Source organism: Anticarsia gemmatalis, chromosome 21 (assembly GCF_050436995.1).
Source record: "Anticarsia gemmatalis isolate Benzon Research Colony breed Stoneville strain chromosome 21, ilAntGemm2 primary, whole genome shotgun sequence".
NCBI classification, from domain to species: Eukaryota; Metazoa; Arthropoda; class Insecta; order Lepidoptera; family Erebidae; genus Anticarsia; species Anticarsia gemmatalis.
In genome coordinates, this window is record NC_134765.1 from 10220657 (window position 1) to 10797372 (window position 576716).

The following is a 576716-nucleotide window of genomic DNA, read 5'->3' on the forward strand; positions in this document are numbered from 1 at the left end:
ATAAATAATAAAATTAGATAATGTGTTTTAAGCTAGGGTAATAATATAATATTTTTTTCTTTTTTAAGTTACAACACGGTAACTCAACGGTTACTGTGTTGTAACCAAGTTTTACCTATTACTGTGTTGTAACTTTGTAAAGATATTAACATTAGGGGAATTACGACACAGTAAGTATGTACATACTGTGTTATAACTATGTTTCTTAGAAATACGTATAAAATCAGTAATACAGTAAATGAGATACTGTGATTTATTTAAGTATTTGTTGTTTATTTTTGAACAATATTTTATACGCAATCACAGTAACTAAAGAAGCCGTGTTATAATCAAGCAAAAAAAGAAAAATTAAAATCTATTCACGTTAAAAAAACACAGTTAGTAGTGAGATACTGTTATTTAATTTAAAATAACACAGATACTGTATTTTTTATTAAAAAAATGTTTTTTTTGTAAAAATACTGTGTTTTTATTTAATGTATTTCGGTAACTATCTATCGTACAAACAAACCGAAAACTTTCTCAAATAGCCCGCGGTCTCCTGATTCCAAAGAACTAAACAAACTATAAACACAGTAACTTAAGTTACTGTGTTTACATTTACGACGGCAGAATATTAGTATAGATAAATAAATAACTGGTCAATTTCATAGAACATTCTCCGGAATTCCGTCTGATGATGGTTGATGACCATGACTCATAACCATAGCGGATATTTTTGAACATGTCCGGCATGTGTGATGCGAGAAAACCCGAGCGGATGTTAATTAGTATGCATGACTTACGTTGATTAAGAATTAGTAGTGTCATTTGTATATCATGATGTGTTTTGTGATATAATACTGATTCAGGACCTTATTACCAATTGTTTAGCTCATTATTAAGCATATTATTTACCTGATTAAAAATATTAATTCACGCTTTATATGAATGGATAAAAAAACACAAATAGTAAAAGAGATAAAGATGGGAAGCGCGCTACGAGTCGTAGTACCCCTCCACATCGCTGTCCATTGGAAAGGTTCAAGAATGCTGACAGGATTGCCACGTAATTATTATGTTTTATTCGTAGTAGCCCAAAGTTTGATAACGTGCCCGGTATATTACTATATATAGCGTTTATACTCATACAAAAATGAGTTTAAACGCTATTGAATAGATAAACTATGGTTAAATGTACCTCAGAAATCGAAGGTTAATAAGTTAACTTTTTATTCAAGTCCACAATTATTTTATCATTTCAATACAGACAGTCTAGGTACGGTCTGGGCTATAAAACTCATGACCTACCCCTGGTTTCTGAATACATTAAGCAGTAGTTTATCTATTCAATAGCGTTTTCTTTATATGAGTTTAAACGCTATTGAATAGATAAACTACAGCTAAATGTACCTCACAAACCGGCGGCTAATAGTTCACAAATGATGAACAAACACAAATATCGATGTACGAACCAGTCGTTGAAAATGTAATGTTATGTGCATTGTGCAGTTAATCTATACTAATCTATACTAATATTATAAAGCTGAAGAGTTTGTTTGTTTGTTTGAACGCGCTAATCTCGGGAACTACTGGTCCGATTTGAAAAATTCTTTCAGTGTTAGATAGCCCATTTATCGAGGAAGGCTATAGGCTATATATCATCACGCTACGACCAATAGGAGCAGAGTACCAGTTAAAAATGTTACAAAAGGGGGAAAATTATGATTCTCTTATGTGACGCAAGCGAAGTTGCGCGGGTCAGCTAGTACAAAATACAAATACATTAAAGATTCGAGTGCTGTCGTGAGGCGGTCATCTCGTCGCGCTTGACCTCATTGTAGCGATGAATCATTGACCATACTTGATCGATATTGATACTGGTTGTGTTATAACTAATAGGGTTCGTTAGTTATTGCCAAATTGGACATACATACTAAGCCTGTGGGCATCTTAGACAGTGTGACCTTTCAATATCTACGAAAGATTTTCTCGATTAAATTGTCCCCAAGATTGCGCCTGCGCTTTTTTTTATTATATGTGGATTTGCCGGAATTGAAACCGATACTGGTTATATTTTTAGGTAGGTTCTATAATTAGAGAAAAATTTCTTTGTCCAGCAGTGACGTGTTGAAGTAGAATAACTGGCGATCATTTTATATAAACAAATATCGCCCGAGCTGACATTTTAAATACAAATTCAACTGTACTTATCTTTTTATTACTATGGCAAAAATAATCGAATTCCACGAACAAATTAATTACACATTTATTTACGTTTATAATCGATATATCAATAAAATACTAAACAAATGTTCAAGAAAACAACAAAACCTGTTATATCTCAAATGTCCTCATAAAGATATGGCTGCCGATTTTTTGTCAAACCTTAGATCACTTGGAAACCTGTTTGATATTCTTGTATACAAAACAAAACAATAAAAACTTAATGCACTGTTTGGTAGTTGCTATATGGGTACATAAAGTGTAAATAAGAGACAATAGAATTACCAAAATTTCTGTACGTTTGCCACTAAGACGCTGCGTTTAGCGGGTTCGAATCTCACCCGGGACAAATATTTGTGTGATGAGCACGAGTATTTGTTCTGAGCTTAGTTGCAAATGTATTTATACAAGTATGTATTGAGAAGTATATAAGTATATTTATCAGCTAACTGGTTACCATAGTACAAGCTCGGCTTAGTTTGAAATAAGATGGCCATTGTCCCGAAATATTGATTTATTTTACAAATATGAAAAGTAATTAACGATTTTAAACTGTCGCGACTTGTACACATAATATTATAATGTAACAGGTCTTAATCGCGATTGAAAATTAAAGGTTAGAATACCTTATATTTATGTTCACCCGACGTTTCGATCGCATTACAGCGACCGTGGTCACGAGCTGACTGGTCAGCTAGGTATTCTAACCTTTAATTTTCAATCGCGATTAAGACCCGTTACATTATAATATTATATGAAAAGTATTCAACTCGCACTTAGTCAGCCCGGTGAAATCGAGGCTTAAACCCTTCATATCGTAAAAAGACACATGCTCGGCAGTAAGACAGTACCTGATTAAATTAAGTACACTGGTAAAACGCTAATGTCCTCAAGCATGTTTTTACGGATTCGATAGTCAGCATTTGAACCCAGTTCTCTTGCTGCTTCCAAAATGGTCATTGTGGTATCTTGATTTATATTTAAGGTAAAATAAACCATGCAGGATAGGAAGAACTATTAAACAGCGGACTCTGGTTTACCTCGGTTTTTTAGAAATCATGACTGTTTCTTTTTGGGGAAAATACGTTAAAATAAGTAAAAAATTCGCTTAAAATATATCAGTATAAGAATGCTTATAAAAAGATCTAAATCTAAGGAGCAGATGTCATTATTATTATAAGTACAGTTTTCCATGACGTATTTCATACAGAGAGACCATTTTATTGACCCGAAATAGCGGTATAAACGGGAAAAAAAGTATCGAAAGAACTATAGCAAACAAATTTTGCAAGCGTAACAAATTATATACTGGTCTCTATCTAAATAGGGGAGTTAGGTTTTATTTTGACCGACCAAGTGTTAGTTGTGGAGCTGGAGTCTTCGACAACCGTTTAACAGTAAAAACAAATTAAATTATGATAATTTTTCAGACACCTATAAGTTTATTTAAAACTCATTGGTGTGATGCTTATATAGATTTGGGGCTCACAAACAACTTGCGTATAAGGGCGCGTTCCCACTATGACGTAACGATTAATTTATCGTTGGACGACTGTCGTCTCTAGCTGTTCCCATTATAGCGATTGTTTGTCGTCCAAAAATTTTATCGTTTAGTGACTGTCGTATCTAGCCGTCCCCACTGTCACGATAATCTGTCGTCACTGCAAAAAAATGTCGTAGACGACAGTAAGTCGTGTCGTTCTATATGTGAACACCTCCATTTAAACATATAAGCGACGACACTTAAACTACACGATTATCTGTCGTCACGACATAGTGGGAATGCGCTCTAAGGTGGTAAATACATTTTGGTTATCCTAGATTTCACGTGCCTGCTTCTAAAGGATGATTTATAAATAAAATGCTGGTATGGTATAAACATAGTATTTATTATCTTACAATTTATCTATTTAAACACGTTATGGCTCGCAATGTTCGTCATTAACAACTTACGATATATTTACACATTTTGTTTATATTTCCTCTTGTTCGTGTTTTTATGACCCCTTCAAGTGCTGCTTTATGGCTTTGCAAATATGTTAGTACGTCTAGACTTTTTATTGTATATGGTTGTTCAAGGTTAGTTGTTAGTTTATCAAGAAACTAGCTGACCCGCGCAACTTCGATTCCGTCACATAAGAGAGAATGGGTAAAATTTTTTTTTCCGTTTTTGTAACATTTTTCACTGATACTTTGCTCCTATTGGTAATAGCGTGATGATATATAGCCTATAACCTTCCTCAATAAATTGACTATCTAACACTGAAAGAATTTTTCAAATCGGCCCAGTAGTTCCTGAAATTAGCGCGTTCAAACAAACAAACAAACAAACAAACTCTTCAGCTTTATAATATTATTAGTATAGATATAATGCTTGAAAAACTAACCTTATCAGAAGCGTAATTCAGTATAGTCATTCTATCGAAACATGCAAGCATTTTGTTCTTCTTTAATACGCTAGGGGTTAAGCTAGGCGATTCTCGACAATCGGTACTAATCGGTAATTAGTACTGCAAAAATAGTTCTAATAAGGCGTATAGACACGTTAATCAGATTTTCATACAGAATTTCTCGATTACTAGCCGGTTTTTATGGACTGATAAATATTATTTCTGCTGCTACTTATATAATTTCTTGATTATCAAATGTAGGAAATTTTGTTTCTCATAAACGGCGAACAGAAGGCGACATATTGTTAAAACACTTGGGTCATAAAAACACGAACAAAATATTACAATTTGAAAGATAGTAAAGTCAATTGCACCAAAGTTTCAAAAGCATAATCTCTTCCTTATGCCGGTAAAAATTATGATAGGTAATATAACCAATGTGTTGTTGTAAGGCCTGTTCAAAATGTATTTTACTATTATAATGTGTGTGCTGATTTCACGTTTCTAATTGAAATTTATTAAAATAAACTAAAATTATACATTGTTCTTTACTCTGTTTTAAATATAATGTGAAACTTTGGTGCAAAACACTTTTGAAACAAATTTAAGGAGCCGCAATTTTCGAACGGAAAAGCGAACTATGTGTTGATCAAAAGTCTCATGTATTTGTCAGATAGCTTATCAAATAGAATTTTAACAGGTGAGTTCATACATTTGCTGCCAATTTATCTTGCAGATAGGTTATCTGACACTTATTCATGATCTTGCTGAATATTGGCCATAAATATCGCTATGAATTTTCCCGTGCAAAAATCCGGAGCGCCATAAATTTGTCAGACGAATAGAAATAATGACTACAAGGCATATTATGGCTTTACTTATATACTAACTAGGTATTTACAGTTATATAAATTAATATCATTTTTGGTGGAATGTATTTACACTCGGTGTCAATTTTACATAGTTCTCCTTTTAAAGAACTTTAACTTAGATCTATAGAGCGCGTGTTTTATACAAACGATTTTAAATAAGCATAATTTCATATTGGACCTAAAAAAATACTTTTCGAGTAAACCAATCAAACCTTTCTTCGTGGCAGTGACATCAATCATGTTCTATACGAAAAAAACGAAAATTGAAATGATTAGCTTGATTAATCATTACAAACTAAATCTCTGTTATTCTCGACAGGTGGGTTTCACAAACAAATTACCATTCTTCATTCAACTTTGTTGGAACGCGATCGAGACCCACACTAATGCCACAATCGTCCACTAGATGACAGTACTAGTCTCTGAGATGGCGCTAGTGTGTTTACAAGATTTATCTTGATACTAAGTTCTTTTTAAGCTGTATTTTGTTTAATTTGAGTGGTTCCTAGAGGGGTGTGGTGTGTGTGTGGCGTGTGAGGGGAGGTGTGGGGGATGCAGCGCTGGGTTGGCGACTGCTATGATACTGTCGCCGCGAGCTGCCACCACCTGGGGACGAGATTCTTCTGCATCCTGCAAATAATGATATTGCCTGCTGAATGTTTCTTAAATACCTATTTCAAATAAGTAACTGAACTTTAACGGTTTCTATTATCAAAGCTTCTCTAGCTTCTCCTTCGTGACTAATTGGTTTAATTAATTGGTCAATGTCTCGTTCGAATTGGACTTGCGAGAAAAATGTTGCAAGTTTTTATTAAACAAGTAGGTAGATCAACAAGGCATGCTGTTAAATTTAATGTGACTAAAAATTTGAGTTTATAAAAAGATTTCTTACCGGAGGTGGAGTACTAGTGCTGGAGTATGAACACCTGGAGTCAGCGTCATCGCTCTCTGCCTTCACACCCCACCAACTGTAACATCACATAAAAGAGTACTTTATAAAGTATGTAATTACTTATAGAATACTGTCATAAAAACAAATTGAGGTCAGTTACAAGTAAATATAGACGAATCTAAAGGGTATAGGCTAAATTTAGATTTGTATATATGGTTGCGATTTCTAGTATCAACCATTGCACTAAAGCCAAATAGTAAAAAACTGGCAGTATTATTTATATATGTAAGAGTGACGTAAAATACCAAGAGCTATCTTATAAGATAAGTGTTACCTATTGGAGTTACTCCTGGCCGCATCAGGGCTGGCTCTGATCCCATTACCTTCGTCGCCTTCCTGGACATAAGAAATTCTGTTATCATTGTGATCGCCAAGTTTTCAAAAGTCATCACCACTATTGTTAAATACACAAACATATTTCATTTTAATAATAAAGAAAATGATGAAATTGATCAAAATAGTTGTGGGGTCTACGGGACATAAAAAAAAATCGAAATTCGATCAATATTTTAATGTTTCTCATTTTAATAGGAACCTTCATCCAAGGAGCGAGAGACATGCAAAATAAATAAGATAATAATCTTGCAAAATATAAATTTAATGCCGATAAATAAATATGTGTTAAAACATGCAAAAATAATGTTAAAATTTATATTTTTACTCACCAGAACTGAAATGCCATAACCATTCTAAAACAAAATTATACTACAGTGCATACAACATTATTTAGAATTAGCTCAGGCCTTTGATTCATTAGACATGCTTACCTTTACTTTAAAAATGCAAATTAATGTAAAAATAAAATAATGCCTAATTCGTTGTAATAATTTGATGAAATTAAAGTAAAATAATTGAGAAAAAGCGTAAGAAAATGATTTAAAATTTACTCTACTGAGTGGTGCTATACAAGGGAGTTGTATGGGTCCTGAATAATTCATATTCAATATTAATGCAATAGTACTTAAGAATCAATAAAGAAATCGTTCTCACGGGGTTCTTATAGGAACTGTTAAGATGTAAGTCTTAGAGTTTCAATTATTAGGAACCGATTTCTTATTAGTAAACGATCAAAAATATTTCTATTAGAAAAGTAACATGGACTTTTGTCGGAGACGAAAAATATAATAGATTTATGTTTGTCCTTTAAAATGAAATAGCTTTATAAAAACTATCGTTACTTCCTATAAGAATAAGAAACAATTTATTGTCAGGGATAAATATTTATGTAACATATGTTATTTATTATTTCTCTGTTAGTATCCGTTTTCCCATAAGTAATATTTACAAAAAGACTAATATTTACTCAAGGCCTGACCTCTCCCTCATTCCGGGAGAAGACCTCTGCCCAGAAAAGGTAATAAGTTAAATTGATTTAGTATTTACAACTGTAACATTATCATACAGTTTCATATAATTCTCTATACATATATACTGCCGTCGTAAATGTAAACACAGTAACTTAAGTTACTGTGTTTATAGTTTGTTTAGTTCTTTGGAATCAGGAGACCGCGGGCTATTTGAGAAAGTTTTCGGTTTGTTTGTACGATGGATAGTTACCGAAATACATTAAATAAAAACACAGTATTTTTACAAAAAAAACATTTTTTTCAATAAAAAATACAGTATCTGTGTTATTTTAAATTAAATAACAGTATCTCACTACTAACTGTGTTTTTTTAACGTGAATAGATGTAATTTTTTTTTTTGCTTGATTATAACACGGCTTCTTCAGTTACTGTGATTGCGTATAAAATATTGTTCAAAGATAAACAACAAATACTTGAATAAATCACAGTATCTCATTTACTGTATTACTGATTTTATACGTATTTCTAAGAAACATAGTTATAACACAGTATGTACATACTTACTGTGTCGCAATTCCCCTAATGTTAATATCTTTACAAAGTTACAACACAGTAATAGGTAAAACTTGGTTACAACACAGTAACCGTTGAGTTACCGTGTTGTAACTTAAAAAAGAAAAAAATATTATATTATTACCCTAGCTTAAAACACATTATCTAATTTTATTATTTATACAATAATAATATACAAGATATATATATACAGAATCAAAGATTTAACTATATACTAACATTAAAAGTTGCATGAAATAATATACAATAATTAGTATCTTCATGAGAGCAAAAATTAACCATTAAACTTCAACCGCGTTTTTCTCAAAACGCATATTTTGAAGTTACTGTGTTTAGATTTACGACGGCAGTATATCTATTAGACTATTCCATGGACCGCAAAACCCCCATATCGTTAGGTAATTAGTTTCCGTCCCAATAATTAGTGTTCATTAATTATTAGTATTTAGTGTTTAGTGTTAGTCGGTGAGATCAACATGAGCTGTGGGCGCGACCTGACGCGGTCGTTTCGCCGGCGTCTCGTCCTCGTCGCGGTCTCGATCCTCCCCCGTTGATGCTGTTGGCGGGAGACTGGAACAAAACAATAAAAACATAAATACATACATACATAATATCTCGCTAGTTCTGTGGGTTAAGCAAACGATGGCGATTTGAATTGGGCATCTCCGTGCTTCGGAAGGCACGTAATACGTCGGTCCCGGTTGTTGTCAATTAAGATAACAGTCGTTAAGCCACTTCAAAGGCCGAGTTATTCCGGTCTGATCCCCCAAACCGATCCACTACCAATTAATATTATTTTTTAATTCCTGTCTGATCCACTTTCAACTTTACCATTCCGGTCTGATCCCCTTCCTATATTTAATGGATAAGTACAGTCAATAAAAAACAGATGTTATTCACTACTTTATAAAAAAAATTGTAAAGAGAAGTTCAAAGGTTTTTGGATATAAACGTTTGTTAGTCGATTACTGTTGAGTTATTTTAAGAGACGCTGATCAAAATCAGTTTAAAAAAAAAGAGTGACCTGTGCCATTTTTGAGATTTTGTGAGTCTCATACAAAAAAGTTTTGGTAAAAATATGGTATTTTTATACATTTTTAAGTGTAGGTATTACATTAAATATCTCAAAAAGTTGACGGACTTCAGTATATAACTTAGGGTTTATAATCCTATCGATACACATTAGTTTCATCTATGGGTAAAAAGCCTTATAAAGTATTGAGTCAGTTTTTATTTATAGAAATAAAAACTGATTCGAGTTACAATCATCGCAGATTTATATTATTTGGTCTTTTGAAATAGAAGTACTACCTATATAACATTATAACAGTAATCACATTATCACACAATGATCTTTTGTTAAAACTAGGATTTGAAAAAAAAAACATCAAATTTCAATTATTAAATACTGATATAAAATTATCACAGTAATCATATTCAGTGTAGAAATAAGACTAATACAGTCTCATTAATAACCGATTTCTCAGAACGACATCACGAACTTAACTCATCAATGATTGGTTACTTTGGAATCAATAGACAATACATTCACACACCAACTGTCAGCCTATTTCGCAGGTAAATATATTACAAAAGCTTCAGACTTTGCCGCAACGATGCCAGAAATAATTATCACTTGCTCTTACGGTGAAGGAAAACATCGTGAGGAAACCTTGCAAGCCTAAAATTTGTTTAATACATTTATTGAGGGCATGCAACGTCCCCTAACCTGTACTCGGCCAGCGTGGTGGACTCAAGACCTAACCCCTCCCCTCGTTTCGGAGGAGACCTTTGCCCTGCAGCGGGACAGTAATGGGTAAAAAAAATAAAACAAATAAATAAATAGGATTCAACTGTTGAGCTAGCCAAAGAAATGAATAAATCTAAATAGACTGCATGTTCCTGAAATACTAAGAAAGATTTGGAGATTTCTGGGTCAAAATGTATAGAGATGAGATTAATAAAAATATATATATATATTAATTCTATAACATAATCTAATAGAACCTGTATACATATTTTGTTATTGACTGTCCTAAAAATGTGATAATAGACAGTCAGGGTATCCGATCGGAATAAAATATTTAAATTTATTATAATGTTTATATACGGGGGATCAGACCGGAATAGAAAATAATTTTAAATTACTAGGGTATCAGTATTGGGGATCCGAACGGAATAACTCCAAGGGCCGACGGCTTGAAAAACTTTGACACTAGGTTGAACACTAACCATAAAATGAGAGAAAGAGAGATAGAGCCACTACCAATGTTAATCCCATGTAATAAGTTATGTTACCCCAACCACGTTAGGTCAAACTCTGGTCTACTATTGAAAGTTTTATACTTTTTCCTACTTGGGAATCAATCCCGGGACCTCGTGGTTAGCAGTCGTATTCACTATCAACGACGCCACAGAGGCAGTTATAATTTTTACACAGACTAAACCAGGCTCTTTTTTCGAATGCAATATTGTTCGCAGAATAATAATAAAAAGCCCTCGTTCGCGAGAATTACTAGTAAGTATCGACATTATATCAGGCACGTGCGATAGTTAAAATTCTTAACAATTATTTTAATTATTCCGAAGTGTATTGATATACTTTGTCCATAACAGAAAACAATGTTATCAATAAGATCTTCAATGAAAACATGTGTCCATCGGCCACTTTGAATTACATATTATTATTATTCTATTAGCGGAATTGCAATCAGATTAAATTCAAGGTTGTACAAGTACAGCATTACAATTTAAATAACTAGAGTTTTTTAAAGAAGTACATCTTTTACATTCGCCTAGAAAACTGTCGTAAGCAGCAAATATTTGGGTGCTTCAAGGTTTTCTATAAGGAAGGAACTCCCGCATCAAGAATTGCTCTTGTGCCGCGGGGACTCTGTCTGTCTGTTACTCAATCACGCCTAAAGTACTAAACCAAATTGCATGAAATTTGGTATGGAGATATTTTGATACCTGAAAAAGGACATAGGCTACTTTTTACTCCGGGAAAATGACGCATCCCTATGGGAAAATTCAGGTGGCGGACGAAGTCGCGGGGAAAAGCTAGTTTAAAATAAATTAGAAAAAGGCCAATACCACCCCGCGATTAGCAGTCGAAGAAAATATCGTTCGGAATAAATATTGTAAAAGTAACTCACCCATGCTTAGAGTAATGCAGTCCAGCCCTCCTCACGAGTTGTCTCGCGAGAGGGAACAGCTCATCCCTCCTCGTCAGCAGCGCCGGGACACAGCGGCAGATTTGAGCCGCAGCCTCATTTACCATCACCTGGTGAAAATATAGGCTTGGGTTAATCAACCATTATCACAAAGGAGTCTGTTGGGTAGGTTTTATAGAGATTTCGATAAGTGTTAATTGTTTGGTGTGTGCAATTTCGGTCTAAAAATGGTCTAAGCTAACGTTTGCCCGTGGCTACGCCCGCGTTTTCAGTTGAAAATAGCAGCTTAAGTTAATCAGCTGAATATCATGATGATCGTTCAGTGGTTTATCCAAGAAGGTATAACAAATTGAAAAATAGAATTTCGCATCACATTTATTCGTAAGTCTAAAAATTAATAACACAATAAGCTAGGCCTATCAAATGCGTTTGGGCGTTTCTTATTTTTGCCCACACCGAGAGTATAACAGGCGTGATTTTAATCATAACTCTATATGATCAAATTTTAATGCAAATGTTAGGTACTTATTTAAATAATGTCATCAGCAATGCAGACTCATATATTTATTATCTTAATACTGATTTACTGCGATCAATAAATTAAATCAATTGCCGATAAATCAAGTAATGATAATCGTTATTTTGTTTGTTTATTGCGTGGAATTACAACCACCTACCCAACTAGCACACAAGCGCTATAACAAGCTGCACAATGGCCGGTTAAAGGATTTTTATAACGCCTTAGGCTCCTTAGTAAGAAGTATAGTGGTTCTATAAGCGGCTACAGATCTCTTGTAGCGTCAAATAGGCCCATACTGTCCAGCTTATAGCTCGACATTGGATCTACAGTGGTCGTAAATAGTAATTATAATAGTACGTAGTATAGTAGTAATACAGGAGCGCTAAAATAAGATGAAGGTGGTATAATCGCGCTACAAGAGCTTTTTCGCAGCTTCGTGGCGCTTACCAGCTGTTGTACAGAGGTGGTTAGCGCCACGAGCGTTCGAAAAAGCTCTTGCAGCGCGATTATACCACCTTTACCTTATTTTAGCGCTACTGTGTAACGGTTATAAATGCTAACGCTCTAAATTAGTAATATGGTCGGTTTATTATGGTGTAAACTAAATATATTGTATTAAAATGAATCATCAGTGACAAATGAGGAGACATTTTATTTTTACGGATTGGATTATGAAAATAACAAGTAGTCTATCGCTTTTATTTCTTTATGTACGTGATATGAAAGTGCGAGTGCCAGTTTGCTGTCAATATATATGTATATTATCGTCAATATTTTCATGCGCCCTCAAAATATTCAGTTTTAAATGCAAAAATTATATAGATATGTGGATTTGGAACTTGTATTTTGAACATAAATAAGACTTTGAGGGTTACAGATAGTTTAATTAGAGGGTTATAGGTAATAAAAAATGATTTTAATTATGTTAACGTTACCAGGCTATAGATTTATATGATCTTCAAAAGATCGTAATAACCTCAAAAAATATGTTTACCAAATGCTGTAATGGCGTCTCGATCAAGCACCTCTCAGAGTTGGTTACATCTGCTCTAGCGCCTTAAGCTGTACAAAGGCTCTAATGTTTGCTGTTGTAGACCTCAAGGTTCTGCAGTTGTGGCATAGGAGTGCTTCAATATAATTGTTTTGGTCGCACACCAGCATTTTACTCGTACTTTTAGGGGTCTGTCGTTGAATATTAAAATAGTTTGAAAATCTTTTTTTTTTATTTATATTTATTTTATTTATTTCTTTTATTTTATTTATTTTATTTATTTTATTTATTTTATTTATTTTATTTATTTTATTTATTTTATTTATTTTATTTATTTTATTTATTTTATTTATTTTATTTATTTTATTTATTTTATTTATTTTATTTATTTTATTTATTTTATTTATTTTATTTATTTTATTTATTTTATTTATTTTATTTATTTTATTTATTTTATTTATTTTATTTATTTTATTTATTTTATTTATTTTATTTATTTTATTTATTTTATTTATTTTATTTATTTTATTTATTTTATTTATTTTATTTATTTTATTTATTTTATTTATTTTATTTATTTTATTTATTTTATTTATTTTATTTATTTTATTTATTTTATTTATTTTATTTATTTTGTTTTTTTTATATACTGTTATATTATATTATTTATATACTGAACCACCACTGCACCTATGTAAATATATTATGATAATAATTTTAAGCTTTAGTATAAAGGTATATTACTCGGTTATAGCGCTTTAGGTGCTTAACATAATTCTGTAATCCCCATGGCTGTAAAAATGTTTCGAATGATACCTTATACATCTATTTGCCGTACAGAAGCCATATAAATATCTGATATAACGCTCAAGGCGCTATTAAAGACCTACGCAACTCTTTTATAGATGAGTAATACACTAGCCCTAAAAAAATCTGTTATAGAACCTAAGGCATTACAAAAAGCTTATTTACGCTCTTGAGCGCTATAAGCGCAACGCATAACTCCGTTTAAACTCCTTTATCTCCTAAAGTCCCCTTATACAGTTAACGGTGTTATAGAAGATTCCATTAACTCAGTTATACTTCCCTAGGCTGTCTAGCGATGCAATTACATGCTCATATATCACTATAAGTCATTAGTTTCCTACTAAACGGCTACTGTCCCGCCTAGCTGTTAAAGGGTTTTTTAAATAGCTAGTATACAACTTATAGAGAATTGTACAGCATTTGAACGACTCTTATGCAACTATCAGGCTGTATAACGACTGTATAAGCAGCTTGTGTGCTAGTTGGGCTACCATCTATAAATTACGCAGAATATTAATAAAAGCAACGCATCGTGCGGATTTAAAATCTTTGTCATAAGAATCTATCCCTTCCTTATTGGAATTAAACTTAGCCCTAACAATCACTTGAACATTTATTGATTACATAACAGACTAACTGCTATTAATCTAACCCATTAAATAGCTACATAGCTCGGCATAGATCTCCTTCCAGAATATGGGAGGGGTCAGGCCTTAAGTCCAATAAGCTGTCATTTAAACTGCAAAGCCCTACAGAAATCGTAGTCTATCGCCACCGTGTAATATTCCTAAGTTATATTCATAACGTGGATAAATGTATTCAATAATAATTATGTACTAACCTCATGTAGCGTTAACGGTTTCTCCGGTTTCCTCTTACAGTCAAACCGTCCGTATATCGCCGCGTACTTCCTTATCTCTTCCATCCTGCGGGGATCTGACTCCGGCATCATCATCACCAGCTCTAAGTCTTTACACATCTTCTTCTTAGTGTTCTGCGGCTTCGGTTCCAGCTGAGGCAAGTGTTTGCTCAACTTCTCCGCCGCAGCCGCTAATTTCTGCACGTGGACGTCTAGAAGAACCGGTGTTAATTGCACTGGTGATGTGACCGAACTAGGACTGGAGCCAGCTGATGCCGGAGGACACGCACTTTGAGGAGAAAAAGACCTAGAAGCTGTGGAAGTAACAGGAGCTGCCGGCGCAGGAGACGGTGGTAATACTATCTTTGCGAAGGTGTTAGGCTGATGGACGGGACTCGCGTTAGGCGCGGACGCTGTCGAACCACAACTGTTATCAGGCGCACCCGGAGACGGACTATACATTGGTCTATTACTCTCCGGAGACGCTACTGTTCTTGGCAACACGTTGGGCATCGACGGAGGCATGTTTAAAAGTCTTTGGTTACATTGGATAAAAGGGTTCTCGGTCGGACAAAGGTTCGGGACGATAGGGATTTGAAAGAGGGCGGGGTTATTGACCCACTCCTGGAGGGCTTTCTGCAGACGTCGGACGTGGAGCGGCTTAGATGCCATCCCGACGAGAGCCATTATCTCGAGGAACTCCTCCTCGCCCGCGTCACACAGTTGTTGTACGTCGTCCCCACCTGCAAACAAATAGAAACATTAATTACATCACAAAAACAATGATACCGATGTCATAATCTTGATAAATAACAGTTGTATGATGGAGGCTGTGAATAGAAGTAAAAACCTGACATCAAGGTGTATCGACAATCAGATATAATGTAGCAAAGATCTACAATAAAAACGCATCATCAACTATTGTCTCAAAAAAAACTTAATTCAAGAAAGTTCAAAAGCATTCGAGAATTATTATGATTTCTCAGAGTCCAAAAAAACGGACCGCGGTATTACGTTCTTTACATTCACATGCAAGAAAAAACTGGACTATTGTTACAAACAGATAGATTAGTCCCATATACATTAATATGCAAGACTTTCTTGCGGCGCAAGTTCATTTCGCTATCATTGTTCCACACAAAAACGTGAGATACGCCAAAAAAATATAAACTCACACACCACTTTTAATTTAGGCAAATATGCAAATGGCTACGTGACCATTTTGCGAAGGGGCGCCAAGAAAAAAAACAAAAGGATAAGGCTGACTGGCCAAACCCTTCCTTGGCTCGAGTAATCGGCGGTATTAAAAAAGTAAAAGATTAAAAAAGTAATTTGCATGTCGACGCTGAGCGCGCGTTTTTTAGCGTTATGGAGATTTCTTTTTTTAGTTCTTTTCCTTTATTTCGTGCTGAGAAAGTGTTTTTTCTTGTGTTCCTATGATGTCGTCTTCAAATTAGCCGGTGAGCAGCTGCTTTTATTCATTATTTGATAGATGATAGTTTTTTAATCACTTATGTATTCCAGAGGAATTTGTCGTTCAACAAGAATACCTACTTTTCCTTAAGCGGGATAATTAATACGTTTAAAATTCATGTTTAATTCTTTCGTTTTTGTTTCAAATACAAAGATAACATACAAAGATAACATGTAAGATAAAATATTTCATGTTTTATGCCAGTATCAATGTGATACATATATTATATTACTTTCATTCTTTAGAATATTTTTTGATAGATTATGTACTTATTGGCATTCAACGTGGCAATGCTGCCAGTCTTGGGATACGGAAATATTTTATGATGCCTCATTTTAATTATATTTACATTTAAATGTTGTTCCTTTGTACTTATATAGTTAGGTTTTTTGATGGTATTTATATATCTCTATGTCTACATGGTATAGATAGCTATGTATTTACTATATTATAAACCTGTATCGCCCCACTGCTGGGCAAAGGCCTCTCCCATAGTTTTTTACTGTAGCCTTATGTACTCGTATTTACACAGGAATATTATTATTTCATACTAGCTTTTGCCCGCGACTCGTCCGCGTGGTTCGTGACTTAGGACAGAACTTTCATACAAACTTTTATCCCCTTGGTAGAATTGGTCAAAATCCTTCGTCCTATTTGCCCTGGTTTCGGTTGTACGTTGATAGATCACTATCCCCCGGTTTCTGAGGTACCTACTTTAAACGGTAGTTTATCTATTCAATAGCGTTTAAACTCATATTATTAAATGTGTCTCAGAAACCAGGAGTATGTCAGTCAGTCACCTTAGAGATTTATATTTATATATAGATGAATGTTAAAGAATGTTACGTACCCATTTCAAGTAGCGTGTCATAGTAGGCCAGTAGACTGGCTCGCTGCATCACCCTGTATAGTTGCAGTTCAGCCTCATTGGCGGGCGCTGATGTTACCACCACTGGAAAATAATAATAAAATCTACTGTTAATTGTGATAAAATCACTTGAAGTAACGGTATTTTGTTTAATAGGATGTATTACAGTTTCTTAACTTTTATATCAACACATAGTTCAACATAGGTATTCTATTTTCTGCTAAAGATATATAGGTACAGAAAAATGGTTGTGGTCGCCAAATACCAGATTTTTTTGATCTAAATATTTTTATCAAAATTTTGCGTGCAGCTATTTGTACAGTTTTTCGTTCAGTAGTTTGCGCATTGATATTTTGACGCGTTTTAATGCATAATGACTTACATTCATGATTGTAGAGGTAATATGCTAAATAGTCAATCTGAGATGCTTATATTGACCTAGCGAGACGATAGGGCAAAGAAACATTTATAAAACTGCCCGATAACATAACACTTTAATCTCAGGACCCGCCTTTCAAATATAATTTCAAAATTAAACTAAATCTATTCTAACAACAGATAACTATTATAAAGGAAATGCACCAGACCCAATAGGTTTAACCTTCATACAAATCAACCATTTATTTCGTGCCAAAACATATTATAACATAAGAATAAAACTAAAAACATTCTCGTAAAACCGATCATTTGCGTGCTCCGACCGATTTAATGCCGTCTGAAATCGCGTGAGGAGAAACTCGTACAAAAAATAACCCCTTTTTAATTCAGCCCCAGCCATTACCGAAAAGAATAGCGACGACCGTTACCGTCGAAAATAAATGAATAAGTTTTACATAAAGAACCCTTTTGTTCAGTTTGTGCATAGTCTATGGCCTCAATAGGCCAATGCGATGTGCGCGGGAAAAATATCGACCGAGCTGTCAAAAAAATGTTGCCACCCTTTCTGTGCACTATTGGTTTTTGTGTTGTAAAAAAAATGTGGGGTGGATAAATGAGGATAGACTCCACCCCGGGTGTATTTACGTTGCTATGTAGTTTTTTCTATTGTGTTTACTGATGTTTGTATGTTTTTTTGCGATACATAGTTTTTACTTTCTTAGACATTGCGTTAACGATATCGTCATTGAAATGTTTATTACAAATAGGCGTGATAAAATTGTATAACCACGTACCTGCTACAATATCAATAATTGTCTATTACTTTATTGTTGTATCTGAGAATAGATATGTTCTAGTTCTGCAATGAAAAAAGCCTAGTATTCCAATCTACCAATAAAAAAAATTACAACAGCATTGAATTGCTATCGAAATCAATCATACTCTATTAGGTAAGTTTACCAAGAAAGCCTTGCCTCAAACAAGCAACAGACAGCACCAGAATATAAAACAAAAACTCCCAAAATAATTATTATTATGATCTTTTCTTAGCATCCATCATAAAAAAAAGAAACAAAAAAAATCATGAGAAAAATTTTGGTCTTCAACTTAAACTTAACCCTATCTTGCCGGTGCAACTTTTTTAGTGCTAAAAAAAGTCTTTCTCTAAGCAACGATGTCCAAAAAAATAATTTGCATAATCTTTTTGAGTGAAAAAAATCGCCACAGACGTATGCAAATTTTAATTTTTGATTCAAAGGGGTAGCGGCCATAGGGAATACTTTAGTCTTTTTTTATCTTTAAAAAGTGGTCACGTAACACATTTGCATACATGTATTTATTATAAGTTAATTTTATGCAACTCTCACGATCTTTCGAGTTTTTTTGTTGATTAGTAAAAAGTTTTTTTTCTTGTCTTCGACTAGCTTACCTTTGTTTAATTAGATGTTATGGTAGTCGTGAGAAGGAACTCATAAGATGTTTTTTTTAGAATTTATTTTATATTTTTATTGTAGATTTTTTTTACACAGACATATTATTATATTACAGTCAACTTTAAATTAAGTGCAACGTGATGAAGACAATTCTTGCAATTTTTTTTTATTGCGGTGTATAAAGTCCCTAGATATTCTAAATAAGTTACTAAGTAGTAATATTTTAAAACAATTACTTTTAAATCGATACAACAAACATTAAAAGCTCTAATAAACTATCTAAAACTGCATTTTAAATCTAAGCGGTGCTCTAATTGATAAAGTCCGGAATGAGGAAATTACGAACAAGCCCAAGGCAACTGTGCGATGTATTTGCATACTGAATTGGTCCAGGACCGGTCAGTTTTGTCAACTCGTTAATCATTTGCAACAAGCATGTTCGCAAATTGAGAACACAACAAAAAAGTGTTTTGGAATGCCCGGCACACAAGTCTGCAGAAACACCGGGGGTCACTTGCAATGCAAGCTTATAAATTAGTTTAAACTAAATTTAAATAAACTTATTTGCTTAATACTTTACGGCTAATAATAAACTGCATTGAAATACGCAATATTTAAAATTACATTCTTACACGAATTACAGTAAGCTAAATTATACATTGACAAAGATGACGCAACCAAAACCACACCTCCCTAAATACAAAATAAATTAATATCAAATGTCTTCAAGACATAATAACCCAATTTCCGTAAAAGACAAACAATTAGCATAACAAATGGCTTCCTCTCTAATTACCTTCTCCGTTACCACAAAACAACATGAATAACGTTACCGTGCGAAAATATGAACAAACAAAATACAACTACAAATTAAATACAAATACAAACGAATTCACGCAATAATTAGCCTGTAGCATGTGAGGGTTGAGTGTTTGAAAAAGAACCCGATCTTGTCAGTTCGCGTGTAATTTGAGTGTATTCTTTTTGGCGGTATTGTCTTTGGTTTTATGGCGCGAAATTTTACTTTTGCTTTTAATTTGTCATTCAGTTTCTTTGTTGATTTTAAGCGGCTTTAAGAAAGCAAGAGGTACTCTATTTTGTCGTGGTTCTGGTTTAGTTTTTAACCACTTGCTGAACAATATTTAAAGATCAAAATATTGGTAAAGCTAGTCTTTAGCTCAGCTAAACTGCATAATAGGCACATAACAGCCGTAAACGGTTATCGATCTTAAATCGTCAAATATAAAAAAATGCTCCTTAAAACATCTTTAAAAAACAATATAAAACCGCTTTTCAATACATTTACGATAAAAAAACAATCAATATCTAAAAGAGTAAGATCAGATAATTCCTAACGTTCCAAAAGGCATCTCAAAGAAATTCTTAAACCCACATTATTATGATCCACAATGGATAAACAAAAAGTTCGCATTGTCATTTGAATAAAGAAGTTCAAAAGGCGCTAATGACAGCGCGTGAAAACCATGCACCATAGAGCCCCGGTAAGGCGGGAGAGATGAGGTGTGCGCGCGCATCTTATTAGACACTTTTTAACACTTGCAATGCAATTGATATGCTCAATAATGTCTCATGAATATTTACGACCTTTTTTTACAATCACAGGTTGGGTTTACCAAAGACGTTTCGTATTTTTTTTTTACAAACTTCCGTGCGAAATTGTGTCTGTGCATCTTAATTTTTGTTTTTTTTTTTAGGTTATGGTTAAAAAAATGTGTGTGAATGTTTTGCGTTGGGTATAATTATTAATCTTGTGTTGTGTTATGCATGGTATAACGACAGATAAATCTATATTTAAGTAGATAGATATTAATAAAATTAAATACTGCCAAAAAATACTGTAAGTACTTTTCTTAGTTATGCTTATGATTCTCCTAGAGTAATATGTGTGAAATCTAGGCACTAAACGTAACCTAATGACCTAAATGTGAAGTAATATTAGGTATAGATTTATACACGAAATTAAAAACGCCAGTACCAAATAAGTCTCTTATCAAAATCAATACATAAACTATTTGAAGTCAATCAATAAGACAAATTCTCACTCCATTTTAAAACCAATATTAATTCACCTTTCATCTTTTTATCTTTACAATGTCCTAAACTCAAACATTTCTTTGTTTTTACTAATAAACTGTGTGTCTTAACAAAAAGGTTAGATTATAAAAGTCCTAATCCCACATGACTTCCGGTGGCGTGAATAAAAACTTCGATGAAAGACAATGACTTGTCGATTTACATACGAAATTACATCGAAAAAACTTTCTTCATACGATTTAGAGTTCCTTGTAAAAAGGTTTTGTTGTTAGACGACTTTCGTGGCTAGTTGCAACCTTGGCGCGGGCATTTCATAGATGGGTGACCGCAGTAGTTAAACTGAGCGTCTCCGTGCTTCAGAGGGCACTTAAAAGTCGGTCCCGGTTGTTGTCAATATGATAACAGTCGTTATGACATGTCAACTTTGACACTAGGTTGACCACTAACCATACGACAAAAGAATAAGACGATAGTTTTTAGTAATTGCTAGTCAGCTACTTTGTGTAGCGCTATAATGTTTCTGGTGTTTATAATAAAATTGGTAGTCAAAAACTGTAAATATAGTCTAATTTAGATTGCGTCGGGAGGTCGTGGGTTCGATTCCCACCCGGAACAATTATTTGTGTGATCCACTCTATAGCTCCTAAAAATAACTCAATACCTTTTTTCGGGTCTGGTTGTACTTTGTGTCCATTGTTTGTATGTTTGTAAAAGTCCCCGCGACAAAAGAGCAATTCTTAGTGCGAGAGACTTGCATAATAGATTAATCAGATAGCAGTCATCAAACAAAAGTATTTGTACCTAATTACTACGGAACATGAAATTCGAAGTTACATCTCAAGAATCTCAACTCATTGGTTTTTTTTCCCGACGGTGAGTGAGATTTGTCAGCAGGTGGCGCTGACCCACACAGTTTTTCTAGCAATTAATCACGGTTGCATCTGTTCAGTAATTACCGACGTTTCAAGGGTTAATCAAATATAATAAAGTAATTAGTTACCGCCATGTGTTTACTAAATTGACTCGTGATTCGAATGCAAGGTGAATTTGATAACGTTATACTGGAAAGGTAATAAATGTGAAAGAGTTTTTACGTTGGAAATACATTGTTTTGTATGTAGCAACAAATGGCATGAAAATTTTATCCGTTATTCTATATACTAAGGTCTTCATGGTCGATATTCGGCTACGACGACCAGTTTCATTAAAACCAGCCAATTGTGCCCCGGATTCGACCCCGAGACCTCTTGTGTGCCACAGAGACAGTCAATATTTATGTAGTATCCCATGAAAGTAACAGCGTCTGGCAGATTTTTTGTGTCGAATTTGATAATCCGATTTTCAAAAAAATTGACGATGTGATAGTTCGCGAACCGAATAAAATATGGGTTAAATTGCTTTCAAAAATGTTTCACAAAGGCTAAGTCACAGATCAAAGTAAGTACCTATTCTATCATTTAATATGGAAAGGTTCCTGAGAAAATAGCTTGCTAAGGAAGGATTTCAAAGAAGAATATTATATTAGGATATTCCATAAAGTAAATAGCTTTGACTAGCTACATCTTAAATGAATGTTATCCATATATTATCAGGTGTACAGTATCAATAAATCCCGGTGACCGCTCTACTTTACAATAAATCGCGAGCCCTGAGTTTTTTGTGTACCCGTCATCCCTGTTTTTATATCACAGAGATAGGGTTCGCGCGTAAGCGAATATTTTTTTGCTATGTAGACCTTTAAAGTACAAACTAGATACATTTTGGTTGTATATTGTTAAATTAGATTATTGTGTCTTTATTTTGTTGGGTTTTAACCAATAATAATCCGTGACATTAAATCGATTCTTATTACGGAAGTATATTTATTAATCGAATTAGTAACCGGGTAATTAATAATAACTTTAAAGTAAGAATTAAAGTCAGATAGTTAAGGTTTAATATTAAAAATTAAAATATTATCAAACTATTTCGTTTTGTCGTTGTTTCTGCACCAACTCATAATAGTAAACTCAATTCGTACGCAAAATAACACATCATAATAATCTATCGTACAATAAAAATTTCTGCTAATAAAACGTCACAAAAACAGCCATAACCCTACAGCAGTCAACCCTACAACAAACCGTGCGTTCATCCTCTGTAACCCGTCGAATGTTCACAAAAAACAGGTTTTTGTCGACCCCTAAGTAAAATGACCCACTGCGCCACTGAACTTAATGTACCTAGTTTTTATAGAAAACATTCCTGTATTACAATGTTGTGGAATAATGTGTGTTAAGGGTGTATTTTGTAAGCTAAATTTAGTTGATGGAATTGTTTGTTTATTAAGCCTGGAAGGATATTTTTGTCTTAAGGGGGTGCAATTCTTGTACGTTTGTCTTGTATGCTCTATTCATTTTGCATTAGCTGTTTTTGAGATTCAATGCTAAGATAGAATGTAGTGTTAAATGATGTAGCGACGATTGTAGTGACTATTGTGCTCTTAAATTAAATAGTTTTTATATATAGATGAAATAGTAGTGGATGAAAAAGTGTTGAGATGGAAAATATTTGTTTGAATCTTCGAATTCAATTGGACGAAGTTAAGTTTAGTTCCGAATCAAGTACTTAGCAAACTAAACTTGTATTTTTTACTACGATATCCATTATTAAGTATATGTATATGCCTAATTTTTTTTGGTCACTTGTTTTGAAAAATCGCGTTAAATTTTTATATTTATTAAAAGGTAGAGCAAAGTTACAAGACTTATATCGTAAGTACATACGTAGAGACGTTTACGTCATCACTCAAGGAAAATTCTTGTGGTTTTTTACTGTTTACTAAATATGTCACTTTATTTAGCAGTGTTCTCAGAATTTATCGAAATATTTCACAATCATCGGATAGGAATTATCCCGTTGCATGATTCACTAGTCTACCGTCTCTGTATCCGTGATTTTAGTAATGAAGCATCCTTGATTCATCAAGTATTATAAAGCCTAAGTGGTATTTTAAGAGAGTACATTTTTAAGGTCTGGTGCGTAGTACTCGTAACCGACCGACATGCATGACAAGAAGTTTGGATGTGAATGTAGCTACTGAATGTTGTTCTAATATGCCTTCTTCCCTAACTTGAATTTATATCTTTAAAGCCTTTGAATCACAGAGTGGCGATGAAGTGATGATAAAGTAAGATAACAAAAGAGTTGAAAGAAATTGTTAAGAATCCCTTTTTTTTCAATTGCTGAGCAATGATCTCCTCTCCCTAAAAACCTCTCGGTCCTGAGCGATCTCTCTGCATCGTGATCCCTCAAAAGCGGTACTTTTACACAAAACTAGTCAAAACAACACATTTTTCTAAAAGCCAATAAATTGTTCTACCACAAAGCCCTGAGGCGCCACTTACACATGTTTCATACCATCAGTGTCTAATTGATACCGGAGCCCTACGGCTAAGGGGCTCCGTAGTTAGCACCTCGGCCCTTAGAGTAAGTTTTTATCGAAAAAATTGCGTTTGAAATAATTAACGCTCCATTCTGACCGCATTCGGCAGTGGTAGGGTTGAATTTATGTCATGTGCTAGGGCTGGTACGTTGCTAATTTTATTTTTAGTTAAAATTTACTTGTTGTATGTGTATGTTTACATCAGATCGAAATGTTGCTTATTAGACGCCAGTTGTTTAAACTTGTACTAATTTGGTTTAAAATTAGTGATGACTGGATGAGCTGTATTTTCAAGAAATGCCGTTTTTTTATTCTTAACCATAAAGAGAGGTTACGTGTTGTATACATATTAATTCTCTCAACAATTCTTAGTTCTTACAATACATGTCGGGTTTTTTGGTTTGATTATGTTAAAAATATTTTTCTGCCTTGAATTGTTCTTGCGAGTATTGGGAAACGAAATTTTATTGTTGGTGTCAATAATACTAAAAGCAAATCAAAATATAGAATTAACATAAAAAACCACTATCATCTCAACACTTCGCCAGATTTTAAATAAAAAACATAAAATAACATAATCACAAACGACTTCCGCCTCGGGAATATTCACAAAAAGTATCAATTTGACGGCTAACCCTCAGTGCTGAGCGGCGGCGGCCATCTGTCAGTGAGTGACAGCTCCGCGGTCAACCCTTCCGCGGCGCTTGTTTACATTGCATCTAATTGACACGCTCTAATAATAACGCACTTTTATTTTAAAAATTAATAGAATTTACGACAGTTACGTGTAATGTTTTCAACACTTTTCAATTTCTAGTTTTAAAATGTAGAAGGAGTAAAAATTTCAGTTTTGTACCGACTTTAAAGTAAGTAGGTTTTGACTATCTAGCTGTGCTATAAATGTTCAGTTCACTATGAAATACAGTATGTTTCAGTTTGTATATTGCACAACCAGCTTATAAAAGTAATAGAAAATGAATAGTGGTTTTGTAGAACTCAAAATATGCTACAGGACATGTCTAATGCCGCCTTTTATAACATTTATAAGAAAAGCCGTTACATTTGTGATCAAATACTGTTATTAATATTCTCAAAGGAGATGTTGATAATCACCCCTATTCGTAGTAAATCTTGACCATGTATTGAACAATGGCACCCCTTTCACCCCTTGCAATACACATCTAAGTAACCAAACACTCGTGGTCCACTCAATAAATGAACTTTTTATCTGTCCGCATCCTCTCATTAAACCTAAAACATCTTCCCGGATGTAAAACGGAGGGTCAATGTTTCCCACCGAACACCACCTTACATACGAAAACAAACAAATAATTTTTAATACTAGCAACCCTTCCGTGTTTTTTTCGAAGTCTAGAGAACACCAGTCCATTCAGCCTCTTCCGTGAGAACGTCAAACATGACCATAGAGAAAAAGCATCTAGAAAAAAATAAATGAGGGCGAGTGGACAGTTGTGGAGTAAAAAACTCCTTGCTTAGAAATGAATAATAAATAGCTTTGATGGAGTATTATCTGATTCAGATCGTAAAGGTGGCTTTGATGTTTCGTTTTATTTTAATGAGGGCTGTTTTATACTCAAAGCGATGTTAATTACATGTTACTTTATAGATAAAAGCCTTAGATTTCATTGACAACATTATGCAAATTGTACAATGTTCTATATGGTGTTCAATTAACTTCTAACATCAAATAGCCAGTGAAAAGATATCAAACATTGATTTTCTGTGTTACGCACAAACGTCTATTTCTTATTGGATGTAGATACGTATATTTTTAACACAAATTCAAATGAAGTCTTAAATATCTAGTAGTGTTACATCTTATCAAACTAAATCCACCGCAGTAGACTTAATATCAAACATTCATTCTCACGTTCGTTTCATTAAGTTTTTTTGGCTCATCCTCCGGCACTCCCTCGCCTACAGGTGTCGTTATAAAAAATACTAACCATAGACTGTACAGCGATGTGGGTTCCCGCGTTTTTGTACGTCAATACTTTTTCAATTGAGGTTTTAATTGTTTTGCCTTTAGATGATGAATACGAAGACTGTTATAAACTTGATGATGAAGTCGTTTGAATTCCCTCCTCATCGTATATTATGATTATAATTCAACTCATAATAATTTTACACAAGGTGTTAAGAATGGAAACATTGTTTTTACAATAAACATATTTTGTACGTGTACAATGTCAATACGACTGTTAAGTATCTACAATTCCACATTGCAACAGTTACCCATTTATCATAATGAATAACATAAATATTTATAGCCAATAATGATATATTAGTACTACAATGACAGACAGTAATTGAATATCCATTACAACAATTTGCCCGTCTGTCTAAACGTCAACGGTAGTCGAAAAAAACTGGAAGCGGACAATAAAATTAAAAATAATGACGAACACATCGACACATGTCACTTCCGATACACTGGCCATTAAAATCAGTTAACCCTTAACCAAATCTAAAAATCCTCTGTCTCAGAATTCGGATCAACAATTAAAAAGAAATAAAACAAATCGTGGCGGGAAACAACTGTCGTATTTTTTTTTCTAACAGGTGGTAAAGGGTTCTAAGATATAATGCCTATGGAGAAAGCGTGACAAAAGTATGTCTAAACATGTGTTAGGAACGTTAATTAATTAGTAAGAAATTGAAAGTTACCCCTTTGCCTAAGGCGTTAATTTTTTCTAGTTACATTGAAATCGAATGGGAAGTAAATGAAGGATGTAATTTATTAAACCCGCGGTGCGATAATGTTTTTTATTCAATGAGACGTCAGGCGGCTGGCTGTTTGTATCACACCTTGGTCATGTCTGTGGTAAAAAAAACGATACTGTCTTTTAAAATCTGGGAATAAGGAAATGGATAAAAAGTTTTATTTGTTTACCAGCTGTTTACTATTATTGTAGAAGTACCAATGGCCACAGTGTTAACTTTTATGTGTATAATACTAAGGCAATTATAGTATTTATGACAAGCTCTCCAGGTTTATCAAACTAAAGAAAACGGTGATTCGACGCAAAACCTAGTTGCAATTTCTATGCTATACTCAGAAATCTAAATATAAAGTTACACTTCAGTTTTCTTAGCCCCATTGTAGACTGATTAACAAAATGATTCAAAGGTAGTCCATCATGACACAGCAAGAACGAACTACCCAGCGTTAGTAGATTTCTACGTCATCTCTATGACAGGGAAAATAAAACCTTGGCCTAGTTCCGAAAAGGATTGCGTAGAAAAAAATAAAGTAGGTTCAAGTGGGTTGTCATTCCTACTTTATGTTACTGATATCATTCATAGTTTTTATTAGGGCAGACTAATGCGTATTGATCTAATTTTTGCATTTCGTGTTTAGGATATGATTTTTGCATCTATACTAATATTATAAAGCTGAAGAGTTTGTTTGTTTGTTTGTTTGTTTGTTTGTTTGTTTGTTTGTTTGTTTGTTTGAACGCGCTAATCTCAGGAACTACTGGTCCGATTTGAAAAATTCTTTCTATGTTAGATAGGCTATTTATCGAGGAAGGTTATAGGCTATATATCATCACGCTACTACCAATAGGAGCAGAGTACCAGTGAAAAATGTTACAAAAACGGGGAAAATTTTTAACGCTTATGTAACGCAAGCGAAGTTGCGCGGGTCAGCTAGTAAATAATAAGACGATATTGAAAAACAGAATAACTTTTCATGGATCTATCGAATCTTTGATTATCAGAGTCGCATATTATAGTAATTTTCAGTCATTTTTGTTAATCAAAACAAGATATCAGCTTATATGTCTAAGGCTAGAGGAAAAGTCTTCAAAGTTTCTGGCGATATGAGACTCCTTGATAACTTGATACAAAAAAGACCACAGACTGTATTAGGAAAAAATATTTTTTAAATTAAATAAACAAATGATTCACGGCTCGTATCCTGTCATTACTACAATCACAAACATTATTACCCTTGAATAAAAATACCTATGCCTTATTCCTTTCACATTAAGGTTTAAATTCAAACAATTTTATATTTTATTATGTTCAAAGCGCGGGATACAGGCGGCCATGTCATTCGGGTCAAACGACAGTTGGTTTTGATTTTATTTGTTTTTACTTGAGTTATTTATAATACGAGTGGTGATTAATATTACATTTTATTAATGCAATTTTTATTGGTTACTTATTTAAGTTATATTTTCCTGTCTTATTGAGTAAGTACCAACAGCCGCGCGGACCAATTGATTTTGACCGACGACAGGTAGATTAAAAATATAGACAACGAAAGTAAGTAGTATATTATACATAACTATCTTAATAGAGTTTTAAAAGATATACTTCTCCCAAGAAGCAATCGCCTTGTTTCCCCATTTTAGTTTTTTATTCGTGCAAAATTTGTTTTTCATTCTAAAATGTACACATCAAATCACGCCTTCTTCCCATAGGGGTAGATAGAGACTAGAGAACAAGACTAAAACTAAAACTTGACTTATATAACTTAACTTTTTTACTTTCTTTCTTTTTTTTATAATGACAACTCCCGCACTAAGAATTGCTCTTGTGTCGAGGGGACTTTTACAAACATAGGCACAAACAACGGACACAAAGCACAACCAGACCCGAAACAATTATTTGTGGATCGCACTAAAAATTGCTCCGTGTGGGAATCGAACGACGACGCAGTGGTATCGGCGTGGCGACTTAAGCCACTGCGCCACGGAGACGACACCCAAAACATATTATATTTTCTTAATACTTCACCTCATAATACTTAGTTTAAAACGCTTATATTTTATACCCTACAAATTATAACGCATTTAACTCTACTATGGTATAAACAAGTGAGTAAATAAACCTTGAGTGCGTTCCCCTTGATATTGTTAACTTAATCATATTGCGGTTACAACTAGGTTATTGGTGAATGTCGAAATAATTTACGTTTTATTAGTTTTTTACCAGAACCAGTACTAAATCATTAACCTCCGGTTATCCGGAATAGATAAACTACCGCTAAATGTACTCAGAAACCGGGGGTAAGTAATGTTAAACCTTATGCCGTAACAGTCCTTTTATCATAAAAAATCAACGCGTATCATCAACAGTAGGCACCTAAGTAGATTTGTAAACAAAAAGGTACTGTTAAGGAACGATGTTTGTCTTTCCGTGCCTATATTATCACAAAATGCTTAACCCTTCATGAAATATGACACAAAGTCCCTCTTTTTCTAACAATATCTACTAGGTAGGTATACTAATAATGACATAGTTAATAATAGAGACACTTCGCATAATAATATGGCATTTTACATTGAACCATTAGTGCCTAGCCCTTCCTTTTTAGCTACAGTCATAATAATATTAGTTAATATAAGCAAAAACGGATAAAAAGCTTGTCTCTATAATTTTATTAGTTCTATATAAGGGGCAAAACATAGTAGTAAAGACATTACTATAATAAACAATTTATCATCTAGCAAACTTGACTTAAAAATGTCAAACATCTTTAACACCTGTCAAAGTTGTCAATACACTATATAAATATTTGGGTAAGGTCAATAACCCTTGTTTGAAGGGAATCAAAGAAGGAAAGAAAACCTTTTGACAATGAATATAGGGTTGATTTTAGAAAGTATATGTTATTGGGGTACTTTTGAGACGTTTGTATCAATATTCAATTGAATAATACAATTTTGAAGTTTATTTGGATGTTAGCTACAAGAGATTTATTAAAAAAATTAAGAGCTGGCACCTATTTCACATTAAAATGGTTGAGTCTTTTAGTGTTAAAGTTATCGCCAATTCAGATTTAGATTTGTGACTTATTTTCTCTTAAATTAATCGTTCTTGTTCGCAAAAAAATATATCAAACGCATTATTCAAAATTTTATACAAAAAAAAATAAACGAAAAAAAGCGCGCCAAATCCACGAAACGTCAAATACTTTTTTTTTTCAACCAACCGCATACAGCCACGAAATCACGCTCGTATTCTCGTTCACATCACTCAGTGGAACACTTACGATTGTCTGACCAACATCTGCCTGCCATCTGCCGATCATATCGGACCTGTCCGGTGCCTACGAATCAACGCCGGAAGGGTTAAGAAAAAAGGTTGATTGAAAGTGATAGTGTTTAGGAATAGATTATTATGATAATTATTTTTGATCTTGGATAAAAATATGGCGGGCATGGTGCAAGGATATAGTGAATGAGCCGTACAGATAGATAGTCGTTTCAGGCAACGAATTATATGTACAGTAGATATTTTTTGTAAAAGGCTGCTCTGTGTTTATAGTAAGTATTTAGTTTTACGTGTTTGTATTATTGTCAAAGCAAGGACGAGAACTGAAGGGTTTATAATACATGACTCGCGCAACTTTCCCCCGTTCTTGTAACATTTTTTATTGCTATTCTGCTCTTTTTGGTCGTAGCGTGATGATGTATAGCCTTCCTCGATAAATGGACTATCTAACACCGAAATATTTTTTTCAAATCGGACCAGTAGTTCCTGAGATTAGCGCGTTTAAACAAACAAACAAACTCCTCAGCTTTATATTATTAAGTATAGATAGTAAAGTAAAACGTTATCATTACAACTACTCTCTGTGAGTCAAAACGAAATATTTCGTATAATCAAACCCACGGCAGTGAACGCAAAGAAAGGGTTGAGGCGCATACATTAACTTCTGCACTTTTCGCTTCGTCATAACGTTTAAATAAAAACATCATTCAGTTTGAAAAAAACCTTTATCATTACTTCAAAATAAAGTGAAAAACTAAACTCAGATAACTTCATTATGTCTTAAAGATCCAGGTGATGTTTTCCGTATGAGATAACGCCGTAATCTGCCCACCTCGTTTGTCGAAAGCGTGTGTTATTCCCGACAATAAAACACTTCAAGAACTTTTCAAAGAACTTAGACTTTCTTTACCATCGAAACAAGTTTAAGGTAATTTAATTACGAAATGTACGTAACAGCAACATTTTTCTATATTAGGTCGGGGAAAGTCTTTTTGCATTATAGTATGAATGAACCTGTAATAAAATCTCTTTGGCTTCAAGAATCACAAATGAGTACGCGGTTCATTAGGTTTCTTTCAGTGAGCTCGTGAGGTACCCAAATATCAAGCTTTTTGTGTAGAGAAAAGATTTTATTACAAGTTCATACATACTATAATGCGAAAATACTTTTTCCCTGACCTGATATGAAAGCATATGAGGTTGAGGAAGACGACATTAAGGATAGAGTGAAGTGGAGGGACAGTTTACGGAAGGTTGACCCCATCAAATAATAATAGAAGGCATAGGATTCTTATGCTGAACTACGAAATGTTACATACAATTCATAGTTCAGTCATAAAATTTGATAATTCTGAAAAGTTCCCACCAAAATCCGTCAGATAAAGTTAAAAGTTAAACATGGAGTTTATATTCTCCGAGTGACAGATGTGATTGGCTTCGTATCATTAACGTTCAAGCACTAACCTACTTTCGTGTCACACAAAAAACTAACAATCGCCGCCTTATGTACGTGTGCAAAAAATACATGCCGTTATGTGCATTATGATTGTCAACTCGTTAATGGTTCTGTACCATAATGTTTTAAGAAAATCTCAAGTGACAAGCGATTTGACAAGTGCATTTTTGTTGGTTAATTTGACGTTTGTGCGATGATATCGATGTTACGTCAAATTAACGACACATAACTAAACAATTTAATTTAAGTATTTTGTTTACATCATCCCTAGGCCATAGAATTTTGCTACTGTAAAAACTGTAGTCACATTAATTTATTATCGTGGAATAAACACATGTGAAACATTGTTGCAATGCAGAGTTACACTAACAGGTGAGTTAGTCCCGAGTCCTGGTGGTCATTAACAAATACTTTTACTTAATTAAGTTAGTAACTGTTATCGCTTCTCGTGCATAAATTAAAAAGTATCGTGCCGCTATCGACGCAGCCTTTGATTATAATCTGTGTTGTCAGGATAAAGCGCGCGAAAATAGCCGCGCGCCAAAAAAACACATGCACAACTTTCCGGACTAAAATAAACATGGACGGCGCGTTTCGGCGCTAGCCGCTTATTATAAATAATTAATGATTCCGTCCGCTCTTATGCACGATAAAATGCCATTACGGTTTTCATCGGTGGACTTGCAAAAAATAACGTGAGCCGCCGCCCGAACTCGTCCCGGACAAAAAATACGCTTAAAAGAGTGCGCGGGCATCGCTGAAATTCCCGCTGTTTCTTACCGCCGCCCGGTCATTTGACTCCGACCATTATCTGCGGAATTAACAACAGTAAAAAAATACACGATTCGATAAAAGTATATAGTCGTTGTCGCGGACAGTTTTTGTAATATAAATAAAGGGTGAGGCGGGCGCTACGCCGGTCACCGGCAGCGGCCGTAATGGCGTCAAACACGATAAATATTGCCACTCATGAAAATTCAGCAACGCATTATCCGAGCGAGTGGCCCTGAAAAACGTCGGACCTCATTCCTTTCGAGATATTTCATCACATCTTAGACTAAAAAATACATCATCGCAGCAGTTGCACGTTTATTTTTATGCGACAAAAAACAGAGTCATTATAATGTTCCGTTTTACGTATGTGGCAAGCGGTGCGTTATAATATCACAAATGACAGATGCGTCATTCCAACTTAAGTCAACGGACAGTAGCGTCGCGGGCAAAAAAATGATAAAAACGTCAAGACAATTAAACGATTTGCATATTCACGCAGCGGTATTGTTAAATAAGCTGATTCAACGTATGAAAGGAGTAGAAGAGGTTTTTTGAAATACGTTTCGCTGTTTTGGAACGCATCTTTGCGTAACCGAGTTCTTTATTTGAATTGAATGAGTGAAAAGGCATTGTCTGAGCGGGGGTGTGCTAACCGCTCCATAAAAAGCGTAAACAAATAAGCGGCCGCACGATATTTTGTTATTACATCAAACAAGAAGCCAAAAAAAATATCGTATAACTGTGGATCTTAACGATCCCCTTTAATGATAGTTTAAGAAGAAGTAGATAAAATAGTAATAATAAAACTCTGCATGTAACTTTTATAACGAAAGTGTTGATGGTTAAGGAAAGATTTAAAAAATGATCCACAGTGGTGAAAGCTTGAAAATTAAAGTAAAAAAACGCATGTGTACAAAAATGTAACCGAAAAAATTGTTCTAACTGCCTCTTAAACTGTCCCGTATAACAAATACAAAACTCTTTCATAGGAAACGACATAAGCTACAAATTCAACAAGAATAAATATTTACTCATTCAAAATATTCTAGTACCAATTAATTTCATACACTTAATTATACAAAAATTCCACGTAAATTTCGACTGTTAAACGATTATGATTATCCACTTGATGAAAATAATTACACTGACCTTTTTCACGTTATTACAAAAAAGGTTCAAACCAACGCGATATTTTTCACAGTCGAAAAAACCTGTGGAATGTGTACCATGTCGTTTTATAGTGTACGTTTACTATATTGCCTTAAACAGTCACTATAAAGGCATAATGAATGACACAAGGTTTCAAAATGGCTGACCCATTTGCCGTTTTTATTTATCTGTATTAGGTACTATAACTTTTTAAAATATTTCAATGGACCCAAGGTTCAACTCTTCTCTCGTTCGGAAAGAGACCCTTGCCCAGCAGTGGGTCAGACACGGGTTAAAAAAGTGCGTAGGTATTAGCGCTTTAATCTCTGGTCACTGGTATTACGATTAGAAAAATATTTGTTGTCTATGTTAACAATATCAATCACACTACGATCTACGAAAGCCAGTTATCATCAAAGACGACATTAAAACTGTGGGGCATAGTTAATTTCATTTATATTCTAAACATTAAAGTTCACTATGAAATTTCAGTTAGGTACTTACGCTTAGTTTTCAGAAATAAGATCAAATCGAAAATTTAACTTATGAGTATTCAATGAAAAATGTAATTGTGGTTCGACATGACATAGTTTTGACAAAATAATAATTATGTTTCAATCCTAAATACTTCAAGCACTTATTCAATAAAACAGACAAGTTTCAATAAAGTAATTCAATTCGAAAACACCCTTAAAAATAAACCGTCAACTTAATATTTTACAAAACACACAAGTCTATGCGTCATTTACCTACCATAAACAACAGAAAAATGGCCAAGTGACGTGACATCCGGCACATTTTTCTTCCAAATCAACATATCTTGAGAAAAGTTTTTATTTAAAAGTAAATGTAATAGCGAGTCACGAGTCGCATACATTTGTGTATATTAAAATATTATGTATGATATCAGGGTGGTGTTTCGTAAAAATTGGCTTACATCTACATATTATGCAGATTTCGTTGGTCGACTTAAAGGTATGTGCTTTCAACGTTTCATAGATATGATGTGATTTATCAGGACATGTTAAATATTTCTTGAAATTTCTACTGAATTGCGCTTCAACGTTTAGGTGCTATAAAATTCAGATAAAATAATTGTATCTTTTTTTAAATTTAGCATAATACCAGCAATGATGATCTATTTTTTTATTTTAATTTTTCTTAAAAATATTTTGGTCAAAATAATTAATGATTTCAGAAGGTAGTGTCATTGAAAACAGCTCTAACCACTGATTTTCATTCAAATTTTTGAGTTTGTTTAGGCCGATCAGATTGGTTAGTTTAATGTTTGTGTTTATTTCTTTTGCAGATTTTTTAGCACCGAAATATATGGTAAAATATTTCCACAATTACGTAGTACCGAAAACAGGAAAACTAAATTACATTTTGCTAAATTTCAAACATATTCTCGTGTGTGAAGTAATTCCATACAATCGCATACACGCCTTAACATATAGTTAGTGAGTGCGGTAAGGCTCCGAACGGTCTGCTATGTAAAAAACTTAGCAAAATAAAAGTACTGCACAGCGCTTTTATAGGGATCCGTAAGTAAATACACTTGCAGGACTAAAAGATTATTAACTAGCTTTTTACCGCAACTTTACCCGTGTCGAAAAGATTCTTCAAGTAAAAAAAGTAGGTACCCTCTGTTTTTATTCTGCTTTTTAATTTAAAATAACTGCCTGTACGCTCAAATTAACCAAAATCAGTCAAATAATTCAGTAGGGAGGGCAGTCGGAACCAAATTAACAAACCATTTTTTTGTTGTGTCTTATACTTAGTGTAAAGTATAAGTGTAGGCCCTAGCTAGTTAACAATCGTAACTTAAGAATCAAAGTATTTAAACCTAATCTACGGCCTACGGGTCCACATAATAAAACAGCAATACGCGCCTTTTTTATAAAACTCCACCATTTTGTTTCATTTTAGTGTTTTTCAGCCAGACATAGTTATACTTTATTATTGTACGGATTAAATGCACCAAGGTTTCTTTTTAGTTTTGTACAGTTGCATTTTTATGAAGCCACTTTACATAATGCCCGTTTTTAACCGGAGTTTAAGGCAAATGAAAAAGGATTTTGACACTCGTACTGTTGTGAAAGAATAAAGTTGGATTGTTGTAAGATTTTCGTTGGCTGCAATTAGAATATAATAACGGTCTCAAAAAAAACTTTGTTTATGGTTAAAGCTAAGTATTAAGCAGTGAAAGAGTTTTTCATTAAAATTTATGTTTATGATTAGATGGTGCAAATTTTTGAAAAAAAAAAAAACTGTTTATTTATGGTAATGAGAGCTGAGAATAATACCGTTACGATATGTCGTGATAACAAGAAAATCCTATTTTTAAATCTAGATTTTCACGTTTTCATACGTAAATAAAATGACGCCGTTTTCGCGTAGGGTTGGGTAGAGACCAAAGAAAATCAACAGACAACTAAACAATAATAAGATTAAGCATTTCTTAAGAGCAAATTTTGTGTTATTTAGAAAATAACGAATAATTAACATACTATAAAACTTGTATTCTAATAAAGAAATACATATTTACAACGACACTGCCAATAAAAACATAGAAACAAATAAATAATTTTAATGACAATACCAATGAGATGTTGCAAAAAGGTATGATATTCAAAGTCGCACGCGATGGGAATTGAACCCGTTGCGTCGCGTAATTTGCGTTTTTCTGCGCCCGCTCTGGCGACGGTTTGTCTTGGGATGAAGCTTTTTGTCTATGCCTCGCTTCTTGATGGATGTAGAGGAGCAGAGACAATTTGATACTTTCGTAGTTTCAATTAAATTTAGATTGTTAGATTATTTAATTTATTTGTATATATAGCTAGTTTATTGTTGAGGAGAATAATTTAAAATGTCATTCTAAATATTATATAGTGTAATTAAGTAATAAAAAACATATCCTAAGTTTAGATTGTTTATTAAGGTTGTAGCTGACTTTATGATATAAGAATTGATGCAAAAGATCGCAGTTTTCTCAGAATTTGGGCGGTTTAATTAATGAGTGGAATTATTTTTTAGTTACAGTTTAATTCCACGTAAGAAAATAATAATTATAATCTTACTTCATGTTCTTACTTTTGGAAATAGTTTGTAACTGTGTACACTATGTAAATTAAAAAAATATGCTATTATTACAATCAGCAATAAAGTATACTATTATATCGTCAGTACTCAATTATAATGAGTAAGTATTATTTTTCATAACTTTTGAATGTTTCGTGTTGCAAGTTTATTATATGGCTGTGATCACAATTATTTGTGATTCAGTGCAATTTGCCGGTGCCGGAACGTCAGGTATATTGTTTAGCTAGTTTGAGACTAAATAGGTAGTATTATATAATTTTATTAGCCTTTAATCCCGTTCTTGTTTTTACAAGTCGATGAAACATCTGTCTGAAAAGTCATCTTTAATTTATAATGAAGATAATTTCTTAAGATAAAGAGATAAAAGATCAGATGTAGGGCGATACGGTTTAGTTGGAAAGGAATTTTAAGATAAATAATTAATAAAGGTGACTGACAATTTCTCCTTGTGCTTGACTTTTCTTTTTTATAGCTGACCCGCGCAACTTCGCTTGCGTCACATAAAAGAGAATGGGTACAAAAATTCCCCGTTTTTGTAAATTCTTTTATTGCTACTCTGCTCCTATTGGTCGTAGCGTGATGATATATCCTCTCGCCTTCCTCAATAAATAGGCTATCTAATACTGAAAGAATTTTTCAAATCGGACCAGTAGTTCCTGAGATTAGCGCGTTCAAACAAACAAACAAACAAACTCTTCAGGTTTATAATATTAGTATAGATGTAGTAGGTATGCTGTTTTTAGTGTTTTGCTTTTTTAATATCTCTCGCAACATAACATTTGAAATACTTCTAGTATTCGATTTTTTATTATTTTAAACTAAACCACTGTCGTATAAAAACGTCAGTTAGGTTTTTGAATCAATTTTTAACGATTTTTTTTGTTTAAACAGATAAACATTTTAATTTATTATTTAGTTTAATAGCGATCTCGATTTTTCGTACGTCAATTATATAAATTTTTAAACTATATGTACAATAAGTATTCAATTTATTATGTAAACGATATAAGGTAGCATAGCATATCTTTTAACGATACAGTTAGGTTAGTAATAAAATCATTTTTATTAATTTCTAAACAACCAAAAATTTGCTCAAACAGTCAAAAGTATCAAATACTATGATATCAACAACACGGCACTGCGAGAGGCAACAAAAACTCCATGTTGCATGGCGCGAAGAAAAACCGTGGAAACGATGGAAAAACACCGCTCACACTGAGATACAAGAAAAACTAGATCGACTGTTGTGAACTATCGTTTTTATACATTTAATTAGCTATACGTGACACTGGATTCTTCACGTAAATCTTTATATATATAATTCTTCTGTAAGTGTGTATGTCACTGAACTTCTCTTAAACGACTGGACCGATTTTTATGAAATTTTTTGTGTATTTTCAAGGGGATCTGAGCATGGTTTAGATTCACAATTTTGTCCGCTGGACAATGTTTTTTTTATTAATTTTTAATTTATTAGTAACGTGTAGACAGGACAACGTCTGTCGGGTCCGCTAGTTTATATCTAAAGTTGACTGGTAGAAAATGTCCCTGGCATTAAGTCCGCCTTTATACAAATTTGTATATTAAGATTAAATAAATAAATGTATCAAATTGGAAATATTACAATCGAGCTTGTAGAAAAAGAGTTGGGATATTAAGTTTTAAAATTAACTTGTATTTTTGGTTGTGGTTTCAAAGTTTATTACATTTTTAGTTAGTGTATTTGATACTGTTTTGTGGCTCAATTGCTTAGTTAGTTGTGATGAAATTAAATTTAACATAAATCATACGTGAATTGTGCCCGAAAGAGTATTATTTTAAGTATTAATAAATACATGTAACATGAAAGGTCGGACTTTTTTTCGTTTCAAAAAACTTAAGAATGGTAGAGACTTTTTCCAAATCCATACTAATATTATAAATGCGAAAGTAACTCTGTCTGTCTGTCTGTCTGTCTGTCTGTCTGTCTGTCTGCTACTCAATCCCGCCTAAACTACTGAACCAATTTGCATGAAATTTGGTATGGAGATATTTTGATACCCGAGAAAGGACATAGGCTACTTTTTATCCCGGGAAAATGACGCATTTCCCGGGAAAAATCCAGTTGGCGAACGAAGTCGCGAATATTCAATATTATAATGACACTGAATTAACAAAATTCCCTTGTCATGGCAACTGTTTTAATGGCGGATATGCCTTAGCGCGATTTCGTTATAATAAGAGATATAAATGATTTTGAGAATATTTTTCGTGAAAAACAAGCATATTTTATATCATCACGCTACGACCAATAGGAGAAGAGTAACAGTAAAAAGTGTTACAAAAACGTGGAAAATTATGACCCATTCTCTCTTATGTGACGCAAGCGAAGTTGCGCGGGTCAGCTAGTTTACTATAAACTATTACGAAGATAAATTTAAAATTTTAAGGAAAATATACTATCAATAAAAAATACAATAATTGTTGTTAAGGACTGCTATCTAATTTTGACATAAGTTACTCAAGATCTGTATTAATAAACAACTAAAATTACGACTCGGCATTATTTTTCTTCACATATCTTGAAACATGTTCTTAATATTGTAGCCACTATTTCCATAAAGTTATTGATAATAATATTATAATACATTAGTAGCTAACCCATGCACTAAAATTCCCTGCAGGAGAAGAGCATAGCAAATAACCCGCGCGTTCGCTAAATTTGACGCACCAAGAACTTTATGGCCGACGCGTTAACTGACTGTTTAAGAATGTAAGTAGATTAACTTTATTTTTCATAAAAGTATATAAAGGTATAAGTAACATTAGAGATCAGTTTTACGGTTCATAGATAAGATTGAGATAACTTATTCTATAGATAATGCAACCGCAATGTATGAATAGATGTATCAATATTTTTCCTGGTAATCTTACAAAATAACTATTCAGATATTTTTCTCGTACACTATTCAGAGTTCTTATCTGAAACCGGCCAAATTATAAGATTCTAAGGTTTATTCTTAGTTATGGCACAGTATAATATTAATTCGGATCCTATGCGTTTGTTTTACTAACTTTTGATAGCTACACATATAAATAATCTATACCATGCCTAATAAAAGTGTTGGAACTAAATCAAACAATTATTCGTAAATGTACAGCGTTGCGCTCTACATTTTGGCTTTTTCATCAAAATACGGACTCTAGCTTACAGAAGAAAGACACTTACTTACTTAACATTAGGTTACTGAAACTAATGATAACATTATCTTGTTCAAACGCTCATATAGCTTACGAGAATAATAGAGTTTTGGTTCATTTCATAATATATTATGCAGTTACTTTTTTTACGGATTAGTAACGACCTATTCTATAAGTTAAACATTGCTTAACGAGTGCATAACTTTTAACTGCATGGCGCAAAAATAAACTTAAATTAAGGAAACCACTCTTACATCAACGTGCAACAAAATTACGAGTCATTAAACTGAATTGCGTTTTCTTTGAGACGCCGTAAATGCGCTAAAAGGTGCCGCAGTCATTTTAAATTAAGAAAAAAACATAAAACATTAAGAAATTAAATGCGTTACGTGACTTACTGGTCCCATTCACATTTCGTCCGATGATCTTATTGGACCCGTTGGGCTGCGGGGCGGCGGGGGTGTGCGGTGCGGGGGGCGCCGTCCGTCCCGTTTCCTCACCCGGGCTTTCCATATCGCACCTCTCGCTCGCACACATCAACCCGACACCCGCCAATTCGAAAACTTCACAAAAATATTGGCAACTTTTAAAAAAACAACAATTAAAAAAAAATTACATGACAATTAATCACAGTTCGAAATTAGAATTGATATTGGACGTTTCGACAATGGCGTATCGAAATCGTATTTTGGCGCTAAAATGAGTAAGGGTAGCCGTGACGTGTGGTGCGTGACGCGCGCGGCACGACTGGCGGCCGCCGGCGGAGCCCTAGTGCAGCTGCATCGCCCCGCCCAGCACCCCACGCGACCCCTCCACGTGGCCCCACGCTTTCCTTGCCCTCGGCTTATGTAAAAAAACATAGGTCTTGTGTGTGAGTGTGTGTGTGTTGGTACACTGTTGGTGTGTGTGCAAGGGGCCGAAAGGGTACAAACTTGAGGGTCGACGGGTGATCATTATTGTGTTTTTTTAAATCAGTCTTGGTCTTATCGATCGTCGTTAGTTTTAAGTTTTCGGTGTTTGAAGGATTCGAAACTTAGGTACAGCTTACAGGAAAAGTCAATAAGGAAGTTGCAAGATTAGAAGTTTTACTTTCTTCAATAGTTATCATAACGAAGCAGTTAATATTGTTTTTACTAAGATATTCCAATCATTCACAAACTGCGTGAAGTCTACCTGCTGAATCACTTTGTTGTCTATTGCTAGAGAACATTATTTTACGAAAAGGAAGGGTAGTCCTAAACATTTCAGGGAGAGTCCTTCAGCACATGGGTACACTGAATTCTAAAGGAATATTCAATTCTGTCTTAGTATTTTTCCATACGCATATGTAGTCATTTTTCAGTGTCATAGCGGTTACAGTGGTGTCAGAGTTGCTACCGAACTCGTGAGACATGGGTTCGATTTCCATACGGAAATATGTATATTGGTGTAATGTAACGCCTTTTAACGGCCATTTTCTTCATACATCATACATATTATATAAAGTTACAGCTAAAACCATTGACTTCTAAATATTTGACATTTATTTCAATTCGTGAAGAAACATTTTTTTTTGTAATTTTGAATTTTCCCCTATACTTTGGCTTTATTACTTTTGATGAAGAAACTGGCCGTTAGTCTGGTTACCTTGTGTCCATTTGTTTGTAATTTCAGTGTAGGAGTAGTACTTATAAAGATAGCGAGTTGAGAAAAGTGATGGGACTATGAGATAGGGTTATCCGTGATTCTTGTCTCTTCTGAGGGAATCTTTTATTACCAGACGTGCCTCTTCAGACTACCGTCATCTACTTCCGTACCTATTTATTGAGCAAAATATCTAATCTTACAGTCAAACTGTATCAGTGGTTCTATGGGACATCTACTAAATAACTGTTATAAAGATTTTTAATAAATAAATGATTGGCATTTATTGAAGGCGACAAAGTTTGACATAATTTTTCGATCATTTATTTTGCTCAGATTCGTTCAAACAGGTGAAATAAATACTGTCGCAGAACATAATGGATCATCACGACTGGGATTCGAACCTGGAGCGCTACTTATGTGGTGGTAAGGTGTACACTTCTTTCACCATCAGTCTACAATTTAACACTATTATATTTCAACTATTTTTTGCACCGTGGTAATCAAGAGTAAGATTGAATGGTTACTTTTTGTAACAACAGTTTATCTTTATAGCTCAGAGGTAACGTACAAGACCGTTGAAGTTCCGGGTTCAATTCTCCGTCAAGACAGTGTTTAGTAAGTAAGTCTTAAAATAAATTGTACTAACACTAACCTGGGCGTCACAAAATCAGGTTTCTTTTTACCTAAATTATATAGTCCATTCTACATTCAAGTCAAAGTAAATTTTCCGATTGATGTCTGCTTTTCATTGTAAGTAATATCCAATAACACTAATCTATTACTTTACCAAACTACACCTATCAATCGTCACACGATCGAAGTTACCTCAGGCTGTTACATTCCAAGACAAATTGCAACAACTCCACCACGAAACTATTAAACTAAACCCGAATTCCCAAAATCTATCAAAACCTAGTACCAAAAAATCACCCAGAATCTAATCCATTTTGAAACAGGCCGTTATAAAAAACTGAAGCACGCTCGTGTCGGTATCAAATTAAAAATGATAATCAGTTTGCAAAAGCTTAATTCGGTCGAGATGCGAAAGCGGTCGGTTCTCGGAAACATGTAAAAAAACATAAAACTACCGACCCGACAACGGTATACGACTGATGTTACAAAAAATTCTATATTTCGGGTTAACTGGCCACTGAATATGGGTTAATATAATTTTCTTGTGATGTTTGTTTTATTGTTTAAGTGTATTGAAATAACAGCTACTCCCCTATGAGTAAGCGTTTTGAATTATTTGCTAAATGCATGTGCATGCACTGAGATAAGAATTAATATTGCTACCAAATGTACTCTGTGATTGCCACTTTAGAAAGTCGAATCTATGACATTCGGGGCAATCGTAAAAGAGTGATAATAACTAAATAGAGCTTTTCCCCGTAATCAGAGTTTTCAGTGAGTATCTTGCTGTAATTGAATGATGGACTGAAGAAGTTCTTGTTCGTATTTTCGCTGTTTGTAAAAAAACCGAAAACTCGAGGAAACGTTAAAGACGTGTGAAGAAAGGTAGGTAGGTAGACAGAATAGAAAATGAACGCTCCAAGCTTCTGATTTCTTTTTATAAAGGTATGTTAAATTATTTTAAATAGATATGAGGATTAAACGTGATTTTGCCAAAATCAAGACACCAAATTTTGAAACAATAGACAAAACGGTGGCAGCAGTGTAGGTTTTTAAACCTCTTTGATTTTGAATAAAGCTTCATGAGCCATAGACAAAAACCTGTAGTTTACTATCAGTGATCAAGGAAGTCGTGCATTCAGCCTTTTTCACATAGACACACACAAAAAGGTGGCACCATAGTTTTCCCACAGTGCCGCCGTTACTTTATCATCATATCGACATATTTCTAGCTATCTAGTATTGCGACAACCTTTCACCGTCTCAAGGAAAAACCTACACTGCCTTATGAGTCGGTCGGATATTATTTACAGAAAAAGTGAGGCCAGGAAAATGGCGGGTGATCTATGCAATTGATGCACCGTTAGTCGTAGAAGCTGATATACGTATTCTATTTCCTAATCTTAATGAAAGAAAGCTATTATGGCTACTGGCTACTAAACGCAATGGAGGTAAATTAATCTATGAAACGTTCCCTTAAATGCCCTTTTAACTGGTATAGCTTGTGCTAAGGCTATCTTTGAATCATATTCCTATAAGAATACATAGAATTTACTATCTTACGATTGTGACCAAATTTTTGTAAGTATTTTCTGGAAAATTATACGTCTTATTAGAGCAGTACTTTTTGTGAATAACTTATAATAGTAGAATGAAAAGTAATAGTAAGGTTCATTGCCTGATACTTATCACTTCAAGAGAAGGCTTATTAACAAAAATTGTCATAGCTTATTATGTAGGAAATCAAACATAAAGTTAAAGGAATTTGAAGAAAGTTTGCTTACACGCTCTTCTTACCGCTCCGCTCGTGTTGTGGCCTCGTTCATACAGTAAAGAGAGTCTCGAATGAGTATTTTCTCACGCTGACCGGCCTCTCGCCTCTCTACATACTAGCTGTTAATTCCACACATAGCTGACTAAACATTTTCATATGTTACTCCACGTTTTGTGGTTCACAGGGCTTTCTACTCCCATCGGACGGCATGGTTGATGCTATAGGAAAGTGGTCGCTTCGCCAAATGAAAAACGTGTAGCGGGGTCAATTGCCGCGTGAAAAGAAAATGTATGTGATCTGTGGATACTTATTTCACTAGATGTTTCCTGATTAGGGTAGGCTTTGTGGTTTGCAAGATTGCGTGAGAAGAACAGCAAGAGTAGCCGCTGTTGTTTAGTTTACTTTGAACCCTAAAAATTGGTTACAAAATAAGTAAATGGGTACTTAATTTATACTCTCAAAATGCCCGAGCTGATTCCTTCACAGTTTTTACATGCTTCGTCGAAATTAAATACAAAATGAAATATTTATAATATTAGGTTTAAAGCGTCTATAAAAAATATCATTATACATACACGCCCATTCTCCAAACAAGAATTTCATCGGTAACTTTTTATCGGGCCGCAATTTTCGGAACGCGACCATCATTTCGAATCGTTTGCGCGGGAAAAACTATAAAATGGCCGACGGCGTGCGTCCGATGCAAATTGCGCGCGGAAAAAGCTCACAAGCGGTAAAAACTGAAAGGAACTCATAGTATTTCATCGACGTCGCCAGTTATTGAGCGGGGTTAATGTTTTTGTGTAGATTCCAGTGGTGGCGGCACGGCGACTTTTTGTCCGCCGCGCGGAGTCTGGGAAGCGCTCGGCGGCAGCTCTCCTCGGGGGCAAAAACCAAACGAGGGCCGCCATAACGCTGCTAACCGACGCAAAAACCTTGCGACATACAGATAGAATTAATGCGGCGACTCTTTAATTTTCTTCAAGAAAGCGCGGGAGGAAATGGTGTAGGTAATGAGTGTTGCCAGACGCAAAAACTATCTGTATAATGACGTCTCTCATTTATCCAGTTTATTTTTCTGTTCTTGTAGGTAGGATATGTAAAAAGTACTTGATGGAATGTTATAAAAGCGCCATTCCTATTAGACACGATTGAGGAATGCTTTATCTAATAAGAAACGGTAGCCATATAATGATCGTCCATTTCTAATGAGACCTCTTTTAAGTAGGTAATCAGTTGTGGTGGCGAATGCTATTTCTTTAATCTCCGTTGTCCGTTGTTCGTGTGGTTTCCAAGTTAAATAACTTGTTTTATTTCTTTGCATAATCGCATTGTAGGTATGTACCTTCTTAAGTGCTTAGTTAGTATGTACCTATACGATAACATACCGAAGAAGGGTTAGAAACTCCATTGGGGTAAAAAAAATACTGAAATTGGTAGCTAACAAAGTTGTAAAAAGAAGAATTCAGACACAGTTCAGAGACGTAGCTTGGTAAACATAGTTCGTAGTTAGATTTTATTTACATAGGTAGGTACTGTATTGGTTGATCAAACCTTCCGTCACGGTCAATCGAATTGATTTTTCAGTTCTAAATATCTTTTAAAGCAAGAGTTTTACTTTTCATCTTCAAAATCGTGAAAACCAATCATATTTCCTAGTAAAATTACATTATTCTTAGGTAAAGATACTTACGCTGCACGTATTCGTAATTCTTCAAATAGCTGAAATAACTTTTTACTGGTAATTTTATCCTATCTGTAGACAAAATTCTTCGAAATATCAAAATACTATGACATCTCTGTCTAAATCTGAAAAAACAAGCGGGATGGTAAAATCATTTCAAAAATTGTGCACGACAACGCCATCTATGAATAAGCTCGTAAAATTAACTCACTTAACTACTGGAATACTTCGAATCTTTTTTCATGGTCGAAAATGTTTACATAATTATATAAAGGGATCAAGACTCATCAAGCAAGATATTTTTATACCATAAGAAATTAAATAGGTATGACAAGATGTGTAAATGCGAATGAGGCTAGGTAAGTTTATAAGGAATCGTACCGAGTGGCGTTCTTTGGTCTCTGCCTGTCTGCCTGTATGGGAACAAGGCGTGATTGTTTGTACCTATGTAAGTAATCAAGAGGGTATTTAGCCGCAGTCTCTGTGAACAGTAAGAAAACAGATAACTGTTTAATAGCAAACATTCTGGTTCCTTTTCTTGAATAATAACTTATCTCTAAACTCTTTTCTTTCAGGCGCTCGTTTGCAGTCAAACGTACAGAGCATTATCATATCGATTCAAAGTTGTTACCGTCTCGAAGCCGATAAATAAACGCTGGTTTTGTTTTTTATATGTGGTTAGTAAGAAGTGTAAGAACGTCTTATACTAGCGTAGAATAATACATTTTAGTGCCGACACGTCAAAAATGCCTGTTTAAAAATAATAGCACATACTTGCAGAATTGTTTTACGCTCCAATTTACTATAGTGTATACGAAACAGTTTAGACTAATTTGATTTAATTAATGATAAAAGAAATATAATAACTAGAAACTGGAACAAATTAATATAATTAAATTAATTAAAAATTGTTTTCAAACACAGATATAATGAGAGGACATTGTTTGAATTATAATTTTGGCATTAAATATTTGTTTGTTACGAATTACAATTTCAATAATAATTAATATATGTTTATTTATATTATTTTATTTGCCGCTCACTGTTTATTTTATCAAATATTTTTTATGCTCTTGCGCTTAAAGTTTTTCACGAACCGCGATCGCGCGACTGTCAATGTCACGTCTCAAAAGACTGCGACCCAAAGTTGAATGGAGAGACGAGCTCTATCAAATTTGAATTTTGTTTGAAGCCCCACCGTTCAACGGACATCTTGACAATTTGAACTCATTGACGCGTTTTTGTGGATTTATAATTGAAAAACAATTAGTGTTGTGTTTATTTGTGATTATTTTATGTTTATTGTATCAAGATGACATCGGACAAGATTCGAAAGGACAAAAACCAGAACATTCAGGTGTTCATACGTTTGAGGTAATTGTTTGAAATTATGATTACAAAAGTTAACGTTATTGGCGTGACTCACTTGAATTATCGTTAAATTCTTCCCATTATCTCTTTATATTCTTCATTTTAATGTGCCCTTAAGATATATCTGTAGTATAACTGCAGATTTGTCAGATTTTATTACAATTACATTTCGTTTTGAGGTCAGGAACTTTGAACGTTCGAATTCAAATAAATCGTTAGTTTTGTTCCTTAATTCATTGATTTATTCGATAAAGACATGATTATACTTTAGTTTTCTTTATTTATCACCAATATCTCTGATAATATTTAATGTAAACAAACTACAAGGGCCCAAGTATATCAATAAAATTATCTCAAGAAATATATAATCATGCTGATACATCAAACCCTTTCGACATGACACGCTCAAACTGCTTCTATATCTTCAAATTAGATAAACTCTGATTAATATTCAAGTTGCTGTTATGTCATTGTATAATAATAATGTTCATCTGAAATATTGTTAGTCATACTTTCCTACCAGTTTCTCTAAAGTTTAATAATCTTTTTAATTGTGGCCTTAAGCATTTAAACACAAGGATCATTGTGACTTACAAGTAAAACAGTAATTACTGCATACTGCAGTGCAAGTTTATGAATTTATTTTAACCCATTCCTCTCCCAATGCTGGGCAAGGCTCTTCTCATGAACACGGGAGGTGTAAGGCTTTGAGTCCATGACACTGGCCAAGTGCGGGTTGCGGACATTGCGTGCCTTCTAGAAATGCGTTAAACAATTTTTAGGCATGATAAATTTTGGGTAAATATGTTATTCCAGACCTCTGAACCAGCGTGAGCGAGATATAAAGTCTCTGGGTGTGATTGAGGTGGTGAACAACCGAGAGGTGGTAGTTCGCCAGTCTCCACAGACCTCGCACACCAAGAAGTTCACCTTTGACAGGGCTTTCGGTCCCAATGTTAATCAGGTAAGTTGTTGTGAATTCTTTCCATTGCCTTGTGGTTTATTGATCTTAGGAGTTTTTGGTAGTTGAAAAAAGTATGAACAAGTTTCTAACTGTGAAAAGGCAAAGACCCTAGAAACTTCAAAAACAAAGAAAAAACATGTTTGTATTATAATGTTTTAATATCCTGAAAAGTAATAATTGGTTTATAATCACCCATCACATAATATTAGAAACTGTTACTTGTGAATTTAAAGCCAAAGTTAAAATCATTTGTTTTTTATAAATATCACTGAATTTGGGTCATTACAGTCTTCTGCACTTAGACATTGCTACATTCCTATGAGTCTTTAAGCTATGTACACATAGAGTTTATGGCCTAACTATAGTTAAATGTACCACCACAACTACTGTAACTCACAGTTTAGTTAGTTGATGTTTGTAATTCTATCTTTGTTCTATTTCCACAGCTCCAAGTATATCAAGAAGTGGTTAGTCCTCTCATAGAGGAAGTGCTCAATGGCTACAACTGCACTGTGTTTGCTTATGGCCAGACCGGCACAGGCAAGACTCATACCATGGTGGGAGAGCATTCTGGCAGTGAGACTACCTGGCAAAATGTAAGTACATGTACTAAATCTACTGCAGTCTATAGACAAAATTTTATAGTCTCATTCTGTATATTGTTGAAGAAAAGAAGATTTCATGTTATCATTTCCATTGGTGATAAAATGCCCGGTTTCTGAGCTACATTTAGTGTTAGTTTCTCTATTCAAACTGTCATGTTTATATGAGCTTAAATGCTATTGAATAGATAAACGACCACTAAATGTACCTCAGAAACCCAGTAAGAACATTTTTTGTGCATAACCAATAATAACCATCTCCAATCCTTAAGTTTGTAGAATCTTACATTCAGTAATCTTTTTTTTCCTTTATCCTTTTATCCTATAAAACATGTGTTTATTTTACAGAAGAAAAGTTTAAATATTGTGCTCATTATTCTTATTTAACAGTTAACACTCAAACTTATCTAGAACAGGGGCCGAAACAGGTCAGTAAAGTCAGTAAAAGTCAGTATTTTTGGACCTGGTCAGTAAAAGTCAGTATTTTCGAAAATCGGTCAGTATAGTCAGTATTTTTCCAAACTCAACGTTTTTTTTGGTTTTCCTTTGCTGTTGGCCAATCTTACATTCTCAATTTGCCCAGTAATGACATCAGAGGGCTGCTTTGGATGCGCGCTATTATGTGGATTATCTACGTAATATCTATGTTACTGTAAAAGCCCGAACGGTGGTAAATCCTAAGATTTTCCGGTATAACCTAAGATTTACCAACTCGCAATGGTTAAAGTCCGAACAATTATTTTATTCCGAACTTTTACCTATATTCACTTGATGATGTCGAGATGTCGCCGGAGCCCCGCTTCGCGGGGCTCCTCCTACTGGGTGGTTAAAAAAAAATAACCACGAAGGCTTAGCCTTCTAACCTAACCTACCCATGTCGCTTTGCCCAAAACTCCTTCTTTATAACTATGTCACAGTATATAATTATACCGTGAAATAGTTATAAACATAGTTATGAAGGAGGATTTTTTTATATACCCTAACATAGTTTTTAAACTCCGGCTTGTTCGGACTTTTACCATTGAGAGTTGGTAAATCTTAGGTTTTACCGGAAAATCTTAGGATTTGCCACAGTTCGGGCTTTTACAGTAACATATACATTATACATGTATTAAAGCATCACATGACTTCAATAGAATAGCTAATTAAAATTTACAATTTTTTTGAAATAAATATTTTTTAAGTGAAAATTCTTTAGCGCCGTTGCGCACTTCTTTTTGGAATTGGTAAAAACTTCTAAACTCGCATCAGATCACGTGACCTGATCGAAAATTCGTAAGACCTGATTGAAAATTCGTAAGACCTGTTTGAAAATTCGTAAGACCTGATTGAAAATTCGTAATACTTGATCGAAAATTCTTAAGACCTAATTGGAAACTTTACTAACAAAGCTTTTTAGTACAATAAAAAGGCGGTGCTGGGTGACTTTGGGGATGGTGGAGACCAATAACCGAAAAACAGTTTTTTAACCGTCATCAAAAAAGGATTTTGACTTCTCAATTCGACTGTATTTTTTTTTATTTCACACCATTCTCCCGAAAAACGGTTTAGAAATGGTCTGTATTTGGTCAGTATTTTTTAATTTTTGGTCAGTAAAATCAGTATTTTCGACCTCGGAACTTGTTTCGGCCCCTGCTAGAATGTTCATCAACAACATATTTCAGCACCAATGTTTTTATTCTCAAATTCTTTCCTAGGATCCCCTCGCCGGCATAATTCCCCGCGCCCTCAGCCAGCTCTTCGACGAGCTGCGGCTCACGAACACGGAGTACACGGTCCGCGTGTCCTACCTCGAGCTGTACAATGAGGAACTGTTTGATCTCCTCGCCACCTCTGAGGACAACTCCAAGCTAAGGATCTATGAGGATGTCACTAGGAAGGGATCTAATATCGTCAACGGGTTGGAGGAGATTACTGTGAGTAAAGTTGTTTAAAATTGTTTTTATTTGCTGTTAAATAGTCTTCAGTCTGAGTACTGGTCAATTATGCTAACTATGTAAAACTAATCTGAGAAAGCTTGCAGCGAGGTCAAGCATGCTTAACATTACAATTTGTTTCTTATTAGATTTTAGATTCTATGCTTCTTAAACCCTATTCTTTGTACATATTTAGGAACCAAGAAAATATACTTGACAGTTATTTACTAGTTTTATGGTTAATTGTTATGTTTTTGTAGGTATACAACAAGAATGAAGTGTACAAGATAATGGCGCAAGGTCAGGAGCGTAAGAGAGTCGCCTCTACGCTTATGAATGCTCAGTCAAGGTATTCACTCATTATCTATACCTATACTTAACTTACTTCTTGCCAAATAATAGATTTCAACATGTAGTATTAGAGAGCTCAGGAAATAAAAACATTTACCACATATAATAGACTAGCTGACCCGCGCAACTTCGCTTGCGTCACATAAGAGAGAATGAGTCAAAATTCTCCCCGTTTTTGTAACATTTTTACTGGTACTCTGCTCCTGTTGGTCGTAGCGTGATGATATATAGCCTATAACCTTCCTCGATAAATGGGCTATCTAACACTGAAAGAATTTTTCAAATCGGACCAGTAGTTCCTGAGATTAGAGTGTTCAAACAATCAAACAAACAAACTCTTCAGCTTTTTAATATTAGTATAGATTATAATTTACATTTGCAGCAGCCATCCCAATGGGCAATCATGTCAGTTGTAAGTCTGTGCTTACCATATCATAGTAAAAGTATTTATTTTTGTTTATGCTTCTTCTTATTGATTAATTTTCTTTGAGTAAATTTTTCATATTTTAATGTGTCAATATGTTACATTGGGTTGGTTTCTGCAATATTGTGCTGAGGAAGCGTAATCAAACTTTAGCTTTGAAAAAGTGGTCTTATGGTATATAAAAATGTTGCATTGTAAAACTTCTTTAGTTTGTCACCAGATAATCCGTTAATATCACTCTTAATAGCCCAGTGTTAGTCGTAATCCATTTCAGAATGATGTAGATTTTTTGTGTTAGTATTATTTAAATAAATTACATATTTTCATCAAGAATTTGAGTACAAATTATACCCCTGTGAAAAATCTGTATATTAGTGCTTTTTTGTTACTTTATTAGTCATATCCAACGAAACAAAAAAATCAAATAAATTGGTGTGTCCCACAGTCGTTCGCACACGGTGTTCACGATCGTGGTGCACATGAAGGAGAACAGCCCCGAGGGCGAGGAGCTGGTGAAGATCGGCAAGCTGAACCTGGTGGACCTGGCGGGGTCGGAGAACATCAGCAAGGCGGGCTCCGACAACCCCGCCAAGAAGGAGCGCGCGCGCGAGTGCGTCAACATCAACCAGTCGCTGCTGACGCTGGGCCGCGTCATCACGGCGCTGGTGGAGAGACACCCGCATATACCTTACAGGTTCATACACCTTCCTACGTGTAAAGTTACCAATGCCTTTGTAAATCTCAATTTTACTACATTGAGCCGTGAGTTTTACTCTAAGTGATAACTTTATAGAGTAAAATTTGTTACGAAAACGCCTTCCAGTTACGGTTTTTCAGTCCACGGATTAATTTTCATCCATGTCTAAGTAAACTAGTGCAATGCAAGTTGTACGATTAATAAAAATACAAAAGATTGATCAAAATGTGTTACCCAGAATGACATAAGTTATTATGTCATTCTGCATACATAGATCATGTTGCTCTTCTTTCGAAGGCCCATCATGTCGGAATACATGGAAATTTGTATAGGTGGATAAAATCATACCTATCAAACCGAACTCAACTTGTTGCGCTTAGTGGGTACGAATCTATACCATTTTTGGCAACTTCAGGCGTCCCACAAGGCTCAAATTTAGGGCCATTACTGTTCTTGATATTCGTCAATGACTTACTCAGTAAAATTGACAGTGAATGTTTAGCCTACGCTGATGACATTAAAATTTTTAGACGTATTGCCGATCACCGAGACTGTGAAGCACTCCAGTCAGATATCAATACGGTATCTAAATGGTGTGACGAGAACTATATGTCATTAAATATAAAGAAATGTCAGGTTATATCATTCACTAAAGCCAAAACACCAATCAAATACAATTATAATATCAATGGCATAATAATGGAGAGAGTAAGGGAGGTTCGTGACTTGGGGGTAATCTTTGACTCAGACATGTCATTTAGACCACATTATGATCACGTATGCAATAGAGCCAACCGCATGTTATCCTTCGTACTTCGGAATTCAAAACCGTTTAGGCATACTAGTTCACTTATAACGCTATACTATGCTTTAGTCAGAAGTATCATTGAGTACTGCTCATCAGTGTGGGCTCCGATATACAAAACACATATAGAACGTATAGAGGCTATACAAAGGCGGTTTGTGAGAGCTCTTTCCTTGAAATGCGGCCTAAGACGTAAGATACCTGAGTACGAGGCACGACTTCAGTACTTTAACATGGTCGGATTGGATAGAAGGAGATGGATGAGCGACATGTCTACACTATTTAAAATCGTGAATGGTTCATTTAATGCAACTCTCCTGAGTCAGTTACACTTCAAGGTACCTACTCGATCTGTGCGTACTCCGCAGCTGTTTCGAATACCACCGTGTAATAATAATGTGTCTCAAAATAATGCACTATTTAGAATGTGTAGGCAGTTTAACGATATTTGTTCTCATGTTGATATATTTGTTAACAGTCACAGTAGATTCATGGAATTATTGCGCAATTTGAATAAATCTTAACCTGTTTTTAATATACCCACGATAAATATGTTAGCAAAAATTGTAACTATGTCTTTTTACTTTTCATGTAAACACTCAAACACACTCACGTCATTGAAACTGTATAAATTTTGAATTTTGTGTACAGTAGTAATTGGAGTGCAGATTTAAAATGTCATGTTAATGTGTTGCTTAAGTCCTACCTAGTCTGTATTCTGTAACTGGGTATATTCCCGTTGTCCACCCCCTGCTTGTCCACCCCGGGTGGACAGTGACACAAATCTTTTAAAAAGTTCTCGGTGTCCACCCCTGGGGGACAGTGAGAATTAATTTTAAATTATTCCCGCTGGCCACCCCGGGTGGACAAAGACACTAGTTCCATATTACTACTCTCGATGTTCACCGCAGGTGGACAAAGCCACTGCTTAAATAAACATTCTCAATGTCCACGCTTGCTGGAATTGGGTGTAAATAATTATAACAAAATTAATTAAGTAGGTACATAGTTTAATCATATTATCAACATCTCTAGGGTAAATAGAAGTAGGTACACTATCTATGGTGTGTTTTCCCATATAATGTTGATTGACCCTAAGTTGCGGCACTTATTAAACCAAGGTATAAGTTATAACAATAAACGTAAAAAAATATATTTTAAGTGATCATTTTATTCACGACATGCGAATAGGACTTGTCAATGGGGACTTCAATATTGATTTATTTCTAGAAAGGATGAGGATGTAAAGATTTTTCTGTGACTTTGATTAATACCTATTGTGATAATTATTTGTGTAGATTGCAAAAGTAAAAGATGTTGATAATATGATTAAACTATATACTTACCTACTTAATTATTTTTTTACACCCAATTCCAGCAAGCGTGGACATTGAGAATGTTTATTTAAGCAGTGGCTTTGTCCACCTGCGGTGAACATCGAGAGTAGTAATATGAAACTCGTGTCTTTGTCCACCCGGGGTGGCCAGCGGGAATAATTTAAAATTAATTCTCACTGTCCCCCAGGGGTGGACACCGAGAATTTTTTAAAAGATTTGTGTCACTCTCCACCCGGGGTGGACAAGCAGGGGGTGGACAACGGGAATATACCTGTAACTGTACCTTGTTATAAATAAATAAATAAATAAATAAATACTACAACCACATAATCATAAAAACTACAAATATGAAGGCTGTAAATAGATTTTTGAGATAATTTGTGAAATTAACACTGAAGTAGGAGAGATAAAACATGAGCACCTAAAATTTTTTTTACGCAGCAAATTCCATAATTTTTACTAATCTTTATACCTTTTTCCAGAGAGTCCAAACTAACCCGCATCCTACAAGAGTCCCTGGGCGGTCGTACAAAGACCTCTATCATCGCCACCATCTCGCCCGGCCACAAGGACCTGGAGGAGACCATGAGCACGCTGGAGTACGCGCACCGCGCCAAGAACATCCAGAACAAGCCCGAGGTCAACCAGAAGATGACCAAGAAGGCCATACTCAAGGAGTACGCCGAGGAGATTGATAGGTTGAAGAGGGATTTGCAGGCTTCCAGGGATAAGAATGGTGAGTTTTGCCATTAATCCTCATAAGACATTGTGCAGACATTAATAAAGTTATTCCTCGGGGACATACGACTTTGTGACACCAAGATCATCACAGAAAATTGGCAGAATTTTGAAAAAGATTGGAATACCTGCCGTTGAGATCTTAGTTTACCAATCTACATTACAAACGCGATGGTTTTACTGGACATTCCAAGGAAATCTTACTTTATAATTTATTTATTATTATTACTATCTATATCTACTAATTGCTTTTTCACCTACGGCCACCTCTTTAGAACAAGAATTTGTTAGTAAAGTCCAAAATCAGAAATAATAACCCGACTCGGAATTCGAACCCGAGACCTCTGTCTGGCAGTCTCATACATACCAACCGCTTCACAAAAGCAGTCGTGACCTCGTACTTCAGAGAATAATCTAATATTTTTGTTCAAAAATAAAATGTTCTTTCTACAATTTCAGGTGTATACCTCGCCAGTGAAACCTACGCAGAAATGACACTGAAGGAAGAGGAACAGCGCAAGGAGATACAGGAGCTCCTGCTCAAGAAGAAGGCGATGGAGGACGAGCGAGATCGCATGGAGGGAGTGTTCGCCGAGCTCAACCGAACCATCGAGATCAAAGACAGTGAGCTCGCTAGTACGGTGAACCAGTTGAATAGTACGAAGGCGCAGTTGGCTACTACTAGTCATGTGAGTAAAACCTGCTTTTGCTTAAAATCATGATGATTTTGTTATCATAATATTTAGAGATAGGATTTTAATCAGTTACTGTTATGTACACAAACATTTTGTCGATCGTATTGTTTGTGTCGAAGATAGTGGCATGTGACTCGAATTTTTTGCCTTATAACATTCTAGCTTTTACCCGCGACTTCGTCCACTATCCCATGGGAATGCGTCATTTTGCCGAGGTAAAAGTAGCCTATGTCCTTTCTCGGGTATCAAAATATCTCCATACCAAATTTCATGCAAATTGATTCAGTAGTTTAGGCGTGACGTGATTGAGTAACAGACAGACAGAGTTACTTTCGCATTTATAATATTAGTATGGAAGTATGGATAACACGCTTTCGAATTTCGGATGCTACAGAAAATATTCCATTAAAAACTCGATCTCAAAATAACTTACCCGGATTCTTGCTTCATCACGTAAATTTTATGCTCTCTCAAAGTCATATACACAACCTTTCGAAAATTATATCTGTTTTCGTGATGAATTTGCTGACCTGAGAGCCTATTCTGCCTTAACAACGGTAAATAGTGTAGTCTGTATGTACGTGTATTTCAATCCATATTTTTTGTGATTGCAGCAATTGATCCGCACTAAAGTAGCGTGTGAAGAACAGCAGCACCTGGTGCAAGCTCACAGGAGTACCGAGCTGACGCTGGGGGCGCAGGCGCGGGAACTGCTGGTCACCGCCGACGTCGCCACCAAACATGTGGAGAGACTGCATGACACTGTGGATAAGCGCAAGTATGTACATGCACCGTTATTAAGTAGTAGATAGAAGCCATATTTTTCAGTTACAAACATTTATCGTATATGCGAGGTTATTTGTACGTATAAGACGATCGTGTATGTATACGTTAATTCGTGTTCTCTAAAGAAAATGTATTTTAAGACTTACAAGTGTGTGTGCACTAAAACATATTTTTGGGATACTGTCAATTTCGGAACAACTGTTACATACGTACTTAAAATCAAGTATTATTATAAGTATTTTTTCAATAGGCAGAGACTAGAGGAACCATTATAAACACGAAAATCTTGTTTAGTGTGGGAAACGAACCTACATACATCGAGCTCGTAGCAGTGGTTGAGTGTGACGACTTTACTGCGCTATAGACACCATCATATCTACATCAATCATTTAACTAACACTTTTGCTCCTCACAGGACAGTGGAGTCAACAAACTTGGAGATCACGAAGACATACCGCGAACAGTCACAAGACCAGCGCTCAGTCATCACAGCGGGCGTGCAACAGTTCGCTACCACTATCACTACTGCGCTCGATACCTTGCAGAACTCACTCGGTAAGTGGTATACATCTTTACTTTCGTGTATTAACTGCACGTTTGGTTTTATTTTATAATATTACATACATTATTTTATAACATAATTGAGAAAAACTTTTCATTTCAATTCTCACTTTCAAGAACTGTTTTGTAATTTTGATTTAATTTACTGCTGCTAAAAGATACGGTCCAGAATATTTAAAAATATTTTTGTGCTGGCAAATGTCATTATGTTAAACTATGTTGAATTATTTAAACTAGAAGCTTATGAGTCTTCTCACGTTGTTTTTTAAACAAGGTTTATGTAGTGTAAAATCGAACAGTGCCTTAAACAAAACTAAGTATTATTTACGTTTTTATGTGATTTTTCTCAGATACATACACGGCGTCCAGTACACAAACTCAGGAAGAGAACAAACAACAGCTTGAAAAGTTGGCGCAGACTTTCGTTGATATTGTCCAACAGGTAATTATAATAACTTGGAAGTTAATGTTATCAATGTTGCACTTTCACACAACTTTCGACTACATTTTTAAAATGAAAAACTGATCAACATATTTTAAAAAGCGTTAGTGTTGCGAGAACTATTATATAGTATAAAGCAAAGTTGGTTTTTTTTAATAGATTCTTCTGTTCTGTTTTAATAGCCTTCAGGTGGCTTGAACAACTTAGACACTAGGTTGACCACTAACCATACGAAAAGAAGAAGAATAAGGTCTTAGATAAGGTTGTTAAGGATTTTTATATAAAATAACTGTTTAAACTACCGAAGTTGGGAGGGCTGGTAGTCTGTTTATAACCCGACCTTGAACTTTCAGATAAAGTCGGCGACAGCAGACAGCCACTCAGCTCTGACTCAGTCGTCTAGCCAGCACCGCTCCGTGCTGCACTCGTCCGTGAGTGCTCACTGCGGCGCGGTGCAGGCGGCGCTGCAGGCCTTCCTGCATAACTTCGGGGCCTGTCTTCTGAGGGCTAAAGGAGTTGATGTTAAGGGAAACGTGGCTAGCTTTGTACAGCAATGGGTAAGTGTATTAACAATTATATATGTGAAGTTTCAAATACTGGAGTTTGTAAGGATCGGTTGGTACCGAGTGGCGTTCTTTGCTCTCTGCTTACCCATATGAACAAAATATATATGTATGAACTTAATACTTAATTATTTTGTACTAGCAATACAGAAGATTTCTAAGTTGATTTTTGTTCCCTTACTCTGGAGCTATTAATCAAAGTTCGCGACTATTTTTAACTCTCGTAGACACACAAGTATAATACAGGTATATTAACCTTTAATTTTCAATAGCGTTAAGGATCCGTTATTTTATAATATATTATAATATTATGAATAAAACTTCTGTTTACTAAGCCAAAAGCTCATGGGAATTTGGAATGCTTGTGAAATATTGCCAATAAAGCGTAATGAATGTTTCCAGTACGTAGGCGCATCAGCCCGCGTGTCGTCCCTGCAGCGCGCTCACTCCACGTTCAGTTCCCGGGCCGGGACCACGCGCGAACATGCTGAAGAAGCTCACCGCAGACAGCGGGACGTGAGGAGAGCACATGTGGAGAGGAGGGCCGGCAAGATACAGGCTTGTATGACGGTATGTAAACGTGAATACACATTAAAATACTTTTGTACAATTTAGGAGATTAATTGGTTGACTTGGTATATATCTGGTTAAAATCATAACCAAGATAATAAGCCATTTTTTTGTAATTCTACTGAAGTGTTTTCAGTAGATAGCTATTATTTAATTGATGTGAATCTACACCCACACAGAGGTTATGATGTGTACATTTACACCGCTTTTTCTTACACCTTCAAGTGTTTATTGAGTCATGTTAAAATAGTTTGTGAATGGTAGCTTACACTTCAGTTTAAACTTAATCTGAGTTATGATTAATATTGTTTTTCAAATTTCTATCCAATGTATCTACTATACTTTACTTACTAATCATATATACCCCACAGGAAATGCAAGAAGAATCAGCTCGACTCCAACAGCGTTTAACCGACCAGCTCACAGAAATAGAGACAGAACGACACGAGACAGAGACGCGCCTCCAAGAATGGATGGCAGAAGAACGACGACTGCTAGAAGAACGCCTAGCGAAACACGTAGCGAGCGAGAAGAATGCTCTAGAAATAAGACTGGCTAAGAAGATAGCAGAGGTAGAAGAACAGAAGACTCTGTTAGAAGAGAGAATGCAGCGTTATAAAGAATTATATGATATACAAGTAGAGGCTGATAGAGAAGAATTAGCAATGGCAGATAATGATCTAGAAGAGTGTGTGAACTGCGGAGAAGAGTATGTTAAAGATATGAAGAAGTTTGGCAAGGAGTTTGAAGAGGGTAAGTTTGTTAAACTTTATTTTCGGAAGCAGCTAAGGCCTCCAATAAATGGGGTTGCTCACGGGCGTTCGGTTAGTCATAATCAAGTCTAGTAGATTTTCCATCCAGCATCAGCTTTTTCTCTTAAAATGCGATAACGAATTAATTCAGCAGTTTTTTAGTTTATAAGTTGTTATAATGCAGTGGTGTAATATTTTGTATTTGTAGGTACGAACGCGATCAACGTAGATATGGAAGTGCTCAGCAAGAACGTGGTCGACGTAGTGGAACATCTCAACGATCAGATGATACAAGTACTGGACCAGACGAAGGCACATGTTGAGGTAACTAGCGATGACCATCGTTTACTTATCAATACAATACATAAAACAGTAGTAAATTATATATAGAGGTTTTAACACATAAAAAATAACATCATGGAGCAGAGACATAACGCAGAAAATACTTACGTCGACACACCATGAACGGGCGACTAAATGACAGGCTACAGCCTTCCTTCGGCACTCAATACATAATATCAGCTTCTTAATACAGTAATTTCAGTAAAACCTAAAAAAAATCTTTCTTCTGGTTTCTTATTACACACTATGTTATGTAGGTGCTATTTATATGTATTTTACACATGTTTTTGTTGTTTTGCAGCAAGAAGTAAGCACAGTAGTATCCCAAGACGAAAGCTCTTGCAAGCAGTTCCTACAAGCCATCGACGAGACGCTCACAGACATTATCAACACTACCAAGCAGATGATGGATCAACTTGTACATAACATTGAGGTAATCTATACAATTCTAATATTTATACATTTTTACAGAACAGTGTATATACTTATATACTTGGCCCATTTTATACGTGCGAACTGCGTCATGCCATACTATCAAGCTCTCTCTGATTTATTGTAATAATTACAATAACATTTTTCGACTGCCTCGATGGCGCTTTGGTTTAGGTCGCCACGCCGCGACCATTGCGTCGGGAGGTCGTGGGTTCGATTCCCACACGGAAAAATTATTTCAGCGATCCACAAGTCATTGTTTCAGTTTTACTTTGTGTTCGTTGTTTGTATATTTGTAAAATTCCCCGCGATAGAAAAGCATTTCTTAGTGTTGGAGTTGTCTTTTTAACAAATAATCTATGGCTCCATCTTGTACTACAATTTAGCTTATTTGTTTCCAGAGCACCAACTCGGCAGCAGTAACCTCACTATCAAGCCTCTCGTCGTCGACCTCCCAGCTCATCTCTTTGTCCACACAACAGCAGCAACTGCACACATCCCACAGCTCCACAGCTCGCGCTCACGTGTGTGAGATACACGAACAGTTGCTGGCCGCGGTCGACACGCTGGCGGCCTTGGAGGCCAAGTACCTCAGCCAAGAGTATAAGGTGTACTCTCCTACTGGTATGTCGCTTTCATGTACAGCTTTTGCTACATAACTTGTGAACTTAAACTCGAAAGATCGGCTAAAGGAATAAGTTTCTGTAGAACGATATTTTCAGTCAACGAAACGTCTTTATAACACTAACAGACTGGCCAAACTACGTCAGGGTATAGTACCTACAATTTTATACCGTTAGTTCCATTTAAATCTTGTCCCAAAAAAAACAATCATATTAAAAAAGAATTATACGTATTGGTAGTTCTTCAAAAATTATGTGCGTACATATATTTCGCTGATTCATTTTTATGTACATAGATTTTCTTTGCAAGGAAAAAAGAGCATTAATTTTTCACTATCGCAAAGGGAAATGGTAGTTATAGCTATGAGCTCCTCTAATTTATTTGACAACTCTTCATTTATTATTGTCCTATGTAAAACAGTGAAAAACGGAGGTATTATATCAAAATGTTGTTTGTTGGTGACAGGCAAGACTCCGTCCCGCACGGACTACAGGTACCCGCGCATGTTGGCGGCCACGTCGCCGCACGACAGAATACTGGCGCGGTTCAGAGCTATGAGACAGAATAGCGACGAGGTAAGCATATTTTGTATAGTTATTAGTAATAGTTAAATGGTTTTTATGTATACTTGATTAACATTTCTCAGTTTCTAATTGGATCCAAGACTGACTACATATACGTATTCTCCAATATATTAACTGTTACGTACGCGATTGAGTTTATTCATTGTTCTTAACAAAATTAATATTTTTCAATATATTTATGAAAGTTGCTTGTCTAAACGGCAGAATCGAACTACATACATTTTTGTCTAAGTAGTGCCTAATGCACTGCACTGTAGAATCGGGTAAAAACAATGATGATTATCTATAATAAATAATTATAACATTGTATTATATATAATAAATAATTATAACATTGATCATCTTGCAGGACTGCGTGGTGATAGAATCAGACGTGGAGCCAGCAGCGAGTGACTCGGAGGGCTCGCTGTCGGAGGACTCGGCCGTGTTCGCCGCGCCCTCCCCGCCCACCGACACCAGGGACAACAGGCTGGACAACAGGTCGGACAGCAGGTCCGCCAGCAAGATCGTCAAGTGTACTTCCGAGACTGATATTTATAGCATGAAGAAGGTAATGTAGTATTATTGAGTTGCCCTTATTCTTCTTTATCTCACAATGTGCTTCATACTTTGAAAATGTCATAATTGTTATTTTTTATAATAAGCAATTTTCTTTGTCTAATACTTAGATAGCTCGAAAAGTCAAAATGTAGTCACAACCGAAAATCGTTCTATCGGTTGCTGTCTTATTGGATTAATTCCCCAAGGACATTATTTAAAATGAAACCGTTGGACGTGGTACTTTGGTACTTTACGTACTTATGGATAGATTTAAAGGGGAATACAGTAGTCATGTTACAGAGACTGAATTCTGACTATAGTAAATATATAGTTCTGTTTGACTAATAACGTATTGTTTTTCACAGCAAAACGAACAAAACGGCAAAGAAAACACGGAACGTCCCGTTTCACACAAGAAACCATCAAAGTTGCCCGCCCCCTCGACGCTCAAGAAACCGCTTGTAGAACGAAACGCAAACTGACAATAGTAGTAGTAATATTATACTATACACTTGTAGAATTCTGTCCGGTACCTTTTGATTGTGGCGAGATGTGTTCGAAAGCACAATGAGGCAACTACGAAAGTCTTTGAAAGCCAAAAACAATTTGTACAAATGATCAAATTAAACATTTATTTCAAACTCCACAAACGGAAAATTGTAGTATCAAGCTTAGCCTTTCTTCCAAACTATATTGGAATCGGTTACCAGTCTCACCGGATACAGCTGAATACCAGTGTTTTACATGGAGCGACTGCCTATCGGACCTCCACAACCCGGGGCCCACAATTTAACGTGCCTTCCGGAACACGGAGAAACTCGAAATGTATAAGACCCCTCGGCAAGCGTGGCTTAACCTCAGAGATCGGTCCGCGCGGCTGTTGTTAACTAAGCCACAAGCTAACTAGAGTACCTAAGTACTTTCTTTGTAGCAAGCCTGTTCTTTACTAAATAAGTTGTAATCCACAGTTCAAAATACTTTTAACATGTTTACGCTCATATGACAAACGTATACGTGCGTACTCGCTGTAAAAACATAGTATTTGTACAGAATTGTATCGGTATGAACCGGATATTGAGATTTAATTGCTGGGCAAAAGCTGTTCTATCTAGATATGCGTATACTAGCTTACCCCCGCAACTTCGCTTGCGTCACATAAGAGAGAATGGGTCATAAATTTCCCCGTTTTTGTAACATTTTTTACTGGTACTCTGCTCCTATTGGTCATAGCGTCATGATATAGCCTATAGCCTTCCTCGATAAATGGACTATCTAACACTGAAAGAAGTTTTCAAATCGGACCAGTAACTCCTGAGATTAGCGCGTTCAAACAAACAAACTCTTCAGCTTTATAATATTAGTATAGATTTTATTTCGGTATGGCCATTGTAACTGACTGTAACTTAGTTTAAATTAAAAGTTATTGAAGGGAGATCGAAAGTAAGGTGTTGAAGTAATATGATTTGGTGTTGGGGTGTCATTTTCGTAGCTCGTCTCATTGTAATTCCCACCTAATTTGGTATAGCAATTTAGGAGATTAAAGTAAGTATGTATTCAGTGTGTTTATGCTTATTTTTATATTGTATTCGTAGATATTATATTACGTAATAATGATTTTTAAAATATGTATAATAAGCAATTATTATTATGACTTTCTAAAGAACCAATTTTGGAAACCAAATTAAGGTTTAGCAAATATGACAATTCAAATTGAGTTATAACATTATAATTGTATTTCTTGGTGCTTATTTTCGAATTAAATTCTCAATTTCATTATTCTGAAAATATAATCAGATTAGATTAAACATACTACTAAATACTAAATAAATGCAACTTTTTCAATGAAAGGAACTATTTCCATGTTCCTCCTAGAGTTCAAATATAATAGCAACATTCTTTAGGCGCTCATAATCAAATTTTATTTCATATGTAGTCAAATAAAAACACTGCCGAACGGATTTGTGTTAAATATACGTGTTAAACAATTATTATCTGCGTTACGATTTTCTGCATCTCAACCAAGTTGCTATGGAAAATTTTGTAAAAAGAAACTAGCGTGAGTCGCACGAACAAATTTTTAGAGTACTTTTATGTGAAATCTTTGTGTGTGAATAGTCGGTAGTACCGCATGTAGGAAAACCGACTACTAATTGGGCAGTCCTAAAAATGATCCAAGGTATGCGCATCTTTCTCAAAATATAAAAGCAGTATTTTAAAATTCATTCAATCCGTGTAAAAAATCGTGTCGATGTCACAAAACATTTGTAATTAAGTTATTTGGTGTTAATATAATATTTGTATGAGATTTATAACGTTAGCCGTATTATTATTATTTTAGATAATTATATATTTTAGTATGGACGATGGAGCATCACATACAGTGTTTATATCGATAATTCTATCGAGTTTCTTTTCTTTAGCTTCTATTTTCAGTGGCCTGTGTCAAAATGTCAATGTAAAATTCCCTATATGGCTATAGATTTAGCTCTAACTCTTCATAAATAAAAACATAAAAATATATTTTTGGAGTAAGAACATTAGGGTAGTAATGTAAAATTTAGTGAATATTTTTCTTGCCTTGAGTGAAAAGTTGCTTTATCCAAACGTATAATTTAATCGAACAATGTTGTACTTCTGGACAGGGGTCTCCTCTTGGTTTAAAATAAAAGTAAGGCCTTTGGGTATAATTATACGAAGATTTTAAATTTTCAGTTTGAGTGACATATTGTTGAAAAGAAAGGATAAAATACAGCATCTTGACATTTCAGCAGGCCATAAATCTTCAAAAAAACTAGGTAATCTACAAAATAGTTTGTACTTGTACTATAGTAATCAGGTCGTTGTAAGTGCATGTGTCAGTGACCACTGTATCATTGTGTTACTTCATCTTATCGTGAGAGTGTGTGCTCTGAATAAATTATAATTTACTCACTAACATGACGTTTTATTCGCTCAATAGCCACCTTTATACACACACTGTATCGCACGTTCTTAGTATCGTACAGTATAACGCGATAACGCTTGTGCTTGCAGCGCGCTCTGAGAGAGCGATTTCTTCGCGGGCGCGGGGAGGTGAGCGCGGCGCGTGCTCTTTACTTTCCCCTTACACGTGCGCTCTTTTACGCGTGATTGTTGTTTCATGCGCGATAGAGGGTGTGTGTAAAGGTGGCTTATTTTTCTATCAGTTTCTTGTAAAATAAAGTTTCATCATTGATGCCCGGTTTCTGAGGCACATTTAGAGGTAGTTTATCTATTTATAAACTGTCATTTTCATGAGTTTAAACACTATTAAATAGTTGAACTACCGCTTAATGTACCTCAAAAACAGGGGGTGAGTTTGTAATAAAATCAAAATCTACTGAATGAAATTTGGAACAGAACAGGCTGATTAATTTCCAAGGTTTTAGTGTATATTCATTAAAATTAACCGAAACAAAACAAATTATAAAAAAGTTAGTGGGAGTTTTCGTATCTAACGAAACAATTTTTTTCATTAGGTGAATTAGTTTGAATTGCAGCACAAGTGTGTAGAAATGAAAGGAGTAAGTATTTTCAATGTATTTATTAGCAAATAGAGTACTTACATTTACAGAGTACGTTGGCTTACTCCAGGCTGAATATTACACGTTATTATAAATTCAGATAGTTATAATTGAGCTAATTATAGGTAGAGGTATTAATTATCCTGAGCCAGTCTTGTGTAATAACCTTATCTTATAAAAATTACATTGCGACTAATTCTACAAAATAAGAAAGCGAAATTTAATTTAAATGTTTTTTCGCGCCATTGTTTGGCGCGAAAATGCTGCCATTATTTGTTTGTATGTACCGATTGTCTATGACTTTGACGTGTATTCCATTCAGCCTGGATGAAACCTTGTCTATTTACAATCTCACAAAGAGCTACCCGATTTCACCAAATAATCATTATAATTTAACATGTAAATAAATACTACGTTGAAATTTGATGAAATCAAGCATAAGACTAACTAAATAGTTTATATTTCGACAATATGGCTTGACACTACGAAAAACACATTAAAATAAATGTATTTTAAAAGCATAGCCTTTTAAATAAATAGTTTTGAGCACCAGTTTATAGGACTCTTATTATAAGTGCCGGTTTCACCACTTACGGATAGACTATCTAAAAGATAATTTGACTATCCGAGCTAAACGGTGCTTTTTAAGTGATGAAACTGGCTTTTAATAAATAAATTAGGGAACAATAAAGACTTAGAAAAGTATCTGTTTTATGTTTTTTTTTTTTTGGATAAAATCCTAGACCATAGGTTTAAGGGAATAAACATTTCAGTTCAAAAAATATTTAGTCTGTTTGAATTCTTTTTTACCATTTTTCTTGACTCGATAATTAGGTACCAAAATCTTACTTTAAGTTGGATACATAACAATATTACAGAAACTACTGGCCTTTTAGAAACAAAAGCCCGATTTCATCCCTTCTAGATAAGCAAATAGCTTATCAAATTTAAAAATATTGCAAACACGTGGTCAGATTAACATTGGTATATTTTAAAGAAATAGGAGAAACTTTACTAAGTCAAAAGATCCTTATTCCGTACAATATTTACGTATAAATAACTAAAATACTAAACGTGTATATAATATAATAGTTATTGTTTGGTTTTTCGTACTAAAACTAAGATTAAACTGTTCACTATTACTATTTTTTATTTTGACAATTTTAAATGATTTTAGATAACGTACTTATAAACATGAACATGAGCAGATTTTTTTAAGGAATATTAAGCAATGTTATTATAGCTATAGAACTGTGTATAACTATAGAATTTTGTAAATAATGCGCAAATATCTATATAAAACTGTAGTATGTACGTAGCTGTTATAACCGTAACCACGAAAGGCATGCAAGAAAATGCAAAACTATCTATAAAAAAAAACATATAATAACCTATTTCTCAACGTTCATGTTCAAAAGTGCGCATAATATTAACAAATTTACAGATTATTAAAAAATCGTGCGTTCTTTTTAATACAGTATGTAATAAATAATTTCGAAAATATGTTACAAATTCTGTATAGCCAGTGACAAGTAGAATGGTGGGAGTTTTTAAATGCCGACAAAAAATAAATATTAAATAACTAAAATAAATAAATTATCTTAAAAACTAGACGTGTTATTTTGTATTTATTTACATTGCGTTTACAGTAGGATACTGTGCGTTAAATAACAAGTTTTAAATGCAGATTACAGTCGTTTTCATAGTAGCTACTAATTCTAGAAAAAAGTGTCATCGAATAAAAATAATATTTAAAGAAAATCATTCGCTTACATGTTTTATCAATTCCACATTGAAAAATAGAGGGATACACATTACGCATTAAAAGACTGACCTAAATTATTTTGAGCCAATTTTGAGCATCTCACAAACCAAATTCCGAGATTCCTACAATCTGTGTAGGAACACAACAATTCACTCACAAAAATATCAACCACGACTTTCGAACACAACATGGCGTCTTAAACCGCCATTTTCACTGCGTCGAGGTTTTAAAAATGTCCTTGAATATATCGTTGGTGTGACTATAGGTTGTTGACTGAAATAATTTGGTTGATCCAGCCGATGAAGGAGGACACTTTCACGTAGACGCCGGGCACGTCCTGCCGGCCGCAGCCGAAGCCCCACGACACCAGGCCCACGAGCTCGTAGAAGCCATCGTCTTGACATACTAGCGGACCACCGCCGTCACCCTAAGAAATGATAAAATGTAAAATTTGCCGTCAATTCTCTCGCTTTGGAAAGACATAGAACAAGAGCCCTGCACATTCGTTATTCTACAAAAGTTGTATTTGTTTCCACACACTCCAAACACATGTTAGAACGGTGCGACTATTATAGGGAAGTCGTCCTAGCTATGGCAGCTATCTTCAGTCAGAAGTCAGTAATACAAAAATATCGATTACTACGAACCGAAAAAAGGTTGTACTACCATTGGTTCATACCAACTCAGGTGAAATGAATCCAAATAATCATTTAAACACAAGTTTCCTTAACTCTCGTACTTCTTTTCACGGCCAAAACAAACATATGAAGATAAAAGCATGTGAACGTACCTGACAAGCATCATTGCCAGGTTCCCCGCCGGCGCAGAAAGAGCTAGCAGGTAAGATGAATATCTTCTCCGTGACTGCATTCACTTTGCGAATGCATTCCGCGTCGCTCACGATCGGTAGTTCTGCTTCGCGGACTCTTAGTGGAATTGGACCCGCTGGAAAAACAATCATAATAAATAGGTATTTCTTTTCAGATTTTTGGAAAACACTCTCTTGTAAAAGAAATATTGGTATCGTGCCTGCTATGGCAATAGACTCGTCCCTTATTATATGAAACCAACATTGTAATCGCTAAAGTTGATGTATTTCATACACTTCTGTCTACACCTTCCGGTATATAAGGCGTGATGTATGTAATTGTATGGGTATAACGTATATAAAATATCTTTGACGTGTTCTTCAAATCGTTTGTTTATTCATCGTTCAAGTAGACTTATACTGGTACAGTAATAGTTTATACTTACTTTCTCCCATATATCCATAGCCAGTGACAGTGCATCTCTTGCCGGCCGCGTGGCTCACCCCTCTTGCTGGCAGGCACACCAGACACACTCCTGAAAACAAATATATTTGATGAGGTATTCAAATCATATGTAAGTTAAAAAGGACAAGGTTTCTGCATCCATTCTAACTGCGGTTGAATCTATGCCCAATACCGCAATTCTCTACTACTATCAACTACAGACGACCAACTGGCTATCAAAAAAATTGTATGACAATCGGATCAGCACCTCTAGCGGGCGTCTTAGAAACTAGTAAGTACATTTTAAATGTCAATTTCCCGATACTAAAGTACCGTCTGTGCAGAATCACGTTGTAGTTATTTTATTCAAGTACCCACAATCTGTAGTTTCATCATAACTTCTTTATGTACTTTTATTAGAATGTGTTGAGATGTTTAGAGGTAAAGTCAGTGTAAGTGCGTAATAAAATTGTTATTCGTACAAAACAAACTATAATTGTCCGTCGTGTGTAAAAAAACTGTCAATAAAAAGTTATTTAAAGTACCTTCTTTAAGTTCAGCCTTGCCGTGCAGTTTGAGGAGTGCGATGTCGTTGTCGAGGGTCTGACTGTTGTGGTTGTGGTGTATGTAGGTGGTGGCCACGCGCAGGGTCTGTGCGCCGGGCGAGCCGTACTTGCGCGTCAGGTCGTGGTCGCCCACGCGCACGTAGATCGCGTCGCCGGACCGCACGATGCTGGGGGAAGGGTAAGTCAGTTTTCTTGTATTTTAAAGCTATGCTTTTTCTTTCTATTTAAAGGTTTAAAATATTGAGAGAATCTTTTCGACGCGATAAAAATAGCGATCGTTTGTTCGTAACTCAGTAACGTAAAGCATATTACTTATGCGGAAAGCTTTCAAAATGAATTAGGCTTCTTATGATATTAGTAGTACTTTATATTATTTAAAACATTGAAGTATTGATCACACTACCATAGCTATACTACTCTACATTGATAAAGGGTCATGCGGACTCATGCGTTAGTTTTAAATTCGGGTGTACGTCGATTTAACATTAGGTCGATTCCAACACGATTGAATTTGAATTAAAATATCCAGAGGACTCTTTATTCTGTTTCAACAAGATTACTTAGTAGACGACTCGTATAATACCATGTTATTGGCGGAAAAGAACTTATAGCCAGGATCACGATACTAAACAAATAAAAAGTGTCGGAAGTATGAAAGCTGAAGGGTATTCCAACAAACTCACTTGGTAACACAATGCGCGGCGGTGAGCACCCACTGGGTGCCGATGAGCGCGGCGCCGCAGAGGTACTGGTTGAGTGAGTTGATGAGCGCCACCTGCCAGCACCACTCGCCGCGCTCCCCGTCCTCGCCTCCCATCACGCGGCCCAGTCGCCGGGACCCGCGGGATGTCGTGCCTGGACATATACAAAACACGTTAGAGGATGCCGAAGTAAAACCTTACTCTCTTATTCATAAACACACTATTAACCTATTTTAGTTAAATAACTACTAAAATATGTTTTCGCCCTTTCATTTCGCTAAGGAGTGAAAGAAACAAAACACTTTAAGTTTTTCATAACTTCATATATTTTTATGAATAAGAGGTCATACAAACACGATAATTATGATGAAAAAGTTATTCTGAGATTAACACTGTGGTTCCCAGGTTTTGGTCAGGAAATTTGTGTGTGTTTTTTAAGTCATTCTGAATTTTAAGCGCTAACAGCTGAGAAATGAGCTTAGCAATAAAAAAGAGAAAATTTATATTATAAAGTCGTTGGATTTAACGCAAAACTATTCCAAATATTAAACAATTTATTTATCGGCTGACCGGTACAAGTCGTAGGTCGTAAATAAGTTCATGGTCTTTTACTTTGTAAGGCTTGTGCCTACTTATTTTCTTGTAAAATAATTACTATTAAATAGTAGGTTACCTTTAACTCCGCACACATATTTGTTGTATTTCTCGGTCGATGTCAACGTTGTACCGTAGCTCGGCTCGTAAGGCACTGAAACATAAAAATATTGCATTTAATAAAAATCCGGCCTGCGTTTCGTAACACGTCAATCAGTGGGCCGGGAAATTCAGGTTCATTTCAGTTCTTTCTTAATAGCGCGTTCTGAACATATTCCTAATTTTCTAAGACAATAAATAAATATCGTTGGACAACTTACACACGGTCATTTGATTCCAAACTACGCAGAGCTTGTACTATGGTAACCAAATAACTGATAAACATACTTATATACTTTTAAATATATACTTATATAGAAAAATTGTCATTCAGGCTCAGAACAAATATCCGTGCTCATCACACAAAGATTTGTCCCGGGTGGGATTCGAACCCGCCTCTCGCGCCGCTACGGTTGTTACGGCGAGATGCCCATGCTTGTTAACTTACCCATAGGCGTAGTATGCGTATGTGCAAGTGACGTGGTGTAGTGTTGGTAGTTGGTGGCTGGTTGAGGCAGGGGGAGGGGCGCGGAGTCGTTGGCTGGTCTCCCCCCCACCACCTCCAGCACCTTGGACTTCGGCGCGCAGCACTGAGTGCCTGCCTTCTTGCATTTGAACACATCCGTCATTTCTGCGTTACCTGGAAGAAAGTCATGCAGATATCTTAGATGCTGGGCTCTGGGATAATAACGCTAGTAGTTAAGAGCTAGTGGCTTAAAAGTAAAAACTGCAGATTGAGCAAGCATACTTCCTATCATATAACAATCTTTATAACAGAATAATATCACATATACAACACCAATATCATCACTTTACATATAATATCGCAGGAATGCAATAACTCCTTCTTCATGAATGCTATAGTAGCTCTGTCTTCTATCTGGCAGATCTACTTGATTAACCGGCTCAAATCGATTTATATTACTTGAGATGAAAGTTAGGAATAAAGAGAAAATATTCTTTTATAAACTCCATGCGAAGAATGAATATTATAATGTTTGAAGCCATTTCCCCGTGGAAGTCCGGATCCTTCATTAGAAGGTGGATTTCTTCTTGTTATACTTACGGAAGCAAGTGAAGGAGAGAAGCGAGACGATGCAAGAGCCGGGGCAGTCGGGGCGAGGGTCTGCGGGCGCGGGGGTGGTAGTCGTGGTCGTTGTGGTCGTGGTCGGACGGTGTGTGGTGCGTGGTGGGACTCTGAAAACAGAGAGCCATGGTTTTGTTAGTCATTTATTGCTATTGTGAATAAAATGAGTTCCCATTTGCTGTATAGTTATCTTTTGTTTTTTAAGACGTTTTTGTGAGAAAAGTTTTGGCTGCTAGTGCTAGAATAAAGAAAAAAACATGGATGCTGTTCCGCTTTTCGCGAAATTGCGGCAATAAAGCAAGACGGTTTCTAACCATAATACATTCTTATTAGGTAGAAGAAACGTCTTCTATCCTCGTTTTAGCTACCATAAGCATGATTTCAAAGAATCCTTGGATTTCGTTCTTTTAGAGCCAGTTTCACAGTTTAAGATTAAGTGACATATAAACTATCCGCTTGGTAAATTAATTATCGGTTTGTTTATGTTATCGCTCACCTGGTGTTATCACAGCAGATGAAGCCCTGCATCTTGCAGTTGGTGTGAGCCAGCAGCACGGCGGGAGGCTCGCAGAACGCGCGCATTATACCGTGCAGGCAGTACCCTGGACACCGCGGGAGAGGCGCCTGGAACGTTACATACACATCAGTTAGTTATGAAAATCAAATAAACAGGGGATATATGTCGACGACATTGATGTGGCGACTCCATATTATATTCTTGACGTTACTATACCATATTCAACATGATACTTCATGTCCAAATATCATGAATCTCGCAACATAGGAAAACGAGGACAGCAGATGCTACTCATAAATTCGCAACGTTGTATTCGGTAAATCAGAATAGTATGAATGAACATGCTTCCTACCAAAGTGGGCCAGAATTCAAACCGTAATAACTTGACCATGTTTAATATAGAAGAACTAAATAAAACTTGTTTTAACGGTCAAAGAAAACATCGTGAAGAACACTTGCATGCCTTAAAGTCCTATGAAGGTATGCGGAACCTTCAAAGAACCAAGGTAATGTACTCAAGGTCTAACTCCTTACACATTTGGCAAACCTTGCCCGACAGTGGAACAGCAATATTATTATTTACCGTTGTAGTAGGCCGGGGTGTGGTCGGCCGCCTGGTGGTTGTCTCCACAGCTTTAGTCTCAGTGATGCAGCAGACACCCTCGCCCGGGCAGACAGCATCCTCGTCCACATTGTCACACAGCAAGGAGAACAGCCCCGAGATGCAGTCGCCGCGGCACTTGCGACCTGGACGAGGCTTCGGAGCTGGGGTTGTTGTCAGCTGGAAGGAGAGAAGACTGGCGTTAATATCGATTCAACTAGTGAAATTATTTACAAATTTAGTCCATTATTTGTAGGTGCTTTTTCATCAGACCAAAGACCTAGATTGTTGCTCTTGTTTGGGATCTGCGACCCGGTACTTCAAAACCTCTTGCAAGCTTTAGTAGCCCGAAATATAATAACATTATTCATAACCATTAACTAGTTTCTGATGAACTGTATTAGACATACTTCTTTTTCACAAAACGACATCAGAACCATAAAGTTCTGATTTATTTCCACGGAAATGTGTGTTGTATGTACAGATACAGACTGTCACTCACATAACACTTTTATTAAACTACTTCTGCAAGTATGACTAGAATTCAAGACTCCATTAGTGAGATCCTTGGCCACTGAAAACCCTACGATCTGTCCACTGTTTCTTACCGCAGTCGTAGGTCTCTTCGTAGAGTATTTCTTCTCATTAGGCACCACGAGATCAGGTGGTGGCCTGTCTCCATAGCCGTCCTTGGAGACGCAGCAGAGCCGGCCCTTGACGCACAGGTCCTGGGAGGTGAGGTATGCCTCACAATACTGCGTCAGACGAGACTCCACACACACTCCGGGGCAAGCAATGTTACCTGGAATTTGTACAGACAGGTGTTAGTTGGTGGAAATTGTGTGATTGAATATTGGGGAGTCAATTTTGTTTTATATTGGTGTTAATTTTTGCTGAAGATTGGTTCGTATATATAGTATTAGATTTTTAATCAAAATTAGGGCGAAACATTGGTGACGTTTTAAATTAGTCTTTTGATTTTATTACTGGAATTAAAATTAAGAAATTCATCAAATTTTTTGACCCTAATGGCCTGGCAATAGGAAAAAATCTTAAAATGAACTTGCGATTGGCATATGAAACTTTAAGGCTCATAGTTTAGTGACAAAATTCGATAAAAACAAGAGTGATATCTATTTACAAATAATTTTTTTTTTTCTCTATGTCCAAAAATGGTATAGAACGGATTTGACCCTCAATGAAGTATTGAAGCCTAAAAACGAATGTTACGCCTGATCTTTAATTTTTTGTTTGCCTTAGGTCTAATCTCTACCTAGACGTTTATAACTTTTGTTTGCTTTAAGTCTATTTCCTAGACGTGTATAGCTTTCTACATGTGAATGTCTAGTCAATATGGTAGGGTACCTAATAATTACCACTGTTTTTGTATTTATCTGCGGGGGGGTGCGTGGTGGGCTCATCGTAGTCGTCGTCGTCGACTGTCGTGTGCCGCGTCGGGTGGGGCCGCGACGTCGTCACTGTAGTCTCGTTATCTGAAATATTTATAAAACAATTGTTTTATACTTACATACATACAAATATAATCTCATACCTGAATGTGAGGGAGGTGCATGAATTACCCTCACTTTAAGCCATTAACAAATGTTAGTTTCACGTAATATAGGGCAAACCTAATGCCAACTACACGTTATCAATCTCCGGACTACTATGAAAATACTAATAATACTAGAATTAAAACCGAGACCGCATGATCAGGTGCAAACACTACCAACCGCGGCACAAAAGCAACTAAATATAAACAACTGTTTCAGAAACTGCCGTTTTTAAATAATTACACGAAGATAAACAAAACTATTATTATTATTATTATGAATAAAAAAGTAAAAATATTTATAATAAACGGATATTTTTCAATAATGTCTCATGATATATTATTATCTCCGCATTGCTGTCTTTAGGTAAAGTTTATAATTTGTTTATTTATTTTGACTCTTTCTTTCAGCATAGAACTTGGTTTTGAAATGGTCGAATAAATAAACTGCGAAATCGATTGTTTCCAATATTTTCGAAAACAAATTCATATCTTAAGTAAATATCATGGGCCATACGGTCTACCATAAAACATAAATAAATTATTTATCAATGGGCTCCCTACTACGCAATAGGTATGTGTTTAGTAAACTATATCAAATAACTTAGACAAAGGTTATGCCTTAAGTCTATCTCGCTGGCAATTTGCATACCTCCAAAAACTGTTTATAGAACTCTTGAGGCATTCAGGGTCTCATCACATTATATCTTTATTACAACTGCACGTTTGGCGCCGTGGTTAAAGTGGTCACCTCGCCGCAACAACCGTAGCGCCGCGTGTGGTTGGTTCTCCACCCGGGACAAATCTTTGTGTGATGAGCACGAGTATTTGTTCTGAGCCTGATTGTCAATTTATCTACATAAGTATATGATATATTTAGAAGTCCATAAGTATGTTTATCAGTTATTTGGTTACCATAGTACAAGTTCTGCTTAGTTTGGAATGAAATGACCGGCGTGTGTGAGTTGTGCAATAATATAAAAAAGAAATTACTTACTTGTAAGTTCATCAGCACAGCACTTCATGGAGGAGCTGGGACACTGCACCTCCTCGAGGACCTCCGTGCAGAGGAGGGCCGCCAGCGAGTGCATGCACGTGCCCGGACAGTTCTTAGACTCCACCTGCGTGTCCAACGAGTCCAGCAGACCTGAAATATCACAATATTAACATTAGTTTTACTGCAAGTTTGACGCAGTGGTTAAAGTGCAGTCGCTGCAATAACCATAACGCCGCTAGTGGTGGCTCTTGTTAATTTATCTATATAAGTATGTATTTAGGGGTATATAAGTATGCCTATCAGTTATTTGGTTACCATAGTACCAGGCAAAGTGGCAGTATTGATTTTAAATTAAAACAAAATGAAAGACCCTGAAGTGAGTACAGTCAAACTGCTTTTTATTAAAAAAATAGTTCTTCAAATTATAAATAGGATATTTATGTCTATACTCAAGCCCATTGTTATAACCTACAACGAATATTATTCTTCATGCACGGCAGGAAGAATATCTTTTTCATAAACAAACTCTTTTTTATCAAAAAAGGATCGTCTGATAAAAATGTTGAAAGATGCATTGAGATCAATGACCCTTCGTAACGGTACTTGAATCCTTCATCCAACACGGACATGACGGCATGACGGCATGACAGCATCATACCATGATGTAATCATGATCATAATCACCGACATTTTTTAAAATCAAACAAATAAACAAGTTCCCAATTGCAGAGGGCGCTACTGGAGCGAAATGAAAAACTATGTTTTTTTATTACTTAAAAGTATATGAGAATTTCTTTTTAGACTTAGTGTTGTAATTTAATTTTGTCAATGCTAAAACAAATGTGAAAATATTCAGGTTTTTTTTCTATTTGAGGTACTCGATTGTTATTGAAATGAAACCATTAGTTTTTAGCAACATATCTTATACTAAGTATATTGAGTTAATAAAAGCATATAAATGGGACAGAATATACATGGGACTACCTCTGCCTAAAACGAAAAGCGTTGATAGATATTGATTGTCAGATGTTATCTATGTATTTGTTTGACATTTAAAATGTACTGAACAATTAGTACCTGCGGGATTCGCTAGGGGCGCTGATTAGATTTTCATACGAAATTTCTCGATAGCTAGCCGATTAGCAACAGTTGATAATACTAGAGAATCAATATAAAATCGATATATTTAAATGAAATGATCGATTTTCCTTTTGACATAGCACACTACAACCACATGTCTTCAACTCAGAGTTAACATAATGCCGCTATTTCTAATTTCGTTTACAAATACTTCCACGCACATAACTTTACATGAAGATTTATGTATATATGTCTCTGCCGGCACGCAACTAATAACGATTGTACCTAATCATACAAGCATCTACTTATGTTTATAATCTTTACTTCTGTACTTATATTATAAAGCTGAAGAGTTTGTTTGTTTGTTTGAACGCGCTAATCTCAGGAACTACTGTACCGATTTGAAAAAATATTTCAGTGTTAGATAGCCCATTTATCGAGGAAGGCTATATTTCATCACGCTACGGCCAATAGGAGCAGAGTAACAGTAAAAAGATTTATAAAAACGGGGAAAAGTCTGATCGTTTATACCTAGCTGACCCTGAACTAGAAAATACTAATAGTAGGTAGGTACATTGTCACGGGTAATTTGGGAACGAAACAAGTTTCATTAAAATGTGTTTCGTTTGTTTAACTCGATACATAATTTCAGGAGAATTGGTTCAGTGATTACATTAGACAGACAGACAGAGTAACAGACGGAGACTTTCGCTTTATAATATTACTAACTAACAGGCTTAGCCCGACTTAAACAGTTACTGTTACACAAAACTATAATAAATTTCACTCAAATCTTCCTAAAGTTCTCACCGTTCGCGAAGCGATGTGGGTTAAGCAACCGTTGGCGCGGTCATTCTATAGATGGGTGACCGCATAGTGGTATTTGAGCTGGGCGTCTCCGTGCTTCGGAGGACACGTAAAAAGTCGGTCCCGTCTGTTGTCTACTAAGATAACAGTCGTTAAGCCATGTCAAAGGCCTTTCGGGCGGCTTGAACAACTTTGGCACTACGATAGATAGATAGACTTTATCTTTTGAGAAATTATATCAGAGAGGCTCAATTTATTCGAATAATATCTACGCAGTCGTAGCAAAGAACAGAGACAAGTTAAAAACCGCGTCCTATTTAATTAGTATTATTGATGGCACAAAAATGGGCGGCTACGTTCCGTTACGCGTTGGTATTCGACGCGCGTCGTTTTAGCGGGCCGGCTTGCTTGAGCCAGGTGAAGCCGCCGCGCAGTATGCGGCCAGTTACGAAATTAGGCGTTATCAGACACAGGTCGATGATCTCAGGTCAGTAGGTCATTGTCGGTCTAGGTTGAAGTGTGGTGACCCTATTTTGGGACTGTTCTTTAAGGAAAATTTAAAAGATTGACAGATGATAGACAACTCGCGCACTAAGAATTGATTTTGTGTCGCGAGGACTGTTACAAATATACAAACAACGGACTCAATGTACAAGTGATTAATTAATTACGCTTATTAGGTAGTTTCCAAATACTCTTTTTTTTACCGAATATTTTAGAAACTAAACTATTTATTCTTTGGGAATATCCCTTGTTATCTGATTATTTTGAAAAATGTCTATAGACTTATTACACAAGCAAAGTGTCGGCAAGGTTACTTGACTTTACTATGTCGAAAAATTCTCATAAACTTGTTTTTAGAGCTTACAGGAAAAGCAGAAGCATTTGTACAGTATTTAATATTTCATAATTTCACGATAACGTATGTTCCGACAAACTCATTAGTGTAATTAAAACCAAATTAAGAAATTCTCAGAAAATACCAAATAATTTCGAGTCACACTCGTAAAGAGCTTTAAGGAAAATCCTTAAACCGCGGAACAAATAAAAATACTTTTTATTATATTTACCTACATACACATATACATAGAAATCATACGATCGTAAAACGTACTACTTCAAGAAAATATTAATGATGTAGACACGTGAATATCTGACCTGCTTAGTTAACCTAAATACTTCACCTTTTTTTTCGGAAGGCGTTTTAAATAAACCATTTTGTACTTTACAACACCTCACAGCTCACTTCGCAATGCCATCTTGTAAAGAGTTGTTGCCATGACAACATGAATCCTAGCTGCTCCCGCGGTTAACCGCTAGTGCGTAAGAAAGCTTAGAATATTATTAAAATTTGGCGATTGAAAAAAATGGCCAGGTGTTTCTTGCCAACTCTTCTCATTGGCCCTACCTTCCGAACTGGCGGTAAATTCACTCTCATTGACTATCACAAGTGTCAACATTTGACCAAAATAAATGATTTGATTTAGATTTTTGAATAATATCAGCTGCTGCAAACATTGTTACTAAGCCACTTTAATGATAAAGGTTTTCAACTCGGACGATACGTTTATGTGAAAGAGGCCTTATATTATTATTTACTTAGCATAAGATCCGATAATTATTTCCTATTCAATTCTAACATTTACAAGAAGTTTTTTTTATCTTAATAGATTTTGTTTTTGCAATCGGCAGACTGAAAGCGGCCTAATCTTTGTCCAAATGAATAATCCCTCCGAGCCTGTTATAAACTTATTTAATCAAGAAAAAACGCATAAAAGTCTTTGTAACCGTGAACTAACCGCAATTACAACTTCAACAAATAATCATATTTTTTGTGTCATAAAAAACCCTATCCCATAACCGGCGTGGCCACATTCCGATGTTCCCATGTTCTAAACCGCGGTGCCGTTAGCTCCTCCCGGCCGATGGATGGGTGACCCTCCCCCTCCGCCCCTCGCAGCCCCTCACTCGACCTCACACCACTGCCTCAGTTGTCGGAGGCAAATGAAAGGAAAACAGCCGGTGATGTAAGTGATAAGCGATAGCGATTATCTTCTTTAATGTCTTTTGTAAACTTATTTAATAGCCACCATTACACACACACTCTATCGCGCATGAAACAACAATCGCGTGTGAAAGAGCGCGCGCAGCTCTCATCTGTCAAGCCCGCAAAGAAAATCGCGAGCGAAGACCGCGCTGCTTTCCCACGCGTTATCTTATACGCTACTAAGAACGTACGATAGAGTGTGTGTAAGGCGGCTAATAACTTTTGTAACCTGGTATACATTTATATGAAATTTATCATCTCCAGATAGTTCTTGTTTATTTTTGTGAGCTTTTAGGCAGACGTTTATTCACCTTACTTTTTAGGTACTTGCAGTCCCAACCCGCAATTGGCCAGAGCGGCAGACTCTAGGCCTAACCCTTGTCCAGCAGTAGGACATTAGTGCGTTAATTTTTATTTATAAAAAGGAAGCATATTGGCCTTCTGTGATATTAATCTGTCATTTCATTATGGCAGTACAGCCAAAGTAAAGATTTAAGAACATTAAATCTTATTTCCATTTGCCTTATGAAATTGATTATCAAAAGAAGAATTTTTTGACTACACAAAAAACGTTAAAATTTGGTTTCAAAGCTTCGCATAAGTTCCGGATAAATTATTTGGCGGGAACAATTACAAAATGTATAAATAAGATCTGTCAAGATCAGTGTTGCCAGCAACTACGTAATACGTTGATTCAACTTTGTTGCTAAAAAATGGCTTTATTCTTCATTAATTTAATTGCTGTAATAAATGTACGTAATTTGTGTAAGTTAACGATCGTTTCCTATTGGTTAACGATTATCTGAAAAGTTTTCCTTTTCATTATGTCGAGGCGTGGAGTTTTATTACAAACACTACGCTACGTTTGCCGCCTGCTTAACGGCAACCCGCTTCAGGAAATTGGGTTCGTTTCTAACACGTTATAATTTTTAAAGGGATCGGTAAACAATTGCTTACGTATGCTCTTATTTGGGTCTTCCTTTTTTAATTCTTAGTCCATAAAAGTCCTAATATTATTTCGCTATTTCTTTTAGTAGGTATCCCAAGAACAATATTTAAAACCTAGAACAAAAAACTAACCTACTTCAACAACAATCAAGCACCAATCAATAACCAATAGTTTAAACAACAACAGTCTCTCATTACTTGTGTCTTGTTCACCGTTACCCAATGACCTAATGCGCGTCGCTCGGTGAAATCGACCGCAGCCGCGCCGAAAACGAAAGTATGTACCATGTACCATGTGTATGGGCCGTGGATGTCCGTGTTCCATACTCTGTAATCTGTATGGATTGAGGGACGCCAGGTGGCGCCACTAGCGCACAAGACTTGAGACATGAATAGTGTGCTAATTTGCCAGACTGTTGTATATTAAATCTGTTGAAAGACGTTTTAGTTGTAATGATGGGCTTTATTTTATATGTTCGATTGCTGTATAATGGCTGTCTTGCCAAAAGTTATATTTTTTTTTTAACCTATTGCTGTCCCACTGCAGGGCAAGGGTCTCCTCCTAAACAAGGGGGAGTTGTTAGGCCTTGAGTCCACAACGCTTGCAATGTATTATATGCAATGTATTAGATAATAAGATTGATAAGTATAGATATCATATGTAAATATTATGTGTATGATGTTTGCAAATTTGCTCTACCTGTGGCCCATAGTTGTAAAGGAATCGCTAGTATACAAATAATAACGATATTTTTTGTAGGTTTAAAAACAGTTAAGTATGTTATAAAGTGAATTTAATGATTTATATAGCATAACATTTAACAAATAAACTCTACAATTTTATAATATTAGTATAGATAATATATTCCATAAGCCACTAAAGTTAGAACAGTAAAAGAATATCTTAATAAAATATCAACGATACATTTTCATTACTACTAATTAGTTTACTTCCAAATTTAACTTAACTCAAGTACAGTATGTTCAACCATAATCTCTCCGGTAATTAGCTAGACAGTCCCAAGTAGCGCAGTATACAAACGTTTTAAGTACCTCAATAGTTTTCAGAGCGTCACAACAATACTTCACAAGTAACTGACCAGCGGCGCTTACGACGTTATGTGTCTACAGCCGTTGAAAAGAAAGTCTTTTTGTAATGATAATAAATTCAGGTGAGACGTTCTCGAAGTTTACTTACAATGACGTCGATACTTTGTTTTAAATATTATTTGCTTTACAGGGCTCTCTAATAAGTGTCAGTGTTGGACAGAAGTTAGTAGAGAGTTTTGTATATAAGGTTGATGGCTGGTTGAGGTACAAAATTGAGAATTTAGAATATCTGTGACTTATGTAGCTGATTGCTTGTTTGATATAGCTTCTTTATTTTTCAAACATAGAATTGATATTTAAAAATAAGTACGTGCTCCATACTAAGTTGCCGGGCTATATTTCTACAGGATTGTAAAACTAGCAGAATATAAGAATGAGGTGTTCATAGCCGGTTGCGATCAGCAATCAGTAAAATATCTGTGGGATAAGTAATTATAGGTACGGTTCATTCCATGAATGGGTGGCCTCTTACTTGTTTTATCTAAACGTGCTTTGATAGGCACTTAAAAAAGATATATATACACAATAGGTATAAAAGTCCAATCCATTTTATAACTATCGTAGATTTTCATGGCTTGTATAAGGGCAAAATCTAGGCATACGATCTAACACCGAAAATCTTTAGTTCTATGTCTGAACTTCTGAAGCGTCGCGGCAGATCATGCTTACATCATTTAAACATATAAGTAAAATAAATACCATAATAAAATATTTTATAGCCCATTAAGGCTTTAAAGGTAAGAAAATTTTATTAATTCTGTCCAAAAAACAAACAATGTAGGTGTTATTTGTATAAAAATCGTCATGTTTTTGTCAAACAGTTGTTTTGTGTTGTTGACTCTCGTCTTACCTTATAAGGAAGCCTTAGGTTATTGACATTTGGTGTCAATCACGAATAATACAGTTTTAGAAATATACAAGATTTTGTAAATAGTCACACGTTTTATAGCGATTTCGTCCGCGTAAAGATCTTTAACGGGTTAAAAATGTCCTATGTGTTCATCCAGGTTATGTACTATTTGAAATCCGTTATGTAATTTTTGTATAAAAGGGAACTTTTGTATTCAATTTTAGAATATATACTGATACTTTACAAAGAGTGCTTTTTTAAAGACCATTCCACAGAGAAAAGTTTCATTTTATAGTGTTTTTAGCGTAGGCACAAAACACAGGTTCAAACTCAGGGCATTCCACATAGAAAAGTAGCATTGTGTAGTGTTTTAGTGTAGGCACAAAAGAAAGGTTGTAACTCAGGATGTAGATACAAACTGTTGGAACTTTTATTATATTGTAACAACTTATGTGACACAGTTTTTATGATGCAATAAATATGTGTCTATATCTAGGTTCACTCTCTATTCAATCACTCTCATAGGAACTCTCTAATTCTGGGCAATCACTGAAAAATCCTGAACAGAAAATCTCAAAAATTATTTGGCTCGACCTAAGATACCGGCCCGGAGATCTTTGCGCGGCAGACGCATACACTACCAACCGCGAAAGGAATCTACGTACGCTCGACCGACGTATGTGACCACCGCGAAATCGAAATCTTTCTAGTTCATAAACACGTAATTCATGCCAATACCAAATTAATCTAATAATTTCTAATCACAAAACTTCAAACGATGTCGCCGCCTCGAACGCAATACAAACACGACACAAACATTTGTATCACGATACAAACAGTTTCCAAACTGTCTGTAAATATTACACGAACTGTCTGTAACTATTACACGAACTAAATAAAATAAAACTACATTTTTGTATACTTTTTCTATCTATTGCATGATGCGATGCAATCTAAAACCTTTTATATAATATGACTAATACATTTTATATTAAAACGTAATAATCTTCCGTTCTGTGATGTGTAGTGTGTATGACTGCTTATCGTGAGGGCTTGGGTTTGATTTCCTGGTCGCTCAAAATGGTACTGAGTTTTAGGAGCTTTCTTGCAATATTCTCAGTCGTAGCCTGGATTTTGGTAACGTGCCCAGTGTAGAAAAGACTCGCCCCCTATTGCATGGACCTAACAATTAAAATTGTGAAAATTTCAGTACCCAGCCTTCGGCTATAACAGATGTGAAGTTTTATTATAAAAAATAATAGGTGTTAACACAGTCGGTTATCCAATAAATATATACAAATATTACCAATAGCTGTTTAATAAGTAATAGATCAGGTAGCTAGGTGCTTTCTACGGGGTCGTTGACCGCGCGAAAGTCGCTGCCACGGCTATGATACAACTGTGCGGTGACTCCATGTGACGAGACGTCGCATTTTGACGTTTTGCAATCGATATAACAGCCAATTAATTCGCGTTACATGCCGTCGAAATTGTCTTTAATAATGTTGGTACAAAAGACATCAACGCGCTCGTCCGAACGGAACGTTAATTTTAGTATGCTACTTATTGTGACTAATGCCAGTATTAAACAAATTTTTAATGTTTTCAATGCTTTAATTATAGGTTTTGTTATATATTCTATAATTTTATTACTTTGTAAACTATTATCAAGTTCAGCAGACAGCTTAAAAATCATTCTGCTTTTTTCCTTTACAATTAAAACTACTTTTTAAAACATTGTTTGTAAATATTGTATTGAAAACCATACTAAACAGAGTAACGGTACAGTTTTCAACGCTCTAATGTTCTAAAACTGTAAATGAAACCATTACAGCTGTGTCAATACTATGTCTTGAAGACGGACATATTGTTCACAAAGGACTAGTTACTGCCTGCCACAACGTCCGCGTGCAAAGATTTACCGAGACAACAAGTATCTTATGTGTTCATTCAGGTTATAAATGATGTATGTACCCAATTTTATTAAAATCAGTTAAGTATTTTTGCGTAAAGTATTCACAAATAGACCATCATCACAAACTTTAGTATTTATAATATTACTAGCTGACCCGCGCAAATTCGCTTGCGGCACATAAGAGAGAATGGGTCAAAATTTTCCCCGTTCTTGTAACATGTTTTACTGGTACTCTGCTCCTATTGGTCGTAGCGTGATGATATGTAGCCTATAACCTTCCTCGATAAATTGGCTATCTAACACTGAAAGAATTTCTCAAATCGTACCCGTAAGTCCTGAGATTAGCGCGTTCAAACAAACAAACAAACTCTTCAGCTTTATAATATTAGTATAGATTATTGCGAGAAATAAAATCAAACTTTAGTATTTATAATATTAGTGGGACTTTTGTGTCTGTCAGTTATAATCGATTTCTCGATAGTGTTAAGTGATAACAGTCAGTGTGGTATCAAATAATGACCCCTCTTAAAGAAGCAACGAGAATATTGCTTAGCATAAAGGCTAATCTAGTATATAACAACACGCCTGGTATACCCGAAGGTGTAAGCACAGCTGCAAATATACATCCACGTTATATATCAATATTAGTTTCATGTTATAAGCAGCGAGGCAATTGTTATAGAAGTCAGTATCATCCTCTGCTTATTCTCTTAGTAACTAGTCGTGATATTATGTACGTATGTGAAGAGCGTGCCTGTAACTCTTCATGTAAATTCACTTTCAGCGAGCGTGTGGCATGTGATGTTTTCACCGAGGCACGGATCTTCAATAAATAATAGTCAACTATTATACTAACTAACTAACTGACTAACTAATAACACTAATAACATGGTATGTGAGTTATTGCGTCTAATGTCATATTACATTGAGATAAGATCACGTAAGCGCGTTAGTGTTAATTGTAACTACAAATCATAATGAAAATGTCGCACCCCCGGTGCAATAATGTCACTTTTGTAAAAAAATGCAAAAATGAGTTACTTATGTAGTAATTGATTTAAAGCACTACTACTGTATTACTATTATCATTATATAGGCAAAAGTAAAGTTAAAAGTATTCGCTGATGTATTCATCTTATCAATATCACATAAAGTTATTGTTGTGGGAGGTGTCAAAGTTTAAAATGCTTCTCCTGAAAAACTACATTTTTGCATAAGTGACAGTGTTGCACCGTAAGTACGATGTGTCTTTAATCATAACTAAATAGTTAACTATTATTAGTTACTAGCTGACCCGCGCAACTTCGCTTGCGTCACATATGAGAACTGGTCAATATTTTTCCCGTTTTTGTAACATTTTTTACTGGTATTCTGCTCCTATTAGTCGTAGCGTGATGATATATAGCCTAAAGCCTTCCTCGATAAATGGGCTATCTAACAGTGATTTCGAATTTCGAATCGGACAAGTAGTTCCCGAGATAAGCGCGTTCAAACAAACAAACTCTTCAGCTTTATAATATTAGTATAGAATAGTATAGATAGCCTTCCTCAATAAAAGGACTTCAACGCAAAAATATTTTTTCAAATAAAATCAGTTGTCCCTGAGTTCAGCGCGTTCAAATAAACAAACTTTTAGCTTTATATTATTAAGATAGATTACAAATAAAGTAACTAAGAGTTATGACATCGCTGTGGCTCGATTTTTCATGCAATTTTCATTATTATTTTACATAATTACATTAATTTCAGCGTTAAATTATCGGAGGTTAGAACAATATTTCTCCCTTGTGTTAACTGTGATGTGTCAGTACATAAAATCTAGTTAAGTTTTTCTTCACTATGCTAAACTACTCGAAGTATTGCAACTTCACTTAACAAAAAGCTTTTGTTCTATAATTGCATTCATTTTAATTCGACGTACTTACAAAGTAGTTATTGTTTAATTTTATAACGTGTATTGGCATAATAAATAAAAAATTAACCCTTTATGTTGATAAATAAACTTTGTAGGTATATCAAACGAAACGCCCAAACTACTCAAATATGAAGATTGTAATATAATTGGCCATCGTAATCGAACTGGTGACCGCGCGGCGTCGTCACGTCTGCAGGACTTTCTCCCATGCTTGCCCCTCTCCCCCCGCCCCCTTCCGGCCGTCTCCCCCCTCCCCCCGGGGCATGAGTCGCGAGATTACGCGACATTGAATGATAGAGGTTGAATAATCGGTTATAGCGATGTGCTTTTAACTTTTTGGTTTTTGTATGGTTAGATAGATATTTATATAAAATCTGCTTAGTTTAATAGAAATAGGTTTTAAAATCAACAATTTCTTGTGCGAATGTGATGCTTTGGGAAAGAATGGATCTTCTAGGAAGCGGTTACCCTAAACCAGAAGACTACAGGCTACTACCGATTAGAAATCTCGACAGAAACCTAGCGACCTTGTCTCTGCCTAGTCCGAAAGTAATTAATACGATAACCATTATAATATTTTTTAATACAGACGGAATTGTGTAGAGAATACTTACGTGACAATCAACTAGCTATAACAAATCAATAAGAATTTCTTTCTTAACCCTATTAACTGCGACAGTATGACTCAATGTATAGCGAAGTGAAATGTCACAGCAGTTTCGAATGAATCATATACTACACAAACGTCATATGACACATATTACTGTACTACATAGATTTATCCGTCGGTTAACAATCTATTAGTTGTGGGCATTTCACAATAAAATTGTAAGTTTAATCTTATCTATGTTTGTTTGTCTGTAACATTTTAATGGCTAAATTAATTGCCTTTTTTTAAGAAGGTAACTGTCGCACTGAGAAATACTATTGTCTTGAGACTTTTACAAACACACACACAACGGACACAAAGTACAAACAGACACAATACAAATATTTGTGGATCGTACTAATATTTGTTCTGTGCGCAAATCGAACAACGAACTGCCGCCGCCCTGGTAGCGGCGTGGCGACCACGTTAACCACTACGCCATTAAAGTCGACGAGGAATTATTGATTTGTTTGACAGACAGAGAAAGAACCGCTTGAACCGTTGCCGTTGGCAAAATCTGTCTTTAACCGAAATTGAAGGCTTACTGGCTATTGAACGTTACTTAAAACATCTAATATAATTATATTATGTTACTACATATATCAGTTGGGTATACAAACAATTGTTTAATGTAGTAACCAATCTCACGAGATTTGCATGCTGTGGTGACTGATTACGTGACGTAATAAAATTAATAAGATATATATTTTCCTGCTTTAATGTCCCAAATGAGATAGATTTCTAGTAATTCTTTGATGATAAATATAGCATTCTGACTCAGTAGGATGTATTCGGTGACTGTTGAGGAAAAATTGTATAACCTAGATACTTATCTTGTTAGTAATAGTTTGTTAAAATACATCCGCGATTCAGTTGTAGAGGTTACCAGGCTGCTACCACTGCGGAAGTTGTGGGTTTTATTCCCAGACAAAAATAGTTCTAGAGTCTAAAAATGCTTGTTACTTTAATGACAATAATAAGAGCACCTGGGTAACCTAATTTGATTGCCGATTTTTTATTTTCAGAGGGTAACTTAATTCTTCGCATTCAGTGCCCCTGACGCGTCTGTGCGTTTCGTAATGCAAGACTAGGTGCCCCTAAAATCCACTGAGCAGAGAACGTATTAAAACTATTTTGCTTTATACCCAATGATGAATGCAAACTGATACTATACCTTCGCTATTTTACTAACAGTCTTGTTCTGATGATAATTATCATCTATACTAATATTATAAAGCTGAAGAATTTGTTTGTTTGATTGTTTGTTTGTTTGTTTGTTTGTTTGTTTGAACGCGCTAATCTCAGGAACTACTGGTCCGATTTGAAAAATTCTTTCAGTGTTAGATAGCCCATTTATTGAGGAAGGTTATAGGCTATATACCATCACGCTACTACCAATAGGAGCAGAGTACCAGTGAAAAATGTTACAAAAACGGGGAAAATTTTGACCCATTCTCTCTTATGTGACGCAAGCGAAGTTGCGCGAGTCAGCTAGTAAAAAATATTTGTTCAAACCATGTTCATTTCTATCTAGGTAGCCAGTCCGTACCTAGAAGGCACTTAAGGCAAGATATTGGCACAGGCCTTTAAAATTAAGCTCAATATATTTAGTAGGTAGAGAAACTAGCGCAAGAATGCGATAAACCTAGTAACACTCATTCAAAGTGAACTGTAACATTACGCGCTGTTATTATTACATTGTAACAGAACTTACATTTACTATGAACGTGTTATTATACCCGTAGTAATATGGTCTTGAGACTAGAATACTTTGTATTACAAAAACTATAAAAATTAAAAATGTTTTACTGTTCAACTGAAACAGTTGTTGAAACAAAACTAAAACAGAGTTGGTTAAGGCTCGAAATATACCTTTTTTTCCAAGTTTTAATGTCTGCAAGTAATTTTGAAATTATTTTTTATTTATCGCTCTAACGCTAAAGGAGAGATTTACCTAATAATGGTAATGATAGCAAAATGGGGAAACATCAGGAAAGCCATATATGAATCGTTTAACCAAGTTTGGACTTATATAAAAATATTGAGAGGCAATCAAACACGAGAAAAGAACTGGAAACCTCGTGATCAGTATTCACATTCATTAATACTTAGACTGCCTTAATTTTCTTAACTTTACATTATACTAGCTGACTCGTGCAACTTCGCTTGCGTCACCTAAGAGAATGAGTCAACGTTTTCCCCATTTTTGTAACATTTTTAAATGCTACTCTGCTCCTATTGGTCGTAGCGTGATGATATATAGCCTATAGCCTTCCTCGATAAATGGGCTATCTAACACTGAAATAATTTTTCAAATCGGACCAGTAGTTCCTGAGATTAGCGCGTTCAAACAAACAAACTCTTCAGCTTTATAATATTAGTATAGACTAGCTGACCCGCGTAACTTCGCTTGCGTCACATAAGAGAGAATGGGTCAAATTTTTCCCCGTTTTTGTAACATTTTTCACTGGTACTCTGCTCCCATTAGTAGTAGCGTGATGATATATAACCTATAACCTTCCTCGATAAATGGGCTATTTAACACTGAAAGAATTTTTCAAATCGGACCAGTAGTTCCTGAGATTAGCGCGTTCAAACAAACAAACAATCAAGCAAACAAACTCTTCAGCTTTATAATATTAGTATAGATTGAGAGGCAATCCAACACGAGAAAAGAACTGGAAACCTCGTGATCAGTATTCACATACATTAATGCCTTAATTTTCTTAACTTTACATTATATATGTACACTGGTGTTCCTCACAATCTAACACTATCAGTGATAAGGCGCGTGGCGCGTGCAGTGCGCGTTTAACGGCGCGCGCACCGTTACCTCGCCCCATATACCATATGCCACATATAGCCGTGTGATACTTCACGCACATCTATTACTGTGTGAAACATACAATATGATACAAATTAAAAGAATATAAGCTTTAATATATCCTTTAATAAAACGTATATTGTATTAAAGTACCTTATTATTAATACGAGAAATTGTATCGAAATTTTGTGTTTAAATTGTTTTCGAATGGTGACCAAAATTTAAACACTTTATGGTATTCAATATTACTTTAAGTATAGCGTATTTAAGTTTTTTATCACTACATAAAATAAAGCAATGTCGCTTCCCGCGTCCATCCCTATGTCTGTATTGTCAGATCTTTAAAACTCATATACAGGGTGATTCAAGAGGAAGGTTTATGTAAAAGTTGTAAAGGTTATTTTGTTAGAAACCGGGGCGAGCCGCTAGTACACTAAAATTTAAAGATAACGATATCATTGTCATTCACAATGTTTCACTTCTTTCAGACAAATAACATTAGCCCTGATAACGGAAGGAATCATAAGTGTGACTACATTTTTTAACACATTACTGTTCCACTGCTGGGAAAGGGTCTTCTCCTCGAATGGGAGGGGTTAGGTCTTGAGTCCACCACTCTGGTAATTAAATGCGGATTGGGAACATTGCAAGCCTTCAAAAAATGGGCTTAACAATTTTTGGAAACAGCATATAAAAGTGTTTAATGTACTTACTGACCTTCAATTACAAATTACAAAAAACTAATTTAATGTATAACAAACCACAGACAAACTGTAAAAAAATATGAAATTGCAAAAAGCGAGAAAGACTTTGGAATGTGACAAGTCTTTGAAAGTAACAATATTATTATTATCTATCCTTCATTTATCGCCCAAATCATTGCCACTCTAGGTCAGATGATCTAACCACAAAATAAAAGCATCAACAATGTTTCCGTCAACACAAAACGATGAACACGAAACTTTGCACAGTGAATGAACAATTGGACATACTTTCAGCTTCCGTGACACCTTGAGTGCACGATTTTTGTTCATATTTGTATTATTACACGCGAATTTTGTGAGTAGATAGTAGTGGTTTTAATTGTTAAGGAAGGTCGTGGGAATTCTAACTTATTATAGTTAACTGCTGTAGTAGGAAGCAAACAGAATGTAGACACTTAGTAGAGGGCCGGGAAACACTATTTATTAAGATTTAAATTCATATTTTTTTGTTTTTCCAATTTAGCTCTATCAATGAAGCCAAAGTCAGCTACATAAGCCTACGGGTCGATAATGATGGCACCAAATAGCCTATTAGCAAGAATACTAAGCAGATTTCAAACGATCGGGTCATTCTATTCTACAGCCAAAAAAGTGTGCACTGAGTATAAAAATTAATTGCATTGCTTCTGAAGTTTCCTTGATGGTTTTTATGGCGGACATGCACCTCTAATATAATAAGCTAGACCAGAAATAAAATAAAAATATAAATAGTGTTTTAAAAAAATATATTATATGGCTTTCGTCATGTTCTGTTATCTGTGGAATTTACACTTTATTGACTTTAGACGTTATAATAAAATACAATTAGTTAACAAAACCACCTATTTTTCCATTAGTCTAGTTACAAGTATAGTCCTATTTATGGTGTGGGAAGCAAATTACATTCAGTTTATTATATTCGTCACTACACTTAATTCTATTTGTGTTACAAAATCATCATCACTTCTGTTATCAAGTAGAAATTGAAGAAGTATCGAGCAACATTCGTTTTATTCGGGTGATTTTTATAATATTGCAACACCACTCAAATGTCAGTTGCATGCCGGTTTCAAAGTGGAAAAAGTTTGATTATTTTTTTTGTGAAAAACTGTTTTGATTGGTATTTTTGTGCTGAAAAAGTTCGTACATCACATCTGTTTATGCTGTACTAAGGTAAGACATTATTATAAAGTCATGAAACTAATTACACTGTACGTATTGCAATGTTAGTTCTACAGTTAAATGCAAAAGCAAGTCTGAACTTGAACACAAAAAAAATATAGCCGCTTATATTAAAGTTCGTCATTTCTGTGATCATCACGTCTGTTATCAATGTGATCACAGATGTGACGTAAGATCACCGAAGTGACGAAATTTTAGTTTATTTATGGTTTAATGTAGTAATTTTTTTATAAATCGGTACATTAATAATTCAAACTGCTTTTGGTGATATGTATTTTAAAAAAATGTTATTAAGATTAAAGTAAAAAATTTATATTATATTTCTAAATAAAAAAAGTGTAATAACTAATTGATCCAATTAAAAATGAGAGTAGAATATTGTTTTTTTTTAAATCTTCTCTTATTTTTAATTAAATAAAAAATAACAGGCATTATTATTTCGTCTAAGTACAGTACAAGTAACTTTTTTATTTTAGCTATACCTGCAACATGGCACCGAGCATACGACAAACATCGAAAAAAGGCAACCAGTTAGAACTCAAAAAGCGTCAGAAACGTAAAGAACAAGTGAAAATGGCAATGAGACGACACCGACAGAAGTTAACAGAAGAACAGCTAGAAGAAAGAAGAAGGAAGGACAGAGAAAGATACCAACGGAAAAAGGAACAGGGAGAGGTAAAATCTATTCATGAATTTACTCCTCGTGCTCAGAAAATGATTAGGAAACAGTGGAAGCAAAGGTCCAAAAAATATCGAGACAATAAAAAAGCATTACAACGCATTCGTCAACAAACTGAAAATTTTATTGAGACTGATACTCCACCCAGCAGTCCCGTAACGTCCAACTCTAGGTCAAGAACAGAATCTGGTAGGAAAATCGCTAAAAGGAATAGAAAGTATCTAAAGCTGGAGAATAGTATATTGAAAGAAAAATTGCGTCTTTTAGAAAATAGAGTAAAAAAATATAAAATGCGTTATAACAGAGCTATTAGAAGACAAGAAAGAGGTCATGTTCCATGTAACAAGAAAAGTAGAGTAAATGAAGTGAAGCAAGAGATTATAAAATTTTTAGAAAAGGATGAATGTAGCAGATTGACAGCAGGAACCAAAGAAACGATTACAAGAAAGAAAGTTAAGAAACAAATACGCTTACTGAATGATTCACTGCTCAATTTATATGCACGATTCAAAACTACTATAAACCGTAAAATATCTTATTCTCTGTTTTGTCGCTATCGCCCTTTTTGGATAATTTCTCCCAACGCAAAACAGCGAGACACGTGTCTATGCATTCATCACGCAAACATGGAACTTATAACATCAGCATTAAAAACTGCTAACATAATTACAGAAGGTACTCCTGTAGGTCTTGTGAAAACAATCTGTTGTGAAGGAAAATTGAAAGAAGAATGTTTGCTTCGAAAGTGTAACGACTGCAGAGAAAAGAAAATTAATTTTAATCTCAATGATAATAACATTCCAATATCGTATTTTAGATGGATCACAAAGAAATTTCCAGTGTCTATAAAAGGAGCGGAAAAATTGTGTCAAAAGACCATCAAAGAAAAGGTTTTGAGTTCGAGAAGAGATTTAGTTGATCAATTGCTTTTAAAAATACCATCATTCATGAATCACTTAAATAACATTTACCATCAATACCAAGCAATCAACCATGCAAAGAGAAGGGTCGATCCAGAAACAGCGCTGTTACACATAGATTTTGCTGAAAATTATATTTGTAAATATGCTGAAGAAGTACAAGCAGTTCATTTCGGGGCATCTAAGCCTCAAATATCCCTCCATACAGCAGTTTTATACCATTCTGGAGAGGATGATTCAATAATTACTCCGTTTTGCACAATTTCTGAAAATCTTAGGCATGACCCAGTTTTTATTTGTAATCATTTGATTCCAATTTTGAATATTATTAAAACCTTACACCCTAATTTAAAGACGATGCACTTTGTAAGTGATGGACCTTCTTCTCAGTATCGTAACAAATCCATGTTCTTTCTAATGGCCAATTTTCTTGCCGTGAATTTAAATGTTCAGAATCTAATCTGGCATTATAATGAAGCTGGACATGGCAAAGGATCACCGGATGAAATCGGTGCAACAGTAAAACGAACGGCAGATCAGTCAGTAGCTAGGGGAAGGGATGTAGCAAACTTCCAACAGTTGATTCGTTGTTTGGAAGAAAATTGTAATGGTGTACAAATTATACCAATAGACGAAGATAATGTGGAAACAATAGAGAACTTATTGGCAAAAAGCTTAACACCGCCATTTAAAGGCACTCTTAATGTTCATCAAGTGACTTGGAGCAAAGACAGCCCGGGTCTTTTGCATGCACGGAAACTTAGCTGTACCGATTGTCGCCCAGAGCAAATTTGTTCTCATTATGAAATGGGTGTAATTAATACAGAACATAGTCAAATTGATCGAAATCATTCCCCTGCTACTTTCTCATCACATAACCAAATGGATCCAATCATTTCCGAAGAGCCCGGTCCATCAGGACTTGTTTCACGTACAGGAAGTGAATCTCCAGCACGCTGCCTAGATTCTGACGACGAAGATGGGATAATGCTCTCCATTCCAACAAAACGCAGTAGTAACTTCTACTTCAAATCTGGCAATAGTTCTTCTTCTGCAGACAATTCTAACGAAGAAATTAAGAAGAAACAGTTCATTGACAAGGTGTTTAATGAGGCTTCAGAGTTTACAAAAAAATGTCGTTTCTTTGATGTTTCTGCATCCGATTCTTCTGATGAAGATATATTTTAAAATGACGGAAAAAGAGTTTACAGTCTGACTAATTAATTATTATTATATACACATTTTTGTAACTAGTTAGTGATTATTCCAAGCAAATATTAAGTCTTTAAAAAGTTTTTTTAATGGATCTCAATTAAGGATATTTTTTAAGTTTGTTTTCATGGATCTCAATGTAAGGTAGCTATTTGTTAGAAGGTGACGATGTCACGAAGTCACTTCTGTGATCATATTTATAGATTTTTTTGTTGTTGTTATTGATTGAGTTCAAAAGTAATCAAGACACTGATTCTATTAGTAACAATGTTGGTTTTGAATTGTCTCATGTATCAGATTTTTATCTGTTATTATACCAGAATTATATAGAATATCATCATTTCTGTTATCTATTGCGTCATTTCTGTTATCGTTCTTTTTTAGTTTATGATCATTTTCTCGTGATTAAAACAGTAACGACCTCGGTCATTAATTATTTTGTTGATTATTTAAGTCAATAAACACAGTGATTTGAAAAAAAAAATGAAACACGTTGTTTTTATTTTTTTATTTTTTTTTCCGCTGAAAGTAGAATGACCCTCAAAACAAGATTTAATGAAACTATACATTATACAACTAAAGCATCGCTATGAGGCACTGCCTACCTTTTTATCTATACTAATATTATAAAGCTGAAGAGTTTGTTTGTTTGTTTGATTGTTTGTTTGTTTGTTTGTTAGTTTGTTTGAACGCGCTAATCTCAGGAACTACGGGTCCGATTTGAAAAATTCTTTTAGTGTTAGATAGCCCATTTATCGAGGAAGGCTTTAGGCTATATAATTTCACACTACAGCCATTAGGAGCTGAGTAGCAACGAAAAATGTTACAAAAACGGGGAAAATTCTCCCTTATTTGACGCAAGCGAAGTTGCGCGGGTCAGCTAGTTTACATATATACCTTACAATAGGGGCTCGCCCCCATTAAAAGGTGTACTTTCAACTAACGATTGCCAGCGACTTTGTCCGCGTAATCTTTGGTTTTTGGCTCTATTGCTACTAATCATCGCGTCATTTTCTATAGCCTATAAGCCTTACCCCATAAATGGACTATTCAACACAAATGACTTTTCAATTTAAACAAATAGTTCCTGAGATTTAAACCAAACAAACAAACTCTTAAGCTTTATAACATTAGTATAGATACCAAGAATACAGAATGCAAAAGCTTTGGTTAATAAAGAGCGGTTCCCATGGTCCTACAACCTCTGCTACAATGGCATAGTTGTGCGTGTGAACGATGGTTTATCAGACATTGCAATGTGCTATCAATAAGGTCACCGAGGTCACAGTAATGACCTTTAACATACTTCGCTGTAGGTCACTGGGGTCAGTTTGAGGTCTGCACTCTGCGGAAAAGATCTGTCTGGGAACCATGTTTTTGGTGTTCCCATAGAGAGTAAGAGAGTGTTTTAAAGAACTTTAGGGGCATTTTTATAATCTATAATACTAATATTATAAAGCTGAAGAGTTTGTTTGTTTGCTAATCTCAGGAACTACGGGTCCGATTTAAAAAATTCTTTCAGTGTTAGATTGCCTATTTATCGAGGATGGCTATAGGCTATATAGCTACGCATCACGCAAGCATCACGCTAAAAAACCAAAAATATTTCTAAACGGGGAAAATGATTACCCGTTCTCTCTTATGTGACGCAAGCGAAGTTGCGCGGGTCAGCTAGTTTTAGAAAAAGTGTCAGATTTTCACAGCAAGATAAAGTGACAGTGAATTTATGAAAACAGCCGTTAAAAATCTATTTGATTAGCTAACTGATATCTATTCAGAGCAGGAGAAACCGTGTCTTAGTATTGGTATAGACCAGGGGTGCCCAAACTTTTCTTAGTCCGGAACCACTTTTGTATTACTCTTGTTAGCAGGGACGACTATGTAAGTACGAGTAGTAGTAGTAGTACACTAAAAATAAAGTGTAATAATGAACCTGAAAATTTTTAAACCATTCGCGGACCATATTTTGCCTTCCACGGACCACTGGTTGGGAACCACTGGTATAGACTATGCCTTTGATTTTAATAGGTTTAATATAAATTGCTTAGGAATTAGAGACCAGTTCTTTTGGCTACCAGGGAACATATCATTAATTAATAATGTGTTGGCCCCGAATGGCTTAAGAATTCTTGACTCTTGCAAATGAAAATGTTGTACAATGAAAAGACTCTATTAACGATTTCAATTATTTAGCAGATATATCGTACTACTATCTTACGTTATGAGTACTGATACTGATACTAGTGGATCAACTGATGCACGGTCATGAAATAACTAGTTGAAAAACGTTACATTGAAAGCACTAGTATTTTTAGCACGTAACAATTTTATAGCCAGTGACTGTAACAAGGTAACTAATTGCCTTTCCCTGATACAATTAATTATGTATTAACTTCCATAATTACGCCGGAAATGGCGGAAATTTCGTTACGGAAATAGAGAAAATTCACAAAGAATGTAGAGATTGAAGCCGGCGGCGGCTCGCGTGAACACTCCACGTACATACATACATACAGACGCACTACTCCCGGATGTGTTCGGAAATTCACGAATTACACATTCCGAACGTTCAACATTTATACATATTTTGCATAAAATGAAACTTCACCAATTTCCCCGCCACGTCTGCATTCAAATGCAGAAATTAATCAACACATACACATAGATAATTGTCAGACTAAGAAACCAGTTAATATAGTTATTTTCGTTAACAAGCGGCCGATATTAAATTTTTGGAAAGTCGGAATACGTTCGCGTACCGTTATTTCGCAGTAACACTTACATTTCTATTCAAATATACATATAAATACGTCGGACGCGAAAGAAAACTGGAGAAAATCGAACGGAACCGTAGTCTAAAAACATATATCTGATAAATTAAAGGCCGATCACCGTTCACACAGTGACCTGAAAATGCGTGTCGTTCTCACCGGAGAGGAATGAGCTGGCGAGGGATTCCTGGGCGGCGCCGGGGGTGAGCGCGAGGAGTAGGCCGAGGGCCACACTGAGTGCCGTCACTGTCATGTTCACTGGCAACAGTCACTGCGCGGGAGGGTCGGGGCGCATGGTGTGACGACCGCTAGGCGTCCTGCGCGCGCGCGCACTGCTCACAAGAAAGGTGTTTGGGTGCGTACGACGGCACGACGCCCACCGCGGATCAGTTCGTAGATGTGAAAGTTCTCTGAGCTCACTCGCACTGCGCGCTGGACACGCGACGTACTGAGGGCCTAGTTTTTTACCACCGTGCTATATTATTGAACGCTGATCGAATTAAATGATTTATTTCACGATTCATAAAAAGTGGACTCTGTGTCCACTTTTATGAATCCCGGTGTTGTACGATTAGTATTTCAACTAACGCATACATAATTTTATACATCTAAATATTTCAATATTATTTGTCATACTTGCAGCAAAAAATTCAATCTAATCGAAAAGTTTAAGATACGTATGTATCTAACATAAAACTCTGGCATAAATAAGAGGAAGACCCATTCTTTAAGCATATTTACCAATTAGAGTAACTTTATACTATAATAAAATTAACTAAGTATGTAAAAAACAAATAGGTATTTATCATATGATAACGTCGGAAAACGAACCCTTTTGTTAAAAAAATATCAATTTTCCAAAAAAGCTGACAACAATAAGTTGTTAACACAATCACATCTGTGCTTACATACTCTTTGTCCAAATTACCATAATTTAACGGCAAATGCGGAATCGATGTTATTGCAGCAGCGTTGCGGGGACGGTGCGGCGGCGGTGCGGGGGCGGTGCGGCTACGTGCCACGTGAGACGCTATGAATGACTGACACGTTGACCGTGGCCCATTCGAGGACACCAACGTCCCATGAATGACTTAATTACTACGAAGGAATTTCCAAGATTTTTGTAAGGAATTTCTCATTTCGTTCACTTGGAGCCTCAGAAAATAGTTTAAGAGTTGTTCAAGTTCATCGTTTTTATCATATTGTTTTACAAATTACATACTAGTAAGCACTTACTAAGTAAATATGTAAGGTAAACGAAGCGATACAACATACTATCAATGTTTCATAGCTTCTGTGTCAGATAACGTATCTACTAGATAAAGTGAGAGTATGAAAGAGGGTATGAAAATAACTGGCAAAATTCCATTTGATGGTTAAAAATTAATGCTTATCAATGGTGAAACTAAGCCATAAACTACAGGATTTCAAACGAAAATTTATCAGATTTTTCTCAAGAGTTTTCTAGCCCATAATTATCGCAATATCACAAGTATATTAGTCAAACTAATACTAGACTTTATAAATAGTCTAGGGTCGTTTACCTCGAGGTAGACTGACGGCTGACGACTAGCCAGCGTCAGGCAACTTTCCCAGCCTCCACCGGACATATTATATTTTCTTAACCATCATTCCTATGGGAGTCGTTTCGTGGAAATGTGTTGATTGCAATCTCGGGACGCCATATGTAGTTAGGCTTTCGCAAGCAAGTTTGTATCGGTATGTGGATGAGATGTTCTTTGGTCAGCTTTCGAGGTATAATCAAATTTACAATGGAAAAACTTGGAAGACTTTATTATTCTTACTAATACTTAAATCTATACTAATATTATAAAATTGTAGACATTCTTTATTTGTTTGTTTGAACGCACTACTCTCAGGAACTATTGGTGTGAATAGAAAAAATATTTTTCTATTGGATAGCCTATTTATTGAGCAAGACTATAGGGCCTTGCTCGTAGATGGACTATCTAACACTGAAAGATTTTTTCTAATCGCCCAGTAGTTCCTGAGATTAGCGCGTTCAAAGAAACAAACTCTTCAGCTTTATATTATAAGTATAGATAATAATATACTTACACGTTTATCATTTTACAAACACTGGATATACTGTCTATAACAGATAAAAATACTATCTCTATAAGCGTTTATAAGCGTTCAAGACAGACATAAACCAAATAAAGCACTTCAGTAATTGGTTTCACAAATATACTAACTAAATATTACACATAACGCAACTTTTACTTTTACATATACTAGAGTGAGATGGCGTATATAAGTATGTTACAAGTGCGAGAGGGAGGGAACATCATTTACACCTATTACCGGTGATAGCTCTTCTCTATGTAATGTCACGATTTGAGGCCCAATGACGATTTGGTTCAGACTATACTGTCTTACTATAAGGTTAAAAAACAAGAGCTGTGACATTTTCAGATAAATTTTGGCTAGCCTGGCGTAACCCCTCTCTCATTACGGAATGAGATAGGCAGTGGGATATTAATGGGTTAAATTGATTTATTTTTAAGTACGGTATGCTCTAAACGTGTAAATAATTTTGAAAACTGGTTATTTCTATCAACAAGTCAAGTACAATGAGTACTTGAGTACAATGTAAATGAGTGATTCTAAATATGTAGAATTGACCACAAGTGTTAACAACAGTTACTGATTAGTTATCAAATACCATATTAGGTCGGGGAAAAAGTGTTTCCGCATTATAGTATGTATGAACCTGTATTAAAATCTTTTCTCTACACAAAAAAGCTCGATATTTGGGTACCTCACGAGCTCACCAAAGAGATTTTATTACAAGTTCATACATAATTACTATAATACGAAAAGATTTTTTCCCCGACCTAATATTTTTAGACCCTATTTGTTTATGCGCTTATAGCAAGTTTTGCTCATCTATTGGTAATCAATCTTTGGGACTCAGGGGGTTAAGCAACTAGCAGCTCGTTCATTCCGTAGATGGGCTGACGGTATCAGAGAAACGCATCTCCGTTCTTCAGAGGGCATGTAAAACATCGGTAAGATGCGTCAAATGCCTTTAAATAGTAACAAACAACTTTGACACTAGGTTGACCCATACGATAAGAAGAAGAATACGGGTTTTTCATAAGGACCTTGTCTGACAATATGGCGAGTCACTTGGTACAACAGTATTATGTTGATGTGTTTAGGTAATCAAAGTGACCTGGAATGTCGACCAGATATTAATATGTTTTTATATTTATCTAATAAGATGTTTGTCTGTCTATTCAGGTATTTTACGAAGGATTAAACAAGTGTGACGGTTCAATTATACCTTGTACCTTCTCCTGCGCTTACTCGCATGAAGAATAATATCTTGCTACAGGTTTAATGACTTTTACACTTTATGAAAATTCATTTAAGTCGTTCCAGCAGTTTAGCTATTTGAAGCAAATAAACATAATTATTTATATTAAAAACTCCTTATAGCCTTAGCATTTAACTACTCTAAATTAACTAAATGTTATAGGTATACAAACGTTTAATAAAACGTAACAGTGATTGTTGTATTAATATTAAATTACTCGATATTTTTAAAAAATACCCCAGATTTTTACTATTTTGTTTCAATTCGCACAAACCCGCGGCAAAAATCATCAATAAAACAAAATAATTCCTAATAAGCATAATTATGTGGACATTACGGTACATATTAGCTAGCGGGCAGTGAGTTCGAATCCGGCCGAACCTGTTTCATTACTGTAAACCAAGTGAGCAGTGAGTAACGGACGTTATCGTGTTAGAACGAGAGAAAGTTTACAACAACTAAATGTTTCGTTGGAGTGGTCAGCTGATGCTTGAATTATTTCATTGCTTGTCTTAGGGTCAAACAATTGGCTTAACACTTTTTGTTCTTTACTTGCTTACACCCGCGACGTCGCTCGAGTGAGATGTGCCGTGGAAAAGACTATTCTATGCGTTAATCTAGGTTATCAACAATTATCCCCCGGTTTCTGAGGTACATTTAGGGGCAGTTTATCTATTCAATAGCGTTAATACCCATACAAAAAAAAACTACCGCTAAATGTACTCAGAAACCTGGGGTATGTGTATCAAATTTTATTGCAATTCAAACAATAGTTTCTTTATAAAAGAGTTACAAACATATATCATCATATTCATTCATCTATACGTAGGTATACCCAACCTTACAAACTTATATTACGTATCTATACTAATATTATCTATACTAATATTATAAAGCTGAAGAGTTTGTTTGTTTGTTTGTTTGTTTGTTTGAACGCGCTAAACTCAGGAACTACTGATCCGATTTGAAAAAATCTTTCAGTGTTAGGTAGCCCATTTATCGAGGAAGGTTATAGGCTATATATCATCACGCTACGACCAGTAAGAGCAGAGTACCAGTAAAAAATGTTCCAAAAACGGGGAAAAATTTGACCCATTCTCTCTTATGTGACGCAAGCGAAGTTGCGCGGGTCAGCTAGTTTATAATATTAGTAGAGCTATAGTCTAACAACTTAGCAGATAGCTTTGGGGTGCAATATTTATCAAAATAACATTTCATAGATAATATATTTCCAGAATGAAGTAGAAGTACCTATATCAAACAAACAACTGCTTTGTGGAGGACCGATAGGCAGTCACTCGCTGTAAAGTACTGATATCTAGCTGCTTCCGGTGAGACTGGAAACCGACTATAACATAATGTATAATATAATACGGGAATAAACGCGAACACGCATTTTACCTTAAAATGCCTAACGTTTCGGCGCAGGTTACACTCGCCGTGGTCGCAGGCTGACTGAGTAAGTATTATACATTAAACATGCAACGCGAGAGTTTAAAAGTTACGACTCCAACATAGTTGGAACAAAAGGCTAGGCTGATGATGATGAAGTAAGAATTTATCTACCTACTTATATAAATGTACAATGCTTTGCAAGAGGCCCATAGCTAGTTGCGATCAACGGTCCATAAACGATCTGTGCGTTAAGCAAACTTTAGCGCGGTCATTCCATAGATGAGTGACCGCTCCGTGCTTCGGAAGGCACCTAAATAGTCGGTCCCGGTTGTTGTCAATTAAGATAACAGTCGTTAAGCCACGCCAAAGTCCTTCGGGCGGCTTGAAAAATTTTACACTAGGTTGACCACTTACCATACGATAAGAATAAGGCAATGCTTTCACTAGCTATTAGGCTTATTTAACTTGTAAACACACTTATAATATACTACTTATTAAAAATAAACACTACTAAAGATGGTTCGAAATGAAAATTATGATTCACTAGCTGACCTGTGATTTTATATAGCCTATAGCCTTCCCCGATAAATGGGCTATCTAACACTGAAATAATTTTTCAAATCGGACCAGTAGCTCCTGAGATTAGCGCGTTCAAACAAACAAACAATCAAACAAACAAACAAACTCTTCAGCTTTATAATATTAGTATAGAAGTATAGATTACGGTCATGTTGTTGAGGTAGTCCAGCATTGTTAGATTTAATGCAAACACTGCATAGATTTTGACTGTAATTTATAACTGTAGTCCTTCAGACAATTTAGTTGAGAGCTTTCGCATGCACAATGTATCTAGATTACTAGCTGACCCGCGCAACCTCGCTTGCATCACATAATAGAGAATGGGTCAAAATTTTCGCCGTTTTTGTAACATTTTTCACTGGTACTCTGCTCCTATTGGTAGTAGCGTGATGATATATAGCCTATAACCTTCCTCGGTAAACGGGCTATCTAACAGTGAAAGAATTTTTCAAATCGGACCATTAGTTCCTGAGATTCAAACAAACAAACTAACAAACTCTTCAGCTTTATAATATTAGTATAGATAATAAGGATTTCTGTGTATTCTCAAAATAAAGTAGCCGTAATAAACAACTGACCACCCCTAGACCTTGCTGATCGGGATACAGTCCCACCGGACCATGAGGAGTCGGGAAATAGAGTGCGTCTGTGTATTAAGTCTAGTGTTAGTAGGGCTAAGGCGAAAAGAACCACTTTAATAAAATCTTGTTTGCAAAGAGACAATATTATGTGTTGTCTGTCTTTCAGGATCAAATAGGTATAAAGCCTGAAACCGTAACAAACAATCTTTTGTATAAATAATATAAGAATTTATAAAATAATATGCATCCGACTCTAAACTCTAACAAATGTACATATTTTGATTTTCGTTTTTTAGATTTCTAGAATAGAAATTCAAAAATGCGAAAGTTAGTCTAGTCTGTCAGATCATAGGAGCACACTTTAGGACATATGTGAAGATCGGAGATATGTACACGTGCCACGTACATGCATACTAATTTACACCACTATAAAGTAAATATAAATATTATTTTTTATTAAAATCAACCCTGTTTTACAGTACCAAATCGATTGTTAAACTTTAATTATTCAGAACATACATACATACCATAAATTACACATATTTACCGCGGATTAGGCTGAGACTAAAGAACACCACTTGCTACCATTACCTACAAATTAATTTTATTTCATTCACATCCATACATCTTATACAGGACCGCTGCGGCGGATACTACGCGCATGACCTTATAATTCTGAATATAATAATCTGAAAAACCAAACAATTCGGGAATTAAACTCAAAACCTGTGATCGACAATCGCATAATTCTTTTATATCAAACAATAATAATATGACGAAACTCCGTGTAAGTACATTGTACAAATATTGTAACAACAACTCTTAAATCACGATTCTCGAGCACTTCGGCGAAAGAACAAAAGTGCTATAAGTCTTACAGATGAGTACAACACGGAGATGAGCGGTGCTGCGCGGGGCTCGTTAATTGTGGGTCCTTGCCACCACCCACAGGGGTAACGGGAACTGGCGACAAAGATTAGGTTCACAGAAGATACGGTGGTAGTTTTGTGCCTATGTTTTTTGTAACTCACTGCCTCTGTGGTCTGCATGACTACTGTAGTAAGATTCTATACAATTGGAACCATGTGGTATCGAGTTTGATATTTAAAATGTACTTTAAAAATAGTTTCTTCGACGCCCGCTAGAGGTGCTGAACCGATTGTAATACTTTTTTTATATATTCGGTTCGATTAGATGACAAAGTGCTATTACAGACATATTATATGTATACATAATGTCTCGCCTTTCTCACATAGGGACAGAGACAAAAATAACGCCATTTGGAACGATCCTTACAAACTTCCTTTGCCTCATTCACATATACATCTACACTCATACATCTTGTCTTACATTACCGCCGGTTACGAATACAGTACTATTAATCTTTTCTAATTCATTCATACTATTCATACTAATATTGTAAATGCGAAAGTAACTCTGTCTGTCTGTCTGCTAGCTACTCAATCACGCCTAAACTACTGAACCAATTTGCATGAAATTTGGTTTGGAGATACTCTGATACCCGAGAAAGGGCATAGGCTATATATCATCACGCTATAACCAAAAGAAGCAGAGTACCAGTAAAAAATGTTACAAATACGGGGAAAAATTTCACCCATTCTCTCTTATTGGACGCAAGCGAAGTTGCGCGGGTCAGCTAGTATTAGAATATTTTGTCAATTGTAGCCTCGAGTTTAGTTATGTGCACGATATATGTATGAATACCAATAGACTCGCCCCCTATTACAAGGAACTAACTTGATAATGGCGAAATCTGAGCGTATTTCATACGGCTCTGCCTACATTGTCAGGGATAACAGGTATGATGTTATATGCAGGTACTTTTGAATAGGTAGTAAACTAAGGGATGTCGTGTCTGTATATTTAATCTGTGCTATGAACATTACAGTGCGTTACATTGGGAGGTCTCGTGCACACGCATTTATATGATTCCAATACTTTGATACATGATACCCTTAGTTAAGACCTCTGTACACTGGAACCAGTAAGGATTAACGATCAGAAGAGAAAAAATATACACGTCTTATCTTATCTTAGGGGTGGGGGTGCCAGTTAATGCCTGGCTGACACTTCGACCATTCCTGATCCTTATTGTGTTCCTGAGGCGCCCGTAGCCAGTTGCGCTCACCGGTCTGACGTAGATCTGTGGGTGAAGCAACCGTTGGCGCGGTCATTCTATAGATGGGTGACCGCATAGTGGTATTTGAGCTGGGCGTCTCCGTGCTTCGGAGGGCACGTAAAAAGTCGGTCCCGGTTGTTGTCTACTAAGATAACAGTCGTTAAGCCATGTCAAAGGCCTTACGGGCGGCTTGAACAACTTTGACACTAGGTTGATCACTAACCATACGATATGAATGAATTGTGTTCCTTTGCTACTCTAGACGTTGGAGGGCAGAGCAAAACTTAACTGCTATGCACCCTATCGGAAGCAGCCTGTAGTCTTCTGGTTTAGGGTAACCGCATCCTAGAAGATCCATTATTTACCTTCCAAAAGCATCACATTCGCACAGTATGTGTTTCATGGTTTCTGCTTCTTCATTGCAGTGCCTGCATTTAAAATATACACGCCAATCTAACTACTACAAAAAAATGTACCTACGATGTATAATTACAAAGCTGGACTGTAGTTTTATGGCTTATCACCCGCATAGTTCCCGTTACCATGGGATATCCGAAATAGTCCTATGTCCATAACACCATTACTGCTTACTTTTAAACTTACCTCATTACTCCTGAAATCATAACACATGAAACCTCTTGTAAAATAACCGCAGCAGGATCCCTGAGCAATTCTTGATCTAATAACTTCTAACGAGCTACATTACAGAAAATTATACCTTGTAATCTGGCGGCCTGTCGGAAAACCTAATGAGGCCTAGTAGAGGTCAAGAAAACAAACAAACTTCGGTACTAGCAAAACTAGTACATCGTAGGTTAGGACCTAATTTTTGAACGTTAGCTCTTTATACTAAACGGTCGCTTTTTTCTGGCTATTCAAACTTGGTCGGGTTATGCATGTTTTTCGGTGGTTTCGGCATTTTTAGTTTATCTCTGTATTTATTTAATATTATGAGCTGAAATTTAACATGTGAATAGTTAGATCAATACACAAATTATTGGAAAAAGTTTTATTTTCCGTTTCTATTTAGAAGTCCCACAATCAGATGTGATACAATACAGTAGCCCGCTCGTATTAAATTATGCTATTGCTCATTAATTACTGAATGCACATACATAAAACTCGGCAAGGCATTGAAGACCCTTACAATATCCAAATTGACGATAAAAGTTAGGCTCTAGAATTCCTACTTTAAGTACTAGGACCTAAAAACCCTATTTCACTTTTTATTATATATCTTCTGAACGGGATGTTTTTTTCATATTCTGTTTTCACACACATAATAAACTAATTGAAAGCAACGTGCATAAAAAATAGAACCCTACACTTAACCGTTTTATATGATTTTCAGCAAATGGCCAAACGTCAGCGCAGCGGAAACTTGAATATCTTCGCAGTTTTATGTTGCACAAATTTCATTTAAACATAAACATTAATGCACAAATTCACACTAATTTGTGCATGTATTTTTTTTCTTCTGCGTCCACGGGGAATAAAAAGTTCCGCTGGGATGACGTAGTCCCAGCGGAAACCGTTTTCATTGAGTAGCACTGCAGTGGGTGGATACCTACACAAATGTGTACCTACTATAGATACACATTTACACGATATCACACATTAATTCCCTGTTAAACTCAAATTACGATTTTCCACATTTTTCCGCTGGGCATACGCACACATTTACGTCATTGTCTGTCTGTTATAACCTCATAACTCATAGTTAGTTAACTGTCAGTTGTCACGGAGTTCGGTCATAGTTTACGACAAGGGCGGAATATACTTTTGATTTTATTTTCATTTTCTTACAATGGCAGCGAAAAGGCTAAGAGGTGAAAATTGGTTGGAAGAGGACAAGGTAAGTAGGTATTAGATCTCGATAAGTTTTGTTCAATAAACTTTGTATGTTTCACACTAAGGCTTGCTTTTTTCTTTAGATTATTCTAAAACAGTTGGTCAAGGAGAGGGTCTCGATATTAGAAAACAAAAATACGGATACAAAAACCAACTCAAAAAAGGTGGCGGCTTGGCAAGACTTACTCACTAAGTAGGTACTAAGTATTTTAATAGGATTTTTTTATAACTTAAATGCATTAATGCATAACAAACCGTTTCGTATTTCAGTTTCAACAATGTGGCTAGAACGCAAAGAACGCTACAACAAATAAAAGCTCAGTGGAATATTTTAAAAATGGCGGCAAAAAAAAGAAAATTTCAAGAAAGAATAAATAGGACCCATACAGGTGGAGGAACCCCACCTCCTTTTGAATCACCAACTAGTGACGATATTTCTGTGTGGCTTCCTGGCGAATCCATAGTAGAAACAAATAAGGTACATAAAACACATATTTTTTTACTAAATGCCAATTCCAGGGCAAATAAATAAAACATGTATGTTATTTGTATTCAGATGTCTCCAGAGATAGATAACCAACACAAACAGAAGGAAGAGACAATATCAGAACCATATTTGATGCCTATAACTAACTCAACTGTTGTTTGGGATATCTCAGAAGGGAAGGAAACAAAACTGGTATGCATAAATGTAAATAATAAAGCAAAACTCAATCAAACCTCTTATTATTTTATAGTAAATTAATACTAAACAAGTACTAGTATAATAGTTCCAATTTATGTGTGTTATTTTAGAAGTTAGAACAATATATAATTGAAGATCAGCTATGTACATCCACCCAAGCCGAGCAAAGTACATCCACCCAAGCGGAGTCAAGCACATCCACACGAGCTGAGTCAAGTACATCCACACAAACAACTGCTAAAACAAAACCCAAAATTCCACATTACAGACTAAGAAATAAAAAGGTGTGTGTTCTTAAATTATGTAGCATCGTTTAATCAAATAATTTCTATGTATTGTAATTAAATTAATTAAGTAACATGAAAATGCTAATTAAATGTGGATTAATTATAAATCATAGGTACAGTAGTCTGCAAATTAATTAGCTTGAGCAAATCCTAGGTCTGTGAGTACTTAAGACTAGTAGACTAGAGGCCTAACACTTCCTTCATTACAGGAGTAGGCCCTTGCCCTGCAGTGGGACCCCAATGTCTTTTTTTTAAATAATTTTATTGTTTATTATTATTTCAGATAAGCAACATTAATAGGAACTCTGCTGTTAAAAAAATCCCCGAAATGGAGACAGAGTGCAGAATACAATTGCATGAGGCACAAATGCTAAATGAAAAACAGAAATTAAAAAACTTATTACTTAAAGAAGAAGTCCTTAAATTTAAGTTGCTATATTATAAAAATAAATTAAATTGATATATGTAATTGTTTTTCATTTTATTATAAGTACAAAACTTTTATTACTATGCTAGGTGATCTGTACTTATTGATTTAGCACACACACTGCAAAGCACTCTGTACTCATACACCACACAAACCTGCCAAGTTACCTGTTTTCAACTTCTACTGTTTTTGCAATATTCTAGCCCTTTTTATTCATAAAAATATATGAAGTTATGGCTTATAAAGAGTTTTGTTTCATTAACTCTTTAGCGAAATGTCAAAGAGAAAGCAAAGTATAGTAGTTTTTTAACTAAAATAGGTTTATACTGTGTTTGTGAATAAGAGGGTTATAATATAAGAATTTTTATTATATGTTGCCCCATTACCTATTCAGAGAGACTGACAAATAAATATATTCATTGCAGATTCAGTATCAGAACCAGAATTAAAGTAAAAAAAAAAGCAAATCATTTATTTATTTAGATAAATGCTGTCACATATGGTAGTCAATGATACAGAGATAATTAACCGCCAATCCAGAAGGTAGGCATTGGCTCTACCTTCTGGATTGAAGGGCTGGCAAGAAACTCCTGACCACTCTTTAATCGCCAAGAAGTGAGATCAATACTTCTGTTAGATACAAATCATTGTTGATGTGAGGACACACAAATCCGACTTGTGGTTGCTTGAGATAATCCATGGAGGTCTCCAGTGTCTTCTTGGACCTGTAATGTAAAATTGTAAACTGTCACTTAAAAAACGTTAACAAGAACACGTTAGGTACGTGTTATTGTGTACGTATTTCAATAACATAAATAAACAACGTTAAAGATACTTGCCTCTCGACGACCCCAACATCTAATCGCAGTCAAAACCTGGATTTCTGGTGACGTACTCGCACCTCTATGATCTAATTGTATATTTTCATTCAGATTCATGTAAAAATGACATTATTCATATAAAAAGTCTGATCGAAGGTTTTAACCATTCATTAGTTAAAATGCTCCTTATGCTTATAAAACGTTTTGTAAAAGTTTGTATTCATAAACGATCCATAAACCTTCTACAAATAACAAAAGTGATGCTAATATATGTTTTTAAATCATAATGTTGCCAATATAATAAAGTCCGCTGACTCGTTGGCGAAAATACCGGTTCGACTACAGATTTTAAAGAGATATACCTACACACCTACGAAGCGTGACTATAGGCATTATTACATGCTGAGAATGATTTTCTTAGTTATTGGTGGGTGGTGAGGCCCGTTCTTTTTTTAACCATGGCGATTATTGTTAGCCTCGTTTGGGTTTACGTTTCCGTCACTGTTTGTCTGTCATAACCTCATAACTCATAGTTAGTTAGTTGTCAGTTGTCACGGAGTTCGGTCATAGTTTACGACAAGGGCGGAATATACTTTTGAATTTATTTTCATTTTCTTACAATGGCAGCGAAAAGGCTAAGAGGTGAAAATTGGTTGGAAGAGGACAAGGTAAGTAGGTATTAGATCTCGATAAGTTTTGTTCAATAAACTTTGTATGTTTCACACTAAGGCTTGCTTTTTTCTTTAGATTATTCTAAAACAGTTGGTCAAGGAGAGGGTCTCGATATTAGAAAACAAAAATACGGATACAAAAACCAACTCAAAAAAGGTGGCGGCTTGGCAAGACTTACTCACTAAGTAGGTACTAAGTATTTTAATAGGATTTTTTTATAACTTAAATGCATTAATGCATAACAAACCGTTTCGTATTTCAGTTTCAACAATGTGGCTAGAACGCAAAGAACGCTACAACAAATAAAAGCTCAGTGGTGGATTTTAAAAATGGCGGCAAAAAAAAGAAAATTTCAAGAAAGAAAAAATAGACCCCATACAGGTGGAGGGTCCCCACCTCCTTTTGAATCACCAACTAGCGACGATATTTCTGTGTGGCTTCCTGGAGAATCCATAGTAGAAACAAATCAGGTACATAAAACACATATTTTTTTACTAAATGCCAATTCCAGGGCAAATAAATAAAACATGTATGTTATTTGTATTCAGATGTCTCCAGAGATAGATAACCACCACAAACAGAAGGAAGAGACAATATCAGAACCATATTTGATGCCTATAACTAACTCAACTGTTGTTTGGGATATCTCAGAAGGGAAGGAAACAAAACTGGTATGCATAAATGTAAATAATAAAGCAAAACTCAATCAAATCTCTTATTATTTTATAGTAAATTAATACTAAACAAGTACTTTACCAGTATAATAGTTCCAATTTATGTGTGTTATTTTAGAAGTTAGAACAATATATAATTGAAGATCAGCTATGTACATCCACCCAAGCCGAGCAAAGTACATGCACCCAAGCGGAGTCAAGCACATCCACCCGAGCTGAGTCAAGTACATCCACACAAACAACTGCTAAAACAAAACCCAAAATTCCACATTACAGGCTAAGAAATAAAAAGGTGTGTGTTCTTAAATTATGTAGCCATCATTTAATCAAATAATTTCAATGTATTGTAATTAAATTAATAAAGTAATATGAAAATGCTCATTAAATGTGGATTAATTATAAATCATAGGTACAGTAGTCTGCAAATTAATTAGCTTGAGCAAATCCTAGGTCTGTGAGTACTTAAGACTAGTAGACTAGAGGCCTAACACTTCCTTCATTACAGGAGTAGGCCCTTGCCCTGCAGTGGGACCCCAATGTCTTTTTTTTAAATAGTTTTATTGTTTATTATTATTTCAGATAAGCAACATTAATAGGAACTCTGCTGTTAAAAAAATCCCCGAAATGGAGACAGAGTGCAGGATACAATTGCATGAGGCACAAATGCTAAATGAAAAACAGAAATTAAAAAACTTATTACTTAAAGAAGAAGTCCTTAAATTTAAGTTGCTATATTATAAAAATAAATTAAATTGATATATGTAATTGTTTTTCATTTTATTATAAGTATAAAACTTTTATTACAATGCTAGGTGATCTGTACTTATTCATTTAGCACACACACACACTGCAAAGCACTCTGTACTCATACACCACACAAACCTGACAAGTTACCCGTTTTCAACTTCTACTGTTTTTGCAATATTCTAGCCCTTTTATTCATAAAAATATAATGCCGGCTCCACATTATTGCCGTGAAGTTCCGTGAACAGACGCGAACGTGAATGAAGACGGTTTTCACGGGGTCCACGCGCGTTCACGCCTGTTCCCCGATCAGAGTCGGTATTAAAGTCCCGTGACAAAGGGTTCGCGCGGCGTTCACACATACACATACACATTCACGGCACCGGCGCAGTTTACTCTGGACTATAAAGGGGTACGGACCGTATAATGCGCTCAGCTTTTCAGATTATAGAAAAATGGTGTGAGGAACAACAACTTTCTTGTTTTTGACATCTATATAGTGGTATAGGGACACAGCAAATAAAGTTATCGCAGCAGCAGCTTCTACGTCCATTTCGCGGAGGGCTTCAAACTATTGTGAGCATTCCGTGAATGTGGAGGGCATGGAGTCGGTCCGTGAATTCACGGCGAGAATACGCGCGTGAATTCACGGCAATTATGTGGAGCCGCCATAAGAAGTTATGGCTTATGAAGAGTTTTGTTTCATTAACTCTAGCGAAATGTCAAAGAGAAAACAAAATATAGTAGTTTTTTAACTAAAATAGGTTTATACTGTGTTTATGAATAAGAGGGTTAAAATGTAAGAATTTTCATTATATGTTGCCCCATTACCTATTCAGAGAGACTGACAAATAAATATATTCATTGCAGATTCAGTATCAGAACCAGAATTAAAATAAAAAAAGCAAATCATTTATTTATTTAGATAAATGCTGTCACATATGATAGTCAATGAAACAGAGATAATTAACCGCCAATCCAGAAGGTAGGCGTTGGCTCTACCTTCTGTATTGAAGGGCTGGCAAGAAACTCCTGACCACTCTTTAATCGCCAAGTAGTGAGATCAATACTTCTGTTAGGTACAAATCATTGTTGATGTGAGGACACACAAATCCGACTTGTGGTTGCTTGAGATAATCCATGGAGGTCTCCAGTGTCTTCTTGGACCTGTAATGTAAAATTGTAAACTGTCACTTAAAAAACGTTAACAAGAACACGTTAGGTACGTGTTATTGTGTACGTATTTCAATAACATAAATAAACAACGTTAAAGATACTTGCCTCTCGACGACCCCAACATCTAATCGCAGTCAAAACCTGGATTTCTGGTGACGTACTCGCACCTCTATGATCTAATTGTATATTTTCATTCAGATTCATGTAAAAATGACATTATTCATATAAAAAGTCTGATCGAAGGTTTTAACCATTCATTAGTTAAAATGCTCCTTATGCTTATAAAACGTTTTGTAAAAGTTTGTATTCATAAACGATCCATAAACCTTCTACAAATAACAAAAGTGATGCTAATATATGTTTTTAAATCATAATGTTGCCAATATAATAAAGTCCGCTGACTCGTTGGCGAAAATACCGGTTCGACTACAGATTTTAAAGAGATATACCTACACACCTACGAAGCGTGACTATAGGCATTATTACATGCTGAGAATGATTTTCTTAGTTATTGGTGGGTGGTGAGGCCCGTTCTTTTTTTAACCATGGCGATTATTGTTAGCCTCGTTTGGGTTTACGTTTCCGTCACTGTTTGTCTGTCATAACCTCATAACTCATAGTTAGTTAGTTGTCAGTTGTCACGGAGTTCGGTCATAGTTTACGACAAGGGCGGAATATACTTTTGAATTTATTTTCATTTTCTTACAATGGCAGCGAAAAGGCTAAGAGGTGAAAATTGGTTGGAAGAGGACAAGGTAAGTAGGTATTAGATCTCGATAAGTTTTGTTCAATAAACTTTGTATGTTTCACACTAAGGCTTGCTTTTTTCTTTAGATTATTCTAAAACAGTTGGTCAAGGAGAGGGTCTCGATATTAGAAAACAAAAATACGGATACAAAAACCAACTCAAAAAAGGTGGCGGCTTGGCAAGACTTACTCACTAAGTAGGTACTAAGTATTTTAATAGGATTTTTTTATAACTTAAATGCATTAATGCATAACAAACCGTTTCGTATTTCAGTTTCAACAATGTGGCTAGAACGCAAAGAACGCTACAACAAATAAAAGCTCAGTGGTGGATTTTAAAAATGGCGGCAAAAAAAAGAAAATTTCAAGAAAGAAAAAATAGACCCCATACAGGTGGAGGGTCCCCACCTCCTTTTGAATCACCAACTAGCGACGATATTTCTGTGTGGCTTCCTGGAGAATCCATAGTAGAAACAAATCAGGTACATAAAACACATATTTTTTTACTAAATGCCAATTCCAGGGCAAATAAATAAAACATGTATGTTATTTGTATTCAGATGTCTCCAGAGATAGATAACCACCACAAACAGAAGGAAGAGACAATATCAGAACCATATTTGATGCCTATAACTAACTCAACTGTTGTTTGGGATATCTCAGAAGGGAAGGAAACAAAACTGGTATGCATAAATGTAAATAATAAAGCAAAACTCAATCAAATCTCTTATTATTTTATAGTAAATTAATACTAAACAAGTACTTTACCAGTATAATAGTTCCAATTTATGTGTGTTATTTTAGAAGTTAGAACAATATATAATTGAAGATCAGCTATGTACATCCACCCAAGCCGAGCAAAGTACATGCACCCAAGCGGAGTCAAGCACATCCACCCGAGCTGAGTCAAGTACATCCACACAAACAACTGCTAAAACAAAACCCAAAATTCCACATTACAGGCTAAGAAATAAAAAGGTGTGTGTTCTTAAATTATGTAGCCATCATTTAATCAAATAATTTCAATGTATTGTAATTAAATTAATAAAGTAATATGAAAATGCTCATTAAATGTGGATTAATTATAAATCATAGGTACAGTAGTCTGCAAATTAATTAGCTTGAGCAAATCCTAGGTCTGTGAGTACTTAAGACTAGTAGACTAGAGGCCTAACACTTCCTTCATTACAGGAGTAGGCCCTTGCCCTGCAGTGGGACCCCAATGTCTTTTTTTTAAATAGTTTTATTGTTTATTATTATTTCAGATAAGCAACATTAATAGGAACTCTGCTGTTAAAAAAATCCCCGAAATGGAGACAGAGTGCAGGATACAATTGCATGAGGCACAAATGCTAAATGAAAAACAGAAATTAAAAAACTTATTACTTAAAGAAGAAGTCCTTAAATTTAAGTTGCTATATTATAAAAATAAATTAAATTGATATATGTAATTGTTTTTCATTTTATTATAAGTATAAAACTTTTATTACAATGCTAGGTGATCTGTACTTATTCATTTAGCACACACACACACTGCAAAGCACTCTGTACTCATACACCACACAAACCTGACAAGTTACCCGTTTTCAACTTCTACTGTTTTTGCAATATTCTAGCCCTTTTATTCATAAAAATATAATGCCGGCTCCACATTATTGCCGTGAAGTTCCGTGAACAGACGCGAACGTGAATGAAGACGGTTTTCACGGGGTCCACGCGCGTTCACGCCTGTTCCCCGATCAGAGTCGGTATTAAAGTCCCGTGACAAAGGGTTCGCGCGGCGTTCACACATACACATACACATTCACGGCACCGGCGCAGTTTACTCTGGACTATAAAGGGGTACGGACCGTATAATGCGCTCAGCTTTTCAGATTATAGAAAAATGGTGTGAGGAACAACAACTTTCTTGTTTTTGACATCTATATAGTGGTATAGGGACACAGCAAATAAAGTTATCGCAGCAGCAGCTTCTACGTCCATTTCGCGGAGGGCTTCAAACTATTGTGAGCATTCCGTGAATGTGGAGGGCATGGAGTCGGTCCGTGAATTCACGGCGAGAATACGCGCGTGAATTCACGGCAATTATGTGGAGCCGCCATAAGAAGTTATGGCTTATGAAGAGTTTTGTTTCATTAACTCTAGCGAAATGTCAAAGAGAAAACAAAATATAGTAGTTTTTTAACTAAAATAGGTTTATACTGTGTTTATGAATAAGAGGGTTAAAATGTAAGAATTTTCATTATATGTTGCCCCATTACCTATTCAGAGAGACTGACAAATAAATATATTCATTGCAGATTCAGTATCAGAACCAGAATTAAAATAAAAAAAGCAAATCATTTATTTATTTAGATAAATGCTGTCACATATGATAGTCAATGAAACAGAGATAATTAACCGCCAATCCAGAAGGTAGGCGTTGGCTCTACCTTCTGTATTGAAGGGCTGGCAAGAAACTCCTGACCACTCTTTAATCGCCAAGTAGTGAGATCAATACTTCTGTTAGGTACAAATCATTGTTGATGTGAGGACACACAAATCCGACTTGTGGTTGCTTGAGATAATCCATGGAGGTCCCGTAATGTAAAATTGTAAACTGTCACTTAAAAAACGTTAACAAGAACACGTTAGGTACGTGTTATTGTGTACGTATTTCAATAACATAAATAAACAACGTTAAAGATACTTGCCTCTCGACGACCCCAACATCTAATCGCAGTCAAAACCTGGATTTCTGGTGACGTACTCGCACCTCTATGATCTAATTGTATATTTTCATTCAGATTCATATAAAAATGACATTATTCATATAAAAAGTCTGATCGAAGGTTTTAACCATTCATTAGTTAAAATGCTCCTTATGCTTATAAAACGTTTTGTAAAAGTTTGTATTCATAAACGCTCCATAAACCTTCTACAAATAACAAAAGTGATGCTAATATTATTATATATTTTTAAATCATAATGTTGCCAATATAATAAAGTCCGCTGACTCGTTGGCGAAACTACCGGTTCGACTACAGATTTTAAAGAGATATACCTACCTACACACCTACGAAGCGTGACTATAGGCATTATTACATGCTGAGAATGATTTTCTTAGTTATTGGTGGGTGGTGAGGCCCGTTTTTTTTTTAACCATGGCGATTATTGTAAGCCTCGTTTGGGTTTACGTTTCCGTCACTGTCTGTCTGTCATAACCTCATAACTCATAGTTAGTTAATTGTCAGTTGTCACAGAGTTCGGTCATAGTTTACGACAAGGGCGGAATATACTTTTGAATTTATTTTCACTTTCTTACAATGGCAGCGAAAAGGCAAAGAGGTGAAAATTGGTTGGAAGAGGACAAGGTAAGTACTAGATCTCGATAAGTTTTGTTCAATAAACTTTGTATGTTTCACACTAAGGCTTGCTTTCTTCTTTAGATTATTCTAAAAAAGTTGGTCAAGGAGAGGGTCTCGATATTAGAAAACAAAAATACGGATACAAACACCAACTCAAAAAAGGGGGCGGCTTGGCAGGACTTACGCACTAGGTGGGTGCTACTAACTCACTATAATTTTAATAGGAATTTTTATATATAAATGCATTAATGCATAACAAACCGTTTTATATTTCAGATTCAACAATGTGGCTACAACGCAAAGAACGCTTCAACAAATAAGAGCTCAGTGGTGTATTTTAAAAATGGCGGCAAAGAAAAGAAAATTTCAAGAAAGAACAAAAAGGCTCCATAACGGTGGAGGAACCCCACCTCCTGTTGAATCACCAACTAGCGACGATATTTCTGTGTGGCTTCCTGGCGAATCCATAGTAGAAACAAATCAGGTACATAAAACACATATTTTTTTACTAAATGCCAATTCCAGGGCAAATAAGTAAAACATGTATGTTCTTTGTATTCAGATGTCTCCAGAGATAGATAACCAACACAAACAGAAGGAAGAGACAATATCAGAACCATATTTGATGCCTATAACTAACTCAACTGTTGTTTGGGATATCTCAGAAGGGAAGGAAACAAAACTGGTATGCATAAATGTAAATAATAAAGCAAAACTCAATCAAATCTCTTATTATTTTATAGTAAATTAAGACTAAACAAGTACTTTACCAGTATAATAGTTCCAATTTATGTGTGTTATTTTAGAAGTTAGAACAATATATAATTGAAGATCAGCTATGTACATCCACCCAAGCCGAGCAAAGTACATCCACCCAAGCGGAGTCAAGCACATCCACACGAGCTGAGTCAAGTACATCCACACAAACAACTGTTACAACAAAACCCAAAATTCCACATTACAGACTAAGAAATAAAAAGGTGTGTTCTTAAATTATGTAGCATCATTTAATCAAATAATTTCTATGTATTGTAATTAAATTAATTAAGTAATATGAAAATGCTCATTAAATGTGGATTAATTATAAATCATAGGTATAGTAGTCTGCAAATTAATTAGCTTGAGCAAATCCTAGGTCTGTGAGTACTTAAGACTAGTAGACTTGAACCTAACACTTCCTTCATTACAGGAGTAGGCCCTTGCCCTGCAGTGGGACTCCAATGTCTTTTTTTAAATAATTCTATTGTTTATTATTATTTCAGATAAATAACATTAATAGGAACTCTGCTGTTAAAAAAATCCCCGAAATGGAGACAGAGTGCAGGATACAATTGCATGAGGCGCAAATGCTAAACGAAAAACAGAAATTAAAAAATTTATTACTTAAAGAAGAAGTCCTTAAATTTAAGTTGCTATATTATAAAAATAAATCAAATTGATATAATAATATGTAATTGCTTTTTATTATAAGTACAAGACTTTTATTACTTTACTAGCTGATCTACCTGATCTTAACTAAAATAGGTTTATAGTGTGTTTATGAGATAATGTTTATGGTTAAAATATAAGAATTTTTATTATATGTTGCCCCATTACCTTTTCAGGGAGACTGACAATTGAATATATAAAAATGTCCAAATTCAGTGTCACAATCAGAATTAAAATCAAAACATTTATTTATTTAGATAAATGCTGTCACATATGATAGTCAATGATACAGAGATAATTAACCGCCAATCCAGAAGGTAGGCATTGGCTCTACCTTCTGGATTGAAGGGCTGGCAAGAAACTCCTGACCACTCTTTTATCGCTAAATAGTGAGATCAACACTTCTGTTAGGTACAAATCATTGTTGATGTGAGGAGTTGCTACCAACACTTCTGAGATGTATTTCAAGAGCATATTAAGGCACAAGTAATATATTATATTAATAATAATAAATATTACTTGCCTTTATTATTATTATTGTAGATTACTAACTAAAATGTCTTAGAATAAAAGTTTGTAAAAAAGCATTAGCATTAACACTTCCTCTTGTCTTGCTGTCTTCTGTTATTTCCACACCAATATCACCCACCAAATACATATGCCCATGGTGCAATGCTATATTATGAAACACTGCTAGGGCAAGGATAGTAGTTTTTACGCTTTCGGTAAAGGTTGTAGGAATTTCATGAAGGAATACGAATGTCGCTCGAGAGCACGTTCAACTCTAGCACAAATTCGAATTGTGGTTGCCTGAGACAATCCATGGAGGTCTCCAGCGTTTTCTTGGGCCTGTAATGTAAACAGCACCTCTATGATCTAATTGTAGGTCGTCTCGTATAAGATTAACTGCATCGATAACGTTTTTGGAACTCATGATCGTCTAACGTAAACGGGTTGCCCCTGCATCTGTACACCTTCTTTCGATGTTGACTGCTAGCCAGTCTTTCAATTACATCAATACAATGACTAGCATTTAAAGCTTGCATTTTTAATCACAATCTAAATCTGATTAAAAAATAAGTAAATATGCCACTTGAGTTCACTTGACACTTCAGTTACGTCAGATCCTTATTGATCAGCTGTTCAGAATCGGCCATTTTGAGACCGTAACATACTGCTGGCTACTGTTTATAGAACAGATTAAAAAATGCTGTTATGATTAGAGATTATAGGCAATCGTACTATTGACTACTATAGAAAGCCTTTAAGTATGTGATAACTTTTTTGAACGAGACTATAGACTTTTAGGTTGTAGTGTATACGACTGCGAAACACGAGGCTCAGACAACTCCCGCACTAAAAATTGCTCTTGTGTCGCGGGGACTTTTAACTTTAAAACAATTATTTGTGGATCGCACAAATAATTGTTCCGTGTGGAAATCGAACCCACGACCTCCCGGCGTAATTATAGTAGCGCAGCACGTTCGCAGACTATTGCACGCAGCTTTGAAAACGGAGAAACGCGAGTTGTTTTATACTCATCTGCCTACACCTTCCTGTATTACAAGAGCAATGTTAGGGAAGGCTGTAAAAAATATATCCTAGATTGTATTAAATAGAATGATAGATGAAAATAATATGCCTTGTTGTTTTTGAGTACGTAGGTACATTTAAAGTACCTATGTTCAGGATAAAAGCCTCTTCCTCTTTTTTTATTTAATTAATGATTGTTTGTACCACACATTACCTAGTAATCTATAAGGAATTAAATAAAGCTTATTATAATTATGTTCAGGATAAGTTTACATAATACATTTTTGCATTGACAATATATTTATTATTTAGTAAACACACAGCTTTGTGTTAAATTTAATACTATTCTGAAATAAACTAAACTTAATTGACATTACTGAAATCTGTAATTTAATTTCAGGTTGAAAATGCAGACACAATGGTGTATATTAGTAAAACAACAAAACCGATTGTTTTTCTTTATTATGCAATCAATACTTACAACTAAGATATTTACAATCAGTTGGTGATATGACCGTTTGTCATTTCAAACGTAACCTATTGAAATACATAAACTAAATTTATGCAAAAGATCTTGTAGCTAGTTTTTTACATACCTCTTACACAAAAAATTGCAATTCAACTACCAATTGTTGTCTTACATTTTTATGTTGAGCTCTAAATACCTTTTAAAGATATATAAAAATTCCCTTGTTATGAGACAGGCATAAACTCAGGCACTTTTCAAAAACAATCACTACCATATTAATTATTCCTTATTTTATAAAATAAAATACATTGAAATTAAACATTTACAATGGACACTGGGTTATGTATATGCTAATATTATTGAAAGTTTTTCTGTTACATCTCTACTGCTAAAGTGATGAACTAATCTAGAGGAAATCTTTGATGGAGATAGTTTATATTACCAGAGGATAAGTAACTTAAATACTATCAGTAAATTCACACATAGAAAGTATTTTTATTATTTAATACTTATACAGTATTCGAAAAAGTATATTTAATGAATTTAAGGAATTAAAAAATGCTAAAAAGTATAATTAAGAAAAAAATCAAAAACAAATTTGATATTGTTCTCTAAATATTTATATAAATGTTTAATTTCAATGTGTAGACTTAAAACTAGAGACTTATATAAAAAAAAACAAACAAAATCTTGTCATTGGCATCGTGGTCCTTATCACAACACTACTGTCGCAAAATACTTAAAAAAAAAACTTAATGAGCAAAATAACTGAATATTTTATTTACCATTAAAGCGATAGTGAGATGTACTATATTTTTAGTTTTTTATATATTTAAATAGTGGAAATATCGCAAGCATGTATTAAACCTTAGAAAGTCAGGCATTTTAAGGTAAAATGCATGTTCGCGCTCATTCCCGTCTTTGAATATATAATAAACATGCAACGCGAAAGCTTGAGTTATTTTTTAGTTGTCAACAAAATTTTATGTCTTTTTTGTTAGTATTTATGTTACTGTAAAAGCCCGGACTGTGGTAAATCCTGAGATTTTCCGGTAAAACCTAAGATTTACCAACTCTCAATGGTAAAAGTCCGAACAATTCTTTTATTTCGAACTTTTACCCCTATTCACTTGGTAAATCTTAGGATATACCTCAAGGGCAGGTAAATGTATAGTAGTAAGTTAATAGTTATAAAGAAGGAGTTTTCGGCAAACCGACACGGGTAGGTTAGGTTATTTTTTTTTAAACCACCCAGAAGGAGGAGCCCCGCGAAGCGGGGCTCCGGCGACATCTTCAAATCTCATTATAACTATGTTACAGCATATAATTATATCCCTAGCAATATCATTATATTACGGCTCAAACACATTATAATATGACTTTATCAACTTTTACCGTGTCATTATGTAAATCCTAAGATTTGCCAATTAAATGGTGGTAAAAGTTCGAAATAAAAGAACGTTCGGACTTTTACCATTGAGAGTTGGTAAATCTTAGGTTTTACCGGAAATTCTTAGGATTTACCACAGTTCGGGCTTTTACAGTAACATATATTATACGCGACTTACAGTAACATGTGTAATAATTTCTTTACCGTAGTAATACCTAATAATAAAATGTTCCAACAATATTAAACTTAGAGATTTTTTATATCATTCAACTAATATAGCTGTCCTTGTTAATAAGCCTAACGCTGCCTAATTGACAGACTGTAGTAGCGGAGATCTCGTGCAGTGCTATTGGTTAATATTCCTCTCCGCACTGCAGCTTTGCTCCGCGTTAATGGACAAATAGTCTGGCCCTCTTATTCATAAACACACTATAAACCTATTTTAGTTAAAAAGTTACTATAATACCTTTTCTCTTTTTCATTTCGCCAAGGAGTGAAAGAAACAAAACTCTCTTTATAAGCCTTTCATAACTACATATTTTCATGAATAAGAGGGTTAAGCTTTAGCCAGAGTGCGGGTGTCGAAGGCATCAGAACGGCGTTCCTACGTCACTTATTTATCGTTAGAGCATGCTGTTCGAATCCCACCCGGGTCCCAGTGGCGTAACTACATGGTGGCAAGTCGGCAAAATGCCACGGGTCGGATGGGGAAGCCGGAAGGGGCCTCCGATCAGAGGAGGATCCCAACTCCCAACATTTTTTATTTATCATACATTTCAGCGTTTTTATATTGGGGGGAAGGGCCCATCCGGTGATTTTGCCACGGGTATAGTTACGCCACTGCCGTGACCAATATTTGTGTGACGAACACAAGTATTTGCTACGAGCCTGGTTGTAAATATATTTATTTATGTATGTATGTATGTAGAAGTATATAAGTATGTTAATCAGTTGTCTGGTTACCATAATACAAGATCGTCTTAATTTGGCATCAGATCACAGTGATTTATCCAAAAAAAATTTTTTTTATTTAAATACTATGTTCTAGTATAGCTATATCAGTTGAATGATAAATACAACAAAAATCTAAAACAAACAACATGGCGTTTAGAAAAACAAATTTAATTCGCTGTATATTACAGTTAAGTCGACATTTCTTAATTTATTTGTGTGTATTCATTTTAATGCTTTTAATTTAAAGAATCATTGTTTAATAATAACACACATCTAAAATGTTTATTAAATGCGTATTTTAACCAAACTCCCTGGCAATACAATTTTTGGAAGACTAGCTATTTAGACATGGACTGAATTGTTATAGTTGACAAAAGGGGCCGACTTTTTACGTGCCCTGCGAAGCACGAAGAGGCTTAGTTTAAAAAACACTATACGGTATCCGATATTATACTACGTACACCCTAAGGTTGCTTATGCCATTTGATAGTTTACCAACCAGTGTGCTCAACTAGCTATTAGTCCACTAGAACCCCTAGTTCAAACTCGAAGAACTCCCATGTACAGCTAATGCTAATGATTTTTGCCTAAATTAAAAACTAATTTCTTTCTTTTTGTAGTACCCTCATTAGGGAAGCTGGCCGCCGCAGGCCGAAGTAGCATGTCAGTTAGAAAGACGTATTTTCGATGTATAACATACTACTTGAATGAGGAAACCGACGTATGCAATCATAAGGAATGCTACATTTATCGAACACCAAAAACAACTCGACTCACTTCTTCTACTTGTGCACGAGTTCATCTACACATATTCAATTTGGCGCCTGGCTAGACCGATTATTTCCGAACCAAATGTGTGAAGTCAGCCTTACAAAGGCTCTACCTTCAATATTTATACATAGCTGCTATAGAAAACACCACATCTATACTAATATTATAAAGCTGAAGAGTTTGTTTGTTTGTTTAAACGCACTAATCTCAGGAACTACTGGTCCGATTTGAAAAATTCTTTCAGTGTTAGATAGTCCATTTATCGAGGAAGGCTATAGGCTATATAACATCACGCTACGGCCATTAGGAGCGGAGTAGCAACGAAAAATGTAACCAAAACGGGGAAAATTATGACCCATTCTCTCTTATGTGACGCAAGCGAAGTTGCGGGGTAAGTAATATAAAAGTAAAAACATTAAAATGATTACACACACCTACATCTAAGTCAGTGGGACGATCACTCCAGATCCATGGCGTTTTTCATATAGTTGTCTAATTCCTCGTCGAGAGCTGCCTTCGAGCCGGCCATGTATTGATCTAACTGTAGGTCTAGCTCCTCTTTGGTTACTGGCTTTTGTTGTTGCTGGTTGCGGTTTAGATTACCTGAAATGTATATAAACTGGTTTAAATATTTGTCTTTAATGCCAGTTGGTTCTAAGGCTTTAGTAAAAAGGTTTTGAATTATACATTATCGCCTTAATGATGAAGAACGTAAAATAACATATCGTAAGACAGTTATTTGCGTTTGTACACCTAAGTTTTTTACAGTTCTTTAAGTTTTGCTAAGTTCCTAAACCGCAATAGTATGGTAAACATATATTTTCAAGAGAAACTGACAAGCATAAACTTAGAAAAAGTTGAAATGTGAGACTTGCACAACTGCATATAATAATTGTTCCATGTAGGAATCGAATCCAGACCTCCCGACGCAATGGCAGCGGCGTGGCAACCTTCACCACTGCTCTACGGAGGCAGTCAAACCTGGAGCATTGCCTGGCTTAACTACCATGTAACATAGTGTACCCACCTCGTCCCCGGGCGCCGCCTCGTCCGTTCCTTTGTCTCATGCGCTGGAAGGCGCGGTACTGCGCGCGGGATGCTGGACCTGAGCCGTAGTTCATGCCCACCATGCCCCGCCTGCAAATACACAACAAACATCAACTTATGTGATAATTTCTAAATATTATCATTCTTTTCATTTATCCAAGACATCTTTCTTGTTAAAGACCAGTTTCACTAGTTAAAGTGACAGCAAAAGTATGAAAACAAGCCTAAGATATACTTATCTATACTAATCTATACTAATATTATAAAGCTGAAGAGTTTGTTTGTTTGAACGCGCTAATCTCAGGAACTACTGGTCCGATTCGGAAAATTCATTTAGTGTTAGATAGCCTATTTATCGAGGAAGGCTATAGGCTAAATATCATCACGCTACGACCAATAGGAGAGAAGCAATAAAAAATGTTACAAAAACGGGGAAAATTATGATCAATTCCATTATGTGGCCCAAGCTGAGATGTGCGGGTCAGCTAGTAAGTATATAAATACTCTATCGTAAGCTCACCTATTTCTTCCTCTCTGTTGTCCGGCACCTCGCCGGCGCATGTTACCACGCATTGTGGACAAATTATTGAATGATGCTGACCGACTGTAAAACAAGATTCCTTTAATGTGAGTTTGGTATTCTAATTCAATTTAAAGTTGCTAATAATAATTAAAACTGTGATGTATTATTTTATATAGTACCAATCAATCCTGTACATTTATATTAACATTACGAATTTTGTTTGTTTTAATTTTTTTACCCATATCCTATTAGTGGGCAAGAGTCTCCTCCCATAGTGAGGGAGGGGTTAGGCCTTGAGTTTACCACGCTAGCCAAGTGGGGGTTGGGGACTTTACATGCCCTCAATAAATGTATTAAACAAATTTTAGGCATGCAAGGTTTCCTCACGATGTTTTCCTTCAACATTACTATGCCCATTGTTAATGTGGACTAAGTGATTCAAATCTTGGTTTCAAAGTTCAATCAGACACAAACTTTTGAATTAGGTATCTACTATATGAATACAGATACAGCAGTACAATGAAAAGAAAAAAGACTTTTTTATACTATAGTGATAAATAGAATCTTACATACCTAAGATTTCCATTAGATTGCCTCCAGCCAACTCTTTTGTGGATTTGGTTGAGGTTGCCGGCACTGGAGGCTCGTCTCAATCTAGGCAGATTGTTCTCACTACCAAACCTTCTTAATGGCTGTGGAGCACCTAATCTCATTTTGAATGCCTGAAAAATAAATATGTTTTTTTTTATTTAGCTTGTTTCTGTGCCCCACTGCTGAGCAAAGGCCACTCTTTTGAATTCCCAGTCCCCTAAGTTCATTTTATAACACCCCACTGCTGAGCAAGGGTCTCCTTACATAATGAGGGAGGGGTTAGGCCTTGGCTTATACTTGACTACACTATACTGGGAAATGCGAGTTGAGGGCTTTGCATATCTTCCAGCATTATTCTAAAGAATTTTCAGACATGCAAGGTTGCATCACTATGTTTTCCTAACTTATTTTAATAGGCCATTGGTGTGTTGCCTTATGAACCTGCAACCACTTGTGTGGGAGGTACTAACTCATACCACTCGGCCATCACTATTCACTTTTTTTTAATAAGAATTCAATTCTAATAAGGAATAGAACTTGTAATGAGTACTTTTGAAATGTTATGGTTGATTTTTCATAAGCTGTCTTTAAAAAAAAGACAAGTTTTGCAAGGTTCTAATTAAATAAAAACATTGACATTCGAGAAACACTAAAAATATCGTTTTGCTTTTAGCAGAACAGTAAAAGAAACAACAGTTTTCTAAAAAAAAATATTAAGTATTTTAGTTTAGAGATTGAAATTAAAATTAAAATTGTGTCGACATCGCCAGCTAGTTAGGTAAAAAGGTTTAACAACTTGTCAACTCACCCGTCGTGATTGCTGTGCGATTTGATGAGCTTGCCTGACCACTTGCTCGAAGAATTTGTCACCATTGTAAGTTTGTGCGAACAAGTTTTCCAATGTATTTCGTCTTCTTGTCCGCCGCACTGGCACCACTTCTTGGGTTACATTCGCCAGAAGAGTAAAGCGATCATTCAGGCTCATAGAAGTGGCCTGAAGACCATGTAGTTTCTCTATTACCATGTTTCTAGAACCGTCGGAACTATTCAGAAAAAGATAACGTCTCGAATCGACACCAACGCTAAGTTTCAGAGCACAACGGTCTCCATTTCAATAAAATACTCCAGAATCGGCGTTATTTGATACATATGTTTAGAAATCAAAAAATTTCAATGACGCTCGCGCGCACTAGAAACCTCAAATACGAGTGAATGAATGAACGTAATGAATGAGTCTGAATGACATTGATTGGGTGATATTATACAGACTATAAAGGAAAAATCAGTCAAGGAGCAAAGAATTGTCGGTGAGCAGAAATAAGCATTCTGAAATATAATTAAAAAATTATTGGAATAGCACTTGGTGATTCTTGATCTTCAAATATATTGCGTTTTATTAAGCACTATTGAAGTAACGAAAATATACAAATAAAATATGGTAAAAGATTTCACTCAAAATATTTTCTGCGTGGAAAGGAGTATCTTCTATTAATGACGTTTTTGACATTGACATTTCACATTTCATGTTCGTACTCGTTCGTCAATCTCAATCTTGTTGCTGCTGAAGTTTGTTTCAAGTTACTTTTTATTTATTTTTTAACGCTGTAACTTGATACATAATTACGTAAAAGTTTTTTTTAAGGTAATAAATATATCATACTATAAAATAAAAGGCAGAAATGGGTTGCTTCGTGTCAATTTGAGTGTCTTAATGTGTTGTTTACGTTGTAGGTCAATAAGGTTACGTAGAGTTCGGTAGTCATGTTGGACGTGCTTATAAGCCCGCGTCACGATGGCTGGCGGCTCACTTCGATCCAACCACCAATGTTGGACGCTAGCAACGACTCTCCAGTCGACGAGTTCGATTGTAGCGACATGGACGCGTGCTATGAAACATTCGATAAAGACGGGTATGTTTTAATTCAAAGTTTACTGTAGTTATCACTGAAAAACTATTGTGAAACTTTCAGGAATTTCTTGAAATATTTGCCGAACTTGTTTAATCGATTACTGAGTGGTTTCCAAGGATCTATTAGTGGTTAAGCCATGTAAACCAAACTTTTTAAATAAAAGTTTTGAACTAAAATATTTTTAAAATAACAATGAAGGGGGAAATATATTTATTATCCTCATTTACTAGTAAAGGACCGCTACATCTATAGTTTTATATTTTATTAATTTATTAAAGGAAAGTCCACCAATTTGAATAAAGTTGGAGCCGATAGCCAATTAAAATGAATACAATATGAATTTATGTATGAATGTAGTGATTTAAAAGTCATAGAGAGTGCCTCATTTAATTATTTAGATTGAATAGCTATTCATTCTAACTAATTTCATGAGCAAACTGTTCAAATAACAATATATTTATTTTAATGTCTGCACTAATTATGGGAGTAGTACAAAGTTTATTTTTACAATTATTAACTGTTAAGAATTGATTTGTCTTTATCTATGGTTAAAAAATAGAGGAACTATGCTCATTCTATAATTTGATTATTATTTTAATATATCTCTTGTCTGGGTCTGTTATTTAAGATTTTATGAAATCTATACTAATATTATAAAGCTGAAGAGTTTGTTTGTTTGTTTGTTTGTTTGTTTGAACGCGCTAATCTCGGGAACTACTGGTCCGATTTGAAAAATTCTTTCAGTGTTAGATAGCCCATTTATCAAGGAAGGCCATAGGCTATATAACATCACGCTGCGGTGTAGCAACGAAAAATGTTACATAAACGGGGAAAATTTTGACTCATTCTCTTAGGTGACGCAAGCGAAGTTGCGCGGGTCAGCTAGTATCAAATAAAAATATCATTAGCACTTACATGCACTTAATATCTACAGCTCTACACCAATAATAACTCTTTAGCAAAAGCAGGCAAGATCAAATTCAAATTGTACTTAATACAATGATCACCATACAAAGCCCTTTTGTTAATTTTCTTAAAGCGCTCCAGCAATGGACGCACTTTTAGCGCGCGCATATATCATATCCGATCATAGAGTTTTCTGATATCTCTTATGACATACTAGCTGACCCGCGCAACTTCGCTTACGTCACATAAGAGAGAATGGGTCAAAATTTCCCCCATTTTTACTGCTACTCTGCTCCTATTGGTCGTAGCGTGATGATATATAGCCTTTAGCCTTCATCAATAAATGGACTATTTAACACTGAAAGATTTTTCAAATCAGACCAGTAGTTCAAACAAACAAACTCTTCAGCTTTATAATATTAGTATAGATTTTTTAGTTAATTGAAGCTCTCAACCAAGGGTATTAATAAAGGGTTAACATATATTATGTTAAGGTCTTTGCACACCCACAATGAATATATCAAATTTTAGGCATGCAAGGTTTCATCACGATGTTTTCCATCACTGTTATAGCAAGTGATAATTATTCCTAATGCACACCTAACTTCGGAATGTCATTGGTGCGTTGCCTCGGGTTCGAATCGTCGAACCCGAGAAGACTACCCAAACAATATAATTACAATATAGCCATAGGTCTTCAGAATTGTAGTTACGCTTCTCGTTTTATTTACGCTAAATTCTTTCCACTCGCATAATTGACGTGTTTAACAGCTGATCATGAGATTCCAAGTACGATTCTTGAGTCAGTCAAAGTCTTATTGGGGTTTTTAATTTTCTGTTAGAATTTTAATTATGAGCCTGTAGTTTCGGTATGTGCATTAAGAGTATTGTTTACTAGCTACCTATGAATCTCACATAGTACTACAGCAATTGGTTACTCTAGTAAAGGGTTTCCTGACTCAGAGGGTCTGTAGACAACATGAAAATTACGCCGCGCGGTTCACCGTTGTATATTCTATGTTTGTTTGTCGCATGGCTAGTGGTCAACCTAGTGTCAAAGTTGTTTAAGCCGCCCGAGAGGCCTTTGACATGGCTTAACGACTGTTATCTTAGTAGACAAAAAACCGACTTTTTACGTGCCCTCCGAAGCACGGAGACGCCCAGCTCAAATACCACTATGCGGTCACCCATCTATGGAATGACCGTGCCAAGGGTTGCTTAAACCACAGATCGTGAGCGATGAGCGTATTTGGCTTTGGGCGGCTTACTTTCTATAGGAGTCCGCTAATCATAATAAAGTGACGCCAAGGGTCCGCACTAGAAAAAGCTTGGGAAACCCTGCTTTAGTAGACTCTCATCAGTCATCTTCTTATTCCGGGACCCAAAATCAAAATCAAATCATTTATTCATTTAGGTCACATTGGCACTTATGATAGTCGTTACAATAACTGAATCTACCACTAGCTCGGCAAGGGGGTAGAGCCTTATGAGAAGAGCTAGCAAGAAACTCAACACCCACATCCAGCAGTGGGACAAAAAAGTTTTAAACCTACTTTCTTCTTTAGGGACGGCAAGTTGAACTTGGACGAGTTCCGCCTGATCTGCAAGGCTCTGTTCCGTAACGACAAGGGTCATATCTACCCCCTCCCTGAGGAGAAGGCGCGCCACGTGTTCCAGGTGTTCGACAAAAATGGCGACGGCTTCATTGACAAAGAGGAGTTCACTTTCTGCTGGAACCATTGGATTAAAGTGGTGAGTAGATTTTGTAAACGTCGATTAGGCTTCCATTCCTCCTACGCTGATATACAGTCGCGTAATAAATTACAGGAATACAATATTTATTAAATGTTAATAGATCAATGTTTGTCTAGATCGTACGTCCAGTGAGTGCGTTCCTCATCGTGGACGTACAGAATGACTTCATCTCGGGCACGCTCAACATCAGCAAGTGTAACGCACAGCAAGATGGAAGCGAGGTGAGTCTACAAACACTATATCACCAAGTAGAATACACTTCTGTCTACAATTAGAATAAGTTAAGTCTGACCCTCTTATTCATAAAAATATATGAAGTTATAAAGTGATTTGTTTCTTTGACTCCTTAGCGAAAAAAAAGAGAAATCGTTTATAGTGAAATAGGTTTATAGTGTGTTCATAAATAAGAGGGTAAGATTTAAGTAAGATGGTGAACATACCACTAGTGAGAAATTACAGAAAAACAATACTTACGCAAGGAAATTAAAAACCTTTTTGTGTGTCATTATTATTTCTTTACTTATCTACATAATATCACACCTTTTTCTTATAGGGCTAGGTAAAGATCAAAGAACACCACTTGGTACGATCCTTGCACACTTCCCTAGCCTCATTCACATCCATACATCTTATCATACAGGACTGCGGAATACGAGTACGCCACAAAACTAGTCAAAAAGGAAATACAATGATATAATATATTTTTTACACATTTAGCTCCGATCCATAGTAGTAGTACATAGTAACCACACATAAATGTAAATATTTCACATAATGCATAAATACATTGTTATATACAACGGGCTTTTATTGCCGATAAAATTACATTGTCACAACAATTGCGAGAGTAATTATCATACAGGTTCCAAGCTGTGAACGCTAAATATTTACAAACAATGCACTTGTATCTCTCTGTACATTATGCAATTTATTAATGAGAGTTTTTCACGTCATGTAAGCTTATAAGGGGAATGATTTAGTTAATTTGAATTGGATGGACTGCCTCCGTGGCGCAGTGGTTTAGGTCGCCACGCCGCAACCACTGCGTCGGGAGGTCGTGGGTTCGATTCCCACACGGGACAATTATTTGTGCGATCCACAAATGATTGTTTCGGGTCTGGTTGTTCTTTGTGTCCGTTGTTTGTATGTTTGTAAAAGTCCCCGCGACACGAGAGCAATTCTTAGTGCGGGAGTTGTCTTTAAAAAAAAAAAATATTTACTAGAACGCTTGCGTTGACCCCCGAATAAATTACACGATATTTATATTGAATTGTTGTAATTTTATGTTAAATATACATAAATATAACAAGCTTGACATCCATACATATTTATTCACGTGACTTTACGCGCATTTTTCACTGGTTTTTAAAACTGAGTTTATGAAAACAAACATAGATAATATTATCAATAATTCTTAAATGTTCTTATCTCTCATTAAGTAATTGTGCAATAAAATTAGATACATTTGATTGTGTGATTGTGTTATCTTAGGAGGTCAAATCCTTGTAGCAAACTAGTTCATACGTCCGACTTTACCCGCTTTGAAACACATACATTTTACTGAATTTTACAAACAATAAGCCTGCCTCTGTGGCGCGGTAGGTAGTGTATCCAACTGCTGTCGGGTTTGATTCCCGGTCGAACAAAGTAATGTTGATTTTTTCTATTTTCTAATCTATACTTAATATTATAATTTATAATATTTATAATTTATAATTTATAATAATATTAGAAAGCTAACGAGTTTGTTTGTTTGAACGCGTTAATCGCAGTAATTACTGGTCCGATTTGAATAATTCTTTTAGTGGTAAATAGCCCATTTATCAAGGAAGGCTATGGGCTATAATAATATATCATTACGCTACGACCAAAAGGAGCAGAGTACCAGTAAAAAATGTTACAAAAACGGGGGAAAATGTGACCCATTCATTCCCGCGGGTCAGCTAGTTATTTATAATAGTCGTCCTGAGTTTGATAACTGCCCGGTAAATAGCAACTAGCTCGCCACCATGGGACTTACATACTTAATGGCGAAACAGGTGTATTTTATACACCATAGCATTATTATATGAATGTGTGTATCAATCTATGTACGTTCACCTGAATTAAAAATGTCTTGTATCGCGATTTTACAAACAAACAAACGGTAGATAAAAGTCGTGAAACTTTTGTCATGTAGTTGAAACTAGTAAAGGGATATAGAGATACCTTTACAAGTGCTAATAAATGATGCCTTTAGAACAGGGGTTCCCAACCTTTTCTTAGTGCGGGACCACTCTTATATTTTTCTTGGAAGCAGGGACCATTTTGTAGGTATATTAAAAATAAAGTGTAATAATCATCCTGAAAATTTAAATTTTTTAAATCTTTCGCGGACCATATTTTGACCTGGACCACAGGTTGGGAACCACTGCTTTAGAGTAACTAGTACATAAAAAATGTGACGTCATGTGTATGTATGCACTTAAACAGCTTGACGCTACAGTCTCAGACGATATTAGGTAACAAATTGTGATTACGAAACACCAATTATGTACTACGAAGCGGAAACATGTCGTTACGCCATTTACCTTTGAACCTAGACTAAACAGAGTTGGCTAGACAATTTTGCACGCAATATGCACACTCAAGCAGAAGAAAGGGACACACAAGGAGACCCTTGTCCAGCAGTGGGACATTAAAAAATATATGTCCCACTGCTGGGCGAGGGTCTCCTCTCGTAATGAGGGAGGGGTTAGGCCTTGGTCCAACTACACTGGACCAATGCGGGCGGGGACTGTGCATGTGCATACCCTCATAAGGACGTTATTATGCTACTAGCTGACCCGCGCCACTACGCTTGCGTCACATAAGAGAGAATGAGTCGTAATTTTCCCCGTTTTTGTAACATTTGTTACTGTTACTCTGCTTCTATTGGTCGTAGCGTGATGATATATAGCCTATAGCCTTCCTCGATAAATGGACTATCTAAGACTGAAATAATTTTCAAATCGGACCAGTCGTTCCTGAGATTAACGCGTTCGAACAAACAAACAAACTCAGCTTTATAATATTAGTAAGTATAGATGTAATTTTTTTCGCAAAGTTGCCTTGCCTTTGCCTTATCAGTCGTGCGTCAATAAATCCCAATAACAAACCATTTTGTGGTATGTATTACGTTTTTTCGTCCATATTAAGGGCTCATGAGATATTATTTGTCTACCGGGCCCTACCCTTCGTGCCAGCCCTCCATATCGCTCGGATTAGCATAATACGAACCAGCTCTTATCGAAAAATGATTTGATGACGTATTATTGTTTTGTGCGACGGAAAAATTACGGAAAACTTTCTATGCCAAGGACGAAGAACTGGGACTATATGTATATGGTCTTATACCATATTAGAGCCCGTACTGCCATACTTATATCTATACTTATGTATTAGTATCTGTTGTAAATGAGAACGTAGGGTAGTGTTTGACACGTTTTCGCGGCTAAATCGATATTTTTTTAGGTTCAAACTAAAAAGTCAACCACGGTAAATTAAAATTGTAAAGGACTATGGGCGGAATCGTCCCCACCCATCAACAAAAATGAAATGTAGCTCAATTGATATATCTTGGCAAGACGATATTTTTATACTATGGCGACATTGCCCAAATGCATGGGGTTCTCATAGTATCTTACGTTTAAACAAATATCTCGTTAACGTATTATTGACGACTAATTCCAAAATACATGCTCATTTATTTATTAATTAGTGCACAGCGGCGGACGCCGCATGCACATAAAGATAGCTGGGTACAAAATAACCCCCTCCCCCCGCTCTCCAACCCACGATTTTAGATCTGATCAGATTTTAATCTGCCAGCGCATCTGTTAGACAGCATTATAATTGACGAGTAAAAATAATTATTGAAATATGAAATCAATAACATGGGTTAACCATATAATGGAAATGATATAAGTATATTCATATGAGAGTGCCTCTGTGGCGCGGTCGGTAGTATATGCGACTGCGGTGCGAGAGGTCTCGGGTTCGAATCCTGGGTCGGGCCAAACAGTCTTTTCTGAGATTTTCTGTTAAGAATTTCCTAGAGATTGCCCGGAGTTAGGAAGTTGAGGTCGAAGACCTCCGTGCCTCGGAGAGCACGTAAAGCCGTCGGTCCTGCGCCTGACCTCTCACTGGTCGTGTCGGTTATCCGTCCCACCAAACTATGAGAGTGATGAAATAGAGAGTGTACCTGTGTATTGTGCACACACTTGGACACTATAAACAAAGTCCGGCACAGATGGCCAGTTTCAATGAAACTGACCGCCGTAGCCGTATATCGGCTAGGAGGACATTATTATACATATGAGTTAGTACTGTAATATAACAATAATGTTAAAATAACTTACAAATGTAAAATAAAAATATGTAATACGTTAAATAATAATTACAAATTGTTTTTTTTTTTAAATATATATTCCCACTGATTTATCAAAAACAAAGGATTTTAATTAAATAGGGGGCACTTTATGAACACGTTGGTATCAGTTCCATGTTTGTTGGTAGGTGGGGACGGAGCCCATACATTTTTGCCCATAGTCCTTTATCTTATAAGTATGTACTTAGAGGTATATAAGTGTTTATCAGTTAAAATATTTGGTTACCATAGTACAAGCTCTGCTTAGTTTGGAATCAAATGAGTGAGTTGTCTAATAATAAAGCTTTTTCCCAATGTAGCCTATGTGAGACTCAGGTCTACAACTATATTTATACTAAATTCCATCAGAATCGGATCAATGGTTAAGTCTTGAAAGCGTAACAAACTAACAGACACACTTACCCCCAGTTTCTAAGGTACATTTAGTGGTAGTTTATCTATTCAAACTGTCATGTTTAAATTACCTTAAACGCTATTGAATAGACAAACTAAAATTAAATTTACTTCAGAAACTTGGCATTAGACGTTAATAACTTTCGCTAAAACGTATATAAATTAAAGAAAAATCCGTGAAAAAGCACTATTTGTTACTAAAATGCATTTAACATAATATATCTCCTTGCTACTACAACTTAGTGTCATATTGTATTCCCACACGAAACAAATATTTATGTGCTCCAACAACAGTTGTGCCGTGTTCCAATATACTTGAGTCTATGATTTGTATGTTTGTAAAATTAGCATGAGGTGCTTATAACCAGTAGCTCTATGTTTACTAAACGATCAGAAAGATAATTGGGGTAAGCAAAATTTGGGAGTTTAAACTAGATTTAAAATGTTCTGTTTTGGTTTCGTGAAGAAGTCAATTTATAACGTGACTGTCCGACTGCTAAGCACGGGCGTCCTTCTGTGATGAAATAACAGCTAGGCTTCGAGGCTTCGAGGCCTTTAATCTATACTAATATTATAAAGCTGAAGAGTTTTTTTGAACGCGCTAATCTCAAGAACTACTGGTCCGATTTGAAAAAATCTTTCAGTGTTAGATAGAATCTTTATTGAGGAAGGTTATAAGCTATATATCATCACAATACGACCAATAGGAGTAGAGTACCAGTAAAAATTGTTACCAAAACGGGGAAAATTTTGACCCATTCTCTCTTATGTGACGCAAGCAAAATTGCGCTAGTCAGCTGGTCTCAATTTTACGTTTAATTGCTTTAAAAACTGATAACTACTAAACAACTTATAGATCATTTTGTGAGATATTCGGTATGTTTTTTTGCCTAGCGTAGGAAAATCAGAGCCTAACTCTCGCTATTTGACGGAGACTCGAGGAGTGAGTGGGACAGTAAAACAGTTTTTTTTTCTGTTAATTCTTGACCGTTTTTTTATGAAACTTTGCATCCGTAAGATTTCTGCAACAGTTTCCGAAGGAAAGCAACCGGGTGGACTCAAGGCGGGCTAAAGGGTCACCCTCTTTCGTGACAAGTGGTGACCCGAGCTAAGTAATTCCGTAATAAATGATCTTTTCTTTAATACCTTACCCACAATACGAAGTACAATAGAAAATCATTTCAAACTTAACCAAAATATACCTTTTTTTTATTATTATCGAGGGGGAAATCTTCTGTAAGATACCCGACTTTCATAAGTACTGAAAGTCGTGTTATGTCGGATTCCTACCGACTAAAACCACCCTCGACCAGCCAACGGCACTAATCAGGGAAACTTTGGTACCGCTGAATGCTATCCAAAGTTTTCCTATGTACCTTGCTGAAAAGCACACCTCTTGTGAAATCAATCACCACAAACCAAAATATACCTAGCGTTAAATTGCTACGGCTGTCAAAGGCTACACATTATGTTATTGTATATCATGGCCAATTCTTGCTCGAGTCATTGTGACTATGTCCTTTACCACCGATGGGGCGTGCAATGACGTACACACACACACACACACACGCGCACACACACGCTCCAATCAATGGGTTTGTTGAATCGATAGCATTGCCAAGAGATGGCCACAAATTATAGATTTTTGATACAACTGCCTAGATACTTGTTGTTGTTAATCTTATCAGTTTCACTTGTATATTGTTTTGATTATAATGTTGGAGATAAAATTCGCTTTAAATTAAAGTCAAAAAATGAAATAATTTATAAATTTTGGTTTATTTTAGCTAGTCTGAGTGGATTCTATCATGCATTTCAATCTCCTATTTAAGGCCTAGTTATTATTTCATCCCCTATTTAAGGCCTAATTAGGGGTTAATTTTTGAATAAAACATCAGCCTTGTTAGAATTCATACCTTAAACTACCACCATTAAAACAGTTATTAAAATCGGTCCAGTAGTTTATGCGTAAAAGCCGTATAGACACAGACAGACTTTATGCCTTTCCAAAGTATTTAAAATATGGAAGCATACTTCCTTTCCATAGAATCAAAATAGAACTGGTACCATAAACAATTCGATATTCTCTATTGCACTTAGATTAATAAACTAGTACTAAAATAGTTCCTGAAAGCATGCAACTGAATAGTTTTCATATCGATTTTAACAATAACATGAAAATACACTGAATTTTCTACATTTGATTTGACTATTATAGATACTATTGAATAAAATTGCAGATACGGGTGTATCTTTTTATACTGTGGCGTAGAAAAAAATACACGTGTACAATTAAAAGAAGGTTTGTTGTGATTTTTTTTTATTTATATCTTTGAACATAATCATAATCATTTATTTGCCAGAAATGTGGTAATAACAATGATATTAAAAACAATTTATAGGAGCAGTACACATTTCGCCATAACATTACAGAATGCAAATATTAATAACTAGCTGACCCGCGCAACTTCGCTTGTGTTACATAAGCGTAAAAAATTTTCCCCGTTTTTGTAACATTTTCCACTGGTACTCTGCTCCTATTGGTAGCCCCAACTAGCACACAAGCTGCTTATACAGTCGTTATACAGCCTGATAGTTGTATAAGAGTCGTTCAAATGCTGTACAATTCTCTATAAGTTGTATACTAGCTATTTAAAAAACCCTTTAACAGCTAGGCGGGACAGTAGCCGTTTAGTAGGAAACTAATGACTTATAGTGATATATGAGCATGTAATTGCATCGCTAGACAGCCTAGGGAAGTATAACTGAGTTAATGGAATCTTCTATAACACCGTTAACTGTATAAGGGGACTTTAGGAGATAAAGGAGTTTAAACGGAGTTATGCGTTGCGCTTATAGCGCTCAAGAGCGTAAATAAGCTTTTTGTAATGCCTTAGGTTCTATAACAGATTTTTTTAGGGCTAGTGTATTACTCATCTATAAAAGAGTTGCGTAGGTCTTTAATAGCGCCTTGAGCGTTATATCAGATATTTATATGGCTTCTGTACGGCAAATAGATGTATAAGGTATCATTCGAAACATTTTTACAGCCATGGGGATTACAGAATGGAGAATGTTACTAGGTATGCCAAATCGCTTTAAATTTTGACACAGTATAGCCTGTGTGTATACATATAAACTAGTTTTTGTTTCAGTCAAAAATACCGAATAGTTTTGATTTTATAAGCATTCAAAGTTTCGAAAAATATCGAGTCCCGCTAACGGCCGCGTGAGTGGTTGTGACGTCATACTACTACACTTGCGCCGCGCGGGCCGCGTCCCGCTTAGTATTAAGTTGCCAGCCGTTGTTGTTGGTGTAATAACTTGCGCAGTATTTTGTTGTGTTTGCATCCGCTTATTACATTTATAGTGTAGTAATAGTAAATATTATTCAATTAATAAAATGGATGAAGGATTTGAAAAAGGGCAATCGGATAATCTACCTAAAATAGATGAAAATAATGTTTGCGCATTATTTATCAACAAATAGAGATTTTGTTGCCTCCGGAATCCTTTTTATTATTATAAATACGAAAGTTTGTGAAAATGTATGCATGTATGTATACATACTATTGTATTATATGTATACTATTTATTTATTTGTACTATTTACTCCGTACGTTTGGCGCAGTGGTTTAAGCGGTCACCTCGCCGCAATAACCGTAGCGCCGCGTATGGAGGTTTTGAATCCCATCCGGGACAAATCTTTGTGTGATGCGCACGAGTATTTGTTCTGGTTGTCAATTTATCTATATATTGAGAAGTATATGAGTATGTTTATCAGTTATTTGGTTACCATTGTACAAGCTCTGCTTAGTTTGGAATCAAATGACCGTGTGTGATTTGTCCAGCAATATTTAATATTTAATTAAATATTTAATGTATGTATATAGGTATGTATGTATATATGTATGTACGTATGTATGGATGTTTGTATGTATGTATGGATGTTTGTTACTCTTTCACGCAAATGTGACTGAACCGATTACGATGACATTTGGTATATAGGTAGCTGAAGGCCCAGAATAACACATAGGCTACTTTTTATCCCGGAGTTCCCGAGGGATCGGGATTTACACGGGAAGGGTTTCCATGGAGACGAAGTCGCGGGCGGCCTCTAGTATATTATACATATTTGTAATATCTATACTAGAATATTAGAAAGCTGAAGAGTTTGTTTGTTTGAACGCGCTAATCTCAGGAACTATTGGTCCAATTTAAAAAAAAACTTTCACTGTTAGCTAGTCCATTTATCGAGGAAGGCTATAGGCTATATATCATCACGCTACAACCAATAGGAGCAGAGTATTAATAAAAAATGTTACAGAAACGGGGGAAATTTTGACCCATTCTCTTTTATGTGACGCAAGCGAAGTTGCGCGAGTCAGCTAATGTTAGATATTCACGATCACGCATATTATAAAGAAACAATTTTTAATCGGAATAATCGCGTACCTACTTATTGATCTTACATTTTTCCTGCCACTGTAAAAACAATAAATTCGCGATCAATCCGGTTAGAAATTGTTTCATTATAAGATAAATTTAATTATTATTACTTATATACTTACCTACATAAAATTTTATTACATTTAGGCACAACGTATGATTTCCTAGTATTTGAATTGAACATTTTTAAAAGTATTTAGGTATAATTTCAACGCACCGAGCGCGCGACCGCAAGCGGACTGTGTGAGCCAGACTGAGCGTAGTGTAGAGTGACGTCACACCGTCCCCGAGAGCAAGAATCGTGCGGTTACAACTTGTTTTACTTATAAATCGGAAACTAATTGAGATATCGAAGTAATTCTTTCACTAGTATTTTTTATTTTTAACAAAGAATAAGGAGGGCTAAAAATCAAAATTTGTTAACATTCTCCATTATGTTAAGCACCTAAAGCGCTATAACCGAGTAATATACCTTTATACTAAAGCTTAAAATTATTATCATAATATATTTACATAGATGCAGTGGTGGTTCAGTCTGTCAACTGTTTTTAAAGAATAAATAAAATAAAATAAAATAAAATAAAATAAAATAAAATAAAATAAAATAAAATAAAATAAAATAAAATAAAATAAAATAAAATAAAATAAAATAAAATAAAATAAAATAAAATAAAATAAAATAAAATAAAATAAAATAAAATAAAATAAAATAAAATAAAATAAAATAAAATAAAATAAAATAAAATAAAATAAAATAAAATAAAATAAAATAAAATAAAATAAAATAAAATAAAATAAAATAAAATAAAATAAAATAAAATAAAATAAAATAAAATAAAATAAAATAAAATAAAATAAAATAAAATAAAATAAAATAAAATAAAATAAAATAAAATAAAATAAAATAAAATAAAATAAAATAAAATAAAATAAAATAAAATAAAATAAAATAAAATAAAATAAAATAAAATAAAATAAAATAAAATAAAAACATTTTCAAACTATTTTAATATTCAACGACTGACCCCTAAAAGTACGAGTAAAATGCTGGTGTGCGACCAAAACAGTTATATTGAAGCACTCCTATGCCACAACTGCAGAACCTTGAGGTCTACAACAGCAAACACTAGAGCCTTTGTACAGCTTAAGGCGCTAGAGCAGATGTAACCAACTCTGAGAGCTGCTTGATCGAGACGCCATTATAGCATTTGGTAAACATATTTTTTGAGGTTATTACGATCTTTTGAAGATCATATAAATCTATAGCCTGGTAACGTTAACATAATTAAAATCATTTTTATTACCTATAACCCTAATTAAATTATCGGTAACCCTCAAAGTCTTATTTATGTTCAAAATACAATTTCCAAATCCACATATCTATATAATTTTTGCACTTAAAACTGAATATTTTGAGGGCGCATGAAAATATTGACGATAATATACATATATATTGACAGCAAACTGGAACTCGCACTTTCATATCACGTACACAAAGAAATAAAAGCGATAGACTACTTGTTATTTTAGTAATCCAATCCGTAAAAATAAAATGTCTCCTCATTTGTCACTGATGATTCATTTTAAAAAAAATATATTTAGTTTACACCATAATAAACCGACTATATTACTAATTTAGAGCGTTAGCATTTATAACCGTTACACAGTAGCGCTAAAATAAGGTAAAGGTGGTATAATCGCGCTGCAAGAGCTTTTTCGAACGCTCGTGGCGCTAACCACCTCTGTACAACAGCTGGTAAGCGCCACGAAGCTGCGAAAAAGCTCTTGTAGCGCGATTATACCACCTTCATCTTATTTTAGCGCTCCTGTATTACTACTATACTACGTACTATTATAATTACTATTTACGACCACTGTACATCCAATGTCGAGCTATAAGCTGGACAGTATGGGCCTATTTGACGCTACAAGAGATCTGTAGCCGCTTATAGAACCACTATACTTCTTACTAAGGAGCCTAAGGCGTTATAAAAAACCTTTAACCGGCCATTGTGCAGCTTGTTATAGCGCTTGTGTGCTAGTTGGGAGTAGCGTGATGATATATGGCCTATAACCTTCCTCGATAAATGGACTACCTAACACTGCAAGAATTTTTTAAATCGGACCAGTAGTTCCTGAGATTAGCGCGTTCAAACAAACAAACAAACTCTTCAGCTTTATAATATTATAGTATAGATAGGAATCATATTCAAATAATAAAATTAACAATTAGACATCACAGTGAAACACAAAAGCTTCAGTTTTGTTTTATTTTATTTTGATGAGATTAAACAAGGGATATCCAAGTAGTGCATAGTTTAAATTCGAATAACATTTCATTTTTTAAATACAAAAACCCACTCACTATAATAGCTCTTGTATGGCAATTTTCACAATCATATTACTATAAAAATAATACAAGCCGTAAATGTAAACCGAAAGTGCAAGCTTTCTTAAATAATAAAAATATGTGTCTTGATTTGGAGGTTAAAGAAAATATCGCCAGAAAAATTCTAGTAAAAGAGTTATTTTTTAAAAACGCAATTTTAAATAAAACTAATAAAAATAGTGCTCTGAGCTCTCATTAAACAACTATCCCGGATGCTGTAAAAAGTCTTCGGCTTATGAACCTAATGACAAATCTAATGAAAACAAACCATTCAGTTATTCTCATTGAAAAAAACCTACTTAGATTTTTTTTCCTAGATTTTAGCTTGCAAAAAACGAACAATGACACGTGTTTGTATTAACCAATCAGTCATTCAACAACACAAATGTTCGACATCTGGTCATGCGCATCGTTATTTAACTATCTATGTACTATAGTATCTATAGCTATGTATCTATGTATACATGCACCGGGAGTGTCCCAGCCTCGTCACCGATTACTAAGAAATAATACCTATTACATCATTGTGTGAGTTTGAGGAAAAATATGCAGTTTTTTAATGATTTCCTTCTTTCAATCACTTTGTTTTGAACAAGAGTAAATATTTTTAGATTCTGTGTTGTTTTGTTTTGATATAATGATGTCCTAAAGCAAAGATCAGGTTGTATTTATCTTTTGTGAAACGCAAATACAGAAAAAAAGGCAATTGAAGGATTTATTCAGAGATAAAATAGTTAGTATAATGGTAAAATTACAATTGATTAATTACTAGCTTATGGCTCTCCGCGACTTCAAAGAATATTATTTGTTAATCTAGGTTATAAAACTATTTATGTATCAAATCCGTTAAGCAGTTTTTCGTGAAAGAGTAACACACATACGATACATGCATTCTCACAAACTTTCGCGTTAATTATGTAAGAAGGATTACTTTTACTTTCTACTATTGTGAAAATTGATTTATTAATTTGATTTTTCGTAGTGTCTTGCGATGAGTATTACTGTTGACAAATATAATAATAAAACCAAGTTGCAATAAGCACTTTCAGTGATACCCTTCCTAAACAATATACCACGTTTTTAGCAAACGGCAATTTAAAAGTTGCCAGAGTGAAAAATAACAGCAACACAACTACACATAATAGATATTATCTACGTCGACCTTCGGAAGATCGCGTGAAGGCAACACTTTAGCACTTTTAAAAGTATTGGCACAAAGGTGGAATAGAGCCATAATTTCCGTTGCATGCTATATCTGCACTATTGATACGAAAACTTTACCACGGAATGATACAAACAGCTCCATTGATTTACTATTTTTAATACTGCTTTGATTTAAAGGTCGCGTAATGCGGATTTATTTTGTTTGCGCAGAATGTTTTTTGAAGGTCTTATAGGGTTCCGTACCCAAATGGTAAAAACAGGACCTTATTACTGAGACTTCGCTGTCTGTCACGTCTGTCACGAGGCTGTATCTCTTAAGCTATATATATAGACGAATTTTTTTTATGATATAATAATCAGAATAAAATAAATGTTAGAGGAAGCTCCCTGCAACGTACATATCGAACTCGCTCTTGGCCGGTTTTTATACTGTGGCGCTACCAACCCGCACTAGGCCAGCGTGGTGGGCTCACGCCCTTACCCTTAATTAAGGCCTCGTGATTCTCAATTTAGAAGAAAATGCTTTCCCAGCAGTATGTATTAACTTATAATAAAATCTCTTTGGCTTCAAGAATCACAAATGAGTACACGGTTCATTAGGTTTCTTTCAGTGAGCTCGTGAGGTACCCAAATATCGAGCTTTTTGTGTAGAGAAATATTTTATTGCAAGTTCGTACATACTATCATGCGAAAACACTTTTTCCCTGACCTAATATTTCAGGATTGCGTACCTAACCAGCCAACCATTAAATTATATTTATAATTGTATGTTAGCAATCAATGTTAATAGTATGAAACTTTACAACAGTATCTATACTTGAATGTAATCTTTTGATTACTACTTGATTTCAAGTGCTTAGTGCATACTATAATATATTATACTAGCTGACTCGCGCAACTTTGCTTGCGTCACATAAGAGAGAATGAGTAAAATTTTCCCCGTTTTTGTAACATTTTTTACTGGTACTCTGCCCCTTTTGGTCTTAGCGTGATGATTTATAGCCTTCCTCAATAAATGGGCTATCTAACACTGAGTAATTTTTCAAACCGGACCCGTAGTTCCTGAGATTAGCGTGTTCAAACAAACAAACTCTTCAGCTTTATAATATTAGTATAGATTGTTGTATATTAACGTTATGACAGGTGGCATGCTTATCACGTTTTAGGCCTGAAATCGAAAATGATAAGGATATTATCTTGGGTATGATATTGAGTATTTGTAAGGAACTCTCTTAAAGCTCCTATAGTAGGTATCTTTATTAATAAACAATTATGTGCATCAAGGATTTTAAGAAAATATATTCTCAATAAACAGAATAGCATTATGAGGTAACATACCAAACCAAACCGTACAGCGGACTAATCACGTATCTCAGTTGACAGCTAGTGTACGTAAAATTGATGGTCGCTATTCAGTACATTGCTGCTTTGACGTAGTGTTAATCACTGTGTTCTAAGAGATAACACAATGTAAAGCGTAGTGACTTTCAAATAGTTGTCAACTGAGATACGTGACCCCCGGGCAAACCTATTGCTACATATTTTTTACCGTATATACGTCTGAAAAGATAACTAGAGATAATTCCGTTAATATAAAGCTAGACGTGCAATTATAATCCAGACAACATATGATTGGATTTGGACTTTCTTGAAAAAACATATATCTTATTTTAACAACATAGGATATGACGAAGTATTAAAAAATATGTCAAATGCCTAAAAGTCATATTGTATCTTTTCTTTATGCCTAAATTACTAAACCGATTTAAATGAGATTTTAAACAAAGACAGTTTAAGACCCGAGAAAGAGCATACCTAGTCGGTCGCGGGCGACGTTCACGGGCGAAGTCGCGGGCAAGAGGTAGTATAGAATAATAAAGTAGTTAGCTTATAATTTGTTAGAAAATTACCGCATTGCTTGTAATTGTATGACCTAACAATATATCATTAGAAAATAATTTAATTTTTATCGATCAATCAATTTTGTGATATGTTTTCTACAATATCGTTGATGAAATTTCTATAAAACGCCGTATAATAATTCGAGTAGGTTTCTATTCTTGGTGATTAATCATTGAAATTGACAGTATGTCAACATTTGGTAGGTAATTGATTAGTTTCAATCGATAATTTTTGTTTACATAATTGGACAATTTGATTGTGAAGCGAAACTAACTTCGTAACTAGTATTTTTCATAACTTTTGATGGAAATACCTGTGTATAATTTTCAGTACGATGTATTGCCGATATGTTATATTTAGGGTCTTTCTAGTCTCGTCTTTTCTTATTATCATTGCATTAGCTAAAATCAATATATCGGGAAGAAAACTAAAACTAAAAATGTTATCCTACTAATATTATAATTGAAAAAGTTTGTGAGAATGTATGTATGTATGTTTGTTACTCTTTCACGCAAATACTACTAAACCCGTTACTATGAAATTTGGTATATAGATAGCTGAAGACCCAGAATAACACATAGGCTACTTTTTATCCCGGAGTTCCCGAGGGATCGGCATTTACACGGAAAGGTTTTCCACGCGGACGAAGTTGCGGGCGGCCTCTAGTTAATTATAATACCAATCAGAGCGTAATTTTTGCATATATTTTTGAATTACTTCTAGTTTGTTTTGATTAACATTCGCATTTTCTTTCAAATGAACGTAAAATAATGTAAATATTAACTAAAAATCAACCTTCAAAATAACAGACCGCTTCAAATCAGTCTCAAAAATAATCTAGTATTAAGAAATGCTTTTGGCGCGAAGACATCAGAGGCATAAAGGTGTAAAACAACTTAAACTAACGCCTTGTTAATCAAACTTGTAAAAGCCATTTAATTTAACCTTTTCCAAAAAGTAAATTGCCTGTCAAATTGTAACACCTTCAAAATAGTGTGAAGTTTTGAAACAGCTGGAGTTAACACCTATCAGCCATCGCTATTAGTCCATCAACTGGGTACCTCCGTGCCTGGTACCGAGTAACGGGTTAGATTCGCTTGTAAAATTGCTTTTTTGGTGTTTAATGACGTCATTGATGCGGCTTTCACTGCAACGATTTCGTGACTTGGTAGTTTTTGGATAGATTTTTATTTTTTGTTAGGTTGGACTTGGCAGGGTTACCTAGATTTTCTCGTTTTGCGTGTACCTTTAATTTAGTTTGCTTGATTTAGGTTACTGTCATAGTATGTAGGGTAGGTTTTAAAGCAACTCTTATACTAGTTTTTGATTCATATTTTCATTAATTTGAAATCACACAAATATCTTTGTCTAAAAAGACTAGGGACAGATAAGTGACAATAAAGATAATTGCTTTATTACTTTTATCCTCTAAGACAGTGGCCGGGCAGTCCCAAATCAGAGCTTTGTCCAATTCCCAGAGTCTTCTTCTGCTACTCTATGAGGCACATACCTACATCTTTAACAGTCTGGAAATGCTTGCATAGTAGTCCGTTACCCTAAAATTAGCCTGAAAATTTTCTTAAGAGTTTAGGCCTCAGTAACACTTCCAAAAAAGGCTTTTTCTACCAACCTTAGTTACAACTGATTTCAAAATAAATGGTAAACTTTTCCTACAAATTCTAACAATAATTTAATGCAAAGAAAGCGCAGTTAGTTATATTTGTATTGAAGCGACCTTGCCCTTCGTAGCTGATGGTATTGCAAGAACCAAGTTTATATTGATTCATTTACTTATTACTTAGCCTTTGTCTAGAAAAAAGAAAATTCTAACTAGGTTTTAAATATAGGAGTTGTGTTTCTTCTTTCCTCAGAAACTTTTATTTTTCATTGTAACAAGTATATTAGAAATAATTGTCACATGCTCCAACGGTGAAGGAAAACATCGTGAGGAAACCTTGCATGCCTAAAATTTGTTTATTACATTACTGAGGGCATGCAAAGTTCCCAACCCGCACTTGGCCAGGTGGTGGACTCAAGGCCTAACCTCTGGCTCATTACGGGAGGAGACCCTTGCCCAGCAGTGGCATAGTAATGGGTTTAATTTATTATTTTTATTTTATTGCAACAAGAAGGTCCTACCAGTCAAATCAGCTACTCTTTATGAAATGTCAAAAACACATTGTAGTATAGAAGTGCGACGTAGTGACGTCACTATGTCATAATTTCGTTGGTATCAAATGAGTGTCTAATAAAATGTTTCAGGCTGTAATAATTACAATTTCAACATTATTTACGAAAAAAGCAATATAGTCTGAGCATTTTAGATGAACCTTTTACGAGTACGAGTTTAATAATTTTTCGTTAACCCAGTCAACTACCATATTATATTAATTTAAACAATCTTCCGCTAGTGTCGTTTCGATTAATTATATCTATCTTAGCTTTTATAATTTCTTTTTTCATCAAATATTATACTGCGGTTTTCACTAATATTTTATCAACATTTGATAAAGTCAGATAGCTTATCCGAAAAAAGTCTGTCTACTTTTTTGCTTTTGCGTATTAGAAAATTGGAGTGTGTGGTTTCAAATTTTACTCTCTCCTTTAGCGCTCTTTGATATTAAGTATACCATCTATATAAATAAAAATGAATCACCGACATACATGTTCGCGCATAACTTTTCAAAAATTAGATTCATTTGGATAATTCCTTTTTAATATGTTTGTAACTGACGGGACAAGGTTTGCATAGGATCGATGGGATCAGATTTCCTACTGTAATGGCATCAACGGTATAAAATTGTACTATACACGGATGAATTCGGGCGAGACCGCTATCATATAATAAAATAGATACAGTTTAGTATTCCCCTTTTATTCATAAACACACTATAAACCTATTTTAGTTAAAAAAAACTACAGTATGTTTTCTCTTTTTCATTTCGCTAAGGAGTGAAAGAAACAAAACTCTTTATAAGCCTGACTTCATATATGTTTATAAATAAGAGGGTTAGTATATAGATGTAGTCAACACAATAAACACCATAAATACTGATATAATAAAGCTGAAGAGTTTGTTTGTTTGTTTGAACGCGCTAATCTCAGGAACTACTGGTCCGATTTGAAAAATTATTTCAGTGTTAGATAGCCCATTTATCGAGGCTATATATCATCACGCTACGACCAATAGGAGCAGAGTACCGGTAAAAAATGTTACAAAAACGGGGAAAATTTTGGCTCATTCTATCTTATGTGACGCAAGCGAAGTTGCGCGGGTCAGCTAGAACACCATAAACGTTGATAAAAGCCTCCAATCAGTTCAAAAGCGCGGTCTTTTCATGCGACGGAAGTCATTACTAAAAACGGTTTAATTTCATTAATTCCTCAATGAATACACAAATTATAATTTGCGATGACAATGGACTGTGGGGGGGAGGAGGGAGGGGGTACAATAATAGTAATAGGCTTGTCATCTACCGCCTTTGTGTGGAGTTTTAGCAGTTTTATTACTATACATAAAGGTTTAATTATAGATTTCTGAATCATTTCCATTAAAGTCATTTTGGCTATTAATCTACTGGTTATATACTACACGATTGTTGAATACGTCAAAATAATGCATTTGAAGGTTCTCTACTTAGTTGTCAGACTATAGTTAATTTATTGTTTGTCTCGTAACTACTCTGTAATTCTTGTATATTGTGGAGAAAATTAAAAAAAAAAACATTATTTATTATCATTATAGTACATATGTATGTAGCCTTTCACGCAAGTATTGCAGGATTGAAAACTCACTGTTTACGAATTTTGGCTAGTTTCAATAAATTTTCCATGGACAAGTAATTTTATTTTATTAACATTACTAGCAGTTATTCCATCCATAGTGGTATTTGAGCTGGGCGTCTCCGTGCTTCGGAGAGCACATAAAACGTCGGTCCCGGCTGTTGTCTACTAATATAACAGTCGTTAAGCCACGTCAAAGGCCTCTCGGGCGGCTTGAACAACTTTGACACTAGTTTGACCACTAACCATACGACAAACAAACAACAACTTTGAAAGGTTCTTTTAACCAAACAAAAGCACAGTTTAGTCTGTACTGAATCATCAATACGAGATACAAAACATTTTCACAATGGCTTACTTACAATAGGCCCTATCAATTCGTCATGTCAACCGTGAAATTATTACTGTATTGTACTTACTTACCTTTATTTATGATCTAGGACATCAGTATCATGATCTAGATTGTCTAGGATATAAATATAATGACAAAGGTTTTTGAAAATGTGATTAGTCGTTGAATTTCGTGACACGAATGGTACTTTTGGTACCTGCTATAGATACTTGTGTGCGAAGTAAGATATGTTTGATTTTCAGTATGATTTTATGTCGAAATGTTTGGAAGTTTTTATGTACAAAAATCCTGTATAGTAAATAGAGCGACAAAAAAAAAATTAAAGTTATAATAGTCTATTATATTAGGTCGGGGAAAAAAGTCTTTTCGCGTTATAGCATGTATGAACTTGTAATAAAATCTATTTGGCTTCAAGAATCACAAATGAGTACACGGTTCATTAGGTTTCTTTCAGTGAGCTCGTGAGGTACCCAAATATCGAGCTTTTTTGTGTAGAGAAAAGATTTTATTACAAGTTCGTACATACTATCATGCGAAAAGACTTTTTCCCCGACCTAATAGTTCCAATAGAATGGCAGGAGGTTAATATTTTCTATTCCGGAGTAAGAGAAATGCGACTACTCTTTTCAAAATCACTTGTTTGGTGTAATCAGAAGCTCGTTTTCTCGTGAAAATCTATTGTTAAATCTGATCCTTTGGTCATTTTTTTACGGAGATATTTAACCGACTTTGAAAAGGTTAAGGCTATTTGTATTGTACTTTTTACATTTGAGTCTGTTCCTCATTTCATAAAGAAGCACTCAATTAATTAACAGAGGGATAGTGTTTTTGAAACAATAATTGTATCCGTCCTTTTAGAAAGTTGCTTATAAAATGCCTCCGTGGCGCAGTGGTTTAGGCCACCACGCCGCAACCATTGCATCGGGAGGTCGTGGGTTCGATTCCCACACGGGACAATTATTTGTGCGGTCCACAAATAATTGTTTCGGGTCTGTTTGTGCTTTGTGTCCGTTGCTTGTATGTTTGTAAAAGTCCCCGCGACACAAGAGCAATTCTTAGTGCGGGAGTTGTCTTTTTTTTTTAAAAAAAAAAGGAACTTTAGTAAGTTCTTAGTTAGGCCAACTTCTGTCTGCCAAAGCCTTAATGCCTGAAATCGTCAGACATTTCATGGAGTCAAATAAATCAAGTAAATGATGTAATCTAGACAATTCTAGACTATTGATTAATGTTGTGTTCTAGTTTCAGTCAAGGTCATATTCGACAAATTACTTTAATCCCAGACTATTAAGACTAAGCTTTCATTATGAGAAAATTTAATTTTCTTCTGCTTACTACTTACTAGAATTATTTACCTACTAGAGATCCTTGTGTGCAAACTGCAAGGTTCGAGACTAGGGGATGTGGAAAAAGAAGAATTCAGAACGTCAGTGACCTATGCATTTGGCCTGTCTGATACGGGTACTTTGTTTTGGAAATACACTGAATTATTAATTATGGTCTAGATCAGGGGTTCCCAACCTTTTCTTATTCCGGGACCACTTTATTATTATTATTGTAAGCATGGACCACTATGTAAGTATACTAAAAATAAAGTGTAATAATAATCCTGAAAATGTTGAATTTTAAAATCATTCGCGGACTATATTTTGACTTCTACGGACCACTGGTTGGGAACCACTGGTCTAGGTAAACCGTGCCATGGCTCTCTAGTCTCTAGTATAATAATATTGTCTTACTATAATAATGTTTCTTGTTTCACAAGTCTTTTACGAATAAGCTCTTCGTAAATACCCGAAACAACTATTTCTGAATTACCGGATCGGAATCGAACCTACGAACCTGCGCAATATGCTACAGCGCTGCAGAAGTTTTCGAAAAGTTTCATTACGTCATTTTGTAACTACAAACTAACCCATAATCTAAAATGAAATAAAATCACGGCTAGATATTTTTCAAGCCCTAAATCACTGATAGCTAGGCTCTTTAACTTCCTACAATTTGTCAGTGATAAAGCTAACGATGGTAGTTTATTGAAAGCTGTACATTTCATACAAAGCTATTTATAGGCGAGTCAACGTCGAGCCAGCTCGCTATAACAGAATGACATACATTAACTTAACTGGTACCATCTATACTGGCTTTAAGTTAAGCGGAATACTCACTTACTAAAACTATAGACCAACTAGCCGACCCGGCAAAAGTTTTGCCATATAAATCTTATGAAAATGACTATATATAATAACTATAGAAGGATATAAATTTAGGGTTTTATATATTTTTAATGCCACATTATAGAAAAATATGAAAAGACTTGTTGATGTGAGTGATCGTATTAAGTGGCATTAAAAATGGCTTTGGTCTCCGCCTACCTCTATGGGAAAAAGGCGTGATATTATGTTATTATTATAGAAAAACTTCAATTACTTTTTGTCCAAAAATTAATAAATGTTAGGTGTGGATAACTCTTACTCAATCACTTAGGGGTATGAAAAATAGATAGTAGCCGATTAAGCCTTACTGAATATAGTGAAACACATATAATTTGGAAAAAATCGGTATGTATGTTGTTAGTCTTTCGCGAAGAAACTTGACTGATTTTAATGAAATTTAACAAACATATAGTTTATAACCTAGATTAACAAACATATAGTTTATAACCTAGATTAACACATAGGATACTTTTAACCACAGAAAATCTTTTAAGGCGGACGAAGTCGAGGGTAGAATTTAGTAGTTTCATAAAATTTGCAAATCGCTGTTTTGTTAGTCATTGTACAAACCTCTCTCTAATATTGAACCAGAACTTATTCCTCGGTAGACATGGTACATTATAGTAATATCTACTTAAACAACATATTATCTTTTTATGATTTTATGCGAAAAAGAATTAAGGTTTTATAAGTCAAAGGGTATCAAGTAATAATGTCGGTACGAAAACTTTTATGATACTATAATGTATAAAGCTTTTGTTATTTTACAAGCTATGTATGTATACGCTGTAGTAATTGTTTATTGGTTATAAAACGACTATATTTTTCTTGTAGAAAGTCCGTGTAGAAAGATTAGTAAAGGGTTAAAAATTATCCTTTGTTCAAAGCCTGAAATAATTCCAGTGTTAATTATGTTTTTTTTTTTTAAAGACAACTCCCGCACCCTTCTCGGGGACTTTTACAAACATACAAACAACGGACACAAAGCACAACCAGACCCGAAACAATTATTTGTGGGTTGCACAAATAATTGCTCCGTGTGGGAATCGAACCCACGACCTAACGCCGCAGTGGTGTTGGCGTGGTGACCTAAACCATTGCGCCACGGAGGCAGTCTAATTCCAGTTTTTAAACCTTCTGTGTGCCAAACTTTCAACAGAATCAGATTGCAAGTTTCTGATTGAAAGCGTACTAGATACATATTATATTTACAAAATTTCAAGTTACTATGTCAAGCTGGAACGCGCCACTGCGCCTGCCTTTGTCCTTTTTTTAGACTTCTAAGGGTTGTTTTTAGGGTTACGTACCAAAAAGGTAAAACGTTTGTCTATGACCAGGCTGAATCTCATGAGCCGTGATAGTTACACAATTCTAATGTTCACAGATGATGTATTTTTGCCGCTATAACATCAAATACTAAAAAAATAAATAAAATAAAACGAGACTCCCATACAAACACGTATTTTTTTTGCCGTCTCTATAAATAATCGTACTCCCTTCAAGCGCGAGACCAACTCAAGTTTTACATAAATTTCATCAAAATTGGATCAGTAATTTAGTCGTGAAAGCATGACAGATTGACTTTCGCATGGATGTTGCTCCTTATCTAAACATATTCATAAAGGACCTCGTCTCTTAAGCTTTGTTGATGAACAGTTAGTAATCGAAAATAAACGCAACGGTACATTTAGTTCCGTTAAATACGTCTATCGAATGTTTGTGTGATAAATCATCATTAGTTTTTTAACGATTACCTATATTTACAATTAAATAAAACGATTAGGTACCTTAGTTATCTGATGTAAATTGCAAAACGCAGGTGCATACATAATTTCATATCTATCTATATGGTTAGTGGTCAACCTGTTTTTTTTTTTCGTTGGGAAATTCTTTACGCACACCCTGTGCCCTGGGTGGAGCACAGGGTTATGTGGGACTCTCCCGAGTGTTAAAGTTGTTCAAGCCGCCCGAAAGGCCTTTGACATGGCTTAACGACTGTTATCTTAATTGACAACAACCGGGACCGACTTTTTACGTGCCCTCCAAAGCACGGAGACGCTCGGTTTAAATACCATTATACGGTCACCCATCTATGGAATGACCGCGCCAACGGTTGCTTAACCCACAGATCGTTTACCAACCGTCGTGTCGGTTTAACAGTAAGGGTCTCCTTGTAAATGAGAGAGAGGGGTATGTTAATGCAAACACAAAATAAAAGTAACCTATTTATGTTCTTTTTCAGGTGGTGGAGCCCATCAATCGCCTGCTGGACTCAGTGCAGTTTGACTGCGTGTTCTACTCCCTGGACTGGCACCCTCCAGACCACGTGTCGTTCATTGACAACGTGCACATGAGGGAGCTGCACCCTTCCAGCCCCGTGAGTACATGATGTAATCTATACTAATATTATGAAGCTGAAGAGTTTGTTTGTTTGTTTGAACGCGCTAATCTCAGGAACTGCTGGTACGATTTGAAAAAATCTTTCAGTGTATTGTATTGATAGCCGATTTATTGAGGAAGGCTATCCTTAGGTTATATATAATCACGCTACAACCAAAAGGAGCAGAGTAAAAGTAAAAAATGATACAAAAACGGGGAAAATTTTGACCCATTCTCTCAGTGACGCATGCGAAGTTGCGTGAGTCAGCTAGTACCTAATAATATGATATAATATATTAATTGGACAACTCACACACGGTCATTTGATTCCAAACTAAGCAGAGCTTGAACTATGGTCACCAAATAACTGATAAACATACTTATATACTTCTAAATACATACTTATATAGATAAATTGACAACCACGCTCAGAACAAATACTCATGCTCATCACACAAGGATTTGTCTCGGGTGGGATTCGAACCCACCACACGCGGCGCTACTGTTATTGCGGCGAAGTGACCACTTTAACCACTGCGTCAAACGTGCAGTTGATACCTTACATGAACACATTCAGAGTAGCTACAGGGACCCTTAGGTTTTTTTTAAAAGAACAATTTATTAACTTGAAAAAAGAAGGAGGTTCTTATTCGGCTGTACTTTTTTCTGTTTGCTACTTTATTATTTTTTTGTGGGCGGACTGAGTTTGATGATATTTTTTGTTCCAAATATAGTGTCATCCATTGTGATCTCATTTTATTTTATCCATAGTTGACAAGCAGTTTCTGTGATTTCATTTAAAAAATGTAATATTAAATCATGTAAGTAATATTAAATCATTATTCCAGATACAGGAACTAAAGGCGATAAAAAACCTTATCTATTCGCAAAAAAAATGCTCTTCCTAATAATAAAAATGACTACCTAAATGAAAAATCAGATACCGATAACGATTTAGTGATAAATGTGCCTTCTAACTTTAGTTGTCGTAAAGATGACAATAAAAATTTTACGTCACTTACTTTTTGAGGGGCGCTTGAACTTGACCTCGTTCGCTGAGGGCTGTCGACTTGAATTAATGGCGGAATACAAGAAAAGGATTGTATTTATGTATTTACGATGGTTTATGTGAAAACTCGTAACGTATCTACTGGCTGCCTTAGGTTGCCTCTCCACTGAAAGTAAAAGGGTTAAACCAGACCTATAAATAGGGAAGTTGACTACCAGTCAAATTTATGAAAGGATTTTTTTTATGAAATGTCAAAAACACATTTTAGTATAGCAATGCGACCCAGTGACGACACAGTTTTGTATTTTCGTTGAGATCAAATGATGTTTCAATATAATGTTTATAATGCGCCTAATATAATGTTTCAGTCTATAATAATTATAAATTATTATCTAAAAAAAAATATATTTCCTTTTTTATTTACCTTTAACGAGTAGAAGAAACTATGTTTGATGCAACACCGTTACTCAACAAAATGCTGTATTTAATTAAAATCAATTCTAGGTATCAGATAAAGCGGTAAAAAGACAGACTAAATATTAGTATAGATACAGGTACATCTACTTTATTAATAACTTGAGGCCGCCCGCGACTTCGTCCGCGTGGAAACCCTTCCCATGTAAATCCCTCGGGAACTCCGGGATAAAAAGTAGCCTATGTGTTATTCTGGGTCTTCAGCATTCATACATACATACATTCTCACAAACTTTCGCATTTATAATATGAGTAGGATTTCGTTAGTGCTGGTGCTAAAGTTTATTCAAACTATGCTCAGTAGTTTTTGAGTTAATCGTATTTAAACAAACTTAGTTTTACAACACGTAACAAAAAATGCCTATACATATTTTTGCACAATATTTTTATAGGAATCTACGTCACTGATATTTTTTACACTAAAATTAGATAGATGACATAGATCAATGTATTTGGTATGACTTGCTAATTCTTTGTTAGATCATTATCTGCTGATATCATTTGAACAAAACTGTTAATATGATATAATTTTATGATACCGTCACTTTGATTGCGGAGAAAATGCTTACCAGTAAAGAAACATACATTCCTCATGCAGGGCTATAAATAAAGACTCGGCTATCACAGCTACTTATTAACTTACCCCCGATTTCTCTCTCTCTTCCATGCTATGAATCCTATATGGTAGTGGGGTCAGCCTTCCTGGTCTTTCTCCTCCACTTCGCTCTGCACTACAGTTTCCCATCTAGTTTTGGGCCGTCCTCTGGATCTACGACCGGGGAGTGAAAGTTGTAGTGCTTTGCTTTGTTGTTTGTACAATTAGTGTTAGTTTATGTATGCGTTTAAGCTGATATACACTTGATAGTTTGAATAGATAAACTACAGCTAAATGTGCCTCAGAAACCGGGAATTAGTTGTGTTTGTTAAAATATAACATGTTTTATAAATTCTCGTTGGATAACATCTTGCAACAAAAAGCAATGCGTGAACATGATTTGTCATCAAAGAATTACGTGGAAAAACAAATGACTGTCTCCGTGGCGCAGTGGTTTAGGTCACCACGCCGCTACTATTGCGTCGTGAGTTCTATTCCCACACGGAGCAAGAATTTGTGCGAACCACTAATTATTTTTTCGGGTCTGATTGTCCTTCGTGTCCGTTGTTTGTATGTTTGTAAAAGTTCCCGCGACACAATAGCAATTTTAGTGCGGGAGTTGTCTTTAAAAAAATAGAAAAAAGTAACTTTGAAGAAAATCTAAGTAGGTATACCAAATAAAGTGTGTGAAGTTGGATCTTTTCAGTATAAATCTTACTTGCTATCACGGTTTAGGATTAAGTTTGACATATACAGATAGTTCATGATAGATACTTATTATCTCCGCAAATATTTTCACGCATAAGACGCGTAATAAATATTTACTTTAAAATTGGATATCAGTTTCCGCCCGCGGATACGGCGAATAAAAATTCATAGGTATAAATTACGGTATATAAGGTATTCTATATTGTTATCCAGATTATAAACTATACCAAATTTCAGCAATTTCTGTACTGTAGTAAATTTTTTTTAACAGACATTTATATAAAATATGTATTATTAACTAGCTGAGCCGCGCAGCTCCGTTCACGCTTTCTTGTTTCTATTTAAAACCGCGCATTTTCAAATTTATTCACCTTTTACATCTTCTCTAGACTTCTACAAATAATTCAAGACCAAAATTAGCAAAATCGGTCCAGCCGTTCATGAGTTTTAGCGAGACTAACGAACAGCAATTCATTTTAATATATATAGATTAGTATAGATTTAAACAGTTTACCTCTGCCGTGCGATCTGTAGCGTATCTAACTGCTGATCCCAGGGATTCGATTCTTAGGTCGGACAAAGTGCAATTGGTCTTTTTTTCTAACTTTTTAAGCCCGCAATTTGGCAACTTGCCCGGTATATTATAATGGCAATAGGCTCGCCGCTTAATACATAACAAAATAGTTATAGGCAGTGGTTTATTAAATTACAATTGTTAATTTTCAAAAATACTATTCATTTGAGTGGTCACCCATCAACGGGTTATCCGCGATGAAAGTTGCTTAACTTAACAGCACAAAGTTAACCCTCATATACAATAAGAGTGCGTCAATAAAAACAGTAGTATTATAAGTATATTGTGAAGCGATTGAGTAACAAAAGCGGCGGTCGGACGATGCGCCATAATACCATAAATCGATGGTGAGCATCACGCACTATGCTTGAGTACGCACTTACACTCAGGGCTGAACTAAGACATACTTTAAATAAGACTTAAGCGCACCTCGTTATTACTAGATGTTTCAATACACAAAATCAAATCATTTATTCATATATGTAGGTCAAATGCTGACACTTGTGATAGTCAATGATACCAAAGAGTGAATTTACCGCCAGTTCGGAAGAGCCAATGAGAAGAGCTGGCAACAAACTCCTGGCCACTCTTTTTTAATGTCAAATAGTTTTAACAATATTTCTATTAGGTATAAATCATTGATGATGTAAGGATCTGCTACCAATACTAATAAATGACGATATCCATATCCATACTAATATTATTAATCCGTAAGTAACTCTGCTGTCTGTCTGTCTGTTACTCAATCACGCCTAAACTACTGAACCAATTTGCATGAAATTTGGTGTGGAGATATTTTGATACCCGAGAAAGGACATAGGCTACTTTTTACCCCGGGAAAATGACGCATAATGGGAAAATTAAGGTGGCGGACGAAGTCGCGGGTAAAAGCTAGTATAATATAAGTGTTATTGTTCAGGTGTCAGCAGACAAAGCTCAGGCGTACGACACGGTGGTGTTCGCGGGCCCGCCGCCCATGAAGCAGAGACTGTGGCCGCGACACTGCGTGCAAGATACCTGGGGAGCTGAACTCCATAAAGACTTGAAGGTAACTTCTTATCTTCTTATCGTATGATTTGTGATCAACCTAGTGTCAAAGTTGTTCAAGCCGCCCGAAGGCCTTTGACATGGCTTAACGACTGTTATCGTAGTAGATAACAACCGGGACCGACTTTCAACGTGCCCTCCGAAGCTCGGAGACGCCCAGTTCAAATACCGCTATGCGGTCACCCATCTATGGAGTGACCACGCCAAGGGTTGCTTAACCCACAGATCGTTTACCGACCGGTGCGCGCAACTGGCTATGGGCGCCTATATTTAGTAACAGGTCATTCAGATCATGTGAGGATTAAAAAAGGGCTAAAAACCAGCCATTTTTCACAAAGAGAACGGTGAAATTGTGGAAAAAAAATCTGCATTTTGTTACAACAATGGGTGGTTGTAATTGGAGACTCCTTTTATTTATTTATAAACTTTATATACAGAGACTTAATGCCAGGGGCATTTTCTGTCTACCTTGGGGTTAAGCAACATATGGCTGTGTGAGGAGTCCCCGCCCTTCCAAAGCCAAAAATTATGTCAAAGCCAAAAGTAACAAATTCAGCAATTTCGATACCATTTCAAAAAAACCGGTGAAATTGTGGGATATTTGCTAAGTATATAATGTTTTAATTATTTCTGTATTATTATTATGTCCTTTGCTGCCAAAGGCCTTCCCTACAGCTTTTTACTAGTCTCCGGCGGTCTATATCCACGACGTAGGTGTCTCGTCTCACTAAAGCAAAGTTTTGAATCCGCACTTTACCATCATTATTAAATCTAGGCCTAGCCCTTAACGATTTTAATCTGTCGCGACTTGTACACATAATATTATAATGTAACGGGTCTTAATCGCGATTGAAAATTAAAGGTTAGAATACCTTATATGTTCACCCGACGTTTCGATCGAATTACATCGATCGTGATCACGAGCTGACCGATGTGGCTGCTAAGCGTCGTTTCCTTGTGGCGCGAGTTTCAACGCCTACCCTCACTAGGTTTTCACTAAGTATATGTTCGGAATTGTCGGCAACACACAACACTAACGACGTCTTTACACTGGCTCGTTACGTCATGCCGGCGACGGCTGCATTACGGAATGATACTATTACCCACCAGTGAGACAGTATTACACAGATTTGTTTGTCCAGGTGATGGAAGGTGCAGTGAAGATCTACAAGGGCACCAACCCCGAGGTGGACTCGTACTCCGTGTTCTGGGACAACAAGAAGCTGACGGACACTAGCCTCAGCTCACAGCTGCGCATGCGCGGCGCCACCGACATCTACATCTGCGGCCTGGCCTACGACGTGTGCGTTGGTATGTACATATAGTATACTTTGTCATCTATACTAATATTATAAAGCTGAAGAGTTTGTTTGTTTGATTGAACGCGCTATTCTCAGGAACTACTGGTCCGATTTTATATCATCACGCTACGACCAATAGGAGTAGAGTGCCGGTAAAAATGTTTCAAAAACGGGCAAATTTATGACCCATTCTCTCTTATGTGACGCAAGGGAAGTTGCGCGGGTCACCAAGTATTATATACTTATACTTAGTACACTTCACTTAGGAAGGGTACGGTGACATATGTCAAATTAACTCGATAGTGAAGTGGTCATGCATAACTAATTTATGTGACTACGATTGCGGTTAAAATGTAATCGATCTCGATAATCGATAAAAACGTTGAACTAGGTATATAAGCATGTTTATCAGTCATTTGGTTACCATAGCAAAAGTTCTGCTTAGTTTGGAATCAAATGACCGTGTGTGAGTTGTCCAATGATATTTATAATATTTGATGCTATTTTAAATTAGCCCTATCTGAAATTTGTGTTTCCAGGAGCAACAATCGCCGATGCATTGGCTATCGGCTACCGGGCTATACTGATAGAAGACGCGAGCCGCGGAGTAGACCTGGCTGACATAGAGAAGACCAAGTCTACTATCGTCAATAACAATGGCGTTATTGTCAATTCTGATGAGGTATGTTACTCACATATTTGAAAAGACCAGTAGACTGAAAAGACCGAGTAGACCATCGTTTATTTTTTCTGAAGAAACTTAATGCATTAGTTTATAGACTACCTTCGAAGTCTGGATGGTAGTGTATACTACTGACTACGACATCTTGGGTTCGATTTCTGAATCGAGCAAGATGCAATTGGTCATCTTTATTTATATTTGAATATTATTAATAGTAGTCCGTAGGTTGTTAACAGGCCAGGTCTAACAGTGACACAAAACGGGGGTGTGTTTCATACACCTTTGTCTACCTTTCGATATATCAGTAAGTAACTGGTCACCCATCTCTGTCTAAGCCTCAACAACATTCCTTAACGTGTTTAATTGTTTATTTACAGGTAATATCGATGGTGGAGGGTCGTGACAGGCGGCCGGAGCTCGGCTACAAGCTGGCCATGGAACTGAAGAATGCCATGGACGATGAATAAGTACACATTAGCACTTTATATTTATTTATTTATTGCCTCTCATGCCATTCGGGTTTACTTGTATTTTCAACCTGATGTATATAAATTATACTGTAAATGTGGATGTCTGTCCGGTAAATGATTTTTATGAAATTTTGCATTGGGATAGTTGAAAGTATGTTAAACATATCAATAGTTATAAAAGGTTATTCTTTTATACACAGTATAATTAAATATTATTTCTGAAAAAATATTGGGGTGAACACGTTCTGTGCAATGGTTAAAAAGGTTAGCACCGCGCCATGAGTCGTTGGTTTGAATTCGAGGAAAATAAGCTATATTTCATAAAAATCTGTTTAATAGTTTGGTCGTCAGATTGTCACAGACAGACAGATCGTATTTATAATATAAGTAAGATTATGAAACTTTTTCAGGTTGAAATACTAAGTAGTAACTATTAGATCTGCCTATTGTACTTACAGAAATTTACAATATTCCTACATAATATGTTCCTACAACGTTCTCTATTAACATAATACATGTAATATATAAATACCGTTCGGATTTGCCCCCTCACTCTGTAAAGACACGAGTAAAAATATGTATACATATATTTAGCTTGGGATTGCATATACCTATGTTATGTAAAGCCCTTCGTACATAAGGCTACACAAATCTTCAATACTCAACAATTTTGATGTTCAAGCGACTACCACCGTAATACAATCGCAGGACGAATATCGGTTTTCTTGTTTTGTCGTATGGTTAGTGGTCAACCTAGTGTCAAAGTTGTTCAAGCCCGAAGACCTTTGACATGGCTTAACGATTGTCTTCTTAGTAGACAGCTCGGACCGACTTTTTACGTGCCCTCCAAAGCACGGAGACGCCCAGCTCAAATACCACTATGCGGTCACCCATCTATGGAATGACCGCGCCAAGGGTTGCTTAACCCGCAGATCGTTCACCGACCGGTGAGCGCAACTGGCTATGGACGCCTCGACGAATGTCGTTGATGCGGCTCGTGTACTAACCTTAAAGGATGACTGCCTCCGTGGCGCATAGGTTTAGGTCACCACGCCAATACCACTGCACCAGGAGGTCGTGGATTCGATTCCCACACCGAGCAATTATTTGTGCGTTCCACAAACAATTGTTTCGGGTCTGGTTGTGCTTTGTGTCCGTTGTTTGTATGTTTGTAAAAGTCCCCGCGATACAAGAGCAATTCTTAGTGCGGAAGTTTAAAGAAAATTAATTTAAAGAGTGGATTTGTATGGTGGTAGTCGCTTGAAGACTTAAATTGTTGAGTATCAAAGACTGGCGTAGCCTTGTGTACGGCCTTAAGTAATGTTCGATCACACGAACTTACACGAACAGCTACGAACAAATCCGAACGATAATCTATATTAATAGTGAATTAGTTCTAATAACTGTAGTGTAAGTTACTTCGCTTATTTACATAGATTTATTTACAAATTTCGGTTACTATTTAATTGAGTCATAAAGGAAATTTAGCTAACGCCGCAGTTTCTTAGACAACCACAGACTGCAAACTTTTACCGTTGCAGTTGATGTTAAAATCAGTCTCATAAGATTATGAAACGATTAAATAATACCACAAAAGAGTCGCTGCTGTTTGCAGTCGCCTGAAGTTTGCAGTCTGCAGTTGCGTGCAATTTGCAGTCCTTTACAAAAACCTTAATTAAGCTAAAATCTATAAAAATGTGTCTTTGCATTCAATATTCTTAGTTTCTACAGATAACGATGCTTAAAACTATTAATTTAGTGTTGCCATATATTGCTATGAAATGTTGGCAACACTTTATATTTATTGTTAGTGTATAGTTGCACTGAGTAAGACATTGAATAATAAATTATATTTCAGATATAAATGTAGACAATACGTAACTTATAAAACATGCTGTAATTTATTTAATTTTACCAAAAAATATCAACTTTGTACCGACCTGTTATAAATTTTCACTACAACAAACTACAAGCTATTATAAAGAAAATTCTAATAGTAGTTTCCATCATTAGTTATTTGACGGGAATCAAACCCGGGGCCTTACGCGTACACTACTGCTCAGACTAAAAAGACAGTGAAATGAAGATAAAAATATAAGGAGTTGATATTTTTCGGTTGCAAATGAAAGAAAAATCTAATATATTATAATGGCATGAATACTTAAAAAAATGCATAATATAATGATGAATAGCAGCATCTTAATTTATCTCTCAGTTAGGTTACCTGGTACTTATCCATAGGCTGTGGAACTAACCCTTAGTCTCAGATAACTGTAGAATAAGGTACTGAAATAGTACAAAATACTGTGGATCTTACAATTCATGTGATAAATTATAAAATTAGAATATTGGAAAATATATCACTAAATTATTTATTTAGGCCGAAAGTTAGTAATCTCACGTCATGACACTTATTTATTTAAACTTATTTATTTTTATTTATTTCGAAAACGATAGTTGATCATCTGAAAAACTGATCAATCATTAGTTGATCAATCAGGCAATCTGATCTATCAGTCAAACTGACCAATGGTATATTGATTTTATGTAAACAGAAAAACCATTATTCAGACATTTATTTATTTAATGTTGTAAAAGACAAAAATGAGAATGTTTCTTTTATAACAGTGGACCAGTGAGTGTTTTAAATTAATTTATTTTTATTTATTTCAAAAATTAATACGTAAATTTAAGTATACACTTTAGTATAAGCTTGAAAAAATCACTTTATTAAAAAATGGAAAGATGAAAGAAAAGTGATCAATCAGACATCACAACTTGATGCCGATTTGATTGACAGTAATCATGATTGATGTCTGGCAATCAAAATGGGATCAGAACAATAAAAAAATAATTCTCTAAAGGCCTGTGCAGACTTGCACTTAAATCACGGATAAAATTAACTTAGCGCAGTACTTTTAACACGTTGTATACGTTATCCCTTCATCAAACCTCCAATCTTTTCGCGATATACCAAAAATCTACTAGACGGATTTTAATGCAGTTTTCACCAATAAATAGAGCAATTCCCGAGAAATGTTTCAGTCTAGAATCTGTCTTTTTGTCTTATCCAAACCGGGCAAGGTCGGGGCGGGTCGTTAGTATAATTCTAAATCATCTTTTATGAATGATAGTCGCTCGTTTGCACAGGCCCTTAGACAAAGGCACTAAAACAGGTAATTTTTAATAAAGTGATATAAATAATAAATAGTTTTAGAGCACCTAATTAGACATTCCTAACTTGTAATAACACAGACGGATTGTGCCGAATATCTTCAAGCTTAGCACATGCAGGGTAGAACAGAATAGTAACACTTTAATTTTATAAAGTACTTATAGTCGGTACAATTCCGTTTGGTCTTTAATCGATTCAGATTGTGCAGTGTCCTTGTCTGACGGTACATGTGTGAGAGAGACGAAATGATCTGTCGATTAAACTTTAGCGTAGTGTGTATCATAAACAATGTCTTTTGTTTATTAAAACTGACAGTTGTGATTTTTTGTTATTTATTTTAATGTGAAAACGTAATTTATATTTATATTAGCAGTAGTTAACAGTAGTCAGAAGTTTGAAAGTCTGACAAGCAGTCTTGCTTTAGTATCGTGTTGTAACCCAAGTAACTGATGGCTGTTGGATATGTCGTCCGATTTTAGTACAGTCAATCTGGGTAACTTTGAATCATTTGGGTAACATTGACAGTAGGAATTTGAACTAGTTTCGATTATTTTTTCATATGAAACCAACAGAATTGATAAAGGTTTTTTTTAGTTTTGCAAACCTTTATCAGTTGTGTTGGTTTCATATAAAAAATAATCGAAACCAGTTCAAATTCCTACTGTCAATGTTACTTAAATAATTCAAAGTTACCCAGGTTGACTGTACCTACGTAAAAAGCATTTAGGAATTCTGACAAATTATTTATTTTGTATTTAATAATTGTTACTTAAGTTGTTATTACATATACGTTAGTACATTTTGCTTGCGTGTACGTATTTAAGTATACGTTACCTTACCTAAACTGTTTTTATAGTTATTTCATACATTTAGTGCCGGCTACGTCTACGGATAGCTTTTTTAGGGTTCCATACCCAAAGGGTAAAAACCCAATTACTATTTTTTCTTGTTGAGTTATTAGGTACTTATCTATGAGTGGACATAACTGATATTTTATCTATGGGATAGCTAATAGAATAACCCTATTATTCATAAAATTTTATGAAAGGCTTATAAAGAGTTTTGTTTCTTTCACTCCTTAGCGAAATGAAAAAGATAAAACATATTATAGTCGTTTTTAACTAAAAAATAAGTTTATAGTGTGTTTATGAATAAGAGGGTTAGTTGTTAGTAAATATAATTTGGGTTTCCAAATGTTTTGCTTAATTTTTTAAATATATGCACCAGTTCATAGTGTATGAATACTTTTGAAAATTATTTATTTGAATGAAACATACCGTTCGTAGACAGTATTATAAGTAGCTGTAATTATTTATTACACAAAATGCATTTAACTTTCAGTATTGTGATAGTGAAATAACAAGAAAATACTGTAACTAATTTATTTATTTATGTAGCACAGATAAGTTAGCAAATCGTTGTTTTTTATTCATTTTAAATTATGTAAAATAAAGTGACAAAATACTATAACTAATACCTACATGACGTCATTAGTAAGAAAGTATTAGGTCGAGGAAAAAGTCTTTTCTCATTATAGTATGTATGAACTTGTAATAAAATCTCTTTGGCTTCAAGAATCACAAATGAGTACACGGTTCATTAGGTTTCTTTCAGTGAGCTTGTGAGGTACGCAAATATACAGCTTTTTTGTGTAGAGAAAAGATTTTATTACAAGTTCATACATACTATAAAGCGAAAAGACATTTTCCCCGACCTAATATATACAGTTTTCAATTTAATATCATTTTACTAATGATTATGGACTGTAAATTATCATATATCCATCACACTGTAATAATTTTATTTATTTGTATTATAATGTGTTACTAATGTTAGCCTGGATGTTAATGTATCCATATAAGTATGTATTTAGAAGTATATAAGTATGTTTATCAGTTATTTGGTTACCATAGTACAAGCCCTGCTTAGTTTGGAATCAAATGACCGTGTGTGAGTTGTGCAATGATATTTATTTATTTAAATGTCCGTGTGTGAGTTGTCAAATATTTTTTTTATGTATTTTATTTACTTATATATAAAACGTCAGTGTTAATAAATAGAGGCGTGATCATCATGTGTTGCCTTAAATCATGTAAGTAATAGAAGTCAGGTGTTTTGTTCATTGAAATGTGCACAATATAAAGATTTCAACGTTATGTATTGTTTTATTTACCTTTTTATAAATGAGCCTCGTTTTAGTTTAACAACATAGTAGCCTTGTATGCTAGAGGTTGCAATGAAAAACAATTAAAAACTAAGCATTTATTTTACAAAACAAAGTTGGTTTAAAAAATAATGATACACTAAAAACAAAATTACGTTCAGAATTATTACTAACACAACTCCTTTCTACTATTATTAACACAGAACCACCAGTATGTTTACGGGAACATACTTGTATTCAGAGATCCTCATAATGGGTGTGCAATATTTTTATATCAAACATCTAAAGAATATTGAAAACCAGATTATTTTCGAAATAATGCAAAACAATGTCCAACCACTAAGGAGTCATATTATTATACTATATTAGTTACATTTGCATACTAAAGACTAAATTGAGCAAACTACAAAGTAAAAAAATATTTCTCCTTGATTTTTTTTGTTTATTTCTAAAAATTATTACTACCACAAACTTAAAAACATTACAATTAATATTATTATATTATAAAATAATCACATCAACTCGTTAGAGAAATCACAGTGCTGCTCTTACCATAATTGTTAGTGCAAGGAACTAATTTTATTTATTAACTGAAAATATACTGTAACTTTTATACATACATTCACTTTTGAGATGATAACTCCAGTCCCTAAGATCTTAACATGATGTTAAATTCCTATAGCGTAGTATAGAAATGTGGTTTTTAAAACATTAAACAATTTTTCAAATAGTTACAGATATTTATAAGCATGTTTAAATAAACAAAAATCTCTTACAATTTATATAGATGAATATTAATATTTTGTTTCATTTTAATGTAGTGACTCTCCTATAAAAGTTACAGCATATATAGCACATGTTAATATAAATATGCTTCATAAATAATTTTTCAATTTGATAAAATCAGATCAAATTTTTATGCGCGACTTTTTCCCCAAAATCTTCTTCTTTCAAATACATCTCCCGCACTAAAAATTGCTCTTGTTTCGCGGGAATTTTACTAATATACTAACAACATAGTACAGCCAGACTCGAAACAACTTTGTGGATCGCACAAATAATTGTTCCGCGAGGGTCAAATCCACGATATCAGACGAAATGACCTTAAATACACATTATTATGCATTATATTTATTAGTTTCCACCCTCATTTAACCATCATTGACCAGGCACTTTAATTTAATAGATACTTATTTTATTTTTACTTTATCTCAGACTAGCTGACCCGCGCAACTTCGCTTGCGTCACATAAGAGAGAATGGGTCAAAATTTTCCCCGTTTTTGTAACATTTTTTAATGGTACTCTGCTCCTATTAGTCGTAGCGTGATGATATATAGTCTATAACCTTCCTCGATAAATGGGCTATCTAACACTGAAAGAATTTTCCAAATCGGACCAGTAGTTCCTGAGATTAGCGCGTTCAAACAAACAAACAAACTCTTCAGCTTTATAATATTAGTATAGATTAGTATAGATAGGCATAACATTCCCTTCTTTATTTGTCACTTAACAGAAGGTGAGATGGGAGACAAATACCTAATCCAACAGTTAATTTTATAATGCTATAATTTTCTTTTAATAATTACTATTGTTATGTGGACATTACCAATTCAATAATTGATTTACATACTCATTAATAGTAATTTTGTTATATTTACTACATATATATTATAAACTTTTGGTCTTTATTTATCACCACTTATGTCAATATTTGAACAAGGAAGGACGGACATTTAAAACTATTATCGAGCACCTGTCGAGCATAATGTCCTGACTGTTACAGTAAAATCTACAGATTTACGATAGTAGCTTAAAAACTTTAAAATAATCAGAACATAGTAAATGTATGAAAAAAATTAAGTACGTATTTTTTACCAACTGTATATGGATATGCGACATAAAAAAATTGCTATTGTAATAAAATTAATTGCAAATATATGATAATGTAGTATCCAGCCACTGAAAATTATATTTCAACGAAAATTGCCAAAATAATTAAAATTGTATGGCTCATCAAAGCATAAATAATATCAATTACTTATAAAAATATTCAAGTGCCTCACCTTGAAATATTATTATTTAAATTACTGATTAGACCGCTGGAATGATCGTTGATAGGTGATAGAACGAGTTTGTTGACAGTTCCCGATGTTTGATAGGACATCAGCACTTAGTTTTTGTGCTATGAACTCTATGATAGTCATGACTAGCTCCCGGCGGCTGGTGGCACAGGCCATGAGGATCTCCACAGCCCTCACATAGTCGTGAGGCTCCAGGCTTCGGAGGAAGTTCAGGATGATGAATAAAACTTCTTTTAGTTTCTCTTTTACCGACTCCCAAACTTCACGGAGTGAGACAACAGCTGCAATGAGAAAAGGTTTGGCTATTAGACGCGAGAAAAATACATCTCTTAGATTTATCAATACGGAAACCTCACACTCATGTTTTTTGCACTGCAGGTTCCCATTTAGTTTTAACAATCGTCGTTTTTTCTTTTAACAACATATGTAAATGATTTTGGTCTTTTGATTCCAAACTAAGAATAGCTTATACTATCGTGACCAAATAACTGATAAACATATCAATATCAGATATATTAATAACCAGAACAGATACTCATGCTCATCACACGAATATTTATCCCAGGTGGGATTCGAAACCATCACACGTGGCGCTACGGTTATTGACCGTTAATCACTGCGCCAAACGTGCAGTTTATACTATGAGTATACTTACTTGCGACTCCTAGTCCAGCTGCGCCCCCTATGCCAGCGCCGAGTGCTGCCCCCACGCGTCCTCCGGCCAAGCCTCCCAGGAGACCACCAGCGACCGCCAGGATGCTGCTCAGGAGTGCCGTGTCGCGGTTCCATACTATACGTATTTCGAATACATCACCTGTAATTATATAACAATTACATGATAAATAAATATAGCCCGTAATCAGTAAAAAATTGGTGCACCTGCCCATATTTCTTACTAGCTGACCCGCGCAACTTCGCTTGCGTCACATAAGAGGGAATGGGTCTTAATTTTCCCCGTTATTGTAATATTTATTACTGGTATTCTGCTCCTATTGATTGTAGCGTGATGATATATGGGCTATCTAACACTAAAAGAATTTTTAAAATCGGACCATTAGAGACCATTCCTGAGATTAGCGAGTTCAAACAAACAAACAAACTCTTCAGCTTTATAATATAAGTATAGATATTTTTTCTCTGTGCTCCATTACAGCTTAAACCTAGCGCAATAAATGGCTTTTGTATGCAATTTAAAAAAGCATTTTTCTCCATTTCTACTTCTTGTTAGATGTGTCTTTTCAATTATCAGGGGCAGCCCAGGTCTTATCTTTATGAACCTTGGTCAGTCCTTACATATTTGCATTATCAAGCAGACAATTATCATTTATTATTAATACAGGATCATAAGTCATAAAGATTACCAACTAAGTAACAAATGGTACCTTGTTGTACCAAGTAATAATTATATTAACAATAAATTGAATATGTGACTTGTAAACTCCTAAAAGTAATAAGTATAGTGTAAGATCTGAAGAATATTATAGAGATAATGTTGCATGCCCTCAGTTTCAAATCAAATGAATGTAGTTACAATGTTTATAATGAACCATTGGCCAGCGCATGCCACATAAATCCTAGCCCCTCCAATTTCATTCATGTGGATTTAAGAAAATATTAAATAAAAATATTAAGTCAAAATTACCCACCCACTAATATACTTTTTATCTTAGTTCCGAATTAAGTAGTTTTATTCATTGCTAGTTTAGTACTAAGACATCTTTTTACCAAGTTTCAACATTCTACACAGAGTAATTTTGGGTGTACATTGCTTAAAAGTCAGTCAAGCACTCATAACAGCAGATTTAAATATTATATAGATATATTGATTAATGAGGCTTTCTCATGTGTAATCTATTGACTATTGTAGGTATTTTGCATTTCCAAATAACTGTGCCCTGTCCAAAAACAGACTACAATGATTTTATTGAAATGGTAGCTTGAATATTTATAAGTTCATAATGCAGAATTTAATGATACTTTATCCTGAATGCTATTACTTAATTAAATTAATGATTGCAAAAGAACAATTCTCTGCACTGTATTGATAATTACACAAGTGTATAATAAAACTGTAATTTGATAAAAGATATGTTATAATTCATAACTATTGAAGGTGAAACGTGTAGACCAAATAATAACTACTTCATTATTTTTCGTAAAAATCAAAGCTTAAAAAGTTTTTTTAAAGATATACTCCAGCGATTACAGCAAAATGAAAACGCCTTGTAAATAACAATTTCTTCGTAAAATATACTAAGGTTATAATATTTAATAGATAGTGCATATATACAGACTTATTGGACTGTATCAATGTTTGGCAACGTATCAAAGTACAAAAAACAGCACTTACCGAATTGCAACAGTAATTCTTCTAACCACGGCGTATCGATCAATTCTTGAGGGTTGTAGCGCCTTATTTGCATGTTTAGTTTCGTTGAATTACGTTCTATATGTAAATAATTACGAAATGAATCGAACAACCGAAAATAACAACTTCTTGGCAAGTAAACAAAAATATAATTCGTGCAGAAGTTTGACGTGAAAGAAATGTCAGTAATAACTAAACGTTGAATTAAAACTACGTTTAGTAATCTAAACTCACTCACTTTGAACATAAGCTTCTAGTAGCTTGAAATACAAAAATTCACAAAGTCCTATCAGATGCAAAGTTCGAGACAACCTCAAAAGAAGTGGAAGCTTAGATTGTCATTTGTATTAACCTAGCGCCGTTAATGATAACGAGGTACAAATCCCCAAGTACATAAGTTGAATTGTTGCGATATACAAAATTAATAACTAGTTTCGTTTTTAATATTAAGTAAGTAAAATTAAACAACATGTATATCTTCAAATAATTACTTGTTTTCTGTTTACATAAATAACGATATATTCAAACTTTATGTCTTACTATTACCTAGATGATTTAGATTATACCAGTCGGTGCATTTACACAAACTTTTATTTTAGAATTTTATTATTAATAATTAAGAAGTTAACTATAATAATAACTCAAACAATATTTTCGCTTATTAGACGTATGTACATTCTCAAAATAATTGATACTAAATAGAGTAAAAAGTTAAAATATTCCGATGGGTCGTTTACAAGGACAGCAATAAGAAATTAAACAAATTTTGTTAACTTGCAACAATTAAATTGCATCACGGGACTTTACCGTTTTGGACATGTTTGTACATGATTATCAATTGTCTCTTCGCAGTGAACCGGCCTACATCCTGAATTGATTATTTTATAACTGCACTGGATAAGACAAAACGTGTGCGCAGTTGTTTTATATTTCAATTTGCTTAAAAGTTGCTTGGAATTTGTAAACTTTATTTGTAAAACTTATTGTGAATAATAAAAATGCAGGCTTCATCTCGCCACGCGTTAGTTGTGGACAGAAGTTTTCTTGAGGACTTATTACTTAGACTTGGTGAGTAAATATTAAATAATAATAATTATGTTTAGAGTAATAATGTTTAAGAATGCTACACTGAGAGTTATTTTGTACAATTAACAAACTTAATCTAAGATTAGATCGTAAATATTTCCTGTTTATCGACTCCATATGGTATGGCCGGGGCGTTGGCACGATCATGGCGTCTTTGTTTAAAAAAATATTTGCAAACTTGTTATGTCATCGATTTAAGAGTTAAAATGATTATTTTAAATGCTGTACTCGCTACATTTATCATTGACACTTATCCCTACAATTTTATGTGAAAGTGTGTTTGTTTGTTGGGTATAATTTTTCGCAAAAATAATCGAGCCGATCTAGGTGAAAGTGTCAGGCTGATAGATTTTATCCAGAAAATGGACATAAACTTCAGCCTGTTTTAAACAAAATAACTTTACATTATATTTAGGTAGGTACATAACAATAATTTATATGTGTTATGTATTATATTTTATTAATATTTTTGATAAAGATACCTAAATAGATGAATATATTTTAAATTTTAATTAAGATTGGTACTAATATAATTATTCTCTTATAAAGAAGGAAATATTTCACAAAGAATAATGTAACCGGCTTCATTGAAACTATGGTAGAGATAAGCAAGTAGGTTTATTAATAACACAATGCTACACATGAATCATGCAATTTTGTGGTTTCAATGCAGCAATCCTCTTTTAAATTTGTAAATGATCTAGTTTATACACAGAACAATAAACATTATATATCCAGACATACAGTGTTCGATTACTTTAAGTATTATACTACTAGGCTATAAATGTGTAAGTTGGCTTCATCAAGTATTTTAGACAGAACATCTCATTAAAGAACATTGCTTCAAATTGAAGTTATTGCTGTTCTCCGTAATCTATGTTCATAATCTTGTACATTGGATACCTACATAACAAAATGTATATATATTTTAATATTTTACAGGAGACATGTGTGAAATACGCATACAAATGGACAGTGATACGGCAGCCATTACCGGGCTCTTTGCCGTCGCTGGGGGGTTACTAGGGGTCCTCTTTGGGGGTGCACGTGGCGCTATGTTGGGCGCTGGTATAGGAGGCGCTGCTGGCTTTGGAGCTTCCGGTGAGTCATTAAATATAATTTCTAAATATCACTGATATGACGTATTTGTTTATATAATTAATCTTTATAAAACTTTTAGCCAGATATTAGATACATTCAATTTCAAATCAAAGAAAACATTAATTCGATCATACTAGTAGTACTTCCTTTAGGTAGTCGGTAAAAACTATTTTTATCAGAAAAAGCTCATAAAAGAATTAATTAAAGAAATAATATATCGGTACAGACTCTGTTATATTGCACGAAGCTCGATCACATTGGTGGTTTAAATACTATTCTTATTACTATAACCCTTTAAATAAAAAAAAAACTACAATTTATAAAAGTCGCGTTCTATTGAGATTACCTCCTTTTTTATGACGGTAAAACCCATATTTGTTCCTTATTCCAACGGTGTAGGTAATTATCATGTTGCAACCTTGCAAGCCTGAGTGTACTTTAGAACAGTTCTTGAAGGTATGCAAAGTCCTCAACCCGCTCCTAGCCAGCGTGGTGTATTCAATACCTAACCCCTTCCTCATTTTCGGGAGGAGAGCCTTGGCCAGCAGTGGCATTATGTTAAATTTATTTATTTAAAAAACCTTTTAATCGCTTAAAATATCGATATGCAAATGTTGCATTTGAACAAAAAAATCATGCACTTACATTATTTTGTCGTTATCTTTCAGCTGTGGTCACTCTCCGTGAAATCTGGGATAAGATAAAAGCGAAGTTGGTTGAGCTGTTTTACATAATGCAGGAATACCTTAGCAGTCTGGAGCCGGGAGATTATATCCGGGCGGCACAGTACGTGTTGGAGAACGGAAGAACTCGGGCACAATTTGTCATAATGATCATTCAGTTTATTGGCAAAGCGCTAAATGCTGATGTCTTCTCTACCGTCGGAGATTTTCTACGAGCAAATCAAAGATATTTGCAGTAAAATTGGTAGTATCGAAAATATGTGATAAAATGTATTGAATGGTAGATTTATTATTCAAATTAAGATTTTATATTTGTTAAGAAGCCGAGATTTTAGCGCAAATAACAAATGTTTGTATTTATTACTGATGTAAATAGTGTCTTGATCAATGAAATCAGTTTTTGTGCATTTTGCATTAACAATTTTACGTAATCTACCTACTTTTTTGACATATTATTATATTTAGTGCTACTGAGGGTACCTATCTAAGTGCTTTTTGTCACAAGTTAAGATGAAAAGGCCGTGAACATTTAAGTAATAAACTTTATTACCTATATCAAATGTTGTCTACCTAGGCATATTGGATGCGTTATATGTTTAACAAACTTGTATCCTTATAACTTGTGTAAATTACGAGCTATTTTTGAGATATTTTAAGTATGTTTCGTTAATATTCTATCTAGTGGGTAGGAATACTAAATCACAATAATCATGGCAATATATTGCATAATATTATGAAATATCTATTTTTTGTATATAATTCAAGTTATGTGTAAGGATATCATTATATTTATGTATGTGTTTTGTGACACGTGCTACTTAGTTGGCAGACAAGATTTATAGATAAAAAGTATTGGGACAAGTGCTACACAGGATAACAGCTTATCTTGATATATATAATATAATATACATAATATGTAGGTACTTATTGGTTTTATTTAAAATAATCTTATCAAATTTTACCTTACTACGAAATGTAAGTCTACTAATGTATATGTATATTAAATTATCTATTGTCACATACGAGTATAATACGAATGTACCTACCTATTATGTGTTTTGAAATTGGTGCCTGAAATAAATTATGAACTTTGAAAATTGTCATTTTATTCCTAACTAAAAACTTGAAAATATCTACCGTGGTGGTTGGTATAAAACTGACAAACATATGGTGAAACGTTGATCGGGGCAAAACAATGTGAAAAAGATAGCACTAAATTATAATTTAATGGAGTAGTTAAAAAATCGTGGGAAGGACTTATTTATACACTGCTATGCAGCAAAGCAATCGTGAATCACTTGACCAGGGCTGTGGGCTTGAAGGTTTCAGCTCTTGTACCTACCTAGGAGAGGGGCGGTGGATAATATGTTAAATTTAACAACAAAGTTGACTAATGAGACTAGGTATTCACGATTGTACCTCTAACAGGATATATTATTATGATAAAGTTAGGTTTAATTTCATATTATATAGACCCACGGTAGTTTGTCTGGGGATTTACAGACATGTATTATTTCCATTGATAGTATATGCATGTATACCGTTATGATAAGCCTATATACCTACCTACGTCCTACTTAATATTTGCCAGAAGTTTGTGAGGTTGGATGTAATATGTTTTTTACTCTTTCACGTAACATCTACGGAACAGATTTGGATGAATGTATTTAGTAGGTATACAGCTGTATAACTAATCTGGATTAACACGAAATACTTTTTACTCCGAAGTCGTGGGCAGATGCTAGTTCAAAAATAATTCCAAGTTCCGAGTTCTTTGATAAATATTTATTAAACCCTCAATTATTTATTATACATCTTTATTATATTTTAAAACCAAAAACAGATATAATTATTATTTACTTAGATAACCTACTTATATTAACACATTCATAATATTGCTAAATTCACATAACCATAATCAAACAATATATTAAGTATTATCTTATGCTACCTACATAATAAATGATAAAAACTAATCAGAACATTTTTCGCAATTCAGCGTCCCGCGCTTATTGCAATTTACAGATCTCTAATATTTTCTTAAGTCAATATTAAAAGGCCGCTTAAATCAATACAGAAATACAAATTCATTCTTACCCCTAATTAACAAATGTCAATAGAATAAAATATTACTCTGTCACAATGTCTCTGTCATTCATTGATTGAGGTCCTAAATGTCAAACTATTAAAATACTCAGTCGATATAAATATATAGGTAGATAGTTTTAAAATAAAGTCTAAAAGTATGATCTTCACGCGGCAGTAAGACTGGAAAGGATTTTCTTGCCTAGAATACCCGATGCAGTCTCTAATACAAGCATAGCAAGTTGTGTGTTCGATCCATTTTGCGCCAAGAACATGGCCGCCTTTTTATAATCATCTAGGCCCATTCCCGCTAAATAATCGTACACAATATCGAATAATTCTGATAACTTTCCTCGAACCTCTTCCCATATACTTCTCATGGATACAACTGAAAGAAAAATAAACACTTTTTGAACAATCTGTCACTGGTTTTTATTCGTTTTTAATATCGAATCGAAAGGGAATCCATGTTTTTGATTCTAATGCTTTGAGCTACAAGCTACAAGGCTACACTCCGGTATCAAACAAAACGAGGAGACCCGGTAAAAAGGGGGTATAACATTTAGTTAGTAACTACTACGTACAGTTTATGAAGTACCTACCTACTAAGCTGGTACATATTTCCTGAATCTTACGTTAAACCTATTTAAAATTTTGAAAATAACGGTCTCAAAAAAATTTGAAAATAGAACCAAATGGCAATAGGCTCGCCCACTAATACAATACAAGGGACTATCGTTGTAAATGGCGAAACGTGGGTGTTATTCTTACACCTCTGCCTGCACCGTTGGGTATTGCAGGCGTGATATTACGTATGTAAATATAAAATTCAAATACTCACTGACTATTCCTACGCCGCAAACACCACCGATGGCGCCGCCCACTGCTGCACCAACTTTCCCTCCAAAATGTCGTCCAAGTAGACCACCAGCTATAGTCAGTCCTGTGGTTATCATAGCTGCTTGCTTCGCCTGCCCAGAGTTCATAACGACACGGAAATCAAACCGATCACTTATTGCCAATATTACATTTTCTATATTCGCTGGATCGAAAGGTAAGGCCACATTTTCGGAGGCATGGCGATCGGACCAATGCTCGTAATCTCCAGCGTCAGAATCGAAACTCATGTTGATTATTATTAAATAAAAGGACTTCTCTCTACCGATGACAAAACAATTGTGTGTCTTGAAGTGTTGCAGAGGCAGTTATTTATAACTTGTGCTTGTGCCAAAAAATTAAAATATAGTGCACAAACAAGTAGGTACCTGTGGAATTTCTCAAGCATAGACAATGGTGTTAAAAATGCACCTACACCATAGTTAATTACAAAAATTCAAATGAAACGAATGCGGAATAGATATAGCATAGCAAAAGTGCAAAATATTTTTTATAAAATAAGTGTATATACACTGTTTACATTTAAAATTCTGTTTAATATATTACCTAATGTTTCCGTTTATAAATGACATCGCTCTAATGTCTTTGAGTCAAGAGTGTTGACGTTTGACATTGACAATTTTATTGACAGTACTGCATCTATCCATGTTCTATATTGATAAATATTTATTTGAGTTGTGTTTACTTCATATATTATTGGGATCTGCCGGCGTTTATTAATCAAACAGGATGGCTTATAGTGCTACCAAGCCTACACGGGCACTAAGTCAACGCATAGCTGAAGAAGCTCAGCTACTTGCCGAAGAGAAATGGATAATAGATGCTTTGAAGAAAATCAAAATGCAAAGGAATGCACTGGCGGTTAGAACAGGCTCTATATTCATGTTATTATCAATTATAACGTTTATAGCTTATGGTAACGGTTTAAGGTAGTCGATTCTTAAAATTTTCATTCTAGATCGAGCGGTTACAGTTGGAGAGTATTAAAGGTAAAATTCTTGCACGAGCGCATAATAAGAACCAGGCACCGGAGGCAGGGTCCTCCAGTGCGGAAGCTGCGATGTCGGACGCTGCAGATAAGGAGCCATTTGACATTGATGAGCACATGAGAAATATGACGGATATTGATGACCCGAGCAACTTAGAAGAGCTTAACCTGACTGTTACTGATTCTGTGTTTAGTAAGTATACTAAAAACTCTATCTTTTTGATTTTGCCTGCATGAATATAAGATTTTGCACTAGTTGATGAGTCAGTTTTGTCTTGAAACATACAGCTGAAACTATAGTTAAGTTGCACAGGTTAGGTAAAGGCTACTTTTAAAATATTTGATAAAATTGTTAAAATTGCCACATCCTTTTTAACTGTTAAGTTATAAACAATATAATAGTTAAGGCTAGTGGTCAACTTAGTGTCAGTTTTGATGCCACCTGAAGGGCTTTGACATAGCTTAGGAACTGTTATCTCAATTGACAACAATTTTATTGAGACGGACTTTTTACATTCCTTTTGAAGCATGAAAATGTAACCTACATTACAGATTTTATATTTCTCTATGAATTAATTAATTTCAGAATCATCAAATCCATATGGTGGCTGTGATGAGGAGGAAGAAGATGAAGACCTGGAGAACTGCTTGCTTGATATAGATCTACTCATGAGCGGCAAGTAAGAGTCTGACAATCAGATGCTGTGTAACCACTGGTTTAAGTAAAACTGCTTCCTCGTTATAATCGGAATGTTCTTTGTTCTCTGCCTTCCCTTATGGAAACAAGGTGTGATTTTATGTAGGTATGTAATCAAATATTACATCAAAATGGTTTTAGTAGAAACATGCATAGGTTTTAAGTAGAAGTAACTTTAAAACGACAGATACTTTTTTTTATAGGTAAACAGTAAAAGTAGATAAGGTATTAAAAATGGCCATTAATCAAATGTAACTTAATTACTGTTAACTTGTTTCATATTTTAAGTCCAGTTTTTTTTTTAAAGACAAATCCCACAGTAAGTGTTGCGGTTTTATTGTGGGGATATTTACAAACATACAAACAATGGATACAAAGTACAACCAAATGCAATGAGATGCAGATGAGGAAATCAAACCCACAACCTACCGACATAGTGGTAGTGGTGTGGAAACTTTAACGACTGCATTACAGAGGCAGTTTCTAGATATAAGTTTATAAAGATCTCATTAGGAACCATTGTAATTATTGTATATTGTTATATTATTGAGGAAAGGAATGAAAGGTCACCCTTAACATGATTTATCATGTATATAACTAACTAATTTATATAACTATAATAGTTTAGAATTTAAGAATGGAGTAGGACAAATAGAGTTGTCTTTTGCTTTGGTGTATGGTAACTTGAAAAGTGAAGTAATAATATTTTTAATATGTTTGTGTTTGATATTTTGATGAAAATAAAGTATAAAATCATTATTCATCAAGTCATTATTTTTTTATTTTCTTTCACTGGATACACTAAGTTAACCCAAGAATGTTCTGTAGAATATAATGTTGAGATCCATTTTAGGGTCCCTTTCGCGTTAAAAGGGTGTGAAACACATTTTTAGTACTTAACAGAAGTAGAGTAAAAAAGTTTTAAACAAAGATATTGACAATTAAAAACAGGCTTGTTTTTGCTATTTCTTTTCACAAACAACACCTATATTAAAATTGGGCTACATTGAATATACTATGACGATTTAAATACTTGTAAAGAGTTTCTGAAAAAAAGGTACCAAAGGTAGTTAGGTAGGTAGGTAAGGTAAGGTAGGTATTTGTTTTTCGAATCCACATTGCCTGTATGTCTAAAATCACGACACAAAATAAAAATCCAAAATATATTAACAAAGAATTTAATAAAGTTTGTCTTACATTTACCTTTACATACAATAGTCCATTTATGTATGCTATATACAGGGTGTTCATACAACAGCTATCAACAAAATGAATTATTTCCAACGGAACGTCTAACGCATGTCAATGGCACGGGGGTCCAAATAATAGAGATACAATAATTTAGGCACTGCGATTCGTTATATTTGATATTTTGAAGTTTTTATACCGATCACAGTAGTATAATTCAAATCCTTGGCCGGTGGCGTACTTACAGATATAAAAGTTTTATTACATTGACATTCAGTTTTATCCCTTTCCAACCTTTAGCGAAGAGCGTAAGAGGTTCACTCGCAAATTGATTCATATAAAATTATATGGAAATATCGGGTTTTAGCGCGCTCACTGCCGCCTGCAGATTGGGAAAGGGACAAAATATAACAGAATCAAAAAGCTGCTACACATTAAATATTTATACAAACAATATTTCTCTCTTCTCACACCAAAGATCTTATTAGTTTCTTTGTTATTTAGTTACCAGTATGATGGTTTGTTTGTGAGCTAACACGATAATAAGGCCCGAAGTGGCGACACTTTGAAATATCTATCAGATGAAATATTATTACATTTGCTGTCATTTTATTCATGGGTTGTCTGATATAAAATATAAAGAGAGAAACTGGCACTAATTTATCTATCTAAATTGTGACTGATAATGAGTTTTCGTGACAGTGTCCCATAACTTTGGTGGTAGTGTTAAGATTATTTGTAACTAGCGGACCCCGCGAACATTGTGCTACTCCTCGGAGCCTACTCCCAATATCTCTCTCAAACTATTCACAATAGCTACGTCACCGGCCGTGCAATACAATAAAAATACTTCTAAATATTACCAATCATATATCAGTCTTTCATTCAATACAAATTATGTTCATTCTCTAATATCATTCACTCTAGCCATACGTTTAGCGGCGATGACTTCAGTCATATCTAGTACAAATGACGAAAACAGACTTACATGTCCAGGTTCTATTCCCGAGTAGCTAAAACATGTGTGTTAAATATACATTTGCCTAAAATTTTGAATAAAAAGAAACCTTAGTAGCCAAGGTTCCATTTGCATTTTTTGTCTTATTCAGTCATTTGTAAAAGAGCCAGGATAAAAACCGCGTGTCTGTATCACAGTTCAAAATAATTTACATTTCATACTAATTATGATAGATCACAGAAAAAAATCTATAAATAACTCTTTCTGTACTGACCCTAAACAAAACTAAAATTATATTTTAAAGTTTAGAAAATATTTCATTCTCAAACCGCGACACAGACACTTCAAAACAAATAAACAAAAAAACATATTACAATAAATTAATAAAATAACTTATGTTATTCGCAACATGGGAAAGCTTTTTGTACAAGACATAATTTATACATTAACATTATACATCTATAAGCTTCGCGCGTGGCTTTTTTCAAAAACCACTGCGCCGTTTCCGATGAAACTTTCACCGTTTACTAAATATGAGGCCTGTAGTCAAAACATTGGTTATATATAAGAATATACATTCGTTTTTATGTTCCGCCCTACTTTAGGGCTGAGATTATAAATCTAATTAATAAATATATTACATTAAGTCGATCGTCCTGCCATCTTGCGGTGTACACAAATCATTGTCTTTGACATTCGCAATAGTTACGTGGAAGATATTTTTTTAAACAATTATTTTATTTTAAACTATGTATGTTGCATTTATCTGCGGTACAGTAAAATTTCAATGTCTTTTGTTCAATATTAGAGGGTACTTTATAATCAATATATGAAACTTCCATTACTGAGTGACTGATTGAAGGACAATGCACAGCCGAAACTACTGAGCGTAGAAAGTTGAAATTTGGTGTGACGATTTCGTAGGAAGTGTAGAGGACCACTAAGAATGAATATTTGATAATTCCAAGCGGGCGAAGCCGCGGGCGGAAAACTAAGTTTTCTATAGAACAGATGCTTATGCTCATCACACAAGTATTTTGGGTGGGATTGGCGTCAGGCATTCAGTATAGGAAATGTAAAAGTCCCCTCATAACATATAAATACTATCAGAGTATCTCGACCAACAGTATGCGCCACTTAACTTTATGTGTCCGAATATAACAACATTGTGTAATTGTTTGCTATTTAACCTACCCCTATGAGAAAAAGGCGTAATTTTATTAATGTATGTATATTTGTTATTAAATTCAGGCACAGAAAGTTAAAAGACGCAAACTATAACAGCGTTATCTAGTCAGAAACAAAAGTTATCGATCATTTGCGAAACCAGTAACCTCCGGTTTCTGCGGTACATTAGCACAAGTTTAAGCCCATAGAAATATGACAGTTTGAATAGATAAACTACCGTTAAATGTGCCTCAGAAACGGGGGGTAAGAGTGAAAAATATTATACATATTATGTAAACCAAAAATTATATTAACTTGAAGTCAGAAAGTACCGCAGATTCTATAGGCTTTATCCCAGTCGAAGTAAACATCAGTATATGTAACAACAAGTGTATTCGCAGAACATCATCGAAGCACTCGGCCACACAACATTTACAGAGTGATGAGTATTCTATCTATATAATTATTTAACATTATGGATTCACCATTGGAAGGTTTCGGAAACAAGTATGACATTATTATTATTTAATATTACACGAATAACTCGCGATCGGACAACGTAACCCTGGGCTGAAACGTCGAGAAATCCAAGCGGCAAATAAGTCTGTGACGACAGCGTCCGTTCGTGGCATCACTTTGCTTTATTCACACAAGTAATATTAGACAATAACCTCACGTTAGTAGTCAGAGTCAGGCGCAGCACTCGTCACTAGGTCGCAGTCCCACGTGAGTGCGCGCTGCAGTGCGGCGCGTGCGCGTGGTCGGCGCGGCGCTTGCGGCCGCATCACGACAGGCGCGAGGCGCCGCACGACGTGTAGAACAGGATGTAGGCCGCGCTCGACTTCACCTCGCTCGACGAGATCTCCGTCACCACGTGGTCGTCGTACTTGTACCACCTGACACACCGCACACATTATAATACTAGCTGACCCAGCAAACGTTGTTTTGTCATATAATTAAAAAAGAGGTCACTTAGGGACATGAAAAATAAATGTTGGCCGATTCTCAAACCTACTCAATATGCTCACAAAATTTCATCAAAATCAGTCAAGCCATTTTTGAGGAGTATGGCATCGAAAACTGTGACGCAAGAATTTTATATATTAGATATGCCTTGATTACATGTACCGAGCAAACGGTCGAGACAGTCAAATGTTTCTCAGCCGAGACAGTATAGTAAGCGAATAGCTGTTCACACACGTTTTGAAATCAGCACAGTCAGTTCAGTTCTATTTAGACTACGATTCGGACATGATGGATCGGTCAATCTTGCGGCCGAGTGGCGAACGGGGAGACAGAGAGACAGTGCACGTTCAAACCTGTGTGTGCGAACGAGACAGTGCGGGGAAGCGGGAGGGTGATAACTCGGTCTAGTAAATAGAACGGCGGGCGAGCTGCTGTCTCGTTGCTTCGTTCGGACGAGCACTCGGTTGTCACTCGGTGCAATGTTTAGACGCACCGAGTATTCGGCCGATAGCACTGTGTCGCTGGTTTGCTCGGTACGTACGATCAAGGCAATAGCATCACATTCATCACGCCTGCTATACCTAACGGCGTACGATTGTACTTCATAGCTTCAACGCCCTCTAGTGGCCGCTGACTGAAGTTTTCCGTTGGTAGTAATAGTAGGTGCCGAAACGAAGAAGTGAAAAGCAACAATAAATTGGTATAAGTAAAGACCTTTGCCCATCAGTGGGCCAAAAAAAATATGTAACGAGGGGTACTGAAATGATTTTACCTCTTGAATGGGAGGGTAATCCATGAAAAGTTGGAAACCTTTGATGTGTATAGATGCGTATGAAATACTTAAACTTACATTTCACCCATTAGAATGTTTGTTCCTTATAAAAAGGAGCCTAATACTAGACGGGCACGAAGATCCGAGCTACTCTCAAGAATATCCAAATAAACATGAGAGCCAATAGCGCTTTACTCCACCAGGGATTTGAACTCGATACTTCATGACCAGCAGTCGTATATTTCTACCAACTAAAACTACAGAGATGGCTCGACATACAGATATGAGCATCAACATACTAATATACAGTATGACTGGTGAGTAACTTTCAATATTTGAGGACGTGATAGTATGCGAACATATAACATGAAATAAAATAACATAAAAACTAAATATTAAATAACTTCTTAGTAAACTTCGTACACAGTACACCGAGAGTCCAGTATTTAACTGCGGCATAATTGGACACCGCGCGGACGCACGCATATCAACACAGAAAACATGGGCGAGTACATTTTTGACAGCTTGTCGCTTAGTAACAAAACTAGTAAAGCGTGTCGTGAGTATAATATCCAAATTTCACTTATTTTTAGAGAAATTTTGATAAAAAATTAAGCTTCTATTTTTTTATATCAAGTTAACGAGCATCGAGTACCGAGTACTCTCCATAAGTATTGAAGGTATCTCACCAGTCATACTGTATAAAACCCTTCCGCTACTGAGTGGGTAATGGACGACGCATAGCCGAAATTACTGAGCGTAGAAAGTTGAAATTTCGTATGAACATTCTTTAGGAAGTGTAGAAAAGCACAAACCTCCGGTTTCTAAGTACATTTAGCGGTAGTTTAACAAAATCAAAAAATATTCAATATAGCGTATTTTTTGTATGAGTTTTAACGCTATTGAATAGATAAACTACCGCTAAATGTACCCCAGAAACCGGGGGTTAAGGCGCTCACACCAATCATATAACGTTAGAAACTGACTTATAACATTTGTTTTTAAACAAATTTTAATAAAATTGTTTCATTATCGTGTTAGACAATGTTGTATAACGTTATATAACTGCAGTATGGGAGCACGCTTAGAAACATTTTTTTGAAATTCCGTCTCTTAGTGGACGAAATTTCACGTGAACAAAGCTGTGGGCGAAAAAATATAATAGATAAAATTATACTCACTTGCCATAAACACTGCTTTTACAATAAGCAGTGTAATGTCCACCTTCCATAGAGCCGTAGTGATTGGACACCGCGTATAAATTGTACAAATGATTGCTTGGACAATGCAACGCGAATTGTCTCATATCTAAGTCCTCTAAGGGAAAATCTATGTATGTTTGTTTCTTCCTATACGCATTGCACATGTATTCCTTAGGGTCTACGTAGAATCTCTTGAAGTGTATAACTAAGACCGGTGGTAGTCGGGATATGTCTAACTTTTTCACTGCGTCCCGTTTCTCCTTGCAATTGGGACAGTTCCAGCCTGGTATCGTTTCACCGTTCAGATATAGTTTTAGGCAATCCTGTGGACAAATATTCGAGTTAGTTATTTTACATACATATCTAATATCGCGCTTTTTTCCCATAAGGGTAGGCAGAGACCAAGTTGTATTACTCAAATTAATTTGAAAGAATATAGTTTTTTTTTAGTCTTCACTACATAGTAAGAAGTCGCTTTCCGTGTCTGTCAACCTCGGCAAGAGTGTTTTAACCTAAGAGATCGATCCGCGCGGCTGTTGTTAACTAAGCCACGAGCTCATTGTACTCCTGTTTATCCATACTAATATAATAAATGCGTAACTCTGTCTGTCTGTCTGTTACTCAATCACGCCTAAACTACTGAACCAATTTGCATGAAATTTGATATGGAGACATTTTGATACCCGGGAAAGGACATAGGCTACTTTTTATCCCGGGAAAATGACGCATAATGGGAAAATTAAGGTGGCGGACGAAGTCGCGGGTAAAAACTAGTTTTGAATAAATTGAATTGATTAACATAAAGGTATACTCACACTAAGCGTGCACCGGTTGGCATTAGCGGGTAGTTCGAGAGAGAGGTTAGAGAACGACTCGTACGTGACACTCTGCTTGGAGCACACCGTGCATCGAACTGTGGACTTGATCTGCCCGTAGAACAGCCGCAGGATCAGGCTCTCCTTGCTCTTAGTGTACTCGTGCCACGCCTTCTCTGAGGGAGGGAGGCTGTCCTGCAAGATGAAATCCACATCTTCAATATTTCCGTACTATACCCGGCCGAAAATTGACGGTGGAAAGTTAAGGTGGTCGCCACGCCGCCACTATTGTGCCGGAAGGTTGTAGGTTCCCACACGGAACAATTATTTGTGCGATCCACAAATATTTGTTTCGGGTTCGGTTGCACTTTGTGTCCGTTGTTTGTATGTTTGTAAAAGTCCCCGCGACACAAGAGTCATTCTTAGAGCGGGAGTTGTCTCAAAAAAGAAGATTAGACGCTAGTATTTATATGTGGTAGTGGTATGTGTAATGTGTACCTTGTGTGGCGGCACGTTGATGGTGAACTGCAGGTCGAGGTGCAGCCAGTCCATGAGGATGGTGAGGAACTCGTGCGAGTCCTGCTGCTCGCAGCCGCGGAACGCGCGCTGGTGCTTGCCCACCTCGTTCTGAACACAACACACCCTTAGAAAAACTAAAACAAGTCTTACAAAAAATATCGTTTGATCTAAGAGGATTGTGTCCGGATATTTTTTCGTCTAGTGGCTAGCAGACGTATCCCCAAATAATTTAAATGCTTTTCAAACGTGTAAAACCTTTTTTAGATTTTGATGTACTAATTAGAATATCTGTTTTTTTAAGCCAAGAAATTGCCCCCCCCCTTTTACCGACCCGACCCAGTATTCGAACGAGACCTTTCACACGGCGGTCGCATACACTACCGACCGCGCCACGGAGGCAATCAACAAATAAAGTACCGCTAAATGTGCCTCAGAAACCGGGTAGAAGTAGTACGTACCCTGAGATCCCTGGTGGCTATGAACCTGTACTGTCCGGACCACAGCGCGCGCACCACCGCCGCCAACTCTTCTGCTATCGCGCCGCGAGTGCTGTGAGACCTGCACATTAACACAACACATTTTTCACGCTACAATCGACAAAAAAATAGCCTGCATATAAAATAGCAGCACAGCCGAACGAATTTGTCTTCTGGACACGGACTAAGGGCTACGCGACAACTACAACCACACCAAAACGACAACACGTGGTCGGGTGCATATTTTCTTATTGAAATACAATTTACCGCATTTTGCCGCCATGGACCAAGTGTTTCATACTATCAAATCGCTACCACATCGTTACCATATTTCGTCGCTTCTTCGTGGTGCGGTTGTGGTACGTTTAAAACAAGCCTAAATGTCAATAGTTTACCTAAATTAATGGCACCCATAGCCAGTTGCGCTCACCGGTCGGTAAATGATCTGTGGGTTAAGCAACCCTTGGCGCGGTCATTCCATAGATGGGTGACCGCATAGTGGTATTTGAGCTGAGCGTCTCCGTGCGGGCACGTAAAAAGTCGGCTGTTGTCTACTAAGATAACAGCTGTTAAGCCATGTCAGAGGCCTCTCGGGCGGCTTGAACAACTTTGACACTAGGTTGACCACTAACCATACGACAAACAAACAACCTAAATGAATAAATGGTTTGATTTTACCTGTTGACATGCTCCAAGTACTGTCCATTGCAGAAGTAGGTGACGAGGATGGCGGTGTTGTTGAGGCACTGTATGATGGAGTTCATGTAGCACGTGTTGCCCAGGTTCTTGAGCCCCGTCAGACCACGGCCCTGGATATAACGACCAATGTTACAAGTTGCCTGAATATAATGTACACGTCCCTCAAGTCTTTAGTAAGTGATTAAGTAATTAATTTGGCATATTCCCAATTGTCTTCTCTAACACTGTCCCCCGGGGTGACAACTGGGAACAAAAGTTGGAAGAAAATTCCCAGTTGACACGCCGGAGTGACAGCGTGGAGGGGACAACTGGGAAAATAACATTATTTTTTCTTTAAAAAGACACCTCCCGCACTAAGAATTGCTCTTTTGTCGCGGAGACTTTTACAAACATACAAACAACGGACACAAAGTACAACCAGAGTATCACGTATCTCAGTTGCCAACTATTTAAAAGCAAGCCTTACATGGTTTTCTCTCTTAGATTACAGTGATTTACACGTTAAGTTAAAGCAGCAACGTATTGCATACTGGCTATCAATTTGTCGTACATTAAATGTCAACTGCGATACGTGATAAGCCCGCAGATCCGAAGCAATTATTTGTGAATAACACAAATTATTGTCCCGTGTGGGAATCGAATCCACGACCTCCCGGCGCAATGGTAGCGGCGCGGGGACCTAAACCACTGCGCCACGGAGGCAGACAAAGTGAAAGTATCGAGTCTTTGTTAGTTTGACGTATATTATAAAGGAAAAAAAAATTAACATCACTTACAATATTTTCCTGTGAATCACACAATACCAGGTTTTCAGGAATTTGGGAGAGTTGACTTTAAGACATAATTGTAATGTTTTATATGATGAAATGTTTTCAAACACTTTCAGGACTCTCTTTTGCGTGTAAAAGCTTTATATTTTTCAAACTTTAATCCTACCTCCCTTGATACGTTAGCTTATTGTAATCTATACTAATATTATAAAGCTGAAGAGTTTGTTTGTTTGATTGTTTGTTTGTTTGTTTGAACGCGCTAATCTCGGGAACTACTGGTCCGATTTGAAAAATTATTTCAGTGTTAGATATTCCATTTATGGAGGAAGGCTATAGTCTATATATTATCACGCTACGACCAATAGGCGCAGAGTACCAGTAAAAAATGTTACAAAAACGGGGAAAATTATGATTTTCTTATGTGACGCAAGCGAAGTTGCGCGGGTCAGCTAGTATTTGTATATTTGTGGAGAACTTTACAAACATACAAAATTACGTACATTACAAGCAATGGTAGTATGAGACTGCGAATACTTTTCGTAAGATAAATTTAAATGCTCACTGTAATTATATTCTGTACTAGTGGACTGACCCGACTTCGTCCGGGTATAGTACAATTTTATCCCGTTGATTAAATTCCTGTGGGAGCTTCGATCCCATCAATCCCATTCAAACCTTGTCCCGACAGTCACAACAATATTGAAAATAGAATCATCCAATTTAATTTAGTTGTTGAAAAGTTATGCGCGTACATACTTTTCGGTGACTCATTTTCTTTTAGACTAGCTGACCCGCGCAACTTCGCTTTCGTCACATAAGAGAATGGGTCAACATTTTCCCCGTTTTCGTAACATTTTTTATTGCTACTCTGCTCCTATTGGCCGTACCGTGATGATATATAGCTTATAGCCTTCCTCGATAAATGGTCTATCTAACACTAAAAGAAATTTTCAAATCGGACCAGTAGTTCCTGAGATTAGCGCGTTCAAACAAACAAACAAACTCTTCAGCTTTATAATGTTAGTATAGATTCCAAGAGTTTCAACCGACAACAATCGTCGTTTCGGTAATGGGAAACCCGCGTTAAACGCGAAGATAATTTCTTGCAAGTCGTAAAATGGCGTGAATAAATTCACTGCTATAAAGACTGTCTTTATTGGCACATTGAGGCAATAAACGTTCAACCCCTAGGGGAAATAACTTATAATAACGTGTTTCGATGTACAAACAAAATTTAGTATTTTTCTGTCAATTTTAATGGAGTGAAAGAAGTTCTGAATAAGATTTATTTTAGATAGAAAAAACAGACCTTACTTAGTCTAAAGTCCTTGTAGTTACTACCACCAGCAAAAATGTATGGAAACTTTAGCCCTATCACATAGGTTCTTTCTACCTAATATACACAAGTTTTTTTAGTTATTAATTATTCTGTGATCGTGGTACTCGTAACCATGGAATGCCGTGTTCTTTTCATAAACAGTAAAACAAAACATTTTAAAATAAATAAAAAAATATTTATTTCAGACAAATAACGTGTCATACAAACATTTTATTAACAACAGATGAATAATCCATCATAATACATGTTAAACAACACTGAAAGCTAGAAAACCCAGTTTGAAATAATCATAATTAAATATCCTATCCTCTTCATGCTGTTGGCAATAAGTAGGTATGAGTAGGTAAGTAAATCTTCCAGTTTTACCAATAAAGCCGATAATATCAGAAATCTAAATTCACTTCATCCTAGATTTCGTTCAAATAGAAGTTTTCCCAAGTTTCCAAGAGCAACTAAGACGTTCTTTGTTATTATTATTACCTTCCATTTATTTTACGACATAAATGTCCGGTTACACCACGTCTAAATAAATACATATAAAACAGCTCATCAGATTTTCACAGTTGTTTTCATACAGTCACTTAATTCATCGGATAATATATTAGACAGTTATCCATTAACTGTGAAACTGGGCATTATATTTTAAAACCTCCTGTTAAACAAGCAATGTCACTCGAAGTAGCCAAGTTAGCGCGCAGTTCATTGTCTTTGTTTTCAAGAGAGTGAAATAGATTGAAAAATCGATTCAGACGAACACCATTCGAGAGCCATTATACTTCTATGTGCAGCAAACATGCTATTGCAGTCTTCATTGTTTTAGCTATAAATTTGGCGAAATAATCTAGCCTTTAATCAATTGCTTCTTATCTTGTTGACTGAATAACGCGATAAGTGACGTGTGCAAACGTTCAATAACATTTTTTGGCAATCAGGTGCCGACTTTTAAATACGCCATTAATCTCTTTTGACTGCCTCGTCATTGCTGGCTCTGTCTGTTGCTACTTTCAATAAATTTGTTAAAGGTATAGCTTTCTTTTAAACAAATATCCTGTCCATAGTTTTTAAAAGGGCTCTTCCTTTGTATCCGTGTACATATTTCGCAAGTAATTACTCTCGATCATTTATATTTGGTTAAAGTTTTCAAAACTGCCTCTTCTTTTGTATCCGTGTACACTTTTCGCAAATAAATAATTACTCTCGATTTGATTTTTAATTTCTGGAAACGTTGATTCATCGAGCTGAATGGACATTTAATTAGTTTTTAAATAAGTAATCACATATGCTCATCTTCTTTAGTTATTTTATAGATTTTTCTTTGTATTGTATCATTACTAATAAATTGATGATATCTCATGGCGTCTTGGTGTGAAGATCATTGATTCCAATTACCTTTTTGACTGCCGGCATTATTTGTTTTTCACCAATTGTGGTTGGCTTTCTCACACTTGCAGTCAATGAAATATTATATGTAGTTCGTGGGTCTTCCTGTTTAGAACACGATGCAAAAAGTTTTGATAGACTAGACTGGTTTAAATACCCTTTTTCTAGCTTTTGAAAATAGGATAATTGTTTGTCCTTTTTATTAGAATGACGTCTATTAAAGTGCTCTTGAAGCCTCGAAGTCTTCATAGCTTCATTCGAAAATACTTTTTGGCAAATTAAACATATTGGTAATAGTGGATTCGTTTGAGATTTCGTGAAACCATATTTTAAGTATTTAATATTGTACTTCCGAGATTTTTTCTTAGATTCTGACATTTTGGAAACCACAATCGTTACATTGGCACATAGAAAGTTACAAATTTAATGGCTCTACATATATGTAGATATATTTTTTTATCAATAACGCACGAGCGTGTTGTACCGGCACAGTTTACAGAAACAATAAGTGATTAGAAGGGCTATCAGTGCCTTTTAAAGATTTGATTTCGAGCACGAAGTGACTTGTATGCCTTTGTTTGTCAGCAATCAGGTTGTTACAAGTTTTTTTTTTGGAAACAGACTTGATTGAGTTATCATGTATCTGCCTATAAACGTCATAATAACAAGATAAACATTAGATAGAAAGATAAAATATTTTTCATGAATATGTAGTAGGTCGGAGAAAAAGTCATTTCGCATTATAGTATGTATGAACTTGTAATAAAATCTTTTCTCTACACAAAAAAGCTTGATATTTTGGTACCTCACGAGCTTACTGAAAGAAACCTAATGATCCGTGTATTCATTTGTGATCCTTGAAGCCGAAGAGATTTTATAACAAGTTCATACATACTATAATGCGAAAAGACTTTTTCCCCAACCTAATATTTATAAGGTCGAACGTCGACGTCAAGGCAGGCCGAGAAAACGTTGGCGTGACGATTTAGACACTTATCTGGAAGGGTGGCAGGAAATTACTGATGATAGAGACTTATGCACGCGACTCCGCTCGCGTACTTGTCATGGCAAAGAAATTTGGACATTCCAGCTGCTCAAGGGTAGATTGTAAAAAAGAGTTACCACGAGTCACAGATTTCAAATTTCTCCAAAAAACATGAAAATCGGTCTCCTGCTTCGTCGCTAAATAATTACAGACAGGCAGACTGTCGCATTTATAACATTAGTATGTATAGACACCCATATTTACGTAGACCGGAAACGTCGCTCACACGTCACACAAAACTATAATTTAAGTAAAGAAAACGCCCTTTTCCTAAAGGCTGTAGTACACAGAATGCGGGAGCGGTTCTTGAACGGGTCATGAGCGGTGCGAAGCCGCTTTGTGTTGTATTTATCCCTTTACAAGCAGGCATACGGAACGCATCGCTTCCGTGCTATCGCGGCCTGCACCTCTTATGAGTATTGCTATACGAATAACCGGCATTGTCGATTCGTCATTATTTATTAAACAACAAAACTAAGTACATACAATTGCTGCACTTGTTCGGCATTTGGGTTATTTATTCGGCTCAACAAAACATTCGATTCGATAGTATTTGTGAAAGCAAAAAGCCGTCCCATAACAACTACTTCAGAAGGTTTTGGCTTATAATAGGGTAGTTTCTTCGAAACGAACGTCACAATTCAGATATCATTCCTCAGGCGACATTTTTCTCGAACATTCATCTACGTCATATATTTGATTTTATTGTTCGTCTAAGCCGGTTTATGCCGATTTATATGTGTGTAGCAACTCTGAACAGTTCAATTCCCGCTCCCACGTTCAGTGTGATATAGTCTTAAAGCTTTATATAAAGACGCAATAAGTTTGACCTCGCCACGATTGTTATCAGAGGTCAAGGGTCAAGTTCAATGTGAAATATACCGAGTTAGGGGTTGGTTAATGTATTAGCTAGCGGTCGAATACTGTAAATCTTTAAGGTTCTATTTTCAGGCACTTGTGAAAGATGTGCATTGGTTTCTCTAAAACTATACATTAATATTAGGAATGCGAAAGTAACTCTGTCTGTCTGGTACCCAATCACGCCTAAACTACTGAATCAATTTGCATGTAATTTGGTATGTATATATTTTGATACCCGAAAAAGGACATAGGCTACTTTTTACCCTGGGAAAATGACGCATTCCCATGGGATAATTCAGATGGCGGACGAAGTAGCAGGTAAAAGCTAGTTATATATTTTATAATTCATCCATACATACATACATAAATCAAAGCCTTCTTTCAGGTATGCAGAGACGAGAGAACACCAGTTGGTACGATCCTTACAAACTTCCTTTGCTTCAGTCACATCCATATAGAACCGCCGGTGAAGAGTACTACGCACCTGACCTTTTTGCAAAATATCACCAATATGATCTGTACATATCTTTTTACATATAATTCAAAGTGATTTTATCCTTTGCCTAAGCTTCTGCGCTCCTAAAGATGTATATATGTTACTGTAAAAGCCCGAACGGTGGTAATTCCTAAGATTTTCCGGTATAACCTAAGATTTACCAACTCGCAATGGTAAAAGTCCGAACAATTCTTTTATTTCGAACTTTTACCTATATTCACTTGATGATATCGAGATGTCGCCGGAGCCCCGCTTCGCGGGGCTCCTCCTTCTGGGTGGTTAAAAAAAAATAACCACGAAGGCTAAGGTGGGAGCTTCGCTTCGCTCGCTCCCACCTTAGCCTTCTAACCTAACCTACCCATGTCGCTATGCCCAAAACTCCTACTTTATAACTATGTCACAGTATATAATTATACCGTGAAATAGTTATAAACATAGTTATGAAGAAGGATTTTTTTATATATCGTAACATCGTTTTTAAAATCTGGCTTGTTCGGACTTTTACCATTGAGAGTTGGTAAATCTTAGGTTTTACTGGAAAATCTTAGGATTTACCACAGTTCGGACTTTTACAGTAACATATATAATCGATTTACGTGTTTTTAGTTGTAACCTTTTAGCCTTCAATACGTACTCTGTTATAGGTGCCGCCAAACAACTTAGACAATTTCGCTTTAACAAACGATATTTAGGTACACTTGGAAATAATTGCAGGGCGCGCCAGCGAGAGCTATTGCGCTTCGATCGCCCAATTGATAAAAAATTCAAGCGTGAGTCTTCTGCACTGAGTCTACGAGGCGCCCATAGCCAGTTGCGCTCACCGGTCGGTAAACGATCTGTGGGTTAGGCAACCCTTGGCGCGGTCATTCCATAGATGGGTGACCGCATCTCCGTGCTTCGGAGGGTACGTAAAAAGCTTGAACAACTTTGACACTAGGTTGACCACTAACCATACGACAAATAAACAGCTGGGTCTACGTTCAGTTTGCATTTTAAAATACCCACTTGTTTTCAAGTTGTTAGATGACACCTTTTCTGTCGCGTTTAGAACGTTAAGTATGGACTGTACATAGAATTTAATGCTCTTTATAGGTCGTGAGTTCTTAGTTCAATCGATACAACTGTCGGTTTGTCTGATACGCTTTTACTGTTAAACCACTGAACTTATTTTCTTGAAATTTATTATGGAGATTAGGCTAGTCAGATCACGCGGATATAGCTACGGCCATGCTAGTTGATGAATCCCTGAAAATCGTGGCAATATTTTATATTTTCTTAGGGAGGTTACTAATTTATTATCTAAAAAAAAAACTGCTATTCATATAGGTAGTATATACGGTATACAAACTCCGGTAAAACCGAGCACTTCTCCTAATTCGAACTTGTGACTCAGTAACACACACACTCAACTACTGCGTCCATGTTCAACACTAAAGTTGCTTTCATCTTAAGGTTTTTTTTTTGTAAATATATTTTTTCTATGGGGTATTTTGGGGGAGACCTTTGTCCAACAATGGGACCAGTATAAGTTAAGAGAAAAATATCTTTGTAAAGTACTCACACGTCGAAACAGCCAAACGATGTGGTTTTGTGAGTACTTGAGCCTGACTTTGACCTTGAGGACCATGCTGGCGGTGTCCAGGGGTATGCATCGCCGGTCGTAGCCCACAATCTTGGACCCGGCAGTACACTTGGGCACTAACGTGGTACCGATCGCACATACAAGGTCACGCTGACCCTTACGATGCTTCGCCGGTCTTTTGCAAGACTTCCTTTTATCCTTTTTAAGAGCCGTGATTTAGTCTTTTATTTACACTTATTTATTTTATAAAGTTTATATTTTATGTGTATTTAAGTTTACTTCACACGCAACTTAGCTATTACTTTTTATTTGTTCAATTATTTATTTTTCCCAGCTTCTACTCGGTGTAACTATTTATTATTTACACTATATGAAAGTCAATAGTAATGAAATGTTATTTTTTATCTTACGAATGTCTTATTTTCTATATATTTAAAACGTAACTGAGTATCTTTACGTCTACACGAACTTCACTAATGTTTATATAACAGTATAAATTAAATTAACACTTCCTTAAACACTTTAGTTAGCACTAAAAACTTGCGTCAGAGTTCAAAAATGTAAAATTCAATTGTCATACGTAAATAAATTCGACTTAGTATACCTAGACAAAGGGAACACTAGAATTAGGAGCACTAATAAATAGAACATAAACACAGTGCTTAAAATAGTCGGCAACATCACTGGTTTTATGTACAAATAAAAACTTATTTATATTATTAATTTAAATTAAAAACGAAATAAAATTTATTTTTCTTATTTTAAAAAAAGAATCAAGTATCTTCTATTTTTGAATATTTCACCAACTTTTTAATTTATTTTATTTCTCTTCTATTTTTATTTTACTGAAATTTATTTTATGTTTTAATTCTTTTGTTTAGCGTGTTTTGTACGCGGTCGTAGGGGCGGGTATTCTTTGTCATAGCTGTGTCAGCACTGAGTTTAGTTGCTTAGTTAGCTCGCACTACTCACGTGTAGGGGTTGCAGTCTAGGGGGTGGAGGGTGTCTACTCTACTTGTTATATGTAGTGTAGTGACGTTTTGTTTGTAAATACTGTTCGTTTCGGGATTGAAATTCTTTGTTGTAAATGACAAAGTATAAAATATTTTGATTTTGATTTTTGTGTAGGTATATTATAAGGAAAATTTGCTATATTATGAAACGAGTCTATAGTCGAATCGGAGATAGTTTTCAATTTTTAAATTACAAGCCATCTCGGAACTACTGAAACTTGGCACACAATCAGTTTATAATCTGCATTAACATAATATAATAATAACTCTCTCCACAAGAACGAAGTCACGGGCAGAAACTAGTATTCTAAACTTCTTATCTGAGTATGTATTATACACAAATACTCTCAAATACTGCTCGCCTTAAGTGACTATGACTGAAATAACTTGATTTAAGGCTCGAAAATCGGAATGTATAATAAATGCATCTGTGGTCTAAGCGAAAGTGTATACGACAGCCGATCACGAGGTCCCGAATTCGATAATCAGGTTTGGTTAGTACTAGACTGGAATATTATTATTTTCAATAGTACCTCGTAGTTGATAAAGTCACCGGTAAATGGCAATAAGCTCATCACCTCAATACACATGACGAAACGAAACGCTGGTTATTTCAACGTCGCTACCTACACCTTCAGGTATAAAAGGCTTAAAGTTACCTAAATAAAAATAATATTAGGTCGGGGAAAGTCTTTTCGCATTATAGTATGTATTAACTTGTAATAAAATCTCTTTGACTTCAAGAATCATCATCACAAGTGAGTACACGGTTCATTAGGTTTCTTTCAGTGAGCTCGTGAGGTACCCAAATATCGAGCTTTTTTGTGTAGAGAAAAGATTTTATTACAAGTTCATACATACTATAATGCGAAAAGGATTTTTTACCGACCTAATAGTTATATTTATCATTCGATCCATAGAAATTGAGACCCAAAACTATAATAGCGCTTTGCGTGCGACACTATAATACATTAAGCTCGGCGGCCCATCTATCCTTTGGCATTTCGCATGACTGACCAGTCCCAGCGTCGATAATAAATTCCAATGATTAATAGACCACCTCGTAAGGCTATTTAAATAATTGCTACACTAACCTTCAAGTTTATTAAAGCCTTATGTAATAAAGAAATGGTTTATGTTTTTCTTTAAGTATGGTTATAAATTGGTGTTTTGAGTGAGAAAGGTGGTGTTTATTAGAAGGTTAACATATAAGTCAGCTTATTATGAATTTCTTGTGCCTGGTTTCTGGGGCACATTTAGCGGTAGTCTATCTAGATGACAGAACATAAACGACGATGTATTTAATGACAGAACAACTCCGAAATAAATGTTATCTCCGACCCGGGATTCGAATCCGAGAACGACCGAGCCGCAGGGGCAATCGTCATAGCAAAATACTGTACATATGTAATAAAGATTAAACAGGTACTTAACATAGTGAGGTTATTAAACAGATAAATATTTGGTGTGCGCGCGAAGCCCCGCACACGCGCCTGATGCACGCGACCCGCCATGTGACCGACACACCACTGATTTCGGACACATCACACCTTTCACCCAGTCACGTTCGCTCACTTCCTGTAAGCCCTACTTAATAGCATGCCATGAAATCCTTCGAACCTATCGCAGGGCTACCGAGTCATGACGAACGAATTGAAATAAAATCTATACTAATCTATACTAATATTATAAAGCTGAAGAGTTTGTTTGTTTGAACGCGCTAATCTCAGGAACTACTGGTCCAATTTGAAAAATTATTTCAGTGTTAGATAGCCTATTTATCGAGGAAGGCCATAGGCTATATATCACTAGCTACGACCAATAGGAGCAGAGTACCAGTAAAAAATGTTACAAAAACGGGGAAAATTATGACCCATTCTCTCTTATGTGAAGTTGCACGGGTCAGCTAGTGATGAAATAATCCCCTAATGGATGTAATGTTCCCTTTCTTAGAGGAAACTTTCAAAATATAATCAAATTAATTATTACTTTAAGTAAAATGCTGACACCTGAGATAGTCAATAATACAGAAAGTGAATTTACCTCCGAAAATTGTTTCTATATCAAACGCCCTGCCCCAAAGTAGAATATCATAGGACATAGCTATGAAAATAACCAAAGTAAATTCGTTTTGCCGCATCCACACCAGCAAACTGTCTTACTTTTCTTATTGCTGCGGAGATGAGCCTGCCCGCGAAAAGAACATTTTGGGTGCCCCATTGAAGCTTATCTAAATCTACGCCTAGGAAGGATGCGAAGTTGACCATGTCTTTAATTCGAGGCATTTCATGGTCTGTTTTGGAAAAACTATGATGAGGTGTCTTTAGAAATACTGAGTAATTCTGAGGCAGTCATTAAACTTCTTTATTACTATACAAAAGACGGAAGCTAGATGCCTGTATATAGTCTAACCCTCTTATTCATAAAAATATATGAAGGTAAGAAAGGTTTATAAAGTGTTTTGTTTCTTTCTTAGCGAAATTAATAGAAAAAACATATTATAGTAGTGTTTTAACTAAAATTGGTTTATAGTGTGTTTATGAATAAGAGGGTATGTATCGGCGATAATATTATCACTCAATTTCCAACCTTATTTATCGTATTAGCAGCCTATATACTTATTTCTTATGTCGTGACACTGGTGGGTGTCGAGCTTATAACGTAATCAACACGCATGTTTCCAAACGAAGGATTAAAGGCACGTTTTACTCATTAAAACCCACGACATAAGATTGTATAGCTAGTTTTACCAAGTTATATACTCTATAACGTTATATGTATTTTAAACATACATAATTTCACGCCTGATAAACCTGAAAATGTAGGTAGAGGTGTAAGAAATACACCTATTGCCATTTGGCGGACACAATAAAATTACTTTTGATTTTTAGTTCTTACGACTAAAATGTAATTTTGTATTTAGGAAACTATTACAAACTAGAGGCCGACGGCGACTTTGTCCGCGTGGAAACCCTTCCTGTGTAAATCCCGATCCCTCGGGAACTCCGGGAAAAAAATAGCCTATGTGTTATTCTGGGTCTTCAGCCACATATTATGCACCAAATTTACCACCAGCTATGGAATATCCGCGCTAAGGTTGCTTAACCCATTGATCGTTTTCCGACCGATGAGCGCAAATAGCCACGCGCGCATTAAGTAAAAAATAAGTAATTAAGATATACAATGTATGCGGTATAGTTTATTAGCGTAAGTCGTGTGCACGTTTGTTGATAGTTAGCGAGGATTAGTGCACGAGTGGGTATTCCCTGCCTTGACTTCGATACACGTCACTATTCACCCACGCGGTACACGATGCATACGTTTGCAGTAGGATAACCACTTTAATTTTTAACCAATTATAATAGGTAAGTACTGGAAGTGTGTGATATTTTCGGTCATTTACCCGGATTATTAGTTTTATCTTATTTTTTTAAATACTGGAAGTGTATGACATTTTCGGTCATTTAGCCGTCTCATTCTTAATGGCCGTCGTGGCGCAGTGTTTAGCTATCAGTACTACCAACGCGCCCGGCGGCGGACGCGAATCCTATTTGAATCCAATATTTGTGTGATTCACAAATAGTCGTTTTGCGTCTCTGGTTGTAGAGCAATTCGTAAAAAAGTAACACCGACAAAGTTGTGTTTTTCAATAATAAAACAATGTTTATAAGGATATTTGCCCACAGCGATCAGTTTCAACGAAAATGGCCAATTTTTCATGATTATAAAGGCCAAATAGATGCCCAATACACATATACGCCGCATGCTTTTCCTTTTATTACCCGGCGGGATAATATTTCTACCAAGCCGGTGAGAGCTTCGGCCCCGGATCGACAGCTTTACGGTCACTACTAGCAAGAAGCTGCGTCAGGTCAATCACTGAGAAGTTCTTCTCTTAACAGTGAATTTAGCTAAAGAATTTGAACTCAACATCGCTGGTCGGTAGTCGCATACACTATTATTTTGTTGTTCTACTGTATGTACGTATATCGTGGCGTTGTACAATGCAACGAGGTGCAGTGAGTCACATAATAAAGTGCGTGTCGCCGATAGCTTAGCGTATCAAAATTATCTAGTACCTTCGACACATGTGTGACTGATCAGCGCCCCTAGTGGATGCCGTACGAACTATTTTTTTCGCTAGTCGATAGTACCGACTGTACTAAAATGAGATGAGTAACTTTCTTCTAAAATTTTGGTTCTTAAGGGGGTAAATTCGGTTCAAAACGATGGGAAACCATGGTGATGTCACCTTTAAATTTTCGTCGTTAGATCTATTTTAAGTTTAGTTTGATTGTAATGTTGTTCCCACATTACAGTCAAGTTAGTTCAAAAACGTTAACGTATTGTGTGATTCACAGATCATAATCATTTGCAGAATACACAAAGATTGACGAAAAAAACAGTTGTAAGTTTAGTGACGAGGACGGAATCGTAGACTCCCTTCGTATCGCTGTGAAAGGACATTCTAGCTGGTGTAATACATAAGTTTAAGTTCGGGAGCGAAGTTACGAGGTAGTCCATCTGCACCCATTCGAATACATACATATATTGATGAGTGCCTTTCGTGGCCTAGGCTAGGTGCTATTCAAATGGGTGCTCTAAATGGACTACCTTGAAGTTCCGAGCAGTCCATGAAGGTTTTCTTGACTGATGTAAAACCAGTCTTAGAGTCTTCAAATGAATAAGTAGAAGTATATATATAGTCACTCACCACATCGCCCCACACAGGCTGAAAGTCCCTCTGGTGCAGGTCGCTTGAAGGCGCCACTTTGCTGGGCTTGGTGCTGCGGTCGAAGGTCGGCGCGCAAGGCTCCTCCTCATCAGAAGACACCTGGGAATAAACAACGTTGCATACTATAATGCGAAAAGACTTTTTCCCCGACTTATTATAATACTCTCGAAACTAGTCGAAACTCATGCGTTGCATGTGTAATATAAAGATACGGGAATTAATACGAACAAGCATAGTACCTTGAAATGCCGGCAGGCTGACTCACCTTCGACAACAGCAAGTGCAACCTGCGCCTAAATGGGCAATTCAGGGAAAAATTTCAGGCAATTCGCTTTAATTCCCGTATCCTTATATTACATGCAAAGCGAGAGTTTAACAGTTATGACGTATAAGCAAGACGTACTCAGGCCTGTTTCAAGTTTTAATTGAGAGCAGTGGGTTGCTACCGAGACGTTACTAGGCTTTCCTTCTTGCCTGATCAGTCGCGTACGTCAGTCACACACATCATCAGTTACGTATTACATAGTGAAATTTGTCGCACACTTGCTGTGCAATGTTATATACTATAATGTGTATATTCGCTTCACCGACGCACGCGACAGACGTCAGCGTTGGAAGAAAATAACCTTATTCAGCCAGTATACCTTGGCAGGCCTCGATATGCTGAGACAGACTTGACTTGCTACACACATGTTCAGTTCGGCATTAATCGGCCTAGCATTATCAGCAAGATCGAATAGGTATGTGTAGATGAACCCGACCGGTACCCGCCGAAGAGTGGAGTCGGATTTGTTGCTGGATAAATATTGCCGAACCGATATGTGTAGCAAGCCTAACGGGCTTTACAAGAGTTAGTAATGTTTACATTCTTACAATATCGATATACCTTTTTGGTTGACTGATGCTTCAGGATGTTGTTCAGCCGACCTTAATATACTATTATTATGTTGGATAAAACTTTAGTCGTGATCGAAATCATCAGCAAAAGAAAAGAAAATATATCAATTGGAGATAAAAAGAACATTCAGTAGTCTAAGTCGATCGTATACCGACTAATGACGTTACGTACTTGATGCGTATACGCTCGTGTACGTGCACGTTCCTATCAAAATACACGAAGTTTATTCGTTTTCATCGGTTCTGTTATTCTTTCAACCACGAATAAAGTTTACCAACACAGCCTATCATAAAAGTTTAACAACAAATCTGATCGTTGTCTCAGTCTATGGGTTTTTGTACAATCATTAAAATCAAACAATTTAAAAAGCACTTTAACTTATACAATCCAGTCTTGCGTACAGCCCAATTTACAATATTCTTGTAAAGTATCGTTTTATGCTCAGATTTGCATCGGCTACTTGGCCTCAGTCTGTAAATGGATGGCCGGTTGGCCATTCATGTGATGTGAGAAATAAATGTTGGTCAAAAAGGATACCTCAGTTCATATTGAGAATATTTAGACTGAATTAAAAAAAAAATGTTTTTAAGAATACAAAGTGAGTTATAGTTTACAATGAACGCAGAACTAGACTGAGCACCCCAGACTGCTGACGATGTGTGTGGCGCTTTACTATTCAGAGTATTTTGGTCATTATACCGGAATATTGTAAACCGAGCCTTTACACTACATTTAACTTTGTTAATATTATTTTAGATGGACTTTACTAGAATATAACTGTTCATTGATGACAAGCTGTTTGAGATTACCTTGGCGATGTTAGGCGACGAGTGGGAGCGGTTGAGGCCGGCGGCGCCAGGGCTCTCGGGCGACACCATGTACGAGTCGCCGTCTTCGTCCTGCGGGGGCCACACGTCAACACACATGCTACTACATACACATACAATACATACGAACACCAACTGCTGAGGTTAAAGCCTTAACTAACTGTCTATCAAATATACGTCGTGTAAGCTCAGTGTGTTGTCTTTACCACAATTTTGAGGCGCCCATAGCCAGTTGCGCTCACCCGTCGGTAAACGATCTGTGGGTTAAGCAACCGTTGCCGCGGTCATTCTATAGATGGGTGACCACATAGTGATATTTAAACTGGGCGTCTCCGTGCTTCGGAGGGCACGTATAAAGACGGTCGCGGTTGTTGTCAATTAAGATAACAGTCGTTAAGCCACAAAAGCCTTTGGGCGGCTTGAACACCTTTGACACTAGGATGACCCCTAACTATACGATAAGAAGAGAATTTTTGTAAACCGTTACTGTCCAAGTGACTATTATTTCTGTCTACACACATAGCTTCGAAAAGTCATCGGTGTGTTGCCTCGGGTTCGAACTGTCGAACACTAACGGAGATGCCAACTTTTATCACTCGGCTATCACTGCTCACTCATATACGGTTTCAAAATTAATCGAAAGTGCCCAAACACTGTCAATCAGAGCTTACACTACGTTTATTTGTAAGACAGATATTTTCTACAGGAATCAGTCTGACTTCTACCATTGTAACTTGCGTCGAAATTAGCAATCACAGGCAAAATGCATGTTTCGCGTTAGTTCCCGTATAAGTAAATAAATAATACACATGCAACGCGAAAATTGCGATTTTTAATTAACTGAAACTCAACTCATATGGTCAATACACTACCCTGATTAGGTAAATATCGCAAGTTGCAAAAATGTTCACTGTAATAAATCTGTCTTCTTTTTTGTTATGTTTCATTTTGTTCATCGGAATAAATCGCAAGAGACAGTTGTAAAATTTACAGAGTAGTATTTAGAAAAAATAATTACGATTGAGTGCAGGCGCCTCATAAAAGATTGAATCTAAATATTTGCAATGAGAATCGGTCAGACAATTGGATTATAACAGGATTTCAGTAGGAAATTACACAAAACAACACAGACATGCTATTACAACTAATTCTTAAAACTATTTCATTATTAACCCTAGAAGCCAAATATTCGTATATTTAACAGAAATTCAATATTACTCGTAAATTTCGCTTAATCGGGTAAATCGTTGGTTATTTTTCCATACATTCTATAAATTTAGAATGAATTCGCTATTATTTTATCTCAATAAAAAAAGATCTAGGATCTATGGTTTTTGTGTTTCCAAATGATTTTATACGCCGATCACGAAATATTCCATCATAGATCATGTAACGGTGACATCGTGTGCCACTTACATGTAAAATACAACCATAAAATATTGACTGCGTGAAATATGCAGTATTTTGACTATGCCAAACCAAATTTATAGCAGTTAAATATACTAAAATATAGTGGTTCTAGGGTTAACAAGTGTGTGTGTGTGGTACTGACCCCGCGCTCGTCGCGGTCGGCGGGCTTGCGCTTGTCGCGCGCGTGCTGCAGCTTGCGCTTGCGCTCGGCCTCCAGGCGCTCGCGCGTGCGGTCCAGCACGCTGCGCTGCGAGCGCACGGCCGCGATGCGCGCCGCCGCCGCCGCCACCTCCCGCGCCGCCGCTTCCCGGGCTCGCTCAACTGATGTACAAACATACATAGGTATATAATGAAGTAGCTTATACCCGCGACTTCGTCCGCCACCTAAATTATTCCACGGGAATGCTTCATTTTCCCTAGGTTAAAAGTAGCCTATGTCCTTTCTCAGGTGTCAAATATCTCCATACCAAATTTCATACAAACTGGTTCTGTAGTTAAGGCGTGATTGAGTAACAGACAGACAAACAGACTGAGTTACTTTCGCATTTATAATATTAGTATGGATTATAATTACATAAATCATGAAGCGAATTATTGCTTCTATAGTTGGACTATTACGAACGTACGAACTATGAAATAATTAAAAAAAAGACAAGAATAGGACAGCGTGTAAGTGCAGCGAGAGAGTAATATAAAATGACATGATGTTGCTCGTACGTTTGAAATGGCCCAACTGTAGTATCCAACGCACTTTTACAACGAACGAACGTATAAACGACGAAGTTAACAACCAATATAAGAACGACCAGGCATGAAAGCGACTCCTCATTACACGAGATTTTACCCCGCATGAAAACCTCCTACTGATGTAATGGATAATGGAGATGCACACGTCACCATGTACAAAAAACGTCTCACCTTGCAAATACTATGATACATCGTTGGAGAGGTAGTGAATAGCAATAGGCTCGCCCCCTAATATTGTTAACGGTGAAACGCGAGTGGACCTTTCACATTTCTATCTATCCCTTCAAGTATAACAGCCGTAATGTTAATTAAATTAAAGAACAAAGTCGACCACCGCATCTGTCTATCTAGTTCGCGATAAACTCGTAATCTGATGAACGTATTTTCGTTTTCACTAATACCAAAATGGTTTTCGAGGAACGTTTTAGTGCATCATTTAATAAGATTTTGTAATAATTGCCTGAATTCTGGTGATAATGGTTGGAGTAGCCAAAAGAATAATGTAAAAGCGGGAAAATACGAAATGATCATTACGATATATCATGCATAAGTACTGAAATGTATAGCTAGTCTTTTAACCCACAATCATATCTTGAACCAATCACTTGAAAGATAACAAACACGATATTATACGATTTCCGGGAATCCCCGACCATGGTTTATCTTTTGATTATAGACTCGTGGTCACAAGACAATGTCACCAGTAGAGTGCGTTTGATATACATCGACTAAATATTGTATTCAAATACTAACTGTTTTAGGTTTGGAGACAAAATTATCTTTACTATTTTATAAATAAATAAATACTAGCTGACCCGGCAAACTTCGTGTCGCCTAACAGCCAATTTTTAATATTTTTTTTTTCTCCGCTTCGTGTCGCCTAACAGCCAATTTTTAATATTTTTTTTTTCTCCGTAACAACATCCATCATTCACTTTTAATTTATATAGAAAGACAGTAAAAGGTTCGTACGTATGAATTGGGTTTCTTTATTACTTTTTTATTACTCTGGTAGTGGTTGAGGGTCCAAGGCAACGAAATTCAATAACGCCTATTCAAAGTTACGTGTATAAGAAATAATTATCACGAATTGTTCAAACAGCAAAGGAAATTAAATAAGTAAATAAATTTGAAGAAATGTACTTCTTTAATTAGCTTCAGCAATTAAATACAATATTGAAATGAGTTCATAACATTAATATTGTGGCAACATTACGGGATGCTCAAATAAAAAAAGAAAAAAACGAAATACCATATTTATTTCAATGTAATAAAACAAAAACAAGCGGTTAATAGAAATAATGACAATAAAATATAACGCAAAAAAGAAAAATAAAACATAATAACATATACCTAACATCATTGGACTTGTCAACTTAATACTTCGCCGTATTTTTTTGATTACGTAACAAAATAAGTGTATAATGTACCTCACGGAGAGCGAAAGGTAAAAAAAAATGGCCCTATTCTTATTATTTTGTAATTTTAACAATTTTAGGGACGCCCATGACATATTTTATTGTTAGGTTATTTTCACCCTTCCTTTGTCTGTCAGCCAGTTCGGCTCTCAACTCCTTCATATGACGTTGTTGTAAGGGTGTCTGATCAGCGAAAATCTTTATATTTTTATCTTGAATTTGTCCTCTAAATTTCAATATATTTCTGGCCTCCAATACTGTATTGAAACAGACTTTTAAGGAGCGGTTTTTTCCAGGCTCGAACTTTCCTAGACGTATAACTTTTATAGGTTTAGCCACAGTACCAGTAGATTTTATTATTTTATCGACCTCATTGGTATCGTATGTTCGCCTTATCTCAAAGGACGGATTATGTAATTCTTTTATACCACTGATAATAACGTTTTTCTCCCTTTCTAAGCGTTCTTTGAACTCCTGAAAATGTTTGTCTCCTGAACTAGAAGTTGAAGGTAATATTAGCGGCTTCTCACTAGCCATACTTTTGTTTAAACTCTTATTTCTTCCCGAAGCAGTATTTTGGCTTTTTCTGTCTATAAGAACAATAATGTGTCAAAATGGAAGTAAAACAACAAAAATAAGACGCCACAACGTAAAATTAACATTAAATTTATCAATAATAGCTGACCCGCGCAACTTCGCTTGCGTCACATAAAAGAGAATGCGTCATAATTTTTTCTCTTTCTTTGTCTTTGTAACATTTCTCGTTGCTACTCCGCTCCTAGTGGTCGTAGCGTGATGATATATAGCCTATAGCCTTCCTCAACAAATAGGCTATCTAACACTGCAAGAATTTTTCAAATCGAATCAGTAGGTCCTGAGATTAGCGCGTTCAAACAAACAAACAAACAAACTCTTCAGCTTTATAATATTAGTATAGATATTATAATGTAACGGGTCTTATACGCAATTGACAATTAAGACTTAAGAAAACTTATTTGTTTACCCGACGTTTCGATCGAAATTCATCGACCGTGGTCACGGGCTACATAAAATATACTTATCAATCTATTCTTTCACTACACGTAATATAACGCGCCAAATAACTTTGTTTGTTTGAATATAAGCAAGCCATTTGGAGATATAATAATGTTGGCCTGGCCTATTTCGGCTACGGCAGGCAGTATCATTGAAACCAGCCAACAGTGCAGGACCTTGTTTATAGTGTCGCGAGTGTGTACACAATACACAGGTACACTCTCTATTTCTTCACTCTCATAGTCCGGTGGGTCGGCTAAACCTACACGACTACAGAGAGGTCAGGCGCAGGACCGACGGCGACACGTGCTCTCCGAGGCACGGAGGTCTATGACCTCAACTTCCAATTTTAAACAGAAAACTCAGAAAATACTTAATTCCCGTATTCTATTATACATTAAACATGCAACGCGAGAGTTAAAAATGTATGGTCAGAAAATACTTTTTAGCCTGACCCGGGATCTCTTGCACGGCAGTCGCATACACCAACCGCGCCACATAGGCAGTCATATCCTACTAATATTATAAATGCGTAAGTTTGTGAGTATGTATGTAAGGATGTTTGTTACTCTTACGCAAAGACTACTGAACTAATTACGATGAAATTTGGTATGTAGATAGCTGAAGACCCAGAATAACACATAGACTACTATACTTTTAATCACGGAGTTCCAGAGGGATCGAGATTTACACAGGAAGGGTTTTCACGCGGACGAAGTCGCGGGCGACCTAGTACCAGTCCAGACCTAGTCTCCACATTGTAAAACTTTTGGCGATTGAAAAGAGTGGCCGTGAGTTTCTTGCTAGCTCTTCTCATAAGGCTCTACCCCCATTCCGAGCTAGTGGTAGATCATAAGTGTCAATATTTGACCTAAATGAACAGATGATTTGATTTTGATTGAGTGGTTTATGTCACTAGTTAGACGAGCACAGTACCTTCGACGTCAGTAGCGCTGGTCTCGTCGGAGGCGCCGGCGATGGTCTCGGCCAACTTCTCGGCCTCCTCGCGCTCCCGGCGCTGGTACTCCTCCAGCTGCTCACGGAGACTCTGATTCTCTTGTTCCTGACAAACAAAAAATCACTCGTTTTAAATTTGTGCCTAAGACACCAAATTTTCAATATTACAATAAATGTGCTAAAAACGTTTTAGGTGTCTTGTCGAGAATAGTCCATTTGAGTGGTAGTAAAATATCGCCGAATGGTATAAGTTGACACCTCCCACGCAAGTGGTCGCAGGTTCGAACCCGAGGCGACACACCGACGAATTATCGAAGTTATGAGTTTATTAGAAATTATTATCACTTGCTCTAACGGTGAAGGAAAACATCGTGAGGAAACCTTGCATGCCTAAAATTTGTTTAATACATTTATAAAAAAAAATATTGTTACATTTGTTTCATACATGCAAAAGTCCCCAACCCGCACATGGCCAGCGTGGTGGACTCAGGCCCAACTTCTCTCCCTCGTTTGGGAAGGAGACCCTTGCCCAGCAGTGGGACAATAATGGGTTAAAAATAATAATAAAGTGCTTACCATGTCGTACTGTTTGTTTTCCAACTGCATCAGTTGTGATATGATCTCCTGTTCTCTCAGCTTGTAGAAGGCGCGCAGGTCGTCCTGCACCTCGGTCTCATGCTGCATTCTAACCTTCTCCCAGTCCTGGGGAAATATGACAACAACATTAAAACGCAGTTTCAACACTGGATACACCTAAATCTTTGAGATAAAGTCAAAATTAGTACAACTTTTGTATAAATAACTTGGCATATAAAGGACTAGCTGACCCGCGTAACTTCGCTTGCGTCACGTAAGAGAGAATCTATACTAATACTAATATTATAAAGCTGAAGAGTTTGTTTGTTTGTTTGTTTGAACGCGCTAATTTCAGAAACTACTGTTCCGATTTGAAAAATTATTTCAGTGTTAGATAGCCCATTTGTCGAGAAAGACTACAACCAATAGGAGCAGCAGAGTACCAGTAAAAAATGTTACTAAAACGGGGAAAAATATGACCAATTCTCTTATGTGACGCAAGCGAACTTGCGCGGGTCAGCTAGTGGGTCATAATTTTCTCCGTTTTTGTAACATTTTTCGTTATTACTCCGCTCCTAACGGTCGTAGCGTGATGATATATAGCCTATAGCCTTCCTCGATAAATGGGCTATCTAACACTGAAAGAGTTTTTCAAATCCGACCAGTAGTTCCTGAGATTAGTGCGTTCAAATAAACAAACACACAAACTCTTCAGCTTTATAAAATTAGTATAGAAGTATTAGTCCGTAAGCCAGTGACAGATTTTCACGACCAATTTCCTCTCAGTCGATAATTCGTAAAATGCCTCAGAGAGTCACATTATGACGCGTTGTAAACGTCAGCTGCGGCTCCGAGGGTGGGTTGAGCAGTGGCAGCCGCCCAAACACGTAAAAAAAGAAAAAAAATTCAGTCATTTCCTCCCGATTAAAAACTTGATCAAATTAAAGTTAAACCAATATTTCGAAGAAATAAAATCGTCAGCTGGTTATACAGTGGTGGATTATACGTCAGCTGGTCACGCAAAGATGTAAAAAAAAAAAAAAGTTTAGTGATTTCCTCTCAAACGAAAATTTATCAGATGATAGTTTATATATTGTTTTTAATAAATAAATTAGTCAGCTGGCTGTATGTAGGTGGAATGTTTGTCAGCTGATGACCTTAAGGTGTAACGTAGGAGCAAAGTAAATGTATCAGCTGACGTGTTTTCCCCCAACATACTGCCAGCTGATTGTTTTTATTACTTACAGGATCATGTCAACAATTAGTACAACTATTTTTTTTCGGGAGGAAATGACGTACATAAAGTTATTCAACATTATATTTTATGTGCAAACTAAAATGTAAGATTTTCTGGCAATGTTTCGATTAAATATTTTTTACTACTGTACTAGCACGTATAATACTTCAAAAACCCAAAACTATACCTAGCCTTGGGTGAGGATAGAAATGCCCGAACTGGTACAACTAGAATAATATACGAGTTACCACCGTAAGGGGCGATGGAGGGATATTTGGGGACAGACAATAAATCTAAAAGACACGAGAGAAGTGTGGCCACATTGTGGGATATTTTTACCTCACTTTTTGACACACTCTCATCTAAGTACACTAAAAACGGCAAATTGGAGGGAAAAATATCCCACGATCTGGCCACACTGCATGCGAGTAAAATGGGCTAAAGCGAGAACGAAAAATATGAATTACCGAAATAAAATTTGAGGATTTATCCATAACTTCACATATAACATACAGTTCAACACATTTGTTTTTTTTTAAAGACCTTCGTGAGTGGCTGTATTATTTTATGATCTGACGATCATAAAATATTTTATCATAGATTTTTTTTGTTAATGCTTATTTGTTTGATTGTGTTATTTACTTAAAGTTTCCGTTTACGCCATGAGTAAGACTAAGATAAGTATCACTTACTTACGTGAGAGAGAAAATAAAAACAATATCAGATACAATATACTGTACACGTCTAAACGCAGCTTAATAACTTAATATTCAATCGAAACATTGCCAGAAAATCTTACATTTTAGTTTGCACATAAAATATAATGTTGAATAACTTTATGTACGTCATTTCCTCCCGAAAAAAAATAGTTGTACTAATTGTTGACATGGAGCTTCAAGCCGGGGATTGGCAAGAAGTGGCCAAAGATCGGGCAAAGTGGCGTTCTCTCGTGTCGGAGGCCAAGACACATTTTGGGTCGCTGAGCCAACGGAGTAAGTAAGTAAGTAAGTAATTGTTGACATGATCCTGTAAGTAATAAAAACAATCAGCTGGCAGTATGTTGGGGGAAAACACGTCAGCTGATACATTTACTTTGCTCCTACGTTACACCTTAAGGTCATCAGCTGACAAACATTCCACCTACATACAGCCAGCTGACTAATTTATTTATTAAAAACAATACAAAAACTATCATCTGATAAATTTTCTTTTGAGAGGAAATCACAAACCTTTTTTTTTCACCTTTGCGTGACCAGCAGACGTATAATCCACCACTGTATAACCAGCTGACGATTTTATTTCTTCGAAATATTGGTTTAACTTTAATTTGATCAAGTTTTTAATCGGGAGGAAATGACTAAATTTTTTTTCTTTTTTTACGTGTTTGGGCGGCTGCCACTGCTCAACCCACCCTCGGAGCCGCAGCTGACGTTTACAACGCGTCATAATGTGACTCTCTGAGGCATTTTACGAATTATCGACTGAGAGGAAATGACTGACGAAAATTAGCGCCTGGCTTACGGACTACATAGATAAGGCGACAGACCTGTTCGTACTCTATCCTCTGCATCTCCAGGGTGAGCGAGGAGTCAGCGATGCGCTCCTGCTGCTCCAGGATCAGCTGCATGTTGCGAGCGCGCTCCGAGTACATCTGCACCGCTGCCGCCTGAAACCACACAAACAAACATATTGGATCATTTGAAATGTAGTGTAATTAAATAGGTATATGTAGAATGAAAGAACAGAGTTTCAGAGCAAACAGTATATATTAGAGCAGGAAAATGAATGAGAAATGGGGATAAATGTGCAAATGGGAATGAGGGAGGAGAAACAGAAAACGATGGGACCGAGACATGAAAAGATAAATATAGCCGACCGTGGCCACGTCAAAGGCCTTCGGGCGGCTTTAACAAGTTTGCCACTAGGTTGACCACTAACCATACGATAAGAAGAAGCTTAAGTGAAGTAGATGTTAGTACCTTACTAGTCCGGTCCACGACGGGCTCGCCGGGCTTGCCGCGGACCACGGCGGGCGGGGCCGCGGCCGCCGGGCTCAGCTCCGACCAGTTCGGGTACTCGATCTCTCCTGCAAATGTTACCGATACTTTAAACATCGTTCATTATTCTTTAGTCGATATGTTTAGTCGTAGTCGTTTGTAGTAAGTCATAATCTCCATCCTAGTGATATAGTTAATTTTTTGGTACCTACCCAAAGATCTATAAAATTCAATAAATGGAGAATCAAGTTTACTTATCTTAATAAAATTGTGTTTTCTTTAATAATATTTTTACGAGAATATACGGAATTATTTACTGAACAAACCAATTCAATAACCGATACCAGAGATCTAGTGTCGCGAAATTTGCATGTCCCGAAAATAATAATTACCCGCAATCCCCCCAGCCTTGGCTGGATATCTTTTTTTTATAAAAGACTATATTAAATTATATTAGGTCGGGGAAAAAGTCTTTTCGCATTATCGTATGTGTGAACTTGTAATAAAATCTTTTCTCTACACAAAAAAGCTCGAAATTTGGGTACCCTACGAGCTCACTGAAAGAAACCTAATGAACCGTGTACTCATTTGTGATTCTTGAAGCCAAAGAGATTTTATTACAAGTTCATACATACGATAATGCGAAAAGACTTTTTCTCCGACCTAATATAATTAAAAAAAAGTCTTTTATAAAAAAAGATATCCAGGCATGGCTGGGGAGATTGCTGCTAATTATTATATAATGTATATTGACCGAGCATGTCGTCCATGAAGTCATCCTGGCGCGGCGGGCGCGCCTGCGGGTTGGTGGTGAAGGCGGGGTACTTGAGCAGCCAGTCCTCGTAGCCGCCCAGCAGCGCCAGCGGCGGCCGCCCGTACTGCACCTTCACGTCCCACTAGCGGGAACACACCACGAGTTAACTAAATACATCCAGACTGTACAATAATTATAAATTTAAAAATTCCCCGATTTTATACAATTTCTTCTTTTTCATACTTTTTATAGATTGCCTGGCTAGTAAGGTTAAGCCGTTCTAATATTCCCACCACCAAATCTCTCATCTTACGAAGCTATTTGAGACCCCATCCGTATAAATTTCCTCTCCTCCCATCACTTTCACCCCCTACAACTTTTTAACGGCTCAACCGATTTTCATCAAACATGTCTTAGAACACGCGCACATAAGTAACCTTTAATACAAAAACAAACTAAATTGAAATCACTGCATCCGTTCGAGGGTTATGATGCCACAGACAGACAGACACACACACAGACACGTCAAACTTATAATACCCCTCTTTTTTCGTCAGGGGTTAGTAACAAACTGTTCCTTATTTTTTAAGCAGTTACGATCTCACTTCTTAAGGCAAGGGTCTCCGGTGGTGACAGACAGTCCAGGCCCTGTATTCTTCATGCAGGAGTGAATTTAGACATAGGCACCGACTGACAGACTTGGACACATTCTCCAAGATCAAGGAGCAAACTTCTTTCAGGTACACAATGTTTCCAAATTCTACTAGACTCGGTTTGTAACGGCTTGACTATAGTATTAAATACTCAATCAAGATCCGCTCCAGCCCAGTATCACGATGTATGTATGTGTGTATGTATGTGTGGTGTACCTTGAGCAGGATGGTCTTGAGCAGGTGCAGGGTCTTGCCGGGGATGACGGCGGTGCCGCTCCAGTCCAGCATCACGATGTATGTATGTGTGTATGTATGTATGTATGTGTGGTGTACCTTGAGCAGGATGGTCTTGAGCAGGTGCAGGGTCTTGCCGGGGATGACGGCGGTGCCGCTCCAGTCCAGCATCACGATGTATGTATGTGTGTATGTATGTATGTATGTGTGGTGTACCTTGAGCAGGATGGTCTTGAGCAGGTGCAGGGTCTTGCCGGGGATGACGGCGGTGCCGCTCCAGTCCAGCATCACGATGTATGTATGTGTGTATGTGTGTATGTATGTGTGGTGTACCTTGAGCAGGATGGTCTTGAGCAGGTGCAGGGTCTTGCCGGGGATGACGGCGGTGCCGCTCCAGTCCAGCATCACGATGTATGTATGTGTGTATGTATGTATGTATGTGTGGTGTACCTTGAGCAGGATGGTCTTGAGCAGGTGCAGGGTCTTGCCGGGGATGACGGCGGTGCCGCTCCAGTCCAGCATCACGATGTATGTATGTGTGTATGTATGTATGTATGTGTGGTGTACCTTGAGCAGGATGGTCTTGAGCAGGTGCAGGGTCTTGCCGGGGATGACGGCGGTGCCGCTCCAGTCCAGCATCACGATGTATGTATGTGTGTATGTATGTATGTATGTGTGGTGTACCTTGAGCAGGATGGTCTTGAGCAGGTGCAGGGTCTTGCCGGGGATGACGGCGGTGCCGCTCCAGTCCAGCATCACGATGTATGTATGTGTGTATGTATGTATGTATGAGTGGTGTACCTTGAGCAGGATGGTCTTGAGCAGGTGCAGGGTCTTGCCGGGGATGACGGCGGTGCCGCTCCAGTCCAGCATCACGATGTATGTATGTATGTGTGTATGTATGTATGTATGTATGTATGTATGTATGTGTGGTGTACCTTGAGCAGGATGGTCTTGAGCAGGTGCAGGGTCTTGCCGGGGATGACGGCGGTGCCGCTCCAGTCCAGCATCACGATGTATGTATGTATGTGTGTATGTATGTATGTATGTATGTATGTATGTGTGGTGTACCTTGAGCAGGATGGTCTTGAGCAGGTGCAGGGTCTTGCCGGGGATGACGGCGGTGCCGCTCCAGTCCAGCATCACGATGTATGTATGTGTGTATGTATGTATGTATGTGTGGTGTACCTTGAGCAGGATGGTCTTGAGCAGGTGCAGGGTCTTGCCGGGGATGACGGCGGTGCCGCTCCAGTCCAGCATCACGATGTATGTATGTGTGTATGTATGTATGTATGTGTGGTGTACCTTGAGCAGGATGGTCTTGAGCAGGTGCAGGGTCTTGCCGGGGATGACGGCGGTGCCGCTCCAGTCCAGCATCACGATGTATGTATGTGTGTATGTATGTATGTATGTGTGGTGTACCTTGAGCAGGATGGTCTTGAGCAGGTGCAGGGTCTTGCCGGGGATGACGGCTGTGCCGCTCCAGTCCAGCATCACGATGAGCTCCATGCTGGCTCGCTCCGCCCACACGAGCCGCGACGCCGCCGGCAGGTTCTGTTCTAACACGTTCGCTGATTGACTGACAAATTACTACTATTAGTACTTATGTATAACACTACTACATTATTAACTTAGCTGACTACAAAAAGAAGGAGATCGATTCGTTTTTTAACGTTTAACTAATGTCAGTAAACGGACTTTACTAAATTCAGACTGTAAACAAAATAACCAATAGACCTGCTAATTAGATCTTCTTATCGTATGGTTAGAGGTCAACCTAGTAGCTTAACAAATCTTATGTTAACACGAAGTTTAACCAAGATGGACTTGTTACGTGCCCCTCGAAGCACGGAATCGCCCTATTTAAAAACGCGATCACCCATCTATGGAATGATCACGCCAATATTTGCTAAACGCACAGATCGTTTTAAAGCGCAATTGGCTATAGGCGCCAACAAATTATCCTAGATAATAATCGTTCAAATCTAATCCATACTAATATTATAAATGCGAATGTAACTCTGTCTGTCTGTCTGTTACTCAATCACGCCTAAACTACAGAACCAATTTGCATGAAATTTAGTATGGAGATATTTTGATACCCGAGAAAGGACATAGGCTACTCTTCACCCCGGGAAAATGACGCATTCCTATGGGAAAATTCAGGTGGCTGGTAACAGCTAGTAGTTAATAATTAATTACCCAGGTGATATACATTCCTCAGGCACACTGATACACGCTGGATAGATGATGTGGGATTCCACATAGTCCTTGCCAGGCCTAGCGTCCAGTATCATCACCTTCAGCTTGCCACACTTTAGGATGGAGTACAACTGCTCACTCTTGATCGTCACCTCGTCTAAACCTGGAGATAACAAAAAAAAAAATAAAATAATAGTACATTTTGCTTGGCTGGGCTAAAAAAACGTAGGTAATGTAATTTTATTAGTGTAAATCTTCGAGTTGTCAAATTAATACAAAACATAAATACTTCATGCAACTATCATATCAATAGCGAAATCTATACTAATATTATAAAGCTGAAGAGTTTGTTTGTTTGTTTGAACGCGCTAATCTCAGGAACTACTGGTCCGATTTTAAAAATTATTTTAGTGTTAGATAGCCCATTTATTGAGGAAGGATATAGGCTATATATCATCACGCTGCGACCAAAAGGAGCGGAGTATGAGTAAAAAGTGATACAAAAACGGGGAAAATTGTGACCTATTGTCTCTCATGTGACGCAAGCGAAGTTGCGCGAGTCAGCTATATTTCATATACTTCTACCTACACCTTTTGGGTATAGCAGGAATGATGTTATGTATGCATATTAATTAAACTATTGCAGTCCATAGCTTGGGAAGGGTATCCTCCCAGAAAGAGGACAAAGCCAGGCCTCAAATCTCTTTCCTTTTTAATTATTATTGGCTCTGTGGTTTAAGAGGTAGTGTTTATGGATGAGCTGATATTTATGTATGTATGAGAAAATTGGTAAAACTACTTTCACCTGCGACTTTGTCCCTGTAGAAAGTGTAAATCCCTAGTATAGTATATCTATACTAATATTATAAAGCTGAAGAGTTTGTTTGTTTGATTGTTTGTTTGTTTGAACGCGCTAATCTCAGGAACTACTGGTCCGATTTTAAAAATTCTTTCAGTGTTAGATAGCCCATTTATCGAGGAAGGCTTTAGGCTATATATCATCACGCTACGACAATTGGAGCAGAGTAACAGTAAAAAAAGTAACAAAAACGGGGGAAATTATGACGCATTCTCTCTTATGTGACGCAAGCGAAGTTGCGCGGGTCAGCTATACTAAATATGTGTCAAATATCAAGATTCATTTAGTAGTTTATGAGAAGGAGTAATGAACCTACATCAATCCTCACAGAATTTCACACTTAATATGACTGTGTTTATTTATAACAACATAGGTGTAAGGTGAGTCAAGTTGATAACTCTAATCAAATCAATTCAATGAGATCATTAGTGGAGTGTGATTATATTGTAAATAGTACTGGGAATTACTTCTGTAAGGTTTATAATCAGGGCCATGAGGAAAGTCTTCCTAAAATGTTTGTACAGATAAAATGAAACCTTACTTAGTACCTAATTGTTTGTTAAAGTTGCTAATAATAATTGTAAAACTATTTTCATACATAATATTTGTGACTTTTTCATACTATTGCCTATACCTTATATACTTTTATGTCCACATTACTATAGATTATTTTCAAAAACTAATTATGTAGCCATGAAATTATATTTGTTGAAACATATGAAATTTTCTAATAATTTCACAGTAACCAAGACAGCTATTTGGCTTCCAATTTCCAATGTGAACCCACAAAAGTGTTGATTCAGTATCGATGATATCATAGACAAAAGATTGTGATCCAAGGTAACTCATTAATATGACACATACTTCCTTTCTACTCAAAATATAATGATGAAGTTGAAGAAATTGATTGACTTTCACAGCTTAGCTACTGAACCAATTGATGAAAATGAGCCCATAGACAGTTACAGGGACCATATTCAAACATGGTGCTTTGCAATCACTTGTAATTTTAATTTTATTTTATACACATTTTCTACTAATTGAAAAGAGCAATCTTCAGAAGGACATAAAAGTTTATAGTTATCAATTAGAATAACTGTTGTTACAATTGCCATGTCAAAGGCCATTCCAGTGGCTTAAAACCTTTGTCTACAGGTCGACCATCTATACTAATATTATAAAGCTGAAGAGTTTGTTTGTTTGATTGTTTGTTTGTTTGAACGCGCTAATCTCAGGAACTATTGGACTGATTAAAAAAATATTTCAGTGTTAGATAGCCCATTTATCGAGGAAGGCTATAGGCTATATATCAGAGGTTCCCAAACTATTTTCATCTAACGCCCACTTTCAAAATCAGTTATTTTGTAGCACCCCCATTTATTTTTCACCTTATAAACCTCAATAACGTATGTATTAGTTGCGCCTGGAGATTAATTGAACCTATCTTCTAAACAAAACTTTTTTTAACAGAGAGATAGATTAGGTACCTACATTAATTTATAATCGTGCGTTCGGTTTGTGTCTTCGGAGGTGGGGACCTCGCTTGCGACACTTGAACATACGAATATTCTTCAGTGTTTGATACCTAACTAAATATCTTAATTAAGATATTAATAGCGTTGTGAACGTTTATATTCATACAACAAAATAGGATAAAAATGTGAAGTAAAAATGGATATTGTGTACTTGTGTAGTAGGAGAATTTTAATTTTAATTAATTTTAAAATAAGAAGTAACTGAAGTTTCATATCGCCCCGTAAATCACTTCAGCGCCCCTCATTTTTTTCTGAGCCCCTCACCGCCCCCCTCTAGATCTCCATCGCCCACAAGGGGGCGTTATCGCCCACTTTGGGAAAGACTGCTATATATCATCACGCTATGGCCAATAGAAGCAGAATAGCAGTAAAAAATGTTACAAAAACGGGGAACATTTTGAACCATTCTCTCTTATGTGACGCAAACGAAGTTGAGCGGGTCAGCTAGTTAATCATACAATTATAAAGCAAGTGTTGAATACATACTTGGTAAGCCAGCAGTAGGTGGTTCAATAATAGGCACACTCTCTGTAGTCTTCTTTCTGTTTTCTTCTATCTTCTGCTTGATCAATTCATTCTCTTTTATATCATTCAGACGTTTGGTTTTCTGCTCTTTCTCGTACCTGAAATTAATGACATCAACGCAAATGTTTTCAAATATTATTTAGGTATAGTACTTATTTCTTGTGAACATTTTATTTTTGGGCAACTAATCTATAATATGATAAAAGTACAAGAACAATTTAAATTATAAAAAAAAGAATATGTAATAAATATAATAAAAACCTATAGCCCTTCTCCATATTAAAAAAAATAAAATAGGTAATAGAATAAAATTGGCAATAAAACAGGAAAAATACTCCACAAATAAGATGGATGATTCAACTATTTTCTATTGCAAGTATTTCATTTCTTTGCGATCTTCATTTAATATGACAAGTAGGAGAAGATTTATATAAGGCATAATTAACTTATCCAATGACTAATAAAGGTAGTTCTATTAAGACACAGACATATTATATGAAAAAACAAAGATTTTTATATTTCTTACTATTGTAAGTGGCAAATGTGTCTTCTTTATATTTTTTACCATGTTTTGTTAGCACATTTTATGCAAATAAATAATTATTATATTCTATTTATTGCATCACAAGAACAAAATTTAACAAAGAAGTTGAAATTTGTTTTACATATAGGTCTTTGAAAAGTAGGCACCTAGTTTCAGTAGAACTTGGTATAGAGTTGACTATAACAGGACTAAAACTTAGGTATAATATTGAAAGTAGTGACCATTATCACCAAAATGTTGTTAAAGTTTCATTCAATACAGATAATATTATGATTTGTATCAATTTTAATTAAATATTCTGTTAGATCTACAGAAGAGAACAAAAAGACGAGAATTCTTATCATTGTCAAATATAAAAACATCTTTGTTGACACTATGACTCAGTCTTATCTCTTTTACACATTACTTTGCAAAACAAATGTAGCCAGTAACAAAACAACACTATCAGCCATTAGTTGGAACTCTTTACCTGTCAATAAGGCTGTTCTTGAGTTCCTCAGCCGCATCAATAGCCTTGTTTGGGTTCTTAGCACCAAGCATGTTATTGAAGTATGACTTATCCTTCAAATAATCCTTGTCTTTACTGATGTACGCGATCACCCGAAGGTATTTCATGTAGTAAACGTAAGAGTACTCCTCATCTCCCTTCTCACGAGCCTCTTCCGCACTTTCAAACAGTTTTTGGGCTGTTTTGCATAACCTGCAAGGGAAATCACAAATATAAGCATTCTGTACCATTTGTACAGTGTTTCCTACCGGTATAACGCAAGCGGCACTCACAGGTTCGCTCTCTTCGACTTCAAATCTGGTACATTGTGTAATTTGTCCAAATCCTCAATACATTTTCCAAGGTGAAGCTGCTGTGTTCTTCGTGTTTCTGTCATGTTGAAAATTTTGCTCGCCGTCTCTTCTTGTTGTAGGTACTACCGCAATTTTAGCTCTCCGGGACCACGGGATACTACATTTGTTATATAAAACACAGGGATTGTTGTAAAAACTCACTGCAAACAAAAATTGTGAATAAATCAGAAAATGTCAAGTTTTTTTAATTAGCCAATTTTCTCACAGATAAAAAATAAATACACTATTAGCTTACGCTCCGTTTCCCTATTTACTATTATATGCTTTTCATTATTTTTAACTTTTGATTTAAACATTATTTAATTGAAATTTAGAAAAAAAATAACAAAAACGATAGGTACGTTGTTTGTTACTGGCGCATACTACTGAATGATAACTTTGATTAGTTTTTTTTTTTGGTGATTTTAGGGTACTGCATTTGTAAGGCTATGTTAATTTAAGATTTATAGAAATCGTTGGACATTAATTTATGCGAAGTGACCCTCTAGATCTGCCTTGAGCCTTATATTATGTTAAAATGTCGGAAGCGTTGTTGGCGACTAACTAAACGTAATTTCTGTTTTGAATTATCTGTGCTTTGACATATTTTATTTGACATTACCTTCTCGAGTTAGAACGAGATACAAAATTTCGTTTACGCTAATATAGTTCTTCGCGCTCATAGAATAAAGACTGTTTCCCTGTAAAGAGTTATCGTGATATGTATGGATAGCTGTACATAGCGTAAATAGCGCAGGAGCGCAAGTTTTCATGCGCAGTGGATTCTTCCTCATTTTCCCTGGTCGATTGTGGTTTTCCATTTAGTTTTTCAGCTGATCACGCTTTCTACAGCCGCATAGCAGACCGTCCGTGTCGTGGGTCATGTGCGAAACTGTCGCAGCGTAGTGAAATCGCTGAGTGATTGTGTTGTGTAGTTGTTTGATTAGCTAGTGCCAGTGAAAATGTTTTCAGGACTCACTAATCAGGTCAGTTCGTGGATGGGGGCGGCGAAGGGCGAGCCCCAAGATGAGGAAGTCCCAACCCCAACAAAAGAGGCGACTGGCGAAGCCGCTGCGGCGGAAGGCGAAAAACAAAGGTATACTATTTTCATTGTTTACATTCTTTGCCTTGAATTTTATCTTCCAGATTTCCGTTGGGAATGTAAAATGTATTCTAATTTAATGCATAATACTCGTAACAATTAATTAAAATTGATTTTTGGTGTAAAACATAGTTTTTTCGTTGGTTTCAAGAGATTTGCAACCTTTACTTATTTTCGCCATTGGTATACATATTTCATGACGAAATGTTTAATTACTTAGTGTAACGAGGTTTTTCAGTGAAATATTGATCACAGCACATACTTAACTTTTAATCTAGGTCAAGTACTTTTCTCATTGCACTCTTGTTGGAATATGAGCTGGGGTTTCTGGTTCAATGAATATATACTTTTCACAGGAATAAAAAGTAAAATAATATTACATGTAATAAGAAAAAAAATTACTGGTTACATGACATAGATTTTTGGGATGGGGTTGAAAATTATGTAACATTACAATTGGGGTGGGATGACTCATAACCCAACATAGAACAATATGATGTAACAGCTAACACATATTCTAACACTTTTTCTTTTCTACAGTCCTACAAAAGGAGGCAGCAAACTGGACCTCATCACTAATGTCAAGTCACAAATGACTGGTTGGCTCGGTTCTGGGATTCCCATCCCCGGTCTTAGGAAAAATGAGCCTGCTCCCGCAGAGCAACCGGAACAGCAAGTAGTACCTGAGCCTGCTGAAGTAGCGGAACCAAAACCGGAGGGGAAAGATGATGATGATAATTCTAGGTATAATAGGTACGAGGGGTTAGCGGAACTAATGAGTTAAAACGGTTCTTTTGGCTTTTTTTATTCGGTTTACGGTATACTTTTTGTGTGTTGTTGCTGATATTGTTCTTTGTTATATAGACTTTTATATTGTAATAGGTATTGAATAAAACTATAGGGTTAACTGGAGGGTGAGTAGTGTGAGTTGGTGATGTAACTTGAACATTGATTTTTCCTGGTAAGTGTAATATTAGATCAATGTGCGAAACACTCTTCAAACTAGGAATTTTACAAATATTTTTAGTATTAAATTCAGAGTGAGATCTTGGAATAAAAAGGAATATCTATCAGTAACAACACACTAGCCTAATATCAATATATTTTACAAGATTTTTGCAAAAGAAAATAATTTTGATGCATCATGATTTTTGAATTCTCATCAAGCCTTATTTTAACACTGTGATGTTTTATGATTGAGCACTACAAAATTGTATTATAAACAAATATAACTTCACGCTTTTTTGTCACTAATTTATTTTCTCGGCTTTTTGGCACATATCACTTGATTATTGAAAATTTAAAGCACTTAATTTCTGTTTCTTGATACATCATTCCAACTAGATTCCAACATTATCTTGACCATATTCTTTGGTCTATATTACTAAACACAACACGACATTTCTGCGAAATTCAAAGACATTTTTCTATTATAATTTTGGCAGAATCAATACATATAAAATAGGTACATTTACTTTTAGATAATTTCTTGGTTTTAGTGATATAAAAAAAAGTGAAAGTCACAGATTTAACTTGTTATATTGTTATAACTAGATGCACTTGCAAATTTTATAAACTCATTTATTCTGCTCAAACCCCATTTTTTATTTTTCATTGTTGTGCATTTCTCTTAGTGTACTCTTTTTTATTATATTATCTGTATTTTGGTCTAGTCACATTCTATGCTTATTCACACAAAACAGGACTGTAAATTATTCAATTTTATATTTATCCTGTTATTTTTGTGCGTGAAATTATTTCGGGATTACGAAATAACAGCTTTTCTATATTCCCTTCTACATAAATCGTGATTATGTAACCGAAGTCAAGAAACTTTGGAATTTTTTTCTAATTACGGCGATAGAAATCATCTTTTTAGTCGTAGATTTCAATTTATTCTACTAAAGAGTTCCATATACATAAGTGCAATTTTTAATTAACGTGAATTCTCGCCTAGAATATGTCTAGACCGCATTGAACCTTGCCTAGTCTTAGATAAGGAGTTTATCGCATTAGTTAATCGAATTTTATTTCATTTTCACAATGAAAACGGTAATGCGTAGCAGACGACCGATCGACGAATAACCGCAATTGAACCGAAAAATACACCCAGTAGGCGATAATTTTTCTGGTATAAGTAGACATTCTATTAAAAAAGGCAATATTGAGATTCGAAGCATCGGTACCTGGCGTTTTAATATAACCACCGAAGTAACTAGGCCACGTAAATATCTCTTTTGGGAAATCTACGAAAGATCCGTACCTCCCTGGTATCTGCAATTCGAAATATGTAGGTCTAATTAAAAAACGAATGGGAACATTTACCGTCTGTATTCATTAACTTTCTAGAGCTGAACATTCTAGAAAATCTGTCTGTACAGGGTTGTAGTGACGTCACGGCTTACGTCATCACTCCGATACGATAAGTGAATACGATTCGTACGTAATCTCAACAAGGGGAATAATCTTTTTCGATTTGTGAATGGTACTTTAGGGGAATATGAAACGTGACCTTTTTTACATAATTCTTTGTCTAGCGTGTATGAAAACGTATATTTCTTTGATTTATTTCCTATTGGTAGACTGTTAATTTAATTATCAATATAAAACTGAATGATTAAAAGCTAGATTTTAATGAATATAAATGAAAATCAGTAGTTATTTTAGGAATAGAGCCTGAATCACGTACAAAAAACCTTTCATTGTAAGAGATTACGTAATTTGATTCCGGCCTTCTAGTTTCGGATCATTTGCTTCTATGCTTGCGAGAGAGGTCGCAAATGGCACCACTGAGGGAAAGAGCAAGAAACAATCCGAATATATTAGTTCTATTGATTTTTATACATAGTGTGAGTCACTGCCTTGTGCCGAAAAATATAAGCTGGAAATATAACCTTTTCCTTCTGAATTTAATGTAATTTCTACGCTGAACGCTTCCGTCTTTATTAGGTACGTTAATTCAAACGCTGATCTGAAATACTTTAATTTTTTTAGTCATTCTCGATTTTTTTACAAATTATCTTGTATTTTTATTTGAAAAAGATACTTAAGAAATCGTTTCCTAGAAAATGATGATCCCTTTTCTAAAAGAAAATCGGAGTTCTATTTCATACGACAAATGATTCCGAAATTATTTTAAAGTATTGTATTAGAATAAAGGGGTAGGTATGATTAGAATTGTCTGCTCAAAATACGAAAAGGAAAAAAAGTAGGTAGATAGTAATTTTATTCGTTAACGGAATTAGGAGAGTAGGTCCTTTTTTAATCTTTTCTTCTTTGTCTTGTTATATTCTTATTTGTTAATGGTCTGTGATGTGTTGGCCGCAGCGCTACCGGTGGTGCTGACAGCAGACCGGCTTCTACCGGAGGCACTCCCACTGAGGAGCAGCCAGGAGGCGTTGGCAATGGTAAGTTTCCAACCATATTACGTAGTTCTTTTTATCATGAGACTCTTTTTTAAGCTATAGTAGATGTCTTTTAGTTTTTGCCACTTTTTAGTGAAGCTTTGTAGTTGATTATTTTCTTGGGCTACTTCTTGAGCAGAATTTCAAGTGATCTTGGGTCGAAAATAACACTGGAATTTTAAGATAAAATGATCCGGATTGATTCTAGAAATTCTTTAATCGAAACTAGGCTACAATTTACAATGTGGTTAAAGTGAATGTACAGAATAATTTATAAAATGATGTTTTTATGCACGCCTACATAGTCGCAGACAAATATAATCTTGAATAAAAACTATTTTTATATTTCTTTTCATACATCATGAGGATGAGAAATCCGGTGGTGTTTTATATAATCCCCTGCGGGCTGCAAAGCTTTTTAGCTGTTGCTTCTAACAAAAACTTTGCGGGCCGCAGACTGGCTAAGCTTAAATGAGGGCGTGTGGTTCCTGAGTAAAAACTGTACAGTAATGTTTGAATTTTTGGTCGGCTACAGGTAAAGATCTGGTAATGGTCTTACCTTCACATGGTTAAAAGATATTTAAAAGCCGATCCTTTTAACTTGGGACTTTAGTATCTTAGACAGGTGTATCCATCAAGTTGTTAGAAATTTGAGGTCAAGATCAAAAATATAACACCACTTACAAATCACTTGTATATAAAAAATGAATATTATGAGACTTGCGTGTGATGAGACTTGACTATTTTGCAACTTGGATGTTTTGAGATGTAGATATTTTGAGACTTGGAGGTTTCGAGACTTGACTCTTATGAGATTTGACCGTTTTGCAACTTGAACGTTTCGAGACTAAACCTCATAGACTTAAGTATCGGAATGCGATTTAAAAAGGTGGAGATACTTTTTTGCGTCTTGCCCAAATGCAAGACTTATATCGTTTGCTTTCTCAAATTTAGTGTTAAAGTGTTAAATTTTAGAAAAATATCATAGCTTTGGGACCGTGTGACAAAACACAACGACCCTTTCAAAAGGTCCCCGCAAGGTTTAACAGGAAGTAGGTATACAGTGGCCAAAGCGAGGTATAGTCCCAATTTATGGCGTGTGTCCGGTAAACGCCGGCAGTATTGTGATCCCGGACATCGCTGTCTACTGATATACTTGTAGTTGCTCTATTTTCTAGTTCAAATATGTGAGGAGAACCCATATTTCTATTATACTTAGATAATTTTGGGATGTAACTGTTGTTTTGCGTTTTTCTCTAACATCGAAGAGTTGAATAATGTTTCTTAAACATACCCTGTTCGATAGGAAACCCTGCCTTCCTGTAGTCCACAGTCCATCACGCAGCTCAAGTCCCATTCGTGACTTTAATTCCTTCTCAGGCTTTCAAAGCTCCCTTACGATGTTTTCTTTCACCATACATTGAAATGAAAAAGGTTTATTTAAGTTTTTTTGTTTTTTTCTTATGTTATTTTTTTTTTATGTTCAATTCCTTTATTTAAGTAGATTTTGCTTGTTAATTATGTGTCTTATTATTTGCTAGTTTTGTTTTAGTTTTTATTTTAAACATTTTCAGGTGACCAGAATAAAAAGTTTTTCGCTGTTGAGGCTATTGAAGTACCTGATATGCAAGAGTGTTAGTAGTTTGCATTTTTATTTTTTTGGTTAATTTTGGTTTCAATTGTAATTACACTCATTTTATCAAAATATGTCTTAAGACTTTCGAAAACTGAAGAAACCTACATCCCGTTACTTTGAACTTGAAGTAACATTTGTACAAAATGAGTTTAGTTGCAATATTTTATTTTTAAGCTTGATTTTTTAAAATTTTATTTTAAGTATTTGTAATCATTATTTACCATTTTCACCATATATCTTCAAACCATTCACTTGGATACATCTCGATTGTAGCAAGTGGCGTGCTTTGGTATCTGCCTACCCCTACACGAGCAAGGTGTAATTTTTACGAATGTCTATATTTTCGTAGATTCTCCAAAACTAATTTATTCTGAGCGGTGTATTGATCAGGCCGTTAGTGAGGAGATTGCCACTCGTCCTTCGGGGGATGTTTGTCAAACGATTCAGCCTCAGGCCCTCAGAATCCCTACTTGAAAAACCGTTCTAGTTTACACAAGAATCACTTTAAATAAAACGGATGAGTTCCGCTTGGATTTTTACTGAGATTTCGTCTTAGCAGCTGTGGAATAAGATAAAATAATAGAATATAGAATACTAACATAAGAAGCTTATGAAATTGAGTATTTTTTTTATTAATTTCTCGCTAAAAGAAGAATCAACACTAACAAGTACAGAATATCTTTCAAACTATCTTGTTGGACTGCCATTGACAGTTTTAAGTTCGACATCCTCAACCTTCATCTTCTCCCCAGTGACTACCAAGGCAGTAGCCGGCGCCAAGTCCCTGGGCAACTTCCTCTACTCCGCCGTGAACAAGGCCGGAGCCAAAGTGAGCGAGACCACCGCCAAGATCAAAAAGACCGTCGAGGAAAACGTAAGTACTATAGAATAGACCATTAGACTAGAAGAATATTTGAGATCTCGAGGTGTTTTTGAAAGACTGTTTTAATGTTACTACAAATGTTTTTAGGAAACTTATTCCAGAAGTATTTTTATAAAGGTGTTCGGCGTTGGAAAAATAATGGATTTGTATAGATTCTTATACGTCGTTTGCCATTTTTTGAAGAATAGCAGGTACTTCGCGTTCTTTGATTCTTAAAAGTAAAACTTTAACGAACTAAGGTACGTATAGGTGCCAGTTTTTTCGTGATCCGTGCTATCCACTTAAGCAATCTACTTCTTATTATAACTCCAGTGTTTTTAAAATCTGATGGATCGATATAAAGAACAAAAAACGAGTTGTTACGCAACCTTCAGCCAAAAATATACTAACATCAAACAATTTCCTATATCGTACGCGAACATTCGATATGGTGTTTCACAGGGAGCGATAATGGGCCCCGGGTTGTTTGCCCAAGCCTTATGCGTCATTTCTGTGATCTTACAGATTATAGGCTCTCTCATGTACCAACTATGTTCATTAATGGGTTCATTCGAGGTTCACGTTCCACATTACATTTTATTATAGACCTTAGCGAAATTGTCGCTTTGGTGGTTATATTTTATTTGAATGGCTTACTTAATACAATTGTGGTTAGTTGGAAAGGTTTGTTTGTTGAGGACTTTATGTGTTACTATAAGTTGTCGTTAAGAGAAAATAGAGTATTGCTTATTTTCTCGAAAATTCGTGACTATTCTTAATTATTTTACTATCTTACTTTCTCAAAACAGCATAACTATAATACTGGCTTTAAATATTCCTTATTTTATGCCAAACAATCTCTGTAGCTAAAACTACCACAATGAGATAGCAAAACTAAATCCTTTACAACGCAAAACTAGGACGATGAAACCGACCTACTAAAGGAGTAATATAGACAGTCATCTTTCAATGAATAGACAAAATTAATAGCCTTTAAATCGAGTGTTCCTGGCACCGAAATCTTTTTTGTAACTATCTGTCTAAGACCAGACTATATCCAGACGCATTAGTCTGGTTATACAGGCTGCCAGACATGTCATTACCTTATTGGCAAGATGAAGCAATAAGCATGGAGTTTTTTGGCACATGGCACGCATTTTCTGAAGAAGGTTGATGAACTCTGGAGCTCCAAATGTCTGGTGATTTCAAGTTAGTCTTATACATATGAAAGTCTATAAGGTTCTTAGTGTTTCTTCTTTGAAACTTAACTTTATTGCTATCAATTATGACTGCAGTTGTTTCACTAGTATATGTAACTATAGATTCGTTTCGTACTGTATATTTCAATTTAGTTATTAAGGTTTCCGTTTGATAAAAGTAGACAGAAGATAATATTGATAAATTTTATTTCTCAATGTACTCGATCCATTACAACGTGCGAACTGCGTCATATCATTTTGATGGACTGACTTGATTTTGATTATGACGCTCATTTGTAATGGTCCGAATCTAGTGACTACATTATTGAGCTGAATTACTCAATCTATATTATCATATTCAAAAGGTACCTATAGTTTAATACATTTCTTTTTGACAATTGATTTCGGTATATTCCGTCTCTATTTACGAAATTCCCTTCAGCAATGAACAGCTATAGAATAAACGGGAGTTGTTGAAAGAATCCATTAATTAACGCGAGATAAGACGGAACTTATTATTGAAGACAACGGCTCCGGCCGACTGCGCAGAAAGATAAAAACTTTGGGATTAGTTCCACTCACAGATCGTGTTATCGATGTTAAATCATTTCTGCTTTATTGTCTAAATGAGATAAATAATTATGTTTGTTAATTAAGGAAGAACAAGAATATGATTCACTGTTTCTGAGAAACCGTTAGTGTTAGAAAATCACAAGAACTGAAAATGGTACAAAAAACAATTTTCTTAAAAATAATGAGAAAACTTGCATAAAAGTAGTATTGGATCTGTGAACTGAAATTTGGTAGATAAGAATAATTACGATTTATAAACTGGATTAACACGTAGGGTACCCCGGGATATAATTTAACTAGTTAGTTAGTTAATAGAGCTAGTTTAACATAATATATTCTTGACATATTTCAGTATCTAGTTGCATAAAGCTATTCAGTAGTATTCAGTATGCGCCATATTCACAAAGTTTTCAAACTGGTAGCATACAGGGAGCTAGTTTCAAGACATACTTCTGATTTATACGTGCTTTGTTGCGAGTTTGTAAAGTTTAATCTACTGGAAACAGCTAGAAGAAAATGCTAATTTCCTTACATAATGTGTAGTTGGAAACTACATTTAAAAGGACATTAGGTTTGGAAACGCGAAATTAAATGGACTGCGAGGAAACGAAATCTGGTACACTAGTTTCTAACAGTTTACCTTACGTTTGTGCCGATTCTTCGTTTCGGTAGCTTGTGCAATAGTGTATAGATTTTTGTAGCTAAAAAAGAAACAGATTTATTTAATTAAAAAAAATGTGTCGGTAATAAGTCTTTCTTTATCTGATTGATTGTATTACTGTGCTTTTGATATGAATAATTCAAATAGCATAACGCAAGAAGTTTAATAGAATTTAAACGTCCAATTTATAGTTGTACGTCCAGACGTATAAATCAAAAGCTAACTTTACGAGTAAAATGCATTCGAATGCCTTGCCAAAATCCAATCGAACGATTACCATAATAAATTTCCGGCAAACCCGAATCCATTTCTCATTGGACCACTTGACACTGTGCGACACAGTGTTTCGATTTGTCTTGAAGAAACTGACACGGTGTGTGGTTTTCAAAGTAGTTGGAAACACGAGTGTGTTGGCGTTTCGCCAGGTTTGGAAGAATTGGGGCGAGGCGTAATGCGGGTATGACGCAAGGGGGTGGTCGCGGGCCCTACCTATGTGACGCTTTGTCGCCAGACAAAGATGCAAGGACAAAGGGTTAGACTACTCTTGTTAAATATTCCAATGGGTTTTGTCACTTTTCTTTCTTTCTTTTGAGCATTTTATATGCGGCAACTTATTGACGATGTCGTTTGTGAATTGTTTAGTTGTGATTCTACGGTTAGCGTGAACAGCTTTTACATTTGTATGTAACCTTTACTTAAAGTTTCATGAATAAATACTTATGTAGGTATCATTGAAAGATATGTACTAAGTCCAATTTTTGAAGGAAATAAATGCTTTTAATTAATTGTATTGTAAATATCATAGCTTTAGGTTGTAATATAGCGTAGACTTTTATAGTTTGGTTAACTTCACTTCAGAATCAAAGACATCAATAACAAAAACCAAAATGAACATTGTCGAGAAAATACAGAATACTTCACACATAATAGCCTGTTTCAATATTTCGAACATAATATAAAACCACTTTTATCCACAAAACGCTTAAAGCCTATCCGACTATTGGTTTCATAAAACATTGTTATATTTTGATATTCAAATGGAGTTGGAATAAAATTGAACGGGAATACCTTTTACCTTTCACAAACACTTTTGCTTCAGGCAAACAATTGTTCGGATTATACACCAATGTGTACGCTTGTAAGGTTTTTGTGAATCTAGTGTTGAAAACATCGTTAAAACCGTTGTTATTCTTTTTATTTCCAGCTTTAAGGTATTGTGCTTTTGTTGTATATGTTTTTGGTAATATTTTTACCTTTTCTTAATACTGTTGGGGACTTTTCTTCGGTATAGAGACTAGTCATAGTCTTCGTTGAGTTTACGGACACTATAACGCATGAGATTTTCAGATTTCATATCGCTTCAAGTGTACATGGTTAGATGCCAAGAAGTTTTCACAATCATAGTACCTTATGTTATGTTATGTATGGATGTGAGTGAGGCAAGGGAAGTTTGTAAGGATCGTAGCAATGGTGTGGTTTGGTCTTTGCCTCCCACTATGGGAAGACGGCTGTATGCTCCATTGTTTTATGTTTTCGATTTTTTCTAAACTTTTGGTTTATGAAGCATTATTGTAATTTCTAGGAGACTTAATCATATAAAAAAATAATTTTATACAAAATCAGTTCATGTATTATTGAAAAGGGAAGATTTTAGACCTTATATAATGTAACTAATATTTTCTTATGAAGTGCTCTTCGTGTAGTGAAACAAGGTCGCCGCCGGTAATGGCGGAGTAATTGAGTTGATCAGGTATCCGAGTATCGAAGTGCTTCCGCTCTCAGCCAGATCCGTCCCACTAATATAATTGATGCTATATGTAGCTGATGTTTAAGGAGACGTATTTATATGGCATTTTGTCGAATATTTTCTAAAATTGGACTAGTTGTTCCTGAGATTAATTTCTTTTTCTTTTATTTAATCTTAAAATTGTTGTTTGTTACCACAGTAGTTGGTTTTCCAATTTCTTTTAGATTCTTTTCTATGGCAAATAGTCAGAGTCAGATCAATTGAATGGTTTGTATACTTTGTATGATACCTTTTATCCCGAGAAATGTTCCGCGGGTAGACACTAGTGTATTTCTAAAACTAACTAAACTAGCTAACCAGCAGTCTGATTCTACACCCGTGTAATTGTGTATCAAAAGATTGACACTTAAAATTTAGATAATTGAAGCATAATTTTGTACACTCGGTTATATCAAGCAACGATAGCTTGATATTTAAAATTTACGTAACAAATTAGTTCCTAAAAAGCACGCTAGGGGCGCTGATCAGAATTTCAAATAAAACTTATCTACAGCAACATTTATAATAGTCGATAGCGTGAGAAAATGGTTTCTATGATCGTTACCACAAGCTCTGACTATCACCAAAGAGTAGATATGAATGCACCACTGGCTCTCAAACTGTATCTCAAAGGAGAAATATATAAAACGTCACATTTACAACACAAAGGCCGGTATCGTTTGGCTAAGATGTCGCCGTTACGCAACTCCGCTTCAATTGTATGAAATATCTGGTTAGCGTCAGGACCCCTGGACCAATAGAGATATTTGACCAAAATTTACTACCTTTTTGCTACTATTTGATACCTAACTTCAAATATTTAGTACCTCAACTGATAGCGAAAAAACACGTAAAGAAAGTGGTCAGCCATTCTGCGGAGAGATCATATTTGAACTTTCAGAAGCGTTTTCTACTCATAAAGTTATGTAGGGTTCTATCTATCTATCCATCGTATGGTTAGTGGTCAACCTATTGTCAAAGTTGTTCAAGCCGCCCGAAAGGCCTTTGACATGGCTTAACGACTGTTAGCTTAATTGACAACAACCGGGACTGACTTTTTACGTGCCCTCCAAAGCACGGAGACGCTCAGTTTAAATACCACTATGCGGTCACCCATCTATGGAATGACTAGGCCATGGTTATCTTAACCCACAGATCGTTTACCGACCGGTGAGCACAACTGGCTACGGGCGCCTCTAATAAAAAATTAAGTTATAATTAGTTTGATGATAAGAAAGTCCGTTGCTTTGACAAACTTTGCCGTGATTTAATATTTCGAAGGTAGCTTTTAGCTTTTTATATAACCTATGACCTTCCGTGGTATATAAATGCTGTTATATATTCCCCTTAACCTTAATACGTCGATATCGGAAAATTTTTGTAGGACTTTCTGGAGCGTTCGTGATTTTTAGACCGTGGAACAATTCGAGTGTGAAGATCTTCTTGTGACGTAATATAATATTTATTTCAGGTTCGCAACTGAAATCAATATGAAACACTCCTTTCGAATACTCACTGTAGAACTAAAATTTGGTGGTAAGTCGGTTAAGAATGTGTGTTAAAGTTGGTCATTTTGAAGTCGGTTTGTTTTAAGTGGTCGTATTAATAAAATCAAGTTTATTCTCAATCTCGGATCTTGTGTTACTTTCTGTCGGATATTACAAATAATTGTTCCGAGGGAATCGAACCCACGACCTCCCACCGCAATGGTAGCGACGTGGCGACGTAAACCACTGCGCCACAAGCAGTCAAAGGCAGCCCTAAAGCCCTTACAAAGCTATCTGTATCCCTTTTACAATTACACTTGAAACGGTTATTACCCAGTTTTCAGTTTCTCTCCTAATATGAATGAAAGTCGATATATTTATCGGGTACTACCCTTGCGTATCTTTTACCCTTTTTGACCCTTGTCAGGGACCTCATATCGTTTTTATATGGACGTTTTTGGTTTGCCTGATATTACACCTGGGTACTGTCGGTATCCGGGTAAACTGTTAATGTTTTATTATTTACTGCGACCTTATATACTTGACTTATAGGGAAATAATGCTGATATTGTGCGTTAATTGAAAAAATATCGAAATTTTGAGAACATTAAGTATTTTGTTGAATGAGACTATCTGCTTCACCCAAAGTTTGGCCAGAACAGAATTCCCAAAATATACATTCAGAAATTTCAGAAAATAAATAAAAAAATAACAATCACCATCTCTGTTTTTCAGTTAGATCATTCTCCTTCGTGAAGAATTCAGGAACTTTTGGTACACAATATATTGTAAGTCAAAAAAATAGAACAAGTCCTTCACTAAGAATTAAGCTATGCTCCCCTTTTTCTGCATTCATACATCATGCAGTGTATAATCTCCGTAATACAAAATGCTTGTCATAAAAAAATCTGAAAGCTTTAGTAAAAGCTCCTGCCAAATATTGGTCTGAAAAATGCTGCTTTCCACTTTAGATAAAAGGTTGTAATCTTTAAAAAATCTGGAACATTTTTTAAGATATTATCTATGTTACGCATTGCGGCACCGAACTCCAAGTCGTGCCGTTAAAAGCAGATAGGTTTAGCTCATAAATCGTGTGCTATCCCGGGGGAAGTTTGTCCAAGTTGGGAAATATTCTTTTCAAAACTACTGCTTGACGTTTTTTTTATTAGTTTGAAGTTCTTTGCTATATTCTTTCTTGATAAATCTTTTGGACAGAAAACTAAGAGAATAGCGTTCCCATTACCATCGTATAAAGCAGGATTTCTCCCCTAACTGGCTCTTCAGACTTACATTGGTGCTCCACAGAATATGATGTTTCTTAATATTATTACGTGCACTAAAACTTGATTCTATGAACAGACTGACTTTATATTTCAATAAAAATGTCATGTACAATATGTCAAAATGTACCTAATAAAGTGAAAAATTTACTAGAGCGTTACATTTTGGGCAGGTTAATTCTCTGGAAAAAATGAGGAGAAACTCTCATGTTTATTCTATTATCTCTGGTGTTAGAGATCAGACTTCCTGATTACTGATCCTCTTTTCGCTGAATTCCTGAAATCGCTTTCAGAAACCTCCCGCAAATGTCTTATACTACATTAGACTTTAAAAATACTCTAGGTTCTATTTTATTTGTAGTCGAACTGTGACGGTTGCTTAATGATCGAAGTACTGGCGCATTGCAGGTGTACCGAAGATTTACGATGTGTATCCACTAGATCAATCCTTTATCTTAACGCTTCGGCTATCTAGCTACGATCAAGATAATAGCACCTTAAATGGAGCGTTGTGTAAACTTGTTTGGAGAAAGAATAATGTAGTTTTATATTCTAGTCTGTTTAAGCTACTTCGTTTACATGTTATGTTATTTTGGAAAGCTAAATATACTGATTTGCCGTGTGAACAAAATTATTATCGTATTCTAGTACATCGTTAATTATATTCATATTACATTCACTTATTTATTCGTTACTAATCGCTTTTTTATTTGACACGGTTGTGTCATTGATACAAAATTTGCGAGCTGCAATTTTGTACCTTGAATTGTCTTTTATTAGACTACCAGGAATTTCAACCGCTATCGGTAACCGATCTCTTAAAACTATTCAGCATTTTTTTGCTCCACAAAAAAGTATTAATTCAACTCACGTAGTTTATAACGTCGGTAAATTGACGCCGTCCATTGTGATTTCAATTTCAAGGTTTTTGGTTGAAATATTTTGTGATTCTCATATAAACCTGCTTGGTATAAGGCCCACTCTGTTCAGTTAACATAGTTATTGGGTGTCACCTCGGTGAGCTTGTGACCTCGCGCCACTTTGTAAGCACTATTGATTGGAACCTGGCTGTTTTAGCTTGTATTGCTAGTATTGTAAAGTGTTCATGAACACGGATTTGCTTTATACAACGTGTCCCAAAACTCAACGTCAAAACGAAAACCTAAGTAAGGCCGAGTGGTGTTGGCTCTCAAAAAATATTTAAAAAAAATCTATCTCATGTAGTTTCAAAATGACAACCATTTTTGTAAATTGCCACCCTCTGATGAGTTTACGTCTACTGTGGCTACAAATGACTTCTTTTCTAGTTCTTTTATTGTGTGGAATATTCCTAAGTAACGCTACTACAAATTTCAATTCATTATTTGCACACAACTTCATTGGAATTTCTGAAAATATCCCTTTTATGGCGAACTATGCCTCGAAAATATTTCATCACTCAACTTTGACAGTCTGTCCTGAAAAATAATTGTACAACGCTTGTTCGGCATGTACCCTTAAAAGTTGGCGCATTTAATGGGCTTTTGAAAATGGTATAACACTTACTAAACTATTTTATAGACGACGAGAAAATAATAAAAATCTGACGATAGTCGGTATTTAACTTACTATTAGTTCGTCATAAAACTTTCTCAAAATTATTCTAATGTCATCTAGGCATCTGTAAAGTGTTATTAAAGAGAACTAATGTTTAATAATTGATGATTAAGAAAAAGGTTCATGTACATAAACAATCCCAAAAATAATAATAGTCACTGACACCAAGACAGTAGCGTCACTATCCGTCTGACTCTTAATTTCTTCGTCGCCTTATGCGACTGCCGCACAAGAGGTCTCGAGATAGAATCCTGGGTCAGAGACTTTCTGTTAAAAAAATTCTCAGAGATTGCCCGTAGGGAGGAAGTTGAAGTTATGGACCTCCGTGCCTCGGAGAGTACGTATAGCCGTCGATCCTGCACCTGACCTCTCTCTGGTCGTGTCGGTTTAGTCGTCCCACCAGACTATGAGAGTGTACCTGTGTATTGTGCACACACTTGGCCACTATAAACAAAATCCTGCACAGTTGGCTGGTTTCAATAAAATTGGCCGCCGTATCCGAAATCGACCAAGACGACATCATCACAGAACGCTTAGATGACATTAGAATAATTTTGAGAAAGTTTTATGACGAACTAATAGTAAGTTAAATACCGACTATCGTCAGATTTTTATTATTTTCTCGTCGTCTATAAAATAGTTTAGTAAGTGTTATACCATTTTCAAAAGCCCATTAAATGCGCCAACTTTTAAGGGTACATGCCGAACAAGCGTTGTACAATTATTTTTCAGGACAGACTGTCAAAGTTGAGTGATGAAATATTTTCGAGGCATAGTTCGCCATAAAAGGGATATTTTCAGAAATTCCCATGAAGTTGTGTGCAAATAATGAATTGAAATTTGTAGTAGCGTTACTTAGGAATACTCCACACAATAAAAGAACTAGAAAAGAAGTCATTTGTAGCCACAGTAGACGTAAACTCATCAGAGGGTGGCAATTTACAAAAATGGTTGTCATTTTGAAACTACATGAGATAGATTTTTTTTAAATATTTTTTGAGAGCCAACACCACTCGGCCTTACTTAGGTTTTCGTTTTGACGTTGAGTTTTGGGACACGTTGTATAAGTGTACGTCATTATATGTAGAGTCTCTTTGGAAACAAAGCATTAATTACATTCACGACGGAGAATATGTTCCTTAAAATGTTTCATAAAACTGCTGAAAATTATGTTTTACAAGAATAATAATCACAAAAGCCAGACAGTATAATATTAATATTGACTATAACATCTTTTGTATCTTCAAAAGGTCAGCATCGTTAGCCCGTGAAAAGCTCTCCAGCTATTTATCATTTGATTTCACTACAAAGGGAAGCGAACTACAGTTCACCTCCGCCATTTGATGTTTAACCATTAAATTAAAATTTCCCTGGTCAATGAATATTTATTTAATTTTTCGAGCCATCTCGCGTCGCTGCATCGTTTTTGTTCTCTGGCCTTTATCATATTGAAACACGGGCTTTTAGCCGCGGGGGTCCCCGATTTAGCTTTCAACCTTGTTTTTAAATGGACTTTCGAGATTAAAGTTGGTAGGGGCACTTGTTCCGACCCAGATACATAATGGATGGTGAATGCTACCAATCGATTTTGGAGACAAAGTTGTTCGCTATTTTTGGTTGAATGGATCCAACATTGTGGAAACTGTTCGAGCTTGTTCGTTATTCTGGGAGGTTCAAATCGGTATGTATGTGAATTGTCTGGCCATTCAGTGATGCATGAAGCTATTTAAAGTTGGCTCCGAATTTCACGAGTCGATCATGATTTGAATTTCTGTTTGTATCTATTTTAGTGTACGTACTCTACCGACTTTATTATTTATTCAGGAATGGAGGTTTAGAATTGTATAACAAACCACCGGTTTCTGCGGTAAGTACATTTAGAGATAATTTATCTGTTTAATAGCGTTTAAACTCTTATAAAAATCAGTTTGAATAGATAAACAACCGCTAAATGTGCCTCAAAAACCGGGCATAGTCTTCTGTAGCTATATGCAGTTTGCTAACTTTGATATGATATTAAGACCATAAAATTGTATATGACTAGAATGTAACTTAGTAGGTGATATAAAAACCTATTTATCTATATCTTTTCTATCCTCAAGTTATTTATAGTGTTCTTTAACTAAACCAAATAAACGTCGTGATAATATTTACAACGAGTTAAAATTAACCCGACTATTACTTATGAATGTTTGATAAGCACTTAGTTAAATTGTCGTGGGACGTCGTGAGACATTACACGCGATTAACTAACAAGTATATTGCGACAACTTTGTACAGAGCCTTGGCATGCACAATTTGTTTGCAAGTATCTTGAGTCCACTACGCCGGCAAAGTGCGGATAGGGGACTTTGACCAAGAAATGTGCTAGGTTTCATTACGATATTTTTTATTCAACGTTAGAACAATTGATAATTATTTTAATACACACAATTTCGAAAACTCATTGGTGTGTTACAATTGATCTTGATTATAATTAGTAATTCTGTAAATATTGTTTCTGGCTTAGTTAACAACAGCCCCACGGATCGATCTCTGAGGTTAAGCCACGCTTGCCAAGATTGTTCTGTGGATAGGTGACCATCTTATACATATCGAGTTCCTCCATGTTTCGGAAGGCACGTTAAATTGTGGGTCCCGGCTGTCATTAAGCTCTTTGACAGTCGTTAACAGCAGTCAGAAGCTTGAAAGTCTGACAACTAGTCTTACCGAAGGGTATCGTGTTATAAGCCAGGTAACAAATAGGCAGTCGCCCCGTGTGAAACAGTGGTATCCAGCTGCATCCGGTGAGACTGGAAGCCGACTCCAATATAGTTTGCAACAAAGGCTAAGCTAATATATAATTCTGTAAATAAAGAACTGGCCGCCGACGGTTGATGTTATAAATTCTGAATGTTGTATATCTGTCGCCAGCCGCGAACCTCGCGTTCAGTGCTTTCTACTAACTTGTTAGACTATAAGTATATAAGTGTCTATGTATTACGTTAATGGGTACAATAGTTAGTAGGTGTAGGAGTTGTGTGGTGTTTGTATCAACTAAATGTGTGTTAATGAACCGAATAAAGCGTTACTTACTCTTTGAATTGTTTTGTATTATGGCAACACTCATGGAGATAGTCAACCAGTGTTGCCAATACTTCATTTTATTTTAAAATATTCAATTCATTACTTTATTTTTAGGTTAGTTAGTTTAAAGAACATATGTACACCCACATGAATACTTTCTTTATATTGTGAACAGGATGACCCGTTTACCATTTCACACAGCATCAAATTCCTATCAGATTACTCTGGAATGATGTTACTTGATGTATTTGAAAATCAATTTAGAAAATTATCTATCGCCTATATAATGTAGTACCTCGTGGTCAGTCAGATAAACTGCAAAGTGTAGTAACAGTTCCTATGTGCTTTTATCTCAAAAGCTGTTGGGGTGAGGGCTCTCGAATATCCACCAGCCACCCTAACATTCGAATAAAAAAAATCAACCACCACCCGCAATAAAACGAATATACGTCAAAACCAATAAACGGTAAAAATACCGTCCAATTTGAGCGTCAGGAAACTTTTTAAATAAAAGTCGTGACGGGAAATACATCGGTGTGGCGGTGTCTGAAGTAATTGCTTGCGTTGTATCGATCGAAATGATTGCGAGCTTCCGTTTGTCACGAGCAATTCTTCCTTTGATGGTTTGAGTGTGTTTGTATTTATTGAGGTTTGCTTTTCGTAGCCTGAGGGAGAGTAGTTGTCAATGTGGTATTTTATTTTTGTATACGGTGTTTTTGTTGGTCTTTTTGGTCTTGTACTGTCTACTAAAGGTTGATCGATTCTTGCTTCACGGAAAATAAGTTCGGCTGTATATTTCGGTTCTGTTAGATTAAAATTTTTGTTACATACTAAAATTACGGTTGTTTTACCTAAAAGTGTTGGCAGTGTTGAAATACACGTTTCGCCATCAACTAATAATAATAATCCCGTGTAATATGAAGGGGAGTCTTTTTCGTTTAGGATTATTTTAACGGTTTTTGTTAAATGACTGGTATCAAAAAGAGCATTTTTACAAATTTCATCAGCAATGTGCTTTTGTCGTTTCTTTTTGCTTCAAACTGTCAATTGTAATTATTAAAGTCATAGTGTTATAGATAATTACTGTTAAAACTGTAACGTGTGTGTGGTCTCTGTAAAATAAAACCTTGTTAAGGGGTTGCAAATGGGTTTGTTCAACTCTTTACCAGTGCGTGACGTGAGAGTTAATCGTTTTAACTCAGTTTGTTTTATGCCCGCGGCTAAATTGTGCCGAGTACGGGATTAAATTCAACATGGACGCCAATTGAGGGTTCAGCATCGAGCCTTGAAATAACACATCGGATATTTGTAACTAACTTTTTGCTTCGATCAATTGACTGTGTGTTTGCGCTGTCTATTTTCGGAATTGCGGGAAGTGCGTATTTTGCGGTTTATCTCTGTTTTCGATAAGTTTTGAATAATTTTAAAGTTGTGGCGTTGGAGTTATATTAAAATGTAGAGTTTCTTGTTAACAGAGGTAGTCGATTACAAAGATTTTCCCTTAGAATGAGTTCCCTTGTCCATCGCTGGTCAGTTACGGATTGAGGAATTTGTACCTTAGTTTTGCTATACACATATTCGGTTCGGCATTAAGCTTAGCCGGGCGGCAAAACCGAATATGCGTAGATGGACCCGATCGGCACAAGTCGAACAAGTGAGTCGAGTCGGTTTTGTTGTCCGACAAATACTGTTGAACCAAATATGTGTGTAGCAAGCGATATCAAATATTTTTTTAAACTATAATCATGTATTAAAAATACTTAAGTACCTTGTACTTCTTTAAACACTTATCCTCTTATTCATAAAAATATACGAAGTTATGAAACGCTTATAAAGAGTTTTGTTTCTTTCACTCCTGAGCGAAATGAAAAAGAGAAAACATATTTTAGGAGAGTTTTAACTAAAATAGGTTTATAGTGTGTTTATGAATAAGAGGGTTGGATTTCCCAATACCCATGTCAAATCACCCCATAATGAGTCCCCATGGGAACGGAACGATGGTACATTCGTGTCAAAGTACGTCTCATGTCACATACATATAAATATAATATGAGGTCGTACCATTGCGGTGACCTACATACGTAACGTGTGATCCATTCGCTCTTTGTGATTTTAAACGTTTTATTGGTAGACTAGCTGACCCGCGCAACTTCGCTTGCGTCACATTAGAGAATGGGCGAAATTTTTCATCGCTTTTGTAACATTTTTCGTTGCTACTCCGCTTCTGATGGCCGAAACGTGATGTTATATAGCCTATAGCCTTCCTCGATAAACGGACTTTCTAACAGTGAAAGATTTTTTTAAGTAGTATTTTTCGGACCAGTAGTTCCTGAGATTAGCGCGTTCAAACAAACAAACAGTCAAACAAACAAACAAACTCTTCAGTTTTATAATATTAGTATAGATTAAAAATATGATGATGATGACAATTTCAAATACTTGTAAAAAATTTATTAAATAAAGGATATTTGGATTTGAAAAATGTATTATTATCAAAGCATATTGTAGGGCGGTTACTGGTTGGTAAACGATCAGTTGGTAAAGCAACCTTGGCGCGGTCAGTCCATAGATGGATGATCGCTCCATAGTATATTCTATAGAGTATAGGCATTTCATTGTGTAAATGTATACTGTTGAGATAACCTTTCTCCTACGCAAAAAGTTTTGGGTTTATACCTCACCTCTGACTTTAAGGCTGTGTTTAGAGTTAGCTCAGATTACGCTCAGTTTAACATAATTTAGCCTATGGGCTATGATCTATCATGAGCCATTTTCAAAGCTCAATAATATTGTATAATTTTCGTATCGATTGTTTTAACCCGTGTCTGTCCCACTGCTGGGCAAGGGTCTCCTCCCAAACATGCGAGGATTAGGCCTTGCGAACTTATGACACTCGGCTATCACTGCACATTAGGCACCTAATTTCTTCTTTAAATTTGACTAAATACGTCTCTCACTGCTGGATAAAGCCATTAGACTTAGAATTTCTTATCGAAAATTTCACCTTTTGAATGCCTTAATGCTATGGTCAATAATTAATTTCGCATATAAGATCTCTTAATAGTTAGTCGTAGGAAATAGCTCTTCTCTCCAGACTATTATGTTTATTGCCCAATATCTTCTGAATAACAAAAATAAGTGGCACGACCTTTTCGTTGTGAAATAACCGTCGCAGAGGTAATATCCCGTGGGAGCTGTGAACAATCGGATCACTCCTACGCGCTCCCACGCAACGTACGTTACGTATTATGTTACAATATGATTATATACAAGCTTTCCTTTTAATAAAACACTGTAATCTGTTAACTGCCTCCGTGGTCTAGGCGATGGAGTATACGGGCGCTGATCGAGAAATCTCAGATTCTGATCACGAAGTCTGGGGTTGGATCCCTGGGTCCGATCAAGTGCCATTAGTCCTTTCTAATTTACTTTAGAATATTTCTCAATAGTAGCCCGAAGTTTGGTTTACGACAATAGGCTGGCCCCTATTACATGTTACTAAAATTGAAAATGGCGAGACCTGGATATATTTTATTATATACCTCTCTGTCTACAGCTTCAGGTTAAACACGTGTGATGTTGTGTATATTTATGTACTTTGTAAGCCCCGGTAACTTTCTTGACAGGGGCAGCGTATGTCAGAAAATTTGCCGAGTTTTTCTGACAGGAAGAGTTGCCACGCATTTTGCCATTGTGATGGACTAAAGGCTTAACTCGCTCATTCCGAGAGATGTAAATGTTTAATTATTATTATCTATACTAATATAATAAAGCTGAAGAGTTTGTTTATTTGTTTGATTGTTTGTTTGTTTGTTTGTTTGAACGCGCTAATCTCAGGAAGTACTGGTCCGATTCGAAAAATTATTTCAGTGTTAGATAGCCCATTTATCGAGGAACGCTATAGGCTATAGCATCACGCTACGGTCACTAGGAGCGGAGTAGCAACGAAAAATGTTACAAAAACGGGGAAAATTTTGACCCATTCTCTTAGGTGACGCAAGCGAAGTTGCGCGGGTCAGCTAGTACCTAATAATGTTATTTATTTATTTATTACTATCTTACACTAACAGTATCTACTACACGAGTAAGTTCATAATAAAATATATAAAGAACATTGTAATAACAAAATAATAACAAGCGTAATAATAAATTATGAATAGCGCTAGGGGTTGCGATTTAATGAAGGAAAAGCACACTGGCTGTTAGGAGTGTCATGAAATAAATCAAGCAAAAAAAAAATTCCAAATTCGTTATCGTTAAAAATTTCCTTCATTAATCAGTTTTAATTATGTGTTAATATTTGACTGCCTATCATCAATTTATTTGTTTCCAAAGTAATTATGAAATAATAACTGCCTCTATTTTTAGAATAGGTACATAGATCAATCAGCGTTGTATTACCTGTCTAAAAATAGAAATTCCTAGAATCAGAATTTATTGGTTAACGGGAAAAATATATATTTTCCATTTTCTTTGATCGAAAGTCAATAATTACATTTACTGTTCTCAAAATTTACGATCAAGCGTAAAAGACCAATCGTTTTTTCATTAATAAAAACAAAAAATAAATTGGAAACCAATATGGCTTCCAATACAAAGGAGAAATTATAACAAACAATTTGTTGAAACAATCAAATTGAAATATTATCGGGTTCTCAATTTCTTTGACATTTTATTTTCCTTCTTATATAGCCGGCGACTTCGCCCGAGTTAAAAAAGTCACAGGGTAGAAAGTATCATGTGTAATATCTTATTGTAAACTAAACAGATAAGAGATAAATAGAGAAATGTAAAATAAATAGGTATAAAATTTCGCTTGGTAATGTTGACGTGATTGAAGTAAAGGATATACAACAAACATCCACTTTCGTATTTCCAATATTAGTACAGATTAATAGCTAAAACATCACCAAACGGCCACCCATCTACATCCCAGCCGCGCTGAAGTTAGCTTACCTTACGTAAACCTTCACTGTTAGCTTCAATATCTCATCAAGTACGCTTAAAACAAGATTGTAAGGAATTTCTAGGAACATTTTTAATATGCCGTTTTGCCATTACAGCCTGTACCCGTGGGAGTGTATTTTCAGCTCAAAGGGCATAAAGTATGAGGGCGGCAGGTCTAGTGCCTTTTTAATTGAATGTGTCTTTAGAGAATAGTGAATAGTTGTAGGGTTTTGTTTTATGATAATTTGCAGTTACACGATGGTATAATGGTGTACTGAGCGTAAACATTCGTAATAGTTCCGACTAATACCTTTAGGTCTATTTTTTAGGTCTCAGTTGGACTAACGTTATTTTTTAAAAAGCAATTTAAACGCCCTTAAGTTGCCTTCGTGATAAAGACAACCATCCTTGCATTAACGTAATTTATTACGTAAAGAAAGATATAACCGTTACCGACGTTTACAAAATACAGCCTAGAAAAACCTTGCCATATATTTTAATAACGTCTAGTAAAAGCAATATTTCAATCTGTTGATTCTCACAAAGTCCCACGTTGGGCGCCAACGCCTTGAATCCTGAATCTATACCTACGCTACTTTCATTTCAATGCCTCAGCTAAACGGCTTAACGGCTTAGCCGCCGAGCGTCGCCACTAATACATTTTATTATTAAACCGGACAGACAAAGCGTTGCTCAAGCCCAGATGTGGCTCGTACATCCAGACAGCCTCTCTAGAACATTCCATGTCACAACTGACTTATATAAATCGTAAAACTTGGGTTAAAACTGTTTAGTTCGGAGAAATATGAGACGTGTCTTATTATTTATGTAGAATACGATGCCTTCGGTGTGTGATAAATATTACTTAAGTTTATCGACTTGGAAGTATCATGAATATAGTAATACAGGCAACTGACAAGCATGTAAGATGAGGATGAAGGCAGAATAAATATTTTGATATTCTAGAGTAAAAATAGAATTACTGTTATTTTTACTTTTTTATGTCCTCAGGCCTCTATTTTTCCAAGAATATAAGGTATTCCTTGTCTTTATAAAATTTTCTAGTAATTCAGTACACGTTGAAGGTTTTCTGTGGAAATTGGAAACATTACTGTGAAATAACGTGGAAGTATGTAGCGTATTCGACCTCGTTTACGATTCTTTGTATCAATTTGTTAGTTGTAGTGCGAATAACTGTATATTTTTTATTAATAACATCACGCTGGCTATACCCTAGGCCGTAGACAGGCAAGGTGCGTATGGAAAACCCGTGTTACCCATGTAATAGGGAGCAAGTCTTTTGGCATATAGCGGGCACGTTACAGTACTCTGGGCTACAGTTAAGAATATAAATTAGAAAAACCCTTGCCCAACCTCCTCCCTTGTCCAACGACTGCCTCCGTGGCGCAGTGGTTTAGGTCGCCATGCCGATACCACTGCAACGGGAGGTCGTGGGTTCGATTCCCACACGGGACAATTATTTGTGCGATCCACAAATAATTGTTTCGGGTCTGGTTGTGCTTTGTGTCCGTTGTTTGTTCCCCGCGACACAAGAGCAATTCTTAGTGCGGGAGTTGTCTTCTTAAAAAAAAAAAAAAATCTGGGAATCAAATTTGTCGTGACCAGCAGTCCAACTGCCTAGACCTCAGAGGCAGCCAATTATCTCTAGGAATTTTCTTTTCTTCGAATGAGGCGCCAGTGGCCAGTTGCGCTCACCGGTCGGTAGACGATCTGTGGGTTACGCAAACTTAGGACCGCATAGTGGTATTTGAACAGGGCGTCTCTGTGCTTCGGAGGGCACGTAAAAAGTCGGTCCCGGTTGTTGTCAATTAAGATAACAGTCGTTAAGTCAAAGGCCTTTGGGCGGCTTGAACAACTCTGTCACTAGGTTGACCACTAACCATACGATAAGAAGAATCTCGTGGAACGATAGACTTAGGTTCTTTTTTTGGTGAAATAAAATATGTTTCAATGATATGGAAGAGATAGTATGTTTATGTTTTGCGATGGTTGTGCAGTCAGTTGAATGAAAGGGGTGCTAAATTGCTGTAAGGAAAATGCACGCGTAAATTACGTGTATGTTATATTTTGCGGTAAATTCTATCAATTTAATGGCTTGATTAAACCTATGGAACGGTATGTGGCCTTTGATTGATGAAAAAACGTCGGATAAAGTTATTTTAGATGTAAAACTATTTTTATACAGTAATTAATATTGGTATTTTAAACATGATATGTATAATTGAAGCATTGAAACGTGTGACAATTTTCCGCTCTGTAACATACATATGTACATACATACATAAAATTACGCCTTCTACCCATAGGGGTAGACAGAGAGCAGAGAACACGACTTGGTACGATCCTCACAAGCTTTCTTAGCTTCATTCACATCCATACATCTTGTCCACTCTTTTATTCATATCACAAGTACCACATACAGTTTTATAACAAAAATTCGTATAAATGAGTCCCAAAATTGATTTCGTCACTCCCGAACCGGCAGTTATCCTCACAAAATGCTCTCATAAGGGAGGGCGAACTAACTTAGTCAATTACCACCCCCCTCTGTCGGCGGCAGGAATAAATATCGTTACATCGGACTCCAGAGGGGTCGCGTTAAACTGTCCGTAAGTCGCCAACCAATGGACAGACTGCTACCAAAAAGCTACGTCATATGCGAAGGTTTTTATCGTCATCAGTTGTAATTTTTTTTAACTTCCGCACTTAGATTTGCTCTTGTGTCTCGGGAACTTTTTACAAACATACAAACAACGGACACAAAGTACAACCAGACCCGAAACAATTATTTGTGGATCGCACAAATAGTTGTCCCGTGTGGGTTCGACCCACGACCTCCAGTTGCAATGGTAGCGGCGTGGTGACCTAAACCACTGCGCCACGGAGGCATAATTGATATGAATGTTACTGACTTGTAGGAGCAACTGCTTAGATTATTCCCTACATAAAATCATGTTTTCTTCTCTAACAAAAGAACGCCATTTGCTATGATGCTTACAAACTTCCCTAGTTTTATTAACATCAATTTATTAAAGTTTAAAGTCCCTCTGATAAAGTCTCTCCATTCGTGGTGAACACTAAAACTACTGAGCGGATTTTAGAGTTTGGACTTTACACTCCTTTAAAAGGTTCTTTATGTAAGACCCGCGCAACTTCGCTTGCGTCACATAAGAAAGAATGGGTCAAAATTTTCTCCGTTTTTGTAACATTTTTAGTTGCTACTCCGCTCCTATTTGTCGTAGCATGATGAAATATAGCCTATAGCCTTCCTCGATAAATGGACTATCTAGCACTGAAAGAATTTTTCAAATCGGACCAGTAGTTCCTGAGATAAGCGCGCTCAAACAAACAAACAAACTCTTCAGCTTTATAATATTAGTATAGATTTCCCATGAACTAACGCTTTTAATTTTAAAAGGTTAACCTTGCCCAATAGTGGGCTACAGTAATGAGGTAATCTAATTACGATAGTTGACTTATTTTAAGATAATTCAAGGTTTTTCCTCAAATATACTATATATATCCGCTTAGCCTTTGTTCCAAACTATGTTGGAGTCGGCTTTCAGTCTCACCGGATGCAGCTGGATACCAGTGTTTTACATGGAGCGACTGCCTATCTGACCTCCACAACCCAATTACTTGGGTATTAACACGATACCCTTCGGTAAGACTGGTTGTCAGACTTTCAAGCTTCTGACTACTGTTAACGACTGTCAAAGATCTTCGAAAATGACAGCCGGGACCTACAATTTAACGTGCCTTCCGAAACACGGAGGAACTCGATATGTATAAGATGGTCACCCATCCACGGAACAACCTCGGCAAGCGTAGCTTAACCTCAGAGATCGATCCGTGCGGCTGTTGTAAACTAAGCCACGAGCTCCTCCCTAAGCCACGAGCTCCTCCTACTAAGTAATAAAAATACGAAATTATAACGTATCTGTATAGTATATTTTTATAAGTGTTATAAACTTGTTTGTCTCCGACTGTCCAATTATGTTTTCTTTCAACATTATTTACGTACTTTATCAGGACGATAATTTCCTTGTCTTTGCCTCGGGGTGTGTTTTGTTTCGTAAATTATCGCTGACACCTTTATTCAGGGATGTTTGTGACTTTTATTTGATTATATTGCTCTTTGTTATAGTGTCAGATGTAAATCAAGTTTTATTAGGCAACTCTGAGTGGAAAAAATAACTTGACAGCCATAGTCCTGACTTAGACGTTTACTATGACTGATATGTTTCTATAGTTTGACGTCGTATTGTACGTATTGATCAGCACTTATTATACAAAGTTAAAAAAAAATTTTTTTTTTAAAAGACAACTTCCGCACTATGAATTGCTCTTGTGTCTCAGGGACTTTAACAAACATACAAACAATGGACACAAAGCACAACCAGACCCGAAACAATAATTTGTGGATCGCACATATAATTGTCCCGTATACACGGTACGTGTATGTTGTGTACACGGTAAACAGAATCATCACCTGCTATAATCCTTCAACTTAATACAAAGCCTTGTTTTCTAGGAAAAAAAAAGTTTATTTGCTGACGGAGGTATACAAAATTTAGACTATCAAAGACCCGTAGGCCTATGCAGATGATAGCCTGTTTGATACTACTAGGGTATCGCTTCTGTAAATACACAGAATGATTAATTAAACAAGATGAATTGTCCTTACTACTACGAATAGTCAGAATGTCTTATACACATAAAAACAAGAGTATTTTCAGTAAAAACCCGGAATTTGTAAAAAAAGACACGACAGATCCCATTTTCCCCACTTGAGATATCAAGGGAGAAATACTCGTAAAGTAAATATATGTGAAAATACAGGGTTGTTTTTAATGTGAGAGAATTCCTTCCCCAGTTCGTTGACCTTTTGTTTTGTCACTGAACTTGGTATGTGGACCTTTCGGGAACATGTTTATTAGTCTGACAAATAAACTTCCTTGCTACTTTTGTTGTGAGATATCTTCTTTATAACTCTGTTGAGTGCTTCTGTGCCTTCATGAAAATGTTGCTGTGGATTTTTTGTCTGAGTTGCGTAGTGATGATTTAGATTAAATTACGGTTTATAGTCTTTTGATTTAATAGAAGGCCTGTTTAGTAGTCTATACATAACTAAGAATATAGGACAAAAGCTAAAGTACCTACTTAAAGTTAAAGTAATGGAATAAAATGACCGCGTGTGAGCTAAACTAAGACTAAAAACTGTGACTAAAGCCGTAATTATTTTCTAGTTTTGACCTGGAAAAGGTATCTTTGCCTATAATTGGGGGCGTCTTGGGGGCGTAAAGGGTGTAAAGTAATATTACTAAAGCTGAATCGTTTTGAACTTGTTGTTTTTGTGGTGGGTAGAAAGAAAGAAAGTCCTTGTAAGGTTTCACAGCTACGATTTGAACGAGTTCTATGTTACTTCCAATTTATTTGATCAGTGATGATGCATGTTTAATTAACATTATGAGCTACTAAAAAGGATTAACTGCCTTCTAACTACATCTACTAAAATGATTGATTACTACTCGTATATTCTTCACCGTGAATAAATCGGATCTGACCTTTTCACTAGCAATAAAACAGAGACGGCCCGTAAAATCCGGCTTTTATAACCGAATAATCAGTTTCCACACTGAAGAGCATTAAAAACGATACAAAAACTCTTTATCGAGTTATAAAACTTTTGATAAATTATCCTTAAGATATTTCAAAGAGTTAATTGTTAACTTAGCCGACTTATAAACGCTTGAGACGAATTTTAATGTTTTATCCCAAGATTATACTTGGAACACCTTTCGTCGAAATAATAATATGATGAAATTATTCCGTGTTGTAATTAATTTATGTGTGTTGAAGAAGAGATTTTGTTAAAATTACACGTGTAAGTAATTGATTTTGGAGTGTTGTGATGTTACGGATTAACTTGTACGCGCAATTTTGCGGTAAAATTACTTGTAAAATACTTACACGTTTCTCTGCTATCTTTAAGACATGTCTTTACTTATAGTATAAAGTAATATTTAGTTAAAAGGATTTTGGGAAGAGAAAAGATTTTGGTCACTTGCCAAAAGTTTTTCTACTCAATTTCTGTAATCATAATTTAAGCCTCCCCTAAGTTGCAATATCTACAAAGGTGATATTTCGACTTCTTCACACGACATTACATTTCATCTCAACTATTGTGAATTTAAACTAACTATAATAAGACTAGCTGACCCGCGCAACTTCGCTTGCGTCACATAAGAGAATCATAATTTTCCCCGTTTTCGTAACATTTTTCACTGGTACTCTGCTCCTATTGGTTGTAGCGTGATGATATATAGCCTATAGCCTTCCTCGATAGATGGGCTACCTAACACTGAAAGAATTTTTCAAATCGGACCAGTAGTTCCCGAGATTAGCGCGTTCAAACAAACAAACAAACAAATTAGTATAGATTGTCGTTATAAAGCTTTTATTAAAACAATTTTATCACAACAGAATAAAATAGTTTAGGTATTTCTCATATCCATATTTCATTCAATATCCTTCGAGACAATCCAATCTGAACATTACGTATTTCAAATGTAAAACAGAAAAAGCTATTTGTATATCCATCGTAAAGTTTTATTAATAAAAGTTAACTCCTCAGAGGTTGCAAGTTAAAAGTGAGATTTTCTCGTGAATATAGAGGGGATTTTCAACTGTTTTCTGAACAAATCTATACTAATATTATAAAGCTGAAGAGTTTGTTTGTTTGTTTGTTTGTTTGTTTGAACGCGCTAATCTCAGGAACTACTGGTCCGATTTGAAAAATTCTTTCAGTGTTAGATAGTCCATTTATCGAGGAAGGTTATAGGCTATATATCATCACGCTACTACCAATAGGAGCAGAGTGCCAGTGAAAAATGTTACGAAAACGGGGAAAGTTTTTAACACTTATGTAACGCAAGCGAAGTTGCGCGGGTCAGCTAGTATTAGCATATAAATGTTGTAGTTTTGTCGGGCTATTGTTGGTTTATCTAAGTCGGTTCTAGCTCAAATGTTTGTGGTTCCTTTGTATAGAATTCTATTTTGAGCTGTGAATGAAGGTATTAGGCTAGTATTAGTTTAGATATTTTATTTGCTTAGTGGTTGAATAGATGGGTGACCGTTTAGTTGAACTGGGCGTATCCGTGCTTCGAAGGGCACGTAAATAGTCGGTCCCGGTTGTTGTCAATCAAGATAATAACAGTCGTTAAGCCACGTCAAAGGTCTTCAGGCGGCTTGAACAATTTTGACACTAGGTTGACCACTAACCATACGATAAGAAGAAGAGCTCTGATATTCACATTATTTATCTTACTATATGATAGTAACCAAAATAAGTTAAGTAGATTAATGATTTAGCATGAATAAGGCATAATAATATAAAGATAAAACTTTTATGTTTACAATACGTGTTCCAAAAGAGAATAGAAAAAAGTTGCCTTGAGACTACGTAATGGATGTGTAACAAAGCGTGTCTAATATAAAAAGGAAAATGTTGGCCGTTCGCAATTCATATAGAAATATGGATGGAATTCGATTCATTAGACAATAATGTAATTTGCTTTATATTTACGATCTTATTGATACTCTTACATAAGTAAAGAAGTCGAATATAGCTAACTTGCTATAGTATATTTTAAATACTTTATCAACTAAATTGTAGTAGATTTCATAATTAATTATACGTTACTGTAAAATAGCCTTCAGTGCCTCGGAGAGCATGTTAAGTCGTCGTTCCTACGCCTGACCTCAAACTGGACGTGTCGGTTATCCGTCTCACCGGACTAAGAGAGTCAAGGAATAGAGAGTGGACCTGCGTGCACACACTTGAACACTAGGAATAAAGCCGTAGTCAAACATCGGCCAGGAAGACATTTATCATTAACATGGCGGGTTAAAAGATGCAAGTTTATCTGTTACAATTTACGGGCTGAACAGCTAAACCGATTTTAACAAAGTTTTCAGTAATGACAGATTTTATTCCAGCTTAGAATGATTTCTAAATAAACAATGATGGGTTATGCCAAGGGCTTTTTTTGTAAAGAAATAAAAATACATACTCCTTATATCTTCGGGAGTAAATTGAGCTAACTCATGAAGATGAAAGCGACGGATGAATGGGACCTTTTAAATGGGTCCTTTTATTTGCAAGTGTCGCGAAAAGTAATGATACAGCCTTCTTATATTAAATCTTTAATAGCTTCTATCTCTTTCGTAACGTAATTTTTGTTGGAGTTTTGTAAAATTTGGAGTATTCCTGGTTTTAATTCTGATATTGTTTTGACCACTCGAGAAGCGAGTTTCGACTGTCAGGTTTATATTAATTGAAAAAGCTAGGATTATTCGCTAAGTAAGTTATTAACTATCGAACAAATATAGTACAAACTTCCAAACTTTCGCGTCTAGAATACTTAGTTTAAATTACTTGCGTGCAGGAGAAGCGGCATATATCTTGATAGCTTTTCACTCATAAAACTCCTAAAGTTTGTCTATTTCTATATTACCTGTATTAGTAACAGTAAAAATTTGACATCGTTGGTATGAAAACTACGTGATAATAAAAGATTTTATATAAATAAAAGTATGTGGGTGGCGTAGGAGTTATACCTAAGCAAGAATCGCATGCCATCTTAAAAGGTTTACCTTTAAGGGCTCTTTCAATTTAGCCGTATCGTGTCGGACCGCAGCAGTGCCGAAACGGTGCGTTTGTCGTACGGTGCACGGACGGCCATTTGTTTTCATACAAATCGCACGGTGCGGCAACAGTGCGGTGTCGGTACCGAGAACGCACGACGACAGGACGGCAACGTCTCAAGCTCCACGTGTTCATTTCGCTGTTGAATAGTGCGGTGACTAAACGTGACAGCTAATTTCATTGAATTTTCATGTTTATTATTTGCTTAAAATGGATGATATAGACGTGGAAGAATTTATAAATGAAATTGAATTACGTCCTGCTATATGGAACTCCAAAAGCGACAAACACAGTAATCGCACGGAAACAAAAAATGCTTGGGAAGGTATATGTGAAAAATTTATAAAGGATTTTAAAAATAAAAATACTGGTGAAAAAAACGCAGCAGGTAACTATTTATTTCAATCAAATTTTATTATTTTGCCATGATAATTGTCCTTCGTTAACAAAGTATTCTGCAAATTTACAACAAAAACAAACAACACTAACATACAAACGCACGGCAGTCAGATACGCTTTCAATTTAGGCGTTTGGTGTCGGACGGCTAACGTACCGCAGCGGTACGGCAGCGGGCTATAACCAGCGGCACGGTTAACGTGCGGCAGCCGTACGACACGAAACGTCTAAATTGAAAGAGCCCTAAAAAGCTTGTGAAAGAAAACGAGATGTTGATGAAATTTTGCTTGTACGAGTCTCGTGGGACCAATACCTATACAGTTGAATATCAAATAATTTCTTATTCCCTTGAAAAGTACCTAAGAGTATTCTATAAATAGAATCTTTTTAAACCTACACTTTTTCACATTTATTACTTTTTTATTTTTATTCGTACTTACTTTCTGTACCTACGTGGCTTCAACCGCACAGGTTTATTTTAAAGAGCCTATATTTTTCGCGCCTTAAAATAGTTTTTTCGAAAGCACCGAGTCACCATTACTTCTAAATGGTATCCTATAGAAACTCTATGCATTAAGTAAGTCCATATATCTTGAAATTTTTTAGCGCAATGAGATCATTAGTTCTTACTTTAACCTTGAATATGTATTCGAAATTCGGTAATGTATCATATCGGGAACTTAAAAACTTAATAAGTCCTATCAAACCCTTTGTACAGTCTGCTGATGGAAACTAGATTTTCTTACATTTATAGTACTTTACGTACTTTACGTAGTATAAGTAACTTCCTTTACTGTTACAATATTAATGTCGATTCCACTTGATATTCGTGTCGCTATATCCATTGCTTCCATTATAGTGATTCTCACACGTTCCTTAAACCTCGGTATTATATAGAAAGCCCTCGGTAGTGGGTGTTGGAGTAAAGGTCCCAGTTCAAACATGAAGCAATTAAACGTGCCGCCGTGCCGCCGTGCCGCTGTGTACAAGATCTTGCCTCTTGTTTGATATTCAACATGTGTTCGTGTGGGTTTTGAAATATGAAGATGAGGAACTATTATTAGCAAAAATATGTGCGGAATAAAAGGACAATCATTTAAACTGCTACGCTTGCTACACATAATAATATATTAGCACACATTACACACACTATATCGCACATTCTTAGGAGCGCACAGGATTATGCGCGGGAAAGCAGCGCGGTCTTCGCTCGCGGTTTTCTTCGCGGGCTTGACAAATGAGCGAGGTGTGTGGTCTTTCCCCTTACATGCGCGCTCTTTCACGCGCGATTGTTGTTTCGCGCATGTATGCGCGATAGTGTGTGTGTAAAGGGGGCTATTCGGTACGGCATTAATCGGCCTAGCTGTACGGCAAAACCGAATATGTGTAGATGAAACTGATCGGCAAGTCGATCAAGCAGAACAAGTGAGTCGTGTCGGTTTTGTTGTTCCATAATACCTATAAAAAATTCTGATATTGATTTTGTCTTATTAGTCTCTAACTTCACTGTAGTCTATAGAAAGAGACCCACTCTTACTTTACATTTCTTCAGAAAGATTCACATCAAACACGAATACACTCAATTTAAACTTCAAAAATAGCGTTTCACACGTCCATATACCGGAATAAGTTATTATCGTTTCCATTTCCTTCACCTCTACATGCTGTCTCACCTTTTCAATTCCATACTTCCACTAGCAGAAGCCAAACAACATTATCAGCCATTCAATTAAGTTCTGCTGCCAAATCGCATCCTCGCGTGTTCGTGCGCCATCTTAGATGTTCACAGCATGTTGGCTTTCGTTGCCAAATCATACGAATAGCTTTTACTAAGTTCTTTGGACGACTGGCTCGTGTTACGGACTTGTTTAGATTTGAAGACTATTTTTTGGTTGCCTACCGTCTTTTCCCTCATGTAGAGCCAGTTACACAGTTTAGAAATAAGTGTCAGATTACCTTTTTGTTGAATAATGTGACAAAATGAATAAAACCCGTCAAAATGCCATCTGATAGATATTTAGGAGTAGTGAATTTGGGCCTGAGATTTCTTACTGCTCAATCGGCATACATTAGTCTATTCTCCCGTCGGTTGCGTATTACATAGACAAATGTACCGCTGACTTCTGCGGCGCTCTTCATTGTTTCATAGAACATGTGTACGTTTGACCGACATAAGCTGCCTATGTCATGGTAGAAAGAGATTAGGTCTACGTAAGTCTAGAATTACTTTTTAGAGGAAATCTCGTCTTTTACGCACGGTAATGCATTAGATCGTTAATTGCAAGAAAATTCCGGAATTAGGAATAGAGTTAATAAGCCTTTTCATTTTTTTTGTAACATTATTAATAGTAGCTCAGAATCAAGATACTCTTCAAGATATACATACAAATTCATTTTTCATGCTTCTGAGCTACTCCTCTGGCCTTAGAATGACGCACTAGCTCACAACATAGAAACCTAGATCTATTATTACTGTATTGACCAGCCACCCCAAAACCTATTCCAGCCTGACCCGGCCAGGCTTGCAATGTAATTGGAATATTGGATATAGCTGACCACCGATATCGATACTGCGCACTATACACACATGTATACAACCTGCACACCTCAACCCAATTACGAGAGGATATTGGTAAACTTAATCACTTACCCCCGGTTTCTGAGTACGTTTAGCTGTAGTTTATCATTCAAACTGTTTTTTTATATGAGTAACGAATAGATAAACTACCGCTAAATGTTCCTCAGAAACCGGGCACTGGTGAGACCAAAATAACTCGTATTAAATTCTGATTAGTTATACAGTAAAAAGATTTGAAAGGGATATAACAATGTTAGAAGCATAGGAAGGATATTTTTTTCTTTGCTTACTCGTATCGGGGTCGATATTCTACTGTTTCCATGATAAACGGTATACCAATTTAGGCTCCACATTCAAATAGCTATGTGTGGTACATCATTCTTATTACATATATGAAGAAGAGTTACTAAGGGCTGAATTCTAAATCTTAGTCCTATTGGAAAGTGGGACAAGATTTCGCAAACACTCTTATATACCATCTCATCGAAATTCTGTCTATGGTTTAAGTGTTAACACATAAGACTGCCCTTGTCATTAATAAGATTCATGAATGAAGTTATATTGATTATCCATTTTACCGTATATTTTCAAATACAATAGTGTCAATATGTCTCCTATTTTCTCACTTCTGTTTCATATGTGATGCAAGTATTGCAAAATGCACTAGTATTCTAAACCACCTTCAAAGGATTCCTTTGCGGTCTGTCTGTGAATATGCAAATAAAGCGCAATATATCTTTGGAGCGGGAACTCGACAAGCAATAAACGTCACAGGAGATATGAGAAAACCGGCTAGTTTTATGTTACTGCCGACTAGCTGAAACTAACGTGCAATTTTACTGGAATGGATTAGGAACTAGTATCCAAGATTATTTCTAGGTTTTAGTTTTTATTATCTATACTAATCTTTACTAATATTATAAAGCTGAAGAGTTTGTTTGTTTGTTTGTTTGTTTGAACGCGCTAATCTCAGGAACTACGGGACTGATTTAAAAAAATATTTCAGTGTTAGATAGCCCATTTATCGAGGAAAGCTATAGGCTATATATTATCATCGCTTCGACCAATAGACCAATAGACTCCTAGAAAATGTTTTTGAATTTGAAAGTCTACGTTGAAAATGTTCGTTTTCTGGTTTAAATTAGTATGTTTGAAATCCTTGTGATCGAAGTTAATTAAGAAATAATCCATTATTTTCGTTTACTGTTCAGACAGTTGTCTTTGATTGTCGTTTTCTATTTCCGTTTTGAAAGGATTTAATTGATTTCGTTGAACAAAATAAATAAATGGATTGTATTTTGTATTTTAGGTATAACAAATTTAATGAATCCTAGACAAATCAATTTTCTAATTAATATTCAAGACTATTCTAAAATTAATAATATCAAATTATTAATTTTAGAATTTAAAGTACTGTTCTTGTAATCAAGGGATTGCTATTCCTAATATCGTTCTGAATGAAATCGTTATTTGTGTTTTAGACACAATTTTTTTGAGATTTTTGTACGGCAAATTAATGCAATATAATTACTACTTACTTTCTGATATTTAGAAACGTGTTATTGACATGAATAGCATAGATAATATAATAGACATCCGCTCAGTAATTCTTCACGTCTTTCAACAACACTTACTAAATACTCCAATAAATTTCCCACGTTGAATCACTATTGATCAAACACGCCGCTAAACAGCGAGCCATCGCGTCACAGCTTCAAATATCGACCACTACGTAGATACCCCACGCGACACTGATCCCTATTGATCCTACCATCCAACCTACCATCCAACCATCCAACCCAACTCGATATTAATTCTTCGCCGGTACATTAAGTTTTCCGATATTGAATGTCGGAATTTTGACGCGGCTGTCTTCGAAGAATTTTCGATACGTTGATTAATTTAGGAGATAAGTTTTCGTTTGGTTTTGTTTTACTGCAGATTTATGTTGACAATGTAATAATCTTAGTTTAAGTTGTTAGAACGGGTGACGTTATTTATTATGGAGCTATATGATGCTGATAGCTGTAGATGGATTTAGAAATTTACAATAATCGCCGTTTTTACGTATCTGGTCTCTGCCTATCTCTGTGGGAAAAAATAATTGTATGTACGTAACAGTTTTACCTTACTAAACTTGTAGCTGCAAGAAAAAAATACGGATAACATAGTTAGGTTATTATTTCACGACATAATTAATAGACGAGATAATTAATTAGGCAGTTGACATTTTTAAGTTTGATTAAGATGATGTTTTCCTGTTGCAGCAATAACATTTGCTTATTTGACCTATCTCTTTAAATATTAATTTGGTATACGTTATTTTCCTTTGTATTAAGTTATTCTGTACTCCCCTTGGGCCTTTAATCTCGATCATTGTTCATTTACATAGTTTATCCAATTTTATTAATGTAAATAATGTATTGATTTATACAGGATGTTTAATTAAAGTCCGGTACAGTTTATGAATTTATAATCGAGAACACCACCAACTTTGATTACTAGTTACCGATTCTTAAGTTACGAGTTTCTTGGTGGTAAAAAATTCATGAGTTTTTAAACTTCCTCATAATTACGATAGTTAATATTAGACTATAGTATTTTAGTCACGTAGTATTACTGCTTAGCTAATTATTTATCTGGTGGATAGACTGGTGGGTATTACTTACCAACAATTTAGGCGAAATACAACATTTTGAACTTTTGTGATCGACAGGTAAATGAAATTGATGGTGGCCTGTTTGCTATGGCTACTTTATTTTAGGCGTACACAGAACAAATATTAGTTATACTCTAGATAAATTGTAAATGCCAAAGACTATGTCCGTAATTAATATTAATAATACTTTAAATTCGTGAATGAAAGTAGACTACTAAGTTGTCGGACTGTAAATGTAGTTAAAAAATAATGCAACACATAAAATTATTTATGTTTAAACATTATTGCGGCATAAAGTCTTATTTACATTCCTAAAGCCTACTCTATCTAAGTAACCAGTAGTTTATAAGCCGGCATAAATTTAGACGTCTAGGCTTCCATAAACTGGGCTATATAAGTCGGAGTGGTGTCAAATAAAGTCCTTTAGACCTTTATATGAAGACATCGTAACGCGTGGGTGAGAGCCGAAAGCTTCCACACTCGTAAATTATCTGCTCTCATATCGACATGTGTGTACAATGACGACAGACCGGCAGTGAAACCTTGGAAATGTCACATATGTGTATCTAGAATGTTGTATAGTGGTATAGAAAATCTAAGTCCTATTTAGGTGACTATAGATGTGAATGTGTTAAAGGTATGTAGATGATGTTTTCATATTTTTGCGCAGTTTAGAAGAATATTTCTGAAGTATTAAATAATTCAAAAATAGGGAATGTGATAAAATCAATTGTGAGTTACTTCGGGGAATTGACGCGGAAGTAATTTTTTTGCAGGGAAATGTATGAAAATACCTTGGGAAAAATAACTCTACTAAAGAGTGAGTATCTTTGCTCGTAAAGCTGAAAGGGACCAAATGCATCCAAAATTCAGCGAACATGAAACGCCAAAAGGCACGTGCGTTGACGAAAATACCTTTTAGCGCATCGTCTTGACGCGTAACGAGCTGACAAATCAGAAGCCGGCTCGCGCCGAACGGCTATCAAATTAAAATTAAACCGAGCGCTGTGATTGGTCCGCCGGCGTGGCGCGCGCGGGCGGCTGGGGAGGGGTGCGCGATCAATACGAGACGAGTTACGTAACGCGAGCCAGTCGCCGCCTTAACACACAGAACTTTGCTGCGCCATTATCGCCGACTACCCACATATTTTCTAGACCGATAGGCACTGTTTTCGCTTGCAGAGTTCCCTCGGCGTGACGGCGCCACGGCTCCATACATCCGACACAAGTTTAGGGAGTTGTGTTTCCGGATAGTCGTTCAGTTTACATTGTAGCCTCGCAGAATTAGTTGGCGGATTTTTCTGCTGTAACTTTGTCTGATGTGGCGTTTAAAATAGATTGCTTTTTGGAACTTTCTAGACATCGTTTTATTATAGTAATATCCGTTGTATTTTTCTAAACGCAATCCAGATCTGTACTTATTAAAGTTTATCCTTATCTTTTGATATAATTCAATACTCTATCCATCTATTTTGTTTTTCGATAGTAGTTCTGGATGGTTCTTCAATATTTTATATTTTTCAGCATTTTTTTCTTGTTGTGTTACCTTTTTTTGAACATATTACTAAGTAACTAAGCCTATAGGTTTAATATTCCAAATTATTAAGTTCAAAAGCTATCCCAAGTTCAAACCAAGGGGCAATAATTCCATAAGTTATTTACGAACAAAACTGCCGGCCCTAACGAAGGTACAAATTAATAATTAATGCCTAATGTACACGATAGATGGCGGCACCTTCCAGTTAGACGCATTAAGCACGCGAAGAGTTTGCAAATTGCCAAGTTAATTTGATTTTACTTTCGCTACACTCGTTACGTATATTGAAGGTAATTGAATGTGAAGGAAAACGGTAAGGGAAAATTTTGCTTGCATATTTTGGACTTAAGATTAAAGAATTTTTAAAAGTGCGAAGGACTGTTTGTTCCCCTGCTTATTTTTAGCAGAATATACTTATTGATTGAAAACTTCAAACGGTAATCTATGTGATATTAATCACAAGGTTTGGGTTAGAAATTTCTGTATCGTTTTCGAGTACTTATATGACTAATTACAAAAGGCAGGACTGTAAAAAAAATAAAAAAAAATGGCGAATTTATCTACTTTACTTAAACTACACATGGCACTAGCTATAAAATTACCCTGAAAAAGATTACCAGTACAAAAGTTCTAAAAATAAAACCTATCAATATGCAACAGCCATTGTAAAGTGCTAGCTCATCCCTCCTCCGAGAGGCTTCGTTCCTCCGTATTCAAATGACTTCCCTCTTTTGAAGCCGATAGACTCCGTATAATACAAGCTCAAGGATCTGCTTATGAATTTTATCTTTGTTGTACACAACAGCGATTTATTAGCCCCTTTTAAAAAGATTTTATTAGTACCTATTAATTTTGTTAAGGATTTTTGTTGAAACGTACATAATAGGCTGTTTCATTGTACCATTGCTCGAATACTTGGCAAAACTTCAGCATATAACACCAGATACCAAAGATTCAGTGTTCGAATAAGCAGTTAGCAGTTAAATGTAGATGCTATACATAGAAGATCATAAGTGTAAAGAAAATGACTTTTTCTATTATTTTTTTGTCGTTATACCTTACTTGTCATTGTTCCTGCTGTTTTCTTATACGATAAAATCTTTCTTTTTTTACGTACGAAAACATAGCAAACTAGAATTACTCTAACTCTCTCTAAATTAAAGTCTTTATAGCATACTTTGTTTTGCAACAATTAGTAACCTTTCTTACTCTACATGCGTATTACGTATCTCAGTTGACAAACTAAAGTATGCAGTACATTGCTGCTTTAACTTCATATTTTAGTCAACAATAATGAATGAAAAACTGACTGTGACTGCCTCCGTGGCGCAGTGGTTTAGGTCGCCACGCCGATACCAGTGCGTCGGGAGGTCGTGGGTTCGATTCCCACACGGAGCAATTATTTGTGCGATCCACAAATAATTGTTTCGGGTCGGGTTGTGCTTTGTGTCCGTTGTTTGTATGTTTGTGAAAGTCGCCGCGACACAAGAGCAATTCTTAGTGCGGGAGTTGTCTTTGTCAAGAAAAAAAAAGCAATGTACTGCAATTCATTGTCAACTGAGATACAAAATAAGGGTTCTGTTCACAGCTACAGTAGTAAAGTACACCCTCTTAAATGATTGGGTCTATCAATGAAATACGCAAGCCTAGCTATAAATCATTAAAAATGCTATCAGTAAAATGCAGTAGGTATCAAAGTATCGGATGTCCGTTGTTTTCTGTTTGAATATTGAGTGGGAGCTGCATAGGACGCTGGTTAAACTTTCATTCGGTTTTCAGTGCGGTCCGCTACCGGATATTGTCTGTCCGCTTTCAGTTTTATTGGAAATCACTGGACTATTCTGGAATTTATAGCTTTAATAACCATTGAAAAACTGTTAGCATATTTTTAGAGATTTTGTTTAGTTCCGCGGCGATCCTGACTGTTTGCTAAGTCCGCCAATAACATAGTGTTAAATAAATATTTTGCCGTAAGCCGTATTTTTCGACTGCAAGGCAACCATTCTTAATCACAGTTCTGATATTAGAGTTCTTCAACTTTCCTGATTTTTGGACTACAAAACTGAGTGAATATCTCTATTTAATTCGCCCGAACGATATCATTCTTTTACTTTGTAATTTAAAGTACCATATCTCCGAAACAGTAAGTCCTAATTTAAGTTAAATAGTACAAATGTGTCGGCAGCAGTCCATACCAGAGGCACCATCACTTATCTTAGTTGACAACTATTTCAAAGCCTCTACGTTATTCATTGTGTTCTCACTAGATTAGTTCTCCCTAGTGATTAATACGTTATGTCAAAGCAGCAATGTACTGAATAGTGACCATCAATTTGACCTGCTTAGCACCCCGTATTTCCAAAACTTTTCTGAAAAAGCAAATCTACAGATTCAACATTATATCACTGCGTCCTGAATTTTCAGAGTCAATTCTAAATGGCCTTACAAATGCTTTCATATTTTTTGCCGTTGGTAATGAAGATTGATGACAGGCGGAGCCGCGCGTATCACCGAGTGTTAGGGTCGACATATCCCGTAATCGTAACGTGTATGTGTAATTGACTATGATGTATGTTCGCAACTTTGTTACAATTATAACGTGTTGCGCTGTTCTCTGAACATTTGATGAAGTATAGTATTTGATAAATATGTTACGCTATATATATATTCTTATTATTATTTTTATTATTTATATATATATTCGCTTAGCCTTTGTTCCAAACTATGTTGGAGTCGGCTTCCATATGTTACGCTATATGTAAAATAATACATATCGTTTCGATATAAAAGTAGATAAGCTAAATAAACCAAAGGGCTAGAGCTATAGTTAAATAAACTCTACATTATGGATTAATAACAAAAGAAAGTAAAAACTGTCGGCTTGTGAGTTTTGCTCGTGGCTTTTCCAGTAAAAATCGTTTACTGGAAAATATTTTACTGTCAAGCTAGCTTTAATTTTAAAATATACAATTTTTTATTCGCAAAATGAAGATTTTTAACACTGTCAAAAATATAACACCTTACCTTGTAAACATTTTTACGTACACGTCCCCACATACATAGTTCCGATAATCCCTTAGGCAATCTATCTAGACCACCTAAACCAACCTAAATATTCTAGAACATTCACATAGTTTAGAAACTCGGAATTCCCAACAAATCCCCACAGCCAGTGTCAAATAAGTACAAAACAGTAGTCTATCATGGTCTGCCCGTGACGGGTCAGACCAATACGAAATTGATGGCATTTGTCAACTCCTACACAATTTAGATAGAACCCCAACTCATTTAGACGATTCGGCAGACGTTTAATCAGGATTGGCTTCTGAAATGTCTTTATTTCCTTACTACAGGCCGCCCGCGACTTCGTCCGCGTGGAAACCCTTCCCGTGTAAAGCCCGATCCTTCGGGAACTCCATGATAAACAACCTATATGTTATTCTGGGTCTTCAGCTACCTATATACCAAATTTCATCGTAATCGGTTCAGTGGTATTTGCGTGAAAGAGTAACAAACACCCATAAATACATACATACATACATACATTCTCACAAACTTTCGCACTTATAATATTAGTAGGATTAGTAGGATTCGTCCATGGCGTTTTCACATGAGGATTATTTTTAATGGTGTTTAGTTAACCACTGCACGTTTGGCGCAATGGTTAACGTGGTCACCTCGCCGCAATAACCGTAGCGCCGCGTTTGGTTTCGTATACCACCCGGGACTCTTTGTGTGATAAGCATCAGTATCTGTTCTGAGCCTGGTTGCTAATTTATTTATATAAGTATGTATTTAGAAGTTTATAATAATATGTATGTTTATCAGTTATTTGGTTAACATACTACAAGTCCTGCTTAGTTTGGAATCAAATGACCGTGTGTGAGTTGTCCAACAATATTTATGTATGTGGTCTTGCGTATGAGTGGCAACGTGTTGTATTGCTTGGATAGAATGCAACTGACAGTTCAATTAAAAATTCTCCCGCGAGTAGACCGGGACGGGTTACATTGCGTTCATATGTATCTACAGACATACTGTGCAACGACATATGTGAAAACTGTCAATTTAGACGTGTTTGTGTGGACCAGTTTCTTTCATGGACGGTATTTTTATGTGCACATTTTAAGCTATTTTACTAGCTGATGAAAAGTTTCTTACTAAATGTTAAAGTACTGGTATTAATGCGCTGAAAATAGGCCTTATATCCTTATTGAGAAAGTGCAATAAGTACATGAGCCAGTGTAAGGTTTCGTGAAGACGATGTAGAGGATTAAGCGTATTAGAAGAAAAAGGTTAGGAAAGCCCCAGTACCATATAACATTCTAGCAAAGAGTAGACGCTAGAAAACGTTATTTTCATTAGTTTCCATTAAGACTGAAATTAACCATATTGGTTGCAACAGAAACTACTCCCCACAGATAATTGGATAGTTAAAAAAATGACGTAATGAACACAATTGCAGTATGACGTCACAACGTGTTGTTAAAGTAGGATAGATGGGGTAGGGGATGAATGTCAAGCAAACTTACTACACTCGAGCACCGCTGACAAACTAATGAGCTTTTGAACTTAATAAGGAAATTGAATTGGAACTTATACGCGTACTCTTGGAAACCACAACCTTAATATAACCGGATGTATATGGATTTAGATCATGTTTTATCCGCAGACAGTACAGCCCGGTTTCTGAGTTCAGTTGCGTTTTTTTATATGAGTTTTAACGCTATTGAATGGATAAACTACCGCTAAATGTACCTCAGAAACCGGGGTAAGCAATTCGTTTTGATTCTTAGTATTAGTTGCAGCAACGTAGTTTGACACCCGAACAACTTCCATACCCAGGCTCTTTTTTAGTCCGACAATTTAGAGAGCCTTGGCAAGCGCGATATATCTAGTATAAAATAATCTTAATCTAGAATATAATAAATGGTTCTGTGTTTCTCCAAAATGAAGTAGCTGTATCAAACAGACCACTGTCAGCTGCATATATTTGCGAGTCAAATGCATAAGTGCTAAATTATTAATTACATATACCTTCGCACGCTTCAAACGTCGTATACTAGCCTATACTAAGTTGTTAGACATTTCGGCTCAACAACTTTTCACTGAAGCCAAAATGAAATGTAACTTTGCACGAAAAGGGCTCATTTGGGAAACCTCCTTTATTCTTTTATTACCTCACCGAAAGCCCTTACGACCCATCGTTGTAAATATTCGCAGGCCATCTCTTTTTCAAGTTTTCATGTAAAACTGACTATTTTTAGAACGGTCATGTTTGATACAAAGTTTTAATGTTGCCTTGGCTGAAACGCCATTAACTTTTATGACTAGATCGATGGAAACAACACTATTTTGTAGACGGTGACGTAATAGAGATTTGCCTGAACGTTGATTTAAAAACTTTGTGAATTAGGTTTAGTAGTGTTTTAATACTTAAAACTTTAGCCTTTATTACCTATTAGTTTAATATTTCGATGCTCGTGCTTAATTTTCTAATTTTCATAGGAAATAATAACGTAAAAATATTTTACTTCTGTTGCGTCTTTTGTTGCTCTTTGAGTTTATTTTGCAGGGAGCTCACACATTTTAAGAACTAAAAACATACTTTTCGCTGCATAATTGTAGAGTCTAAAAACTTGCATTTTACTGGAACCTATTAGCAGAAGTTACCTAGGGTATTTTGAGGGTGGAAATCAAAAAATGTCGCATAGGCTTTAATAGAAGAGATACTTAAAAATATGTTATTAGAACATAATGTAGTTACAGAGTAGAATAATAAAATAATAACCCTCTTAAAAAAGGCCTATAAAGGGTTTTGTTTCTTTCACTCCATAGCGAAATGAAAAAGAGAAAACATATTTTAGTAGTTTTTTAACTAAAATAGGTTAGTAAATAAATAAATAAAGTGTAGCGTTTCTCTAGTTTACGAACATAATCCGCTATATTTCTATTTACTCATAAAACACCCTCTATTTATAGCTTATGGTAATAGAAGTAGAGTTTTTTTCTTCTATAAGTACTCAGTTTCCTTGTAGGTCGCGACACGGAACATTAATTATGTTTCATGATTTATTCGCGTCGTTATTTCTTTACTATGAATATTTTATTTATGAAACTAGGTTGTTATAAATGTGAGAGTTTGTGAGGATGTTTGTTACGCTTTCAGAGCTAAAATGATGAACCGATTTAGGTTATAATTTATATAAAGACTAGCTGACCCGCGCAACTTCGCTTGCGTCACCTAAGAGAATGGGTCAAAATTTTCCCCGTTTTGTAACATTTTTCGTTGCTTCTCCGCTCCTAATGACCGTAGCGTGATGTTATATAGCCTATAGCCTTCCTCGATAAATGGGCTACCTAACACTAAAATATTTTTTCAAATCGGCCCAGTAGTTCCTGAGATAGCGCGTTCAAACAAACAAATAAACAAACAAACTCTTCAGCTTTATAATATTAGTATAGATGTAGACTAACAACTTAGTTGAGCTTTTTTGAAAGGTTCACGGCTGTTGGAGATATATGTGTTACTGTAAAAGCCCGAACTGTGGTAACTCCTAAGATTTTCCGGTAAAACCTAAGATTTACCAACTCTCAATGGTAAAAGTCCGAACAAGCCAGAGTTTAAAATCTATGTTACGATATATAAAAAAATCCTCCTTCATAACTATGTTTATAACTATTTCACGGTATAATTATATACTGTGACATAGTTATAAAGAAGGAGTTTTGGGCAAAGCGACATGGGTAGGTTAGGTTAGAAGGCTAAGGTGGGAGCGAGCGAAGCGAAGCTCCCACCTTAGCCTTCGTGGTTATTTTTTTTCAACCACCCAGAAGGAGGAGCCCCGCGAAGCGGGGCTCCGGCGACATCTCGACATCATCAAGTGAATATAGGTAAAAGTTCGAAATAAAAGAATTGTTCGGACTTTTACCATTGCGAGTTGGTAAATCTTAGGTTATACCGGAAAATCTTAGGATTTACCACCGTTCGGGCTTTTACAGTAACATATGTACAATATTCAGAATTAATATCAGATACCCGTAGGCTTATACAGTTTCTTAAAAAATAAATTTTTCTTTTTGAAATATTTACATAGAATTAATAATTATAATCAAGATACATTGTGCTACGGCTCTTCGTTGTCGGACTACAGTCATAAATCCGAGAAGAAAAATAGGCTTCATTATTTTTCAAAAATTTGCTTGTCTATTGTACAAATAGGGCAAGAAAGTTTGTACGCGAGTAAAGCCGCGTGCTTTAACTAGTGTTTAATATAGTCAGAATATTAGATTGGCTGTTTAGTTATTAATGTATTGTCGCTATATTCGGTGTTCTGTTTGACCCTGCCATTAAAATTGAAATAGGTAGGAATAATTAATGATGGCCACCGTTTGACAACAGTTTAATAGTTTTCAGTAGTTGAATTTTATTTTAAGCAGAAATAGTTATATTTTGAGCATACAGAAAGCTGATGATTTAAATTCTACTTTCGAAATATATTTTGTAATGATAGTTTATATATTTTGTTATTTTTATCAAGATAAAATATTAAAGGATACCCATTATTTGAGACTAAACCAGATATTAATCAATATTAATACATTCTAAAATACCTTGTTCCATCAACTTAATATCTACAATTTGTATTCTAATTATATATTCCTTTTGTTTCAGGTAAGTCGAACTCGTTGTTGTAAGCGTACTATAAAGACAAAGTTTTAGCCGCAGTGGTGAGTACCTCTACACCTTGACACGGGGCTATTACAGCTCCCATTTCAACTCTAGTGTCAGTCGGGGAAGGGTTAAGAAATGTATTGCGTTGTGGTTTCATCGTTGAAAATTTTAGCGAAGAAAAACATCTATTTTATATATCGATAAATATTGTCGAACCGAATATGTGTGTAGCAAGCCTAATATGATGTTTCTATTCTCGGGTCGTATAAAGAGTTTCCTTACGCTGCTATTTAGTTAGTTCTGACCATATAGAGTCTATATACAAACATTGTTAGCCCCTAACATATTTCGACAGCTTGATGTTAGCGACTTTCAATGGCAATTATGTAGACTAGTAGAGTTATTATTGGTAAGAGCGTACTATAGACAGAGTTTTAGCCGCAGTGGTGAGTACCTCTACACCTTGACACGGGGCTATTACAGCTCCCATTTCAACTCTAGTGCCAGTCGGGGAAGGGTTAAGAAACGTATTGCGTTGTGGTTTTATATTTTGGGGATGTACACTGAAATATTACGGAAAAGTTGTAGAAATAAGATTTTTGTGGACGTTTCCTTTTAAACGAAATTGAATAGAAAGTGAAATTGCACTTATTTTATACTTTTATATCGGATGAAGGTTTGATTCTTGGGTCGTGTTAAAAGATTTTTAATTCCACTATTTAGTTAGTTGTGACATTGAGTCTATATACAAACATCGTTAGCTACCTGACACATTTCGACAGTTTGATTTCAGCGGCTCTTTATTTCAAAGGCAATCTACTAATTCTTGTAGAAAATTCTTATAGTTAAACCTTTGTGCTACTTAGTATTTTACGGGAATAATAGAAACAGATATTTTACTTTACATTACTTGATGTTTCGGCACAAGTTACGAAGGCAATCGCAAACTGTGTAATTACATTATTACACATTAGAACTTTATATAACACATTATCTTTTGAATAACAAAGACTAAGATATCTAGTACGTGGGCGCTGAATAGTAATTACAGCCGTAGTTGTAAGCTGTGTTAATGAGATGGGTTGTAGATGCAGTTTCTAGTCTGCAGAGATAACTACTAATTAGTGTGAAAATGCTTCTGTTTGAATATTAAATACCTCTGGCATGTTGTAAAGCTATCTTTGCAGCTTTCGTTTTAATTACACCATGTAGGTGATAGCCGAGTGGTGTAAGTTGACACCTCCCACACAAGTGGTCGCAGGTTCGAACCCGAGGCAACACACCAATGTCTTTTCGAAGTTATGTGTGTATTAGAAATGATTATCACATGCTCCAACGGTGAAGGAAAACATCGTGAGGAAACCTTGCATGCCTAAAATTTGTTTAATACATTTATTGGCATGCAAAGTCCCCAACCCGCACTTGGCCAGCGTGGTGGACTCAAGGCCTAAACCCTCCCTCATTACGAGAGGAGACCCTTGCCCAGCAGTGGGACAGTAATGGGTTAAGTTTATTTAGTTTATGTAGGTATTACTTGAATGTCATAAAATGCGTATCATGGAAATATGTACCGTTTTATCTACCAATTTTTTCTTTGCAAATGGCTAAAATAGCCTATTAATAAAGAGCTTAATCCTATTGTTAAATAGAAGAAAATTAAGTATTTTAAGCCATTGTTGTCTCACTTGGCTGAGGTCAACTTCAGAAATACGAGAGAGGTCGGTGTGTGAATAATAACTAATGAAATTTTGCACCTTTGCTTTGGTAAAGCATAAGTTCCTTAGAAAGTATAATTACTTCTTAAAAATAAGTTATCTTATCCCCATCTTCTTGACAAATATATTTTTACATTATATTGAAAAACATCCACCATTTACAACTTTGTTTGAATACCCACACGGTAGACAGACGGGTGGCCAATAGAGACAACCAATAAACAGACTCGAACAACTACTACTCCGGTCAATTTAGACATTTGACCCACGACAAATTCAGGGGAAGCTGAAAATTCTTAAAATTGTTTAAATTATAATTATAAACATTGTCTTAAAAGTCCCAACCGATCCCATGTAAGGAAAAAATTTTAGCGGGGTAATAAGGTCCAAAAAATGAGTTTTTCGCGATTTTCTTGAAAACGGTAAGTTTTATCGCAAAATTACCCCAGACATAATTTGTAGATCAGGGAATTTCCCATAAAAAAGGTATCAATATTTTTTTCCCTAAAAGCCACCGCTTCTGAGATATAACGATGCAAAACCTCTGGAAAAGGATTATGTATTGAGAACCATTCCAAAAGTTTTCGTAAGTCTTTAGCATTTTTTTTTACTCGTGAATCACTTGCATCAACATGCTGCTCGGTCGTATCCATCCTAACATTAGCCAGATCTTCTAATTTTTCACAAACTGTATTCATTGCATGCATACTATAAACCCATTTACTTATGACACTCTGTTTTGTGCTTCTTCCTCGAGCAATACCTCCATTTGTCTTCATAGCTTTCATCATAGACTGCTCAATTACCATGTCCGTTGAAGTGCCACAGCTTAATTTGTCTGAACGTCTCACAGTGAAGAATTCTTCTGAAAATTTTTTATAGACTTCAGGATCTATGAAATTCTCTAATTGTAGCATATCCTGCAAGTATAGGTGTGCAGACTTAGCATACGGAAAATGTCCAGACGCGTGAAAGTAAGGAAGCATTTCTTTGACGCAGTTTAAATGATCTTTCCAATCCCCCATACGTTCAGCTCTTAAAAACTCTTTAAGAATTGAAACCATATAAAAATATTGAATCCAAAGTTTCGCTGTTGGTCCTCGTTCCTCATAATCCTTAAGTTTTTGATTCAGTTTATTAAGTAAAGCTCCAGATATTTCATCATTTTCAATATCATTCTATGAAAAAATTTTATCTACTATATTTTCGATATTAATTATTAAATCAGCATCCATGATGTCATCGATTTCAACTTCTTTTAATATTATAATTGCTAAAGCAAGTTGAAGTAGTGTATGAGTGTATTATGACGCTCGCAATTTTTTGCATCGTTATATCTCAGAAGCGGTGGCTTTTAGGGAAAAAATTATTGATACCTTTTTTATAGGAAATTCCCTGATCTAAAAATTATGTCTGGGGTAATTTTGCGATAAAACTTACCGTTTTCAAGAAAATCGCGAAAAACTCATTTTTTGGACCTTATTACCCCGCTAAAATTTTTTCCTTACATGGGATCGGTTGGGACTTTTAAGACAATGTTTATAATTATAATTTAAACAATTTTAAGAATTTTCAGCTTCCCCAGAATTTGTCGTGGGTTTACTGATTTTTTGGTCTAATTTGACCGGACTATACACAGTTATGAGAGACACGAGAATTGCTCCCCGGCTAATTCACTGATGACTTTGTTATGTAACTTTATGACCATGTATGGACTTTCATACTTACATACATAATATCACGCCATTCTTCCCAAAAGGCTAAGCAGAGACCAGAGAACACTACTTGGTACGATCGCTACAAACTTCCTTATGTATAGACTTATGACGTCACTTGTCTGATTCTCTTATGACCTATATGATTTTATACATAGATATGTAAAATCATGGCTGTTTCCATGATGGTTCATGGAGACCAAAGAACTTGCTACGATCCCAACGATTTTTGCTTCTTTGAATGTAATTGTATAAAGGAATTAATCAAGTTTCCTTTTTAAGGGCTCTTTCAATTTAGCCGTATCGTGTCGGACCGCAGCAGTGCCGAAACGGTGCGTTTGTCGTACGGTGCACGGACGGTCATTTGTTTTCATACAAATCGCACGGTGCGGCAACAGTGCGGTGTCGGTACCGAGAACGCACGACGACAGGACGGCAACGTCGCAAGCTCCACGTGTTCATTTCGCTGTTGAATAGTGCGGTGACTAAACGTGACAGCTAATTTCATTGAATTTTCATGTTTATTATTTGCTTAAAATGGATGATATAGACGTGGAAGAATTTATAAATGAAATTGAATTATTGAGTAATTCGTAGAAACATTCTCTTGACATTCTTAAGTAATTAAAAAATTTGCTTGGGTCTTGTTTTAACCTAGGATAAAGAATATGGAAATCACCAAAATTACATGTTAATGAAAACATCGGTAGTGTTCTTTTACGGGCGCGGCATTTTTGTTTCTGTTTGATATTTTTTAACAGGAGCACTAACAGTAATGTTTCTTCGTCAGAGTCCATGGCTACACTGCTGTCACATGAATTTAAAACAACACTAACATACAAACGCACGGCAGTCAGATACGCTTTCAATTTAGGCGTTTGGTGTCGGACGGCTAACGTACCGCAGCGGTACGGCAGCGGGCTATAACCAGCGGCACGGTTAACGTGCGGCAGCCGTACGACACGAAACGTCTAAATTGAAAGAGCCCTAAATCGGATTGCTTGACGTTTCGGCGCAAGTCACAATAGCCTTAATCTTAACAGAAAAGTTTTGTAAATTTACCCTCATTTGAAGATGCGAGTTACTGTAGACGAACTAAATTATTTTTATATGATCGTGCTAGCTTTTGACCAAGTAAAAATGTTTCCTGAAAAAAGGTTCATCTTATGGGTTAATCCAAGTTATAAGAGTTAGTGAGTAAGTGATAATCCAAGAGCTTTTAAAGTTCATGTATACTGCATTATTCCATTAAAATATGCAATTCACAAACTGTAAACGCGTTTGAAAAGACCTGCACTCGATCATTTATTTTTCAATTTACTGTATGTCTGGACTATTCCTGTTTATTTCGCTCATTTCCTTGCTTCAATGTAACGGCGTATTGCAGTAATGTCCATATATTTTTTATAATATACAGTGACTAGCTGACCCGCGCAACTTCGCTTGCGGCACATAAGAGAGAATAGGTCATAATTTGACCCATTTTCGTAACATTTTTTACTGGTACTCTGCTCCTATTGGTAGTAGCGTGATGATAGTATAGCCTATAGCCTTCCACGATAAATAGGCTTTCTAACACCGAAAGAACTTTTCAAATCAGACCAGTAGTTCTTGAGATTAGCGCGTTCCAACAAACAAACAAACATACAAACAAACAAACTTTTCAGCTTTATAATATTAGTATAGATATAGATTAAAACTCTGTCTATACACAAAAAACTCTCCAGTTCCTCAGTGACTAACTTGCTGACTGACTGATAGACTTCGCACAGCCGAAACTACTGAGCGTAAAAAGTTGAAATTTGGTATGAAGGTTCCCTAGGAAGTGTAGAGGAGCAATATGAGAGAATTTTTAGAAATCACCTTCTGCATGGGGTAAAAAGGGGAGAGAACTTGTATATGAAAGATCAGCAGTAAAAAATACCTTAAAAAACGGGAAATCTAAGTACCACGCGGGGTCTTGGGCGGCCGCTAGTATTAACTATAACATCTTCATCGTATGCTTTGTTACTAAACATGATGACTGTTCTGGTAAGACAGTATTCCTATACATACTATACTAGCTTTTACCCGCGACTTCGTCCGCCACCTGAATTTTCCCATGGGAATGCGTTTTTTCCCGGGGTAAAAAGTAGTATATGTCCTTTTTCGACCACGTTATACCAAATTTCATGGAAATTGGTTCAGTACTTTAGGCGTGATTGAGTAACAGACACACAGAAAGACATAGTTACTTTCGCATTTATAATATTAGTATGGATAGTACTATATAGTCGCATTACATCTATTCTTACTGTTTATCGACCCGTGACAGGTCGTTAACCGCCTCCCGTTTCAACAAGTCATCCTGACGCCGCGACAATTTTGTCCCGTGATTCCGACTATCGATTTCCTTTTGTAGTAGTCATCGTGTCATGTCATGGGTTACTCTGCTTATGCTATTGTGGATAATGTCGCAATATTGAAAAGATGAAATATTTTGGCAACGTCCGTGATGCAGAGGATAGGTTGGCTTTTCCTCTACTGCCCGAAGCGTTGTGGGCTCGATTCCTACACAGAACAAGTATTTGTGTGATCTAGGATTACTTGTCATGGGTTTGGCTATAGTTTGATTTCCATATTTGTTAAGTATTGTGTGACGTAGTTTCCATATTTGTAGAGTAATTCCTCTCAGGGGGACTGCCTTTTCAGTATGAAAAAAGAAATTCTATAAGAAATGTTATGATGCAACAGTTCGTAAAACTTCGGTCATCTTCGACGCTTTTCGTACATTATACGCGTTTTATGATTCAATACTAGGCTGATATTGTTGCCAAGTCTATCTTTTATATAGTCTTGTTTTGACTCTTTGTTTATAGGTGTTATAAATAGAGACGGTCTGATTTTTATTATTATGTAAATCTTTATAGCTGACATTCTGAACAAAAAAGGTTATTTTTGATATTTTTTGGTATGATAACTGGAATATTTCAAGATAATATAGCACGTCTGTTACTACTGAATAACTGAAACGATTACCGTTTTCTATATTCTTATCTATCCACTGATTACATACTAAAGATAAGCATTATTTACTAGTTTATTGGAACTTCGCTTTCTTTACTTCAATCATGGATAGCAATCTATCTGTAATCTCTATTGATAGATAGATAATTGAGAATGGTCGTAATTCAACAGATTAATAGCTTATAGAATAAACCTTTTCTAGTTTAAATTTAATCTCCATATTTGATATGCAACATGCCATAATATTTCAAGTCATACGTACATTTTTTCCGTCGTATTAAAAGCAAAAATAAAGGCGGGCTTACATGCCTGTAAGCGGCTTATTGTTCCCGATCGATGGGGCTTAACTCATACGGTTGAGTATTGTGCAAGGGTATGCGCCGATGTGTACTGGGCTTTATGACTTTTTTGCATTGTTAATCAGCAAATCTTTTTGAGAGGTATTTGTAAAAGTTACCTGTAGTTCGATTCTCTACTATTATCGACTACCGACAACCGACCTGTCATCGAGAAAATTTGTATGAAAATCTGATCAGCGCCTCTGACGGATGTCGTAGGAAATGTTTTGGCAGTACATTTTATATGTCAAAATTTCGATAGCTAGCCGGTTGTCGCTAGTCGATAGTGGTAGAGAATCGAGGTACTGATGATAAATGTGATAGTTTAAAGATGTAGTTGGGTGCAGACTATCTGTTCATCAGTTGAAAAACTTATTTTTAATTCATACCCTTTGAAATGATGCATATGCTTTACAAAAGTATAATTTCAAGAATTCAAAGTATACCTACTATCCTGACGACAGCAGTCGATACCAGGTGGCTGTTTCGGTTTGTTAACATTTTTGTAACATCCTGTATAATACTTTCTGTATAAAACCCTTTAGCTAAGAACAGATCTGTGCTATGTTGTCTCTAAAGAATTGAAATAAACACTCAAAAAACATCATTAAAAAATACAGTTGAATTGAAAACCTCCTCCTTTTATGAAGTCGGTTAAAAATAGTTCACAGCAAAATCCATATTTTCCAAAGAATATAATATACGTAGCAATATTCACATCACTTTTAATAACGTTATTCTGTAGCGTAGTTCAAACAAAGCGCTATTACCATCCCAGTTAGGAACTGTGTTGAAACTTTATTAAATTCATCGCGGGAGGTCGGATATAACGCCCGCGCTGTATCACGTGCTATTTACTTACCTCAAACTTTGCCCTCACGATATTTACCCTATTGATCCCCTATGGAGCCTGGAAAGCATAGCTGCAATCGCATATTTCATATAAACATATTAGGTCGGGGAAAAAGTCTTTTCGCATTATAGTATGTATGAACTTATAATAATATCTCTTTAGCTTCAAGAATCACAAATGAGTACACGGTTCATTAGGTTTCTTTCAGTGAGCTCGTGAGGTACCCAAATATCGAGCTTTTTTGTGTAGAGAAAAGACTTTTTCCACGACCTAATATAAACAAGATCCGTGTGTATTAGTTGGAATTAAACATTTCATGCCTGGTTTCCGAGTACATTTAGTATCGCGTTTCTTTATATGAGTTTAAACGCTATTGAATAGATAAACCACCGCTAAATGTACCTCAGAAAGGGAGGGTTAATTAATGTCAAATGTTTTCCCATTGAATAATTTGAATGTTTCAGAATATAGTGCGTCGAAGACTGTATAGACACGAGCAAATAAAATGTACACACTATCACGTCTTCAACAGCAATTTTATGAATGAGAATAGTAAAACCACTAAAGTTTATTAACTACTAGCAGACCCGCGCAACTTCGCTTGCGTCACGTAAAAGAGAGAATGGGTCAAAATTTTCCCCGTTTTTGTAACATTTTAGACCGGTACTCTGCTCCTATTGGTCGTAGCGTGATGATATATAGCCTATAGCCTTCCTCGATAAATAGGCTATCCATCACTGAAAGATTCTTTCAAATCGGACCAGTAGTTCCCGAGATTAGCGCGTTCAAACAAACAAACAAACTCTTCAGCTTTATAATATTAGTATAGATTAGTATAGACTAGCTGACCCGCGCAACTTCGCTTGCGTCACCTAAGAGAATGTAAAAATGTTCCCCGTTTTTAGAACATTTTTCGTCGCTACTCCGCTCCTAATGACCGTAGCGTGATGTTATATATCCTATAACCTTCCCCGATAAATGGGCTATCTAACACTGAAAGAATTTTTCAAATCGGACCAGTAGTTCCTGATATTAGCGCGTTCAAACAAACAAACAAACAAACAAACTCTTCAGCTTTATAATATTAGTATAGATAAAGGTGTTAAATATACATATATTTTCATACAAGTAGTAGGAAAGATTGACTGTACTGATCATAATGCAAGACTTACGAGCGAGTAACATAATCGAGTGAAACTCAGGCCTCGATCGAGTAATGCCAAGTTCGAAGCATTAAATTCATATATTAAGCAATAATTTCATGATTATTAGCAAGAAAACCTGTTCTTACAGGTGCCTACCTTTTACCTTCTTAAAGGGATGTATTTTCAAGTGTTAATTAATACCTGTGTACATGTTTTGTTCTGTTTAACGTAAGTGAAATGAGATCAGTTGTACAAGGTTGCTTAATTTTAAATATTTTGTTACGTTCTTGGTAACGGAGAGGTTTTAAAACAGATTGTTCTGCATGTTGATGTTTTTTAACAATAGTACGAGTAGCAGAATTGTTTTCCATATGTAACGAGATATTATATTTTGTTATTTTTTTAATTGAGGTAAGGATCGATGAAATTAACAGGCTATGTGGCATAGGCAGAGGATTTTACCAATAGTGATAGTTCCATATAATGGCATTACACTTTCCACTAGGTTCTTGTACGGTATACAAAACTAGTATATAAAATATAGTGATTGACTTCAATTGAACATCAAATTTTCACATGACCGTTTTTCATGCCCTTTCTACCTTTCTTATTACCCGTTCCTGGATAGCAAGTCTCACCGAAATCGGTTAATGATACATCATTATGACGTAAATTTAAGAGCAATTTATCTGTAATTAACCGTCGATGGATCAATATGATCCACATCAAGTCCGATACTGAATAATACACGAATACTAAAATAGTAAAGCTCAAAATAGCTTCCTTTATTTAACACCTACAAACGTGTCCGTATCATTACAGCCGTTCTAATAAAACCATTTCTATTCATACCTTAACACTAAGATAAAAAAATACACCCCAAGAAATGTTCTCAGTTATTTTTACTCTGTAGTTTCATTCGCCAGTGTCGTGAGAGTTCGTGAACTAAAAAAACAGCTTTAAGTATCTAAGTAGCGTTAAATGTAGTTACATTTAAGTTTATTTAGGAAGGTATTGTCTGAGTTACAAAGTAACCAATCCGCTTAGAGTTTGAAGCGGAGACGTGAGAGGTATTTTAAAATTAGATGTTTTGGTAAAAGATACTGGTGTTGTAGGTTTTTATTTTGATGTGATAGTTAATTGTAATAGCAATGATATGTTTTGCTAGTTCTTGCTGGCGACTCCCTCCGTATGAACTGTTGTTATATGGCTTATTACCCACAAAGTTTTCCTTCCCGTGTTATTACTGGTATTAAAATTATGCTATATGAGAAATCTAGTACAAAGACAGTTTTAAAACCGGGAGAGGTCTCGGTTTCGAACTGTCTTAGTACAGGATTTCACCCAAATCGCTTCAGTGGTTTAGGCATGTAGAAGAAACAGACAGAGCTCGCATTTATAATATCACTATTAAGAATAGCTTTCGTGGTAGTGTTCCAGAATGAAATTTATAACAATTTTATAGTACAAGGTAAAAAAAGGTCGTTAAAGAATTGTGGTAATCGTAACATATTTTTGCCTCCTTATATACTTTGCTCAGAATTATCAACCGCGTACACATTTCGAAACGGCTACTTACGTTCTCGTCTTGTGTTATCACAAAAAACAAGGAATACTTTACTTGACTTTTCAAACTTTATCCAAAGGATAAAAGCTGTTACGTGTTACAAAGTTTCCTTTTTATTTGTCATTTATAAGTTTTACTTTTTCACTTATCTATAGATGTATATCTTTATCAGTTTTCTCCCTGTTGTATTTTCTAAAAGAATCAGTTGTGGATGGATTTTTATTGTCAGAGTATTTTGGCAGACCACCTCTTTGACAAGTATTTGAACGCATGAGAGTATGAGCTTAGATGTTAAACCATCTTTTTGAGAGACTTTTGGGCATAGGTTACACATGACCTGCCATGGTCATAAAGCTAGGCACGGCATCATTTAGAAAAGATAAATTTAAATAAACCTCATATTTAGTTAAGTTCTCCCAAGTAACTAACGAAATGTAGGTTTAAAACTATTGACAAACTCTAGATATTGAAATAAGGAATTTTAACGTAAAATATTTACACGTAACACGAAACCTCGTAAAGCCGCCGGTTACTAAACCTTTTCTAAAGATATAATTGTAATAAATGATAATTATTTCATCCGCCAAAAAGCGCCGTCGTACCCGAGGTATAATTCACGATGTTTTATTTACGCTTCACTGAAACTTTGTTCGCACTCAGTTGAACTGATAATGTTGGGTTTTTGTTACTCTGATTTATATGTTAAATGTTATTTTGTTAATATTTGGTAAACTTGAGGGATTTTATTGTTTTGATGTTAAACACTTTGTTTTAAGTATTTGGCATTATTCTTTATTTGTGTGAATGAAACAACAGCCGCGCGGATCGATCTCTGAGGTTAAGCTACGCTTGTCGAGGTTGTTCTGTGGATGGGTGACCATCCTATACATATCGAGTTACTCCGTGTTTTAGAAGGCACGTTAAATAGTGGCTATCATTTTAAAAGATTTTTGACAGTCGTTAACAGGTCAGGAGCTTGAAAGTCTGTCAACCAGTCTTACCAAGAGGTATCGTGTTATAACCCAAGAATTGTGGAGGTCCCATAGACCCATAGGCAGTTGCTCTACGTAAAATACTGGTATCCAGCTGTATCTGGTGAGGCTGGAAGCCGACTCCAACATAGCTGGAAAAAAGGCTAAGCTGATGATTTGTTACGAAATTATAGAACCTATTATGTTATGTTTATGGTAGCCAGACATCATCAATATTAACGATATCTTAAAGAACAAAACAAAGTCATAAAATTCATGACAAATTGGACATATGCCAACTTTACTATAACATTTAACAAAGGGTCTACTAACTCAGAGTCTTCATTATATTACAAACCTTGTTATTATTATAAATGTGAAAGTTTGTGAGAATGTATGTAATTATGTATGTATGTATGAATGTATGTTTGTTGCTCTTCCACGCAAATACTTCTGAACTGATTACGATGAAATTTGGTATATAGGTAGCTGAAGACCCAGAATAACACAAAGGCTACTTTTATCCCGGAGTTCTTGAGGGATTGGGATTTATACGGGAAGAGTTTCCACGCGAACGAAGTCGCGGGCGGCCTCTAGTATATGATGCATACAATAATATCACGCTTGGTAAATCCAAAGATGTAGGCATGTATGGAACCGGTAACTTATTCTCATGATAGGAGACGAACCTAATGCTATACGTATTACGTGCGTTATCAAACTACGAGCTACCAATGATAAATTATAAAATATCAAAAACCCTTTGCCTGAACTGGGAATCAAACCTGAAACCTCGTACCTTCGTACCTACAGTCAAAGGAGTCAGTCGACGTTACTATTGAGAGGAATTTAATAATTTAGTAGAACTACGAATAGTTGTGATGTTGGCTATGCATATTGTTCAGTTTGGTATGCAGCAAATATCTTGTTTAATTGCAATGTTGAATACTTACTGTGACCAGTGGCATTTAATTCCAGTACCCTGTTTTTGCTCTTAAGGCCTGCAGAATGTTATATTATTATAACACACTGCCCGCAAAGTCTCTGGGTGAAAAATGTTCTATAGTGAAATTCATTCAATAGATTTTGCGTGAAAGAGCAACAAATACCGTCCCCACAAACTTTAATAGACTGGCATAATCATGTCGTTACATTTCAACATAATTGTGTGTTATAATGATAAAAATAGTTATTTCATGAAATATAAAATTACTTAAAATCTTGATTATCAACAATTTATAATGATATCGCTACATCACGATGAAAGGTTTTGGGTCCACTTGGAAAAGATACAGGAAGCCTCTATGTCATATGAACTGGCCCTGCAATGAATTTTCTTTCTAAAACATCTACTTGTGTTCAACTTATTTGGTGACAATTATAATCATATTGATTATTATTATCGTTTAAAATATAAAGAAAGAAAGAAAAGATATTATACCCTTCCTTTTTAACACCTTTATATCTCTGCATCACCCCAATGTTAGACTGGCAGAAAATGCCCCCGAAATTAAGTCCGTCTTTATACAGCCCTGTATATAAAGTTTGAAATAAATAAATAAATATTATTCCTGACTCATACCAGAAGCTACTAAACATATTTCAACCAAATTATGTCGTTTTCATTGTGTTAATGTCACAGGTCGTTTTATTTTATATCCCTAAAGACTATTATAGTCTTGATTTATGACGGTGAAGCGTTCGCGTAAAAATTGCTTCATTTCAATGTATTAATTAGTGTTGTGTCGTAAATTTTCGGTGATGTAATTACTAGGCTTCATTGTGGAAATATTACGAAATGATTATGTTTGATTTTCAGGTAGTATATAATAAACGACAAGTACTATTGAGAATTATTTGCACCATTAATGGTCTTTACTAAAAAATATTGATATTTACTTTGTAATAAAGTAGTTTCTACTCGCGACTTTGAAGGCAAGAAAAGTATCTTATATGTTATCCAAGTTCAAAACTAACAATGTACCCAACTACCAAATTTCATCGAAATCTCTGTAGCATTTTTTGCTTAAGATTAACAAACATACTAACATGCATTCATCCTTACAAATCTTCACATTTCGCTTAAAGATTTGTGTAAGTACATAAAGTTCTAACAAAAAGTACTACGTGCCTATCTATAGGCCCCATCGATATTTTATTGTAATCTACTCGATTTTTAGAATGTAATTTATTTCTAAGACCAATTTCAGATATCAAAATACTTACAAATCAGAAAAAAAGCCTTCCTTTATTACAGATCCACCTGTCAATAGTCCCAATTTCTCTTATTACCCTCATTTGAGCAACACACGTACATAAGCCGGCGTGACGTTTGTTACCGTCCGTCCGTCCCATCGGCTCTTTTCTCAGTAATTGCTTTCATTACTCACAGAGAGAGTAGTCGTTGTTCTAAGAACGTAGGTACTCGTTTCTACTGTTAATTAGACAAAGCATTTGACGTCTTGCATTTTTTAAATGTAATTCCCTTTGTGAGGTAGACTGTGTTTTCTGTAGGTAGTTTCAGTGGCTCACTAGGAAACAATGGCTTTGCTTGCTTTCTGCGTCTGTTTCTGGCCATCTTAAATGCATTCATGAGCTTTAATTGGTATTGAATATATTGTTTTCAGCGTGACCGTCATTTTCAAAGTGGTTTTTTGATCGCTATGAATAATTTGTTACAATTTTATACTTGGTGCGTTTATTAACATTTTCTCAACGTACTTCATGAGTAGCTGTCATCCACAATACCACTGTAAATGTTTTTATATCTATCTTTACTTTCAGTCTCAGATCTATTTACAAACATTCGGTTTTAAATATTCCTTCAACTCTTAACACCAACGCGATATGTCTTAAAAATTGCTTATTACTTAAAATCATCATCTGTGCATTTGACCTGCTTACGTCATCCAATTCAATCAGCTCACAGATACACATCCACAGATTAATCAGTTCACCAGCTAGTCTCCACACAATTTCCTCCACTACGTCATCTTAATTACGTGCTAGTGACGTCACAAAGCTGCCAGTTGGCCACTGATGCGGCTGCTGAATAATTCGGCGCATTACTGCGACAATGACGCCGGCCGAGAATGTAGGGCACGTCATCTATGTGAAGTGGGGTTAGTATGGTAAAGTTAATTATTATGGTGTGAGTTTGTTTTTATAATATGCAGTTAAAGAGAGTTCGACGGGGGCTTTAAAAGGTCAATGATATTTAGTTTTAAGATTGACCGCCCAAGAGTGTTTATTTTTTTTAAGGATTTTCGTTAAGAAGAACGATCTGCCTTCAAAAAGTTGTAAGACCCAGTATATGGGGAAGTCAATATGTTAAGCTTTTTCTTAGTGCCTGAGTCCTATTTTCTGTAAAATATTTCGGTTTTACGTAGGCTTTTAATCCACAAAGAAAGAACAATAGCAAATACAGGCTTTTAAACCACGAATAATGAGCAGGAATAGCAAATAATTACGAAACGTCGCCTAGGTACCTACTCTTGTCGAAATTTGCACTTGCATTAATCCACAAAAAAAATCAGTTATAACAACAGCTTCAAATACAACATATAATCTTTCTCATTATCTAACAAGATCAGGTTTTAAATCACATTTTAAACGTAAACCCCCGTTATTAAAAACGCTATCTCACAATTTAAACGTGGTATAAATCATACCATTCTTTATACTAGCTCGCGTGCCGACCCCACTTTACTTTTATACATAACAAGCACCATGTACATATACGTGTAATAAATATGACCAGTTACAGCCCACAGTGGTCGTATTCATTCTTAGTAATGTTCATCTGTCTGTACGTCACGCGATCGTATATACTCTGTACTACATAATACGTCAGTAACAAGATGTTATTTCAAAAGATTTTTGCCTCTCTTGAACCTGCAAGCATATTTTTTGTGGCAAAATGTGCTATGACGCCTTTATTTTGCTATCCTTCAGTCCCACAAACTTAAATAATTCTATGCCTATAAGAAAGATACATAATTATATACTAGGGATAGACTATTGGCATGCCATTACTAAAGTTAATCGTAGCTCGTTCGTAGCAGCTACACCGTAGCACTGTAGCACCGTAACTTCGTAGTAAGTGCTACAGCGCACGTCCCGATTTGAATGAAAAATGGAACAGTGGTAGTATTATATCATACAAATCGTTATAGCTTTTATTGGCGGTGTAATTTCCTTTAAATGTTTGTTTTTCTGAGGTCATAAAAAATGGACATTTACATTGGTGGACCCAGTAAACTATTCACCTAGAAACAAAGAAAGAGAATATAAGTATATTATCTATTTCACAAGTTTAATTAACCATTTCTATTCACGTTAATGAATGTCCACATTATTCTCATTAAACGCAAAATCAAACTAATTCAAACAGATCTCCATTTCTAACAATTTGCATGCACAAATGGCATTCCGCAAACCGCATTATTTGCTACGGAATTAATACTCACACATGCAAACAGACACACACACACGCATACACATATACACACACATACATGCACATAACTCACATATGCATGTGTTGGTCACACATAATGTGAGATTAAGTAATATTTGTCTGTGTTGCGGAATTTCGGAACGTTGCATTGCCATTCTGTTAAATACGTTTTACTGCTTTAAAGTCGTTATGGTAATTAATTTACTAGGCTTTTGGAATCGTAATAGCTTATGCTTTATCAACATGTTAAATTGGATGATGTAGTTACTATTGGATGTTTTAATAATAATTGTGTACTTATTTATTGAAAGATGCGATGTTGATACTTTTCCACTACATTAGAATGCAATCTGCATAACTGTTTGCAAAAGTGTACCTTCTCTGTTTTTCGTCCTGTTCTTTTACTGGCTTTTTGTAAGCCTGTATCTATTGTAGGTTTACTTTACACGTTACTATTTCCTCCATTATTTATCAAAGCTATTGATAGGTTAAATGAATAGTCACATTTGCAAATGGATCAAACTGTCATTTTTCAATTCACATCATTACATTTTCCATTGGAAACCGTGATCTTGTGCCATTATTTTGACTGCCTCGGGTCTGGTCGTGCTTTGTGTCCGTTGTTTGTATGTTTGTAAAAGTCCCCGCGACACAAGAGCAATTCCTAATGAGGGAGATGTCTTTAAAAAAAATAGTTTATTTTAAAACTAGTTAACAAATAGTCACATTCCCACCATATTAAACTTGTATCTGCAATACAAATCATATAGAGTTCCTGTACTAAGTGAAATAGTGTGGTGTGTCGGAAATTTGAAGCGTTGCATTAACTACAGACCGCAGACCGCGGCCATTACCGTCTGTTGCAGTGTTTCATGAATAATAGCACAAATACTGTTTAAATTGTATGTGTCGTTGAAAGGTTTTCAGTGGTTATGTGTAGGTGCACTCATTGTTTTTATTGTATCGTAAAAATGTATTATTTATAACTATAATAATTTCTCCATCGTTGGGAATAAAGAGACCCTTGCCCAGAAATGAGACGAGTTAGTGTTAGACGATCGTTACTGAGTGACGGACTAAGGGTAATACTGAGCGTTGAAAGTTGAAATTTGCTTTGAAGATTCCTTAGAAAGTGTAGAGGACCACTAAGAGAAAATTCTTGAAAATTCCCCTCCGAAGGGAGTGAAATTCCACGCGAGCAAAAGCTGCGGGCGGAGAGCCAGTAGGTTATAAACAAATATCATTTATACTTTGGTAACATTTATTAAAAAACTGAATTTATGTAGTTTATCATCTGCGCCAAAAAGTTATTCTAGAACTAGTAAGATAAACTCTGAATACTCAACATTACACTGATTTTCAAGTTAAAAAATAAACCGATGATCGACGACCTTGGTTACTTAAATCAGGCTTTAACATTTGTATAAAGTCTATTCTACCGTAAAGAAAAAAGAAAGTGTTACTTTATAATATTTCTAGTGTATTTATGTTAGTGCAGTTTTCTTTTCTTATAATAAAAGCGGTGTTATTAGAATGTTCTGCGAATAGTATTTATTGTTGAACGTTTTATTGTTTCTTGTGGGCGGTGCAAGTGTTTCAAGCTGTTGTTTGTAGTCGTTTTAAATATGAAATCATTATTTATGTTGAATTCAGTTGAGAAACTGTAGAAATGTTAAAGTATGAGTAGTGTTTTACTTTGTAGGTCTGATTGTTTCAAGCTTTTCTTTCATTCGGGATGCTGTTTATTTTGATTGTGATTTTGATACCCGATTAAAGACAGCATTTTGTTACATTAAGAATGTTTGAAACTGGTTAAATATTGATTTCACCGCACATTCCTACATGTGTTTGTCTGTCAAAAATATCAATTTCCATTTTTTTAAGCGGGTAATAATGGTCTATGCACGTAAAGCATTAAATAGCACACAATTTTCTCGAAGTACAAAAAACGATACATAGTCCAGTCATTATAGTAAGTTCACCTCGGAATTCGAGATACCCAGCTGTAAGTCTGTAAATACTTGTATATTGACACCCTAAAAGTTGTCTCAAAACCTACATATGGTAGGGTGTACGCAACTATAAAATTTCAAGGTCCAAAGTCCCAAAAACCGGTTTTTTGAGCTTTTTTTGTAAATATCTCATTTCCTATGGAATTTTTGCATTCGTATTCATTACCAATATTGTACAGTATAAAATTCTCTACAAATTTTGTTTGAATTTTTTTTTTACGGTGAACCGTTTTCGAGATAGAGGGCGGAGAGCGCGCGGTCACAGGATCATTTCAAGTCAACCGGTGCCTCCGGTCGAAGATGCGCCATATATAGTTGATGAACTATCGATAAATCAATGATAATAATAATAAATAAATTTAACCCATTACTGTCCCACTGCTGAGCAAGGGTCTTCTCCCGTAATGAGGGAGGGGTTAGGCCTTGAGTCCACCACGCTGGCCAAGTGCGGGTTGGGGACTTTGCATGCCCTCAATAAATGTATTTAACAAATTTTATTCATGCAAGGTTTCCTCACGATGTTTTCCTTCACCGTTGGAGCATGTGATAATTATTTCTAATACACACATAACTTCGAAAAGTCATTGGTGTCATCATTTTCTTCATAATTATATTAAATCTATATCTTTTCAATAATACTGATTTATTTGTTTTTTTTTTCATCATGTAAGAAGTTATTAATATTAATTAGGTTAAATTCAAATATAATGCCTATATATTTTCATGAAAAATTCTGCAATTACATGGGCAGGTAAGTGTTGATAAGTTAATTAATACTGAATAAAAAGTGGATAGGTTATGAAAAAAATGATAAAAAATAATGTAATAGCTAATAGAAATTGACAAATATTTATTAATCATTGATTTATCGATAGTTCATCAACTATAATATATATGGCGCATCTTCGACCGGAGGCACCGGTTGACTTGAAATGATCCTGTGACCGCGCGCTCTCCGCCCTCTATCTCGAAAACGGTTCACCGTAAAAAAAAAAATTCAAACAAAATTTGTAGAGAATTTTATACTGTACAATATTGGTAATGAATACGAATGCAAAAATTCCATAGGAAATGAGATATTTACAAAAAAAGCTCAAAAAACCGGTTTTTGGGACTTTGGACCTTGAAATTTTATAGTTGCGTACACCCTACCATATGTAGGTTTTGAGACTACTTTTAGGGTGTCAATATACAAGTATTTACAGACTTACAGCTGGGTATCTCGAATTCCGAGATTCTTACCTAATTTAAGCTTAATTGACTGCACTAACAGGGATCGGTCCTAGAACAATTTTTGTTACAATCACAATACAGTCAATGGAAAAGTTAAATCTATTCTATAGCCATTTAAATATACATATGATAACTTTACATTTGAATAGAACCTAACGATCCTAACACAGGCTTTATAAAGAGATCGTGTTCGTTGCATATTTTATACAACTCTCATTAAGCAAGTGTCGACATTTTCATGCAAAAAATAGGCGAGAACAAGATCAAGTGGGTTATACATTAGAGCATCTTACTGCAACAGAACGTCTAGCTAATTTAGGTCACCTTTTGAGGAATGTTAATTTATTATATTATTTGCACTAATAAATCGAAAAGTAAGATGTACATTTTGCATCGCTTTATGATTTAAGTTTTGTGTTTTAATTGATTCATTCAAGTTTAGAGTCTGAGCTATCTGACCGATTGAAAATCTATCATTGTGGGTACACAATAAGATTTGATTTATATTCAACTTTGTTTCATAAAAAGTATGTAACAGATGTGAATAAAAAGAACTTTAACAACAAGCTTAAATGTAAGTTTTAAGTGAAGAGTATACGGTATAGAGCATTCGGTATAACTTTATTTATAGTAAGAGTTCTAATGTGTACCGATCTTAATATTTCCAGCCAGTCTCATGATGTCATCCCTTCTAACGCTAATGCGGGCCATTCATCACCCAACACAGAACGCATTCATTAGCTAGCCGGCTGCCTTCGACACATAGACCGTCCAACATGACGTCCCTTGCGACAGCCAAGTTGCCTCGTGAATAGGAAGCTTTAATTTTACCATTATGTTGCGTCGGAGCTTGAATAGACGGCTTTGTAATTTTTGCCTTTGTTGTATTCTGAAACTTTATATGATATTTTAAGCCTCAAAGTATTTTTGAGCGACGATGTTATGAAAATTTTAATAGTGTATGAATTTGGAATTGAGCCTGTTCGACTTTAGATAGTGAAAAGGTCGACTTTTATTGCGTGGGATAGCTTAATTAAAATTATAAATATGTGTGGTTTATGTTAACTAATAATACTTTTGCCTGAGCTTTTAAATACCTAGTAAATAAAAGTACCTACATTTGTTTTAATAATGTTTTGATGTGACCTGAATATTTCCACTTGAAATCCCAATGTGACGGCTGAATTCAGTACTGAAATGATTAAACCACTGACTAATTGGCACGGTAAGGGATTAAAAGGGAGGTAACACAGAATTTCGTAATATTAAGTCTTATAATTCTAGTCACTTTTGCCCTTTCAATAATTATGATTTATGATTCTATTTCGCCTACGGATTTAATGCATAAAAGGTTTATTTTCAATTTATTAGATAGTTTATAAATATATCATTACTTTTTCATCAATATTAAAGTAAATTTAAGTAACTAGGTTACTTGGTTTCAGGGATAATTACATTTCTTTCTCTAATACTCTGGTTATTAATTTGTTTTTTTAGTTAACCTGTAAGAGTAAGTTAGTGTTTCGAATAGATACATACATATTACCACGCCTTTTACCAATAGGGGTGCGCAAAGGCTAAAGAACTAAATTATTTCGAATGTTGATAGAATTTGGTATAATAATAATTAGATTTTGATAATGGTTTTCAAGATATCATCATTTTTATTACCTTTCATTAATGGGGCCAAGAGGAAGACATTTTTAGTCGTCTTATAATTTCCACAGAGAGATCCATAATCCTACACAGGTCATTGACGCCGTAAATCAAACATCCCAATTTCCTCATACATTCTAATTGCCTTAGTAAATCTTGTACAAATCTCCGTATATATTGCTCATAAGTCATTTGTATGGTTTGTTCCCTATTAGCGGGTTGTGACGTCACAGTGCGAGTATTATGACTGTCTGGTGACAAGTTGATACTTTGTTCTTGACGGGTTATGGCAATTTGGGTATGGGGTTTAAGTTGCCAGTTGGAGATTTGTAAGAGTTTGTTCTTGGTGCGAGAGGGTTTCCCTTTGGCATATATGAGCTCATCGCTAAAATAATAAGTATATATTTAGAAGTATACAAGTATGTTTATCAGTTATTTGGTTACCATAGCACAAGCTCTGTTTAGTTCGGAATCAAATGACCGTGAGTGGGTTGTACAATGATATTTCTTTCTCTGTTTTTTGTTTTAGGCTAGCTTAAGACATTTTTAAGTGTATCATTTATTTTTTGTTTCATTACGATACGACTTTTGCCTAGCTGTGGGAAATGAATGGCCTTAATCTATTTTTTTATAATTTTGTTATGCATTTTAAATATTAGTATTGAATTTATAAAAATGTATACGATTCGGTTTCATTTTCCATCAAAATTGTGGCATTAATTCTAATAGAGACACACACACTCGCTTTAAACTAAAATTACAAGTATTCAATGTTAAGCTGCTACTTGCTTTAAGAACACTGGTGTCTTAACATAAAAAGCATTTGTTACGACCATAAAGAAAACATATTTTATGCCTTTAAAACAGATGCAAGCTGTGCAAAGTGTGCACTCCATAACAATTAAATCAATAACGTTCCGTTTTACGAGAGCTGATATAAAAAGACTCTTACAATGGCATTAAGGGTGCACTAAAGCGACCCCTATTATACTTATATAGATGGAAGAGAGGATTTTTTATCTTAATAGCGTTGGAACTTGATACAGGAATGAGTAGTTTTGCTTTATTTTCATGTTGAAAAGGTCAAAATGTGGTTACTGTTGATGACGAAACCTTCAACGCTTCTTATTGTATATTTTGGGATAGTATCTTGTTACAGACTCTTTCTTTTGTCGGGTCAACGCACCATTACATTTCCTATACAATTGTTGACCAAAATTTTGTTTATTTTATTTAAAGACTACGAAACTAGCTTTCAGTCGTTTCCTTAATGCGAGTATAGGAAAAAAGATGTAAACGAACGAGCAACACGCCTTTTTATACTCACTTACTATATTTTACACCCTAATTCTTCAATTCTACTCTACAAAAACTACATCTTTGTTAAATTTCTGTAGACTTCTGATTCCAAGTTCTGGTTCAACACTTAAACTTTGACTTGCAATAAGACTGTATAAGTATCAGGTTCATTAATTCACTGCACTATCTCGTTAACCAAAATGACTGAACTAGTTAAAGTTAACCAAGTCTTTTATCTACTGGGGATATAAATCTTGAAACAATTAACTGCAGGATCCCGTGGGACGGTCGTAAGGAGCCCTCGTCGGCGCATCAGGGGTCTTTTACGAGCTCAGCTCCGTTTACTCAGGTTTCATTGCTTGCAATCATTACTACTGATTTATTTGGATTAATAGGGACTTTTTGTAGAAGATTTTGAGGTTATTCTTCTTTTGTGAAGGTTATTGGTTGCTTAAAAGAAAATTGAAATATAATGGCAAAACTATTCTCAAGGTTTAAAATAGTAGCGCTCCAGTATGTTAGTAAATAGTAGTGTTAACATTTCAATAGCTGATACATTTAAAAAATGATATAATGAGACATCATTTTTAACAAAAACAGCCGCCTGCTACATCAATGCGGTTATTTATATTTTTGGTCAGATTTGTTGTATTTTGTATCCTTTAAGTCCCGTTTTCTATCATTTTTTTTTAAATTTCGCAAATTCAAATCTTCCTAATCATATTCGATTACACTACAATCTCATTTATCTGGTTATGTTACGGGCATAAACAGTAACATACCCGAAAAGTTTACTCAAAAACATATAATATATCGTTTCGAAGCTTATCAGCATTTTGTGCGAATTGTGACATCATAACTTGTTACCATTCGTATCTCTACGTGTTCCGAATGACGCGGTCATAAAGATAATACCAATGATCCCTTTACCATAATTTACGAGCCATGTTTTGGTGATTATAAATGATTTAACAACGTACATTCACAGAGATTCATTCGTGTCATTTAGAATTATACGGATTTGTTTTTGGAAAATTACAAATGATTCGCTGTTTGTTTTACACTAGCTGATCCCGTGGCTCAGCTCGTAAACAAAGTTAGACTTTATCTATAGTAATATTATAAAGCTGAAGAGTTTGTTGGTTTGAAAGCGCTAATCTCGGGAACTACTGGTCTGATTTGAAAAAATCTTTCAGTGTTAGATAAGCCCATTTATCGAGGAAGGCTATAGGCTATATATCATCACGCTACGACCAATAGGAGCAGAGTACCAGTGAAAAATGTTACAAAAACGGGGAAAATTATGATTCTCTTATGTGACGCAAGCGGGTCAGCTAGTAGCTAATAAGAGGTGCTTTTTTAAGGTAGTAAAGTGAAACAAAGTAAGTATCTAAAAATGCTTAAGTACTAAACTTAGTAAGTAACTATACTTTTATAAAATACTAGCTTCTACCAAAATGGTCTGCGTGAAAAGATATTCTAGGGAAAAAGGTATCCTGTGTTTTAGTCTAGGTTGTAAAGTATAAATATAAGTTCGTGAAGTCGTTCTTTTCGTTCAAGAGTCAAAACAAAAATTGTGCATCCATTTTCATAAACTTTTACATTTTTGCAATGAATATCAGAAAATCTTTATCTTCAATTCTAACGAAATATTTACTCAAAGATATTTACTCACAGATCCGTAATATTCAAATAGATATTTTCTAAAACGTCAGCTTAATTAAGATGATCATGGCAGGTTTTCGCGAAACGTTATTGGATTATATAAATTTAAATATAAATGTTAGGGTTGTAGAGATAATCTTGTTTACCCTGTCACGACGGAATTGTAAGTGCACGGTACGACACCGTAAATATGAAGGGTGAGTGACGGATACAGGGCCTTATACATTGGCGAACAAGCTGTAGCAATCTTTTTTAAAAAGACAACTCCCGCACTAAGAATTGCTCTTGTGTCGCGGTGACTTTTACAAACATGCAAACAAAGGACACAAAGTACAACCTGAAACAATTGTTTGTGGTTCACACAAATAATTGTCCCGCGTGGGAATCGAACCCATGACCTTCCGACGCAATGGTAGCGGCGTGGCGACTTAAACCACTGCGCCATGAAGCCAGGCAGAAGGTTAAATGTTCGTGGTCATGTTCGTAGTTACAAATGTGTGAATGACTGTTTACATAAATTGCTAAAATATGCGTTATCACTTTAACAGGCAACTGGCAAGTACGTATAAATATCTACGAAACTGAACGCCCATTGATCCTGTGGGTTCAATTCTAATTTGAGCACAGAATATTGTGCTCTGTTTAAATTCCTATCACTTGTAATTGTTTTTCTTTACCACTTGTAATCATAGACGTTTCGATTTCTAAATTGGCATTACTAGTTTTTTGTTGTTGTTTAACATCAGGAACTCATAAAATTGAAGTCGTAACGTGCACAACATTCGCGGTACATTCGCCAATGTGTACACACCTTTCTCCTAAGTGAAGACTTTGAGTTACCTCGAGGAATAACAAGTTATTTTTGTGGCACATTTTTTATGATTTTGTATACATTTCTCCGACTTTCTGTACAGTGCGTTACTTTGATCTTTTGATCCTATTATTTATATAGCGAAGGTGTTCTTGATTTTGTGTTTTGGTTTGTTTTAGGACTCTTTGTGGTATAGTGTAAAGGCCTTCTTAAATACTATTGTTTATCTTTTTCATACTTTTACTTTGGTAGATTCCTTTCTTAACTTGAATTAAAATTGAAACAGTAAGATCAGTGATAGTAATCCAAGCATTCGCTCTCTTCTTTCAAGGATTCGTACCTGAGTGATCACATCTATAACTATCGAAGTTAAGTATCATCGTGATGAAAATAATTGCGAGTTTTTTAAAACGGTTCTTGAAGGTATGCAAAGTCTCTAACCAGCACTTGGTCAGCCAGGACTGGAGACCTAACCACTCCCTCATTCTGTAAGAAAATATACCGTAGGAAAAAAACAAGCTTGAAAGTATTATACACAATGTTTCAGTTCGTATGTCTTCACAAATGTTTCATAAGCCTTATTTGAATGTGTTTGTTGCGTGAAAAATCGTTGTTTCAGAATAAATGTTTATGAAATTTCTTATTATCCTGGGAACGGGATTTGTATGTGTAGAAGTTGAGAATGATTTTCGCAATGTAAAATTGACGTTGAGCCTTCATTTTGAGCTACTTTTACGTCAAAATAGAGGTATATAAAGGAAATCGGATAGAACTGATTTTAAAAAGACATTATAGTATTGCAATCTAGACTTTTGGAGCTATATATGAGTTAAAAGGCTAGTCAAGTAAAGAGTTAAGCATAAGCTGTTTATAAACTTATCAACCGTTTTGCAACTTAGCAGCCATATCAGTTCTTCTGTCGGTGAAGTTATCAACCGACTTTAACTGTCACCTAACATTAAAATTTTACATTAAGTACGATTAGAAGTTCCTTTAATAATATTTGAATATACTCTATTTATATGACGTAATAAATATGTTCGAGTATTAATATTGAAGTAATAATGTTATTGAGTATATCAAATTAATTAAATTGCCAACTCGAGTGCTTATATTTCGGTATATGGATGTTTATCGGTTTATTTGAAGCTCCGATATTATCGTTACTACTTGATACATTGCTATAGGCAAATAGAATTTTGCTTTTCTTAGGACGGTGTAATATTATCACGTAACGTTCGTGGTAAATGAAATGCTTACTTAATTATTCTTTAATTATACTAACGGTCACCTACGACTTCGACGGCGATGATATTGCGGAATTAACGGAGATATTTAGTCAACGAAAAAAGGGTAATTAATATAATTATAAACCTCTTCAGTTCCTGAGTGACTGACTAGGGGTTAAAAATCCACGCGGGCAAAGCCGCGGGCGGAATACTAGTTTTTTTGTGTAGTAATATAAATAGGTATCTTATTTCAGTCGATATCTAAGACAACGTTAATATTCGTTAAGAATACTCGGCACTTTCTTTTCCTTATGAGTTTCAATTATCCCTAATCTTTGTACAAGATTTTCACATCTTCCTTTGTAAGATGACGTTAAGCTCCGAGTGTGGGATAACGTAATATATTTTCATAATAAGTACTAAGAAACACTTTTTATTATAAAAAATAATTTTTACCAAAGGTTTCGGTGAGAATATGATGGAGATGAGAACCCCTTTAAAAACGGCTCTAGTCATTTTTTTGTCAGTCTAGTAAATTCTGTATCCTTCAAATTAAAATATGTTGTAGCATTGTGTACTGTTCAACAAGACAATTTAGTAAATAAGTTTTTAGTTCTAGTTCAGAAGGACTCATCTTGTTCCAATCTCAAAACAATGCTTGTGAATGAATGAATGAAAAACTCTTTATTGTACATAAAATCAACAAGAACAACATAAAATAAAATTAAAATTGAAGTACAATTGGCGGGCTTATCGCACAGTGGCAACCTCTTCCAGACAACCATTGGTTCCAGGCAACTTGTGGTTATTAAATCAGTCTTATAGATAGTTAAATGCCATTTTCATAGACACAAATTAGTAGAATCGGTCGTTAAAGTTCGAATATATTTCAAAAATATAAATAGTAAAATAGCAGTGATAGCCGAGAGGTATAAGTTGACACCTCCCACGCAAGAGGTCGCAGGTTCGAACCCGAGGCAACACACCAATGACTTTTCGAAGTTATATGTGCATTAGAAATAATGATCACTTGCTCCAACGGTGAAGGAAAACATCGTGAGGAAACCTTGCATGCCTAAAATTTGTTTAATACATTTATTGAGGGCATGCAAAGTCCCCAACCCGCACTTGGCCAGCGTGGTGGACTCAAGGCCTAAACCCTCCCTCATTACGGGAGGAGACCCTTGCCCAGCAGTGGGATAGTAATGGGTTAAATTTATTATTATTTTATTAAATAGTAAACTGAAATATTTACACATTTTCAGTTATTCTTATTCGAATATCTCAATAATTCACAATTTCCATTGTAAAGTGCTCATATCCATTGTTTCAATTGGAACTGTACAGTAACATAACCGTGTTCCGAATACAGAGCGAGTTTCAACCTATTTCCTGTCTTTGTGAACGAATGGAGGAGTGAATGGATGAACGAGTGAACGGTATTAATATTGCGACTGCTGGCTCTAACGTTGCCTGTTAGACGACTGAATTTTAAATGGTTTTGAACAGCTGTTGAGCTATAGGTTTTGTAGGTACTATAACCTTTTGTTAGGTTATAGCTTTAGTACTGAAGTATGTTCTAATATTATATTATTCTTGATGTTACCGAAACATTTAACTACTATTATAAACATGAAAGTAGTAGTATTTTGTTACGTATTTTACGTAGAATATACTTCTCAATTCTTTTTTAACACGGAATGGGCAGTATTAGATAAACATACCTTATATTCTCTTACCAAAGTTCGACCGACTTTTAATGACGTAAGTAATTATGATAAGGAACAAAAGAAATTTCAACGTATATTATAAGGCAACGTATATTATAAAGCTTTTAATAATATAATGTAATAGAAACTATATTAAAATAGCTTTACAGAATTCAAGAATAGTTTTAAGCCTATAACATTAAAAGCCCACATTAATGTCAGCCGCTGACATTTATTATATTCTATAATAAAAACAAGCTTTGAATATAAAAATAGGCTTTAGTTACGATAAAATTGTAAATAGCCGTACTGTAGCTAGTTTTATATAACTTTTGCTTTGTCACTAGTGAATAGTTGATGTGCGGGTAGTCGTGACTTTTTGATGTACTAACTTTTCTCTTTGCGATATTACATCGGGGAATACGTGTGAAGTAGGGCGATATGCATAGTTTAGTGGGACGCTTTTCTGTGTCATGTATTGCGTAAAATATATCATGTCGTCAGTGAATTTAGTTAGTTAAGATTGAAATAGTGTCTTTTACTTGCATTCATAAAGCAATATTTTCAACTCAGGAGGAGAGGAGCTCGTGGCTTAGTTAACAACTGCCGAAGTTGTTCTGTGGATGGATGACCATCTTATACATATCATAGTCCTCCTTGTATCGATGGGCACGTTAAATTGTGGGTCCCGGCCGTCATTTTCAAAGATCTTTGACAGTCGTTAACAGTAGTCAGAAGCTTGAAAGTCTGACAACCAGTCTTATGTAACTGGGTTGCGGAGGTCCAAATGGCATTCGCTCCATGTAAAATACTGGTATTCAGCTACATGCGGTGAGACTGGAGGCTGTCTTCAACAAAGTTGAAACAAAGGCTAGGCTGAAGGCAATATTTTTTTACAACATTACATAACTAAAGTACTATATAGTATGTTAGTACGAATTCATTCTAATGCTACTGCAATATTAGCAGTTCACAATTACTATTATAAATTCATGTGAATCTCAGTAATCGCCATGTAAATGTTCTCTGCAACTTAGTCATTATATACTACAGCTTATTGTACCATGATAATGGCTGCCATTGTCAGCTGAACGCAGTAATGACGCATGTATTAATAGCCTACGTCATAAAGGCTATATAATTAGATAATGTCTATGTAGTTGTTATATGTTCAATTACACATATGATAAGGATTAGGTGGTATGAAGCCTCCTACGCACGTGATTGAGGGTTATAAACATTTTGGCTAAATGGCTAAAGTAAATATAATTATTTATTGATTCAAGGCTTATAGGTAAGTATTTGTATTTATAGTGGATTTAGCTTATTTTAAATGTTTTAAATATTATTATGAGCCTGTATCGTCCCACTGCTAGACAAAGGTCTCCCCATAACTTTCCTATGTAACCTATCTCCGTCAGTTTGATTCCATTCTGGGTTGATACTTTTTCAGAAGGGGTGAATAATTACTACGTATATATATTCCATGATATTTAACATATGTACATTATTAAAATATATAAGCAAAGCCTTGGTTTGTATATTTGTGTATGTTTAAACCTACTGTAGGAGGCGAATAGTTTTACCAGTTTGTATAATATTTTCTAACTAATAAATTACAAATTTTGTTTCAACTTTCATAAAATATTATTTCTATCTCATTTCATAAACACACAATATATACTCAAAGTTAGATTACAATAACACAAACATCCCTACATATTTTACTAAAACAAAGCGTTCACGATTCGTTAAATTTATTCAAATGAGGTATAATAAAACTGGCCAAGTGCGAGTCGGACTCGCGCACTAAGGGTTCCGTACCAGAAAAATACAAACACGTTTATTTTATGAGGACTCCCTTAATATTATTATTTTTATTTTAAGTACTGTTAGTATAGCGGCACCTAACGGAAATACATCATTTGAAAATTTCAGCTTTCTAGTTATCACGGTTTATGAGACAGACAGACAGTGGAGGTTTAGTAATAGGGTCGCGTATTACCTTTTGTCTGGGTACGGAACCTTATTAAAAAGGGGAATAATTGGCGTTTTATGTAAACATCCTGGCCGGAACACTACATGTGGTGGTGGTCACCCCACGCTCGGGACTCTGTCCTGCATAATTAATGGCCACCCGAGCTTGTGCCGACATTCGTGACGTCATTTTTATCTTTTTAGATATAAAATTGTGGTTATTTTAATTAGTGCTTCAGCTTTTAAAGAATTTGTGGAAGTGTTTTAGTAAAGAAAATGAAACAATTAAATTAAGCCTTGCGTGCATGAAAGATGACGGATCACAGTACATACAAATTTACCCCACAATTTTTTATATGTTAGAGTGAAAAAATTGAGTTAGTGAGTATGCCATATTTTTATACTCATTTTATGTAATTTCTTGAGATACGCCCCTTCGTTATAGGACGTGGGGCGATTTTGATCTGTCTTCTTTGTTTAATACTTTTCTTGATGCATCTCCCCAAACCGCACTTGGCCAGCGTCATGGACTCAGGGCCTAACCCCTCTTCGTTCGGGGAAGAGACTCTTACCCAGCAGCGGGGTAGTAACGGGTTAAAAAAAGAAAACAGTCTGAATTGAAAAATTCAATACTTAGTTCTGTTTAAAAATACATAAAGCTATAAATTACTGACTGAAAGATAACTGGCACACAAACCAATATTAAACAAAGCAGCTTTGGTTCTTACACGAAACAAATACAAAATATAATACTCAAAATAATCTTGTTAAAATATCCATCCTCATTGATTTATGGATCAATAAATTTTACAATAACACTGCAAAGGAAACGAAAGCGTCAGCCATTTTAGGTTTAGAATTAAGGCAATTAGTATTCATGGAGTATAATCGAGATTACTCTTTACCTTGAAAGGCTTAACCCTAAAACGGTTTCAAAACTCATCAACCTACTAACCCGTAACCGCTTGGCTTTTAACCCTAAATATTCTTAAGTTCTTACCCAATCCAATTTCCAAAGAAAAAAAACTAATTTAGAAACAAATTAGATTAAGTAAAACTTGTAATTCACTGCTTTCTTTCCCAATTATTCTTTCACAAAGTCTCGGCTTCGAGTCTCGGTATCATTAATTTAATTTAGGAGTTGCCTTTTACAAAAGTGGTATTTTACGCGATCGCTCTTTGCCCTTTTAGGGTTCTGTACCCAAAGTGTAAAAACCCTGTTATTTACTAAAACGGCGCTGTCTGTCTGTCACCAGGCTGTATCTCATAACCGTAATAGCTAGGACGCTGAATTCAAAACTTATGTATTTCCGTTGCCTCTATAACAACAAATACTAAAACTTTAAAAAACTATATTAAGGGAGGTCCCCATACAATAAACGTGTTTTTTTCGTATTCTTCATATTTATGTTGTATATTTAACCAACTTCAAAAAAGGAGGAGTTCTCGATTCGCCTGAATTTTGTTTTTCTTTTGGTACGGTACGGTACCCTTGGTGCGCGAGTCCGACTCGCACTTGGCTGGTTTATTTGAACTTATTGATTGGTTTCCGTGAAAGGTTTTTGGGGTAGAATGTCGGATTACGGATTATCTTAGTCAAGAGGTTTTGATTAATGTTGAGATGAGTTTGATTGATTGAATAAATCGGAATTTGTTTGGAAATCTTCCGATGTTATGTTTGTAAAGTTTTAGATTTGTGTTCTGAGATAAAATTTTGCTAAAAGTAATAAGAAACTGCAATGTCTTGAATGAAAATAACGAGATTATAACATACAAAGAAATGTTCCCTGGATTTTTTGCTATAAGTTGTACCTAGTTTAATTTAATTAGATTCCACAATATTATAAATCCTGGTGATTTTTTTAATGCGAAAGTTTCCCAGGATTTGTGTGTCTTTGTTACTCTTTCACGCAAAAAGTACTGTACGGTTTTGATGAAGTTTGTTATACAGATAGTTTATAACCTGGTCTAACACTTTGTACCTTTTACCCGGAGAAATCTTTTCACGCAAACAAACTCGCAAGCTGAAACTTTTTCCCACAACTAAATACATACAAAATTATTTCACGTTTTCAAGCAAGCAATAATCTCATAAGATATTTATGAGAGGTTATTCCGCCATGTTGTGACGTCACAGGCTCTATATAATCTCGTATCGACAAGTAAAGATTATAGTTCGTATCGTTGTGGCTGGAGTCGGATTAGAAATGAGACGTGGAAATATTTCTCTGATGGGATATCGGAAAATGTTGGCAAATTTCGATGTGGGTGTGAAATATTGCTGGTTTAGGTTATTTTTCGTGAAAAGGTCATTTGTAGGTGTCGTTAGATCTTTATTCATTAGGAAAATTATTAAAAAATCACCAGAAGTTCAAAAGGAACCTTTTGTTTCACAGTTTCGATACTTCTCTATATAAACGTAATTTTAACTTTAAATTTCATGTAAAAAGCTCTGAGAATCCTATGATTCGCATAAGAAGTGAACATAACAAAAATTTAAAAAGAAATAATTACATAGAGGTATACTTCAATACTATACAATATCATCTCGCGTATTTTTTATGACAATGAATCCATATTTTCAATTGTTTTTTACTCAAAGCCATTTAAAACACTACATCATTATCTAAGTACTATATAAACATTATACAAACGACAATTCCCATAAGATGATGGGACACATTACGGTGCCAGTCCCATGGGACCGATGGTAAATCTACCGTGAACCGTACATGCTCCCCTTAGGGGTCTAACGGTCTATGGGATTGCATTATCGTATACTCGCATCCCAACGACGTCTCTATAGGATAAAACTTACGAGGAAACTTGTTACTTTAGTGTGTATATTTACTATACATTTATAGTTTTCTGAAAATTACGTCACCAAACAGAAAAAAAACATCAGGTATCTTTCCCTTTGTTAGAAGGTTATCGTAACTTAAAACATGCTCAATTTTAATCACTTGTACTAGGACCCATTTTACAAGCCTGAGTACCTTATAAAATAGTTTTCGGGAGAAATGAGAACTCAGATTCAAAGCCTTACCTTACCGGAAAAAGACCCGCACTGGGTGAGGTAGTAATAGTTTCCCACGTCCAACTTAATTAACATGATGGGCTCAACGGCTATCCGCTCTTTTTCAAAGACAAAATTAATGAATCATTTGTCTGTTTTATATAAATGTGTAAAATTAGCGTCATTGTTCATAACTGGCTAACGAACATAGACAAAATAGATGAAGAACTACTAAACCTATCCCAAAATAATCAGCGGTTCCACAATTCAATAGATACTATATTTATCTATTATCATAACGTTATCATTACAATTTACGTTAATAAACACGATAAGCTCTCCGTAAAGTAATCATATCTACGTTTATTAGATCTCTCTGCTGGCGGGGACCGAATTTATTCCCTCAATTCAATTTACTCTGCCGCTGTAAGTTGGACCACTGGGTAATGTAGGAACGAATCAAATACCTATATTTCTGTGGATTGGAATTAATGTAGAAGACGTTCCTTTCATTATTGGTTTCTTCTGACTCAATGGTTTCATATTATTGAGTTTTTAAACGTTTGTTTTATGTTATTTGACTTATTTAGTTTTGAATTTACAATTAAAATTATATAATCACTAGCTTTTGTCCCCGTGAATAGATTTCACGGAGTAAAGAGCCAACTGTGTGGTAATTTAGTAAACTATATATTTACCAAAGTTCATGAAAATCCGTTCAGTAGTTTCTGCGTGAAAGAGTAATACATACATACATTACATCCATCCTCATAAACTAGCACTTATAATATTAGTAGGATATATTTACTAAAATGTTAATTCAATTTGGTAATGCACCCATATTTGGCAGATGGTTCTCCTCTTATCACATATACTCTTAACGGTGTAGCCGTTAGGTAAAACAAGTGTAAAAAAAACGACTCATATGCTGCTATACCCGGCAACACTGTCTGCTAATGTCTAAGATATTTATTATTTTCTTTCAAAACAAACAGTTATGTCATTTCAATAACAAGCTAACATTTTATTCTCCTGCAACTTTACCACTTTTCTACCTAAAGCGTAGAATATTTGATTTCCTCTACTCGTAGTCGCAGTGGGGAAAAGTGCTCTCCGAAAAGCTTTTAGTACAAACAAACGATGTTCACTGAGTTTCTGAAAAGGCTCTTTTATGACCAATGGATGTATTGGTACCATTATTGATTGCTAAATGAGTTCTTTTGCTGCTAAAGAGAGAAATGGTCTTTGAAATGGTCAAAAACGTGCCTTGAATATGTCTCTCTTGTGAATCTTTTACCCCCGGTTTCTAAGTACATTTAGCGGTAGTTTATCTATTAGCGTTTTTTTACATGAGTTTTACAAACGCTATTGAATAGATAAACTACCGCTAAATGTACCTCAGAAACCGAGGGGGTTAGTGAAAGAACTTGAGAATTGGGAGCGAAAATTTAAGTTAGTAATTAAATAATTATTTATGACTAAAGGCTCTTATAACTTCTGTCAATATAGACTGGATATTAGATCTAATTAAATTGTCTAATTTCGTTTCTTCTCCTATAACAGTTGTTGCTGGAAATCCAGCCATTCTATATATTCTAATCTTGACTAAAATCCGTTTTCCAAATGTTCGTACAATTACAATTCTATGCATAAGGGAATTAAATGTGTCGTACATATAATTCCCACATGCATAATAGCAAGATAAGCACTACAACTGTAGCAATACAGCTAGCAAGCCTTATTCTAATTCCGGGTTGCTGTTGCATTATAAAAGACTAACCCCCGGTTTCCGAGGTACATTTATCGGTCGTTTATCTATTCAATAGCGTTAAAACGCTATTAAATAGACAAACTACTGCTAAATGTACTCAGAAACCGGGCATTAGTCTACTTTGCCTATCCAGTAGTAGTACAATACCGACTACGCCACGCCAATCTCCTGATTCATACTACTACAATAGAATGTTCCCGGTAAATCGGATCATATCCAATCTCTAATGAACTTATGATAACATAATGTACAATCTATACTAATATTATAAAGCTAAAGAGTTTGTTGGTTTGTTTTTTTTGTTTGTTTGTTTGAACTCGCTAATCTCATGAAAAATTATTTCAGTGTTAGATAGTCAATTTATTGATGAAGGCTATATATCATCACGCTACAACCAGAGTACCAGTAAAATGTTAGAAAATTTAGACCCAGTCTCTCTTATGTGACGCAAGCGAAGTGGCGTAGATCAGCTAGTGTACAATATAATATCGATATTCCACGTTCACTTTGTAGGTATCTGTATCGAGTTTATACCATTAATAGTTGCTCTCACAGGCGAGTAAAGTTGAGATAAACTTTTAGCTTTGCCTGCGTTTTCTGCAGAGTGTACTGCGCCGTCAGATGCACGTAGATGCTCGTTTAAAACTTATGAACGGAAAGCAAAGATGGGTTTAGCAGAGATGGTTTACTTACTTAAAAGATGTTTAATTAATATTCTATCCATATGAGATTAATTTTTGTAAAAAATATGAAAAGTACCAGTTGTTTTAATTTTACACGTTAGTTGCATGCAGATAAAATGTGAAATACATATAGCATTCGGTGCATTTTTAACTTTTGCATATCTCAAAATCACATTTAGAATTTTACTATTTTTAGACGTTGTCCAGTTTAAAATAGTAGCCTTAGAAAGTGACATACTATCCAAGAGTACATTGAATTACACAATCAATAGTATCGTTTAAATAGGTCCCGTCATTTAGAAGAAATGGGTGACAAACACACCTACAGAATAATTATCTGCATAGTTAAGACGAATGATGAAAGCTCTACATCTTATTTAGCTAAGTTAGGTACCTCAAATGGACACCTAGAGCAGGGGCTCCCAACCTTTTTTTAGTTCGAAACCACTTTTATATTATTCTTTTTAGCGGGGACCACTATGTAAGTATATTAAAAATAAAGTGTAATAATATAATCATTCTGAAAATTTAAAAATGTTAAATCAACCGCGGACCACTGGTTGGGCACCACTGAACTAGGGAATGAGCCTTCAACCCCGATGAAAGCCGCCATACAAACCCGTTACAGTCATGCAATCGTGATCAATAAAACAGATTGTGTTTAACTTAGTTCCTCACACGGATGTGGCCACGGGACTTTAAAGGTCTTAGTGGCTAAAGGAGGCTTTAGCGGTAATTGTATGTTTGTTTGTGGTGTTCTTAGGTATTGATTTTGGGTGCGGTCAGTACTCTAGATCAGTAACTACTAGTAGGTTGTTTTATATAACTTTGGTTTGGTTTTTCTGTCGAAAGGTTAGTCTAAAGTTTGCTAATTATGTCGAGTTTGCCAGTGAGCCAGTTTGAGTCTGTTTTTAAATTTTTTCATGCAATTAGAACTATGTATTTAACTTAGTGCCTTATAAAGATGGGTCTTTGAAACGGGCATGTCGGTTATCCGGACCTTTTAAATCTCCCAAATGATTTTTTTCTTTAACTTTTCTTATATGATGACTAATTACACTTAAAACAAGTTACTCAATTACCACAAAATTTCCTGAAGGTATTTGAGCCTCTTTATAGAAAAGGTTTTAAGTACGTGATGAGCCTCCAATAGTCTACCTCTGAATAATATTTTGTCATTTTCTGTTTAGCTGTATAGAATGAGACAGCAAGTATACTAGTAATATGTATATAATTGGTTGAAACTTGATGATATTGATGCGGATCGATATATATATATTACGTCTCCAAGTGTGAGCTATTACGTAATTGAAGAAGTTTGGAGCGTGGGACTTCGATGATATTATATGACATATAGCTATTGTATTATAATGTATGTATATTATGTTGTAGATCAATGTTATGGTTTTAAGACAGTGAAATGGAATTATCATATTAAATGATGATACTTGTTACTAAAGTTAAAATATTCATTGTTTTCAAAATATTAGTATGGTCTTCTGGGTGAATTCATTCTGGCTACTTTGCGGTCTAATAAGTTTACCAAATAAATGTTAATAATTCGATCTAGAAGTAGGCTTATTCGGATTGCCGTGTGTCTAAAAACGTGAGCATGAAAAAACATTGTTTCTTAAAACGCATATGCGTTTGCAACAAATGGTTCTAAAATAGCAAGTATTTTTGACGTTTATCAATTCAGCTCTAAGACTTTTTCTACATATTCTATAATACTTATATGATGTACTATGTATCTTAATGTGTATTATATTAACAGTTTATACTTGTATTTATACTGTGTATTTATTTTTTTCTAAATTTTAATTTACAAATATTTTCTTCTGGTTTCTATTCTAAACACAATTCTTTCCACTTTTTCCATGCCTGTCTTTATTGGGGACTACAGAAAAATAAAACTGTGAGTATTCATTGGACTAAATTCAACATATATCTCTTTGTTTTATACATTTTTCTATCACATATGTTTGAAAATTCATTTAAATGTAAATTCGTTTTGATTTAATTTTGAATTCGTGCGTTCATTTCGAGTTGTACCAAAGGCACGTTTGTCTTTAAAATATATTATTTTTATTGTATTGTTATATACATACATCCATTTTATATTTTAGTATATAGTATAAATATTGTTTAGTCTAAACTCTACTGGATAAGTAAGTAACAGTTAAAATTGTGAGTTTTTTTTTACATTTCTGTCATTTTATTTATCAATAATTTTAATTGTCTGTATCCGTTACTAGTGGGGCTGGCTTTAAAGCCAGATTAACAAATTACGGATAACTGACATTTAAACTATCTGAGAGACAAAGTGGCAGGCAATGTGTAAAAAATCTTCGTATTTTGTTATTCCATTCTGTTTTTCATATTATTTTATTTTGTATTAGTAGTTTTACCAAAACATGACGACATTTTGTAATAATTAAAATATTTAAACCTGTAGGTAGATCATACATTACAATTTATTTAATTCATTAAACATAGTAATTTTACATATCCTACCGTATTTAACCCACGAGGAGTACCACCCAGAGAGGTAACTGTGGCATATTATAATACTCGTAGTATTTGTTATATCATATTCTAGTTTATAATTTCATTTATACTAGTCTACAGCATAAGCAACCCTGTGGGAAATCTACCAGAATAATTGTTGTGGAGATATAAAATATCAATATTTTTTACATTTTAGAGTTACTTTCACTTATATTGAATTGCTAACTTCTGAAGTACTTTTAGCGGTAGTTTATCTATTCAATGGCGTTTTAACTCATATAAAAAACGCTATATTTTTATCAGTTTCTTGCCACGAGATACTAAACGAATCGAGCTATTTACCCGTGATACTGTGGAACAGCATGATTTCGGAAATCAAATCATAAGAAACAAACGTCTTAAAAAAAGTAAAAACCACGCCAGTTAATTAATGGCACTCAAATACCACTGATAGAATATCCTATCTTAACAGAGTTCTAAATCTACTACACAGTAGACAAAAATTAACTACCCATTAAAAACACAAAAAATATTACTCTACACTTTTACATAAAGACCTCAGCCCCTATAACACAAGAGTCTCTGAAAACGACACCATCATCCCTTATCCTAATCACTCATTTCTAACAAAGCGATATCTAACATCTCTATACACATCCATTCACACACTCTCACACGAATAGCCAGTTGCGCTCACCGGTCGATAAACGATCTGAGGGTTAAGCAACCCTTAGCGCAGTCATTCCGTAGATGGGTGATCGCATAGTGGTATTTGAGCTGGGCGTCTCCGTGCTTTGGAGGGCACGTAAAAAGTCGGTCCTGGCTGTTGTCTACTAAGATAACAGTCGTTAAGCCATGTCAAAGACCTTCGGCTTGAATAACTTTGACACTAGGTTGACCACTAACCATACGACAAACAAACAACTTTCATACACTTTCATACTACATACAGTCCGTTCCACCAATCAATAAGGATTTGTACAAGTCCCCTTTTGTCTGAAACTCATAGTTACAAACCCGCGTACAGACTTTTTATTTTCCAATCCCGAAAAGCTTTTTCATCGCGTATGAATATTTCGTACGGTAAATAAAATTGTGTAGTTTGGCCGGCAACAGAAAATAAAAGGTTTAGACTTTTTCAATGTAGGTGTTCGTGGAAACTGAGTCGGTGTTGAAGTATTTCACGCTTTGGTTTATGTAAGGCAAGTGGGTTGTTAGAGAGGATTTTGAATATCGTTTTTTTAACGTAATTGGTATAAGGTGAGTTCAAAAGCGTGATTGGGAAAGATTTGTTTGTTTAACTGATGAATGTTATGGATAATACGTTTTCTAATTTTCACCTATTGGTGATCTATACACAGTGCATTTTAAGGACCATATTATGTTATATACTAGATCTTGGTCACGACTTCGTCAGCGTTGAAGATTTCCCGAAGTAAAAATTATCCTAAGTGTTAATCCTATAAAATTTTACTCAAATACGTCTAGTAGTGTTTTCGTAAAGGAGTAACAAACAGCCACCCTCACAAAATTTCGCATTTATAATATCAGTAGGACTTTCACTGTCTCGTTTTATTTTGCCTTTTGTTTTAGGGTAACTCTCTTTTCTTCTGTGCTGATTTATTGTTAATCTTTCGTTTACATTCCCTTCTAGCAACACCATTATAGCCATAATTTAAAATATCTCAAATAACTGCCCCATAATACCCAAAATCTTTTCCCTTACAAAGTCTCTAACCAAATCGGCTATCCGAACAATAGACTACCTCATCAGCCATTAATATCGACGTCCATTGATCTCAGATAAAAACGATTACATCTCCGGTATTAATCAACGTGATGGATGCTGTGAATGGACCGAACTCTGATCCCATCTAGCAGCCCTTGTTTCAATAGATTACTCGTTATTTCCGTGTATTATTAAGGTTTTTGCTTTGATGTTTCAGTTGTGGTTTTCATAGTATATTAAGTCCACATTTTCAATTTGTATCTTTTTATATAGTCCCCCAAACCGCAATTTGGAAAAAAGGGTAGGCTGATGATAATGATGATAATGCGTAGCTTTGGATTGGCCGGACTGAACTAATACTGGTCTCGTAAATTGAGTCAGTCAGTTTGTTCCCGGTTTCTGAGGCACATTTAGCGATAGTTTATCTATTTTTTATATTACTTTAAACGCTATTGAACAGATAAACTACCGCTAAATGTACCTCAGAAACCGGGGGTTAGTTGTTGAATTTGACTACTGTAGTAAAATTTTAATAGCACTCTCAAAAAGCTTTCAAAAGCTTTTCTATGGTATAGGTTTAATATTTGTTGAGGATTTGGTTCAAAATGACCACAGTGCTTTGGTAGAGTGATAGATGAATGCAAATGCACTTTTTTTTATTCAAAAACAATCCGTAGGTATATTTGCGGCATAAATTAGTATTGCCTAAAAAAAAATTTGTTTAGCTTTTTTTTCCTGTTAGCAATACTGGTTCAAAATTACCATATCAAAAATAAAGCTTTAAATTTTCGTTTTTACCGCTTGCATATTGATTGGAAAATTTGTTTTTGTTAGAATAAAAATATTTGCGTAGTTTTAACGAAGTACTCGCATTTTTAGCTGTTTCAACTGAATTCCAATTTAACATCAACATTTTACGGAAAATGCATTTTGTTTTTGTTCGAAAATGTTTTTAGTTGGGAAAATAAATTCAGTATATGACAGACTCATGTTATTTTTAATAGCTTAATATAAACACTATCAGAATCATTTGTTTTGTTTTAATGTTTTTCTTACTTTATTTAGGTGACTCTGGGTGAGGTTAGCCTTTGTAAAAAACTGGAGTCTCTATGTATTTTCTCACAGAAAAAGCCTTTTCTCTGAAATGTGAAAATCTGTCTCATGCACTCTTCACTTAGTTTATAAGTTCAATTCCCAAATGAAACAGATATTTGTGAAAACTAATCTTTTAGGTTTTTGTAATGATTGGCCTGTAATATTTGTATGTTTGTAAAGACCACCACACAATATTATTACACACACTATTTAAAATAAATACCAGTAAATCAAAAGCCTTTTGTAATCATCGTTACATTAATTCATTTTACCTTTCATTTATCATTTAAATCCGATAAACAAAGCGAAATTACTTTCCAATTAGTAACAAAAGCATTTATTTGATTATCGAGCTGTGCCGCCATTGATGTGTTTCAAACGAACAGTAATTGTGTTCAGTACTGAAGTGTTGTTCAGTGTGGACACGCCCACCTTGTTATTTTAATGAGGTGCATTTGAGAGGGCCTTATACGTAAATAATTTCGATATAATTTTGACCTATATTGTGTGGGAGCATGTAGGTTGTGTTTTTAACTGAATTATTTACTAATTTCTATTAGGATTATCCTTTGAATATCAATAAACTGATAGAATTCTTTTATTTAATAAGCACAACAAAACAAAAGACAACCACATAGTATTGTTTTTTCTAATAATCAATGGCTGCGCAGGTGGCCAGCATGAACTAAACTTTCGTTCAGAAACATAACTAAACTTAAATAAATTTGAAAAAAGGTTATTAATTTCATTGTTGTGTCTTTTTATGTAGGTTTGTTGGGCGATTTTAGTGTAGTTTAGTTATATTTAAATTAAACAAAAACTGAGCATATTCATGTAGTAGACTAGCTTTTGTACTATCCAAACAAAAGTTTCAGTGCGCAACAGCCTGGCAGAGTGAAAGACAAACGAATTGACTGAAATTATACTATTTAGCTGTAAAAAATATTTTACAAGTATATTTTCGTTTAGAGACATTTATGTGAGTAGTCACTTCATTCTTTATGACAATTTCATAAAATCATGTTGATTACAATTGTTTATTTGAGACACGTAAAAAGTACTTAAGTGCCTAATTTACACACTAATTGAGTTGCAAGTAACAAAAGCTTTGCGGAAACTTAAACAGTCTATTTTCCACAAGAAGTACATAACAGTATTAATAAAACAGAAGGAATCCAATTAGAATTCGTGTCCTATATACTTATTTACTATGTAAAGACGTGATAAAGTAACAAAATGGCGTCCTCCGCGTCGCTCGCCAGGTTTATAGCCCATTCTCACAAACACTGGACTCTTTCACGTTGTATTTTAATTAAATTACCCGCTTTTGGGTCTCAATTTTATGCTAGCTTTTGCCCTTTTTTGTAGAATTCCTTTGAAGTATGAAGTTTTGTACAATGTAAATTTTATTTCATTGGTGTGACAGAGTCGCTGTTGTATTAGACAATCCCACATGTGATAGTACCATTAAATTATATTTATGAAATCGCAAAATAATTTTGCTTTGAGTGCTGGGATAATGGAGTATTTCTTGCGGGACTCTTTTTCAGCACCTATGGTTTCAGGCCATAGACTATAATGATTATGGTGCTAAAAACATATGCTGAAAGAGAAATACTTTAAAAAAATAAGAGCTACGTAAATATTTATGAGAAAAAGTGGCAATTTGGTTAATGCATTTGCTGTAGTAATTAACAAACCATTTACGTCCCGATTTTTTAATGAAGCCTTCACTCAAAAGTGGTTAAGTCTATAATTCGGAACAGAGTAATTTTCTAAGAGTAATCATTATATTTCTTAATATTTTATGTCATTTTTGGTAAGCGTTTTCTCTGCTATTTTTGCTTTCACTTACTTATTTTTCCGCCTTGTTTTTTTTGTCAGCCTATACTGTCCCACTGCTGGGTAAAGCCTCCCCCATTTTTTTTGCAGTAATTCCTATCACTTGATGTCTGTGCTCAATCCCTATCAAAGCCATATAATAATTAATAAAGTCTGTTAGATATTGTCAAAATACTTTTATAATACAAAACAGTTTCAATGTCTAATTTATTCTTATGAATTCTTAATACAAAAAGTGTATAATTCTACTTTCTTCAACAATAACTATAAATTAAAAATTTAAGAAACCCCCGATTTTACACAATTACCTTTTTTTCATACATTTTATAGATTGGCTAGTTAGGTTAAGCCGTTCTAATATTCCAACTACCAACTTCAACAAACTAGTCAAACTTATAACACCCCTCTTTTTCTGTCGGGGGTTTAAAATTATACAACCCTTCGATCATTTCAGACTACCAATGTCGTATTATTACCTCTATAGCTCACCTCATTTCCATTTGAAGTAAATAGCTAGTGAATATATCTGGCACTCGGCCTAAGTACTGAGTACTCTACTGGAGGCATCTCAGCCGTTTGAGTGCGCACTCATAGCTCTTACGTCACCTGCCTCGGTCTGACTATGACCTATATTTACTAGTGACGTCGTTCACGCTGTGGATTCAAGTTTAGGATAATAATTTCGGGTTTAGTTGTATCTATACTGATATTATAAAATTGTAGTTTATTTGTTTGATGGAACGCGCTGATCTCAGGAACTAGTAGTGCGATTTGCAAGAGCAATGCTTATTGTGGAAATTGTATCGTTTTAGAAAGAAAAGAATATGTAATACTATGGTGTACGAGGCACATTTTACAAATAAAAATATACTTATATACGGGCTAATAAAAATCTTGCGGACATTAATGATAAAAAAAAGTAATATTTACCAACTTAGTACTGCGTAACTTTTAATAAAAAACATTATGAAAAACCAAGTAAGTCGCAACATCAGTAACGTGTGCCTAAATTAAATGAAAATTGGACCTAACAAGATATTTAATAAAGTCTTTGAAATAATTTTTCACACAAAATTATGTTACTGCTTTTCTGTACCAGCAAATTCCACAAAATCTAGGTGACCTTTCCTCAAAAAATTCCAACATAATTAATAACTAAAATTTTAATTAGCCATTGCTTTGTGGCGTCCTTTCATTACTAAATTGTTCGGTACAATAATATATTGTGTTCAAAGTTGACCCAGTTTCCCTCCATCCCCTATTTAAGTGGGGAGGGGGTGACCTCCCTCGGAGGTGCTAATGTGAAATTTAATTTGTTTTATCGCTTTTGTTGTTGTACTTTGTTATTATCATGATTCGTTCCGACATTTATTTATGAAGCCAGTTAGGTATTTTTAATATTAAACGTAGGAAAAGATAGAGCAGAAAATATATAGGAAAGCCTGTGGAAAGATAGTAGTCTGAAAGACTTGAACATGATGCAGTACTGGAATGAATAGCGTAAATGGGAGGAGACTTAAATCTTGAAATGGGTGATGATTAGTTAAAAGAGACTTTTATGGTCAATTTCACCTCCTCAAATTTCTTATTGTTTCAGTTAATTATTTATTTGTAGGTCAAGATTTAGTACTATAATAATTACGTATGTATTAAAACTGTTCAACAACTGTTTTCAAATAATTTTATTTGATTCTCTTTAACTACTTATTTGTCTAAGTATAAATTAACAATCTTTCTATACATATTAAACCACATTTTACTGTAAAACTATCCACATTTAATAAACCCATACAAACCATTCCGTAAACAACCAAAATTTACTAGTGTTTCCTCTCTCTATTATTTTTCCAACATATTTTGACAACTCACACACGGTCACTTAATTCTTCACTAGAACAGCTTATTTTCCAAATATATGAACAATACTACAAACAATTTTACACGCAACACAACACGTACTCTTTACAAATATATTATAACAATGGGATATATAAATATGCGTAAAATTAACATGTATCGAATCTTATTTACTTGCGTCTAGACGGAATTTAATGGCACCTCTGTAATGAAGTTATGACAGGTATAACTGACACGGGTATTCTTTTATATAGCTGTAAAACAATCTAATATATAAAATTCTCGCGTCACAGTTTTCGTTGCCATATTCCTCCGAAACGGCTTGACCGATTCTCATGAAATTTTGTGAGCGTATTGAATAGGTCTGAGAATCGGCCAACATCTATTTTTCATACCCTTGAGTGACACTATTTTTTTTTTATTTATATGGCAAAGCAACGATTGCCGGGTCAGCTAGTCACAATATATTATCTGTTCATACCTAGAAAATTATGCGTGGAAGATAAAAAATAAATAGTTAATTGTCAGTCTTGCTGAAACTCCATAGCGGTTAAACCAATTTCAAGAGTCTAGGATATGGTTGTTAAAAATAAATATCAGTAGAGCTGCTGTATTCCAGTCTTGTCTTCTAGACATAAAAAAGTCTAATAATCAAATATTTTTGACGAATAAGTGCAGCCTTGCTCACATATGAGTGCTGGTACCTTTTTGACAATGTTAGGTAGTCTACAGATATGAACCCTGTTAACTTTCATCTATTAGTATATTTGAGACTATTGACATAATAATATGTGTACTTTAATTTACTTATAAATAATATATAAAACAAAGGAATTCTAACATTTCCAACTAGTGTCAATACTTTAATATCAATTGGTTCTAAAGCGCCTTTGGTATGCAGAGAAACTACAAAACAAACAGTAGATATCCTTCTTAAAAAAATCTTTGCAATCAATTTTACTTCGCAATAACCAATTTTAAATCCGATTACATTTTATTAACCCTTTCCCCCCTCCAATTACATGAGTAAGGAAGCTATACAGCCACTGCCTTTCTCCCATTTCATACTTATCTGTCTTAAAAATTCGATCTGCGGTAGTTAACATCTTAAGATTAACAGAAATCAATCAAATCACATATCTCTTTTATCATTCCTCAATCTAATATAGAAAATTCTCGCGCCACAGTTTTCTTTACCGTACTCCTTCGAAACGGCTTGACCGATTCTCATGAATTTTTGTGAGCATATTAAGAAGGTCAAATCGGCCAAAATCTATTTTTCATAACCCTAAGTGACGCATTTTTTTTTATTTGACAAAACAACGTTTGCCGGGTCAGCTAGTACCAAATATAAATGTCACAACACTACTCATCAGTTAGCACGTCACTACCTGGAGGCCTAAACAACAATTCATAATTTATTTAAATATGTCCTACTAAGCTATATGGTCAGACAGCGTCTTTCCCCTGGTCTCCGGTAAGCAGTAACACGCAATAGCCGCAACAATAGGCACTATGGCGAAGGCAGCTGGTGGAAGCCAGGGCGCGAACACGTTGAGGCCAGCGACGAATGGAGCCACCATGGAGCCGACCCTGGACGCTGTGGAGGAGGCTCCCATCGCCATGTTACGGGCTACTGTTGGGAACAGTTCTGTTGTATACATGTATCTGAAAAGAGATATAGATGGGTTAGAAATGGTGGGCTGATATATTTTTAGTTTTTGGTGTAGTATAACTTCATGACTGTTGTACCCAAAAGTGTAGAGGTGTACTGCAATTCACCAATCTTTTGTGGTTTTTGCTGTTAGTCTCACAGAATATGTATAAGAGTCTATAGGCAAATAACGGGCATGTAAATTCCAGATTACTATTAAGGAATAATATAATTTATACTTAATAATATAAAATTGAAGAGATTATTTGAATGCGCTAATCACGGAAAGTACCGGTTCGAATTGAAAAAATCTTTTTGTGTTGAATAATCCATTTATTGAGGAAGGTTATAACCTATGACGCAATGACTAATAATTGTGGAGCTTAAAATTAAAGAACCAAGTGGACGGAGTCGCAGGCGACCGATAGTTAAGAATATTTATATAGACAGTAGTAATCAGAAAATTAAATTTCGTGGAAATATAACAGTCACTGTTCAATTTTTCTCTTATTCGTTCGCTATATTGTGCGTCAAAAGCCGATTTCGCAGTATTCCGGTCCCGATTTCGTAGAAAATGAATCAATGTTTCTATGTTAAGCTTTATAATCGCAAAAAAAGATTTATCAAAGCTCTCTTAAACAGTAAATATAACTTTTTACGAATAAATCTAGCGTTGTTACTGAAATAAACGTAGTTATTTGCGTACGTTTAACGACTTGAGTCCTCATTTAAAAGAGTATACAAAACCATTCGATGATGAAAATTATTATACAGATGCAGCCTATTCTCATCTAACACCACTAGCTGACCCGCGCAACTTCGCTTGCGTCACATAAGAGAGAATGGGTCAAAAATTTCCCCGTTTTTGTAACATTATTCACTGGTACTCTGCTCCTATTGGTCGTAGCGTGATGATACATAGCCTATAGCCTTCCTCGATAAATGGGCTATCTAACACTGAAAGAATTTTTCAAATCGGACCAGTAGTTCCTGAGATTAGCGCGTTCAAACAAACAAACAAACAAACTCTTTAACTTTATAATATTAGTATAGATAACTCCATTAAACTCAAAATTACCTCCTAAGCAGTGCTTTTAAAAAATGTCTATCGTGCTTCCGAAGAAGACATAGAAAAGCATACAAAAATCTCACTCCTTTATAATAGTCCAGTGTAGTTAACAGTCCCTACATAGTAGTGTATAATAGTTTCATATGTATCTCTCTATGGAGTCTGTACTCTCGCTCCGAGCGAGATGAATAAGTTATCACAGCCTGGACATCTGTTTCATTTTGTTAAGAGCTTTTAGTTTGCTTTGAGAATCATCTGGGATTTCTCTTAGACATATTTTAACAGGTACTGTTAATCCCCATAGTGGAGCTGAGTAGTTTCATATGTTAGTATGCACATTATTACTCTAATTTATAGTGTTTTAGGCCCAGTGGTTCTCACACTAAGTTAAGACTAGCTAGTAGTACGTAATTTTGATTCTTACATGTAGCTAATAATATTTGTTTTCTTGAATTTGAAGTGGTTTGTAGCTATCATAGCAATGTATATGTTTTCTTTTTTTAAAGGACACCTCCTGCTCTAAGAATTGCTCTTGTGTCGCGCGGGCTTTAATAGACGTACAAACAACGGACACTGAATACAATCAAACCCCAAAAAACAATTTGTGGATCGTAAAAATAATTGTTTCGTGTGAGAATCGAACCCACGACATACCGATGCAATGATAGTGGCATGGTGACCTTAACCACTGCACCACGGAAACAGTCTTTAACAAAGTCATTTATGAAAAAAGTTTTGTTTGACATAAAAAATAAAATATGTTGATCAATGAAAATGAACAAATAATAATCTATCAAATCAGGTTTCGTAGTGCCCAGTAGCTCGATTCTCTACTACAATAGACTACCGGCAACCGACCTGTCATCGAGAAATTTTGTATAAAAATCTGATCAGCGCCTCGGACGGACGTCGCAGAAACTTTTTTGGCAGTACATTCTAAATGTCAAAATTTCGATAGCTAGGCGGTTGTCGGTAGTAGATAGTGATAGAGAATCGAGGTACAGGTTAAATTTTTATTTTTAAAGTATAGCAAATGTAATACTCACATGGCACCGAAAGCGCCTGAAGCACAGCTGACCCCAACACTGCCCATGACCAGCTTGACGTAGAACCAGTCATCAGGCACGGCCAGCATGGCGTTGCTCAGCGAACACAAGCTGTACAGGCTGATGAGGGTCACTCGTCTGCCAATGTACTTGCACATGATGCTGCCTAGGATTATACCTGGAATCTGAATGATAGGATCTTGTTAGTAGATGAAATTTAAGACAGCTCTGTTCACTTGTTCTTCTGACCTATTTGCGACTTCGGCGTCATGTTAAGTGAAAAATAACATAATATTGTCTGTTATGGTCCCAAAACATATTTTTTGTAATAAAACCTCCAGAATATTTTTGGTGGTATCCAGGGTTTCTACCTGAGACCTTTACATAGTCAGGGGCCGAAACAGGTCAGTAAAGTCAGTAAAAGTCAGTATTTTTGGACCTGGTCAGTAAAAGTCAGTATTTTAGAAAATCGGTCAGTATTGTCAGTATTTTTCCAAACTCACACACGTTTTTTTTTGGTTTTCCTTTGCTGTTGGCCAATCTTACATTCTCGATTTGCCCAGTAATCATATCAAAGGGCTGCTTTGGATGCTCGATATTATGTTGATGATCTGCGTAATATATATGTTATTGTAAAAGCCCGAACAGTGGTAAATCCTAAGATTTTAAGGTAAAACCTAAGATTTACCAACTCTCAATGGTAAAAGTCCGAACAAGCCGGAGTTTAAAAACTGTCACATATACAGTATATACAAAACTCCTTCTTCATAACTATGTAACGGTATAATTATATACCGTTACATAGTTATAAAGAAGGAGTTTTGGGCAAAGCGACATGGGTAAGTTAGGTTAGAAGGCTGAGGTGCACCTTAGCCTTTGTCGTTACTTTTTTTTTAAACCACCCAGCAGGAATGCAATGCAATGTAGGAAAGGACCCCGAAGCAGGCTCCGGCGACATCTCGACATCATCAAGTGAATAGAGGTAAAAGTTCGAAATAAAATCATTGTTCGGACTTTTACCATTGCGAGTTGGTAAATCTTAGGTTATACTGGAAAATCTTAGGATTTACCACAGTTCGGGCTTTTACAGTAACATATACATGTATTGAAGCATCACATGACTTCAATAGAACAGCAAATTAAAATTTACTATTTTTTTGAAATCAATATTTTTGAAGTGAAAATTCTTTAGCGCCGTTGCGCACTTTTGCGAAACTTCGTAAGACCTGATTGAAATTTCGTAAGACCTGATTGAAAATTCGTAAGACCTGATTGAAAATTCTTAAGACCTGATTGAAAACTCGTAAGAGCTGATTGAAAACTCGTAAGACCTGATTGAAAATTCGTAAGACCTGATTGAAAACTCGTAAGACCTGATTGAAAACTCGTAAGATCTGATTGAAAATTCGTAAGACCTGATTGAAAACTCGTAAGACCTGATTGAAAATTCGTAAGACCTGATTGAAAACGCGTAAGACCTGATTGAAAATTCGTAAGACCTGATTGAAAACTTTATTAACAAAGCTTTTTAACACACTATAAAGGCGATGCTGGTTGACTACGGGGATGGTGGAGACCAATAACCGAAAAAAAGCTTTTTAACAGTCTTAAAAAAAGGATTTTGACTTCTCAATTCGACTGTATTTTTTGTTATTTCACACCATTCACCTGAAAAACGGTTTAGAAATGGTCTGTATTTGGTCAGTATTTTTGAATTTTGGTCAGTAAAATCAGTATTTTCGACCTCGGAACTTGTTTCGGCCCCTGCATAGTACACCCTACAGACTACACGGTGGTTTTTGTATTTATCAAATATTTTGTACTAACATTATAAGATTGTAGAGTTTGTTTTTTTCATTAGTTGAACACGCTAATCTCAGGAACTACTGGTGCGAATTGAAAACATATATTAGTGTTAGATAGCCTTTTAATTGAGCAAGTCTATAGGCTGTATTATCACGCTGCGACCAATAGGAGCAGAGTACGTACCGGTAAGAATATTACGAAAACGGGGAACATTATGACCCATTCTTATGTGACGCGAGCGAAGTTGCGCGGGTCAGCTAGACCTTTATAAAGCAATCTGTTAAGTTTGATATCTTTCGTCATTTTAGACAAGATAAGAAGAATATTACCATCTTACAATGTACGTCACAGTTATCGACCCAGTGGCCTCAAGATTATACAGTTGCAGATCTTAGATAGTTTAGCACGTGTTTGTTTCTATAGATAGATGTGCTCCAAAGTCATCTTAATAAATACATTGAAATGATAAGATAAGGACAATATAACATTATTATAATCCCTTGTTGAAATACATTATACGTGGGCCACTACTTATATTTTGAGCCTAACTATGAAAAACGGTAAACGTGTGAGTGAAAACTACTTTATCGTGTTCTCGGGTATTCTTATGCATGATCTAGATAGATTTTTATCCGATCGAAATATTTTTTTAATGTTTTTTTTTCTTTCCCGAAGACCCCTCAAAAACAAGGTGTTTAAAAGCGTAACCTGTTTCTTGAAGCGATGAAAAATCAATGTTTACGGTATTTATTTTTGACGTTTTGGATCTAAATAAAGTCATTTGATGTCAAACTGTAACGGCATTACGTGAAACTCATTAATTAGTTTTTTTCGTGCACATAATAGCCGGCTGTTTAGCGAGATGCATTACGGCCGGCATTGATTTTATTGAGCTCGACCTGTAGGATTTTGTGATTTTTCCATATTTTAAACCAGTCTTTAGGTAAATTTTTGGTTGTAAATCAATAAGAATTAACCATTCTGCATTTTTATAAAGACACTTTGTGCCGTTATAAAGTTTTTATAAAAAATCAAGGGACCATTTGTTCCGAAGTGCTTCAAGCGCGAATATTTTTTTCTGGATTTGGTTCATCTTAAAGCTTCCATAAAGTCGACTGGTGTTTATTTTTGGGCTCATGCGCATTATATCCTAGATCCCTGTTTTATCACAATTTGATACACGTATTTTGAAGCCAAACGATGGACTTTTCAAGCATTTGTTTGTACTAATCGGCGGGAGGACCTTCTCGAATGATTGTAAAAAAAAAATTGGTTCATTTAGAAAAAATCTTCTAATCGGAAACGTTGTTACCTAATATTTTTTATCTAAGAGTGGAAATAATGTTTAGGATTGTTTCATTCTTTTCGTGTATCAGGAAACTAAAATGCGTAATTAATTTTCGCACAGCATCAATTTTTCCGGAGACAACTGGTGACCTTGGACGACCTTCAGGAATTTCATTGGTGATGGAAAAATAATCATGATAGAACTCTATTTATTGGCGTTTTAAATTTTCAAAGGATCAGACTTTATCACCAAAATAATAAATAAGTCGATATAGACACGACTGTTTCTATAAGTCACGTCGAAAGTCTTAAAAAATATTTGCACGAAAATGTTAACATCCTAATTCCATTTTCCCGCACACTTACAATTTTCGATCGACGATATTGAAAATATTTTCAGCGCAGATTTCAAAACTTTCTTAGGAATGTATTAGTCAAAAAGACCAAACTTTATGATGAAAACGCCAAATGGGGTCTAAAACAATCAGATTCGTCAAGGCTCAAAATATAAATAGTGACCTAAGTATTAAATGATAAATGAGAGCAGCGTGTCTCAACATTAATATTTTGCTTAGAAAACGATTTGGGTTCAAAACCCGGATTAACACATCTTAGCAGTAATCTGATGAAAATGACTGTGAGAAATCTTACATACCGTTTTATTAGTCATTAATATGTGACAGTTTTAATTAATGAAGCCTGTGGATTTCAAATTTGAATTTTCCTTAGTTTGAAGGGAGAAACATACCCTGCTTTTTACTTCTTTTTCGATTGCTAGTCATACAATGTTTGCTTTAACTTTTACACCATCGTTATAAAATTTCTCTTTTTACACATTTAGTATCCAGATAGGTGAAGTTTTGTATTTCAACATCATTATGTAGAATTCAATTAAAACCTTGTCTTTCGTGACAAAACAATTTAGTTTATAATAAAAACTGTGTTTCCAAAACTATTAAAAATACTCACTTGCAAAGCTCCAGCCAGCAATATACTAATAAATACATTGGAGCTCGTCTGTCCAATGTACTGGTTGCTGCCATAAAACGTGATGCCGGTTATAAGCCACATGGTACAGGTGCCTAGGATGTTCCTCCTCAAAGCTTTGGTCTTCAGCAGGTCGAGGTATGTGGCCTTGCCCTGCTTACTGTCACCCGGGTCTACGTTTTCTGCGGCTATGCTCTTGGCTACGTCCATCATGTTGTCTGATGGAAGGTTGTTCCTGAAATTTCAGGATTTGGAGTTCAATGACCGAATTTTTAATTTGTCAAGAAGCAAGTTCTTTTGTATCAATTAATGTTTTTTTGAAGGCTCAATGTTTAGCAAATCAAAACATTTTTTAAGATTTTTTTTTAAATTTTTGGTACAAAATATACCGTGTTTTGCTGTCTCCTTATTTTATGAGTGTTATCAAAATTTTTATTCAAAACATCTTAATGAATATTAAAATAACATTCAACATACATATTATAAAATTATAATAAATTATATAGACATTTGTTGTATCAATAAGTTGTCCCTGTAATCTGCTAATTTTAATACCAGATTCTAAAATTAAAACCACTCAATACAAATATGCCTTCTAAACAACTTAATAAATAAGACTGTTCATAATTACCAATTAGCGGCTTGTTTCATCACCACACTAGCTTCCTCCAGCCTGCCCATGGAGATCAACCACTTCGGTGACTCCGGCATCATGAAGAAGTAGACCAAGTACAGCAGATTTGGCACTGCTACTCCCAAACAAAACATATCATAACTTCTTAGGAAATATGCTATTATTGGCATTGTCATTTCTCCTATAGCTAGTGGAATAGCTCCTAGGCATCCCACTAGTTCTCTTTTCCTAGGGCCTGTTAGCTCCATGATGAAGATGAAGGCACATAGCAGAGTGCCCGCGGTGGATATGCCTAGGAAGAAACGTACGATTGTAAATGACCAGTAGGTGGGGCAAAAGGCTTCGGCCATTGTTGTGGCCAGTTGCAGCAAAGACGCTGTTAGTAATGCTGGACGTCTCCCGTATCTGAAATAAAAATTGTGTTTTAACTGTTACATAGTTTTTCTTACTCGAGTGTTCTTTTTACGCTGGGATGTATTTATTCAGTGACATATTCTTTTTATTATTATTAGTCTTATCTTGGCAGAGTGGAGTTAGTCAACATTCCATATTACCTACTAGCTTTTACTCGCGACCTTAATTTTCTCATGGGAATGCGTCATTTTCCTGGGTTAAAAAGTAGCCTATGTCCTTTCTCGGGTATCAAAATGTCTCCATACCAAATTTCATGCAAATTGGTTCAGTAGTTTAGGCGTGACTGAGTAACAGACAGACAGAGTTACTTTCGCATTTATAATATTATTATAGTACGGAATAGTATTGATGTTATTAAACTAAGAACAGCTTGTATTTTTTACCGAAAATGTAATCATTATCTCATGATGACACAAGTTTGAAGATATATTTTTTTATATAAGCTTTTGCAGGCCAACAATATTTCATGTAAACTGAGGCTTTTTATAAATAACGTATCCACTGGCAGAATTTAAAGTGCTTGCATTACTCGCATACATTGCGTTTTATTAAATATACAGCGAATATAAAGTGCACGAAGCATAAAAGCTTTGTAATTGAATTTATTTCTGTACCAGCAGGCTTATCACGTATCTCAGTTGACAGCTAGTGTACGTCAAATTGATGGTCATTATTCAGTACATTGCTGCTTTGACGTAACGTGTTAATCACAGTATTCTAAGGGAGAAAACAATGTACAGGGTAGTGACTTTCAAATATTTGACAACTGAGATACGTGATAGCCCCCCAGAACCGTGTAAAATACACCCGCTTTAATTGTATCTCTTTTAGTTTTACTCTAGTTTTAAAGCTTCTACTTTCAATTATACAAGCAGATATGCACAAAACTAATAGATGAGTTTAGTTATTAGATAAGTTTATCTTGAAATCAAATTTAGTATTTATAAATCCAGCAGAGTTTGTGATCAAATTAATCATCTGGTGTCCACTTGAAGGACTAACTGCCAAATTAATCTTTATCAGTTCTGAGAAGAAACCACACCCAAGACTTTCTAACACCATATTATAAACTACCTTTTCTACTGTGCCTTAGTTTCTACTACTTATCTAACAAGTTAAATACCATTTCTATGTACTTACCTATCAGCAACAAATCCAAACAGAATACTGCCCAGTAAAACACCAAACATGTTAAGCGTCTGCGTCAAATTCGCCATCCACGCTCTATCACAAATCAGATCCCACTGCGATATGATAGTATTACCAAATTCTGTGAAATACTCATACTTAACACAGTCACTGTAACACTGGGACATTTCAATTTTGTCGGTTAAATTCGTTTCTTGGTAGAGAAAGGTGGTATTTGGTGCTAAGAAAATGATTCCTAGTTGTTGCCAGGCTGCTGAGATCTTCGTTGGCCATACGATCACCAGTAGCATCATGACCTGCCATTTTCCCAATGCTCCTATAGCATTAGTCAGTTTGTCTCCTTCTTCTTTCTTCTTCTCTTCTTGGACTTGATTCAACTCCATCTTTCCCGAAAAAGAGATACTATTAAGTGGTCCTTTTATAGTCACGTATTCATTCTCTCAAGACCCAAGTGTTAATAAACTTTTATCTGAAGTTGTAAGGTTTCTTATCTATCATTCATACTGCTATGTATGTTAAAGTTCGTAAACTAGTGATCTGTTGAAACTGGATCGCGACCGGAATCTTATGTGAGTCGTTTTATCTGTTTTTCTTGTAGACGACAGGTGAAGTCAGGCCTGTAACAAATGAAAACGTATATGTTAAGATATTGTTCAGGTTTAATTTAATAGATGACATAAAAATGAATGAATAAATGATTCGATTCGATACACATCCTAGGGCCAAGTGTTGTAATTATTGAATTATTTAGTTCAAACGTTTATACTAATTATATTTGTTATAATTATTGAATCTACCAATAACTCAGGAAAGGGGTATAGTCTTATGAGAAGAGCTAGCAAGAAACTCACGGCAACTTTGATTTTGATCATGCGAGGAGCTGCCAACAATCAACGATGTAGACTAAACGTCAATTATGGCTTAAGATGTCAAGCGATAAATCAACATATTGATAACTTTGTATCTTTAGTGTCAAACTACAGAGTTGTGGTCATAAAAAGGTAATTACCTGAACATTTAAATCGTGACCGGTTTTTTTACGATTAGGTAGTAGAATGCACTAATAAATATTAACTAAGATTTGTATCCGACACACAAAAAATCAAAACACGATGACGTTTTTAAATGTCCAAAAAAAACGTCCAAGAAAATAACATTACTAAGACCTTTTTCAACCTCTCAAATATACCTGAATTAAATGAAATAATATTACGCTTGGTCCCTACTGGGTTGGGCAAAGATTGAGCAACAACACAATTCATTACGATCCAGTAACTCTATCATAAATATATTTAAAAACATTATTTATTCAAAATTAATAACCAATAAATAAATGTTATTATGTATGTATGTTTGCTCACCTGCAATAACGAGGCTATAAAACTTATATGAAATAATAAAAACAGTTATAACTAGAATAATATCAAACCTATAAAACAATCGTATCTCTCAAACTAAGTCCCCAACTCGAACCAATCTAAATTAAACCTTGCCTACTTCAGAGCTTTTTAACACGATTATTTAAGGTGCATAAAGTCCTCAACTCATTCTTGGCTAGCTTAGTGGACTCAAGGTCAATCCCCTCCGTCCATTTGGGACATTATTGGGTTAAATTTATTTTCTCTCAAACTTGAATAAATAATTTTAACCCGCCACTGTCCCACAGTTGGGCAAGAGTCTCCTCATGGATTGAGGATTGACTTAAGAGTCCACCACGCTGGCTAAACACGGGTTAATGACTTTACATACCTTAAAAAACTGTGTTAAAGAACTCTCAGGCATATAAGGTTATATTTCGATGTTCTCGTTCACCGTGGTAACCAGCGATAGTTATTTCTATATATTTTAACGTGAAACAATACAGAATTGTATCTATAAAACTTAATTTATCGAAAACTATTTCGTAAAAGTTAAACAAATAATCAGGAAAATTAATATTTTTGAACAACTCACACACAGCCATCTGATTCCGAACTAAGCAGAGCTTGTACTGTAACCAGATGGATGATAAACATACTTATACACTTTCTAAATACATACATAATCTGTACTAATATTATAAAGCTGAGGAGTTTGTTTGGTTGTTTGTTTGAACGCGCTAATCTCGGGAACTACTGGTCCGATTTGAAAAATTATTTCAGTGTTAGACAGCTCATTCATCGAGGAAGGCAATAGGCTAATATATCATCACGCTACGACCAATAGGAACAGAGTACCAGTGAAAAATGTTACAAAAACGCGGAAAATTAGGATTCTCTTATGTGACGCAAGCGAAGTTGCGCGGGTCAGCTAGTTAAGTATATAGATAAAATACGCATGCTTCGAAAACTCGTGCTCATCACACGATACACAAGATACGTTGATTTTAATACACACGTCCATACAATTATTTATATTTATCAATACTTTATTAATGTTAAAATTATGTAAAAAGCTTTGAGTAAATAAAATCATAAAATGTTGAATAAATTAAAAAAAAATCTAAATACGGACCATCCGAAGCACGGAGACGCACAATTCAAACACCACTAAACGGTCACCCAGCTGTGGAATGACCGCGCCAAGTGCTGCCTAACTCAATATTTATTCAAATATTATAAACACAGTATACATTGTATCACTACTGGAACTAAACCACTCTCATGACAAGATTATACTAAAATATTTTACGATTGTACATGCTTTATAAGTGTTTGTGACAAAACATTATATTTTTAGAGGTCCGTTTTTCAATGGTTCACGCACGAAAAAGTATCTATTATGTTTTCAAATTATAAGTTTCGTTGAGATGACACGTGCATACGCTAACGTAATTGTGTTAAGGTGCACGTGTGTCAGTCTCAATTGAGTATGAGATTGATTTTTTATAAGTGTAGTAAAATACCGGTCTAATTGTTTTGTTAGTTTTGAGTATAAAATTCGTAAATCGCTTGTTTTATACAAAAATATGAGTAATATATTTCATCACTCATATATCGTTTTTTTTTCTATTCGGTAAATACTTAACGATTAAATGAATTTTAGAATTTCACCATAGAACAGATTTTAACCTAATTTGGTTTTCTAGACTTCCGAATATTTTGCCAAACTAAAATATTCTAGCAATTAGGTTTTCTGTTATTCACAAGTTGTTCGATTGAAAATTATCGTACTTAACTAGACAGGTCATTGACATTACATTTACAAACAAACACTACGCAAAAAGTAACATAGCTTGTGAATAAAAAACTGTTATTTTTTACGGTGTAAATTGATCCGTAAAAAAGGATTCTTCAATAAGATATTCAGATGGTATCTAGGAAACAAAGCGCCACAAATCTGTGAAAAAAAAACGTACGCGTTTTTTTCTGTTACGTTATTTACTCAATTATTTTTAAGGAAAAAATACCTTGTCTCTTCAACCATTTTTACGGCTTAGAGTCTTAAATGCCCAGAAATTACAGACTTGTTTCTGGTATATAATCGTGTAAATGATTAGACGAATGATTAACTAAAATTTGTAACACTTTAAAAATATATGGCCCAGAACGTACATCAAATCACGCTTTTTTCCCATACGGTAAGGCAAAGACTAAAGAACGCCACTTGGTTCGATCGTTACAAACTTCCCTTTCCTTCTGATATAGAGGTACGTTGTCATACAGGACCACCGGTTACGAGTACTACGCACCTGACCTCTTGCAAGACATCACCGATATGACATGTGAATGTCTTTCTACGGCGTCCCCTCCCGGCGTTTTCATTATCCAAGACATGGCATCACTGTTGCTTTGTCAAAAACCCATCAAAAACCTACCGTGTCTCTAAGAGCAATCCTTAAATTACAAGATGATTATTATCATTATCATAAGCCTATATCGTCTCACTGCTGGGCTAAGACCTCTCCATAACTTTCTACTGGAAATGACATCCGGCGGTTCGTATCAATTTCGGGTTGCAGAAGTCAAGCTCCTCTCTCCATCCTTTACGGTGTCTACCTCGCCGCCGTCTCCCAGTTGGCAGGGTCCACTTTCTCGTTATTTTGACCCATGGGTCATCATCACAAGCTTTTACTTAAATGAATATTGTTTGTTGCAGAGCATCCTGGGAGAGTTCAACCGTGAGCAGGATGCCTTCATCAAGGGCCAGGAGAGTCGTGGCAGTGCCGCCGCTGTGCCTCCATGGGTCGGCGCTCCCAACGAACCAGCACTCAAGGAGGAGTGCCTCTCGCTTTCCACTGTGAGTAGACACTCGCTTTTTTTTCTTTTCGACTCTTGCAGAATGATTTTTAGAAGAGTTTTGGTCAAGTGAAAAAAAGTTTTATATGTCACTACGCCCTAGTACGCAATTTTTTGGTAATTTTGTATGTCAGGTTCGAGTACATGACACAAAAATGATACCAAATATAGGTAATCACGCTAGATTCACACATCAGAAAAGAAATGACGAGCGTAATAAATCCAGGTGGCGGACCATATATTCTATGGAGCCTCGTGTAATTTGTTTATAGCAGTCTGCAGCAGGAGAAAGACAAGCCTGCGGCATGGAACTTCTCATAATACAAAATAACTGACTGTCTGTTTGATGTGACGTTGCAGGACCGGCGGAACTTCGTGCGCGCGCCACCAGCGGGTGTGGAGTTCGATTTCGACTACGACAAAATGTACCCGGTGGCCGTCGCCATTATGGGCGAGGACCCTAACCTCGAGAAGATGCGCTTCGATCTCGTGCCAAAAGTGTAAGTAAATTTTTTATAATCTATACTAGTCAACACTCATTAATTAGTCAACTATCCGATGGTAAAGTAATCTTTGGAGCGAACTTTCCAAAGATGGGTGACTACTAAATTATATTTGAGAGAGCTGAGCGTTTTCATGTTTCGGAGGGCACTTAAAATCAGGTCGTTAAGCCATGTCAAAGGTCTTCGGGTTGAACAACTTTGACACTAGTCTGACCAGTGATTACTAGTCATTCGACTAATAATAATAACCAGGAGTGATCAATATAATTAGACCCCATATTTTTACTCTTCACACTTTTTGCAGAAGACTAATTATTATTATATACCCACATAAAAAATACCCTTTAGTTTATTTCAACTATTACCGACTGGACTAATATTTGTGAAACCTCTGATTTATACTTTAATATTTATTATTAAAGTATGTTTATTTTATCGTTACTACTGGTCCATATGGCAGAAGTTTATTTTCCTCAAGTACCTCCTTTTTATCTCGGAACTGGTTTAGCGTGAGCGATGTCGCGTGCTCTGTTCTGATAATCTACCTTTATTTTTCTTGATAGGGGGGTTTTCTATCTACAAGTGGCATAATAACAATAATATTATATAAATAGCTGGCAGATAATACTAATCTTACGCCGAGCCTCATCTTTTAGTAAACACTTGAACATTTCACTGCCAATATTTAATGGTATCTTGTTTATCGATGACGAAGCAGAACCACTTGACAAAAATATTTCAACTGGTTTACACTAGTAACCTTTTGGTTTTTAATTTATTGTTTTTGTTATTTTTACGCCTATTATATCCAAAGTAATCGACTGATGTAAGACCACAATTTGCAGCAAACCCATATCCAAACACGAAATCATGCTCTCCGGACTTTAATTAAGAATATCCTATGAATGATGTGTCAATTCGATTCGGCAAACCGAATCAAACCGGGTGGAGTATAATTTGAGTCAAACCGAGTTACTATCTGCCGGACTCGGTTTAGTTTTCTTTCTAACCACCTAATACAAACGAGACGGAACCATCTGCGCGCGCAGCTAACCCATCAAACGATATGACTACAGTTTGTTAAAAGAACGGCCGAGGTAACAAAGGAACAACTACAAACCGAATCCGTGGCCAGGATGGTGGACTCAAAGCCCAATCCCTCCCTCATTACTACAGGGGACTCTTGCCCAGCAATGGGGTAGTAATGGGTTAAATCATTTGTAAACAGTTCGCGCTACTAAACCCCGGTTTCTGAGGCACATTAAGCGGTAGTTTATCTATTTAATACCGTTTAAACTAATAAAAAAAACCGCTATTGAATAGGTAAACTACCGCTAAAAGTACTCAGAAACCGGGGGTAAGACTGTCAATCGATTGTGTCGCATAACGTTAGGACTAAAATTCAGTTGAACTCAGTGAATAGTAGTATGAGGTCGGGGAAAAAGTCTTTACGCATTATAGTATGTATGAACTTGTAATAAAATCTCTTTGGCTTCAAGAATCACAAATAAGTACACGGTTCATTAGGTTTCTTTCAGTGAGCTCGTGAGATACCCAAATATCGAGCTTTTTTGTGTAGAGAAAAGATTTTATTACAAGTTCATACATACTATAATGCGAAAAGACATTTTCCCCGACCTAATATATATACTAGCTGACCCGCGCAACTTCGTTTGCGTCACATAAGAGAGGATGGGTCATAATTTTCCCCGTTTTTGTAACATTTATTACTGGTACTCTGCTCCTATTGATCGTAGCGTGGTGATATATAGCCTATAGCCTTCCTCGATAAATGGGCTTTCAACACTGAAGGATTTTTTTTAAATCGGACCAGTAGTTTCTGAGATTAGCGCGTTCAAACAAACAAACAAACAATCAAACAAACAAACTCTGTAGCTTTATAATATTAGTATAGAAGTATAGATTATGTTTATAAACGGTTTCCCCATTCCAGTATCACGGAGGAGAACTTCTGGCGGAACTACTTCTACCGTCTGTCGCTCATCTGCCAGGCCAACGAGGCGGACGCGGCCGCCAGCCGCCAGGCCAGTGCCGACGACACCCAGGGTATGCGCCACAACAAAATGCTTTATAGCCGCCATATACCCTCCATTGACATTACTGACGCTGACTAAATAGGTAGGACACGAGCCTTCATACGATTTACACTTTTTAACAACACCTTACAAAACTTCATTTATGAACACTTGAATTTGATTGTCTTAATTGGGGACTAAAGTTTCTTATATGCAAATTAAGACACTACTTTAGTAAAAGTCGGTTGAAAATGTGAAGCTTTATTTAGTTAAAATTTTGATCTCAAATATTTGACTAATGTTAACATGTCTCATTCGTAATGAAGTTGAAATTTTAAAATACAGACATAAAAATATTATCCTTACAAAAATACTAGATTATGACGTCATAATTACACTACTGCCATACATTTTATTCATTAAATTCTTTAGGTAGTGGTTGCTTTAAAAACCCAATATTGACATAAATATCAAGATTTTTACCCTAAATTAAGTTTTGTAACGACAGGTTTGAAGTTTCTTCATATATGGGGGGATGTCATCATTCAGTATTAGTAGGGTGTTATTTTTTCAGTTATATATAGGTTCACGTGTCATTGAGTGCTACACTATATAGTGGTGTTTTGTGCAAAATAATATTGTTACTGTTCATTGAGGTGACTATGAAATGAAATCTAATGTTATGGGGTGACTGAAATATCTAAAATGTATTCTTATCTTAGATCAGAAAATGAGAAGGTTTTCTGTAAATAATATGATAAGAGCATGTAAAACGGCCTCTGTGGCGAAGTGCGTTGGGAGGTCGTGGGTTCGATTCCTACATAGAACAATTATTTGTGCGATCCACAAATAGTTGTTTCGGGTCTGGTTGTACTTTGTGCCCGTTGTTTGTATGCTTGCTCCCCGGGGCACAAGAGCATTGTTTTTTGTGCGGGTGACGTCTTCAAAAAAAGATAGTTAAAATAAACTTACTACTTCTAAATAACATGAATATATAGCTCATATGGCCTAATCCTATTTGTTAAAGCACTGATCAGTGCGTTAAATAAAATGTTTTCTATTGCATCTGGTATTTAAAGAGCTATCTATCAGTCAAAATCACCTCAAAAATAGTCACCCTATAAAATAATGGTTACAAAATCAAAATAATAAGTATTACTAGATTTATAAAGACACGTTAAATTTTAAAATTATAGGCACAATAATACATACAAATCATGAATCAGCCATTTTATTTCATTTTTCATATTTTTATTTTGTTTATTTTTTGTTAGACGACGATAAGTCGGCGAGCGACAATTTGATAGCCAATGAGAAGTCCTCTCAGGAATCTATAGACGATGTCAAGAAAAGAATTAAATCTTTGAAAGTTGATAGAGAAAATGACGATGGTAAGACTTGATTATTTTTTTAATTTTTACTAATATTTTTTTTATTTTTCCTTTTATTTTACTAACAATTTGATAGTATTATATGACCCGTAATGGGTATATGCATTTATTTTTACTTTAAAATAAGGTGATGGGAGGATAAACGTCTATTTAAAAATAGAAAAAAATAAAAAAAAAACGGATTTTTTGTTTTTTCTTTTTTGTGTTTTTTATGTTCTTCGTTTTATCATATACATGTTCATTATTATAATTCTACTCTTCTAAAGATTAGGTTTCACTAACTATCGCGATGTCATATTTCAATGATAACCAACTTTGAGGAATATTTCGCCTTGCATGCTCTTTGTATATGTAAATATCTATCTGGCTACACTAAAAACCCACTTCTGATTATACTAAAAAAAACACTTCTTTGAAAAAAAAATCACTTCAAAATTTACTATTTTTTCTTCAAAATTTTAACAAAAAAGATTTCTATATTCATGTCATTAATATATCATGAAATATAAAAATGATGTGTACTACTGAAACTGTCGCTAAATGCATATATTTTTCCTTTTTCCCTGGAATGCAGCTTAACTTCGCACGGACATCCAATGGGCATCCACAATCACAAATATAACACCACTACACTGTTCTATATATTATTCAACTTATTATATAATCTAGAGTTTAAATAAAATACCTAGAGAATCCTATGTATTATTATATACGATTATTTCTTACATCGCCTAATTCTATCGCACTATTTCATTGGAGTGTAGGTGGTGACAGCAAGTGTATCGCATCGGTGTGTAATGTATAGAACAGTCAATATCTAGTCGGTACGATGCTTGCGAACAGAATGTACTGCTGGAAACCATTCATAATTGTTTCTCCTTTGATAAAATAATGCCATTACAAGTAGCGAATACGCACATATAGAAAAATTCAAGCTAAAATTATAACGCTTATTCTTCGAGATATTTAAAATGGGTTACTAAGTGTCGCCATATATTAAATTATATGTATGTATATTTAATATTTAAGTTATGTTTTTCTTACTTCGATGATTCGTTCTTGTGATGCTGTTAGCTTGACAACTATGGCATTATTATGTCAACACACTTCACTGTTATACCTCTCACACAATATATATAATATATTATATAATTTAAACGTTACTACTTATAGAATTTAAACTTGTTCGCATTATTATTTGAACTTTAAAAGATATATCACTATGTCATATCTTCATCCTTGTTATCTCGTGTGTCGTATATATTTAAACGAAATGAATGTTATATGACAATATAGCTTTTCTGTCCTTTGATATAAGGACTATAATTGTATATATAACCATGTGTTTGTTTAATCTGTTGTATGTCACTGGTAGTTGATTGGTCTGTATTTTAATAGCTGTAAATGGTCCTGAAACTCTCATACGACTCGCTATTGACGTAAAGACCATAACGGTTGAATTGTATACTTATCTATAAAAAAATAAATAAAAATCAATATAAAATTTTCTCAATGGAACCTATTTTAATGTCTACTAAATGTTATATATGTCTAAGTAATGATTAAGGTTATAATAGATGATAATATATCACACAGTTCATTAATTCGGCTCAGTAGCGTTAACTGTAAGTATTTATTGTGCAGGTTTTGACATTGCTACTTGTATTATGACCCTTGTTACTTGAGCTTTATGATCTATTGTTGCTTGTTTGTGTTTATTATTTATATATACGCTTCTATATATTTCTCAAAGTTGGTGGTTCTTGATTGTTTTGACAGTTCGCCTTCTAATTTGCCGCTGTAGCAATGTTGAAACTTAAATCTTTTTGTACATAAACTTGTGTTGTCAGCCTATCTCGAATGTTTTCATCAATTTTTAATATATTTTAAAGTTGCTGGACGTACAAACGACAATCTACTTAAGGGATGATATCTCTCAGAGTAAAAAAATGGTAATTTATAGGGAACGTAGAAATGATTTATGGGTGTATGATATTGTTGTTTGTACGAAAGGGAAAGTTCTGTAGCCGCGACATATCACTTATGGGTGACAGTCAATTATAAAAGAATCCATGTAACTGCCGTCTTCATAAACTTCAAAAGAACTTTAAAACCTCTATCAATATGTAACTGACAACACAATCTATCCTCCTCACGTTTGTTTTGTAATTATTTACAATTAGCGTTAGGTCTATATTAATCAGGATAATTATCCAATGTTATAAAAGTTGTGTAGATTTAGGTGGATACTTATTTATATGATAGCGTTTCACGTTTGAATGGCAAGTGTCAGGCCTAGTATACTGTCGCCCGGGTTTGTTTGTCACTTAGTTTGCTTTGTTGCTATAAACTTTGTATTAATGTCAAAAAATAAACTCTCGGCAATAAATGAGATTATATTCCCCTGTTAAGTCAAAAGATATTTGCACATTAATATCAGTGTATAGCAAAGTTATTCAATAAAATATTGAGCAATAAATTAGTCGTGGTTATAATCGTTAATCGGTGTCCATTTAATCATAGTACAGTGAATCTTTGATGATTTCTCAATATCGCGTCTCAGCGATTTCTTCCCGTTCATTTTCTATATCATATTCCCCTGTGCGTTACCCTGGCTTCTAGCCGATGTTTCCCCATCTCTTAGGTATCCTAGTAATCTAGCGACAGTGTATACTTTTCACTCGAAACATTGTTTAGTGAAATTACAACGTATAGTTTAAAAAAAATGAAAAATTGGCATTTATAGTTAGTTATTATGAATTGAATTATATTATTCTAAAATAATATTGGTGTTGTTATTTTATATTGTAATTAGTCACCCTAAGTTAGTTTAAGTTGTTGGTGACTGTCAGGACATACTGGTAAGTTCTGGCATGTACATAAAAGTAGGAAAATATTAGGCATGGGAGTCATCTTTAAATCTGAGATTGCTTTTGAATATGAAGTTATAGTTTTAGCTAACCCATTACCGTTGATCCTGATAAATTTTAGAATCCATTAACGAATTAAGACTAATTTTAAAATGCCGAGGTAATATAATTTGATAAACTTAAGATTGTATAAGTACCTGTCGCGTTGCTAGACTGTCCATGCTGTAATCAATCTCAGATTTAATTTCCAATTACTAATCAGTTAATCATTTAATTAATACAGCAAATCAGTAAGTATTCAACACGTGATTTTGAGCCAGTACAGGAATTTTGAAATAATGATACCATCTCAAAAACGTGATAAATAAATGCATAATTAATCAAAATATATGCAAATATATATAATCGGCATTAAAATATAAGTTCATTATAAGTGGTGATAGTTTAAGTAGTAGAATCTTAAAGCTTATAATTGCGAAGTCGTGGGTTCAACTCCCACGCATTTCCAGCGATTTTTTTAGGCTAATAAAAAAGAAACCTTCAGCAGTACAACAATATATCAATATTATATTGAATTATTCTTTTGTCTTGTACAAAAATATTGTAGATATCAAAATTAACTGTCGTATTTATTACAGAGACAAACACATTTTTTGTCATTTACTTATGTTTATTTCAAAAATAATTATGAATAATACAGCGTAAATACAAATTATTTTTCAGAACAATGGGAGAAGGAGCTGGAAGCTGAACTCAATGAGTACGAGGTGGTAGCCGACAAGGCTGGCGATGACAAGTGGGAGAAGGAGTGCGAAGACCTGCTCGGTGACGACGTGGACCTCAAGTAGACCAGTAGACCGGGGAGAAAACGAGTAGACCGATAGCTAGTGAGATCGCTGGTTGGATGAGACCTACCTTTTGAACGTTGAATAATTATTTATTTAAAAAAACATATCTAACATTCATCGCGTATTATGTCAACTCCTCCTTTTTTGAAGTCGGTTACAAAGATGAAAACCATAACTACATCCAATTAAACATATTTCATTCTTTGATATTGTAATAATAGGTCATTTATAAATGCCATATTTGGTTATTAATTTAGTAAACCTTTAACGATTTCTGGTTTCCTTATTAGGGAAAAATAATTATTTTCCCGTTTATTTCAATTTGACTATTTAGCCATATTGTTATTTCTTCTGTGTTTTGATAGCATTATATAATTGGTCCATCCAAACCGTCGGTCACACACTGAGCTCAATTAAAATTCTTATGATTGAACGATACAGTTTGAAGGCGATGATAAATAGATAATAATTAATAATAATAAATTACTTATTATATTTAAATAATAACAGTCACGCGCATCGCTTTAATACGAATGCGTAAAAATGGCGGCTAGTAAGCGAGACATAGACAGGAGACTGAGACATGAAACCGGAGAGACTGCGACCCTTACTTGACTTTAAAAAGGGCCGGTTTCTTCATCAAAAGCAACAAATAATGTGAAGTTATCAAATTTGTTTCTTCACGAATTGAAATAAATGTCTAATTTAAGTCGAAGGCTTTAGCTGTTACTTTAAATTACTATTTGATATCTTGTTTGCTAGCACCATAATATATAGATTTAACTTATGTTTTAATGTGTGTTCGGTAGTGTTGGTTGCAGCTCCTTACATCATCAATGATTTGTGTCTAACAGAAATATTGTTCTAATCACTTGATGATTAAAAAGAGTGGTCAGGAGTTTCATGCCAGCTCTTCTCATTGGCCCTACCTTCTGAACTGGCGGTAAATTCACTCTCTGTATCGTTGACTGTCATAAGTGTCAGCATTTGACATAAATGAATTGATTTTGATTATGTTTGAAGAAACTGGCCGTGAATGCATATGAAACAGTTCACAAGCGAGATTGCTACAGGAATCAGATCGTAAGTAAAGTTACGGTCGCAGTCTCCAGTCGCCGTCACATGTTTCGGTCTCCTGTCTCATGTCTCATGTCTCTGTCTCGCCAGCGAGCCGTCACCTTAAGGCCTAAATATATGTTCTTCTGTTATTATAGCTGTAATAATAAGATAATAATATTAGGTCGGGGAAAGTCTTTTCGCATTATAGTATGTATGAACTTGTAATAAAATCTTTTCTCTACACAGAAAAGCTCGATATTTGGGTACCTCACGAGCTCAATCAAAGAAACCTAATGAGCCGTGTACTCATTTGTGATTCTTGAAGCCAAAGAGATTTTGTTACAAGTTCATACATACTATAATGCGAAAAGACTTTTCCCCGACCTAATATTTATCTCAAGCTATTTAAGACAGCTTTGGTATAAATTGTCAAATAATAATAATACAAATTATAAGATATATTCTAGTTTAATGTAAAAATATTTTAATTGTATTATTATAATATTATTTTAAACTTAATAATTTGATAGATTTTTTCTCTTTATATATCAATTTTTGGCATAAATTGTTCCAAATTAACAAGATTATAAAATATCATATATGGTTCTTTAGAGCATTATGATATCTTTATTTGGCAATTTTTAACTAATTATTTTTGTTTTCAATTGGGTTCCTATATTATTGTTTAATATAAAAAATATAGTTATTTTGTTTAAATTGTGATTATTTTGTAAACAATGTATAGTTTTTTTACAAAGAATATAACTTATTTACCGTAGTTCTTTTCAATTTTCAAAAAGATAAATTGTCGATTTTATGAATTAACATAATTATAAAAAATAATATATTCATTTGCGCAAAACGGAAACAATAATTTACATAGAATATAATTAAATAATTTTAAATAATAATTACCCGGAAACTGTTTCAATGCTGTTCTTGATTTATTATTATTTTATTAATAATCCCACGACACAAACTTTGGATATATTTTTTTCTCAAAATTCAGAATTTTAAATTAATTTTATTCAGCAAGTTTTTTAAATGGCATTCTTTAGTAAAATCTCGCACTATAATGTTTATTTTTCAGAAGATTCATTTATATAAGTGAATTAAAATAATTAATTTACATTTTTAATAATAACCTGTTATTCTAGTACAACAAAAAATATTGTTTCGGCTTGACTTAACTTTTTTATTTAGATTTTGGCGAAATTCCTACAGCCAAAACTCGTGGATAATTTAAATATTATTAAAATTAAATATTGTTTTTAATGTATGAAAATACAATTCAAAATAGTTTTTTAAATTCATTTTCATCAAAAAGCATTTATAAAACCGTTTTTATCTTCCATGAGTATAAAGTTATATTGAATAATAAATATAAAATAAGAAATGTTTGTGGATGTTTCAAATGTTTGTCTATTTGGTACCAAAGTGTTAAGTGTATACAGACGGACTGCATTACGACTTTAAACTGCATGCAGTTTGACCGACGACTTGCCTAAGATTGAAAGTTATTATAATCTTTTCTGTAATTATCCATTATGTAATAAATCTGTTTTGTAATTAACATCATTGAAAAAGTGATTGATTGCAGGTTCAAATCCTACTTAATTTTCCAAATAATATTATTTGATTAATTAATTAATTTTATTTGAGAAATATTTAATGTTACTAAATAACGGTTGTTGTTACTAATAATAATAATCTTTAAATTCCACTGAAGGATTTTAAGACAAGAGATTACTTAATAAATCTTATCTTATAGCTAACCACAATGTTTCAGAAGTTGTCTATAAAAAAACAGCACATTTGCAGTCTTATGTCCGGTTACTGAGGTACATTTAGCGGTAGTTTATCTATTCAAACTGTCATGTTTATAATAGCTTAAACGCTATTGAATAGATAAACTACCGCTAAATGTACCTCAGAACCGGGCATTTATGCAGTCCGTCTGTATAAACCAGTTGTCATAGTGTTGCTAAATTGTATGTAGATAAATAGAATATACGGTGACTACTATGAACGTCTTGTTTTAGGGTCACTGTCCTTATATTGTAAACATTCCTATTTAATTGAATTATAACGAGTTTACTACTCAGTGTTTTGTTTTAATACTACATTTTATTATCCCATTAAAATATAAATATATTAACATTTTCGCAGGGATATTCAAAAGGCAGAAAAACACACCTTACTATACTCTGTGCTACGTTGAGAAATATTCTAATATAAATAACCTATCCCGCACTTGGCCAGAGTGGTGGGCTTAACCCTTCCCTCATTATGGAGACCCTTGCCCAGCAGTGGGACATTAAGGGGTTGAATTTATTTAACTACAAATTTTGTAATTTAGAAAAAACCAATAACACTGCCTGACCTCGTAATCGAACCCAGGACTTCTTGACCACTAATCATATTCATTACAGAGGCAGTCATAAAACAAAAAAAAACTGAAGCAAGCACTTAAATATATAAAGTAAAACTCACTCAAAAAGGTCCAGTCGCCAACAAGATTTCACTCAAACTGTGCTAAAAGGATCTCTACAGAAAGCCGCTGATGTTGGAGGTCGTGATGAGAATAGTTGAAAGATTTAGCAATAAGCAATAAACTCGATGTCTTGAATATAACCTGTTGCAGGCGCATAAGGAAAATATGGTAGGTAACTCTGCTGTACCGTTTTTGGGGTCAAAATATAAAAATAATATAAGTAATAAATAAGATAACTGTTATATGGACCATTGGTATGTAGAAAATTACTGACAATGTTATAAACTCATACTAGCTTTTGTCCTCCGTCTGCGTAGACTGCTAACTTATAGCCTACTAGCTGACCCGCGCAACTTCGCTTGCGTCCGATAAGAGAGAATGGGTGAATTTTTTCCCCGTTTTTGTAACATTAATTATTGGTACTCTGCTCCTTTTGGTCGTAGCGTGATGATATATAGCCTATGTCCTTTCTCGGGTATCAAAATATCTCCATACCAAATGTCATGCGAATTTGTTCAGTAGTTTAGGCGTGAATTGAGTAGCAGACAGACAGACAGAGTTACTTTCGCATTTATAATATTAGTATGGACCATATAGCCTACTAGCTGTCCCAGCAAACTTCGTACCTACCGCCTAACAGTCGATTCTATAATTTTTATTTAAAGTTTTACAACCCTACCCCGCACTCGGCCAGCGTGTTGAACTTAAACCCTAAGAAGCAGTTTTTGGTCACGAGATCCGGGTTCGATTGCGGTCAGATGCTATTGATTTATTACTCATCAAAAATATGCTCATTAATACCCCGGAGGTTGTTAACGTGCTCGGTACCTAAATTACAGACTAATGCTGTAAGTAGCGAAACGTAGGCGTATTTCATACACCTCTAACTACACCTTTGAGTATCTAAGGCGTGATGTTATATGTCATTATTTTACATGGCAATATCTAATCCATACTTCCATACTAATATTATAAATGCGAAAGTAACTCTGTCTGTTTGTTACTCAATCACGCCTAAACTACTGAACCAATTTGCATGAAATTTGGTATGGAGCTATTTTGATACCCGAGAAAGGACATAGGCTATATATCATCACGCTACGACCAAAAGGAGCAGAGTACCAGTATAAAATGTTACAAAAACGGGGAAAAATTTCACCCATTCTCTCTTATTGGACGCAAGCGAAGTTGCGCGGGTCAGCTAGTATGTAATAGTAACAAGAATTCGCAAATATCTATATACCTAGTAAAGTAATGCATGCAATAGAAGAGTCCACAAATATGTATATAATGAGTGTGTCCTACATAATTCACAAAATGAACAAAACGTAGTACTAGCAGACAAATGATCACTTTCGTTACAAACTAACACGATATATAAATAACTATGACACGAGAAATCATGTTACATCATATAATAACTGTATGAAGATATTTTTAGAGGTATTGTGATGTGCAAAAACTTGTCAAAAAGTGGTCGGAGAATCACAAGAATGTGCATTACTTATGTGATTGATAATGACATGCTAGCGACCGAGAGCCTTTATCCATACGGCCCGCCTGATGGTAAGCGGTCTTCGCAGCCAATTTTTTTCTTTTTTTCTGCGCATAAATAAAGTTTTTCGTTTACTTATGTTTCATTTTTCTCACGACTCTACTCTGTCCAGCTAAGAATCTGTGCTGTTGCACCGGAGCCATGTATACTCCATTATTTAAGGCAAAAGTGTTTGAGTGCGCTTACCTCAGTACTATTTCGAATAAAAAAATAATTAATGCTATACATAAAATCACGCTATGACTAATATAAGAAGAGCAGCAATAAAAATATTGTGAAAACGAGTAAAGTCCACGTGTACGAAGGACGCGGGCGGCCGATAGTTCAAATTGTCTTGGTGTTATTGCAAAGTAGCTAGGTTTTTATTTTTTCATAGTATGGTCCGCAGTGGTGCATCACTAATAACAAAACATTAAATTGCACAATACCTATACAGATCGAAATATAATTTTGATAACAGTAAAATGCAAAATTACAGGTCACTACCAATGTGGCTAATGTAAATAAAATTATACTTATCTATTATTATCATTAATCAATACAAATTGCACAGAGCAATTAAGGTCGTGCTGTATTTTGCGAGTTTACGAACGGATTTAACTACAATCACTTCTTACTTTTACACTTATGTAGTTAGTAAGACAAGACAGCAAGTAAAAATAGTTAATCATCAGTCTAGCCTCTCTTAAAGTCTAAACCTTATCTTATCTTATCTTAGGGGTGGGGGTGCCAGTTAATGCCTGGCTGACACTTCGACCATTCCTGATCCTTTGTGTCACCCCCTCCTTTGCTACTCTAGACGTTGGGGGGCAGGGCAAAACTTATCAGTTTTGCTATGCACCCCACCGGAAGCAGCCTGTAGTCTTCTGGTTTAGGGTAACCGCATCCTAGAAGATCCATAATTTTCCTTCCTAAAGCATCACACTCGCACAGTATGTGTTTCATGGTTTCTGCTTCTTCATTGCAGTGCCTGCATTTGGGGTCATCTATGGCTCCTATTTTGTTTAACATGTAGTTCGTGCCGTAGTGTCCTGTGAAAGCACCAAGTATTTTCTTGATGCTGTCTTTGCTGAGGTTTATTAGGTTATTACTCCAGCTTCTGTTGACGTTATTTATGAACAGTTTCGAATGGGTTAGTCCAGATATGGCTTTCCATTCTTTCAGATGCTGGTCCCTGGTGAAGTTGGTTATTGCCAGTTTGACTGTCGCATCAGGTAGTCCAATTATTGGTTCTGGACCTATTGGGAGTGATTCTGATCCTTTCCGTGAAGGTCTAAACCTACTCTCACAGCAATAAGGTGTGTGTATGTAAAAAATAATAAAATTTCTGTTAGGTTATCTATCAAAAGCTTATCGGTACAGTCCTTCCGTACTTAATTGATCCCAATTACACTATTATAGTTGACTGAATAACTACTTCTATAATTTTTTTAGAAGGTTAGTTACTTGTAACAATGCAATTCGTAAATGTGTTTTTTTTAAAGAGACTTGATCCACAGCATTTAGAATTCATACTACCTTTTTTTAACCCTGGTCCACTTTTAAACTTTGTATACATACGAGAGGATCCGCACAATATTATTAAATGATGAATATAATTTCATGACAGCCAATATTGGACTATGAACTTCGGTCCTTAAGATCGTATGAATGATTGAAGGGTTAAATACAAGCAGCATTTGCCGACACTTAAACACGAGTCATGTACAAGAGCGCCCGCCAACCGGACTTGTTCTCAGTACATGAATTATCTCAATAAACGAGTCAACTTTATTGTTAGGCTGTATACAGACGAGTGGACCGCGTAATGTAACGCGCATTTCAAACTTCGTGAACGGTTATCGTTCACTACCGCCCAGAAAACAGAGACAGTCTTTCTTTGCAATCAATTTATTATTTTGATAGCTAGAGTTTTAGTCAACTCTTAAGTTTTTATTAAGTAATAAATCATCTATAATCTGCAGAAGTGTGAAGTAGGTACTTAATAATGCTGTATGTATTATTAATACACACACATTGCATATTATTATATTTGCAAAGTAAACTTCGATTACTAACTTCAGACACTTATGAGTTCTTGCCCTTAAATTCTGATAAATAATACCTAAACGTAGGTAATTTTTCATATAATCAGTACCTACCTGCTTCATACAGGCTGAAGAGACCCAAACATTTAATACTTTTTACAAATAAGAATACATAAAATTCTATTCAGAAACTAGATTATATACTCTCCAGTCTACCTGAATCAAATAAAATAACAATCGTCAGAATTGGTACCCCTAATAAAAAAATATGAGGTAACATACAACAGAAGAAAAATAGACATATTGAAAACCTTTCCTTCTTTTTTGAAGTCGGTAAAACAATAGGATTACTTCTTACAACCTAACTTTGCAGGTCAAAGAATAGCTTACGCAAATCACTATTCGTTCTCCGGAAAAATGGAAGATGAGTTTCTTGGCTACAATAGATAAGTATCTACTTATATTCTTCCATTCTCCTAATATTACCACTCTGGTCTATGCCTACCAGGTCATAAAGTTTAATATATTTTAGTGCTATTGAATTGAATATCTTACGAGAGTGTGTATGTAAGTACTTTATATCTTAAGGAAATAAGATAATCAATAAAAAACCTGACTGACTCTGTGACGGTCAATAAGTGTATTCGACTGCTTATCATAAGGCCTCAGGTTCGATCCCCACTATTAGTCAAATTAATTTAGATTTTTTTCAATAGCAGCCTGGAGTTTGATAACGTTCAATACATAATAAAAGACTCACCCCATATTACATAAATACATAGAACTTATAGTATATTGTAAATGGCGAAACGTGGATGTATTTTAAACACCTCTACCTATATATTCGCATGTAATACACGAGATACATATTTTATATATCTTATATTAATTTCCCACGCTATTGTAAATATTCACACAGCAAATATCAATATTAGCGGACATAAACCTAATTACACAGTTATATTGAAGTAACAAACACGCAGAACCACACACATTTGTTTTATTTACGTGATGTTTGCGCAGAGTATACAAAAGACATTATAATTCAATTCTGAAATTTTGTTAAAATTAGGACGCAAAAAATATTATCAAAACTTTTAAATATCTCATCCTTTGGTTATCTCATAAAGTCACACAGGCGTTCATAGTCAGTTGCGCTCTCTGGTTGGGAAACGGCCCTTGGCACGGCAATTCCATAGATGGGTGATCACTCAACAGTATTTGAAATAATTGTCCATGCATGTCCCCACGTCACAAGTATAATATTTTCGTCGGGATCAAATAACTGATTAGTGTATTTATGAGTTCAATAATTTAAAATGTTAACATTGTAAATAGAAATTTTACATACGAGTAGCTTGATCAGAGTGTACCTACATGTTTGTGTGAACCTTATAGTCCTTTTATCTATTTTTGTTCCACTTAACCGCGTGGTTATCAACCCTATGATTAAATTAACTTAACTGCCAGACAAGTAGGTCCCTTAAAATAGTTAATTCAGCAACGTATCAAAATTAACTACTAATGTTGTTTTTCTACCAAATTTATTGTTTAACTTACATTACCATATAATTTTGTACAATTTAAATGCAAATTAAACAAACGAGTAATTTAACAATACAACCATTAACTTTCCCAAAAGTGTGTTAAGGATTCATTGTCTTAAAATTGACTTCTTTTTAACCCTTTACTGTCCTATTGGTGGGCAAGGGTCTCCTTCCCAACGAGGGGGGATTGGGCCTTAAGTCCGCCACACTGGCCAAGTGTGGATGGGGATGTACTCAATAAATGTAGTAAACAAATTTTACCTATGCAAGGTTTCATCACGATGTTTTCCTTCACCGCTAGAGCAAGTGATAATTATTTCTAATACACACATACATTCGAAAAAACATTAGTTAGATTAGGTGCGAACCCGCAAACACTTGCGTGGGAGGTACCATTTAGTACAGAAATACGGCATAATGATGTCACATTTCCGTATTTTTGTTGGGATCAGATGAACGTTTAATAAAAGGTATAATAATCATTTTATTTTCAACATCATTCGCGAAAAAAATATATTGCTACGGACGCTGTATATGATTAACACCAACATCTACTTTCATCATTGTATAGGCAGCGACTGCTAAGATAAGATGTTCGCGTTGGGCAAAGTGATAAAAATCAATGGCTTTCCGGTTACAGTTGATCACGAGGTCGATTCCGGGGTCGGGCAAAATGCTGTTGTTGTTTTAATTTCTATTTGAATATTTTCGATAGTAGCCCAAGTTTGGTAATGTATCCAGTATAAGGCAATAGGCTCCCTATTACATGCAACTATCATTGTAAATTATATTTCATTCACCTCTGCCTACACCTTCAAGTATTACAGGCCTGATGATATAGACTTATAGACGTATATTACAAACATAATAAAAACTAAATAAGCAAGTAAACCACGGGTAAAAACTATGTTAATAACAAAGAAAGAATGACCGATGGATTATGCAAATACGTTGATAACGTTTTTGTGTGCTTGTATATTAGTTGAGAACTGTAGTTACTCTGTTACCGCCCAAGCGAGCGAGCGTGAAGAACACATACATAATACATAATAATAACTTTAAATAAATAAATACATAATATTAGTGTAGTGAAATAATTTTGGTCTAAAATTTTATTCGGGAAAAAAATCTATTGATAAAAGTTATATATAATTTTGTATTTTTATATAATTTGTGTATGTACTTGTATATAATTTTGTATATAAAGTAGTGAGTAGTAGTGATTATGTTTACAATATGAAGTGGATAATTGTCATTGTTTTTGTCTCTGGTGAGTATATTATTTTTTGTTTTTCATTAAAATGTAATTGCTTGTAAACAGCCCTAATTTTGTATAAAAATTACAAAATTTGATAATCTTTCATGAAATTATGAGTAGTTACACTTATTATGTTATTAAGTTAATTTTAAAACAATTGTAAATAATTTATGTTCATATAATTGCTTGTTTATGCGAAATAGAGCCTCTATTACAATGATCAGTCAGTTATTTTAACTGCTATGTATAAAAAACTACTTTATGCCTGTTAAAGTAACATAATTTTTAAACCAGTTATTCGTAATAAATGCCTCAAGAAGTTATTATAATAGTTATTAGTTTTTAACAAAATAAACTTTTCGGTTAAAGCTAGGAAAACAAACCTAGTCATGAATCCTTTTAATTCTAAACGTGGTTTATAGATTAACCTAAGGTTTATATTTTTTGATTAAGTTGGGACTAACTCGCAAACTGACGGTAACTGTAACTTTAAAAATTATAAGTGTGTTTTATTCTAAATTATTTGATTTTGATTATACTAGTAGTTACATTGCTAAATAAAATTATTAATGCAAAAAAAAATCGCGAAAATTTGCACATAAACAGTCAAAAACCATGGTCAAAAACCATCCTACTCTTTTGCAAAAATATTTTAACCCAAACTCTATATTCGTATAGGCATAAAGTTAACTAGTGAAACACAAACAGCAATCTTTGAAACAGTAATAAGATAGCAATGGACACTTATTTCATAACTTATCTTACAAAATGTATCTCTAATTTGATAGTACAGCGCAATGCTGATTGTTATCTAATTTCAGACAAAGTAATTGGGTTAAGGTTGTATAGTTCTAAGCTATATTAGAATATAGCCTTTAATACGAAGGTACTTTTCATTCTAGAATAAAAAAAACATCAGGCTAGAATTTTAGAACGGCAAATACGTTTTAAGTTTTTTTTTAAGACTGCTAAACTCCTGCAAACTTGAAACTACATAATCTTACTTCATGAAGACTTAAAAAAAACATAAAAATAACAGTCAAAAATTTCGATAGATGATTTGTGGATATATATTTTCTATACTGAATCTATGACAGTCCCGATGGTGCAATACACCTTAACCACTGGCTATAGACATCTAGTATCATATGAAAAACTAGGGGCCCTGCGCGGCACGAGTTTACCGTTTAAACCTTTATTTCATAAGCTAAAGGTTTTTTTTAAGGTAGCCTATGTGATTAGAAGATTTCAACCATTCCTATTTTTGGACTGGGTTTTTTACTATAACATTCTTATGGATAGATTATTTTTTATAGGATATTTTAAATGTCAAATGCTTTACCGGTTAAAAATACAGAAGATCGCTTCATAGGTGTATAATAATTTAATGTTTGGTGTCAATTATGATAAATAGGTTATTTAGTATTAAATATTTTGTTAGATTAACTTATTAATATTATGAAGAGATAAACAAGGATTTCAAGGAGTTTTCTAGATGGCTATTAATCAACATGCGTCAGACGTAAAATATCTAGATGTCTATTTAATTATTTATGATAGTGACGCAATACTAACAAGAGGGAATTAATAATAACTAAGATATATAGACTATAGATAGAAGACTAAGGGCTAGTTTCACAGCTTTTAATAAGTGCCTATCCGATACATAAAGTGAAAGCAAATGTTTAAATTAACTTGTTAAAATTCCTACTAATATTTTTTTTCACTTATTCAAAAGCGACCAGGTGCAAATAGCCCTAAGTATAATTCTCATTATCATTGACCTCTCATAGTTTTTACGGTTAAACTAGCTGACCGAGCAAACGTTGTTTTGCCATATAAATAAAAAAAAAGGTCACTTAGGGACATGAAAAATTAATGTTGGCCGATTCGTAGACCTACTCAATATGCTCACAAAATTTCATCAAAATCGGTCAAGCCGCTTCGGAGGAGTATGGCAACGAAAACTATGACGCGAGAATTTTATATACTAGATGTACATAATAATATGTTTGTTAGGTACTTCCTCTTTAAGAAAATGTATGAATGTGAATGAATTAAAAAAGTTTCTACATAACCTCCCTCGTAGTAAAACACCTTCATAGTAAAAACGTATAATTTGTATGGATATATATTATAACTTCTTACGCTTACTTATTGTGTATACAATGTAAATAATTTATTATTTATTTATTCTTAATGAATAAATATACATAGTATTTCAATGTAAAGTAACACGTCAGCTTCCTATACTTCCTGCTACTACAACAGAGTAGCCAAGCGTGAACTCAAGAATATAAAACAACAAAGTTTATATCTATATACAAAACTAACATTACATATTTATTTTAATTCGTACTTTTATAAATAAAAATACCGTCTGTCTATCTATTATGGTTACACGGCTAAACAACAGAACAGATTTTTATACAATTTTGCAATGAGATAGATAGATAAATACATGCATACATAAAATCACGCCTTCTTTCCATAGGGGTAGGCAGAGACCAGAGACGTCACTTGGTACGATCTTTACAAACTCCCCTTGCTTCATTCATATCCATACATCTTGTCATACAGGACAGATGTTTTGAAAAAAGGTCAGGTGCGTAGTACTCGTAACCGGCGGTCCTGTATGACAAGATGTATGGATGTGAATGAAGCAAGAGAAATTTGGAAGGATCGTACCAAGTGGTGTTATTTTTTCTCTGCCTACCCCTATGGGTAAAGGCGTGATATGTTTGTATGTAACATGTATGTATAATTGAAGACTCGAGGCCAGACTAACCCTAGGCTTTTTCAAACATTATCACGTATTTATTTTTCCCAAATTAAACACGAGTGAAGCCGTATGAGCCAACTTGTTTAATTTTGTAGGTATAAATAATAAGGTTTTTTGTGCCCGCAATTAATATGCCACAAGTGGTTTTTTGTTTTATTCAATGTTATTAAAAATCGTTATTTGCTAAAAATAAGTATTTTTTGTTAATGGATGTGCGAATATTTTCGAGATAATACGGTGCTGGACTTTTGATCGATTTGTTATATGTATCTAATATAATAGTTACGGAAATTAACACTAATATGCATTTTACCTTGGCTTGGTAGACGTTTCGTGGTCACGCGCGTTCACTGTTTAGGTTATACTAATAAAATTGCTGGACCTGACTGACTGACTGATTGACTGACTGATAACCATCGCAGAGTCTAAACTATAGAAGTTAAAAGTTAATAAGTACCTACACGGAATTTGGACAAGGGGTGACTTTTATGATGTAGGCACCCCCTAATAAAGTATTTTTTTCGAAACCCCTTGGAGGGTAAAATAGAGGATCCACTATCCACTAGTATCAAATTAGATTTAGCTGTGGTAAGAGTGAAGTATCACTGCTATCACGGGTTCAAACCCGGGTCTGGTAAAGTGCTATTTATCTCTGTACTAGCTGACCCGGCGAACTTCGTGCCGCCTAAAATATGCAAAATTAAATTTCTGTTTTCCAATATTTCTGAGAGATTTTTTTATTATATTTTGCCGTAAGAACCTTCTCCTAATAATAACAAATACAACACAAAAAGAATTAGTATAATCGGTCCAGCCATTCACGCGTAATGCCGTGACCAAGGAAAACGGGTTTCAGTTTTATATAATATATAGATGTTCTGAATACATAGTAGCCCAGAATTTAGTTACGTTTTGTGTGTATGGCAATAGTGAATATTTACCAGACACCTCTGCCTACACCTTAAGATAAAACAGGCATGTGTCATATTAAACAAAAAAAAATGACCAAAATTTTGAAAAAAAAATGTTTGAATTATAAGTCAACGTACCTTTACAGTTAGTTTACAATATATTATTGTATTATACGATGCATGATTGATGATATGATTAAAACGAGGTGGTAAGGTCACGTTGCGCGTATAACAGGTTCGATTTCTGTTCACCTCAAGATGTAACTCTAAATATACATGTTTCAGGGTTGAGTGTACTTTAGGTCCTTCACATTTTTATCCTACTTAATATTCTAAGTGTGAAGATGTTTGTTACTCTTTCATGTAAAAACTACTGAATGAATTGTGATGAAAGCACTTATTCCCGGTCTCTGAAGTACAGTTAGCGGTAGTTTATCTATTCAATAGCGTTTAAACTCGTATAAACTACCGCTAAATGTGCCTCAGAAACCGGGCATAAGACAGTTAAATTAACATATAGGACATTTTACCTTAAGAAAAAGGATCACACGGACGAACTCAGAAGCTAGTTTTTACACTTAGTTATTTCCGCTCTTAATCAGAATTGAATAAAATCGTAACCTTAAAATTATGCATTTCATAAAAATACAAAATTTGCTATCGAATTAAGAGAGAGCTAATTAAAATTTGAACTACAATAATCGAAATTCGGGCTTTGGCCCGACCTGGCCATCGACCCATGATCAGACTCAGAGGCCGTTACTTTATTTAGACACGTAAATATTTACTGCCTATGTAGTCTCGGGTTTGACTTCCGGGTTGAGCTCAAGAACTTTTCTAATTTATATTATAATATTTCAATAGTAACACGGAGTTTGGTAACGTGCCTTTGCATGTTAACTTAGTAACCTTTGTACCTTAAAACTAGTATTATAATCACTCTCATTTATATGAGTAGGTCAAATATGGTCTAGTTGACCCTGACTTACATAACTAGGGTCAGTTCATGTCAAATGTGTCTAAGGCCTGTTGCTAATAGTTATCCTGTTCAAATCGAGGTTAAGTGTCCCTGAATACTGATAAAATTGCATGTTTTTCTACGGCTAAGCAGGACTAGTTAGCCTTTGTTCCAAGTTATGTTAGAGTCGGCTTCCAGACTCACCGGATGCAGCTGGATACCAGTGTTTTACATAGAGCGACTGCCTATCTGACCTCCACAACCCACTTACTTGGGTTATAACACGATAAAATAAAGTCCTCTTTTTGCGTCTTTCTTTCTGTGTTCGCGATAAATCCAAAATTACGGATATTTTCAAGCAATTCCCGAGTAAGGTTTAGGTGTATAATTTGTTGTTCTTTACTTAAAGTTTTGTGTTAAGTATTTTAAAAGCGGGTGTAGCCGGGGCGAATCTGTAGTAGTAAATATTTATAGAGTATCGTGGTTTTGTTAGAGTAATCATTTCTTGCGATTATATTTCTTAACGTAATTACTTACATATTGGTAACTTAAGTTTTTTTGAACAAAAAAGTTCGCACGTCTAATAAATAATTAGCAGTTATTGATTTTTTTGTTCTTAACATTATTATGTTTTTGTGAACTTATTACTATGTTAACAAACCCGGAAGCATTTTAATAAGTTATGGAATTTTGTGTATAGCCGAGTGGTTTAAGTTGGCACCTCCCACGCTAGTGGTCGCAGGTTCGAATCCGAGGCAACACACCAATGACTTTTCGAAGTTATGTGTGTATTAGAAATAATTATCACATGCTCCAACGGTGAAGGAAAACATCGTGAGGAAACCTTGCATGCCTAAAAATTTGTTTAATACATTTATTGAGGGCATGCAAAGTCCCCAACCCGCACTTGGCCAGCGTGGTGGACTCAAGGCCTAACCCCTCCCTCATTACGGGTGGAGACCCTTGCCCAGCAGTGGGACAGTAATGGGTTAAATTTATTTTATTTTTTGAAATTTTTGTTAAGACATAGTCTTAAAAACAATCATAGATTGAAACCTTTTAAAATGCAAAAGTTTTAATGTATTTTTATTTTGTTGTTTTTTATTTTCAGTGGTAGTATCGAGCAATGCTCAAAGAGAACCGAGCATTCCTCTATCGCCGCTCAGCTTCAGACAAATTACTCGAGGATTGAGTCGTAAGTATGAAACAACAATATTACTGACTAGCTGACCCGCGCAACTTCGCTTGCGTCGCCTAAGAGAACGGGTCAAAATTGTCCCTGTTTTTGTAACAATTTTCGTTGCTACTCCGCTCTTAATGACCGTAGCGTGATGTTATATAGCCTATAGCCTTCCTCGATAAATGGGCTACCTAACACTGAAAGATTTTTTCAAATCGGACCAGTAGTTCCTGAGATTAGCGCGTTCAAACAAACAAACAAACAAACAAACAAACAAACTCTTCAGCTTTATTATATTAGTATAGATAAAATACGCGTAGTTGAAGAAAATTGTTGATATTATTGTGTATGCAAAAGTGCAGCGTTCGATTCCCGATCCGTATAGTGGGCTATCACGTGCGTTTTAGTATGAGGTACCTACATATTTCTTATATTTTTTTTTATTTAAAAAAAAAAACTCCCACAGGTTTGTTTTATTTTATTTTAATTGATTTTTTTAAATATTTCGTACACATAGGTACATTTCAACAAACAAGACAATGTTTTCGACTCCCACACTATTTTATATTTGAGTATTTTTCTTTGGTATATGCCTAGTTCAAATGTATTTTTCTTTTAATTTGGTGTAAATATACGAAAGTAATGTGAAACCAACGAATAAAGCTCAAAAGAAAACACTCAAACACACCTATAGTTTAAAACAACTGTAATAAAAAAGCACTTACCCCTTCTTATCCCCATGGGTAACTCCTCCTAAAAAGAGACGACCAGTATTAATTTCTAATTATTTTCAGATTACGTCAATCATTACATACTTCAAAAACCGATTATGGTTTTACAAAGCCCCATAAAAGTTCAAGCCACCATTTTCTTTCAAAACTAAATCAGAATGCTTATACGTCCATGTAAAACTGTAGTTTTATACTTGAGTTAGTTATGTGCCGCGGGTGTACCTGTTTTTGGGTACTCTTTAATGTACTGTTATAAGTTTCCTTATTTTTTATTATCTCCTTGAGGTTTATACAAGATTGTAATCGAGACCCATTTAAAAGATGGCGATGTTTGCTTGTTTTGTTGATCATGGTTTGTTTATTGTTTGATGCTAAAATATGTTGAAAACACTAAACATACATGGACACAGGTATGATGTACATTGATAATTATAGTAATGTTGAAAAAAATATTGTTCAAATTTAGTGAGCTTTTACATGTCTGTGGAGTAGTTAAAGGATTAAATTCATTTATATCCTTTTTCTATAGATCTGTTATACTGGTCCATTATTAAGAACACCATAAAACTTTCCTATTTTCCATTATCTCTTCTATTGAGATTCCGTTCCTAATTATTTTCTATTTTCAGCCCATATATTGTCCCACTGCAGGGAAGAGGCTTTCCTTCCCTGTTTCCACCTATCTCTGTCTTCAGCTATTTGACGCCAATCTTTAGCTTCAGAATCCAACTCATCTCGCCATCTCTTTCTGGGTCTTCCGCGTTGTCGTTTTCTGATAACTAGGACCCATCTTATTCTAATACTCCGGATAAATCTATACTTAATATTATAAAGCTGAAGAGTTTGTTTGTTTGTTTGTTTGTTTGAACGCGCTAATCTCAGGAACTACTGGTCCGATTTGAAAAATTCTTTCAGTGTTAGATAGTCTATTTATCGAGGAAGGCTTTAGGCTATATATCATCACGCTACGATCAATAGGAGCAGAGCACCAGTAAAAAATGTTACAAAAACGGTGAAAATTTTCATTCTTTATGTGACGCAAGCGAAGTTGCGCGGGTCAGCTAGTAAAAAAATAAACTAAAAGCGTGCAAAATTCTTTGTTTGAGCGAATGAGTTTCTTATCGTAAGTCTTTAATAGCACTTAAATACTTGCTTAACCCTACACTATGATAGTGTTGGGTTTAGCAAGTATTTAAGTGCTACAAACTAATGCACAGACAGACAAACATACAAACATAATAATTATAAACCTACTTCAATTCACAGCGCCTCCCATGGGCCGGTCACCAGTAACATCGGACATAATAATTCGTCATTACTCGTAAGTACATCAGTCAATTTGTCAAACTAGCCGTCATTACAGACCATTGTCAAGTGATCATCATACTCGGTACATGACATTTGCATTGTTTGATGTAATCACTCTTCAATTGCTTGCAAATTGGATTACAAGATAAATATTGTTATTCGTGATGGTTTTTTCCTGTAGTGGATAAGAAGCGGCTACAAATTGTGAGTTTCCAAGTTCTATTCCCTTATAAGAAACTAGCTGACCCGGCAAACGTTGTATTGCCATATAATTTTTTTATATATTTTTTTAATAATGACGTATGAAAAACGTTGGCCGATTCTCAGTCTTACTCAATATGCTCACCAAATTTCATGAGAATCGGTGAAGCCGTTTCGGAGGAGTATGGCAACGAAAACTGTGACGCGAAAATTTTATATATAAGAAATTAAGTTCAGTATTTTTTTATAGCAGTTTGGAGTTACGTAACGGGTGGGATATATACGAAAAGCTCTAGATCTAAGAGTCAGAATCTTGAAAAACAACCAGTCTAGCCAAAAAGTATCAGGTTATAGCCCAGGTAACTGGGTTGTGGAGGTCCAATAGGCAGTCGATCCATGCAAATTACTGGTATCCAGCTGATTCCAGCTGCATCCGGTGAGACTGGAAGCCGACTCCAACATAGTTGGAAGAAGGGCTGTTATAGGCAGTATAAGATAAGCATGCCTTATACTCTTGTACCATAGTTCAACCGATATTTTGTAACGGATAGAATTACAAACTTTTCAACGAATATTCGTTTCCGTTACTTGTAAAAAGGCCTCGTGTCCTGTTATCAATAAGACACTAATATAAGTTGTGAAATGTGGGCAGTTTGTATACTTCTACCTAAACATGCAGCTATACATTCATGAAATGTAACCATCTCATAATGCGTTGCATCTAAAAAGCATAATTACTGCCATTTCATAATAAACTTTTCCTCTCCAGAAGAAACAGCACATCACCGAATTCTCGTCGAATCGGTAACATCAAGCAGTTGCTCAAAGAGCCGAGCTTCGATGTCAACCGACCTACAGTCGTGTATGCACATGGGTAAGTCTTAAATACAAGCTTTTTACCATAAATTGTCATTTCGTCTATAGAAAATGTAGTCTTTATTTTACTTATAGAAATAGTCTTAATTAGATCAGGATATAATACGAAGCTGAAGTTAAAAACAATTATAATTAACAATACAAACTGACGCACGTGCTTTCGCCCGCGTACAATGTTTCATTTCCTATTTCAGCCGCTCATGAGTTGACTTGTGAAAAACAAATTAGTGTTTTTTAACCAACACAAATCTAAAATTTATCGAAATCGGTTCCGCAGTTTTATCGGGAAAGCGCAACACACACACACTCCCAATGACATTTATATTAAACAAAAGTATGAAAGTATTGATCAATACAAAATACATTTATTAATATGTATTTTCCAGTTACGTGGAGAAGGTGACAGACGAGAGTGTAGCGACGGTGGTGTCTGCATACCTGAGGGTCGGAGGGTACAACCTGCTCGTTGTCGACTGGTCCAACATCGCGTTCGGCAACTATATTGTTGTTGCCAAGAGACTACCCGCGGTAACAACTTTTACACTCTGGCCAGTCTAATGGCCCTTTAACGGTTTATATTTAAGTGTCAGATAAATAAAATAACAGCAAATGTACAATAACAACAGTAAAGTACCATCTGACAGATTAAACTTTTAAGTCTATTGAAATAATTACATTTTTAGGCCTTAGCATACGATTTTCGGAAAAGGTCGATAAGGATAAGTCGTCTAAAAATGCTAACCTTAATGATAATTTTCAATGGACTAATACTAAATTGCTAATCGGGTCCTAAACGAAATAAATTTTATAAGGTACAATACCTTGTTTGTTATCCGACTTCGGGCGGACTTATGTGGCTGCTAAGCGTCGTCTCCTTGTAGCGCGAGTGTTGGCCTGTTCGAAAAAGTGTTATATATTTATTGTTATTTATAACTTTTTAATGATAAGTATAGGTTTTTCCTAATCTTCAACATAATTTTGAATCTATACTAATACTAATTATAAAGCTGAAGAGTTTGTTTGTTTGATTGTTTGTTTGTTTGAACGAGCTAATCTCAAGAACTAGCGGTCCAATTTGAAAAATTATTTCAGTGTTAGATAGCCCATTTATCGAGGAAGGCTATATATAGGCTATATGTCATCACGCTACGACCAATAGGAGCAGAGTACCAGTAAAAAATGTTACAAAAACGGGGAAAATTTTGACCCATTCCCTTTTACGTGACGCAATCGAAGTTGCGCGAGTCAGCTAGTCTATCTTAAAATTGCTCTTCACATTGTTAGTAGGTTTCCTTACCATATAATGTAATTTGCAGACAGGTGAAGCCGTCGGTATAGCGTTATCGAAGCTGCTGAAGCGAGGGTTGTCTCTCAAAGGTCTACATTTAGTCGGACACTCCATGGGCGCGCATCTGGTCTCTTATGCGGCCAGGTATCTGATGGCAAGAGGATACACAGTTCCAAGGTATGAACTACTGAATAACTGAATAACCCACACAGCTCTGGTCTAAAAAAAATCAGCTCTTATTTCAGTTTAGGGGTCGATTGAAAACTGTTAATGACTTGTAAATCGGCGATTGTTACCTAAAATTCAGGTTTTTGCAGATTATGACCAGATTTTCTTTGGGTACCCAAAATTGGTATATAGTGTAAGACAGATAACCTTTAGATTCTTATCAATACCTTTTTTAAACATGAAGCCTACACAAAACCCTTGCATGCCTTATATTATATCCCAAATTTTGCAGTTTGGAAACAGAATATAATTTCTACTCACCTATTATGCTTCTCTACTTCCCACATCTCTTCCAGGATGACAGGGCTCGACCCAGCATACCCTGGCTTCTACCCACCGATAGTAGCTCCCCACATGTCGCCGTCTGACGCGACCTTCGTAGACGTCATCCACACTGACGGGGGATACTTCGGCACCCCCGCCAGCACTGGCCATGCTGACTTCTGGCCCAATGGGGGGACGGCCAAGCAGCCTGGCTGTGTGTCTGCCACTATACCACTCACTAATGAAGGTGAGAAAAAGACAACATTTTTTTGGGTTTTTGAGAAGAAAAGTTATAGATGTTTATTCTTTTAAAGACAACTCTCGAAATAAACAAACCTGTGTCAGGGAATCACGAATTAGGTAATTAAATTTTTCCGAGTGGAAATCGTCTCGACTACCGTGCTAAATGACGGTAGTTTTTTTAGTAAGTTGTTAAAAATCGATAAATGATTTTGAGATTCCGAATCTAGGATATTCAGGTAACTATGCAATGCAAGACAATTTAGAAATACCTACCTGGTACGTACATATGTATTATGTGTGTAAATATTTTTTAATATATCTTAAAGTCTTAACTCACAGTTGAAAATATAATGTTACTTAATTAGTGCTTATTAAAGAAAAAGAATAAGCAATGCAACGTTAGCAACTTTGCTATGAAAATGTTATCAGGCGCTAGTATTAAAAGTTAAACAAAGTCATTCCTTGAAAATTAGTATATATAAATATCATTAGACAACTCACACACGGTCATCTGACTTAAAATTAAGCAGAGCTTGAACTGATAAACTGATAAACTATAAATGATAAAAATACTTTTTCCCCGACCTCATATATTCCTAAATACATACTTATATAGACACCTACATTTATTACCATTTGCCAATCTGTTATCTGTACTTTAACTAAGCGTTATTGTTTTATAATGTTCCAGATTTCTGCAGTCACTTCCGCTCATGGCTGTTGTGGTCGGAGTCGGTGACGGGAGACGCGCTGCTGGCGCGGAGGTGCGAGGACTACGACACCTTCCTCCGAGGAGACTGCCAGGATGAGCCTCTCGTGTTCCTCGGCATCAGGGCCACGCCGGAGTAAGTAATTTTATTTACTCAATACTACTGCTGTAGTTTTAACCACGTTGTGTTGCATGAGCGTAGTTTTCTAGCAAACTAAGATGTTTTTAAATCCAAAAAGGTTCACGCGATAAAAGGTTAAATTGAAAAAAAATGTTTGGGATCAATTTCTATCCGAAGCCAATAATCGATGCTTAAACTACTAGTCTTTTTGCTTGACTTGGCTTATAGCGGCACACATGGTTCTTATTACTTCGAACCTGTTCAGAATCCTTTCCATATCAAATCGAAGAAATATTTTTCTGTATTGTAACTAAAAAAATGTATTCCTACTACCTGTGTTTTGTTTTCAGTTTACGCGGCAACTATTATTTAAGAACGGCAGCGAAGCCTCCCTACGGCCTCGGATTGAGAGGTGTCAGCTGATTTATCATCATTAGTTATAAATAATATAACATGTAAACAATTAACAGTCCTAAAATTATTTGTATTCTTGATAAAGTACAAAATAAAGAGTATTTAATCGAGTCATCATTACTGTGCTGTGTGAATATGCATATGATTTTTAAGATCTTGCAAGTTGATAATTATATAGATATCTTTATTTAATTATGTTTTTTTAACCCGCTATTGTCTCATTGCTGGGCAAGGGTCTCCTACCATACGAGGAAAAGGTAAGGCCTTGTCAAGTCAAGTCTACCACGCTGACCAAGTGCGGGTTAGGGACTTTGCATGTCCTCAATAAATGTATTACAAATATTAGGCATGCAGGGTTTCATCATGTTTTCCTTCACCATTAGAGCAAGTGATAATAATATATAATACCTACTCACATAACTTCGAAAAGTCATTGGTGTGTTGCTTTGAGTTTGAACCTGCAACCACTTGCGTGGTAGCAAATATTTATATACTTAGATACCTACATCTAAGTATATAAATATTAGGTATAAAAGTGTTGAAATATTACATAAAACTTATAAGATTATTTATTCTTTATTTTATTTATAAACAGGTCAATGATAATGGTGGTGACTTGATTATGTAAAAATATTCACTTATCCTAAACATATAGAGGTTTCTTATCTAATTAAAACATCAGTTATTAAAATACATATTTCGTTATCACAGTAATTACTTACATATTATGCTTACTTATCAATAACAATAAAACTAGATCTTAATTATATTACAGTTAGAAAACAGTAATAAAATTAATCTGAAATCATATAGTAACAACAACATATAGTCATTGATCGGATATCACAAATTTACATCCAATTACATCATTATAAAACACTAAATTGGGTAACTCTTAAAATAATTAAGTACACACTGAAAAATAATTATTTTAATTCTTAACTGAACATTTTCATATTTTGTTAAGGCACAGCTTAACAATCTATATATTTTCCATAATATTACACACATAGAAATATATAATCACGCCTTTTATACAGAAGGGTAGGCAGAAACCAAGAAAAGCCACTTTGCTCGATACCTACTATCTCCGCTTGCGGTATTCACATCCATACATCTTGTCAAACAACTTGTCTTAAAACTTAAATTAACAAAAAAGAATTCCCGCTATATAACAGCTTGGTGAACACTTTAACCATCAACTAATATTACAATATATTCACAAAACACTCATCACTTTCCATTCTGTAGGTCTTCCATACTATCAGGCAAATTGGTTCCTTTCGTCTCAGGTAACAAGAGACACACGATCCCAGCGACCAGGGCAGCAGCACCGAAAATAACACTGGGCAACCACGGCATACTGACTAAAGAATTAGAAATAAATGGGGCTAACATAGACCCTACTCTCATGGACGTGGAACAAGCTCCTACAGCCATATTCCTGACCACAGTTGGGTATAGTTCTGAAGTATACACGTAGATAGATGTAGCGACGATGGCTCCACAACTGACTCCCAAAGTCCCGAAGGTTAGGGTGATGGCGAAGATGTTGGGCACGAAGTACAGGATGATCACGAAGACTCCTCCCAGGATGAAGAATATGGAGGTGGTGAGACGACGGCCTAGCTTCTTGATTAGCCAGATGGAGACGATTGCTGAGGGCATCTGGAAATAGAAGGATTCATTTATATGAATATTGACGGAACTGCTTCTATGGCCTATCTGCTATCCCATTTTTGATTCCCAGCACGGGTGAAGTCTGTTAGTCTTATACAATTTATATTAGAATATTTTTCAATAGTAGCTCAGAGTCTAGTTACGTGCTCGGTAAAAGGCAATAGGCTCGCTGCCTATGCCATGGTACTGATATCGTGGAAAGCGAAACCTGGGTTATTTCATACAACCGTGCTTACACCTTCCTAAACAGGCGTGATATTAATCAAGTTTTAGTGCCTACCAATAAGCAATTGAAATGACTGGCTGTGAGTTTCTTGCTAGCTCTTCTCATAAGGTTTTACGTTTTTCCGAGCTAGTAGGTTCAGTCATTGTAATGACTATCATAAGTGTTAACATCTGACTTAAATAAATAAATGGTTTTATTAATCGTCAATGCCATCCATAGATTGATAATCTATCCTAACATTTGCGATATTCATAACTTGACTACAGAAGGTTCATATAATCCTACCTGCATCGCTCCAGCCAAAGCTACACTAACAAACGGATCAGGACTAGTCTGACTGATGTACTGGTTGAAGCCGAAGTACGTGATGCCGAGGATAAGCCACATGGTGCAGCAGCAGACGGTTTTCATCGCCAGGGAGCGTTGGAACAGCGCCGAGTAGTTCAAGCGAGGCTCCTCGGATGAACACTTGCGGATCTCCTGGGACAGCTGTGTGAGGGTCTCTTCGATTTTCTCTGTGGGAAGGTTGTTGCTGCAATGATAAGAAAATAATTTTGAATATATAGTATTTTGCAGTGCTGAGTGATATAAGCATGCGCGTCCCCAGAAAGTGGTCAACGGATTGTACCCGAGGCAATATACCAATAACTTTCCGAAGTTATGTGTGTTTTAGAAATAATTACTTGTTCCAACGGTGAAGAAAAACATCGGGATGCAATCTTGCATGCTTGAGAATTCTTTAGAACATTTCTTAAAGGCATGCAAAGTCTCCAACCCGCAATTGGCCAGAGTGGTGGACTCAAGGCCCAACCTCCTCATCACGGGAGGAGACCCTGCCCAGCAGTGGGACATTAATAGGCTAAGTTTATAATTTATATTTTACTGGCTGACTAGACTGCCTCAGTCTGGAGCGCCGTTGGTTCTGTATGCGACTGCAAATTGTGAAGTCTCGGGTTTGATTCCGTGGTCAGGCAAGATGCTATTGGCTTCATCTAATTTATATTAGGATATTTCTCAATAGCCAGAGTTTGGTTAAGTCTCGTAAACGGTAATAGGCTCGTTTACAAGGGTGCATAACAGGTGTGATATTATGTATGTTTGTATTTATTTAGCAGTTTTATTTAGATGTTTGTTGAAGAACTTTCAGTATTCGATCCTAAAAGTGTCTGTCTATCCATATGTTTAAAAGAAAATACCTATCGATGCCAATTTAAAAGAGCCACATGACATGACATGACACACAATGCATTAAGAAATGAGGGTGCATAGTAATACTTAAACCTGCAGCAAAATTTAAAAAATATATAAACATCTTTATCATATAAATGTCATTGTTTGAATACAGCTGTTTTACGTATGAAAATACGTCAGTTGTATGCATTTTTTATTTTATTTGTACTTAGATTATTTTACGAGATAGCGATTGTAAAAGTAAATATGCATGAGACCCACAATATATTTTAAAAGATAATATTATAACTAAATATTGGTGTACAGTAGAAAAGTGCAATTCATGATAAATGTATTAAATGGTTTGCATATATTAGCATAAATAATTATTTAATATGAAGGAAAATCATCTATTAACTTTTCGAGAGAGCAAACATTTCAAACTAGCTATTGACAGCAGGTTTTCTTGTTTTCTCGTCTAATTTATCTTCCAGTTCCAGGTAAAAATATATAACGGCATATTACAGGAATTTTAGAGGGATAACCCAGGGGTAGTAAACATTCGAAATTTACCTGAGAAAAAATCGTTCATACTGTAAATTTCATATCAAATAACTCTCCTTTCATTACTCAGTCGGGTAAATAGCCTCACTGTCCGGTCAATTTGCAGTTTTGAAAGGCGTAGAAAAACTCCTTAGCAAAGACCATCTACTTACATAGCAGCTGCTCTCTTGACAATCTTAGTGGCTTCATCCACGCGACCCTGGCTGACGAGCCACCGCGGAGACTCGCTGAGGGTAAAGAAGTACCCCAGGTATATGAGGGGGGGTATACCCAGGGCCAGGGTGTACGTGTCCCAGCTGCGGAAGTAATACGCGAAGATGGAGACTGTCATGTGACCTGGGGAAAAGATAAATAGAAAATTAGACGTCTTGTAGATGACGATTTGTAGGGTTCAGTTACCAAGTTATAGTAAACAACCAAGGGCTACCAGTTTACTCGTGTTCCGCTCGCTAATATTTTTATGAAGGACTTATCCGCGCAACTTCGCTTGCGTCACATAAGAGAGAATGGGTCATAATTTTCCCCGTTTTTGTAACATTTTTTACTGCTACTCTGCTCCTATTGGTTGTAGCGTGATGATATATAGCCTTCCTCAATAATTATACTATGTAACACTGAAAGAATTTAAAATCGGACCAGTAATTCCTGAGATTAGCCCGTCGGAACAAACAAACAAAGAAACGAACTCTTCAGCTTTAGTATAGATTATTAATAATAATATGGAATTATAGAAGAACTAATATGGCAGTTCTTAATGTAAGTCACTTTAAAATGAAGCTGTAAATAAATCCATCAGCAATTCCGTTTTTTTGCAAAAGTATGTAAATCCCTGTACTTTTTGCCTTTGTAACATTACGAAAATAAACATTGTTATGAATTATATTATGTAAAAATACCTACTGTATTGTGCGAACCGGAACTGTACGAGAATCTTACTTATCATAATTATTCTGTAGATAGGTACCTACATATTATTTATTATTATGTATTTCTCTAGGATTGATTAGGATGATTTCTATTGATATTTCCTCAGTAAATAAAAAAAAACAAGACTTCTTCCCATAGGGGTAGCAAGAGACAACAGAACGCCACTTGGTACGATCCTTACAAACTTTCTTTGCCTCACTCATATATATCCATACATCTTGTCATACAGAACTATTACGAAACTTATTTCAATAATTATAATTCTTCTGTGTATGTGTGTTCTCTGGGATGGATTGAAATCATTTAATTCTATTGGTCTTTTCTAAATACATTAATGAAATCACGCCTCTTCGTGAACGAAATGAAAATGAACGCCTCTTGGTACATTCTTTACAAATTTCCTTTCCTTCATTCGCATCTCACATTCATCTATTTGGGTCGAATGTTTTAACTTTTATGATAGTCGTTATAGTAACTGAATCTACCACTAGCTCGGAAACGGGGTAGAGCCTTATGAGAAGAGCTAGCAAGAAAATCATGGCCATTCTTTTCAATCGCCAAAAAATTTACGATATGGTTGATACAATATAAAATATATTTCTGTATATATAGTATATAGTTCTCTGTATCTGTTATTTGTATGTTTGTAAAATTTCTCACGTATTATAAAACAATGTTGGTTTTAGTCACAGAAAAAATCTTTTGTGCCGCCAGATTGTTCTATAATTTGCATATTCCATATAGAATACTTATTTTTAAACCTTATTATGAAAACAAGTTATTCTGGTTATAATTTATGTATGTAATATGTAATGTTACATGAAATAACTATTAAGTAATCTAAGGTATTCGGCAACTAAAATAGTTTTAAAATAAAGAAGATTTAAGCCCGGTTCTACTACTCCTAAATAAGAACATAATACATTAGATAACTTCTGTATAAGTACCTATAGTTGTTTGGATATGTCACTTTATCCAGCAGATAAATTATCTGAAACTAGGCCTGAGGCAACACGATTGTATTTTGACTATTTTATTATTTTTTTAAAAGACAACTCCCTCACTTAAAATTGCTCTTGTGTCGCGGGGACTTTTACAAACGAACAACGGACACAAAGTACAACCAGACCCGAAACCATTATTTGTGGATCGCACAATTTTTTTTCCGTGTGGGAATCGAACCCACGACCTCCCATCGCAGTACTGTAGTAGCGGCATGGCGACCTAAACCACTGGGCCACGGAGGTGTCAAATAAGAATTAAGACCCCAACCCACACTTGGTCAACGTATGGCCTGATCCTTTCCTCGTATGGAAGGAGACCCTTGCCCAGCTGTGGGACAGTAACGGGTTAAAAAGTACTTACTGTCGCGACCTAGCTGCTTTATGACACAGGAAGGCCTCATTGGTGTATTTTTGGAACGAAGGCAAAGCGGAGATAAAAAGGTAGGTATGGATATTATTACAAAATTAATGTTTTGCATTATAATTCATTACACGGAACTTAGGCATATGCGAGGTTAATCAAGTGAAGAAATGTTTATAAAATCTGCGACTTATTTAAAAAACTAGTCCGACTGGATACCTACTAGGTATATTATTACCTATATTAATTAAGACCACGCTAGTTCTTCATGGTAATAAAACTCATCAATAAAATTAATAATATTTACATATAAGTAAGAAACCAGTCGTGCAGGATATTAAGTAAAATGTAACTTTTTTATAATAAGAGTAGATGTGATATTTCGGTTATCAATATTATTAGGATTTTTCTCTTTGTTTACATAGCTAAGTTGGGGACTTTGCATACCCTCAATAAATGTATTAAACATTTTTTTAGGCATGCAAGGTTTCATCCCTTAATATCTTCATTGCCTTAAAAAAAATCACACAATACTCACCAATAGTGAAAGGTATTTGGAACAAGCACCCAGTGACCTCCCTGTATCGAGGGCCGACGGACTCCATGACGATGACGAAGGACACCACCATGGTGCCCGCGGTGGCCATGCCCAGGAGAGTACGGAGCAGCGTGAAGATGATGTAGTTGGGAGAGAACGGGATGATCAGACCGAAGATGATGACCGTTGTGATTGCTACCAGGAAGGTTATTTTGCGACCGTATCTGAAATTAGAAAAACACACATCTATACTAATATAATAAAGCTGAAGAGTTTGTTTGTTTGTTTGTTTGTTTGATTGTTTGTTTGTTTGTTTGTTTGTTTGTTTGAACGCGCTAATCTCAGTAACTACTGGTCCGATTTGAAAAATTCGTTCAGTGTTAGATAGCCCATTTATCGAGAAAGGCTATAGGCTATATAACATCACGCTACGGTCATTAGGAACGGAGTAGCAACGAAAAATGTTACAAAAACGGGGAAAATTTTGACCCATTCTCTTAGGTGACGCAAGCGAAGTTACGCGGGTCAGCTAGTAATAAATAAAGAATCTATACTAATACTAATATACTAATACTCATATACTAATACTAATATACTAATACTAATACTAATCTATACTAATATTATAATCTATACTAATATTATAAAGCTGAAGAGTTTGTTTGTTTGATTGTTTGTTTGTTTGTTTGAACGCGCTAATCTCGGGAACTACTGGTCCGACTTGAAAAATTCTTTCAGTGTTAGATAGCCCATTTATCGAGGAAGGCATAGGCTATATATCATCACGCTACGACCAATAGGAGCAGAGTACCAGTGAAAAATGTTACAAAAACGGGGAAAATTATGATTCTCTTATGTGACGCAAGCGAAGTTGCGCGGGTCAGCTAGTCATCAAAATCGGTCCACCCAGTAAAAAGTTATGAGGTAACAAAAAAAAACACATTCAAATTGAGGACCTCCTCCTATTTTGAAGTCGGTTAATATATAATATTTCTTTCAATCATGTTGGAGTCGCCTTCCAGTATCAGCGGATGCAGCTGGATAACAGTACTGTACATGAAGCGACTATCGGGCCTCCACAACCCAGTTACCTGGGTTATAATACGATACCCTCGGTAAGACTGGTTGTCAGACTTTCAAGCTTCAAAAGAACTGGTAACAACTTCAAAGATCTTTGTAAATAACAGCCGGGGCAAACGATTTAATGTGCCTTCCGAAACTCGGAGCTACTCAGTATGTATAATATCGTCATCCCTCCACGGAATAACTCCGGCAAGCGTAGCTTAACCTGAGAGATCGATCCGCGCCGCTGTTGTTACTTTACCACAAGCTTCAAACACCTCTGCCTATACTTTCGAGTATAACTGCCGTCATTTTAGAAAATAAGTCATATAACCATATCAAACTATTTAGTCTTTCGCTATCATTTCCATTTATCAGAAAAAATGGGTAATAGGTATGGACACTTAAAGTTCGTATTAATATTATTAGAATCTAACGCAACGAATCTTATTTACATCAAAATTAACCTTGACATTAAAAAAGCTAAACATGCTAATAATATTCAAGCAGAAACACATACAAACATACATACAAATACTATGACAGTGATAAGTACAACTTGGCTAAAAGCTACCAGATCTATACTAATCTATACTAATATAATAAAGCTGAAGAGTTTGTTTGTTTGTTTTTTTTAACGCGCTAATCTCAGAAACTACAGGTCCGATTTGAAAAAATATTTCAGTGTTAGATAGCCTATTTATTGAGAAAGGCTATAGGCTATATATCATCACGCTACGACCAATAGGAGCAGAGTACCCGTAAAAAATGTTACAAAAACGGGGAAAATTATGACCCATTCTCTCTTATCTGACGCAAGCGAAGTTGCGCGGGTCAGCTAGTGTTTTATAAAATCGCTTAACATGACAGGCAATTAATTAGCTACAAGTTATTTTAAGACTTATTAAAATAGGGTATTCTGGTCTTGGATATTTTTAATGATCCTATATTATTTTTTATCATTACATAATATTAAAATGGTAATTTTATGCTAATATCTTTGCTTGTTATCTCATTCTGAGAGTCATACATTAAAACATAATCAAATAATTTTGACTTTTTTAAATTGTCTTGGTCATTGACCGACTGTTCACAATTGACGTTAGTTCGATTCCCTAGTTGAGTAAGACTAGATTTAGATTGCACTAGAGGCCGCCCGCGACGTTCGTGTGGAAACCCTTCCCGTGTAAATCCCTATCCCAATTTTCCGGAATAAAAAGTAGCCCATATGTTATCCTGGGTCTTCAGCTACCTATATACCAAATTTCATCGTAATGGGTTCAGTAGTAAATACTACGCAAATGCGTGTAAGAGTAACAAACATCCGTACATACTGACAAACTCGTAAACATTAGCATTATAATATTAGTATCATCAGTAGATATCACGCTATAATACCTTTTTTCCGTTATATTATTACCTCAAGTATGTACGGTTAAAAATAGGTACGTCTGTCTTCCCCTTTTTAAACATAATCGATAAACAAAAACCTTACTACCAAACTACTTCCTAATAGTTTCCGTGACATTGTGACAAATGACTGGCCATGACCGTCATGTCTACTCGTGGCCGTGAACAGCGAGCATGACGTTTGAATGATGATCGTCATTCATGTGTAGTGGCTATGAAGTTAAGGTGGGATTACATTAGCTTGACTTACATTTATATTGAAACTAGATGTATTTGAATATCCATATTTTTCTATTGAAGCCTTATTAGACGGTCACTGGCAGTGAAGATGACTCGAATATATCTAATATTATAAATGAGAAGGTTTGTAAGAATGACTCTTTCACACAAAAACTACTTACACTAATTTGGTACACATATATTTTATGACCTCAGACCTAGATTAACACATCAGACAGAAAACTTTTTACCCCGTTAAATCTATTCGTATAGTCGTTCGCATATTCATAGTCGTGGGCAGAAGCCAGAGTCCAAGTAAGTCAAGAAGGTCAATTTAGAGTTTCTGGGTCAAGAAAATGTTAGTGTTTAGGAAGTTCTGATCGTAAACGAATTAAAAGGAAATTACAAAATAAAGATTACAAGTGCCTACAAGTATTAGAAACATGTATGATTCGGTATTATGAAGTTACCCTACAGTAATGTAACTAATCTAACAATGTATTGTGTTACATGGCGTCAAGTAGTTAAGATTATTGCTATAAAGCCTGTAATGTTCACAGATAACGTGTTTATGATCATAACATTCATAATACTGTTACAATAGACTAGTTACGAAATGTTCGAGTGCCTCTTTAATCTATACTAATCTATATCTATACTAATATTATAAAGCTGAAGAGTTTGTTTGTTTGTTTGAACGCGCTAATCTCGGGAACTACTGGTCCGATTTGAAAAATTCTTTCAGTGTAAGATAGCCCATTTATCGAGGCAGGCTATAGGCTATATATCATCACGCTACGACTAATTGGAGCAGAGTACCACTGAAAAATGTTACAAATACGGGGAAAATTATGATTCTTTTATGTGACGCAAACGAAGTTGCGCGGGTCAGACAGTACAATAATATTTGTATAACTGTTTAATGATCGAACTTTTTATATTGCTAAGTTATTTGTGAGCAGTGATAGCTTAGCCTCTGTATACTCCAATAACTTAGTCGAGAGCCTTATTCTTGAGAACCAAGGCTCGTGGCTGACTGATGTACATACATACATAAGTACATATCGCATCTTTACAAGAACAACGTGACATTTATTAAACAACAACTTTACAAGAGAGCAATTTTGAATATTTAAGCGTTGATCAATACAAAAATATTGACAATTTAATTTTACTGTAATTAATGTGCTTTCTGAAAATAAGCAAAAAAAATATACCTTAATTCAACTTATTAGTGATGGATATCGAATAATAAAAATAACGTTTTTGAGATGTCACGTTGTTCTTGTAAAGAGGCGATATTATCACGCCTGTTATAGCAGAAGGAGTAGGCAGAGGAGTTTGAATTACACCTACTTTTGGCTCTTTACAATGTTAGTCTCATGTAACAGGGGGCACGTTACCAAACTCCGGGTTATAAATGAGAAATATTTTAATGTAAATAAAAAAAACGTTTTTTTTCCCGACACAAGAATCGACCCAGAGACCTCGTGATTGGCACTCGGATGCCTTATGTACAAAGCCTTATGAAGGTTGATGCCCAGCATTGGGATAAAATACTATTTGAAGGTTTACAGCGTTTTATGATAAAAATAAATGTTCTTTTCATTTCACCCTGGCCTGGTTTAAAAGTATCAAGAATTTAATGTTTATCTTTGTTAATCAACAATGACAAATTAAGAATTTGTGTATATTTTAATTTAATTATTTACTTTTACAAACTAACCTTCATGTGATATGGTAATGATAACACACTTATTTTAAAGACAATTTATAAGGCGAACATGTCTACAGACGCATATAAAAAGACATTCAGTATAAAAAAAACGGTTTCAGAGCAAAACATTTTAAAACAAAATGTAACCACAATAATTTCTCTGCACACAAAAGCTCGATATTTGGGTACCTCACGAGCTCACTGAAAGAAACCTAATGAACAGTGTACTCATTTGTGATTCTTGAAACCAAAGAAATTTTATCACAAGTTCATACATACTATAATGCGAAAAGACTTTTTCGCCGACCTAATATTCCCTTTTTATAATTTAACATTAAATAAATACTTTAAATACTGAATTACCTCACTAGGAACTTAAACAAACGGTATTAACCGTGTCACGGTAATTTTCACAATAGGGAACACAAACATCCACTGTTTCAGTATAATATTTGTAATAAGTAATGTTGAAACAGCTGGTTTTACCTGAAATTATTATCACACACCTAGATATTAGTTATTGTTAAAGTAATATTAACAAAATAATGAACCACCTAATGGCCTTGTTTCAAAAATAGTGTAAGCAGGTGACTTAATAATACCACACCTTTTTCGGTAAAGCATAATAACTTGACTTGGTTTCTTCACCGTTAGAGCATGTGACAATTATTTCTAATACACACACAACTTCAAAAAGTCATTGGTGTGTTACCTAAGGTTCGAACCTGTTACCACTTGCGTAGGATGTGCTAACTTAAACCACTCGGCTATCACTGGTTGTAATATCATGTAAATATATTTACCTAAAGGTTTTATCGTTTGTGAGTACTTAATGATACAGGTCATTGATTGTGTTATATTTTTGTCTCAAATAGTTCTTACCTCAAGTGACTTGCTTCTGAAATATCTTATCTACGTTTCTAATTTATCACACACTTCTCACGTACAAAAGTTGCCGAGCCGCAAACCACATGCCAATGTAAAATAGTTTACTAGAATATACAAAAAAGTTGTCGATCCGCCAACACATATAAAATATGTTATATAGCCTATAGCCTTCCTCAATAAATAGGCTATCTAACACTGAAAGAATTTTTCAAATCGGATCCGTAGTTCCTGAGATTAGCGCGTTCAAACAAACAAACAAACAAACAAACTCTCCAGCTTTTTAATATTAAGTATAGATTATAGTTTACTAGAATATATTGGTTCATACTGAAATAGGAAACCAACCTATAACACTCACAGCGTTATATTTTAATTGCATGCATTAGTTTATATTTATTTAACCCATAACTTTCCCACTGCAAGGCAAGGGTCTCCTCTGAACAAGGGAGGGCTTAGGCCTTGAGTCCACCACGCTAACCAAGTGCGGGTTGGGGCCTTTGCATACCGTCAAAAAATGTGTCAAACAAAATTTAGGCATAATTTGTCATTTATATTAAAAAAGATAAAATCTACCCTATTTTATTTTTAAACATCCCTTTACAAATTTGGTTTCACATTAACAAAAGATTCTAAAAGACTCTTTTTCTCATAAACACATGTAAAAGAAAAAAACAGACTCACCTGTCAGACAAAAATCCAAAAGTTATACTGCCAACCAGGACTCCTAATTGAAGCATCATCTGGGTAAAGCTGGCCAGCCATCTTCTATCACAAATAAGATCCCACTCGGACACTATCGTATTATCAAACGGGCTCGTATCATACTCATATTCTAAACAATCTTTATAACATGTATTGTTAAAAACCTCTTCTGTAGAATTACCCAAATTTACACAACGAAATATTAAATTTGGGGTCAAGAATAGTATGGCCATTTGCACCCATCCAGAGCTTAGTTTGACCAATGATATGGTACTGAACACTAAGAACTGCCATCTTCCGAAGTCGCCAAGAAGTTTTGCAAATGGATCCTGCTTTGGTACACTGTTGGTTATCTGATTTGATAGTTTGACCACCATTTTGATTAATAATTAACACATTCACGAAAGCCCTTTTAAATATTTTGCTACGTTCTTGGTTTTGAACACATTTGTCACTTTTATATAGTTGAGTACGTAGTTTTAACTTTGTTTGTAAAAATAGTTTATTTTATAGAAATATTTGATTGTTTTTAGCACTGTTAACACACTTTTATTTTATTATTTCATTTCAATTATATTTTTTCCTTAGTTAATTTTATTAAAATCACTTCTCATTAATTAATTTTCAAAATATTTTGTATTTGTTTTTATTTATTTGTTATTTCACTATATTTTCTTCAATTCAGCCGAATAAAATCACAGTTTATTTAATTATTTTCTTAATATTACACAGAAATATTTATTTATCAAGTTCTTGATATTATTTTATTAAATTTTCTTTGTCCGTTGAGACGTCCGCACCGTGTCAACGCCGACTGTATCTGTTGCAAACAAAACACACTCGTCAGATTACATACAAAAATAGTATTAAGCAATATAACGACATATATACATAATACCATATACATAGAAGTGTAGACAGAGGTGCATGAAATACACGCTCATTTCAGCATTAACAATGTAAGTCCCATGTAATAGGGGGCGAGCCTATTGCATTAAACCGGGCACGTTACCGTATTCTGGATTATAATTAATATATGTATATAGGAAATAATTGAGAATAATCAAATATAGTAAAAGACCAATAGTACTTTGTCCGAATTGGATATCGAACCCGGGACTTCGTAGTCAACAGTCGTATACACTACCAACCGCGCTGCAGAGGCACTCGGGAGCAATATTCTTTAAATTAAATACTTAATATTATTTTTTTAAATACATTGTTCTATCATTTAAACTATTAAGTAAGTAAATTACTAAGCCCGTTTAACAAATTTTTTGTATTGCAATAGTTTTTATGTATGTTAATTGATCGTAATTGCCGTGACTGAGAATCGTTTAATTTAATTGGACATGATTAATGAGTTAATTTTACTTCTGTTCAGAAGAGAGGCGTTAACTCAGAGTTTTTTTTAGTACAGTGAACGCGGTGACAATGACAGATTAGGGTAAGTTTAAATTAAAATTGAAACAAGCGGGTACATTTTGACATTACGACGGTTATATTACGCGAAATGACATAACCTCATGAACACAAGATATAGGTTCTCGGATCATAACATTTTAGGAGGGAATCTTCTTCAATGGAACGGTTAATGTTTACTGAATTTAAAACCGGGTTACTAAGAGACTATTTCAAATAATAAGCAAATAAATTCTAGGGTCGGCAGACCAAAGTACTTAAGTCAAAAAATCGAACTTTACAGGAACAATAAAAAACGTGTTTTATTCCTTCTTGGAATTTTCAAATTGTGCAAGGCTGATAAGGTACACCACTTAGTATGCTGGGAATTATTTCTCAGTGAGTTAAGTGCTTTAGTCAGATGGCGTATTGAATTATTTGAAGTCGAGAGACCTAATAAAAAAAATATCGAATTTTTTGACTTATGTTCTTTAGTCTGCCGATCCTACCATTACTCGTCTTGTTAAAGGTAAGATAAGTATCTTCATATCAAACTATTATAAATTCTTAAATCTTCTGCGATAGTAAGTTTATCGTGCATTGTTCTCAGAGATTAGGAGATCTATGTCAATAGAAGAGATTATTTAAATAACAATCATATTTATGTATATGTTACTGTAAAAGCCCGACCTGTGGTAAATCCTAAGATTTTCCGGTAAAACCTAAGATTTACCAACTCTCAACGGTAAAAGTCCGAACAAGCCAGAGTTTAAAAACTATGTTACTATATATAAAAAAATCCTCCTTCATAACTATGTTTATAACTATTTCACGGTATAATTATATACTGTGACATAATTATAAAGAAGGAGTTTTGGGCAAAGCGACATGGGTAGGTTAGGTTAGAAGGCTAAGGTGGGAGCGAGCGAAGCGAAGCTCCCACCTTAGCCTTTGTGGTTATTTTTTTTTAACCACCCAGAAGGAGGAGCCCCGCGAAGCGGGGCTCCAGCGACATCTCGATATCATCAAGTGAGTATAGGTAAAAGTTCGAATTAAAAGAATTGTTCGGACTTTTACCATTGCGAGTTGGTAAATCTTAGGTTATACCGGAAAATCTTAGGATTTACCATCGTTCGGGCTTTTACAGTAACATATATACGAATGTACATAATATAAACTAGATAAGATGGATTTTGATAACTCTATGTCTGTATAGACATATTCATCTTGTCGTATTTTAGCCCTTTAAATATTTTAGATACCTTTATGGATTTTAGCAACATTTCAGGCCGTCTCTTTTGTCCGAAAGTCCTCACAAGCAACAAAAATCTATGCTAATTATACCTATATAGCTGAAAAGTTTGTTTGTTTGTTTGAACGCGCTAATCTCAGGATCTACGGGTCCGATTTGAAAAATTCTTCCAGTGTTAGATAGCCCATCTGTACAACATCACGCTACGGACATAAGGAGCGGAGGAGCAACGAAATATGTTACAAAAACGGGGAAAATTATGACCCATTCTCTCATATGTGACGTAAGAAAAGTTGCGCGGGTCAGCTAGTCAGTAATAAGCACGTAAATATATTTAAAGTAATTGCACCTTTTCTTGATTTTGAATAATCTTGAGGTTTTCCTCAATAATAACCTACCTTATTCAATAACACGTACAGAGGCGCCCTCTATGTTTATGTATAATTTTGATACAACTCGTTAAACAGGATGCGGTTTCTGTACATTTTTGAATGACGCAACAGACGTCGTAATGACGCGATTTTCGAAAAAAGTTATCGTGTGTGGTGCTTTTTAAACGGTATAAGTATATAATAATATGTAATGATTTTCCAGTTACATTAATTGTACTCTTTTCTTGTGATTATAATACACTAAAGGCCGCCCACGACTTCGTCGCGTGGTAACCCTTCCCGCGTAAATCCTGATCCCTCGGGAACTTCGGGATAAAAAGTAGCCTGTGTGTTATTTTAGGTTTTCAGCTGCTTAAATACCAAATTTCATCGTAATCGATTGAGTAGTATTTGCATGAAACAGTAACACACATCCATACATACTTAAAAAATTTTGCATTTATAATACTAATAGGATTTTTTGCTGCGAATTGGCAAAATTAATAAAAATTTCAACAGTCTAACTGACATGAACCGTGATAGTAACAAACAAACAGTCAACGAAATCTCAGTAATTTCCGTCTCGTTTTACCCCTTTGGATACGGAACCCCAAAATGAAATATATTTATTATAATAGTTTTCTGTTTCCTAAACCGCGGTAATGCTTCAAACTTTGTTGTTGTTTTTTGTCATGAAAATAAATAAAATTTATTTTCTGTGTTAAATTTCTAGTTACATTAGTAGTGCAAATTACTTCACATTTTGTTATAACAAATATTATTTTAAAACAGATTGTTACCTAACGATGTATTACTGAACAGACAAAACGTGGGTTTTAATGACTACAGTCTAGACTTAAATGAAGTCTAGTGCATCGGGGAATTACAAATATTATTCTATTTAGTAAGTGCAGTTTCATTTTAGTAGTGTTAGTATTTCCCGGTCATTGACCAACATTTAACATTGTGTAAGCTGAGAGTTTTGAAGTATTTAAGTAATATTATTGTTGTCTAATATTGACAATACTTTAGACTGACGGGCCAAGTCGTCGTCGAAGCTTTACTAAGACTTAACTGTAGTAAGACTAAATAAAAGTCAGGAGATTTTTTGTCACGTCTTCCGAACAAAAAATATTTATTGCTGTTTATCCTAATGTTAATCAAATATAGGGTCAAAGTAGCAAATAAGTAATTATAAATAAATTTTTAGATGTGCCTTTTCATTTTGAAAATACGGGTATCAATAGACCTAACTGAATAAAATAATATGTTTTTTTTTTTAATAACTTTCCGTACAGTAACCTCAATTGACCATAACATAAGATCGACATAGTCATTAGATATATAACCTTGTTTATTTATCTGCATATGGTAAAATGCATTGATACCGATAACTTGTTCTAGGCTAACATTTATTATGTAACTTAGTAAAGACTAGTTTTTAACAAGTCAAGGATTCTTACCGTTATTATTTTAACCACATTTAATTGTATTACTTCGAAGTCGACTATAAGTGAAGTCAATTAATTGGCTAGTGACCATAAAATGTGTTCTGTAACCTAAATAATAACTAAACTAAAAAACTGTGTTTTGTAAATATTACAAGTTTAGGGTGATCATTTATATTTTACACGAAATAACGCATATCGAATTCCATAGATGGGTGACCGCCAAATAGTATTTGAAATGGTCGTCTCCGGGCTTAGGAGGTCACAAAAAGTCGGTCCCGGTTGTTGTCAATTAAGATAACAGTCGTTATGTCACGTCAAAGGCCTCCGGGTTTGAACAACTTTGACACTAGGTTGACCACTAACCATACGACAAGAAGATTGAGGTACATAATCATGCACTTTTCCATCATGTTCCAAAATATAAAGTCCAAAAATGCAGCGATTGCCATTTTTAAACAAACATGACGTGTTTTTGACCACAAATGGTCTGTAACCAAACCAAGCCGATATTTTGAAATGTCTTGCGAAACAACAGTCATACAAGTTCGACTCCCGTGTAAGGTAAATGCTGAAATCAAAGAGCTATTTAAATACTTTAGGTGAATAACCTTGCGTTTTGTGTTTTTAATGTGATATTTTACAATTATCTTCAAAAAGTTTTTGCGAATGTTTCTTCTCTAAAAATGTACGGTACTTTGGTTTTATATTTATTTTACAATTTGTAGTCATTAACTTCATAAATGTATATAATATGACGCGAAATTCTCATTAATATAATACGAAGGAATGTTACGATTTGACTAGAGGACTGGCCTGACTTCGTCCGGGTTTAGTATAATTTTAGCGTAGATACATTTAAGCGAAAAAAATCTTTGTTAACTCTCCCACTGCTGGGGAAGGGCATCCTCCCGAGAGAGGGAGTAGATAAGCCATGAGACCACCACGCTGACCAAGTGCAGGTTAGGGACATGTGCAATGTCCCTAACCCTAGCCCTCTGGAAACAATTGTTTTAAAGTAGGTATAATATATTAGTTTTAATTAGGTACAAACCAATAAAATCCATCCAATTATATTTCTTTAAAATATGCTTTAATAATCACTGATTTGTAGGTTCTCCTGACTATACTTATTAAGAATCTAAAACCAGCCAATGTCACAATTCTACAAATTATAGATATTCGTCATAAATTGGTTTTCTCAATAGAATTTGCTTTGATTTATTACAAACAGTTGTATATACAAAAACGAAGGTTGGCCTTCATATCGCATTGTTTAGTTACCATGAAATCTAACTAAGAAATAACATCAATCTCGGAATAAACAAGTGCGTGAAGATCTAATGGGACGGTGGTTCCGTAACATAATGTACTAGCTGACCCGCGCAACTTCGCTTGCGTCACCGAAGAGAGAATGGGTCATAATTTTCCCGTTTTGGTAACATTTTTCGTTGCTACTCCGCTCCTAATAGCCGTAGCATGATGTTATATATGTTATAGCCTTCCTCGATAAATGGACTATCTAACACTGAGAGAATTTTTCAAATCGGACCAGTAGTTCCTGAGATTAGCGTGTTCAAACAACAAACAAACAAACTCTTCAGCTTTATAATATTAGTATAGATTTGCCCAGCGTTAGGAAGTTGAGGTCTTAGACTTCCGTGCCTCGGAGAGCACGTAAAGCCGCCAGTCCTGCGTCTGACCAATCACTGGTCGTGACGGTTATCCGTCCCACCGGGCTATTAGAGTAAAGGCATAGAGAGTGTACCTGTGTATTGTGCACACACTTGGACACTATAAACAAAGTCCTGCACAGTTGGCTGGTTTCAATGAAACTGGCCGCCGTAGCCGAAACCAACCAGGTCGACATTATTTATGTGACGCGGTTGTTAGTGTATGCGGCTGTCGTTTAGAGCTCCCGGGTTTGAATTTCGGGTCGGGTCAAATAGTTTTCCCTGAGTTTTTATCAGGCCAAGATTTATTATTGAGTCTTAAGTTATTCCTTAGTTCTGAAAGTCTTACTAATTGCCAGAAGTTGAGATCCAATAACGTTGTGCCTCGGAGAGCTGGTAATCAAAAGTTGAAACTCAGAACTGCTATTCGACGAGCTCATCAAACAAGTTTATATCTTTCAGTATTTTCTTTTCCAATGAATTGTCGTTAATTATAATTGCCAATAATTATAATTTATGATTGTTATTGCTAATTTAACCTCCTACTGATCCTTATAATCATTATTTATTGTTCGTTAACTATCTTTTTTAAATTAACATTCACGTTTTAAGACACGATTTTGAAACAAAATCCTATATGTTTTATAATACGGAACCCTAAAAAAATTACATTCATTTTAATAAACGTTCATCGTCATTAGTGGCGCGTTTGTCACAAAAAATCGTGAAATATTAACTATCGCGAGTTTTAAGGTTATTTTTTACCGTATTGAACAACTTAATTGAGATACAATTGTTCTGGTAACGGGCTGGCCCCTTTAACATGAGACTAAGGCCCTACGTACATAAGGCTACGCAAATCTATACTTTAATTCTTCAATTCGCACCAGTAGTTCCTGAGATGAGCGCGTGCAAACATACAAACAAACAAACTCTTCAGCTTTATAATATTAGTATTGATAGTATAGATTAGTATAGATTTATTTAGCTTTGTGTATGAAAGGCCTTGTGATAAACGCATTGTGTGTTTTTCACTTTCCATTATAAAGGCGTGATATTAAAATTATTTGTCTATCGCAATATTTACAATAATTTTATTGCAACAAACACAATCAAGTACTAAAACAATGATTTCAACACAAATAAGTGTCTATTGAAAGTATAGGCCTTACAATAGTATAAATAACTAAAGGGTCTTAATGGTCCTTAACCTAAAACTTTAAATGTGAGAGGTGACCCTATGACCTTAGGAGGTCAATCACTTAGATAATATTGTTGAAACCTTGACTTTACGAAACATGTTAGAAACTAACTTTAGCTCATGACTTCTTTCGTGTAGATATTTTAGAAGAAAAAACATTTCATTATTATTATTTTTGTCTAAGTAGCCTAATATGTTCTGGAGGAGCTCATGGCTAAAGTAACTACAGCCAGCGTGATCTAAGGTTAAATTACACTTGCCGAGGTTGCTCCATGGATGGATGAACATATTACCGAATCTCTCCGTGTTTCGGAAGGCTTAAATTGAGTCCTGGTAATAATTTTCTAAGATCTTTGACAATCGTTACCAGTAGTGAAAAGTGTGACAACCAGTCACCGATGTGTGATTACCGAGGGGTATCGTGTTACTCAGGTAACGGGGTTGTGAAGGTCAGATAGGCAGTCGCTCCATTAAATTATTTGTAATCAGCTGGAAGCCGACTCCAACATAATTGGAAGAAAGGCTAGGCTGATTGGTTGATGTGTGTGATGCGTCCACGTCGAATTTTCTTTAGCTGTTATACACACAAACAGACTTCGCACTCTTTATATTAGTAAATTAAGTTGATGTGTTTGACCAAATATGGTCACTAGATTATTATTTGACCAATTATGGTTGTCCTCGCGCTAATTGTTGACATGGTCAAATTGTGGTTATTTTATGGCGTATTCGCCAGATATGGTCAAATTAAATTAAAATGTGGTTGTTTATAGTGAAGACTAATTGTTAAGACCTATTTCTTTCTTATTTTGAAGTGGTAAATCCTTGTTTTGTTTTTAGTCATATTAGGATGTTCCAGTTTTTTACCAAAGCCATTATGTGCGATTTTTTGCTATTAACAGTGCATATTAAAACCCGCTTCGATTGAAAAAATTTAGAATATAAATTGACTGCCTTCGTGGGTTCGATTCCCACACGGAGCAATTATTTGTGCGATTCACAAACAATTGTTTCGGGTCTGGTTGTAGTTTGTGTCTGTTGTTTGTATGTTTGTAGAAGTCCCCGCGACGCAAGAGCAATCCTTAGAGCGGGAGTCGTCTTCAAAAGAGAAATAAAAACACCTACTTAGTATAAAAGTAAAAGAGTGATTATTATATTGCTTAATAAGTATTACGATGGTTACAAAACGTGTCTGCTATACAATAAATGACAGCATATTCCATCGTCTAGTTACAACGACACATGACATCAAATGTCAATGGGTCATACAAACTTTTGTATGAGATTAAGTACACTTCAGAAAGAGATTGTATCTATATACTTATGTTTTTATAAATAGGTAAATGTAGAGTTCCGTCTGTAAATAAATAGTGTCATGGAGTAGTTTTGTTGAAATGGTTGCTATAGCTAAAAGAAAAGTTAATTACAGTTATGTGTGAATGTAGACCTATATTTATGGTTTACCCTTCCCTATTTTATTATGACATGAAATAGGCAGTATCGGAAAAGTATGCTTTATATTATTCTTGTGCTAGAGTTTGGATCGACGTTTCCTTGATCATGAAGTAATTGATGTCATCTGTATAGTTTAAATTCATAAGCGTAAATTTGTTGTTAAATTAGTTTGTTAACACACAAAATTACAACAAGATATGTACGGAACAAGTGTCTAAGCCGACTCGCACTTGACCAGTTTTTTGCCGTACAAAGGGCTTGCAATAAGTATTATGTCAGCACTTATTACTAAAGCCCTTTTGTGAGTAACATTTTGAAATACATTGATTGATTATGTAAGGTTCATTGTCCCTGTAGTGTACACAACTGCTCATCACCGGGTCCAATCTTCGATATATCAAAATTATAGTAAGGACTCTTAAAATATTAAAGTAAGAGTAACTTAGTTCTTGAAATATTATTAAGAAATAGTATTAAGATATTATTTGTTTGATTGGGTATCTTTAGGGAAAGTCCTTGGAAGTATGAAGTTGGAAATTTAGCTTAGTAGATGATGAAAGTTTTAGCCCATACTGTGTGGGATCTTCAATAAGTAAGCGAAATATTCATATTTACACCTCCGGTAATGGTATAATTTAAAATTTGAAAATAATTAGGTATATAGGGATTATTTATAACTTAAATAATCATAAAATAATATAACTGCGTCGTTACTGCATAATCGTGAATTTAAATCCGACCTCCTTTAACGCAACCACCTTTATTTGATGATCCCGTTATGAAAGAAAGTTGGTTGTACATTGGTGTACTTATTGGTCATGAAACATTATCCTGTTATTTTTAATTGAATGGTTCTTCTAAGCTATTATAAATACGAAGTCATTCTATCTCTCTGTTGAGATTAGTTTTAGAATTTGTCCCTAGGTTAAGTTTTAGAATTTGATTATAAGTGGCTACCCATCAATAGGTTGTCCGCGGTAAGGTTACTTAACCCACTTATCACTTCCCAACTGGTACCAATTCCGCTTTAGTTTTTGTTGCAAACAAATTAAAGATGAGATGTTTTCGCGGTCAGATTTCAAGTAAGTAAGAAACAGGTTATTTTACAGGTCACTGATTGTTTGTGAAAAAGTGTTATGATGGCCAGGGTCTTAAGGTATTAGTTCACTGACTGTATTATTTGAGAGCATCATTTTTTGAGGTTACATGATGTTATTAGCGATTCTATCGTCACTTTATGCTATAAATCTGAACAGCTGTGATGATGTGTGATTGCTAATATAGTTGTAATACGTGCCGAAACGTCAATCGAACGATGGCAAAAATGTTTGATCCTTTAATTTCTTTGTGATATTAGATCATAAATGCATAGGAAAGTAAGGTTTGAATAATTTTGACACAAGAGAGAGTGCAATACTGCATGAAAATGTTAAGAAAAGGCTTGAATTTAATGAGAATATGCAATTAACTCCATTGGTTAAATAATTTATTGCAGCCGAAATAGTTATCATAATATATCGATTAATTAGATCTAGGTTTTGTAAAACTTTCCTTCGAAAACCTATGCTTGTTAAGCATAGTACCTACCTATGTTGCAAAAATATCTTTCCAATATCTAACGGTACCAGCGAAGGTACAAGCAACATTTATTAAAATGCAAAGCTGGTTTTTGCAGTGGATCGATAAAAGCCTACAATTGACAAAATTATCAACAATTTGTATGAGATTTCGCTGAATATTATCCTTAAAATCTATGTTAAGTGAGAGCCATGACGCACGGGTAATTGTCGGGGAATCACATCTAGAATCGAACCGGTATACATAGGCAATGCAACAGTATTAGTTACTACCATACTTTAAATTCGAGGCCCACTTCAGCCTCGTCCAGCTTAAAAACATAGTTTACACAAAACTTAAATAAATTATAAACTAAAACCAAACTATAAACCTTCTTTGGGAATGTGTTGCATTTATTTGTGAAAACCAAGTAAAAATCTATTTAGTACATTTCGAGTTAATCGTCAACAGAAAGGCGGCTAAGTGTCATTATTTATTATGTACTGATTCATATTTGACTGCCAATATTTCGAAAATATGAATTAAGTGAATGAAATTTGTATGGATGAAGGAAGCAAATGGCGTTCTCTGGTCTCAGCCCCATATATGTATGTAATATGTAATGTAATGCACTTTTATTTATATCTTCAAGCATTAGCATAATAATTCCACGTGTTTAGCTAACTGATGTTAATTCAAGGATGATTAATCTTGTTATAAATATTATGTTAACGACTTAATTTGAATAAATAGTTAAGTAGCTTTATTTTACTCGAACAACATGAAATTTAGCAATCAATTTATTTATATCTTGTGTTTTCGATGGATTTATTGCTTTTTTGTAGTATTAGCGTAATTGTGTAAATGTCGTATGTTGAAATGTATTATTAATTGACAGATGTATTTTTAATTGCAACGGATAAATGAAGGATAAGGCTCTACCCTCTTACCGAGCTAGATGTAGATTCAGTAATTTGAATGACTATCATAAGTGTCAATACTTGACCTTAATGAATAAATGATTTGATATTGATTTTGATATCCTAATATCCTATGAATAAAAATGCCTTTTAAATTCTTTACGCAGCGTTGATTTAACGAAATGAAGTAGCTATATCCAGAAACATGTATTGCAAACCTTGCGTACAAGACTCTCCACTGAGTTGTTAGACTATAATGTATGGGGTTATATTTTTCAATAAAATAATTTAACTAACTTTGTATAAATATGCATCGTCAAAATCTAATGACACTGTTGACAGCCATAAAAATATTTAGAAAAAAATACGAACCTGAATTTTATTTTCACAAAACACTATAATATTGTTATGAATTACATGAATATTTTATTTGAACACATCAATTAATTATATATTAAAATGATCACTATGTGTGCACAAAGCAAGCAACAAACAAACACTGAGAGAAAAATGTGTTACCGTCGTGGGACGATATCAATTCAGTATTTATTTGAAAATACCGGTTTTTTCTTTTATTGATGTCTTATCGTGTGCTGTAAGTTGTCAAATTAGTAAGTTCCTGGATCAGTTAAGTTTATAGTTGTGTGGTGGTCTGCTTGGATGGTTTTAGTAGAAGTTTAGAATTGCTTTGAGTTAATAGAAGGTACCTATTTGGTGCTAGGGAACAAAATAAGCATAAGATTTGTGTGTACCCTCATTTTACTATTTTAGATAGATATTGCCATAAACTTTAAAAGGACTCCTTTTCAAATCAATGGCGATTCTGTCGCAATTAGAAGATGAATTTGGGCATTAAAGCAAGGGTATACATGGGCAAATGTCCTTCAGCATTGTGGTAGTTACATGCTGGGCAATTTTACTTGACCTATCTGGCGACATCTATAACGACAAGTGAAATTCGGCAATGTTGCACCACTTCACCCAACGTCGCTGGGGACACGTGTCGCGAAACATTTTTGTCTATCGCTGGTACTTTGCAACTGGCTACAATATGATGATACAAAGTAGATGAGATACAAGTCTTATACCTTATCTTTGATATAAGGTCATTAAAGTACATCTGTAAAAGATTATCTTTATTATCTGTTATCAAACGAAGATAAGAACTATTTACTAACAGTAAGACGAAGTAAGATGAGAAATACCTACAGATACAGATTATATTATTTTGTTTATCTTAGATTACAATATATTACTCTAAAGATAACAGTCTCAGGGGTGAGGGGTATACAATATCATTTAATAGAGATATTATATTATAATTCTTCGTTTTTAGACTGTCTGTCACATTTTGTTACTTATTCTTGAGTAAGGTACGATGTTTATGCCTCTAGTCTTTGAGAAGGCGCCCATAGCCAGTTGCGCACACCGATCTGTAAACGATCGGTGGGTTAAGCAAACCTTGGCGCGATCAGTCGATAGATGGGTGACCACATAATGGTATTTGAACTGAGCGTCTCCGTGCTTCGGAGGGCACGTAAAATGTCGGTCCCAGTTGTTGTCAATTAAGATAACAGTCATTAAGCCACGTCAAAGCTTTCGGGTTGCTAGAACAACTTTGACACTAGGTTTACCACTAACAATACGATAAGAAGGAGAGGAACGCGAAAATGCTCTTCTAACATTTTTTTGTTTTGTTACAATTAAAAAATCACCATTACCTATTGATTAATGGGGTTCGAAACTGGATTTGTAATAGAGAATCCACCTTAAAATGTATAAGAATTATGATGGAGGAACGTAGAATTGTTACACCTTTGCCAATCCGAAGCTGGTCGTTTCATATAACGAGTAGAGAAAAATATGGTAATTTACCGGTACACTAGATTTATAGAAGAGCAATCATAAATAAAAAAGTGGTGCAACCAGTTCCGAGTTGATAACAATCAATTTGAAAAAGTTTTTAATTGATCCATTCAATAAATTGCATTCGTTAGAATTTAAGGAAAATTTTGTTTCCAAGTTTTTGTAGAACTACGTCATTACTAAAATAATTTAGGTATAAAATTATTATCTGGACCCGGATACAAATTTGGGTAAGTAGAATTATTAACTTCATAAAAAAACGATCGAAACGGTTCAATTCTCTTCTCACTATTAAAATAATACAATTCTCACTACTAAAATATTAAAATAATACAATACATAAACATAAAATAAATAAATTCAACCTATAACTGTCCCACTGCTGGGTAAGGGTCGGTATCCAAAAAGAGTAGGCCTAAGACCTAAGGGGACTAAGCCTTGAGAACACTTACGTGTAACTAAAAAAATCAGAACTCGAAAACAGTTTTTCTAACGTATTCATTGAATGCGAAAGTATGCAACAATTCGGGCCTTGAAAATCACCTTACGGTTAAAGTGAGCAGAAATTGAGTCCTTATTACATTTTAAATGCATTTCTGTGCCTTATAACCCTCCTCCCCATCCATTGTAAGTGGAGTCGGCATAGTACGACTTCTTTCAACGACATGCTCCTGAGGCTGTTGATTTAACAACCACCGGCTTGTCTGACGTCATTTACATGCGTAATTTATACACATCTTTAGATCGTTTAAAAGGGCATTCACCACATTGTCACATTTCGTACCGTGCCTGCGACATAATGTAACATTGATAAGCCACACGTAAGGTCAAGTGATCTTCCTGCACGAGACGTGACGCGAATGCCTTTCCTTAACTATTGACAACCCTCATTACTAAACGAATTACTAAAGATATTAATGACATAATACAAAGTATGAGTTTTTCAACGAAGTATTTTTGGATTATTCACCAACTCGACACAAGATTATTATTGATTATTTAAAAAAGACAACTCCCGCACTAAGAACTGCTCTTGTGTCGCGGGGACTTTTATAAACATACAAACAACGGACACAAAGCACAACCAGACCCGAAACAATTATTTGTGGATCGCACAAATAATTGCTCCGTGTGGGAATCGAACCCACGACCTCCCGACGCAGTAGTGTTGGCGTGGTGACCTAAGCCACTGCGCCACGGAGGCAGTCAAAACAGACAAGAGACAACATTAATCTGCGTGACTGTACTATCTCAAGAATTCGGGTAAATTACGACCGTGTGTCCAGTTGACGAAAACATATAAGTGATTTAACTTAAGTTTCACCATGTGGACACGCGTAAAAATCATGGCGTGTCCACATGACGAAATAACTAAATAGTAGTACTAATTTCGAATTTCACCAACTGGATACACGTGTGCCCAGTCTCTTGTGTCGAGTTAGTGTATAACCCGTATTTAAACGCCTGAAGATGTTGCAGAGATGTATCATAATACAGTTTTCGGTTTAAGGAATGTTACTAAAGCTGTTGACAATTTGAGGATAAACTAGAACGAGCTGAATGAACGAAATGAGAATCTTACGATATTGTTTGCAGCTATGCCTAAATTAAATAAATATGTCACTAGAATTAAATAATTTTATGATGTTGTACAAGCGAACACCGCAAATACTATCTTCAACAATCATCACGAAAATCCTATTTGAATTTACACACAAAACTATATTCACTCAAATATTTTTCATAATTCAACCAATTCGTTTTTGAGTTTATCGCAAACATACAAACAGAGAGGCAGACTATGTTTCATGACACTTTGATATTATTATTTCATATGCAAAGGACCATCTCATATGTAAAAGTGCAAAGTGCAGTCAATAAATAATATAATCTTTTAGCTATTTTAAAAAACTTTGACACCAAGTTAACCTCCAAATGAAATAAATAAAAAAGGCTTTATATTTCACGTGGCTCCAAATGTGTTATCGACATTATTATTTGCATAATTTGCATTTAATTTTCACTAACAGATGGTTTTAAATATACATATAAAAAATATAAATAATTTATTCTTCGGGTATAGTTCAATGTTCCGACAAAATATGTATTTTTATTTATTTTAGTTCAAAAACAAGATCGATTTTTAGCACGTAAATTATATTCATTCATATTTAAGATACTTAATATAGAAATCTAACAAATGAGAACCTTATTTTTTAAGGTGGTTAAAAAGAAGCAAGATAATTATAATTATTAAAAGGTAATTATGAATATAGAATTAATTACCTACATGTATAATATTGTCTTCTTATTAAACACAACATTTTATTTGACCCGAGAACCGAATCCGAATATAGAGGGTCCCAAATTATGCTAGTAAACCAACGTGAACCCAACGCTTTCAAAAAGGCTTTTTAAATTTATTTCTTCATTAAAATCAGCTGTACATCTGCTGAATATACCAAAACAGTTTTTTTTACATAAGTTCTTATATAAAAAATACAATACATTGTAAAACAATACTAAAAGATAATTTAAAACACGATTTAATTATAAAACAAAAAATCTACATTGTTACCACCCGTAGTGAGGTGATTGCAATCTTGTAACTATTTTTTTCGCGTGGCTTCGTTCGACCTTTTGACATTAGGAAAAAGGATAATTCTGAAGAAAAAATAATCATATTGATCTATTATTATTACCCGGAACTATTATATACTTATTACGTAGTTGGTACTACATTGATGGTTTCTTAAAAGGAAAAATTACTTTATTATTAGTTTACAGGACTTATTGCGTTCAAATTCAAATTAAAATTCTTGTTTACTAATGTCTGCCCGCGACTTTGTCCTCATGAAAAGATTTATCTTATGTGTTAATTCAGGTAAGGTGTTAGTCTTATTTGTAACTAGCTGACCCGCGCAACTTCGCTTGCGTCACATAAGAGAGAATGGGTCAGAATTTTCCACGTTTTTATAACACTTTTTACTGTTACTCTGCTCCTATTGGTAGCGTGATGATATAAAATATGCTTTTTTTTTTCACGAAAAATATTCTCAAAATTATTTATATCTCCTAATAAAGTCGCGCTAAGGCATATCCGCCATTAAAACAGTTGCCATGACAAAGGAATTTTGTTGATTCAATGTCATTATAAATGTCATTATGAATTTTCCCGGGAAATGGGTCATTTTCCCGGGGTAAAAAGTAGCCTGTGTCATTTCTCGGGTATCAAAATATCTCCATACCAAATTTCATGCAAATTGGTTCAGTAGTTTAGGCTTGATTGAGTAGCAGACAGACAGACAGACAGACAGACAGACAGACAGACAGACAGACAGACAGACAGACAGACAGACAGACAGACAGACAGACAGACAGACAGACAGACAGACAGACAGACAGACAGACAGACAGACAGACAGAGTTACTTTCGCATTTATAATATTAGTATGGATATTCTAAATGCGAAAGTACCTTAACAAGGATGGATAATGGATATGTATTTTTATTACCTACTCTTTCACGAAAAAACTACTGAACGGATTTTCATAGAGTTTTCATCAATAGAAAAAAATAAAATTTGTTTATGTTTCGCGTAAAATAACATTTTAAACGTAGGCGAAACCGATGCGAGCTGGTAGTTTATTTCATATATAAATACGTAGTCCAAAATAGACCAAGTTAAAAGAAAAATACAAAAATATTGCTTTAAAAATTGATAAGATAATATCGAATGACTAGAACATAATAGTAAAGCATGTAGTTTTGTATTATTTTGATGATTAGTGCTCTACTCACGTGCAGTATGTAACAAAAACTAGTATTTTACATACTTAAATAGGTTCCGTGAGAAATATTTCTAGATTTTTGTATTTTTAACAAGTATTTGGTATGTATCTAGATTTTTTTGGTTTTATACTATACAACTAGATGCTATTAGGGTCATATTATGTTATAAGTTAAGACATTATTAAATATTTTAACCGACATTTATGCGACTGTAAAATTTAAAGATTGCAAGTAATTGCTATTACGTAGGTTATAAAACAAGTAATAATCACATAACATTTAATTTGTTTAAATGAAAATTATTAGAAGCACTTGGAAGTCGAGCAAACTTATGAAAGTCAAATTAAAAAGTCACTAACGCCATCTTATGCAACATTACAGTACTACAAGTTCTAAAAGCTGTCACTAGATGCCACTACGCATCACAATAATGGAAAATATTTGTTTCTTTTTTGCTATTGATTTTAAAGATTTACTGTAAATTATGGGTAACATAATTGTGTATTAAAACAATTTGATTTCCTCGTTAAGACTAGATATTGAATCTACTATTCAGAAAATTAATAACTTCAGAAACAAACAAACATTATTAGTTAAATGACAATCAAAGTTACAGCCTCCGTGGCGCAATGGTTAAGGTGGTCACCACGCCACTACCAATGGGTTAAAAGGTCAGGGTTTCGATTCCCACACAGAACAGTCATTTGTGCGATCCACAAATAATTGTTTCGGGTCTGGTTGTACGTACTTTATGTCCGTTGTTTGTATATTTGTAAAAGTCCTAACAACACAAGAGAAATTCTAAGTGCGGGAGATGTCTTTAAAAAAAAAGCATCTATTCGATTCTCGAATTTCAAAAGGTACTAATCATAAACATCATTTTATTGCTACAACTTCTAGTACCTTCCCAAGTAGTACAGTTAAACCTACAATAGTAAAACGTAGGTGAAAAACCTCACACATCTACCTTATATTCTATTCTATCATATGATTAGTGATCAACCTAGTGTCAAAGTTGTTCAAGCCGCCCGAAAGGCCTTTGACATGGCTTAACGGCTGTTACGCAGTAGATAACCACCGGGACCGACTTTTTACGTGCCCTTCGTAGCACGACGCTCAGTTCAAATACCATTATACGGTCACCCATCTAAAGATTGACCGCGCCAAGGGTTGCTTAACCCACTGATCGTTTACCGACCGGTGAGCGCAACTGGCTATGAGTGACAATAGAATCTACCTTATAAAGACACTCGTCATATCGCCAAGTTAAATGAAAGTGGGTAAGCTGAGTAGGGCTGTACGTGGGCTGTTCGCGGATATTTGTGACATACGTGCCAAATCACGTAATATGTAATAAAGCCTATTTTAGAACCACTAATATGGTTTAATGAGAAAGTTGTTTTTGTTATTTTAAGATAAGAAAATATAAGTTGACTAATGTGATTTTAGGTTCATTTTGGGTAGGGTTGTCCTCATTGCAGACCCTCCCGTGGTATGATTCATGCATCAATAATAGATTTTACTAGCTGTATGTGATTTTACTAATATATTTTATATGATCGGCACTGCGACCTATTCTGCAAGAACTATTTTAAGTATTTTTTTCAGAGTTGAACAGGTTTTAAAAAGGTGTTTTGAAGCTCAATTCCTCCGTCGTTCTAGGACGCGAACCTCACCCAGAGGTGGCACAGTAACTGGTTACTTTAAAATTTACTACGGAAAAACTACTAGGTACTACTTACTTACAAAAAAATAGGCTACCTTTGTCCATAGTTGACTAACGTTTAATTAATTCAATAGCGTTTAAGCTCATATAAACATGACAGTTTGAATAGAAGAACTACCGCTAAGTCTGCCTCAGAAACCGGGCATAAGTCCTGCTTTTGGGTGACAGGGGATTCCGGAAAACCAACCCTGAAAAATATGAAAGCTTATTCGCTAACAAAACCGCGCGATTTATCAAGTTTATAATATAAGACTCTATAGTGTACAAGTCAACTTGACATACTGGCCGTGTCGATTAATCTATCACATCACTACTGTCAAAGTGTCAATCCTCGATAGCGTTGGGCAACGCTCGTTAACGATCGATACGATATTGATACCGGTACTGCTCATGCACTGTGATGAAACACACAAGGTCAATGTGAAGTATTGTTTCAAAGCTGTGGGTTGTGAAACTTATGCTTTGGTATTTAGAGGTCTCACTACTGAATAAAAACTAGGGTAACAACCGCCCTTGAGGTTAAGCTATGCTTGCTAAGGCTGTTCCGTTGATGGGTGAACATATTATACCGAGTTCTTCAATGTTTCGTCCCAGCAGTCATTTTCAAAGACTCAGACAGTCGTTACCAGTAGTTAAAAGCTTGAAAGTCTGACAACCAGTGTTACCGAGGGGTATCGTGTTGTTACCCAGGTAACTGGGTAGTGGAGGTCCGATACGCAGTCGTTTTTTGTGAAAAACACTGGTATTCAGTTGCATCCGATGCCATTACATTCAGTAGGCATTTTTTTTTAGACGCTCAAATATGCTAAGACATTAGTGTGTTGTTTAAAACTCTTAATAACATAAGTACAAGTGCAAAAGACGAATATCTAAATTAAATAGTGAGCTAAAACCTGCATATTTAATAAAATTCTATTGACATTACATAATGTTTCTCTACTCATATTTCATAACATAACAAAAAAATACCTATAAATGCCAACTAGAAAATAAAAAATGATTATTGAATAATAACAATTCATCTATGATTATAATTTGGACATTTATGCTCTTTTGACATTCTAATACAGGTTTTGATTTCAAATTCAAAATGCTAATTTAGCTAGTTTATTTCCAAAAATCTTTATCTTACGGCGAACTGATACATAATATTTGTAGGTATAACTTAGATTTTGATAACACTAGCTTCGATCTGCGGTATCAGTTACTAGCTGATCCGAATAACTTCGTCTGCGTCACATAAGAGAGAATGGGTCAACATTTTCCCCGTCTTTGTAACCTTTTTTTACTGCTACTCTGCTCCTATTGGTCGTAGCGTGATGATATATAGCCTAAAGCCTTCCTCGATAAATGGTCTATTTAACACAAAAATAATTTTTCAATTCGAAGCAGTAGTTCCTGAGATTAGCGCGTTCAAACAAACTCTTCAGCTTTATAATATTAAGTATAGATTTGATAATTGATGCATACTAGTGCCTGTGTTACTAATCAGTGTATTATAGATATTCTATTTTATATTGTGAGAACCTACATCAAATTTCCTATCTCATTCATAGGGCGTTTTAAAAGCACCACAGAACGCCCGACCGCTATCAGAATATGCGCAGGCGCAACGAACACAAAAAAAAACATCTTCCTTCCTTCTCTACCGGAATTTGTGTTTAAATAACGTAATATATTAAATAACTGTGACAATTTGTATGCCAATATGGTGGGGTGCCGTCATAGTTCCTTTTTAGCGATGCGGCTACTTTCTTTACTGAAGAGAAATTGTAGATTCTGATCATTTCGTGAGTGTAGCTTTGTAAAGGTGGTTGTCAGTGGTCTAGCAGGATTTTAGAAAGTAAGTCAGGATATTTATTTATTATTTTTTAGGAGTAAGAAGGTTTGTGATCTATATTTTTGTTCATATTATTAAGGTTTGTAAGCCCTGTAAGTTTACGGTTTTTCAGACGTAAGGATTTTAAGCTTTGGTTTTGTCTCGTTTCATGCAGTAAGTTTATATAATCTCAATTTTTTAAAGTAAATGTTTCGAGAAAATTGTGTTGTTGCAATAAATATTTTAACGCGATGAGAGGGTGATGTCGTTTAATAATAATTATACACGATTCCATACCAAGAAGCTGCATTTAAAATGAAAATGATCCTGAAAATTTGTTTCCCTTTGACAACATTTTTGTCCTAGATTATTGTGATTTTGTAATAAGTGTTTCTGTGGCGTGGTTGGTAGTGTATCCGACTCCTAATCATGAGGACTGGAGTTCGTTTCTTAGGTCGGACAAAGTACCTTTTCTCACTCCTTATGTATGTAGGTAACATTGTTAATGGCCAAACGTGGTTGTATTTTATACCTCTGTTTACACCTTCGGGTATAACAGGCGTCATATTACGTATGTTAATTCTAGTAATGTTTACAAACAAGCTACCAAGTTTAACTTTTAAACTCTCGCGTTGCATGTTTAAATTAGGATATTTTGATAATTAACGCGAACACGCATTTTACCTTAAAATGCGTAACGTTTCGGCGCAGGTTGCACTCGCCATGGTTCGCATTAATTCCCGTATCCCATTATATATATAATATTAAGCTACCAACTTTCTTATCCTTCGCAAAAATCTAGACATTGTCAATGTATTACATAAAAACCTGATTGTTTAGATTATTTAAGAGTCTGTCGCATAATTAGTCTGAAATCACATGACTTTTTCATTTTGTATTTAATTGCTTATTTATTTATTGACATTTCAGACCGGTTTTGTTTTTGCTTTTAGGATTCCTTGATTGATTACTGAATAAATAATAAGATAAATCATTTCACTTGTATATCTTTCACAGCTTTTATCTATTACTGCAAGTTTGGCGCATTCGGTAATGACTGCTAATCAGGTTCATTTCTAGAACGGTCGGTTTTTCAAAAATATCTAAAGATATTTTCAATAGCAGCCCAGATTTTCGTAAATTTCCCGGTTTACTCTCCTCTCCGACCCGTCCTTTGTACTTGTAATATAAATGGCGAAAGGCTTATGAAAAATAAAATATTTTTTACAAAATTAATGAATAAATGAGTATATTTATTGTATTAAGGCTCTGCGGAACCGCAAAAGTACATAATATTATGTCCTTTTCTTTTCAAAATTGCTGTGTTTTGAATTTGTTTCTAATTAATTATGTATGCAAGAACGAAATGTTTTCTAATAAAGTGTTTAAAATCAAGCAAAAAATTCATACAATAAATATAGTTTATGATGGAGATAAAAGTAGTTTATAAAAATAAAGTGGCAGTGGTGCAAACTTCAAATAAAAATTAAGTGATTTTAAAAATCTGGTATAACAATAATATATCATCATAGTATTATTTGTAATTAAACTTTTTTTTACTTAAAATAATGCATCACATAAATTACATAATCAATGAAAGCAGACTTCAGTATTTATATTGGCGCCGTAATGATTTAATTACGTACCGATATTTGAGCGCCTGATAATTTTTTTATAGCAAACCACCAGAATGCTGATTGCTTCATGTCGCGTTTGGGAACTTAAAATTGCACTTCTTAAATAAAGGATTTAGAAATATGAATGAATTTTACTTGGAATTGTGCCTAAACTCGACTTAATTTGGTCTGTAGATTTTATTATATTACACAGACGTGTGAGTGATAAATCAGAAACTTGAACATAAATAGAGATAATCTTAAAGCTCCAAAGTTACCAACAGATTATTAAGTCAAATCAAAATTATCGTATAAGGACTTACTATTAGTTACTATACAAATTATATCTTATCTATCATCTTATAATATTAGATAAACTATAGGAATAGTGCTCTAACTAAACGGTCAAAACTTAATTCCTATTTTTTGTTACTGCATTTCAGATAAACAACGAATATGCGAAGATTTGTCTCTTTTACAATCGCTATACTGATCCTAATACTCTACAAGGCAGAATGTAAAAGTAAAAAGAAAGATGAAGACAATCTGGTGACTGCCTTGGACCCTGGGGAGACCTCAACGTGAGTGCCTGTTTTGATTCCGAGTTGCAAGTAACTATTAAATAACATACATGCTGAAAAACTATAGAAAATCTGTGAAAAATGTGCAAATTAGATCAAAATAAGTTGTCAAATTAGTTGTAGTATGTCTTTTTTCATAAAAACTGCTACTCAAGTATAACTTTTTCTTTTTCTTGTCAGTTTTAGTTACCTGCATGACGAGAAAACGAGTAATCTACGACTCTACAAAAAGTATTTTTAATGGAACTAATATAATATTATGTATATTTTCCAGTAAAATACCAATCGGACCTCGTCTACCTCGCTACGACGAGATCACGGCCGGTGACCAGCCAGATCATCATCCAGGATCCCACATCAGGTTTATAGACGACTACCCTGGACCAATCAGACAGCAACGCAAAGATAAACACCCTGTCCACAAAACTAGACGTAAAGAAACCTTTAATCACGATCAAAATGATCGAATACTTAACACTGATCAAGATGACTTTGATCATAAAGAATTTGAAGACCTACGTGCAGAGCCTGATGAAGGAGACCAGGATGAACCAGAAAATGATACAGGACAAGACGATGATGATAAAAGTGATGATAACAATTCTGATGAAGATTTGGATGATGAAGAAAGTCCAGCAAAAGTTGGTAATGAAGATAAACAATTTTTTGAACCTAAAAAAGATTCTAGTAAGAGTCCTGTAACTGAAATATCAGTATTTGTTGAAGATGATAAAGAGACAAATAGAAAAAAGCCTAAAGAATTAAGAGGGAGTCCAAAAATACTTGAAGACTCAAGTACAAATGCTCCTAATCCTTTATACCCAGAATTAGGGTATCCTGGTGGATATGGACCTGGGTACCCTGCCTCTGGAGGTCTGGGAGACCCAAATGCTTACCCTGGATATTCTTACGGTTATCCAATGGGCTATCCTAGTTACCCAAGCTACCCTTACCCAACACCGTATCCAACGCCAGCTTACCCTGCTTTTTCTCCATACCAAGGTTATCCTGGGCCCTATCCAGGATATGGACCGTATCCATACCTAAGCCCTTCAGACCAACGACCACAGCCGAATCCACCTATCCCTGGACTAACAGACCAGATAACTCAAGCAGACACCAAACATCCCACAAATGAATACCCTGGAGCTCCCAATGCCCAAAGTAGTGGTACAAGACAAGGGTTTCCAGGACAGGAGTATGGAGCTGGTTATCAAGGATATCCAGCTCAGCCTGGCTATGGGTATGGAGGGTACGGATATGCTCCTGATCCTCATGGACAGTATAGTCAGTATAGACCATTTCCGGGATACCAGGGGTATTTTGGTAATTAACATTTTTACTATTCAATTAACTTGCAGTGTAAATTAACATGGCAGTTCTATTCTAACCCTCTTATCCATGAGCACACTATAAACCTATTTTAGTTAAAGAACTACTATAATATGTTTTCGCTTTTTTACTGCCACTATTCTCGGTTTGGAACCTAACAACTATTTGATGAGGGTGAAATAGAATAACACTATTTAATCTACAGAAAGCCTAATATTCTTTAGTAATTGTTTCACTATAAAACTTAAATCATTGCTTAAGTCACAACTTTTACCAAAATTACTTAGTCTTGTTCTTCTTTTTCTCCTTCTTAGGGTATGATTAGTGGTCAAACTAGTGTCAAAGTTGTTCAATCCGCCCAAAGGCCTTTGACATGGCTTGTTTACAAATACGAATGCAATTCTAATATCTCATGTCTCCCAAATTCTTACAGCGGTATCACTTGACATACCTCAATAATTACGTATTAATCCAATTCTCTAAGAACATTGTTATCAGATGTTTATCATTTGACACGGCGGGGTCGCGGCCGACTGGTCAACGGCCACAATGCGACGGGTGAAAGGTCCTGGGCACTGGTCAAGTTAAGCTTCTGGCTGAAGGACAGCCGCTTGTATAATGTTTAGGCTCTTGTCATCGAATTGTGGATTGTGTAAGATTTATTGAATGCGGTTCTTTTTGATAGAGAGAAGTAGTTTTTGATGGACTACGTTGGACAAGCTTTCGTGGGAATATAAGTTGTTATGTTTGTTAAACTTATTCTAAGATTGTGTTACAGTTGTTGATTTTATGTACAGTGAGCAGTAATTCTTTTTCAAATCCGACTTAAACGATTTCACAGCAAAATATCTAACGTTCAAAATGCGTTCCGTTTTTAAATTAAGGTAATAGGGACCTAGCCCACGATGCCTATCTTAGCCTACGATGGTAAGAAAAGTATTGACTAGTTGTCAACTTTTATAAAACATGCCTCTCTCCCAAATCACACTGAGGAAATTAATAAAAATGTTTTCACCTAACTCATACCTTACTACCTACACCTATTTCTTTCCAAAAACTACATAATAATCAAATATTCCTATATTTTGCAGGACCTCATCGCCGTGCAAAATCGTTGACGCAGCGGGCTCTGGCAGCGGTGGCCGAAGCTCTGACTTCCATAGCTCTGTTTGATGACAAACAATGTGTGCCTCGTCTACTCTGTGAAGTAGCCAGTGGCAGTACTGCCAGCTCGCCCACCCTGCAAAAGGCTACTGCTGGACTTGGGCCTTTACTTACGTTAGTATAACTGTGAAACAATATTGGATTTAAGGTTACTAAGTTGCCACTACCCTAATATAAAATCCTTTTGTATATTACTTAGTAAGCAATGAATGATTTGAATTTGAATTTGAATTTGAATTTGAATTTGAATTTGAATTTGAATTTGAATTTGAATTTGAATTTGAATTTGAATTTGAATTTGAATTTGAATTTGAATTTGAATTTGAATTTGAATTTGAATTTGAATTTGAATTTGAATTTGAATTTGAATTTGAATTTGAATTTGAATTTGAATTTGAATTTGAATTTGAATTTGAATTTGAATTTGAATTTGAATTTGAATTTGAATTTGAATTTGAATTTGAATTTGAATTTGAATTTGAATTTGAATTTGAATTTGAATTTGAATTTGAATTTGAATTTGAATTTGAATTTGAATTTGAATTTGAATTTGAATTTGAATTTGAATTTGAATTTGAATTTGAATTTGAATTTGAATTTGAATTTGAATTTGAATTTGAATTTGAATTTGAATTTGAATTTGAATTTGAATTTGAATTTGAATTTGAATTTGAATTTGAATTTGAATTTGAATTTGAATTTGAATTTGAATTTGAATTTGAATTTGAATTTGAATTTGAATTTGAATTTGAATTTGAATTTGAATTTGAATTTGAATTTGAATTTGAATTTGAATTTGAATTTGAATTTGAATTTGAATTTGAATTTGAATTTGAATTTGAATTTGAATTTGAATTTGAATTTGAATTTGAATGTAATGTAATTTGGTTAGTGGCAAGTAATTGAGCGATCTATCAGGTATCAAATACTTTAATAACTTAATTACTGCGTTTATTTAATTTTTAGGTACTAAACACGGCATATTACGCATTCATTAATTCATTTAACAATTTCCAAAACATTTTTTGCCTCTGTTTCCAAAGAACAAAGATTTTGCCCAACCAATCTGTAAAAGCTAGCAAAAGCTTTGGAAAGAATAAATGTCTTTTGTGCCTTACTTCAATTAATAAAAATTATTCGTTTCCAGAGTTCTTCAATCTTACAACGGCGCCAGTTCATCCCCACTCTTCCTATTCGGTCGAGCTGCAGTCCTAGGCATGACTTCGAAAGGCAACCCCACCCCCTGTCGCTACGCCTACTCACAATGTCCCAACGACCCTGAAAGCCTGATCAACTACCTCAACAACCACAACGGAGGCTTCTTCAGGTTCTTTGGACAACCAGAGGGCTCAGGTCAAGAACAGAACCTGGAACAATTCTACAGTTACCTAGCTGGGCAGTACAATCAAGCAAATCAACAACCTTACCAACCACAAAACTACGGATATCCTTACATGCCAAATCCTTTCGCTTATCCCTATTATGGACCGAGTTACCGTGAACAAAACACCTTCAGAAATGCTAAAGATATCGAAAGCCAAATATCTGCGACTGATATCGAAGAACGGATACAAAATAAACCAGGTACTGATGCTTTAGAAGATGAAAAAGAAAAAGGATCTAAATGGCTCTTTCCTGATGAGGCTGGTCATAAGAAAGAGGACAAACCTAAGAGACAACGAAGACCTAAAGCTAAGAAACCAAAGCCTGAAAGACCAACAAGGGGAGACAGGGGGGGTAGTCCTTTAAAGTTCCCTGATGACAAAGGTCCTGCCGAAAGACCAGATTTTAATAGAGAGCCAGTAAGAAGACCAAACAGTCTACTATTTCCAGAGTCTCACCACTTTATTGGTCCCCCAGGCTTTCCAAGCAGTACTCCCGTGAATCTTGATGGATATGACTTTGATCATAAACATAATTTCTTCGTGAAAAGACCAAGACCAGAGAACAATGATGGCACTGAAACCTTGTATGTTGTGAGAGGGAATGGTGATCCGAATCATCCTGAGATTATTAAAGTTAGGCCGGGACAAAGTCCTGTGGTTTAATACCATGTTGTAAATTATACTGTAGGTAAATAAATGTTAGAATAACTACATGAATGCATCACGCATCGCATTTTCGTCCGATGTATGAAAATGCTCTTGTATTTTCATGCATCGGATATATCAATGTTCTAAACAGTCTAGCGTCATCAACATAATTTAACATCTTGGTCTCACCCAAGGGCAAAAACTGTGCCTTTTTAACCTTTTGTTTTTTATCGAACTTATTTAATTTAATTCCTAAGATTAATTAATTGTAATTATTTAAGTAAAAGCTACTTTTAATGTTGTATTGCCATAATTTAGATGTAAATAAATTATATTAATTTATTGAGATACGCCTTCTTATTTTAATATTTTCGTACGGCTGTGCTTGACTAGAGAGTCTTATCTTATGATTTTGTTGTTACAAATAATTATAACTAGATTTTTTTGTTTCTTATAATGTGGATGTATACCAATTAATATGTAAATAAATACCTATTACTAAAGATATATAGGTAATTAAACATTCGTTAGTAAGTAATTTAAATGAACTTCACAACAATGTCCAGACAATTTTAGCCATATACCGAAGTGTCATTAAAAGGAATTATACGTTACTGAATGGTTCATACAATTACAAGTCTGTTGCGACAATAAAACTCAATATACTTATGTCCTTAACTTTATTTTTACACTGAGGAGCGTTCAACTGACGAAGAACTTTTATATGTGACGATTTTTAAATATTGTGTTCGTAGCGAAGTGATTATTTGATTGTGTTCATAGCGAAGTAATTACATACTTGATATGGTAGAGTCCAAAATTTAAGTACCTATATAAATAATTATGAACCCCTATTTCCTTTGGTCACGCAATCCCGCGTGAACGGCTGGATCGATTTCACTAACTCTTCTTTTATAATATTCCTTGAAGTACGGAGATGGTTCTCGGGAACAAAATTTAATAGATAAATAAAATTATTTATTTATGTGTTAAAAATCTACTGTTAGGCAATACGAAAATTAAATCAGCTAGTAAAAATATTTTTTGACAGAGAAGACTATATTATCTTCTATTTGTTATAAAAACGAGAAGAGAGAGCATGACTTCAAACAATAATATTTTGCAACGAAACACATGACAACATTTCTCGACAACTACAGCTTCCCTTTTCACCAAATTAAGCTATCAAAACACCAAATTAAGTCACTGACATTGAATTAGCAATCTAGTTCTATAAATAAAGTTTTTGTCCATATGATTGATGATAGTAAATGAAATGATATACTACATAATACAGGTGTTTTTATAATAATACACCTGTGATATATTTTGATTTAATGGAGTTAGTAGCGCGAACACGCAAGCCTATCATTATACATACAAACATACAAATAATAGTTGTATATTAAAGTCATCATTTGTTTTAATGAAGACATCATTTCATGTAGTAGGTACTTTGAAATAAGTTGAGATCAATGACCTTTTATTGGTGGAATTTTTAGGGTCGCTTTCTATGAGCCCTTTTTTGTTAGGGTAAAGCTGAAGTGGTAGTCTAGTAGCAAGAGAGTAATGAGGTTCCGGATTCCATACTCGCAAAGTGATTATTTGTTTTTTTCCCAAAATATTTATATTAAGATTAATCGATTACTTTTCAATTTATACAACACATTCAGTTTTTTGTTTTGTTTCCCTACTCATCCTCACAAAATTACGCGTTTGAAGTAGTTAGTTTTTTTAAGATCTGAGACTGTAGAGGCGAAACTAGATTAAATTTCATTCACAGAAAACTAACTTGTTTCATTCTTCTTCTTTTCACGTGAAATACTGGAAATGAATCTATTTCAACGAGAGCTAGTCTAGTTATCTTAAACACTAGCTGACCCGCGCAACTTCGCTTGCGTCACATAAGAGAGAATGGGTGAAATTTTTCCCCATTTTTGTAACATTTTTTACTGTTACTCTGCTCATATTGGTCGTAGCGTGATTATATATAGCCTATAGCTTTTCTCGATAAATGGACTATCTAACACTGAAAGATTTTTTTCAAATCGGACCAGTAGTTCCTGAGATTAGCGCGTTCAAACAAACAAACAAATCTTCAGCTTTATAATATTAGTATAGATAATCTAATAGAGTAGGTAATACAGCTTTAGTTACGCAACTAAACCAATAAATATCCAGTCAACATATAAGGCGGTTGATCAGCATATTTATATAAACTATATAACGTACATAATGTACACGCGGAAGATGTAATGAATGCGCAATTAACGGATATAAGCAAGGTCGGAGCTGCTCTAGTCATTCCCTGTGCGTGTTCCAAACACTAGCTAAATAGGATAGCTAGGATTTTTAAGAATCAAATAAGAAAGAAGCATTTTTCTAAGCAAGTAGTCAAATGTTATAAATTCCTGCACTTGTACTATTATATTATCTGTTATCTTTAAATCTTAAATAACGATGGTTTTTTAATTATATTTATGAACAACGAAGAGGTATTTCTTTCTTGAAAAGTAAAAGTAATTTTTTAATTGCACTTGTCTAATGGACTTCTGTTCGTTCTTATATTTCAAGAGGAGACCCAAGATAAGTAATAACTATAATACGTTTTTTCTGGAAATCGAACTTAGGACTTTGTGATCGTTAGTTGCGTGTATTTATTATTCCAGATGTTTGACAAATGTCTTGGTTAATATTTTGTAAGGATGATTTATTAATTAATTATTATTATTTTGACCCATGCGTAACCGTCACGACTGTATACGAACACGACACGATAAAATATCGTGTATTATAAATAACCCTGTCCATGTATCGTTCATGACATTATACCGTTTTTGGGAAAAGCAAGAATTTTCTCGACTCGGACAAAATGGACGCCTTGAACTTAATATTTTGTATTCCTCTGATATTATTATAATAGTGTTCCGGGTTTTTATTCAAGTATTTTTCTTAATTTGTTGTCTTTTAATACTATGTGGTTACAGTTTCGATATGCTCTTGGTTATAATATTGTAATAACATGAGCTATCTTAGCGGAATTTTGAATTCTTTACTGTATTGTCATCAGCTTCAAACTATTGTTAGTGTTTGATATTTGAAATCTTGAAAAAAAAGAGTACTTCAAAATACTTATTTTATAATATACCAAATTTTGACAGAACCGGTTCAATCATTTCTGTTGGAGAGAGTTACAAACATAAATACATACATACAAACATTCCCACAAACTTTCGCATTTATAGTATCAGTAGGGCTAGCTTCTACTCGCAATTTTCCACAGCAAAAAATATCCCTTGTGCTTACCCAAGTCACAAACTGTTTATAAACTAAAATTTATAACACTCAGTTAGACAGTTTTTGCGTGAAAGACTAACAAACAAACTCACAAACTTTATAAATTAAGTAGGAAAGAGTTCTTATCTATTCCATAATCCGAAACCAAACCTACTGAATGAGTGCAAGTCATTAGCCATCATGCATTTTTCATTTCTTTCAAACAATATAAGAGATTGTAGATTACACTCATTGCGCAATATGATTGTAATATACGATTATATGTTTTGATTATTGTACTGCAACAATAAGGTGACGTACTTATGATACGATAATCGTTAGATCATGTTTACTGTCAGAATTCATTAACAAACAAAAATCAACCAGTCTCCTTTTTTCAGTACCTCGATTCTCTACCACTATCGACTACCGACAACCGGCTAGCTATCGACATTTTGACATTTAGAATGTACTGCCAAAACGTTTCCTACGACACCCGTCCGAGGCGCTGATCAGATTTTCATACAAAATTTCTCGATGACAGGTCGGTTGTCGGGAGTCGATAGTAGTAGAGAATCGAGCTACCGGGCATCGTTGCCAGTAGCGCGATTCTCTACTACTATCGTATTGATACTTCCTACGTAGTCAACGGACATTACAGTAATTTTACAGGAGAGCGATTTGAAGGCAAATTGTTCCTCTTCCTTTACTCCTTTGCTGTAAAATGATTTGATTTTTGTTACTATTACTCGCTCGGTAATTCTTTTATAAAAATAATTAACGCTTATATTAAGGTCATGGTTTATTATGTACGTTTATGTAAAGATAATTAAATACCTAATTTTGTTAGATGACTCAGTATACTTAGGAGGTATTGGACTATATTCATATGAATGAGCATAAGGCACGAAAGTTTTTTATTTTGAAGACAACACATACTAAAAATGACAGAAGTCTTATTCTTTAAACATAGCCTGAAATGCGTTTATTCTTTCACGATTTTTATCCTCCGAATTGCTTAAACTCATAAATTCGCGATTAATGAAAGTTTCATCACAAGGAGATCAGCATTTGTAATAAAATATCAAAGTAATTATAAGTTGGATAGCTTTAATTATTCGTGATTTATGTACTTACATTATATCAAACTACAGGATCTTGATAGAAGCCGTTAGGTTTTGCGCAACCTTGCTCTTAGTTGTCTAGATCTTTTAACCGACTGCGAATAAAGGAGGATTTACTCTATTCGATTTAATTCTTTCAGCGAGATATAATTTGAGTATATTTCACTAGCTGACCCGCGCAACTTCTCTTGCGTCACATAAGAAAATTTTCCCCGTTCATCCAAAAATATATAATGAGACGCTTCGCCGACGTCTGATTTTATACTTAAAAAAAGTAAGTACTAAGAAAAGTACTATTGGGATCTATTCTTATATAATAATATTATATTATATTACACTATTTTCCGTACAAGCCCTGAGGTTGGTAACTTTACAGGGGTACCTATACAGCAATAGACTCGCCCTCTATTACACGGGATTAACATTATAAATGGTGACACATAGTTGTATTTCATCCACCTTTGGTTAAAACAGGCGTATTATGCATGTATGTTGATAAAACCTAGCTATCAATACCCTCAGAAAAGATAATATAGGACAGGTTTTAATCTCAATCGGAAATGGCCCAGCGTGCTAGGAGACACGGTGAGGAATTAAGCAATAATTAACACTGGTTTACATTTAGTTTGACCGGTATGCCCACACCATGCAAAGTAATATACTTACTATAAAATTATACGAAACTTATATGTTTAAGGGCTAGTTTCACAACTAATGGGTAAGTGTTAGATACGTAATTTATCGGATAGATAAATTTATACTGACAGTAAATGTATGTAAAAATCGATAAGTTTTTGATAACTTGATCTTTTCATATTCAGAGGTGATTATACCGAGTATTTTAATATTATTATTAGTTAGTATTAATATAAATTTCTTACTTAACATACCTCTAAGTAAATTCATAACGTAGTTAGAATCGTATTTTATTAAATCTATACCCTTATTTCTAAAGAAAGCAAAAGGTAATAAGATTTATGTAACAAGCCTTCCACGAAAGCTTTTGTAGTTTTAGTTGGTAGAGCCTTGAAAGCCTTAATTATGTTAACTTTGTGCTTTTATTGACCTTGCTCTATTTCACGCAAGGCTCTAACAATATCAATAGATCCTTTGATATTACCTACGCCCTATTAATTAACTACCTTGTAAGCCCACGTAACAGTTACAGTAGCAAAAGAAAGTTTATTTGTCTAGAAAAAAAAACAGGAATAGTCTCGAAAAACAGTCGACTTTATTCCTGCTTTTCGCGAAATAAAAGCTTATCCGAAGAAGTACAACAATTACTTATTCATACCAACCTTATAGGTTGCATAATACAAATTCAATAAGTAAAACCCTAAATAAAGCCTACGGATGTAGGAACCAGTATATTTACAGGAAAACTCAATATTTTCTTAACACCCAAGGAAATAAGGAACACATTTTCCGATAGCTATCAAAACATATTAAACATGCCTCGAAGGCTAGAATAACACATCCAATGTAAATAAACGCAAGGCAACCATAAACAAGATAAAATCTACCTCCGCGAGGAAAATTCTAAACTAAAACAAATGCAAAACAAACTTTGGATTATGCAAACACCGCGCCCTGACAAAAGGACTGCAGCCATTGCTACCCGACCGGTTTAAAAAGTCCAGGCGCGGGAGTAGTTTAGTAAGGAACAATGACGGTTAAAATCGGTAGTGTTATAGTATTATCATTTGCACAGTGAAAGTCGACGGGCGAAGGACGCGGCGGGAAGCGCACGACGCCAGTGCGTTGCCGACGCTCGTGACGAGAGCACGTTCTGCGTTCGATATTATAACGAACTTACTACGCGTGTGTTGTGTACGAATAACGATACTGAATGGAATATAACAAATGTCAACTGATTTAAGTATGTCAGTTTAATTGTTTTGTTGTTAATTATGTAATTGTTGTTGCGGAAGTTGAGACAAGTGTTGTGTTTTGAATTTAAACGGTTGGACCGTTGCGAATCTGTTGGCGGTCTCCAAGGCGTGCATACATTAGGCTTTCGGCAAGTTTATGTTTACCTTGACGACCTACTTTTGTCTATAATAATAAGAAACTATGCATATTGTACGAAACCATATTTTCAGGACAAATAACGCAATTGTCACACCAGTTTTAGCTAACTTTTTTGTCAATGAAGTACAATAATTCAGCGGTTCTGCCAAAAGATAAATTTGATAATAATTCAATAACACTTATTTGATTAATTTAATTGTATTTGATCGTGAACCGTAATTTTCCTTTCAATAGAGACGTTTTTTTCTGCAATTAATCGGTTTTAAACTTTTTATACAACTTTAACACCTAACTCTACTTTTTGTTTTTATTGCTTGTTTTTCATAAAGATAGATAACAAATCATACCAAAGTCCTTTTTTTAAGACATCTTAATTTTAAATTTGTTTTTGAATATCTGACGACGCAGTGCGAAGACCTTTGATATTCTAATTAATCGAATCGGATCATTATTATTTTTTGTTATAATTAATTAACATAACTTTTAAGATTGATAATTCATTAATTATTTAAAGCTGGTTTCTTAGTCTGGCCTTTGAACGACATCATAGAATTACGTCTAATTATTTTATATTCACTTGTAAATAAACTCTTATGATACCTACTCGCCTCTTAAAAGCTAATTAACTAGTAGTCTACCCGGAAAGACGACTATTTATAGTTTTTGTTCACTTAAAATGCAGTTATTATCGTAAAAACTAAAATAGCTGCTTTACATCTAAGATGATTTGTAATTCTCAAGTTAAAATGTTATTTTGGAAGAATTTTTAACCTGAGGGCATCTATTGTATCCAGGTAATCAGCCATTCGCAGAGCAGATAAACTAATGTAGAGCCAAAAGTTGCCTGAAATCATAAGTTTACTCAAAGACGCTGTCATAATTTATTTGAAACCATCAATCACTGAAACATCAATCATTTTATACTTACATTTTTAAGTCATAGGGCTATGGACCCTTTAAGTTTATAAATATACGAGGGTCACTATAATCTCTACTCTACATGTCAACAATACTAAAATGCTATTTAAAATTGAGTCATGATTCCAGACATATTCAAAAGGAAAATGTGATCTAAATCATTCGAAGACATTATGCTTATTTCGTGATCGCAAACTGATGATTTGCTCACTGTAGCTGGTCATAATCATAAGGAATTCATCGCCCGTCAATGTTGCTTACCACTTAATCGACATATTAATCGTTTTATAAGTCATCAGTCAAACCTACTTAAATAGAATCTCTATAAAGGCTATATTTACGTAGGCATTTAAGCACCATATTGCACCATACATAAGGCAAGTTGGCCAAGGGCAGGCAAAGGCCGTACACATGTCGTATTAAACACAAATGTAACAAAGAACTATTGCACACGCATTATAGGACATAAATGGATAAATTAGTGATGGATTATTGTGAGAGATATTGTTCTTTTATAAGGCTTTATTCAAGAAATATGAAGTTGTCACTAAACATTCAAAAACGGGGTGGAGCAATATGGCCGCTGCTCGACGTTTTTTTTTATTAGCTTCGCATGATTTGTATTCAGCCAGTGTCACTTTTAATTGGCGCAAAAATGCTAGTTTACGGAGTCTCCTTATTGTTGTAATGGGGTGTGTTTAAAACACATCAATTAGGGCTTAATTAACATTTAATTATTACCCTGACTACAGGCTACTTGTAATTGCTTAATCAAGTGCCAAATGTCGCGACAGTAAGCCTCAATTTTCTTTAATTTTTGCCTCAAATGAAGGAAGAACATTGAAACTTAATCGAACAAGCTGTACAAGGTGAATTATTTACGCGTTACAAGTTCTTATCATAATATATTAATGTACCACAACAGGTAGGTAATTAAGAATTGAGTTTTCTCGTAAAACGACGCATAAGGCTGTAAAAACGTTGACCTTTGCCAAACTAGTATGTAAAGTAAAAGAAAAATAATAAATTGTCAATGATCAATAAATAAAGGATTATCGGTTATCCCCGACGCCATTTTGTAATAAAATTTAAATTATTTCATTAAACAAAATAATTCTATAAGCAGTTTTTTCTTTGATGGTAATAATTAATGATGTTTATACTCAAATATTTTTGCGATTAGCGACATATTGATTAAAAGACGAGTTTTTTAATTATAAATTGGGACCAGAAATGTGGCATTATGGCAAAATATTTTAGACATTTTTGGATGATTTGCAAAATTTATAACGTACCATAACCATAAGAGATAATAGAGTTTTTTGACCTTATTTGAAGAAACACCACTATTTGTCTGCAATTAAAGTAAATTGTATACTTAAACAGTTGTAAAAGATGTCCAGCAAACCGTTAACCTCCCACTTGAAACAGTTATCCTAGTTTAAATCCGACGCACGTGCTTCTAACCTTTGCTTAGTTCTTCAGTACATTGATTAGACGCGTTTTCAAGATAACATCAGGACCTTACTAGAGTTTAGCTATCATATTGACACTGGCAACTGTCAGTTACGTTTTTGAAAATGACTGTTATTTTGGAAACTGGATCAAGGAATAATAATGGGTAGATAATTTTGAATTTCGGCTTCCTCTATCTTATTGTGTGATGAGTTTTACTGTGAAGGGAAATATCGAAACCTGTATGTGTAAAAGTTCTTTACATTCCCTCTCTATCAACAGGAAATTAGGCAATTTGCCTGGTGGACTGTGGTTTGGACCTTCAAGATAAATATTAGCTTGTTCGAAAAGTCATATCGTTGTTTTTTTGTAGAAATGAGAGACATTTTTCAAGTGGTCATAAACTACTGTAAAATTCATCAGTTTATAACTAATTCGAAAGCCTAATAATACAGTAAAGTTTCAGTAGCTCGTAGCACTGAAACTTAGTAATTAAACTAGTAATTGGTTTAATATTGTTATTAATCGGCTTGTATTCTTCTCACTTTATCCATTAAAACATCAATCAACTTAAATTACTATAAATGTCTACTCATCCGTCTTGATTGTTTTAATAAGACCTCTATAGATAGCTCTATAGACTACACTATCTACACTTTATCTCCCAGATAACGAGATAAAGTAAAATGTTGATTTCCTTGATTATTTCATTTTAGTGCGAAAGCGTGAAATAATTGCTGAAATATAACCTCGACATCTATATCAATAAACGCACGATTTGTTTGTTATAGCATAATTTTACGCATTTTTTTGTGTGTTAGTTTTTGATTGTTTTATTTGTACGGTGAAAAAACACCATTATTTTTTTTTTTTTAAAGATCTTCCCAGCTCTTAGCAATGAAAACTTGGTGTGACTTTCGGGAATAGATCACAATATAATTTCGGAATTGACCACCATAGAGCTGCTAGAGATACTATTTAAAAAACACTAAGATGTAGTTACTTACTTGAATAGGATAAAATATTAACAATGTTTGGCCTTACTTTAAAAAACAAAGCAATAAAAACCAGCTGTAGTTGACCAATAAACGATCCAGCAATTATTTCACCAATAATCATTAAAGTTCTCCAAACACATCATAAATTAATTTACAACACCGAAAGAAAGCAAAAATATGTCAACTTTCTTTTACATAACAATCATCTTAGACCTGTTAACCCTAAAACTATATCCGATTTGTATAAAAAACTAACATTTGAATAATTCATGCGGCCCTACGATCGATGACAACTCGACTAAATTAAATAGTATGTATCCCTTCACTAGTTTGACAGTAAACGTGTCGTTTAGAAATGGTCGTGTTATGTCAAACGGGTTTGGTAACCGTGTTGAGAGATGTCAAGCAAAGGGTCAGCTGGTTACTTTGATTTGAGATTTTTACTATTTTTGCTTTTTGTGACCTCTTGTTTTTTAAAAGTTGGTTACTAGTTCAAAGTTAATATCAGCTTTATATTTTTGAAAAATTTTAACTGGTAATATAGCTTTCTTATTTCGTTTTGACTTACAAACCTCCCGTTTATAAGTCAAGACTAACCGACTAATTAAATCGATTGGTGTTTTAGTCGGTAGTGTTTTAGGTCCAAAATTTAGTCGATTCCAATTGCAAACTTCAGATTGTGTTAAGAATATAATTAATAGGTTGTATTGTTATAAAATTTTCCCTTAGTCTCTAAGCTAATAATATAAAATTTTCTTTAGTTGACGGACGAGTTGTATAAATCTCAATTAATTACTAGGCTGCGTATATCCTCTGCGTAATTATTTTGTTAAAATATCACCTAAAAATCGACAACAATCCAGAAAATGTTTAAACAGTTGTATTATTAATCATTATCAAGTAAAAGTTCTTTATTATTCCGATAACTGGTAGTCGATAAACAATCTTTCACAATATATTATTATCGATAACTGTCCTATTTCATTTGTCAACGTGGGTGTTAATTACTTTAAGATAATTTTGTACGCAAATTATTGTTTCCGGTAAACTGCTCTTATTAGATATATTTTCTATCCTTTTCTTTTACCAAGTATATGATAGGGACAAAATACAATCTAGTATCGAATTGACACAAATTATTTGTGATTGATCGTGTCGTTTTAGTTCACTGAATCAAATAAATAAAAGATAGGCAGCCGATATGCTACTCGTCACCGGCGATCCTGTATCACAAGATGTATGGATGTGATTGAAGCAAGGGAAGTTTGTAAGGATCGTACTCAATGGCGTCCTCATGTGTTAGTTGCCACTATAATATGAGATATAATATAATATGCGATTTTATGTTTGTATGTATTCCCGATAGGCTGGAGTTAAAGAGCGTAAAAAATATGAAATAATCTTATTTATAATAACGTGTAGATTAGTAATACCTTGTTGTCTTTAAATCTTCGACTAGCTAATTCCATTATGGTTTAATCTAATGGTTGGCAAAAACCGGCGCGGATCGAGACCGATAGAATAGTTTGGGGAACACCTTTGCCCAACAATGAGACAATATAGTTTAGAAACTATTGATCTCTGAAACTTTCGTAGCGTTATTTCATCAGACTCTATTTACATTTTAATTTCAAAACGTGTAACATCACAACATTTGACCTTAATAAAGCGTAAGGCAGTAAACTCAGGTAAATATTGTAGAGATTACATAATACACCAGTGATAGCGTTATCACGAGATAACAATTATGCAAATGCCGTACACGCGTTTATCAGCCGTAACTGAAAACTATTATTTATTTACCTTCTAAAATATTTTATTCACATGTGTCTTAATGACAACTTATAGTTAATGACACTCGTGGCTAGTTGTGCTCATCGGTCGGTAAACGATCAGTGAGTTAAGCAACCTTGGCGCGGTCATTCTATAGATGGGAGGACGCATATCGGTATTTGAACTAAGCGTCTCCGTCCTTCGATGGGCTGTCCCGTTCAGTATTTCAGTGTAGTTTCATTAATACTCTTAATATTTGTAAGTGTAAATTTCTCCAACAAGTTACATTTCAATTAGTATACGAAATACGTATATCTTTACAAACAGAATGAATCATATTTCACGCTGATTTATATCAAAGAGAAAACATTGGAAACAGCTGTTTTTACACAATAAGTAAGAAACATATATTAGTTACATAATCACGCCTTGTTTGTATGAAGGTTGGCAGAGTATTACACGTTTTCTATTATCTATCTTAAACTAGAATAATTAAGATGCAAAGTCACGTGTAATAGCTAGAATAATAATTGAGGGTCAATAATGCAGTTGCTTACTTATTTGTAAAACATTGCTGTCCCACTGTTGGGGATAGGTCTTCTACCGCGATCATAATGAGTTAATCAAGCTGGTTAATTACAGTCTGGAGACTAACGTAAAACGGGGTGAATAGAATTTGCGGGGTGAATATAAAAAAAGTCATGAAAGATTTTAAGGTTAATATTTGAGTACCTACCTACGTATCAATTCAAGAACTCTCTTTATTTTCTCTATTTTCGATCATCGTTAGAACAAAAGATAACTATTTCCAATATTGTTTTTTTCGTTAAACAATATGAAACTATGACCTAAATGATTTATAAAATATTATAAGAAAAACAAAGTTGCATCGCTATGCAGTTGTTTCTAGCGCAGTGCTAGTTAAAATTCCTTACGAATTTAGAATACATGGAAAGCCGGAAAACTGGAAGGTGACCGAAATTAAAGAAACTAAAACAGTCCGAGTGGAGACGGGTGAGCTTCCTAGTCGTGAAATAGATCAAAGATACAGACTTACGGATAAATTTTCACCATAATTATATTTTAATAACGTTTAATAACTTTTGTTTCGTCACTTTTTTTGGCGCCATCTTACGGTAGTCTATGGAACTTTATGGCTAGTTACTCGTTTTAGTGTCCTCTTTGATGTTGTTTATGGTCCGATTTCGGTAGCCATAGCGTGTTTTAATGTTATTTCTTTTGTACATTTAAAAGATTATGATTTATTGTATTCGTTTCTTGTCTGAGAATATAAAAACTGGCTTTGATTAATATTGTTTGCGTTGAAAACAAAAAATCCAGCGTCTGGTTTCAACTGTCATTCATTCCGTTGTTCTTCAAACAATAGTGAGTCATTGACAAGTGGTATAAAAATAAGTTATTTTTGAAACATAAATACCAAGTGTATCAAGTTTAGGTCGCCATTTAATAAAACGTTGTTTTTGTTTGCTCTATACTTAACTAAATTGAATAAGTGGCCGAGAGCAACGAGATAAAATTATTTAATTAAGTTGTTTTTAAATTAAAGATGGTACCAACAATCATGGAAATAAAATTGACAACAATTCGTATTATCAGACTTATTTACCAGAACTATGAAGACAAAAAATCGATTTCAACACTTCCCAATAACTACCGGTTAGCTAATCTAGCAGAATTTTGACAATGTTTTCATACACTAGCCGTCACTGTATCCATTGCGTAGATTGTCCAACACTTATCATTAGGAGCTGTAAAACTGCAAAATATTATTATGACTTAGTAACTAGCATTTCAGCTCAAAATATGAGCATTTCCAACTCAATTCTCAATTAATCCTACTAATTCCGTCCTCATCACGGGTTCACCTAATTTCGCGGCATAACTGTTTCTATTTTGACATGGCGCGTAACTTCCTGGATCCAATATGGCCGCCATTCGACTGTCACACGCAATTAACAACCGATTTTAATCTCTACCCCGTTATTGTGAGACACTGTGTCGAATAAAAATGCTTCGGAATGAAATTTTAAGTATAATTTAACTGTCTCGGCTATGGTGGGTAAAAATAAATTATGAAGCAATCCACTTCCTATGAAACGGAATGGTTGCGCCGCGTTTTGTATTTTGAAATGATTTTGAGTTGATTTTGTGAATGGTTGTATGGAATGTAATGATTTATGGATTTTTAATGGAAGTCGACTGTCGTAAGAAAGAAACTCATTATTATTTGTGTAATATTGAATTTTATAAATCTGCTTATTGTCACGTTATGGTTACAGTAACATAGAGTTAAAAGACACTTGTTAAATAAATCGAAGCTTCTATTGGAGTCTTATAAAACGTAATTTTATATTAAATATAATATACCTAGTAAGATATCAAAAATATGATAAACCCGCATAAAATTATAGCAGTATTTCAACAAACTAGTTATAAAAACAGCTGATCAATCCTCCACTTTACTTTCGTTCCGTCCAAAAATATCATAGGTACTTTAACTCAACGGAAATGACTAAAAACCCCTGAATAACATCACGAAACTATCATTTATTTAAAAATCACTCATATTCTTACCATATAGAGTTTAATTTCAAATGTTTTTGTGATTACCATTGTTATGGATGCCAGAATCGCAAGACACCTGATATGAATAAATAATATGGTTTTTGAATTGATGTAATAAAGCTAACTCATTGTTCTTGTAGTCGAAGAGACGGTAATAATTCGCGATATGGAATTATTGGGAAATTTATGAATAGGTGATAATATTCTTCCGATATTAGTCGGTTTCCTGTGTGAGTAATGATTGTTTAAGTAGACATTATGATCGCTTAAACGTGCGAATTGATATACGTACTAAAGTATGTATAATACAAAATCCAAAGCGAAGCTAAGCATAGTCTAGGTAGAGAATTTCGAACCAGTAAACCATCGCAATTTTGCTCGCGTGTTAACGGGCGGTTTTTTTTAAATAAGTTAGTAAACAAGTACGTATGTATGATCCAAGATTTCAAGTGCATATCTTCACGACAAATTTTCTAGACAGCATTTTCAGCGGCTAAGCCGATAACACCAATAGACGGACAGACAGGATTGCTTCTTACAGATAGCTCGAAACTTTAATTCCAATATATCTATTGTCAGCGACAATTACGAACACATTGGTCATTGTTGATTAGTTACCTAACTCGCTATAATAAAGACATATTCGGTGATATATTATAATAAACTCTTGATTGACTTGTCAAAAACGAAAGTAATAACCAATCATAAATGTAAACAGTTTGATATATTTATTTATTGATTCAAATTTTCGCAGACTTCATTAAAACATATTACTTACTGATTAAATGTTTTCTACACATAATTTATCATTAGGCTTTCGTATTTTTACCGGAAGTACTTAAACGATGATTTAACAAAAAATATATTTTAAAATCTTTGAGTTTCTGGACCAATGATTACTTTCTCCAATATCAGATCTATTTATTAATGAAGTGTTTCAATTTATATCAATTTGTGTGTTATTTATAGTTCGTTTATAAAACGCTCGGGGCGTTTTTAGTCTGGTTACAAAAACGCATATTTGAAACTAGCTGACCCGCGCAACTTCGCTTGCGTCACATAAGAAAGAATGAAAAAAAAAATCCCCGTTTTTGTAACATTTTTCGTTGCTACTCCGCTCCTAATGGCCGTAGCGTGATGTTATATAGCCTAAAGCCTTCCTCGATAAATGGTCTATCTAACACTGAAAGAATTTTTCAAATCGGACCAGTAGTTCCTGAGATTAGCGCGTTCAAACAAACAAACAATAATCATATTAGTATAGATAATATTAGTATAGATATCTAGTCGTGTCATATTTGTGTCGTATTTTGAATAAAACAATAATTAAAATGAGCCGAATTTTATTGGCCTTATTAGTAAAAACTTGATCAAAGTTGAATATCATAATATAACGTAAATTATTCATACAACATTTTTTCATTTAGAGTTCCTAGTTTGTTCTTCAGATTCAAGTCAGATAGATTCAAGACATCAAATTTTATCCTGTGACATTTTCGCTTTAATTAAACGGGTACACTGTATTTAAAAAAAATTAAACGATTTCTGAACTAATGCTATATAATATACGTACTGTAATTTTTTCAATATCACTGGGTTAATGCTATAAGTAAAACAACCATTAAACAAAGGACAATTTAATTTATATTTTTGTCTCAATTCCGCAAACAAGTTTTACCAGTTTAAGGTCGTAAGCTCTTTGCCTATACAATGGCGATACCGTCAGCCAATGTCATGGATTGATTGATGAGGTGCCAATGACAGGTAGACAGGTTTGATGTCAGTCGAGTTCCTCGTTCGATTCCTGATTGAATACTTTTGGCAATACATCAGCGGTGATGGCAGGTTTCTGATTGAGAAGCCTTTTGTAATATTTTTTTTGGTTTTGAGATTTATGTGAAGAACGCTATACTATACTTATATGCTTTTTGACTTATATGGTGCAATTAATAAGATAATTTACTTTGTTATGGAATAAAGTAGTTTTAATATAGTATATTAGCTTAGCCTTTCTTCCAAATTATGTTGGAGTCGGCTTCCAGTCTCACCGGATGCAGCTGAATACCAGTGTTTTACATGGAGCGACTGCCTAAGTAGTTTTAATATAGTATGAGAACTAATTTCCGAATAGAAATATAAAATGTACCCGCGAGAGGTATACCTATCATCCTTGATATTTTGTGTATTTAGAATAAATAAGTTATCGTTATATACCTGTCTACTTCGCAATTTTTTTTCGGAATTATCTTTCTGAGGGTATTAAAATCGATTGAAGTTTTAAACAGTGTATAGTATTTGGTGGCATTTATGGTCAAATTTTGACCCTATAAAGCAGAAACGAAAATAAAAGTGCGTCATTCGTCAAAACTTCAAGGCAATAAATCTTGACAGTGACCGTGAAATACATAGTGAAAGTGGTGTGTTACCGATCGAGAATCGAACACGTTTACTTTCAGTCCACAATGAAATCAAATTAAATACTTAATGAGTTGTGTTAGGATGAAATGACCGGATATTGGCGGATACTGATGACAGATAGTTAACAAATTAGTTGACTAGATCATTTTGAAAGATAAGTTTATTAATGTTTGTCTGTATAAATTAGTGGCGTATAATTTTGCAAAGTTTAGGAAATCGCGAATAAATAAAAACTAATTACATTAATATTATGTATTTAATAAATTATCTAGCATTAGCAACGAAATAACTATAACTAGGTATCTTCTATTATTTTATACAGTAGTAAAATATGGTTAACTTATTTTTTTCAATTTAATTGTAATTTATCTGTGGAGGTAGCACACGTAATTAAATACGGATTTTTGTCACTTAAACTAAGTACTTATAGAGCCAGACTATATACCTTAGCTGTTCTTTGACACAATTAACATGAAAAATATGTTCAAAAATATTTATCAAAATTATCCCTTAACATGATCAATTAAATACCAAACTGTATATTCTACTACCTAGGTTACCTACAAACAAATACTGTTATTCTTAATTACTTGGGTACGTATTATCTTCTTTCAAGAGTGGTACATTCCTTATAGTCTGCTTAGACATTCATACACCCCATACATTTTGATGGGTGTATTATTATTAGTATGATATTATTATGCATCGTCACACTCGGCGGTGTTACTGCTTTATATCTAACACGAGAGCAGAATTTATTACATGCTGACATAAATATTATATAAACATGTTATTTAATGAGGGTACGGCTATAGAATTAAATATGTTAACGTTCTGAGTATATACGCTAGTTAATTTTGTACATACCTATATGCTTAGTACATACCATCACGCGTGCTACTCCTAGAGTTGCCAGATCCAAGCTGATAATTTCTTGGACATTTGAATCATAGTCTTGGTCTTTAGCATTGTACCTTTGTAAAGACAAGTGTTTTTTCGTTACGCAAAATTCCGAGACAATCCCGGAAATCCCGGCCATCTGGCAACCCTATACACCCGAAGGTGACTAAGTATGTATTAAATACACCAACTTTGCGTCATTTACAATGTAAGGCCTATGAAATAGAGGGCAAGCCTGTAACCATTTGAATTAGGTACTACTACTAGGAAATATTCTAATATAAACTGTAAAGATATGTTACATTGTAATTCAGAATTAAGCAAGTCTAGGTATAATTTTGTACATAGTTAGTTTTGTTTCTATGTATCAGAAAAGATCAATAGCACTTTTCTCGAGCCGGGAATCAAATACGAGACCTAGAAGTCAGCAGTTTACAAGCTTTAGCGTTGTAGCGGGAAGATAAATACATTTTAACCAAATGCCTAAAAGAGTGATTCTCATAGTTTCTCATTCCGTGTAACTTTTTTGTTATGCGTGAGCGCAAGCCGTTGCCATGGCAACTGCACACGTCACTACACATTTGTCTAGCCTAGATGACATCTTCGGAAGGAAGACGTTGTCTGTGTAGGCTGTTTGACAGATTAGATCAGGCAGACTCATTCTAATGAATCATTATATGAGTATGTTTAACTTTATATTCGACAGAACTTAGGTATTTTTATTTAAGAGTAAAAATGTACGTGTCTTCTCGAGGTTTTATGAACTTTTCATTTCAATCAAGTAAGTACTTTCTTGATTGATCTATAATCACATTACTAATACCAGTATCTACGTTCAAAGATGTTCAAAATCTCTAGATATCTTGAATGAAATAAGCACTAAGAAAACTGTGGGTCTTCTCCCAGAATGAGGGAGAGATCAGACCTTAAATCAATTTCTCTAGCCAAGTAACATTATTAACTGTCTATACTTAGATGATTTCTTTCGCCATCAAAAACTCATCCTTTTTAGAACATTCTAACCAAATCCCTTTGAACACTAGGCCTTTACCACAAGCTAACTTCAAAGCTACACTACACCAACGAATTAAGGTCCATATTTGTTTATCAGTGTTGGTAGTGTACCTATTTGGAGATCGACCATGAGTCGCTCAGTTACTCTGTGACTAATCGAGCGAGGTTCACTACTGACCTTACTTGTTGCAACTATTAAATAATGTACTGCAATCGTGTGTAGCTTGTGAAGAGATTTATTTATCTCTTATTAAAAGAAAACTCCCGCACTAAGAATTGCTCTTGTGTCGTGGGGATTCCTACAAACATACAAGCAACGGACACAAAGTACAACCAGACCCAAAACAGTTATTTGTGGATCGAACAAATAAGTCTGAAAGCATCACCATATTTCGATTGCCTCAAGTTATTGATAGTAGCTGCGTTCCTGGAAATATGTATAAGCTATTTATCTATTACAATGGCATTATTCGTGGCATTATTATGTATGTATTTTATATAGGTAAATCTCTTATAACTTGTTTCGATATAATATATGGAAACTATATGTTTACGCTACCTTTAGTTTTTAATGGAGAAAATCTTTTAAAAGTACTCACTGCGGCTAATATAGCTATTCTTTAATTTTTTACGGCGGGCGACATCCTTTCAGAATTCAGGATCCCCTATTTCTTGAAAAAGAAAAGAGCCTGTTATGACTTATGACAATCTGAAAAGTATTTATTCCTTGACAAAACCGAACGTATTACTTCTAGCTTCTAACACTTTACATGTAGTTATCAAATTGTACCTAGGACATAGGTATAGTGCTACCTACGTGCTTTCTATAGTCTACTTTTAAGGCTACAATAATACCTAGACTACAGGGTGTCCTACTTTCCATATCTACAGCGGATGACGTCACACCATGGTGACCATATGCAAATGTTTATGAAACGTACAACCGCTTGTTGAATTAAACATTGCTGGTATAATAACATTGTTTCTGTATGACGGGTTCGATGCCCCACTCATTGTGGAGTAATTCGATAATATTTTTGTAAAGTAACAATGATGGAACAGTCATAATAATATCTTTGTGATAAAGTTTTTGTTTCGTTATGTTTAGACTGATTGAAATGAGTTAACGAATCATCATTAATACTATATTTTTTTATATAACATCATTCATATACCTATAACTTCCCTATTTATATTCCAATACGAATATTATAAACAGTTTACTCCATTTGGAAAAAAATGGCGCAAAAGTATTTATTTTTAAATGAAAACCCATCTCCCAGGATGAGTTAGCGAATTAGTTTGTAGCTCTCCTAAAGTTCTGCGCTGAAACTGCATCATGTAATCAGTAAAACCTTTTCTTTATAATGTCATGGTGTTGCTAATAGAAATAGAATGCTTTCGTGGCGCTGTGGTTGAAGTTGCCACGCCAATACCACTTCGACTGGTGATTGTGAGTTCGATTCCCACACAAAACAATTATTTGTGCGATCGAGAAATATTCTTAGTGCGGGAGTTGTCTATTCAAAAAACAAAGATATACCTAGCTGCAATATGCCATAAATTGATACAAAACCATATACAAGGTATAATAACTTTATAGCAGAGTGCAATGACCTTGAGAACACCATGGTCGGTAGTAGTTTGTACCAAGATTGATGGCTGTCGATGTAATTGTAGTGTTTGTTTACCATGAGGTAATGGGTTTGACATCGATATTGGAGAATGGTAAATATATGTATACAACTAGCTGACCCGCGCAACTTCGCTCGCGTCACATAAGAGAGAATGGATCAAAATGTTCCCCGTTTTTCTAACATTTTTTACCGTTACTCTGCCCCTGTTGGCCGTAGCGTGATGATATATGGCCTTTAGCCTTCCTCGAAAAATGGGCTATCTAACACTGAATAATTTTTCAAATCGGACAAACAAACAAACAAACTTTTGCACTTTATAATATTTGTATAGATTTTATGAGTGTTAAACTGCTTCTGTGGTCTCTATGCGACTGCTAATGGATAATCATGAGGTTCTTTGGTCGATTCCTGAGTTGGTCAAAATAGTAGTGTTTTCGGATTTCTGTTGAAACCCTGTGTTCTTTAGTTAAAGAGACCTTGTTATTTTTAGTACGAAAATTTACGTATTAAAATATTTCCTACTTAAATTGTATAGTATACTAATTACGATTAGACTCGATGAAATTTAAATATTTTTGCACTTACGTAAATAATTGCTTCCTAGGAAAATGAAAAACAGTGAATGAAAGTTTTTGTCCTTCAATATAATATATTACGAAGTTCTTTAGCTAGGCAACACTTTGTACCAACATATCCCAATAATCTATAAGAAAAATATTTATTTTATAGTTTTAGATTTTGAAAATCTTCTAACTCAGATATTTATTCAGATATACCTATGTGTTGACATAATTATGTAATAATATTTCCAAATAATAAATATTATTGTTTGATTCAAAATTACATAACATTTTTCATAACGATATAGCTTTTTAACGTTTTAAACGAAACTTAATAGCTACACCATTTATCTTCCAAACTATAAGCCTGTTAACATAAATAGCGTGAAAATAATATATAGCAATAATATTATTATAATAAATAGCAGTTATTATAACACTGTTTATAGAAAAGCTCATTTAAATGTTAATTTTAGTTAACATGTGTTATTTATTGGTATAAGCCAGTATAAGGTCAAATTAAACACACTTTCGTTCGCCCTTATAACGAAAGCTATTGAGCCTCATTATTTTAGTTCTTATACATTTATTTTCCATTAAAAAGGTTCATCATTTTAGTAATTGTGTTTTGTTCATGATGTATACTCTCAAAAGATTAACTTAGTTTCCGAAGGCCATGCTTAAAAATTATATTTATTGACACACGTAAACAAAATCTTGTGGGAACTAAGCCTTTTTTATTAGCCTTTACCATCTTCAAGTGAGCATTGTATTGGTAAGATTATTATGGTCTCCCTTTTAAACCAAATCTTCAGAATCAAAATCCCTTTCTTTTTCAAAACCCCTCTCCCTATCTTTCTCGATTTTAGTTCCTATCTATCTTTCCTTTTTCTTGACACATTGTTTAGCAACTACCATTCCATATTATCAATGAATAATATAATGATACGATCCACACATAATTGTGGTTGTCTCGGGTCTGGTTGTAAAAAAATATAAAAGTCCCGACACAAAAGCAATTCTTGGTGCAGTTGTTTTCTTTTTGAAAACCATCATCTTAGTGCACTATAGGAGGAGCTCGTGGCTTAGTTAACAACATTCGCGCAAATCGATCTCTGAGGTTAAACTAAGCCGAGGTTGTTCTGTGGATGGGTCACCATCTTATACTAATCGAGTTCCTCCGTAATATTATAATTGGATCGAAACGTCGGGTGATCAAATAAGGTATCCTAACCTTTAATTTTCAATCGCGTATAAGACCCGTTGCATTATAATAATATATTATGTGTACTAGGCGCGTGAGTTCCTCCGTATTTCGGAAGGCACGTTAAATTGTGATCGATTACGTTATCTTGTAACAGGTACAAAAAGCACAAAGCTCGATCATGATCGAGTAGGAACTGGTCGACAGTCGCTGCTGCAAGGTTGTGCGTGGGTGAGCCTTCCTCTACTACCTGTGTCGAGCATGTACTAGTATGAAGCTAGAGAATTTTGTAGTTGATTAACTTTATATTTGAATAACATTGGTTATAGATCATACGCCTAAATTGTAGAAAAAACTAATGGCCGACGGGTACATAGTTACTTAATCTTTTTGTATCCCACACAGAAGGTAGGTAAATGTTTTGACTTCATTTCATATTTTTAAATTTTTAAAGTCATGTTCCTATTAGAATTTATATATCATGTAGAATTGGTTGTATTTTTCGAAGAAAGCTGTAGTAACCGAGTGTTATAGGCCATTTTCTCCCACAATGAAGATAAAGGAATAAATTAACAAAGAATGTGTGTTTTATGGTCATGGGTTTGTTGGAAATAATTATCATGTTCTCCTACGATATAGTTTAAATCTCGGCCAGAGTCTTTTGAATAGGTACTGATAAATACCTCACTTATGTATCCCCAGTCCCAAAATCAGTCATGGCAGAATAAAGGGACGGTAAAAATCCTATATCTTTTATTTTTCATTATATATTAAACTAGCTGACCCGCGCAACTTCGCTTGCGTCACATAAGAGAAACATAATTTTCCCCGTTTTTGTAACATTTTTCACTGGTACTCTGCTCCTATTGGTCGTAGCGTGATGATATATAGCCTATAGCCTTCCTCAATAAATGGGCTATCTAACACTGAAAGAATTTTTCAAATCGGACCAGTAGTTCCTGAGATTAGCGAGTTCAAACAAACAAACAAACAAACAAACTCTTCAGCTTTATAATATTAGTATAGATAACTCAAAAGTATAGAAATATTGTTTAATAACATAAACATTGAACAATAATCACACTTTTCCTTATTTCGTAAGTTATTAAGCAATACATAACTTTCTCATTATATTATAAATAGCCTGCAATTACAAAAAGAAAACCAAAACAAAAAATATTCGACTCCATAAATTATGGATCCATTACCATGGATAAAAAATACATCTTAAACCTCTATATCTGTTTACTATAGATAACAAATAAGCTAACAAGTCTTTTGTCGATGCCGCTCCGAGAAGCGCATCTATTTATAAACGGGGGTTTGATAAGAATCGACTTAGTCATTCCCAGGCCTGTCTGGATGAGGGGAGAGACAAAGGAATTTTGTTCGTTTGAGATTATTTTGTATAGACAGTTGTTAGTATTGCTTAGATGTGGTTAATACGTGATTTTATGATATGTTTTAATGATAGAAAATGTTAATATTTGTCTGTATGGTTAATGTAATGATTTTAAAGCTTCTGACACTTATTGCGTACTCGATTCAAAAACTCTACTATTACTTTATTAGGAACGTTCAAAATTGCTCAGCTATGGTTGAGTATAATTTCTTTCATTTTAAACTTACTTTAATAAAATCCAACAGTCAAATAATCTTGACATAAAATCAGTTGAATCCACCTACTTTGGTATAGTCTTCTTCATCAGTAAGGGGGCTACCTATGACAATCGTTAGAGCCTATAATCACCAATCAAAACTTTATATTCAAACTGCAGTAAACAGCTGCTCAATTCTAAAAGCATTCCAAGATCTTAAGTTATACAATTAGTACAGTACCTTCTTATTAATGTACAAGTCTAGGTTAATCTAGTGCTCTTCGCTTGAGTACTAAGTAGGCTCTTCAAACAGTGCTAATTAGATCTAATCTCTGCCTACTTACTTTGTTGGTTTAGATTTAGCTAATCTGTGCTGTGTTGGCAAATGCTACTGGTTATATATGTTAAGATTTAGATAAGTATTTTAACTCTGTAGATATTCTAGAGATAAATCTTATTAAAAATAGTTTTTAGGAGTTATATTTTGCGCATCTGCATTTTTAAGTCTGAGGAATAATCTGAATTTGTCTAAGATTTGTCTTTTTTGTTCTGGTAACGATGAAAGCAAACGTATCTGGCGCTCGGTGTATAGAAAACTATTTTGAAATACTACGTGTAATATGACATATGCTTACCTTTCTTGACCGCGCCAATTTGGGGTCTATTCTTCGTATTTCGTAATAGAAAGAGTGTAAAACTAGACAAGCATAAACTTCCTCAATATCTAAAATGGTTAAGATTTACAAAACTGATTCGTAACAAAAAACCTATACCAATACTTGTAATAAAAGCGACTAATAAATAAAAAATAAAAACCCATTAATGTTCCACTGCTGGGCAAGGATCTCCTCCCGTAATGAGAGAGGGGTTAGGCCTTGAGTCCACCACGCTTATTTATTTTTGGCATGCAAGGTTTCCTCACGATGTTTTCCTTCACCATTGGCGCATGTGATAATTAAATAAAAAAGCGACTAAGTAGTAAAAATAAAATTGAGTCTGTCTATCCTGCTTTTAGGCCTAAACTGATTTCGTCGACTTTAGCACGGAGATACCCAGCCCTAAAATATAGCAAAAGCTACTTTTAAATCATCTACCTCAAAATAGGTAGTATACTTTTTTACTGCACACGAACGGATTCAACTTGCCAAAGTCTTATAAGATCTCATTCGCAACAACATTACAAAACATCTATATTTCCATTGATATTCTAAATATGCTAAATATTAATACATTTGTTGCAGGTTTATAGAAACTTATGGCCAGTGGCGCAACGTCGTGAAGATGACGTGAACATACTAACATACGAATATATTATTATTATTAGTGAAGTTCTGTGACAGTGTTGTGATTGTGAGTGCTATTGGATAATATTTTATAGGTAAGTTTTCAATTTTTATACTAACTTGTTGTTTAACCCAGATTTGATCCAGAAGAAAATGGGGTAAGAAAAAAAATAGGGATAATCTCTTAGTATGGTCACGAAAATACACTAAGATTCTAAATTGTTACTGAAATTAGTAAATTAGAGTACCTTGCTTGCAATGGTTAATAGTCAATCTAGGATTACATACATAGTTGTCTCGACGTTGAAGCCACATAGGAACTAGGCTACTACTAAACTGCTTAGAGAACACTGAACTATTTATTTCCTTTGCATTTTCCATAGCATCAAAAAAGATTATCTTAAGTATAATAAATACAATTTTGATCCTTGTATAAATAATTAGTTTTACGCATTTTCTCAATAAAAAATGCCACGATTATTTGCCTAACCTAGGAATTAAATTCTGACCCATGTTCTCAGCAATCATAATAAACAGATCACTGTTTTTCAAACAGTAGTCTCATCCAGGTCAAGTCGAAATAATTATGCCAATGCTTCTCATAGGTGTCACTTATGTGTGTCAATAGTATACTAACATGTGGGTCACTGCTTATGACATTATGTTGTGGGCGATGATACTGCTTAAGTTATAGTACGAGGGATTGGGTAGAGTTTGACGAGGTTTGGAATGAAGATTTGAAGGTATTATATTTCGAGTGCCTCCGTAGCGCACTGGTTTAGGTCGCCATGCCAATACCATTGCGTCGGGAGGTCGTGGGTTCAATTTCCACACGGAGCAATTATTTGTGCGATCCACAAATAACTGTTTCGGGTGTGGTCGTGCTTTGTATCCATTGTTTGTATGTTTGTAAAAATCCCCGCGACACACGAGCAATTCTTAGTGCGGGTGTTGCATTTAAAAAAACAACTAGGACTTTGTTAGATCCAAGACAGCTACAAAGGTTTTAACTTCATAAACTTCTCAATTCTTCGAAATTCACGCTAGAAACTTCAAAATGATTTTATTCAACTCATTGCCTCTCTTTATACCCACTTACTCCATTGAACAATAACACTTGACATTCACCAAATAAATGAAATAAATCAAGATCTAGCTCGCATCTCGCTCCACAGTAATGTGATGTCGCTCAATCATTCAATCAATTACTCGATTGATTGGACTTGAACAATTGAAGATGCTCGTTATCGGTTACTGTGCAATGCGTGAGCTTATAGCGGGATGTGCTTAACACTTTTTGATGGGACGGCTATGTAATATTTTATGGACTAGAAATAAACTGCCCTTTTAAATAGCAACTTTTAAATGTCTGTTTGAAGAAGTAGTTTTAGGCAGTGTTTACGTATAGTTGCAAGGCAGTTTCTCAAGCTTGAAGTTACTAATGTAAAAAAACAATCTCATCAACGCTTATTAGCTTTTACAAGACTTGAGCTGTCAGCTAAAGTAATTTTAGAATAAGAAGAGATTTTAGGTAAAATTCTGGCTGCAAATATGTATAAATATAAAATAATAAATCGTTAATGTCACACTGTTAGGCAAGAGGCGAAATCTTATATTTACAAAAACACAAAACGACATACCTATTTAACCATGACTTCACTACGTTGACTAAGTGCGGGGACTTTGCGCATCGCTTTAAGAACTGTTTTAAGAAACTCTCAGTGAGGCAAGCCTAAAAATAAAAAATAAAATAACTTTCTGAGTACATTTTCTTTTCTTTATTTCGGGCCACACTCTAAATGCTAAGCAAATTGGCAAGCCTACTAGAAGTATTAAAGCAATTGAGTTATTGGTGCGAACTACTTGCCTCGTTGCAGTGACAGTCACTCCTAACCCCTCTGATTGTGATTGAGTGCCACAGAAATAGGTGAAGGAGACTCTATCAATTGTTCCTATGTATGACTGAATTACTGTACTCTATAACATATACTGTAGAACAATCTGTTTCGTTAAAAAACAGAATAATCTTGAGTTGAGATAGTACCAATTGTTTTAATGTAGAATAAATAAATACTTCAATTAATAATATTTTTTGTAATCATGAACATTCAAAAGTATTTTAATTCATCATGTTTTAGGCATACTCGATTCCAGCTCCAAACATTTTGAGACCCGAAATATCTCCAAATCAATAATTCAGCACGTGATGTTATATAGGTACTGAAGAATACAGACTATTCATTATATGGTCTTATTTCGATTGATTGGCGATATTCTCCTACTGGTTAACCTAGAAATGAAGAAATCTAAAAAACATTTACTACATGCATGTTTATTGAAATGCTGTTTTTATCACGATATAAACAGATAATCACTTTCTACTCCGAGATATTATTGACATCAAAATATCCTTTGAGTGACTAGAATCCACTCAAAACTACACCAAAACCGAATTATGGCTCAAAAATGTTTAATTTCTGTGACCAGAACCCATCATAACCGAACGAAAACCAAACTATATACAAAAAACGTTCTCCTTATTTCTCACCTTTAACCACCAGTTACAATCTAACCAGTAGTATTCCACATTTCCTGTCCGACAATTAAACCATAATGCTTTACCTCCAACCTTGGTTCAGACCATCTGTCGTCGGGAATGTTAAGGTGTAGTTTCGCAAGCTTCTGTATAAGGTGAAACGGGTCATTGCTATTGCAACGACCTTAAAGCAAGCTCTGATCAATGTTTACTTTGATTTCATGGAGTTATTTTTATTTTTCTGGTTGTGTGTAGAGAGTTTTGGTAAGATTAAGTAGTGAATTAGTAGGGCGGTTAGGTGTAAGCCAAGGTAGAATTTTAGGGCCTGAATAGAAATTGATCCTTGCTAGTCGTACATTGTGCTGTGTAAAATCATATTTGTGTTATTCAAAAGTAGGTTCAGACTTCAGGGGTAAGTTAAGGTAGTTTAATGGTAATGTCCGGTTTATTTTATTAATATCTAGGTAGTTTCCACACAATGGCTAAGTAGCCGTAAATGAGTAAGAGTAAGGCCTTTTAGTCATTTATTGTGACTTGTAGTAATTTAAATAGATGTCCGGAGGTGTTTGGTGTCACAGATCGTTAGTTAAAAAAAATTATTGAAACATTAAAATTGGGATAAATAAAGTTCTGAATAGATTACGTCAGAAGTCTTGAATATAGTAATTATAAATAATGACAGCAGTTAATAGTGTAGAACCAAAGAATATTCTAGTGTCTCTGTAGACCGTGGTATTTAACACTCAGTACGAATAAATAAATAATAATCCTTAGATCCTGGACCAATGAACACGGAACTGAACGCCGATCCCTGCATTAAATAAGGAAATGTTTTGACGCCATTGATGAACAGATAATAATTATAAGTTTATGCGTCACTTGTTGCGTATCATGTTGCCATTACAAATAGCTACTATATTATTACGTTATTATATAAATAAGAATATGTCCGTCAGTTTACAGATTTTTCTAGAAGTGTAATAAGATCAGTTTTTTTTTGCCTGATTGAATGTCCCACTGCTGGGCAGGGGCCTCTCCCCTTCCCTTCCGAATCCCTATATCGGTGGCAAGATCCAACCAGTCCTTTTCAAAATGTGTCTAGGTTATCCTATTATTTATTATTAAGGTGAAGTACGGCCACATATACAGCCAATGACACAAAGAGTGAATTTATCGCCAGTTCGGAAGGTAGAGCCAATCAATTCTATTAAATAGTGATAGGAAGTTACCGTACCTATTTTGTGGTTATAGTCAGTATTACTAATATGCCGAGTATTCGTATCTGCATTAATCCGTAGTTATGCAGACAAAAAAGAGATCTGTATCCAGACACTTCCGTCCGTAACCATATTGGCAGACGCGGATACACATTTACAACGATCCGGCGCGTCACTAGGTTGTATACTAGGTACTATAGTAAAAACAATATAACTTGTAAAATGTGATGACTTTAAAATGACAATAAAGTAGGTCCTAAGCAAGCCGAATATAGAGATTTAGGAGAGAAGTGCCGTTGATAAGACGTAATGATGATGGCGACTATCCATTCCATCACCTGCTCTTCTACTTAGCTATATTATTATTCATATCTGGGTATTATTAAGTTATTTGGCACGCGTTATACTTAACTACGACACAAGAAACAATTACTATTTATAACATAAAATTTATATTATTTAATTGTATGATATCGTAATATAGGTACCTACTTACTTATAGCTTTTGCATATGGTACATGGTGCCACTTAATATAGGAACTAGAAGTGCTACTCATACTTCACAGATAAAGCGCACTTGAAATAGACACGTCATGGGATTGACGCAAATAGATTAGTTTTAAGTTGTCTGTTTAAACTACTTATTGAAAACAACATAGGGGGTAAAAAATATGTAGATTTTTTTACAAAAATTCAGGCTTGCCAAATCATTCGAAATAAATAAATTGCTACTTAATTTATTTGCACATCTACTTCTTTTCGGGCTTTAAATACACCCAGCTTCTAATTACACGAAAACATCTGAAAACCAGTTCATAATAAATGGATACCTGACAGGTGTTATTATATTGGGACCGTATACGTTCCTATATGAAAATTATACCTAGGTTGGTATCTATTAAAAATATGATTTTATAAGTAAATGTATGACTCATAATATCTCAACAGTAATTTCAAGCCCCTTGCCTCAACAATTTGGCACAAATCTCAATAAATCACCAAAAAGATTTATATCTCAAAGATCCACTAAATAACAATAACTTCACAACAATTGGTTATAACCTGCGCCCGAGCACCTGTGCCCTTGACCCAAACGGCATAAGCACATAACGCGAGTTTGTAATTGTGAAGGAAACCGACGATTTATCGGTTATGACGTCAGACGCCCGGCGCCTGTGTGGGTAGATAAATTAATTTGATTTTGAGGAAATTGTTAAGTTACTATTAAGTTCTTTATAGGTTTCTGTTTGTATTTGTAGTAGCAGTAATCAAGTTTTTTATTATAGAGACGGTTTTAGATGTTTACTAATTAATTTAATTAAAGCGACTTTGATATCCCTTTCCTCTCAAAAAACATTTAATCGTTTGTCCGTCAAGACGTTTTTAGGTACAAGTAGTATGTCAAAAGTAGATTAACCAATTTTAATTGTTCTTTTACAGCGTCTGATAAGAGTATACCTTTACCAAGGGATTAATTTTGGTTTAAAAGATTATATTAATAAAAGTTATATTTTTTATTCAATTCATACATGTTAATATCAACCTGCTGCTATAAGAAACAATTCTACAACAAAACTCAAAACCAATATTTAACGATCTAAATTCCATTCACACTTAACCACACTCAACGACGAATTCTCGCAACTGTACCTAAATATAGTTATCAATTGGTGACCAATGTGACCATATCATGGCCATACAGTCGTATTTAATAAACACCAACAGTTCTTGGAAGAATCTGTCATGATGTCCATGAGTGGGCCGGCTGATTCAGTCATTCAACATATGCTTAGCTTGTAAAATGTGCATGTTATTAGAATTATATTGCTGAAGAGTTTCCGGTTAAAGCCTTTGAAATGCCTACGTGAATATCTGCTGTAGGTATCGTAGTACTATGCGCTGCTGTTAAAAATGGCTTTGTATAAATTACCAGGTTTATTTATCTAGCTATCTACTATAATGCAACTAAAATGCAAAACTTCATTACGATAAAATTTATTGAGGTATCTATATGCAGACAGAGCTTTGAGAAATAATGATATTATAAATGAAATAAATTTATCCCATCACTGTCCCATTGCTGGGCACGGGTCTTCTGCCGTAATGAGGAAGGGGTTAGGCCTTGAGACCTCCACGCCCGCCAAGTGTCTGCTGTAGAACACTCAGCCAAAATAAAAATATGTGTAAATACAGTACGCAAGCAGAAAAGTGTTAAAACGCATTCGTATTCTACCTGAAAAGATTCTTTGATAAAATGTTTTTTAAGTTAAGGTCTCTTACAATTTTCTAAGCTTGACAGAAACATATGTAATACATTATATACACATAAATAATCTCGTGAAAGTGCACTACTAGTTATTACATAAAGAAATGTGTCAATATTTAGCCCACTCACACACTTGGTAAAATATCAAGAGGTGCTTATGTACTGGCTCCATGAGTGCTCTTGTATTACTTCACTTATGTACTTACTTTTATTTTCTACTAGTATCGGTTGTTGCTGTTTGTTTTGATGTAATAAGGCTTTTCTATGGGAATATTGAGACGAGCAGAAATCTCTTTATAAAAATGAATTGCCAAATGTGTTGCTCAGCGCAAATTTCGAGGGTAAATGAACCGATTTCGCTAATTATTTTTTTATAACATTTCTTGAAGTACTAGGATGGTTCTTACGGAGAAAAGAAATCCGAAAAATAATTAGGCATCGTCTGTTAGGCGGTGCAAAGTGCACCGGCTTATCTAGTTTAAAGTATTCATTAAATGATTTTCTGTTACCTATAGGTTCTAAAATATATTATTTTTACTGGCTGTGTCTGCTTATTGCGTCATCCTATTCCTCGGTGGGACTAATTATAAGATCGGGATTAATTTCTTTCCACAATTCAGTTTATCATGACATAAGTAGTATGGATCAATGGCCAAAAAATCCTTCTAATCTATTTTATATTTAAAAACTTCTTAAATAGTTATTTTGGTCCACTTTGTGAACGTAAAGATTAGAAATCTATAATTGATTGTAATCCGGACCTACCCCACACTTGTTTCCTTTCAAAAGGATTAAGACGAGATATTTTCAAAATATTTGTATTTCATGTGACAGTTGTTGATAAATTGGTTTCTTTTGTATGTGGTATTAACGTAATAAGTCAGATTTATCTGTTGATGTTTGAAGAAATATTTAAAGGATAAAAGATACTTTAATATCATTGCGACAGTGAATGTGATGTCATAGTACCTACCTAGTCGCTTTTCTAACTTAAAGGAATGGAGCCTTTGATTTTGGGCACGAAGTTAAGTTGCTTATAAATTAATAATACACTATAATAGTAATATTAATGGAATGTCGTCCTGGCCGATTTCGGCTACGACAGCAAGTTACATAAAAACCAGCAATCTGTGCAGGACTTTGTTTAAAGTGACCAAGTGTGTGCACAACACATAGGTACCCTATCTATTCCTTTAAGCTCATAGTTTGGTGGGACGGCCAAACCGAACGACCAGAGAGAGGTCAGAGGCAGATATCTTTAATTAAGGTATTATTAAAAACACTGTAAATATACCATCATAAACACTAAAAGGGGTAAGCAGTAGTGAATTCTAAGAACTTACACTGTAGACGGTAAAAGTTTCTTCCCCAATTACAGCCGTCTAGGCTTTTCAGAATCATACCTGATACCTGAATGTTCAATTTGATTGTAGAAAATCGGTTAAGCAATTTTGCTGCTAAAGAATAGGAAACATACAGACAGACTTCTGCGTTACAATATGTCTCTTAACTGTTCTACAGCAGTTTATTTATACCTGTGATATATTAAATCTATTTATATATGTTTTGATTTGTAACATTCGTTTCGGAAATAGTAATAATTATAAGTACGTTGTGTTTAATCGTCTATGAATAAACTGATGTTTCACTTCCGTAGGGAGACGTTGGGGGAAGTAAATATTAGTAGGATATTGGAAACAGACTTTTTTAATAAGTTGCCCTTCTCATGTGCTTTAAGTTTCTATTTGTCATTCTATTTCACGCGATGTTATTTATAAAGCGTCTAATGTAATGTTTTAAATATGTACTAATTTAAATTATATTGTTTGATGGCAACTTTAGGAATGTAATCGTGTTCATGAAGTTTCAGGTTCAAGTCTGAAATCGTCGAAAGTCGTATTAAATAAAAATATAAGAATTTAGGGAAAAAACTTCGTAGTTACCTAGTTATAAAATTCCATAAAAATACTTATTTAAATAAACTTTGTAATTGGAATACAGTCAACCTGGGTAACTTTGAATCGTTTGGGTAACATTGACAGTGGGAATGTGAACTAGTTTCGATTATTTTTTCATATGACACCAACACAATTAATAAAGGTTTATTTTAGTTTTGCAAACTTTTATCAATTGTGTTGGTTTGATATGAAAAAATAATCGAAACAAGTCAATGTTACCCAAATGATTCAAAGCTACCCAAATTGACCTTAAATAAAATACTTGACATATTTTTCAACTCGCAACACTTCATTTATAATCAAAAAAATAAAACCAACAACCTTTACTCGAAAGGTCATAAAAGTAATAAAGTATATAGTCCATGGCAGCCATAGACACACCATGGCTACATTCTTGAACTGGCCAAATTCCGCAAATCACGTAAACACATAATAGCCTTCATAACTGTTCACGGGTCAACGACCTCTAGTTTGCGACTTTATGTAAATCAACACAGATATCATATTTTATCTACAATCAAGACACATATCACTATTTAATATAAAACAAGGTCTTCTGCTGTTTGTCTGTCTGTCTGTTTACGAGAAACTTCGATTATTAAAATAGTTACCTAAATTAATAGATAAAATTTTATTTAATTGATTGCTGTACCACTGCTAAACGAGAGTCAACACTCTAAATGAGGAAAGGTCTCCAGCCAAGAGCTGAAGAAGGACTACTGAATCCACTCATCCCTTTAGGAACTCTGAATCATGCAAAGTTTCATCACTCTGTTTCAGTTTCAGTAGAGCAAGTGACAACTATTTTGTAACAGACACCTTAAAAACTACTTACTCAAAGAATTTTTAAACGGTTTTCACCACGATTGATTCACAAGCATATAATTCATTGAGGTTTAAGGTAAAATCTCCTAAAGTACCTACTTTAGGAGATTTTACCTTAGGTACCTACCTATGACGATAACTGTCGCACATGTCCAAAAACATATACCGCTGCGTTGAGGCCCTGGGTTCAGACACTGTTTGCTCGGTCCGCTAGTATACATAATATACTTTTATCTACAATCAAGACACATAATATATTTATAATTCCGAGTTCGCTACACTTCAGTTCTAAGAACTATGTTACTTATTAGACACTTTAAGAATTCTTTATTTTTAGAACTTCAAATTTATTGTTAAGTTTGCTGTAGTTGACGAGATGTCATGCATTTATTCAATTGATAAGTAGAAAAATCATAAGTGATTATTTTTATGTAAGACCGGAGACTAGGCAGAAATTTACTAAACAGTGTTGAAATTAATTATTTGTAATTGCAACACTGAAATATATTTCATAAATGTCATCTGTCTTCTCAAATACTTTGTTCTGTCAATATGGCCGTTGCCTATTAAATACGTATTATTATTTAGACGTGTATTTATTTACTGACCGAGTATAAAACACTTAAATACTTTAACATTTTATCAAACAGTGTATAAAAATACGACTCATTTTCTAGCTACCTATTTGATTCAGCTTTAACTTTTCCAGACTAAATAGTTCGACAATAGATTAATTTCGTCAAAAAGGTGTAATTTTTTGTATTTATAGGTATAGTTACGTGTCTTTAGATATTACTAGCTGACCCGCGAAACTTCGCTTGCGTCACATAAGAGATTTTCCCCGTTTTTGTAACATTTTTCACAGGTACTCTGCTCCTATTGGTCGTAGCGTGATGATATATAGTCTATAGCCTTCCTCGATAAATGGGCTATCTAACACTGAAAGAATTTCTCAAATCGGACCAGTAGTTCCCGAGATTAGCGCGTTCAAACAAACAAACTCTTCAGCTTTATAATATTAGTATAGTATAGATATAATGTGATAAAATACCTAGGTAGTAATAGTAATACCTAATATTAATTTTTGTCTTATTTTCTGTCACCTACTCTACGATCCTTATTTATAAAAACCGTCACATAAACGAGCTGTACATTATTAAATTCTTCTTCAATGAGAACCACAAGGCTTCTTATAATGTATTACATTCTCAATACATTTTGACGCATGTGTTTGATATTCAAATTAATATGATACAATGTTACAATCGCTATTGTAACCATTATATTGACGTATGTTTTTGAATTTTGTGACGTCATTATCTTGTGTCAGTGACTAATTATAACATAAACTATAGTTTACATTTTCTCTGTATAAAATGGAATTTTTAAATGCATTCGCATCTGGACTACATCTGTGTTACACGGACCACTTATCAAGCGAAGTTTAATACTACACTATAATTAAGATATTTAGATAACAGATAAATAGGATTTTCTTAAACTGTGTATATTTCTAGGTATCTATTTGTTAATTCAACCCGTTTCTACCTATTGTTAGGCTTGTCCTATGCTTGTTTCATCCATTGTAGCTCTACACATTTCGGAATTTAATCCGACCATCTAGTTGGGGGATTTTCTTGAGCCCTTCGCCCATTTCATGACCGCCATTCCGTTGCTGCTTCGATCCACCTTCCATCATCGTGTCTAGCCAAGTGACCTGCCCATTACTATTTAAAGAGTGTTTTCTTGCAATAAACAGTAATTTAATTTTATAGTGCTTAGCTGACATTCGTAATAGAAATATTATTTTGACAAATTAGGCCTCAAATATTTGGCAATATCCTGTTCCTGTTTTTGTCAAACAGTTTGTCTCTGATTCATATTTAACTAGTAGGTAGTTTATTTATCAAATGCTGATGATTGCTTACATTTCTACGAACTCATTAAAAGAATTTAGTGGGTGTAGCTTAGTCAAATGACGAATAAATTAATCAATGACAATAATAATATCCTGTATAACCTATAACTTTGATTAACTAACACTAAAGCAACCACAAATACAAAACTTCAACAAACATAGACATAAGAGTGTGTTTGTTAGTCCTTCCTTTATCTGAAAACGGCGGAACTGATTTTGATGACATTTGGGCACGGATAGTTAATGATTCGGAGTTAAGCACAAGTTCTGTTTCAGAAAAAAATATATAGTATGTGTTGTGGAGGTCCGATAGGGAGTCGCTCCATGTAAAACACTGGTATTCAGCTGTAACTGGTGAGACTGGAAGCTGACTCTAACATAGTTGGATGAAAGGCTATGCTGATAATGATCATGGACAGGCGAAGCCACGGGCGTTGATTAGTAGGCTAGAAACTAATAAAATCATTCTGTTTTACCTTTAACATTACCTAATAATTTAACTTCAACTACAAAAAAATAAGATTTATTATCTCATAAATCTATCAATCTACACATATACGAATAAAAACATACAAATGAATTACAAACATACAAGAACATGAGTGCAGTGCTGTTATGTGGAATGCGCGCACTCAATTAAGTGCAACTGGTGTTATAAATCAATAAGTGTTGAATGTGACTGTACTGTGTGTGTGTTTGTGTTCTTAGAACTTTACGTATTAATACATCTATACTTACTAATATTATAAAGTTGAAGAGTTTGTTTGTTTGTTTGTTTATTTGTTTGTTTGAACGCGTTAATCTCAGGAACTACTGGTCCGATTTGAAAAATTATTTCAGTGTTAGATAGTCCATTTATCGAGGAAGGCTTTAGGCTATATATCATCACGCTACGACTTATAGGAGCAGAGTAGCAGCAAACATTTTTACAAAAACGGGGAAAATTTTTGACCCCTTCTCTCTTAAGTGAAGCAAGCGAAGTTTCACGGGTCAGGTAATATTATATATAGTCTTTAATTTTGTATCCAGTTAAAATGTAAGTCAAAATACTGTATAGTTTAATTTTATAACGAGCAGATTTAGTTCTCCTAACTGAAATCATAGCGCGACGGCAGTATAATTTTCGGTATCTTCAAAAATAACTATCATAATTTCTACTCTGCTTTTAGGTAAAACAGGATAAACAACTTCAACCAGCCTTAAATAAAACTTATTGATAGTATTTCATAATTAATATCTCATATTATATAACATGGAAACATGTCTATTGGCTATATAAACAGTCTTAAGAGAACAAAGATTAAGCCATTACTGTAAATCCATGTAATATCCACAGTTTATAATCAGTAGCGCTTTTCAACAACTTATTTACACAAATAAACTTACATACAAAATATCAAATAACAAGATTAATATAGCACCTAACCGGTAACCGCTGAGTCGACAGACTATTAATCGTACGGGGAATCGAACCAAGGACGCCCACTGACACGGTGATGTACGGCCGACATTAATAACTGAGTAATCTTACACCATTGTTTTGTGTTGAATTGTTAAGATGAGACTTTTGGTTTGTTTTACTTGTGTTTGTTAAAATATAAATAACTAGTTTTGTGGTCCCTTCTTGAAAAAATAAATAGCTTACGTCTTTCTCTCGATCATATTCTATCAATTCGTCAAGTTTCATCGAAAACAGTTCAGGAGTTTAACAGTAAATGTGTGAGAGACGGTGTCTTAATAAAATTATTATATTCGTACTAGATACGTATTTTTAGACAACTCTGGGTCTAAGAATTGTTCTTGTGCCGCGGGGACTTTTACAAACATACAAACAACGGACACAAAGTACAGCCAGACAAAACACACACAAAACTAAAATAACGAAACGAAACAACTATTTGTGGATCGCACAAATCATTGTCCCGTGTGGGAATCGAACCCACCACCTCCTCACTCAAGGGTAGTGGCAAGGCGACCACCTCAGCTATTGCGCCAAGGAAGCAATCTTATATTTATAAACAACTACTACTACTTGTGAACTTTAGTTATTGTTTAAGTATGTTGAGCTCTATCTTTTCGAATTTAATTAGTTCAATAAATTGAATGAAAACCACGGATCAATCCATGTTTTCAAAGTGATATTATATAAAATGCAACACAATAAGCTATTTCATCTATCTACAATCCCGTTGTCAACTGGACTGAAAGTCGTTGACCTGTCGTAAAACTTCAGCCGGCTAGGTGTGTCTGTGGTTGCTTAGTAACTGTTACTTATTGGCTGAGACTATCTTAACCTTATTGTTGCACTGCTAAGGCTTCTCTCCTAGGGCTTTCGTTCTGATCTAGGGCAAGTAACCCTTTTAAATTATCTTGGCTTAGGGTATACACGCCTATAAAATTTATATGCCTGAATTTTGCTACAAGGAGATGAGTGTCGAAAAGATTGTCTAGTTTTTTAACCTATTACTACCCCACTACTGGACAAAGGTCTTCTCTTGAATCGAGGAAAGGGTTAGGCCTACAGTCCACCACGCAGGCCAGAAAGATAAATGTGTATAAGAACTTTTAGGTATGCAGGGTTTCAACACGATGTTTCCGTTATCGTTAGTACAAGTGATTAAGTAATTCTAATACTCACTTAACTTCAAAAAGTCATTGGCGTGCGGGTTGAGAGCTTTGTATACCCAGAAATGTGTCAAACAACTTTTAGGTAGGTATGCAAGGTTTCGTCATGACTATTTTCTTAATTTTTAGTACAAGTAATTATATCTAATACACACATAACTTCGAAAAGTCATTGGTGTGTCAATTGTTGTGAAAAGTCATTGTTTCTTCTGCCAAAAAGATTTGGAAGACCAATTTTATCTCTCTTTAACTGAATCAAGTAAAAAACTTGTCACTTTTTTACATCAATAAAACTAATTGACATACTTCTATATTCTTATAACAATAGTAATTCTCTTCAGTTTTTTATCGATCCATGTCAAGATGTTATTATAACGCATAATGGAAGTTTTTGCTCCTTATTGTATTATTAATATTGCTAATATTACTTATGTTATGATGATTCATGTTTGATGTAGGTAAAGATGCTGCGTCGATATATGGGTATTAGATAATATTGTGTATGTATTTTGCAAGGTGATTTGATTGTTAAATATGTTTTGTAGGTTTTCGAGATTTTAACTAATACCTAGTAAAATGACTGTTTCTCGAGTCGATTCGTTAGTCAGACAAATTGCTATTGGTCTTTTATAAGAAAAGGTTCAAGCACATAAGGTACTGTAATTTAACGTCAATGATTGTTTTATAAACACACTGTTGTTATTTTAATTAACACTACATCCTTTAAGATAGTCTTCGATTAGGTCTGTTTAATCAAAATATTAGTATTAGTCTACGAGTTTCATTAGTACTAATGGTTAAGGATATTTAACTTAAAGAACAATAGTCGTACTGTAGTAGTAGTAACTACATAATTTCAAGAATAAAATAATTTATTTGAGTAGGTATTGTTTTATTGTTAAGGTAATATAACGTGTCCTTTATGAAACATGTTAAACTAAATTATAAGCAAGCAAAGATGATTTTACAATTGTTGTTTTATAAATATTTCAATTTCAATGAAATTAATCAGAACGTACTTGAACACTTATTACGTCAGGACATCAGACAATTTATAGTCAGTGTTACTTGATTGACAATCGTCATTTATATAAGTAAATAAGGTTTTATTATACCTATAAAATATAACTGGGTTATTCAATTAAAATTATATATAATATTCATTTGTCTGGATGACTTTATTTTGTAAGATTTACTTGTAAAGGTTTTCAATAGTTGTTAAAAAAAATATTATTTGTATGATAAAGTAACCGAGGTTTAAATGTATAATGTATATATGTATACCTAGTTTACAGGCCATAAGTTTCTAGATTTTCCTTCTTTAGAGCTTCTGCATACTGAAAATAGCTTTATTAACTTTAATCACTTTCCTTCTTATTCATAAACACACTATAAACCTATTTTAGTTAAAAAGCTACTATAATATGTTTTTTCTTTTTCATTTCGCTAAGGAGTGAAAGAAACAAAAGACTTTCTAGGCCTTTCATAACTTCATATATATATTTTTTTATGAATAAGAGGGTTTTTCTCAGTGTGGTTGGTTTCTAGTTGCCTTTACAACATATTATGAAAGAAAAATGTAAAACTTAAATACTTAAATATGCTTCAACAGAACTAAAACGAAAAACTAAATCAATTGTTATGTTATGATACCTAGCACTAATATAACATTACGGCGACATTGACGAGGGTGTGCACGATAGTTAGTACCATGTCGTGCCTGGCACAAAAGACTATTCAATGGGGTGGGTTTACCCTCAGAATAGGGGAGGCAATTTGCGATATACCTAGGGAAATGTTTCAATCTGTTCGGTGTGCTGTAATAACGACAATATGTTGGATAATTCAGTCTCATTACTCTAAAATAACCAACATAGGATTGTTTTTTTTGCAATATAGCTAAGACTCATTTAGCTAGTGCTTTCGAGCTTTTGCAAAACAATACGTAAAGGAAAATATATAAAATCATGCCTTTTTCCCCATAGGGGTAGGCTGAGACTAAATAAATAAATAAATATCATTGCACAACTCACACACGGTCATTTGATTCCAAACTAAGCAGAGCTTGTACTATGGCAACCAAATAACTGATAAGCATACTTATATACTTCTAAATACATACTTATATAGATACATTAACATCCAGGCTCAGAACAAATACTCGTGCTCATCACACAAAGATTTGTCCCGGGTGGGATTCGAACCCACCACACGCGGCGCTTCGGTTGTTGCGGCGAGGTGACCGCTTAAACCACTGCGCCAAACGTGCAGTTTATTTAAATGACACCACTGATGGAATTTGAAAGATTGTATCAAATAATTATATAAATACACTACACAATATCTTTTAAATGCTATTTTTTGATATTATATGGCAGCACAGCCTGACATTTGCTGAAACAATCTGGCCGAAACGTCAAGAAAACGAAGATAAATAGTAAACAATCGATTCTGGAACCTATTAATCTAGATGAAAAATATATACTTCTATATATTTTTTAAGCAATTGACCTCTTCGCTATATTGTTGCAATACACTTATATTCACACATTATTAGCACAGATGTTTTATATAAATAAATAATGTCTGACACGCGTCACTGGCATTTCCTTTAACACTGTTTTTATATTTTAAGTGAATATTTGGGATGAATCAATTGTTTTGACGATTGCTGTACATTTCAGGGCTTCCGGTCAAAAAATACTGAAAATAGGCCTGCGTTGTCATTTTTTCTCTCAATTTGGGATTTTAACAGCTATCTTGATATATTTTTTAGGCATCCCTTATTGTAAAAACATACCTTGTCAGCTTATTTTACATATATATCACAAAACAAAAAAATATTGTGGAAACATAAATTGAGAATATTTTCCATAAAGAAAAAGTAGGTAAATAAATAGTTATACTCTATTGAACTAAAAAGGATGAGTAATATACCTAAAACTAGCAAGACACACCTTACCGAAACAATTATAACGTGACGAAACGGCAAATAACAAATTGCAATGACCGTTAACCTTAGAAAAAGTTGAACAAAACTATAAAGCATTCCTGATCTATTTGCCGATGTGCATATTAGTCCAAACATTCGAAAAAACACAAAAAAATGTCGGTGCAAGTGTCACGATCCCTGAATGAGTGGCGCGAGATAAATCTGGAACATAAAAAGTAAAAGAATCTTTCGGCTACCGTTCGGGAAACTTCGGCTATCTCCGGCGCACCTGTCATGCGCCGGCGCCGAAGTCTTTAAATCGTTTACATTCTTTATTAATTTGTTTAGTAAACAAGTGTTTTAAAGAGTGTTTAGCGTTTATATGGATGTATGTGTGAATGCATCGTTATATGAACGGAATTCGGTTTATTTTTATTTTTGTTGCATTTTTTTATGAATCGCTCAGCGGTTTCCGGAATTGCGTGACTGCGTATTTGTGATGTGAGGATTGAGAATTTAAATTCTGTTTTCATAGTCGATGGTTTTGAACTTACTAGCTATCCGATTTCAAAGGAAAGACTTGGAATATGGAAAGTGTTTCTGTGGAATCTAAAACGCTTAATACTGAAGAATTGTCATTACCACTACCTACTATTCAAATTAATTGATAGATAGATAGATACTTGAAACCGGCGGTCCTTTATAGCAAGATGTACGTATGTGAATAAGCCAAGGGAAAATCGTAAGGATCGTACCAAGTGACATTCTTTGGTATCTGCCTACCCCTTTGGGAAATATTATGTTTGTATCTTTTTTCTAAGAGTCAATTTATACTACTTAACTTCTTTGCTTCTGAGTTCATCAGACAGATTAAGATTACACTTTCAATCTTCTATAAATCTACCTGACAGTCAAATGTCAATACGAAAAGGGTAAAAAGGACTTTATAAATCAACCCTTAAAAATAAATACTGTTTGCCATGCAACAAGACCCAAGAGGTCACTAGACCCTTGACATAACGAGTCTATCGGTCCCAATGTCCATTTTATGTGTATTTATCCTATTAATGCAGTTCCCATGTCCGAAGGGCCTGCCCTACAACCATCAGTGTCATTGAGATTTATGTGAGTCTGCAACAACGTTTGTTCATCAATTGGATAATTCTCTAAACAGCGGACATGTGGATACTTTGTCAATTATTATGTTGCCATTTTTTTTAGTTTTGTTTGAATTGTATTGCCTCTACTATTTATAGTTGATAAGTTATTTATTAGTTATATCCTTCACCGTTAAAACATGTATATAATCATTATTTATTTCTCGGGTTTGAACCTTCGTCGTCGACCACTTGCGTGAGAGGTTTTAAACCTTGTATGCTTGTAAGATTTTTAGTACATTTCTTGACGGCGTGCTAATGTTTAAGTACTTTGAAATCAAGAAAGAAACAGAGGAGGTTTCGTATATTTTTATTACAGAATTTCAATTGTTCTACTATAGGACGCTGTTGCTTACAACTTTGTTGGACAAAGAATCATAAAATTATAAACAGTCCATCACACCAGCAAGAAGCACTTCGATTTTATAACTAAAAAAACGGAACTCATAAACTATTTTATAATTTGATCGCATTACTCATAAATGAACGATCACTTAATAATACTAACAGCTTGTGTTCACGCGATTTTAACATCCTGTGTTATTGCTTTCAAACATGAAATGCTTGAAAAATATTAGTCTTTTGTAAATCTATGATTATGGTTAATATAGCCTATTATGCATTGTTTAATAGGCGCTGGTTGTTTCAGTAGTTGTTTGTATGTTTGTAAAAGTCCCTGCAACTACAAAAAGCTCTCGGAAGAAGCAAAAAAGTATGGTAGTAACCACGTGTAAAATAAGCCCTTCTTCTCGTCTCTTGTTTACCCTTTGTTTATAGCTCATGGTAAAGTTATTTTTGTACATTCTACTACAGTTCTCTAGTCTGCCTACCTCCATGGGAAGAAGGCGTGCTTTTATGTATTCTACTACCGTCAAACACCATGCATTTAAATAGAGCCCTTTCGAAATTTTTAAGCAACCATTGTAAAAAACACCGTTTCGTTCCAATTCTACTACACTTGGGATTTTAATTATAAACTTATTTGTACTTAGGTCAAGGCATTTACCAGTTCCTTAAACTTCAAGAGTAATTTTTCTTTATTTAGTATTTAATAGCAAACTTTCACCATGACGTGTCCAAATTAGCAACAGAAACAAAAACAACAGTTTTTATAGCACAGTTAGTTTGTTGAAAACATATGGTTTAGTACGAATTAGGAGGATAAGCATCTTGCATATGTGTATATGGTGTGTCTATGGGCACCATGTTTGGTGTAGATTAATGAACGATAAGGTTTTGTACACATTGAAACTAGACTCATTTTGAAGATTTTATTTTGAGACAAAATAGTTTAGAAACTAATTAATTTATAAGTATTTTATGTTTGTTCGGGCTCAAGGCCTCATTAAGGGGAGAGACCCTATCCCAGCAGAGGTACATAAACGGGTTAAATTTATATATTTCTCAATTTAATTTTTTGTTTAAAAATTTATAAATTTTGTAGAAAGGTTTTATGCGCTTGTAAAGCCCAAACTAAACGGATTTTTGTATTAGTCAGATCATATTATGGCTGTCGTTAATAGTAGGGATGTCGTTATATCATATCAAATAATGTGGATATTTTATTTCCACCTTGAATATTTGCGTAATCCTTCACATTCGAGTATTAGCCATAGATCACGGAACTATGGGGTACAATTTTATTGGTTTGGCCTTCTTAGCCCAAACGTACAACTAACCAATAAAAGCTTGAAAAACGTAAAAAAATTGTACTATAGGGTGCAATTTTATTGATTGGGACAAACGTACAACTATCCCGAAAAAAAAAAACATTTTTATGCTTTTTCTACAAAATTAGCAAAACGATACGAAAAACTCTTCCGTATTATGTATCGTCTAATCTACAACCTTGCAGTTTTTCGCACTTACATTGTCGCAAGTCGCAATTCGACATTGGTATTTATTAGAGAAGCGATAGTTGGGCAACTGTGGCGCAACTAACATCACCTAAGTCTTACAGTCTGGCTACGTTTGTGCTGAAGGAAAGAGGTGTCAAGTGTTCATGAAATTAAGTAGTTGTAGAATAATATCTTCATTTTTGTTGAATTTTCTGAGGAATTTTAGAATATTTTTTTAGTGGTTTGTTTGTGTGATGTGTTTAATTTTGAAGTTTTAAAGCCTGTGTTTTGAAATAGTGGTATTGATATCATTTTGGACATAATTTTTTGTTGATAGATTTTATTAAGTATGTGTTTAAATTGAGTGAGTGTTTACATTGGAATTGAAATTAGTTAATTTGGATTTATTATTATTTGGAAGGTAAGAGTAGTACGGCTAAGTTTTTATAAATTCACTAATTAAATTAGCTTTAGTCAGCTGTATGTATATTTTTACCGACTTTTAAGAGGAAGGACTGTTAAGAATGATTTTTGACGAATTTTTATTATAATTATTTTATTCAACATATTGTTAGATATGTTTATTACTGAACAAATTGAGCTAACAAGATTATTTTGCAATCAGTATCTTTTTCCCATAAGAATAAAATCAAATAAAAATAGTTTTAAGCGTTAAAACCATTTCGTAAACTAATTACATATATTTAACAACAATTACACTATTTATTTAACTCTAAATGCCGTCTCAAGTAGCAATCATATCACTTGAGTGAAGAGGTGACAATTTGGCAACCGATCACTTCAGTGACCTTAACCAACTTTTGTCTATCTATCTGTCTATCACATATTGCAAATTACTAAACAAACATATAAACTCATTACTATTGCCACTTGAGACTTGAACATTTTGACAAATATCAACATGACTTTTATTGTACAGTAGAAAATTGAATAAAAACATCTACCTTAGTACCTAGGCCTATATTCCCATCACATGGTTAGTATTCTTCTTATTCTGATTGTATGGTTAGTGGTCAACCTAGTGTCAAAGTTGTTCAAGCCGCCCGAAAGCCTTTGTCGTGGCTAACGACTGTCATCTTGATTGACAATAGCCGGGACTCTGAAGCACGGAGACGCCCAGTTCAAATACCACTAAGCAGTCACCCATCTATGGAATGACCGCGGCAGAGGTTGCTTAACCCACAAATCGTTTACCGACTGGAAAAAGTCGCGTAGAATCCTAACCCCCGACACTTAGTAAGTATCGACTACTTTAACCACTGAGCCATACCTTCCGATTACTTTCTTTCAAGCTCTTCACAAACGAAAAATATACATAAAGAAATACAACTAGATATATCACTCATATCCCAGTATATCCCAAACACAAATGATTCGCAAAAACTGACCCACTTGTCGAAGGTGAATGACATTCACGGGTCAGTGGTATTTGATACAAGTGGTCCAGTCGCCGCATCCTGCCTCCAGATACATAGCGAAACTAGGACAGGTAGCCGGTTCTAACCGGATTGAGGTAACGTCTGCTTTTTGGTAAGTAGTTATTGATTTTGTTTCCTGTTGATTTGGAAGTTGTGTGATGTTAATTTTATTTATCTACCTTAGTAGTGTGATAGAAAATCAATACTTCTCAATATTTTAAAGTACTCATAGAAGTTCCATGATCAATTTAAAGTACTGCATTGATACTATTGTATTGTGCGTGGAAAATTACAAACATACAGTATTAGACATTGAATAAAATTAAGTCCGAACAGGATCATATTTATTTAGTCCTTAAAATAAAACTTACGACCCATATACAAGCGTTTTAAATATATAAAATATTTATGGCAACTAACGATATCTTTGTGCGATCGGTGAAAATACTAGCCTGAATAAAAACAAAAGCAAAAACTTAAATCATATACTTATATAAAATACAAAATTATATTGTATTTTATATAAGTATTTTTTTTGTACATAACAAATTTATTATTTACTAGCTTATGCTGATTATAAAATAACAAACTTCCTAATACAAAATCACTTTCGTATTCAAACACAGATAACCGTCAGATAAAGTGACTAGATAACATAATCTATCTAATAAACTCACGTTTTTAGTAAAATTACCTACTGTTACTTGTTTGGATAATTTGCAACATTGTCCTAGAATATAACCTGCTATACATGGCATTTTAAAACAAGTGAAATTTTTACACAACTTATTAGGACTTGTAAATTATGCTTGGTTTTGCGTATTTTAGTTTCTCCTCTATTTTTGGGAGGATTTTTAGAAATAATTGAACTTTGTTTGTTATGGTATTTGAAGTACTATGGTCGGTTCAAATGTAGCAACTGGTTTGTGTTTTGAGGTCGTGGCTTCTATTCCTACTTGATACATTTTTTATGTGCTCGAGAAGTAGATGTTTGGAGTCTTGCAACCTTTATAGTTTATTATAGTTGTGTTTTCTATGTGTAAGTTTGTAGATACCCTCTTGATAAAAGACCATCTAGGTCTTTAATCCTATACTAATTATAGGATTCTTTGGCGCAAAAATATCAGAGCTAAAATGTACAAAAAAACGTAATCCCTAGTCTCTCCCTACTCCATAATAATAGAAGTCAGTACCTCCACTTTTTGAATCTATAAAAATATCTTCACAATGTTAACCAACCCATAACTTCACATAACCCGTTTTAACCGAAGTATAACCGAGTGTATCAAATCAGTGAGTTAACGAAACATTAAGCTCGAGTTAAACTGAGTGTGAACCTGTGTTGTTCGAATGAGCGAAGTTAACGCGTAGTCTAACTAACTGGATTATACGCTACACTTATTTAGAACTTCGCTTCTAGGACGTAGGGAGGTGTGAGGTGCCTTTAGAAAAATATGTTTATTAACTAAGAGTTTAAATGCAAAAAAAACCTACTAGAAGTAAATTATTGACGATATCATCAGGCTTATGCATTGCTATGCATATCTAAAGGACTTTTTTATTTAAAATATTTATCTAAAATATGGGTAAATAATGTAAAAAACGACTTCGAAATAAAACATTCGAAGACAAAAATGAAATGACTTCCTTTCTTTGAAGTCGTTTGAAAGAGCTTGGACGGAGGAGTTCTAGCAGTAAATTATTCCTGTAGCATAAGATTCTGTATCCATAATCCATCAATCAACAAAAAACCTTATGTGAAAGATGTTAGCGTATTCCTTAACATTGTTAGTTATTTAAAACGGCCAACTAATAAAAGCTTTGCAGAAACCATTAGCGCGACACAAGAATTTAATCTAGAAACTATTCTACCTGTTAAGCTAGTAATAACAATAAATAAATTAATTTGTAAAACAGATCTGATATCTAAATACACAGATAACCTCTTGATTAATTTTGCAATACACGTAACAGTTAACCTTCGTTTAAGGTGCGGTTATCACGATATTGGCATAAGCAGAGTTGTTAGTCAAATATTGCACTGTTTCTGTCCTCAAGAGGAAAAGTAAGGCCATAGGATTACTAATTGCATACGCTAATACTAGTTTAAAGCTTCGGCTGTTTTCTAGTTTAAAGGACTCTCCTTAATTTCGACTAGAAAAAAAAAGATTTTTTTTTATTGTTCCTTCTTGTAACTGTAGGTATAGGTTTTCAGTAAGAACAAAAAAACTGTACTTATTTAAAATGAAATAAGGGCTATTTCCACGCATTTCTGTTTATTTACTAGGCGTTTTATAATTCATCAATTTAGATAAGTTGTAAATTTTAAATAGTGATATTTTCAAGTGCAATGTTCGCACTAAAAACTATCAAAAACACACAATTTTAAATTTTCATAATAACCCTATTCATGGGACTTCTATGTTTGCATAAAAAAAAACATTTGTATTAAGTATAGCACATTAGCATAATTATTTTAATGAAATACTTAAGCATTCCCAACCCGCACTTGGACAGCGTGGCGGACTCAAGGCCTAACCCCTTCCTCATTATGGGAGGAGACCCTTGCCCAGCAGTGGGACATTAATGTGTTAAATTTATTTATTACTCAAGCATTACCTATTCAAAAAATCATATCTACTCAACCAATAGAATTAACCACATCCAGAAATCGAACCTACTCTACCAAAACAACTTCCACTAATAAAGAAATCAACATCACTGTAGCTGTCGCGAAACGCGTTAAAGAATTAAGGGCAGTACAGTGTGCACGCGTGCTTAATCAATTTGACTCATGCATTCCTGTACGTAGCCGGGGTCTGGGCCGTACTGTGTGTATGCCTTTAACTATTGTCGTGTAGATGTGACAGTTTGTGAAAGGGGAGTAGGTATTATATGGAAATTGGAAGAAAATATGTGTTGATTTGATAAGCTTGAATTAATTAGCTGAAAATGATTTTAAAGAGACTTGTGTATTTTAAAATATGGCACAAAAAATCTATCAAAATCATTCTTTAAGGGATTCTAATCAGGCACAATTACAGTAATTAAAAACTATAGCATCAACCACATCCAGGAATCGAACCTTCTCCACCAAAAGCCCCATTTACCGTCATTAATAAAGAAATCAACATCACTGTAGCTGTCGCGAAACGCGTTAGAGAATTAAGGGCAGTACAGTGTGCACGCGTGCTTAATCAATTTGACTCATGCATTCCTGTACGTACCCGGGGTATGGACAGTACCGTGTGTGTATGCCTTTAACTATTGTTGTGTAGATGAGACAGTTTGTGAAAAGGGAGTAGGTATATAAGGCCCAGCGCAGACAGACCGGAATAATCCTCGCGCGGTCTCGAGCATTTTCTTTACGGCTCGCGGATGCTCGAGCATGCTCGCGACTGCTCGAGCCTGCGCGAGGAAAACTTTCTAGGTTACCATTCTTCATTAAACATGCTAGTTTTCGTGAAAATTCGTCAACGATGGTAGACTGGGCTATGATTATAATTGCTCTTTTGACTGAAGAAGAATAAAAATGACGTTCTCTCTCTTTAAACTCAGTAACAACATTGAAATTTTTCGTACGATGCTCGCGCGTCCTCGAGTATGCGCGGGGATACCCGCGCATCCTCGAGGACGCGCGAGCATTTTTTGTCAGGTTCAAGCAATTATGCACTTTATTTAATTACTTTAAAGTTGATTTTCAAGTGCGTTAAAAAAATCCTCTCCGCTGCGCTCCTCTTGGTCTGCGCTGACCCTAAGGATATTGGTAGATAATATGTGTTGGTTTGATAAGTTTGGATTAAGTAGTTGAAAATGAATGTAAAGATACTTGGGTACCTTAAATTTTTGCACCATAAAACTACTATCAAAATCATTTTTTAGAGGATTCTAGTTAGGTACAATAATAGTAATTAAAAACTATAGCATCAACCACATTCAGAAATCGAACCTATTGTACCAAATCTTCAGCTACTTATACTAATAAAGAAATCAACATCAATTTGACTCACGCATTCCTGTACGTACCCAGGGTCTGGACCGTACTGTGTGTATATGCCTTTAACTATTGTTGTGTAGATGTGACAGTTTGTGAAAAGGGAGTAGGTATAATATGGAATAATACTGCTGCTGGGCAAGGGTCTCCTCCCGTAACGAGGGAAGGGCTAGGCCTTGAGTCCACCACGCTGGCCGATTGCGGGTTGGGGACTTTGCATACCTTTAAGAACTGTTCTAAAGAACTCTTAGGCGTGCAAGGTTGCATCTCGATGTTTTCCTTCACCGTTGGAGCTGGTGATTAATATTGCCACGGATTTGAACCTGTAAAAAATTGCGTGGGAGGTACCAACTTATACCTAAGAGTTTAGTTAAACCCTTGTCCAACAGTGGGACATTAATGGGTTAAATTTATTTATTTTATTTTTAACACTAGCTGACCCGCGCAACTTCGCTAGCGTCACATAAGAGAGAACGGGTCAAAACTTTCCCCATTTTTGTAACATTTTTTACTGGTCCTCTGCTCCTATTGTTTGTAGCGTGATGATTGAGTCTATAGCCTTCCTCGATAAATGGGCTATCTAACACTGAAAAAAATTTTCAAATTGGACCAGTAGTTCCTGAGATTAGCGCGTTCAAACAAACAAACTCTTCAGCTTTATAATATTAGTATAGATTTAAATTCCAAAACTTTCAACCAACAATCACATCTATCTACTAATCTATACAAAGTAACATATGAGTAATACAGTTGATAATGTATGACGAATTGCATTGAAGCCGGTAATCCAACGCGAGAGAGTGAAGTGGCTCCGAGCTGCTCCGAGCTTATTTCGGTACTAGAACATTTACAATGTTTTGAACACAGTCATTATTATTTATACTAAGTTACACTACAATATGCATGTTATATTTTTAAATAGGTAGCTGAGAGTAGCTTCAATATTTGGATCTTCTGCAGTGTTAAATCAATGAGTCTCTGAGACGAGTCATTGGTATCTGGAGGTAGAGGCGAGGTGTTTTGCCTAGTGTTTGAGACTACCATTGAGGTGAGAGGATTAGTCAGCCTAGATTCTGCGTTACCGAACCTAGCTGCTTCCAGGGCGCGCCGCGGGGAGGCTCCTATCATGCACCCCTGTAAAATCAATTGTAATTTGAAAATTATATTTTTTTGAATGAAATGTCGGATGCTATTGTTACTTCTTAAAAACTTTTTTTAGGGTTCCACACCCAAAGGGAAAAACGGGCCTCTATTACTAAGCCTCCGCTGTCTGTCAGTATAGTACACTGATAACTCCACCGACGGAAAAAAAAGGCCGTATCTTATGAACCGTAATAGCGAGAAAGCTGAAATTTCTTAAATGATGTATTTCCGTTAACAACAAATACTAAAAATTATAAATTAAGGGGGTCCCTATGCGATAACTGGTTACAAGATTCAAGCATTTGGCTGTTGAAAATGAATAACTACCTTAACAAACCGTTTAGTTGTATAATAACATAATTCAACGGCCAAATATTGTTATATACCTATTTGATTCCTCGAAGTATGCTTACCTCACCAATAATTTACTTGTATATTAAATAATCTCATCTAATATAAGATGATTCCATTACCTAAGCTTAATAACAGACGGTACGAGTATCTCTAACTTTATGAGTTATTATGATACTAAAGTGCTCTCAGCATCTAAAGATCTGATCTTAAGGACAATGGATTAGTCATCTGAGAATGCTTTGTGTACAGATTACAAAGATCTATCTAGCATTAATATTATCTATACTATATTATTATACTGTATTTAATATACAGGTTGGAAAAAAATATAGGCTATAGAGGGAAACTACCCTAAATATTGCATATATCTTTTTTTTTATTACCCATTACTGTCCCACTGCAGGGCAAGGGTCTCTTCCCAAACGAGGGGGAGGGGTTAAGCCTTGAGTTGATATATTTTAGTGAAAGGAAATTATGCTTATATTTTAAAAATTTGACAAATCTGCATTCAAAAATGTTTGATTAAATTTGAAAATTCATGAACTGGGAATCGAACTCGCAAATATAAAAAAAAATACTTACTTTTAAACGTGCATAGTATCTTAAAACAATAGAACACCCTAAAATTCAGCAATATCTATGCACTGGTTTTTATATGTGGTGATAAATTATTTCCCTATATTAAGGGACTAAGAATGAAATAATTAGGTACCTACATGCATTTCAATTATATACGTCTTCGGCCAGCATCTTGGGGAGAAGCAGTTAACTTACACAAAACCTAATAATCTTAAACATCATCCGAGTACACTAATATTCTTCCAAATCTCTTACTAATCGAAGTGTTCTTCTGTAAGCAGGAACTGAGAGATACATCTTGCGGTCGTTGACCCGCGGCGGTGACCGACTGACTATATCTGTATGTGGACCAATACGACCAATACACTCGCTATTAAGTGCACCATTCATTCTGATTGCAGATACACGTTGATTCTGTGGTCTTTGTTTTAGATTAGTAGTGTTTATTAACACTTAATAATAACACATTATGAATAACGTTAATTATTTTTTTATGTAAACACTTGTTTTAAGAAATCTTCTAGCCTAACTAACTACAACTGTGTAGATACTAGGAGATTTTTAGAGACGGTTTTTAACAAATTTAATAAACAAAATACCGCCTTTTGTAATCTCCTAGTATCTAACTATAAAGAGTAAAGTATTAAATGTATTTAAGAATAATTTATTCCTCATTTTTTTGAATTCGGTAAAAAGTTCACATAATAATATCCTGCTTTTTTGTTTTTTTGTAATGAACTCAAGAACTATTGTAAATGTATCTTTATGTGGTTTTCTAGGAGAATTTAAGTATGTAGATTAAGTCTGATATAATATAGATTGTTTAAAATATAAAAAAATCCTTTTTCTTCTATTTGTTTTAAAGCCCCACAACACAAGAACAATCCTCAGTAACTAACTAGTGACGAATACAAATACCTAAACAAAACAGCTCCATGACGCACATGCAGGCCACTTTCCAAGTGACGTCACAGTACATTAAAACGAAACTCGTTGCTCACTGATAACGTTTGATAACGATAACAGCTGACTCAACGTACCGAATATCACGTACGCCAGTTAAAGACTGCTTGCCGCCAATCGTTCTAGAAATTTAGAAAAATACTAGCTGACCCGGCAAGCTTTGTTATGCCATATACCTAAATAAAAAAAGTGTCACCTAGGGGTATGAAAAATAGATGTTGGCTGATTCTCAGACCTACTCAATTTTACAAAATTTCATGAGAATCGGTCAAGCCGTTTTGGAGGAGTATGGCAACGAAAACTGTGACGCGAGAATTTTATATATTAGAAGAAGCTTTGTTGTATCGTCTATAATAAGTATATGTGTATAGGTATTATGGTACCTATATAAATAGTATCATATATATAATTACCTCACTTCCATTAAAAAGTCTATTTAAACGTGAATGTAGTAATCATACAAAATAGTATTTTTTCCAAACTAATTTGAATTTAAGAGGAAAGTGCTTTAAAAATAAACAAGAATTGTCCCTAGATAAATTTTCTTCAGTTTTCTTCAGTGTAAGCAACCCTAATTGTTACGTGTTAGTGGGGAGTAATCTGATGGATAAACCTGCGGAACGCGAAGGGTGGTTGGTTTAAAAACAAGCCTCAAATACATCCGGTGACCTATCGATCTTATATAATTCAGAGAATCAGTATATAAATACATATCTATCATACAATAATGTTCAAAGAAAAGTAGCAGAAGCATTTAAATTTTATACAACAAGCTTGTAAACTACAAGACTAAAATTCAATTGATAAATATTCATATTTGTTCACGATAATTTATAGTTTCCATGATAAACAGCTTAGTGATAGAAATAACATTACTTTTCAATCCCTTTCATTGATAACTTTAAATAACTTGTTTGAACGGAGTGCAAATACGATTAGGTATGTAGAATTAAGGCAATAATAAACAACTAGAGATATTCTTTCTAACAAAACAATGATAAGAGTGTGATAGAAATCTTTAGACTTTGCTCCCTTTCATTATCTATACTAATATTATAAAGCTGAAGAGTTTGTTTGTTTTTTTGATTGTTTGTTTGTTTGTTTGAACGCGCTAATCTCAGAAACTACTGGTCCGATTTGAAAAAATCTTTCAGTGTTAGATAGTCCATTTATCGAGGAAGGCTATAGGCTCTATATCACGCTATGGTAATAAGGAGCGGAGTAGCAACGAAAAATGTTACAAAAACGGGGAAAATTTTGACCCATTCTCTTAGGTGACGCAAGCGAAGTTGCGCGGGTCAGCTAGTTAGGTATAATCATTAATACATTACTTCCAAAAGCCTATACCTACATAATATGTACATGGCTGTCGATCGGTTACGCTTTCGATACTAAACTACTGGATCGATTTTCGTAAAATTTTCGTACAGATCACTCGAGTGCCTCGACTTATATCTGATTTTCTATATGATAGTAATTATAATTGATATGATTTTCTGCACTTTAAAAGAAAAGACAAATATATTGTACAAGCTGAAACGCGCAAATAAAATTGTCCCCGTTTTTGTAACATTTTTCACCCGTACTCTGCTCCTATTGGTAGTAGCGTGATGATATATAGCCTATAACCATCCTCGATAAATGGACTATCTAACACTGAAAGAATTTTTCAAATCGGACCAGTAGTTCCTGAGATTAGCGCGTTCAAACAAACAAACAAACTCTTCAGCTTTATAATATTAGTATAGACATAACTTCAGAAATGTAAGTATACTCCCGATTAGTAATACATTCTCTTGCGTGAGAGGATATTTAAGAAAACCCAATTATAGTACAAATAAACCTAATAATAAAAGACATTTCTTTCCGAAAACCTTTAGCAAGTCTAATAAAGATACTTATCAACAGATCTTCGCACAATGATTAGCAGATACAGTTAAATATCTCCGAAATCCTTCTATTTCTCGGTATTTTAATTAGAGATGTATAGATATGACTTTTCGGATATGAATATATGAATAATATATCGGTTTCGGATACGGCTTCGGATTTCTTTTTTCGGATTTTCTGTTGGTTTTGTATAATATGTGTTATGGATATTAGAAAATTCGGAATTTAGAAAGATTCAACTGTCTCACTATCAATGTGATACGGTTTCGTAGACAGACTGACAGCGAAGTCTCAGTAATAGGGTCCCGTTTTACCCTTTGGATAAAGCAACCCGTAAACTCATAGAGCTTCAATTTAGGTATCGGTCTTAATATCCGAAATTATCCGAAACAACATGGTCATGTCAGTTTCGGATGTGTTATATTCGGATATCCGATAGTTTCGGTTACAGTAAAGTAACTATAACATCTCTATTTTTGATTTAACTAATAATATTGATGTGTTGCAGTTAAATTTAATGATATCGTTGACGTATCGTGAGAGTTCAGTTAGTAAGGTATCCGTGAGACATTATGATGAGCGATAAACATTAATTAACTAATTAGATGGACAGGCGTGGAATATATCTCAAAACCTGATTTTGCCCGTGATTTTGAGTGATTTATTGTGATTTTCCGGGGCATCTTACGGGATAATTAAATGTAGATATGACCTCCGTAGCGCAGTTGTTAAGGTGGTCACCAGGCTTTGCGCCATTGCGTCAGGAGGTCGTGGGTTCGCATCCCACGCAAGGCATTTAAGAACCTGTGCCATCCATAAATAGTTGTTTCGGGTCTGGTTGTACTTTGTGTCCGTTGTTTGTATGTTTGTAAAAGTCCCCACGACACAGGGGCCATTCTTAGTGCATTATTCTAATTCTGTAAATGTCTCGTTTTGTTTATTTCCGACTGTTATGGCGGATCTGCGTTGCCATAACAACGATGAATGCAAACAATCAATCAAAATTTTAAACGGATTATCCTTCATATTGGGAATACCCTCTAAAATTTTAAATTATTCTAGTCTAATCCACCGCAGTCTTAATTGTGTGATAGAACTGATAATGTGTACCTAATTATTTGTTATCAGTTGCGAAATGCGATGGAAGGTCGTTCCTTATCTTAACTCTTATCAGTTATCAGTCTTACGTCACAAGTAGTTTTCATGATATAGAAAAAAATATTTATTTAAGGTTCTCAAAAATGTACATGTTAGTTTCCTATGCACATTGCTAAAGCTAGACTATTGCTATATGTTAGCCGCCTTAAAAAACTAATATCAACCTTCAGAAATATCTAAAAAAACAATTAATGACACTCTACCGGATTCAAGAATCAAACTCAGAACCTTATGATCCACAACCGTACTTATTAGTAGAAGCTATTAAGAAAGCAACAAATCGTGTTTGATACTACTTTAAGTATAAATAAAATATGTGTTAGATAATTTGAATTCATACTCATTTATATTATATACAAGAAACAGCTGCATATTATTATAATAATTACTACTGCACGTGCAAACAAACACCTGTTTTACCGTTAAAACCTTCATTTTAGCAACAAAATGCTAATATTCCTATACAAATAGACAGTAAACCATATTTCCTTTTATTCCTTTAAACAATATTAATATACAAACTAATGTGAAGTCAGGAAGCAGCTCTAGTCATGATAATCGTGACTTGCTTCGTAAACGCTTCAAAGACATCATTACATAATGGGAACATATGACCAATATAACTTGACCTCCCAGTAAATATACTGTTTTACTAATAAACGATGCGTCAGCTCTGGTTTACAGTGTTTTTTTAATCAATTTTGAAAGCTGTATAATAATATGAGTGAAAACACTATTACTAATCAGTTCTAACACAACATTAATTAATAAGACATTAAAACTATTTTTTTTTCCTAACTAAGCAGAGTCTGAATAACCAGGATCAGAACAAATACTCGTGCTCATCACACAAAGATTTGTCCCGGGTAGGATTCGAACCCACCACTCGTGGCGCTACGGCTGTTGTGGCGAGGTGACCGTTTAAACCACTGCGCCAAACGTGCAGCTGAAAAATGCGAATTTTAGGAAGATAGATGTATGCTTCATTTTTTGAAGATAAATATATGTATTATGTCGATTAATCACGCCAAAACATCGATTTAGATGAAATCTAGCCTGTATTAATGTTTCATTATATTTATTCCGGGAAATCATTTCACGCGAAGTTGCGGGCAGTAGTATTCATACTCCAAACATATGTATGGGTCTTCATATTCTGGTTGTTCCACCAGTTTTACTTGAGCTCTGATCTCAAACATAATTGTTTGAAATTCAATATATCCCACAGGTCTATGTTAACTGGTTGTTTAGTTAACGTGTTTTAAGTTATGTGCATACATAATATTAACAAAAGTTAGTTAGGACGTCGCTCCAGTCAATAGCGAAGCGATGCGACGCGAATATTTTAAGTATTGACATAAATATTGCAGTTTTCTATAGAGTATTGAGAAGTAAGCTTTTGTGAGAAGAACGGTTTATTGATGGCCGGTTGCAATAATGTATCTTCAGTTACGGATAGCAAAACCTCGATAGAAATGTGGTTGCATAGATATATTTCTGAATTATGATATTTTTTTTATTTTTTAATGATTATAGAAATTATTAAAAAGCAACTTACAGTTTCGTTATTTATCTTTAAGTCGTATTGTTGATTGATTGTTGTAATATGCAATAAGATTTTAATTCATATTTGTTTTGTTACAGGACTGTGTCTACCAACATTAAATAACTTAAGGTAAGAAACTTACACAAATTATGAAACTTTAAAGCCATATTATTTATCCATTTAGGTCAATTACAGACACCTATGGTTGTCAAAGTTACAGTTAATTAATTTATCTGCAGTTCGGAAAGTAGGGCGTAGTAACAATTGCCAAGAAATCCCAAAATATAAGGAAATATCAACTATTTTTAGACAGAAACATTGTCCCCCACGGCTGTAAATAAAATGATTTATGGAAAATTGTATAGTAACTGCATACAGTAATGCAATTTTCTATTAATATTAAGTTTATTTGTTTCAAATTAAAAAGTACTTCTGTGTAACCATAAAAAAATCACGCGTTTTTTTCATGGGGTAGACTTAGGTATAATAATCAATTCCATAAGAATATCACATACTTTTTTCCCTTCAACCATGCATTAGTACCATTTCATAATTTCCGCTCTTACTCTACAATTAGAGTCACCATACAAAACCCCATCATTACCACCATGCACCCTTATATGGGAACAATCAGTAAATGCCAGTACATATAAGGGTGGTTGCTCAATGGGAAAGTGAAGGACATGTGATACGCAAGGTCACTGGATGGGAAGTCTCGTGTTTACTATAAATAAAAAGGGTTTAGGCATTCTTTGAAAAGATATTGAATTATAGACATTTTGACAAACTTTTTGTTTATGAGGCTATTTATTCTAGTAGCGTTAGAATTTGGGTGTCCATTTTCACAAATGATAAATTTCGGTAGCCGCTATAACAAAAAAAAGTGGGGCATCATACAATAAACGTGTTTTTTCTTTTTTTTTTGTACGTTACCCTTCGTGCGCGAGTCCCACTCACACTTGACCGGTTCTTTTCTATAGCTGTCTTGAATCAAACGTCAAAAAATCAGATATCGTCGATTCAATCATTTTCCTATATTATAAAAGTAAACATGTCATAATAAAAGCAATACTCGTCAATTTCGATCATCAAAACTTTACTCGCATAGTAAAAAAACTGCAAACAAAAGAGGCCTCTCCCACATTTAGCATTACTAATTAATTCTCCTCGCTCATCAAGAGCAATGATGTCTTCATACTAGCACACGCACTCGATCCATCGCTAATTATCACTCAAATACTCGATTGTGACTCAATTTACTAGTTTTATAAACATTTTCTTAGTATAAAAATTTTGTATCTGTTTGTATGTTCAAAAAGACATAATCATAAAAACTTTTAGATTTATTTTTAACCGACTTCAAAAAAAGGAGGTGGTTCTCAATTCGACTGTATTTTGTTTGTTACCTCATTACTTTTTACTGAGTAGATCAAATATGAGGTTTCTTTTTACATTGTGTTTTTATAAGTAAGTTTGCACTTATCGATCAGTAAAGTAGATCAGCTGCAACGCCAGAGAAGTCAAGACAGAGAAGTCAAGACAACTCCCGCACTAAGAATTGCTCTTGTGTCGCGGGGACTTTTACAAACATACAAACAACGGACACAAAGCACAACCAGACCCGAAACAATTATTTGTGGATCGCACAAATAATTGTCCCGTGTGGGAATCGAACCCACGACCTCCCGTTGCAGTGGTATCGGCGTGGCGACCTAAACCACTGCGCTACGGAGGCAGTCAATCAGTTCTTAGATGGGTAACCATATAGTTGTACTTGAACCTTTTCCTGTCAAATCATTTATTAATTCAAGTCAATTACTGATACTTATGATTGTCAAAATAGCAGTCAGTGACTTTACACGTTGCGATAGTTACAATAACTACACTTCTTTTTTATATCTTTGACTGACTGACTGAATATTTATTTACCTATTTATTTTACTAATTATCGTGATAAGCTAATTATGTATGTTTACTAACTATCTTTTTGACTCAAACTGGTCTGAAACTACAGATAAGAAAAACATCACACAGGCAAACCCGCGGTCAAAACACATCAAAACAATAATATTTCTATAGTTTTACATAATTACACATAATATACGATATATTACATCACACGTAACGGGCGCGATTCACACGGTGTGCGCAGGCGCCGAATATGAGTGTATTGTCACTTAGTTAGTGAAAGTTTTGCTTAAGTTGTGTTTACACTGTTTGACAGTATTTGTGATATAATATGGTTTAAATGTGTGTGTTTTTATGTATATTTTTTGATGTTTTGAAGACTGTTACTTTCTGTGCCAAATGGTATGTCACGAATTTTTAGGTTTGATTTCTGGATCGGATTCGTACCTATTACTTAAATTACTTAAATTATGCTTTGTCATCTGAATGACTATTCTGTGTGTGGTGAGTATTTTAGTGATAGATCAATGGTTGAATGAGGTCTTATGTTCGAATCCCTAATCGTTCAGTGATTTTCCCAATGTGTATTGAAGTAATCTGAATGAAATTTGGCAATAGACCTCATAAAATCTATATGTCAGTCTGTCTATCATAAAATAGAAATGAATTACGAATAGTGGATTTATTTTGATACATTTCTTCTTAGACTTTATGGCCGCGTGTGTTTATACCTACTGCATTGGTATAAAATTCATATGACGTGAGTAAGTAAGTCTAAAACACATACTTATCTGTCTATCTAAAATCTTGTCTAAATATATCAACTTATTGTAAAAGCGCCTTAACGAAAAAGAATTGATTTTCTATAATAATCGGAAGTGCTAAAATTAACTCGTTGTTTCTCAATGAATTCTGAATTGCCTATATTTGATCGATGCTATTAATTAAAATTGCAAATTAGTTAGAAAGATTGACAATAAAAACTAATTGATTGTTATAATTGTATAAACGTTTGGTGTAATTTTATTACGAAGTTTGGAATGTCTGTTACATAAATATGTTATGGAATTTCTTTGTATTGAGTCCACGCATTTCGAGTATGAATATTGATTTCTTTTAGTTGTTTTAGAGGCTACCTAAATAGCTTAAGGGTGGTTAAGGGCGAGCTCTAGACCTTTCTGAGGTCTAACCTGCAAATATAGCACAATTTCTAGGCGACTTGCTAGTTTTAGAAGGTCAAAGGTTTGGTCGTTCCGACTAAGAATACTTATATGCATATTTGCATGACTTTTTCAGTGGCAAGTATTGCCAGATTTATTCTGGGGCGTTGGAAAAATCACCTTTTTTTTCAAATCTATCATTTTGAGCAACTAATAACATGTTGGTAGTAGTATTGGGACGATTGTTTTTCTGAATATTTTCTGGAAGTTTTTGGGGTCCTGGAACAGTTATTCCAAAAGGCCCAGAAAACTAGTAACTACAGCAAAGTGGAATAAACCAAATTAAGGTTTTAATACCTCTATCTTAAATGAGTCTTACTTTCTGTTAAACACAAAATAAAATTCTGAGACCAGGAGTACCTATTTCTCTCTAATCTTAAAGTCTGTAAAAAGTAAAAATCGATCTTTTTAACTATGTATTTTAATCTTAAAGTAAAATCAGTTGAGAAAGATCTATGATCTTTCTCATACAGCTTTTAAACCAATATTACTTAACTCATCCTTTTAAACGATACAATCATAACAGCTTATCCTCGTTGTATTGCGACAGTCCACGCACTGTCGAGCCTCCACAAATATTGCAATGTTTGTAAATTAGTTGTGCTTGTAGTGTAGACATAGATATACTATAGAAATAAGCCCAACGTTATGTAGTAACAAAACTTATCCCTTAATATTGTATTGCTATTTTTGTGCTTTTATGCCTATGTAATAGGTACCAAGTAGATACAGTAGTGCGATTCTGTGCCGGCGTCGGTACTTTTGTGTATCGAGAGTTTGACATTTGAAATGTACTGCAAAAAAATAGGTTTTACTGGTTCTCTGCTCCTATTCATCGTAGCGTGATGATATATAGCCTATATATAGCCTTCCTCAATAAATGGGCTATTCAACACAAAAATATTTTTTCAATTCGAACCAGTAGTTCCTGAGATTAGCGCGTTCAAACAAACAAACTCTTCAGCTTTATAATCTAATATATAAATATATAAATATATAATATATAAAATATATAATATATAAAATATATAATATATATAAAATTCTGGCGGCACAGTTTTCGTTGCCATACTCTTCCGAAACGGCTTGACCGATTTTGATGAAATTTTGTGAGCATAATGAGTAGGTCTGAGAATCGGCCAACATCTATTTTTCATGTCCCTATGTGACCGTTTTTTTTTATATGGCAAAACAACGTTTGCTGGGTCAGCTAGTACTAGTATAGATTTCTCGTGAGCACACTCGTATAGTGCAAATCATTATCTCACACTTTTTTATGACGGTAACAGAGATCAATTTTGTCAAACATTATTCAATTCAAAGGGCTATAATAATATAACATGTATTGTAGTAAAAACAAAATCCCTAGAACGATTACTAATTGTTATTGAAACAGTTATTTCATCATATTGTACTATTTTAGTTTTATTCGTCATCCATTGATTCATTGTTTATTTGTGATAAATATTATGATTATTTTTAATACTAATGACTCAGAGAAACGTGTTATTTAGTTATTTCAAATTAGGTCAATAGCTTATCTAGATAAAGATTGAAATCAGATACTTATATTGATTTTTTCTTTAAATAACTAGCTTTGTTAATATCAATGAACTAATAAGATTTGAATGATTGTAGTGTTTAAATTGAGTTGATTTTTAAAGGTATCACAGCCTTATCATACTCTTATTTTTCCATATCTACCAATCTACTCTTCTTTTATATGGCAGTAACAAAATAATAGTATTTTGCTGCATTGTAAAATCTTCTGTTTTTTCAATAAAAGTGGCAAATTAATAAATTTTGATCTCTATGGAGAATAAAATTGGCAACTATGATATAATTAGAAAATTGCTTACTAACCCCCGGTTTCTGAGGTACAGTAAGCATTAGTTTATCTATTCAATAGTGTTTAAACTCATATAAAAAAAACGCTATGAAATAGATAAACTACCGTTAAATGTACTCAGAAACCGGGGGCAAGTATGTTCTTGTAGTCTCTGTTTATGATCCCCTGCAATATAAATAATGTTTTAAAATTGGAAACGTTGCTGGTTGTTGGATTTTTTTTATGGATTGTTTACTTTTCAAAAAATTTAAATGAAAAATTTTAACACACAAACGTAGCTTCATATATTACATCTTTCACTACACAACAATCATAACAGCAGTTATGTACAAGTTGTGACAAGAAGCTTGTCCAATTGTTTCGAGTGTGTCCCGTCACAAACATACAAACACCTGTCACTACTGTGTATTGTACTGTTGCACTGTTTCTTGTATGTTTGTTTGCTTGTGATGTAATTTAGGCTTAGAATTTTTGTCACGTAAGTTTTCGTGAAATATTTTTGTTGTGGTAACATTTTGGTACCTAAATAGGTACAACACTAAAACTTTAGGGAAAACAATAAAACCCCCGCAATAGCAATTTATTTGGGCCGCGGGACCTTTTACAAACATACAAACAACGGACTGAAAGTCCAACCAGACCCGAAAGAATGATTCGTGGATCGCATAAATAATTGATCCGTGTGGGAATCGAACCCATGACCTGTCGACGCAATGGTACCGGCGTGGCCACCTAAACCACTGCGCTTTTAAACAAAAAAAATTAACTCAGTGAAACAAGGAATTAAGCTCTTAGACTAAACAACAAGACAATAACAAAAGGAGTAAATCTCTTGCTCTATGTGAAAGTGCATGTTAGTGACCTACGGCCTGAGACGTTTTGTTTGACTGCACACGTGCGCGACTCGTGCTTGACTGTGACGGACCTTCCGTGAACATGCCTCATTGAAGCTGGTAGCTACTTGTGTTACGTAAATAATGTATTATTGTTGTTTTATTTCAATTGTTTAAAAGGTAAAGCTGGTTGTTGATCAAGGGGTGATCAGTTTGATTCTCAGGTTTGATTTTTTTTATAAAACTCCTAATAGTATGTTGTTTTGGGATGGGCCTAGTCAATGGTAATAAATAAAGGGTGATGGGTTGGATTGTAAGGTGTAGTTAGATGTTTTTCTCCCGGGATTTCTTTAGTAGCGGTCAGGACTAGTCAGGACTAGTCAGGAGATAGAGGATTTTGTATAAAAATGAATAAATTTAGATTCTAAATGATAGAATTGTAAATGTGTGTATTATTATTAGTTGACCCGCGCAACTTCGCTTGCGTCACATAAGAGAGAATGGGTCACAATTTTCCCCGTTTTTGTAACATTTTTTACTGCTGCCCTGCTCCTATTGATCGTAGCGTGATGATATATAGCCTTCCTCGATAAATGGGCTATCTAACACTGAAATAATTTTTGAAATCGGACCAGTAGTTCCTGAGATTAGCGTGTTCAAACAAACAAACAATCAAACAAACAAACTCTTCAGCTTTATAATATTAGCATAGATTAGTATAGAATTTCGCAGAATGTTGTGCTTATAAATGAGACCTGCAACCAGGACATTAAAATAATCATCATAATTCATAAGTTTGTGAAAGTATAGCTTAGAAAAAAAATGGTGAGACATTTTTTTTTGTTTTGTTTAACAGTTGTTATAAGTTCAATTAAGTAGAATAGATATAAATATATTGTTTAATTATTATCCCTTCAGCTATTATTAAACAATATAATTACATACAAACCTAGCCTCAAGCACAAACTGTCAGAACTAATTACAACCACTTATCATCCAGTTTAACTTCTGGTTAAACCAATGTCGTACTCTTGACCTCATAATTATTTACTAATTATTATAGCTAATTAATATGTTGTTGAACTTTAATAATTGTAATAAGATTGTCACTTTGTCACAGCTGTCGGTTTGATTCCTATTCGTACCAATATTTGAATGATTTAATAACCTAGAGAATGATTGAGAATCTATGTATTGACGTTTGCTACTCTGTCTCGTAAAAATGCTGAACAAATATTGATGAATTTTTCTAGTAAATGATATATGTTTACTGTCCTTTTTCTGCTAATAAATGTGAACGCTTACGATGGTGTTTGTTAGTTTTCTGCAAAATCGATTAAAGTGTTGTACCTATGTATGTTATCGTTCTCCTCATCTGAAGCAGCTGAATCGATAGGGGTCAAAATTATCTGGGTTAGTAGTTTATATATTGGAAAAGGACACTATTTTCAACAAAGTAAAAATATGCTTGTAAAGTCGCATGCGTAAGCTAGTAGGAAACTTTATTTTAAAGAATGTCTTTAAAAATAACTAAGTATCAACTGTCATATTACCCAGTACTGTGGTTAAACTACTGAACCGATTTTAATAATATCATTATTTAGTCATAGTTCACCGAGCCGTGAATGAAGTTATTTATAAACTACGTATTTACACTGAATTATGACGTGTACAAGATAATATTGACATTGAGGTATGAAGGGAATTGGGACAGGACAAATAAATGAATTGGAACAGGAAAATTGTGTATTTAGTTCCAAATAAAATGACGAAAGAGGAAAATTTTTGAAGTTTATTATTTAAAGGTTAGTTAGTTAATACGTAAATAATTATGACAGAACTCATGTTACGTGCAGGTCAAATAGTGTGTAATTCTGATTTTAGACCTTATTGAAACATTTTATGGACTAATTGTGACGTTTAAAAGTCAGATTTTTGTAAAGTCTGTGTCCATACGTTTGTTGCGGCTAATCTCACAAACGGCTCTACCAATTTCAATGGGTCTTTTACTGACCTGGACTCGCAGATTTGACCAATTTTCTTTTAATTGTATCCACAAGAATATAAATTTTATACCGACCCTCCCTTATTGAATATTGTTCCCTTTTTTATGACAGTTTATTCAGTTGATAACTGGTGCACGTCCAATTATAAAGGTCACTATTCTGTACATTGCTGCTTTGACGTAACATGTTAATCACTAAAATCTAAGAGAGAAAACAATGTACAGCATAGTGGCTTTCAAAAAGTTTTAAACTAAGATACGTTATAGCCCCCCAGGCTGTACCACTATACAGGTACTATATTTACAGCACGTGTTAGGTTTCTACAGTCAAATAACCCTAACCTAAAAACCATTCTTTACTGACCAGTCACCTTGGTTAGATCATAGATAGTCTTATACAGGGCACAACTTATACGGCGTGTTATCTGACCACGATCGGTAGGAAGCCAGGAAGTGTGCGTCACTCCTTACTTGCAGGGCTGTCCCGGATGTGACGAGAATATTATGAACGCTTTTAAATGATAGGTTAGGGATTTAGGGCAGAGGGTAATGGAAATGTGTGTGTTGTTACTATTTAAAGTGGTCTTTTTTCAAGTATTTTTAAGTAGTTTATGTCAAAAGTATAAGTAATAATAATGTAAGATTTTTTTTCGTCGTTTCAATTTGTTAACCTAGTGTGAAAGTTGTTCAAGCCGCTCGAAGGAAGGATTTACCCCTCGTTTCTGAGGTACATTTAGCGGTAGTTTATCTATTCACCACCCGCATAACGTTCAATGGTTGTACTTTTTACCTATCATTCTGTAAGGACTAAAATTGGTTCAGCTTGTTATAGTGGAAAAGAAACATACCTTCATACTATAAAGAATTAGGCAGTGCTTATTCATTAATATTTGTCGATGATACTTAGCCACAACTGGCCGCAACTATGCTCTCATCATCTTCCTAGGTTTTCATCCCGTCTTGTAACAAAGTCCGTTTTCTGCTGTTTATAATTATTTGAGAATTTCATGACTCAATATTTCTCGTGTAAACTAAACTAGTTAGAAGTTACTCATTAGTAACTTCTAACTAGTTTAGTAAGAAAATTCTGACTGAATAGTTTAGTATTGAATCAAGTATCTTATTCATGGGTTATTTTAACTGAGTATAGTATGACATTATAAGTATACAAATAATGAGTAAGTTTGTTATTTTTCCGGGCAATCCCCACTTCCCAGATCATATGTTTGTTTATTTACAAATATGTCTCATTTTAAGTGAGAATATGATGATTTATTTACTAAATTTAGTTAGTAGTATAAGTGAGTCGTGAAACAAAGACGTGTTTTAATATTGTTTCATTATAAGTGTCCGACAACAATAATGAGTTGGTTTATTTCTTCACTTTTGAATCTGTTGACTTGTGCAAACCGCGTAACGAGTGAATTTTGAAGTTTACTTCAAATAAAATAAATTATGTTTATAGATATAAAGACCAAATATATTTTAATGAACTAAAGTAATAGTGACGTAACGATAGTTAAAGTGTGTGCTGTTTTATAACTATAATTATTTTTTTAGGTATGTGAATATATTTATTTATTTGATGTAAATAAATAATTATATTATCAAGTGATAGACAGGTAGGTCCGGAAATTATTTGCAATATTTCGCCATACAATAAACACCATCGCATAATCCTTATTATGCATTCACCATGCACCGCTTTTAAAACGCCATAACAATAAATTTAAGCTATCCATACTAATATGATCAATGCGAAAGTCTAACATTTGTATGACTGTTAAGTTTTTGCAACTACTAAACTACCGAATTGTTTTGGATTGAATTGTTCTACTTATTTTCTTTTCTCTTCCTCTACTGGGCTAGGGTCTCCCTCTGAACATAAAAAGAGTTTGGTATTAGGTCCATCCAGGTATTACTCCTCCCTTCCTTCTTTCTTTCTTGATCCTGCTTAAAAAAAATAAACAAGGTTTTTTAAAAAAGTCGAGATTTTATTATTTCTTCAAGAACACAAAAAAATTGTAATAGAAATATGACAAAAAAACAACTATTTAATTTTTAGGCAATAAAAAACTCTAATGTTAAAAATACACAAAACACCTGGAAAAAAATAAAAAATCCGCACATAAATTGCATAGATGATTAAAACCACATTTGCTCTATGCATTACAATAATTTATATTAATTCAAATACTTTCACCAACCCTATGACGTAAGGGCGTGTGCACACTTGCGATTTAAAAACGCATTACGGTATAATAGAAACACGCCCTGCATTGTTGCTTTCTATACCATTAGTCATGAGTTTGAGTGCTTCGATAGTTAATTGACGAGGACCATTGTTTGAATACGTATGTCGATGTTACTGCTACTGTGCTTTGTTAGTTATTTTGTTTGTACGTTTTAATGTTTTGGTTTAAAATAAAGAGTGGGGGTTTGATTCTCGAAGTAACGAAAAAACTACAGACTTTACATTTGAATCTTTTTTTGTTGGGAGTATTTTGAATAATCATAATACTATTTCTTTAATTTATGCAATCTAATTGAAATTCTTTTAGTGGTTGATGTGGTCGCCACGCCACTACCAGTGCATTGAGAAGTCGTGAGTTTACTTGAAATAAACACTATAATTGTAATGTTTATTTGTACATTAAAAAAAAATATTTTTTGATACACATTTAGATGTTTCGAGTCCGGTTGTATTTTGTGTCCATTGTTTGTATTGTCCGACACAAGAGCAATTACTATATTGAGTTTTCTTTTTAAAATATATGGTAGTATGTAAATTTATTAATAAATAATTCTCATTTACCAGACAGTAATTTTACATTCGTAAAAACATGCCATTAGAGCCAAGTAGAATCTCAAAAAATCTTTACTTTACCTGGACACCGAACCCCGAAACTAACTTGAACATTACCACAAGGTTCTAAATCAATAAAAAAGCCCACCTACACACAATCGCACTTGCTAACACAATTATAGCACAAATGGTGTGCGCGCGTACTTACGCTTAGTATCAATGGGTTATGTCTTCCTTGATAATAGATAACGATGACTATGTACAGTGTATGACGTGGTTGATTGTTAACCGTTTTATGAGCTCGATTCACGAGGTAAGTAACCTTTGTCACAGTTGGTAGTTGAATTTAAAGTAGGGTTGAAAACCTTCAAATAGTTATCTTTTTTTTTAGGGTTCCGTACCCAAAGGGTAAAACGAGTCCCTATTACTAAGGCTCCGCTGTCTCTTTGTCTCCGAGCTGTATCTCATAAACCGTGATAGTTAGAAAGCTGAAATTTTCACAAATGATGTATTTCCGTTGCAACTATAACAAGCCCATACAATAAGCATGCTTTTTTCGTATTTTTTTGCTCAATATTAATTTCCTATTAGATATAGATGATGGTGCGGAAACCTTCGTGCGCAAGTCATGCTCGCACTTGGCCGGTTTTTTACCCATAACTGCCCCATCACTGGGCTAGGGGGCTTCCAAGCGGGCGAGGGAAATTGTTAACTATTTGGTAATACGCGCTTCATATTAGTTACCGAGCTTCTATATTTCAGAAGTTAGGATCTAGGTTTATCCTTACATTAGTGACAAAAATAAACCTGCTAAATACACCTTCACATACCTACAAAAAATTACGCCTTTTACCCATAGAGGTAGAGCAATGAACGCCACTTGATACGTTCTTTACAAGCTCCCCTTGCCTTATTCACATACATCGCTGAATCAATGACCGCATATTGCTAAAGTTCCGGATGAAGGCTTCATCGTAACTATACAATCGATTCTTAAGATACTATTTTACCTTACCTTGATAAAAATGCAAAAGTAAATTAATCTAGAGTTCTACATGTATCACAGCTAAACATCTAAAAAGATTGAGATGAAATTTAAAAACAATGGTTGACTAAATCCCCGGTATGAAGTCTGCTACTTTATAACGATTACAAGGGCAAACTCGAGGACAAAAGGTAGTATAGTAAATATTGAATCAAATTAATTAGCAAGTCTTCGCCCACTGGGTACTGTCGTTAAAACAATATATTTGCACACAATTAGATGTCCATACACGGACAGAATAACATACATGCATGTATAATTATGTGTCACTTATTGTTTTGTCTCTTAAGTACATAGATATCAGAATGCGTAAGCTTTTGTCTGTTGCAGAAAGTTTTTTAGTATAGAGGTCAAGCTTTTACTAAGCGTTTCTTGCCTTTTTTCTTAAAAAGACAACTCCCGCACAAAGAATTGATCTTGTGTCGCGGGACTTTTACAAACATACAAACAACGAACACAAAGCACAACCTGACCCGAAACAATTATTTAAACCATTTAAACCATTTAAACCATTTATTTTTGTTACACAAAATAAAACTTAGCATAACTTAGTATCTAGTCAATACATCAAAATTTATATGTAACAAAGGGTTACAGCTCAGTGTACGCTGTGCTAGGCACAGCACTGATTTTCAGCTGCCCCTAACAATATATTATAATATTGCACGCGACAAACAAAAAAAAACAACACCGTACTTAAAAATAAATGAATTATAAAATATAAAAAGTTGACAGTATTTGTGGATCGCACAAATAATTGTTCCGTGTGGGAATCGAACCCACGACGCAATGGTAGCGGCGTGGTGACCTTAACCACTGCGCCTCGGAGGCAGTCAAAAAGTCATTGTTATTCCTTAATTTAGTTCTTGATTTATTCTTTCTGCAAAGTGCAGATTAAAAAAGGGGATGTTAAATATTTTTTTATTAAGTGTTAAATGCTTTTTAAGACAGTCTAAAAAGTACAGTATGAGTCAGAAGCCCTATTATTCTCGCTATGTCCGCCAAGCAACAAGTATTGAATGAAATCACCGCAATTATTCAATAATGTAGATCAGTATATATGCAGCACTTAGCCACGAGACCGCGAAACACAATACTGCGCGTGGACATGACAATTAAACGCTTTATACGTCTATTTGCGCAGTAGTAGTATGTTTGTTTATTGTTGAAATAATAACTATATTTATAGATATTTTTAGTGAATAAATACTACTCTCTATTAAATTTTAAATAGATGTTTTTTAAACCATCACTGTTCGGACTGTTAAAAGCAAGGGTCTCCTCTAGAACTATGGTTAGGTTTTGAGTCCATAGATTTCAATGAATAATACAAGATTAACATTGTTGTAAAAAAAGTGAAAGGACACCGATCATCTCTCAAGAAACTTTAGTGCGTACTCATAACCGACGGTCCTGTATGACAAGATGTATGGATACGATAGAAGCAAGAAAAGTTTGTAATCGTAGCAAGTGCATTTCTTGGTTTCTACTACCTTTATGGGTACAAGGCATGATTATATGTATGTACAATGCATTTACTGACCCAAACATAATCCATACTAATATTATAAATGCGAAAGTAACTCTGTCTGTCTGTCTGTCTGTCTGTTACTCAATCACGCTTAAACTACTGAACCAATTTGCATGAAATTTGGTATGGAGGTTTATTGATACCCGAGAAAGAACATAGACTACTTTTCGACCCGGCAAAATGGTGCATTCCCATGGGAAAATTCAGATGGCGGACGAAGTCGCGGGTAAAAGCTAGTACTTGATATATCTTCGAACTACTGATATTTAGTTTCTTGTAAGCTTGTCATCTACACAATGTAAACTCACAATCACCTGCACTCAAAAGCTACTCGTACTCAAAACAAAGTGTTCATTACTTAGTTGAGTCAACTCAGACGTTTACTCAGCGAACAGGAAGTGCTACAGTAACGCTTTGTATGACACTTTGTATGTATGATATAATTGTGCTATTGTTTTGTGGGGTAAGCTGGAGAGTACGTAAAATATGGATATTTTTGAAACAGTAGGCTTAATTGGTTAACCCTTAAATACTCGTACCAATAATAATAATGCATAGGTCTTTTAAGTCACGAACGAAGATGTTCCCTCATCCATAGTAATATTATAAATGCCAAAGTAACTCTGTCTGTCTGTTACTCAATCACGCCTAAACCAATTTGCATGAAATTTGGTATGGAGATATTTTGATACCCGAGAAAGGACAAAGGCTATATATCATCACGCTACGATCAAAAGGAGAGGAGTACCAGTAAAATAAACATTCTCTTATTGGACGCAACCGAAGTTGCACGGGTCAGCTAGTTACTAATATTCCTCTATCTGACGCCACCTGAACCATCTGCAATAGATGGACACAGGCAATGATGATGATGACTCGTACCCATACTCACAATGCTTTCGCCGGCAAATGTCGACAAAAATATAGCGTCGTGAGCACGTTCTGATTTGTCGAGTATAGACAACCGAGGTCAAAGGGTTAACTCCCGGTTTCTGAGGTACATTCAATAGCGTTTAAACTCATATAATAAAATGCTATTGAATACATAAACTACAATGTAATGATAAATGTAAATTCGAGTGTTTAACTAAAGGATAAGTGAAATCATGTTTCTATGCGAATACTGAAGGTACTTTAGAGGTATACCGCATGAGTACATATAAGTGCTTTATTTTTTAAATATTGTATTTTGATAGTTTTATCTCATTTGTCTACGTGCAATTTTCTCTAAAGAAATCAGTAGTTATTTGCTGCAATAATAAATATCGTTGAAACATGAGAAAAAAATAAGTAATTTGTACATATTCATGTCTCAAATCAGTATCAAAGATTTTAAGCCACCCGAAGGCCTTTGTCCTAACTAAGACTTCGCTTTCCATCAACTAAACTACATTATCTACCAAATAAAAACCTACCAAGGTATCAAAAACCATAAAAACCCAAAAAAATATCAAATTTCATCAAAACAAGCCTTTTCTAAACATTTCAATGCCGACAAACCCAGGGGCGTTACTTATACCATAGTAATACCATAAACTTGTCAAAAAACATCAAATCTATGTAAATGAACCGCGGAGGCAACCTACGCGGAGAAATCTCTGCGACCTACTGGTACACTAAGGTTTTACTACAAGCGGGACAGCCGAAAGGGCGTTGTGGTACACAGTAGACAAAATAGTATAGTAACTAGAGATGTAACTATGCTAATAGGAAGATGAGAGAGAACTATGGTAGCTTTTTAAAGAAAATTATGCTATTTATGACTAACCAAAGAGGTTATTTAGGACGCAATTCGCAAATATTTAACAAGTTAAATATTTTATTTTTCTCTAAGATAAAAGTTTAAATTAAAATTACATTTGTATCGGAAATATGTATTACGAGTACATGCTGGCTAAACCCAAGGATATGATAAATATTATATTAATTAGTTGCAATTTCACAAACTGAATTAGTAAGACTTCATATAATTTCTATTAAGTTGATATTTTGTTAAACTTTAAACCCGCGTTTACGCATTGTGGTAGATTTAAGGTATAAAACCCTTTCTGTCTTGGATGGAAACCCTTGACCACCAGAAGAACAGTAATGGGCTACAAAAAAGATTTCATGTACATTCTCTATGAATCCGTATAATGATCGTTTTGACATGTGTATGTTACTCTAACTCACTGTTTAAACTGTGGTCTACTACCATATTAGCATAATATTGATTTAGCGATACTCAAAGGTATTTAGGAAGTGAGTAATAAGTAACGTAGAAAGTTATTACTTATTGAAACATTTGATTTGTTGTTTCCCGATTTTTATTGGAATTTTTAATAGATGTGACTTTCTTCTTACCTGTTCTGTGAATGTAAATAAATTTTTATTATGTTTTGACAAACATATACATACATGTTTTACTGGGCTATATTTTAATGTACATGATTAATTTGGTTTAACGTTTTCTTAGCCACGTGATACAAACAATGTTTGTGGTTTGACTAAATGTGAGGTATTTTTGTACCTTTTAATATAAAAAATAGTGCATAAAATAATTAAATTAAATAATATTCATTGTTTTGACTTCCTAGCATTTAAGAATCCTAGGTTTTAAATCGTCAAAATTCCAAAGTTTGTGCGTCAACCTGATGCCACTGTAAACGATGTAATATAAAGTCCTTATACCTACTTATTATGCAATCTGTCTTATATCTGAAGTATATTGCCTAATTTAGCTACTGCACACAAAATATTGACTTTTCCGTTCATTTCCTGTCCTCATAACATAGAACACAAACAGTCTTATCAGCTTATCACTCATTGCACAAAAATTCCATGCTTTCGCCCTAATCTCTCATTCACATTCCATGGCACTTTTATATGGAGTCATAATTAATGCATACCACGTTGTCATTATGCATCCCTCTTATCATTTGAACACGGTCCGATTATTTTATCAAATAACTATTTAACATCCCATTTCTGGGCAAATCTTCTAGCAAAATAAGAAGGCTGACCAAATGTCATGCCTTTGAGTTAAATTTCTTAGACTTTTCATTTCTTTGGAAAACGACTCAGAATTTTGGTCTCTAAAAATAATATCTAATATAGAAAATTCTCGCGTCACAGTTTTCGTTGCCATACTCCTCCGAAACGGCTTGATCGATTCTCATGAAATTTTGTGAGCATATTTACTAGGTCTGAGAATCGGCCAACATCTATTTTTCATACACCTAAGTGTCACAATTTTTTTTTATATGGCAAAGCAACGTTTGCCGGGTCAGCTAGTATTCATATAGATTTTAAGGCAGTTACATCGTCCATTGTTTTTTCATACTTATCTGGAGTAAAGTCAAAATCTTATATATCAATGTAGTAAAATACACCTGCATCTTAAAATAATGAGAGGGTCTTCCGTGTGTAGAGGTCGTTGACCTGACGTTATCACGTTATCAAATATTATAGCAGCGTGGAAGATAACGATATAAGCTACATTATAATGACTTCCGATTTGCTAAGTTTTATCATAGTTTAGAGAACAGATATTTGACTAAACACTTATAAGCGAAACGGGTCTAAAACGCTGTGAAATTTTCAAGGTGTCATGATACATAATACATTTTTGTTTAACAATATGCTTGCACTAGTTCATTTTCAAGCAGATTAATAAAATAAATAACGGTTTTTCTTGTAGTTAGAAACCATTTCTATGAAAATAAACACTAGATATCAAATAATGACTATTTATTTTTGCTAGCAAAAATGCGGTATTTTAAACGTATTTTCATCGCACGTGGTTTGAAAAACAGCTATGTAGATCTTGCTTAAAGATCTCTTTGAAACAATAAACAACACCTAATAAGGTTTGTATGAAAATATTAATAATATTGAAAATCACATAGACAAGGCTGTCATTTTTAGCTCCAAGTTATTCCTATGTAAATATTTTAGAAAAATATTGAACGCACACAAAACTAAACTTTACCTAACCAAAAATTATTTTAAGTAAAAGCAAACACATAAAAAATATCTTCAAATAAATGAGTCTATGACATTGTCAGTTCGTCTGTCGGTCACGATATGCAAAACTGCTGCAACCTTCACGGCGTAACTTTGTAAGGTTAGCAGACGTCGTTCCGCGTTAAGTGATAACTGGGCTACTTATTTCCTATACTGATACGTTTGACAAATAATTGCAAGGATGTATTACTTTAAATTTACGTTTCCTAGTTATGTGTGAAATGTAAATAAAATTAACTTAAGTATAATTTTAGTACGTGTATTTTTACCCGACTATATGACGCAAAGACGTGTAATGGATTTATCAGTGCCTTGGTAACATTGCTAGTTTAAAGGCCACTTTAACGGCTAAGGTAAGTGACAGATAACCTATTTGTTACATATAGCGGCAGTAAATTGAAGTTAAAATTATACCCGAGTTTACTTTCTCCACAGATGCGTATTTAAAATTGTAAGGTTTAATTTGATTCTAATTACTGAAGGGTATCTAAATACCTCATCTAGCTACTATCATATTAATATTTATCCCAAAATATAAAGAAGTCTTTATCTACCACTCTCTGTAAACTTGGAAATCGATAGTAAAATAGCGCATTTTTAATGCTTATTCTTGATCAGTTCAATAGAATATGAATAGATTTTATAACTTGTTCCTTTAGTTTATATCACCTGAATTCTGTGATTTGTTTTTAATGTACTCATAATTCAAAGAACATATCCTTGCGTATGTATTATATGTTATTGTTATTTTATTATGTGGTCAACTTTGCTGGACTCGAACAAGTTCAAGGCTGTTAAGTTTTATTGCTTTTATATCAATAAAACTTAGAACATGAAGATAACAATGAATTTATGGCGAGTGATGAGAAAGATGTGGTCTTGGGTTCGATTTTTATGTCCGAAAACGGTGTTTTTGATCTAAGAAGTATTTAATCGTTGTCAACCAATGAAGGAGTAAAGGATTCTATTTCAGGTCAGACAATGAATCTAATATTTTATTTATTCGTAAGGTAATTATTATGATGAGTATTTATGAAACCTGTGTCATGTAGGACCAATTCTTCCAACGACATATAACTAAGTCCGACTTATAGAAACAAAGTAAAACTGTATGTAAAACTCTCTAAGCCAACATTAATCGATTCTCTAAAACGTATGGTACTAAACCATAAAATAACATTCTCATGTCGAAACTTCACTTTCAATCCAAAACATTGAACAATCAACCAAAAACATGTCCGAAACCCAAAAACAACCGTAGCAACCATTAATCACAGATGTATGTTCGTTTTGTACGCATGATCTCAGCAACACATGTTCTAAGTGGGTCAAAACCAGCGCTCAGGGTCACAATAGCGACCATTCAGCTAACGATGTGCAAATATGTACTGAGTTTAGTATTTTGTTCTGAATTTGAAGATAACAGTGGTTTTTTGTTTATATTGTTAAAATGTAGTAATTGAGGCTTTTGTTTTTAACTGGTTCGATTTCTGGGTCGGGTATTATGCTGTTGTCAAAATTTAGGACACGGATGTTAAGGTACTAGCTCTTTTGCGAAGTAAATATTTTTATTAAAAAATTACTTTTCTCTCACGCTTTTCTCGCGTATGTTTTTAATTCTCTACCTGTACCTATAACAAGCAGGATGGAGACCATATCTAGCAGTTAACCATCACATTAACTAATGAGTTATTTAATACGTTACTTATAGAATTTAACTCAAACACCGACATCCGCCCCCTGCTGTCCACGCCTTCGTTTGAAGCGTGATGTTATTCAATAGAGCCTTGTAGAGACAGTTATTTTAACAAATTGTAGATGTGGAGAGGTATACTAACGACAAACTTTACTTGTGTAACATCATATTTTCTACACCTGCTAAGCTATTTTGTAAAGGGTGATCCTATCGCTACATACAGAGAACACTTCCAATTTTCGGACTATATTCAGAATATTCAACACAAGTAAGCAAAACTTACTTGACTCGGAAATAAAACTCAGAACCTCTCGATCGTATTCAATACCACTCGGATATAAGAAACAGTTTATTTGTTTAATTTTACTCTTTCATGTCGGAACCGCTAATCCTGTACATAGGTTGTCTCAAAACTCAACGTCAAGCCGAAACAGAGTGACAGGATTGATTGTAACCATCACGAAAAATACAGAGAAAATCTATCTCATGCATTATAAACATTATGGGCGTTTAAAAAGTGTACAAATTTCATCATTAAGTTTCGGCTTGGGTTTAAGTTCTGAGACACCCTGTATATTGTTCACCATTAACTTTAACTGTCTCGTAAATCGCTCTACGAAAAAAATTTGTTTATAGTAAACAGTAAGACGCAGAGAGTTACTTTGTTTTACAACTATTATTAATTTTACAGCACAGTTATTCTATCATACTATTATTTATTATTATAGTATAATAGTGGCGCCTGTCTGATATAAATGAATGAGTGTAATATAGTTAATTGATATACATGTCTATTTAAGTCATAATTGATGCAGAAATGTCCAGACATTCACTACCGCATATCTTAGATGCGTATCTTGAATACTGTGGTCATATTTAAAATAACGATAATATTTCTTTATATTTTACTAATGGACTGGCCCGACTTCGTCCGGGTATAGTACAATTTTATCCAGTTGATTCCACTCCCATGGGTATGATCCCATACAAACCTTTTCCCGACAATAACGAACATTAAAAACCTATCCAATTGGGTTTAGCTATTCATGAGTTATGCGCGTACATACTTACATTTGCGGTGATTGTTTTTTTTATATGGATGACATTTAGACATTATTAACAATTAATTTAGAAATGGTCATATATATTTGGTTAGCTGGCGGCCCCACGTTGGTTTGCTCGTTCGCAAACTTGAATTCTACGTTTTAATAAATTTTAAACACATACACGTAATATCAGGTACGTTTCCATCAAAAATCATGATTTTTGATGGAAACGTAATTTTTGTTTAATGTAACTTAAAGTTAAATTTAATCGAAATCAGTTTAATTGAAACCAGGTGTCGTTTGTATATTGAAAAGAGGCGTTTTAATGCTCTATGGCAAGATTAATTAGTGAAAAAAACTAAGTATCTGCAAATCGCACGTTTTTGTCAAACCGGGAATTGAACCGTTACACCAATTATGCACCAAACGTATAATAAGATAACAATACAAGGAAATGACATTTTAAATCGAGAAGAACCAATAATAGGTCTTAATGACTTAGGCTCCTATAAGTCAAGGTTTTTAAATATAAGTTTAAGTCAATTAAATAATAATAGTCGTTTGTATGAAATTAGCATAATTTTACATATAACATACTATACAAATAGTTATGCATATGAGAATAATCATGTTGAACTATATAAAGTCCCCAATCCCGCACTTTGACAACGTGGTAGGCTCCAGGTCTAAACCCTTCCTCTTTTGGGGAGGAGACCATTGCCCAGCAGTGGGACATTATTAGGTTAAAGGACAGAATTTAATATTCCACTATATATTACCAATTGCCTCCAGGATTTATATAGCACCACAATTACTAACTAAATGAATTTAAAGAAGTTTTTTTGGGTTTGGAGCCAGTTACGTTCTTTAGTCACTGCCTATACCTCAAGGGAAATGGGGATGTGAATTTATGTAGTAATAATGTAAAAATACTTAAAATTACACATAATACCTATTCCACAAATAAAAATCAAAATATGTATAATTCGTGTAAGATGAGATTTTTGATCGGGATTCGAACCCAGTACACCCTGCACATTTGGTTCTTTCACCATACTTCTAAATGATCCTTTAATAAATATATGCTACTTCTTACTTCCTGCTATATTACATCTCTCCATGCTCCACAACCCGATACCATAAACCTCTAACACGTATAGTAGTATACGCAATGCACTCAGTGGTCCGTCGTTAGTTTCTAAGTATGTATCACCCACAGAGGCACCGCTTTGATCTCACCGGTACACTTATCGCGAGGCTGTTTACTGATCTAGATACATAATTATGAGACGATTATTCGTTGTAGAGTGGGTATAGCTAATTGATGTGTGAGACTTGTTTCAATCTCTACAAGTGTAATTAACTAGCACTTTGCTTTAAATGCTAGACTTCTCTAGTTTTTAAAGGAATTTAATGGTCTCCTAAAACCTATAATTGCACGTTGCAATGGTTTACGTGGTCACCTCGCCGCGTGTAGTGGGTTTTCGAATCCTACCCGAGACTGATATTTGTGAGTTGAGCACGAGTATCTGTTTTGAGCCTTGTCTCTTTATCTTTATATGTATGAATTAAGAAGTATTTTTATGTTTATTAGTTACTTGGTTAACATAGTACAAGCTCAGCTCAGTTTGGAATCAAATGACCGTGTGTGTGAGTTGAGTTGTCCAATGAATATTTATTTTTTTGCCTTAATTTCAAGTACCTAGTAATTGGATAAGTTGAATATCACAAGCGTAGCGCAATTCTCTACAGTTTGGTACTATGGAGTATTGAAAGTTTAACATTTAAAATGTACTGCAAAATAGTTTGCACGGCGCCCGCTAAAGGCGCTGATCAGATTTTCATACATCGATAGTTAGTCTTTATTAGCGGGGCATCGCGTCTCAGGTCTTTTTGAGAAATAAAGTTTATATTATAACGCTTATGTAATTTTTGATCGTTTAAGAAACTTGACTATTTCTCCGACTTATTGAAAGTCGGTATTCGACTAATAAGTCTAAAGTGCAGCCATCATCTAAGTAACCACTAGTTCCTGTACTTTCTCACATATTTTGTTAAACCGCTACCGGCTTCACTTGCACCCTTTGATGTCGCCGCCATACGTTTTATAGTGTTATATAAATATAGTATTTTGAAACTATAAAAGTATGAATAGTTTATGACTGATAGGAGTGTGAATTATGGTTTGTAATAAATAAGGTAGGTAATTTTGTCTAGAGTGTTGTGTTGTAGAGTTGCTTAATGAAGAAATATGATAGATAATATTGGTGATGTCTTGTAAAAAGGTCAGGTGCGTAATACTAGTTCCCGGCGGGCGGTCCTGTATGACAAGATGTATTGATGTGAATGAAACAAGGGAAGCTTGTAAGTACCTAGTCACTGCTTACTCCTATGGGAAAAAGGCGTTGTTTTTTGTATGTATGTATGTTTAAAAAAATCCTTTGGACCTGGGTTTACTATTGTAATGAGAGAAATGTAGAAAAAACACTTTATATTCCTTCAAAAACTGTTTGTATCGATATTTCCCTTAAATTATTTTTAATCACACCTGTTTACACAGATTACATACCATTTGTTGATCAAAAACAGTCATATAAAAAATACAAAACGACAAAGTGCTTTAACATTTGAAATCGATAAATCATGAGTACTAGTTTATATCTAATAGACACATAAATCGTTACTTTTTTTAATTTATAGACTGTTACTATTCCAATAAATCATTTCAACAAAAAATCTACAGGAAACCATAAATATATTTCATAGCAAATCAATAATAATGTACAACTTACATTGAACATTGCTGTCGGTCATTCATAATTACCATTTAATATTCTGATTGTTTCGGCTAAGCTCGAGCTAGAACCGTACATTGCATAGCTTTAGTTTTTATTTCTATTCTGAAACTTTCCTCCTTGTTTCTTTTGGTCTTAACATTTTACCAATTATTCCCCTAGTAAAAAATGTCTCTTCTCTTTATCTGACCGATCGTAAAATAAAGACATTCAGGTATGTCTGTGTTATTTTGGGGTCTTTAGCTACCTACATACCAAATCGGGTCAGTAGTATTTGGGTGAAAAAGTAACAAACATCCATACATACTCACAAACTTTCGCATTTATAATATTAGTAGGATGGGCTGCTGACCTAGACAGGGGTCTCTTATCCAAATGAGAAAGAAAAGAAAGAGACATGGGTTCAGAACGCTAGGCAAAGTGCAATTCAGTGCAATCCTGTTGACCACTTATTTTATATTTATGCAAGTACTTTACTTTGTTGTAATATGTAGTGTCTTTATATACAGCGATAAATGACTCAATATCATATAATGTGGTGGCATGTTCTCATTCATAAATAATAGTGACACGCATTTATAATAATGTTTCTTGTTGCAGGTTTCCTCATGTTCTCCTGAGATAATTGTAAGTGCTTTAACTCGTGTTAATAATAAATAATAAGTTTTGTAAGGCTAGTGCTATAGATAAGCGGATTATTACTACTTATGGATGATTTTTTTTTCGTTAAGTAATTTTATTCGATCACTACCTCTGCCTAATAATGCCAAGTAATATGTATATTTACTGAGAGTGTGTGTATATAATATATATTTTTCATAATGGAGATATTTTTCAGGAATAGCAGTGGTAGCAAAATCGGTTGTAATCAAATAGTATCGCGCAAACGTCTAAAAAACCTTTGATTATTCTGTTATATTGTGACAGCTATAGAATAATTACTTTTGACTGCTGTAAATATTTTCAAGAGTCGTTTTTACCCATTTACTTGTTAAATAAAGTAACTTCACATTTTATGTGATACAAAGATCTTAGTTATACGTTTTCTAACAGGAGTTATATGCATTATTTGATCACGTAAAGATTTTACTGCAATTGGTATTGTATGCAGAGCCAGCTTTTTTAAACAATTTCTTCATTCAAAGTAAATAAAAATATGTAAAACCCTTGGTCCGCTTTATAAATCCGCTTTACTACAACCAAAGCCTTACCATCTGCACATGGCTGATTAAGTTCTTTGTTTTTATACATTTAAGTTATAAACGTTTATTACACGTTATTTAACAAACACATAAAACTAACTTTCAGATAAATCATTACACAATAATTGGCAGTGTTTTCGTCAATAAAGACATTCGTCATCGCAGTGCAAAACCTTTATTTGGTTGATAAATTTATGTTCAAAGAGCAATCAAAATAATGATACTACTGAATGTTTGATCTATCATTATTTAAATTACTATAAGATCATATTTTATATAGTTTGATGCTGGACATAAGCAGTCTATAATTTCTAGTATATATTAATTAAAGTTTTTCAACTTCCACTAGGTACTATTGATCTTCTAAAACTATACTTTCTAGCCAGTTCACGTTTTGTTTCCAATATAATGTGTTTTGAAGCTATTTGAGATAAAATATCTAGTAAGTATATTACAAATAACCTAGATCTAGGCAAGTAACGTTTATAAAAAAATCTACTTAGGTACTGCAATACTTTGGTTTGTTCCCAGGTATTACAACTTAGGAATAACATAGATCTATTACTTAGGCAGAAACTGTTGTAAAAAACTGTTGTATACAATGTAAAACTGCGGTCTGACGGTAGTTAATGAAATGACCTTCAAACCAAAACAATGTAAATGAAGACTAAAACTTGAACGATCTTATCAAAAATGTCCTTAAACTCGCAACAATTGGAACATATGGTGTCATAAAAACTAAGCAATTAATCTCTCCACTGAGGACAAACGATCTTTTGTGGCCAGGAGCTAGGAAACAAGTCGTCGCCTTATATGGCACGAGCCCGTTGCCTTGGGCGTTCTCTAGCTAAGCCATAATGTATCTCCTTTTATGTATTTATATGTACATAATAGATTTTTATTATTTAGCCTCACAGTTCCGTGTAGGACCCGTTTGAAAGTATGTTTGTTTATAACATGTTCCGGTGTTTTGGTATTTTGTTAATTTCCTTTTTGTGTTAAGTTGTTAAGTACTAATTGTGCACCATGTTTAGATAAAAAAAAATAATTAGTTTGTTTATTGAACAGTCACAGCAACAGCCACGCGGTTCTCCGAGGTTAAGCTACTTTTGCCGATGGCGTTCTGAAGACGGGTGACCATATTATTAATTCTGAGTTCTTCCGTGTTTCTGAAGGCACGTTAAATTGTGGATCCCAGCTGGCATTTGTAAAGATCTTTGACAGTCGTTTCCAGTAGTCAGAATCTTGCAAGTCTGACAACCAGGCTTACCCAGGAGTATCGCGTTATAACTTAAGTAACTAAGTTGTGGAGGTCCGATAGGTAAGCGCTCCATGTTAATACTGGTATTCAGCTGCACCCAGTGAGTCTGGTAGCCGACTACACCATAGTTGCAAGAAAGGCTAGACAGATTTAAACAGTCAAAACAACAATTCATTAAGTACTGTTATTTTTTCTTCTTCGCTAGCAAGAACATTCCTAAAAGCGGCCTGATTTAGACTACTCAGAACACTAACGGTTATAACACAATTCCTTCAATCATCAGCCATCAGAAGTCATTACAAAACAATGCACTCCATCATTGGGTAGGCAGAAGCACTACCAATAAACGTCATCGCTTGCAGTGGCGTAGGTCGGTCATGTCGGTCATGTCCGTTCCGAGCATGACAAGTAGGCACTTCCTGTCAGGGCTACCACAAAATGAAATACGGCTTAGAAATTTAAAGTGAAAGCCTGTTTTTTTATTTAAAATTACAGTCTTGAGTTCTGCAGTTAGGTAAAATAAATTGAGTAATATGTAGCTAATATACTTATTAATAATGCATAAATTTGTACTAAGTTTCATCTCGTTTTTGTCTCAAAGGTGTTGATTTTTGTAAAAATAAAGCTTATGTTTGAGGCCGTTTTTTTAGCTGCCTACGAGCTCAATTTAATTAAACGACCATCGGTTGTGTTGTTAGCGAAGTAGCCTTACAGACATAACTTGTGTTACTTATATTTTGAATACGGGTTCTAGATTAAGTTCCCAGTATACTAACCAGTACTTATTAGAAATTGGTGTAAATAGGCTGGTACTTATGGGGAATGGTTTGGTTTTCGAAAAAAGATATACTGTTAAGTTTTATAATTTAATTATATAAATAAAAAACAGGTCTCTGAAGATAATAAGTTATTAAAGACTAATTATAATAATAGTGAGCGAAAGGTCAACAACTTGTCAAAACAGTTGATTTAGTGTAACACATTATTAATAATATAATAATACATTATTAAAACATAAGTATTAATAATTATTGTTAATTAATTATAATATTTAAACATATTGAATTATGGGCATTTCTGTTTTAAATAAAACGTAGATCTTTGGTTGAGAGGTAGTGGCGGTTGGAACCGAAGAATAGTAATGAATTGCAGGTTACAATATAGTAATATTAAAAAAACCCTTCTTACAAGTTGAACATTTCACCTTCTGCATAGAAGACATGTTTCGTAGAAGAAAATGTTATCCTAAATCCACAACTTTTATAAATGTAAACCATAGGGATCCACGCACATCCCAATCCACTGGCCGGATCGGGCTGAAATTTGGCAGGCAGGTAGATGTTATGACGTACCCATTCGCTTAGGGTTTTGATAAATTGTACTCCCATGGGGATAAAATCAGTGATAAAACAAAAACAAAAGAAAGTACTATTTCAAAAACCGTCAGCCCTGCGGCTTCGTGTCATCGGCGAGTGTTCAAAACAATAAGCCGTTTGTGTCCAAGTAAGCCGGTCTGACCCGATGTCCGACGCACACCGGACGTATAGCGGTGCGTTTGACACACGATTACGTTTACTGATTATCAGTATAATGAGTGCGCGTGAGTGGAACATCAATGAGATGTGAAGGGCTTTGATTTGTGGAGGAAGGTAGTTTTTGTTTAAGTTCATTGGTTTGGGAAGTACTGATAGTATATAATTTTAGTTCTGTTTGTTTGTTTGTAATCAATATTTTATACTATTGAAGTTATTCTAACCTTATTCTTAGTATCTATTGCGAGCCTAGTATTTAGAAGTATATAAGTATATTTATCAGTTAAAGAAAGTACCATTTCAAACCGTGCCATCCTTACGTCATGTCAGCGAGTGTTCAAAACAATAAGCCGTTTGTGTCCAAGTAAGCCGGTCTGACCCGATGTCCGACGCACACCGGACGTATAGCGGTCCGTTTGACACACGATTATGTTTATTGATTATCAGTATAATGAGTGCGCGTGAGTGGAACATCGATGAGATGTGAAGGGCAATGCAATCAATTTGATTTGTGGAGGAAGGTATTTTTTTGTAAAGGATCATTGGTTTGGGAAGTACTGATAGTATATAATTTTAGTTCTGTTTGTTTGTAATCAATATTTTATACTATTGAAGTTATTCTAACCTTATTCTTAGTATCTATTGCGAGCCTAGTATTTAGAAGTATATAAGTATGTTTATCAGTTAAAGAAAGTACCATTTCAAGCCGTGCCATCCTTGCGTGTCATCGACGAGTGTTCAAAACAATAAGCCGTTTGTGTCCAAGTAAGCCGGTCTGACCCGATGTCCGACGCACACCGGACGTATAGCGGTCCGTTTGACACACGATTATTGATTATCAGTATAATGAGTGCGCGTGAGTGGAACATCGATGAGATGTGAAGGGCTTTGATTTGTGGAGGAAGGTAGTTTTTGTTTAGATTCATTGGTTTAGGAAGTTTGGTTGTAATATAGATATGTTAGTTCTGTTTGTTTGTTAGCAATATTTAATACTATAGAAATGATTCTTACCTTATTCTTAGTATCAATCCTGGTATTTAGAAACATGTAAGTATGTTTATCAGTTAAAGAAAGTACCATTTCAAGCCGTGCCATCCTTGCGTGTCATCGACGAGTGTTCAAAACAATAAGCCGTTTGTGTCCAAGTAAGCCGGTCTGACCCGATGTCCGACGCACACCGGACGTATAGCGGTCCGTTTGACACACGATTATGTTTGTTGATTATCAGTATAATGAGTGCGCGTGAGTGGAACAGTGAGATGTGAAGGGCTTTGATTTGTGGAGGAAGTTTTTGTTTAGGTTCATTGGTTTAGGAAGTATCGATGGCATTTGATGGTAATATTGTAGAAATGTTGGTTTTGTATATTTGTAAGCAATATTTAATATTATTGAAATGATTCTAATCTTATTCTTAGCATGTATCTGTTTTGAGCCTAGTGGTCAATTTATCTATCTAAGTATGTACCTATTCGGAAGTATATTAGTATGTTTTTATCAGTTATATGGTTACCATAGTGTTCCTACTATGATAAGCTCTGCTTAGTTTGGAATCAAATTACCGTGTCTAAGTTTTACAAGAACCAACAACACCACTTGATATGATCCTTACAAAACTCCTTTGCTTCATTCAATTCCTAACATCTTATCATACATAGCCGCCGGTTACCCCTACGACGCACTTGAACTTTTTCAAAACACTGTCGACTTCCGAAAATTTGTGTCATAAAATTAGTTTGGCGACTGAAAAATCTGTATTTAGTGGAGGGAAACCGTACATACAGAATTGGGAGTATGCCTTAGAATATCTCCTTTCAAAAAACGTTGAGCAAAAGCTTAACAATTTGACAGTTTCCAAAATTGATATTCGACTAAATCATCAGTATGTACCACTAATGATAACTAATCTATTATCTATTACTATGAGCCTCCTACACTAGTAAGACATTGAACATTCAGTTACACAATCTTACTGACAGCTGACAGACCCCCGCGGCTTCACTACTAGAGCTGCCTATCTTCATTTATAGTATTTTACCACTACTTACTGTATAGTTTTTAAAAACAGACAAAAAGGGAATTTAATGGGAAATATTAAGGAAATTGGCGCGTAGACATGGTCTATTTAAGAAAGGTATAATGATCTAAATAACGAATAGCTATCTTTTAAATTACTGAGGTAATAACTTATTTTTGTCCCTGAATTAAAATAATTGTTAATTGAAGCACAATATGTCGGCGATTGGAATTTAATTGTTAGCAATATTTGTATAGTAAAGTATCTAAACTGTGCCACTTGTGGGTAAGGCTCCTCTCCTATTGGAACAAGAGGAGGCTGGGTGTTAGATGAGCTTAAAGAAAAAGTTTGTAATATTTTTGTTTAAAAAACTTTTTTTAAGTTACATTCACTTCACATACACTTACTTAGTTCTGAGAGGTTTATTTATTGTTTAATTATATATTAATTAATGACAGAAATGGTTTTTAACGTCATTAATTGCATTAATCTTCTCTTCCAATCAAAACAAATTTAGTGTCGCCATTACCGGCTAATTTAACAGCTTCAATAGAAAAAATATGTACTAAACTAAGACAAATACGCTCTTCAATCGCCATAGTTTATACCTACGTCGTCAGTGAGTGATCTGGTCGTTGTCAATATAATATCGTTGCATAACACACCGGTTTCAAGGTCTGTGTCGATGCGCCCGCGCAGCGTGTAACACAGACTTTAATATGTATTATAATATATTAGTGGAAATAACGTGTTGGTGTCTAACGTTATAAGTTGTGAATGGATTTTATTTATTTATTTTGAGTAGTTTTGTATTAAAACATTTTATACTTGTTATAGTTAAGATATTAATTACACACAAGATATTAAATCAGGTAGGTTAAGTTAACATAACTTTGGTTCTGACGCTCGAGCGCTCTACGATAGCCAAGTAATTAGATGTTCAACCACTGAAAGAAGACTGATTAAAACAATAAGCCCTAGGAACCTTGAAACTTCAAGGGTCTATCTATCTATCTATCGTATGGTTAGTGGTCAACCTAGTTTCAATGTTGTTCAAGCCGCTCGAGAGGCCTTTGACATGGCTTAACGACTGTTATCTTAGTTGAGAACAACCGGGACCGACTTTTTACGTGCCCTCCGAAGAACGGACACGCTCAGTTCAAATACCACTATGTGGTCACCCATCTATAAAATGACCGCACCAATGGTTGCTTAACTCACAGATCGTTTACCGACCGGTGAGCGCAACTGGCTATGAGCGCATCACTTCAAGGGTAATAGGATATGAATTCTAAGACTCAAGTTTTGCTACTAGAAGGGCTATATTCTACATAAAGTCTATACCCAGCTTTTTGTCTCTTTTGTGATAGAACTTGGATCACGTTAACATGATAGTGTAGGCATGGCGTGAGAATAATACGATATTTCAAGTGTTTTAGAAACATTCCCAAAACGGTTGTATCTTACTAAACATAAACAGTACGTAGCAAAGGTGTCGATAAACGGCCGCTACACTTCTATGATTATTTCTGATCTTTGTAAACTTCACAGTCTATGTTACTCATTGAATTTAAAGGTGTGTGAAATTGAACTATGATCAATCATGTTGAACAGAACAAAATCTGGTTACTAGTTGGATTTATGAATATTATACCATTTTACTACAAAGTAAATAGAATACTATTTGAAAACGATGTAGGTAAAATGTCCTTTGAAACTTGGTCGAAATTTCACAGAACAGATATTTACCATAAAGGGTCGTGCGTCTGTTTTAAAACGCTTTGCATGATGATCATTGAGGGACCAAGCCATGACATAAGCCTTCGGTTAACTTTGACATTAAATTTAGTTTGCCACGAAATGATGTTATAATACCCGTAATACGATAAATGGTAGAGAGGGTACAAACCTAAGACATATTAATATCCTTGTACGTTCAGTGTTCACCCCTTTCTCCACCAATGAACTAAAGAATAAATACTGAATCTGGCCTTATCTTTTTTTCGTGGGGTCTGCTTTTCGCTCTCAAAAATGCTGTAAATGGGATTTGGTTGACGGTTTCATATTTTCGCAATCAGTCTATTGACGCCAACTCTCACCGACAGACGAGCTCAAAAAACAGTTCAATCTATATTAAGGAAAATACAACAAATATGATCAACAAAGTAAACAAACTGCAAGATCATTTTCTGAGTCACGATAAGTCTCGTGTCATTACCATCACAAGTTATTTTTAACTAAACTATTGAAGCGGAACGTTCACAAAAACAGCGCAAATACTTTAAACGTAAAACCCGTAGATAAAGTTACTTCCTTATTATTTGCTACTAGAGGCCGCCCGCGACTTCGTCCGCGTGGAAACCCTTCCCGTGTAAATCTCCGAGATAAAAAGCCTACGTGTTATTTTAGGTCGTCAGCTACCTGTATACCAAATTTCATCGTAATCGATTCAGTAGTATTGGCGTGAAAGAGTAACAAACATCCATACATACTCACAAACTTTCGCATTTATAGTATTAGTAGGATTGTGTCGAGTGACAATATGACTAAGTTAAATATTTAGTTTAGTTTAGAAGTTATCTAGTTTTACTCCTCCTTTTGGAAGTCCCCAATGTCTATTGAGTCACGAGGTATTGGTCGACAGCTTAGACGCGAAAATGAAGATTAAAAAGAGCTTTGACGGTCGGAGTTACTTTTAACTTATAATATTACCTACTAAATGGATGTTCTTTGATTTGAATATGTAACCGACTTCAAAAAGAAGTAGTTTATCAATTCAATTGATCTTTTTTGTTCCATTGTTATACGATTTTTCCGCCCGATATCCACAGAGTCTAAAAAGATCTTTTCTTTTTACTAGCTAGAAAACTAGGAGAAGGCGGTTTTTTAATATATTTTAAATTTTTATTGATAGTTAAATATAGGAAAAGTGTGACTTCTTCTGACATAAACCACAAAAACTACACTTTTAGTCCACACAATAACATGAAAAATGGCTACCTTTTTAACCCTTTCAGGCACAAAGAACATGTCCCGGTCATTAACCCCACAATAACAAAACACTGTCATCCAAGGATTCATTCGAGACCACTCGGCCAACATTTAGTATAACATTACAAGTTTTGATAGGCATCGAGATGAAACTGGATACTTTGAGCAATCTGTCGTAAATAGATCGGTAACACGGTCGGAACAAAAACTCGACAGTGATACTCTCTTAATACGCGGATCATTGACCGTTACATTAGATATATGATCCCTTAGGCTACAGGCTTAGATTAGCGGAGCGACGAGCGAGTTTGAGTCTTGTTCTTGCGTGTCTATAGACTGAAGTTTAAGTCTTTAAGTCCTAAATTCAATCATCGACCAATCACAGTCAAAACGTTGGTTTTTATGTTCTAAAAAATTTAAAACTACTGTATTATGAAATCAAGTCAAAGTTATCCTTTAATTTAGGCTGTAGCTGTAGCATACATAAATAAAATTTAAACCATCGTTAGCGCATAGTCACCCCAGTCTCACCGCTATTCTAGTCTTGTAAGAGAATCGCATCTACATGAATATTATCTTTACAAATTTTCAACGCAATTGATATAAAAGAGCATTATTTTTATTGATCTGCCTAAAACACATCGTATATTACTCTTTCGTAACTGGTCAGCCTGGTGTCAAATATATTCCTCCCGAAGACCTCTGACATGAATCAGCAACTGTAATCTTAATTGCCTATAACTGGGACCATTTTTGTTGTACCTTCTGAAGCACAAACGTAGTCTGCTTATTTTGAGATTTTTTGCAATTACTTTTTAGCCCGCTCCCCGCTCGTTTCAACACAGTCCCAATAAATCCCCTGAACGGATAGTGTGGGTAGTTGTGAATTGATACGTCTGTCCATCTCGTTAGTTTAGTAAAACAACGGTTATAAACTAACTGGTGCTGTTATCGATGGAACTAACTGCTTCTTCCTGCGATCTTCTTAATGTGGACTGTGGCAGGCTAATAGCTGAACAAGGGGTGGGATTGTATGAAATCCTGGCTTTATACAAAGTGTTTCAGTGCCCATCCCTTTTTGCCATCTAGTTTGCTATGTTTAGAATAAGTAGGAAACAACGTGAGAATTCTTTCATTTGTTTTTTTAACACGATGAAAAGGTTATCCTAATTATTAGTATTTTTATGACAAAATCATGGTAGCGGTGCAGGCGTGAAGCAGTGGTAGTTGTCTAAGCATTTTAAAAAAATCATACAAACAAGAAAACCATGCATTTTAGACCAAAACTTGCTACGCCCCCTACAAACTACTTTAAACATAATTTAAAAAAAATGGTATCATTCTGTAAAGGGGCAGATTTGGAAATTCTCAACCGCAACCTAAACCTAAAATCTCTACGGTAGATGGTACCACATAACAAGTACTTATCTCAATTCAACACATCCATCCAAGGCCAGCAGTAATACAGACATAAAACCTCACATTTTAACGATACAACACCATGGATTTCTATTTTATAGCCATGGAAAGTGCAGTAGAACCATAAAGATCCACAAAAAGCACTACAAAAGTACCGTAGAATCCATTGTTCCCAAAGATTCTATGTTGTCCATATTAGCGGCATGCGAGCGCAGTGAAAGTGACCCGGCAATGACCTTTCGTTGCGAGCAAAGGGCTCGCTTGTGCAATACCGATCTATATTCAAGGTTTTGAGATTAAAGGACTTGGTATTTGTAAGTTAACTATAGGATAAAAATACCTTTTTTAGGGACATTAGGTAGAAATGATTAGAGAAGATGAATACAAAGAGCTATTGTCCGTATTTATGCAAAATGGAACCACACAACAATTTTTAAATTTTTACTTTTTAGCGGAACACTAATATAAAGGTGTACTTATGTAAAACCACACGACTTTTGACTCTGAAATATTGTTTACAAAAAGAACAACAGAACCAACTGTTAGAGCTGATCATGTTTTGTAAAACCTTTGATATCTCAAAAATACGCATTTGTTGTGTGGTTCCTTTTTGCATAAATACGGACTAATATATTATTATGTGTTATTGCAGTGACTGAGTGACTAGCTATGGAAAACATCGACGTCAAAGGCTTTTATCCTAACCTAAGGGGTTTGATTCTAGTATATTATGGTGTTATTTCATTGCAAATAATGATTTAAGACAAGCAATAGCCATACCATTAAAAGGGCTGTTTATTATAGGATAGATTCCAACGTGAATAGATTCCAACGTGAAACAAGTATTAGTAATATACAAAGACAGTTTAATATATTTGTTTTGGTAAGACAACAAGCAGGTTATATAACAGACGTTCATTCATCACTCAGACGAGTGTGTAACTTCACAATCTTAGAAGTAATTAGTAGAAAAAACGTAAATATTATGACTTCAAAGGTCGACACACTGTACCATCACATATGTAAAACTACTTCCCTATTAAATATCTATTTTAAGAAGCTAATATACACTTGTATTTAGTATCTCAAAATGATTAAACTTAGTGTATTTAGAATCTACTTTTTAAAGCTTCGATCAAAGTTAGTTCCCTGTCAGTTTATCTACCAGATAGCTTGTCCATCACTTATCCATAAGATGTGAAACTGAACCTAAAAGGCTTTGAATTAAGTAATGACTGCCTCTGTGGCGCAGTGGTTACGTCGCTACCATTGCGTCGGGAGGTCATGGGTTCGTTTCCCACACGGAACAATTATTTGTGCGATCTACAAATAATTGGGTCTGGTTGTACTTTGTGTCCGTTGATTGTATGTTTGTAAAAGTCCCCGCGATACAAGAGCAATTCTTAGTGCGGGAGTTGTCTTTTTAAAGCAAAGCAAAGTGTTTTCCTTGCAAGGATTTTATAGGCAACTTTCCATAACGATCAACGAACATTGGCTACCCATCTATTGGTTAGTAGCACCAAAGGATGCTTTACCTCTGTTTACCAACAGATGAGATTCGTAAACATCTGTGAATGCTTAATTTTACCTCAGTATTTACGTTTCTGCCTTTACAGAGTATCTCAAATTAATATAACTTACGGAACGTGTTCAACAAAAACAGGTTATAAATACGTTAGTTGATGTTTTTTTGTATGTTTGTTTGTAAGAAACAATTAGAAGTGAGTTTTTTGCTGGTGACTGGTTATGTTTACCTTGCATTGTTTAGAATTTATTTTGAAACGGTAAAATTATATGAAGTAATTTGTCTTTGAAATTATATAATGAGTAGATTTTGATGTATTATCAAATAAATAAAAATGTAGATATTCTCAAAATGTTGAAATATCTATTTAAAGAAAAATCTTCATATAAGATTATTACTCGTAGTTGCTTCATATAATATAACATAATAGTTTTACTTAGCTTTCTGCCCGCGGATTCACCCGCGTGGAATTTCACCCTCTTCGGGGGAGATTTGCCAGAAATCTTCTCTTAGTACTCCTCTAAACTTTCTAAGGAATTTGTATACCAAATTTCAACTTAGCTCAGCACGGAAGTTTTGATTGTGCGTAGTCCATCAATCAGTCGGTCACTTAGTAACGGAAGAGTTTCTATATAAATTGATTACAGGCACCTAAACTGTAAACAAGTTCGATGTAGCCCTTCAAAATGCATTGAACGTTTATTTATAATGACTATATAAACATATAACTCATGGTACATTTTTAAAAAGTATCAGAAATCATATCTTTTACTTAATTTTCATCTCACAAAACTTTCCAACATATTTTTTAACATCTAGTATTCTTCCACAGTACCCTATTCGCGTTGACCCTGTACACAATAAGGGCAGACAACCCGTTCAGACCAAACTTGGGTCAAAGCGAGGTCCTCAGAGGTCGCCCGGAGGTCACGCAAGGTCATACAAGGTCACAATAATATGCGTGTCCAGTGTAAAGCTCGTGATTCATTGAAATGCTTTATTTTTGGTTTTCTGATTCATGAATCGTTATAGTTTAAAGTAAGGCCTAATATAGTGATTTAATTTGAGTGTGACTCAGTGAGTTTTGTAAGTTGCTTTTTAGAGTTCTGACTTGAATTTTAAAGTTCTTAGTTATAAGTTGAGAAATAGACTTATTTGTTCCCCATCTGTACAATTTATCTGTGAATTTAGCCCGTTTTTACCCATTGTTGAGTATAGGCTTCTCCCTTGGTATATCACTTGATACAGTCCTGGGATTGTCTTATTCATATCTATGTAAATAGGTTTAAAAAAATTACAAATACACCATTACAGAAGTATAGATTTTAGAGCAATCGACTCAAAAACGAACGAATCGTCATAATACCTGCTAATTGCTTTTACTTAATTCACACAATCAATCTTATTAATTTTGGGAAACGAGACTGTTTAAAAATAAAAGCTAATTCTATATCCAAAGTTATCCAATCGAATATGGTCTAATGCCTCAAAACAAGTTTGAACTCCTCATAAAAAGGACGTGAAATTATAATATTTATTACAATAAACCCATCATATATGTCACAAATCCGAAACTCCAATAAAAATAACCCCCTGCAACATACAATATACTTTACACACCAAACTTATTTTGGGATCCAAAACAGGTTACCACCAAAGTTTCGTAATGACCTAAAAAGACCCAAAAAAACTAAGGCACTAACTTTTTTTAACCATCATTAGCCTTTCCCAGACTTATGTTATTAAATATACATTGTATATCCTACGTAGAGATTATAAAGCCTTTTTCTACCTGTTTGTACAAAATTAGGCTTTACTTCAAAGTTATTTTAATCCATAAGAAATCATATTTTTGTGGTTCATTTTTGAATAAAAGTAAGAATAGGATGACCTCTTCTTTCTTCAAGAACATAATTTAGATTTACGATAAATGTTTCAGTTAAGCAAATACATAAACTAAAAATATCTGAATTGAAATATTGCTCAAATGTACAAAAAACTAAAGCATCTTTTATTTACTTTGTAAAGACATAATTTACATAAAGTAGGTGAAGCAAAGCCCTTAATAACAATGATAATAACTTTGGGAACTATAAATCTGCCTTCTTTGCAAAGCTTCATATTGTCGTGGTATCAAAGAGATCGTTGCAAGTATGTCGTGGATCGTGATAACTGTCGACAGTTTCAATTTGTTGACCTTCCTCTCTATGAGTAATAGATCACGTCCAGACACCGGCTGCTAGACATACTAGGTATCGTTATAAATGTTTTATATCATTATTTTCTTTGGTACAAAACGATTCTAAATCGATATTAACCGATCCTATTAATTCATAAGAATGGGAAGCAACTGTAGATCAGATATTATTTTTTTACTAGTCAGCACCAAACATTGTTAATATTATAATAATTATATCATTATATCAGCTGGTTATAAAGATTAGTAGCGCAATTCTGTATAGTCTGTACTGTCGAGTATCGAGAGTTTGATATTTAAAATGTACTTCCAAAATAGTTGTTACGCAGTCCGGTAAAGGCGCTAAACATTTTTTCGTGTAAAATTTAACTTTTCTACTATAGTAGTAGAGAATCGAGCTACAGTAGCTCAATTCTATTCTACTATCGACTACCGACAACCGACCTGTCATCGAGAAATTTTGTATGAAAATCTGATCAGCGCCTCTGACGGGTGACGTAGGAAACATTTTGGCAGTACATTCTAAATGTCAAAATTTCGATAGCTAGCCGGTTGTCGGTAGTCGATAGTAGTAGAGAATCGAGCTACGGTTCCTAAGTTTGACAACAGCATAAAATTTACTCTCTATCATCAAACATCAATTAAACCCAAGTTCAAGGCTTAATCAACAAAGGATTACCACAAAAACCGTCAAATTATCCCCAACGAATCAGCTAACAATGCGATTAACCGATTATACCGGTTGCCCATGCGTGGGCGCATCAAGGCCAGAACCTTAATACTTAACTTGTAGTTTACTAGTAGGTGTTGCTTAAGTCTCTTGATTGTACCACATTAGAATCTTTTATTTATATTTCTTTTGTATTTTAACAGTTTAAATGAAAACCCATTAATGTCCTACTGCTGGGCAAGGGTCTCCTCCCGTAATGAGGCAGGGCCTTGAGTTCACCACGCCGGCCAAGTGCGGGTTGGGGACTTTGCATACCTTCAACTGTTCTAAAGAACTCTCAGGCATGCAAGGTTGCATCACGATGTTTTCCTTCACCGTTGGAACAGTTTGTAGGATCATAATGCATTGTCTCTCGTGTTCCGGTGGTCGTTTAAAGCCTGGTGATGCCGTCTCCATCCTAAGTTAGCCTTGCTATCTATGACACTGCTTACCAGTTTACATATAGTTCTTTAGTCGTAAGTAATTGACAAACATAACAATTTCAATGATATCTTTAATGACCTCTCGAAGTAACGTGTATTAGAAATATCATCACTTCTTGTAACGGTGAAGGGACACATTGTACTTTAACAAATTTCTTGAAGAAATGCGTTGACTAACGTAGTGGTCTAAATGTCAACTTTTCCCACACTTTTGTACGAGACCCCTTGCCCAGCAGTGGTACAGTAATGGTTTAGAAAGAAACTGTCCTATCTCAGAACTCTAACTGACTTTACTCTGGCTATTATTTTATCTCATAAAGGAACACGAAGCCTTTCTTTCTTTTCCTAATTCCTTCTTTGTGTGTTTCACTCACGTTCGTGACAATTTTGTATGTTTTTAGAACAATACAAATTTATACGAAGTATTGTATATTCCACCCACAAACTAATCACATTTGATTTTCATATTATTGTGGGATCCAATTAATCACCATACAAAACATCACCTACAATTCACAATTACGATATTTTACTTAAATTATTTACAACAGAAACAAATCCAGGATCTCATAGAACTATTTACCCACTGAACTAACGGCTAAAAAAATCTTTACTTATTATTATTAAGCTGAAGAGCTTCTTTGTTTGTTTAAACGCGCTAATCTCAGGAACTTTTTCAGTGTTAGATAGCCCATTTATTACAAAAACGGGGAAAATTATGACCCATCCTCTCTTATGTGACACAAGCGAAGTTGCGCGATTCAGTTAGTTCTAAATAAAAAGCACTTGTCCCAAGAATCGAACCCATCACCTTCAAAATAATAGTAATTGTGAATAATATAATTCCCAAGGAGCTCATGTCGACATTCTTTTATCTATAATCTGACACCTCTGCTCACCCACACGCCGACCTTGCCGCGAGCTTACTTTTCAACACTGATTGATACGTGTGTCCGTCTGTCCGTCTGTCCGATATAATCTATAGACAAATAAACTTGCTTATTAATATTGAATAATCGATTTGCTTGTAAAAAGTTATAGTGGTAAGCTGTTTGAATATTAAGTTAGCTACTCTACTTAATGACAAATGATCATTGCTGCGGCTCGGCTACCGATGGGTGGTATGGTCTGGTTTTGTGTCAGGAAAATGCATTACTGCATGTCCCGCTCCAAAGAGGAAGCGGGAGTCTGTCGGGCTCTCCCGCCGGCAAGGCGTTCCGGCTTTATAGGGCATACCGACTAAAAACATTCCACAAGTTCCTTCAACAGTCACCATAAAGTGGCCAGGATGCGGTACCTCCAATTGAATACTCCGCGTATGGTATGGTATGGCCTGCCTCTGGTGTTGTGGTAGTGAGCAGCTGATGCATACACCTCAGGTTCGAATTAAATACTGGTCAGAAGTTTAATTAGCACATTAACAGTTGGCCCTATTTCCGTGATTACTTAAGACAATCTTAAGCGATAACGGATGGTTTCTTGGTTTAACTAAATTAAAGTTTTATTAAGTTACTAAGTACCTAACGTTTGATTTAATGGCAAAAATATTTTCAGTTAGTTTAGTAAAGTTTTAGGGAGAATTCTAGTGTATTCAGACAATAATAATTTGTATGTATTGTTTAAATTGGTCACCAGGTTATGAGTGATTAGAGCTTTTTTCTCCTGTAAGTAAATCTATTTATTTTGTGTACAATTGTTCTAATCTTACCAGTACAAATAAACAAGTTGACCTCTGTCCAACCTGTCTTATATTCTATTAGCAAGCAGAGATTTTATAGCCATTGCACAAGGAGAAGAGATGCGCCAAATGTCAAACATTTAGTACTAACATCTGATATTTATTGTTTTATTATTTTAATCGATTATTTGGCAATACTCTGGTGCATACGACCTTTTTGATGTGTAAATGGGCTCGCCCCTTATTGCGTGCGGTTGTTGCAATGTAAAATAATCTAAGGTGGTTGACATTTTAAAAAAAAAAATTCAAGCCTATTGCATTTAAGCTTTTGCAGCCTGCAAAATATTGGAAAGGGCTGAATGCGAATCAGTAGCGCGATTCTCTACGACTATCGGCTGTCGACAACCGACTAGCTATCGAAAAGTTAGCCATGTCAAAGTCCTTTCGGGCGGCTTGAACAACGTTGACACTAGGTTGACCACTAACCATACGATAAGAAGAAGATCGAAAAATTGTGTACAATCTTTAGCGAGCGTTGTAAGGTCTATTTTAAAAGCAGTCCATTTAAAATGTCACACTCTCGATATTCGAAAGTATCAACTGTTGAAAATCAGGCTATAGTTAATATTTGCAAAGACAGCGTCTGTCAAAAATCGCATTATTCATCTAAAATTGTGCTTTACAATTTGGTTAGTACAAGCACGGTATTAAAACTTTGCTTGCACAAAAGTATTCGAACATGTTTTAAAATCACTATACATTTTTGCAATTCTACAAGATCCGGTTGTTCATTTTCCTAGATAAACAACCACAGAGAGACATACAGTCTAGCTGCTATACAATCGTAATTCTCCCCACGTCAGTGCACTCCACAAAAAGCTTACTGCGTATGTTTCTTGTTATTTGACATCAATATAGATATAGATCAGATGAGAGATTGTTATCTGCGCCTGCGCACCTTCGTTTTTATGCTATGACGTTTGTAAGTTCATTAGAATTGCGTACTTAGATGAATAACATTTCATTAGATTATTGGTTATTTGGTGATAAATGCCCGTTGTATGTCGTAGGTTAGTACGATTATACGATTCGTGTAGTGTGAAGTACGATTACCAATAGATGGTAAAGCTGTCTACATAATTTTAGATCTTTAAGTCCAATTACAGCTTTAGAAAAAGGGTCTATTCTTGAAAATAAAGATTCGAAGTAAATACTTATGTATTTATTGTAAAAATACGATGAATATATATTTTTTTAATTAAGGAAATCGTTGTAAGGAAATTGGCATGCTTGAGAATTTTCCGTTGAGTAGTAGAATGATTTTCTTGAAGGTTTTCTGGGAGAAACATATATTTTAGAGAAGGTCCTAGCATGTTGAGGGCAAAACTAGAATTATTTTTAATAAACAAACGGGTAAAGTCCTTTGTTTCATAAAAAATAAAATCTAGTCAAAAAAGTTTTCAATTTTGAGATTTTCCCATGGGGCTAATAGTAAAGGCAAGGTAATTCTCTAGGTTTAATTTAGGTATGCTATTTTATCAATACTCTCAGGATATTTTTTTTTTAAATCTTCCATTAAAACAATAAAATTCCACACAATTTTCCTTTTACATTACTATGCAGTAACATACCATAGTCTAACATAATACTATGTAATCTGCGCGGTACCTAATCAGCGCATGTGATATCTGATCAAAGTGATCGATCAGTTCTCGGAACTTCGATCAACATGCGTGTTTGACGCATGCCAAGTGCTCTGTACCTCATTTGGGATGCTTAGAGTGTTAAGAAGGGGTTGTCAACATTTTGATTGAAACGCTACGTTTGTATCAAAATGAACCATTTATTCATTTACGTCAAATTATGACACTTATGACAGTCAATAACAAGGAGAGTGAATTTTCCGCCAGTTTGGAAGGCAGGGCCATTGTATGCCATGCCATGTAATTTCAAATAACACAGTACATTGTAAATATCTATTTCTACGTATCAAAACACTTATAACATATTTTTAACGTATTCCACTGAGTCAAGTAGTTATGATTTATTTCGTAAATTGCTAAAACATAAATTAAAAGGAAAAATAATCGTATTATGATTGTTGCCCGCTTAATAATTAAGTTTGTAGAGCACTCATCATAATCAAAACTGCCTTTAACCATTAGGATCGTCGGTGCCATTATCACACAGATCCCCTCAAAAGTTTGTCAAAACACTTGAATAAATAAAAAATAAATATTTTGGATCTTTACCCAGACTTGTCAGTCCTACTTTAAAAAGCTTTCGCGGTTTACGGGGCGTGGCCTTTAGGTTGAGCACCTCTGCCAGCGCTAACGTAAAGTACTGCGAACTCATCATTATCATTTTTGACTATGTATGTATGTTTGTTTGTCAAGTTTCCTGTATAAGGGTTTACTTGACGGAAGATTACTTATTGTGTGATCAATTGTTCATTAGTTAGCTAGTGTCAGTCATTAATTAGTGCTTGATTAAGGTTGAGTGAAATGATTAGGAGAAGAATTCATAAGTGAGTGTAGTTTTCTATTTTAATTCTTAACGAATAATTCATGTAAATTAATATAATAATAACAATCTCTCTTAAAATATAAAATTAATTCGAATTAAAACCACGGATCTAGTAAAATAACTTTAACTACTTAAATGGTAGTGAAAACAGTAAAGTATCGCACTCCTGTGCCTCGATTTTCTACTACGATCGACTACCGACAACCGAACTGTCATCGAGAAATTTTGTAAGAAAATCTGATCAGCGCCTCTGACGGGTGTCGTAGGAAACATTTTGGCAGTACATTCTAAATGTCAAAATTTCGATAGCTAGCCGGTTGTCGGTAGTCGATAGTTGTACAGAATCGCGGTACTGAGTTGATATTTTAAGCTCGACTTGAGAGAACAGTTTAACCCCTTTTTACGAAGCGATTTTTTTTGTGTTTACAGAAACACATTTAGAATTACCTACCTAAATTAATTTTAAAATTCAAAATACTTGATCTAATTGTTCTAAATTAGACTTTAAACTAACTAGTTTCTAATATACAAAGGCTACAGGTTTGGTTGTTTAGTTGTTTGTATGTAGATAAAGGACAGATCAGACAGTTCCATTCTTCAGGTAGACTTGAAGTATCGCCGGTATTGGCCCGCGTGGGTAGACAGCATGCCTGCGATGAGGACACGGCCTAACATATAGACGGAAGCGATTTTTTCAAAAACCGGTAGTGTTTTTTCAATCATTTTACACATATACTTATTGAAATATGAACTAAAATAAACAGCGAAATAGCAATTTTTATGTTTCTTAGAGAAAACGTAAAATTGACGAAATATTTAGCTTTCAATCTGTGTCTTACTTTTATTATTCAGGTTTAGCCTGAATTACAACCAGCTCTTCCCGTAGCGTTAAAAAAAATTACGAGAAAAGCCTGAAAGCTTAATTATATATTCGTCCAATAATTAAGTCATTAAACACAATTGTTTAGAATAGTTAACCATATTACAAGAATGAAAGTAAATCTCAGATTCTTTAGAAAAATACTTTGTGTAAAGACATCTTAATCTGAAATCCAGCGTCTCATGGCTTGTGCAGTACAATTCCATAGCTGCGACCGCGCATAACTTAGCGGCGTGAAGTTACGACGTCAGGTAACCGACACTGACAGAATTTCACGAATGCGCCACACAGTTTGTAACCAACATCAAACTTGTTTATCACTGGATTATATTAAATATTGTACACTTATTTAATCCCAAATTAATTAATGTATTAAGAATCGCAAATAAAACGTAAATAGTCTTTTTTTTGCGGTTCTACATTTCTAAACATCTGTTACTAACTTTCTGCCCGAAATTCATCCCCTTCAGGAGGAATTTCCTAAAACTCTCTCTTTTTACTCTCCTACTCTCTCCAGGGATATTGAACAGATAAGGTTTTCAAATTGTACAAATCACATGGCTATACACCACGTATATCCCTCTCATCTTGAGAAAAACTTTTAAAGGGAAATCTTGCAGGAAAAAAGTTATTTTCTCAAATACTAAATAAAAAGAGCTCTAACGACCCAAGAAACTAGAGGCTCGAAATGGATACATCGTCATGCTTTGAATTCACAAAGCATCAAGTGCAGACTACTTTAATATCGGCCAAAACACGCAAAGCTTTTCCTTCTATCATAGTGTATCTCTATTAAGCCGTAAAACATGTTCTATTAACCATACCTCATAAATACTGTCCAACTTATGAGAGTAACCTTAACACAGTTCCGGTCACACAACATATGACAAAGAGGTGCGCATGCGCATGCGTGCTCATGCAACGCTATTGCCGATCATCGCATGCATCGGTGTGATCAGTGACTAGTACTGTGTTACTATTGGTTTCAAGTAGAGCAACTCGATGGGAAGTCACTTGAAGGTTGAGGATTTTTTTAGATGGGCGAAGTAAGTAGATCTAGAGCCGAAATAATTTAAGTATAGAGTGGCCTAATAGTCTCTTTCCAGTTCTGCTTTAATAGGTTGAACCATTTAGATCCGCAGCAATTGTCTAACTTAAAATAATTTAGCCAATGAGCAACATTTGTTTTTTTAGGCTAAGTTTAAAATGCGCATGGCTTAATAATCCAAAATCTAACACGTTTTCGGTCATTGGTAAAATAATAATATTTTTTCTTTCAAGAATATTGCGACATCTTGTGGATTAAGTAATTATTGCTCAGCAATTAAACCTTTCCCAGAAACAATCTAAATCTTTAGATGATATCTATAGCTCAAATACAAGCTAAGCACTATCAAAATTCTTACAAAAATATTTCAAACAAATTCAAACTCTAATCGACTTCCAAACATCTTATATTCTTATAGTATCACAAATCAATAGTCTATACTATTTAGTATAAAGTTCTATAGTTTGTATAGCACATCCTTTGCGTGAGAACTCATAGATATCAAATTAACATAACTTTGTAATAGTCAGTAATATTACATCATGTGTTATGTTCTTTAGACATAACTATGTGGGAGTGCTGAACCTTTATTGTTACTACTGCGACCAATTAATAAGCAAATTCTTGATTTTATGTGTTAGAAAATTATATTAAAATGATTTATTTTACTAGCAACAAAGTCCTTTAAAATGCGTGTATAATTTCACATTAATCTATGTAGATAACTCTTAAAACAATTGTCTGTTTGTCTGTTACGTTTTAACGGCTAAACCGACAAACCGACTTTGATGAAATTTTGATTGAAGATAGTTGAAGACCCGTAATCAGACCTTGGCTACTATTTCAACTAGAGATAACTTTGTAACAGTCATATTTATATTCCTTTCATAAACTTTACTAATCTACCTTTCGAGTTTATATACTCACTGCTGAGTATAGAATATCTATGTTTAACACGTGATTAGAATCTTCCACAGTACCTAAGCCTTAATAGTCATAATATTTATGTGCAAAAATACCTTTATAATAACCTCATATTTAATAAATAACATAATTCTTCGAACCCAACATCATAATCATGAAAACAATAGACATCCTGCGGCTATTCTCATAATAGGCGACACAGCGAGGTGATTTGTCAAACGATCGATAAATATCTACCGTTCGTAACATTTGCGACTGGTAACACTTTAGTTATAATTTATGAACGTTACGAAATTAAGCAGTTGTTATTTAAATGTGTTATTTATTGGTTTTAGATTTGATTTGTGCGAGAAATATGATACGGTGTGTGTTTTTTTTAGCTAGTTACGGCCCGCGGCGCCGCCTACAGTTTTTTTTAACAATTGTAGCTGATGTCCTTTCCCAGGATGCTAACTATCATCCCGTCTGATTGTACCTATATGCTAAGCCGTTAAGCCGGGAAAGCGAAGCTAGCGGGTGACTTAAAAGATAGATAGAATTACTTTCGCTTTTTTAACATAGCCACTAGTGGTTTCGGGTCTACAAGTTTTATAAGATTTCTACTAGTTTTATAGAAAATTATTTAAAATCTACCTCACTTGATGAAGTGTGTGATTAGAAACTTTAATATTTTCGTGAAGTCTACCGATACTTCATCTATCTATAACAGCAGACTAGTTATTGAAAACGTCTTTAAATCTATCAAACCAACTTCAATATGCAGGAATATTTAATACACTTTCAAATAACCATTACCACATATAGGACGTAGTTTTAAAATCTAGGAATCTAACCACAAATTGTAATAAAACACGTTAAGTTACGCTCAATTTATGTCTCAATTCAACGAAATCCTTAATGAACTTGCTTCATATAAATATTAAGTAATAGATTCGTTACGTGTCAATTTATTATACATACATAACATCTTTCCCATGCGGAGACGTTACAATCTCTAAGCAATTTACTTATTTAACGTTTAACAGATACTTCAATAGGTACTAAGTTTTGTGCCATAAAGAACTTTGTTAAGTCCTAGAAACCACTAACCCTCGGTTTCTGAGGTAGGTACATTTAGCGGTAGTTAATCTATTCAATAGCGCTTAAAGTCGACTGCCTTCAATCGGCTAGCTATCGAGAAATTCTGCATGAATTTCTGATCAGCGCTTCTAACGGGCTCCGTAGGAACTATTTTAGCAGTACATTTTAAATGTCAAATTCTCGATACTGGACAGTACCGACTGCAGAGAAAAATTGCGCTGCTGATGTAATCTTATGAACAGAAGATTCGAAACTAAATACAGCCCCCACACAGTAAACGTAGCGTAGATATGACTTTCTTACTACGCTAATCGCTTAGTTACACGCTTTATGGTGAAAAATATTCAGGCATTAGACAGGCGATTTCTTCTACTGTAGACTGTCGACATCCGGCTATCGAATTTAGCATGAGAATCCAATCAGCGCCTTTATCAGGTGTCGTAGAAACAATTTATAAAGTACATTTTTAATGTTTAAACTCTCGGTACCGGATTGTATCGTCTGTAGAACATTGGTAATAAGGATACTTTGTGTGAACTGTTATATATTTACTTCACCACACATGACATTTGCGAGCATATAGACCGTTTTATTCAAAAATTCTTAACGGATTTCAATAATAATTTCGTTGGTTTTTCCCGCGACTTTTTATAGAGTAGTCCTAGCAGGCGTTAGAATAAATTTGAATTAAATCGATAGGTTAACGACATTAGGTATACGGGCTCTATGTAAAATGTTCTCGAAGGCTCAATGCTGTCAATGTGGTGGATAGCCTTAACCTAAATTATGTGGTTTAGACACTTATATAACTCTTAATGTTTTCCTCATTCTTAGTATTTTGTATAGAATGTAGATAATGTTATTAATGGTCAAAATATAACCCATTTTTTTTTAATATGAACAATTGGTTGTAACAATGGTTGTAATTTATATCCGTTCTTTGTATGTCTGTAAAAGTCCCTTTGCCAAAACAGCAATTCTTAGGGCGGCAGTTATCGTTTTGAAAAAAAAACCCAAATAATACAAAATACTTTAATTACAGATGTTTAACTTCTTCTAAGACTAGTATCCAGTAATGCAAATAGTAATTGATTTCTTTCTTAAGTTCATAATGAGTAGTTTAAAGAAGTCTTAAACTAGACAACTAAATTCCTAGTTCTAGAAATAAAATAAGAAATACACTTAACACGTTGCTGATATTTACGGCGAATAAAAACTGCTAGGTTTAAATTACTATCCATCTGTAATAAATTGAATTACTTTTGTATTGACTCACAGTAACTAAATTAAAGTCAGTTCAAATTAACCTTTGACCATTACACACTGTTTAACTGATATGTAAATAAAAAGCGCAAAAGTTATTAAATTTTAATAATTAAAGAATTCCTTAACTATCGGTAAAACAAGTCACAGGCTTGAACTTTGACACAAGATTGACCACTTACTACAAAATATAGGAAATCATAAATGAGGAAAAATAGCGTGAGGTAATCTTGCATGCCTAAGAGTATATAAAACAGCTCTTGAAGGAATGTAATTTCCACGCACTTGTTCAACGTGATGATAAAGCTTTAATCCCTTCAGTCATTCCGGGAATAAATCCTTGTCTAGCAATGGGACAGATTAGTATTTTTTATATATATATTTGCAATGGTACAGAAATTTATAAGAATAAAACTTAACTATAAATAACTTTTAACAACTAAACTAAACTAGAAATAATTTAAAAAATACAAAATATTTACAATTATACAATATATTTACAATATAAAATATGGATACAAAAGGAGTGCGTCACGCGTCGTAGAATTTCTCCTCACCATCGTCGACTGGTAACGTACCCAGAAAATAATTATAAATAATAATAATTTATATATATTATGTTACTACTGGGTTCATATTTTAATGCGAAGTATTCTAAACTGAGTTTACAGTTATCCAGAAAACTAAGTTTTAACCAAAAAGATAATCCGCGACCCGTTGCATAATTTTATTTTAAGTAATGTTGGTTAAGTTACAAAATTCTATTTTATTCTTAACTTGAAAATCTAACCCGGGCTGCAACGTCTCTGATTGTAACTAGAAAGTAAAGTCAAAACGGAATTCTAAAATTAGTATTTAACCTTGAAGCAAATATTATTTAAACACCCACATAATTAATTCAAAAGAATCTTACAACTAATTTATCAAAAATTAAGATATGCGAATACTGCACTTAGCCAACATAGTAAGCGAAGCCGGGGGCCTCAAGTAATTTACATAGCATATCTAAGTTATGTTGTAACTTATAGTCTGACAACTTTGCATAGAGCCACTCGAGGCGCCAGCCAGTTGCGCTCACCGGTCGGTAAACGATCTGTGGATTAAGCAAACCTTGGCGCGGTCATTCCATAGACGGAGCTTCGTGCTTCGGAGGGCACGTAAAAAGTCGGTCTCGGTTGTTGTCAATTAATATAACAGTCGTTAAGCCACGTCAAAGGCCTTCGGGCGGCTTGAACAACTTTGACACTAGGTTGACCACTAACCATACGATGTGAGAGAGAGAAATTCAGTGACTCGTATTCTTATACAGCTGACATTTTAATATTTGATACAGTAATGTATTAAGGGTGTGTAGTGTGTAAGTGTAATAAGGGGCCGAATTTACAATAAAAATCTAGATGAATGGTACATGTTAGTGCTCTATACTAAGTTGTCGTACTATAGAATTATTTTGCATATTTAAAACACCCTGTAGATTGCGATGCTTATCTCCAACGAGATGTTGAAATTATCAATTACTTTATTGCCAATATCGGTTATAAAGCCTGTTTTTTTTTAACGCAACAGATAAAGATTAATTAAAATGTTTAACTAAACGTCTTGTTAGTAGAAATATCAGTTGCAGTCAGATGTAATTACTAGTTTTGACGGTGTAATGAAATAGCGTGAGCTAACCCGTATCGGTTTATGAAGTAGTGCAAAGCCTTTACTTGACTATGAGTAATACATTTTTGTGTTTAGTTAAGGTGTCTTAAAAGAAATATATTATTCAAGAAAAGAAAAAAACGGTATAAAACTGCTATTTGTCATTTCTCAATAGAATACGGGAATTAACGCTGACACACATTTTACCTTAAAATACCCGACGTTTTGGCGTAGGTTACACTGGCAGTGATCGCAGGCTGCCTGGAACTAAAATCATGCTATTGGTCAATCAGGATATTGCACGGTTGAAAAAAAATACATCATTTTAAAAAATATACATAAATTAATTATTAATAACGGTTGGGCACTCGGCTGTGACTTAGAGCCAAGTTCTTTCACTGTTCTGTTCTGTAACTAAACTGTTCGTGTTGTTGTTGTCGACAGATCGGCGATGGAGAGCCGCGTGGGCCTGGACTACATCGTAGAACATGCCGAGTACACGGGCAAGCTCGCCGCGGCGCTCACCTCGCCCGCTCCGCCTGTTAAGAAACAGGTAAGTTTTTACTAAAAGACAACTCCCGCACTAAGAATCTACAACCTTTGTAGATTGCACAAATATTTGTTCAGTGTGGGAATCGAACGCACGACCTCTCAATGCAATGCGTGCCGACAACCTTAACTACTGCGCCAATGTGGCTGTCTAAATTAAATAAAACAAACAATGTAAAATCTATAAAAAATCTGTCCTTCATAAAATTCATAATAGTGCCTCTAATGTTTCATATTATTTAAATGAATGTTCTATATCAGGTGTTCGAGCTTTTGTCAGCGTTGTGTGTGTACAATGCTGATGGCTACGCCAGGGCGGTCGATACTCTTGAGCGGTATAAGGTAAGCGACAATTTGAGTTATAACTTGGACCAAAAATCATAATCATCGTGTCTTATAGGAGCCATGGTTAGAAAACTACTAGAGATTTATTTAGTCCCTATGAAAAGCAAATATTAAATGTTTCTTGACTTATTTCACAATCACACTAACTACTATAATTTCCTTGCATAAGTAGTCAAAATCCGTAAATAACCAGTAATAGAATAGTCTAACCCTCTTATCTTATTCATAAAATATATGAAAAGGCTTATAAAGTGTTTTGTTTCTTTCACTCCTTAGCGAAATGAAAAAGAGAAAATATATTATAGTAGCTTTTTAACTAAAACGGGTTTATAGTGTGTTTATGAATAAGAGGGTTAGCATATAGGAAAATTATAACACAACTAAGCTGTAATAATGGGCATATTTTTACCAAAAATCTTTGTCTTCCAGACATTAAAGAACGAGCGTTACCGCTTGACCGTGGTGGTGGAAGAGCTGAAGAATGCGAGTACGACGGACTACAAGACGGCACTGGTGGCCTTCATCAACTGTCTCATCATCTCCGCGCCGCGACTGCCTGATAGGATACGGGTCAGGAATGAGTTTATTGGTACGTATATTTTTAGGGTTATAAGTTTTGTTGTGGTTATTAGAAACAGTTGCCCGTGATACGTAATTAAGCTTTTTACTGCTTAATTTCTTCTGTAGATTAGAAGCAATCATAAAGTAACAGATTTAAAAACTGTTTTTTTTTTTGGAATGCTGAGTTCTACAAAGAAAAAAGTCGTCAACTAAGATTAGTTTTTCGAGTGAGCTTAATATGTCAAGCAAAGCAAAATTATAAATTAATATATTGTAAACTTGGATTTAATGATTCTACAGTTTTTATTAAAATTAAAGTAAAAGTAATAAGCCTATTAATTTTATTTCGTCATCATTTACACTTGGCCCGTGCACTACCGTGTGCCCACAACCGGATTCACGTTTCACTCTAATCTCCCATTCACAAATAGCTACTATGTAATCAATATTATAAGTATTTATTACTATTTACAACACTTATTTACCTGTTATTATCAGTCACTAGTGTGACGTTACGTTACGTTTACGTTTACGTTTACGTTTTGATAAAACTGTTTATTTTCAGGACTTGGACTGCTACCAACATTGAACAATTTAAGGTAAGATTTAAAAAACTTAATACAAGTACTATCTGCTTTAAGTAATATAATAAATGTAATAGCATAGGTTAATTAAGATCCTTCGATTTGTTTACCGAAATAGTAACGTCTTAGATATTTATATAAAAAATGTTTATTTATTTAAAACTTAATATACAACTTTGTATAAAGGCGGACTTAATGGCAGGGGCATTTTCTGCCAGTCTACCTTAGGGTTGCGCAGAGATAATTTTTAATTTAATTATTGTTTAACTACGCACGAGCGACTAAACACACATCTTAATAACCAGACCTTGAACCACCTTCTTCAAACAAAATTAGGAATCGAACCGACTATACCAAATGCAATGAAAATGTAGACAATAACCAAAATCTGATTTAAGATTATAGGCGCATAACTACGCCAGAAACCTTTCAAGCGGCTTGAACAACTACAACAATAAGGTAGAACACTTATCATAAGTATCTACGATATAAAACGAAGCCATTAGTAAAATAAAAACTTTGTACAAACATACTTAGAAACTAAATTAAGACAATGAAACAGAAACAGTATGCTACTAACCATTTTCGACACAGTAATTAACTCTCAGGCCACACAGATGTTATATGTGATCAACGAACTAGCCGACAGACGACAACTAATAAATTATATACTACAGACATTATCATTACTTGTCTAACTATAAATTATATATCAAGCGTATATAGTTACATATATATATGTTACTTATATGTTTAGGTCTGTCTGTTTTGCTGTTAAAAAGTATGTTTATTTGTTTATTGTTTGCCTAATTGTTTGAAAATGATAGATTTTGATTGGTATTAGCTATAAACTACTTCAAAGTCATTTAAATTATTTAGACAGTAGACCGATTCTCTACTACTATCGAGTATCGACAAACGGCAAGCTACCAAAAAATATTGTATGAAAATATAATCAGCGCCTCTAGTGGACGTCGGAGAAACTATTTTTGCATCTTAAATGTCAAACTCTCGATGTTCGATGGTTTCGATAATAGAGAATCGCGCTACAGAGTAAGATATAGGCAAAAATATGACTCTATTACTCAACTAACTACTTGTTTACTTACCCAAGTTACTTGTTTTTACGTGAAAAGACAGCGGTGCTTCATTTGAAATAAATTCGTATTATTATTTGCTATGTTTTGGTCTTGTAAAACTAACATTATTATATAAAAAATATTTTATTTTCGGTTCTAAAACTGTAAAGATTACTGCCCTCAAGATTGACAAAAGCCGCGGGCTTTATCTAGTAAATTATAGTCCACCTCCATCCATACTTTTTATCAAAGTTTTTTTGTCTACAACGTTCGATCAAACCGTGTAATAGTAGACTTAAATATAATTATACTATTTAGTTTTTAGTCTAGTCTCTTTATTTAGTAATAAACTAATGATGTGTGTTTTAAGAATTGAGCAATTTTGCTTTATGTACCGGATATTGGTTGTAAAACAGTAGTTCGTTTTTTGTTGGCGCTAATTTAGATAGTAAATTTTTTTTGAGACAGAATATATAGGTATTTATTTGATATTATGTGCTCTAAAGAATAATAGCCCAAGTGCATCGTTTGCATTATATCTTAATAGCGTTATATTTCAAAAAGTTTGGCTAATGTGAGTTCGATTCCCATTCGAAACGAAACAATGTAATCAAGAACAGATGTCTGTAAACAGATTTTTGTTATACATATCCGAAATTTATGAAGTTATATTGCTTCGACATAATAAGAGTTCTTCGTCGTCTCTTAAACTCAATTCACTATATTTAAATAACTAAAAACTTACAAACACTTTTTTCTAAGCCAAAAGACTCGGGCAGTCCAATTTTGCATTTATTGTTATTTTACATAACAATTTTACCCCAATTTCGTAATTACTCTAACCATATGTTTTTATACTTAAACAGATACATTAAATAACGTACCGAAAATAAAATGTCCTTAATAATATAGTATTAATCACGAATAACCACAAAAACGGCATGTGTTATGTGTCTTATTTAAACTAAAGCACTTTGAGACACTGTGCTTTAGAACAGAACACATACAAAAAGTTAAATGTTATTATATAGGTGTCGTCAAACAACTTAAACATAAGCAGGTATTTAATAAAGCTAATAAAGCAAACTGAACGTAGGCACAGTGCAGAGGACTCTTGTTTGACTGTTCTAACAATCGAGTGATCGAAGCGCAGTAGTCCTCGACGTCGCGCCCTGCAATTCTTTGCAAGTGGACTTAAAAATCGTTCATTATAATGCAGACAAATTGTTCAAGTGGTTTGACGGCACTTATACAGGTGTACACGTTATGAAAATAAAGTTTCATCCTCTTTTAGGGGTTGATTTCGAAACTATTAGCGTAGGTTTTACAACTTATAAGAGAGCCTTGGCATGCATGATTAATTGAAATAAAAATTAACAATTCGATGTATTTTCGAAATAAAGTAACTGACAAACAACTGTATTAGCCTATGGGTCACTGATGTTTTTAATTTCGAATTTTGTATACATCCAACTGCCTCAAACTCAAATCAAAATCAAATCATTTATTCATTTAAATCAAATGCTGACACTTATGATAGTCAATATACAGAGAGTGAATTTACCGCCAGTTTGGCAGGTAGGGCCAATGAGAAGAGCTGGCAAGAAACTCTGCATCTTTCTCTACTAAATCGTTGGAGTATATCTCTGCGGTTAATTTAATCAAAATTGGTTGAATTCTAGGCCACAAAAGCATATTAGACAGATTTTAGCCAACATTCAAAAAAGTTGTTCAAATTGTCATTTCGTAAATAACGTTTCTAATGCTTTACGACAGAAATTAGCACCAATGTAGAAAACATAATTAAATTAATAGAATCTCATTTATTCCATAGGCTTATTAAACAAAATTAATTTGTTTTTAACTCCAAAGCGTCGCAGATGTTTCGCTTTATTTCCTGTTTACATATTAAGTAATCAAGTATTTAATTACTTCCAAATTAAGAGACTATAATTAACTCAATAATACTCGTGGATGATATTACATCTCATCCCAAAAAGTTTTGTAACTTGATACACTAATAATACCATTCATTCATTTTATTCGACTACCTGCTTCTTGAGGGCTGTTTTTTATTTATTAAATGGGTCTGTGTGAACCAAGGACCATGGTTAAATGTGTGAATTAAAGCACCATACAATCAAAGTAGTTTAGTAAACTAAAGAACTGTGTGTACAAAGCATTAACTTCATTTGAAACAAATCAAATCTAGTGTCCGTTATCGGTTTTGTATAACAAGATGTATGGATGTGAATGAAGCAAGATAAGTTTGTAAGGATTGTACCAAGTGACGTTCTTTTGTCTCTGCCTACCGTCATGTGAAAAAGGCCGCTATATATAGTAAGGAAAATAACATCAATACAATAACACCTATTTTCTTGGCAAACAATTGTCGAGATATTTGATGTCTTTAGACAACTTATACGACTTAATCTCTACGTTGACTATTGACTATTTGAAAAGATCGAATAGGGTACTATTTCAAAACCATTCGTTTTTTTATATTGGTCACCCATGTAGGTCTTGATCTTAAAGACAGGATTTTAACAATCTTTCTTTTTACTCAGCCGCCAGGGCCCCAAACACCGTCAAAACAACACACTGGCTCACAGTAGTGTAGTTGGAAAACATTGAAAAAGGCCCCTTTGCGTGGGCGCATCGCTTGGCCCGCTCCAAATATGGACTAACAACTTATAATCTTGCACTCGTTAAGTTATTACCAGTGGAAAATGTGACTAAACCCTCGAGCAACCGGTTGTTGAATATACTTATGCAAGATTATGTTTGTATTGAAAGAAAGACTTTGTTTTGATTAACAATACTTTAGTGTATAAACTTGAGATTGCGCGGGAGCTCTCTAACGGCCTATTTTACATCTAAAATAATATTATCTTAGACTTAACTTTGTAAAATAGTCAAATGATTTTTTGTATTCAAATTCGATATCGTAATATGCATACAAAAATACAGGTTGCTTTATTTCAGTAAACTATCCATAAAGTAACTATTGTATTTACGCCTTTATGATTCAAAACCTGTACCCATGTATGTGTCTTTTGGCTAAACGATAGATTATGCTATTGAGAAATTAAAACCATTACAATACACTACTTAAAAAAACGTAAGTAGACACTAGCAGAGCTGTAATCAAAAGCCAAGTTGTTAAAAAACTACTATCCCTAGTATAATTAATCATTTTAGTACATTTTTTATTAATTTACTTTTATTCTTTCTAGACATGAAGCAGCCAGTCAGCCGGACCTGGGCGTGCAGCTGGATGTGTTTGAGGAACAGCGTGAGAGTGACGAAGCTCAGGGTCCTGGAGGCATCAACCTTAACTCACACCTTGATGTCTTCTATGCGATATTAAAACAGGTGAGTCCATATGGTTAAGCCTAAATGTCTATTTAAATACTGAAGACTATTTCAACGATTTTTATTAATCTTTTTTTAATAACTGTTTTGTATATTGTGTCAAACCTTGTCAATCTTTTTCTTTTATTACTGACACATTTTGCACAAAACATTAAGTCAGCATAGTGTATTTCCAATTAAAGTTACCTAACTGGTATACTAGCAAACCATATAAATCTTAAAAATGAAGTTATTGAGCCGTATCTTTTTGAAACCAACATTAAACTACCGCACATTTACCTCATCACGAAATAACGATGGTTACGTTGTCTAGTATTTAATCACCATATCTCAAAAACATCTACCTTTTTCGCAGGTGGCTGACACTCCTCAAGAGATCCCGTTCCTCAGTATACTCCAGCACCTGCTGAGGATAGACCCTAAGGAACCAGTGAGTGACATCGTGTGGGACACAGCAGAGACCCTCGTTCATAGAGCCACATTGCTCGAGTCCAGAGAAGATGCTGCTAAACTGCTCAGAGCTCCAAGTGTTCAGGTAAGGGGAGAATTATGTAAAAGGTCTTTTTTCCAAATCTTGGAAAAGATTCCTGGTGTTTCTAATGATTAGAATAATGCGAGAGTTTGTACAAAGCCTGGTTTTAAAGTCAAGGTTTAAACCAAGCATTATTGTATTAAAGAAAATTCTGTTTTGATTACTGGAGCAGTATATTTAGTTGGCGATTATTCTAGTTTCGATTCCTAAGTCGTGCTAGAGATAGCAGATTTTGTCTTATTTTCGGAGTTTTGCTTGATCGTAATTTGTTCATACCCAAAACTTAATTATTGATTATTAACTTTAAATATTAACGTCGCGTTTTGGCAGTATAATGTAATAAATAGGTAGACTAAGAAGTACAATGAATAAACTTCAAAATATATACTTGCAGGCGAAGGTCGGCTGCACATGTCAGCACAGAGACATCTCAGCTGGAGGCAGGAAGCAGAGCCTGCAGCGAGCGCTGTCCCCTCCCCCGCCGCCACCACCGCCTGTCATGGCCGCCATGCCTCCCCCTCCACCACCATGTAAGTATAAACCCTCTGTATTCTTCGTAGTATTTACGCGATACGTTATTCAACCAGCCATTTTTGAGTGGCTCTATAGGGATTTGTTTGGATAACTGATCAACGCCCCTAGTGTGATCTAAAGGAACTAAGTTTTCTAGTAGAAGATTTCGTTTGAACGTGTTGCGTTCCTATCAGGTTAATTTTCGATGCAGATACTGACTGGCTAATTATTCCTGACATTGTTTGTATCTACAATATAAAATTATTTTAACAGAAGTGAACGAAACAAAAACAAAATGGTACATAACTGTATACATTATAATATAGATAGTATTCTCCTAAGACGTGCACTAAAAAACAAAGAAAATAACTAACTTAATCATAATTTCTTGTTCCAGGTATACCCCCACCGCCAGCTCCAATGCTGCCTCCCCCTCCCCCGTGCGGTCCTCCCCCGCCGCCCGTCCCGCCTCCCCCCTCAGCCCCCTGCCCCGCCCCGCCAGCGCCAGTCTTGGACGTCAAGCTGCCGCAACAGGAAACCCCCATACCCAAGACTAAGATGAAGACCATCAACTGGAATAAGATTCCTAATAATAAGGTGAGCAGAAGGCAATTATAACCAGATATATTATACTTGTTCAGTACATTTAAAAAAAATAGAGACGGGATGCGATAATATAGATTTTTTAAATATTTTTATCTATTACCCTAATAGCTCGGAAGGTAGGGAGTCAAGTGATAGTATTTTAACCAATTAGATTATATCCGACCCAAGTAACTGCAGGTTCGAACCCGAGGCAACACACCAATGACTTTTCGAAGTTATGTGTGTATTAGAAATAATGATGACTTATTCCAACGGTGAAGAAAAACATCGAGATTGATACCTTGCATACCTGTCGGTTCTTTAAAACAGTTCTTGAAGGTATATACAAATTTTCAGGCGAATATAGAAATAAATACCCAATTAATTTCAGGTCATTGGTCAAAACAACATCTGGTCACTAGTGGCATCTAGTCACAAACACTCACCGAAAGCTGAACTCGACTGGACCGAGATTGAGGGATTATTCTGTCAACAAGTAAGTTTAATACACCCTTCATTTTGATTAATAATTGGCCATAAAACGTTATTTTAAGACCTTTATATATTATGTCCCAATGCTTGGCAAAGGCCTATCCGTTTTTCCTTCCAAACTTGTCTGTCCCGTGCCATACTCCGCCAATAAAACGATTAATATCTTGGTGAGGTTTTTTTCTTAAAACGAAGATGCTTGGTTTAAATTACACCAAGATGCCATGAAAGAAACTAGAGAAGACACTGCCTTATAATTGTGTGTTATTAGAATATCGAATATCTTCTTTTAGTTATTATAATGTTGCAATCGTTTAGAAAAAGCTAGTATTCCACTCTAGATACCGAAACAAACGCGCGAAAACAAGGGTCAATAAATGGCAGAAGAAACATGTAATAATTCTTCCTTTATTTCCAGATCCAGCCGACAGGATCAGCAGGATCTTCCCCTCGCTTAGGTCGGAGTCCCATCTGCGACAGTTCAGGCGAGAGGAAGCCGAGGAAGGAGTCCTCCGAGATCACGCTGCTGGACGGCAAGAGAAGTCTCAACGTCAATATATTCTTGAAACAGTTCCGCAGGTGAGGAAACAATAATATACATTTCACGAACATTTAGAAAAGAAAGCATAGAAACTTTAAGGATAGTGTAATACGATAATAGATAAAATAAGTTAAATAAATTTATAAAGAAGCTCGTGAATACCCCACTGCTGGGCAAGGGTCTCTTCTCGAAAGAAGGAAGGGTTAGGTAAGCCTTAAGTCCACCACACGGGCTAAGTATATAGTTTCACAAAACGCATGAATTCCAAAATCAAACCAGTTAATCTAAGTACTTAACTTGTCATTAATTTCAAGGTCAGGGTCGACAACTAAATGACCTTGACCTCTATACATAAATTAAACCAAACACCCTGATTTTCAGTACTATAGTTAACTATGACATAAAACTTTTTTTGGCCTACCTTCATCTATAACAGTGGTTCCCAACCACAAGTCCGCGGAAGTCAAAATATGGTCCGCGAATGATTTTATAAATTTTCAGGATTATTAAATTTTATTTTTAATATACTTACATGGTGGTCCCTGCTAACAAGAATAATATAAAAGTGGTCCCGGACAAAGAAATTTTAGGAACCCCTGATCTATAAGAGAAGGCGTGATTTTTATATATGTAAACTAGCTTTTACCCGCGACTTCGTCCACCATCTGAATTTTCCCATAGAAATGCGTCATTTTCCCGGTGTAAAAAGTAGCCTATGTCCTTTCTCGGGTATCAAAATATCTCCATACCAAATTCCATGCAAATTGGTTCAGTAGTTTAGGCGTGATTGAGTAACAGACAGACAGAGTTACTTTCGCATTTATAATATTAGTATGGAAGTATGGATTATTGTGACATAACATTACTTCCTATTTTCTCTGCCTACCTACATTTATAATGAAGACATGATTTTACGTAGCTATATATTATTTTCAGTTCAAACGAGGATATTATCCAGTTAATCCGCGAGGGTTCGCACGATGACATCGGCACGGAGAAGCTGAGAGGTCTTCTGAAGATCTTACCTGAGATTGATGAGTGTGAAATGTTGAAGGCATTCACTGGTGACGTCACTAAACTGGGCACCGCTGAGAAGTTTCTGTTGCAACTTATACAATTGCCTAAGTAAGTAATGAGGGATTACAAATTTTAGATTATGCAGTCGTTAAAACACTTTATATTATAGGGGGTGAAATAAAAATCTTGTTTTATGTAGTATTTGGAAAAAAATATTAGGTCGGGGATAAAGTCTTTTCTTGTGAACTTGTAATAAAATCTCTTTGGCTTCAAGAATCACGAATGAGTACACGGTTTATTAGGTTTCTTTCAGTGAGCTCGTGAGGTATCCAAATATCGAGCTTTTTTGTGTAGAGAAAAGATTTTATTACAAGTTCATACATGTATACTATAATGCGAAAAATCTTTTTCCCCGACCTAATATTACCGACTACAGCTAATTGATTTTCATTGACTAGTAACAGGTATCGAGTAAATGGCGAGAAATTACAATAGACTAAACTAAATATTAATATGAATACTATATTTGTGTATTTACTTTCAGTTACAAACTGCGTATCGAGTGCATGTTATTGAAGGAGGAGTGGGGGTCTACGACCGGCTACTTGGAGAGTGCTATCAACGCTATACTCGTGGCTGGAGACGACCTCATGTCTTCCAGAGCATTACAGGTAACATACATTATTTGAAGTTTTAATTATTATTTTGTGTGCTACCTTAGGTCAATTTGGATAACTTTGAATCATTTGGGTAACATTGACAGTGGGAATTTCAACTAGTTTCGATTATTTTTTCATATGAAACCAACATAATTGATAAAAGTTTGCAAAACTAAGATAAACCAGGTTGACTGTACTGTATCTGGATATATTAAAAATTAACTATTTGCTTAAGGAAAATATTAAATAACGTACAATTTTGACCGCCTCCGTGGCGCAGTGGTTTAGGTCACCACGCTTCTACCATTACACATGGAGGTTGTGGGTTCGATTCCCACGTACAATAATTATTTGTGCGACCTACAAATTTAATCATTGTTTCGTGTCTGGTTGTACTTTGTGTGTGTTTGTATGTTGATAGTAAGTCCCCGCGACACAAAAGCAATTTTTATTGCGGGAGTTGTTTGAAAAAAAAACAATTCTATTAGATAACGTTAAAAAGACGCTTAATAGGCAAAAATCAACGTACTTTAAACTTGTGTTTAATTTTTTTTAAACTATATTATTTCACGTTTCGTCTCGTCGATCTGAAGACAATCACGGCATAATCAGTCCCTCATACAACGACATTTTAAAGAAAGGGCACTTCCTACATCTATGCCGTTGATGTGACTCCTCCCAAGTGCAGATATCGCCCATAGCCAGTTGCGCTCACAGGTCGGTAAACGATCTGTAGGTTAAGCAACCGTTGGCGCGGTCATTCTATAGACGGGTGACCGCATAGTGGTATTTGTCTCTGACTTCGGAGGGCACGTTAAAGTCGGTCCCGGTTGATATCTATCAAGATAACAGTCGTTAAGCCATGTCAAAGGCCTCTCGGGCCGCTTGAACAACTTTGACACTAGGTTGACTACTAACCATTCGCCGGAGTCTGGCGCACAATCGGCGCATCCCACCTTACCTTGGGCGGCGGCTACGGGGATACTGCCGCCCAGTTAAATAGGTTCTCTCGAGGGTTGCCGATGGGTTATTGTGTCCGGCCCATCGGCATTTAGGTAATGAGGTGCTTTAGGCAGCCTCTGTGAAGGACCCCTAAATTGGGGCAACCGCGTGGCGTGCGGCTTGCGGTACATGCTTCGGCAGTTATCCCGCCGCACGCCGCCACAAGCGGCCGTGAGGATACATGTGGCGTTTTAGTGTATGCCCGCCCTTCTGGCGGAAGAGCCCCACGTAACCCTGCACTCAACTCAGAGTGCAGGCGTATGCTTAAAACATTAGCCACGTTAAAAAAAAGGTTGACCACTAACCATACGATAAGAAGAAGAAGTACAGATATGAACCGTTTCCTGTTGTCTCCAGGAGGTGCTGTACCTGGCGCTGATCGCGGGCAACTTCCTGAACGCGGGCGGCTACGCGGGCGGCGCGGCGGGCGTGCGCCTGGGCTCGCTGCACAAGCTGCCCGACATCCGCGCCAACAAGCCCGGCGTCACGCTCATGCACTACGTCGCTATGGTACGTACTAACAACTTCCTGAACGCGGGCGTGCGCCTGGGCTCGCTGCACAAGCTGCCCGACATCCGCGCCAACAAGCCCGGCGTCACGCTCATGCACTACGTCGCTATGGTACGTACTAACAACTTCCTGAACGCGGGCGTGCGCCTGGGCTCGCTGCACAAGCTGCCCGACATCCGCGCCAACAAGCCCGGCGTCACGCTCATGCACTACGTCGCTATGGTACGTACTAACAACTTCCTGAACGCGGGCGTGCGCCTGGGCTCGCTGCACAAGCTGCCCGACATCCGCGCCAACAAGCCCGGCGTCACGCTCATGCACTACGTCGCTATGGTACGTACTAACAACTTCCTGAACGCGGGCGTGCGCCTGGGCTCGCTGCACAAGCTGCCCGACATCCGCGCCAACAAGCCCGGCGTCACGCTCATGCACTACGTCGCTATGGTACGTACTAACAACTTCCTGAACGCGGGCGTGCGCCTGGGCTCGCTGCACAAGCTGCCCGACATCCGCGCCAACAAGCCCGGCGTCACGCTCATGCACTACGTCGCTATGGTACGTACTAACAACTTCCTGAACGCGGGCGTGCGCCTGGGCTCGCTGCACAAGCTGCCCGACATCCGCGCCAACAAGCCCGGCGTCACGCTCATGCACTACGTCGCTATGGTACGTACTAACAACTTCCTGAACGCGGGCGTGCGCCTGGGCTCGCTGCACAAGCTGCCCGACATCCGCGCCAACAAGCCCGGCGTCACGCTCATGCACTACGTCGCTATGGTACGTACTAACAACTTCCTGAACGCGGGCGTGCGCCTGGGCTCGCTGCACAAGCTGCCCGACATCCGCGCCAACAAGCCCGGCGTCACGCTCATGCACTACGTCGCTATGGTACGTACTAACAACTTCCTGAACGCGGGCGGCTATATGTTTTTTAACCCATTACTGTCCCACTACCGGGCAAGGGTCTCCTACCAAACGAGGGAGGAATCAGGACCTGATTCCACCACGACATCCCGAGTGCGGGATGGGGACTTTGCATGCCTTCAATTAAATTACAAATGATTATAAATTTAATTTTACTAAAACACTATTTCCTTACAGCAAGCGGAACGTAAGAACAAAGAACTGATTCACTTCGCGGACGACACTCGAGTCCTGGAGGAGGCAGCTAAAGCCAGCGTAGAACAGCTACACAACGAGATCAAGACCTTGGAGCACAGGATACAAGTGCTCAAGAAGGAAATACAGCTACCGACCTCACAGCAGGATATTAAAGATCAGATGGGAGAGTTCTTGCAGGTTAGTTATAAGGCCCTTTTCCGCTTATTATAATGTGCTATCGAGTTTTGTTTCTTTCTCTACTTAGCGAAATGAAAAAGAGAAAACATATTATAGTAGTTTTTTAACTAAAATAGGTTTATAGTGTGTTCATGAATAAGAGGGTTAGTGTTTTTGTGCAGATGTTTTTAGTACGATTTGAGTACACACAACCAAACGTTAAACGAAAGTATACCTTTGAGCAACTGTTAACCCGATGAGGTATTTAGAAACGTGCATAATTTTGATGATTATATTTTTAACCTATGAAAAAAATATTATAATTTCGAAACGATTTCCATTGCCCTCGTACAACAATGTTTTGCTTAAAATGTTATCATGATAAAATTCGATGAAATTACCTTAGATTTTTCAAAGTATAGATTCAGCAGTATTTTAAACCATGCTGTCTTTCAGGTGGCAGAACAAGAGGTGTCAGCATTGAACAAAGACATGGAAGAAGTAGAGAGCATCAGGAAACAACTCGCTGAGTTCTTCTGTGAAGACCCCGTGTCTTTCAAACTTGAGGAGTGCTTTAAGGTATGTTATTATTTTTAAATCATTATCATTTTCTTGCTTAATGTAGACAATTATTTTTATGTATGCTAATAAAATCAGACAAACTAAAAAATGTAAAGATTTTAATGATCTTTGTGGCAAATACTTCAAGACATACTCAGAAACTCGAGGTAGTCCATTTAAAGCACCCGTAGATAAGACTAGGTGCAATTCGAACGGGTGCTCTAGATGGACTACCTCAGGAACTCTACTATTTAGAACTCTATTATTTTTATCACTGCCTTATATTGTATGGAAGTCGGTATTTATATATTTTATGTGTCCCCACAGTTGTTCGTCTGGTTCTGCAACAAGTTCCGCTCGGCGGTGAGCGACAACGCGCGACGTCGCGCCAACGAGGAACAAGCCGCCGCGCGACGTCGCGCCCGCGACATGGCCGCGCAACGACTCAAGCCTGGTACGTGTATACCTTACCATTTTATTATTAAATGCTTTACTTTGATCAAAATGAAAAACAACGACAAAACTGAACCAAAGGTACCCTCGGGATCACAGCTATAATATTAGGTCGGGGAAAAAGTCTTTTCGCTTGGTAGTATGTATGAACTTGCAATAAAATCTTTTCTCTACACAAAAAAGCTCGATATTTGGGTACCTCACGAACTCACTGAAAGAAACCTAATTAAACGTGTACTCATTTGTGATTCTTGAAGCCAAAGAGATTTCATTACAAGTTCATACATACTATAATGCGAAAAGACTTTTTCCCCGACCTGATATATTTTTATTTCGTCTGCATTATGTGAAATGGTTCTTTGCACCATCCATTAGCACATAAAATCTTAAAAAAAAACATTGTATTAAATCTCTCATGGGACGAATCTCCTGCCTAGCGGTGAAACAGGAATGTATTAAATGATTTTAATATTGACCATTTAATTGTTCACTGCTAAACATTTTGAATAACCTCTATCTTTACATCCATAGCATCAGGTAACGGCAGCAGTGTATGCAGTACGCCGGTGTCTGAGTGTGAGTCCCTCATGGAGTCCCTACTGCTGGACATCAGGAACGGGCTGGGACGACGCTCGCTCAGGAAACCACATGATCCATCACCTTCACCTGGTAAATATGTGCTTTATATACTCATTACCTGATCCGTATGACACTTTCCCGTTTATCATACAACATAAAAAGTTGTCAAGCCTACATTTGCTGTCAGTATCTACTACTTCTTTGCTTATATTCACCAAAATCAGTCCAGTCGTTTAGATTTAACTTTAAATTGACATGCTTTCACATTTATTTATAAGTTATTCATTTCATTAGTACGAAGCTAGATTATCAACATTGACATGATTGACATCTATTAAAACAAGTTGCGTTTATTGGTCGGTAGATGTTTTGTGATTTAAGCAACGTTTTACGAGAACATTTCTTAGATGGGTGATCCTTTAGTGATATTTGAGTTTAACGTCTCTATATGTCTAATAACCTCAATCTTTGTCTTTCAAGAAAGTCTTGGACAAAATTCCTCAGTAGCTAGAACTAAATTGTACGTATTTGTTTCAGATGTTACTCCTACAGGCAGTCTACGTCGCAGAAGTCGCGCGAGTCCTGGTGATGATGAAGAAGGTCTGCTGGAGTTCCTTCGACATTCATCACCTGCTGCCAATGATCTGAGGGAGAGAAGCGCTTGGGGCAGTCTGGGTAAAATTTGTTTGCGTAACTTTTTGGTTCTTAGGTCACATTCCATACATGTATATTTTGGGCTTTTTTATACGATTTTCGAGACAGAAAAGGTAGTTTCAGTAGTCAGAGCGTGTGGCGTTATGGCTTTGTAAGAAAGGTTTATATTGTTGTCTGTACCTGTTAGATATTTTAGTGGACTTTATGGATGAAACAATACTAAAGTTTTATTTGATTTCACTGCACTGTAAAAATGTATGCTTGTATAACCTATTCTGACTATGTTAAAACTACTATAGTTCTACTTGATTCTTGTCCAGATCGCTCGTGGTCCCGTCGCGGCGCGGCCCGCGCTCGGCTGGAGATCCCGGAGGCGGGGCGCGAGCGGCCCGCGTCGCCGCGCGCCGCGCCCGCGTCGCCGCCCGCGCCCAACTCTGCGCCTGTTGTAGACACGGCGCACTCGCCTGATGTTGCACCCGGGAAACCAAAGTACGTGTACTTTTCTTACAGTTATTTGAACTACAATAGTGGTTATTCACATCTAGAACTATCTATCAAGCTAGAACTGAAAGGAACTGCTGAACGCCTGGAAATTAAAAAGTAACTTTAAGAGTTAAAGGTTGTAAAATACCTACAATTTATTGCTCTTTAAAAAATCTTCTTTCATTATTTTATACTACTTAGGTACCCTACTTGCTTTATCTTTTATAAATATATTTTCTTTTATTTAGTCTCCCTGCCTTACACTACACAACTCCCCATTTTTTACAACATTAAAATAAAGTCATTTTTTCAACAGGGAATGGAGGCAGAAGATCGAGTCCTGGCTCCGCGCGAGCAGTCAGGAGGAGTCCCGGCCTCGCTCCCGCACGTCCCACGCCGCCCACTCGTCACACGCCACACACTCCACACAAACAACTCACGCGACACACGCGCGCCTCAGCGATAAGCGCTCCTTGGAAAACGACTCCGGTGAGTACACATACATTTTACTATTTTACCAAACAAAACAAAACTGAAAACTTACAGATGTTTATGAATTTTGTATCTGGAGTTCCCATTTCAGTGACTATTTCGTATAGTGACTCTATTCGGGATAGTTTTCCGTATATAATTTAGTAATAGCTGCCCCAAACTAATACTGTTATTATAGTCTTCTTCTTATCGTATGGTTAGTGGTCAACCTATCTAATGTCGAAGTTGTTCAAGCCGCCGGAAGGCCTTTGACGTGGCTTAACGACTGTTATCTTAATGTATAATAGAATACGGGAATTAACGCGACCACACATTTTACCTTAAAATGCCTAACGCTTCGGCGCAGGTTGCACTCGCCGGTTAATGCCGTGGTCGCAGGCTGACTGGTCAACCTGCGACCACGGCATTAAACATGCAACGCCAGAGTTTAAAAATTTTGATTGTTATCTGAATTGACAACAACCGGGACCGACGCTTTACGTGCCTTCCGAGGCATGGAGACCCCTAGTTCGAATACCACTGCGATCATCCATCCATGGAATGACCGCACCAAGGTTTGCTTATAAGTTAATGATAAATATGTCGTTGGTTCCCCAGAGAGCTCGCGCGGCGCGTGCCTGGAGCCGCTGCCGGAGGGCCGCGCCGAGTGGCGCCGCGTGCTGCACGACAGTGACGTCGTCAAGGCGCTCGAGACTGTGGAGGGTGAGCACACATCTAACCTTACCTTAGAGACAACTGCTTCTAACTTTCTCCTAAAATTCCGATTCATTAGAAGCTATCAGTCATAAACAGTAATTCTGACTTGATTATATATCATTAACAAAATGATTGGTTTTTATAAAAACTTTGAAATCATTACCACCATTTAGGAGTATTACTACTCTAGTTAAAACTGTGAATCCGAACACACCAATATCAGGTTTCTACGTCCCGCAAAAAATAATCAATAGTACACTTTCACACTTAGTTTTAACGCAACTTTTAACTTCTACAGATGTACAACCACAGAAGAAAGACAACAAAGTACCTTGGAGGAAATCAGAAGAGAACGAAGAGATGAGACGACTCCGCAGACAGCGCTCCCGGCAGCAGATCGAGACCCCACAGCCGCTCATTTCCATCTCCGAGGAACAGCGTAAACTGCCTGACATCCAGGTCACTACGGACAAAGGTCACAAGGTCGACAGGCTGGAGAAACCAGACAAGGTAGAAATAGACTCTGATAATATAGAAACACCACCAGCTCAGAGGAAATTCACGTCTACCTTCAGTCCTCCACCAGAAAGAGAGCCTTGCAGGAAGTTCCAACCTTCGTTACCAACGAGGCAGAATATTAATGATAAGGCTTCGACAGAAATGAAAGATTTGTGCCAGGAAATCTTAGGAGACGGCCAGTTTGATAGGTTCTCAGCAGCTAGGAGGACTAGAAGGTATAAGAGGACCACGGATTCCAGCTCCCCTGATGATGAGAAAAAGCCGGAACCCGCTCCTGAGTTAGTCGCAGAAACGCAGGTAATAAGACCTTCGAAATTAGACGTCCAGGCTTCGTATAAGGTGGAAGCTCCTCAAGAAGTAGCCAAACCCATCGAAGCGACGAAAGATGAGAAGGAGAACAGGTTAAAACGCTGGCAGGAAAGGCTAAAGAACCAAAGCACAGACAAACCGACCAAAGAAACGAAGCCTTACCTTCGCATGAGGAGACAGACTTCTATCAATCAAGAAGATGTGCAAAAAGCTATAAGAGAGTTGAAGTCACCGGCTGATACACCTACAGGAGTGTGGTCTAGGGACGCGTATAGAAAGTCATTGAATACTAAGACAGACAAAGTGCCTGAAAGAACAACGTCTCCTAGAATGTCAAAGGTCAAAAGCGAGCATGAGTTAAACGATGAAGGCTTCGAAGAAACTCAAAGTTTGAACTCTGAGAGCGCTTCACAGGGTGCTTCATCAGGCTGTAACGTTGAATGTGAGTCCCCTGTACCCAAAATTTCAAAATCCCCTGCACCTCCAAAGAAAATTTCTACCAAAGAGACAAGGACGCCTCCTCGGACACCATTGGACCCGAAACGAGTGATTCCGAAGCGAGCGAGTTCTTTAAGAGTAGAAAGGTCTACCTCCCGCGCGTCACTGCGCAGTTCTAGAAGTTCTCTGAACAGTTCTGCGTCTGTAGCTACCGTGAAACGTGCACCACCTTCCCCGGTCAAACCTACACCGAAACCAGTTCCAAAGCCAGTGTCCAGGATGCCAGCGTCCAGGTCTTCGTCAAGTGGCAGCTCTGTAGGCACCTCAAGGCCTCCTCTAAAAAGCTTGAGTAACAAAACACCGACTTCTGGCTTCATGAGGCCCACGCAAGCGTCCAAAGGCAAAGTTGGTTTAACTGCTCAACAAGTGCTTAGAGCAAGCGTCAAATAAACGTGCTGTATTACAAAACTGTAGGTAAACTATTAAATTGTTTAATATTTAATAGTTTGCGCACAGTATTTTCGTTCTTTAAGGTGCTAATTTTAATTTTATAAAGACAAAAAGTCAGGACCAAATTTTACCGCGGATTATACCAGTGAGTAATAAAAATGTAATCTTCTTTATAATTCTTCTTTTAAGTTCTTTTCACTTCTGTTGCCGCGGTAAATTATTTATAAGTGAAAAACCCAGTGCCTTTTTTCCGCGCAGACTTGTTAGTTTTAAATTGAATAAAATAAAAAAATATTAATCTATAAATAAACAGATAATTATTGGAAATTTCAGATGAAATAGGCGCTAGAATCTCAAAATAAATCTGAAGTTTTCAATGACTGATTATTTTAATTTAAGTTTTATATTAGATCTGTTTACAAAGATTTATTATTCTATACGTAAACCCGTACGTAATTTTTTATATTATATTTTTTATTTAATTTAATAAAAATATCAATTCAAGTGCCACGAGTCAGTACGGGTATTTTATTTAAATTACCATGTTTTTATTAAATAAATTGGGGTTAGGTCGCAATTTTTGAAAATTGTATCTTTAAAGACCGTTTTTCATGAATTGTTTGATAGTATTTCTTTGTGTATTGAAAAGTATTATTATTATAATGTTAGCTATCCTTAATCTACTTACTCAGTCGTAGTAAGTGTAAAAGAGATAGCATTAGTTCGGCAGCGCAACTTTCGATACGACACAAGGATATTTTTCAGAAATTGCAACACATTCCCGAGTATCGAAGTCATTAATTTTTTTATTGTATTATGTACTAATTATTGTATGCAATTAGATAAGTTTAGATATTTTTTTATAATTGAAAGAAACGTACAGAAATGATCTGATTTTTATAATATATTCAATAGATCTTGATCAACAGATTGTCACAAAGTATAATTTAAATAATTTTAAGGCTTTAACCCAATACTTTTATTGTACGTGTTTATTTACTAAACGATATACAATAAATTTGACATACCTACGACATATAATTTGTATTATTTTAATACCTTGTTACCAATACATTCTTACAATATATTTTCATTTGAAACAACCAATATATCCTTTAGTAAAAATCTTTCAAATGCAGCTCAAAAATTCGCACAAGTATAGACGCACGAAAGTGCGTCATTCAAGTCCCAATAAGGTTAAATGCTTATCATTATTGATTGTTAGATAACAAAAATGCTTGTTAAAAATAAATTAAAGTTACAACAATTTAACAACAGCCAGAAAGAATAGTAGTCTCAATTATTATTTTTCGGAGAATACTACGACAAAATTGTTTCCCTCTTCCGCCAAAGCGTGATTTTATGTATGTACTATGACTAAATATGGTAGAAATATTAAATAATATCATTGTCAACTAGTTCTATGAGTAGTTCCGTCATTCGCCTCCTGCACTCCGCGCTTGAAGTCTGGACCGGCTGGACTCCTGAGCCTTGCGGTGCACTATCCTGTGAGAAGAAAAATAAAATAAATCATTAATTAGTAGGCAGGTACATGTAGGGGCTCAAAAGAATCCTCTTTTCTTCTTTATGATTACTATCACAAAGATAAACAGGATAGTAATCATAAAGAAGAAGTAAAAGTGACGTAAGATAAACAACATTTCTTGAGGGTATGCAAATTAAACAACACGCTCTTGCCCAACGTGGTGGACTCGAGGCCTAAGACCTCCCTCATACCGGGAGGACTCTTGCCCAGCAGTGGTCAATTCGTTTGAAACCTTAAAATTATCGTTAGGACCCGTTTAGCGATTAAATAATAAGTGAAGTTTTAAAAAAAGTTAAAGACTTGAATATTTTCTGACTTTACCTCAGGTTGATAGACATTAGGCGCCTCATCACTGTCGCACGTCATAATGGGGAACATGTCCAGGGCTATGCCGAGAGCGAACTCTCCGCATCTTTTAAAGTCTTCTTTTAACCTGAAACAGATTAATATTAAAGGAAATTTCGAGAATTATTTATTTATTTTAGGGGCTCAGAAGGCTTCAGGCGCAGAATCTATATGCTAAAAATAAACCAATTTACAATGCAGGAAAAAACTATAATATTTTTGAACAACTGCAGTTCTTTTTGTTGAATTCGACAACAATCCTGATTGTATGCTGAATTCAGTTTATAAAACGTTTCAGAAAATAATTTGAGTCCCAATTATTTATTCGATTGCTAAGTACGTTGGTTGGAACAAAAGTTTGCATTTATATTTTATTTACCTTTGTATAATCTATGGAACTGTCAATTGTCATTTCGACAAGTTTGACACTCGTTATTTTTTCCTCTTTCTACCCTCACTCTACTACCGACGGGACAGTAATAAACAATATAGGTGACAAGTGAGGCGCAAAGACGAGGGTTTAACGTAAGTAACTAAGTACTTATAATACATTTATGTCCCGAGATAAGATTCAAACCCGAGTCTTCTGACACTACCAACGCGCCATAGTAGCAATATTACATTATCTTAGTTTCAGTACACTAAAACTGCACACTCAATGCGTCAGAGTAGGAGTCGTATCTAAAGATCGTAAGGATTTATTACTTTGTATTGATTGCTATGGTACTGCGTCCACTGGACTGGTATTTTGGCGACAATTATCAAATCACTACGGTCCGTATGCTCCAATTTTGACGTGCAACTTAATTAAATCAAAATCAAATCATTTAGGTCTAATGCTGACACTTATCATAGTCAATGATACAGAGAGTTGAAGTGAATTTACCACAGTTCGGAAGGTAGGGTAGGGTTAGTTAACCTCTGGTCAGTATGCTGAAGCACTGATCAGTGCCAATCCCAATATATGCGAAACATACTAGTGAGCTCCCAGCTGTCAGCAGACCACAGGTTAATTAAACTCACAATTCATGTAAAGCATCTCTATTCAAGCTGGTGGTGAACACGGAGTCATCCTCGCTCAGCTGCAGCAGACGCCGGTGCAGCTCATCCGTGTAGTACTCTAGCAAGGAGGCGAGGTTCTCAGCCCTCAGCTCGCGCTCCATGCACAGGTACAATATGAACACCAGATCGATGGCTGGAGACGCGTAGCGGACCAGTTGGAAGTCTAGGAGGTACATCTGAAAGATGGTGATCAGGTAAGATGGTTGGACTAATAGTATTGCTGATTGTTGCGACAAAATGTAATTTCAATTTAGGGGTGTTATGGTTCCAAAGTTCGTATATAGGTTCGTATATACGTATAATGTAATAACGTAGGGTAGGTATATCAGTCTCGAATACGGTTTTAGGAATGAAATAATTTTGGATCACCTGGTAGGTACTTACGAATACGACTACGATACGATATACTTAATATTTAAAAAACAAAAGGTAGATGCTGTAAATAGGTTCCGAATTATCTTGGTGCAATGTTACGTGCGTTAAATTAGTAACACTCAACGAAATAAGGGCTATTTTAATGTATTAAACTCAAAAAAGACGTCCTACATACCCACATAAACAGCTGTAACGGTCATTGACCGCAAAACTGATAAATATACAAGCTATTAATAAAACAATGACAGGATACTTACATCAGCAATATCACCATCAACATATTTGAATAAAAAGTTGTTAGTCCAGCAGTCGCCATGACAGATGACAGCGAGTGGTTCCTGAGGAGTCACCAGTTCCACCATGGTGTGGAAGAACCTCTCCTCGCTGCAGAACCTTCGGAACTTCTCCAGGTAGACCTCCTTGTCCTCAGACCCTGACAGCTCCTGTTCCACCATGGCTATGGCGTTCCTAGTCGCCTCTCTATAGTAGTTTTTGTAGTACTCCGTGTTTTCTTCTAAGAAGAATACTAGAATATAAAAGTTTACTTAGGCATGCAAGAAAATAGTAGAATAGTAAAGAGTAGAATACAGAATCTCCTTTTTTGAAATCGGTTAAAAATTTTATAATTTTACTATTGAAGTTGGCTAAAATAACTTAGTTCTTTTCTTCCGTTCGCGTGGACTACTTTTCGTGAATAAATAAATATTATAAAGATTTTACGAAGATGTTAAGAACGATACGAGATATGTACCTATAATTATGGATTTATAGCTTAGCAGGGAGAGATAAATATTTCGCTATGTTCTTCCCCAGGTCGCAATCTATCACCCTTTCAGTGAAAAATAAAAAAATCACCAATATTATCACTAACTCGTATAGATGCGGGGAGGTAATCGAACTTATAAGTAAACACACTGTAAGGGACAAACCCAGCATATTCTGCGCCTTAGTGTCGTTATCATAAATGTTATTCATCTATCTATACTTATATACTTATACTTAAAGCTGAAGAGTTTGTTTGTTTGTTTAAACACGCTAATCTCAGGAACTACTGGTCCGGTTTGAAAAATTATTTCGGTGTTTGATAGTCCATTTATCGAGCAAGGCTATAGGCTATATATTATTATTATCACGGTACGACTAATAGGAGCAGAGTACCTACCAATAAAAATGTTGCAAAAACGGGGAAAATTTTGAACTTGCGTCAAATAAGAGAGAATGCTCTCTTATGTGACGCAAGCGAAGTTGCGCGAGTCAGCTAGTTACTTCTTTTTTTTAAGCATTAATTATTTTTAACACTACAACTTACCCTCATTAACACCATCCTTATCGTTCAACAACTCATAAAACCCATCCGGGTTATGTGCCTTCATAGCCAAGGACAACGCGTGGAAGTGAGACAGCTGCTTCAACACCAGGTAGCACTGCTCTAACCCCAACCCTTGCCTCCTATCCGCCATCACAAACCCATCCCTCTTCAGATCTTTTAACACGACACAGTCGTTCTGGGCTAAATAACATTTTGGTATAGATTTAAACTGATTGTGTATGTTCCATTGGTTTTGAAAGTCCAGAAATGCTGGCCAGATTTTGGTGTAGAATGCTACTTCGTTGCAGAATAGTTCTTCGCTTTTGAAGGTCTCGCGGCGTTGAAGGCTTTCGGGGAGGCATTTGTATATGATGGTGCATTCCCATGGTTCTTCCGTTTCCGTTGATGATTCAGGGTCGTCGCGTCTTCGAGTGCCTGTCAGAGTGATACGGTAGACCATGGAGGTGTAGTTGTCACCGCGTTTGGAGCCAGGGGCGCCCTGGGTGATGAAAAAAAGGTGGTTTGTTTGTGTAAATTGTGCTGCGTCGTACCAACTATGGGATGTGAGTCTCTGATTTGGAATAAAATTATGTCACTGACTGTCTTTTGTGTACAGGAAATTGTACAGATGAAATTAAGTATACCTTACAAAGAGACTCAAAGATTAGATGAATTCATACTCGGTTTTACGATGTTTGTATGAGTATCAGATACCTTGTTGAAATATTGACAGATTTTGTTACTGTGATCAGTGATGTTATATCTATCAGTTTTGATAACCGACGCTTATACATAAGCCTTAGAAACATTTACGTGGAACTTGCAACACTGTCGTTTCCTCTGACTTCCTTTATTAAATTAAACAATGTTCATAAAAGGTATTAATTGAACCATACGAAGAGACATAAAGTACCCAGTTAATAGACACTTAAAGAGCGCGCGGCTAAGAAAAACACATTAATTTATTAATGGTCGTACCGAGTCGTTCTTCATTAGTGAATGCTCCGATGCGTCCGATATTGTGTTACCGATTCAACTCATAACTTGCGGTTAAAACTAGATTATCCACTTATTTATTGCGAATTAAAATATTACGTAATTAAGAAATTAAAATGGAATAGGTACCTAGGTACTTTATCTTATACATTCTTGAAGACTTTTCTCTTCCTTAGAAAATACTACTAATTATAAAAACATAAATCAAAGTAGATACTTACCTACTCTTCATGCCAGAAACATTGGTTTCAGAGTGTTAGTCAAGTGCTTGATTCGTGTGGGAATCGAACCCACGACTTCCGTGCGAAGTGGCAGTGATGTTCGCAAGAAACTTCTCTGATGATATACGTATCATAAAATAAATTGAAATAGTGTTACAGAGCGAATGAGGAAAAATAACTTGAATCTTTGGTGAGAGGGAAAACCCCAACCCAGAGCCAAGATCATTTCTCGATTGCAGCTTATTTTAAAACTAGACGATATAAGTACCTATAGAACCTATACTAAACTAAACAGGCATTTTAGTAACAAAGTAAAACAATACCGAATTACTAAACATTCAGAATACAATAACAATGAATACTAAAAAAGATAAAAAAATACGCCTATGCATACAAATTACAAGTGAGAATCTATAAAAAAAATGTAGTGTACCTGATTAGAAAATATTATACTACATCTACAAAATTAATGTTTATCACCTACCTCAAAATGCTGTATCGCGACATCAGGATAATCATCTTTGAGTAGACTTTGCAAAAAGTCAAGTGTGATCTCACTCATACTGTCACCGACTGCGGAGTCAGGATCCGTACTTACTGACTGCACACACATTATCTACTTGGACTAATAGGGGAACTATGATTCAAATAAAAACGCAGACTGTCCTTAAAACAGAAAAAATCACTCACTGTTAAATACAATTTTACGACTCTAATCGCGATTGATAACCACTTTTCAACTAATATGTAAACAACTCTAATCGCGCCTATAATTTTCGCGGTAAACGCAAGAAAATACTACAAAATTTATTAACAAAATGTAAAGTAAAGACGTGTGTATCGTATGATGCTAAAACCAGTATGCTGTTTTGTGTTTGTAAACTGTACATTGACTGCGATGCGTCATAAACTTGTTTTTGTAACGATTCCAAGTAATAGCGCCTACTAAAATTATGATGCAATCAGTTGCAGAATTGCAATAAATAGCTATTGTTGTAGATTTTCGAGTTTCCTGCTTTAATGTTATTGTTTACACTTCTATAAACTATCAATCATTAGATAGGGTAAAGTATACCTAATTATTATTCTACAGGATAATTTCACAATGCAGAAACGCAGTTACTTATTACTTATTGGATATCTGAAAGTAGGAGCTTGTTTGGCGCTTAGCCATTCAATAATACTTATGCTAGATTTTATTAAATATAATGCATAAAACATGGTTACTCTAACCATATGGGGCGTTATGATTGAATTGCTTGGTAGCCGGGGTCGCAGTGATTGGATAATGTCGGCTGTCTCTGTGGTTAACGACGCACCCAGCTGATATCCGCCTCTTCCTATTGCGCAACGCAATTCCCCAACCAATTAGGACTATACATGGACCGTACCAGTGCCAAATCAGTTAGTGCAAACTTTGAGGGACGTGTATTTTTACCATCGAATCAAATAAAATGATACACTGGATCTTTTTCCTTCCTTACAATTAAATACATGATTAAATTAGTTCTTCAACTATTCATTTTCAGTCTATGTAGTAAGTGGTGGTTAAAACATTAAAGACTGTTTCTTTTCTCGGTTTTCTTAAATTCTATTAAAGCAATAAGTAATCATTGCCAAATAAAATCATTTACAGTCACTGACAAACCAGCTAAATCCCAACCAAAGTAATGTTATTAATCTCTTTTTAACTTGAGTAAGAATCTTTTGAACTTCTGCATACAACGAAACGTACCCATACGATGTCATTTCTCTTCCCGCCGCATAGTGCGTTCAAATTATTTAAAATATTATAACCTTTAGTTTACTTTGTTTGAGTCTTTCATAACACGTAAAATTTATGCTAAATTACTTATATTTGCTATAATTATAAACAAGTAGTATAAAACCGTCCATTTTAATCGTTATATTAATTAAATGCGTTTCAAAAATGTTATTCTTAAAACGCTCTGTCAAAATTTCAACTATATGAAAGGTTTCGAACGCAAACGTCAGTGTCAGATGAAAATTTGATTTTCTCTGCGACAGAATTGGTGGTTAAAAATCAAAAAAGATATTCTGCTGTTATTTAATTGATAATTAAGTTAACACTCTTATTTTGCGAGTGAATAATTAGCACCGTCATAAAAATCGTGCACAATGCCTGTGGATCAAATTCAGTACTCGGAACGGTATACTGATGACGTCTATGAATATAGGTATGGTTTTCGTAAATTTTAGATCATTTTCGCGCAAAAATATTGTTTCCACCTCTTTAAGTCTCAAACTAACCATGTATTGTACCTTTAAAATGTATTTTTAGCTGTTTGTTTCTTGATTTTACAGAACAATATTCTTATTGCGTACGTGTGACAAGACTTGCTAACATATTGCGTTATTCTCATAGTCTAGTACTTTCTAGTCAGTATTTACTGTTTTAACGTAACTATTACCAACTTTAAGAGATACATTTTATAAGTAACCATGATTACATAACTCCGAGTGCATTGGTAACTTTTAACTTCGTCGCAAATTTTGTTTCTTGCTAGTTCCTCCTAACTTAATTCTTGATTTTCCTTAATAATAAACACGAAGAAATAAAATTAAATAAGGTCAATTATTTAGCAAGGTTGAGTCACAGTATAGTTTGCAAAATTATTTATCTAATGCCTATCAGATAAGCTTAGATGATATAAATATCTGAAGGATACTTACGGCTAGTTACATGATAATGCATGCATGTGGGACATTCTAACCAATACATAAAGTGTTCTGAAGCAACTGTCAGAATTCAATTTTCTTAATTAAACCAATACTAATGTAGAATTCGTTAAAATCAGGGTTTAATGTACCTATTATAAACACTTAATAACTTACAACAAAAATGATAGTCACAGGTGTATAATAATAACTGTTATATTTGTATGTCTTTATGTCAAAACTTAGTAGACTCCTTACATGTTAGATCATATTATGTAAAATACCTATGTCTGACAAATCATCAATTTTAGTTTGAAACAAAACAACAATAAAATTTCACTAGAATGTAGCAATTTCTATAATGCTTATTTTTTTCAATTCCAGGCACGTCATCCTACCTCCTGACATTGCTCGCCTGGTCCCCAAGTCCCACCTGATGACGGAGACTGAATGGCGCAACCTCGGAGTCCAGCAGAGCCCGGGGTGGCTTCACTTCATGGTCCACAACCCTGAACCCCACGTCTTACTGTTCCGGAGGCCTCGGACTGATATACCAACCCCCGTTAACGGTTTAGATAGTAATACTAATTCTACAGTCAAAGTATGATCGATGAGAGGCTAGGGAATTTAAAATTAATAGGTACTGATATAATATTTAAGTATGTGAAGAAAATTTATTAATAGAGACTTTGTTTACAATATCGGAGATAGATAACCTGGTTTAGGAGACAAACAGTGTCAATTTGGGTTAAATATTTTACTAGAAAGCAGATACCTAATGGTTTTGTAAAAAGTGAGCCTAATATGGTTTATGATAAGGTACAACAGTTTACCTACTGTTTAACATTTATTATGTTACCCTAAATTGGTACTAAAAAAAAATATTTCTTAAAAAAAACAGAGTGTTCACATTGCAATGTTCAGTCTCTGAGAACAATTTTTTAAATGATAAATAACTAAAAAGTTAGTTATCCAATTAGCCAGTTAGCCCCTATAGCTAAGCTTGAAAGCTTGTTCTAGAGCACATTGGTCAAGGACTTGTATTCAAACTCAAGACAGTTCATAAAAAATAATTAATTATAGACAAGAAATATATTTCCCAGTGCTTAACTATTATATCAGTGCCTACACACTTAATATACCTTAGAGGTATTCTATTTAAACAAACTAGGTAGTTTTATGCAATTTATATTATAACAATGATTATTGTTTATTATCCAAGACTAATATAAATGATATTTAGTTTTTATTTAACCAAATATGTCCAAATATATAAACATATGTGTCTTTAATTTGTCACTACATGAAGCAAGTGATTGCAGAACATATTCTGTTTGAGATAGTTATCCAGTTTTATGATATAATATGTAGTATGCATAAGTAAATTTATGTGTCTGAATACAGCTACAAGCTGATGCCAAAGGAGTGCTAAGGCCTTATAATGAACGAAAATAAATAGTTGATGTCATTTAGTTTATTTTAATCACAATATTATCTGTAATAAAATGGACGTTGAACTATGGTAAAAGAATAAAAGACATGCTTATTTGATACTGCTCACTCCGTGACAAAATAGAATACTTTCAATATTGTATGAAATTTCACGAATCATAGTCACAGAAAAAAAAAAATCCTTTCGAAACATGTTTGGTTACAGCAGTCTGTTGCTATATTCACTCACATAAAGTTAACTGTTACATAATATATACCTGTGCCTAACTTCATAACATTAAATAGTTGCTAAATAATATCAAAATGAAATTGTAGTTGTAGAATAATGTTCCTATTGACTGAAAAATATGAAATTGCTTGAAAAATGATTATGTATGTGCCTTTATGCAGTGCACTTAAATTATAAATTATTTGTAGATTTAGCTTATGTACTTTTGTAATGATTAAATGATATTAATGCTTAGGCCTTATATAGATTAACTCATTATTGTCCCACTGCTGGGTAAGAGTCTCCTCTTGGAATGGGGGAGGGGTAGACCTTGAGTCTACCATGCTGGTCTAGTGCAGGTGGGGGACTAAGAATTCCACTATATTTTGAAAAAATAAGCAGAAGAGCAAATCATTGGCATAATTACATGAAATTTTTTTTCATATTAAAAACTCTGCTGTTTACACAAATTATGTTTTATGTATGTATGTAATTCTAAAGATATATTATGAAAGTGTTGTGAAAAATGTTCAGTAATAAAGTCTTGAACAAAACCTTAGTATCTATAGAATTTCGTACAATCAAATTTAATTTTCACTCAATTGTTTTCAGTGGTGTTTAAGCTTCTTTTCCTAAGTTATTGTAGGCTTTATGTTTTGTGATCTAAGTTAGCATTAAAGCCAGGATTCTTTGTATGCTGATGTCAGCCATGTATATACATAATGCAATAACAAAAGATATTTGTAAAATACTCAATAGTTTCAGGGAATGTTTAACAAAACAATAAATAATAAAATATTTATTTTATGATAGATTATACTTACGCAATATATGGACTATGTCAACAATTATAAAATAAATGATCATAAAAGGGAGCCTACTTACGCCTGCTGGCGTAGGCTATTGTTCTGCCAAATTTTAACTAAATTGGCATAGGAGTTTATTCATGAAAGCCTAACAGACAAATAGTTCAATCTCATGTAAAATATTTTTAGACTGACATTTGCATACAAAGAATTCGGTTTTTACTATTCCTTATTACTATTATAAGAATGTAATAAAGTTACAAAATTTAATGAATAATATAATGGCTATGTATATTATATAAAATGGTGCAAATTTCATGGACTAATAGAAGTTAGATAAGTTTTCAATTAATATAACGATTGTTATTTAAATAAAGGTTTATATGGGCAATATACTTATTGTTTTTTATAAGAATTTTATGTTTCTAAACCTATTTCTGTTCCTATTTCAATAGCGATTAAACTCGTATAAAAAAACTCTATTGAATAGATAAACTTCCGCAAAATCGGGCATTGAAAGAATAGCCAAGTTATTGGTGCTCCTGAACTTTTGCCGGTCGTTTATCATTGGACCGTACTAAAAATATTTCGATGATTACCTATCATTAATATAAAGTTAAATATTTGTATTTCTAATAGTCATTTATCGTTGTACGTTGACCGCTGTCGTTTACTTAACAAACATTCCTTACCCACTTTTATTTATTTCAATTATGTCGTTATTTTCATCAGATTCAATTTAAACTCTTTAAATAACTAAACGATTTTACATTGAACCACCTAAAACGAGCAAGCCAGCAAGCAATGCTGCTTTTCGCGTTAACCTATGATCTTTACCTAACTCTGCTTAAATTCATCAAAATCAGCTCAGTGGTTTAGCCGTGAGTCGACAGCGTTACAAACATACTTTCGCATTTATATCGGATCGTTTCGTATATGGGTTACCTAGTATTGTTTTTTGTTCTTATGACGTAAAGTGATAATTGCCTAATAGCGTGTTTTGAACTCAAGATTCTAACTAATTTCGACATCTCTATGAGTTACTTCCTCTAGTTATTCTATTATCGTGAATAGGGCGACCATGTTCGTTCATGTATTGTAGATAGTTGCTGATCACTGGACGTTACATACTGTCGTTTAAGTTCTATCACCACGTACCTAATTAATTTTTGGCAGTTTTGAATTTTTTATGTCATTGGCTATAGAATCGAAGTCTCTCCTGAAAAGTTACAAAAAATGACTTATTTGGTGATAGAATTTAAACGACGATACCTAGACCGGTTGACAATAAGTTGTTAATTTGTACAAATAATGTTTTGATTTTACCACTACGTAATAAAAATATCGGTTGGATTTCTGGATTTAGTTTTTGCCGTGTTTCTTTACCATATCTGCTGCCATTTTATCTATCGGCTAGGCTATCCGACGCTTAAACTCTTATCCCTAAGCCGAGGGGCTAGATCGTATGCTAGTTAAAGTTGTTGTAAATCCATTGTTGTTTTGTTAAAAGAAAAAAAATTGTTCTGGCTTTGGCCATCTACAAATTTTTCAGAATCGCTCAGCGTTTTAATCGTTTTTAATATGATTAGCTTCGTGTATAATATTAGTGTGTTTCAATCGTTTTAATCGGAAATAAAACATTGAACATGCACCTGTTGATTTTCGAAAGAGCTGCTACTTATTTGGGCAGTGCATCATCCATGATGCGCTAATGATATTGCGACATGTCAAACAAACAAACTTATGTAAATATCGTGTTAATTCCCCGTCTTATAAACTTAAAATCTGCAGTGATAAAAAGTATGTTGTGTTTACATGGCTACTGCTACTGAAAATACTTTAAATCACTTTTTTGAAACTAGTATTTAAATTTCTCTGTGTTGATTGCTGTTGAATGTTGTTTTTTTTGTGCGTGGATGAAAGTTGCATGGTTAAAAGGGTGTCCTTTATGTTAAAGTAGGTTTTAAACTATCTTCCGGATAAGTTTCATATTATTCCGTTCATTAGTTTTTGAGTAGCAGACGTACAGTCATGGTTTCTGTGTCAATAAATTTAAGACGTTGTTAAGACTTTTGGCTTTATTGTATGTTCATAAATATTTAGATTGGAGTTTTCGAGACGTTTTAGTTAATGTGCATACTGTGAGAGTATAGAAAGCATGAAGAGCTATGAATAGAGTCATAGTTAACGTGGGGGCCGCTATATATACTTACATATATTTTTTATTATCAACACATTTTTTAAATAAAATCTTTCCGTCTTATTCTTAAACACACTATAAACCTATTTTAGTTAAAAAGCTACTATAATATGGTTTCTCTTTTTCATTTCGCTAAGGAGTAAAAGAAACAAAACTTTATAAGCCTTTCATAACTTCATATATTTTTATGATTATGAGGGTTTCTGCTCTTGATAAACTGTAAAGTTACTGAACGGATTTTCTTATGCCATTTTTTTACCAACATAATACACTGTCTCATGAATGAGGGTAGTTGGCAATGAATTGTGTGATAGACGCGGTAACGGTTGGACGTTCGTCTGCGATCGGCAAATGTGTAGTAGTCGTGATAGTGCTTGTTGTGCCTAGTCTTGTTAGTGATTACTACAATAGTGATTCTGTGTTTCAGTGTATAATTTGTTAAAAGTCATTCTATGTAAACCACTCCTGCCAAACCACTTGATAAATCTCCCTGCTTTTTACTGAACAATTGTCTTCTACACGAGGGCTATCTTCTGTTGGCTTTTTATTAAGTACCTATTTATGTTGCTTGGTGACACCAGTACTGAGTCGTGATAGTGATTGATAAAAAAGTGACATAATAGTTACACCTACCTACTCATTTTCTTAATAAGAAACAGTAAAATATCAATATTGTCAATAGAATTGTCACGAAATTCTTTTAAAGCGGGTAGGCTTTTCAAATAAAAATTTTGCTTTTATTGCGTAGGATAGGTACCTAATAATAGCATTGACATTTGTGGCTGCCTCTGGTGCGGTCAGTAGTGTATCAGACTGCTAACCACGAGGTTCCAGGTTCGATTCCGAGGTTGGATTACTTTCCTAGTTCTGCATATTTCATAGTCTACACCAGCAATGTTAAGAGTTAAGAGAAAAATCCTGCTGTATTGTATGCTTACCCTACGCTAGTCAAATACTACGGCACTCTGATTGGTTGACAGTCTGACACTGAACTTGAATCATTCATCTAGTTTCGTGTTACCAGTTCAGTATCAAATCGTCGAGATGAGTGATATCACGCGAGTTTTCCTACAAGATCTACTCAGAGATGATCATCCGGACGTTACTTTGCACAATTTTGAGGTAAGTTTCTTATATTACATACACTAGAGGCCGCCCGCGACTTACTCCCGATTTCTGAGTACATTTAGCGGTAGTTTATCTATTCAATAGCGTCAAAACTCATACAAAAAAAACGCTACGTACGCTACGTACCTCAGCAACCGGGGTTTAGTCCGCGTGGAAACCCTTCCCGTGTAAATTCCAATCCTACGGGAACTCCGGGATAAAAAGTAGCCTTATGTGTTATTCTGGGTCTTCATCTACCTACATACCAAATTTAACCGTAATCGGTTCAGTAGTGTTTGCGTGAAAGAGTAACAAACATAGGTATATACTCACAAACTTTCGCATTTATAATATTAGTAGGACTATTTTGTATCTACAATACTTATAATAATACGAAGGTTTGAATGTGATGGATGTTTGTTACTCAATTATATCGAAAATACTAAACGAATTTTGTTGTTGTTTGGTACTCACATAATTTATAACCTGGATTAATTAAGGATTAATGAATCCACGTGATTTATTTTTGAATTATTCAACTTCTAAAAATCTTTTCAAGCCTTTGTAGTCGCGGGCAGAAAGTAGGTACCCTAATATATGTAATGTATTGTAAAATGTTTAATCAAAAATATTTGTTAATTAAAACATGTTTTTCAGTATTTTAATTACATGTTTAAGTTTTATAATATTCCGCGAGTATTAGGTATTGTTGCATTTTCATAAGAATGCAGATTTTGGTTTAATAGGGATCATAAATCGTAATTATAATTAGTGTTATTTTAGTAAACATCTGGTGATTTGTATTTTGAGTACTTGTCTTACCTTACTCTTAAATCTAATATGCGTTGACATACCAATTAAAATAACTACTTAATCATTTATGTCAGTCATTAATTAAGAAACTTATTAGGACTATAATAATAACAATAGTTTGTTTGTTTGATTGTTGTTCAAGCCGCCGTAGAGGCCTTTGACATTGACCGAGTTTTTACGTGTTATCCGAAGCACGGAGACGCCCAGCTCAAATCCCATTCTGCGGTCAGCCATCTATGGAATGACCGCGCCAACAGTTGCTTAACCCACAGATCGTTTACCGACCGGTGAGCGCAACTGGCTATGGGCGCCATAGTGAATGAGAGCTTAGTTATAATAGAAAATATTTCATTTCTGTATCTTCTTTAGTTCGATTTGTGTTAACATTTCCATATAGTTCAACTGCTAAATATAAACAAATTTTGACGTTGACAAGGACGCATATATTATGTATTCACTGCTAAGTAGGTACTAACGGATACTCAAACGGCTCTCAATTTTAATTTACACTTGTCGTAGCGATAAAAATACGTTTGAGCATAGCTTAAAATTTTGTGAATATTCGGCAGGTAGAAAGTAGTTCCTTATTTTTTAGAGTTTCTGTCCGGTCTGTATTAACTTAACACATTATTGGAAATATTGTGATAGATCATGTTCGTAAACGGAAAATCCAATCCTTTTGTGTTAAACGACAAAAATACTTCCAATAGTTATTTTAGTCTTGTGCTTTATAAAAACATATTACATCATATTTCGCAGAATCATACGAATGATTAATCTCAAATGATAGTTAAACACACCTATGTTTTTTACTGATATTTTGTAGTTAATTTCGTAGTTACTCTCATTTTTTGATGACTCAACTTAATGATTTAGAAAAATATACCTATCATTGTCCTATAACATTCGAGATAAACATAATCTGTAGCGAATTTTTTTTACGTCGTAAGCACTCTATTTATATGGGTACCCATAAAACAGTTTAAGTTTTTCTTTTAACCCGCTACCGACCCGCTGAACTTTAAAACCGGATATTTGTTTGTAAGGACAGTAATAAGTTTTTGTTTTTCGGGATCAAAGCTATTGTCAAACAAACTTTGTCTTAACCTGGTAAACAATATCGATATAAAAGTCTAACATACTTATACATTTCTTATCGTAAATTGCTGCAGTTGATATAATTTGTAACAAATTCCTTTAATTGTTCCCAGTATGAACCCGGTACAAAGCCAGGAGACAACGTGGGCTCAGCATTATTTCGTGTATTCTTGACTGGAGAAAACAAGTCAAAAGAACCCTGGAAGAGTTCAATCATTTACAAACAACTAACTAAACATAAACTACAGAGGCAACATTTTATCAACGCATTTCGAAATGAAGCCCTTTTTTACAATACTGTCTGGCCTGTATTTGAAAAATTTCAAGCACAGTGGAACATTGAAAAGCCTTTTGTTATCCCTAAATGCTACTTAGCATCCGAATACTGTGTTGTGCTACAAGATCTGAAGAAAGATGGGTTTGCAATGATGGAAAGGAAGCAAGGCTTGGATGTAAAACAGTTCTATTTGGTGTTGAAGAAGTTGGCTCATTTCCATGCGTTGTCTTTGGCTATGAAGACTCAAAAGCCTGAAGAGTTTTATAAGTTGGTTGATGGTGAAAAAGGGATTCGGGAATGTGAGTAAAATTTTGTAAATAGCTATTATATAAAGGTAAATTTTAAAAGTTTGTATACGTGTATTTGACTTGGGGACCTATTTGCGGCATATTGAGACCCTTACTATTTACCCATTTATTCTAAGGGGTTAAGCAACCTTTGACGCGGTCATTCCATATATATTATTAGTGACCGCTGGGAGGGATTTTGACTGGGCGTCTCCGTGCTTCGGAGGGCACGTAAAAACTCGATCTCGATTGTTGTCTACTAAGATAACAGTCGTTTAGCCATGTCAAAGTCCTTTCGGGCGGCTTGAACAACTTTGACACTAGGTTGACCACAAACTTCTAGTTTTGAAATATATTACTTTTATTTCAGTTTTATTTGTAGAAGAAAAATATCATTTAATGAAACACTTCTTTAAGAAGTTAGCTGATGATTCCATATCGATGGTGGAAGAAGAGCTGTCAGGGTCTGAAGATAAGGAGATGTATCTGGAGAGGTTCCGAAGGTATTGTGATGATGGACTGTATATCCTTGTCATGGGAGAACTGGTGAAGCCTGTGGAACCGCTTGCTGTGATCTGCCATGGAGACTGTTGGAATAATAACTTCATGTTTAAGTATGTGAATGGTGAGCTGGACGATGTAAGTATTTTTTTCTTTATAATAACATTCATGTTTCTTTATATTTGTGTGTTGCCGCGAGTCCTAACCGTCGACAAGTAGCGTGGGAAGTGCCAACTTTTGGGGTACTAATAATACTATTACTGATAATTTTGTTTGCGTCTGTTTGCGATAGATACTTAAGTAAACATATTCTTATGGTGGTTTTAACAATAGACAGTCAGGTGCAGTAATTTTTTTGGATAATGCACTAAGGTTATGTGGAAATTATGACTTTGGAGGTCTCAAAAAATTCGCTGCGATCGGCAATGTAGGTCAAGTACAGGCGAACTGCAAAATTTCTACCAGCACAGACTTCTTGATTCTTATATCTACGGGTTCTTTCCTCCGACCTTGTGCCGCAAATTGTAAAACAAAATAAATTCATGTTTTCATATTTCAGATGCGACTAGTAGACTACCAGCTCGTTCGCTACGCATCACCGGCCTTGGACCTCGTCAGTGTGTTGTATCTCAGTATGGAACGGAAACTAAGGACTAAGCACTATACAGCTCTTCTGAATTATTACACTGATGAACTATATACGAGACTACAGGAGATGGGCTATGAGAATGGAATTAAGGGCTTTAATAGAGATACTCTTTTTGAAATGTAAGTATATTGTTACTGTATTTCTTAGTATCAATGAAATAATGAATTCGTAACTACAGACAACCTAATTCAGAAAAGCAGCTCACTCATCCAAGCATAATTGAACTCTTCAAAACTCTGAATTTATTTAAGTTCGAGTTAAGTTGTTGTTTCGGGTCTGGTTGTGTTCGTGTCCGTTGTTTTTATGTTTGTTAAAGTCTCCGGGACACAAGAGAAATTCTTAGCGCGGGAGTTGTCTGTTTAAACAATAAAAAAGAAAAGAATAAAAACAGTCGCACTGTAACTTGTAAAGGTATCTTAACCGCACGGTTCAGCCACTGGTAACCGCAAGTGTCCTAAATATGTTACGTATTGTATTTCTTCAGGTTACAGAAAGAGATAAAACGCTGTTTGCCATACGGTATGGGGGTTGCCTTGATGCTGTTTCCTATTATGACATGTTCGAGTGAGGAGGCCTTCGATCCTTATAAAGAGGTGAGTGCCAAGCTTTCTTTTTTTTAACATATATATGTGTGAATATTTGACTTGAAATTAGGATCCTTCAGGGAAGCGGTTTAGGACCCGATCTCTTATGTGCCAGTAAAATTCTATGAATGTGTTGTGTGGACCGACGCTAGATGTTTACGTAATATGCTGGGTTTTCGTTGTGATAATTCGTATGTAGAATGAATGATAAATAATATAAAATGCATGAGCGAAACTGTAACTTATATCCGTTTTGCTTTGTTCGATGGGAGGCCTTCTGTCTAGTCATTCATTGATACATGTTTGAAACTGTGAAAGAACTCATTGTAAAGTAGAATTCTTTATATACTCCTTATAGTCGTCGTGTCACGCTTTTTGACAATGGGGATTGTTCACTTTTTTTTAAATGCTGTAATTCGAAAACCATTTCGAGGAATAGTGCTCCTAAACATTATTTATTAATTTTTAATGAAACATATTATTAATACATCGATATTTTTGCAAAAATATGTTCGACCTTGCTTGCCCTTCAAATGACGTCATCACAGGACTTATAGGTTTGTGCCTTTGCCTGACAAATTCCGAAAAAAAATTCTGCCAAATATGAATTGTCAAGTTTATGTCAAAATCGTAAACAAAAATATAACCTATGCAGTTGATAATCCGATATCGTTTCGGTTTTATTTAATGTTGTATTGCATACAGTTTATGGATTTTATTTCGTTTACTCATCAATTTTATAGATAAGTGGATTATGGAATGCAGGAAGCGTTTCGTGCACAAAAATATTGTACCTGCGTGAGAAGATTTAAGGAAGAAGTGGTGTCGCGAAGCTGATGTTGTTTTAGCTTTAATAGAGGTTTTAATGGTGTAGATTCAATATTAAGCTCTCGTGGCATGAGAATTTTAGGCCCCCAAGTGTTTATGCAAGTAGTAAACAACCACATTCTTAAGTTTTACAAACTAAGGTTATAGTAAGCTTGAGATTGAGAGTATAGCACTTATTGAATTTACAAGGAAAATAAAATAAAAAGCTTTTGATAATGTAAGTGGTTTTATTCCTTTCTGTTACTTTCAATTAATTTAACATTTGGATTTTTGCTTCGTTTATTTCGTCTACACTAAGGTGACTTCTAGTCGAGATATATTCAAATATCATAACACTATCTTCATTAGGCAGGTTTCGAGAGTCTGCTTGAACAAAAGTACCACTCATTTTGTTGAAACGTTTATAAATATCAATAATAATTACGATTACAATAAGTTGTAATCGTCAGATTAGTTTATAAACATAAACAGAAATATGACAGATCATGATGACAGTCGACACTTGACACATAGAAAATCTTTTCTCGGAGTTCTGCTAATAAGGCAATGGCACAAGGCATTATGCCACTGATGACGTCACATAAAATAAATATGAAATAAATTTTGAATATTTTTAAAAAAATAACTATTGTTCCTATAATAAAAATATTGAAATTAGTTTCTTAAAATACTCTATATTTTCTAAAAATAGAATAAAAACCTATGTTAAAAAAATATGAACAATCCCCATTAAAGGCCTTGACTTTGAATCCAAACCATAAATCAATCGCAAAAAAATTTAGCGGTATTTTTCCTTCTAGTGACTTGCGTATTTTTTTGGTTAATTTCAAATTATAGTCGGAACTATTTAGTAAAGAGCTTTTTATGCAAGGTTCTGAGGCATTCAAGAATTAAGAAAATCAGCCGTCAGTGCTCTCCTTGATAGTGTTCGATATTTTTGGATAAACAATCATAAATAAATTCATCTATGGTGCAGCGCAGACGACAGACTATCCGTGACGCACTTTTTAGTCTGTGAAAATAGAACTTATGCCATTATATGCAGTAACGCATACAACGCGCAAAAAGTCCGGCTGTGCTACTACATATAATTGCGTAAGTTCTATTTTCACAGACTAAAAAGTGCGTCAAGGATAGTCTGTCGTCTGCGTTGCATCTATTGCAGATGATTAATTAATTATTAATGTTATTGAGAAAAAAGTTATTAATTTTGGGAATTACACTGAATTATTAATGAGCTTGTGCATGTCTACTAAGTTGTCGAACTATATGAAACTATTTAATGTAAGGTAGACTCTTTTAAACTGTTCTTGAAACCACTTCAAGTCTCCACACCCACTTTATCAATTAATGTCAATAGTAATTTAATGACAATCGCAAAAAAACGCCTTTTTTCGAGTGTCCGTTTGTTATTTTGTAGATTCATCATTACTTAACCAGTTTGATTTAATTTCTAGATCCATGATGATGAACCTGAAGTAATAGCCGTGGGTCCAGTGCAGACGTGTAATCCTGAATGTAGTAGGAAGCTGACTGAGTTAGTCGTGGACCTGGTAGATGAAGGTATACTTTGATGATGGTTTACCTGGATTGATGGGTTGCCTGGAGCGATATATTGCCTGGATTGATAAAAAAAAGTGGTTGTATATTCTAATATAATTGTTTGTGTAGTAAATGTAGAGAATTAGTGTGTTTGGGTGAATGGTTTTTCAGATTTTGTTTGCTTGAATTTAGTTGACTATTTAATCAGAAATTGTGATGTAGCGCTTGATGTTGTTATTTTATCCAATTAAGTCTACTAAAGACATTGTGTTACATCGACATGATTTTCCTGAAATATAGTGGCCAACGAGTCCACGATTATACATTATATTTATACTGGCGGGACAGTGACTTTGCTGTGTTGAGGTTTTTGATATTTTAGACATATAATTTAAAAATGAATTTATGTGTGTGTGTGTTTATGTTCTATGAGGTAAGGAAGAGAGGAGTAAAATAAATACCAAGTTACTATGTTGAATGTTTATTTGTGTTTAACTTCTAAAAACATTATGAACACAGTAAAATATACAAATAAATGCGGAAGTAGTACATTTCATAAAGTTGCCAATATTAAAATAATAATTAAATTTCGTAAAACAGAATACTACCGTACTACACAATAAACAAAAATAAAATTATTAACAATATATTAGTGTAAATTTTTAATTTCTATTTTCGTTAAAAAATTATAATAATAAAGATTGTGCTTTTCCCTTATATACTATATTAGCGAAATTAATAAGAATTTAAGTAACAGTCGTTGAGTGGGCCGAAATTTTGGAATGTTGCCATCGCTAAAAACCGCTTTGTTATTCGGCAAAATTTCAGCTCACCGTTCCGACGAAAAAACATAAAATAAACCATGATATGGTTAAATCGGAAGTTCTTAATGTAAAGTTAGCTTTAACAGGATTATTTAACGATCGTATAAAAGTCTCTCCAATATATCCTTATCTAAAAAGGTAGGCAGCTTCTTACTAGTAGACACACGGTACATATCGAGATACATCGGTATGCGACATAAAAATCGTCACATCCAAAATTAGCCTAATCGAAAAACGTGTCGTCATGCCTTTTGTAATAGTGAAAAAGTTTTGGATACATGTTTAAGTTTCTAAGAAGAGTCCCTACAGTCCGACAGTATTGTCTAACATGCGATGCGATTATCTGACGCGATTAATAGTCGTGGCAAATTTACAATAGAAAATTGTTGGGACAACGTTCACAAATACGTAGACAATGAACCGCGAGACAATCGCAGAGCGTATCGACCTAACAGTGAAGGAAAGGAAACTGTCACTACTTTGCGTAGAAGCACTTCGATTATTTATTTTCATCATCTAACGATACACTTTTGATAACTCGATAAATGTTTAACATACACAAACATGCATATAAATAACATGCTTGATATCATTTTGGCTACATCTAAATACTACTCGCAAAAGTTTAACGAATCCATTTTATCTACGACCATACTATACATATGGCATACATTTTTTTTTGAAAACTCGGAGAGGTCTATCTATATAACAATATGTTTCCACTAAAACTTAGGCCCTTCCATCAGTAATGCGCGGTAAAAACTCCAGCTTTGCATTTAGTATTGCATTTTTATCAAAATATGTCACAGTAACTTGGTTTAAAGCTAATTGTGATCCTATTAAAGCTTTCAGCTTCTTCAGTGTGACCACATTTCTGAAATTGCTACCGTCGTAGTAGTTTCAAATGTGTTCATGTATAAATTGTAGAAAAACATTTCGTATTAACTTAGAGGGATTACTGATATGGTAAAAATGTGGTCCAACCAATCGTGCTGTATAGTAAATTATACAAATCACTGATACACAGTTATACCTGTCTGCCTCAGTTTCGTTTAACGTCAATATTATACATATGCTTGTATTTTACACAGCAAAAATGATATGGAAGTATACAAGAAGTGATATGATATATAATGGAGATTGTACTAACAAGATATGTACTTAAAAGATTAAAATATCAAGTATCGACAAATTTGGTACGATTTTTTTTGTTAAATATATATAAATATATAAATGCTCGTTACGTGTCTTTTTCGTTGGATGCTCTCGATCTGGCAACACTGTCGGGGATGCGGAGGGGAAAAACAAAAATAGTAGAAAATCTGTCAGGGTTGCCTACTAGAAAAATCTACAATTTCAAGTTAGAAAACGACTCAATCACGATCCGTACTGCAACAATGGCATGCCCTTATTAATACAATAAGCGTTGCATACGACTATCGTTTGAAATAACGCTACAAGGAACTAAATTGGGTTGTCGTGTCCGTTAGTTCTATATAGCGGGAACCTTACAGGCTTCTACTCTTAGAATCTTTCCCCGCGAAGCCTTGTTAGAGTGAGTGCGATGTTAGAGCTTATGTATAATAAGGTAGAGATAGCATGTGCATTGTTAGTGATGAGTCGAAAATTAGTAGAGAACTGTACAATATTCGATGTTGCCAGGATAGTAGATGTAATTTAAAGCGTATCTTTGGTATGCTCGACAGTGTTGCTAGATCGAATGTATATATTTGTGGACAGCACCATCGCGTGGCTTCGATGTGTGACTACTCTTTGGAGGGTGGTTTCCCGTTGGTGTACTGCGGGGGGGAGGTCGATGTTTGGTTGGGTTGGTCCTCCGTCATCACTGAAACTAGTTCTTCGACGGCGCGGCCCAGGTCATCTGTGGAAAACAATACTTATTAATATTGGTGACTACAACTATACAACTACAACCATTGCTGAATTTCCGAAATACTCATTGAGTTTTAGGCGATATTATTAAGCTTTAATATTATCACCAACTCTCTGTATTTTAGATTTTATACCTAGGTACATATGAATATTCTTGTTAAAATGTAAATGTTTTGAAAATTACCTCAAGGTATACGTCCTGTTAGGTTGGCAGTAAACAGAAAAACATACTTGTGAATATTAAATTTTGTTTAAAGAAGACACTAACATGCTTCACTCAAACAACGATAAAATAAAAATCATGCAACAAATCTAAAACAACACCTACGGCAAAGAAGAACACCAAAATATTTGAAAATGTATACTTGACTACGGCAAAAAATCGATCAAAGATCTCAATACATTTTAAAGACAATATTTAGTGAAAGCACTAACTTCTCGATGTGTTTAAAATCTCTATAAAAGCAAAAATATCTATAAATTTTCGACGATAAAGTGAAACAAAACTTCAACGATAAAAATACAGCTAAAATTAAAAAGCAAAAACAACAGCTGCTGTAAAATAAAACATCAAAACACTCGTGAGTAAGCGAAAACAGAACTCATAAGAGTGAGTATTGAGAGGTTCGAGTATGGAACCGTCATGTGCAGGAGCTGACCTGCGCAGTGCATGAGCGAGTGCACGGCGTGCGGCGGCGGCGGCGGCCGCTCCAGCGCCTCGCGCTCGCCGCCCGACCAACGACCTCCTCCGTCTTTATTTATAACATGTACATCAGAATCTTGCCAAAAGTAGTACGGGACCTAACTTTCTACCTTGTGGTATACTGTTAGAGAAATTTAAGGATGGGACCCAAGTGTGTGCCTTGAAGTACTCCTATTATGGGATCCAGAAACGTTCCCTGTAGCACACTCATAGTAACATGACGAACGCATATAGCTGCAAGGTGTGTAAGTTTGTCACTACCCTATATACATCTTAGTAAGCAATAAATGATTTGAATTTGAATTTGTTAGGCCTTTTGTGCCTCGTAAGTAGTCTTCATATTAGTTAAGTTGTAAACTAAGACACATTTTAGTAACAAAATTGAATGAAATAAGGAAGTTTCTGTTTATGAAACAAAGTAAATTCACGTTGCAAAGTATCATTTCAATAAAGCAGCTATGAATTTAAAAGTAGTATAGTTTTCTCTCCTATGAAAACAAATCTTAATCAGTATTTACATTATTATATGAAAATTCCAATTTTTTCTGTAACATGTCAACGTTTAGCATGTCGAAAGTCTTACAAAGATTGATAACTTAAAATAAAATATCTACTTACTGGTTTGTGACTCATGGTATAGTCCATTATGCATCTTGGCCGGCGAATCAGTAGCGAGTTGTGACGCCGTGACGGATCGAGTCTGCAGAGTGCCAGTTCGAGCTGGTGGTGATCCTTGGGCAGGCTGGAAAGAATATAGAAATGATAATGTAATGGTAAGTTTGTTGGTAGATGGGATTGTATTAAGCTAAGTATTAACACCTTATAGTACGGCCGCTGAGTAATTACCGATTTGACAGATCATTCTTTAAATTAATCGATATAACCTTGCACGAGCGACACATTTGCCGAATGATTTAGAATACCTCTTTAATATAAAACTTTATGTCAAAATATCAGAATTAAGTAATTTTCCAACAAACACTGTTTCAAAACTTAAAATAGTTTGTAAATAATATGAAAACATTTATTTTTTGTTCTTTGGCGCGCTTCTACAAAGTTACATCGTGCGGATTCGTGCGTCTAGTTTTCATAGTGATGTGCCTAATAGTATTCGTTCCGAATTCATTGGAATAGGTATGATTTTTATATCAAGGAATATTGATAGAATATAGGAATAAGGAATATGGATATTTATTTTATTTCATCAAGGCTATTCCACCTAATGAAGAACTTGTGTCTTTAACTATTATTTGTTTTGATTTTATTTAATTACACTCTATACTAGAATATTTAAAAACAAACTGTTCCAAAATTATATTAGGGTTACTGGTTCAGTCACTTCACTCGTATTGTCAATTTGTCATGTGTCAAATCGGTAATTACTCAGCGGCCCTACTTTAGTTTATTATACTGTTTATTACGTAGTTTTTCAACACTTTGCTTGCTATAAAGGACAAAAATTTTAGGAACACGTTAATCTAACAGATATTTAACTTTAACTAAGGTTGCCTGTTGCAATTATCAAGATAATGATTTCTGTCAAGAATTTCTCAGTCTTAAGCAAAGTCAAAGTATCTATAGATAGAAATATACAGTATTTTTGTACTATGTACTACTCAAGTATGTGTTATGAATAAAGAAGCTGTACCTCATCCAGCAGTCTCCTGAGCCGTTGCAGCTGTGCCTCCAGCTGTCTGTTGTGTTCCTCCAAGATCTGCATGCGCGCTTCAAGACGACCCTTGTGTTGTCGCAGCAGGCGAGCTTCAGCCATCATGTCCTGGGAATAAGGATAAGATTACAATATGTCATGAACACTTTTCACTTTCATGCTAGAAAGTCGAAGCAAACCTGGGCGCGGTCATTCTATAGGGTGACCGCATAGTGGTATTTGAACTGGGCGTTTCTGTGCTTCGGAGGGCACGATAAAAGGTCGGTCCCGGTTGTTGTCAATTAGGTAACAGTCGTAAAGCCTTTCGGGCGGCTTCAACAACTTTGACAATAGGTTGACCACTAACCATACGCTTAGTAGTACTACCAGAAAAGTACACACTGGCTGAGTTGCAGGGTTACCTGGTTTCTTATAATCAAAAGTATGATGTACCTGATCAACCGGAGCATTTCTGTTCTCATTGACGCCGTGCTGCTCCTCGGGAGTGGAGCCAGGAGTCTGCTTCGCCTTCAGACGTTCGTACTCAGCCTGTAGGCTCGCGTTCTCTTCCTCCAGTTCCCTGTAAAATAAAATATTTACATTAATCTACTGACATGGTTAAATGACATTAATAATCAATGCCCACAGCCATGCGTTTATTAAATGAAAACTGTTTTTGAAGCTTTACCCCCATCATTCTACATCACCACATAAAAACTTAATGGTTGTAATGTTTGGAAGGGTAAGTCAATTTGACACTTGGCTGGGCTACAAGGAGTAGTCTTCGTCAATGCAGACAAAATACTAATTGAAAGCTTAGATGCTGCTAAATTTGGGTCTATAATTTGCATATATATCATAGTACTATTGGTCATAGTAGATGGTCTAAATAGTTGTAAATGTTACCTGATCATGGCCTCGAGCTCGTGCCTCTGCTCGCGGTGTATGATGGACACGACCTGCACGGGCGAGCGCGGCGCGTCGTCCGCCTCGCCGCCGCCGTTCAGCGACGCGCAGTACTGCGCGATCAGCTGGTGCTCCTCGTCACTGAGACAATACACGATGTAGGTAAAGATAATGTACGAAGGTCTAGGTCTCACATATGTCTTAAAAAGCCTTTGTATATACTGTTTATGTTATAAGAAACAGTAAAAAAAGAGTAACAGTTGACTGGTGTTATGTTTTTAGATTAAAATTATTTTTATAAATAAGTAGGGGTTAAGCTGGCTTTTCAAGAAGAAAGCTATTTTATAATTAATATTACTATGTATCTCAAAGATTTTATTTTCAACTAACAATTTTCGATTAGGGCAAGGTATCAAATTGTTTATCGAAAATTGCTACCAGGAAAAAACCTAAATTAACAAGAAAAAAAAAACAACATGCATTAATAAGTAAAATAAATTCATATAGTGGACTCAATAGTTACCTGTCAGGAGTATCACCCGGCTTGGCTCCGAGCTCGACCTGCGCCAGCCTGGTGGCGTACAGCTCCAGGCGCGAGTGCATGTCGTCGCCGCCCAGCGCCGCGCCCGCGCCGCCCACGTGCTGCGGGGACGGCGCCGGGGACTCCAGGGCATCTCCTGTAAATACATCGGAATATTTTTGTAACTACATAACATCTTTTACACCCGAAGGAGTAGGCAGGGGTACCATTTACAATGTTTGTCCTATGTATTAAGGACGAGCCTATTGCCATGTACCTGGTGCAACTATTGAGAAAAGTAAGTAATGACAATAATAAGAAATGCCAACAGCACTTTCTCGTCCTAAGAATCGAACCCAGGAACGCGAGTTCAGCAGTATACACTACCGACCTGCCACAGATGAAGCCAATTTGTGTAGAAGTAGCTCTAAATATGTGATATTTACTTATCTGTCCACTGCATAGTAATATGATTGTAAGCAAAAGGACCGATTATTTATCGTTGGATGTAAAGTGAATCATAGTATACCTTCAAGCACAGTCTGTACAGGTAGATATCCAACTCGCGGATGTTTCTTGAAGTATCTCGCCGACTTGAACTTGTTGCGTAACGCGCGAGTGAAGTCACGCACGTCTTCCCCTGATGTCGTCTGAAATATACAATACAAATATATGTCAATACAGGAATAAAACGTTTTTAATAATGAGTCATTGTTTTTCTTAGTCAACTCCAGCTCTAAGAATAGCTCTTGTGTCCAGGGAACTTTTACAAACAACGGATACCAAGTTTAACGAGACCCGAAACAACTATTTGTGGGTCACACAAATAATTGTTCCGTGTGGGAATCGAACCCACGACATCTCGGCGCAATGGTAGCGGTATGGCGATCTTAACCACTGCGCCACGGAGGCTGGCAGTCAGTTATAATTCTTTAACGCTTTTGATAGAAAAGTAAAAGGTTCAAATCATAATAAAACATCAGTTTAAATGTTTGTGCTTCCTAAAGCATGTCCCTTTTTGTACATTTTATACATTTGAACGTAAATCTATAAATTAGAAGAGCTGTTCATACCAAAGAAAACACTATTTTACTTTAGTAGTCGAATAAATACTCATAAAATTGGCAAGAAAACTCGTTTTACACACATAAAACAGTACTATAGCAGTGAAAACTTACGGCAGTGCAATATTCCTGCATGGGATGTGTCAACTTGTGGTTCTTGGCCTTGCGTCCGTTGAAGAAACACTTCTGACACATGTCGAAGTTGAAACATTTCAGGCAACGGTATCTGAAAGTTAAAAATATAAAATTATAATTAAGGTTCAGGGGTAAGCTATGTGAAATTATGGAATGAGTGAATGAGTGAGTGAATGAGTGAGTGAATGAGTGAGTGAATGAGTGAGTGAATGAGTGAGTGAATGAGTGAGTGAATGAGTGAGTGAATGAGTGAGTGAATGAGTGAGTGAATGAGTGAGTGAATGAGTGAGTGAATGAGTGAGTGAATGAGTGAGTGAATGAGTGAACGAATGAGTGAGTGAATGAGTGAGCGAATGAGTGAGTGAATGAATGAGTGAATGATTGAATAAAAGATTTAATGAAATAGCGAATGATGTAATGAATGAGTGAATGATTTAATGAATGTGTGAGTGAATGATTTAATGAATGAGTGACGAATAAATGAGAATTTAAGAAGATGAGGGTTCGAGTGATTGATTGAGTGAGTGAATGAGTGGGTAAATGAGTGAGTGAGTGAGTGAATGAGTGAACGAGTGAGTGAATGAGTGAACGAGTGAGTGAATGAGTGAACGTTTGATTGAACGAGTGAGTGAATGAGTGAACGAGTGAATGAGTGACGACTGTGTGAGTGAAAGAATAAGTGAACGAGTGAGTGAATGAGTGAGTTATGAATGAATGAGTGAATGAGTGAGTTATGAATGAATGAGTGAATGAGTGACGACTGTGTGAGTGAATGGGATTAAAGACGAGTTCGAATGAATGAATGAATGTGTGAGTGAATGTATAAATGCAATTGATTAGCATGTTTTCCTACCTGAACCCAATGATAGGGTACTCCTTGCAGATGTTGCACTTGGCCTGATGCTTGGCGGTCTCTGCGGCGGCGAGGCGGTGCAGCACCGGCAGCCACACCATGGACTGCGGCTCCTTCTGCAGCCACTGGAGGAAGTGGAACGCCTCGATGTACTGCAGCTGACCGTCCGCGTCGCGCTCCAGGGTCTTCTCTTTAACTGGCTCTTCTTTTTCCTTTTCTTTATCTGTGATGAAAATGTGTTTAAGTTTGTTGAATTATATTACAAGTTGGAGACGAATTGTATGTTGTGTTAATATCGTGTATGATATTTTTTTTATAATTTTTTACCTAAAAGTTAGGTACATTATATTACTTTTAGTATGTAGCTAGTTGTCATTCTTTAAGCCAACAGACTAGATTTTTATTGGTTTCATTCCAGTTAGAGCCATTTGTTGGATCTGCAGTATTTTTTTCAAGATTTCGTCTTGTACAAAAGCCTTTCTTGGATAGAATTTAATTAACCTTGCGTTAAATGCTACCAATTAATCTACAATTTGATAGTATTACTCACCAACTTTCCTATCAAGAGTGCCTCCCTTGTTTCCTCCTTCTTTGGTAGCAGCAGACGCCTGCTCGAAGCAGCTCCTCACAGAGGGTTCAATGTTGGACCCTCCGAATGCAGCCACTTCACCTAGTTGTCGAGGTACCTAGGAAATAAAACATTTAGGAAATGTTACCTTTGATACTGGACTTTCAACTACTTACATTAAAATTTCTTTAGTTTTTAGGTATTTAATTGTTGGTTATGTGAAAAGTAGAGTATAACTTACTTGTATACAATCGTGCAGTAATAATCCAAGTTTTCTTTGGTCAGCTCTACATGACGGGTCGGCTATCAATCGGAATAGATATCTGAAAAAGAACATTTTCGTTATAGACTTGATGTATCTTACATAAGAATATAATAAGTGTTTACTATGTAACTAACTACAAATACCTCAAACCTTATGTACTCAGAGGACTACAACGAAAAAGAGGGATTTAAACTCTCCAGCATATTTTGCTCCGAAAAATGTAGATCATTAAGTTTTCTCTTTAAATTTTGGTCGTACTGTACTCAAAGCCTTTTATCTATTTTCAATTGCAGAGAACATATTAGGACGTATAGTATTTGCTTACCTATACTTTTCTTCAAGATGTCCCTTGCACAGCAGCACGAGGCCGACCTTGAAGCTCAGCACCCTGATCTGGCCGGTCCTTTGGCTGTCGTACACGTTCAGCAACCAGTTGATCGACAGATCCAGGCAGAGTGGCACGTTGACTAGGCTTGGGTTTTCTGCTGCGATCACCTGACAAACGAAGATTCATATTTTATTAACGAAAACAAAGTAATTAGTTAAACTAACGGCAAGCAGATTTGCTCAAAATATGAATAGACGTAAATGTTACATGTGCTGTACAGTTATAGCCCGTTTGTTCAAAATTTAGTATGGAGATTACAAAACTCCTGAGCCAAATAACATGCGAGCCGAACCGCGCGGAAGAAAAATACATATTTATGTATGAAGGTCCAATTTGTTTTCACTGATAACGATTGACGACGTACCAAGTAGTGCTTGGGAGTCCTAATCCTAGACGAAAGCAGGTGCAAGTCACTTGTTGTTATACATACCTCATAAAGAGAAGTGAGCACGGTAATCATATCAGGTATATCGATGAGACGGTCGTTCTGTGCGCGAAGACCATGAGAGTCGAACGCTTCGAGAGCAGCAGGCAATTGTAGCATGTGCACTGAAATAAGAAGATATTATTTAGAAAACCTTATACAAAATACATTGCATAATAGTCACCTATCATCATTGTCATTGCTCTGATTATATCTATTTCAAATGATTGAAACGACGTTAATATTTCAAAATGTTCTGATTTACTTAAAGGTCAAAATTTAAGCAAAACTTAATTATTGGCTTTGCGGTAGTTTCTCATCGCAGAACTTCAGGTTAAACCCACCTCAGACTTGAGTGATTTATACCTACTACGTAAATAATGCCGGAAATTCAAAATTAGATAAACTAAAAATCATTACTTCTCAATTTACTACTTTTGTATGTATGTAACTACATTACTCCTAATAGCTTGACAACGAGAACATATTTTTTCTACTTACTGCACAATGCCTTCTGTACTGTTCTTAATTTCAGTGCTGTTCTGTATGCCGAGAATCGAACCTCGTTCAAATCGGCCAGTGAGTTCATCAGGTCGATCATCTTCGGGTGATCCCAGTGGGTCGTTTCCAATTCATGGCTGAGGAAAAAACAAAACTATAAGTTTTACACATAAAAACATTATGACACTGACACTTACGACTTTTTCTATGAAGTTTTTTTCTATTAAGTCTCTCGTGTACCCTTAAGCTGTTCATCTAATTGTGAATTAAAGACATTTCATATAGAGAATGGACTAGGTACTACAAAAAAAGTCTTAGTTTTCATTTTTAAAGTCCTTTTCACTGTCGTTATATGGCGTTTCTCATATCCGTTCTTAAAAGCGTAAGATCTACTGCAGAAACATATTTTTAGTAAAAGGTGAAGGAAGTAAGAGCAAAGTTAACTTACTTGATATAATAAGGTACATTAGCGGGTGTGACGGCTCTCTCCCAGGGTGTCTCCACGGAGCCGGCGAGGAAGCCCTGGGCGGCACCAGCCCCACCGTCCCTGGCGACACCAGCTAGCTGCCTCACTCGCTCCTCGCCGCCGGAGACCAGGCCTGATACCCTGAGAATGAAGAAGGTGGTTAAAAAATTGCATAAGTAATTTTCGCAAGTTTGTGTGTGTTTAAAATCGGTGTTGAATTGAATGACTGCTAGCTGACTATCAAAAGTAAAAAAAAAAATAACAAAGTCATTGCTGAGCGTTCCCGTAGATAATAATGGCTGGTACAATATATTTTAGGTTGAGGGTAGTTCAAACAAATACAAAAATCGATCTTTTAATTACAATATCTTTGAAAGATTTTTAGATGAAAACCAAGTTAGATAAGTGGAATATATTTTGGGTTTAATAATTTTCACCTTTGAAAAAAACCCACAAAGTGTATACTATATTAAATGGCTTGTCATTGGATTCTGTTGAAAAATTTAATAAATAGTTAAATGCCAAAAATTTGATCAGTGTACCCAGAAAGCGTTTTTAAGCATTACAATTTCCATTTTTTACCAAATCAACAAGCATGAAAGTACATACCTCGTATTCAAATCATCAAGTCTAGCCAACAAATGATCGGGCAGCTGTATCTTATCTCTCGCGAGCTGCTGTGCTTGAGCATGAAGCTCATCAGCCAGTCGTCTGAGGGGGGGGAGCTGGGCTCGCGCGCGGGACACCGCGTCGAGCTGTGCGCGGGCATCGCGCGCGTCGCCGGGCCCGCGCCACGACGAGCGAGCTGCCTCCGCGGCTTGCACGCGCCCGGCCAGCTCATCGAGGGACGATGTGAATGTACGGACGCGCTGGAAACAAATATTATATGTTAGTTCACTATTGTGGGTTTGCCGGACGCAGCAAGCGACCAAGGAGACTGGAAGTTTAGGGGAGAGGCCTTTGCTCAGCAGTGGGACACGCTAAATAAAAGTATAAAAATTAACTGGGGGCGAGACTATTGCGATTTAACCACCGATCACGTTACTGCAAGTTACTAAATAATCTCCGAATATAATAATATGTATAAGATATTAAATTTGATATTATAAAAAATACTGTAAAAGGCGGATAAGTCTTACTCAATATGAAAGCATAAATGACGTATAATGACGGTATAATATGACACAACACGTTTTAAAATATACTGATATTCCAACAAATAGAGGGTAATCATTGTAAATGATCTATTACCAAAATATACGGGTAAAAATATAACATATTTTCAAGTGCGTGATATCGTGATAAACCTATATTATTCACACTTTACAAAAATCTCCGATAAGTATGTCGGCTATTCTTCTTCTCTTATCTCACCTATTCAAACATCACTCAAGGTATATAAGAGTCTAGACCAGTGTTTATATTAGACCGGTCTTTAGGCAGACTGACAGTGACCTCACAAGGACGGGTTGTAAGTGTGACCTTGCCACGCGGCTTATGTTACCGCATAGGATGCTAACCACACTGTTATCTGTGTAGAGAACAAGCTTACAAGTAGCAATCTACGATAGATAGATAGATGGACATTAGACATTTTGTTCAAAATAAAAACTATATCATTTCTTTTCTTACTTTTTGCCTTTAAAATATTCAAGGATTTTATGATCTTTTGAGTGTTTTTGTTATGTTTAATGTTAAATTTGAGCTGAAAAATCAAGAAGTATTAATATAAAAGTATTAATTTATATTTTTTAAGCATTGATTTTCTGTAATTTGTAGAAAGTTTTGTCTCTTAACAAAATTAGGTGACTAAGGTATATAAAAAGTCTTTTTATTTAATAAACATAGATTCGAAATATCCATTTCCAAAGAAATAATTGACTATAAAAAATGTAAATGAATTTAAAAGAAAAAGTAACAATATTTCAATGCCAAACTCGCAATTTAGCTATACGTAAGCTTGTTCTCTGATCGACATGTTCGTTCGTCTGATACGTTATAACCGCAGGAATGACCGCGGCTTCCCGACGTCACACGAGCAAGTGGAATGTGAAGACACCAGTGTACATTACACTTGCTCTAATAAATATATCAGCGGTCTTGTATGACATTATATGAAGGAGAAAATATTGTAGTGATCGTCTTATTGAGGGTTCTTTGGACTTTACCTATTTAGGTAAACGGTAGTAAGGAATGATTCATGTAATTATGTATGTAGTAAATACATACATTCACAATATCACGCCTTTTTGCCAAAGGGGTAAGCAGTGACCCGAGATCATCATTCAGTGCGATCCTTACTAACTTCCATTGCTTCATACATATCTTGTTATAAAAGACTGCAGTTTCGGAGTTCAACGATAACGATACCAAACATTAAGCGATAACCTATTACGAATTTTACAGCTTTCAGTTTAGATTCTGTATAGATACTATTTTTTAAAAAGAAAAAGGGTTAATAACATCAAAATTAGACATAAAACATTAAAATATTTTTTTAAAATTAACAGTATAAAATATAACTTCTGAATTTTGATACTAATTTAAATAACAACCTTCATCAAAGCAGAACACCACAACACAGCTCAAAATCTACACTTACAAAAACACTCAACAATTCGATTCCTCCCAATATTTTTCGTGTATAAATCACACTGTGATCTACGGAGCATGTTACATAAGTCGTACATAGCTGTGTCAGCGAGTATATAATGGCGTGACTCCTGACTCCCGGTGGTGAAGGATTCCCGCATTGACGCGAGTATGTCGTTAGGAGAAATGCTGTGATAGCTGTAAGATATTGTGTACGGAATATTTTCCATTGTTGTTTGAAGATTTTTGAAATAAACAACATTTTGGTTTCAGGAACTGTATTTTTCGTAGGACCGAAAGAACTAAATTGTTTTGTTTAAAAGATCAAACATTTGGATTTTTAATTTATGAAAATTGTACTTACATAAAGTTCAGTTAGCTTGTAATAATTAAGTATCTTTATTCATATAGATTATAATCTTCTTTTTTTTATTTCTTCGCCTTTCCCCAAAGCGACGAATTTTGATTTTTAGTTGAGCAACATTGTATTATATGTTACGATTTACACAATATCTACAAATATTGTACTGCAGACACAAATCAGTCAGATATGCACTATATGTTTGAGATATTGCGTTTACATATATGTAAACCACACATACATAATAATAGGCCTGTAATACCTGAAGGTATTACAAGGTATGAAATACCACCAAGTTTCGCCATTATCAATCTTAGTCCCATGTGTCATAACAAATAGCTCTACAACCCTACATTTTACAAGAGTCCAAATGAAAAACAAAGCGTCAACGACAAAGCGAGTGATAAGTACTTAATGATCACTTAACACAAAGACGATTGCGTTGATAGAGTAATTGCAGAGATGTTAACTTAACTAACTGCCGGACAATAGGGGACGGATAGTTAACTGTCCGGTTAATTGTTACTTGCTACGAAAACGTCTGTACAAGATATAGGATCGAATTATTTAGTATTTTTTATAGTAGATTAGTTGATCCGCCAAACGTTTGCAAATTTAAAAAAAATATGGGGTATGAAAAATAGATGTTGGCCGATTCTCAGACCTACTCAATATGCTTACAAAATTTCATGAGAATCGGTCAAGCCGTTGCGGAGGAGTACTGTAACTAATATTGTGACATGGAAATTATGTGGCAATTCAAGATTATATTTCATTAAAAAAAATGCCTTAGGTCCTCTGTATTTCTGAAAGTCTAAACATTCAGAAATTATTTACTAAGTAATGAATAGATATATTTGCATTTGACAGCATCAGTAAAAAATAGGATATAATCCACTACGGAAGCCGACAAGCCGGTCGTGGTTTCACTGGTTGCTTAAAAAGGTTCTATTTTTAAATTAAGTGCTAGAATTGAATTTTGTATTTAACTTCAAACTGTACAAAATAACTACGACCAAACTTCGATGTCGACTATACTTATTTCAAAACAACACACAACCCTAAACCATTTCACATGTTAAAGGGTAGAAGGGTGATTGACACACATAATAGAATCTACATACTTATTATACTTATGTGCCTTTTAAAACGTATTCGCACCCTTTACGAAGGGCTCCGTCACCCTGGGGCGCTTTAAATGGGCACATTTTGAGATTTCCTTTTAAAATCTTCAAATGGCTATCTTTGAATGTGTAAAAGTAATAAATAAAGAATTCGAATGGATTACAACCTTTTTTCGAATAAGAGTTTTTAAGGGACGTATCGCGAGTCTATTCCTGAACGATCCGCTTATAAAAGATCGTTACCGGTAGCAAAAATGATAAAATGTAAGAAATGGCGTTAGTTTTGAGCTACATTTTGTTGTAACAGTAAATTGGTTACAGTGGCAGAAAGGTAGAAAATACTTCTAAAAAGTTTCTCTTCAGAAAACCTTAAACACAGACAGACAGACATTGTGGAGTCGATCCTCGAGGACCATTTTAACTACAATTATTCACTGAATCAACGAGAGTCTCGTATTTTAATATAAATATGAATGGGGAGCTTGCATGATTTCAAGCCACAGCCAAATGTTTTTGTAGTCTGAGGTACAAAATTCAAAATTTAATTTTAGCAGTTCATTCCTATAAAGCCTAACTTCAAACACCAAACAAGAAAAGTAATACCTAAACATAAAAACAGCTACATAATCCAAATTCTTATTAACAAACTCAAGAAACGCGAGAAATAAGAAAAAATATCAAAAAAACAAGTGAATCGTTCCCCTGTTCATCGCTCTGACGAGATTTAGCCGGATAACCGGGCCTATCCCGGTCGTATCGGACCATCATACCCGGGTTAGATCACCGGGTAGATAGGAGCCCGCATTTAGCCGGGTATAAGGTTGTGTTTTGTTTTGTTATAACAAGTTTTTGTGAACAAAAGTAAATTTGTAATGAGGGAAATAATTATTTTCTTGGATTGTGTTAGCCTCGGTAAGTCTCGTTCTTTGTTTGTTAATTTTGTATAAGTATTTTGCTCAATTGTTTTATTACATTTTTTCGCGATGGATTAACTTTTGGGATAATAAATAAGGTCTATTTTGGCTACATTTATACATTTATTCGTTTAAATTTGATGTTTGTCTGCCAATTATGAATTATTTTATGCAATTTCCAGGTATCATATTTTAAAATCACTCAGCACTTCAATATTTCGGGGGTAAATTACAATAAACTTGTCAAGCATATTATGGATTCCTCCGTTTAGTCGAAGTATGATATGATATTATGATGACAAAATATAATTGTAAAGGACATACAATTGTAAAGGACTCCACTTTTAAAATAGTTTAAAGGAAAATAGCAACAAAATTTACATAAAATTAAATACAATCAAAAAACATTCTATAAATATCTCAATTTTTTTACCAACTACACCATATTTCTTTCTATTTCCCCCAAATATCTCTATTAAATAAGCTCTAAACCTATACCAGTAGGAGCAGTGATAGCGAAACGGCGCAAATTTCACGAAAATATATTTGGTCGGGTCCACAGGGGGTAGCGTCTGGCGATGCGACTTAAGATAACGGACCATGGTTTGTTTTACGTCTCTGCTTATCTCAAGATACACAAAAAACACTCTACGTCCCTCTACGTTATACTTTATGACGCTCTCGTGTATTTTTTTACACTTTTCGACGGTATTTTTGACTTTTTTCGGGGGTAAATATTTTGTGTGCAAATAAAAACACTTTTTTGACATCAACCGTGTTTGAAATAATTGTAGAGTTTCTCTCTAATGTGACGCAAGCGAAGTTGTAGTTAGGTTTTCTTAGTATTTAGCCTATATTAGTATCCCTATGCTGGACAAGACTGTTAGACTTTCAGACCTCTCGTTCGCTTGCTTTCTGCGGCTTTATTATGTAGTTATTTAGATATGATAAAACCGTTTATTCTCCAAAACCCCATGAACGTTTATGAGCAATTAGAAATAACTTTATTTCTGAGTACATTACTAAATATCGATCAGATTGACAACACACAGTAACTTTCTATTAAAATCAGATCACACAAAATTGTCTCAAGAAAAACTTGAACCCAGTGCAATGCAGTCAAAATGACTACGATTGTTTTTTGTTTCCAATCAGTCTGATATTAATCGAAATGGGTCTGTCGATTGATTATTATTATCAAAGAGATCGAAACTAATTAGTTTTCAACTCCCGCGCAACTATCACTTGTCACTCTTGTCAAGTGTGGCCAGTACAAATAACTGTTTATTATAATTTGTAAGTAGTATTGCAACATTGACGGCCGCGCCCGGGATTATTTTATCAATGCGTAAGTAGGTTAGTTTGCGTAATAGAGTAATGGATATTACAGTGTTATGGTATGGAATTTGACCTGGCCTATGGGACAATAGGTAGGAAACAAAAATTATTGAAAAGGACTATTTTGCTTTTAAAAAGTTATTCAGATTTATTTTAAAATTCTGCAAGATACCTATAGATATGTCGTTTTTTTTTCAGGACTTTTTCAGCCATTCTTTTTAGTTCATGGTTTTGTCAGAACAGCGAATCGAACGTTAGATTCGATAGGTAGTGGCATTAGTAATTCCCGAAATATGGAAGCAGTCTTTAATCGTACTTATTGTTATAGCAAATTTTAATAAATTAGGAAATTTACGGCCAAAACAGTATGGTTATCTTTGTAAAGTATGTAGCGATCCCTATTCAATTCCTAACCAGACCCCAAAAACAAATCTATTTTTACTAGCGGAAGTCAAAACAGTCAAATCTTTATAGGTTACAAGGTCACCGCACACAGCGCTTGGAGTAACGAGTGATTCATAGCGTAGTGTGCGCTGTTCATTATCAGATGTCGGGGGTCATTGAACTGTGCTGTGATTTATAATGAGGAGATATTTGTGGTGATTTAGAAAAAGGGTGGTTTTGAAGAAATTGGCTGGCGTTTTTGTTTTTTGTTTAGCTTTGTAGAGATTATATGACACGGGTCTTTACCACTGGCCCCGTCTGTCCCATAATAGGACAACTTAGGTACGCTATTTTTTGTCTTAGTCATCCCACCATTGGACAACTCAATGAGACTAGTGGGGTAGACGTAAGTTTTTAGAAACTTTAATGTGATTTAGAGATTGATATTTTTATTTAATTTGCAAACAACCAAGATTACTAACTTTAAACCTGTGTAATGGCTTAAAAACATACAAAAATAATAGACATAAAATACAAACAAACCCTAGGACACGTTTTTATAAAAAAAATCGCATGGGAATGGAACCCTTCCATATTAATCGCAACTCAAGAAACATGTATTGTATGTCCTTTAATGATGTCTTTACGTTAAATTAACAATTGTACCAAAGCCATACTAAGTACAAGTTTGACATAGATTTGTATATCACAGTAATATATATGTATACAAACATACATACTAACTAATAACTGGGTAAGGCAACACGGAAACCATAGATAACGTTTATCGGGAAGCAATAACCTCAATCTGTTTGTATCTGTGTACACAATACATAGTAATACATAGTTGTGTATTGCACCTGTGTATTTGTGTATTGCTTATAATTGAATGTTTGTTGATTATTATATTAATATTATTATTAACTGTTGCGCGGTCGGTTGTATATTCAACTGTTGATCATGAGGGTTCGATTCCCGAGTCGAGCAAAGTACTTGGTCTTTTCTAATTTATATTAATTTCTTGAAAATTATAAAAAGTAGATAAGTCACCGGGTAAACAAATAATTTATTTTTTACATCGCACTATTAAAAGCTCAGAAAATTCGTTCAGATGATTTTGAGCACAGCAAGGGAACGTTATTTTTACTCGACTGCGCGATGCAAAGAAGGGTAATGTGTTTATAAATCTATGTATTATTATATGTAGTGATATAGTTCATAACAATATGCAAAATGATCAAAATACACCATTGGAAAACCTCTTATATGTATACCTCTGTATATAACTAACTATATACCAAAGATTGCAAATTCCACATTGAAAACATCACTCACAAGACTAATCCATACAAAGCCATCAAACCAATCAGGTTAATCCATTCAATTTCCATACAAAATCAGTCAGAACTAGCTCTATGTATGGCGAGTAACGGTGTAGCAGGTTCGGTTCTCGGGCCGTCAAGTTTGAAGGATAAGGCTGGTTATGAGCAGGTGATAGACACATTCTTAGTAATAAATATTTCATCAGAAACTAGATTTAGAACTGTAAATAGAGTATTTTAACAATTTTTTGTGACATACCAATTCGAGTTTTGAGTAACAATTTTGTTATTCAACCAGGATTATTCACTTAAAAAAATAAATAAAAACAGGTTCAAAGTGTACATTTATTTGTTCTTCATTTACGTCACAACGGCTGAACCGATTTGGATTAAAGACAGTGTGATAGATTATACCTTTGGGAAGAACTAAGGGTACTTTTGGACAAAATTTGAAAAACATGCACGTAATGAAAATAAATCTCAAAAACATAAAGACTACTAATGAAATGTTCAAGTAACAGTGACCTACAATACTTAATAGAATAGACCACTGGTCTTTAACAAATGAAAGTACAAAAATACCACAAAAACGTAAACAAACAATTTAGAAATCGTATAAAATAAGTAAAGTGTAGTTAATAAGAGAAACATATCACGGCCGGGAATCGAACGCGCGCCAACTGGTTGACTCACTAATTGGCATACGTCCAGTTTTCCCTCGCGCTAGTGATGGGAAGTGCCTGACAATTGCTTTTATTGTCAACTGGCAAGCTTATTTTAGAAGACCGTTCTGCCTTTTCAGGTATTTATTTTTAAGGCAGTATACAGTTTGCAAGTTTGAGGAGCTCGTGGCTTAGTTAACAACAGCCGCGCGGATCGATCTCTGAGGTTAAGCTACGCTTGTCGAGGTTGTTCTGTGGATGGGTGATCATCTTATACATATATATCGAGTTGTTCCGTGTTTCGTAAGGCACGGCAAAGACTACTTCTTACAAAAGTTCCCTTAAGTGCTTGAAATAGGGGTTGAAATTTTATACACGGGTGAAGTTGCGCGGTTCTACTGAAAATGTGTACGGTTGAAAACAATTGAGAATATAATTTAGCCATGATTTTTACGCTAGCAAGAAGTGATACTTGAGAGGTACAAACATTCTCATCCCACGCAACTGTCTGAGGGTTCGAACCTAAGACAACAACCTAATGCCTTTCCGAAGTTGTGTGAATTAGAAATCATCACTTGTTTAAAGTGAAGGAAAATATCTTTAAAGAGATGTTAAAAGTGAGAGGTTTAAAATAGTTTTTGAAGGAGTGCAGTCTTGGCCATGGTGATGGCCAAAAGACCTGAACTGATATAGTGAGTTCAATAGTCGGTAATTAATTGCAACTCCTTCACTCACCAATGTTATTTTATACTCACGCAGAAATTGTAATAAAGGACTAGTTTGCTATTAAAAAAGGTAAGAATTTCTTGCCAGCTTTTCTCATCAATTTATTCCAAACTGGCATTTAATTCAGTATCAGTCATTGATAAATGGCTAAACGATTTGACGGCCTCCGTGGCGCAGTGGTTAAGGTGGTCGCCACGCCACTACCATTGCGTCGGAAGGTCGTGGGTTCGATTCCCACACGGAACAACTATTTGTGCGATCCACAAATAGTTTGTTTTGGGTCTGGTTATACTTTGTGGCCGTTGTTTGCATGTTTGCAAAAAGACCCTGCGACACAAGAGCAGTTATTAGTCGTCTTTAAAAAAAAACGATTGAATTTAAAGGGGTGCTTTTTAGAAATGCTCTATTAAATAAATTGTCCATGTATTGCTATGTACAATGTCCCCACACTAAGTACAGTGGGTGTACCAGTCTAGTAAGAGTATCGTAGGCGGCACGTTAACCTGTTATGTTACGCTGTTACGGGGTAAGCAGACTAGCACTAACTGGTTAAATAACATTATTTGTACAACATTTGTTTGGAAATCGTTTGTAACAGTCACTTGGAAAGATAGATGGAGTATATTGTGTATTTGTAATAATTGCTAGTACTTTAAATTAGTTTCTTTTACAATTTTGCGATGTAGAATCTTCTTCCTATTGGTCTTAGCGTAATGTTAGATAGAAGGGAATCGAACATGAGACCTCGTGAATGATTCTATCACCCAGTTAATTACTCGACTATCGATACGCATACTGTTTGTATAAAACAAAAAAAAAAATGCCTTCATTGAGAATCGAACCTTATCAACATCATTTCAATACACAAACATATTCCTTCCAGACAATCGAATCAGAACTATCATAAAACTAATTTCCACTTATACTAATCGTGCCACCCGGCTTCGGTTACTATTTACAGACCACTAAATACACCCTATAAGGAGAATGACTAACTTTAGTGTCTGTGTGTAGTAATTTGATACTGACTTGTTTGACACCCACGGGACTAAATAGAATCTATTTCTATCTATACTAATATTATCTATACTAATAGTTTGTTTGTTTGTTTGTTTGTTTGTTTGAACGCGCTAATCTCAGGATCTCCTGGTCCGATTTGAAAAAATCTTTCAATGTTAGATAGACCAGTTACCGAGGAAGGTTATAGGCTATATAACATCACGCTACGGCCATTAGGAGCAGAGTAACAACGAAAGATGTTACAAAAACGGGGAAAATTATGTCCCTGCATTCTCTCTTATGTGACGCAAGCGAAGTTGCGCGGGTCAGCTAGTCCATTATATACGGCAAAGTCCGTCTGTCTGTCTGTTTTACACGGTTTAATGATATTGATCAGATTAATGATAAAAAACGGCTACTGTTTCTTAATATTTTGAGCAAAAAATACTGATCGAATTTTGATAAAACTTTTTTGAAGCAGCAACAAAGCCAGGGTTGACTAGTTTGTCACAAAAAGTAATTTTTTTGTAAGTCTTAAAACTAAAAAAAAACCTTAACCCTCTTATTGCGAAAATATTGTCAACAAAAAGATAATCCAATCGAAATGTAATACAACAACACATTTCACAACCGGGGAATCCTTGAGCTTTCGTAAAGCTTGCAAAATATACCAAAAAAGGATAAAAAAATAAAATCTTTGCATACCCATTTATCTTGAACATCTTGAAGTCAAAGAATCTGTGTTTTTGAGGTCACAGCACACAAACAAACCATAACGTGAACAAAGGTGACTCAGTATTACCATATGGCGACATCACCCTTCAATACAATTTCAACTTTACAACCCAAAAATAGGGTTCAAATTTGCTAGTGTAGTTCTTAATAGGAATCCTTATAGGGCATTTCTAAGATAACTAAAAATAGACGTAACTGTCCTCCTTTTGATAGGAATGTGGATCTTAATTAGTTAGCGTTAAAGTATATATTTGATTGATGTATGTATGGTTCGTTTTGTTGGGAGAGGATGACTAAGAGAGGTTTTTTTTTATTGATACTTAAGTTTGTTTTAGGATGTAGTTACTAGCTTCTGTTCGCGACTGTCTTCTAGGAAATATTCTATGGGTTATAATGTAAATTATGTGTTAATTTATATTTAAAACTATATGTATTATGTACCATAAGTATGTGTCAAGTTTCATTGAATTCTATTCAGTAGTTTTTAACCGACTTCAAAAAAGGAGGAGGTTCGCAATTCAACTGCGTTTTTTGGTTGAAAGAGTTACAAAGAATTTTTATTGTTGATTTTTGCTTTAGTAATAGTAGGAGTATGGTATTCTGTGGTGTTTTTTTCATTAAAGGGTTCGTATAGATTTTTTATATTTCTGCTGATTGCAGATCTTTTCGTAAAAGGGAAACAACCTTTTGCTATTTAACATAACAACAATATCAAACTCTGAATTCCTACTGCGAATTTATTCACAACAAAAAATTTACCGATTTGGGAATCAAACCTGTTTTGTCTACAGTACAAGCCTCTTTCAATCGGACTTTGGAAAAAAATAATTTATAATTGTATTATCACTTATTTGTATATTTTCTATTCGACAAAATTGTTTTATTATGCTAATAGATTCAAAGCTATAGTACCAAAGAAAGTCTAGACCGTGGGTGTGTCCTAACTATGAAAGACAGACAGACAATTGAATTGTCCATCACAATAAGCATTAAGTACGCCCTTTATTTAATGATCGCGTTTGCATCAAAAAACGAATGCTAATTCTGCAATCATAAATGATTTAGCAATTTCATGGTTGGGGACACACAGACTGACTGACAGCTTTCTTGGTCATGTTTTTAAGAGCTTTACTTGGCAACAGAAAAATGTTTATTTTTAAAATTCTTATATGTGACTAGCTGACCCGCGCAACTTTGCTTGCGTCACATAAGAGAGAATGGGTCATATTTATCCCCGTTTTTGTAACATTTTTTATTAGTACTCTGCTTCTGTTTGGCATAGCGTGATGACATGTCATATAACCCATAGCCTTCCTCAATAAAATATTTTTTCAATTTGCACCAGTAGTTCCTGAGGTTAGCGTGTTCAAAAAAACAAACAAACAAACTCTTCAGCTTTATAATATTAGTATAGATTGAGAGTCCTAGATCCGACTCCCAATTTAAATAAAATCAACCTTATATGATTGTTAATTAAATTTTATATTATAAGCACCCGCTAGCAAACTTTCAGCTTTTTTTTTGAAGTCTGGGGTTCAAAAGCTCTTACACTATCTATTTAGTCCTATTTTAAAAGCATTATACACGTTATATTTCAAACAAGATACTTCAATAACTGGTACATAGTCTAGTTAATAACACAGTCAGGTACTATTAATAAGTACTGTGTAACTGCGACTGTCGATTGCGAACTAAGATTACTGCCGCCCCCGCGGGCGAGCCGGGTGGCGCCATGATAACGGTTTATTAAAGAAATATTTATTCTGTTTTGAATTTTTTTAAAAAGAGTTTTTAGGTGATAAGAGTTAATATTATATGATATATGAATAATATATGATTTATTGAGATATGCTTTAGCTTTAATGTATGTATGTTTGTAGCTACTAGTACGAAACAAGGCACTTCAATTTTCCTTACTTGGGCGAAGCAATCGGTGAATTAAGAACAATGAGCGACTGAAAATCTTTAAAAAGGTATTATAAATAGAATTTACTTAGTCACAATTTATATCAGACTCATTGCTGTGGAAGAGCTTGGCCTATATTTGACACTATCTAAGCAACGAAAAAGTTCCCATTGCATGTCATATACTCAATATTTGTAGACATAGCAGTCAATGAACTGCAAAAAGACTTAATATAACAAACAAATCATTTCGCAAATATTCAAATAAGTTATTACAACAGCTACACAAATCAACAATAGCAAATCAATCGAAACCATAAATTCAAATATCAACCGGCTTCAAATTAAACGCATTGAAATCCTAAACCGCACCCAATCAAGGCACTACAAACTAACTGAAGTTTAATCCTTCGTTTCATAACTGCCGTTAAACTTTGGTGCAGCCGGCCGGTACTTAATCTTTAGAACTAGTGCTGCCATCTATGATAGTTTATCTGCAATCTGGAGGTTATTGAGGTATTTCTGAGGAGTTGACTTTACCGTTGGCTAGATAAAGGCTTAGTTTGATTATAATAACACTTGAAGGGATTTTTCTCTCTTTTCTTCTATAATCTTTACAACCAATGTGCTTACTTGCTGCCAATATTCTTATTATCACATGCTAGTAGGTGCTCCCAGCATACGGTATGATCAGAAACTAATAAATAACCTAGCTTTATTCCTGCGCCTGACCCCTTACTGGTCGTGTCGGTTATCCGTCCCACCGGGTTATGAAAGTGAAGAATAGAGAGTGTACCTGTGTATAGTGCACACACTTGGACACTATAAACAAAGTCCTGCACAGATGGCCAGTTTCAATGAAACCGACCGCCGTAGCCGGATATCGGCAGGAGTACATTACATCTATACTAATATATAATATTATAAAGCTGTAGAGTTTGTTTGTTTGATTGTTTGTTTGAACGCGCTAAACTCAGGAACTACTGGTCCGATTTGAAAAATTATTTCAGTGTTACATAGCCCATTTATCAAGGAAGGCTATAGGCTAATAGGAGCAGAGCGAAAGTAAAAAAAATTACAAAAACGGGAAAAAAATTGACCTATTCTCTCAGTGACGCAAGCGAAGTTGCGCGGGTCAGCTAGTATTAGAATATAGAGCAAGGCGTAAGCAAGGAAGTACTTGTTAAAATCTGTGTGGTCTAGTCACATCCCATGTCGCAAGTTGGTAGCGGTATCTAAGAGATAGTATCCGGCGTATAACAATACAACGTGCTTCTTTTGTCACATAGCCAGTTTTATTCTCTAGGGGACTTTAATGAATTTACTGATTTATATTTGTATTGATAAAATCTAAATACAAATGGTAAAGTTAGTGTCGTAAACTAGCTAAGCAGAATAATATAATTGTATTTTGAGTCCTATCTAGTAATTAATTGCATTAATACCACGATACAGGCAATGCCTAGTGTGGCTATCATTGTTTTAAAGATATTGTAAACATGGACAGAAATTAACGTCCTATATCTTTTTTATCTTTTAGTTATAGGTCATGATACAATTTTATTTTATAAGACGAGTGGATACTAAGTTAATGAGTCTTGCTCCGTCTAGCCGAGCGTCTAAATTGATAAAGTTATTGACTTTGAAAACAAATTAGTCATTACGTCGTCATCTCAAGAAAAATTACCTTATATCGAAGATGACTACAGAGGCTACCCATCTTTAAACATTGTTTCCTCTCTTTGCTTATAGTTTAAGAGCATTTCTACAGTGTCATTAACCTGTATCAAATAACTTAAAATTTTTTGTCCTTATTTTTTCTAAATTAATTAATGTGTCCATTATAAAATAACGACAGGTCACTCAATCATGGTCTTAGAACACATAAATTAATAAACCGTATATTAATCTTACAATTACTATCTAACATTCACCAATAAATAATTAAGAACCAATCAAACTGTCAACTTGAAAATTATTATTAATGTTCTTGAATATAATTTGTTTATAATTAACTTATATTTTAAGATTGGCATGCAAATTTCTGACCTTAGTAGCGTCTATGTTATAGCAATAATTGTGTGTGTCAATACCTGTAACAAAGAAAAGTAAATTATTAGTATGATTAAGCAAAGTTACATACATGGGCAGAGGTGTATAGAGAGTTTCGTCATTTACATTTGGTCCCATGTAATAGGCGCCTGCCCGACCTGGAAATCAAATTCGTGACCTCTAGTCAGCAGTCGTATTCATTGCAAGCCCAGATTACAGTCATCTATATTTATTTTAATAAAGTTTTTTTTTTGTTACAAAATTTAGTTACGCTCCTATCGATATTTTATTAATTTCTTTTAACATAAATTATCAGAATCGTAAAACAACATAAAAACAATTTAACAGTTAAATACGTATACCGTGATTTTATGTTCTATTTTTAACTTAAGCAGAAACTCCTTATTCATACTTGTCTACGTTATTTCAGACATATAATTGAATGATCAAAAAACTAGCTGATAAAGACCCAAACCAGTTGTATTTTTTAATTCAGAAGCTCACGAACGCAAGTTTTACAAAGTAGTATTAAAACGTCCCAACAATGTGCTACCATTGATATTTATGTAAAGTAAAACTATTTAAAAATAAATATATTCTGTCCGTGTACTGAGTTGTGAGAACAGACGTATACGCCATCTTTCATTCTTGTGGATTGTTCATTCATTGTCATTCATTAATGAATTGAATGGCCATTGAATGATTTGTATGAATGTTTAGTATTGGAACTAGAATCAAAATTTTAATATTGTTGGTAAGTTAATCTTCTTTAACAACATTCCGCTGCTGAGTAATATATGTAAGTATGTATACATATGTTTCAAATAAAAGGGATTTTGGGAGGCAACATATTTAATACAAAAGTTGTCACTTAATTCTACTTAATTTACAAATTGACCATTAACTCCTAGCAAAAAATTTTCCGTGTGCAATTTCTGCTCGCGACACGGTAAAATAATACTGGCATGGTAACTCCATAAATAGTGACCCTCAATTTAAAGAAAATAATTGTCACGTAAGAATGTATTCTTGAGCAATATCTCAAAATCACATTACACAAAAACGTGTCAAAAACTAAACTCAACAAACTAACACACAAAAATAATCATCAACGATTAATCACTGCCTAATTAACACTCAAAAGCAACAAAATCCTTTCAACCCTCCGGCATTCCTGCAATCATCTGTCACAGCTGTCACAGCTGTCATCTTTAAAAAAAAGCTAAAAAAACATGGCCGACAATCCGTCAGTGGCGCAGGAAACGTCAAAATTTAAATTTCGTAGAACAATGCGCGCTCACGTGCGCGTGAGACGATTTGAATGTTTTGACATTTCACTTGTCGTGTCGATGACGGATTGTGATGACATTATGTCGAAGGAACGCCTGGTGCGAAGGATATTTTGATTTGAGGCAACGGCTTGTCTAAATCATGTGAATGCTGAATTTTGCATTTTATTTTAGAGAAGCTTATCCATACTTCCATATTTAATATTATAAATGCGAAAGTAACTCTGTCCGTCTGTCTGTCTGCTACTCAATCACGCCTAAACTACTTAACCAATTTGCATGAAATTTGGTATGGAGATATTTTGATACCCGAGAAAGAGCAAAAAGCAGAGACCAAAAGGAGCAGAGTACCAGTAATTAATGTTACAAAAACGGGGAAAAATTTCACCCATTCTCTCTTATTGGACGCAAGCGAAGTTGCGCGGGTCAGCTAGTTCTTTATAGATTATTTTTATTTGGAAAGTAACATATTTGAAGGTTAGGTTAAGATGGTGATTTCTTTAGCCTAAAAATTCGTTTCTGTAGAATAAAAAACACAAAAATATCAAAAACATTTTCTCAAAAATATTATGTATTAACAACGAATAAATAAACGAGATCAGGTTTGTTAAGTATCATTTTAATATACCAAGTAATTCACAGTAGTCGTTTAAAGACTGGTTATTTGTGCATTTGCAGAATTAATGATAAATATTCGTGTATTTCTTCTGTTATGTAATATTTTCGAAAGCAGATTATTGCAGTATTCTTGTTCAGTTGATTTGCATATGTTATTAAGAGTAAGGGCCGGAGTATTAACACGACAATCGAAGATTTTGCAACTGCATCCGGCAGCGGCCGATCTGGCGATTTTTTAAACGTATCTCAGATTTTAGTATCACTCAAATATCGCACTGCATATGTTATTAATGAAAAACTCTCAAGCACAACAGAATAAATATTGACATTTGGAGTGTCAAAATTTTACATATTTATGCAACTTCTATATCGTCGTTTAAGTTCGATCACCACGTAAGTAATTTTTTTGGCAGTTTCGACATTTTAATGTCATTGGCTAGAGAACCGATAGACAAAATTAAAATTTGTCTTTCCTGAAAAGTTGCTAAAAATGACTTACGTGGTGATAGAACTTAAACGACGCATGTTCAATTATTGTATCAACCACATTGTAAAACTTTTGGCGATTGAAAAGAGTGGTCGTGAGTTTTTTGCTAGCTCTTTTCATAAGGCTTTACCCCCTTTCCGAGCTAGTGGTAGATTAAGTAACTGTAACGACTATCATAAGTGTCAATATTTGACCTAAATGAATAAATGATTTGATAGGCGGATTTCACATTATATTGACTAGTTTAGACAACAATGTGCTCAAATATAAAAGCCTTATAAAACGAAGAGCTTAAAGTGAACAGGTTCAATTGTGCAATGTAATAGCGAATGCACCCACGTTTCGTGGCAAAAGTCACCGCATTCCTTAGCAGAACAACTATTTGAGTCATCCGCGAATATCTTGTGTGTGGGTGTCTGTGTGTCCTACAATGTCTATAAAACGTAATCATGTGCCGTTTTTATGCTAATCCTGTGTACACAGTAGATCTAAGGAAAATGACCTCTATTTACTTTCCTTATGAGAAAACTTGTTGTTTTCTATAAAACATTGCACTTTTCCTTGCATTTTTTGTTAGCACAAATCTTTATAATGCCACTTAATGTAATGCTTGCCTTTCCCATAGCGAAACCTGTATTTTTTAAATATATACTAATATAGTTTTTACAGATTCGGTTGTACTTTGGTATTCGTAATTATGCGCTGTACAATGCACTTAAATAAGTAGATATAGGCAAAACTTTAATAAAAAATTGCCCTGTGTGCGTAAAAACTAAACCCACTATGTCTATGACACGGGACTAATGCCTTTAATAGGTCAATGACGCGGACAAAGATCCATTTATATATTTATGTTATCATCATAGTAATAGTATCTTTTAGAATAATCAATACTAATATTATAAATACGAAAGTAACTCTGTCTGTTACTCAATCACGACTAAACTACTGAACCAATTTGCATGAAATTTGGTAGGGAGATATTCTGATACCCGAGAAAGGACATAGGCTACTTTTTACCCCGGGAAAATGACGCATTTCCATGGGAAAATTCAGGTGGCGGACGAAGTCGCGGGAAAAAGCTAGTAATAAATATAACGAACAGAAGCAAAGATTTATGAGGAGTAATGGTAAATCGGCAGCTGCGTCATCAATGTTCAAGGCATGTCTAAACAAGCAATGATCAGAGTTGTTTGCGGTCGTTAGTACCAATTGGAGCAATGTCAGCACTGCACCACACAGATATACGTATAACTAGCTAATTTATACTTGCACTGGGTGGTGCAGTTTGCTACATTATGTATTTTTATGTAGCTTTTGGTCGATTTAATGTTACTTTCTTCTTAAAAGACGAAACTTTCGCACTAAGAAGTGCTCTTGTGTCGTGATGATGTTTATAAACATAAAAATTGTTCCTTGTGGGAATCGAACCAACGGTCTCCCGCAAAAACGATGCAATAACGTGGCAACCGCCTTAGCCACTGAGCCACGGAGGTCGTCAATACTAAAGTGGATAAGCTGAATCCTAAACTTTAGTTCATATAGAATTAATAGTATTTCGTCAAGCATAAAAAATGCACCGTAGCGCAAATTTCGCTATTACATTAGATAAACCTTTGTCATGTCATAACGCCTGCAATTATGGCGACATTTAGGTCCAAATTTTTCGAAATATAAAGCTTAAACTTCAAAAATACTAGTGTCTATGATGTCTATAAACCTGAACAAAAACTGTACCTCCGATATATCTATCTGTCCTATTAAATACAATGGTCATTGATCATGCCTAAACTGTGTAAATATGAATGAAATTATACCAGACAGCTGTACTCCACAGTGGTTCTATCAAAAGGTTCGCACGCGATGTTTGCCATGGACAGAACAGATTTTATGTTTTTAATGTACATATCGCGTGTGGGACCATGGTGTTTGTATTCAAGAATTATAGCGACCATTGTTCGTAATATTTTGGTGATATTTAGAATTTTATCTTAAAAGGAAATTAAATTAGAGTTGCAAAGGATTTGGCTGTAATATTTTTAGTCCAATGCAATAGGGGCGATGATTTACATGGGACTAACAATATTATATGAAATTGTGGGTTTATTTCTGCCTTTACCTTTGGGTTTAAAGTGCGTGGTATTATGAAGAATATTTCAACAACTTTGGTGACTTTACCGTCTACGCACGAGTGAAAAATAGCTATAATAAAAATGTGTCTTTTTTACAAAAATGTTAGTGACTTGGAAGGTGGCATAGCGAATGCTATATAAGAATGAATAACTAGTGTATTGGACTTTTAATGATAATAGTCGATAAATACAGTGCCAGAAGTTATATGATTTTGTTAATTTCTCCAATATTTTTGTAATTATTTTAACAAAATATCCGTGTATGTAAGCAGAAAATACCAAATAACTTAATTTTACGTTCGTTACATAATGATATAGCATATTTCGGGTTAATATCGAATGACAATTAAAATGCGTATAATTTTACCGCTTTCTCGTATTTCGTAACACGCAATTGTGTATTTCCTTTCAGTTGATTAAAAAGTTTTATGTCTTTATTATTGCAAGTTAAATAACAAACAATAATTATGTAATATTTATTTATATTTACATGAGTACAAGATATTTTATTCTAAAGCAATAGCTTGCAGATGACTTTAAAATGTGCTATTGCACGCGAAAAGATTAAAAACATACTAAGTCCAGACTTATATAATAACTGCCCTATCAGCTGTTTTCAAAGACAAACTGGGTGATAAATAGACTTTCGGTTATGTGATAGATATATAGAGTATATGATCAGGAAAGAATCTGGCTTCATACTCATAAATATCTACACAAGCAAGGATAAAGGAAAATTGACTATAGAATCACAAATAATTTAACAGTATAAAATAACACGACTTTCCACCCACTCACATCAAACAATTCATACAAACCGAACAGAAAATATTTAGCTTATTCAAACAAAACCAGCAAAGTTCCCGAGATAAAACCAAATAAATAAACAGTTAAGCTAACAGACGGACGAATCGTTACATTTAATGTATGCATAATTGTGAGGTGAACGACCTTTGCGTGCGAATTTTTAAGTGATTCACGTGACCACCGATGACCACGTTTTCTGTGGTAGAAAATTAATAATAAATAACGTATTATGTAAAATTTTGTGCATTTTAATTTCATTGTGTGGTTGTATATACTTTTCTTGTTTGTATTGCAATTGCAATGCACATTGCCCAAACTAATAGAACTATGTGAGTCCGTCCGTTACGATTTTGATAATATTAAGCACGGAGCTTAAAAGCACTAAGGTCAAACATAGGCTACTTATTTATTCATAAAATTAACCCCAAGTCTCTGAAATATGGGATGAAACCATGCACGCGAATCCACGCGTTTCGGCTAGTAAAGTATATAAATAACTCTCGTTTAGTCAATAATATTTTACAAGACAATAAATAATAAAACAATAGTGTATTTTGCATGCATATATCAATATAAAAACTCACAAATGTCTATGCATACGTGATCATTTTAATAACGACCCCTGACGCAATCTCGTTGCTACAGACGACCACAGGAAGTTATGTGGTGGTCGCCATGACCACACATCGAGATGTGTCATACACTCATCTTATGCTGTGTTGAAAAAGGATTAACTAAGCTTTTGACATTATGTTGGTATTACTCAAGTGCTAACAATTTTATAGCAGATAGATTACTTGTCAATCAAAATTGTGTAAAATGTATGCTAATTAAGTAATAAATAGATGCGCGGCTCCGCTTGAGTATTATTTGGGTAGACAAGATCGAAAAAGAGTAGTTTATTATAATTTTCAAGTGATCATTCCCACGCTTTTCATGTTTCATTTTAAATTGGATTTACAGTTAAACGGAAAAGCGTAATAAAAGTTATTCCCCACCACACTTTTGTGGTCGTACTCCGAAAATTAATTCGAAATTATTTACAAGCAATTGTTGAACAAATTACAAAACAAAATGAATAATTTGCTACACATTTCGCGGTAATTTAAATTCTGTGGTCGCGAGTTGAACACGAGTCCAAACTTTTATCGTGCCGTCAAACAACCCAGTTATCAACAGGTTTCACATAAATCTTTTTGGAGATATGTTCGCGAGAGATTAATCCTCTTTGAGTAAAAAAATACTTAAAAAAATTGTCGACACTTAACACGTAACGGTGAGTTATAAATAATACTGAGGACATTTAAATTTATTGAGTCCTGAGTTAATTTTATTAAAAGCTTATTCGAAATGTGAAAGTCGATTTAAATTATTTGGAAAGGATAATGCGAAATATAACCGGCAAATATCATAATCGACGCTGTAAATTACAAAAAATATTGCAAGTAATCATGATATCTCAATTTTAAGTGCGATCGTGATAATTTTGCATTAAATGCATATTTGTGCTACTTTTTTTTCTGCAGATTTGGTAGTTTAACGCATACCATAAAAAAAAATATGCAGGCGAAATGATTTTGCTTAAAAATGCTTCGTAAATAAAATGTATAAATACACCAATATTTTAAAACTTTCTTGTTTTGCATATTAATTACTCTAATCGGGTCTCAATCGCATTCATATTTTAAGGCTTAATACTTTAGAATTTCACCAAATTGCATTAACAATTACGACAGCTGCCTAATTAACTTCAAAAAGGTAGGGTTATAGAACCCTCCCTAGTACAATAATTATACATATAATTATTTTCTTTGTTGTCACTACATATAACAAAACAAAATTACCTGCCGCGTCTGTTTGTCCGTTCACGTTTAACTCAAAAATTGTTGAATAGATTTGCATACGGGTCTCACCAATAGACAGAGTGATTTACGAAAAACATTAAGTGTACAATTTATTAAGATTTTGAGTAACATGTCCTAATAATAGTGTCGATTGTTGGAGATGTCGAAAATAAATATCGATCGGATCAGAATAATGTCTGCCAAGCAGAAAGCTAGTTTTATCTACGTAGCTACGTAGTTTTTAGTTGCTTTTCTTACCGTTTCTTCTTCCTCAAGTGCTCTGATGAGCTCATAATACAGCATCTCAGCTTCCTGAGAGATCTGGACCTTCTCCTCGCAGCTCTTGTAGGAGATCTCACAAGATAAATCCGTTTGTAAATGCATCTTCATTATTTTTAATCACACACTTCACAAAAAAACACACCTTTTAAAGGTTTAACTTTTATGTCAAATTGTGGTCACTTTTCATTTTTGTGGTCACTTTGTTGAGGTCAATTTTGGTAATTAATTACTTTAGTCACTTATTGTAATTTTGGTGTTACTGTGTAACAATTGTGGTCATATCTGTGGTCACTTTTGTGGTTTTTAATTTTATGGGCACTTTTTCTTTGGTGGGTTAAACACTAGTTTTGTCGTCTGATTTCTAATAGGAGAGTAAACTAACATTAATTATAATACTTAGAGCCAGTTTTACAGCTGATGGATAAGACCTAGATAACCTATCTGCAAGGTAAAGTGACAGCTATTTTATGAAAACATCTGTTAAAATTTCATCTGATAAGCTAACTAGTAGTTATCCAGAAGTAAAACGGGTCTTAAACTTTAGAAGTTGCTTTTAAGATTCAGATACATAAGTATGGTACCTATGTTTTCTTCTTTTCTACCGACAACTAAGTGTCGTGAGTGGAAGTGAGACGGAAGATGTACTTAATTAAGATCAATTATTATTGTTTCCTCATATAACCGGTTTGTATATTTTTAACTGTGGTCGGCATTTCATTTTTTTGCACAAATTGTCGAACATGAAATTTTATTTTATTCTGAACACTTACTTCGCAAATAATATTCAATATTGATAACAAAAATGACTGACCCATGATGCTATATTAAAAATATTGTTTAATATACTTCTGCCTATCTTCTAAGGGTATAAACAGGCGCAATGTAGTGAAGTGCAGAAATAATTAATATCGTCCTGTCTCCGAGGACATCCGACAGTCTACAGACTTAGTCTATACATAAATAAATACTATAATTCGTCACAGTTGAGAGACATTTATAATAAACGACACGAGATTTCAGTCCGATTTATCATCATAATTTTGGCATAAGCTGGTTTTTCTTACTGCTCCTCATACAGTGGTGGCGGTGATTTGTTATCTTTGTTGTTTGACGAAGTGTGGCTGCCATTTTTGTTTTGCATCTTTGTTTGTGTCCACGGAAATTTTTAAAATCAGGCTGTCGAAATTTGTTTCAACGTTATTTATATTTATATTTATATTACATTATTATGGTATGTGTTACGGAATATTATGTAAACTTTTAGAGATATACACTCACCTTTATTTACAAAATTTATTATGTTTATGTAATTCAATTTTGAAGGATAAAAAATTATGTTCAATATCGCGTGACTCGTGCGCTGCTGTCGCGCCGGCGCGTGTTTGTGAGTAATTCACGTGATGGGACCGGCGCGGCGGCGGCGAGCGAGACGGGTCTTGTGTGAGAGAGATAACTATAAGTATGTACGACAAAAATTTGTGTACCTACATAATATTTATAATGATTCAGTTTATTTATTTATTAGTATTTTTTTTCAATTAATATGTGGGTATTTTTGTTGGTGATGGGTATACAAGTAAGTTTGTAAACAATGTTTTTTTTTTCTGTCTCTGCTGCTCCCGTAAATGGCGTCATTTAGGGTGGTCACTGAAAACCAGCGCTGTGTTGTGGTTTGTCACAACCAGCATAATGCTGAGTGACCTCCCTGTTGGCACACAGGACGCTGCTTATTTAATATTAATATTATTGTGTTTTGATATGGTTTCTGTGTGTTCAATAAATACTATTTTCTTTCTTTCTTTCTTTCTTTTTCTATCTATCAGATAGTTTTTCAGAAGGAATTTTGACATTGACGGTTGTTTCTATACTGCTACTTTAATTAGCATATAGGGTAACTAACTCTTAAATATAGACTGAAGCTGGCCGTAGTTACTGGTACTATTGTTTGAGAATGTCCTATTGATATACCAACAAGAGGGTAGGATTTTTTTGCAATAAAATCTGATTTACTAAACTTGTTACTATTCCATCGTTGGGTAAGGGCTAGAGTCTCCTTCTTGAATGAGAGAAAAGTTAGACTTTGAGATCCCAAGCTTCAGTTTAGTACGATTCTGTATATCTTCAAGAACTGTATTAAAAGATATCTCAAGGTTTACGCAAAAAAATATTTTATTTCCCTAGCAAGTTCTATAAGAGCATGAATATTTCTATTTATTGGTGTCGTATCGTAGTCGTATAGTGTAAATGACAGTCGGCTTTAGCAACACGTCGTCACGGGGTTATTCATAGCCCGGCGCATCCAGGGATTTGTGGATAATCCCCAAGTCATCGGGGAATTCCGCGGATTCGGGGATTATGGAAAAATATGGTGGAAATAATGATATCGTATGGATGGATGATTTAAGACCAAATATTTATGGTTTCGGGAGAGAATATTGTGATGAATTATATTCAGGTTTGGTTGATGATAGGTTGGAAACTTAAGTTGGTGTTGTTTTTCGGGTAATATTTTTGCCATTGACTACGGTCGATGTAATTCGATCGAAACGTAGGGTCGGAAGTAAGGTATCGTAACCTTAAAATTCTCAACGCGTTTAAGGCAAGTTAAAATTTAATGCTTGTTTGAATAAAAGCTGAAATGCTTATTAACTCGCACATTTAATTAAATTTAGCAGTTGCCTAGTATCTACTTATCCCAAGTATTAACTTAGTCCCAATTATTAACTTTAACATGATGAAATATTTTATGCATACGTGCAGTGATTCCCGAGAATACTCAACTCTACAATCGCACTTGTTTTTCTTGATCATAGTAATGCTTATAGATACAGAATATTAAGCTTTTAAGGTTAACCTAAACGAAAATGAGACTATGTATTTTGCTGCTAGAAAAAGTAGCTGCTAGAAAAAACATTAAAAAAAACAAAGAGACGTCTATGTTTATTTTCATGTCGTGGTCTATACACATTAATTCTATTAATTCCTTTTAATCTATTAAGGTGCAAATAACACGTTCTAACGATGACACGAGACTTGAGTTAAAGCACTCATTTGGCATGCCTCGGGACTGATTTAGCTCTGGCATGCAGACATACATACATACATACAAACATACATACATACAAACAAACATAAGTACTTATCCTTTGAAGTATCCTTGGAATATAAACATGTTTGAGCTTGATTTAGAGGTTTGGTCTTAGATTTATGTGTTTTTATTTGGATTTGAGGGTAAAATTAGGTTTTGATGATTGTTTGGGGTCAATATTCTGTAACGTTAGTATAAATAGGTACTATAATTTTTTTTGATAGGACTCTACCAAAAGGCCAAAATTTTAAGATTAAATCATATCTAGGTGCAGAAATTGATACGTGGTTCTATAATATTATATTTTCTATAAAAATAATATGGTATTCAATAATTCCAGTATTGAAGCGAAAGTCGAGAAAAAGTTTAGTATCTGAACAATAAGCTGAATTCCTAGCAATATAGTCGTAAAATGGGACGTATTTGATTCGTAATGTAAGTGTAGAAAATCAGTCAAAGCCATCAAGTTAATATCCATTATTACCTAACAGTAG

At 35.0% G+C, this 576716-nt stretch overlaps 24 protein-coding genes and 2 long non-coding RNA genes across 56 annotated transcripts in view; 14 read left to right on the forward strand and 12 right to left on the reverse strand.

The window, feature by feature from the left end:
• Positions 1 to 4075: 4075 nt before the first annotated feature.
• On the reverse strand, positions 4076 to 40736 carry nab (NGFI-A-binding protein homolog). Its single transcript, XM_076128594.1, has 8 exons — positions 40368 to 40736; positions 16974 to 17075; positions 14632 to 15392; positions 11455 to 11582; positions 8794 to 8869; positions 6694 to 6755; positions 6360 to 6435; positions 4076 to 6097 (listed from the first exon to the last, which is right to left on the reverse strand). Exons 1-8 carry the CDS (start codon positions 40504 to 40506, stop codon positions 5957 to 5959), a joined length of 1485 nt encoding a protein of 494 aa, XP_075984709.1. The 5' UTR covers positions 40507 to 40736; the 3' UTR covers positions 4076 to 5956.
• Positions 40737 to 46872: 6136 nt separating this feature from the next.
• Positions 46873 to 64735, forward strand: Klp61F (Kinesin-like protein at 61F). Its single transcript, XM_076128917.1, has 20 exons — positions 46873 to 47060; positions 47874 to 48021; positions 48468 to 48617; positions 50321 to 50539; positions 50800 to 50888; positions 51760 to 52008; positions 54636 to 54889; positions 55351 to 55580; positions 56201 to 56364; positions 56788 to 56927; positions 57284 to 57375; positions 57729 to 57932; positions 58341 to 58508; positions 58880 to 59261; positions 59469 to 59584; positions 59904 to 60035; positions 60436 to 60658; positions 61124 to 61233; positions 61592 to 61792; positions 62148 to 64735. Exons 1-20 carry the CDS (start codon positions 46999 to 47001, stop codon positions 62262 to 62264), a joined length of 3450 nt encoding a protein of 1149 aa, XP_075985032.1. The 5' UTR covers positions 46873 to 46998; the 3' UTR covers positions 62265 to 64735.
• Positions 64736 to 65329: 594 nt separating this feature from the next.
• mas (trypsin-like serine protease domain-containing protein masquerade) lies at positions 65330 to 97054 on the reverse strand. The gene is made up of 14 exons (XM_076128918.1): positions 96868 to 97054; positions 75057 to 75206; positions 73884 to 74000; positions 73116 to 73309; positions 72490 to 72687; positions 71886 to 72013; positions 71369 to 71499; positions 70751 to 70942; positions 70283 to 70357; positions 69592 to 69763; positions 68888 to 69075; positions 68344 to 68433; positions 67880 to 68034; positions 65330 to 67516 (listed from the first exon to the last, which is right to left on the reverse strand). Exons 1-14 carry the CDS (start codon positions 96959 to 96961, stop codon positions 67349 to 67351), a joined length of 2052 nt encoding a protein of 683 aa, XP_075985033.1. The 5' UTR covers positions 96962 to 97054; the 3' UTR covers positions 65330 to 67348.
• A 9409-nt stretch (positions 97055 to 106463) lies between these two features.
• LOC142982377 (uncharacterized) lies at positions 106464 to 108029 on the forward strand. The gene is made up of 6 exons (XM_076128838.1): positions 106464 to 106601; positions 106681 to 106790; positions 106868 to 107075; positions 107154 to 107276; positions 107393 to 107566; positions 107853 to 108029. The coding sequence occupies exons 1-6, from the start codon at positions 106554 to 106556 to the stop codon at positions 108027 to 108029; spliced, it is 840 nt and encodes a 279-aa protein (XP_075984953.1). The 5' UTR covers positions 106464 to 106553.
• A 412-nt stretch (positions 108030 to 108441) lies between these two features.
• On the reverse strand, positions 108442 to 109073 carry LOC142982415 (uncharacterized). The gene is made up of 2 exons (XR_012959984.1): positions 108836 to 109073; positions 108442 to 108721 (listed from the first exon to the last, which is right to left on the reverse strand). It is a non-coding gene; the product is annotated as an uncharacterized LOC142982415 (long non-coding RNA).
• Positions 109074 to 109262: 189 nt separating this feature from the next.
• LOC142982413 (uncharacterized) lies at positions 109263 to 110923 on the forward strand. The gene is made up of 6 exons (XM_076128919.1): positions 109263 to 109485; positions 109565 to 109674; positions 109752 to 109959; positions 110038 to 110160; positions 110282 to 110455; positions 110743 to 110923. Exons 1-6 carry the CDS (start codon positions 109438 to 109440, stop codon positions 110917 to 110919), a joined length of 840 nt encoding a protein of 279 aa, XP_075985034.1. The 5' UTR covers positions 109263 to 109437; the 3' UTR covers positions 110920 to 110923.
• Positions 110924 to 111797: 874 nt separating this feature from the next.
• LOC142982416 (uncharacterized) lies at positions 111798 to 112432 on the reverse strand. The gene is made up of 2 exons (XR_012959985.1): positions 112189 to 112432; positions 111798 to 112074 (listed from the first exon to the last, which is right to left on the reverse strand). It is a non-coding gene; the product is annotated as an uncharacterized LOC142982416 (long non-coding RNA).
• Positions 112433 to 112615: 183 nt separating this feature from the next.
• LOC142982414 (uncharacterized) lies at positions 112616 to 114276 on the forward strand. Its single transcript, XM_076128920.1, has 6 exons — positions 112616 to 112838; positions 112918 to 113027; positions 113105 to 113312; positions 113391 to 113513; positions 113635 to 113808; positions 114096 to 114276. Exons 1-6 carry the CDS (start codon positions 112791 to 112793, stop codon positions 114270 to 114272), a joined length of 840 nt encoding a protein of 279 aa, XP_075985035.1. The 5' UTR covers positions 112616 to 112790; the 3' UTR covers positions 114273 to 114276.
• Positions 114277 to 115875: 1599 nt separating this feature from the next.
• LOC142982102 (uncharacterized) lies at positions 115876 to 117624 on the forward strand. Its single transcript, XM_076128440.1, has 6 exons — positions 115876 to 116183; positions 116259 to 116368; positions 116454 to 116661; positions 116740 to 116862; positions 116984 to 117157; positions 117440 to 117624. Exons 1-6 carry the CDS (start codon positions 116136 to 116138, stop codon positions 117614 to 117616), a joined length of 840 nt encoding a protein of 279 aa, XP_075984555.1. The 5' UTR covers positions 115876 to 116135; the 3' UTR covers positions 117617 to 117624.
• A 1958-nt stretch (positions 117625 to 119582) lies between these two features.
• LOC142982194 (uncharacterized) lies at positions 119583 to 126090 on the reverse strand. Its single transcript, XM_076128588.1, has 5 exons — positions 125692 to 126090; positions 124866 to 125014; positions 124290 to 124373; positions 123750 to 123859; positions 119583 to 123325 (listed from the first exon to the last, which is right to left on the reverse strand). The coding sequence occupies exons 1-5, from the start codon at positions 125905 to 125907 to the stop codon at positions 123180 to 123182; spliced, it is 705 nt and encodes a 234-aa protein (XP_075984703.1). The 5' UTR covers positions 125908 to 126090; the 3' UTR covers positions 119583 to 123179.
• A 324-nt stretch (positions 126091 to 126414) lies between these two features.
• Naam (Nicotinamide amidase) lies at positions 126415 to 165074 on the forward strand. Its single transcript, XM_076128403.1, has 9 exons — positions 126415 to 126525; positions 126615 to 126793; positions 129265 to 129451; positions 129571 to 129675; positions 152747 to 152881; positions 157163 to 157291; positions 158433 to 158601; positions 159131 to 159273; positions 159651 to 165074. Exons 2-9 carry the CDS (start codon positions 126645 to 126647, stop codon positions 159738 to 159740), a joined length of 1107 nt encoding a protein of 368 aa, XP_075984518.1. The 5' UTR covers positions 126415 to 126525; positions 126615 to 126644; the 3' UTR covers positions 159741 to 165074.
• A 91-nt stretch (positions 165075 to 165165) lies between these two features.
• On the reverse strand, positions 165166 to 169865 carry LOC142982077 (uncharacterized). The gene is made up of 3 exons (XM_076128404.1): positions 169515 to 169865; positions 167820 to 167978; positions 165166 to 167445 (listed from the first exon to the last, which is right to left on the reverse strand). The coding sequence occupies exons 1-3, from the start codon at positions 169777 to 169779 to the stop codon at positions 167168 to 167170; spliced, it is 702 nt and encodes a 233-aa protein (XP_075984519.1). The 5' UTR covers positions 169780 to 169865; the 3' UTR covers positions 165166 to 167167.
• A 506-nt stretch (positions 169866 to 170371) lies between these two features.
• LOC142982322 (uncharacterized) lies at positions 170372 to 173493 on the forward strand. The gene is made up of 3 exons (XM_076128764.1): positions 170372 to 170600; positions 171561 to 171719; positions 172388 to 173493. The coding sequence occupies exons 1-3, from the start codon at positions 170531 to 170533 to the stop codon at positions 172639 to 172641; spliced, it is 483 nt and encodes a 160-aa protein (XP_075984879.1). The 5' UTR covers positions 170372 to 170530; the 3' UTR covers positions 172642 to 173493.
• Positions 173494 to 174165: 672 nt separating this feature from the next.
• On the reverse strand, positions 174166 to 175729 carry LOC142982341 (uncharacterized). The gene is made up of 2 exons (XM_076128802.1): positions 175329 to 175729; positions 174166 to 174875 (listed from the first exon to the last, which is right to left on the reverse strand). Exons 1-2 carry the CDS (start codon positions 175612 to 175614, stop codon positions 174655 to 174657), a joined length of 507 nt encoding a protein of 168 aa, XP_075984917.1. The 5' UTR covers positions 175615 to 175729; the 3' UTR covers positions 174166 to 174654.
• A 260-nt stretch (positions 175730 to 175989) lies between these two features.
• Positions 175990 to 177840, forward strand: LOC142982105 (uncharacterized). Of its 2 annotated transcripts, XM_076128444.1 has the most exons (4): positions 175990 to 176245; positions 176343 to 176565; positions 176959 to 177052; positions 177160 to 177840. In XM_076128444.1, exons 1-4 carry the CDS (start codon positions 176114 to 176116, stop codon positions 177173 to 177175), a joined length of 465 nt encoding a protein of 154 aa, XP_075984559.1. In that variant the 5' UTR covers positions 175990 to 176113; the 3' UTR covers positions 177176 to 177840. The 2 variants fall into 2 exon arrangements, with proteins under 2 accessions (XP_075984559.1, XP_075984560.1); XM_076128445.1 differs by having other exon boundaries at positions 175993 to 176245; positions 176959 to 177840.
• A 391-nt stretch (positions 177841 to 178231) lies between these two features.
• Positions 178232 to 218517, reverse strand: Usp8 (Ubiquitin specific protease 8). 5 transcript variants are annotated; one of them, XM_076128274.1, is made up of 19 exons: positions 218241 to 218517; positions 217930 to 218160; positions 216878 to 217014; positions 213998 to 214160; positions 213218 to 213374; positions 210909 to 211050; positions 210137 to 210243; positions 209704 to 209823; positions 206921 to 207046; positions 206324 to 206450; positions 202330 to 202508; positions 200760 to 200849; positions 199032 to 199151; positions 185811 to 185941; positions 185115 to 185214; positions 184636 to 184764; positions 184138 to 184332; positions 183302 to 183645; positions 178232 to 181278 (listed from the first exon to the last, which is right to left on the reverse strand). In XM_076128274.1, exons 1-19 carry the CDS (start codon positions 218342 to 218344, stop codon positions 181167 to 181169), a joined length of 2814 nt encoding a protein of 937 aa, XP_075984389.1. In that variant the 5' UTR covers positions 218345 to 218517; the 3' UTR covers positions 178232 to 181166. The 5 variants fall into 5 exon arrangements, with proteins under 5 accessions (XP_075984389.1, XP_075984390.1, XP_075984392.1 ...); XM_076128275.1 differs by lacking the exon at positions 200760 to 200849; XM_076128277.1 differs by lacking the exons at positions 216878 to 217014; positions 217930 to 218160; positions 218241 to 218517 and having other exon boundaries at positions 213218 to 213349; positions 213998 to 214154.
• Positions 218518 to 219034: 517 nt separating this feature from the next.
• Positions 219035 to 334411, forward strand: Sap47 (Synapse-associated protein 47kD). 7 transcript variants are annotated; one of them, XM_076128844.1, is made up of 10 exons: positions 219035 to 219396; positions 219943 to 220155; positions 222730 to 222809; positions 224381 to 224440; positions 225195 to 225316; positions 323461 to 323601; positions 323961 to 324100; positions 326058 to 326170; positions 327414 to 327530; positions 331124 to 334411. In XM_076128844.1, exons 1-10 carry the CDS (start codon positions 219263 to 219265, stop codon positions 331246 to 331248), a joined length of 1245 nt encoding a protein of 414 aa, XP_075984959.1. In that variant the 5' UTR covers positions 219035 to 219262; the 3' UTR covers positions 331249 to 334411. The 7 variants fall into 7 exon arrangements, with proteins under 7 accessions (XP_075984959.1, XP_075984964.1, XP_075984961.1 ...); XM_076128846.1 differs by having other exon boundaries at positions 219036 to 219396; positions 219943 to 220146; XM_076128850.1 differs by lacking the exon at positions 331124 to 334411 and adding an exon at positions 328105 to 330316 and having other exon boundaries at positions 219036 to 219396.
• LOC142982380 (organic cation/carnitine transporter 2-like) lies at positions 308518 to 347884 on the reverse strand. 3 transcript variants are annotated; one of them, XM_076128841.1, is made up of 6 exons: positions 347745 to 347884; positions 319375 to 320000; positions 317818 to 318225; positions 317169 to 317421; positions 313107 to 313291; positions 308518 to 311005 (listed from the first exon to the last, which is right to left on the reverse strand). In XM_076128841.1, the coding sequence occupies exons 2-6, from the start codon at positions 319764 to 319766 to the stop codon at positions 310774 to 310776; spliced, it is 1470 nt and encodes a 489-aa protein (XP_075984956.1). In that variant the 5' UTR covers positions 319767 to 320000; positions 347745 to 347884; the 3' UTR covers positions 308518 to 310773. The 3 variants fall into 3 exon arrangements, with proteins under 3 accessions (XP_075984956.1, XP_075984957.1, XP_075984958.1); XM_076128842.1 differs by lacking the exon at positions 347745 to 347884 and adding an exon at positions 321877 to 322013; XM_076128843.1 differs by lacking the exon at positions 347745 to 347884 and adding an exon at positions 321337 to 321367.
• LOC142982382 (pancreatic lipase-related protein 2-like) lies at positions 340946 to 353555 on the forward strand. Its single transcript, XM_076128852.1, has 9 exons — positions 340946 to 341200; positions 346951 to 347034; positions 349017 to 349071; positions 350029 to 350133; positions 350522 to 350663; positions 351452 to 351600; positions 351948 to 352162; positions 352850 to 353003; positions 353339 to 353555. The coding sequence occupies exons 1-9, from the start codon at positions 341167 to 341169 to the stop codon at positions 353409 to 353411; spliced, it is 1011 nt and encodes a 336-aa protein (XP_075984967.1). The 5' UTR covers positions 340946 to 341166; the 3' UTR covers positions 353412 to 353555.
• A 410-nt stretch (positions 353556 to 353965) lies between these two features.
• LOC142982112 (organic cation transporter protein-like) lies at positions 353966 to 377634 on the reverse strand. The gene is made up of 6 exons (XM_076128453.1): positions 377521 to 377634; positions 365850 to 366690; positions 359873 to 360096; positions 357195 to 357378; positions 355594 to 355840; positions 353966 to 355070 (listed from the first exon to the last, which is right to left on the reverse strand). The coding sequence occupies exons 2-6, from the start codon at positions 366245 to 366247 to the stop codon at positions 354636 to 354638; spliced, it is 1488 nt and encodes a 495-aa protein (XP_075984568.1). The 5' UTR covers positions 366248 to 366690; positions 377521 to 377634; the 3' UTR covers positions 353966 to 354635.
• Positions 377635 to 391029: 13395 nt separating this feature from the next.
• LOC142982343 (uncharacterized) lies at positions 391030 to 393106 on the forward strand. The gene is made up of 2 exons (XM_076128805.1): positions 391030 to 391158; positions 392192 to 393106. Exon 2 carries the CDS (start codon positions 392262 to 392264, stop codon positions 393090 to 393092), a length of 831 nt encoding a protein of 276 aa, XP_075984920.1. The 5' UTR covers positions 391030 to 391158; positions 392192 to 392261; the 3' UTR covers positions 393093 to 393106.
• A 6099-nt stretch (positions 393107 to 399205) lies between these two features.
• form3 (FH2 domain-containing protein formin 3) lies at positions 399206 to 519284 on the forward strand. 4 transcript variants are annotated; one of them, XM_076128259.1, is made up of 26 exons: positions 399206 to 399356; positions 417811 to 417947; positions 450289 to 450319; positions 473530 to 473556; positions 499710 to 499818; positions 500076 to 500156; positions 500589 to 500748; positions 501286 to 501319; positions 505620 to 505758; positions 506114 to 506293; positions 506685 to 506820; positions 507201 to 507400; positions 507780 to 507884; positions 508296 to 508456; positions 509355 to 509543; positions 509980 to 510106; positions 511454 to 512494; positions 512708 to 512905; positions 513341 to 513463; positions 513773 to 513899; positions 514430 to 514567; positions 515015 to 515152; positions 515452 to 515620; positions 515931 to 516103; positions 516704 to 516808; positions 517101 to 519284. In XM_076128259.1, exons 5-26 carry the CDS (start codon positions 499717 to 499719, stop codon positions 518516 to 518518), a joined length of 5244 nt encoding a protein of 1747 aa, XP_075984374.1. In that variant the 5' UTR covers positions 399206 to 399356; positions 417811 to 417947; positions 450289 to 450319; positions 473530 to 473556; positions 499710 to 499716; the 3' UTR covers positions 518519 to 519284. The 4 variants fall into 4 exon arrangements, with proteins under 4 accessions (XP_075984374.1, XP_075984376.1, XP_075984375.1 ...); XM_076128260.1 differs by having other exon boundaries at positions 399209 to 399360; XM_076128261.1 differs by lacking the exon at positions 473530 to 473556.
• Positions 519285 to 519404: 120 nt separating this feature from the next.
• On the reverse strand, positions 519405 to 525217 carry LOC142982016 (uncharacterized). Its single transcript, XM_076128262.1, has 6 exons — positions 524857 to 525217; positions 523156 to 523654; positions 522104 to 522372; positions 521433 to 521647; positions 520386 to 520497; positions 519405 to 520024 (listed from the first exon to the last, which is right to left on the reverse strand). Exons 1-6 carry the CDS (start codon positions 524983 to 524985, stop codon positions 519914 to 519916), a joined length of 1335 nt encoding a protein of 444 aa, XP_075984377.1. The 5' UTR covers positions 524986 to 525217; the 3' UTR covers positions 519405 to 519913.
• A 1144-nt stretch (positions 525218 to 526361) lies between these two features.
• Positions 526362 to 529906, forward strand: LOC142982265 (cyclin-dependent kinases regulatory subunit-like). The gene is made up of 2 exons (XM_076128688.1): positions 526362 to 526570; positions 527436 to 529906. Exons 1-2 carry the CDS (start codon positions 526512 to 526514, stop codon positions 527656 to 527658), a joined length of 282 nt encoding a protein of 93 aa, XP_075984803.1. The 5' UTR covers positions 526362 to 526511; the 3' UTR covers positions 527659 to 529906.
• Positions 529907 to 532025: 2119 nt separating this feature from the next.
• On the forward strand, positions 532026 to 539885 carry LOC142982070 (uncharacterized). Of its 8 annotated transcripts, none has more exons than XM_076128389.1 (7): positions 532026 to 532108; positions 532552 to 532839; positions 534849 to 535311; positions 535670 to 535938; positions 536360 to 536568; positions 536934 to 537042; positions 539319 to 539885. In XM_076128389.1, exons 2-7 carry the CDS (start codon positions 532762 to 532764, stop codon positions 539433 to 539435), a joined length of 1245 nt encoding a protein of 414 aa, XP_075984504.1. In that variant the 5' UTR covers positions 532026 to 532108; positions 532552 to 532761; the 3' UTR covers positions 539436 to 539885. The 8 variants fall into 8 exon arrangements, with proteins under 8 accessions (XP_075984504.1, XP_075984506.1, XP_075984509.1 ...); XM_076128391.1 differs by having other exon boundaries at positions 532031 to 532268; positions 532728 to 532839; XM_076128394.1 differs by having other exon boundaries at positions 532034 to 532171; positions 532728 to 532839.
• Positions 539869 to 576716, reverse strand: part of Dys (Dystrophin) — a 595099-nt gene continuing 558251 nt past the window's right edge. For 5 of the 8 annotated variants that reach the window (XM_076128368.1, XM_076128365.1, XM_076128373.1 and 2 more), the window contains 17 exons: positions 551171 to 551430; positions 550544 to 550702; positions 550096 to 550232; positions 549601 to 549719; positions 549108 to 549277; positions 548759 to 548840; positions 548500 to 548635; positions 547950 to 548172; positions 547076 to 547187; positions 546427 to 546547; positions 545901 to 546054; positions 545378 to 545518; positions 544925 to 545051; positions 544472 to 544600; positions 543442 to 543565; positions 542780 to 542872; positions 539869 to 542109 (listed from right to left, as the gene is read on the reverse strand). In XM_076128368.1, the coding sequence (XP_075984483.1) occupies positions 541994 to 542109; positions 542780 to 542872; positions 543442 to 543565; positions 544472 to 544600; positions 544925 to 545051; positions 545378 to 545518; positions 545901 to 546054; positions 546427 to 546547; positions 547076 to 547187; positions 547950 to 548172; positions 548500 to 548635; positions 548759 to 548840; positions 549108 to 549277; positions 549601 to 549719; positions 550096 to 550232; positions 550544 to 550702; positions 551171 to 551430 (2403 nt within the window). In that variant the 3' untranslated portion in view covers positions 539869 to 541993. Of the gene's footprint in view, positions 542110 to 542304; positions 542320 to 542779; positions 542873 to 543441; positions 543566 to 544471; positions 544601 to 544924; positions 545052 to 545377; positions 545519 to 545900; positions 546055 to 546426; positions 546548 to 547075; positions 547188 to 547949; positions 548173 to 548499; positions 548636 to 548758; positions 548841 to 549107; positions 549278 to 549600; positions 549720 to 550095; positions 550233 to 550543; positions 550703 to 551170; positions 551431 to 576716 lie in introns of all 8 variants that reach the window. The other 3 variants (XM_076128369.1, XM_076128372.1, XM_076128371.1) reach the window with 2 other exon arrangements.

What these genes read in the sequence shown, in the direction of transcription:
- nab (XM_076128594.1), bottom strand. Translation starts at nt 40,506, where the DNA reads ATGTGTGCGAGCGAGAGGTGCGATATGGAAAGCCCGGGTGAGGAAACG. An exon ending in TGACACGCTACTTGAAATGG is followed by an intron (nt 15,393 to 16,973) that starts GTACGTAACATT and finishes ATTTGTTTGCAG; the next exon opens with GTGGGGACGACGTACAACAA. An exon ending in CTGCATTACTCTAAGCATGG is followed by an intron (nt 8,870 to 11,454) that starts GTGAGTTACTTT and finishes GTTTTGTTCCAG; the next exon opens with TCTCCCGCCAACAGCATCAA.
- Klp61F (XM_076128917.1), top strand. Translation starts at nt 46,999, where the DNA reads ATGACATCGGACAAGATTCGAAAGGACAAAAACCAGAACATTCAGGTG. An exon ending in CTTATGAATGCTCAGTCAAG is followed by an intron (nt 50,889 to 51,759) that starts GTATTCACTCAT and finishes TGTGTCCCACAG; the next exon opens with TCGTTCGCACACGGTGTTCA. An exon ending in AACTTGTACATAACATTGAG is followed by an intron (nt 60,036 to 60,435) that starts GTAATCTATACA and finishes ATTTGTTTCCAG; the next exon opens with AGCACCAACTCGGCAGCAGT.
- mas (XM_076128918.1), bottom strand. Translation starts at nt 96,961, where the DNA reads ATGACAGTGACGGCACTCAGTGTGGCCCTCGGCCTACTCCTCGCGCTC. An exon ending in CGAAGAGACCTACGACTGCG is followed by an intron (nt 72,688 to 73,115) that starts GTAAGAAACAGT and finishes CTCTCCTTCCAG; the next exon opens with CTGACAACAACCCCAGCTCC. An exon ending in ATATGTGTGCGGAGTTAAAG is followed by an intron (nt 69,764 to 70,282) that starts GTAACCTACTAT and finishes GTATATGTCCAG; the next exon opens with GCACGACATCCCGCGGGTCC.
- LOC142982377 (XM_076128838.1), top strand. Translation starts at nt 106,554, where the DNA reads ATGGCAGCGAAAAGGCTAAGAGGTGAAAATTGGTTGGAAGAGGACAAG. An exon ending in AAGGGAAGGAAACAAAACTG is followed by an intron (nt 107,277 to 107,392) that starts GTATGCATAAAT and finishes GTGTTATTTTAG; the next exon opens with AAGTTAGAACAATATATAAT. An exon ending in ACAGACTAAGAAATAAAAAG is followed by an intron (nt 107,567 to 107,852) that starts GTGTGTGTTCTT and finishes TTATTATTTCAG; the next exon opens with ATAAGCAACATTAATAGGAA.
- LOC142982413 (XM_076128919.1), top strand. Translation starts at nt 109,438, where the DNA reads ATGGCAGCGAAAAGGCTAAGAGGTGAAAATTGGTTGGAAGAGGACAAG. An exon ending in CCATAGTAGAAACAAATCAG is followed by an intron (nt 109,960 to 110,037) that starts GTACATAAAACA and finishes ATTTGTATTCAG; the next exon opens with ATGTCTCCAGAGATAGATAA. An exon ending in AAGGGAAGGAAACAAAACTG is followed by an intron (nt 110,161 to 110,281) that starts GTATGCATAAAT and finishes GTGTTATTTTAG; the next exon opens with AAGTTAGAACAATATATAAT.
- LOC142982414 (XM_076128920.1), top strand. Translation starts at nt 112,791, where the DNA reads ATGGCAGCGAAAAGGCTAAGAGGTGAAAATTGGTTGGAAGAGGACAAG. An exon ending in ATTGGTTGGAAGAGGACAAG is followed by an intron (nt 112,839 to 112,917) that starts GTAAGTAGGTAT and finishes TTTTTTCTTTAG; the next exon opens with ATTATTCTAAAACAGTTGGT. An exon ending in AAGGGAAGGAAACAAAACTG is followed by an intron (nt 113,514 to 113,634) that starts GTATGCATAAAT and finishes GTGTTATTTTAG; the next exon opens with AAGTTAGAACAATATATAAT.
- LOC142982102 (XM_076128440.1), top strand. Translation starts at nt 116,136, where the DNA reads ATGGCAGCGAAAAGGCAAAGAGGTGAAAATTGGTTGGAAGAGGACAAG. An exon ending in ATTGGTTGGAAGAGGACAAG is followed by an intron (nt 116,184 to 116,258) that starts GTAAGTACTAGA and finishes TTTCTTCTTTAG; the next exon opens with ATTATTCTAAAAAAGTTGGT. An exon ending in ACAGACTAAGAAATAAAAAG is followed by an intron (nt 117,158 to 117,439) that starts GTGTGTTCTTAA and finishes TTATTATTTCAG; the next exon opens with ATAAATAACATTAATAGGAA.
- LOC142982194 (XM_076128588.1), bottom strand. Translation starts at nt 125,907, where the DNA reads ATGGTAATAGAGAAACTACATGGTCTTCAGGCCACTTCTATGAGCCTG. An exon ending in CAATCTAATGGAAATCTTAG is followed by an intron (nt 124,374 to 124,865) that starts GTATGTAAGATT and finishes CTTGTTTTACAG; the next exon opens with TCGGTCAGCATCATTCAATA. An exon ending in AGGCGGCGCCCGGGGACGAG is followed by an intron (nt 123,326 to 123,749) that starts GTGGGTACACTA and finishes TATACATTTCAG; the next exon opens with GTAATCTAAACCGCAACCAG.
- Naam (XM_076128403.1), top strand. Translation starts at nt 126,645, where the DNA reads ATGTTGGACGTGCTTATAAGCCCGCGTCACGATGGCTGGCGGCTCACT. An exon ending in AGCTGCACCCTTCCAGCCCC is followed by an intron (nt 152,882 to 157,162) that starts GTGAGTACATGA and finishes GTTATTGTTCAG; the next exon opens with GTGTCAGCAGACAAAGCTCA. An exon ending in GGCCTACGACGTGTGCGTTG is followed by an intron (nt 158,602 to 159,130) that starts GTATGTACATAT and finishes TTGTGTTTCCAG; the next exon opens with GAGCAACAATCGCCGATGCA.
- LOC142982077 (XM_076128404.1), bottom strand. Translation starts at nt 169,779, where the DNA reads ATGTTCAAAGTGAGTGAGTTTAGATTACTAAACGTAGTTTTAATTCAA. An exon ending in AGAATTACTGTTGCAATTCG is followed by an intron (nt 167,979 to 169,514) that starts GTAAGTGCTGTT and finishes ATATAATTACAG; the next exon opens with GTGATGTATTCGAAATACGT. An exon ending in AGCTGGACTAGGAGTCGCAA is followed by an intron (nt 167,446 to 167,819) that starts GTAAGTATACTC and finishes TTCTCATTGCAG; the next exon opens with CTGTTGTCTCACTCCGTGAA.
- LOC142982322 (XM_076128764.1), top strand. Translation starts at nt 170,531, where the DNA reads ATGCAGGCTTCATCTCGCCACGCGTTAGTTGTGGACAGAAGTTTTCTT. An exon ending in GGACTTATTACTTAGACTTG is followed by an intron (nt 170,601 to 171,560) that starts GTGAGTAAATAT and finishes AATATTTTACAG; the next exon opens with GAGACATGTGTGAAATACGC. An exon ending in TGCTGGCTTTGGAGCTTCCG is followed by an intron (nt 171,720 to 172,387) that starts GTGAGTCATTAA and finishes GTTATCTTTCAG; the next exon opens with CTGTGGTCACTCTCCGTGAA.
- LOC142982341 (XM_076128802.1), bottom strand. Translation starts at nt 175,614, where the DNA reads ATGAGTTTCGATTCTGACGCTGGAGATTACGAGCATTGGTCCGATCGC. An exon ending in TTGCGGCGTAGGAATAGTCA is followed by an intron (nt 174,876 to 175,328) that starts GTGAGTATTTGA and finishes TTTTTCTTTCAG; the next exon opens with TTGTATCCATGAGAAGTATA.
- LOC142982105 (XM_076128444.1), top strand. Translation starts at nt 176,114, where the DNA reads ATGGCTTATAGTGCTACCAAGCCTACACGGGCACTAAGTCAACGCATA. An exon ending in TGCAAAGGAATGCACTGGCG is followed by an intron (nt 176,246 to 176,342) that starts GTTAGAACAGGC and finishes TTTTCATTCTAG; the next exon opens with ATCGAGCGGTTACAGTTGGA. An exon ending in TGTTACTGATTCTGTGTTTA is followed by an intron (nt 176,566 to 176,958) that starts GTAAGTATACTA and finishes AATTAATTTCAG; the next exon opens with AATCATCAAATCCATATGGT.
- Usp8 (XM_076128274.1), bottom strand. Translation starts at nt 218,344, where the DNA reads ATGACAGAAACACGAAGAACACAGCAGCTTCACCTTGGAAAATGTATT. An exon ending in CGTCGCCTAACATCGCCAAG is followed by an intron (nt 199,152 to 200,759) that starts GTAATCTCAAAC and finishes GTTTATTCCCAG; the next exon opens with GTGTCTTCTGATGAGGAGGA. An exon ending in TAGCCACCAGGGATCTCAGG is followed by an intron (nt 184,765 to 185,114) that starts GTACGTACTACT and finishes TGTTGTGTTCAG; the next exon opens with AACGAGGTGGGCAAGCACCA.
- Sap47 (XM_076128844.1), top strand. Translation starts at nt 219,263, where the DNA reads ATGTTTTCAGGACTCACTAATCAGGTCAGTTCGTGGATGGGGGCGGCG. An exon ending in GCGGAAGGCGAAAAACAAAG is followed by an intron (nt 219,397 to 219,942) that starts GTATACTATTTT and finishes TCTTTTCTACAG; the next exon opens with TCCTACAAAAGGAGGCAGCA. An exon ending in TTCGATCTCGTGCCAAAAGT is followed by an intron (nt 324,101 to 326,057) that starts GTAAGTAAATTT and finishes TCCCCATTCCAG; the next exon opens with TATCACGGAGGAGAACTTCT.
- LOC142982380 (XM_076128841.1), bottom strand. Translation starts at nt 319,766, where the DNA reads ATGGAGTTGAATCAAGTCCAAGAAGAGAAGAAGAAAGAAGAAGGAGAC. An exon ending in TTTGGATTTGTTGCTGATAG is followed by an intron (nt 318,226 to 319,374) that starts GTAAGTACATAG and finishes TTTTTATTTCAG; the next exon opens with ATACGGGAGACGTCCAGCAT. An exon ending in TGCTGGCTGGAGCTTTGCAA is followed by an intron (nt 313,292 to 317,168) that starts GTGAGTATTTTT and finishes CCTATCATTCAG; the next exon opens with ATTCCAGGTATAATCCTAGG.
- LOC142982382 (XM_076128852.1), top strand. Translation starts at nt 341,167, where the DNA reads ATGAAGTGGATAATTGTCATTGTTTTTGTCTCTG. An exon ending in ATAATAATTCGTCATTACTC is followed by an intron (nt 349,072 to 350,028) that starts GTAAGTACATCA and finishes TTTCCTCTCCAG; the next exon opens with AAGAAACAGCACATCACCGA. An exon ending in TATACCACTCACTAATGAAG is followed by an intron (nt 352,163 to 352,849) that starts GTGAGAAAAAGA and finishes ATAATGTTCCAG; the next exon opens with ATTTCTGCAGTCACTTCCGC.
- LOC142982112 (XM_076128453.1), bottom strand. Translation starts at nt 366,247, where the DNA reads ATGGTGGTCAAACTATCAAATCAGATAACCAACAGTGTACCAAAGCAG. An exon ending in TTTGGATTTTTGTCTGACAG is followed by an intron (nt 360,097 to 365,849) that starts GTGAGTCTGTTT and finishes TTCTAATTTCAG; the next exon opens with ATACGGTCGCAAAATAACCT. An exon ending in CTTTGGCTGGAGCGATGCAG is followed by an intron (nt 355,071 to 355,593) that starts GTAGGATTATAT and finishes TTCTATTTCCAG; the next exon opens with ATGCCCTCAGCAATCGTCTC.
- LOC142982343 (XM_076128805.1), top strand. Translation starts at nt 392,262, where the DNA reads ATGACTTCGAAAGGCAACCCCACCCCCTGTCGCTACGCCTACTCACAA.
- form3 (XM_076128258.1), top strand. Translation starts at nt 492,405, where the DNA reads ATGATTAGGAGAAGAATTCATAA. An exon ending in CAACTTATACAATTGCCTAA is followed by an intron (nt 509,544 to 509,979) that starts GTAAGTAATGAG and finishes ATTTACTTTCAG; the next exon opens with TTACAAACTGCGTATCGAGT. An exon ending in GGCGCTCGAGACTGTGGAGG is followed by an intron (nt 516,809 to 517,100) that starts GTGAGCACACAT and finishes TAACTTCTACAG; the next exon opens with ATGTACAACCACAGAAGAAA.
- LOC142982016 (XM_076128262.1), bottom strand. Translation starts at nt 524,985, where the DNA reads ATGTGTGTGCAGTCAGTAAGTACGGATCCTGACTCCGCAGTCGGTGAC. An exon ending in TCGCGATACAGCATTTTGAG is followed by an intron (nt 523,655 to 524,856) that starts GTAGGTGATAAA and finishes TTCATCACCCAG; the next exon opens with GGCGCCCCTGGCTCCAAACG. An exon ending in AGAGATGCTTTACATGAATT is followed by an intron (nt 520,498 to 521,432) that starts GTGAGTTTAATT and finishes AATCTGTTTCAG; the next exon opens with GTTAAAAGAAGACTTTAAAA.
- LOC142982265 (XM_076128688.1), top strand. Translation starts at nt 526,512, where the DNA reads ATGCCTGTGGATCAAATTCAGTACTCGGAACGGTATACTGATGACGTC. An exon ending in GATGACGTCTATGAATATAG is followed by an intron (nt 526,571 to 527,435) that starts GTATGGTTTTCG and finishes TTTCAATTCCAG; the next exon opens with GCACGTCATCCTACCTCCTG.
- LOC142982070 (XM_076128389.1), top strand. Translation starts at nt 532,762, where the DNA reads ATGAGTGATATCACGCGAGTTTTCCTACAAGATCTACTCAGAGATGAT. An exon ending in TTACTTTGCACAATTTTGAG is followed by an intron (nt 532,840 to 534,848) that starts GTAAGTTTCTTA and finishes AATTGTTCCCAG; the next exon opens with TATGAACCCGGTACAAAGCC. An exon ending in CCTTCGATCCTTATAAAGAG is followed by an intron (nt 537,043 to 539,318) that starts GTGAGTGCCAAG and finishes TTTAATTTCTAG; the next exon opens with ATCCATGATGATGAACCTGA.